Source organism: Heterodontus francisci, chromosome 1, assembly GCF_036365525.1.
Source record: "Heterodontus francisci isolate sHetFra1 chromosome 1, sHetFra1.hap1, whole genome shotgun sequence".
Taxonomy (NCBI): Eukaryota; Metazoa; Chordata; class Chondrichthyes; order Heterodontiformes; family Heterodontidae; genus Heterodontus; species Heterodontus francisci.
In genome coordinates, this window is record NC_090371.1 from 218,043,261 (window position 1) to 218,619,976 (window position 576,716).

Below are 576,716 nucleotides of genomic sequence, written 5' to 3' on the forward strand. Positions count from 1 at the left end.
TGAGCATGTTGTTTAGCAGCAAGGTGTGCAGTCATTGCAATCATTTGAGGAAATGTATAAAGCTGATGAGCATTTCCCACCCTTTTACCAACTTTTTGTTGCAATCTTGCCTCTGATTTCACCTCCTCCCACATTTTCTCCTATCTCCCTGTCTACATTTTTTTATACATGGGGGCACAATAACATAGTGGCTAAGTTAATGGGCTAGTAATCCAGAGGCCTGGACTAATGATCCAGAGACATGAATTCAAAGCCCACCATGGCAGCTGGGAATTTAAATTCAATTAAATAAATCTGGAATTAAAAAGCTAGTTAATGATGACTATGAAACTGTTGGATTGTCATTAAAAACTCAACTGGTTCACTAAAAACATAAGAAATAGGAACAGGAGTAGACTATATGGCTCCTTGAGCCTATTCAATACGATCATGGCCGATTCTCAGCCTCAACTCTACTCTCCCCCCATTCCCATATCCCTTGATTCCCTGAGTGACCAAAAATCTGTCTATCCCAGCCTTAAAAGTAGTCAATGATACAGCATCCACAACGCTCTGGGGTAGAGAATTCCAAAGATTCACAACCCTTTGAGTGAAGAAATGCCTCCTCATCCTGGTCCTAAATGATCAACCCCTTATCCTAAGACCTGTGTTCAAGATTCCACAGCAGAGGAAACAACCTCTCTGTCTACCCTGTCAAGCCCCTTTAGAATCTTGTATGTTTCAATGAAATCACCTCTCATTCTTCTAAACTCCAGACAGTTTAGGCCCAATTTACTCAGCCCTCTCATCATAGGACAGCCCTCTCATCCCAGGAACTAATCTAGTGAACCTTTGCTGTACTGCCTCCAAGACAAGTATATCCTTCCTTAAATATGGAGACCAAAACAGCGCACAATACTCCAGGTGTGGTCTCACCAAAGCGCTATACGATTGTAGAAAGACTTACCTATTCTTGTACTCCAATCCCCTTGCAGTAAAGACCAATAAGCCATTTACCTTCCTAATTGCTTGCTGTACCTGTATGCTAACTTTCAGTGTTCCTTGTACAAGTACACCCAAGTCCCTCTGAATATCAACATTTAAAAGTTCCACAACTTTTAAAAAATATTCTGCCTTTCTATTCTTACTACCAAAGTGAATATCCTCACACTTCCCCACATTATACTCCATCTTCCATCTTGTTGCCAACTCACTTAATCTGTCTATATCTCTTTGCAGTCTCTTTATGTCTCATAGCTTGCATTCCCACCTAGGTTTTTATCATCAGCAAACTTAGATACATTACTCACAGTCTCTTTATCTAAGTAAATAATATAGGTTGTAAATAGCTGAAGCACCGGCACTGATCCTTGCGGCATTCCATGGGTCACAGCCTGCCAGCTTGAAAATGCCCTGTTTACCTCTACTCTCTGTTTCCTGTCCATTAACCAATCCTCTATCCATGCTAATATATTACCCCAACTCCATGAGCCCTCAACTTGTGTATTACCCTTCTGTGTGACACCTTATTGATTGCCTTTTGAAAATCCAAGTATATTGCATCTACTGGTTCCCCTTTATCTACCCTACTCGTTACATCCTCAACAAACTCTAATAGATTTGTCAAACACGATTTGCCTTTTTAAAAACCATGTTGACTTTGTTTGATCGCATTATGATTTTCTAAGTGCATTGCTAAGTCTTCCTGAATAATAGATTCCAGCATTTTCCCAGTGATCGATGTCAGGCTAACTGGCCTGTAGTTCCTTGTTTTCTCTCTCCCTCCTATCTGGAATTGCTAATTTCCAATCCGCTGGAACCATTCTAGAATCTTGGGAATTTTGGAAAATCATAACAAGCACATCCACTATCTCTGCAGCAACATCTTTTAGAACCCGAGGATGTAGGCTATCAGTTCCTGGGGATTTGTCGGCATTTAGTTCCTTAAGTTTCTCCAATACTTTTTCTCTGCTGATATTAATTACCTTAAGTTCCTCACTCTTATTAGCCTCTTAGTTACCCTCTACTTCTGATATATAATTTTTGTCTTGTACTGTGAAGATGGATGCAAAATATTTGTTCAATGTCTCTGCCCTTTCCTCATTTCCCATGATAATTTCTCCTGTCTCTGCCTCTAAAGGACCAATGTTTACAATAGCCACTCTCTTCCTTTGATATACTTGTAAAAGCTCTTACTTTTTGGGTGGCTCTTTGCTGGTTTCTAAAATACTCCCAATCTTCAGGTTTACTATTATTGCTTGCCACATTGTAAGCCTCTTCTTTTAATCTAATACTGTCCTTAACTTCCTTACTAACGTCCTTTAGGAAAGGAAATCTGTCATCCCTGCCTGGTCTGGCATATATGTGACTCCAGACCTACAGCAATGTGGTTGACTCTTAACTCACCTCTGAAAATGCCTAGCAAGCCACTCAGTTGTATTCAACACGGTGGCCCACCACGACCTCTTCAAGGGAAGTTATGCATGGGCAATAAATGCTGGCCTTGCCAGGGACACCCACATTCCAAGGATGAATAAAAAAAAACTGTACACTCAGGTTCTTTATCAGTTCTTGGTTTAGTGGAGGTCACACTGACTACCTCCGCCACCCTGCTCCAGACCTTTTGACCAGTGCCCTTTTGTGTGGCATCCTGTCCTCAGTGCCCATCATTCTGCCTCTTCTCACCTAAGCCAGCAACCCAGAGATGCCTTTGAGAATTCGGGGTCCCTTGCAGCTGCTGACCACCACTTCCCTAAAGGATTCTGCTGTTGCTTCAGATAATTTCTGCTGTTCACCTTCCTGCTTCTTTGGAAGTGAAACTGCCCTTTAGCTGGCAACAACCATTTAAAGGCTGCACCAGAGCTGAATTTCCCTCACTCCCAGCAGTGGCATACCTGTCAGGAGTGTTATTGCCACTCCAAACCCGCCTTACAGCAGTGTCAGCCATGGGTCAGTGGGAGCACTCTTGCCTCTGAGTCAGAAGGTTGTGGCTTTAAGTCCCACCTCCCGGAACTTGAGCACAAAATTTAGGATGACTCTCCACTGCAGTACTGAGGGAGTGCTGCACTGTCAGATGAGCTGTCCTTCAGGTGAAACGATAAACCCTCTTAGGTGTATGTGAAAATTCCTGTGGCACTATTTCAAAAAGAAGCAAGGAGATTCTTCCAGTGTTTTAGCCAATATTTATCTCTCAAACAACATGTTAAACAGATCACCTGGTCATTATTATATTGCTGTTTGTGGGACCTCAGTGTGTGGAAATTGGCTGCCACGTTTCCTACATTACAACAGTGACTACAACTTAAACTTAAACGTACTTCATTGGCTATAAAGTGCTTTGGGACAACCTGTCGTCATGAAAGATGCTACGTCAATGCAAGTCTTTCTTTACATAGTAAATAATAGCTGGGGAGGTAATTACAGTGGATCAGTGGTAGACTTATGTTAGCTAGCGTTATTTCTTTTTCACCACTAATCTGCCAAGGGGAGGAGATTGCAGCTTAGATTATCTATTTCATCAGAATAATAGTCATCTTCTCTAAGGTTGTTTAATTTTAATTAGAGTGCCGCTGATTCAGTAATCATATATGCCTTATGATTAGGGGAGAAGTAGATAGAACCATTTGAATCTGTAATCTGTGCAATGTAAATACAATCTATCTTAATGAGTTTTCACATGTTTAGTTTACTAAAATGTCAAGGAGTGTTAAGGTATAATTATGTCGGCTACATTCTGAATAGATAGTTCCACTTGATGATTCAGTGTCCTTATACTCGTGTTTTCTGACAATTACTCTGAAGATGTCATTAGTACACTTGGTGGTGATGAAAAGGAACTAAAACTACAAATGCTTGAAATCTGAAATAAAAACATCAAATGCAGTAATTATGTAGCAGCTTTTAAAGTGAAAAGGCAGATTAATATTTAGAGTGATTTCAACCCTACCTACTTGCTAGAATCTAGGTGGGTAGGCAGTTAAAATCACACAGATTATTAACCAGCCACCAGGAACCTACCATTCCAAAATCCGACCTGCTTTACTGCCCAAAGGTGTTCTTGCTTTACATGTGCATGTCAGGTCACGATGCTATTGTTGAGACCCAACTGCAATTATAATTGATGGTCTGGGCAATGAAGCCACTGTGGCAGGATTGTTCCTCTGGGTCTGACAGGTGAGGCTGAAGCATCCCCGTCATGAAATCTCTGCACTTCTCAAGCATGAGATGGCCCCAGAAACCAAAGCTGCCACTTTCCTTGTGCTGGCAGGTGGCCTCCAGGCTCCCTAATTTTATGTCACTTCCTGCTGATGGCCTGGCAGGAACAAGTGGGAAGTCAGTCGATGGGATTCAAATGAGGTCCAGGAGTTAAAATAGTCCAAACCTAATTTCTGAAGCAGTGGGTGAGTTTCCAGCTGCACTTGCCACTCACCTGCCCATAATTTACCTGGAGTTGAAATTGTATTTTCAACCCATCTCCACCACAAACACTACCTACTTTCACCTATGTAACATTGAGCCTGTCTCAGCCCATCTGCTGCTGAAACCCTCATTCATGTCTTTGTTACCTTCAAACTTGACTCCTGCACCAAGTTCCATTCACCTACTCCACTGTGCTCTCGACCTACACTGGTTTCTGGTCCACTTACACCTAGATGTGAACATTCTTGTCCTCACCGATTCCTATCTCTTGAACTCTCTGTAACTGTTCAAAAACTTTGTATTCCTCCAACTCACTGCGTGTTTCCTCCACTGTCTTTGTCCGAGCACTGCCAGTCGTGCCTTTATCTGCCGAGTCCCTAAGCTCTTGAATTGTATCCCTAATCTCCTCTGCTTTAGCGCCTCTCTCGTCTTTTAAGATGCTCCCTAAAATCTATTTCTTTGACCTTTGCCCTGTCTGAATATCTGCTTATTTAGCCCAATGTCAGTTTTTGTCTGATCATACTCCTATGAACTGCCTTGGGACATTACACCACATTAACTGTGTTATATAAATGGAAGTTGTTGTTCTTGAAACTGAAAGGGGAAAGAACATCATATGGCATTATCTTATAGCTTTGAAGAATCATTTGCTTTGACTGAGGAACTGCAATCAATAGTTCAAAAAGATCTTAAACGCTTGTGTCCAAAAATTGATCCCATGGGGAAAATGTCCTTGACAAGCTGACCTTGACTTTTATTTTCGAGCGATGATTGAGCAATGATATGTTTGTCAGTGCAACAACTCAGATGAAAAAAAAATAAGTGGTTGGTATTAAGATTGATAGACAAAAGGAATTCAGAGTACAGTGCCTTGATGGCTGAAGGTTCTGCCAAAGTTGATGGAGTGAAACAGTAGGGAATGAACAGTAGGCCAAAGTCAGAAGGGTGCAGTATGTGAACTGGGACCAAAGGATGGAGGAATTCTATGGTGGGTTGAGGCAGAGAAAGACTTGTGAAGGAGATGGGAGGATAAGCATGTTACCTTTCTTCTACCTCTGTTGAAAAATGGTAGATATAGGAAGGATAATATAAAAAGGGTGGGAAAATACGCTCAGCATAGCATCAAGGGTAGTAATAATCCTGTATAGTTTTTTTCCAGAAACAATTGAGTTTTTAAATATTGTGTCAAAATTTACCTACCTCAGAATTTTGTGAATCCTGCTGATGAGAAATACTATATGGCACTGAATCTTCATAGAGTTTTCCTGATTTCCTGCCACAACCTCAATAGGAAATTGGTGGAACCCCTGGAGAAGTAGAGATTTATAACCATTTCTTTAGGGGTTTGATCACTCTTTTGCTGGGGAACCCCTCCGGAGGTTTCTAGGCGAATGGATTCCATTCTGATTGCATGTATGTACTGGGGCAAATTAGTAAAAAACAAATAAATGATTATTAATACTAAAATAAAGTAAAACAATGGCTTTAGTTTTCCCTATAATAAACTTGTGCTTAAGTTGTGGACATCATATTGGTGGCAGCAGGGTAAATTAACGGCGCAAAGCTTTACGTTTCCGTAGGGCTAAAGATTAAATTTTACCTCAGCGCTCATATATAAACTCTACCAGCAATAACAACAACTTATATTTGTATAGCACCTTTAACATAATAAAGCATCCCAAGGCATTTCACAGAAGCATTATAAAGAAAAATTTGATACCAAGCCACATAAGGCAATATTAGGTCAGATGACCAAAAGCTTCTCCCTGCTGCTCTCACATGCGTTCAAGTCTTCAGAAGAAGGAATTTTCCTCCACACAGGATCAGGTGGCAGGTTGTTCAGCCTTGCCCGCCTAAGAGCGAAGACCAAAGTACGGAAAGTCCTCATCAGGGAACTCCTCTTTGAAGGCATACGGCATGCTTGCCTTCATCGGTCGGGGCATAGAGTATAAAAATTGGTAAGTCATGTTGCAGCTGTACAGAACCTTAGTTAGGCCACACTTAGAATATTGCGTGCAATTCTGGTCGCCACACTACCAGAAGGACGTGGAGGCTTTGGAGAGGGTACAGAGGAGGTTTACCAGGATGTTGCCTGGTCTGGAGGGCATTAGCTATGAGGAGAGGTTGGATAAGCTCGGATTGTTTTCACTGGAACGACGGAGGTGGAGGGGCGACATGATAGAGGTTTACAAAGTTATGAGCGGCATGGACAGAGTGGATAGTCAGAAGCTTTTTCCCAGGGTGGAAGAGTCAGTTACTAGGGGACATAGGTTTAAGGTGCGAGGGGCAAAGTTTAGAGGGGATGTGCGAGGCAAGTTTTTTACACAGAGGGTGGTGAGTGCCTGGAACTTGCTACCAGGGGAGGTGGTGGAAGCAGATACGATAGCGACGTTTAAGAGACATCTTGACAAATATATGAATAGGAAGGGAATAGAGGGATATGGGCCCCAGAAGTGCAGAAGGTGTTAGTTTAGGCAGGCATCAAGATCGGTGCAGGCTTCTAGGGCCGAATGGCCTGTTCCTGTGCTGTACTGTTCTTTGTTCTTTGTTCTGACGATGCTGCATTGACATCTCACACTGAAGAGTGTCTGCAGAGTCTCATTGACAGGTTTGCGGCTGCCTGCAACGAATTTGGCCTAACCATCAGCCTCAACAAAACGAACATCATGGGACAGGACGTCAGAAATGCTCAATCCATCAATATCGGCGACCACGCTCTGGAAGTGGTTCAAGAGTTCACCTACCGAGGCTCAACTATCACCAGTAACCTGTCTCTCGATGCAGAAATCAACAAACGCATGGGAAGGGCTTCCACTGCTATGTCCAGACTGGCCAAGAGAGTGTGGGAAAATGGCGCTGATACGGAACACAAAAGTCCGAGTGTATCAAGCCTGTGTCCTCAGTACCTTGCTCTATGGCAGTGAGGCCTGGACAACGTATATCAGCCAAGAGCGACGTCTCAATTCATTCCATCTTCGCTGCCTCCGGAGAATCCTTGGCATCAGGTGGCAGGACCGCATCTCCAACACAGAAGTCCTCGAGGCGGCCAACATCCCCAGCTTATACACACTACTGAGTCAGCAGCGCTTGAGATGGCTTGGCCATGTGAGCCACATGGAAGATGGCAGGATCCCCAAGGACACATTGTACAGCGAGCTCGCCACTGGTATTAGACCCACCGGCCGTCCATGTCTCCGCTTTAAAGACGTCTGCAAACGCGACATGATGTCCTGTGACATTGATCACAAGTCGTGGGAGTCAGTTGCCAGCGATCGCCAGAGCTGGCGGGCAGCCATAAAGGCGGGGCTAAAGTGTGGCGAGTCGAAGAGACTTAGCAGTTGGCAGGAAAAAAGACAGAAGCGCAAGGGGAGAGCCAACTGTGTAACAGCCTTTACAACCAATTTTTTCTGCAGCACCTGTGGAAGAGTCTGTCACTCTAGCCTTTATAGCCACTCCAGGCGCTGCTCCACAAACCACTGACCACCTCCAGGCACTTACCCATTGTCTCCCGAGACAAGGAGGCCAAAGAAGAAGGTCAGATGACCAAAAGCTTGGTTAAAGAGGTAGGTTTTAAGGAGTGTCTTAAAGGAGGAGAGCAAGGTGGAGAAGTGGAGAGGTTTAGGGAGGCAATTCCAGAGTTTAGGGCCTAGTCAGCTGAAGGCAGGGCCACCAATGGTGCAACTATCAAAATCAGGAATACTCAAGAGGCCATAATTAGAGAAGTGCAAATATCATGGAGGTTGTGGAGCTGGAGCAAATTACAGAGAGAGGGAAGAGTGAGATCATGGAGGGATTTGAAAACAAGGATGAGAATTTTAAAATCAAGGCATTGCTTGACCAATGTATGTCAGCGAGCCCAGGGGAGATGGGTGAATGGGACTTGGTGTGAGTAAGGACACAGACAGCAGAGTTATGGATGACCTTAATTTTACAGAGGGTAGAATATGGGAGGCTGGCCACGAGTGCGTGGTAACAGTCATGTCCAGAAGTAATAGCATGGATGAGCATTTCGACAGCAGATGAGTTGACGCAGGGAGTCGGGTAATGTCATAGGGATGGGAATAGGTGGTCTTAGTGATGGTGCAGATATGTGGTCAGAAGCTCTTCTTGGGGTCAAATATGACACCAAGTCTACAAACAGTCTGTTTTGGCCCCCTGGTAGTTTGTTATTTGAAAGCAAGCAGTAAATGGAGTTGAGGCAAAGATCAGCCACAATCTAATTGAATGGTGGCACAGGCTTGAGATGCTGAGTGGCCTACTCCTGTTCCTATATTTCTGTAAGCCTGATAGTAGTGGGAGGGAAAGGTGCCATAGTCTTTCATTTCAATTGTAACTATTTTTCTCCAGTGAAACAAATGCCAACAGTGCTGCAGACATAAGATATTGTAGCTGTCAAAGAAAACAATGTATCAATCCTCTTGAAGACATAAAGAGATACTTTTTACCCCTCCTCCAAAGATGATCAGTTTTTAAAAAGATGCTTATTCAGGAGCTTTACCTTTCTGGGGCAGGATCTAATCCAGTGTCCACACAGACAACCAAATACAGTCCTACAGCTGTTAGCTTATTTGCATATAATTAACTTTTGTGAAATTGTGGTGGGAAGAATAGTTTTTCTTTCTCTTTAGTGGTGCAATGTAATGCATTCTGTGTTGTACTCATGCCACAGAGGCAAGAAGTCTGCCATTGTTAAATGCAGTTTTGAAATTTTGATACTATTTAAATATATGCAAAAGTTACAAATGTACCAGGATGTGTCAAAATCTAATACACTTGTGCAGGTCATCGATAGTTAAAAAACACAATTAGTCTGGGTTGGTATGACTGGATAGTTTTTGCCTTTCTGAGTCTTCTCTCTTTGTAGAGATTCAGCCCTTTCATTGGTTAACAGAGAGCTGTACAGAGAGCTGCAGCTGGTAAGCTTCTTGATAACCCAGATTCTTTGTGCATACCCATGAGAGAAGGTAAATGTCACGCATGACGGTTGGTCATTAATTTAGTAGCGTAGCTGTCATTAACAGATTGTTTAATGAGGATGACATTCTCTGTGCCAAAGCTGGATTTTATCATCTGAACACAAACAAAAGAAAATGGAATTAATGTTAGATGTGAGAAGAAGATACTTAGCATTTCCCATTACTGGGCATGTGCACAATACAACTGTACATACCGTTAAAATTGTTGTACATTCTTGGTATATGAAGGAATCTTCTTATCCTTATTTTCATAGTTATAAGAGAGGAAATCAAGAGTTGCAAACATTTCAGTGTGACAACCTGATTCCTAAATTCTATCATCGCTTTGTCTATTGATTGAGCATGAACTATGAGTTTATTACATCAGTGTTTCAGCCAAAACTAAGGTAATATAACTGTGGAAACAATGTCAGCTATACCTGGCCTTTCCAAAGATCTGTGAATGCTCTACAATGATACATCCCTTTTAAGACATTTAGGCCTAATTTTATTTCAGTTTGCATAATAAATTGAATTTTGCATGTAACATTCAACCAGATAAATGCCAGGTAATGATCATCTTGAGCAAGAGAAGGTTCTGCCATCTCCCCCAAACTTCAGTGGTCTTACCATTCCAAATCTCCCACTGTAAGCAACTTGGGTGTCTCCATTGACCAGAGGTTTAACTGGACCAGCTAGATCAACACCATTGCTGTAAGAGCAGGGCAAAGGTTTGGTATTCATTCCTCTCATTCCTCAAAGCCTCTCCACCATTTACAAGTCTTAAGTCAGGAGTATGATGTAATACTCACCACTTACCTGATGAATGCAGCTGCAATAAAACTCAAGAAGCTCAGCAACAGCCAGGACAGAGCACATTGCTTATTCAATGTCCCTGCCATTAGACTTGATATCCACTCCCTCTATCACCCGCACACTATGGCTGCATTACGTACTATTTACACGATGCACTGTAACAACTGACCAAGATTTCTTCAAGTGTACCTCTCTCTCTTGTGACTTCTACCATTGAGAAAGACAAGAGCAGCAATATTGTGAGAACACCCCCATCGCCTCCAAGTTTCATCCAAGTCATATACCATCCTGGCTTGACCATATATTGGTGTTCCTTTAGTGTCACTGAGTGGAATTCTCTCTCTAACACCATTGTGTAAGCACCATCACCACAAGGACTGCAGCGGTTCAAGAAGTCTCACTACCACCTTGGGTAAATAGACTGGAAGCTATGGCTGTAAATGAACAGTGGGAAATAGTTAAAGAAACAATTCAAAGGGTTCAGCAAAAGTATATTCCGTTCAAAAACAAAAACTCATCAAAAAAGACCCATCAGTGACTCACTCAGGAAGTTAAGGAGAGTATTAGACTAAAAGAAGAGGCTTATAATGTTGCAAAAAGTAGTAGCAAGTCTGAGGATTGGGAGCGTTTTAGAAACCAGCAAAGGGCCACCAAAAAGTTGATAAAAAGAGGAAAAAAAGAATATAAGAGTAATCTAGCCAGCAATATAAAACAGATTGTAAGAACTTTTAAAAGTACATTAAAAGGAAGAGAGTAGCTAAAGCAGATGTTGGTCCCTTAGAGGCAGAGACAGGAGAAATTATCATGGGGAATGAGGAAATGGCAGAGACACTGAACAAATGTTTTGTGTCTGTCTTCACAGTAGAAGACACAAGTTCCATACCAGAAATAGGCAGCAACCTAGGGGCTAAAAAGAGTGAGGACATTAAGGATATTGATATCAGCTGAGAAAAAGTATTGGAGAAACTTGAGGGACTAAAATCTGACAAGTCCAGGGGACCAGATGGACTACATCCTAGGGTTCTAAAGGAGGTAGCTGAAGAGATAGTGGATGCACTGGCTATGATTTTCCAGAATTCCTTACATTCAGGAATGGCAAATGTTACATCACTTTTCAAGAAAGGAGATAGAGTGAAAACAGGGAACTACAGGCCAGTTAGCCTAACATCAGTCATTGGGAAGATGCTAGAAACTATTATTTAAAAAGTCTTAACATTGCACTTGGAAAAGCATAGTATGATTTGAACAAATCAGCATGGTTTTACGAAAGGGGGATCCTGTTTGACAAATTTATTACAGATTTTTGAGGATGTAACTAATAGGGTAGATAAAGGGGAACCAGTAGATGTAGTATACCTGGATTTCCAAAAGGCATTTGATAATGTACCACATAAAAGATTAATAGGCAAGATAATGGCTCATGGTGTTGGGGGTAATATATTAGTATGGATAGAGGATTGGCTAACAGGCAGGAACCAGAAAGTGGACATAAATGCAGCATTTTCAAGCTGGCAGGCAGTGAATAGTAGGCTGCCGCAAGGATCAGTGCTGGGGCCTCAGCTATTCACACTCTATATTAATGACTTGGATGAAGAGACTGAGAGTAATGTATCTAATTTTGCTGATGATACAAAGCTCGGTGGAAAGGTAAGCTGCAGGCAGGAGATAGAGAGGCTACAAAGAGATATAGACAGGTTAAGTGAGTGGGCAACAGGATGGCAAATGGAGTATAATGTAGGGAAGTGTGAAGTTGCTCACTTTGGTCGTAAAAATAGAAAAGCAGAATATTTTTAAAAGGTGTGAAACTGGTAAGTGTTGATGTTCAGAGATACTTGGGGGTACTCGTATAAGGAACGCACAAAATTAACATGCGGGTGCAGCAGGCTATTAGGAAGGCAGATGGCTTGTTGGCCTTTATTGCAAGGGGATTGGAGTACAGGAATAAAGAAGTCTTACTAAAATTGTACAGGGCTTTGGTGAGACCGCACCTGGAATATTGTGTGCAGTTTTGGTCTCCACATTTGAGAAAGGATATATTTGCACTGGAGGCAGTGCAGCGAAGATTTACTAAATTGGTCCCTGGGATGAGGGGGTTGTCCTATGATGAGAGGCTGAGTAAATTAGGCCTGTATTCTCTGGAGTTCAGAAGAAAGAGAGTTAATCTAATTGAGACATACAAGATTCTGAAAGGGCTTGATAGGGTAGAAGCTGAGAGATTTTTTCCATTGGTCGAGGAATCTAGAACACAGTCTCAGGATAAGGAACCAATCACTCAGGACTGAGATGAGGAGAAATTACAACACTCAGAGTTGTGAATCTTTGGAATTCTCTATCCCAGAGGAATTCTCTGTCCCATTTAAGGCTGGGATAGATAGGGAGTCAAGGGATATGGGGAGCAGACAAAAAAGTGGAATTGAAGCCCAAGATCAGCTATAATCGTATTGAATGGCGGAGCAGGCTCATTGGGCTATATGGTCTACTTCTGATCCTATTTCTTGTGTTCTTGTGTTCATCTTCTTTAAGACAACAATAAATGTCATTATGCCAACATTGCCTGTATTCCCAGAATAAATATTTTTTTAAATTGTCACTGCTAAAGAGGAAGATAGTTGATTAAACTGTCCTATCATACCTGACGTTTGCTGGTGCCTCTTCACCTTCCCTTGTGTTGTATTTTCAAACTGTCGGTTGGAGCACTGAGAGATCTGATATTTTGTTCAGCTTTGCACTTCAGTAACGTCAAAGTTACTCTTGAGCTGGCCGTACCCAGTTCTGTCCATTGTTTTATCTCACAAAGTGTTTTCTGACTGGGTGCATTTCATTAGCAATTTAAAAGCACAATATACAGCAATAACCGGAAGAATTCAGAAACCTAACCTGGAAAACATAAGCCTATGACATGCAGGGGTAGAATTTGCATGGTAATTCTGCCAATCTCCTACTGCAACTACAGTGGAAGACTGGCGGAAGCCCTGGCAAAATGGTATAATTGGCCAGGATTCCTGCTGATTCTCTGCCAAAGTCATGCCAGAAGATTGGGAGTACTTTTGTGAAAATTCCAGATAGTAGTTTTGTTGACTGTGTTAAAAAAGTTTGTATTTATATAATGCCTTTCATGACCACCAGATGACACAAAGCACTTTACAGCCAACGAAGTACTTTTGATGTGTAGTCACTGTTGTAATGTAGGAAACAGAGCAGCCAACTTGCACATAACAAACTCTCACAAACAGCAATGTGATAATGATCAGATAATCTGCTTTTTTTTGTAATGTTGGTTGAGGGATGATAAGTCCCCTGTTCTTCTTTGTAAGAATGCATGGGTGCTTATAGTCATCTGAGGGCTGTGGTTTAACAGCTCAACCATAAGATGGCACTTCAGCATTGATTTTTATGCTCAGTCCTGGAGTGAGACTTGAACCCATAATTATCTGATTATGAGGGAAGCATGCTACCAACCGAGCCACAGCTAATACTCTAGTGTGTACCAGTTGTCATATATTAAGGTACAGCTGTACCCATTATTTTATAACATATGGCATTCAGAACCCTCCCACCAAGTTCGCACTGATACTTTCACCCTCTCAGTTCAAATTGATACCCTCCTCCCAACGCCTCTGCTCACACCATTTCTATAACTTCAGCTTCCTTCTCTTCCTCAGTGCTGCTCCTCGTACCTACCTCCTGAATTTGCTGCATTGCACATGAATTGCTGATCTCATGAGAATTTTGCCATTTAAATGTTTTAGTTTCAATTCTTTTTCTAAAAAACACTTTCATTTGCTCGTAGTAGAAACAGACAGAAGAGCTAAGCCTGGCAATCTGGGAGCAGGCTGGGAGTAATACTGAAGGCATCACTACAAATGTAGATGCTGCCTTGAAAATGCTGACTGTTTGGCTGAAGTGTGGATAATTGGCATATTTGGATGCCACTAAATAATCCAGGATCTGACTTTCTAACACTTATATATAACATTTCAATAGAATACCTAATATGTGGAGTTCCACTGAGGATTGGTGCAGTTCTGGCTGTGATGGCCCTTGTGGTGGTACACACTCAACTAATCAATCTAAAGGATGGTACATGAAGAATGGCTAAATGTAGCACTGCACCCACCGCCCCGGCTAAGGTCAGCCGACACAGCACGGACCAACAATGGAACAGAGGCCTTCATGCTCTGCGTGTTTTAGTATTACATTAGATTGTGCATTTGCTAACCATCGGAGGAGCTTTCCTTCAAAATGATATGATTAATTTTACAAAATGAGACTCCTCAGGTCAAACTTTTATATAAAACAAAGAAAAAATGTTCTGCAAAAACAAGTTAAATGATGGGAATAGATTTTCAAAATAGATTTTTCCAGCTGACGTCTGCATTTGTAGTTGTAAAACAGTAGGTGATTGAATCTGGAGCTATGTCTTGCTAATCATGATAATCAAATAGTGCATAGACCTAATTAGTACATAAAATCAGCGTGAACTTTAGAAATGTCATGGGGTCCATACCACACTCAGTAGGATGTCAGTAAGTGATAGAAACTTCAGCTCATTACAGTTAATAATCGATCCCTGGTACTGGTTTTCTTTCAGTTAAATTACCAGTACTCCAAAATGTTCATTTTGAATTTTGTTTTGATTTAGCAATCCAGCAGTCTACATGTCAACTGGGGACTGATAACTGAGTATGATGACAGGCAGATTCATTAAAGTGTCAGGGCTTCAGGGTCAGTTAATTAATCCGTAAAGCAGAACCAAAATTGCAGTACAAGCCACTCAAGTGAAACTCTAGCTCAGGCAGGAAAGGAATCATAATAAGTCTCCAATATAACACTTCATCATACTTTCATTGTAAACCAGTCTAGAGTCTTGTCATAATCCACCATTAGTTTTCTTTAAAACTGTACATTTTATTGATTCTCCATCCAGTTTTCTTTGTATTTCTTCTTTTCTGTGCTGAAGATAGTGACTCGTGCAGGGATGCAGTTTCATGGGTATTAGGAGCCCTGCATTACAGAACAGTCGTAAACTGTGTAGGGCTTTGCAGGACCGAAACAGGCCATTTGGTCCAACATGTCTGTGCCAGTGTTTACGCTCCACACAAGCCTCCACCCACCTTACTTCATCTCAGCCTCAAGTACTCATCCAGCTTCCCTTTAAATGTATCTGTGCTATTCATCGCAACCACTCTCTGTGGTAACAAGTTTCACATTCTCCTACTCTCTGAGTAAAAAAAATTCTCCTGAGTTCCTTATTGGATTTATTAATGATTATCCGATATTTATGGGCCCTAGTTTTGGACTCCTCCAAAGTGGAAACATCCCTATATTTACTGTATCAAACTCCTGCATAATTTTAAAGAACTCTATCAGGTTGCCTTTTAGTCCTCTTTTAGAGAGGAATCAAATATTATTTAGTTATGATTATGTTTAATGTAATGTAAGAAAATTAAGAACAATTTGCCATTTGACTGATTTCATTTCTACAGCTTTTCAGTTTTTAACTTCAAGCTATATAACTGGACTCTTTATCAGTCTGGATTAAATATATATATATATATGTGCCTATTGTTCTAGTCACTTGAATTGCAACTTACAGAAAATGCTATGTAGTGATGCATTTTTTAAAAAGAAATAAATGCAGCTAAAGCCAACAACAATAATTTGCATTCATATTGCACCTTTAATGTAGTAAAACATCCCAAGGTTCTTAACAGAAGCATTATCTAACAAAGTTTGACACTGAGCCGCATAAGGAGATATTAAGATAGATGACCAAAAGCTTAGTCAGAGAGGTAGGTTTTAAGGAGTGTCTTAAAGGAGGAAAGGGAACATTTCCTCTTTGTAGTACCATAATAGCGGTAATCTTGACTATACAATCAAATGGGTGGTTCACCATTGGAACGTAATGGAATGGAACATAATAGAGGGTCGAAGAGGTTTAGGGAGGGAATTTCAGAGTTTAGGGCCTAGGCAGCTGAAGATACAGCTGCCAATGCTGGAGTAATTAAAATTGGGGATGTGCAAGAGGCCAGAATTGAACGAGAATTTTAAATTTGAGGCATTTTCTTACTGGGAGCCAGTGTAGGTTAGTGAGCACAGGGCTGATGAAGGAACAGGACTTGGTGCGAGTTAGGATATGTGCAATGTAGTTTTGGATGAGCTCAAGTTCAGATAAGATGGAAGATGGGAGACCGGAGAGGAGTGCATTGGGATAGTCAAGTCGTGAGGTGACAAAGGCATGGATGAGGATTTCAGCAACATTTGAGTTGAGGCAGGGGTGTAATTGGGCGCTGTTATGGAGGTGGACTTAGGCGGTGTTAGTGATGGAGGGGATATGTGTTTGGAAGCTCATCTCAAGGTCAGATATGACACAAAGGTTGCAAATGGACTGGCTCAGCCTCAGACAATTGCCAGGGAGAGGGATGGAGTTGATAGCCAGGGGATGGAGTTTGTGGTGGGCACCCAAAACAATGGCTTCAGTCTTCCCAATATTTAATTGAAGAAAATTTCTGCTCCTCCAGTACTGAATGTTAGACAAGCAATAAACAAAGCTCAGAGACAGTGGAATAGTCGAGGAAGATGGTAGTGAGGCAGGGGTGTCATTGTAGATGTGGAAGCTGAGGTAGGATGTATGATTGGATTTCAGGCCACACTAATTTTGTTCATGAGTCTGTCTGTCTGGACTGAGCAGTTGTGTTTATTTTCAGCTTATATGAAATAAACATTACCAGTACAGTAATAAAGTACTTTGCATTGAAAGTTATCCTTTCCCCATAGTCGTCTTCTTCTTTGGCCTCCTTGTCTTGAGAGACAATGGGTAAGTGCCTGGAGGTGGTCAGTGGTTTGTGAAGCAGCGCCTGGAGTGGCTATAAAGGCCAATTCTAGAGTGACAGATTTTTCCACAGGTGCTGCAGATAAAATTGGTTGTCAGGGCTGTTACACAGTTGGCTCTCCCCTTGTGCTTCTGTCTTTTTTCCTGCCAACTGCTAAGTCTCTTCGACTCGCCACACTCTAGCCCCGCCTTTATGGCTGCCCGCCTAGTTACTAGATCACTAGTAACTAACTCCCACGACTTGTGATCAATGTCACAGGACTTCATGTCGTGTTTGCAGATGTCTTTAAAGTGGAGATATGTATGGCCGAAGGTCTGATACCAGTGACAAGCTCGCTGTACAATGTGTCCTTGGGGATCCTGCCATCTTCCATGCGGCTCACATGGCCAAGACACCTCAAGCGCCGCTGGCTCAGTAGGGTGTATATGCTGGGGATGTTGGCCGCCTCGAGGACTTCTGTGTTGGAGATACAGTCCTGCCACCTGATGCCAAGGATTCTCCGGAAGAGCGAAGATGGAATGAATTGAATCGTCGCTCTTGGCTGACATACGTTGTCCAGGTACTGAGGACACAGGCTTGATACACTTGGACTTTTGTGTTCCGTGTCAGTGTGCCATTTTCCCACACTCTCTTGGCCAGTCTGGACATAGCAGTGGAAGCCTTACCCATGCGCTTGTTGATTTCTGCATCGAGAGACAGGTTGCTGGTGATATTTGAGCCTAGGTAGGTGAACTCTTGAACCACTTCCAGAGTGTGGTCGCCGATATTGATGGATGGAGCATTTCTGACATCCTGTCCCACGATGTTCGTTTTCTTGAGGCTGATGGTTAGGCCAAATTCGTTGCAGGCAGCCGCAATCCTGTCGATGAGTCTCTGCAAACACTTTTCAGTGTGAGATGTTAATGCAGCATCATCAGCAAAGAGGAGTTCCCTGATGAGGACTTTCCATACTTTGGTCTTCGCTCTTAGATGGACAAGGTTGAACAACCTGCCACCTGATCTTGTGTGGAGGAAAATTCCTTCTTCTGAAGACTTGAACACATGTGAGAGCAGCAGGGAAAAGAAGATCCCAAACAGTGTAGGTGCGAGAACACAGCCCTGTTTCACACCACTCAGGATAGGAAAGGGGTCTGATGAGGCACCGCTATGCTGAATTGTGCCTTTCATATTGTCATGGAATGAGGTGATGATACTTAGTAGCTTTGGTAGACATCCGATCTTTTCTAGTAGTCTGAAGAGACCACGTCTGCTGATGAGGTCAAACGCTTTGGTGAGATCAATGAAAGCAACGTAGAGGGGCATCTGTTGTTCACGGCATTTCTCCTGTAGCTGGCGAAGGGAGAACCGCATGTCAATGGTGGATCTCTCTGCTCAAAAGCCACACTGTGCCTCAGGGTAGACACGCTCAGCCAGCTTCTGGAGCCTGTTTAAAGCAACTTGAGCGAAGATTTTCCCCACTATGCTGAGCAGGGAGATTCCACGGTAGTTATTGCAGTCACCGCGGTCACCCTTGTTCTTATAGAGGGTGATGATATTGGCATCGCGCATTTCCTGTGGTACTGCTCCCTCGTCCCAGCACAGGCAAAGCAGTTCATAGAGTGCTGAAAGTATAGCAGGCTTGGCACTCTTGATTATTTCAGGGGTAATGCCGTCCTTCCCAGGGGCTTTTCTGCTGGCTAGAGAATCAATGGCATCACTGAGTTCCGATTTTGTTGGCTGTACGTCCAGCTCATCCATGACTGGCAGAGACTGGGCTGCATTGAGGGCGGTCTCAGTGACAACATTTTCCCTGGAGTACAGTTCTAGGTCATGCTCCACCCAGCAGTCCATTTGCTTGTGTCGGTCAGTGATTGTGTCCCCTGATTTAGATTTGAGGGGGGGTGATCTTCTTGATGGCTGACCCAAAAGCTCTCTTAATGCCATCATACATTCCCATAGTAGCAGTCAGCTTAAATCATAATTTCTGATTGCACATCAACATGAGCCCTTTTCATTGTGTAGATTTCTAGGCTCACCTGATAATGCCTGGAATATATGATTTTTGATAGCACAATTGTATTCATGTATCTCGGGAAAGCGAAGACGAATAATTTAAATCTGATATGTTTTCGGGCCCTGAGAACTGCTTTAAACTGCTGAATCAGATGAATTTCCATTTTGTGGTACCATAATAGCAGTAGTCTGGACTATACAATTGAAGGGTGGTTCACCATTGGACTATAACAGAAATTATTTAACCTTCATAATAGTCAATGTCAAAATATTGTAATAGCAATAGTCAGTATAATTCAATACAACTGAATCATAGTAATGCAGAAATCACATACATTCGTTCGTTCCAGTCATTGAATGATTATGGTACCTCGTAAGGTGAAGACCTATGTGTACTTTCTATGCATGTAAATTTGGTGGTAATACACGAATTGTATTATAATATGCTTTGGTAACAGCTGGTTACTCTCTTTGCAGTTCACGTCTTCTTAAATTAAATGTTCTACATGTGTTTTATTGACAAAATGCCACAAACTGCTTCAATGGCTGTGCAGAATCAACTGTCTAGCAGTTTCAGCCAAAATATTGTTGTCTACCATTTTAGTCTTTTGTCAAAAACTTAGTAATTATACTTTCACACATTGCTGGAAGCATTCAAAATATTTGGAGCTTTCAAAGCACACACAGGCAATCTCTTCAGATGTAATACTTTCTTTCTGTACTGTCACACGTTTCCCGCTCTAATAGATATTGCTCTCATTGGTTCCATTACCAGACATTAAATGGGAAGGAAACTGAAGGTAACTATAAGTAACGTGGGCACTTCATGCTATGCCACCACCATAGCTTCTGTTTGTAAATGGGATCTGTTAATAACATAGATAAAGGTGAAGATCTGTGTCATACAGGCTCCCACCTGCCAAGAATGAGGCATATTAATTTTTTTGTATGAACATTGATTTTAAACTGTTGCTGGGAGTGAAGCAAAGACTTGTTGAAAAAAATTACCAGACACTTGGCTGGAAAAACATTTTTTCATACTAACAGACAGTGTTTGGAGGGGCAAAGGGGCTAGTCCCTGCTCCAATTTAACCCACAATGGACTTTGAGCACCAGGTATTGTGTGTAAGAAGAGATATTCAAGGGTCAGCTAAGACAAGAGAATATACAAACAGACGTGGTCAGACCAGCTAGTCACATGACTAACCTGCTTGGTAACCTGGGTTTTTCTGAATTGTACAAAGAGTTTGAACTGAGAAAGACTGTTTGCTCCTGGAGTGAGAAGACCTCTCCTGTTTGCTCCCATCTCTTTCTCACAAGCCTCTGGACCCACTGAGGACACATGAACCGCAAGAGAGAAAAGTCTCCTGCATCCAACAAGGTTTAAGAAGAATTCTGGGCCCCAAATAAAAACAAGATCTACTTACAATTAAGGACTCTAAGTCTAAGGACTCTACAGCGAGCTCAAAGAACAGTAACCAAAACCATCTTCAGATGTTGCCTCAAACTTTTCCACTTTATTTCTTCTGCTCTTTTCTGTCTCTATCTGCATGTGTGTATTGCGTATGCATGGTAGCATAGGCGCATCACGTATCCATAGGCGTTAACCGAATTAAACCCTGTTATGATAAGACCAGGTGAAGGCTGAGGGGGAACTCTAGACCCCTTTTTCACCTGGTTGTAACATCTGCAACAGATGAAATGAACAGGAAACCTATGGTTGCTAACTCTCTACAATTACCCTGGAGTATCCAGGAATTAAAGACTGATCTCCAGGACACTGCTCCGAGCAACCCAGGAAAAAATTATGCTTTTAAAATAAGGTTGTTTGCTACTTATAAAAATAGGGGATAGAGGGGGCAATATGTTCTTTGACTGACAACCAAGAATCATCCAAGAGTCTATTTACTTTCTGATTGGTGTAGGAAGGTGGTACATGATGAAATTGGACATGTTGGACAACCAATGACAAGAATGCAGGGTGGGGTGTTTGGGGGCAGAATGTCATGTTATGAATCCTCCAGGAATATGTCCAATCAGAGTTGACAATTAATGAAAGCAAGCTGAAGTGTTTTGATCTCAGACTATGTCGATGGTAGCACAGTTACTTCTTCCCTGAACGTGGAACAATCATTTTTCAGTCAGACAAGACTGAGTTGACAAAATACTTCACAGGCAGTCTTAATGTTTTTTTAGATTTCCTTACAGAAATCATGTTAGTATTTCCAAGCATAGAAATCTGTGTAAACAAAGATTTGATGGATTTACTGTTAAGCTCGCTTTCTTGCAGCTAATGGAGCCTGGTTTTCTTCTGGTCTCCTGACATAACTTTGGGAGTTTGGCAGAACACCCAGAGATATGGCACAAATGGCTATTTCCTGCCATTTATGCCATTTTCCTGCAGGTTCAACGGGGATTTTCCTGGCCTCCTGCTGCCATTATGGTGAGAGACAGGGAGAACCCTGCCTCTCCCTACATATAATTTCAGTGCCAAACTCTCCAGGCCAGACTTAAAAATAAACATAAAAATTGACCTCGAGAATGCTTTAAAAATTGGTCCCACTATGCCCAAAAGTAGGTGCAATTTTATTTCTGGTTCTTCAATAAAAATTCTATTACCATATCTTTGCCAAGACAAAAATAAATTGACAGATGCACATTTATTAAGCACTGGGTTTTTACCTACACTGTTTTTTAAGAGCTCAGCAACTTATAATCTCCACAGCTTTAGGCAGAGTGGGAGGCAACTGTAAGAATCAAAGCAGTTTATTCATGCAAAGCATATGGCACTTGACAGCTAATTTCCCTTGCACACAACACTTGGTCTAACAGGTTACAGATTCATGTTCTGATACTGTGTCTGCTGATCAGCAGGTTGCCTATATGCATCCTAGACTTCTCTACCTCCTGTTGTTACATTCTGATCTAAGCTCACACTAATAAAGCAGGAAAACCTGAAGTTACAATTATTTTGCCTATTAAGGATATGAAGTGTGTTCTTCAGACTCTACATGTCATTGGGGTGGACCTTGACTTTGTGTAATAGTCTACATTGCGTGACAGAAATTGGCAGCCTGATTTACATTTCTCCATTGAAGCCATAAGAGATATCAGCACTCAGCATGGGCCACATTCAATAAAATGTATCTGGACACACTGGCCTCAATATTTAACACTCCCCCCCCCCCCCCACCGCAACGCCACCCCAACCTCCCCCCCCCCCCCCCCGCCATGATAGCCGGGAAGTAATTTGCATAACACGACCCCAACCCACCATGCACAAACCTGCCACCAATTTTACGATAACATATTTAAATCAGGTTTCTATAATGCAATTAAGACCACAAATTGAATATTATTTCTACAGTTGTTCCAAGGATCAACAAAGTTGTCAGGGAATTGGAGGCAAGATTTTTGTCACTTTATCAGGATGGTTAAAGGGCAGGAGGTTCATGGTGAAGAAAGAGTCAGCACTCACTGGTCCTTCTTTAGTTCTTTGTGGGCTATATTTTGGAGAGATTACTTGGTGTGAGATAGTGATTTGCAGAGTTTTGAGTTCTTTAGAGGGAGTATCTGATCATGATGGGTGGCACCATGGCTGCTCTTGATTGGACTGAGGGAGAGGAGAAAGATGAGGATCAACAGCATCGAGGGCATAAAGTGCATGGAGCGCAGGCAGCCATCACAGAAGGAAGCAAGAAAGGGGACACTCACTGAAGGCTCTACTCACATAACAGGGTCTATAAACAAAGGCATAGCTTCCTAGACCTGTCACATCAGGAGGTCATAGACATCTTCACCCTCCTAGAAGAAGACCTGCTGGACTTGGTGGCCATGCATTACCAGTGGCTGTGAAAGTTACCACCAATCTCAATTTCTTTACCTTTGGCTCCTTCCAGGGTGCTACTGGAGACATAGGGCAGGATAACTGTGCTTGGAGACTAGAATGGAGGGGGTGGGGGAGGAAATCACAAAATGGCAAGGGGTGGAGATGGGCAGCATGTCCAACATTGTCCTGGCCCCATGCCATTTTGTCCGGGGTGGGGAAGGCCAAGAACGGCCTTACCGTCCCAGGCCAATTGAGGCTCTTAAATGACCAATTAATGACCACTTAATGGCTGCCTCCTGCCTCCACTCCAATTTTATTGAAGTCAGAGGGACCTGCCGTTGCTTGGAGGCACAGCCATTTGAGACTTGGGCAGAGCCCTCCCACCCTCATCAACCACACACCCCCCCACCCTGTCACTAGGGCCTGCCTGAGTCCACTTAGCTTGTATCTCCGAGATATTGTCCTCTGTCGGCTTCCTGCAATACTAGTACTACTCCAGGGGGTGCTGCCCTCTGATTGGCTGGCAGCTCTGGGGGCGGGCACTTATCCCTTAAAGGGACGGTGTTCCCAATGGTGGGCAGTTAATTGACTGCCACCGTGAAATTGCACTGGGGGTCCATTGGAAGGCTGAGGCGAGATCTCCTCCCACCTTCCGGCCTGCCAGCGGGACCCCACCTCACTGGGATAACATTTCAGCCATAGCGAGGGTCTCGTAGTCAGCTGCACATAAATGAACAAGGCAGGTGATAGATCGATTTTTTGCCTGGTCTGGGAGTTACATAAGTTTCCCCTGTGATGGCAGTAGCCAGCATGAGCGTGCACTGAGATTTGCATCATTGAATGGCTTCCCACAGGTCCAGGGTACCATCAACTGCACACACGTGACAATGAATATTCATAGATCAACCAGGAGCATTCGCCACTGCAAGGGATTTTATTCCATCAATGTTTAGCTTGTGTGCAACTACAAAAAAAAGTTCATGCAGGTCTGCATCAGACTTTCTGAGAGCTGGCATCATGCTTTCATACTGCCACAGTCCAACATCCCCAACATGTTCAAACCTAGAATCAGCTTTAAAGAATGGCTGCCAGTCAACAAAGGCCTTCAAACCTGGCTGATGTTGTTTCTGAGAAATGCCACTAATCAACACCAGGAGAGGTATAACTCAAGCCTTATGACAACCAGATGACTATCAGCGAGCAAGCCATCAGTATGCTGAAGTTGTGATTCAGATGCCTGGACAGACCTGGAGTAGCCTTTCAGTACTCACCAGCGAAGCTCTTGACAATAGTTGTGGTCTGCTGTGAGCTGCACAACATAGTACAGCAGCAAGGACTAGAGGTCCAGGAGGTAGAAACTGCTCAGCACTCCTCATCTAGTGAGGATGACAATGGTGAGGAGCTCTGAAATTCTCTCCCTAAACCATTTTGCCTCTCTACCTTCCTTTCCTTCTTTAAGACCCTCCTTAAAACCCAGCTCACCCACCCTAATGTCTCAATTTTTTGGCTTAGCTTCATTTGTGCCTGATTAAACTTCTGTGAAGCCCCTTGGGAATTTTTTCTATGTTAAAGATGTGATATAAATGCCAATTGTCAGGCACTCTAGGACAGTCCCAGAATGTGCTATACAAATGCAAGTTATTTATTTCTTATACCTCAGAATCTTCTGCCGACGCAATGCTGGATGACAGCAAACCCCTTCAGTTTCCACTTCCTAAATAGTACATTTAAGGGGTGTAAATTTCTGCATTGTATTTGATATGCACGTCTTTAAGGAATGCTTTTAGATTTTGCTACAAATAATGATTAACAGAACTCATCCCTGATGATTTAATATATTCGCCAAGCATGACTTGCAATTTAGCATCACCTTTAATCATAAAATGAAGTTCCTTTAATAAAAATATTTGAATAATGTATTGATCACATAGTTCCATAGGACAGGATTGAAATGATTCTGTCATTCTATAGGAATGTTTTTCACAAAGTCTAACCTCAGCCAATTTAAATCTATTGAGCATGCAATTAAATCACCCCATTACAAGCATCAGGCATTCACTTTTCTCTCTCCATTTTTAAACATTGGCCATTCAGTCTCAACACCCTGTAATTAAAATTATACATTGATTTCCAACAGTCCATTGATAAGTATCAGCTGTTCAGTTACAGCATCCTATTTTAAACATCAGGCAGGCAGTGGCATTGTTTATTCATTCATCACGTACATCCAGAATGCATTTGTGAAAGACACTGGAAATAAGACCAGAATGGATGCCGACCAGGTCAGATCCTTAAGGTGTAAAACCTAACAATAGCAATGCAGTTCCTATAGGTCTGTAGCCAGAGACCCCTGACTTTCAGAGATATCTATATTTTCCCAGAAATAAGTGATTTGGGAGCAGTTACCACAATTATTGTCATTCCATGACTGAGGAAGTGTAAAGAAATTTCCTATTCCCTGCATACAGATTAATTTCTTCTCTCCCTTGTGACTTCTTTATTTCTGCCTCACAAACTGTGCCTAAGAATTGGTTTCATACAGTTGTGTACTTACGTAACATATCTGATGGCTTCCTGAACTACAGCAGCTGGTGTTGGTCAACTCAAACCCAGTCATTCTGCCAATATTATTATACAACACATGCTCTGAAGAATTCAGGCATCAGACTTTGCATCTGGAACTGGTGTAACTGAATTTGAGGTGGTACAGTTTGTCTTGCTGGGGCCCGATTGATTGCCCCCGGCGAGGCCCCAAAAACTTACCCGTTCTCTGGGCTTCCGGACATCTGCCATCTTCAACTGGGTTGCAGTCCCAGCAGTGGCCACCGCTCTCGGTGGCGCTGTTGGGGCAGAGAGTTGCTGGCCCTCTGATTGGCCGGCAGCTCCATTAGGCAGGACCTCCTGCAAAATGTGGTCCAGATCCCCAGGCCAGGTGGAGGCGGGTTCGCCACCGACTTTTCAGTCGTTGACGGCTTCCATCTGCCAAGGGAAAAATTCCATCCAGAATCTTGAAAAGCATTCCCTGATTATTATTCTGTAAAGGTTCGCTAACACGGAAAAGGGAGTTTTAACTGGGAATGGGATTCTGACCGGCAGGGGCATGAGGCAAGCACCAAACATGGCTACCCTTGGCAGCATGTGACTTGGGGACCTATTCCTCCAGAAATGGTTGGGAAGCAGCAGCTGGCCAGCAGGCAGGAGCAGAAACCAAGCTGGCACCAAAGGAAGGTTCACCTGTAAAAAGGGAAGTTAGACAAAGAGGATTTCAAGGGAAAGAAAAGGAGGGAGTCATGGTAGGGTTGCCAACTCTGGTCATGTGATATTTAATCATGCGGCACTGCTCATCTGATGCTCAATCGCAGGACATTTGATCACTGTTTGCAAATGTTATCTCATTTACCTTAGTTGAATGTCTCAGTATCACCAAGCCACAAATAAAATATTTGACTTTTTCATTTATAGTGAGGTGAATAACATAATTTTAAAATAAAAAAACTCAAAGTATAGAAAGATTTAAGGAAAAGTAACGTTTAAATAAAAATCTACTTCTGTAATGTTTCTACAGCAATGACCACAATGAAAAGCACTGAGGAAGTACAACTGACTGAATAAAAACATCAATATAAAAAACTTCTAACTAAAGTTATTGTACAATTTGATGACCTTGTACAAAATGCAAAAAGGGGTTATAAAAATAATAAATAAAACCAAAACTAAGCCTAATTCAATTCACTGACTCCCGCCCTCTGTGATGAACTCTTTATGTTGTCTTGCACAACATAATAAGATGCATGGAGTCCAGTTCATTGAAGATCTCTAACAGGTTTATTAACAGCTAAACAAGTATAGACAGTACAAAGAAAACTATTTACAGAAACTTCATCTGCGTATTATAGTTGCAGAGTACCTATACCTTGTAGTCACATGACTATATACAGGTACTTAGCTAATTAGCATACTGAGATCTTAAAGCGACATCACTTTTAAAATGATCATACAACATCCCCTTTCTTTCCAAAGATAGGTCGCGTATGCTACACGTAAAAAGCACATAAAATTGGATAGCATCAAAATTAGTTGTACAGGGATAGAGATTATAAAATTTACAAGTGCAGAGGCTTAAAAGTCCACATATCGTTTTGGGGGTTTGACAACTCTTCCAGATCTTGTTCTGGGGATGTGGATTTCACCCTTGGCTGTTTTTGTTTTGCAGCCATATGTGTTGGTTATTGTCCTGTTGTTCCGTCACACCCTCATCATCGGAGCGTGTTCTTTTGAGTCCGCTGTGCGCAATTGGAGTATTGCACACTTCTCTTAGTTGACTTTGGTTCCTTCTCAACACTACTCCATTAGATGTTGTAATTTTGTTGGAGCTCGGCTCACTGCATACTTTGGATATCTCTGCGGGTAACCATGTTCTAATTGTGGGGTATATGACCCTGATCTTTTGTCCTATGTATAGCTGAGGTAGTTCCACCCCTGCGTGTTGGTCATGCACCATCTTCATTCTCCCCTGTTTATCAAGCAGTGTCTCCTGCATCTCGGAGAATTTGGATAGATAATGGTTTGGCAGAGTCATTCACACTTGTCTGCCAAACATGATCTCTGCTGGTGACGGAAAGCTCATATCCATAGGTGTAGCTCTGAGGTGGAGCATGGCAATGCGAAAATCTTGTTTCATTGCCCTACACTTCAGGCTTAATGGGCGAATCATTCACTCGGCAAGACCATTAGATCTAGGGAATATGGTTTATGCCCCATTTGGCACACATATCCCTGAAAAGTCTGCCTGTATACTGTGACCCTTTGTCAGAAATGATTTCTTCAGGTACACTGAACGTGGCACTCAATGTGTCTGCGACAACCACGCTTGAAATGTCTTTTACCTGTCTGACAATTGGAAATTTGGAGAAATAATCGGTGACTAAGATAAAGTCATCTCCATTTATGGAAAATAGATCAGTGGCGATTTTGAACCAAGGGACTGATGGAATGTCATGGGGGTGTAGATGTTCTTTGCATTGTTGTGGCTGGTGGCTCTGTCATGCCTCGCACATCCTCACTAACCTTTCAAAGTCACTGGCCAATAAACGGTGTCTCGTGCCAGTTGCGTGGTTCACTCTATGTCCATATGGCCTTGGTGAAGTTGTGACAAAATTCCCTCTCAGAGAGCTTTAGGCACAATCACTTGTTTTCCTTTGAAGGTGACACCTCTCGAGATACCGAGTTCATCTCTATAAGGCCAAAAGCCTCTGAGGGTTTCTGGCACCTCTTTTACCATATCAGGCCAAGCTCCACAGTGCCTTCAGTTGTGAGTCATTGTCTGTTTCTGATTGTAGTTGGTCACATTTGTACTGACCAAAATGCAATAAATCGATTGTGAGCACATTTTCCACCTTGATGTCCATGTTATCTACTTGTAAATCAAGTTGAACTTCCTCATTCTTGTTCAGGTTTGGTAATCTGCTCAGCGTATCTGAGGTGACCATTTTGGTACCTGGTTTGTAGCAGACATCGAAGTTGTACCCCTGTACCTTCACTAAGAGCCGCAGTAGTCGAGGTGTTGCGTTTGTCAGTGGTTTGTGCCAGATCATCTCCAATACTTTGTGGTCAGTTTCCACCGTGAACTGCTTACTGAACAGGTAGGTGTGGAACCTTGTGATCCCAAACACCAGAGCAAGTGTTTCATGCTCTATGTTTGAGTAATTGGATTGTGCTGAGGATAAACATTTGGGTCCGAATGCAATTGGTTTGCAATCCTGCAGGATGCACACTCCTAGCCCTTTCTGTGAGACGAGACTTCCAGAATTGTCTTCTTCCTTGGATCATAGTACTGCAGGGTAAAGGTTTCTGCTGACAATGCTTGTTTGAGAGACTCAAACATATGTTGATTGTCCTCCTGCCATACAAATGGTACATCTTTCTTTAAGAGCTCTCTCAGCAATGATGTTTTGTCAGAAAAATTTGGAATGTATGGTGCTAAGAAGTTGAAAAAAATCCAAGACATCTCTGGAGGTCTTCCTTGTCTTGTGGGGTCGGCATGTGCCTTACATCTTCGATTTTGCCTGGGTCTGGACCGATTACACAACCTGAATAGATGGAGACAAAGAAATTGATCTGACTTACATTCACCTGGCACTTCTTGCTGTTAAAAATGAGCCCTTCACAATGAGCTACTGCCATCAGTGAAGGAAGATTTCGATCATGCTCTCCTTTGGTTTTGCCCGTTACCGCAATGTCATCAGCAATGCATATACATCCAGGCACGTTCTCTATAATAGTAAAAACAAGAAATGCTGGAAATACTCAGCAGGTCTGGCAGCATCTGTGGAGAGAGAAGCAGAGTTAACGTTTCGGGTCAGTGGCCTTTCTTCGGCCGAAACGTTAACTCTGCTTCTCTTTCCACAGATGCTGCAGACCTGCTGAGTACTTCCAGCATTTCTTGTTTTTATTTCAGATTTCCAGCATCCGCAGTATTTTGCTTTTATTTTAACGTTTTCTATAATTCTGTCCATATGCTGTTGAAACAAATCTTGACTGATAGATAAGCTGAAGGGTAGTCTCTGGAAGTAATAACTTCCAAATGGTGTTCTGAAGGTGGTGACTTCCTGAGATTCTTTAGCTAGGTGTACTGATCTATATCCATGTTTAGCATCCAACTTAAGAAGAATTTAGCTCCTGTAAACTTGGAATTCAATTCCTCTAAAGTCAAAATCTTCTGGGGGCATCACTTTAGGGAGAGGTTTAGATGCCTCAGATCTAGACATAACCTGATTGCTCCATCCTTCTTTAGTAAGCACATGATTGAGTTGCACCAGTCTGTGTGATGATGCACACGACGGATGATGTTATTGCGTTCCATGTCATCCAACTCGTGCTTAAGCTTTTCTTGTATGTACACACTGCACTTTCTAGGAGGGTTGGTTGATGGAATTGCATCCTCTCTGAGGTGCAGTACGGCATCGCCTTTGAAATCTCTTATGATGTCGAACCTGTCCAGATACATTTGTTGTAGGTCATGAACTGACTCAATGCAGGTACCCTTGGTCTCTTATGCTGTAATGGGTACCTTGACGACCTCGTGGATTGTCACGATGTTGAGGTCCTTACACGCTGGTCGTGCTGCCACTGCTGGTTCACTCGTGTCTACTGGGTCAAATATTTGTGGTTTCCAAGCTGACTTGCAATAGCTGCTGTTATGACCAGGTGAGAAAGAAGTCTAAGGTTCCCTTTCACCTTCAGCTGGTCTTACTGTAACAGGGTTTTATTTTTAAACACACCATGTTTTTAGCTCCCCCTTGGTGAATCCTTGTTCACCGCTTTCCAAACATAACGCAAAGAAACCAGCATACACACAGGTTTTCTTAGGTTTAAAGAAGAAAGATTGAAATTTATTAAAATTTTAACTTAAACTCTAATTCGGTTGACATCTACAGATACACGACGCGCCCACGCTAGCATGCACACGCGATACACACGCGATACACACGCGATACACACATGCAGATAGAGACAGAAAAGAGCAGAAGAAATAAAGTGGAAAAGTTTGAGGCAATATCTGAAGAGTTTTTGTTATGGGTCTTCGAGCTTGTTGTATAGTCCTTGACTGTAGGTAGTTCTTGCTTTTCATTGGGGCCCAGCATTCGTCTTAAACCTTGTTCACTGTAGGAGACTTTTCTCTCTTGGGGTTCATGTGTCATCAGTCAGTTTTTGGAGTTCTGTGAGGCTGTGGCGAGCCAGCCAGGAGAGGTCTTTCCAATCTAGGAGCAGAGAGCTTTCTCCCAATTCAAACACTGTCTCTACAAATAAAAATTCTCAGTTCAAAGTCTGCAACAGCCAGTTAGTCATGTGACTAACTGGTCTGACCATATCTGTTTGTGGATTGAATTGGAGCAGGGATTAGCTCCTTTGATACAAGCACTGTCTGTTAATAAGCAAAAAAGTATTTATAGCCAGGAACTTGGTAACCCCTTGTAACAGGCCTTCTCTTCTTCCCAGCAACAATTTGAAATTTAATGTCATGTGGTGAAATTAATGCGCCTCATTCTTGGCAGGTGGGGGCCTGCATGACACTGCATTGCATTGTTAGTGTGCCAGTGCAAGGGATGGGTGACCAATTATGTGCAGTTAACCTTGCAACTGTCAGTTGTATCATTAATTTCCGATGACTCCAGTACATATCCTTCAGGATTCAGACTAGTAGGATATTTGCACTAGCTCCGGTGTCAATTTTGATCCTGAGTGTATGTTTGCCAACTATCTTTGGGCACATGATGTTAATAGTAGCAAAAGCTTCCAGTTGTTTGACTTCACCAACACAATGTGTCAGGTTCACAATGTGAAACCCCTGCTAGTCTTTTGGCTGAGAATTAATCCACTCTGAGTCTTGTCTCAGGTCTGTTTTGCTGTGGACTTCATGTATCGGCTTGCATTTACGCAGGTCTCTGGAGCTCTCCGTGCTGATGTTACCTTGTTGCTGTGCCTGTCTTCTGTTTATTTGTGTCCTACTGGGACTCTGGCTGCGACTTTGGAGCCAGATTTCATGCATAGATGGGCCCAGTGTCCTTTTGCACCACACGCCTTGCACAGGTCTTGAAATGCAGGACAACTTTGCGGTGAGTGGGACAAACCACACATACCACACAGCTTGCTTGTTACTTTCAACCTGGTTATCGTTCTGATACTGTTGGCTCCACCTAGTTGCTGTTGTCCAGCTACAATGGCTTCGTATTTCCTGCCATCTTCTAGCAGCGCATCATTTCTGTGACCTTTATTTTTCCCCCAAGAGGTCTTTTTGAAATACTTCAATAGGTGTTGAGACAATCACCAGCTCCATTAGTCACTCCGACAGCTCAGTTTCTGAAAAATCACATTCGTTGCCCTTACTACAGCATCTACTGATGAACTGATTGATTGATTCCTGTGCTGTTGCCTGGAGGACATCAATTCTAGGTGGTAAATTCTAAAATTCACTCTTAACCGGAGCTGATCTTCTCGCACTTCCCATATCTTTGTGGGATCTTTCTGGTCCTCCTTAGATAAGCCAGAGTTATTGATTCTGTGTAACCCCTCATTTCCAACTGCTATCAGTATTTTCACAGCCTGTTCGACAATCACTTGGTCTGCGAAGCATAACTACATTCTTTGTTTAAAAGGTTTGAGCTCGGATAGGATATCAATGGCCTTCGAGTTCATGCTTGGAAATTTGGTATCCATCTTTCTGCTGTTCTTTTGCTTTCTGCTCTATATTTAACTTTGTTCAGCTCTGTGTGTGCCTACAGCACTGTATTTATTATGACTTTTCTATCTGTGGTTTGAAATTGGTTTTAAAACTTGTTCTATCCACTCTATGCTGTTTCCCCTTCAAGAAATTCTCTGTTATTTAGACTGGCTGCTTTGATGGAGAGTAGCAAGTGTTTGACAGTGTTCTCTCTTTATTTTGCTTTCAGCACTCTAGCTTGTCTGTTTACCAGCTGTTCAATTGGCAGTTCAATTGCTTTTTTTTGTTAGAGTTTGTTTATGTTTTTCACACTCGAGTGGTTTAGTGATTTTTTTATAGTTGGGGCTGCATGAATGGAGACTCTTTTTCATGCTCGAGTGGTTCAATTACATTTTGTACTTTGGCTGCATGAATGGAGACTCTGCAATGTTGGAGGTTTCCCACACTTTTTGCTATTGGATGCCTCCTGTAATGGCGCCGACCTCGATCAGCCTGGGAGAGGAATCAGGTTTTCCTCTTTTTTTTTCCCATGGAGCCTTTGAAAAAAATTCAATTTTTTAAGCACTTCAAAGCTTGTTTTTTCACACGAGGATTCCTTGATTGTCAGCATAATGACTCACCCGATCATCAGAATTTACTTGCAGCCTTTCATTCGGCACTCTGTCTTCTACAGCTGGAGGTAAGTTCTTTCTTCTTTCCACTGTTTGGGCCAGTATTTCTTTTGAACTTGCTCTCTTTTGGCTGTAGGAAGGGTCATTTTCACAGCTATTTTACCTTTGGTCTTCAGTCTTAGTTATTGGCTTTCACCACAGCTGCCTCCATATAATGAGCTCTTTATGTTGTTTTGTGCAACATAATGAGATGGGTGGAGTCCAGTTTGTTGAAGATCTCTAACAGGTTTATTAACAGCTAGACAAGTATATACAGTACAGAGAAAACTATTTAGAGAACCTTCATATGGATGTTACAGTTGCAGAGTGACTTTGGCTTGGAGTCACATGACTATATACTTGTACTGAGCTTTTTAGCATACTGAGATCTTAAAGGGACATCACTCTTAAGGCACCCAATATCCTCCACCACTAAAGCGACAGCTTCAGGGAGATAAGGCTCTGTCCTCAGAGAGCAGTACCAAAGCACTTAATTAGTGTTTCTCCCTCCCTCCCAGTTGTGTTTCTCTCCTCTTCTCCCTCCCTCCCTCTCTCCCTCCCCAGTTTATGTTCCTCCCTTCCTCCCTTGCCAATTTGTGTTTGTTTCTCTCTCTCCCTCTTTCCTCTTCTCCAGTTTATATTTCTCTCTCTCCTCAATTTATGTTCCTATCTCTGTCTCTCCCAGTTGCTCACCCAGGATTCAGATTTTCAATATGATTTTCATTGGCCCCGATGCCGTCATTCTCACAACTAGCAATGAAGCAGTGAGTTCTGAATAGTGCGGAGACCGTCATAGCTCACAACACAGTTTGATTGCAAGCCACAACTGTTAGGGAGCTGCGTATGTACAGTGTCCATTTCTCCCAAACTGACAGCAGTATCGCTCACCCAATAGTGAAAGTAAAATAATTTGCTTAAATGACCTCCTCTGGTCCTGCATCCTCTTCTCACTGTCTTCATCCTACAGGAAAGCTGTAGAGGCTCCATGATGTAGTCACGCTGTTGGGAAGATTACACAGCGATGGAAACGGCAGCGGCTCTGCTGCCCACCAATGAGAGGTGGGTGGCCAACTTAAATAATTAAAGGACAAATTAAGGGCCATTTTCCTGGGCTGCCAACATTTTGCCCACAGCAGAGCAGCCTCTTCCCCACCGCATGGGTAGGCCACCAGCTGCATGGAAGTATCCTCACAGCGGCTTCCCGGGATAGGAGTCAGGAGGTAAGTCATTCACTGCAGAATAGCCAGCCTCTGACCTGCTCCAGCAGCCATGGTATTATGTGGCCGGTCCAGTTGAGCTTCTGGCCAATGGTGATCCTCAATGTTTATGGTGGACAACTTGCTGATGGTAATGCCCTTGAATATCAATAGCAGGTGGTTAGGGTCTCTCTTGTTGGAGATAGTCATTGTCTGGCATTTGTGTGTTGTAAAGGTTACTTGTCACTTATAAGCCCAAGCCTGGATGTTAACCCTGCAGGTACTGTGGCAAAAGAAAAATAGAAAGAACTTGCATTTACATAGTGTCTTTCACAATCTCAAGATGTACCAAAGCATTTTACACCCATTAAATTACCTGTGAAGTCTATCTCTGCTGTAATGTTCAGAAATCCAGCAGCAAATTTGCACAGAGAGGTCACATAAACATCAATTAAATAAATAACCAATTAAACTGTTTTAAGGGAAAACACAAAAATTTCCCTCATTTTGTTAATGTAGTGCCATGATATCTTTCTCCTGCCTCATCTGACAAATGGCACCTCCAACAGCATCCCCTCAGTATTGCACTGAAGTATCAGCCTGCATTATGTACTCAAATCCAGGTGTGGCACTTTAACCCAGAAACTTCTGACTCAGGTGCAAGAGTACTATAACTGAACGAAGGCTGATACAGGAAAAGAAACAAAATAATGCACCATAGATACCAAGTCTCATGCACACAATAGACTTTTCAGTGAAAATGAGTGTAACACTATCGCTAATTATTGCCCACTCCTCACTGACCCACTAGGATTCAATGCACCCTCTGTCATTTATCACAAGTAAAAACACACTCATAATTGGCAGCTGCCCCTCACTAAGAAGGTGAAAGTCTGGTGCCGAAGATCTATGATAGCTGCACACACCTCAGGAGCACTTTGATCTGTGCCCAGTTGCATCTGCAATTCAGTTAGCTCCTTAGCTGTAACAGGATAGTATATGTTTCATCTTTATGTTGATCTCTGGTTCCCAGATGTTGGAAAGAATCACACTTCAAACTTGGAAAAGGCTGGAGTCAGTCTTGTTTATTACAGCAACATGCTCTGTGCTATAAAACTTGATTCAACCGGTTCTTGTGTTACATATCACATGACTCCCCAGTGAAGCCATGAATGTGGCCCGCCCCCTCACTGGAACACTTACACATAACAACTTGTTCCCAGCTAATTAGTTCCTGACACTTTACAGATGGTATAACAATATATACATTTCGAACAGTATATTTCCCTCTTCCTCTGGAGAAAGTTCCTGCTCCCTTTCCAAATTTTGTCTGCCAACCAGCATGTTGATAGGTACTGTTAAAGGGCACATCACCACTTACAATGACAATTCAAAATAATAAATCAAAGTGTAAAACTATTCAACTTCCAGGAGGTCAGCCAGTTACAGAACATGTCGTTGGACATGTTTTGCTACATAGTCATCAATGTCAGTGGGTTTTATTTAGCGTTTGTTTAAATTCAATCCCTCTCCTCACCTTTTCACATGGCAGCATTTAAGATTGGCCGTTACATGCTATGTATTGATGTCATTTCACCGCAGTGTTCAGCAATTACAATTCTGTGGTGGTATCTGGGTTAATGGCAGTCTTTCTAATTATAACTGCGTGAAAAAATGTTTGATTGACATCTGTAATTTGTATTCCAATGGCTGCGATTTAGCGTTTCAGCAGCTGGACTTTGAAATACATTGTGCATCCCACAAAAGACTTTCAATTAGTTATTCACAGTTAAAAATAGATACTAAAGCACAAGATTGACACTTCAGTGAAGGGGAAAGGGCAGCACAGACAGGTGCTGTCTTTTGGATGAAACTTAAACCTCTTAGGTTGACATAAAAGATCCTGAAGCACTATTTCGAAGAGGAACAGTGGAATTCTCCCCAGTATCATGACCATCATTTATCCATCAACATTATTGTAACAGATTACATGTTTATTATCACATTGCTGTTTGTGAGGCCTTGCTGTGTACAAATTGACAATCACGTTTTCTAAATTACAACAATGACTACACCTGAAAAGGTACATCATTGGTTGAGAAGCATTTTAGGAGGTAAAATAGAATACTACTTTTTAAATTATAGTCATTGTTGTAATGAAAATATGGCAGCCAATCTACCCACAGCAAGGCCCTACAAATCAGCAATGTATTTAATCACCAGATAATCTGATTTAATGCTGCTAAATGTTAGCTAGGATGCCAGGAGAATTCCACTCCTCTTCTTCAAATCTTGCCAAAGTATCTTTTACATCCACCTGAGAGGGCAGACAGGGCTCTGGTTTAACACCTCATCTGAAAGGCAGTATCGTCAACAGTGCAGCACTCCCTCAGTAATAGACTGGACTGCTTGCGTAGATTATATGCTCAGGTTTTGATCAATTACCTGCTGACAGAGGTGAGAGTTTTACCTCTGAGCCAAGGATGACATTAACAGGGCAATCCAGTATTATAATTATCTTTTCTGGTACAATGTTACTGCATTTTTTTTCTCCTTTACCTCAGTGATGTTCTCCTGTGGCCAAACAAGCCAGGCTGAATTTTGAATGCTCGCTGCGGATCACGGTGGCGAGCGTGAAAAAAGGCGTGGCACACGCGCGACTTGTGCACCGCACATGGAGGGGGCGGACGCCTGCCCCCGATAACTTAGAGGAGATGGGCACTTTGTCCCCGTCAATGGCATCCGGCGCCACCTTGCAGGCGGCGGCACCAATTTTCAAGGGCTTCAAGCCCTTCAGTGAGATTTCAATTTTTAAAGGCACAGTTTGGTTTAAAAATTTAAATAAAAATTTGTCCACACCTGTAATCCCGTCACCCACCCCCACCCCCCACAATGAATAAACAGTTAATAATTTTTTCTCCTCCCCCCAAAAAAAAGTAAATTTCCGATCCTGACCTTTCCCCACCAAACTTTCTGCACTTTGACATTCAACCCCTTCCCACCATCCCCTCAACCAATAGCGTTCATTTTTGCCATTCCTTCCCCCCACTCCCGACCTGAAAATATCACTCTGCCCCCCCGCTCCATCAGTGTTACGTCTTGGATCTCCCAATGGAGACTTCTGGTAACCAGCCAGAATATCAGCGTGGGACGGCCGTCATTACAAGGTAAGTCATTAGTCATTCATTGTAATGTAATTAACATATTTAAATGAAGTCTCTGTCACCGTGCAGCAGGGAGGCTGCCATGAGGTTTCGCTGTCACTGGTAAAATGGGGCGGCGCCTTCCTGGCATCAAGGCCCGTGGCAGGCCTCTCCCCATAGGATTTTATGGGCCCTCCCGCCATGACCCCCGATGTCGGGGGCTGATAAAATGCAGCCCACCATTTAAGCTTTAAGCCTTTCCATTTCGCCATCTATGGGGCCTATTGTTCTGTGGCATATATCCAAGGTGATAGAGCATAGTGCAGGAAATATAGGCAGAGACTTATTATACAGTCTTACAGAGATATAGCACTGAAACAGGCCCTTCGGCCCACTGAGTCTGTGTTGACCAACAACCATCCATTTATACTAATTTTACATTAATCCCATATTCCCTACCACCTACCTACACTAGGGGCAGTTTACAATGGCCAATTTACCTATCAACCTGCAAGTCATTGGCTGTGGGAGGAAACCGGAGCACCCGGCAGAAACCCACATGGTCACAGGGAGAACGTGCAAACTCCGCACAGGCAGTACCCAGAACCAAACCCAGGTCACTGGAGCTGTGAGGCTGCGGTGCTAACCACTGCGCCACTGTGCCACCCGAAATTAAATTGGATGAGGGGGTATTCTCAGCCCATCAACCTCACATTCTTAAACGTATATTGGAAAAGCACTTAGGCATAGGGAAGGTAGAAATTGAGTCCATAAAACGGTTGCAAATTACAGCAGTGTAGCAGTGAGACAGCCTACACACAATCTGCACAGGTGTTTGCGGGGCGTCCACCAACAGACGTTAGGCCTTTTGAAAATGTCAATTAGGGATCTATCGCATGTTGAAGGACCCCTTGAAGAAAGAACAGGGTTTCTCCATTCAGGATTCTTTGACAGCCTCAATGAAAACTATTAGCATTTTTTTCAAAATCCTTCCTATATAGTCTATAGGAGCAGGATTGCTGCCCTGATTTCACAGGTGTTGTGATAGCCAGTCCCCTCACACTCGCATTGCCCCCTACCCCACTACCAGAACTTACCTGAGAGCTGCTTCCACCGAGGCAAGCAGCCTTGAATTGACACTTCCGCATTGGGAGAGCTGCCAGTGCAATCAGCATGTATGCAGTCAAGGACCAAGGACCAACATCTATCAACCCTTAGGCCGCTTGCCTCAGGCAAATAGTAATGGAAAACGGGTCCAGACAAAGTTTTACCCAAGGTCCCCTGAAAAGGCTGGCAAGGGCCTTGAGCCTGGACCCAGCAGCAAGGCAAAGGTTACCTGGAAAGTTAAATCATACCTTCCTCTTCCAGGTTCCCATGATTCTTTAAGACTAGAGGCCAACTAGCTTTTAACCAGCCAGAAGACCCCAAGCCTCTTGGCCATGCCTGTAGTTGTAGGCCTCTCAGGCATCTGCAGCTGTGCCTGTATTTTTGTCCCTGATTCTAGGGAGATGACTGGGCTATTCAAATGATGAGGCTAATCAAATTCATGAATGGTCAGGACAGGTACGGAACAACTATGTCTGTCTAGTACCTAGACAAAGTGGGGGTTGGTGGGGAGGAGACAAGAAATCAGCCCTTCATCATAAGGTCAGAAGTGGGGATGTTCACTGATGATTGCACAATGTTCAGTACCATTTGCAATTCCTCAGATAATGAAGCAGCCTGTGTCCAGATGCATCAAGACCTGGACAACATCCAGGCTTGGGCTGATAAGTGGCAAGTAACATTCACGCCAGACAAGTGTCAGGCAATGACCATCTCAAACAAGAGAGAATCTAACCATCTCCCCTCGATGTTAACTGGCATTACCATTGCTGAATCCCCCACTATCAACATCCTGGGGGTTACCATTGACCAGAAACTAAACTGGAGTAGCCACATAAATAGTGTGGCTACAGAGCAGGTCAGAGGCTAGGAATACTGCGATGAGTAACTCACCTCCTGACTCCCCAAAGCCTGTCCACTATCTACAAGGCACAAGTCAGCAGTGTGATGGAATACTCTCCACTTGCCTGGATAGGTGCAGCTCCACCAACACTCAAGTAAGCTCGACACCATCCAGGACAAAGCAGCCTGCCTGATTGGCACCCCATCCACAACCTTAAATATTCCCTCCCTCCACCACCGACACACAATGGCAGCAGTGTGTACCATCTACAAGATGCACTGCAGGAACTCACCAAGGCTCCTTCGACAGCACCTTCCAAACCAGTGAACTCCACCACCTAGAAGGACAAGGGCAGCAGATGCATGGGAACACCACCATCTGCAAGTTCTCCTGCAAGCCACACACCATCCTGACGGAATTATATCGCTGTTCCTTTAGTGTCGCTGGGTCAAAATACTAAAACCCCCTTCCTACAGCACTGTGGGTGTACCAATGCCCAAGGACTGCAGTGGTTCAAGAAGGCAGCTCACCACCACCTTCTCAAGGGCAATTAGGGATGGGCAATAAATGCTGGCCTAGCCAGCGACATCCACATCCCATGAATTGATAAAAAATCAATTTAGTGGGGTAAGATAAAGCCACTTCTTAATTGGCTGAGAAGAATACATTTTTCTGTATTTAATTGAATGTAACCATGACATTCTCTGCAGGAGACTGGCAGTCAAGAACTACCAAGTTGTCTGAAGGCTTCATTCTCTGTTGAATATCAGGAACAATCTCTTTCTTCAGCATTTCATGACAGAAAAATATTTTTGCTGTAACAAAAATCACAACTTATAATTTCCCACTTGCTATGGTACAGTGGGACCATAAGACATAAGAAATAGGAGCTGGAGTAGGCCATTTGGCCCTTCGAGCCTGCTTCACCATTCAATATGACCATGGCTGTTCTCCCTCAACTCCACCTTCTTGCATTATCCCCATATCCCTTAAATCCCTTAATTTATCAACCTCTGTCTTGAAGATACTCAACAGCTGAACATCCACAGCTCTCGTGTAGAAAGTTGCAAACATTCACAATCCTTTGAGTAACGAAATTTTTCCTCATTTCTGTCCTAAATGGCTGACCTCTTATTCTGAGACTCTGACTCTAGACTCCCCAGTCAAGGAAGACATCCTTCCAGTATCTACCCTATCAAGCCCCTTAAGAATTTTCAATGTTTCAATGAGATCACCTTTTATTCTTCTAAATTCGAGGGAATGTAGTCCTAGTCTATTCAGTCACTGCACAAAGGACAATTCCATCATCCCAGGAATCAGCCTAGTGAACATTTGTTGCACACCCTCAAAGGCAAGTATATCTTTCCTTCAGTAAGGCGACTAAAACTGTGCACAGTACTCCAAGTGTAGTCTCACCAAAGCCCTATATAATTGTAGAAAGATTTTTTTACTCATTTAATCCAATCCCTTTGTCATAAAGACTAACAAATCATTTGCTTTCCCAACTGTTTTCTGTACCAGCATGTTAACCTTCTATGATACAAGGACACCCAGGTCTCTCTGAATACCAACATTTCTATTTTTCCGACCAAAGCAGATAATTTCACATTTCTCCATATTCAGTTCCATCTGCTATGTTCTTATCCATTCGCGTAACCTGTCTATATCCCTTTGCAGCCTTTTTGCATCCTCCTGACAGCTTGCTGCCCCACCTAACTTTGTATCATCAGCAAACTTGGATACATTACACTCAGTCTCCCCACCTATGTCATTAATATAGATCGTAAATAGCTGAGGTCCCAGCACTGATTGTTGTGACACCCAACTAGTTACAGCAAACCCAAATATGATCCATTTATTCCTACTCTCTTTTCTGTCATTAACAAATCCTCAATCCATGCTAATATATTATCCCCAATCCCATGATCCCTAATTTGTGCAATAGGTGGTAGGGGAATTGAGGGAAGGTGGGGATGTGGTAGGAATATGGGATTAATGTAGGATTAGTATAAATGGGTGGTTGATGGTCAGCACAGACTTTGTGGGCCGAAGGGCCTGTTTCACTGCTGTATCTCTAAATAAATAAATAACTTTTTCTGTGGCACCTTGACAAATATGTCATCTTATCAAAGGCTTTTTTGAAAATCCAAGGGTTTGATTAATGCAGTGCCTGAGTTATTAGCACTGACATTTCATTATATTTAAGGAAAGGCACTTATGCTGCACAAAATGCACAAGATGAGGAGTAAATGCATGATATATTTACTTTAGAAAAAAATTAACAGTAGGCAAATAGTTATTTGCATCTGATCCTAATGGGTTCAGCTGCCTTTCTCTTATTTCTGGATTTCACTTTCCACCATCTCTGTATTTTTAAGACACCACAGGAGGCCTTTGCTTTCCTGATAATATAATAGCATCCTAACATGTCAGACCAGATGTTGATTTAAAGGGACATTATTAATGTAAAAGTAAAAGATATTACGGGTGCACAGAGCAAAGGATTAAGAACACAAAGGGAAGGAACTGGCAATGTAAACTTGCATTCTCACCACAGATGATGCCTGATCCATCGAGTGTTTCTGGCATTTTTTACTTTTGTTTCAGATTCCCAGCTTCCGAAGTTCTTTGCTTGTATATTGTTTCAATTGACTGCAACTTCTCTTCTAACAATATCCACCTTGAACAGGTTTTGTTCCTCTCTTCAACTCGATTTCTGCTTGTCTCTTTCACCCTGTTCATCTTCATTGCTTTCTCTTTTCCTTCTTGTTTTCAATTCATCATTTCTGTGCATCTGTGATATCTTCCAATTTTGACAAATCATCCACACCCGGAATGTCAGCTCCTTTATTCTCTCTCCACAGATGCTGACTGAACGGTTGAGTCTTTCCAGCATTTTCTATTGTTATTTCAGATTTGCAGCATCAGCACTCTCTGGCAAGTGTTTAGAAACCCTTTTCTTGTGTGTTCTTGTTTGATATGATGATGTAAATAGGATAATTACGTGCAGCACCACCATGATAAAAATGCCATGTGGTTTTTCTAACTATTTTTCCCACACTCTAGCAGTACAGTCCAGGCTTCTTGCATAAGTGAGCTGAGCTTGTTTGCATGGCTTATTTGTGTATTGGTAGTACAGCATAGAAGGAAAACATTTGTGTGACACTATATCTCCAGAAGATTCAGGAGGCTACATTTGTGTATGTGCATTAATATTTGACCACCTTGACTACAGTACGGTGGTGCACACTGAAAAATCTACAAATGTGAAGTGAGAGAGACTTTAGGGAAGTTTGTTTAGTTAAATAAGACTAAAGTGGGCAAGCTATATGTTAGATCAGGGAGGTCAAACAGTCAGTCTGATTTACAGTAACTCATTAAGCTTTGTATGTGCTATTCCTGCTGGTTATAGCGGTGTCACTATTACAGAATTGAATTTCTTTATTATTTTGGTAGCTACCATTTTAAAAATCAGCAGCAAGCACCACAGCATGAACACGATTCTGAATGCTGATGGTAGCACTTGGTGTTGTAATCCAAGCTCGAAGGAGTCAAACAGGCAATGGCAAATTGGTGTATCTTTTTCTACGCACCTGGGCCGGAATTTTGCTGGGCCACTGAGAGCAGACTTGCCAGTGGGGGCAACATAAAATGATGTCGGGACACGTCTGGCCGCACATCCGACATTGTAATGTTATTTCCAAATTTTACGTGGGGCAGGAACCATGGCTTCTCACCACAGTGTGCCAGGACATCAATTAAGGCAGTTAAAGTAGGAATTAACACAAATTTTACAGTGCTTTTAGAATTTTATGAATGGATTCAGAGACCTGCCTGCTTAAAGGACACGGCAAGAAAGCCGGCAAGAGTTCAGTGCTGCCTCTGCCAACCAGCGACACTGAGAGCCAACATGGAGGAACGGAGGCCATTGCCCGATGGCAGCAGAAGTGCAGTCAGGTTGGTAGCATTAACAGAGGGAGCATGTGATGGTGGCAGCACTAAAGGAGGGAGCGAGAGAAGGTGACAGAACTAATGGAGGGAGAGTGTGATGGTGGCAGCGCTAATGGAGGGAGTGAGAGAAGGTGGCAGCACTAATGGAGGGAGCGAGTGAAGGTGGCAGCACTAACGGAGGGAGAGTGTGCTGGTGGTAGAACTAACGGAGGGAGAGTGTGAAGGTGGCAGCACTAAAGGAGGGAGCGAGAGAAGGTGGCAGCACTAATGGAGGGAGAGTGTGATGGTGGCAGCGCTAATGGAGGGAGCGGGTGAAGGTGGCAGCACTAATGGAGGGTGAGTGTACTGGTGGTAGCGCTAACGGAGGGAGAGTGTGAAGGTGGCAGCACTGACGGAGGGAGAGTGTGATGGTGGCAGCACTGACGGAGGGAGAGTGTGATGGTGAAGGCACTAACGGAGGGAGAGTGTGATGGTGGTAGCACTAACGGAGGGAGCGTGTGATGATGGCAGCACTAACGGAGGGAGTGTGTGATGGTGGCAGCACTGATGGAGGGAGTGTGTGATGGTGGCAGCACTAATGAAGGGAGAGTGTAATGGTGGCAGCACTGAGAAAGGGAGAGTGTGATGGTGGCAGCACTAACGGAGGGAGCGAGCGATGGTGGCAGCTCTAACGGAGGGAGAGTGTGAAGGTGGCAGCATTAACGGAGGGAGCGAGTGATAGTGGTAGCACTAACGGAGGGAGCATGTGATGGCGGCAGCTCTAACGGAGGGAGCGTGTGATGGTGGTCGCACTAACGGAGGGAGCATGTGATGGTGGCAGCACTAATGGAGGGAGCGAGTGATGGTGGTAGCACTAACGGAGGGAGCGAGCGATGGTGGCAGCTCTAACGGAGGGAGAGTGTGAAGGTGGCAGCATTAACAGAGGGAGCGAGCGATGGTGGCAGCACTAACGGAGGGAGCGTGTGATGGTGGCCGCATTAACGGAGGGAGCGAGTGATGGTGGCAGCATTAACGGAGGGAGCGTGTGATGGTGGCAGCATTAACGGAGGGAGCGAGTGATGGTGGCAGCATTAACGGAGGGAGCGTGTGATGGTGGCAGCACTAATGCACTAATGGGGGGGGGGGGTCGGGGGCGTGCTGCAAGGGTGACAGAGGGGCAGTGGCACCTGCTCCAAAAGGACCAGGCAGGCAAAGGTCTTGGGGGAGGTGGGCTGCAAAGAACTTGCAGGACTAAGAAACAGTCCATCTGCCATGGGCCTGCTCTACCCAGTCTTCATGGCCCCTCGCTGAGGAGGAGGAACAGCGCAGAGGGGGGGAGGTCCACGCACCATTGGGGGCAAACAGGAACACCAGGAGCACGCTGTGGAAGGGTGCAGAGGGTGCGCCAGCAGCATCCCACACAAAGAAGGTCCTCTCTCCGAGAGAGACTTTGCTGTACACGACACAACTATCTCCTGATATCCGAGTATCCGTGTCAGCACAGACTGAGGCTCTCCAGGGAGGCCATGACCAATTTATGCACCTTTGGGTTTGGGACCATGACTGGATTGTCCTAGGTGCAAAGTGTCTTCGACAACACGCGTGTGGCCATTAAGGATCCTACAGACCAGCCAGCAGCCTTCATCAACAAGAAGGGCTTCCATTCCATCAAAGTACAACTGGTCTGCGTCCACTGAAAGTGGATCCTTCAGGTATGTGTACAGTTCCCAGGAGGTAGCCACAACGCCTGCATACTCGGGCAGTCACAGGCACCAGAGTTGTTCTGGCCACCCTCACGCCTTCAGGGATTGAATCCTGGGGACAAGGGCGACCCATTGAAGACATGGCTACTCACGCCTGTGAGGAACCATCGCACTGCAGCAGAGGAGAGGGTGAATACCTAGCAGGCAATTGGGCTGCTGAAGATGAGATTTCCAGTGCCTCCCTGCTGACATGAGAAGGACGAGCACCTGGTAGAGACTCTAGGAGCCTCATCCTCCTTTCACCTCGCTACTGCTGCATCAAGCTCATGGACAAGGTGATGGTATGCAGGTCTTCATGCATTTCCAGCATCCACTGAGTGATCTGCTGCACCTGCCTCTCCATGAGGGTCGCCAACTTCTAGATAGAGGTAGCCATGCTCGCACACGCCTGAGACACAGCAGTATTCATGACCTGGATGGACTCCTCCATTAGCTGCGTATGGGTTCGCATAGCCTCTGGCAACTCCACCAGATGTTCCCTTACCTCTCGCTGCAGCTCCAGCAGGTGCCGTGTTGCCGATGAGAGACACACTATCAGACTGGGGTGCGGCATGGGTCTGTTCTCCCACAGTCCTTAGACTGTCAGTGGCCTTGGTTGTCACAGCCTCCATCAGCTGATTAGACGCGATTATGATGTGCTCACCAGCTTGTGACCCTGGATCTACTTGCGAATGCATACCCACCAACATGAGTATCTGCGCTGGTGGGGGGTGCGGGAAATGTTATGACGCTGCACCCTCTGAGGACCTCTTCTCCACCTCAGAGGTGGGCGGCTGGCCCCCTGTCTCTCTAGCTGCACGTCCTACTGGATTACTGAGACTTGCATGGAGAGAACACAAACATTTAGGAGTTAAAGGCTTCCCTTTTCCTCATCCCGACCATATGTGATGTGGAGCTCCATGTGTCCAATGGTGCACACATGAGCACTGGGCTTGCTGCGCTGGCCGGAAGCAGCCTCGTGCCACTGCACTCATTCACTCACTCTCCTATGATGGCACTCCTATTTCACCATCAGCAATTGCTCAGCTGCCTTGAGACCCAGCCAGTTCCAGGGCCTCCTCCTCTGGCGGGGTCAGGATACGCAGGTATAGGAGGCCTCCACCAGTCTTGGCCCTCTCTTTATTGGTGTGTGCCCATTTCTCCTGCAACCAGAAGGAGGAACACTGTTAGTATCCCTACGAAGACTAACACAACACTTAGGCTGGTGGAAGCCCTTTGGCCCATGATGGGGCTCATGAATGCCTCCTCCATACATCTGCACTCGAGATACCTTTAGGGGAGTCGGCAATGACAGACGGCCGTCTCTCATGTAGATGCAGCCATGCATCCTTCAGGATCTGCTGCTGCCTGACCCCCTTGCTACTGACTAGATGGTCAGTTTCTTCCCACCTAGCGCACCCTCATGTGTTGCCACATGCAAGCCCCAAAGAGGAAAGCGCTATGGAGAACTCACCTTGGCAGAGGGCAGTAAGTCATTGACCCATTTGCGACACTGCACACAGGTTCGGCAGGGGTGATCCCATGGCTGCAGGCCTCCTCTGCAATCTCTGTCTTGCTTGATCAGATGGGACGATCTCTTAGAATCATAACAGCAGAGAAAGAGGCCATTTGGCCCATCGAGTCTCCTTCCTGTCCCTTGGCTGTTGCAGCTTGGAGGAGAACCTGCAGGGAGGCATCACTAAACTGATGCTTTCCCTCTGCCATTGTTAAATCAGACTCCCATTCAGTTCCACCAGGGACATCAGCACTGTAATCAGCAGGAAGGGTCTTCGGGACTGTAGTCAGCAAGAGGGGTCTTCGGGACTGTAGTCAGCAGGAGGGGTCTTCGGGACTGTAGTCAGCAAGAGGGGTCTTCGGGACTGTAGTCAGCAGGAGGGGTCTTCGGGACTGTGCTCAGCAGGAGGGGTCTTTGAGACTGTGGTCAGCAGGAGGGGTCTTTGGGACTGTAATCAGCAGGAAGGGTCTTCGGGACTGTAGTCAGCAAGAGGGGTCTTCGGGACTGTGCTCAGCAGGAGGGGTCTTCGGGACTGTGCTCAGCAGGAGGGGTCTTTGAGACTGTGGTCAGCAGGAGGGGTCTTTGAGACTGTGGTCAGCAGGAGGGGGTCTTTGGGACTGTAGTCAGCAGGAGGGGTCTTCGGGACTGTGGTCAGCAGGAGGGGTCTTTGAGACTGTAGTCAGCAGGAGGGGGTCTTTGGGACTGTAGTCAGCAGGAGGGGTCTTCGGGACTGTGGTCAGCAGGAGGGGTCTTTGAGACTGTAGTCAGCAAGTGGGGTCTTTGGGACTGTGGTCAGCAGGAGGGCTCTTTGAGACTGTGGTCAGCAGGAGGGGTCTTTGGGACTGTAATCAGCAGGAGGGGTCTTCGGGACTGTGCTCAGCAGGAGGGGTCTTTGAGACTGTAGTCAGCAAGAGGGGTCTTCGGGACTGTGCTCAGCAGGAGGGGTCTTCGGGACTGTGCTCAGCAGGAGGGGTCTTTGAGACTGTGGTCAGCAGGAGGGGTCTTTGAGACTGTGGTCAGCAGGAGGGGGTCTGGGACTGTAGTCAGCAGGAGGGGTCTTCGGGACTGTGGTCAGCAGGAGGGGTCTTTGAGACTGTAGTCAGCAAGTGGGGTCTTTGGGACTGTGGTCAGCAGGAGGGCTCTTTGAGACTGTGGTCAGCAGGAGGGGTCTTTGGGACTGTAATCAGCAGGAGGGGTCTTCGGGACTGTGGTCAGCAGGAGGGGTCTTTGAGACTGTAATCAGCAGGAAGGGTCTTTGGGACTGTAATCAGTAGGAGGGGTCTTTGGGACTGTAATCAGTAGGAGGGGTCTTTGGGACTGTAATCAGTAGGAAGGGTCTTTGGGACTGTGGTCAGCAGGAGAGGTCTTTGGGACTGGAATCAGTAGGAGGGGTCTTTGGGAGTGTAATCAGCAGGAAGGGTCTTTGGGACTGTAATGAGTAGGAGGGGTCTTTGGGACTGTAATCAGTAGGAAGGGTCTTTGGGACTGTGGTCAGCAGGAGAGGTCTTTGGGACTGGAATCAGTAGGAGGGGTCTTTGGGAGTGTAATCAGCAGGAAGGGTCTTTGGGACTGTAATGAGTAGGAGGGGTCTTTGGGACTGTAATCAGCAGGAAGGGTCTTCGGGTCTGTAGACAGCAGGAGGGGTCTTCAGCACAGTAGGTCAAGCACTCATTTAAATCCAGGCAGCAGTGAATGCAGGCCTGGCAGCCTTTTAAATATAGAACCAACACGTGCCGTTCAGTCAGATGACAGCGCCTCTTTTCCTGCCTCCACTCCTTAATTGGACAAGCCCCGTGCATCCCGGCAGTTAATTGTCCGGCCAAAATGTGATCTCATTTGGCCGGCCTCTTGACACTCGAGCGACAGCAGCACCTGCTCCTGGTGCCACCGTCAGGACCTGCAGCCTCCCTACAAAATTCAGCCTCTGATCTCTAATGAGCCAGGTGCTCAGTTATTTGTGTGTTCACACATGGTGTGCATGAAACCTGCACGTATTATATGTTGTGTCAGGGCTGTAATTGTCAAATGTAGGCAATCGTTCTCAGATCTATGTGTTTAGTTATCAGACTCTGATTCTCATACTTGTCTAATGCTGTATGCAATTATCAGGTCCAATGTCCTTTTAACAGATGTTATACTCACATGCCAGATGTGGTCTGTAATTGTCAGGTGAAATGTATGAATGTTCAATTGTCAAACAGCAAATATTCAGTTGTCAAATGTAACCATTCAGTTACAGAATGTAGGATTTTGCTGCCAGGCTGTAGATAGCACTAGACCTGCTTCCAATGTGCATTGTAAAAGCCCGGCATCTGCAGGAATCATATCCTGCTGCTTTAGGCAGCTTCGCTGTCACTTGAGCAGGAATGCTTTAGGGCCTGTCTGTTATAACGCCTGATCAGTTACTGCTGCAGGACTAGCACTGTGGCTTGGCACTCAATTGTCCACTGATCTGTCCAAGCAGACTTTTGGGCAGCTCTGAAGTCTGCGATTCCTAATCCACAAGGTTGTGCCCTTGCAACCTCCCAGAATGTTGAAGCCAGCTGTCATCGTTTTAGGGTTTAACATAAGATATTTTATCGAGTTCAGCGTCATTGACCACTCCTATAAGTAAACCTCATGTCCCCTATGATCCAGAGTATACCTTTTACTGCCTCGTGTCTAAGTAAATCATAGAATCATATAAATTTGCACCACAGAAAGAGGCTGTTCAACCCATCGTTTATGTGCTGGCTGAAAATTAACTATCCAGCCTAATCCCACTTTGCAGTTCCTGGTCCAGAGCCTCATAGTTTACAGCACATCAACAACAACAACTATTTGCAGTTATGAAGTACCTTTAATGTAATAAGACATTCCAAGATGCTCACAGGAGCTTTATGAAGCAAAATTGGAGCCACAGAAAGCAATATTAAGACAGATGGCCAAAAGTTTGGTCAAAGAGGGAAGTTTTAAGGAGTGTCTTAAAGGAGGGAAGAGAGATAGAGAGGCAGCGGAGTCTTTGAGGGATTTCCAGAGCTTATGGCCGAAGCAGTTGAAGGCATGGTGGGGCATTAAAATCAGGGATTAGAGAAGTGCAGATATCCCGGAGGTTGTGGAGCTGGAGGAGATTACAGAGATAGAGAAGGACGAGGCCATGGAAGTATTTGAAAACAATGATAGGATTTTAAAATTGAGGTGTTGCTTTGACGGGGAGCTAATGCAGGTCAGCGAGCACAGGGATGATGGGTGAACAGGATTTGCTGTGAGTTTGGTCATGGACAGCAGAGTTTAGGGTGGCCTCAGATTTACAGAAGGTAGAATGTGGGAAGGTGGTCAGAAGTCCATTTGAATAGTCAAGACTAGGGGTAACAAAGGCATGGGTGAGAGTTTCAGCAACAGATGAGCTGAGGCAGGGGCAGAGTCAGGTGATGTTATGAATCTTAGTGATGGTGCAGATATGTGGTCGGAAGCTCATCTTGGGGTCAAATATGACGCCAAGGTTGTGGACACTGTGGTTCAGTCTCAGACAGTTGCAAGGGAGAGGAACTGGGTGAGTAGCTAGGGAATAGAGTTTGTGGTGGGGACTGAAAACAATGGCCTTCATCTTCCCAATATTTAGTTGGATGAACTTTCTGCCCATCCAGTACTGGATGTTGGACAAGCAGTCTGATAATTTAGCAACAGTGGAAGAGTCGAGACAGGTGCAGGTGGGGTAGAGCTGGGTGTCGTCAGGTGAAAACTAATGCTGTGCTTGCAGATGATGTCGCCAAGGGACAGCATGGAGGTGAGAAGAGGAGGGGGCCAAAGATAGATCCTTTGTGGCACCAAAAGTACTGTGCGGAGGTGGACGAGAAACAATTTCAAGTGATTCTCTGGCTATGATTAGGTAGGTGAGAAGGAAGCAGGCAAGAGCAGTCCCAAGCAGCTGGACAGTGGAGCGGCATTGGAGGAGGATGGTGTGGTCCAAAGGCCTGCTACCCGACCCGAACCTGACGGGACCCGACAACATGTGTCGGGTTCGGGTCAGGTCGGGTCGCTCTTCCAGGTCCGGCTTTCGGGCTCAGGTCGGGTCGGGCCGGGTCTAGGTTGGGTTGGATCCGGGTCAGACACACAGTATTAATTGGACTTGAAAGGTTGTTTAAAAAGATAAAGATTGGAGCCACAAAGTCAGTGACTGTTTGGTCACGAGTTAAACAGAAACCCATGGAATTGTGCCCAGACAGGTTGTGTCACACTGTACCAGTATCTGTATTGCTTAAAATAAACACAGCATGTGTTTGATAAGAGCTGTTTCGGTACTGTGGCAGGGCAGAAACCTGAGTGGAGGGATTCAAACATGGATTTCATGGAAAGATGGGCATGGTTTTATTGTACGATGACATGTTCAAGGATTTTGGAGAGGAAAGGGAGGTTGTAGATGGGGCAATAGCTTGAAGGGTCAAGGGGATTTTTGAGAAGAGGAGTGATGATGGAAGATTTAAAGGAGAGAGACAGTACCTGAACAGAAAGAACTGTTAACAATGTCAGCTAACAAGTGCATCAAGTCATCATGTCAAGTGCATATCCAAGTATTTTTAAATGAAATGAGAGTTTCTGGCTCTACCACCCTTTCAGGCATTGAGTTCTAGACCACTACCACCCTCTGGGTGAAAAAAAATCTCTTCAACTCCTACCAATTACTTTAAATCTATGCTCCTTGGTTATTGACCTCATTGCTAACAAAATAGATCCTTCGTATTCAGCCTATCAGGGCCCCTCCCATAATTTTATACACCTCAATTAAATCTCCCCTCAGCCTTCTCTATTCCAAAGAAAACAAGACCAGCCTAAACAATCTTTCCTCATAGCTAAAATCCTCCAGTCCTGGCAACATCCTCGTAGATCTCCTCTGTACACTCTCTGGTTCGATTATATCCTTCCTGTAGTGTGACCAGAACTGCATGCAATACTCTAGCTGTGGCCTAACTAGTGTTTTATATGGTTCTGGCATAACCCTCCTACTGTTACATTCTATGCCTTGACTAATAAAGGAAAGTATTTCTACCTTTTTGACCACCTTTTCTGCCTGTCCTGCTACCTTCAGGGATCTGTGCACATGCACTCCAAGGTCCCTCTGTTCCTCGACACATTTTAAGTATGCTACTATGTATTGTGTATTCCCTTGTCTTGTTTGTCCTCCCCAAATGCATTTTCTCACATCTTTCTGGATTGAATTGCATTTGCCACTTTTCTACCCACATGACCAGCCCATTGATATCTTCCTGCAGTCTACAGTTTTCTTCCTCAGTATCAACCACACAGCCAATTTTCATATTATCTGCAAACTTCTTAATCATGCACCTGCATTTTGGCCAAAATCATTGACATATACCACAAACAGCAAGGAACCCAGTACTGAACTCTGAAGAACCCCACTAGAAACAATCTTCCAGTCTCAAAAACAGCCAATAAGCATCACCCGTTGCTTCCTGCCACTGAGCCAATTTTGGATCCAATTTGCCACTTTCCATTGGATCCCTTGGGCTTATACTTTTCTGACCAGTCTGTCATGTGGGACCTTGTCAAAAGCCTTGCTAAAATCCATACAGACCGCATCAAATCCATTACCCTCATCGACGCTTCTGTTACCTCCTCAAGAAATTCAATCAACTTAGTCAGATAACACCTTCCTTTAACAAAACCACGCTGACTATCTTTGATTAATCCATGCCTTTCTAAATGATTTTTATTCTCCCTCAGAATTTTTTCCAATCATTTACCCACCACCAAGGTTAGGCTACCTGGCCAATAATTACTTGATCTATCCCTTTCTCCCGTTTTTAAACAGTGGTACAATGTTAACAGCCCTCCAGTTCTCTTGGACTATGCCTATAGATGGAGAGAATTGGAAAACAATGGTCAGAGCTTCCGCTAATTTCCTCTCTTTCTTCTCTTAACAAACTTGGAAACAATTCGTCCAGACCTGTCGATTTACCCATTTTCAAAGATGATTAATGCCTTAATATTTCTTCTCTCACTATGTTTACCCCATCCAGTATTTCACACTTCTCCTCTTTAACTATAATGTTTGCTTCACCCCTCTCTTCTGTGAAAATACACTGAAGTATTCATTAAGAACCATGCCCACATCTTCCACCTCCACACATAGGTTATCTTTTTGATCTCTAATAGGCCCTACTCTTCCCTTAGTTATCCTTTTGTTCTTTATATATTTATAAAACATCTTCGTATTTTCCTTGATTTTACTTCTTTTCATGTGTTTAGTTTTTAATTTCAGCCCCGCACTTTCCATACTCCTCTAGGCTTTCTGCAGTATTAAGCTCTTGGTATCTGACCTAAGCTTTCCTTTTATGCCTTATCCTACCCTGTATGCTCTGTGACATCCAAGGGGCTGTCAATTTGCGTGTCCTACCTGTAGTATAAGGGCCTGAAGAGGTTAATGTTTGCGACAGTGAGAGTAAACCCCTCCCACTGTAGTGACGATGGGTAATAGTCACTTGGGTATTAGGCTTGGAAGAAGCTAGAAGCAGCACATGAGTTGTGTTGGTTAGATAGGCTTGTGGAGAGCGCAAATTGTTATCTGTCCTATAAAGACTCTGAGACTTCTGTAAACAACATTCAGTCTACGGTACAAGAATATGGAGGCAGTGGTGAACAACCAAAGAATATAAAGAAAAATATTAGCTGATACAGGACAGCCTGAATACTGAAGAAAACTGCTTACCTGCAGGAGAGACTGTGAAGCTCTCTGCAGCTGCTCTGACATGGACAGTCATGGAGTCAGTGCACAGAAATACAGGCTGCACCACAGAAGCATGGTGGCCTGCAACAAGAATAATTCATCGATCGGGTGAGTCACGGTACCGACGATCGGGAATCGGGTAAGAAGCCTTTTGAAAAGGTTGTACTAATTTTCTGACAGCATTGTGCACAGAAAAAAAATGAAGAAAATCCAAATCCTGAATTCGGGGAACACAAGGGCGAAGATCAGAAAAATTCCAATAAAGCGCAGGAATTGCGAAGAGCGGGAAAACCCCAAAAAATTCATGGGACCTCCCAACCAGAGCAGGGACACCTCCATTAAAGCAATCAAGCCTAAAAAGAAAAAAATCCTGAAAGAAAGATATCCACCCTGAAAAAATGTTTTTTTTAAAGTAAGGTAAACACCCTAAAAAAAAGTCTACAAAAAATCGATTTGAAACATATGATACCTGAAAGCTTCCAGAATTGGGAAGGACCCAATCAGATACAGAATTCATCAGTGTGGAGAAAAAGATTCCTAAGATTTAGAATAGCTTCTCAGCTACACAGCTGGGCAAGTTAATACTCTTTTATACTTCATGAGTGCCATTGCTGATGACATGATTATAAGGCAAGGCATAAATGAAGCTACAGACAAATTTGAAGATGTGTTACAAGCATTCAACAATTTTTTTAATTTGAGAAATAATAAAATCCTGGAAAGAGCAAAGTTTAATAAGAGAGTGTCCAAAATCCCTGGATGCTTTCATTAATGATTTGTACAGATTGGCAGAGGGCTGTGAATACAGAGAACTGAAGTCTGAGTTGATCAGGGATCGCACAGTAGTGGGAATAGCTGATGTGTCCTTATCATACCTCTTGCAGTCCAAAGATAACTTCACTCTTGAGAAATCGATTCAAATGGTGCGACAGGCAGAAGTCTGAAGACAAAACAGAGCCATTCTGTTGCCTGAAGAGAGGCCTTGGATCAGAACAAAATAGGATGATGGTCAGTTCCTGAAGCCCAGGATGGAAAAGCAATCACTGGATAAGAAGGTACACAGCAGTGAGAGGATACTAGACACCTGGAAACCATGCTAGTCCTGTGGAGCCCAAAAGACCCACAGATGTGATCAGTGTCCTGTTAATAAAGCAGAATGCTTTAATTGCAAAAGGACAGGCAACTTCGGAAAGATGTGCAAGAGCACGGCCTCTTCTCTCAAAGTTACAAAACAAAAAGCCTTCACAAGTAGAGTGGAAAATGAGGTGGAACAACTTCTAGTGGAAGATAAACCAGGAGACTTCCTACAGGAAATTAATGACCCCAATCAAGGATTTTGGACAACAGACATCTATCTCAATAGACATATTACAAATTTCAAATTGGACACAACTACAAGTGTCACAGTTCTGTCAGACCAAGAACCATGGTTGACGAGACATTGCTTACAACCAGTGGACACACAGTTGCATGGTCCAGGAGGGATCCAACTGATGGTGAAGGATAAGCTTCAAATGTGTTTTGGTCAGCAGTGAGGGACAGGAGGATGTGACCGTGAGTGAGGCAGGTAAAGGGACCCAGCAAACAGTTGTGCAATTGTCAAACAGGTTTCAGGTGCTCTCAACCTGTGCGGTCGAAAGCGAGGTCTGCAGGGTGGATGAGCACACTGGCCATGGCACTGTGGTACAGGAAGCCATTCAAGTGGGGAGAGCAAAAAGGAATGTAGTAGTAGGGGATAGTATAATGAGGGGGATTGATACTGTTCTGTGCAGCCGAGAGCGTGAGTCCAGAAGGTTGCATTGCCTAATTGGTGCCAGGGTTCGGGACATCTGCTCAGGGCTGGACAGGAACTTAGAGTGGGAGGGGGAGGATCCAGTTATCATTGTCCTTGTAGGTACCAATGACATAGGTAAGACTAGGAAAGAGGTTCTGCTTAGTCAGTATGAAGAGTTAGGTACCAAATTGAAGAGCAGAACCACACAGGTAATAATCTCTGGATTATTACCTAAGCCACGTGCCAATTGGCAGAAGGCACATAAGATTAGTGAAATGAGTACGTGGCTCAAAGACTGGTGTGGGAGAAGTGGGTTTCAGTTCATCGGGCACTGGCAGCAGTACTGGGGAAAGTGGGGGCTGTACCATTGGGATGGTCTGTACCTGAACCGTGCTGGGACCAGTGTTCTAGCAAACCATATAACTGGACAAGTAGAGAGGGCTTTAAACTAAACAAGGGGGAAGAGGGATCAAGCTTGGGTAGATGTAGCAAATCAAGGGGTAGAGTCAAGGCAGGAGAGCAGAATTGTAATATTGGAAATGAAGGTCAGAGAATGGCAGGAAGGGACAGAGAGAAAAAAACCTAAGACCACACCAACAGTTAAGACTAAATGTTACAAAGATAACAAAAAGACAAAACTAAATGTTCTGTGTCTGAATGCATGTTGCACTCATAACAAAGTAGATGAAATGATACTGCACATTGAAGTGAATAAATATGATCTGATAGCCATTACAGAGTCATGGCTGCAAAATGACAAGGATTGGCTCCTGAATATTGAGGGGTATATGACATTCAAGAATAATAGGAAGCGAGGTAAAGGTGGAGGGGTAGCACTGTTAATCAAGGATGACTTTGGTGCAATAGTTAGAGAGATCAGGATGTAGAATCGGTTTGGGTGGAGATGAGTAATGGTAGGGGAAAGAAGCCACTAGTGGAGTGGTCTACAGACCCCCTAACAGTAATCACAATGTAGGCCGAAGTATACAAGAAGAAATATTGGGTGCTTGTGATAAAGGGACTGCAATAATCATCAGTGATTTTAATCTACATATAAACTGGAAAAATCAGATTGGCAATAGTAGCCTGGATGAGGAGTTCATAGAATGCTTTCGAGATAGTGCCTTAGAGCAGCATGTTCTGGAACCAACCAGAAAGCAGGTTATATAAGACTTGGTATTGTATAATGTGACCGGATTAATTAATGACCTCAGAGTAAAGGCACCTCCAGGTAGCAGCATTCACAATATGATTGAATTTTATATCCAGTTTGAAAGAGGGAAGAATGGGTTTGAGACTAGTATTTTAAACTTAAATAAGGGCAACTATGTGGGCATGAAAGCTGAGCTAGCTGAAGTGAACTGGGTTACTAGGCTAGGAAACAGATCAATAGAGAAGCAGTGGCAGACATTTAAGGGGGTATTTCAGAATACTCAGAATAAGTATATTCCTACTATAAAGAAAAATTCTAAGGGAGGACCCACCATCCGTGGTTAAGTAAAGAAGTTAAGGAAAGCATCAAACTTAAGGAAATAGCATATAATCTTGCAAAGATGAGTGGCAGGTCAGATGATTGGTCAGAATATAAAGAACAGCAGAGAATGACTAAAAGGTTAATCAGGAGAAAGAAATTAGAGTATGAGAGGAAGCTAGCTAGAAATGTAAAAACGGATAGCAAGAGTTTCTACAGGTATTTAAAAAGAAGAGTAAGTAAAGTGAGTGTTGGCCCTGTAGAAAGTGAGAATGGGAAGATAATAGTCGATAGTAAGGAAATGGCAAATTAAATGAACAAATATTTTGCATCTATCTTCACTGCAGAGAATACAAAAAATATTCCAGTAATAACTATAAATCAGGAGATGGAAGGAAGAGAGGAGCTTGGTGAAATTACAAACACTAGGGAAACGGTACTGAGCAAACTGATGGGCTGACAACTCCCCAGGTCCTGATGGGCTTCATCCTAGGGTCTTAAAAGATGTGGCTAATGAGGTAGTAGGTGCGTTGGTGTTAATTTTTCAAAATTTGCTGGATTTTGGAAAAGTTCCATCAGGCTGGAAAGTAGCAAATATAACCCCTCTATTCAAGAAGTGAGGGAGACAGAAAACAGGCAACTATAGGCCAGTTAGCTTGACGTCTATCGTAGGAAAGGTGTTAGAATCGATCATTAAGGAGGCTATAGCTGGGCACTGAGAAAAACTCAAGCTAATCGGGAATAGTCAGCATGGTTTTGTGAAGGGGAAATCATGTTTAACCAATTTATTCAAGTTCTTTGAAGGAGTAACATGCTCTGTGGATCAAGGCAAACTCATTGACATTCTGTACTTGGATTTCCAGAAGGCATATAAAAGGTTATTGCGCAAAGTAGGAGCTCATGGTATAGGTAGTAACATATTAGCATTGGCTGGCTGGCAGAAAACAGAGAGTATGCATAAATGGGCCCTTTTCTGATTGGCAAGATGTGATGAGTGGAGTCCCCTGGGGGTCTGTGCTGGGACCTCAACTTTTTACAATTTATATCAATGACTTAGATGAGGGGAGCAATGGCTTGGCAGCTAAATTTGAAGATGACACTAAGATAGATAGGAAAGTATGTTGTAAAGAGGACATAAGGAGGTTGCAGACCGATATGGATAGGTTGAGTGAGTGGGCAAAGATCTGCAGATGGAGTATAATGTGGGAAAATGTGAAGTTGTTCACTTTGGCAGGAAGAATAAAAAAGCAGAGTTTTACTTAAACAGAGAATGACTGCAGAATTCCGAGGTGCGGAGGGATCTAGGTGTTCTAATCCATGAGTCACAAAAAGTTAGTATGCAGGCACAGCAAGTCATAAGGAAGGCTAATGGAATGCTATCCTATATTACGAGAAGATTTGACAATAAAAGTAATGATGTTATGCTTCAGTTATACAGGGCATTGGTGACACCATATCTTGAATACTGTGTGCAGTTTTGGTCTCTTTATTTAAGGAAGGATGTAAATGTGTTGGAGGCAGTTAAGAGGAGGTTTACTAGACTGATACCTGGAATGAGTGGATTGCCTAATGAGGAAAGGTTGAATAGACTGGGCTTATTTTCACTGGAGTTTGGAAGAGTGAGGGGAGACTTGATTGAAATATATAAAGATCCTGAACGGTCTTGACAAGGTGGATGTGGAAAGGAGATTTCCTCTTGTGGGTGAGTCCAGACCGAGGGGGCACTGTTTTAAAATTAGCGGTTGCCCTTTTAAGATAGAGATGAGGAGAATTTTTTCTCTGAGGGTTGTGCGACTTTGGAACTCTGTGCCTCAGAAGGTGGTGGAGGCGGGGTCATTGAATATTTTTAAGGCGGAGATAGAGAGTCTTGTTAGCCAAGGGAATCAAAGGTTATCGGGGGTAGATGGGAATGTGGAATTTGAAACACAAACAGATCAGCCATGAACGTTTTGAATGGCGGAGCAGGCTCGAGGGGTCAAATGGCCTACTTCTGCTCCTAATTCGTATGTTCGTATGTTTGTAAAATAATACAAGAAAATTAGCAGGTCACTGAGGCTTGAATGCTCAGTACCATCAAATTAAAGGTAAACATGATGAGAATGTTCACTGATGATTGCACCATGTTCAGCAACATTCGTGACTCCTCAGATACTGAAGCAGCCCATGTCGAGATGCAATAAGACCTGGACAACATCCAGGCTTGGGCTGATAAGTGGCACATAACATTCATGCCACACAAGTGTCAGGCAATGACCATCTCAAACATGAGAGAATCTAACCATCTCCCCTTGACGTTGACTGGCATTACCACCACTGAATCCCCCACTATCAACATCCTGGGGGAGGGGGGGGTCACTATTGACCAGAAACTGAACTGGACCAGCCACATAAGTGCTGTGGCTACAAGAGCAGGTCCGAGGCTGTGAATTCTGCAGGAGTAACTCACTTCCTGTCTCCCCAGTGCCTGTCCACCATCTCGAAGGCACATGTCAGGAGTGTGATGGAATACTCTCCACTTGCCTGGATGGGTGCAGTTCCAACAACAATAAAAAAGCTTGACACTATCCAGGATAAGACAGTCCACTTGGAAGGCACCCCATCCACAAACATTCACTCCCTCCACCACCGACGCACAGTGGCAGCAGTGTGTACCATCTACAAGATGCACTGCAGCAACTCACCAAGTCTCCTTTGACAGCACCTTCCAAACCCGTGACCTCTACCACTAGAAAGACAAGGGCAGCAAATACATGGGAACACCACCACCTGCAAGTTTCGCTTCAAGCCTCACACCATCCTGGCTTTGAACTATATCACCGTTCCTTCACTGTTGCTGGGTCAAAATCTTGGAACTCCCTTCCTAACAGCACTGTTGGTGTGCTTACACCCCAAGGACTGCAGTGGTTCAAGAAGGCAGCTCACCACCACCTTCTCAAGGGCAATTAGGGATGGGAAATATTCAGCGAAGCCCACATTCCCCAAACGAATAAAACAAAACATCATGCAAGACATTTAAAACTCACTCATCAGCTGATTTAATTTAATTTGTGATCCATTACTCAAAGCAATAGGACAGCACAAAGTAAGTACTGCTAACATGTGAAATAACATTGACAAAGATCTGGAGATAACTGTGAATTAAACTCACGCCTGCTGCATGATTGCAGCAGTTCTTGACTGGATTGCTGGATATCTGCTATTCCAGACTACTGAATGGGAAAATTGACTTCATTCTGGTAACCCATTTGAATTGCCACCTGCTAGTCAACGACAAAGTAATAATAATAATACTCATGAGTCAAATCCGCCCTTGCAGCTCTCTCACACTGATGAGTGGTGGAAAAGTCTGCAAGTCAGGAAAAATGGGGGTTAATTAGCAAAAAATAAACAAGGTTTTTACTGTTTTAGTCACCAATGGTTGTTATCTTAAATGGCCTGCATCATTCTATAAAACAGAAATATCCAAACTACAGACCAGGGACCAGAAGTAGCCCATTGTCTTCCAAAGCTTCATGATAGGCATTAAGTGATTCACGGAGATAAAAAGCTAAGACACTCTTGTCGTAAGATAACTCTCCTTGTTTTTGTGAACACTTTGAGTGGCTTATTTGAATGTTTAGCTACATCATTGTAACCTCTTGTTTATGGAGTATTTTAAGAAGACATCGGACTGGATCTTACAGTGGGAGGTTGACAGTGAATTGACAGCGTTTGCCAGCATTACCCCTCTAAAACTGAACAAAACTTCAGGATGTCGGGCATGTGCAGATTAGCCTGGAAATCCTGAAGTTGCAGCCTGTCATTCACTACTCAGCTACAGACTGCACTGTGGACCCCACCCAGAGCCAGCAATCACTGAAATCAGCAAGAATTTCAACTTTCCCATTCCCACTTCACCGTCAGAAACCCCACAAAAACTTACACGTTGTTTAATCGGGTGTAACTGGATTTTTAATGACAATGTAATTAATAAAATTTGATGAACAGCAGAACTGGCCCTGAGAAAATAATTTTATAATCGTGGAGTTGCACAGCGGTGCAGTGGTTAGCACCGCAGCCTCACAGCTCCAGCAACCTGGGTTCGATTCTGGGCACTGCCTGTGCAGAGTTTGCAAGTCACTGCCTGTGATCGCGTGGGTTTCTGCCAGGTGCTCCGGTTTCCTCCCACAGCCGAAGACTTGCTGGTTGATAGGTAAATTGGCCATTGTAAATTGCCCCTAGTTTAGGTAGGTGGTAGGGAATATGGGATTACTGTAGGGTTAGCATAAATGGGTGGTTGTTGGTCAGCACAGACTCGGTGGGCCGAAGGGCCTGTTTCAGTGCTGTATCTCTAAATAAATAAATGATTAGTTATTAGATTTTTAAGCTAATTTTTCAAACAATTTTTTAACTATTTTTTCAGAATATTTTAACTTCTACCTTCACCCGATGTGTATGATCAAATCTTTAATTTGCTCCTTGTAAAAATTTTAAAATTTAAATTTTATTTTACAGCTTTTAGTTTCCTGTTTAGCTGGCTGTGAAAATCCTTGAATGGGATTGGCTGCTTGGCCAGCCTGATGACATCACTGTTGCTCCACGCTGTGAATTCTCAGTAAAAAATGCTATAACCAGTTGCAACACAGCACAGCGATAGAGGTGAAATTCTCACCAGACAGACTGCTTGGTCTTTCAGCGAGACTTACCTCGTAGCCACTGGTGAGCATCTCACCGCTGGCTGCAAAATCTGGGCCATTCTTATACATTGTCACACACTGGAGAAGAATTAATACTGCAGCAAAATGGTCTATTTTACATCAATATCATGCAACTGCTGCAGAGAAATCATTTGTACTTACATTGCAGTGTTATGTAACAAAATGCCCCAGAGTGCTTTACAGAGTTGAAAAAAAAATCAGGAAGTAATATTTAACTATCTACTGTTCATTTTCATGTTCAACTCAATCCTTTAGGTTTTAAATTCTGGAATTAGTTGATAATTTTGGTATTATGCTTTGCACTTGTTGTTATATCCTTTTCTAGTTTCCTCTTGTCATCATTACTCCTTCATTAGCAACTTCTGCATATCCCTGTGCTTTTTTTTTTATACTTTGCGTATCGACAACACTGATAAGGCCACACTTGTTGGGCATCCCCAGTTGCCCTAAGAAGGTAGTATTGGGTCTTTGCCTTGACTATCTTGCCTCTATTGTGTCTGTTTGAGCTCCATCCAGTGAACATGCATCACTTGCTTCTGCCGATTGGAGTACTTGGTACTTAGTGATGTTGAATAATTCAATTAGTATCACAGATTAATTCAATTAGTATCACAGATAGTGGCCTTATTTGTTGTGACATGAATGTCTTTGCTATGAATTGTAAAATGTAAAGTCTGTAAATTATGAAATGTACAGTCAGAGATTGCTTGATGGAGTAGCAATTGTAACTTGTTGCACTTGTCACAAATCTCAAACAAAAGCAACAAGGCCCAATTTTGGAAACCAATGTCCCATGCCAACAGAAAGCTTAGGTGTCACTGGTGGCCACCTAAACCAGGCATTAGGCCTCTGAAGTAAACAAATGAGGGAACCTAATGCCTGTTTAAGGGCCCCTTTATGAGACTGTACATTGCAGAGTGGAACAGGAGTCAGGCTTGCTCCGCTCCACATTCTTCGGTGGCTGCTGGGGTCTAAGCAGTGGCTGTCAACAAAAGATGAGTTTTTTTTTAAAGTTCCTGTGAAGCTAGAAGGAGCAGGAGTGCTTCCTCAACTTCAGACTATCTCAACTGATCTGTCCTCCCATTTCCGCTCCATATTCCCCAGGACTTTAGTTCGGACTGCTGCTAGTGAGGCAACAAATGGAGTAGTTTGCCTAACAAATGTTACTGAGGCCCAATGCCCATTTACAAACAGACCTTGGGCCTCCCAAGGGGAGCATATGTTATATGTGCAGTGCCCATTTCATGCCTGAAAATGGGCCTAAAGTAACTCCCACCTTCTTGCATTGGTACTGTGCTACACATTCGGTAATACAAAGGCATCAAGCAGTCATTCCAGCTATGAGCAAAATATTGACCTTGAATATAACCCTCCCACCCACATTGAGTGGAAGAGGGTCAAGTGGGATTAAAAAAGTTAAATATGGGGAATGCAACCCCAACACACTGAATATTGGCACACAGGATTATTCCACCTTATTTAACATATTTCAATAAGGCCTCCACTGTGCAATTGGGAGCCCAATTTAAAATTGAAAGTTGCTACACGGGTTTCCCAGGTGTCAAAAAAAGGAGACAGGAACTCTCAGCTCCACAAGGTTGTGCATCTCTCAGAATCTTCTACGCTTTGAAAACTTTCAGGCATCAGGACCATTTCCAGGTCCCAACCCTGCACAGGTCAGAGGTGCACGGAAGTTGGAATCTTCTGAGTGGCAGCTAATTAACAGGCCACCTCCTTGTTCACCATCCAATTAAGGATGTTGATGGGTATCTGAGGTGGGAGCTCCAATCAGAGGGCCTGCAGCTCCACTGGGAGAAGTGGGTGTGACTGCAAGGGCACCTCAAACAGGAGGAGTTCTCTGAAGTGTAATGAAAATTTAAAAATAAAGAAAGCCCACAGCTCTCAGGAGCTTCACTGTGGATGGGCAACCCATTCTCAGGATTGCTTGTGGCTGCAGCTGTGACTTTCTCATCCCAGTGGCTTGGTGCCATCAGGAGGTCGCCTCCAGGTATCTACTGGGTCAGGCCTCAGCGGAGGGCTCATCCAATGTCGGGAGGATAGCATCAGATTCTGGAAATGGTCTCTAAGTGGAGTCTTAATTGCCCTAATTCTCTGTGCCTCTGTGGAGCAGGTTGCTAGTTCCCATGGCAACCCACCTCTAGCAAGATCAAACACAGACAGGAACGTGTAGGGGAACCAACCCGACGTGCAACTTCCAAAAATACCCCGCCTCCAAAGCTGCTTCCTTTGGCCTGTTAAGATTCTGTCTCTTATGGGCCAATAGCAGCAGGAGTGCTCCTCCTCAAGGAAGACTTTGACCTCCCCAACCACCCAACCTGATTGCCAATCTAGCCCCAATTGCTGACCTCTATCTCCCCTCCCTCCCCAATCGCGGGCTCTCTACCACCTTCTGTTTGCCGGGGACTGTCCTTCAGGTTGCCTGGCTGCGGCCCCCTACACTGGTATTCCCTCCTTCTTGCCAGCCAGGTTGTCCATTTGGCCATCTATCAGATGGGAAGGGGAGCTAAAAAATTTAATGCAGTCCTGCCAGGAGGTCAGCAGGACATCAGCGTCCCTGGCCTGCTGGGTTCTTCAGCCACCTTCGGCTCATCCTCCCCCATCGTGCATCCATATGTATTGAGGTCAGAACCTGCAGTTCTTTTTCATAATACAAGTAAAGTTAAACTTAAATTCCAAAAACAAACTAACCCACTACAATATTTTATTCTGTTTCTGGCGCGAGCTATTGAATTTTAATCATATTTGACCAATCTTTAATTCCTGCCTTTCTGCTATTACATTTTGCATCTGAAGCACTGAATTAGGGTCAGAATGTGACCCTATTGCACACCTAGTTTACCATCAAAGCCTGTAGAGTGATGGAAGTCAGCAAGATGGCTCTAACCACTGCTAAATACATAAGGCACACTCGGCAGTTTGATAAACTTAGCATACCTATTTGTCAATTAAATGTATGCGTTAATGAATGCAGATGTCACTTTCATGCTGTGGAAATTTATTTCTGTATTTCTGTAACTTCCCAAAGTATTTAAAGAATTCTGATTTAGAATTTGCTGAGCTGGGTGAGTCTTTATGACTAAATTCATTTATACAGTTCTTTTCAGTGAAAGGAGCATCAGAGAATTATATTTTATCTGCAAATGCGCTATTAACATGGAAGTGGGCAGGGGCAAAAAATGGAATGACTTACACAGGGGTGATGGCTGGAGTGACCTGAACTAAGATTTCAGCACAAGGCCTAAAAGCTTGATGTTTGATGTTTTCAATGAAGATGACAGTTCCAATCTAATTTTACTGGAAAGTCAGAGATGCAGGAAGTAGGATTAACACAAACGTTCAACAATAATAAAAACAAGGAGCAAATAAAGTTCTGAATACTTCAAAGCAAGCTTTAATGTACTCTCTTTGGAAAAATGTCTTTATTGAAAAGAGGTGCAGCTGCTTTATTAGACATGATTATGGTATTTTGTGTCAGTTGGCCTTTCAGCTTCACATATCGAATCATTTTACAACTTCCATCTGTTACCTCAAAGCAGATTTAAGACATTTTCAATTAAATTGGAATCACAGCTTAATGTCATGAAATCACATTTAGGAGCTGATAATGCAGTGAAATCGGTACCAAGCAGATTTGCAGGGGACACCTTAGAACAGCCTTTTGCCCAAAGCACACATTGCAGCCAGACTCCAATCTAGGGTCAAAGGACAATTGCACTTTGATGCGATCCCCTGATTAGCCCTTGGAAATTATGGTGATTAATTTAAATTACCTGCTGCCATCATTTCACATTTCTAGCATCAGATGTGTTGACGTCATTCAATACCCATTTAAAATATTTCATTAGGCAGGCAGTGGGCAGTGATGGGAATGTGCCAGTTCATTAAGTTAGATCATCAGCCAACTTGTACGACAAACAGTTTGCCAATGGTTGTCAAGGTGACCACAGCCTTGAACTTCTATGCAACTGGACCATTCCAAGTAACAGTAGAGGATAAATGGCACATTTTACAACCAGCAATGCACTGATCTATCAAGCAGAAGACAGATGCTTGTTTGTTCGGATTAACTCTTTCAAAACAGTTCCCAATGCAAAGCGAACAACAGCATGAGAAAACATTGCACTTCTCCTGTATTGCAGGACATTATTGATGGCATGTATTTAACTGTGATGGGAGGAAACCACTATTCCCACAGCCTTCATGAATGGGAAACGTTTCCAATTTGTTAGGATATACCTGGTCTGTGATTATAAGCACAAAATTATCCATGTAAATAACTGTTGCCCTGATGGCAGACATGATTTTTTCATTTTATTGCAATCTATGGTACCATCATTATTTGAAGGGGGAAGAGGACTGGATAGAAAGCTTATTGGGGACGAAGGATATTACAAGTAAAAGTGTATTTGGTCTTTACTATTTCGATTTCTGTTTTCTTTCTTATGCTGCAATCTATTTTTCCTTACTTTTTCTGTTTTTTCTACTCTTTCTATCTGAACGTCTCTCTCACTGGATCCCACAGCTCTTCTCTTAGCATTGTTTCTGTACAAACCTTCTGTGTCAGCTGTGGCTCAATGCCACTGCCTCATGAAGGTTAGGGTTCAGGTCCTACTCCAGAGACCTAAGCACAAAATCTAGATTGACACTTCAGTGCAGTGCTGAGGGAGAGCTGCACTGTCGGAGGTGCTCTTTTATGATGAGATATTAATCAATGTCCCATCCGCTCTCTCAAGTGGATATAAAAGATCCTATGGCAGTAATTTGACGAACAGCAGAGGAGGTCTCCTCGGTAACCTGATCAATATTTATCCCTCACTCAATATCACTAAAAACAGATCAATCTGGTCATTATTACATTGCTGTTTGTGAGAAATTACTGTGCGCAAATTGGTCACGGTGTTTCCTTCAACAGTAATTAGACTTCAAAAGCACTTCATTGGCTGTAAAGCGCTTTGGGATGTCCTGAGACTGTGAAAGAGACTATCTAAATACAAGTCTTTCTTCCGTTACATATTCCATACCTGAACCCTCAAACACTCAGACCTGGATTTTCCTAATTAAATCTTCAAGCAGTATAGAAGCTGGTCTGGCAAGGGAGATGGGGCAGAGCAGCCTTCCACTGATCCTTCACTTCGAAAAATGGCCACTTCAATTTTCTTCAGCATATCCTCCACAACTCACACCTGCCTACCTTAAGCCCTCCTAGAGTCATAGAGAGTCATAGAGAGATACAGCACTGAAACAGGCCCTTCGGCCCACCAAGTCTGTGCTGACCAACAACCACCCATTTATACTAATCCTACATTAATCCCATATTCCCTACCGCCTACCCATACTAGGGGCAATTTACCTATCAAACTGCAAGTCTTTGGCTATGAGAGGAAACTGGAGCACCTGGCGGAAACCCACGCGGTCACAGGGAGAACTTGCAAACTCCGCACAAGCAGTACCCGGAACCGAACCCGGGTCGCTGGAGTTGTGAGGCTGCTGTGCTAACCACTGCACCTCCTCTCTAATTGTAGATGAGGGCGAAGGGGAATGGCTTACGGCTCTCAATATATTCCTCTTTTAGCACCCAAGTCCCATCCCCAGAAAGCACTGGGAAAAAATGTGCTCGTGAAGTACCACTTTGAAGCATAGACTACATAGATTCTGCTGGAGGCAGACAGAGCTACTACCCGCTACCTGCACAGGCCATGGGGCTTTTTCCATTGACATCATTGAGGAAACCCACACGGGCCCTGCAGGTAGTGGCCAGCAGCGCTATCTGTACCCGCTGAATCTGTTTTGCTTAGAAGGAATTTTTCCACCTCTGTTTGTATAAAAGTGATGACATGATGGCTAGTATGATGTCCCAGAGGTGGGAAAGGATTGTGAAGGCAGAGGTCAATGCAAATAGAGTTCCTGCTGGAGTTTGAAAACTGGAAGCCACAGGATTTTGAAGACCTCAGCAAGACATTAGATCAATAGAATATAAAACATTTCAAAAGTAACATTTTGATGGCAGCACATTCAGGAAGGTTACAGAACAGCTGGTGTGGGAAACAGAAGATGCCATCTGAGCCCCTTGATTAGATTGGTAATTCAGTTACTAATATCAATTAGCATCCTGTATTTGTCTAAAAATAGAATGCACATAACGTAGCAGGAATGTTTTGGTTATTGTGAAAAGAATATGCCAGCAACTACTGCCTTTGCCCTAACTGAATCTTCTAACTAAAGTGCCCCGTCATTTAAATGAAGTGATTAGTCTCATTAAATCCCACTAACCTTTCATCTCGATTGATTTTACAAGCATGGTGCATTGACTCTTTTGGAGGGTGGTCCTATCCAGGTAAGTCACTGCTTGTTAACTGTGGCTCATTACAGAGCAGATCAAGGAGGTTGAATGTGTCTTCATCTACTAACTGATTAGCTAGAAATATCATGCAGGAATGTAGCTTTCTAAAGTCTTAATCGTGCTTGAAATAGAGAACAGCTGGTTTCATTTATAAATGTGGATTATTTTTATATGTTGCATTTAAAGGGAAGCTAGATAAGCACATGATGGAGAAAGAAATAGAAGGATTGATGATAGGGTCATATGAAATGAGGAGGAAAAAGGCTTGTGTGGAGCATAAATGCCAGCATAGACCAGTTATATAAAATTATATAAACAGAATTACATAGAATATACAGCACAGGCTCAGAAATAGACCATTCAGCCTAACCAGTCCATGCCAGCATTTATGCTCCACTCAAGCCTCCTCCCATCCTTCTTCATCTAACTCAATCAGCCTTATCCTCTGTACCCTTCTCCCCCGTATGTTTATCTAACTTCCCCTTAAATGCATGTATTCGCCTCAACTATTTTCTGTGGCAGTGAGTTCCACATTCGCACCACTTGCTGGGTAGAGGTTTCTTCTGAATTTCCCACCACAGGGATGGCCCCACAACTGTGGTATCATTTATTTAATTGAAGTTAATACCTCTTTAGAGGCAGGCGCCCTTGTGCTCCCCCCCGCTCCCACCGTCCCACCCTACCCTACCCTACCCTACAGTGGCAGTGCCCATCTCTGCTGCTGGTGCTGCCATCCTTCCAATGTTGCAGGCCCTCTGATTAGGCCTGCAGCCTCAGGGACCCGCCTTCCATCTTTAATTGGATGGTGGTTCTGGAGGGGGCCTCCTAATTGGTCGCCTCTGGGAAAATCTCTCAGCTGGGTGCCCTGACAGTCAGAGTAGGGTCCAGTTCCTGGTCCCGACCCATACTCATGGCCTAAGAGCAGAAGATTCTGCCCTCTGTGTTACTTCTTCAAAGAATTCAATGAGTTGGCACGAACAGCCTGTTACTATGCTTAGGTTCTGTGTCCAAACATATAGATTAGAGATGCAGCACTGAAACAGGCCCTTCGGCCCACCGAGTCTGTGCATCAACCACCCATTTATACTAATCCTACACTAATCCCATATTCCTACCAAACATCCCCACCTGTCCCTATATTTCCCTACCACCTACCTATACTAGTGACAATTTATAATGGCCAATTTACCTATCAACCTGCAAGTCTTTTGGCTTGTGGGAGGAAACCGGAGCACCCGGAGAAAACCCACGCAGACACAGGGAGAGCTTGCAAATTCCACACAGGCAGTACCCGGAATCGAACCCGGGTCCCTGGAGCTATGAGGCTGCAGTGCTAACCACTACGCCACTGTGCCGCTTTAAAATTAGTTCATTTGAAATGTAGTTAGAAGTGAAATCTGTCTAATATCAATTCATTAATCTTCTGGTCAGGTTTTCTCATTGACAGAGAGTCTCTTGACAGAATTGTCATTGGGCTTCTTAAGTATTAGCTTCCTGACATCAAGCTCTCAGCAGTTCTGAGCCCAATGAAATTTGGAGTATTTCTTTAATTTTTGACTACATCTAATCTGTCATTTGTAAACTAGTCATAGAGTCATAGAGTTATACAGCACAGAAACAGGCCCTTTGGCCCATGGTGTCTGTGCTGGCCATACAGCACCGAACTATTGTAATCCCATATTCCTGCACTTGGCCCGTAGCCCTGTATACTATGGCATTTCACGTACTCATCTAAATACTTCTTAAATGTTGTGAGGGTTCCTCCCTCCACTACCTCTTCAGGCAGTGCGTTCCAGATTCCAACCACCCTCTGGTTGAAAAAATGTTTCCTCAAATCTCCCCTAAACCTCCTGCCCCTTACCCTAAATCTATGCCCCCTGGTTCTTGACCCCTCCGCTAAGGGAAAAAGTCTCCTCCTATCTAGCCTATCAATGCCCCTCATAATCTTGTACACCTCAATCATGTCTTCCCCAGTCTTCTCTGCTCCAAGGAAAACAACCCTAGCCTTTTCAGTCTTTCTTCATAGCTGAAATGCTCCAGCCCAGGCAACATCCTGGTGAATCTCCTTTGCACCCTCTCCAGTGCAATCACATCCTTCCTATAGTGTGGTGACCAGAACTGTACGCAAAATTTCAGCAGTGGCCTAACTAGCATTTTATACAGCTCCATCATAACCTCCCTGCTCTTACATTCTATGCCTCGGCTAATAAAGGCAAGTGTCCCAAATGCCTTCCTAACCATCTTATCTACCTGTGCTGCTGCCTTCAGTGATCTATGGACAAGTACACCAAGGTCTTTTTGTGCCTGTAATCTGAGGTTATATGTGAAGTAGTGTTACAGCTGAGTTCAATTAGTTTAGAAAGACTGGGCTTCTTCAGGGAGAACTCAGATACAAACTGATGGAGGGGATTCTTTTTGTACCTGGTCCTTATCCTGGCACATGTCATCTGATTGGGTCATTCAACTTAAATGTCAGATCAAATAGTCAGTACCATGAAATATGATAGATATTTTGTTGTTGTTCTACCTTAAGTTATACAACTAAATCTCAAGTGGCCAATTGAAGTATAATTTTTATATAACATAGCACCAGGTGACGTTGTTCCAAGATAACATATTGCTGAATTCATTGTCTCAATTTTAAAATTTAAAAATGCAGTCCAATCCAAAAAGTTATTTACATGGTTTAACTATATATTTATTCACTTATTCAACTTCCAGATACAAATAGAAATTGCTATTATTCCATTGAGGAAAAATATTGCTTAGGGATATTTTAGCAGAGAATAATCACAGCAGTGACTTATTTTAAGAATGTTGGTGTCATACGTAGCCATTTTTATGCATTGAACTTGCCCTGCTCTGTGTTCTGAGGCCTTCTTTGATATACAGCTTTATTTATTTTCCTGCTGCCTCAGAAATCTTGATTATTGTCTATTCATGTCCAAATAGATTTTTTTTAGTGGCTGATTTTTTTGCACAGTAATTTAATATACTTTAGTCATCAAGAGTAAAGAAGCAATTTTACAAAGAAATTTCAAAAGTTTTTGAGTTTTCATAAATCTTTATTCTCAATTGATTTTCTGTGCCAATAACTTCCAGCTGATAAGACACATCTCAGTATCTGTCCACTGAAGCCTATTTCAGCTGCTTTGGTCTGATTAAATATAAGCTCCCAGTTTCAAAACTAAGGTGGATTGTAATACTGATCAAATGCATAGCACCTGTCTATGCTAATTACCATCGTATCTTAATCTTCAGAAGCCTGAAGTCTGTCCCAGACTCAGCAGAATGGTTGCCCTATATTACACTGGCTCTCTTTCTTTTGGCACCATCTATCTTCCTTTCAAAACTGCAGTTCTCAACCTCTCCTCAAAAACGCCCACTTTGATCCCTCTGCCCTTGTCTAATTTCCATTTACAGTCTTCAAATTTGCTATTCATTTCTGAGCTCCATACTTATCCCTCTCAAATCCTGTTCAAATCCTTTCAGATCAGTTTTTACCCTGCTCACAGCACTGAGACCACACTAGCCAACATCACAAATTGCATCTTCTGTGACTGCAACCATGGTGAATTCTGTCAGCTTGTTCTTCGCGACCTCTCTGCGACATTTAATATAGTCACGTATATCATCCCAATGCAATCAGTACATATCCAGTAATAAAAACAAGAAATACTCAGCAGATCTTGCAGCATCTGTGGAGACAGAAGCAGAGTTAACGTTTCAGGTTAGTGACCTTTCATCAGAACATCTCCGGCAATGACTTCTCATTCTACCCCTAAACAGTCTCTTCGGGTCCTACCTTGGCCCTCTCCTCATTACCTTGGTTATTGTGTCTGCAGGCACAGATCAGCTTCCATACATTTGCTAACGGCACCCAGCCCTACTTCTGTGTCAGTTCCTTGGGTTCCATGATCATGCCAGTGCTGCCAGACTGCCTACCTGCCTTCCTGACATCAAGTCATGGATCAGTCAAAAGTTCTTCCAACTGAACATTGGCAAGTCTCACACCTTTGCTTTCAGCCCATAACATAAACAATGCTCCAGAGCAGGAGTTCTCAATCAGGAGTCAGTGGCCCCAACGGGGTCTGTGAGAAGGTTCAAGGGGTCCGCCAAAAATAATGAATGTGTAGAATGTGGACCTTGTGCAATCTGCCTATGCCTCTCTCTCCCGCTCTAATATTTACTATACTTCAAACTACATTTTCTGATTTTGAATTTGTTTATTTATTTTGAGATACAGCACTGAAACAGGCCCTTTGGCCCACCGAGTCTGTGCTGACCAACAGCCACCCATTTATACTAATCCTCTTCTAATCCCATATTCCCTACCAAATCCCCACCATTCTCCCACCACCTACCTACACTAGGGGCAATTTACAATGGCTAATTTACCTATCAACCTGCAAGTCTGGCTGTGGGAGGAAACCGGAGCAGCTGGCAGAAACCCACGCGGTCACAGGGAGAACTTGCAAACTCCGTACAGGCAGTACCCAGAATTGAACCCGGGTCGCTGGAGCTGTGAGGCTGCGGTGCTAACCACTGTGTTAATTTAAAACGAAAAGACATTTCCTTTCCAATATCTATTTGTCAGAAAAAAATACACTTCACAGGTCGTCCAGTGGTCAGTGAAAGGAATCTGCTTTAAACAGTTGACTAATTGTTCAAAGCAGCAGTTCCTCGAGCTGCATTGTGTCTCTGGAGTGGAATGAGCCAAGGAGGCTGGGACTGTAAGATTCAAATTCAGGAGGTGGGTGTGCGGAGTTTGGATTGAGAGGAGATCAGAGCGAGTGAATCAACTATGAGTGAGTGAGCAAGGCGGGCTGGCCCAACCCTCTTGCTATCTCTCCGCAGTTTAATTTAGTCCCACAGCTCAGTGCCCATTATATTTTTGCTTCTTTCATTTTCTTCCTTTCTACCCAAGTGTTGGTTATGTCACCTCAGGCTGAATTTTACTTGTAGGCCATAGGTCCCAATGTTGGGACCGGAAGCAGGTGTGGCTTCCATTGAGGCACTGAGTGACCGGTCGAACGCAATTGAGCGGCGGCTGGCCGATTAAGAATCAGGAGGTATGGGGACTGTCCAGTGAGAGGATGGAGGCAACAGCAGAGATGGGGAAGGTGGCAAAGCTCCAAGTGTCATTTTAAAAGGCTGATATCCCTGCAATCAGTACTGCCTGCTGTTCTAGAGCCCCTGTCAAACTGCTGCTTGTTTTTCCAGAGCCCCTTCCTGACTGATGCCTGTGTTCTAGAGCCCCTGTCTAACTGCTGTCTGCTGCCCGCTGTTCTAGAGCCCCTGTTTAACTGCTGCCAGCTGTTCTAGAGCCCCAGCCTGACACTGCCAGCTGTTCTAGAGCCCCTGTCTAACTGCTGACTGCTGTTCTAGAGTCCTGTCTAACTGCTGCCTGCTGTTCTAGAGCCCCTGCCTGACACTACCTGCTGTTCTAGAGCCCATGCCTGACAGCTGCCTGCTGTTCTAGAGCCCCTGCCTGACTGCTGCCTGCTGTTCTAGAGCCCCTGCCTGCTGTTCTAGAGCCCTTGCCTGACTGCTGCCTGCTGTTCTAGAGCCCCTGCCTGACTGCTGCCTGCTGTTCTAGAGCCCCTGCCTGACACTGCCTGCTCTAGAGCCCTTGCCTGACTGCTGCCTGCTGTTCTAGAGCCCCTGTCTAACTGCTGACTGCTGATCTAGAGCCCCTGCCTGACACTACCCGCTGTTCTAGAGCCCCTGCCTGACTGCTGTCTGCTGTTCGAGAGCCCCTGCCTGACACTGTCTGCTGTTCTAGAGCCCCTGCCTGACGCTGCCTGCTGTTCTAGAGCCCCTGCCTGACACTGCCTGCTGTCCTAGAGCCCATCCTGACTGCTGCCTGCTGTTCTAGAGCCCCTTCCTGACTGCTGCCTGCCGTTCTAGAGCCCCTGCCTGACACTGCCTGCTGTTCTAGAGCCCCTGCCCAACACTGCCTGCTGTTCTAGAGCCCCTTCCTGACTGCTGACTGCTGTTCTAGAGCCCCTACCTGACACTGCCTGCTGTTCTAGAGCCCCTTCCTGACTGCTGCCTGCTGTTCTGGAGCCCTTGCCTGACTGCCTGCTGTTCTAGAGCCCCTTCCTGACTGCTGCCTGCTGTTCTAGAGCCCCTGCCCGACACTGCCTGCTGCTCCAGAGCCCCTGCCTGACACTGCCTGCTGTTCTAGAGCCCCTGCCTGACACTGCCTGCTGTTCTAGAGCCCTTTCCTGACTGCTGCCTGCTGTTCTGGAGCCCCAGCCTGACACTGCCAGCTGTTCTAGAGCCCCTGTCTAACTGCTGACTGCTGCCTGCTGTTCTAGAGTCCCGTCTAACTGCTGCCTGCTGTTCTAGAGCCCCTGCCTGACACTACCTGCTGTTCTAGAGCCCCTGCCTGACAGCTGCCTGCTGTTCTAGAGCCCCTGCCTGACTGCTACCTGCTGTTCTAGAGCCCCTGCCTGCTGTTCTAGAGCCCTTGCCTGACTGCTGCCTGCTGTTCTAGAGCCACTGCCTGACTGCTGCCTGCTGTTCTAGAGCCCCTGTCTAACTGCTGACTGCTGTTCTAGAGCCCCTGCCTGACTGCTGCCTGCTGTTCTAGAGCCCCTGCCTGACTGCTGTCTGCTGTTCTAGAGCCCCTGCCTGACACTGTCTGCTGTTCTAGAGCCCCTGCCTGACGCTGCCTGTTCTAGAGCCCCTGCCTGACACTGCCTGTTGTCCTAGAGCCCATCTTGACTGCTGCCTGCTGTTCTAGAGCCCCTTCCTGACTGCTGACTGCCGTTCTAGAGCCCCTGCCCGACACTGCCTGCTGTTCCAGAGCCCCTGCCCAACACTGCCTGCTGTTCTAGAGCCCCTTCCTGACTGCTGACTGCTGTTCTAGAGCCCCTACCTGACACTGCCTGCTGTTCTAGAGCCCCTTCCTGACTGCTGCCTGCTGTTCTAGAGCCCTTGCCTGACACTGCCTGCTGTTCTAGAGCCCCTTCCTGACTGCTGCCTGCTGTTCCAGAGCCCCTGCCCGACACTGCCTGCTGTTCCAGAGCCCCTGCCTGACATTGCCTGCTGTTCTAGAGCCCCTGCCTGACACTGCCTGCTGTTCTAGAGCCCTTTCCTGACTGCTGCCTGCTGTTCTGGAGCCCCTGCCTGACACTGCCTGCTGTTCTAGAGCCCCTGCCTGACACTGCCTGCTTTTCTAGAGCCAATCCTGACTGCTGCCTGCTGTTCTAGAGCCCCTACCTGACACTGCCTGCTGTTCTAGAGCCCCATGCCTGACACTGTCTGCTGTTCTAGAGCCCCCACCTGACACTGCCTGCTGTTCGAGAGCCCCTGCCTGACACTGCCTGCTGTTCTAGAGCCCCTTCCTACCTGCTGTTCTAGAGCCCCTGTCTGACACTGCCTGCTGTTCTAGAGCCCCTACCTGACTGTTGCCTGCTGTTCTAGAGCCCATCCTGACTGCTGCCTGCTGTTCTAGAGCCCCTACCTGCTGCCTGCTGTTCTAGAGCCCCTTCCTGACTGCTGCCTGCTGTTCTAGAGCCCATCCTGACTGCTGCCTGCTGTTCTAGAGCCCCTACCTGACTGCTGCCTGCTGTTCTAGAGCCCCTTCCTGACTGCTGCCTGCTGTTCTAGAGCCCATCCTGACTGCTGCCTGCTGTTCTAGAGCCCCTACCTGACTGCTGCCTGCTGTTCTAGAGCCCCTTCCTGACTGCTGCCTGCTGTTCCAGAGCCCCTGCATTCAGTACTGCTGAGGATCTGATCGGAAGCCTGCAAGCAGAATGGCAGAAGGCAGACCCCGGGGTTCAATGATGTCTCCCTCCGACTCTCCTCCAGGCTGCACGGGTAAAGCAGGACGTCCTCTTCCCCAAAGATGGGAGGAGACCAGCCCACCTGACCAAGCAAGTCTGGACAGAGATAACAGAGGAGGTCAACAACCATGGGGTCACCCGCAAGACCAGGATCCAGTGCTGGAAATGGGTCAATAACCTGTTCTGGACTGCCAAGGTGAATGCTCCATACACTTCCCACCCTTTGGGCCAAGCATGTGGCAGTGCAAGAGGGTGCATTTGGTAGTGATGGAGTGACTACCCAGCCATGGGTAATGGGATTAGGGAGTTGGAAATACTGCCTGAGGCATGGCTGCATCTCAATGAGAGGTGCCCGTCTGTCAGTGCATTCCCTGCATAGTCCCTCAAGAGTGGACACAGGCAGGAGGCATTCGCGTGCCCCCATCATAGGCCATTGGACCAGCTGGTGGAATAACTTTGCATCACTTTGCGTTTGCAAGAGAAGACAGCACACAGTCGAAAGGAGCGGGCAAGATGGGAAATGCTGCAGCTGCAACGAGAGGTAAGGCAACATCTGGCAGAAATGCCAGAGGCTATTCATGCCCAGGTTCGGATGATGGAGAAGGCCATTCAGGCTTTGAGTGCTGCCACGTTTCTGACTGGTGCACACGTGTCTTTCTCCATCGAGAGATTGGTGACCCTCATGGAGAGCCTGCTCCAGCAGATCACTCAGTGACTGCCTGAGATGTGTACAAAACTGCAAACCTTCGCCTTGTCCATGAGCTTAATACAGCAGTGGCAAGGGAAGAGGGGGACGAGGCACTTCGCGTCTCCACCAAGTGCCACCATCTTCCCCAGTGACAGAGGAGAGTCCAGCACCTGTGCAGGAGGCCCTCAACTTGCCGGTGCCCTCCAGGAGTCAGGCAGCCAGAGCACGGCCGCCAAGGTCATCCCAAACTATGGAGCAGCAAAGTCAGCAGCCTGCCTCCACGTTAGCTGACAGCGCATGGGGAGAACCCCACAGGAGCACCTGGAAAAGATTTAGAAACAACACTTAGGGGTTCACAGTTGAAGGTACATTCCAGAAGAATGGGGTTATGTTTGGTGTCTTGCAGAATACAGACATGCATTGTTCTCACTACATCTCCTTCCTATTGCTGATGCTTGTTGGAACTTGCCTCTCAGGGGGTTGAACGTGAGGGATCAAAGGACCAAGGTGCAAGTCCTCCATGCTTAAGCCTTGCCACTGTGCGATGTGCATATAGGCCCTGGGCGCTGGAGTGCAGAAGGAAAGAGGCAATAACAGGGCTGCTTCAAGAAAGGCTTTATTGGTGCAGTTCCAGAAAATGGTAATGGCCATAGGAAACGTGAATGTATAAGGCCATCTCAAGTCTCCCTTCTGCATATCTCATAGTGCCTATCCTGCTGTCCCTGAGGTCCTTCACCTTGCAATGCCTCAGCAGCATCCTGCTCCACATCCTCATCATCAGAGGAGACATCGCGCTCCACGATATCCTCACTGGTCAACACCTCCCCCTCTGTAGCATCAGGTTGTGCAGTGCACAGCAGACCGCCACAATGCGCGAGACCCTCGCTAGGTCATACTGGAGGGCTCCACCAGATCAATTCAGGCAATGGAATCTGATCTTGAGCAGACCAATGACCTGCTCTGTGGTGACTCATGTTGACCCACGGCAGGTGTTGTACCTCTCCCCTGCATCCATGTGTGGGTTCTTCACAGGCGTCAGTAGCCATGTCCTTAGTGGGTAGCCCTTGTCTCCCAGTATTGAAACCTGAAGGCAGGTGAGGGGATGTAAAAGTTCTGGCACCTTGGACAGCCAAAGTAATTAGGTGTCGAGACTGCTTCCCTGGAAGTGTGCACAGACTTGCAGGATCCATTTGCAGTGGCAGACCAGTTATACATTGAGCAAATGGAAGCCCTTCCTGTTGATGAAGGCTGCTGTATGGTCTGCGGGAGCCTTGATGGCCACATGCATGTAGTCGATCACACTCTCTTCCTGGGGGAATCCAGCGTTGGCCCTGAGCCCTGTAACCCTCTCAGCTTGACTGTTTGGATCAATGCAAAATTACACATAGTCGCCCACCCTCCTGAACAGGGCATTGGCGACCTCTTTGATGTGCCAATACACCGCAGACTGGAAGATCCCACACGTATCTCCGTGGATCCCTGGAATGATCCGGTGGTGTAGACGTTCAGTGCCATAGTGCCCTTGAGCAACACTGGCATCGAGTGTCCACTAAGTTCCACGGGGCTAAGCTCATCCTGCATCATGGGTGCACAGGTCAGTGATGGCCTCCCTGGAGAGGTGGAGCCTTTGGAGACACTGTCGCTCGGACATCTGCAGGTAGTTGAGGCTGGGGCGGTAGATTCTTCCTGAAGGGTAGCTTCTTCTGCATGAAGGAGTTTGTTGGTATGCTATTCTCCATCCTTCTCAGCCTCCCATTTCCGAGGCTGGCCCACCTATGGGCCCCCCAAGTTGCTGCTGCCCTGCATGTGCCTGAACCTCCCTTCCTCTCTGCTGCTCCTCCTTTTCAATGGGGGCCCAGAAGCCAAGGTGAATGAGCCAAGCTGGCTCTCACTGTGCATAAGGCTGTCATGGTAAACGACACACCCTTCCACTCACTTGTCATGTCTGCTGAGGTGGCACTGCCCCGATGGCACCCTAGTGTTGCTCCTCTGTAGTGCTGGTATCTTTGCCCCCACTCCTGACAGCGATTCCCGATGCCCTCGCTGCCAAGTGATGCTGCCGCTCCCGATGGCTTCCCAGTGAAGCCAACACTGAGCTCCCACCTCTTCGTCGCCTCCTTTAACCAGGCGAGGCTCTGAAGCTGCGTGGTTGCCATCCACCATCAGTTAAATCGAACCCATTAAGTAAAATTGCTATCTATTGGACTCTTAAATACCTTAATTGCCCTCCTGCCACATGGATGTGCAAAGTCTGCCCTCCATGATACATGCCAGTAGTAAAATGTGGAAGGGATGTCGAGATGCAACACGTTGAACTTCCTGTCTGACGTCTTCCGTCCTGATTTTATGACCCCCTCCCTCCACTTCCATTCCAGTTTCTAATGGTCCCTTAAAATTCAGGTCCTTGTCTCTAAAGGTGGTCTCTTCTCCTCGTGTTCTGATATGATGATTTTTGCCACCCTTCCCTGTTCTCTTTATTGTAAAAAAAAATGCCATTTATATTTGTCTGGGACAAAAGTAACCGTTAGACTGTGTTGGTCGGGGTGAGTGGGGTGGGGGGTGGGTGGAAGGTAGCTTGGCTTTGCACAGCAGTTATTATTTAATGTGGAATTGGGAACCAGCTGTTTGCTCAGTCCCAGCATCCAATAGGTTACTTTCCGACTTCCTCACACATACTGTCAGGAAGAGCGATTTTCCACTATTAGAGACCCAGTATTATCTTTGTTCAAGTATCTACAGCTCATCTAAAACTCTGCTGCCTGTATCTTAGACACCAAGTCCCACTCACCTATTACCCACTGCCCGGTAGATAGGGAGAAACTATTTCCACTAGTTGGTGAGTCTAAGACAAGGGGGCATAATTAAAACATTAGAGCCAGACCTTTCAGTAGTGAAATTAGGAAACACTTCTTCACACAAAGCGTATTAGAAGTTGGGAACTCTGTTCTGTAATTGGCAATTGATGCGTGATCAATTGTTAATTTTAGATCTGAGATTGATATATTTTTGTTATCCAAGGATATTAAAGGATATGGGTCAGATACGGGTATACGGAGCTAGGTTGCAGATTGGCCATGATCTCATTGAATGGTGGAACAGGCTCACAGGGCTAAATGGCCTACTCCTGAATGGCCTATTCTTGACCCTATTAATCTACATAGGCTCCTGTTCCCTCAACACCTTGTTTAAAATTCTCAACCATGATTAAATCAGTTTAGCCTCAACATCTATCCCTACCCCACCCCTCCTGATCCCAATATCTGTCCCTTCCCCCATTTCTGTAAATAGTGGGGTAAAGCGAGCAGGGATGCACAAGAGGCCAGAGTTGGAAGAATGCAGAGTACTTTGTGGATTCTAAAGCTGGAGAATTTTATAAGATGGGAGGCCATTAAAGGATTTAAACACAAGGCTGAGAATTTTAAATTTGAGGTGTTGGAGGACTGGCAGCCAAAGTACATCAGTTAGCACAGGGTGATGGGTTAATGGGATATGGTTTGGGATAATGCATGGGTTCTCAACCGGAGGTCCAGGACACCTAAGGCCTGGGGATCCACCAGAAGGTTTCAAGGTGTTTGCCAAAAACAGCCAGAGATGTGTAGAATGTGGACCTTACTCACTCTGCCTGCACCTCTGATAATTGTATATTAATTGTGCTTAATTGTATGCAGGTGGTGGGCATTAACTGGGGATTCACTAGTGCCCCTATAAATGCACACAGACCAAAACAGTGGTTGTTGGGTTAGGAGGCATGTGCCTGGAATGTGTAACTCTGTAAATATATGGTAAAAATGTGTAAAGATTGGCTCCAGTTCTATCCTTCACCAACTGGCTTTATGGAGTATGACATGGTAACAGAGAATGGTTGCATAAAGGTGAAGTTTGGAAACTAAGGAGAAAAAAATTCATACAGAAAACTAAAATCTTAGATGCCATTGTGGAAAATAGCAGAAAGTAAGTTTAAATTTTTGGGGTACGATTAGCCGCCAATGTTCTCAGACTCTGAACCATATGACCAGTGAAAGAATGAAGTTTATATGTTGACATGGGTTGCATCCCTACCAAAGAGGAAACAAGTGTGACCTTGGTGATGTCACTTCCTACAAGCAAAATCAGAAGTAAAGTATTTTGTGAGCTGGATACCCATAGTTGGAGAGCGATGATGGTGTGGATATTCTACTAGAATCTTGAATGAAATCTCCAAGAAAAATGATCTGTTAAATACCTATGCGGCATGGTGATATGAACATATGAATTAGAAGCAGGAATAGGCCAATTGGCTCCTCGAGCCAGTTCCACCATTCAATAAGATCTTGGCTGATCTGATTGTAATCTCGACTCCACATTCCCACCTGCCCCCAACAACCTTTCAACTCCTTGCTTATAAAGAATCTATCTACCTCTGCCTTAAAAATATTTTAAGACTTTGCTTCCACTGCCTTTTGAGCAGGAGAGTTCCAAAGACTCACAACCCTCTGAGAGAAATAAATTCTCCTAATCTCTTAAATGGGCCACTTCTTATTTTTAAACAGTGACCCCTAGTTCTAGATTCTCCCACAAGAGGAAACATCCTTTCCACATCCACCCTGTCAAGGCCCCTTAGGATCTTATATGTTTCAATCAAGTCGCCTCTTAATCACCTGAACTCCAGCAGATACAAGCCTAGCCTGTCCAACCTTTCCTCATAAGACAACCTGCCCATTCCAGGTATTAGTCTGTAAACTTTCTCTGAACTACTTCCAATGCATTTACATCCTTCCTTAAATAAGGAGATCAATACTGTACACCAGATGTGGTCTCACCAATGTCCTGTATAACTGAAGCATAATCTCCCTACTTTTGTATTCAATTCATAGAGAGGTACAGCACTGAAACAGGCCCTTTGGCCCACTGAGTCTGTGCTGACCAACAACCAGCCATTTATACTAATTCTACATTAATCACATATTCCCTACCACATCCCCACCATTCTCCTACCGCCTACCTACACCAGGGGCAATTTACAATGGCCAATTTACCTGTCAATCTGCAAGTCTTTGGCTGTGGGAGGAAACCAGAATATCCAGTGGAAACCCACACAGTCACAGGGAGAACTTGCAAACTCCACACAAGCAGTACCCAGAACTGAACCCAGGTCGCTGGAGCTGTGAGGCTGCGGTACTAACAACTGTGCCGCCCTCTTGCAATTCCCCTCGCAATTAAAGATCATTCTATTAGCTTTCCTAATTACTTGCTGAACCTGCATACTAACCTTTATGCACGAGGACACCCAGATTCCTCTGTATCTCAGAGCTCTGCAATCTCTCACCATTTAGATAATATGCTTCTTTTTTATTCTTCCTGCCAAAATGGACAATTTCACATTTTCACACATTATACTCCATTTGCTAGATCTTTGCCCACACACTTAACCTGTCCATATCCCTTTGTATCCTCCGTATGTCCTCTTCACAACTTATTTTCCTACCTATCTTTGTGTCATCAGCAAATTTAGTAACCATACCTTTGATCCCTTCATCCAAGTCATTTATATAAATTGTAAAAAGTTGAGGCCCCTACACTGCTCCCTGCGGCATACCTCTCGTTACATCTTGCCTACCAGAAAATGACCCATTTATGCCGACTCTCTGTCTCCTGTTAGCTTGCCAATCTTCTATCCATGCCAATATGTTATCCCCTACACCATGAGCTTTTATTTTCCACAATAATCTTTGATATGGCACCTTATCAAATGCCTTCTGGAAATCAAAATACAGTACATCCTCTTTATCCAGAGCACGTTACTTCTTCAAAGTACTCCAATAAATTGGTTAAACATGATTTCCCTTTCACAATACCATGTTGACTCTGCCTGATTACCTTGAATTTTTCTAAGTGCCCTGCTACAATGTCTTTAATAATAGTTTCTAGCATTTACCCTAAAACACGTGTAAGCTAACTGCCCTGTAGTTTCCTGCTTTCTGTCTCCCTCCCTTTTAGAATAAAGGAGTTACATTTGCTATTTTCCAATCTGATGAACCTTCCCTGAATCTAGGGAATTTTGGAAAATTAAAACCAATGCATCAACTATCTCACCAGCTACTTCCTTTAGGACCCTGGGATGAAGTCCATCAAGACCTGGGGACTTGTCAGTCCGCAGCTCCAGCAACTTGCTTAGTACCACTTCTCTGGTGATTGCAATTTTCTTGAGTTCCTCCCTCCCTTTCATTTCCTGATTTACATATATTTCTGGGATGTTACTTGTATCCTCTATAGTGAAGGCTGATGCAAAATACCTGTTCAATTCATCTGCCAGCTCCTTATTTTCCCTTATTAATTCCCCAGACTCACTTTCGATAGGACCAAAGGTCACTTTGTTAACTTTTCTTCTTTAAATGTCTATAGAAACTCTTACTATCTATTTTTATATTTCTAGCTAGGCTGTCTCTCGTACTCTAATTTTCTCTCCTCATCAATCTTTGGTCAGACTTTGATAGATTTTGGGTGGTTGGAAGGCTGTCCTCGACCTTCCCCGCCCCTGACAAAATTGAATGGCATTCGGAAGGCAATGGGCAGTCCACCCCCACCTTCCCTCGCTATTTTGTGGACCGCAATGGAACCCTACTCATCCCTAATGGGCTGATAAAATTCAGCCCATTGTGTACTCAGAATCCAAAAGAAAAAAAAAAGCAAATTGTCTTCAAGTTGCAAAGACAATTTGCTCACCCTACTTGTCAAAGGTTAAAAATCCTGCTAAAAGATGTAGGTGTGGTTGATGTATGCGAGGCTAATGGTAGAGATTAATGAGAAGTGTGAAATCTGTAAAAAGTATCAGAGGACGGCACCATGCCTTATTGTAAGCCTCCCATTGGCTTGTGAGTTTAACGAGGTAATTGCCATGGATCTAAAGGTATGGGACTAAGACAGAAATATTTTCATTCTACATTTTATAGACCTGGTGACCAGATTTAGTCTTTCTACAATAATAATTAGTAGGGACAAAAGAATTATTATCAATAAAATCATGGAGAAATGGATAGGGACTGGATTTGGGACACCAGTGATGTTTCTGACTGATAAAGGAGGGAAATTTGCCAATGAGGAATTCAGAGACATGTGAAAACATAAACATTAGTACCCGTGAAAGGCATCATGAGGTGATCGGTAAAATGCAACATAAAATTTTAGCTGATCAAGCAGACAGAAAATTGATAATCACCCTGGTACGGGCGGTTCATGCAAAGTATTTTACTCTGGATAGTTGGAGGGTATAGTCCCTATCAATTAGTCTGTGGGCAAAATCCCAAATTGCCTTCTGTGCTGTGATAGCCTTCCTGTTCTCAAAGGTTCTACAATTCGTTCCATTTTTGCTCCACATTTGAATACTTTACATGCAGGGAGATGGGTTTTCAATGAGGCTGAGGTCTCAGAGAAAATGTGGAGAGTACTGAGGCATCGTATAAGACCATCTTAAACAGAATTTTATTCAGGAGATTTGATGTATTATAAAAAAGAGAGTCATAGGGAATGGAAAGGCCCTGGTAAGATAATAGGATATTCTGGTAAGACAGTACTTATCAAACATGGCAATCAAACTATGAATGGTCATTCCTCGCAATTGCTGGTAACTAATTACAAAATCTCAGACTCTGAGTAGTTGCTAGAAGTAAACGAAGCATCTTGTACCTTAAATGCTCTGGTGTTTTGTGATGAAGGTCCTGAGGAACAGAATATGGTAGATCAAGGGTTGGATAGTGGTAATATGAGTGGCCATGACACACAGGACAGAGCTATCATATTCACAGGCCAGTTGCCCAGAGCGGATACTCGGGTTACAAATATTTCAGAGGAGTCTATTGAATGATGGATGCAACAATTGTGGGTCATACAAGAAGAGCTAATTAAAAGTTTAAATATTGCTTGAATGTTCAGGATGATAGCAAATAAGCGAGGTCCATGGACTGGCAAAATCGGATGAAAACACAGTGCAAGTACTGATAGTGTGTCTGGAAGTGACTCTTGCATCGAAAAATAATCAGGTACTGGAGAACAAGTCTCCAATACTGCAAGAGGGAGATCTTGAAGTGGTCGTTCCGACAGACGTAAAAGTGCAAGTAGACACCATAGCTTGAATCGATTACACAATGAAACAAGGCCACAGAACGGTCTTGGAATAGAACTAGAAGCAGAAGTCATCATGATCATGACATTTTTGTGGCTACCAATAAACTTGAGGATCAACTAATAAGAGAGGTAAAACAAATGGAATTAGATAGTTGGATAGAGTCTGGATTTAACTTGAGGTACCAGATAAGGGGCAACCAACTTTGTCACATAGTTGGATTGTACTGAAAGCATTCTTGTAGATGGGACTTATAAGGCTAAAGGGAGGCTGGTTGCTAGGGGTTTTGAAGAGCAACTGGGTGATATAGATGTTAGAGTGGACCCTTGCACAGCTGAAAAATTAATCTTGAAAATCTGTTTAGCCCTTATGGCCACATATTCATGGGAGTGCAGATCAATTGACATAAAAGCTGTATTTCTGCAGGGCAACACATTTTAGAGAGAAGTGTTTCTGAAACCTCCCAAACAGGCAGCAGATGCAGAAGGAAAACTATGGAAACTAAACAAAAGCGTCTATAGCCTGAATGATGCTTCCAGGCTGTGGTATTTTTTGGTGAGATATGTTTTGCTGAAAATAGGTTGTGTTCAACTAAAAGCAGATCCTGCAATGTTTTATTGGCACCATAAAGGAAAACTCCCAGGCACTTTCATGATGCACGCTGATGATTTTTTATGGGGTGGTACTGTGGATTTTGAGAAATGGGTTATTCTCAGATTAGAGTAGAAGTTAAAATTGGGAGTCAGGCTATGAGGCTTTTGAATATATTGGTTTAGATATTAAGAAAAGTAGGTCTGGAATAACTTTAAATCAACAAACCTATCTAGAGAGTGTTACACCCATCCCGGTTAGCCATAGTAGGTCATCACAGAAAGATGTTATATCTAAAGAAAAGAAAGCAATTGTGAAGCTTGATTGGTCAGTTGGACTAGTTAGGTGCTCAGACTAGACCAGATGAAGTTCTGCTGTGTTGGAGTTAAGTACTACGATGAAACACTCTAAAGTTGAGAATGTTTTAAGATCAAATAAGACATTAAAAAAATAACTTGAGAAATGACTGGTTCAGTTGCCATCCTTAGGTGGCACAATAAACATGAAATTAGTCATTTTTAGCGATGCTTGACATGCTAATTTTCCTGATGTATATTCTAGTGCAGCTGGTTTCATTATATTTAGGAATGAGAAATTATGTTCTTTATCTTGGAAAGAAAATAAAAAGGGTCATTAAAAGAAATTTGGCTGCTGAAATAATGACTCTTGTGCAGGCAATGGATATGGGATTCTCTTCATCAAAAATGTTGTGATATTTGTAGTGTTTGAACAGTCAGGGTTTGATTCTATCAGTCTGTCCACTTATCTGTGTCCACTGTGTTTGATTTACTAAGCCTCTGGGTGGGGCTGCAGAGAGAAAGTGAAACTAAGAGACTGCTAGAAGCTTCTACAGAACACACAGTTTAGATCTTCTACAGAAAACACACTGCTCTGATTGTACTGAAATCCTGTAAGAACTTTTAAGTTAATGTGTTGTAAATAAACCAGTTGGTTATTTAACACAAGTGTGATATCTGCATTGCTCTGAGTTAAATCAGATATTACAAACTAAACCCAGTAACCCAGCGTAAACATAACACTATTTTTATACAGAAAAATACTAGTGTTACAGGGGATCGGTGGAATTTTTATAACATGGGAAAGGTCCTTCAGAAGCAAGAAGGTTGAGAACCCCTGCTCCAGAATGTACCAGATTGTGCAAAATTTTAGGTTTTTTTTGACCCAGAGCTATCTATCACCACAACCTCCACCACGTTGATTACCTGCACACCTACCTTCAACTCCATTGTCAAAACTTCTATCCACATTTCTGTCACCTCTGTACTGAATTTCTCCATCATCTTCCTTGCTAGTCTTGTATTCATTATCTCCAGAAACCCCACTTATTCAGAAGTCAGTTGCCCATATCCTGCTCTGCATTAAGTTTTTTTCATCTATCCTCACAGACTTACACTGGCACCATGTATTCCAACCAAGTTTGGCCTCTAACAATTCAGAGCAATGTCTTTGTTGAATAAATGTCCAAGAATAGTAGTTTTATTGTATGTGTTTTGGCACGACTCAGAATATCCTGACTGAACTAAATTTATTTGGAATAAGATTAAAGTTGATTTGATACTAGAGAAAGAAGCCATTCTCTGTTTATTTGCATCAAGGAGCAATAGCTAGTCTGATCCTGGATTCTGAAGTAAACACATTTTTTTTTCTTGTAGTTACTCCTTAAGGTTAACTAAGAAGCATTTTAGCTGTGACTACAATCTGAAAATGGTTTTTGATTTTTTTAGTTACATTACCTTACCTTTCTTCTTCTGGTCAGACCTAGTCATTTGCTGCCAGTAACAACAAAATTATGTAAATTGACCTTCATTACAGAGACTAGGAAAAAAGAACATAGAGGAGAACATCAGTTAGGGAAGTTGAGGGATGTACATTAATAGTCATTGCAGAGAAAAACACATGGCAAGTTATGAGTAGGAAACATTGCTTAACATTCATGGTAAATGCCTTTCTCTGCTATTTTAGCAGAACTATTAACTCATTTATTTTAAATAAGTCAAAACCCCCAACATAATCAAAGGCTGCATGGATGTGATAGTTTGTTCCTGGATCCAAATAAATGTCTTCACCTGGTCTTACTGTAACAGGGTTTAATTTTAAACACAGCATGTTTTTAGCTCCCCCTTGGCGAATCCTTGTTCACCACTTTCCAATTATAAGGCAAAGAGACCAGCACAAACAGGGTCTCTTAGGTTTAAGGAAAAAAAGCTGACATTTATTAAACTTGAGCTCAGTCTCTAATTCGGATGATGCCTATGGATACTTGACGTGCCCACGCTAGCATGAATACACAATACACACATGCAAATAGAGACAGAAAAGAGCAGAAGAAAAATAAAAAGTGGAAATGTTTGAGGCAATATTTGAAGAGTTTTTGTTACGGTTCTTCGATCTCACTGTAGAATCCTTGATAATAGGTAAATCTTGCTTTTTGTTGGACCCAGTATTCTTCTTAAACCTTGTTCATTGCAGGAGATTTCTCTCTCTTGGGATTCGTGTGTCTTCAGTGGATTCAGAAGCTTGTGGGAAAGAGATGAGAGCAGACAGGAGAGATAGTCTCAATCCATAAGCAGTTCAAACTCTTTGTACAATTCAGAAAAACCCAGGTTGCCAAGCAGGTTAGTCATGTGACTAACTGGTCAGACCACATCTTGGATTGTCTCACCTTAGCAGTCTATGGAATGCTCCTCTTCAAGGTCCATTGTGTGTTGAATGTGTCAGGGAATGATCCTTTGCCCTTCCAAGCACCGTCTGTTAACATGCAAAAATGTATTTTCCAGCCACAGCTGATCTGTTTAACAAGTCCTTTCTTCACTCCAGTAACCGTTTAAAATCAATGATCATGACAACATTAATGTGCCTCATTCTTGGCAGGTGGGAGCCTAGCATGACAGAACCATACAAATTATGAGTTTCTGCTTTGGATGCAATTGGGAAATTATGCCCAAAATGTGCTAGCTATCTTAAAAATTTCAATGAACCAATATAATCAGGTAGCAGAATAGAATGTAATTGGTTCTTTTTATTTTGTTTTCATTAGAAAGTATCCCTTGATGTATTTAAGAATGGTAATGTGGTTGTGTTTTACTTATATCGCTGAAAATAGATTATCACCAGAAATAAACGTTTTTAGTAAGGGGGTGCAGTGCGCCACCTATGAGTAACCCAATTTGAAATGAGCAAAATGACTTAAGAAAATCTATACTGAACCATTTAATAGTTTCAATGGTGTACACTAGTAATTTTCTTAGTAAATTTTTTCTAATATGGAAACATAGTTAAAATGTGCCTGCGCACCTAAAATAAATGAGCACAATCTGAAGAGCCTTCCCAAACTAACGCAGTCAGTGGAATCTCACAATTTTGCCTTGGGCGTGTGGTCAGTTTTGTGGTTGGGGCCGGTTTAGGGAAAAATTGAATCTTGAACCAGCATAAAAGATCATGGAAAAAACAAACGAAAGTGGTTTTGAGCGTAATTTACTTAGGCTTAAAATTCTCTGATCTTTTGCATTGATTTGACTGACTCCACCCAGATTATGCTGATATAACTTGTGGAATTTTGACCCCTTTGTGTATGGTGGGAAGTCATTTGGCCCATTGCGGGACTGTAGACTGAGTCTTATGAACTTATATAGGAACACGTGTAGGCCATTTAACACCTTGTGCCTGTTTCTACCTACACACACCCGCCTTTGCCCAATATCCCTTAATACCTTTGGCGAACAAAAATCCATCAATCTCAGTTTTAAAATTAACAATTGATCCATCATCACTTGCTGTTTGCAGAAGAGAATTCCAAACTTCTGCCACCCTTTGTGTTTATAAGTGTTTCCTAATTTCGCTCCTGAAAGGTCTGGCTCTAATTTTCAAAGTATGCTCCCTCATCCTAGACTCCCAAACCAGTGGAAATAGTTTCTACCAGTCGACCCTATCTGTTCCCCTTAATATCTTGAAAACTTCAATCAAAACACTCCTTAATCTTCTAAATTCCAGGGAATACAACCCTAGTTTGTTTAATCTCTCCTCATAGCTTAACCCTTGGAGTCCAAGTAGCATTCTGGTAAGTCTATGCAACACTCCCTCCATATATCCTTCTGAATGTGTGGTGTCTAGAACTGCTTGTAGTACTCCAGGTGTGGTCTAACCAGGGCTTTGTATAGCTGAAGCATGACTTCTACTCTCTTGTAGTCTAGTCCTCAAAATATCAAGGCCAGCATTCCATTAGGCTTTTGAATATTTTCAGTACCTGTTCAACTGATATGTCTGGTACTTCCATAATGTTAACTGAAGAGCACATTGGAGCAATTATACTCCAAGATTGCACTTGTATTGATTTGCTATTCTTTGGAACAGTCTTAAAGATCTGCAAATAAAACCAGTTTGTTATTACCCCACCAATTCAAGTGTTTATTTGGACATAACAAATGTTGCCCTTATAATGTAGCCAAATAATGTATTTATCAGACAGATGTTAATTTAGTCTGAGTTCAGAGGCAGTGCCAAAAGCATGCCTCTCATGTGTACTTTGAGTAAATTTCATCAGTACTCATCGTATCAATTGTGTGCAGTGCCCTCATGCTGAAAATGATATATATATAAAAAAAACAAAGTATTATTCAGACAGATAAATGAAAGAAAAATCAGGATAAGGTTAAGGTCACTGAGAGATGCACATAATAAACTCACAGGTAATTCTAGCAAAATGGCAGAAATGTTAAATAATTACTTTGCTTTGGTATATACCAAGGAGACTAACATGGTGGACATGATATTAGAAGAAGATAGAAAAAAAATTAAGATAGAAAGGGATTGGATAATTGATAAACAAATCAAACTTAGAACAGATAAAGCCCCTGGTCTGGATGGATTTCATCTGCGCACACTAAAAGAAGTTAGGGAAGAGATAGATAGCAGAAACACGAACATACAGATATAAACATTCAGTAGAAAAGAGAATAGTGCTAGAGGACATGTGGACAGCTAATGTGATTCTTATATTTAAAAAGGGAGATAGAACAAGTCGAGGGAACTATAATAAAAGCAAAATACTGCGGCTGCAGGAAATGTGAAATAAAAACAGAAAGTGCTGGAAATACTCAGCAGGTTTGGCAGCATCTGTGGAGAGAGAAACACAGTTAATTTCAAAACTTGAATCCCTGCAGAATGTTTGATTGTGGATTTATACTGCAGTCTACCTCACTGCATTTAAAACTAAGATTGAATTTATACCTTATTATTCTGTAACATTGCATTTTATTTAAATGAAAGGTTACAGACCTGAAATGTTAACTATGGGCTGGATTTTATAAGCTCGCCGTGATATTCAGCATGGCGGCTCATTTAAATGGCTGGTGCGGACAACCCCACTGATGATGTGGAGGGGGCAGGCAGTCCGCCCCCGGCAACGGTGTCAGGCGCCACTGTGCAGGCGTTGACACCGTTTTTAAAGGGCTGTGAGCCCTACATTATAATGTAAAATCTGAAAGTTACAATGCTTTTAAAAAGTGAAATAAATGTATCCTGACCCTTTCCCAATCTCCCCAGTAGCCATGGAAATAATAACCTGCCCTCTTCCCCCCACCATCCAAAACACTTACCTTGTGCTTCCGACCTTCCCCCCAAAGTTCATCAGCTTTAAACTTTACCTCTTCCCACCATCCCCTAGACCAATGAAATTAGTTTTACCCCATTCCCCCCACCGCACTGAGAAACTTACCTGCTTGCCCCTCCCCATCAGTGTTCCACCTTAGATCACTGGACAGAAATCTGAAGGCGCTGGAGTGCCGGCCACTGGCGCCAATATGGTACCAGAACCGACGGCGGGAGCAGATAAGTAATTAATTAATTTATTTTACTATATTAACATATTTAAATTTTGGTCCCGTCGCCGAGTCGTGGTGGGGTGTTGTAGGGGGGGGAGTTACCACGAGGCCTTGCCTCTGCTGGCAACTTCCGGCCGGGTCTTCCCGGCATTGAGGTCCATGACAGGCCTCTGCCAGAGGCAATTTTCCAGCAACACCCGCAACCCCCCCCCCCTCCGCCCCTGCCATGACCCCCAAAGTCTGAGGGGCTGTAAAATCCAGCCCTGTGTTTCTCTCTCCACAGATGCTGCCAGACCTGCTGAGTATTTCCAGCACTTTCTGTTTTTATTTCTAGGGAGCTGTAGATCAATTAGATCAGAATCAGTGGTAGGAACGTTAATGGAGTGACCATTCAGGCCACCAAACCATCCGAAAATTAATCGTTTATAAAAATAAATACAAACAAAAGTTAAAAATAAAATGCAAAAGCAAAATACTGCAGAAGACTGAAATCTGAAATGCAAACAGAAAATGCTTGAAATACTCAGCAGGTCTGGCAGCATACATGGAGAGAGAAACAGAGTTAACGTTTCAGTCTGTAATCCTCCACTTAAAATAAAATGCCTATTTTACAGAATAATAAGGCACAAATTCAACCTCAGTTTTAAACACAATGAGGTAGCCTGCAGCATAAAATCACAATCATGCATTTTGCAGGGATACAATCATTATATAAGGTGCAGTGAGATGAGATTCAGCCTATAACATTGTGGGCCCAAACTGTGTGCGATAGGGATATTGGGAAACATGGTCAAGGACAGCTTACTGGGACAAGGTTACCAGAACTGGGTTATCAGAAAGATTTCCAGCTGCCTATAACTCCCTCCTGTTATTGTACCTGATAACTTAGTGAATGATGGATTGGAAATCTGCTGGCTGATAAGGAGCTCTAGATATCCAAAGAATTTGAAACAGGAAGGTTGTTGATCTGCTGCTCCTACAACAGCAAGCTAGAAACAGATAAATAGGGAAATAAGGCACTACAGTCAAAAATTGCCTGACTACCCTCTGATGTACAGGTTCATTCAATAGGAACAAAGATTGGAGAATCAGATGTGGGGGTCAGTGCATCTGATTAGCAGCACCTCTGGTTTTTTGGCCATTGATTTTAATGTACTGCAGTTTTGGGACTTGTATGTAAAAGAAAGGAAATAACATCCTTCAAAGCACCTGAACTGGGTTTCAATGTGACAAGCGAAATGTCTCTTCAAGGGGATTTCTTCTATCTGATGAATCTAGAGATTGAGGAAAATGAATAGCATCTATGACACTCCTTGTCTTGTAAGATGTCAGTCATCATTAAAGCATTGTCACTTCCTAACATCAGTATATGTGCTAACAGACTTCAACCAGGATCACAGTCACACCCATGAAGATTATGAGATGACCCACAGGTTTCTGTAGCGATATTACAGCATTGCCACTCTGAAGTCAACAGGAATAAATACACTGATGGGGTGTGCAGTTATTCTGAGAAAGGTCAGCAACAAATTTAGAGATTGTAAAGTCTCCATTGTGAATGGGCTTTTAGAATTATGAGTTGTAGGGCACAAATTTCATCTCCAGTGGCACTACTTGAGCCTTGCACCCTCTTGGAGGTGTGCACTGCGCCATTAGCTGCTTCCCACATGGGTGTCCCCTGCATGCACTGGAGGCAAGTGATGTGACATCACACCTCTTAGTTTGGTCCATGCAGGTCCAGGCAACAAATTTGTGCATCACTCTGCAAAGGTGAAATGTAGAGCTGCAAGAGGGGCACTGCACTAGCATTATTTAAAGAACAGGCATCCAACTTGGTGGGTAAGTTTATGTTGAAGAATGTCTGCTATTACAAAGTGTCTGCGGAAGTATTCTGACATTTCCTGGAGTTCTTTTCCGGGATTTTTCAGAGATTTTTGCTGCATCTTCACAGGGATAGCAGAGGAGTAAGTGACCTGTCCACACAAAGGCTCCAACAGGTATAGGGCATGCAGCTGCAGTGCCTCTGGGTCTGCAGCAAGACAGGGAGATGGATCGGAGGCTGTGGAGAGGGCAAACTCAGTGCCATTATTTGCCAACTTAGAGCCGGATTACTCCATGCTCCTTGACAGTGATAGGAGACTGTCTGCAGGATGCTAATGCACCTAGCATCTCAGTGTGCATGCCTATCAGCACTTTCCTGTATGTCACCCGATCAAGGTCCTCTTCTGAGTCCTCTGCGGCAGAATTAGACTGGTTTTATTTCAGATTTCCAGTATCTGCAATATTTTGCTTTTATCATAGACTGTGACTTTGCTGTGTGGTTAGCTGGCAAACAAATCATCCTTTACCTCTGGCTTGGCTGCAACCCACCCATGCCCAGTGACTCACCATGAGTTGATCTCAATTCTGTAGTAGCCTCCAAGGTATGTGCAGTGCCAGTGGCTGAGCTGCTGACTGTGTCAGATCAAGGGACGGGGCCACTTCATCAATGCTGTGCTGTTTCTCTCTCTCTTCCTCCTGAGGCTGCTGTAACTGCAATGCCAATGCACCCAGGTTCTTGGGTGTCTGAAAACAGGAACTCTGAAGGGGAAGGTTAGTGGGAGGTAAGGGGGTGGGATGGGAAGCAAAGAGGTCCATGGTCACTCCATCAGCAACCTACTCATTTTGCCAGAAAGCAGGATGAGGGTGAGCTGGAAGTTGAGGAGGGACATAAGGCAGGATCATACCATTATCCTCAATGTTCTCAGCTATTCCGGATGCCATGGATTCTGTTGTAGCTGGCTACATGATGCTGAGAGCCGTCTCCTATGTAGGGCTCAGGAGATGCAGGTGTCCTTGGCCCCAGTTCTGCTCTGCTCCCTTTTGTGTGCCACCTTCTTCTTACCTTCTTGGAGAGGAGAGGAGCGGAGTGGACCTGTGGGGAGAACACCGAGAGCGGAGCCTCTCAATCGAGCCCGAGGATCAAGGCCCAGTCTCTTACCTTCCGGGAGCGGAGCGGAGAGGAGCTCTTCAAGCGCGCCAGAGTTTCGAAAAAAAAAGCCAACAGTGATGTCAGAGGAGAGCTGCAAGGTGATTGGTTGGTGAGTCACTGCTGTTAGGGACTAGCTCTAAATTGCTGGGTAAGTATCTCAGGTAAGAAAAGTTTAAAGTTTATTTCAAATATAGTAAGTAAAGTTTTTTTTAGGGAGTTCTGTAGTAATGAGGCCCAGGGAAGAAGGGCCCTAGAGTAACTGATATTATTGGACATTAAAATCTTCCAGAAGGTTTAATTTAATTTAAAGGGTTAAGTCAAGGCAGGAGAGCTCAAAGCCGTGGTGTGCTCCTCGTGCTCCATGTCGGAAGCCGGGAACAATTCCAGTGCCCGGGACCTGCATGTGTGCAGGAAGTGTGTCCAGCTACAGCTCCTGGAAGCCCGGGTTTCGGAGCTGGAGCGGCAGCTGTGGACACTGTGGAGCATCCACAAGGTACAGAGTATCCTGGATAGCACGTTCAGAGAAGTGGTCACACTGCAGGCTCAGACCCCACAGGCAGGAGGGGAATGGGTGACCACCAGGCAGAGCAAGAGGACTAGGCAGGCAGTGCAGGAATCTCCTGTGGCTATTCCCCTGCAAAACAGATATACTGGTTTGGATACTGTTGGGAGGGAATGGCCTTTCAGGGGAAAGCAGCAACAGCCCAATTCATTGCACCACGGTTGGCTCTGCTGCACAGGGGAGGAGTAAAAAGTTTGGGAATGCAATAGTTAGAGGGAATTCAATTGTAAGGGGAAATAGATAGGCGTTTCTGTGGCCGCGAAAGAGACTCCAGGATGGTATGTTGCCTCCCTGGTGCTAGGGTCAAGGATGTCTCAGAGCGGTTACAGGACATTCTAAAGGGGGAGGATGAACAGCCAGTGGTCGTGGTACACATTGGTACAAACAACATAGGTAAAAGAAAGGATGAGGTCCTAAAAGCAGAATATAGGGAGCTGGGAAATAAGTTGAAAAGTAGGACCTCAAAGGTAGTGACCTCAGGATTACTACCAGTGCCACGTGCTAGTCAGAGTAGAAATAGCAGGATATATCAGATGAAGAGATGGTGTGAGGGGGAGGGTTTTAAATTCCTGGGGCGCTGGGACCGGTTCTGGGGGAGGTGGGACCAGTACAAACTGGACGTGTTACACTTGGGCAGGACTGGGACTGATGTCCGAGGGGGAGTATTTGCTAGAGTGGTTGGGGAGGGTTTAAACTAAAATGGCAGGGGGATGGGAACCTTTGCAAGGAGTCAGAGGAGGGGGGATCAAAGACAAGAACAACAGACAGTAAGGGGATTAAGAAAAGTGATAGACAGAGAAATCAAGGGCCAGAATCAAACAGGGACCCAGTGAAAACTATTGGGAAGAGGACAAGTAAGGTTAAAAAGACAAGCCTTAAGGCTTTGTGCCTTAATGCATGGAGCATTCGCAATAACGTGGATGAATTAATCGCGCAAATAGATGTAAATGGGTATGATACAGTCAGGATTACGGAGACACGGCTGCAAGGTGACCAGGGATGGGAAATGAACATCCAGGGATATTCAGTATTTAGGAAGGACAGACAAAAAGCAAAAGGCGGTGAAGTTACATTGCTGGTTAAAGAGGAAATTAACGCAATAGTGAGGAAAGATATTAGCTCTGAAGATGTGGAATCTGTATAGGTAGAGCTGAGAAACACTAAGGGGCAAAAAACATTAGTGGGGGTTGTACATAGACCCCCAAACTGTAGTGGTGATGTTGGAAATGACATTAAACAGGAAATTAGAGATGCATGTGATAAAGGAACATCTGGAATTATGGGTGACTTTAGTCTGCATATAGATTGGGAAAATCAAATTAGTCACAATACTGTAGAGGAAGAATTCTTGGAGTGTATACGGGATGGTTTTCTGGACCAATACGTTGAGGAACCAACTGGAGAACAGGCCATCCTAGACTGGGTATTGTGTAATGAGTGAGGAATAATTGACAATCTAGTGGTGCGAGACCCCTTGAGGATGAGCGACCATAATATGATAGAATTCTTCATCAAGATGGAGAGTGACGTTGTTGATTCTGAGACAAGGGTCCTGAATTTTAGTAAAGGAAACTACGAAGGTATGAGGTGCGAGTTGGCCATGACGGATTGGGAAACGTTACTTAAAGGGATGATGGTGGATAGGCAATGGCAAACATTTAAAGAGCGCATGAATGAACTGCAAGAATTGTTTATCCCTGGCTGGTACATAAGTAAAACAGGAAAGGTAGCCAAACCATGGTTTACAAGGAAAATTAGAGATAGCATTAGATCCAAGGAAGAGACATACAAATTTGCCAGAAAAAACAACAGACCTGAGGATTGGGAGCAGTTTAGAAGTCAGCAAAGGAGGACCAAGGGATTGATTAAGAAGGGGAAAATAGAGTACGAGAGCAATCTTGCGGGGAACATAAAAACTGACTGTAAAAAGTTTCTATAGGTATGTGAAGAGAAAAAGATTGGTGAAGACAAATGTAGGTCCCTTACAGTCAGAAACAGTGGAATTTATTCTGGGGAATAAAGAAATGGCTGACCAACTGAATGCATACTATGGTTCTGTCTTCACAAAGGAGGACACAAACATCATACCAGAAATGTTGGGGAACACAGGGTTTAGTGAGAGGGAGAAACTGAAGGAAATCAGTATTAGTAGAGAAATGGTGTTGGGGAAATTGATGGGATTGAAGGCCGATAAATCCCCAGGGTCTGATGGTATGCATCCCAGAGTACTTAAGGAAGTGGCGCTAGAAATAGTGAATGCATTGGTGGTCATCTTCCAAGATTTTATAGACTCTGGAACAGTTCCTACAGATTGGAGGGCAGCTAATGTAACCCTACTATTTAAAAAGGGAGGTAGAGAGAAAGCAGGGAATTATAGACCAGTCAGTCTGACGTCGCTAGTGGGGAAAATTCTAGAGTCCATTATCAAAGATTTTATAGCAGAGCACTTGGAGAACAGTGGTAGAATCGGACAGAGTCAGCATGGATTTACGAAAGGGAAATAATGCTTGACAAATCTACTAGAATTCTTCGAGGATGTAACTAGTAGATTTGATGAGGTGGAGCCAGTGGATGTGGTTTATTTGGACTTTCAGAAGGCTTTCGACAAAGTTCCACATAAGGGATTAGTATGTAAAATTAAAGCGCATGGGATTGGGGGTAGTGTATTGCAATGGATAGAAAATTGGTTGGCGGACAAGAAACAACGAGTAGGGATAAATGTGTCTTTTTCCGAATGGCAGGCAGTGACTAGTGGGGTACCGCAGGGATCGGTGCTAGGACCCCAGCTATTCACAATACATATTAATGATTTAGATGAGGGAACTAAATGTAATATTTCCAAATTTTCAGATGACACAAAACTGGGTGGGAGGGTGAGTTGTGAGGAGGATGCAGAGAAGCTTCAGCGTGAGTTGGACGAGTTGAGTGAGTGGGCAAATGCATGGCAGATGCAGTATAATGTCCACTTTGGTAGCAAAAACAGGAAGGCATATTATTGTCTGAATGGCTATAAACTGAGAGAGGGGAATATGCAGCAAGACCTGGGTGTTCTCGAACACCAGTCGCTGAAGGTTAAGCATGCAGGTCCAACAGGCGGTAAATAAGGCAAGTGATGTGTTGGCCTTCATAGTGAGTGGATTCGAGTACAGGAGCAGGGATGTCTTGCTGCAATTATACAGGGCCTTGGCGAGGCCACACCTGGAATATTGTGTGCAGTTTTGGTCTCCTTATCTGAGGAAGGATGTTCTTGCTATAGAGGGAGTGCAGCGAAGGTTTACCAGACTGATTCCTGGGATGGTGGGACTGACATATGAGGAGAGATTGAGTCAGTTAGGATTATATTCGCTGGAGTTCAGAAAAGTGAGGGGGGATCTCATAGAAACCTATAAGATTCTAACAAGACTTGACAGGATAGATGCAGGAAGGATGTTCCCGATGGTGGGGGAGTCCAGAACCATTGGGTCATAATCTAAGGATACGGGGTAAATCTTTCAGGACTAAGATCAAGAGAAATTTCTTCACCCAGAGAGTGGTGAGCCTGTGGAATTTGCTACCACAGAAAGCAGTTGTGGCCAAAACATTGAATGTTTTCAAGAAGGAGTTAGATATAGCTCTTGGGTCTAAAGGGATCAAAGGGTATGGGGCGAAAGCAGGAACAGGTTACTGAGTTGGATGATCAGCCATGATCATAATGAATGGTGGAGCAGGCTCGAAGGGCCAAATGGCCTACTTCTGCTATTTTCTATGTTTCTATGCAAGAGAAAGGGCAGAATATCAGTGATTGTGTTTGGGTGATATGCCCATCATAGTCAAATCTCTGGAGTGAGTGGTGGCTGTCACGCTAGTAGTAATGGTAGGTATGTGAGAATGAAATGGAGTATCTGGATGTTAGGCATGAATCCTGAGTCCCAGGGAGTGCTGCTGAGTGACTGATGGAGGAATGTTGCATTGAGCCGTGTGGGAGATTGGTGGTTTGATGGGGAGGCGATGTCATGAGAAGATGACCACTTGCGTGAGGTCATTAGACTTCGTGTGCTGCTGCTGCCAGGTCCTCAGATCCAGATGCTTGGAATTGACCTCCCTGCTCCCACTCCCTTCTGAGGGTCTTCCTTTAGGGTTTCCTGACCCCCCACAGAACCATGGTGTCTCTCCTCCTGCCCACCTCCACCACTAATGCCTCCAGTGTCACATCAGTCACCCTGGAACCCTCTGTCTGGCCTGGTGTTCCATTTTCCATGTTTTAAGTTGCAGCAATATAATACAGTGGAGATTCCCTTTAAGAGGGACAGACTGCCTTTAAGAACATAAGGCTCTCAGCACAAGGCTGTTCGGCCCTGCGTTACATTCATGGTAATGAGCTGGCAGCACCAAATGTATGTGCTGCCCACCTCCAATGGAACAGATGTAGACAAATCGCGAATCGTGACTCCCTCACCCAAAAAACGGGGTAAGTACCAATGTTTAGCTGTAGCAATTTGAAAGCCTGTCGTGTGTTATTTTGGACTGTTTTGTTTTTCAGAGTAATCTACAATAATAATACTCAGTTTCTGTCCATCTGGACTGTTTTGATTTGTCAGTTTAAGGGGTGCATTTGTTGGTGGGTTTATTTGGTTTGTGGTACCTGGCGCGGTGGAGGCACATGGGGCAACAGAGGACTGGAGAGCATGACACAGGTGCGGCTACCAACAGTTGGTGACAGCAGCGGCGGGGTTTGTGGGGATGGGGTCCTGGTGGAGAACAAAAGCAGCAAATCGTAAGGGGAGCCCAACAACAAAGCTACCCTGGCAGGAGATATTGTTTCTGTGAGGGATGGGATAGGATTGATGGGCGGAATGGGGATGGCAAGAGTGGGATGAGGATGGCATGGAAGGAATGGGATGCGTTTGGAATGAGAGGGATGCCATGGGAGGGAGGGGATGGCTTGAGAGGGGTGGATGAGATGATGGAATTGTGGCAAAATAGCAGGGACAATTATTTGATACAACTTTATAATTTGAAAGCTATTCTTTGTGCTAAAAATGAACATTCACTAGATTTGAATGAAAAGGTTTTAGAAAAGCTGTCAGGTGAATTAAAAGAATACATCAGCATTGATTCTATATGCAAAGGAGATAATAACAATCTATACTCTCCAGAGTTTCTACACATGGCTGAATCTTGTGGTCCCGCCCGTAAAAGAAATGGCGGCCAGCACACACAGGCCATGCCATGCCGCTGCGATCTTGAGCTCGGCGGCTCATTATCGTATGTAGGGCGGCCGCCACCCCCAACCACGTGGTGGGGGCGGCCTCGGCAATGCCGTAAATGGCGTCTACTGTTTCTGCGCAGGTGCTGACACAATTTTTAAAGGGCTGCCTGCCCTGTGGAGAAACTGCAGAGTTTCCCCCGTTCCCACCTCCAACTACACCAAAAATGCATGTTTGCCCCGTCTCTCCCAACTACACTATCAATGCTGTGTTGACCACTCCCCCTACAATTGCACTAAGTGCAGAGTTGACCCCTGCCCTCCCCAACTGCACTAAGATCATCTAAGATGATAAGGTCAACTAGAAGCCACTTCCTTTCAAGGTTGCAAAACCACATTTTTCTAATCTTTCCCCATAATGCTAATAATTTATTTACTTGGTACTACAGAACAGTCCTTTTTTTCTGTATTCAGAGCTTGAATGTCTCTATTACAAGTTTTGCCTTTGCTTTAGGTATTCTCTCAGGTACAGTGGTTCCGTCACTCGTGTCACAAAGTGGATCTGTACTTACGGCAACACCACAGGGGAAGGTACTCAATTGGGGGATATGGGACAGGGAGGGAAAGTGGAGTTGATATAAAAGTTCAGTCAGGGTCTTACTGAATGGCAGAGATCCCTCCCCCGTCCCCCGGCAACTACACTACAAAGGCAGAGATCCCCCTTTCCCCACCTCGGCGGCACCAGCTTTCCCTAGACGGGAAAGTGAAGGCACGTGAGTGCCGCACAATGCGCTGAAGATCTGGAACTGCAGGTAAGATCGCTCCACTTTTCATTTTAATGAATGCAAAGAGCTAACTTAAATATGTAAAGCCGGGTCCCATCGCAGAATGGCGGAGGGCCTGCCACCAGAAAGATCGGGACTGCAATCCCAGCATCAGGTTCCGTGATGGGCCGCAGCCACTCCGATCTTCTGGCCACCCACCCGCCACGGAGCCTGACATTGGGGGAGAACAAAATCCAGCCCATAGTCTAACTCCAATGGGCATGCCACCGCACAAATTTAGACTCAAGGAAGAAGCAGTTATAATGTTGCTGTGAAACTTGAATGCTAAACAAGGACTTTGTCATGGACCAAGATTGGTAGCTGGGAATAAAAACAAAAAATGTTGGAAATACTCATCAGATCTGGCAGCATCTGTGGAGAGAGAAGCAGAGTTAACGTTTCAGGTCAGTGACCCTTCATCAGAACAGACCTGAAATGTTAACTCTGTTTCTCTCTCCACAGATGCTGCCAGACCTGCTGAAAATTTCCAGCATTTTCTGTTTTTATTTCAGACTTCCAGCATCCACAGTATTTTGCTTTTATTTTGGTAGTTAGGAAGCTGTTTTCTTTGATGATAGATGTTGAAATTATAACAGGCAGATGTCAAGGAAATAGACTGTTTATTCCTCAAATAATATTGAGCCCATCAGATGGAAACTTGCCTTTTCAACTCAAGAGAAAACAGTTTCCAATTAGACTTTCATATTCTTTGACTATAAACAAGTCAAACCCTTGACAAAATTTATATTTATATTCCTGTGCTTGTTTTTACAGATAGACAGCTTTGTGTAGCTTTTTCCAGAGTGAGAGGTTTTGATTCTGTTAAAGTCTTTCATGAAAGAATAACCCGAAATCTGGGGTCAAATTTTACGCTCTCCCCTGCGGCGGGTTTGGAGGTGGGGAGAGCATTAAAATTGGGTGGGATGATGGGGGGTGGAGGGGCACGGCTACTGCCACGATCTCACGTCCATCGAAATTTAGTCCAGGGTGGGAAGGCCTGTGAAAAGCCTTCCTGCCCTGCTGCCGATTGAGGCCGTTAACTGAGCAATTGACCACCAATTAAGGACCTTTTCCTGCCGCAGCCACAATTATCCTCACAGGAGGCACAACAGGAGAAACCATGCGGGCTGCTTCCCAGCTCCAGGAGTGGGACCAGGGTAGGTGTCCCTGAACGAGGGACCTGGCATCGGGAAGGGGGAGCGCATTGTGGTCCACAACCCCCACCCCTCCCCGCCTTTGCTGCCGACCCCCCCCACCCCTCACTCCTCGCGACCCCCACCCTGCACAACCCCTCTCGCCCTGACCTACCTGAAGTCTGGCTTCAGCAACGCACCTCGGCCCCCAGGATGGTCACCTCCAGCAGCTGCCACTGCCTCCACGGTGGCGCTTATCCCGCTGGCCTCTGATTGGCCAGCAGCTCTCCAAAGGCTGGACTTCCGGCAACAGGGTCCTCCTAAGTCCTATGGAAGGCCCCCCACTGTCCACTTAAGTGCCTGATTGGCACTAAATTCAGCAGGCTTCCAGAAAAGAGGCAACATGGGGATCTCGGCTTTGGTTTCTCCCAACGTCAAGGTTCCCCCCACCAGCATAAAATTCCACCTTCCCCCACCCCACCACCTTAATTAAACAAGTACTGTTGCAATAAAGATACTAAAATCACCCAAATGTTTTGCAGGTCTGTCAGTGCATTATAATCTATTGCTTCGTAATAGAGCCCTTTGAATATTTGAATTAGGCAAAGTTTGTTACATGTCATTGAACTGAGAGTAGTCAAATTGCTGTGCAGCTGGTCAGGCCTTCTATCCGTGTCTAGTTCTCCAGAGCAGCAGGATTAGTTCCATTGTTAACAGTTGACCCACAAGCACGTGTTTCTGGTCCTCTCTTCTTCACAACTTATTGCCTGCTTTCAAACAGTACCAAATAACTCTCACTAGCTATGGTAATTGTAAAACAGTGATTGGTTGATAGTCTGATCTGCTGGACTGAGGAGACCCTCAAATCAGGCCTGAGCTACGTGTTTGAAAACAAAAGCAGAAAGAACTGGAAAGAACTCTGCAGGTCAGGCTGCATTTGTGGAGAAACCAGTCATGTTTCGGTCCTTAGATTCATCCACAGGACTTGAAGATATTACAGTCCTTTTTCCTACAAAGAGTAGTCCTAGAAATCTCTCCAACTCCCAGCTGTTTCCTTCTCTTGAACCTCATCCTTATATGCACCCTTACTCTAGTTACTGTTACCTTTTAAAGGTGAGATTCTTAAAGAGGTCATACCCTTACTCTTAAAGATGAGAGTTCGTAAAGGGCTATACCCTTACTTGGGATCAAAGCTCTCATCAGCCTGCTACACATTCTCCCCCTAGCATAAAGCCACTGGCTCTAGCGGCCTGTGCCACGATGCTGTATGTGCCAGAGAGGGTATTGGCGTTCCCATGTGCCATTCCTACCTGGTGTACCACATCAAAATAATAGGGCTAAAGTGACAAAAACTATCAGGTAACAAGGGTATTTTTTCCTTTATGAGACCACACCCATTTGAGTGATACATGATTGGTTACCAGGAACCTGGCATCCAAGTAGATAGTCCTTTAGGCTTTCTACAACCCATTTAATTGATGTGCACTCTTTACCACTGCATACCATTGCTCCCTTGGCAACGTTTTTCTGCTCAAGTTGAGCACAGGATTTTCCTCTCCCTCAACTATTTGAGAGAGTACAGCTCCCAAACCCATCTCTGAGGTATTTTTGGTAAAGTCTGGAAGCAGGAGCAGAGGATTATTACAGAGCACTTGGCTCAAATTCCTGAAAGCAGCTTTTGCCTTAGCCTTCATTGTGTTGAACTCCATGGAAACACAATGCTTTGATTGCAAATCCCTTCCTACTTTTCTTTTGAGTACAATCACTTGCTGCAACTTGCTTTCTCTTTCAGCTTCCATCTCTCTTTTGAAACTGAGCATTCTTTTTAGCCCTCAGAGATTCATTGAGTGTCTCCAACATCAAGCAGAGTTAAAGAACAGCTTGCTGCTCACTCTATGATTTGTGAGTCTTCTGCCAACTGGTGCCTCGATTTTTATACTAGTACCTTGCAGACAGTGTCCCAGACACCACCATCACCATCCCTGGGTCTGTCCTGTCCCACCGGCAGGACAGACTCACCAGAGGTGGCAGCAGGGAGTTGCCTTGGGAGTCCTCAACATTGACTCCTGAGCCCATGAAGTCTCATGGCATCAGGTCAAACATGGGCAAGGAAACCTCCTGCTGATTATTACATGCTGCCCCTCCTCAGCTGATGAATCAGTGCTTCTCTATGTTGAACACCATTTGAAAGACACACTGAGGGTGGCGAGGGGACAAACTATACTCTGGGTGGAGAACTTCAATGTTCATCACCAAGAGTGGCTCGGTAGCACCACTACTGACTGAGCTGGCTGAGTCCTATAGGAAATAACTGCTAGACTGGGTCTGTGGCAGGTGGTGAGGGAACCAACAAGAGGGAAAAACCTATTTGAAGCTTGACACTTCCCAGGACAAAGCAGCCCACTTGATTGTCACTCCATCTACCGCCTTCAATATTCACTCCCTCAACCACTGATGCACAGTGGGTGCAGTGTGTACCATCTACAAGATGCACTGCAGTAACTCACCAAGGCTCCATTGATAGCACTACCAAACCCGTGAACTCTACCAGCTAGAAGGACAAGGGCAGCAGATGCATGGGTACACCACCACGTGCAAGTTTCCCTCCAAGCCACACACCATCCTGACTTGGAAATATATCACCGTTCCTTCACTCATGCTGGGTCAAAATCCTGGAACTCCCTTCCTAACAGCACTGTTGGTCTACCTACACCCTAAGGACTGCAATGTTTCAAGAAGGCAGCTCATCACCACCTTCTCAAGGGCAATTAGGGATGGACAATAAATGCTCGCCTAGCCAGTGATGCCCACATCCCCCAAATGAATTTTAAAAAACCTTCTGTACTCGCTTATTCCTCTTTCTTGCTAGGTCTTCAACGACCATCTGATTTTCTTCCAAAGCCTGAATCAGTTTAATAAGCAACTCTAGTTCAGTTGAAAAAAACACTAGGCTTTGAGTGAATGAACCATTTCCTCTCTTTTTTCAGCCCTTTGATAGACCCCCTGCACAGAAGCCAGTTTCTTCTGTAAGGTCTTATTATTACAAGGATTCTCGTTGTGATCGACCAATTTGTTCCTGTGTTGTGCTGAATTTGCCTTCAGTCCTTGCAGCTTCACATTAAGAGCTGCAGGCTCTTCAAAATGAGTTGGCTTGTGGTTTCACGGGTGAACTGGAGGCTTTGGTTTTTAAAGATCACCTCCACAAACTCAGTGTCCAACTCTGTTTATCAGGCTTTTTCCTCTTCCTCTTGAATCTCAGTCTGATGCTGAGTTGACTGGAGAAAGTATCTCCCCATTCCAGTTGCAATTACCTTGTAAAGGTGACATTCTTATAGGGGCCTTCTTAGAGGACCCTTCCTCTTAATGGTGAAATTAAGGGACATGCCCTTACTTGAGAACCAGGGCCCTCTTCAGCTTGTGGCTGATCAACTGGCCTTCAATTATCTGCTACAAGATGAACAACATTTAAAAAGGAACATAACAAGGGCAAGGGGAAAAAACCCACACACAGGAAAAGAAATAAAATGACCTGTGACGTGCTTGTTTGGAGAATAGGAAATGGTTAGATGGCAAAAATGAATTTTAGCAAAAGGGGGCATAATGAGAGAAATGGAAGACCTATATAAGACTGGGGAAGCATGTGAATTGCTAAAGGGGGATTGATAAAAAAAAAGGAAGCTTGAAAAAACAGCAAGGTTGAGCAAACGTCAATAGCCCAGGCATCTGGTGGAAGACAAAAAGAACAGGTCAATACTAAAGGTACTGTCCACCCTGCCAGTACCTGATCAAGTACCATCCCACTTCCTCCAAACATCTTGGAAATGTCATCCCATGTTGCTAACTGCCAGAGAAATTAATGAGAGCTGTAGTTAGGTCTGAGTATCCTCAGACATGTTTTGTCCATCAAGATCCTGTAATTAAAGACTGCAATGACATTAATAATCTGCAAACTGCTGTGCCGGTGAGAATGGAAGCTGATCACTATGCTTTTGAAATTACATTTTTATTATTAGAAGATAATACAATCCAGAAATTATTTCTTTGTAGAAAATGGATATATGGCCCCGGATCTGATAAGTGTCTGTTCCACTAAATCCAACTATATAATAGCTTTGAAGAAATGTGGTTATGACAACGAGAAATAAATAAATAAAGTATGAAGAACAATATATATACAAGATTCAAAAAATATCCTTCTCGCGCCCAGCACCTGAGCACAAAATTCAAGTATAAATGAATTGAGGTAAAACTGCATTATATTGCACAATTGATGAAACAGAATACAGTCATCAATGCTTATAGTGATTGTGTGGTGTCAACGCAATTTGCATGCTGTATGTGGTGGCTGTGTTACCTTGTGGGCAATACAGACTGGGAAACAAAAATATAGCTGTACTAAAAGCATGGAGGGAACCTTCATGCTCCATCACTCTGCTTACTGTTACACCAAGGTGTTTTGTTGAATGATAATTTTCTTTGGTCCACCAACTGGAGGTCTGAGTCTTTTTTTTGAAGAAATTTAAAAATCACATTTTTAAAAAGACAAGCTGCCAGCAAAGTCATCCTTTCAGCTTAAGATGATCACCTAGTTTTCAACACTGTATCCTACATTGCAAAGGACTATGGGGAGAGAGATGAAACGTCTGCTAATATCCCAGCAAGAACCAAAACCCAGAAAGCTTAAAGGAACTACCTGTTCTCTCAGCAAGCAGAGAAATACTGCTAACTGCTATGTTTGAATGACTGAGTGACTGTCATGTGACAAGCCCCTCCCCATCTAGATTAGATTAGATTAGATTAGAGATACAGCACTGAAACAGGCCCTTCGGCCCACCGAGTCTGTGCCGAACATCAACCACCCATTTACACTAATCCCATATTCCTACCAAACATCCCCACCTGTCCCTATATTTCCCTACCACCTACCTATACGAGTGACAATTTATAATGGCCAATTTACCTATCAACCTGCAAGTCTTTTGGCTTGTGGGAGGAAACCGGAGCACCCGGAGAAAACCCACACAGACACAGGGAGAACTTGCAAACTCCACATAGGCAGTACCCGGAATCGAACCTGGGTCCCTGGAGCTGTGAGGCTGCGGTGCTAACCACTGCGCCACTGTGGGTTTAAGCTGTTGTTTTCTCTGAAGCAGAAGAGAAGCAACTGGACTCTGACATGAGCAGACCCTAAGTGGGAGTTCCTCACTCTCTCTCTCCATTCAAACTTGAAAGCTTTCAAATCCTATTGTTGACTGACCATCTTTGCATATTCCATCTACAATCAGAATGCCTTTGGAGGAAATCATCACTATTTTAACAAGACTCACTAAACCATTCATCACCTCTTCAAACTAAAAGCCTCAGGACCACTGAATTCAACTGGAAGCCAGCCGAACCACCAATCTCCACAGACTGTATATCTTTTTTTATGGACTCTAACTCAACCAATCTACCTTTCCCCATTCTGTAACCTATGTGTGTGTGTGTGTGTGTGTGTGTGTGTGTGTGTGTGTGTGTGTGTGTGTGTGTGTGTGTGTGTGTGTGTGTGTGTGTGTGTGTAAACCACTAGTGTGTGTGCAAGAGTGAAAGTTGGTGCATTGTTTATTATTTTATTAGTTCAGTTTAGGTGCAATAAAGTTAACCTCTTTCTTTGTTAACTCAAGAAAACCTGTCTGATTGGTTCTGGTGATGATCATAGCAAGTAATTAAACACCTATTGAACTGGCCAGTACATCCACTTTAAGAAAGAAATAAACCTGTTGTGGTCTAGCAAGGAGAGAGAAAAGAGGGAAGCCCTTCAACCCCTCCTCACTTGACTGTAACATCACTATCTAAATGCCCCAGTGCCATTACTCTCAATGCCTCATGTACCCAGACTCTATATTCCCTACAAGCCCCAGGACCATTCAAGAGACAGACTGTGATGATGGCAGAAGGGAGGTGTCTGCCGGAGCGTAAGCTAAATGGCCAAGTCTGCTTTCTCATCTTTTCCACAATTGAAAAAAAAGGGAATCTTAATAATGTGACTGCATTTTGGTAGCAGCACCACATCACAGAGAAAGGAAACAAGCTTGGAGCCCTGTTTTATTAGCATGACTGGCATAGGTCCATTGAAATTCAATAGTGGATAAAGTTCATGTTTTTCAGGTTTCCATTACAATCAAATGCAATTGAGGTGTATCGCTTTATATTAAAAATGAGATGGTAGGTGGCAATTGTTGGTAATAGTATCAGATCAAATAAGTGGGGATCCACTGAAAAAAGGAAGGGGAATTTTATTGCTTTTAAAGAGATAGGAATCTGAATCTTCTGCTGAAGGATCAATGCTTGAAACGTTAACGTGTCTTTCTCCCTCCACAGATGCTGATTGACTTAGTCAATGTTTCTAGCATTTTGTGTTTTTGTTTCCAAATTCCATCCTCTGCACTTTTCTTTTCGTTTTTGTGAATCTTCTGTACCGTGTATACTGGGATAGACTCACATATTCCAGGAAAATTCCTAACTGAGGCAGAATTAGACTTACAATTGACCTTTGTGCAATATTTTAAGAATGTCCCCATCCCAGCTACTTGGCTTCTAAATGCTTGATTATCAATGCACTCTCAGTAAATTTGATGTGTGGTAATACATTTCTAATTCTAGCCTGGTGACTTGGACAATAGCATGCAAATGCATTCACTTGTTGCTTTCATCCACTTCATTTATCCTGTATTAAGCTGACAGCATTGCAAATGTGCATTAATATTGCAGCAATGTTGACATTAGCTGTTGCTAAGAGCCAAAGGGAGAATATCTGTGAGAAACCATACACTGTCACTCAGCAAATTATGCATGTCCTTTCAGTGAGAAGGAATTATTTATGTTTAATACTGGTGGCTTCTAAATGATATTTTGTGCCTTCAGACATGGACTGTTACCTTTCTTATAAAAGAGCAAGAGAGTGGTGGGGGAGTTGATTATGGCATGGAGCGTGGATAGGTTGAGTGGTGGCATCTTCTCTGCCTGGCCGATCACATTAGCAGCAGACCTGATTGAATTTGGTGGCTTCACTTAAATAAAACAGACAAACCATTTGGAAGGGTGGAAAATTTGGTGGTATTTGTCTCTCCCTCTATTCCATGATATTCATTTCTCTTCTCATGTTCATTCTCTCTGCATTCTCTCTCTCTTTCTCCAGGCAGTGCTGGTGTCAGCTCAGGCACCAACAGATTGAGACAGAAGCAGTTTTTAGAGAAACTAACCTGCATTGAGCTAACACAATGACACGCTGACATTAATATCATCAGCTGCAAAGTGAAATGGCTGAGGCATGTGAATTGCTCATATATCTGGATCTCTTCTCCTTCTCAAGTTATGGTTCTGCTGAGGTGTACTGGCCTGTAAATTCTTTACTAAATCGATTAGCTTCTAATCCAACAGTTCTACATTGAACATAATGTCATGCAGGCCCCCACCTGCCAAGAATGAGAGACATTAATTTCGCCACATGAACATTGATTTTTAAACTGCTCCTGGAGTAAAGAAAGAACTTGTTTTTAAAAAAACACCATACCCTTGACTGGAAAGACGTTTGCATAGTAAGACAGTACTTGAAAAGGACAAAGGGGCCACTCCCTGCTCCAATTTCATCCACAATGGACTTTTGATTACCAGACATTGAAGGTGGAGAGGCTAGCATTCCAGGTTAACTGCTAAGGTGGCTGAATACACAAACTGACATGGTCAGACCAGTTTAGTCACATGACTAACTGGCTGTTGCAGTTTTTTGAATTTGAACTTGCCACAGAGAATTTGAACTCAGAAAGCTGTTTGCTCCTGGACTGAGAACATCTCTCTCCTGTCTGCTCCCATCTCTTTCTCATGGAACTGAAGACCCATTGAAGACACATGAACTCCAAGAGAGAAAAGTCTCCAATAGTGAACAAAGTTTGAGAAGAATACTGAGCCCCAACGAAAAGCAAGAATTACCTACAAGCAAGAACTACCCACAAAAGGACTACAGTGAGTTCGAAGCACGGTAACAAGAAACTCTTCTGATATTGCCTCAAGCCTCTCAACTTTATTTTTTCTTCTGCTCTTTTCTGTCTCTATTTGCAAACGCGTATCGCAAATGCATGCTAACGTGGGGTGTGGTGTGTATCCGTAGGCGTTAACCAAATTAGAGTTTAGGCTTTAATAAATTTCACTTTTCTTCTTTAAACCTAAGAAAGCCTGTTTATGCTCATTTCTTTGCCTTATAATTGGAAGGTGGTGAACAAGGATTCACCAAGGGGGAGCTCAAAACAGGGTGTGGTTTAAAAATTAAAACCGTGTTACAATAAGTCTGGGTGAAACCTGAGGAACACCCCTAGACACCTTTCTCACCTGGTTGTAACAATAAGAACATTGGAATAGGAGTAGGCCATTAAGCCCCTCAAACCTGTTCCACCATTCAATGAGATCATTGGCTGATCTGCAACCTAATTCCCTACAACCGCCTTTGCTCCACATCCCTTAATATCTGTGACTAACAGAAATCTTTCAATCTCAGTTTTAAAATTAACAATTGATCTAGCATCAATTGCCATTTGTGAAAGAGAGTTCCAAACTTCTACCACCCAGTGTGTGCAGAAGTGTTTCCTAATTTCACTCCTGAAAGGTCTGGCTATAATCTTTTGACTATGCCAGTGAACATCATTTCTCTCTATCTAGTGTATCTGTTCCTCTTAATATCTTTAAAACTTCAATCAAATCACCCCTTAACATTCTAAATTCCAGGGATACTCATTTGTGTTATCTCTCTTTATGATTTCACCCTTGAAGTCCAGGTATCATTCTGGTAAAATTACGCTGCACTCCAAAGCCAATATATCCTTCCTAAGGTGTGTTCTAACCAGTGCTTTGTATTGCTGAAGCATGACTTCTAACCCCTTGTGTTCTGTCCCTCTAAATATAAAGGCCAGCATTCCATTAGTCTTTTTGATTATTTTCTGAACCTATTTATGCCATTTTAATGATCTGTATACCTGGACCCCCAAGTCTCTTTGGACCTCCACTGCTTATAGCTTTCACCATTTAGAAAGTACCCCATTCTATTCTTTTTGGATCCAAAACGAATGACCTTACTTTTGCCTACATTGAAATCCATTTGACAGTTCTTCCCATTCAATCAATCTGCCAATATCTGTTTGTAATTTTATGCTTCCATCTACACTGCTTACAATGCCACCTATCTTTGTATCAGCAAACAAATTTGGATATGTGGCTTTCTATTCCATCATCTAATTCTTTAATGAATGCAGTGAATATTTGAGGCCCCAACACAGATCCATGTGGAACACCTTGGCTGGAATTTTATGCCGCCCCAGTGGGTCGGATGGTGACGTGGGTGCGGCGTAAAATTGAGCGGCAGGCTCCGGGAGGTCTACCCACCCCGATTCCACCTCCGGACAAGTTTACGGCGGTCAGGCGGGGGGTGGGGGGTGGTGGGAAACGGTCCGCACGCCCGTGGCCAATCAAGACCCTTAAGTGGCCACTTAACAGCCACGTAAGGGCCCTCGCCCACCTCCACGGGTATTTTACCTATGGCAAGCGGGTGTGCTGGGGATGTGAAAGGCCGCCCAGCGATAGCTGCCGGCCTTTCTGTGCCCCAGGGGAGGAGGCATGGCAGTCGGGCACAGGGTGCCCTATTGAGGGCCACCCCCGCCTCCCAACCCACCCCCGGGTCCCAAGAAATCCCCCTACCCCCAAAGGACCATTCCAGCCTCACCAAGGAAGGGCCGATCCCCCTGGTGAGGCATGCCCCTACTTACCTTCCTTCCTCGATCCATGGCGCCGGCTGGGCTGCAGTTCCAGCAGTGGCCACCACTCCCGGTGGCACTGCGCCGGCAGCTCAATGAGGTGGGACCTCCTCCCTCAAGTGGGTGGAAGTCCCACGTCGGGACAATTAAAGCCTGGGGATCCTTACGGGACGGATCCCCAGGCTAGGCGGAAGCGGGTTCGCCACTGACTGTTACGTCGGAGTCCAGCTCCCATCCAGCCACCGTAAAATTCCAGCCCATTAGTCATATCCTGCCAATTATCTTTACTCTCTGTCTCTTTTCGTTCAGCCAATTTCCGAACCATGCCAATAATTTGCCTTCAATTTCATGGGCTTCAACTTTAGCTGACAGTATCTTGAGGGACTTTATCAAATTCCTTTGGAAGTTCATATAAATAACATCCATAGACATTCCCCTGTCCACTACTTTAGTCACCTCCTCAAAAAATTCAATCAGATTCACCAGGCATGATCTAACCTTTACAAATTCATGCTGGCTTCAAGGAGTTCAGTCACCCTATCTTTAAATATAGATTCTAGCAATTCCCAACAACAGATGTTAGGCTAACGAATCTATAATTTTCTCGTTTTCCTTTGTCACCTTTCTTAAATAGTGGAGTGACATGCAATATTTTCCAAGCCAAAGGAATGCTTCCTGAATCAGGAGAACTTTGGAAGATTATAGTCAGGGCATCTGCAATGTTCTCACTTACCTCTTCCAAAATCCTGGATAGAAACCATCTGGCCCTGGGGATTTTTCATTCTTTAATGCCTTTGATTCCTCCATTACTGTTACCTCGCTTATATTAATTTTATTAAGTCCCTATCCCTGATTCAATAATAATTTCCTTGGGATGTCCAACAAGCTAACCTCTTCCTCTACTGTAAATACTAATGCCAAGTATTTATTCAGCATAATAAAAGCAAAATACTGCGGATGCTGGAAATCTGAAATAAAAACAAAAAATGCTGGAACCACTCAGCACGTCTGGCAGCATCTGTGAAAAGAGAAGCAGAGTTAACGATTCGGGTCAGTGACCTTCCGAAGAAGGGTCACTGACCCGAAACGTTAACTCTGCTTCTCTTTTCACAGATGCTGCCAGACCTGCTGAGTGGTTCCAGCATTTCTTGTTTTTATTTATTTATTCAGCATGTCTGCTATTTCCTTATTTTCATTGACAACATCACCGTTACCATTTTATCATCGCTTCTGACCATCCATTTTTTCCCAGTGGAATTGTAAATTTTTGTTTCTTTTCATACTCCCTTTTTGTGGATCTTACTATCTGCTTTGTTACTGTTTGCTGCTCTTTGTATCTTTCCTATTCGACAAGATCTGTGCTATTTTTTGCATATTTATATTCTTTTTCTTTTAGTTTTATGTTGTCTCTCCATCTTTAGTTGTTTGATAAGTAGAACTCTTGTCCTTTAGCATTGTGTATCATGTTAAGTTCTTTTCTGAACACCTCACACTTATCTTCTGACATTTTATCCATTAACAGATTTGCCCAGTTTATTGTGGACAGTCTCTGTCTCACCACATTGAAGTCAGCTTTATCTAAAGCTAAAAGCTTTAGTAGCTGTTTCACATTTCTTCCTTTGAACTCAATCATATTATGATTGCTTTTAGATAAATATTCTCACACTGTTAGACTGTTAACTAAATCTGGCTCATTACTAAATATAATATGGCCTCCCTCCCTTGTTGGTTCTAGGACATATTGGGAGAATTTTCCTGGCCACTTGGAGGCGGGTTGGAGGTGAGGAGTGGGTGGGGAGCTGGAAAAATTGTTGGAAAATGCATCAAGCGACTTCCCTAGGAGTCCCTGGCTCTGGCCACTTTGCCCAAGTGTGGGCTCGGGCCAATGCCAGCAACCCATCTGTCTGTGGAGGGAACCCAATTAAGGCTATTAAGGCCTCAGATACCGGCGATTTTCTGATAGGCAGGCAAGTTTGCCAGTATCACATGGATCCCCTGCTGTGTCAGACGCCAGGCAACACATCAGAGGTGGCTTCGTGTCAGGAAGTCAAAGCATCATCATATGATTTTACACATTCATTTATAAATGAGCACAAAGATTGTGTGCACAAAGATGAGCACATCCGCAGAAAAATGCGTTCATCTGGAAGTGTTTCCCCTGCAAACTGATACCCTTGATAGTTCTGACCCTTATTGTTTGCATGCTGTTTGGACCATTAGGTGAGCGCCTCCACCTTGTGGCGCCCTGTTGCTCTTGATCTGCTTGAGCAGCACACACCTTACTCAATGGGGCTGCCGGACGGCCCTCCCTTTGTCCACTGCAATTGGCCTTCCCATTTCCATGTGTCACCTGCCATCCCTAATTGATGGCGAGCTCAGAGATGGCCTACAAAGTGGCTGCCTCCTTTAAAATTAAGCTGGCAGCTGCTCTGTCGTAATACGTGGGCTCGGGACCTAGAAATGGTCCCGACGTAGGGTTCCTGATGCCCATGTTAATCTGTTAACTGTGTATTAATTGTTTGATTATATGCAGGTGGTGGGTGTTAATTGGAGTTTTACTTGAGCACTTTTAAGCAGATACTTACTGAGACTGGTGGAGGGTTTGAGTGAGGAGCTACATGTTTGTAATCCTTTTACTCTGTACAATAAATGTGAAACTGAGTAAAGATAGGCTCCAGCATTATTCTTTCTGGCTTTCTGGAGTTTAACATGGTAGCAGAGGATGGCTGCCTAAAGCTGAAGTTGGAAACTTGGATTTTTTTTTTACATAGAGAACTAAAATCTCATGGGCTATTGTGGAAAATATGACAGAAAGAAAGTATAAATTGTTCCGATGAAGGGTCACTGACCCGAAACGTTAACTCTGCTTCTCTTTCCACAGATGCTGCCAGACCTGCTGAGTGGTTCCAGCATTTCTTGTTTTTATTATAAATTGTCAGGGTATGATTACCCTCTGATGTTCTCTAAGCCTGAACCATATGACCAATGGAAGAATGAAGTGGATATGTGGTCAAGGGTTACATCTCTACCAAAGAGGAAACGAGATATGGCCTTGGTGTTGTCACTTCCTACCAAAAGTAAAATCAGAAGTAAAATGTTTTGTGAACTGGATGCTCATCAGTTGGATACTGATGAAGGGTTGGATCTTCTGTTAAAATTCTTGGAAGAAATTTAGAAGAAAGATGACCTATTGAATGCGTATGAGGCATAGTCAGACTTTGATAGATTTCGGAAAACAGACCTTATTCAATGGAGAAATATATCATGGACTTTAACAGACTGTATAGAAGATTAAGGAAATTCAATTTGGAGATCCTTGGTTCAATGCTAGCATTTAAATTGCTAGATTGTGCTAGGGTGTTGGATATGGACAGGCTCTAACTGGTTCTAACTAGGGTTCGGTTCTTGATCAAAGACTCCCTGTTGGATCAAATGTCTGCTGCCTTAAAGGAATTCCTTGGGAAACAGTCATTTCCTGCAGCCCTGGCAAAACAAACAGGGCGTTCTGCAGTGACACAAAGAATGGAGAACTCAATGTTTACTGGATTTCGAAATGGTCCAGATACTGGAAGCAGGCATAAGTACATTGGAAGAGTTAAAGACAGGAGGAATAAGGATGAAAGCACCTTTAGCAGGTCAGACTATGACAGTGGAAGACAGAATTGGAACAGCAATCATAGGCGAATGAATCCCAGGAATGCCCTAGAAACAGTTAAAGGTGCTTCAGATGTGACTCAAAGGCCTGAAAAAGATGGTGGCCCGCATGTGCGGGCTTTATTCTGCGGAGCTGCTACGATATTATAACCGGCGGCTCATTTACATGGGCAGGGCGGACCGCGCCCCCCCCCCCCCACAATGATGTGGGAGGGGGTAGACAATCTGTCCCCAGCAACGGCGTCCAGCATCACTGCACAGGTGCCAGTGCCATTTTAAAGGGCTTCCAGCACCAAAAGTGAATTTCAATATTTAAAGGAATAGGCACATTAACATTTATTTGAACAATGAAATAAATGTTTCTATCCCCTCCCCACCCCCAATATCCATTTACTTCATTCCTTCCCCTCTCTCCCCCTAAAATACTTACCTTGAGTAACGACCTTCCCCCCACCACCCCCCCCACAAAGTTCAATAACTTTTACCTTCAACCACTTCCCACCATTCCCTCCACCGATCTGAATCATTTTCGCTGCTCCCTCTCTCCCAAACTGAAATAGTTTCCATGCTTCCCCCTCCTCACCAGTGTCCAGCATCAGATCTCCAAATGGAGATCCAACAGCACGGGAGTGGCGGCCGCCACCACCAATATGGCAATGGAATGGACAGTGGTAGCGGATAAGTATTTAATTCAATCATTTTCATACATTTATATAATTACATTACGGCCCCGTCGCCAAGCGACAGGGGTGGGGGGGGGCCACCACAAGACCTCACCACCACCAGCAATATGGGCCCCATGGCGGGCCTCTCCTGGAGGCATTTTCTGGGTCTCCCTGCCACGACCCTCGACGTCAGGGGCCCAATAAAATCCAGCTCAAAGTATCATTATGCAATGAACTGCCCTAAGAGGAGGGTCAGTGTCCTTGAAATAGCATATGACGCAGAGAATTCTGAGAGAGAAGAGGGAGATACTGATGAATCTGAATGTATTGTACTAGTCATAAAGAGTTATAGTCCTGTGTTGAATGTGTTAGTTGTGGATTCATTTACCTGTGTTGCATTGGGTAGTGTTTGCACGTTGACAGTATGTGGAACTGATTAGTTACAATGTTATCTGGATTCATTTAATAGTGAGGATCGACACAAAGTTAAGGAATATAAACTACCAGCTTCAGGCTTGGTGATGACAACATATTGATGTCACTGAAGAGATAGTAATTCCATTTAAAATAGCTGGAGTCTGCCAATTTATCAGTACTGATGTAGTAAGACAGTAGTTATCAAGCATGGAAATCACACTGTTAAGGTTCATTCCTCACAATTGATTGGGGTTGATTACAAAATCTCAGAATCTGAGGAGTTGGTAGAGGTAAACAATGCACCTTGTACCGCAAATATTCATGAATTTTGTGATGAAGGTCCTGGGGCACAGAATAAGGTAGATCAAGGGTTGGATCATAATGGGAGGGATCATGGCACTCAAGAGTAAGCTATCTCATCCAAAGGACAATTGCCCTGAGTAGGTACTCGGGTAACATATATTCCATAGGAGTCTAATAGGTGGAGGGGTGCAACAATTGTGGGACAGGCAAGTTTAAATATTGGTTAAATGTTCAAAATGATGGCCAAGAAGCCAGAGCCATGGACTGACAGAATGGGGTGAAAGAGTGGAGGGTAAGAAAGCACAGTGCAAGTTCTGATAGTGGGTCTGGAAGTGGCTGTTGAGTAAGGGAAGCGATCACGTACTGGAGAAAAAGCTTCCGATAATGTGCGAGAGAGATCTTCTAGCAGTAGTTCCCAAAGACATCAAAGTGCTAATAGAGGCCGTAGTTTGAGCAAGTTCCACCATGAAATGAAGGCTAGAGAGCAGTCTCTGAATAGAACTAGAAGCAGAAGTCCTCATGACCATGACGTTTTAGTGGCTGAGGATAAACTAATAAGAGAAGCAAACCGGAAGGAATTAAGGGAGTTGGAGAGAGTTGGAGTTTATTATGAGGTACCAGATAGTGGACAGCCAGCCTTGTCGCATAAATGGATTTGTACTGAAAATGTCCATCCCGATGGAACATATAAGGCTAAAGCGAGGCTAGTTGCGAGGGGTTTTGAAGAGCGACTGGGTGATACCAATGTTAGAGTGGATGCTTCTACAGCTGGAAAAGTAATCTTGAAAATCATTTTAGCTCTTTTGGCCACATATTCATGGGAGCGTAGATCCATTAACATAAAAGCCGCATTTCTGCAGGGTGATACTTTTCAGAGAGGAATGGTTCTGAAACCACCCAAAGAGGCAGCAGATGCAGAAGGAAAACTATGGAAACTGCATGAATGCATCTTTGGTCTTAATGATGCTTCTAGGGTGTGGTATTTCTCGCTGAGATCTGTTTTGTTCAAAATTGGTTGTGTTCAACTAAAAGCAGATCCTACAATGTTTTATTGGTATCCTAAAGGGAAACTTTCAGGCATCTTCATGATGCATGTTAATGATTTCTTATGGGGTGGTACTGCGGATTTTGAGAAATATGTTATTAATAAGATTAGGGCAGAATTTAAGATTGGTAGTCAGGCTTGTGGGGCCTTTAAATGTATTGGTTTAGCTATTAAGCAGACCAAGCCTGGAATAACGGTAAATTAACAATCCTATTTAGAGTGTTACTCCCATCCTGGTTAATTGTGTTAGGTCATCACAGAAAGATGATGATATATCTAAAGCAGAGACTGAGCAATTGCAAAGCTTGATTGGTCAATTAAACTGATTGTGCTCTCAGACTAAGCCTGATGCTAGTTTTGATGTGCTGGAGTTAAGCACGATGATGAAATATCTGAAAGTTGACGACGTTGTAAGGGCAAATAAAACATTTAAAAAACTAAATCTGGAGAAATGTGTACTGAAGTTCCCATTATGTGACCCAAAGAAAATTAAGCTAACAATTTTTAGTGATGTTTCACATGTTAATCTTGCAGATAGGCATTCGAGTACAGCTGGTTTCATAATATTTCTGATGGGCGAAAATGGGAAATGTTGTCCTTTAGCTTGAGAGACTAAGTAAATAAAATGGGTCGTTAAAAGCATTTTAGCTGTGGAAACACTGGGTCTTGTGGAGGCAGTGGATATGGTGTTCTATGTGTCAAATATTTTGGATGAAATTTTGGACAAAGGACATACTGAGGATAGGATACCCATTGAATGTTATGTGGATAATCGTTCTTTGTGGGATAAAGTATACTCTACAAAAAGTGTGAGTGAAAAAAGATTACATATTGACCTTGCTGGATTGAAACAAATGCTGGAGAGAAAGGAAATCTCCAAACTTAAATGGGTAGATGCAAGTCATCAGCTATCCAATTGTTTCACAAAAAGAAATGCTGGTGCAAAGAAATTGTTAGGGGCGCTAGAGGGGGACGATTCACAGTGTAATACTTGATACCCTGTTACAACCATGCCAGGAGTAATGCACTGTTAATTCAGTCCCACTACTCCACAAGTCACAGCATATTAGTAAAGTTTCCCACCTACCGGAAATTAGCCAAATTAAACAGTTTATTTATCCCCCAGCATAAAGCACGCCAGACCAGGTTTCTTTAAACAACAAAAAAGTTGTTTATTAATAAACTAAGTTTGAAACGATAATGAGATGAATCTAAATTTATTTAAAGATTTTATAACTTCTTATTCTTCCTAACCTTCAAGCACACACATACATTCAAAAACTGGTTTAAAATGATGTTTTAAATTAGAACTCTTTCTTAGGAGTAATAAAATAATCAATTGTCACAGTCTGGTTGGATATTTCTGGATTGATGAGGTGTCCCAGAGTCAAATAGTCAGTTGCCATTCGAAGTCTCTCCAGGTGAGACTGATGAACAGTTTGTGATGGGTAGGTGTTCAAGGCAATTCATCTGCACCAGGCATCACACAGATCTTTCAGCAAGAGGTTCTAGCAACAGGTCTACTTAAATTTTAAAGTAGTAGTCTAACAGTAGAAACATTCTTGAGATTTCAGGAACTTCCAAAACACAAAAGGCAACAGGACTCACTTTTGAGGCAGAGATTTTCCAGAGACTTGAGCCAATAGGAATTTTGCTACCTTTAACAATGCAGGTTTCCTCTCAGCAAAGGAGCCTTTTTCCACAGAGAACAGAAACTCCTCTTTCTCTGGGTCTTTTCCTCTACAGGGGTCGTTTCTCTCTCCAGGCAGAGCACAGCCCCTACTCAAATGTAAAATTCTTTTTTTCCAAGAGAGACAAGCATTCCATTCAGGACGAGTTCTTGTTCTGGTCTGCAACTCCAGGTCTCCAACAGCAATTGGTTTCTCAACGTAGAACTAACAACTTTTAACAACTTAGTCACAAGACCGTCATAAAATCTCTCTGGTTGCTTGGATACAAGTTTTACAGACTGCATTTCAAACACCAGGTCTCAGCAGTCACTGTTCACAGAAAGTCCTTTTTTTCAGTTTAAAAAAAAAACTCTTGTGACAACCCAATATGGAATTTATTTTGAAATGTTGTTTAAGAATGTTAATAATTTGTACATAATATGAAATTTATTTTGAAATGTTGTTTGAGCAAGTTAATCCACGTTATATTATAAAAGAAAGAAGAGAGTCTATTAATCTGTTAATTTTGTATCAATTGTTTGATTATATGTATGTGGAAGGTGTTAGTTGGGATCTTACTTGATCACTTTAGAAGCAGGCATTTACTGAGACTGGTGGAGGGTTTGAGTGAGGAGATACATGTTTTTAATCCTTTTACTCTGTACAATAAATGTAAAACTGAGTAAAGATAGGCTCCAGCATTATCCTTCCATAGCAAGCTTTCTGGAGTTTAACAACCCTCAGGAAAATTCAGCCCATTATTGCAGAAAATGATGCTGGACACACTCAAGAAATTCACTACTTTTCTGCCATGTGCTAGTCTGCTTATCCCAATCTATATGAAGTTAATATCCCCCATTACAACCACTCTACCTTTGCCAAATGCTTGTCTAATTTCTGCATTTATACAAGCTACTACTTCACAGCTACAACCAGGGGGCTGATACCCAACTTCCACTACAGTCTTTTATATTTCTTAATTCTACCCATAAAATCTTCACTGTCTACTTATCTCTCTTATCATTGAAGTGATTTTATCCTTAATCATGAAGGTGACTCCTCCCACTCTGTCCTCTCCCTATGCTTCCTGTGGACCTTATAATCTGGTATATTCAGTTCCCAGTCCTGACTATCTTGAAACCACGTATCCATAATAGCTACCATGTCATACCCTCCACGTTGAATTTTTGCCTGCATTTCATTGAATGTGTTCCTAATACACTGTGTATTTGTATAAAGAATGCGTATTTGGGCCACACACCCTAACCTGTCCTTTTGCTGTAATGTTTTACGCACACATTTCCTACTTATCTCTCCTGGTTTAATTACTTTACATCTTTTAGGTTTCCTTTTACCTTTCGTCCCTAAAGCAAATTTTCTGACTCTACTGTCTTCCCTTATGTTTGTTTTTGAACGATTATCTACACTACCTTTCCCAACCAATAACCCCCTCCCCACCTTCCCTCCCACCATACTTAATAGTTTAAAGTCCTTGTGACTGCACTATTTATCCTTTCTGCTAGGACCCTGGTCCCAGCCTAGATCAGGTGGAACCTGTCTCAATGGTACAGTTCCCCCTGTCCCAGTTTCCAGTACCCATGAAATGGAAGCCCCCCTTTTCACTTCATCAGCCATATGTTCACCTCCCTAATCTGCTTAGCCTTGTGCCAATTTGTATGTGTCTCAGGTAATGACATAGATATTCTAACCTTTGAGGGCATATCCTTTAATGTAGCTCTTCATTCCTGGTACTCTCCAAAAGGACCTCCTTCCCACTTTCCCCTATGTTCTTGCTCCCAACATGGACCACAATAACTGGATCCTCTCCATCCCTCTCCAATATCCTTTCAAACTGGTCTGAGATGTCCCTCCTCGCACCATGCAACAATTCATGCAGGACTCCTGATCCCGCTTAGAAAGGATGCTATCTTCCCCCTAATTATTGAATCCCCTACACCTACCACATCGTCCTTTTCCTCCTCCTCCTCCTCCACTGCACCGCCAACCCCCCATTTATGGATAGCCTCCTGCTCCAATGCCATGGTCTGCATTCTGGCTGTACTTCCAACAGTCTTTATCCTTATCCTCACAGGCAGCAAGTATGTCATATCTGTTGGATAGGATAAGTTTCTGTAGTTCCTCATTCTCTATCTGACCTGGGTTTCCATTACTCTGTCAGTCACCCCAACCTCTTTCTGAACCTGTACCTCTATGAGCAAACTGTCCAAATACTCCTGTCCCTCCCTTATGTGCCGGAGTATCTCCAGCTCAATGACTCTGATGATGGAGTCATCTGCTGCAGATGTGTTTGCTCAGGACAGTCTCGCTGTCCACAAATTCCCACATACTGCAGCCCAGCCACACAACCTGCTCTGCTATAACTTAGTGCAAATTATTTATATATCGTTTCCGTTTTCCTCTAAATTTTAGTTTTCTACATATCAACTTGCACTAAACAGTGGACAGCAATGTTACATACTTACTGCCTCGAACTTCCACTAGAATTATTGGAGGTAAAAAAAAGCGCCTACTTCTCTCTCTGCACTGAATTCCCACTTGCACCAAATTCCTAATTTTAGCACCATGTTAACACTACCCTTTTCACAACTAATCTGTGTGGTGCAGATACTATTTACGAATATAGATCTTTATGAGTCACATGCAAGTTGCACCTGCTAACGTAGCTTCTGCTCACAGTAATTAGCACCTACAGCTAACAGCTGATTGACAGCGAACTGCCACTGACAGGCAGTTTCTGTTAACTAGCTCCTTTTACAGTTTCTAAAGCTCTAAGTCAAAATCTAAATGTTAAACTAAATTTCACTTTGAGAGATACCAGAGAATTCCTAGTTGTACCAAATGCCAGATTTCAGCACTCTGTCAATGCCGCACTCTTTTCACAACCACTCTGTACTATCCATTCTGCCAAGACAGGTGGGTCTCTTGGTAATTATAATCTTTTCCACCAGAGAAAGATGCACATGTGCCTCAGATGTACACCAGGTCTCAGATCATTTCTTTTGGTCAACTTGGTGTCTCACATGCACAAAGCACTATCACTACATTTAAAACTTTCCAGATAGAGCTACTGAGGTATCTACGCTCATCTATAGTGTTTCCATTTTCCCAATATAAAGTGCACATGTCTGGGTTGAATTTTTGGGTCCACCCAAGATCAGGAATGGAGGCAGGCTTGAAAATACCAGTGCTGGCCGGTGTGTCAGTTTCGAGATGCCGTTCCCAATGTCGGCAATGTTCACTGGAGTGGGGGTCAGGGCAGGTCAACAATCCCACCCACCTCCCGATTGAAGCTAATTAAAGTTGTTAAGCAGCCTGTTAAGAGTTTGTTAGAGGTGGAGGTTGAAATTTTGACAGGGGCGCATGGGTTACACGTTCTGACCATTGCTGACCAGCTGAAAAGAGGTGTCTACAAAGTGGGGAGCCAGTCATGGCTGCCCCAGGGAATTACCCAGCCCCATAAGAGGGTCAGTGGGTCAAAGGGGGACATGGCCTTTGGAAAGGAGGTGCCCTTGATGCTGCCCTGGTGGCAGGGAGAATAGTCAATCGGCGTTTGGGCATCGAATGGGTCATCACTCCCTGGCATCGAGGGGGTAGAAGAGCAGGGGCAGGGCTGCCAATCACAATAGAATGGCCATCTGTCCAAAAGGAAGGCTGCAGCTGTGAATGAGCACATGACTGTCAGACTTTGGGCCCAGTTGAGATGAGGGCAACACTGTCCACAAGAAGGGCAGAACCACAAGCAGCAGGAGGGCACGGGAGAAGAAAGAGACACTGGAAGGACATGGAGGCCACACCAACACAGGATCTATCGGTGAAGAAGGAGCTACCTGGAAATGACCAAGACCCAGTGCTGCAGGGGACTGCGACTCTCCAGGCAGATGGTTACAGAACTCATCGCTGAAGACCTCATACCTCACGGCACTGGTCACCTTGCTCTGCCAGTAGCCATCAGAGTCACTGTGGTCTTGAACTTCTTCGCTTCTTCACTTCTGGCTCCTTCCAAGGACCAGCTGCAGAACTTAGTGACATCTCGCAAGAAGTGAGTGAGGAGGAGGAAATGGAGGTGAAGGGAGATGATGCTGCACAGAGAGGTGCCCCTGCTGCAGGAGGTAGCCAGGAATGGCATGGGCACTAAAGGCTAGTGAGGATGCCATGAATGTCAGGGATCTCCTGATTCAGGAATGTTTCAACTGAGCCCCTCTGCTCAGGTTGAGGCATGGAAAGGAGTCTGAAATGCCTGTGTTAACACATACATGGAAGACGTTTAGCATCTTCTCCCTTCACCTCCATTTCCTCCTCCTTACTCACTTCCTGCTCCTACTCTTTCCCTGATGAGCTGTCTCTTTCTAGGGCCTCACCATCCTCAAGGTCCACACCTATCTGGAGGGTCATGTTATGGAGAGCCTGGAGCATCTAATCACTTAACATCAATGAAGGAAGTATATCTGCCGAGAGGCTTTGACCTCACTATGGAGGATCCCGTCACAGCTTTCACCAGCTCATCCCACTTTTCGTGTCGTGGCTGCATTAAAAGGAGTCCCAGACATTTGGTTTAGAGGGTCATCATTTAGACAGTGCAAAGAGAGGAAAACAGTAGACAGATAGTAAGTACACACCTCAGTGACCCATACAGTGCTTTGGGCAATACGGTGGCCTCCACGCTGGGTTACACCTACGCTGTGCTCCCTTGTGGCCTCACAGGAAGTATAGGCAGCCTGCTCACTCATCTCGGCTTGCATCTGAGATGCATGTGGTGGTCGTTCTCATTGTGGAGGAGTCTGCGCGGGCATCTGCAGAGGCTGCTGCACTTGCATCAACATAGGGGCAGCCTCCATCACTTAGCCTTGATGCACAGATGGTCCCTGAGTGGGCGGCACAGTGGCGCAGTGGTTAGCACCGCAGCCTCACAGCTCCAGCAACCCGTGTTCAGTTCTGGGTACTGCCTGTGCAGAGTTTGCAGTTCTCCCTGTGACCGTGTGGGTTTCCACCGAGTGCTCTGGTTTCCTCCCACAGCCAAAGACTTGCAGGTTGATAGGTAAGTTGGCCATTGTAAATTGCCCCTAGTGTAGGTAAGTGGTAGGAGAATTGAGGGAAGATGGGATGTGGTAGGGAATATGGGATTAATGTAGGATTAGTATAAATGGGTGGTTGATGGTCAGCACAGACTCGGTGGGCCGAAGGGCCTGTTTCAGTGCTGTATCTCTCGATGACTCTGAGTGTGAGGGGCCAAGGATGATGAGGGCGTCCCGTGTGGGGTGATATCCTCATGCTTCTCCGTGACATCCTCAGCCCCTGGCAGGTGCTCCGAATGGCTGGCAGAGGAAACCAGTTGAGGTGCAGCTGGCATCCCCGCCAAAGATCTCTGTGCCTCCAGTGCCACTGACTGAACCTTGCTTCACTCATGCATCCTGTGGATGTTAGTAAGCACTTCCTGCATGCACTCCGAGTGATGCTGTACATGGCTCTCCACGAGGTTGGATACTCTCTCTATGGAGGAGCTCATGCACTCATAGCCCTGAGCCGTGGTGGTGGACATGAGCTGGATGGACTCCTTTATCCTCTAACCAAGAACCTGCTCTGCATCAGGGAACTCAGACATGCAGGACCACATCTGCTGCTGCTGTTCAAGGTAGTGACTCCTGAGGCCCTGCACATGAGCCCAGCTGAAGAGGGGAGTGTCTGTCCTCCCTCCTTTGAGGGGAACTGACCACAGATCCCTCTACCTCTGTTACCTCATTCTGCCCACTAGTGCTGTGATCAGCACCCTGTGTCACTCTATTTTAATGCACACAAGGACCCACCGAGGTGAGAGTATCTGCGCTGGTGGACAGTGTGCTCATAAGTTGTGACAAGTGCTTCTTCATCTCCTTCTTGCTGCTCCGGGTCTATGGTGGGAAGGGAAAGGCTTCCATGGGTTGGACATCTGCACCTGTGGGAGATACAAGAAGAGGGGTGAGTAGTGGCCCGGGCACACACTGCTCCCATGTTGCAGAGTTGTTTACACCCTGAGGCTGCTCAGGTGATGTGTCTGCTGGACAGTGCAAGTGCTGAGGCCTGTCCGGAAGGTTGGGCATTGCACTCACCTTGCCAGAACGTTGAAACTTTTGTGGCACTGCATCCAAGTTCTTCTCATCTCGCTTCTGCCACAGATGGCAGCAGCAACTAGGCTTCTTTGGTTTGAGTTGTGACCTCCTCCTACCGGGAAGAGGACCTCCCTCCTCTCTCTCATGGCTTCCAGCGTTAGACCCAGGTTGACATCGATGAAGCGAGGGGCAGCCATGCCCCGGATGCCAGGCCTCTGACCCTCCTGTGACATTTCACTTCCCTCTGGTACTATGGAAGGTTTTGGCACAATCCGCAGATGTTACCCTTAGCACAACGGGCAACCTCAGTGATGGCTGCCATGAGGAGTCTAAATCAGTCCCACACTTCATCTGACCCACTTCCGTTCCTGCCTCCATTGGCTCTAATTGGACAGAGAACCCAATTCATATCAATTAAGGGCTCATCCCCGTGGAAATTTGTGACTTTAATCAATTTCCCACTGGAGATGGGTTCCTAACCCAAAAACAATCCCAGCTCCTGTTTCTCACCTTCTTGGCAAAATTTCAGCCATCTATCCTGTAGGAGACACCTCCACTTGTCCAATTCCATAGAGATTAGGTACAGGTTGAACCCTCTGATATGTACATAGTATTGTTGCTTGCCCACCCTACTTGATGGTGAATTGACTTGCTGGGTTATCTGGAGTTAAGTGCAAATAATTATGGCCTGAGTAACTAGTCTACCTCTTCAGAATCCATCAGAGAAGCAGGTTGGCCGGTTAATCATTGACAATGCAGTGGACTATTGTGAATCTGTCTTGTTCAGATATTGAATTACAAAGTTTGCTGCAGAGGGTTGAGTTGGATTTGAGCTTCCATCATTTGGCATTTCATCTTGACCTCAAAGACACCCTTTCCCCTCCCCTTCCATGTAAGGAGAAGAATTAGTCGCTAAGAAAGAACTTGCATTTATATAAGCATTTTTCATGACCTTGGACATCCCAAAGCACTTTCAATCAAAGAGGTGCATTTGAAAGGTAATCACTGTTGTCATGTAGGCCAACATGGCAGCTGTTTGTGCACAACTAGTTTGCTAATTACCCTTTTTCATTTTGAAAATAACTTTATGCAAGCAGATTGTACTCTTATCATCCAGGTCCTCAGTTCCTTAATCACAAGATCATTACAGAATTGAACACAGCTAAGCAGAACATTGGGAAGTATTAAACCTTAATTTCAATAGAATTATACTGAGCACGTTTAGGAGCCCCTTCAAAATGTGTAGAATCGTCATCTACTTTATCCAAATGAGATCTGTCATTTAATAATGTGTGTTTTTAGTCAATGTGAATTAATAAGTGTTTGACCACGAAAAATGTATTCTGCTTGTTCTAAAAATGGCAAAAACCGGCATTAACGTGAATATTCAAAATTAATCTTGGTAATCAAAGATTCAAATATAGTGCAGGCTCCTGAGATGAACGTGTCTACGATCAAGAGAAGCATTTTTGTTTATAATGTGTCATGGTATTGGTTTCTTTTTTTCTTTCATGGCACATCTTGGGTTAAAAATGCAGATTCACTCACAGAAAATGACCCAGTTTGTTTTGATACAATCGTCCCAGAATATAGATGTTGCAGTAGAATTTCCTCATGGATCTCTTTTTCTCCCACCTTAACCTCAGTGAAAGATTGGCAGAAAACCAGACAAACAATGTGAGCAGTCATTACTGCCATTTCTCCAAGCTTCCCACTGAAATTACAGCAGGACGTTGGCAAACATCTGCAAATGGCAGCTGTCTCTAGCCAGGTGTAAAGTACAGGTATCAAGCAATGCAATTCAAATACAAATACCTTGCGGGCTTGATCTGCATGTATATTTGATTTGCAGCTTTTTTGAATTTAAGAGACTAAATTTTATTTATTGTGACATTTATTTGAAAAATAGTTCTCAGCCTGGCTTGTTCAAATTTAGCAGTCCAGCCGCAGCTATTTAAGAGGCAGTTAGATAAGTCAGAGAGATTTTGTGAATTGTTGGCAACAAGCGACCATGTAAAGACTAATGTTGAGATACCTTAGGTTTGATTGGATTGTCATTGAACTGTAACACCGTAGATGTGACTATTTATTTATTTCTTATGGGGAGAGATATTTAAGCCCGTAACTACTGTAAATCTATAGTGTGTCACTGCGACTGTTCACTTATCTAGTTATCAGTTAAGTATGTTATTACCTAGATCTAATGAACATTTGTTCTATCTCTAAAGTTGAGGAAGATCATGTACGGGTGCATGATATAACCAGGCAACTAAAATATCGTAACAGATATTCAGTTTGATCCCTGGACTCACTGCAACTATTAGGATATTTGGTATGTAAAAGTAGCTGGGTCATCAGGAGCTTGGGCTCACCGAGGGGAGTGGTGTGAGACATTGAAACTGAAAAAAATATTGAGAGTCAAAATGTAAAACCATAATAGTCTCTGTTGTTTGTTGTCATTAGGATCCTAAGCAACATGTGTTTGGACACCTCCCCAAATGCGAATTTCCCCATATTGTTCCTGTATCTGGATGAGCACAACATGGTAACCAAAGGTCCAAAGAGAAATAAAAGCATAGGACCAGGCTAAATTCTTCCCCGTGGTCAAACATCCTGTCAACATTTAATGCCTAGGCTACACATGAAAAATATTGGCTGGGTTTTTCTTGGAAGTGGGTAATGGCACCATATGCAGGTCCCGAGCCCAATAAGAGGGACAGCAGCTCTGCAACCTCAGCAGCACCCCCAAGAGAGGTGGCTACTGCTGAGACTGCAAGGAGAATGGGAGGGCGGCTCCATTTTGAGGCACCCTCGCAGAGGAGTCAGAAATAATTTTCTCTGCTGGGGACAGGCATGTGGGCCCCAGCGATCGGAGGGGCCGCCGGGCAGGCTTTGCTGCCTACTTGTAGTAGGCGGCTTCCCGATGCGGCTGGAAGGCACTCCACCGCTGGCAAAATGGTCCATTAAGGGGCCCTAATTATTTATAATGGCTGCCCGCCTCCGGTCAGCAGGTAGCCACTACGCTTGCTGTCCCAGGCGTGTTCGTGAACAGGAAGGGATTCCACTCCCTCAATGTTCAAATTGTCTGCGACCACCACAAGAGGATGCTCCAGGTGTGAGCAAGATTCCCGGGAAGCTGCCATAATTTATTTGTCCTGAGGCTGTCCCAGATACCTCACTCCACCTGCCACTTTCATAGATGGATCCTGGGTGACAAGGGTTATCCACTAAAGACGTGGCTGCTTCCAGCAGTGTGGAACCCCAAAATCAAGGCAGAGGAAGCATACAACAAGGGTCACCTCAAGGGTGATCATCGAGCAGGCAATTGGCCTTCTGAAAATGCACTTTAGAAGTTTAGGCCTTTCTGGGGTCTGCAATATGGGCCCTCAAGGGTCTCCTGTATCATGGTGATGTGCTGTGTTTTGCACAACCTGGCGTTACAGAGAGGAGTTGAACTGGCGACAGATGAAAATATTAAGCACACTGCCTCCTCCTAGGAGGGGAGGATGAGAGGGAAGTGCATCTAAACCTGGCGTGCAATGGACATGCACATGAGGGGATGATGGCCATGGCCATTGACATATGTGCATGGGAAACATGTGACTTCCTCATCCGCACACGATTCCCTGAGAATCCCTGTCATCCCACTGGACATGAGAAAGGCGACTCCCTGTGGATCCCACGGTGGCCAGTGATGAAACTTCATCACTATGTCAGCAGCTCCTTGATGAGACCACCTCAGGTGCTTCAGTCACCATAGCCCTCCATTCAATGGCACTGTTTCATAGGTACCATCTCAATGCCTCAACATCTGGTCATGGGCCACAAAGGTAGAAAGAAACACATGAGCTGTCTAAGCATGGACTTCAACAAATGTTAAAATGCACAAAGCAATTACACAGTGGCACACAGTAAATAAAAAACACCCAGTGAGACCCCATGCACAACTATGTGCCTTTGCATAATAATAAAAGCAAAATATTGCAGATGCTGGAAATCTGAAATAAAAACAAGAAATCCTGGAAATACTCAGCAGGTCTGGCAGCATCTGTGGAGAGAGAAGCAGAGTTAACGTTTCAGGTCAGTGACCCTTCATCAGAATTGACAAATATTAGAAATGTAAAAGGTTTTAAGCAAGTAAAGAAGGAGTGGAGCAAGAGATAAGAAAAGAGGTGTTGATAGGACAAGGTCACAGAGAAGGTCATGGAACAAAGGCAAACGGTATGTTAATAGTGCCTTTACATGACAGCTTCCATGTGCTCCTACGTGTGCTGTCCCAGTGGCTGGACCTGAGATGGCAGCAGTTTGCTGCCCTTGCTGCTCCAGTGCATGACCTGCCCAGGGCAGATGACCTCTGGGTTGTGGTGCCCTAGAGGGGCCCAGCTCAAGCTGTGCCACCTGCATCTGTGCAGTGAAATCCTTTGCCATCGATGCAGGAAGTAGCAATCACGTCATAGAGAGGCTGAGGGGCCGCTGTCAATGCCAGAAGTGCCTTGAGCAGAGCCCCCATAGCCTTCAGACATCCTCTCCTTGACCTCTTCAAGGCTCAGCAGCACTTCCCCATTTATCTGGAGAGAGACAACACCTAGAAATGAGTCCATACATCTCTGAGCCATATCACCAACCAAGTACTCAGCACTGCTCAGGGATGAGGCCATACTGTGGAGGCTGGTCTACTGCTTGTGGCTGTCCATGAGGGTCGCCAGTCTCTCAGTGGAAGAGGCCATGCACTCATGCGTCACAGCCATGGTCCCACTCATGGCATTAATGGACTCCTCCATCATCCGCGCATGAGAGTGAACAGCCTGTGGGAACTCTGACAGATATCCACACATTTCCTGCTGCTGCTTCAGTATCAGCTACTTCACTGATGACCCCCAAGGCTCAGCATCTGCAGGAAGCTGAGCATTGCTGGGTCTGTCCTCACTCTTCCAATGGGGAGTGTCTGCAGCCGTCATTGTCGCTGTTACCTCCTCCAGTGACCATTGCTTTTCTCACTCTCTCTGGGCTCCACATCTGCCTCACCATCTGTGACAGGCTGACATGATGCAGCCCATCCAAACTCCATCGAGTCCTCCTCCATCTGTGTGACTACAGCAATGAAGGGCATGCCTCCTTCTGTGCATCTCCACTCCTTAGCATTATGAGCTCGCTTCTCTTGCAATACAGCGTGTCACACTTGCCTCATGGCCTAGCTGTACTTGTCAGACTGAGGCACTTTAAATGGCCACCATTGCACCACTGAAATGCCTTCTACAAGTGGTTATTCGTGCTTGGCATTGCAGCAAGTGTCTCTGAGTGATCATGGGTCCTCTGGTGTGAGGCCACTATGTGGCTCATTTTACATGCTGGTCTTTGGTGATCCCTGTGCATGGGTCAGTCACCTCACCTCACATCTCATGGCCACCATATGACACATGCAGGACTGCCACCTTGCCATCGTGCATGCCACTCACCTTGCTAGACCTCACTAGGTCATGGAAGCACTTCCAGCACTGCACCCATGTTCGCATGACTACGCCGCAGCTGCTCATTTCCTCGGCCACTCCAGACATGCCTTCTTCATGAGGCTTGCTGGTCTCCTCCTCCTGTCCACTGGGAACAGAACCTCTCCCCGTTCCCTCGTTACCTGCAGGAGCATCTCCAGAGAGGCATCACGGCACTTCCTCTCACTGTAACCATTCCACCACAGGTTCACTTCTGCTGCACGCCTTCCTCTGTCTCTTCTGGGATGAATTTAATGTGGCAATTAAAGGCGGGAATGTTGGCATGGGGGGAATGGAGAATCGCATTGGAATGTCCACCTGGAAATCCAGCGTCATGATGTCAGGTCTGGATAAAGTCAGCGATAGGAAAGCACCGAGGCAGCATTGCAGCCTTGACGCGACGGGAGTCTCATTTAAATTACTGAGCAGATGATTGTAATGAATTTGCATCTAATACACCTCAATTTGATTGTGGGCTCATGATTTAGTGGACGGGGGTGGGGTGGCACTCACGTGCCTTTGGGTTTACAACTGTTGAGTGCTGGTGGCACTGAGGCGAGAAGCTTCAGTTCCACAACGGGGAGGCAACCATGAGCAGTGCTGCATAGGGGAAGAGGGGGGTGTGCAGGCCATTGTCAGACTGTGTTGCTGTGTGATCCGCATGGGGGGATTCCAGGTCTCAGGGTCTCTGACAGAGGGTTTCCGGGTCTCGGAGTCTCTGACAGGGGGTTCCGGGTCTCAATTGCTTTGCAAAGGGGTGAGGGGGCCTGGGTTTGGGTGATGGTACAGGGTGACCAAGCAGTTGTGTGAGATGTTTGGTTGCCGATACTGCTGGATAAGAGAGTTATCTATCAGCAAGGGTAGGCACTGAGAGCCATCAGGAGGTCTCACAGGAGAAATTTCAAAAGCTCAGTTGGCAGGACAGGGTCCTCTCTATATTGATGCAATCTGAAGGTCTGCAGGTCACCTGGCATCCTGGCATGGGTCTCATACATCCTGTCTTTATGGACCCCATGCATATTGTGGTATCTTTGACAGAGGGCGGGCCAAGAGACAGCTGTGCCTGCCCATGAAGCTCCACGATGACAGCAGAAGCAGCCGACCATGCCACGAAAGGCCCACCTGTGCCACAGAGTGTGCCGGACTCAAATCAGCTACCTCCAAATGTCCGAGCACCATTGTCAGTGAAAACTATGGCTCTCCAGGGAGGGCGTCACTGAGTTATATACCCTGCTGCAGGATGGGTTGCAGCTTATGGGATTTGAGGGTCACCGTGTGCCCATGCCCCTGAAGATCACAGTGACACTTAACTTTTATGCATATGGATCATTCCAAGGATCCACCAGGGACATGTGTGGGGTCTTCCATGCAGCAGCCCACCGCTGCATCAAAGAGGTGATCAATGCCCAGTTCAAGAGGGCTGGCAACTATGAGTGCTGCCAGACCTACCCCGACAGTCAGGCCGAGAGGGCCATTGGATTCGAGATCATCACTGGATTTCCCTGGGGGCAAGGTGTGATAGAGTGCACACATGTGGCCATCAAGGCTCCTATGGAGCAACCAGCTGCTTTCATCAACAGGAACAGCTTCCATTCAATCAACATTCAACTGGTCAGTGACCACCAAAAGTGTTTCCTGCAGGTGTACTTCCTAGGAAGCAGCCACAGCATCCACATACTTCGACAGTCCCAGGTACCACAGCTTTTCAGACCCCCCTGCTCGCCTTCTGGGATGCATTCTCAGGGGCAAGGGCTACCCATCGAAAACTTGGCTACCGACATCTGTGAGGAAGCCCTCTCAATGCAGCAGAGGAGAGGTACAAAACTTGCCACGGCTCCACTCAATCGACCATCAAGCAGGCCATTGGGCTGCTGAAGATGAGATTTCATTGCTTTGATCGATCCGGTGGAGCCCTGCAGTATACCCTGGCGAGGGTTTTGCATATCGTTGTACTCTGCTGTGTTCTGCACAATCTAGCACTGCAAAGGGGGGAGGCCTTACATGACGATGAGATGCCTGAGCGACACTCCTCCACCAACGCGAAGGAGGGAGATGAGCCAGCAGCTTTGGATGTTGAAACCTTTGCACTGGAGGCCTGGCAGACTGAGCCAAGGAGGAAAGAGACAACCTCGTAATTACCCACGTTCAGCCTACCTGATGCCCACTCACGGAGAAACCAGTAAAGTTTCACCTCAATGCTTGTAGTCTGTTGCCTCCTTTCCATTTGTGTTCCCTGACTCGTGCCCAGCTGCAAACTGCGCTCGTGTCCATGGTAGATCAAATGTTTATGAGAGCTGAGGTTACATTGACTTTTCACAAAGGGGGGAGGAAGAGTCAGCAGCTCACAATTAAGACATAATGGAATAATGACTTTTACATGATGATCATGAATTACGTGAACAAAAGAACTTTATGTTGATCATTATATTTCAGATGGCAGACACCGGTGACTCCCCAAGTGTAGCTAGGTAATTTGCTTAATATGTTTGCGGGTTCTTCTACAATGTGTGATCCCAGCTACAGCAGCTGGGCTGGAGGCAGGCTGCTGATCAGGCTGCACTTTGACCTGTGATGACTTCAGCAGCCGCCCTCTGGCTGCCTGAGGCCTGGAAGGCCCCAGCTGCATGAGGCACTATGCAGGACTCTCCTAAGACATTCTGGCTGCTGGAGCTGGGCTCACTGGCGGAGGGGCTGAGGAACTGGTGTCCATACTCGGAGCGCCCTGAGGGAAGCCCCCAGCTGTGGAGGTCAGCCTTTCCTCCTCCCTTGCAAGGCTGTCTTGAACCTCCCTGCTCACCAGAGAAGGACAAAGAGCAGGAAAAGACTCATGGCCAAGGCGATGGTGTGCAGGTCTGTGCACATCTGTGGGATCTGGCTCTCCATAACGGTCACCAACCTCTCAATGGAGGAAGCCATGCACTCACACGCCTGAGACATGGCAGCACTCATGACATGGATGGACTCCTCCACCATCTGCTCATGGCTGTGCATGGCATCTGGAACCTCTGCCAGATGTTGCCTTACCTCTCTCTGCAACTCCAGCATGCCCTGTGCTATCGACACCAGAGGCTCGTCATCAGTCTGGGGCTCAGCATGGGCCTGGCCATCCACAGTGCTTCGACTGTCAGAGGCCTCAGCTGTCTCAGCCTCAGCCAGCCGCTCGGGCGCGCGTGCGATGCTCTCACCAGCTTGTGACCCTGATTCTACAACTGAAAGGAAACCCATTGAGGTGAAAGTAACTACACTGGTGGAAGGTGCAGGAGAGTCAATACTTTCTGCGACTACTGATCCTCCTCAGAGGTGGAATTTTGCCTCCCTTCCACTGGAGTCTCCTGCAGGTGGCAACCTGTATGAAAGAATACAAACATGTGTGGGTTAGGATTTGCAGATCTCGACAAGTCAACCATGAATTATGGGGTCTCCGGAAGTAAACCATATGTCGACAGAAGAGAATCTTCACTGTCTTGTGCAGAGACTCCAGTCTCACCATCTGCTATTGAACAGCTGCCCTGGGTCCCAGCCAGCTCTAGTGCCTCTTTGTCAGCTGTGGAGAGAGGCCTGATGTCTAGCATCCCTCTGCCAGTCCAGGACGTTTCCCTGCTCTTATGGGCCCTCTTGTCCTGCAAGTGAAAAGCGGGAAATAGTCATACTTTGTAGAGAGATCTACATGACAGTTCTGCTACTGGCAGTCCCCTCGTCCCCTACTGGGGTTTCCTATGTAAATCATCCTCCTATCAGCTCTAAGGGGAGTTAATGGGGGTTACCTGTGAATGATGGTGGACTGTGGCCAAAGTGCAGCTATGCATCTGTCAGGATGAGGTGATGCATAACTCCCTTTGCGCGTGCTTTCATGTTGCCTCTCTCCCCATGTCCTACTTCCTCCCACTTAACCACATTGCAATCCTTAAAAATCACAGAATCACAGAATTGTTACAGCACAGAAGGAGGCCATTCAGCCCATCGTGTCCACACCAGCTCTCTGAATGAGCAGTTCACCTAGTGCCATTTCCCTGCCTTCTCCCTGTAACCCTGCACATTTTTCCTTTTCAGATAACAGTCTAAGTCCCTTATCAATGTCTCAATTGAACCTATCTCCACCATCTTCGCAAGCAGTGCATTCCAGACCTTAACCGGTCGCTGCGTGAAAAGTTTTCCTCATGTCGCTTTTGCTTCTTTTGCTAATCACTTTAAATCTGTGCTCTCGCATTCTCAAATAGCTTTTCCCTATCCACTCTTTCAAGACCCCTCATGATTTTGAATACCTCTAACAAATCACCTCTCAGCCTCAGGGTCATAGAGTCATAGAGAGATACAGCACTGAACAGGCCCTTCGGCCCACCGAGTCTGTGCCGACCATCAACCACCCATTTATACTAATCCTACATTTATCCCATATTCCCTACCACATCCACACTTTCCCTCAATTCTCCTCCCACCTACCTACACTAGGGGCAATTTACGATGGCCAATTTGCCTATCAACCTGCAAATCTTTGGCTGTGGGAGGAAACCTTCTCTCTCAAAGGAAAACAGTCCCGACTTCTCAAACCTATCTTCATAAATGAAGTTCCTCATCCCTGAAGCCATTCTCGTGAATCTGTTCCGTACTTTCTCCAATGCCTTCACATCTTTCCTAAAGTACTGCAGCCAGAACTAGACACAATACTCCAGCTGAGGCCAAACTAATGTCTTATACAAGTTCAACATAATCTCTTTGCTCTTGTACTCTTTGACCCTATTAATAAAGCCCAGGATACTGTATACTTTATTAACTGCTCTCTTAACCTGGCCTGCCACCTTCAATGACATATGCACATATACCCCAGATCCCTCTGCTCCTGCATGCCCTTTAAAGTTTCACCCTTTGTGTTCATTCCATGAACTATAACTTTGCTCACAAGTCTGTTGGGCGGCATTGTATCAAATGTTGTTTGGAAGTCCATGTACACCACATCAACAGCATTGCCCTCATCAACTCTCTCTGTAACCTCTTCAAAAAATTCCAGCAAATTAGTTAAACATGATTTTCTCTTAACAAATTCATGCTGTGACTATTAATTTGGTCCCAAATGATTGTTTCTAGAAGTTTCCCTACCAATGAAGTTAAAATGACTGACCTGTAGTTGCTGGGCTTATCTTTACATCCTTTTTTGAACAAGGGTGTAACATTTACAATTCCCCAGTCCTCTGGCACCACCCCCTAGTCTAAGGAAGACTGGAAAATTATGGCCAGTGCCTCTGCAATTTCCACTCTCACTTCCCTCAGTTTCCTTGGATGCATCTCATCCAGCCCTGCTGCTTTATCAACTTTAAGTAAAGACAGCCTATCTAATACCTCCTTCTTATCAATTTTAAATCCTTCTAGTGTATTAATTACCTCCTCTTTCACTGGCCTGGGTAGCATCTTCTTCCTTGGTAAAGACAGATGCAAAGTATTCATTTAATACCTCAGTTATTCCCCCTGACTCCATGTGTAAATCCCCCTTTTGGTCCCTAATCAACCCAATCCACCTTTTACCACCCTTTTACTATTTATATGCCTGTAGAAGACTTTGGGATTCCCTTTTATGTTAGCTGCCAGTCTCTTTTCATACTCTCTCTTTACTTCTCTTATTTGCTTTTTCACTTTCCCAGTGAACCTTCTATATTCAGCCTGGTTCTCCATTGTATTATCTACCTGACATCTGTCATAAGCACACTTTTTCTTAATTTCTATTTTTTCTTCATCTCTATCTCTTTTGTCATCCAGGGAGCTCTGGATTTATTTGCTCTATCGTTCCTCTTCAAGGGAATATACCTCGACTGTGCCGAACTGTCTCTTCTTTGAAGGTGGTAGCCCATTGTTCAGCTACCTTATGACACAATGATCACTGTCCCCTAAATATTCTTCTACTGATATTTGATCGACTTGGCCTACCTCATTCCCAAGAACCAGGTCCAGCAGTGCCTCTCCCCTCTCGTTGGACTGGAAATATACTGCTATAGAAAATTTTCCTGAATGCACTCGAAGAACTCTTGCCCCCGCTGCCCTTTACTACTATCCCAGTCTATATTTGGATAATAAAAGTCCCCCATTATAACTACTCTATAGTTCTTGCATCTCTCTGCAATTACTTTGCAAATTTGTTCCTCTTCATCCTTTCCATTAGTTGGTGGCCTATAGACTATACCAAGCAATGTAATTGCACCTTTTTTGTTCCTTAGCTCGAGCTAAATACATTCTGTCCTTGACGCCTTTGGGATATCCTCTCTCTCCAGCACTGCAATGCTCTCCTTAATCAATACAGCCACTCGTCCCCCTTTTCTTCCTTCTCTATCTTTCCTGAACACCTTGTATCCAGGAATATTTAACACCCAGTCTTGCTCTTCTTTGAGCCAGGTCTCTGTTATAGCCACAACACCATGGCCAGAATTTTACGTTTGGCTGGAGGCCCTGTCCACCGGCCAAAAAAGGTCGGGGCAAACTCGTCTCTGCCGGGTCAGAAAGCCACGCTATGATTTTACGTGGCTCAGGCCCTTAATTGGCCTTGGGCAGGACTTCTGCCCCTCTTCGGCCGGAGGTCCCGCCTCCAAGAGCTGCCCGCCAGTCAGCAGGCTGGCACCTCTCAGTCCCAATCAGAAGAGCAAGAGGGACACTGGCCCCGGAATGAGGGTAAGTGTGCCTCACTGGGGACAATCGGCTGTGCCCCGGTGAGGCAAGTGGGGGCCGGTTGTTGGGGGGGTGAGGAATGCAGTAATATACCAGCGACAGCGGGAGGAGTCCCTTAAGTGGCAGTTAATTGGTGACTTAAGGGCCATAATTGGCCTGGGGCGGGCGGTCCATTTCTCGCTACCACCGCCGCTCATAAAGTTGCAGCGGGGGTAGGAAGGCAACAGGAACGGCACCCCCGCCTCCTACTCAATTTTAGGTCCCACTCCCACCTCCAGCCAGCTCCTGCTGGGGGCATAAAATTTCAGCCCATATTTCCACATGCCAGTCTGTGCCTGTACCTCACCAAATTTATTAACTACACTCCATGCATTCACATACATGCACATTAACCCTGATTTAGACTTTATTACTTTCTCCCTTACTCTGACCCCACCTAATAACTTACTATTCCCTTCTCTAGTGCTATCTATCTCTCCCAGTATTCTGTGCAATTTGGTATTCCTCTCTGATATTTCCTGCTGGTTCCCAGGAGGAGAGAGGTAAGGGTCAATCACCTCAGTGGAACAAAGGCTGACCCTCTTGTGACACTGAACTCATGTCCGGGACCCCATGGTTGCTGACCACCTCAGCAATCTCTGTCCAGGCTTGCTTGGTCAGGTGGGAGGACTTCTTCTTGCCATCGCTGGGAAAGAGGATGTCCTGCCTTTCCCTTGTGACCTGGAGGAGAATCTCAAGAGAGGCATCACTAAACTGTGGGGCCACCTTCGTCGCTGCAGGCTCTGGTACAGGCTGGCTATCAGGCAGCAGAAGGGGTCCTGGGTCAGCAAACAGCACACTTGCAGGCACTCTTCTAAAGCAGACAGGAGTGAATGCAGGGTTGGAAGGCCTTTAAATATGTCACCAGGACCTGCTCCAGATTCATCTGACGTCGTATTCGGCATCTCGCCTCCCATTCCTGCCTCGTGATTGGTGGGGGGGGGGGTGCGGGCAGAGGCAGCTCGCCTCCAGTATGTTAAGCGGCTGCCCACAGTGTAATCCCGGTGGAGAGACCATCCATGTGACAATCAGGAATGGTGTCCATTTCCGATCAACAGGATGACTAAATTCAGCCCTCTGTCTGCAGACAGTACAAAGGCTGAATACTGGCCTTTAAGAATAGCATCGTTAACCTTCCTGCTGGCACTCGCTTCTGCCTGCCACCGTAATTGGCCGGCCCCCCTGCCAGCTGGACACTAATTGGCCACATAGCAGAAGATCACCGGGGAAGTCTCTAGGGGAAGGACGCACCATCCGTGGCTAACTAAGGAAGTTAAAGACAGTATCAACTTGAAAGAAAAAGCATACAATTCAGCGCAGGTCAGAAGATTGGACAGAATATAAAAAACAACAAAGAATGACTAAAAGAATAATGAGGAGAGAGATATTAGCGTACAAGAGAAATATAAAAATGGATGGTAAGAGTTTCTACAAGGGATTTAAAAAGGAAGAGTAATTAAAGTGAGTGTTGGTTCTCGAGAGAGTGAGTCTGGGGAGGTAATAATGGAAAATAAGGAAATAGCAGAGGAATTTAACTGATTTTTTGCAACTGTCTTCACTGTAGAGGATACAAATAACATCCCAGAAATGATTGTGAATGAAGAGTTTAAAGGGAGGGAGGAGATTAAAACACTGGCCATCACCAGAGAAAAGGTACTGAGAAAATTATTAGAATAAAAACTGACAACTTCCCAGGTCCTGATGGACTGCATCCTAGGGTCTTAAAAGAAGTGGTTGCTGAGATAGTGGATGCATTGGTTTTAATTTCCCAAAATTCCCTAGATTCTGGAAAGGTCCCATCAGATTGGTAAATAGTGAATGTAACTCTACTCTTCAAGAAAGGAGGAAGACAGAAAGCAGGAAACCACAGGCCAATTAGCTTAACATCTGTCAGAGGGAAAATGCTGGAATCTATTATTAAGGAGCTTATTGCAGGTCATTTAGAAAATCTCAATACAATCAGGCAGAGTCAACATGGTTTTGTGAAAGGCAAGTTGTGTTTGATTAATTTATTAGAGTTCTTTGAGGAAGTAACAAGCAACTTGGATAAAGGGGAACCCGTGGATGTGGTGTACTTGGATTTCCAAAAGGCATTTGACAAGGTGCCACATCAAAGGTTACTAAACAAAATAAGAGCCCATGGTATGGGGGTAACATATTAGCTTGGACAGAGGATTGGTTAGCTAACAGGAAACAGAGTAGGCAGTAACGGGTCGTTTTCAGGTTGGCAAGCTGTAACTAGTGGAGTGCCACAGGGATCAGTGCTGGGGCCTCAACTATTTACAATCTCTATCAATGACTTGGATCAAGGGACAGAACGTATGGTTGCTAAATTTGCTGATGACACAAAGATAAGTAGGAGAGTAAGTTGTGAAGAGGATATAAGGAGTCTGTAAAGGGATATAGATAGGTTAAGTGAGTGGGCAAAGTGTTGGCAGATGGAGTATATTGTGGGAAAGTGTGAACCTGTCCACTTTGGCTCGGAAAATAGAAAAGCAACATATTATAGGGCGGCATAGGGCGGCACAGTGGCGCAGTGGTTAGCACCGCAGCCTCACAGCTCCCGGGACCCGGGTTCGATTCCGGGTACTGCCTGTGTGGAGTTTGCAAGTTCTCCCTGTGTCTGCGTGGGTTTTCTCCGGGTGCTCCGGTTTCCTCCCACAAGCCAAAAGACTTGCAGGTTGATAGGTAAATTGGCCATTATAAATTGTCACTAGTATAGGTAGGTGGTAGGGAAATATAGGGACAGGTGGGGATGTTTGGTAGGAATATGGGATTAGTGTAGGATTAGTATAAATGGGTGGTTGATGTTCGGCACAGACTCGGTGGGCCGAAGGGCCTGTTTCAGTGCTGTATCTCTAATCTAATCTAATCTAAAAAAATTATTTAAATGGAGAGAGATTACAGAACTCTGAGATGCAGAGGGATCTGGGTGTCCTAGTACACAAAACACAAAAGTTATTATGCAGGTACAGCAAATGATTAAGAAGGCAAATGCAATGTTGTCATTTATTGCAAGGGGAATGGAATATAAAAGTAGAGATATTTTGCTACAGTTGTACAGGGCATTGGTGAGTCCACATTTATAATATTACTGTATTCGCTGCTCACAGTGTGGTCTCCTCTACATTGGGGAGACCAAGCGCAGACTGGGTGACCGCTTTGCGGAACATCTCCGCTCAGTCCGCAAGCAGGACCCTGAGCTTCCGGTTGCTTGCCATTTCAACACTCCCCCCTGCTCTCATGCTCACATCTCTGTCCTGGGATTGCTGCAGTGTTCCAGTGAACATCAACGCAAGCTCGAGGAACAGCATCTCATCTACCGATTAGGCACACTACAGCCTGCCGGACTGAACATTGAGTTCAATAATTTCAGAGCATGACAGCCCCCCACTTTACTTTCATTTTTAGTCATTTTTAGTTATTTTTTCTTCCTTTTTTTTGCATTCCTTTTTACATTTTTTGCATTTATTTCATTTCATCTTAGTTTGTTCAGTTTGCTTACCCACTGTTTTTTTCAGGTTGTTTTTCTTCAGGTTTGCACTTGCTGATGTTCTATATTCAGTATATTCACACCTAATCTGTACTAATGCTTTGTCTTTCAAAACACCATTAACATATTGTTTGCCTTTGCTCTGTGACCTTTTGGTCAGCTATGTGGCCTGGTCCAATCTGCACCTTCTCCTTTGTTATCTCTTGCCCAACCCCCACCTCACTTGTTTATAATCTGTGACTTTTCTAATATTTGTCAGTTCCGAAGAAGGGTCACTGACCCGAAACGTTAACTCTGCTTCTCTTTCCACAGATGCTGCCAGACCTGCTGAGTGAATCCAGCATTTCTTGTTTTTGTTTATAATATTGTGTACAGTTTTGGTCTCCTTACTTAAGAAAGGATGTAATTGTATTGGAAGCAGTTCAGAGAAGGTTTACTTGACTGATTCCTGGGATGAGAGGGTTATCTTATGAGGAAAGGTTGGACAGGTTGGGTCTCTATTCATTGGAATTCAGAAGGATGAGAGGTGATCTTATTGAAACATATAAGATCCTGAGGGGACTTGACAGGGTGTATGTTGAAAGGATGTTTCCCTTCTGGGAGAGACTAAAATGAGGGAGCACAGTTTAAAAATAAGGTGTATCCCATTTAAGACAGAGATGAGGAGAAATTTTTTTCTCTCAAAGGGTCATGGGTCTGTGGAACTCTCTTCCCCAGAGAGCGGTGGAAGAAGGAGCATTGAATGTTTTTAAGGCAGAGGTAGACAGATTCCTAACAAACAAGGGAGTCAAAGGGTATTGGGGGTAAGCAGGAAAGAGGAGTTGAGTCCACAAACAGATCAGGCATGATCTTATAGAATGGTAGACCAGGCTCGAGGGGACAAATAGCCTAGTCCTGCTCCTAATTTGTATGTTCGTATTTAAGGCCCACAACCAACCATAAGGCCGCGCGACCCCCATATGACACCACATCAGGACTTCAGGTCAATCAGTAAAATCCAAACCAACGTTTCACGTCAGTGACCTTTGTCAGAAGTAGAACATGTTACAGATATAACAGGTTTTAAGCAGGTACAGAGGTTGGGAATGTGGGAAAGAAATAACAAAAGGGAAGGTCTGTGATAGGGTGGAAGGCAGGAGAGACTAAATGGCAAAAGGGTGATAGTGCAAGGCAAAAAGGAGTGGTAATGGGTCAAGTAAAGAAACAAAAGATGGGTCTACAGAAGCTGCAACTGGCAACAGCAGGATCATTACTACCATCTGCTGTCCAAAGAAGTGGGAGTTGTGGTTATGATCTGAAATTGTTGAACTCGATATTGAGTCCACAAGGCTGTAAAATGCCGAACTGAAAGATGAGGTGCTGTTCCTTGAGCTTCCATTGAGTTTCATTGGAACAGTTGAGGAAAGAAAGGCCAGAGTAGGAGAGGGTCGCAAATTTAAAACGGCAAGTGTCCAGAAGCTCAGAGTCACAGTTGCTATCTTGGTGGCCCTGGCTGAAATGCATGTGTAACTTGGATAAGGAAAGGATTAAAATTGCCTCTGATGCTCCTATGATCCAATAGCCCGAGGACATTCTTTACATACGAAGAATGGCTACTTGGGTGTATATTGGAGGATCTGTAGAGCTATATACTAACTAAGTCAACAACTTCAGGAGAGGGAAGGAAAAAAAGTTAGCAGGAAACATATTTTAGTACAAAATGGGGACTGAAATTGGGCAATTTGTCAACCTACTGAGTCATCAAGGGTGCTGCACTTGAGTATGAAGACTTAAAATATCTGAATCAATTTGCAGCAGACCATAATATTATTATTATGATATTTATTTTATTCATTCATGGGGATGTGGGCATCGCTGGCTAGGCCAGCATTTATTGCCCATCCTTAATTGCCCTTGGGAAGGTGGTGGTGAGCTGTCTTCTTGAACCACTGCAGTCCTTGTGGGGTAGGTAGAGCCACAGTGTTGTAAGGACAGAAGTTCCAGGATTTTGACCCATCGAGAATGAAGGAACAGTGATATGGTTCCAAGTCAGAATGGTGTGTGGCTTGGAGGGGAACTTGCAGGTGGTGGTGTTCCCATGCATTTGCTGCCCTATTCCTTCTAGATGGTAAAGAGCACGGGTTTGGAAGGTGCTGTCTCAGGAGCCCTGGTGCGTTGCTGCAGTGCATCTTGTGGATGGTACACACTGCTGCCACTGTGCGTCGGTGGTGGAGGGACTGAATGTTATGAATGGGGTGTCAATCAAGCGGGCTGCTTTGTCCTGGATGGTGTTGAGTTTCTTGAATGTTGTTGGAGCTGCACCCATCCAGGTAAGTGGAGAGTATTCCATCACACTCCTGCCTTGTAGATGGTGGACAGGCTTTGGGGAGTCAGGATGTGAGTTACTCGCCGCAGATTCCTAGCCTCTGAACTGCTCTTTTAGTCATGGTATTTATATGGCTACTCCAGTTCAGTTTCTGGTCAATGGTAACCCCAAGGATGTTGATAGTGGGCGCTTCAGTGATTGTAATGCCATTGAATGTCAAGGGGAGATGGTTAGATTCTTTCTTGTTGGAGATGGTCATTGCCTGGCACTTGTGTGGCTCAAATGTTACTTGCCAGTTATCAGCCTAAGCCTGGATATTGTCCAGGCCTTGCTGCATTTCTACACGGACTGCTTCAGTATCTGAGGAGTCACGAATGGTGCTGAACATTGTGCAATCATCAGCGAACATCCCCACTTCTGACCTTATGATTGAAGGAAGATCATTGATGAAGCAGCTGAAGATGGTTGGGCCTGAGGAACTCCTGCAGTGACGTCCTGGAGCTGAGATGTTTGACCGCCAACAACCACAACTATCTTCCTTTTTGCTAGGTATGACTCCAACCAGTGGAGAGTTTTCCCCCTGATCATTGACTTCAGCTTTGCTAGGGCTCCTTGATGCCATACTCAGTCAAATGCTGCCTTGCTGTTAAGGGCAGTCACTCTCACCTCACCTCTTGAGTTTTAAGGTGTGTCTTAAAGGAGGAAAGTGAGATAGAGAGACAGAGAGGTTTAGGAAGCGAATTCCAGAGCCTGAGGCCTTGGCAACTGAAAGCACAGCCACCAGTGGTGGAGCGATTAATATCAGGGATGTTCAAGAGGCCGGAATTAGAGGAGCATAGATATCTCGGAGGGTTGTGGGGTTGGAGAAGATTGCAGAGATGGGAAGGGTTGAGGCCATGGAGAGATTTTGAAATAAGGCTGTCAATTTTTAAATCAAGACATTACATGACTGGGAGCCAATATAGGTCAGCAGTTGGGGTGGTGATAGGGGAACAGGACTTGGTGTGGCTTAAGTCAAGGGCAGCAGAGTTTTAGATGACCTCAAGTTTATAGAGGGTAGAATGTGGGAGATCAGCCAGGAGTGTGTTGGAATGGTCAAGTCTGGAGGTAACAAAGGCGTGAATGAGTGTTTCAGCAGTAGATGAGCTGAGACAAGGGCGAATTTGGGCAATTTTACAGAGGTAGAAATAGGCAATCTTAGTGATGGCGTGAATATCTGTTCAGAAACTCATCTCAGGGTCAAATGTCACATCAGAGTTGTGAACAGACTGGAGATTGTTGCAAGAGAGAGTGATGAAGTTGGAAGCTAGGGAAAAGAGTTTGGAGAAAGGACTAAAAATAAGTCCTCCCAATATTTAATTGGAGGAAATTTCTGCTCATCCAGTGCTAGATGTCAGATAAGCAGTCTGATAATTTAGCAACAGTGGAGGAGTTGAGAGAGGTGGTGGTGAGCTGGAGCTAGGTGTTGTCAGCAGACATGTGAAAACTAATGGTGTGCTTTTGGATGATGCCGCCAAGGGGCAACATGTAGATGAGAAATAGAAGGAGGCCAAAGATTGATCCTTGGGGGACACCAGAGGTCATGATACAAGATCAGGAAGAGAAGCCATTGCGAGTGATACTCTTTATACAATTAAATAGATAAGATTGGAACCAGGTGAGAGCAGTCCGTCCCAGCTGGATGACAGTGGAGAGATGTTGGAGGAGGATGGTGTGGTCAACCATGTCAAAGGCCACGCACAGGTCGAGAAGGAGGAGGAACAGTTTACCTTTGTTACAGTCACATAGGATGTTATTAGTGAGAGCTGTTTCAGTACTGTGGCGGGGGCAGAAACCTGATTGGAGGGTTTTAAACATGGAGTTCTGGGAAAGATGGGAACAGATTTGGAAGGCAACAACATGTTCAAGAACATTAGAGAGGAAAGGGAAGTTGGAGATGGGACGGTAGTTTTCAAGGATGGTGGGGCCAAGGGTTGTGTTTTTTTGAGGAGAGGGATGATGATGGCAGATTAAAAAGGAGAGAGGGACAACACCTGAAGAGAGAGAACAGTAATGCAGGTTCATTTGAGGACCAGGAGGGGAAGTCAGATTATCAGCAGTTTGGTGGGAATGGGATCTAGGGAGCAGGAGTCGGGTCTCATGGCCAAGAGGAGCTCAGAGAGGACATGACTGAAGGTAAGAGAGAAACTGGAGAAAGATGCAAGTTCAGGGCGAGGGCATCAGGGAGCTTTCAAGGAAGGTTGGCCAGGTGGGCTGGTAGAAGGGAATGGCGCAGCAGAGGCAGCTGATCAGATGGTCTTGATCTTAGTGACAAAGAAGTCCATGAGCTCTTTGCACTTATTGTTGGAGGTGAGGGGAGAGGGGACAGGGGAGAGGGGTTTAAGATGTCGGACAGAAAAGAAGCCGGGGGTTATCTTTGCATTCCAGGATGATCCTGGGATAATGAGCAGTTTTAGCAGATGAGAGCAATGTGTTATGTGGTCCAGCCAGATCTGGCGGTGAGTGGCTAAACCAGTTGTCCACCGTATCCTTTCAGGTCTGTGTCCCTTGGACGGATACAGAATGAAGTCGGGTTGGAGCATGGAAGGGGGATGCTGGTGGAGAGTGATACAAGAAAGTGACCAGAGATGGCTTTATCTGTAATTGATACGATGGGATACCACGTGAGATGGCAAAGTCGAGGGGATGACCGTGAATATGGACAGAGATTTTACATGGAGGGAGAGATTTAGAGATGATAAGAGGACAGTGAACTCAGAGGAGAGAGAACATGATGAGTTGAGATGAAAGTTGAAATCACCAAGGATGAGAAGTGTTTGGTGCAGAGGCTGAGAGAAGAAAGCAGTGACTATATCTCAGCAAGAAAATTTTTATCATACTTGGGAGGGCAGTAGAGAACAATGATTCTGAATGAGAGATTAGAGGGGAGGTACCAGGTGAGATGCTGAAAGGAGGAGAAAGTACCAGAGAAGTAGGAGATCAGGCCAAGGGTGATCTGGTGATGAGCACCGCACCATCACTGCAACTGTCATGACAGGGCAAATGGTGGAAAATGTACCCAAGCGGGGAGGCTTCATTAAGGCGATAAGTGTCATCACCCCTCGGCCAAGTTTCTGTTAAGGTCATGATGTTGATGCAATCATCGACAATAGGTTCATGGATGGCAAGGGCCTTGTTCACAAGTAAATGGACATTCTGGAGGGAGATGTATAGAGAGGTGGTGAGAGCTGATCTGCTGGCAAAGTCTACAGAGTCAGCAGTAGGGGCAGGGTGGGGGGGTGGGGAGTGTGTTGGACAGGAAGAAAATTGGCAAAATTAGCCCCCAGTGGGAACATTGGGTGGGAAGATCTGTAAAATAGTGGGATGGGGGATTTGGGGTTGCTGCTCATAATGAGCTAGTGCTGGGTGCCTCAATGACCCCACCGGAGGATGCCAGGAAAGGCACAGAGGGAAGCTGTAGTTTTATCTAAGAGGGATTTAACATGAGACATCAACAAAAGAGCAAGATTGTCGAGAAGTAGTGAAGGATTGGGGTAGAGAATTGGGAGGGCAGAGTAGCTGAGAGTGGCCAAGTGAAAGAGGCATGACAATGGAAGAGAGAGGTCTAGGAGAGGTCAAGAGCAAAAGTAGAAATAGATTTATGGGCTCGGGTCTGGAGCGGCAGCCAAACTGCACACGTGAATGGACTCAGGAAGAGCTCAAGTAACGTAGGCCTGGTTACATACAAATTAGGGTGGAGGTGATGGAAACCCGGGGGAGGTGGTGGAAGCAGGTACAATAGTGACGTTTAAGAGGCATCTTGACAAATACATGAATAGGATGGGGATAGAGGGATACTGTCCCCGGAAGTGCAGAAGGTTTTAGTTTAGGCGGGCATCAAGATCGGCGCAGGTTTGGAGGGCCGAATGGCCTGTTCCTGTGCTGTACTGTTTTTTGTTCCTTGTTCTTTGTTGTTCTAAAACTGGATAGTAAATAGGAAATAGATAAAAGCTAATAGGAAAGTGTCCAGAATTAAAGGTAGAGGTCCTCTGATGGGATAACGATGATTTAGGTAAGGTGGAGTCAACATGAAGTATTGATGAGCTGCTGTCCAAGTCCAAAGACAGATGAAGTGAATGAAGTCCCGAAGCTATTTGAATGTAGAGTATCGGAAAAGACATTGGTGGAGATATTTACATGGGAATGAAGATCCCGGATGGTGTACAGACTGCATAGCAGGATCAGAAAGAGGATGGCGAAGTTTGAGAACACCATAAAATCCAGATAAAGCAAAGGTTTGTCCTTTAGCCCAGGCAAGTGATTTTCTGACCAGGAACAGGCTGAAGCTGAAAACCCAATTGCAGGCTCAGCAGGAGATTGAAATCTCTCAATCAGAGCAGTGATGGGGGAAGGGCAGTAAACTGATCAAAATTACTTTAAATATATGCAAAAGAGCAGCAGATCAGAGACAGAAGTTGAATCTTACAGTATAACCAGTGTAGTCCAGGGCAGAAGTATCTTCCTGATGTTGAGAGAAGTCCAGGAATTTGAAGCCAGATTTGAGAGAAAATCCACGACCAGGTCTCATCTAGATCTATTTATGTTTTTCTTGTTGTGCTCTTCATTCATCATTTTATATCAAAATATACAGAGAGTAACTTTCTGGCTTTTACTGCTAGTGAGGAACCTCAGCCAATGGATGGCAGACGATCTAAACATTAATTTCAGTTACCAATCCCAACTGAAAGCACGCAATTGGAAAGTGACCCCAATAAATAATTGCAAATGACCACAACTACTGATGCGCAGGCCTATAGTCCCAGCAATTGTATCAGCATCCTGCCCACTGGAAGCCTGTGACACTGTCCCAGGGGGAGGTTCCACAAATACACATCAGTAACAGGGTATCCTCAGTCCTTTGAGCACATATTGGCACATCCTCCTACCCCCAAATATGAAACATACTGTGTCCAGTCTGGGTGGATGTCAGTGACCTCCTCTGCCCTCCTCCCAGAAAGACATTATCATCTGCCCCAATGGACCCCTTTGTAATGTCTGGATGCTGAGGTGGGACCTCTTTCTGACAGCCTGTTATGCTTAATGCTACGAATTCTATACCAGAGTCCTCTGAGAGCCTGAGGCAAAGTAAATCCTGACATAGGGACCCTCTGCCCATTTCCTACCACAGGAATTCCAATATTAATCCAGGACCCAGTGCATCCACGTCTTGGTCTAATTTCCAGCCCTTCATTTACACTCCACGAGTTATGGTGGAATTGCACCAGAAGAGCTGGGAATTTTTAGCTCTGATCTCTCTCTCTTTATCATCCCAAATTTCCTCCAATTTTACTGTATTCAGGGTACCCCATGGCTGGTGTCATAAACTGCTGTGCTGTCAAAATGAAGGAGAGACAGCAGGGAAACTTCAGGCAAACAAACGCAATAGGACGACTTTTAGAGATCAAGAAACTGATTGGAAGCTGATATCGTTCAGCTGAAAACGTCTGGCACACTTTGATATTCTGATGGTTTCATCAGTTTTATGCATATGTTTGCAAAGTAATACTTGTTGAAAACGGCCATCAGGAAAATAGGGCGGCACAGTGGTGCAGTGGTTAGCACCGCAGCCTCACAGTTCCAGTGACCCGGGTTCAATTCTGGGTACTGCCTGTGTGGTGTTTGCAAGTTCTCCCTGTGTCTGCGTGGGTTTTCGCCGGGTGCTCCAGTTTCCTCCCACATGCCAAAGACTTGCAGGTTGATAGGTAAATTGGCCATTATAAATTGCCCCTAGTATAGGTAGGTGGCAGGGAAATATAGGGACAGATGGGGATGTGGTAGGAATATGGAATTAGTGTAGAATTAGTATAAATGGGTGGTTGATGGTCGGCACAGACTCGGTGGGCCGAAGGGCCTGTTTCAGTGCTGTATATCTAAATAAATAAAAAAAATAAATAAATAAAATGAGTGAAACCAATACTGACTCTGAGCTTGATCATTGTTTATTTTATATTTTATGGACAATCAGCTCACTCAATGACATTGAAATCATTCAATTAATTAACCTGTTTGGGCAAGTGGTTAAAAATTACAACACATTAAATAAATACTCCAGGTAAAGGCTCTGTAAGGCAGATTCATCCTCTTGCATCTGATAAGGCTTCCCACCATCCAGAAATAATTATTGGGATAATTTTCCAATTCCATGCTTTCAGCAAGGATTGTTAATTTAAATGAATGTGTAGAAAGTCGTCCTCCACAATGCCATTAGCTGCATGCATATTTGCTGAGAAATCTCCTCCGTGTTCCTCATAGCCATTGCCATGTTTATTCTGATGGAATCACAGAAAAGTCATATAGATGTATTTAAAAGGGAACATCTACCTATGTTTCATACAGAAGACTGCGAATTGTGTGGTACCAGCTAGCAGGTGGTAGCGGTCCAAACTACTCCAAAGTTTTAAAGTTGACTCCATTTATAAGAGGCCAATTTCAAAATGGCTTAAACATTGGTCTCAAAGTGTTCTAGGCCATGAACCCAACCCGAGTACTCTTGTGAGCCCTACCTCTCCTGTATAAATGTACTGTATATCTGCATCTTGCTGGTGGACAGTAAGTTGGGAGTTCAGGAGGTGAATAAGTAAGAATTTTTGCAGATGGCAACATCACATAGCCTCACCTCTTTTGAACATATCAGGCTTCAAAGGGTGCCGGCAAAACTGTTATCCGGTGCTACCCGTGGAGGGAACTCCCTTTGGAGCAGAAACCCAGCTTCTCTGGGTCCTGCCCTGTTCCCCACTTCCACAGTTACATGAACAGTCTACTCTGGCCCCTCAGAAATTCAGGGCCCACATTTATAATTTCACTATTCACTGTGGGGAGGTGCTGGGGGAAGGGGGAGCTGGGATACACCCACTTTCTTAAATTTCAGGGGTATTTTAACTCTGTGCTCAGTTACACGCTGCTGGCCAACTGCCCACCTGAAACAGGCGGAAAACAGTAGTTTTCAGTGGCAGGCAAGAGAGGCACCTCTGGTGACCTAGAGGCTGCCCACTGGCTCTAAGGGAAGGTACACTGGCACACAGATAAGTAACGGAGGGCTGGTCATTGGTGTCTTGTGGGTAGGGGGAAAGGTTAGGTTATCCTGTGGATTCGGAGGCCCAGACATTCCTTGTAGGGCATGGAGGAGCACTCATGCTCCTCATGGCCCCACTAAAGAAAGTATTTAACTTCTGTTGGAGAGGCTTCACAACCTTCACACTGGGTGGGCTCAGGGGAACGTCTGCTCAGACTGGGATTAAAGTACCAGCAATGTCCAATCGAGGTGATAGGGCCAGAATTAGCACTTACAGATCTGCTCTCAAAATCAAATTCAGGAGCAGCGAGAAGGCGCGATCAGAGCAATGTGAAGCAGACCAGGATCAGAGCAGTGTGAAGCAGACCAGGATCGGAGCAGTGTGAAGCAGACCAGGATCGGAGCAGTGTGAAGCAGACCAGGATCAGAGCAGTGTGAAGCAGACCAGGATCAGAGCAGTGTGAAGCAGACCAGGATCGGAGCAGTGTGAAGCAGACCGGAATCAGAGCAGTGTGAAGCAGACGGGAATCAGAGCAGTGTGAAGCAGACTGGGATCAGAGCAGTGTGAAACAGACTGGGATCAGAGCAGTGTGAATCAGACCGGGATCAAAGCAGTGTGAATCAGACCAGATCAGAGCAGTGTGAATCAGACACGGATCAGAGCAGTGTGAAACAGACTGGGATCAGAGCAGTGTGAATCAGACCAGGATCAGAGCAGTGTGAATCAGACCAGATCAGAACATGTGAAACAGGCTGGGATCAGAGCAGTGTGAAACAGGCTGGGATCAGAGCAGTGTGAATCAGACCGGGATCAGAGCAGTGTGAATCAGACCAGATCAGAGCAGTGTGAATCAGACACGGATCAGAGCAGTGTGAATCAGACCAGGATCAGAGCAGTGTGAATCAGACCAGATCAGAGCAGTGTGAAACAGGCTGGGATCGGAGCAGTATGAATCAGACACGGATCAGAGCAGTGTGAAACAGGCTGGGATCAGAGCAGTGTGAATCAGACCAGATCAGAGCAGTGTGAAACAGGCTGGGATCAGAGCAGTATGAATCAGACACGGATCAGAGCAGTGTGAAACAGGGTGGGATTGGAGCAGTGTGAAACAGGCTGGGATCAGAGCAGTGTGAAACAGGCTGGGATCAGAGCAGTGTGAATCAGACCAGAATCAGAGCAGTGTGAAACAGACTGGGATCAGAGCAGTGTGAAACAGTCTGGGATCAGAGCAGTGTGAATCAGACCGGGATCAGAGCAGTGTGAATCAGACCAGGATCAGAGCAGTGTGAATCAGACCAGGATCAGAGCAGTGTGAATCAGACCTGATCAGAGCAGTGGGTAACAGGCTGGGATCAGAGCAGTGTGAAACAGGCTGGGATCAGAGCAGTGTGAATCAGACCGGGATCAGAGCAGTGTGAATCAGACCGGGATCAGAGCAGTGTGAAACAGACTGGGATCAGAGCAGTGTGAAAGAGACCAGATCAGAGCAGTGTGAAACAGACTGGGATCAGAGCAGTGTGAAACAGACTGGGATCAGAGCAGTGTGAAAGAGACCAGATCAGAGCAGTGTGAAACAGGCTGGGATCAGAGCAGTGTGAAACAAACCAGATCAGAGCAGTGTGAAACAGACTGGGATCAGAGCAGTGTGAAACAGGCTGGGATCAGTGCAGTGTGAAACAGACCAGGATCAGAGCAGTGTGAAGCAGACCAGGATCGGAGCAGTGTGAAGCAGACCAGGATCGGAGCAGTGTGAAGCAGACCAGGATCAGAGCAGTGTGAAGCAGACCAGGATCAGAGCAGTGTGAAGCAGACCAGGATCGGAGCAGTGTGAAGCAGACCGGAATCAGAGCAGTGTGAAGCAGACGGGAATCAGAGCAGTGTGAAGCAGACTGGGATCAGAGCAGTGTGAAACAGACTGGGATCAGAGCAGTGTGAATCAGACCGGGATCAAAGCAGTGTGAATCAGACCAGATCAGAGCAGTGTGAATCAGACACGGATCAGAGCAGTGTGAAACAGACTGGGATCAGAGCAGTGTGAATCAGACCAGGATCAGAGCAGTGTGAATCAGACCAGATCAGAACATGTGAAACAGGCTGGGATCAGAGCAGTGTGAAACAGGCTGGGATCAGAGCAGTGTGAATCAGACCGGGATCAGAGCAGTGTGAATCAGACCAGATCAGAGCAGTGTGAATCAGACACGGATCAGAGCAGTGTGAATCAGACCAGGATCAGAGCAGTGTGAATCAGACCAGATCAGAGCAGTGTGAAACAGGCTGGGATCGGAGCAGTATGAATCAGACACGGATCAGAGCAGTGTGAAACAGGCTGGGATCAGAGCAGTGTGAATCAGACCAGATCAGAGCAGTGTGAAACAGGCTGGGATCAGAGCAGTATGAATCAGACACGGATCAGAGCAGTGTGAAACAGGGTGGGATTGGAGCAGTGTGAAACAGGCTGGGATCAGAGCAGTGTGAAACAGGCTGGGATCAGAGCAGTGTGAATCAGACCAGAATCAGAGCAGTGTGAAACAGACTGGGATCAGAGCAGTGTGAAACAGTCTGGGATCAGAGCAGTGTGAATCAGACCGGGATCAGAGCAGTGTGAATCAGACCAGGATCAGAGCAGTGTGAATCAGACCAGGATCAGAGCAGTGTGAATCAGACCTGATCAGAGCAGTGGGTAACAGGCTGGGATCAGAGCAGTGTGAAACAGGCTGGGATCAGAGCAGTGTGAATCAGACCGGGATCAGAGCAGTGTGAATCAGACCGGGATCAGAGCAGTGTGAAACAGACTGGGATCAGAGCAGTGTGAAAGAGACCAGATCAGAGCAGTGTGAAACAGACTGGGATCAGAGCAGTGTGAAACAGACTGGGATCAGAGCAGTGTGAAAGAGACCAGATCAGAGCAGTGTGAAACAGGCTGGGATCAGAGCAGTGTGAAACAAACCAGATCAGAGCAGTGTGAAACAGACTGGGATCAGAGCAGTGTGAAACAGGCTGGGATCAGTGCAGTGTGAAACAGACCAGGATCAGAGCAGTGTGAAACAGACCAGGATCAGAGCAGTGTGAAACAGACTGGGATCAGAGCAGTGTGAAACAGACCACATCAGAGCAGTGTGAAACAGACTGGGATCAGAGCAGTGTGAAACAGGCTGGGATCAGTGCAGTGTGAAACAGGCTGGGATCAGTGCAGTGTGAAACAGACCAGGATCAGAGCAGTGTGAAACAGACCAGGATCAGAGCAGTGTGAAACAGACTGGGATCAGAGCAGTGTGAAACAGACCAGGATCAGAGCAGTGTGAAACAGACTGGGATCAGAGCAGTGTGAAACAGGCTGGGATCAGAGCAGTGTGAAACAGACCAGATCAGAGCAGTGTGAAACAGGCTGGGATCAGAGCAGTGTGAAACAGACCAGATCAGAGCAGTGTGAAACAGGCTGGGATCAGAGCAGTGTGAAACAGGCTGGGATCAGTGCAGTGTGAAACAGACCAGGATCAGAGCAGTGTGAAACAGACTGGGATCAGAGCAGTGTGAAACAGACCAGGATCAGAGCAGTGTGAAACAGACTGGGATCAGAACAGTGTGAAACAGGCTGGGATCAGAGCAGTGTGAAACAGGCTGGGAGCAGAGCAGTGTGAATCAGACCGGGATCAGAGCAGTGTGAATCAGACCAGGATCAGAGCAGTGTGAATCAGACCAGATCAGAGCAGTGGGTAACAGGCTGGGATCAGAGCAGTGTGAAACAGGCTGGGATCAGAGCAGTGTGTATCAGACCGGGATCAGAGCAGTGTGAATCAGACCAGGATCAGAGCAGTGTGAATCAGACCAGGATCAGAGCAGTGTGAATCAGACCAGATCAGAGCAGTGTGAAACAGGCTGGGATCAGAGCAGTGTGAATCAGACCGGGATCAGAGCAGTGTGAAACAGACCAGATCAGAGCAGTGTTAAACAGACTGGGATCAGAGCAGTGTGAAAGAGACCAAATCAGAGCAGTGTGAAAGAGACCAAATCAGAGCAGTGTGAAACAGGCTGGGATCAGAGCAGTGTGAATCAGACCGGGATCAGAGCAGTGTGAAACAGACTGGGATCAGAGCAGTGTGAAACAGACCAGATCAGAGCAGTGTGAAACAGGCTGGGATCAGAGCAGTGTGAATCAGACCGGGATCAGAGCAGTGTGAAACAGACTGGGATCAGAGCAGTGTGAAACAGACTGGGATCAGAGCAGTGTGAAAGAGACCAGATGAGAGCAGTGTGAAACAGGCTGGCATCAGAGCAGTGTGAAACAGGCTGGGATCAGTGCAGTGTGAAACAGACCAGGATCAGAGCAGTGTGAAACAGACTGGGATGAGAGCAGTGTGAAACAGACCAGGATCAGAGCAGTGTGAAACAGACTGGGATCAGAGCAGTGTGAAAGAGACCAGATCAGAGCAGTGTGAAACAGACCAGATCAGAGCAGTGTTAAACAGACTGGGATCAGAGCAGTGTGAAAGAGACCAAATCAGAGCAGTGTGAAACAGGCTGGGATCAGAGCAGTGTGAAACAGACTGGGATCAGAGCAGTGTGAAACAGGCTGGGATCAGAGCAGTGTGAATCAGACCGGGATCAGAGCAGTGTGAAACAGACTGGGATCAGAGCAGTGTGAAGCAGGCTGGGATCAGAGCAGTGTGAATCAGACCGGGATCAGAGCAGTGTGAATCAGACCAGATCAGAGCAGTGTGAAACAGGCTGGGATCAGAGCAGTGTGAATCAGACCGGGATCAGAGCAGTGTGAAACAGACCAGATCAGAGCAGTGTTAAACAGACTGGGATCAGAGCAGTGTGAAAGAGACCAAATCAGAGCAGTGTGAAACATTCTGGGATCAGAGCAGTGTGAATCAGACCGGGATCAGACCAGTGTGAAACAGACTGGGATCAGTGCAGTGTGAAACAGACCAGGATCAGAGCAGTGTGAAAGAGACCAAATCAGAGCAGTGTGAAACAGGCTGGGATCAGAGCAGTGTGAAACAGACTGGGATCAGAGCAGTGTGAAACAGACTGGGATCAGAGCAGTGTGAAACAGGCTGGGATCAGAGCAGTGTGAATCAGACCGGGATCAGAGCAGTGTGAAACAGACTGGGATCAGAGCAGTGTGAAACAGGCTGGGATCAGAGCAGTGTGAATCAGACCGGGATCAGAGCAGTGTGAAACAGACTGGGATCAGAGCAGTGTGAAACAGACTGGGATCAGAGCAGTGTGAAACAGGCTGGGATCAGAGCAGTGTGAATCAGACCGGGATCAGAGCAGTGTGAAACAGACTGGGATCAGAGCAGTGTGAAACAGACTGGTATCAGAGCAGTGTGAAACAGACCAGATCAGAGCAGTGTGAAACAGGCTGGGATCAGAGCAGTGTGAATCAGACCGGGATCAGAGCAGTGTGAAACAGACTGGGATCAGAGCAGTGTGAAACAGACCAGATCAGAGCAGTGTGAAACAGGCTGGGATCAGAGCAGTGTGAAACAGGCTGGGATCAAGTGCAGTGTGAAACAGACCAGGATCAGAGCAGTGTGAAACAGACTGGGATGAGAGCAGTGTGAAACAGACCAGGATCAGAGCAGTGTGAAACAGACCAGGATCAGAGCAGTGTAAAACAGACTGGGATCAGAGCAGTATGAAACAGACTGGGATCAGAGCAGTGTGAAACAGGCTGGGATCAGAGCACTGTGAAACTGACTGGGATCAGAGCAGTGTGAAACAGACCAGGATCAGAGCAGTGTGAAACAGACTGGGATGAGAGCAGTGTGAAACAGACCAGGATCAGAGCAGTGTGAAACAGACCAGGATCAGAGCAGTGTGAAACAGGCTGGGATCAGAGCAGTGTGAAACAGACCAGAATCAGAGCAGTGTGAAACAGACCAGGATCAGAGCAGTGTGAAACAGACCAGGATCAGAGCAGTGTGAAACAGGCTGGGATCAGAGCAGTGTGAAACAGGCTGGGATCAGAGCAGTGTGAAACAGACCAGGATCAGAGCAGTGTGAAGCAGACCAGGATCAGAGCAGTGTGAAACAGACCAGGAACAGAGCAGTGTGAAACAGGCTGGGATCAGAGCAGTATGAAACAGGCTGGGATCAGAGCAGTGTGAAACAGGCTGGGTTCAGAGCAGTGTGAAACAGACCAGGATCAGAGCAGTGTGAAGCAGACCAGGATCAGAGCAGTGTGAAACAGACCAGGATCAGAGCAGTGCGAAACAGGCTGGGATCAGAGCAGTGTGAAACAGACCAGGATCAGAGCAGTGTGAAGCAGACCAGGATCAGAGCAGTGTGAAACAGACCAGGATCAGAGCAGTGTGAAACAGACCAGGATCAGAGCAGTGTGAAGCAGACCAGGATCAGAGCAGTGTGAAACAGGCTGGGATCAGAGCAGTGTGAAACAGACCAGGATCAGAGCAGTGTGAAACAGACCAGGATCAGAGCAGTGTGAAACAGGCGGGGATCAGAGCAGTGTGAAACAGACCAGGATCAGAGCAGTGTGAAACAGACTGGGATCAGAGCAGTGTGAAACAGACCAGGATCAGAGCAGTGTGAAGCAGACTGGGATCAGAGCAGTGTGAAACAGGCTGGGATCAGAGCAGTGTGAAACAGACCGGGATCAGAGCAGTGTGATACAGGCTGGGATCAGAGCAGTGTGAATTAGACTGGGATCAGAGCAGTGTGAAACAGACTGGGATCAGAGCAGTGTGAAGCAGACCAGGATCAGAGCAGTGTGAAACAGACCAGGATCAGAGCAGTGTGAAGCAGACCAGGATCAGAGCAGTGTGAAACAGACTTGGATCAGAGCAGTGTGACACAGGCTGGGATCAGAGCAGTGTGAATTAGACCGGGATCAGAGCAGTGTGAAACAGACCAGGATCAGAGCAGTGTGAAGCAGCCCGGGATCAGAGCAGTGTGAAGCAGACCAGGATCAGAGCAGTGTGAAACAGACCAGGATCAGAGCAGTGTGAAGCAGACCAGGATCAGAGCAGTGTGAAACAGGCTGGGATCAGAGAAGTGTGAAACAGACCAGGATCAGAGCAGTGTGAAACAGACCAGGATCAGGCCAGTGTGAAACAGACCAGGATCAGAGCAGTGTGAAACAGAGCAGGATCAGAGCAGTGTGAAGCGGACCGGGATCATCGCAGTGTGAAGCAGACTGGGATCAGAGCAGTGTGAAACAGACCGGGATCAAAGCAGTGTGAAACAGGCTGGGATCAGAGCAGTGTGAAACAAACCAGGATCAGAGCAGTGTGAAACAGACCAGGATCAGAGCAGTGTGAAACAGACCAGGATCAGAGCAGTGTGAAACAGACCAGGAACAGAGCAGTGTGAAACAGGCTGGGATCAGAGCAGTGTGAAACAGGCTGGGATCAGAGCAGTGTGAAACAGACCAGGATCAGAGCAGTGTGAAACAGGCTGGGATCAGAGCAGTGTGAAACAGACCAGGATCAGAGCAGTGTGAAGCAGACCAGGATCAGACCAGTGTGGAACAGACCAGGATCAGAGCAGTGTGAAACAGGCTGGGATCAGAGCAGTGTGAAACAGACCAGGATCAGAGCAGTGTGAAGCAGACCAGGATCAGAGCAGTGTGAAACAGACCAGGAACAGAGCAGTGTGAAACAGGCTGGGATCAGAGCAGTGTGAAACAGGCTGGGATCAGAGCAGTGTGAAACAGACCAGGATCAGAGCAGTGTGAAGCAGACCAGGATCAGAGCAGTGTGAAACAGACCAGGATCAGAGCAGTGTGAAACAGGCTGGGATCAGAGCAGTGTGAAACAGACCAGGATCAGAGCAGTGTGAAGCAGACCAGGATCAGAGCAGTGTGAAACAGGCTGGGATCAGAGCAGTGTGAAACAGACCAGGATCAGAGCAGTGTGAAACAGGCTGGGATCAGAGCAGTGTGAAACAGACCAGGATCAGAGCAGTGTGAAGCGGACCGGGATCATCGCAGTGTGAAACAGACCAGGATCAGAGCAGTGTGAAACAGACCAGGATCAGAGCAGTGTGAAACAGGCTGGGATCAGAGCAGTGTGAAACAGACCAGGATCAGAGCAGTGTGAAACAGACCAGGATCAGAGCAGTGTGAAACAGGCGGGGATCAGAGCAGTGTGAAACAGACCAGGATCAGAGCAGTGTGAAGCAGACCAGGATCAGAGCAGTGTGAAACAGGCTGGGATCAGAGCAGTGTGAAACAGACCAGGATCAGAGCAGTGTGAAGCAGACCGGGATCAGAGCAGTGTGAAACAGACCAGGATCAGAGCAGTGTGAAACAGGCTGGGATCAGAGCAGTGTGAAACAGACCAGGATCAGAGCAGTGTGAAACAGACCAGGATCAGAGCAGTGTGAAACAGGCGGGGATCAGAGCAGTGTGAAACAGACCAGGATCAGAGCAGTGTGAAACAGACTGGGATCAGAGCAGTGTGAAACAGACCAGGATCAGAGCAGTGTGAAGCAGACTGGGATCAGAGCAGTGTGAAACAGGCTGGGATCAGAGCAGTGTGAAACAGACTGGGATCAGAGCAGTGTGAAACAGACTGGGATCAGAGCAGTGTGAAACAGACCGGTATCAGAGCAGTGTGAAGCAGACGAGGATCAGAGCAGTGTGAAACAGACTGGGATCAGAGCAGTGTGAAACAGACCGGGATCAGAGCAGTGTGAAGCAGACCAGGATCAGAGCAGTGTGAAGCAGACTGGGATCAGAGCAGTGTGAAGCAGACAGGGATCAGAGCAGTGTGAAACAGACCAGGTTCAGAGCAGTGTGAAACAGACCGGGATCAGAGCAGTGTGAAGCAGACTGGGATCAGAGCAGTGTGCAGCAGACAGGGGTCAGAGTAGTGTGAAGCAGACAGGGATCAGAGCAGTGTGAAGCAGACCAGGATCAGAGCATTGTTTAGCTGACTGGGATCAGAGCAGTGTGCAGCAGACAGGGATCAGAGCAGTGTGAAGCAGACCAGGATCAGAGCAGTGTGAAGCAGACCAGGATCTGAGCAGTGTGAAACAGACTGGGATCATAGCAGTGTGAAACAGACTGGGATCAGAGCAGTGTGAAGCAGACTGGGATCAGAGCAGTGTGAAACAGACCAGATCAGAGCAGTGTGAAACAGGCTGGGATCAGAGCAGTGTGAAAGAGACCAAATCAGAGCAGTGTGAAACAGGCTGGGATCAGAGCAGTGTGAATCAGACCGGGATCAGAGCAGTGTGAAACAGACTGGGATCAGAGCAGTGTGAAACAGACCAGATCAGAGCAGTGTTAAACAGACTGGGATCACAGCAGTGTGAAAGAGACCAGATCAGAGCAGTGTGAATCAGACCGGGATCAGAGCAGTGTGAAACAGACTGGGATCAGAGCAGTGTGAAACAGACCAGGATCAGAGCAGTGTGAAACAGACCAGATCAGAGCAGTGTGAAACAGGCTGGGATCAGAGCAGTGTGAAACAGGCTGGGATCAGTGCAGTGTGAAACAGACCAGGATCAGAGCAGTGTGAAACAGACTGGGATGAGAGCAGTGTGAAACAGACCAGGATCAGAGCAGTGTGAAACAGACGAGGATCAGAGCAGTGTGAAACAGACTGGGATCAGAGCAGTGTGAAACAGACCGGGATCAGAGCAATGTGAAGCAGACCAGGATCAGAGCAGTGTGAAGCAGACTGGGATAAGAGCAGTGTGAAGCAGACAGGGATCAGAGCAGTGTGAAACAGACCAGGTTCAGAGCAGTGTGAAACAGACCGGGATCAGAGCAGTGTGAAGCAGACTGGGATCAGTGCAGTGTGCAGCAGACAGGGGTCAGAGTAGTGTGAAGCAGACAGGGATCAGAGCAGTATGAAGCAGACCAGGATCAGAGCATTGTTAAGCTGACGGGGATCAGAGCAGTGTGCAGCAGACAGGGATCAGAGCAGTGTGAAGCAGACCAGGATCAGAGCAGTGTGAAGCAGACCAGGATCTGAGCAGTGTGAAACAGACTGGGATCAGAGCAGTGTGAAACAGACTGGGATCATAGCAGTGTGAAACAGACTGGGATCAGAGCAGTGTGAAACAGGCTGGGATCAGAGCAGTGTGAAACAGACCAGGATCAGAGCAGTGTGAAACAGACCAGGATCAGAGCAGTGTGAAACAGACCAGGATCAGAGCAGTGTGAAACAGGCGGGGATCAGAGCAGTGTGAAACAGACCAGGATCAGAGCAGTGTGAAGCAGAGCAGGATCAGAGCAGTGTGAAACAGGCTGGGATCAGAGCAGTGTGAAACAGACCAGGATCAGAGCAGTGTGAAGCAGACCGGGATCAGAGCAGTGTGAAACAGACCAGGATCAGAGCAGTGTGAAACAGGCTGGGATCAGAGCAGTGTGAAACAGACCAGGATCAGAGCAGTGTGAAACAGACCAGGATCAGAGCAGTGTGAAACAGACCAGGATCAGAGTAGTGTGAAACAGACCAGGAACAGAGCAGTGTGAAACAGGCTGGGATCAGAGCAGTGTGAAACAGGCTGGGATCAGAGCAGTGTGAAACAGACCAGGATCAGAGCAGTGTGAAACAGGCTGGGATCAGAGCAGTGTGAAACAGACCAGGATCAGAGCAGTGTGAAGCAGACCAGGATCAGAGCAGTGTGGAACAGACCAGGATCAGAGCAGTGTGAAACAGGCTGGGATCAGAGCAGTGTGAAACAGACCAGGATCAGAGCAGTGTGAAGCAGACCAGGATCAGAGCAGTGTGAAACAGACCAGGAACAGAGCAGTGTGAAACAGGCTGGGATCAGAGCAGTGTGAAACAGGCTGGGATCAGAGCAGTGTGAAACAGACCAGGATCAGAGCAGTGTGAAGCAGACCAGGATCAGAGCAGTGTGAAACAGACCAGGATCAGAGCAGTGTGAAACAGGCTGGGATCAGAGCAGTGTGAAACAGACCAGGATCAGAGCAGTGTGAAGCAGACCAGGATCAGAGCAGTGTGAAACAGGCTGGGATCAGAGCAGTGTGAAACAGACCAGGATCAGAGCAGTGTGAAACAGGCTGGGATCAGAGCAGTGTGAAACAGACCAGGATCAGAGCAGTGTGAAGCGGACCGGGATCATCGCAGTGTGAAACAGACCAGGATCAGAGCAGTGTGAAACAGACCAGGATCAGAGCAGTGTGAAACAGGCTGGGATCAGAGCAGTGTGAAACAGACTGGGATCAGAGCAGTGTGAAACAGACTGGGATCAGAACAGTGTGAAACAGACCGGGATCAGAGCAGTGTGAAGCAGACCAGGATCAGAGCAGTGTGAAGCAGACTGGGATCAGAGCAGTGTGAAGCAGACAGGGATCAGAGCAGTGTGAAACAGACTGGGATGAGAGCAGTGTGAAACAGACCAGGATCAGAGCAGTGTGAAACAGACGAGGATCAGAGCAGTATGAAACAGACTGGGATCAGAGCAGTGTGAAACAGACCGGGATCAGAGCAGTGTGAAGCAGACCAGGATCAGAGCAGTGTGAAGCAGACTGGGATCAGAGCAGTGTGAAGCAGACAGGGATCAGAGCAGTGTGAAACAGACCAGGTTCAGAGCAGTGTGAAACAGACCGGGATCAGAGCAGTGTGAAGCAGACTGGGATCAGAGCAGTGTGCAGCAGACAGGGGTCAGAGTAGTGTGAAGCAGACAGGGATCAGAGCAGTGTGAAGCAGACCAGGATCAGAGCATTGTTAAGCTGACGGGGATCAGAGCAGTGTGCAGCAGACAGGGATCAGAGCAGTGTGAAACAGACCAGGATCAGAGCAGTGTGAAACAGACCAGGAACAGAGCAGTGTGAAACAGGCTGGGATCAGAGCAGTGTGAAACAGACCAGGATCAGAGCAGTGTGAAACAGGCTGGGATCAGAGCAGTGTGAAACCGACCAGGATCAGAGCAGTGTGAAGCAGACCAGGATCAGAGCAGTGTGGAACAGACCAGGATCAGAGCAGTGTGAAACAGGCTGGGATCAGAGCAGAGTGAAACAGACCTGGATCAGAGCAGTGTGAAGCAGACCAGGATCAGAGCAGTGTGCAACAGACCAGGAACAGAGCAGTGTGAAACAGGCTGGGATCAGAGCAGTGTGAAACAGGCTGGGATCAGAGCAGTGTGAAACAGACCAGGATCAGAGCAGTGTGAAGCAGACCAGGATCAGAGCAGTGTGAAACAGACCAGGATCAGAGCAGTGTGAAACAGGCTGGGATCAGAGCAGTGTGAAACAGACCAGGATCAGAGCAGTGTGAAGCAGACCAGGATCAGAGCAGTGTGAAACAGGCTGGGATCAGAGCAGTGTGAAACAGACCAGGATCAGAGCAGTGTGAAACAGGCTGGGATCAGAGCAGTGTGAAACAGACCAGGATCAGAGCAGTGTGAAGCGGACCGGGATCATCGCAGTGTGAAACAGACCAGGATCAGAGCAGTGTGAAACAGACCAGGATCAGAGCAGTGTGAAACAGGCTGGGATCAGAGCAGTGTGAAACAGACCAGGATCAGAGCAGTGTGAAACAGACCAGGACCAGAGCAGTGTGAAAGAGGCGGGGATCAGAGCACTGTGAAACAGACCAGGATCAGAGCAGTGTGAAGCAGACCAGGATCAGAGCAGTGTGAAACAGGCTGGGATCAGAGCAGTGTGAAACAGACCAGGATCAGAGCAGTGTGAAGCAGACCGGGATCAGAGCAGTGTGAAACAGACCAGGATCAGAGCAGTGTGAAACAGGATGGGATCAGAGCAGTGTGAAACAGACCAGGATCAGAGCAGTGTGAAACAGACCAGGATCAGAGCAGTGTGAAACAGGCGGGGATCAGAGCAGTGTGAAACAGACCAGGATCAGAGCAGTGTGAAACAGACTGGGATCAGAGCAGTGTGAAACAGGCTGGGATCAGAGCAGTGTGAAACAGACTGGGATCAGAGCAGTGTGAAACAGACTGGGATCAGAGCAGTGTGAAACAGACCGGGATCAGAGCAGTGTGAAGCAGACCAGGATCAGAGCAGTGTGAAGCAGACTGGGATCAGAGCAGTGTGAAACAGACCAGGTTCAGAGCAGTGTGAAACAGACCGGGATCAGAGCAGTGTGAAGCAGACTGGGATCAGAGCAGTGTGCAGCAGACAGGGGTCAGAGTAGTGTGAAGCAGACAGGGATCAGAGCAGTGTGAAGCAGACCAGGATCAGAGCATTGTTAAGCTGACGGGGATCAGAGCAGTGTGCAGCAGACAGGGATCAGAGCAGTGTGATGCAGACTGGGATCAGAGCAGTGTGAAGCAGACCAGGATCTGAGCAGTGTGAAACAGACTGGGATCAGAGCAGTGTGAAACAGACTGGGATCATAGCAGTGTGAAACAGACTGGGATCAGAGCAGTGTGAAGCAGACTGGGATCAGAGCAGTGTGAAACAGACCAGATCAGAGCAGTGTTAAACAGGCTGGGATCAGAGCAGTGTGAAAGAGACCAAATCAGAGCAGTGTGAAACAGGCTGGGATCAGAGCAGTGTGAATCAGACCGGGATCAGAGCAGTGTGAAACAGACTGGGATCAGAGCAGTGTGAAACAGACCAGATCAGAGCAGTGTTAAACAGACTGGGATCACAGCAGTGTGAAAGAGACCAGATCAGAGCAGTGTGAATCAGACCGGGATCAGAGCAGTGTGAAACAGACTGGGATCAGAGCAGTGTGAAACAGACCAGGATCAGAGCAGTGTGAAACAGACCAGATCAGAGCAGTGTGAAACAGGCTGGGATCAGAGCAGTGTGAAACAGGCTGGGATCAGTGCAGTGTGAAACAGACCAGGATCAGAGCAGTGTGAAACAGACTGGGATGAGAGCAGTGTGAAACAGACCAGGATCAGAGCAATGTGAAACAGACGAGGATCAGAGCAGTGTGAAACAGACTGGGATCAGAGCAGTGTGAAACAGACCGGGATCAGAGCAGTGTGAAGCAGACCAGGATCAGAGCAGTGTGAAGCAGACTGGGATCAGAGCAGTGTGAAGCAGACAGGGATCAGAGCAGTGTGAAACAGACCAGGTTCAGAGCAGTGTGAAACAGACCGGGATCAGAGCAGTGTGAAGCAGACTGGGATCAGAGCAGTGTGCAGCAGACAGGGGTCAGAGTAGTGTGAAGCAGACAGGGATCAGAGCAGTGTGAAGCAGACCAGGATCAGAGCATTGTTAAGCTTACGGGGATCAGAGCAGTATGCAGCAGACAGGGATCAGAGCAGTGTGAAGCAGACCAGGATCAGAGCAGTGTGAAGCATACCAGGATCTGAGCAGTGTGAAACAGACTGGGATCAGAGCAGTGTGAAACGGACTGGGATCATAGCAGTGTGAAACAGACTGGGATCAGAGCAGTGTGAAACAGGCTGGGATCAGAGCAGTGTGAAACAGACCAGGATCAGAGCAGTGTGAAACAGACCAGGATCAGAGCAGTGTGAAACAGGCTGGGATCAGAGCAGTGTGAAACAGACCAGGATCAGAGCAGTGTGAAGCAGACCGGGATCAGAGCAGTGTGAAACAGACCAGGATCAGAGCAGTGTGAAACAGGCTGGGATCAGAGCAGTGTGAAACAGACCAGGATCAGAGCAGTGTGAAACAGACCAGGATCAGAGCAGTGTGAAACAGGCGGGGATCAGAGCAGTGTGAAACAGACCAGGATCAGAGCGTGTGAAACAGACTGGGATCAGAGCAGTGTGAAACAGACCAGGATCAGAGCAGTGTGAAGCAGACTGGGATCAGAGCAGTGTGAAACAGGCTGGGATCAGAGCAGTGTGAAACAGACTGGGATCAGAGCAGTGTGAAACAGACTGGGATCAGAGCAGTGTGAAACAGACCGGGATCAGAGCAGTGTGAAGCAGACCAGGATCAGAGCAGTGTGAAGCAGACTGGGATCAGAGCAGTGTGAAGCAGACAGGGATCAGAGCAGTGTGAAACAGACCAGGTTCAGAGCAGTGTGAAACAGACCGGGATCAGAGCAGTGTGAAGCAGACTGGGATCAGAGCAGTGTGCAGCAGACAGGGGTCAGAGTAGTGTGAAGCAGACAGGGATCAGAGCAGTGTGAAGCAGACCAGGATCAGAGCATTGTTAAGCTGACGGGGATCAGAGCAGTGTGCAGCAGACAGGGATCAGAGCAGTGTGAAGCAGACCAGGATCAGAGCAGTGTGAAGCAGACCAGGATCTGAGCAGTGTGAAACAGACTGGGATCAGAGCAGTGTGAAACAGACTGGGATCATAGCAGTGTGAAACAGACTGGGATCAGAGCAGTGTGAAGCAGACTGGGATCAGAGCAGTGTGAAACAGACCAGATCAGAGCAGTGTTAAACAGGCTGGGATCAGAGCAGTGTGAAAGAGACCAAATCAGAGCAGTGTGAAACAGGCTGGGATCAGAGCACTGTGAATCAGACCGGGATCAGAGCAGTGTGAAACAGACTGGGATCAGAGTAGTGTGAAACAGACCAGATCAGAGCAGTGTTAAACAGACTGGGATCACAGCAGTGTGAAAGAGACCAGATCAGAGCAGTGTGAATCAGACCGGGATCAGAGCAGTGTGAAACAGACTGGGATCAGAGCAGTGTGAAACAGACCAGGATCAGAGCAGTGTGAAACAGACCAGATCAGAGCAGTGTGAAACAGGCTGGGATCAGTGCAGTGTGAAACAGACCAGGATCAGAGCAGTGTGAAACAGACTGGGATGAGAGCAGTGTGAAACAGACCAGGATCAGAGCAGTGTGAAACAGACGAGGATCAGAGCAGTGTGAAACAGACTGGGATCAGAGCAGTGTGAAACAGACCGGGATCAGAGCAGTGTGAAGCAGACCAGGATCAGAGCAGTGTGAAGCAGACTGGGATCAGAGCAGTGTGAAGCAGACAGGGATCAGAGCAGTGTGAAACAGACCAGGTTCAGAGCAGTGTGAAACAGACCGGGATCAGAGCAGTGTGAAGCAGACAGGGGTCAGAGTAGTGTGAAGCAGACAGGGATCAGAGCAGTGTGAAGCAGACCAGGATCAGAGCATTGTTAAGCTGACGGGGATCAGAGCAGTGTGCAGCAGACAGGGATCAGAGCAGTGTGCAGCAGACAGGGATCAGAGCAGTGTGAAGCAGACTGGGATCAGAGCAGTGTGCAGCAGACAGGGGTCAGAGCAGTGTGAAGCAGACAGGGATCAGAGCAGTGTGAAGCAGACCAGGATCAGAGCATTGTTAAGCTGACGGGGATCAGAGCAGTGTGCAGCAGACAGGGATCAGAGCAGTGTGAAGCAGACCAGGATCAGAGCAGTGTGAAGCAGACCAGGATCTGAGCAGTGTGAAACAGACTGGGATCAGAGCAGTGTGAAACAGACTGGGATCATAGCAGTGTGAAACAGACTGGGATCAGGGCAGTGTGAAGCAGACTGGGATCAGAGCAGTGTGAAACAGACCAGATCAGAGCAGTGTTAAACAGGCTGGGATCAGAGCAGTGTGAAAGAGACCAAATCAGAGCAGTGTGAAACAGGCTGGGATCAGAGCAGTGTGAATCAGACCGGGATCAGAGCAGTGTGAAACAGACTGGGATCAGAGCAGTGTGAAACAGACCAGATCAGAGCAGTGTTAAACAGACTGGGATCACAGCAGTGTGAAAGAGACCAGATCAGAGCAGTGTGAATCAGACCGGGATCAGAGCAGTGTGAAACAGACTGGGATCAGAGCAGTGTGAAACAGACCAGGATCAGAGCAGTGTGAAACAGACCAGATCAGAGCAGTGTGAAACAGGCTGGGATCAGAGCAGTGTGAAACAGGCTGGGATCAGTGCAGTGTGAAACAGACCAGGATCAGAGCAGTGTGAAACAGACTGGGATGAGAGCAGTGTGAAACAGACCAGGATCAGAGCAGTGTGAAACAGACGAGGATCAGAGCAGTGTGAAACAGACTGGGATCAGAGCAGTGTGAAACAGACTGGGATCAGAGCAGTGTGAAACAGGCTGGGATCAGAGCACTGTGAAACAGACTGGGATCAGAGCAGTGTGAAACAGACCAGGATCAGAGCAGTGTGAAACAGACTGGGATGAGAGCAGTGTGAAACAGACCAGGATCAGAGCAGTGTGAAACAGACCAGGATCAGAGCAGTGTGAAACAGGCTGGGATCAGAGCAGTGTGAAACAGACCAGAATCAGAGCAGTGTGAAACAGACCAGGAACAGAGCAGTGTGAAACAGGCTGGGATCAGAGCAGTGTGAAACAGGCTGGGATCAGAGCAGTGTGAAACAGGCTGGGATCAGAGCAGTGTGAAACAGACCAGGATCAGAGCAGTGTGAAGCAGACCAGGATCAGAGCAGTGTGAAACAGACCAGGATCAGAGCAGTGTGAAACAGGCTGGGATCAGAGCAGTGTGAAACAGACCAGGATCAGAGCAGTGTGAAGCAGACCAGGATCAGAGCAGTGTGAAACAGACCAGGATCAGAGCAGTGTGAAACAGACCAGGATCAGAGCAGTGTGAAGCAGACCAGGATCAGAGCAGTGTGAAACAGGCTGGGATCAGAGCAGTGTGAAACAGACCAGGATCAGAGCAGTGTGAAACAGACCAGGATCAGAGCAGTGTGAAACAGGCGGGGGTCAGAGCAGTGTGAAACAGACCAGGATCAGAGCAGTGTGAAACAGACTGGGATCAGAGCAGTGTGAAACAGACCAGGATCAGAGCAGTGTGAAGCAGACTGGGATCAGAGCAGTGTGAAACAGGCTGGGATCAGAGCAGTGTGAAACAGACCAGGATCAGAGCAGTGTGAAACAGACCGGGATCAGAGCAGTGTGATACAGGCTGGGATCAGAGCAGTGTGAATTAGACCGGGATCAGAGCAGTGTGAAACAGAGTGGGATCAGAGCAGTGTGAAGCAGCCCGGGATCGGAGCAGTGTGAAGCAGACCAGGATCAGAGCAGTATGAAACAGACCAGGATCAGAGCAGTGTGAAGCAGACCAGGATCAGAGCAGTGTGAAACAGACTTGGATCAGAGCAGTGTGACACAGGCTGGGATCAGAGCAGTGTGAATTAGACCGGGATCAGAGCAGTGTGAAACAGACCAGGATCAGAGCAGTGTGAAGCAGCCCGGGATCAGAGCAGTGTGAAGCAGACCAGGATCAGAGCAGTGTGAAACAGACCAGGATCAGAGCAGTGTGAAGCAGACCAGGATCAGAGCAGTGTGAAACAGGCTGGGATCAGAGAAGTGTGAAACAGACCAGGATCAGAGCAGTGTGAAACAGACCAGGATCAGACAAGTGTGAAACAGACCAGGATCAGAGCAGTGTGTAACAGACCAGGATCAGAGCAGTGTGAAGCAGACCGGGATCATCGCAGTGTGAAGCAGACTGGGATCAGAGCAGTGTGAAACAGACCGGGATCAGAGCAGTGTGAAACAGGCTGGGATCAGAGCAGTGTGAAACAGACCAGGATCAGAGCAGTGTGAAACAGACCAGGATCAGAGCAGTGTGAAACAGACCAGGATCAGAGCAGTGTGAAACAGACCAGGAACAGAGCAGTGTGAAACAGGCTGGGATCAGAGCAGTGTGAAACAGGCTGGGATCAGAGCAGTGTGAAACAGACCAGGATCAGAGCAGTGTGAAACAGGCTGGGATCAGAGCAGTGTGAAACGGACCAGGATCAGAGCAGTGTGAAGCAGACCAGGATCAGAGCAGTGTGGAACAGACCAGGATCAGAGCAGTGTGAAACAGGCTGGGATCAGTGCAGTGTGAAACAGACCAGGATCAGAGCAGTGTGAAGCAGACCAGGATCAGAGCAGTGTGAAACAGACCAGGAACAGAGCAGTGTGAAACAGGCGGGGATCAGAGCAGTGTGAAACAGACCAGGATCAGAGCAGTGTGAAGCAGACCAGGATCAGAGCAGTGTGAAACAGACCAGGATCAGAGCAGTGTGAAACAGGCTGGGATCAGAGCAGTGTGAAACAGACCAGGATCAGAGCAGTGTGAAACAGACCAGGATCAGAGCAGTGTGAAGCAGACCAGGATCAGAGCAGTGTGAAACAGACCAGGATCAGAGCAGTGTGAAACAGGCTGGGATCAGAGCAGTGTGAAACAGACCAGGATCAGAGCAGTGTGAAGCAGACCAGGATCAGAGCAGTGTGAAACAGGCTGGGATCAGAGCAGTGTGAAACAGACCAGGATCAGAGCAGTGTGAAACAGGCTGGGATCAGAGCAGTGTGAAACAGACCAGGATCAGAGCAGTGTGAAGCAGACCAGGATCAGAGCAGTGTGAAACAGACCAGGATCAGAGCAGTGTGAAACAGACCAGGATCAGAGCAGTGTGAAACAGGCTGGGATCAGAGCAGTGTGAAACAGACCAGGATCAGAGCAGTGTGAAACAGACCAGGATCAGAGCAGTGTGAAACAGGCGGGGATCAGGGCAGTGTGAAACAGACCAGGATCAGAGCAGTGTGAAGCAGACCAGGATCAGAGCAGTGTGAAACAGGCTGGGATCAGAGCAGTGTGAAACAGACCAGGATCAGAGCAGTGTGAAGCAGACCAGGATCAGAGCAGTGTGAAACAGACCAGGATCAGAGCAGTGTGAAACAGGCTGGGATCAGAGCAGTGTGAAACAGACCAGGATCAGAGCAGTGTGAAACAGACCAGGATCAGAGCAGTGTGAAACAGGCGGGGATCAGAGCAGTGTGAAACAGACCAGGATCAGAGCAGTGTGAAACAGACTGGGATCAGAGCAGTGTGAAACAGACCAGGATCAGAGCAGTGTGAAGCAGACTGGGATCAGAGCAGTGTGAAACAGGCTGGGATCAGAGCAGTGTGAAACAGACTGGGATCAGAGCAGTGTGAAACAGACTGGGAACAGAGCAGTGTGAAACAGACCGGGATCAGAGCAGTGTGAAACAGACTGGGATCAGAGCAGTGTGAAACAGACCGGGATCAGAGCAGTGTGAAACAGACTGGGATCAGAGCAGTGTGAAGCAGCCCGGGATCAGAGCAGTGTGAAGCAGACCAGGATCAGAGCAGTGTGAAACAGACCAGGATCAGAGCAGTGTGAAGCAGACCAGGATCAGAGCAGTGTGAAACAGGCTGGGATCAGAGCAGTGTGAAACAGACCAGGTTCAGAGCAGTGTGAAACAGACCAGGATCAGAGCAGTGTGAAACAGACCAGGATCAGAGCAGTGTGAAACAGACCAGGATCAGAGCAGTGTGAAGCAGACTGGGATCATAGCAGTGTGAAGCAGACCGGGATCAGAGCAGTGTGAAACAGGCTGGGATCAGAGCAGTGTGAAACAGACTGAGATCAGAGCAGTGTGAAACAGACTGGGATCAGAGCAGTGTGAAACAGACCGGGATCAGAGCAGTGTGAAACAGGCTGGGATCAGAGCAGTGTGAAACAGACCAGGATCAGAGCAGTGTGAAACAGACCAGGATCAGAGCAGTGTGAAACAGACGAGGATCAGAGCAGTGTGAAGCAGACTGGGATCAGAGCAGTGTGAAGCAGACAGGGATCAGAGCAGTGTGAAACAGACCAGGTTCAGAGCAGTGTGAAACAGACCGGGATCAGAGCAGTGTGAAGCAGACTGGGATCAGAGCAGTGTGCAGCAGACAGGGGTCAGAGTAGTGTGAAGCAGACAGGGATCAGAGCATTGTTAAGCTGACGGGGATCAGAGCAGTGTGCAGCAGACAGGGATCAGAGCAGTGTGAAGCAGACCAGGATCAGAGCAGTGTGAAGCAGACCAGGATCTGAGCAGTGTGAAACAGACTGGGATCAGAGCAGTGTGAAACAGACTGGGATCATAGCAGTGTGAAACAGACTGGGATCAGAGCAGTGTGAAGCAGACTGGGATCTGAGCAGTGTGAAACAGACTGGGATCAGAGCAGTGTGAAGCAGACCAGGATCAGAGCATTGTTAAGCTGACGGGGATCAGAGCAGTGTGCAGCAGACAGGGATCAGAGCAGTGTGAAGCAGACCAGGATCAGAGCAGTGTGAAGCAGACCAGGATCTGAGCAGTGTGAAACAGACTGGGATCAGAGCAGTGTGAAACAGACTGGGATCATAGCAGTGTGAAACAGACTGGGATCAGAGCAGTGTGAAGCAGACTGGGATCTGAGCAGTGTGAAACAGACTGGGATCAGAGCAGTGTGAATCAGACCAGATGAGAGCAGTGTGAAGCAGAATGGGATCAGAGCAGTGTGAAGCAGACTGGGATCAGAACAGTGTGAAGCATATTGGGATCAGAGCAGTGTGAAGCGTATTGGGATCAGAACAGTGTGAAACAGACTGGGATCAGAGCAGTGTGAAGCGGATTGGGATCAGATCAGTGTGAAACAGACTGGGATCAGAGCAGTGTGAAGCGTATTGGGATCAGAGCAGCGTGAAACAGACTGGGATCAGAGCAGTGTGAAGCGTATTGGGATCAGAGCAGTGTGAAACAGACTGGGATCAGAGCAGTGTGAAGCCTATTGGGATCAGAGCAGTGTGAAACAGACTGGGATCAGAGCAGTGTGAAGCGGATTGGGATCAGAGCAGTGTGAAACAGACTGGGATCAGAGCAGTGTGAAGCGTATTGGGATCAGAGCAGTGTGAAACAGACTGGGATCAGAGCAGTGTGAAACAGACTGGGATCTGAGCAGTGTGAAACAGACTGGGATCAGAGCAGTGTGAAACAGACTGGGATCAGAGCAGTGTGAAACAGACTGGGATCATAGCAGTGTGAAGCAGACCGGGATCAGAGCAGTGTGAAACAGGCTGGGATCAGAGCAGTGTGAAACAGACTGAGATCAGAGCAGTGTGAAAGAGACTGGGATCAGAGCAGTGTGAAACAGACCGGGATCAGAGCAGTGTGAAACAGGCTGGGATCAGAGCAGTGTGAAACAGACCAGGATCTGAGCAGTGTGAAACAGACCAGGATCAGAGCAGTGTGAAACAGACTGGGATCAGAGCAGTGTGAAACAGACTGGGATCATAGCAGTGTGAAGCAGACCGGGATCAGAGCAGTGTGAAACAGGCTGGGATCAGAGCAGTGTGAAACAGACTGAGATCAGAGCAGTGTGAAAGAGACTGGGATCAGAGCAGTGTGAAACAGACCGGGATCAGAGCAGTGTGAAACAGGCTGGGATCAGAGCAGTGTGAAACAGACCAGGATCAGAGCAGTGTGAAACAGACCAGGATCAGAGCAGTGTGAAACAGACCAGGATCAGAGCTGTGTGAAACAGACGAGGATCAGAGCAGTGTGAAGCAGACTGGGATCAGAGCAGTGTGAAGCAGACAGGGATCAGAGCAGTGTGAAACAGACCAGGTTCAGAGCAGTGTGAAACAGACCGGGATCAGAGCAGTGTGAAGCAGACTGGGATCAGAGCAGTGTGCAGCAGACAGGGGTCAGAGTAGTGTGAAGCAGACAGGGATCAGAGCAGTGTGAAGCAGACCAGGATCAGAGCATTGTTAAGCTGACGGGGATCAGAGCAGTGTGCAGCAGACAGGGATCAGAGCAGTGTGAAGCAGACCAGGATTAGAGCAGTGTGAAGCAGACCAGGATCTGAGCAGTGTGAAACAGACTGGGATCAGAGCAGTGTGAAACAGACTGGGATCATAGCAGTGTGAAACAGACTGGGATCAGAGCAGTGTGAAGCAGACTGGGATCTGAGCAGTGTGAAACAGACTGGGATCAGAGCAGTGTGAATCAGACCAGATGAGAGCAGTGTGAAGCAGAATGGGATCAGAGCAGTGTGAAGCAGACTGGGATCAGAACAGTGTGAAGCATATTGGGATCAGAGCAGTGTGAAGCGTATTGGGATCAGAACAGTGTGAAACAGACTGGGATCAGAGCAGTGTGAAGCGGATTGGGATCAGATCAGTGTGAAACAGACTGGGATCAGAGCAGTGTGAAGCGTATTGGGATCAGAGCAGCGTGAAACAGACTGGGATCAGAGCAGTGTGAAACAGACTGGGATCAGAGCAGTGTGAAGCGTATTGGGATCAGAGCAGTGTGAAACAGACTGGGATCAGAGCAGTGTGAAGCGTATTGGGATCAGAGCAGTGTGAAACAGACTGGGATCAGAGCAGTGTGAAGCGTATTGGGATCAGAGCAGTGTGAAACAGACTGGGATCAGAGCAGTGTGAAGCGTATTGGGATCAGAGCAGTGTGAAACAGACTGGGATCAGAGCAGTGTGAAGCGGATTGGGATCAGAGCAGTGTGAAACAGACTGGGATCAGAGCAGTGTGAAGCGTATTGGGATCAGAGCAGTGTGAAGCGTATTGGGATCAGAGCAGTGTGAAACAGACTGGGATCTGAGCAGTGTGAAACAGACTGGGATCAGAGCAGTGTGAAACAGACTGGGATCAGAGCAGTGTGAAGCGGATTGGGATCAGAGCTTTGTGAAACAGACTGGGATCAGAGCTGTGTGAAGCAGACCAGGATCAGAGCAGTATGAAGCAGACTGGGAATGAAGCAAGTGGAATTGTTAAGTTGGGAATTTGGTGAGTGAGTGTGGTAATTCAGTGAGGGAAGTGGTGTTCTCGTCTTTTACTGAACAAGGCGTGGTCCGAGAGAGGGGGTAGGACACACCGAGCCCTGAGAGCTGAAGTTCAAAGGCATTAATTAGGTAAGCAGGTAGATGATTGGTTGGTGAGTTTTAAGGTTTCCTTTATTTTCTCTAAACTGGGGCATTATTTTGAACTCGTACCAGGCAGATAAAAGTACTGTATTAAATTTAAAGCATAGCTATTTAAATTACTTAATATTACTACAAATTATCATTGAGTGATATTTCGAAACTTGAAACCTGAAATAGTTCAATTTAATACAATAAAGATGTCAGGGCAGGTGATCTGTTGCAGTTGTAGCATGTTGGAGCTGGTAGACACCGGTGTGACCACTGCAATCACATCTGCAGTTCGTATCAGTTGCTCGAGGAAATTCGACTCTGAGTTGTTGAGCTGGAGTCCGAACTTCAGACACTGCGATGCATCAGGGAAGGGAGAAAGTTACTTGGACACTTTGTTCCAGGAGGCTGTCACACCCCTTAGATACTTCAGATTTAGTCTGTGGTCAGGGACAGGAGAGCGTGACTACGAGTGACGCAGGTATGGAGATACAAAAGGTAGCACAGGAGGAGACTCAGCCCTTGCACTTGTCCAACAGGTTCAAGGTTCTTGCAGCCTGTGTGGATGAGAGAAGGGGCTGCAGGGAGGATGATCAAATTGACCGCAGCATCATGGTCCAGGGGGCCTTTCAAGTGTGAGGAGTAAAAATGAATGTAATAGTAGTGGGGACGAGTATAGTTAAAGGGATAGATACTGTTCTCTGTGGCTGACAGCATGGGTCTCGGAGGCTGTGTTGCATGCCTGGTGCGAGGGTTAAGGACATCTTCTCAGGGCTGAAGAGGAACTTGGAGTAGGAGGGGAAGGATACAGTTGTCATGGTCCACATAGGTACCAACAACATAGGTGGGACTAAGAAAGAGGTTTTACTAGGGGCTAAATTAAAAAGCAGAACTACAAAAGTAATAATCTTTGGATTACAACCTGATGCACAAGCAAATTGGCATAGGGTAAATAATTTCAGAGAGTTTAATGCATCGCTCTAAGATTGCTATGGGAGAAATGGGTTGCGATTCATGGGGCACTGGCACCAGTACTGGGGAAATAGGGAGCTGTATCTTTGGGACCTGCTTCACCTGAACCCCGCTGGGACCAGTGTCCTGGTGAATTATATAACTAGGGTTGTAGCAAGTACTTTAAACTAATAGTTGTGGGGGAGAGTTCATGTGAGGGGATATTTTAAAAGATAACAAGAAAGGACAAGGCAATAATGCAGGGTAGTGATACAGGTAAAGATAATCAGAATGTGACAGGAAGGGACAGAGCATTCAAACAAGAGTGCACCAGCTAATAGGGTCAGATTAGGGAAAAATAGTAAAAGGACAGAATTAAATGCTCGCAGCATTCAAAACAAGATGGAAGAATTGATAGCACAAATAGAAATAAATGGGTATGATATGAAAGCCATTACAGAAACATGGTTGCAGAATGGCCAAGTTTGGAAACTGAATATTCAAGGGTATTTGACATTTTGAAACTATAGGAAGAAAGGAAAAGGAGCTGGGGTAGCTCTGTTAATAAAGGATGAGATCAGTACAGTAGCGAGAAATGATTTTGGCTTAGAAGATCAGGATGTAGGATCAGTTTGGGTGGAGATAAGAAATAGCAAAGGGAAGAAGTCACTTGTGGAAGTAGTTTATGGGCCATCTAATAGTAACTACACTGTAGGACAGAGTATAAATCAAGAAATAATGGGGGCTTGTAAGAAGGTTTCTGCAATAATCATGGGTGATTTTAAACTTCATATTGATTAGTCAAATCAAATTGGCAAAGGTAGCCTTGAGGATGAGTTCATAGAATGTATTCAGGACAGTTTCTGAGAACAATACATCTGGAACCAACCATGTAACAGGCTATTTTAGATCTAGTAATGTGTAATGAGACAAGATTAATTAATTATCTCATCGTAAAGGCTCCTCTAGGCAAGAGTGATCATAACATGATAGAATTTCACATTCAATTTGAGGGCAAACAACCTAGGTCTGAAACTAGTGTCTTAAATAAAGGCAATTACGAAGGTATGAAGACAGAGTTGGCTAAAGTGGACTGGGAAAATAAGTTAATAGGTAACACAGTAGATAAGCTGTGGCAGGCATTTAAGGAAATACTTCATAACTCTCAGAAATATATATTCCATTGAGAAAGAAAGACTCTACAAAAAGGATGCACCATCTGTGGCTAACTAAGGAAGTTAAGGATGGTGTCAAATTGAAAGGAAAGGCATGCAATCCTGTGAAGATTAGTGGAAGGCCAGAAGATTGTGAAAATTTTAGAAACCAGCAAAGGCTGACTAAAAATTAATAAAGAGGGTGAAATTAGAATATGAGAGTAAACTAGCAAGAAATATAAAAGCAGAAAATAAGAGCTTCTACAAGTATATAAAAAAGAGAGTAGCTAAAGTAAATGTTGGTCCCTCAGAGGATGAGACTGGGCTATTAATAATGGGAAACAAGGAAATAGCAGAGACTTTGAACAAATATTTTGTATCTGTCTTCACAGAAGATGCAAAAAGAATAGTAGAAGATCAAGGGGAAAAGGGAGGGAGGAACTTAAAACAAATACTATCACTAGAGGAAGAGTACTAGGAAAACTAATGGGATTAAAGGCTGACAAGTCCCCTAGACCTGATGGCCTGCATTCTAGGGTCTTAAAGGAAGTGGCTGCAAAGATGTGGATGCATTGGTTTAATCTTCCAAAATTCCTGAGATTCTGGAACGACCCCAGCGGATTGGAAAACCGCAAATGTAACACCTCTAAACAAGAAAGGAGAAATACAGAAGGCAGGAAACGATAGGCCATTATTCAGGAAGTAGTAGCAGAGCATTTGGAAAATCATAATCCAATCAAGCAGAATCAATATGGTTTTGTGAAAGAAAAATCATGTTTGACAAAGTTATTACAGTTCTTTGAGGATGTAACAAGCAGGTGGATAAAGGGGAACCAGTAGATGTAGTGTATATGGATTTCCAAAAGGCATTCAAAAAGGTGCCACATAAAAGGTTACTGCAGAAGATAAGAGCTTGTGGTGTTGGGGATAATATATCAGCATGGATAGAGGATTGGTTAACAGGAAATAGAGAGAATAAATGGGCCATTTTTAGGTTCGCAAACTGTAACTAGTGGAGTGCCAAAGGGATCAGTGCTGGGGCCAGCAACCATTCACAACCTATATTGATATCTTGGATGAAAGGACTGTGTGTATTGTAGCCAAATTTGCTGACAATACAAAGATAGGTAGGAAAGCAAGTTGTGAGGAGGATTCAAAGAGTCTGTGAAAGGATAGATTTAGTGAATGGGCAAAAATCCGGCAGATGGAGTATAATGTAGAAAAATGTGAAGTTGTCCACTTTGGTGGGAAGAATAGAAAAGCAGAATATTTTTTAAATGGAGGAAGACTGCAGGATGCTGTGGTACTGATGGATCTGGGTGTCCATGTACACGAATCACAAAAAGTTAGCATGCAGGTATAGCAAGTAATTAGGAAGGCAAATTGAATGTTAGCATTTATTGCAAGGCGGATGGAGTATAAAAGAAGGGAAGTCTTGCTACAACTGTACATGGCCTAGAGTACTGCGTACAGTTTTGTTCTCCTTATTTAAGAAAGGATTTACTTGCATTGGAGGCAGTTCAGAGAAGGTTCACTAGATTGATTCCTAGGATGAAGGGGTTGTCTAATGAGGAAAGTTTGAGCAGGTTGGGCCTATACTCATTGGAGTTTAAAAGAATGAGAGGTGATCTTATTGACATATAAGATTGTGAGGGGGCTTGACAGGGTAGATGCTGAGAAGATGTTTCCCCTCATGGGGGATTCTAGAACTAGGGGGCACAGTTTCAGAATAAGGGGTCTTCTATTTAAGATGGAAAAGAGGAGGAATTTCTTTTCTCAGAGGGTCATTAATCTTTGGAATTCTCTACCCTAGACAGCAGTGGAGGCTGGGTCATTGAATATATTCAATTCTGAGCTAGACAGATTTTTAATCTCCAATGGAGTAAAGGGTTATGGGCAACAGGCAGAAAAGTGGCGCAGTGGTTAGCACCGCAGCCTCACAGCTCCAGCAACCCGGGTTCAATTCTGGGTACTGCCTGTGTGGAGTTTGCAAGTTCTCCCTGTGTAAATTGGCCATTATAAAGTGCCCTTAGTATAGGTAGGTGGTAGGGAAATATAGGGACAGGTGGGGATGTGGTAGGGATATGGGATTAGTGTAGGATTAGTATAAATGGGTGGTTGATGGTCGGCACAGACTCGGTGGGCCAAAGGGCCTGTTTCAGTGCTGTATCTCGAAACTAAACTAAACTAAACTAAAAGTCGAGTTAAGGCCACAACCAGATCACCCATTATCAAATTGAATGGAGGAGCAGACTCGAGGGGCCAAATGGCCTTCTTATGTTTTCATGTTTTAAAATTGGAAATTGGTGGGGAGAGCGAGAAATGAAGCTATTCCATTTTAACTGCTTGCCTGCTCAATTTCCACTGAGCAATGAGTTAAAAATAACCCTGTTTTGTGTTTTTAATCCTGAGAACAAAGCTTGCTTCCAATTAATGCCATCTATTGTTTTTCAATGGTTTGACTTTTTATGGCATTGTTACATTTCAAGACATGAGACTTTATAAAATTATTTCAGAATAACAATAATCTGTGCAGCAGCAGCAATGGCAATGAAAAGATAGCTGTAGTCTTTTGCTGTTTCTTTATAACCACATAATGAAAAATATTTAAATGTTATCATTAAAATCCTGGGAGTCCATATTTTAATTAATTTTGTGAACGGCTCTGTTGGCTCAAGAATGAATAAAACCATTCTCATTTTACTGCTCATACACTTGTTCTGAGTCTCAAAGACAGACATGCAGACTGAAGTAATTGAAAACTGCTGAATTATTTCGTCCTGCTAAGAGCGTGCTGCTGTCTCTTATTTGGATGTCAGCCTCTCATCTCTATCTCCGAAACAGGCAGGTCCTTCAGATCAAGGCCGTTTTTAAAAGGGGGAGGTCTCAAGCACCCTTTGACAACCCGGTTTAATGGTCCAAGTGACTCGTAGACTTACAGAGAGGGCAAGCGGACTTTCATCTCGTTTCATGAATTATGCACAGTTGCTGCCTTTCTGCCTGATCAGACCAAAGTAATCCAGCTTCTGCTTTCGCATGCTCTGCCCTCGCCAGAACATTATTCGTAGTGACTTCTCTTTTCCTAACTTCCCTGGAAAACAGATGTGAGGGCAAAGTTATGGCTGCAGGAGGGTATTCAGATAAAAAGTAAAAAAAAAAATGCGGCTGTGAGACGGGGTGACTGAATGAAGGCTGAAAGTGAATGCAGCAATGTACTGTCGGGTGGGAATACAGCGCTGGAGATATGTGTGCAGGTAACCTGGTTTGTTGTTTTCTGTTCTGGTTCTTCCCAGAGCTTGCCTCAGGAGATAAGTGGCAAGAATATTTATATTCTACAGATTGTAAACTGTGTGTTTAGTCAAGCTTTCTCTATGTTCTGCGTCTGGTTCTCCTGCATTGTTGAAAGAGCTGTTAGGTAGTTCAAGGGACATGATTCCCGCAGAGGCAAAAAAAAAGTGATGGGAAAATATTTTCTTTGTGGAAGAGCCTGAATAGCCGTCACGATGATGTCATAGGCAAATAATGCTTCGATGTGATTTATGTTTTTCCATCTTTATGAAGAATGGTGCTCCTTTCACTTGAGTCGTTATGCATTGGATTATAAAACAAAAGGTAAGTTATCATCAGTCAGCTTGGGGATTTGAAACATTGTTTTGCTAATTTACAAGAACTAAATTAGCAAACATTAAATGCTGACATTTTAATCACACTCGTGTGGAAAGTATTAATAGTCACAGCTCACAGAGCAAAGTTTAGTGACATCCTATGAAATGAATTTTATCAAAAAACTTAGAAATCTTGCAGTTAAAAGTGTATAAGTAATGTCACCTCAACCTACGTTTTAATGTATCGATTTAACTGATTCTGCTATTCACTTTATACTGCAGTTACCCATGTAGAAGTTTTACAGCAATAATTCATATTAAATATTGAATCTTTAATAATACGTTACTTTCGATTATAGGAAAAAAGGACTGCTTTTAATTAGCTGCTGTTTTGCCCGATAGAGGCAAGCTACTTGCACTGAATAATGCAAAGAATAAAAAGTAAAAAAAAAATGCGTCTGTGAGACGGGGTGACTGAATGAAGGCTGAAAGTGAATGCAGCAATGTACTGTATTGCTGTATTAACAGGTCAAAGAATAAGTCACAAGCTCTATATACATGAAAATATTGTGTACTAACACGTGCTGTTGACTACTGCTTTAATATGTAGTTCTTTGGATTATAAAGTTAATTGGCATGGGTTTGTCTATTAATTATTCATTCAATGCAATCTGAAATTCATCAGAAAAATTCTAGGTACTGCCAATCCTTCAAAAATATCGATATAAAGTGTCACTCTGTAGTTTCAAACTATGGGAGTAGGTGACTAATGAGCAGGTTTTGTTTATGGCAGGTATTTGTCAGCTGCCTATATATTAGAGATGTTGAGAGGTTTCAAAAAATCATTGTTTCAGGATTTGTCAATAAGAGCTTTATACATTTGCTTAGCACATCTGTCAAAAAGTTTCAAAGTGCCTCACATGCAATGATTTACTTTGAAATGCAGTGGCTGCTGTTCTATAGGCAAATGTCAATAAACACCAAGTATATGAAAAGGTGAGGGTTACTACTTTTTTTCAGTTTAATGGCTGGATTCAGTCCAGTTGATGAAAAATACCTCATGTAAATGGGGCCATGGAATGCTACTTTGACCAGTCGGGCTTTCCATATCAGCAGTTGGCAAAATAAACACAGTTAATAATTTGACAGGCTTTGATTGCAGTATTTGTTCACTGGCTGAAATACAGCTACTTTAGTCAGGTATACGCATGTTTCATTTAATGCATTTTAAGTTGACTATGAATTTATACAGTTAAAGACTGAGACTTGAATGGTTCATTCCAAGCTATTTGTTGGTGATGTGGTAATAGTCCACTTAGATTTACATGCTGTCATCATAATAAATTAATCATCCACTCTTATTATTGGTGTTTGTACATGTGCTAAATAGTATTCTGCTGCTTTGGCCATTATTTGTCGTGGAAAATGTAACCATGATATCCATGAGCTTTTGTAACAATTTAAACAGGTGTTCAACAGAGTGCAGGAAAAATATATTACTCTAAAAGGAAAGAACAAACTAAACACTAATGAGACTCCACTGATGAATAAAAACATAAGGGAACAATTCAGGGTTAGGAAAGAGGCATACATTAACTACATAGCAGAGGAGTGAATAATAAGAGAGAATATGAAGAGATGAGATGTCAAAAAAATAATTAGGAAGACAAAGAGGAACTGTGAAATTAAGTTATCAAGGAACTTAACACAAAATAGTAAAATATTTTATGGGCACAGCAATAAAAAAGAAAGGCTGGGATGGAAATGGGACCATTAAGGGAAAGATAGGATAATACCACAGGTAATGATACGGAGATGGCAGAAATATTAAATAATTATTTTGCTTCGGTCTTTACCAAGGAGATAGAACAAGTAAACATCTCATTGAATGATGTGATGAGTAATGTGATAAGTACATTTAAAATAATAAAAAGGGATGTATTGAATAATCAAATAAAACTCAAAGTGGATAAAACCCTGGTCTGGATGGATTGCATCCATCCATTTTAAAAGAATTTGGGAAGAGATAGCAGAGGCATAAGTACACATATTTAATAATTTGTCAGAAAAAGATGTCATGGCAGAGGATTGGCAGATAGCTAACATAATTCCTATATTTAAGAAGGCAGACAAAACATGCCCAGGGAATTATAGACCAGTCAGCTTAACATTGATGGTAGAAAATTTTTTTTTAAAAATACTAAAGTAGAAAATAGATGAACATTTAGAAAAGAAAAATATAATAATGAATAGTCAGCATGGATTTCAAAGGGAAAATCCTGCTTGACGAACAATATTGATTTTTTTGAGGGGGTAACAGAGAGAGTAGACAACGGTAATGTAGTAGATTTTTAAAAATTCTTTCATGGGATGTGGGTGTCGCTGGCAAGGCCAAAATTTGTTGCCCATCCCTAATTGCCCTTGAGAACTGAGTGGCTTGCTAGGCCATTTCAGAGGGCAGTTAAGAGTCAACCACATTGCTGTGGGTCTGGAGTCACATGTAGGTCAGACCGGGTAAGGACAGCAGATTTCCTTCCTTCCCTAAATGACATTCGTGAACCAGATGAATTTTTATGAAAATCCATGATACTTTCATGGCACCGTTACTGATACCAGCTTTCAATAAAGCCATCAATGTAAATTATCTGCATTTTCAAACGTCCTTTAATAAGGTGTCCCATAATAGTCTGGTCAGAGAATGCAGAGTCAGGGGACAAGTGGCAAAATGGATTTCTAGCTGGCTTCAAGACGGAAAGCAGAGAGTGGAGTAAAGGGTAGTTATACAAATAGTCACTTGGTAGTACAGAACTTGAGTATTGCTGAAAAAAAAGACACGCTATCGACACTTTTCATCTTGCACTCGCCAAGGCAGATGCAAGAATGCCAAATTTCAAAGGAAGCAAGAATTTATGCTGCATGATAAAAGAGGTGCTGATAGGTTGGCAAGTTGACTCTGGTCAAGGCGTTGCCATGGAGAATGCACCAGGGAAATATTGTCCTTTACGCTTTGTTTAATTCAAAAAGGCACAATGCCTGGATATGTTCCTTTTGCCTGCAAAGGACAGGTCCCTGCGTATGAATATATGTAGCTTCTAGCAAGTGTAAGTGAGCCACATTGTGAACTCATCTTAAATTGGTTGTTCATATAATTCTTAGCACACGCAGGATTGTTAGTAAGTGCTGTCCAATTGCAAAGTTTTACAAGTACAGGCTGCTTGAGTACGGTTAATACTCTGCCTATTGTGAACAGCTAAAGGGATGTGCTGTTTGGGATGTACGGCCTACGTACCTGACTTTGAGCAGCACTGGAATTCATATACCACATTGCTCATTTGTGTGGTAAGCAGAATGTCTTTTTGGTTTAATGGCAGCATCCTGTTAGTGAAACAAAATATTTTTTGAATTAAACAAAACATGGTGGAAAGTAGTTCCCTGGTGCATTCTCGATGGCAACACCTCGACTAATCAGAGTCGGCTTGCCAACAGTGAACACCCTTTTTCTCATGCAGTATAGTTTGATGCTCGCTTTGAAATTCGGCATTCTTGCATCTGTCTTGATGAGTGCAAGACAAAAAGCTTCAGCAGCATGTCTCTTTTTTTCAGTAATGCTAAAGGGTAGTTACTCAGAATGGCAGAAGGTAGAAAGTGGTGTTCCAGAAGGATCTGTGCTGGGATCACTGCCTTTCGCAATTTATATTAATGATTTGGACTTTGGAATCAAAAACACAATTTCTAAATTTGTGAATGACACCAAATTGGGGGGATAGTCAATACTGATTGGGGTGACAACAAATAATAGGAGGGCATTAATAAACTTGCAGAATAGGCAGATAAGTGGCAAATGAAGTACCTCACATTTGTCTGTGTTGAAGTATATTTTGGTAGGAAGAATACAAGTGTCACTTATTACTTGGAAGGTAACGAGTCTCGATAGGGTAGAGGAACAAAGGGATCTCGGAGTACAAACACACCAATCCCTAAATGTGGCACCACAGATTAGCAAGGCCATAAAAAAAACAAAGCAAGTAGTAGGCTTTATTTCTCGAGGGATAGAATTGAAAATAGGGAAGTTATACTAAATCTGTATCAAACCTTGGTTAGATCACTCTTAGAGTACTGCATGCAGTTCTGGTCGCCATATTATAAAAAGGATATGGAGGTACCAGAGAGGGTGCAGGGGAGATTTACAAGGATGATACCAGAAATGCATGGGAATCCATATCAGGAGAGGATGAACAGGTTGGGTCTCTTTTTTACTTGAAAAAGAAGGCTATGGGGTGACCTAATAGAGGTCTTTAAAATTCTGAAAGGTTTTGATAGAGTAGATACAGAGAGAACTGTTCCACTTGTAGGGAAAAGCATAACTACAGGCCATCAATATAACCAAGAAATCCAATAGGGAATTCAGAAGAAACCTCTTTACCCAAAGAGTGGTGAGAATGTGGAACTCACTACCACAGGGAGCGGTTGAAGCAGATGGTATAGATCCATTTAACGGAAAGCTAGACAAGCGTATAAGGGAAAAGGGAATAGAGGGTTACGATGATAGATTTTGATGAGGAAAAATGGGAGGAGCTCGAGTGGAGCATAAACACCGGCAGGGACTGGTTGAGCCAAATGGCCTGTCTCTGTGCGGTATTTCCCATGTATGATTCAATAAGTTTTTGGGATAGCTATTTAGTATCAGTCATAATCAGTCCCTTAGCGAAAAACAAGTAGGGCTTCATCTTAGAGAATTAAAAGAGGCCTAACCTTAACAATTATGGTCCATGTTTTCTTCTGTTCAAAGAAACAAGTGAAATGCCTGTTTTTATTGTAGGGTGTTATTTGCTGAAGAAAAGACAAGAACAGATGATTCTGAAATGTATGATGCCTGAGAATGTGATTTTCTTAACGATGATGTAAAAGTGGACCTAATCACAATGTATTTATGATAATAGTTCTTTAACGATTCTCAACTAAATAACCAACAGAAGTGCAAAATGTTCTTTAATCCCTTTATGAAATGTACAGTACTTGTGGAGAATATTTGCATGGCAAATGCTTGAGACCAGGGCCTGAATGCACTAGTAAGCTCAGTCACAGAGAAATGCAAAAATATTCTGGTAGATGACTCCCAAATATGCAAAGGAGCTAAAAAAAAAAGTGTGGCAATAGATCACTGCAAAAGACACTGGGATGTCAATGAATCACAGAACTTGCTGGAAAGTACAGAAGTTGAATATCGTGCACATAACTGCAAAGCAGCATGACGGAACATCAATGAACATGAAGAGAGGTAGTGGTTAAAGATAGATGAGAAAAACATACTGACAGAGACAAATGTTAACAAGGATGAGTCAAGGGAAGGATCAGAAGTTAAAATAATAACAGTATTGTGTAAATGATATTACGGGAGTGGTGCCAGCGGACTGGGGGATTGCAAATGTTACACCCCTGTTCAAAAAAGGGAGGGGGCTAAACCCAGTAACTACAAGTCAGTCAGTGATGGGGAAACTTTGAGACAATAATCTGTGACAAAATTAATTGTCACTTTTAAAATCATGTTTTAATAAACAACAGACAGCATGGATTTGTTAGAGAAAAATCATGTTTGACAAACTTGATTGAGTTCCTTGAAGAAGTAATGAAGAGAGTTGATGAGGACGGTGCATGCAATATTGTGTATATTGACTTTCAAAAGGTGTTTCATAAAGTACCACTTAATAGACTTATTAGCAAAATTGAAGCCCTTGGTATTAAAGGAGCACTGGTTGCATAGATACATAATTGGCTAAGGGACAGAAAGCAGTAGTGGTGAACGGTTGTTTTTCAGACTGGAGTGGAGCATACAATGGTATCATCCAGGGATGAATATGTACTAATGATCTGGACTTGGGTACTTCTTTCTTCTTCTTTGGCCTCCTTATCTCGAGAGACAATGGGTAAGCGCCTGGAGGTGGTCAGTGGTTTGTGGAGCAGCACCTGGAGTGGCTATAAAGGCCAATTTTAGAGTGACAGGCTCTTCCACAGGTGCTGCAGAAAAATTGGTATGTCGGGGCTGTTACACAGTTGGCTCTCCCCTTGCGCTTCTGTCTTTTTTCCTGCCAACTGCTAAGTCTCTTCGACTCGCCACACTTTAGCCCCGCCTTTATGGCTGCCCGCCAGCTCCGGCGAACGCTGGCAACTGACTCCCACGACTTGTGATCAATGTCACAGGACGTCATGTCGCGTTTGCAGAAGTCTTTAAAGCGGAGACATGTTCGGCCGGTGGGTCTGATACCAGTGGCGAGCTCGCTGTACAATGTGTCTTTGGGGATCCTGCCATCTTCCATGCGGCTCACATGGCCAAGCCATCTCAAGCGCCGCTGACTCAGTAGTGTGTATAAGCTGGGGATGTTGGCCGCCTCGAGGACTTCTGTGTTGGAGATATGGTCCTGCCACCTGATGCCAAGTATTCTCCAGAGGCAGCGAAGATGGAATGAATTGAGACGTCGCTCTTGGCTGACATACGTTGTCCAGGCCTCGCTGCCATAGAGCAAGGTACTGAGGACACAGGCTTGATAAACTCGGACTTTTGTGTTCCGTGTCACTGCGCCATTTTCCCACACCCTCTTGGCCAGTCTGGACATAGCAGTGGAAGCCTTTCCCATGCGCTTGTTGATTTCTGCATCTAGAGACAGGTTACTGGTGATAGTTGAGCCTAGGTAGGTGAACTCTTGAACCACTTCCAGAGCGTGGTCGCAAATATTGATGGATGGAGCATTTCTAACGTCCTATCCCATGATGTTCGTTTTCTTGAGGCTGATGTTTAGGCCAAATTCGTTGCAGGCAGCCGCAAACCTGTCGATGAGACTCTGCAGACACTGTTGAGTGTGAGATGTTAAAGCAGCATCGTCAGCAAAGAGGAGTTCCCTGATGAGGACTTTCCGTACTTTGGACTTCGCTCTTAGACGGGCAAGGTTGAACAACCTGCCCCCTGATCTTGTGTGGAGGAAAATTCCTTCTTCTGAAGACTTGAATGCATGTGAGAGCAGCAGGGAGAAAAAAATCCCAAAAAGTGTGGGTGCGAGAACACAGCCCTGTTTCACGCCATTCAGGATAGGAAAGGGGTCTGATGAGGTGCCGCTATGTTGAATTGTGCCTTTCATATTTTCATGGAATGAGGTGATGATACTTAGTAGCTTTGGTGGACATCCAATCTTTTCTAGTAGTCTGAAAAGACCACGTCTGCTGACGAGGTCAAAGGCTATGGTGAGATCAATGAAAGCAATGTAGAGGGGCATCTGTTGTTCGCGGCATTTCTCCTGTATCTGATGAAGGGAGAACAGCATGTCAATGGTCGATCTCTCTGCACGAAAGCCACACTGTGCCTCAGGGTAGACGCGCTCGGCTTCTGGAGCCTGTTTAAAGCGACTCGAGCAAAGACTTTCCCCACTATGCTGAGCAGGGAGATTCCACGGTAGTTGTTGCAGTCACCGCGGTCACCTTTGTTTTTATAGAGGGTGATAATATTGGCATCGCGCATGTCCTGAGGTACTGCTCCCTCATCCCAGCACAGGCAAAGCAGTTCATGTAGTGCTGAGAGTATAGCAGGCTTGGCACTCTTGATTATTTCAGGGATAATGCTGTCCTTCCCAGGGGCTTTTCCGCTGGCTAGAGAATCAATGGCATCACTGAGTTCCGATTTTGTTGGCTGTACGTCCAGCTCATCCATGACTGGTGGAGGCTGGGCTGCATCGAGGGCAGTCTCAGTGACAACATTCTCCCTGGAGTACAGTTCTAGGTAGTGCTCAGCCCAGCAGTCCATTTGCTTGCGTTGGTCAGTGATTATGTCCCCTGATTTAGATTTGAGGGGGGCGATCTTCTTGATGGTAGGCCCAAAAGCTCTCTGAGGCCAGCTGAATATGACTGCATAAGTGTTGCCTGTAGTCATTTGCGCAGCACCTGGCTGTTCTTTGTGCAGTGCTTCTGGCTGCTTTAAGTGCTACGGATGCTAACTCGCTGGGGGCTTTCTTGTAGTTCAACGGTGCAATGCGCTGAGCGGCTATGACAGGTTCCAGCTCTTCAATATGAGATTGTAACCAGTCTGCATTCCTCTTCGTGCGTTTGCCGTAGGTGGTCAAAGCTGACTCATAGATGGCGTCTCTGATGTGGGCCCACTTGGTCTCAGCATCCCCTGTGGGAGTGTTTTGAAGGGCTGTTACAAGTGAATTTAGAAATTTTTGTAACAGCTGTGGATGAGAAATTCTGCTCGTGTTGATGCGCGGGTGGCCCTTCTGCTTGGAATGATGCAACTTCTTTGGTCTGAGTCTAACCTTGCTGCACACCAGGGAGTGGTCGGTGTCGCAGTCCGTACTGTGGAAGCTGCGTGTGATTTGAACACTGTTTAAGGAGGCTCGCCTTGTGACGATGAGGTCTAGCTGGTGCCAATGACACGATCTTGGGTGCCTCCATGAAACCTGGTGACAGGGTACAAAGCACGTAATTTCAATGTTTGCAGATGATACGAAAGTTGGAGATTTACTAAACATTGAGAAGGACAGTAGCATACTTCAAGAAGTTACAGACCAGTGAAATGGAGAGCCACATGAAAGATTAATAACACAGGAAGTATGAAGTGATGCATTTTGGAAGGAAGAATGAGGAGAGGCAATATAAATTAAATATTGTATTTTTAAAGGAGGCGCCGGAACAGAAAGACTTGAGGGTTCACATGTGAAAATCTTTGAAGGTGGCAGGACAATTGATAGCTTTTTTTAAAAATGATTTTCTTGGCTGTAACTAGTGGAGTGCCACAGGATTAGTGCTGAGGCCTCAATTATTTACAATCTATATCAATGACTTGGTGAAGGGACCAAATTTGTGTTTGCTAAATTTGCCAATGAACAATGATTGGGAGGAGAGTAAGTTGTGAAGAAGACATAGAGTCTCCAAAGGGATCCAGATAGGTTAAGTGAGTGGTAACAATTGGCAGATGGAGTATAATGTGGGAAAATGTTAACTTGTCCACTTTGGCAGGAAGAATAGAAAAGCAGTATATTATTTAAATGGAGACAGATTGCAGAACTCTGCAGTACAGAGGGACCTGGGTGACCGGATACATAATTCACAAAAAGCTAGTATACAGCTAACAGTAAGTGATTAGGAAGACAAATGGAATCTTGTAGTTTTTGTAAGGAGAGTGGAATATAAAAGTAGGGAAGTTTTGCTCCAGTTATACAGGGCATTGGTGAGACTACATCTGGAATACTGCATACGGTTTTGGTTTCCTTACTTAAGAAAGGATATAATTGCATTAGAAGCAGTTCAGAGAAGGTTCACTCGACTGATTCCTGGGATGAAGGGGTTATCTTATGAGGAAATGTTGGACAGGTTGGGCCTGCATCCACTGGAATTTTGAAAGACTGAGTTAGATAGATTTTTGATTGACAAGGGAGTCAAGGGTTATGGGGAGCAGACAGGAAATTGGAGTTGAGACCACTAACCAGGTCAGCCATGATCTTATTGAAAGTGGAGTAGGCCCGAGGGGCTGAATGGCCTACTCCTGCTCCTAATTCATACGTTCATGTTTGTATGTTCTTTCTAATTCTCTCTTTCACTCCTTGCCCATTTCTCTCTCTCTTTCTCTCTATCTCTCTATGAGGAAGTACTTTTTTACACATGGGTGATGACCTGGAACTCAGTACCCACGAAGGTGGTGAAAGCAAAGACAACCAATGACTTCAAGAGGAAGTTGGATGGACACCGGGGATAAATAGACTTGCAGGGCTATGGAGGTCGAGCCAGGTAGTAGGATTGACAGCATAGCTCCGTGGAGAGCCAGCATGAACTTGATGGGCTGCATGGCCTCCTTCTGTACCATAAATGTCTCTATGGCTTTATAAATAGAGGCATAGAGTACAAAAGCAAGAAAGTTATGCTAAATCCTTATAAATCATTGGTGGAGCTTCAGCCGGACTATTGTGTCCAATTCTAGGAATCACACTTTAGGAAACAAGTCAAAACCTTAGAGAGAATGCAGGGAAGATTTACTAGAATGGTACCAGGGATGAGGGACTTCCTGGAGAGACTAGAGAAACTGTGGTTTGTTCTCCTTAAAGCAGAGAAGGTTAAGGGGAGATTTAGTGGAGGTGTTCAAAATTCTGAGAGGTTTTGATAGAGTAAATAAGGAGAAATTATTTCCACTGGTAGGAGGATCTGTAACGAGAGGATGCAGATTTAAGATAATTGACAAAAGAATCAGATGGAACGTGAGAATTTGCTTTACGCTTCGAGTTGTTGTGATGTGGAATGCACTGCCTGAGAGCATGATGGAAGCAGATTCAATAATACTTTCAAAAGGAAATTGAATAATTTCTTGCAACAGGGAAAATTTGTAGGGCTAAGGAAAAAGAGCAGTGGGACTAATTGGATAGTTCTTTCAAAGAGCCAGCACAGGTACGATGGGCTGAATGGCCTCCTGCTGTGCTCTGATTCTATGGGGGGATTTTAGCCCCTAAAAACAGATGGGATTGGTTTGGGCATGAGATTAAAAAAACAGATATTTGAAACAGGAACCCTACCCACCCACTTCCGGTTATAAAGGACTTGAAATGAGGGCAGATGACCAATCCGCAGGAGAGGAGTTGGCTATTTAAATATTTTAATGAGCTTCATGGCTTCATTTGAAAACTGATTCTACCTTTAATCACAGTTGTCTGGATTTCCCAGACCTCGGGAAACCTGGCAGGTGAAAGGAGGCGAAAAGAGCTGAATTGCTGTCCGCTCAGCTCCGGCCTTGTCCTGTCCAACAAGCACCCAGCTTGTCAATCAGAAACTGCAAACAATATTCAAAGGCATCCTGCAGTTTATAAACAGCAGGGCATTCGGGAAATTTGTACTTCTGAGTTTTCAACCTCAAAACAGCACTCACCATGCCCTCCTCCTTCCCTGCCTCCGAACTGATATCCAGCCAAATGATTCTCTCATGCCACGATGGGAAAGAGAATATACGGAAAAGTACGAAACTTTCAAGGGCCAAATCAACCAATCTTAATATTCACCGCTATCGTGTCCAAAGATCACATTAACCAGGTTTCTTTACCAAACAACAAAATTAACAGTTTATTATAAAACAAGTTTTAACAAGTAATGAAGTAAAAACAATATCACACAGATCAAATTTTTCAAAATTCAACATTCAATTTTAAAAGTCCCCTTTCTACCTTAACCAAATTTTAAAGTTCCTTTTTACCTTAGTCTCTTCACACTCACGCACATATATACACCAGTTAACAGATAAAAGATAAAAAAGGAATTTTGGATCAGAGCTCTGTTACACACAAAATGCATTTGGGTTAACAACTTGTTCGTTCTTGAAGGAAACAGCAGATGAGGTATGTTGTTCCAAACTGGCATGCAGTCTAACTTCCAAGCACACACAGGCAGTTCACTGAAATCTTTGGAACAGTTCTCTTCAGGCAGCGTTGAGAATTATTTTTAAGCAGGCTTTCTTGAAATACAGGAAACAAGACGAATCGACACAGCGAACTTCATCGAATCTTTTAGAGAATTGCGGGAAAGCGAGCTGGGTTGTAGTCTTCTGTTATTCCTTGGAATTCTATCCTTCTTCTGCACTTTTTTGACACTTCAACAGCCCGTGACTTTTATCTCCTTCCAGAAGGTAAAACCACACACACAATGGGCTGAATTTTACCAGCCCCTCTACGCCATGAGTCGCGGCGCGGGGGCCGGTAAAATGGAGTTGCCCGCCTCTCCCCGCGACATCGAGCGGGTCCTGCCGCATATACATATACACGGCAGCGGGCCCTTCATCGAAATATGCAAATGAACATTTAAAATATTTAAATACCAGTAGGCAGCGGCCATCCCACTCCAATATTATGGCCGCCGTTCGTGCTTCGCGCGCCTTTGAAACTCCATATGGAGTTCCGGGCGAGAATCTGGCGAGGAGGGGGAGTAATAAAATTTTCAGGGCCGGAGGGGTGGAGGAGCGGGGAAATCAATTTTAATTGGATGTGGGAATGATGGGAAGGGGTTGAAGGGCAAATGTAAAGAGGTTGGTGGGAAGGAAGTATGGGTTGGTAATAAAGTTTCGTTTTGTGCTGATGTCCCTTAAAAAAAACATTGGGGGGAATAGGAAAGAGCCTCCATTATGTAGGTAATTTTTATGCAGTAATTCTTCATAATTTACCTTTAAAAATTTAAATTTCTCCTAAGTGATTACAGCCCTGCAAAAATGACACCGGCGCCTGCATGGTGGTGCCGGATACCATTGCCAGGGACGCAGCGGCCGCCCCTTCTACGTATTGAGGTCGGCCGCTCCACACTCACTATTTAAATGAGCCCCTGCATATAATATTGCGGGGGCTCCTCGGCGGCCGCTGAATGCGGGCACCGCACTGAGTTTAAAATTCAGCCCGTCTCACAACCAGAAAGCTTGTAAGTTTTTTTTCTGCCCATCCAGGTGCTCTCTGTTACGACTGGGCTTGTCCAATCAACGGAGTGCTTGTCACTTTTCCGCCCCTGTTACCAGGGTTACTGCTCGAAACCTAACCTGAGCTATTTGACAACCAGCAGCACTGTTGCTAATCTGGCTCCCTCGGTCCTCTTGATGGCTTCCTTTTAAAAAATATTTTTTTAACAAAACAGAATCACTTTCATAGCACTCCCAAGAACTGTTGGATTTGGGTCAGGTGGATGTTGAAATGCTAAACAAAATCTTAATTTCACACCCAACCAGCCTCAAATTCACCTGCTTCCAGTTTAAATGGAGATGGGACGGGGAGAGGGGAGAGGGGTGGTGGGGTGGTGAGGTGGTGTGGGTGGACAACCACCCCGATCCCAGAAGGCTGGTTGCTTATTTAAATATCTTAATGAGGCTGCTTACTGTTGTGGGATGACCTTAAGGGGACCACCTTAAGAAGCTGTAAGTAAGTAAATATTACTTGTTCCAATGGTATGTGAACTATTGTAAAATTCACAGAACTGCAATATCCAAAGAAAATGTGGGTTTTTATTATAACTTAACTAGAACACATATACACAGCTACTGCAGGAGCACATCTACACACACTTCACTCTGTCGGGCTACACCCAAAACTCCCTGGTCATGTGTGATGCGACATCATATTCTCTGGTGACCTTCACTTACAGCTTCTTAAGGTGGTCCACTCTTAAGGTCATCCCACAACATCCCACTTTTTCCAAAGATAAAAACATATGTACAATATAAAATGATATTGTGGTTTGGACTAACTATACATGATTAAAACAAAACGTTATTTACAAGTAAGCAAGTTTAACACTCTCTAAAATATAGAGAAGGTTTGCATAATCATCCAGATCTTGTTATCGTAAACCTCTTCTTAGAGCAGATAGATTTCTGGACATTAATGACATCAAGGGATAGGGGGATAACGCAGGAAAGTGGTGTTGAGGTAGATGATTAGCCATGATCTAACTGAATGGCGGAGCAGGCTCAATGGGCAGAATGGCCCACTCCTGGTCCTATGTTCCTATGTCCTATGTTCCTCCATGCGATTAGACATCACCCAACCACCCCACTCCCCCCCCCACACTGCAATTCGATTCCCCACAATCACACCCAACGCCCCTCTGCAGTCAGATCTTCCACAATCACCAACCCCCTCCCTTCCCCCTCTCTCCAGTCCCCCATGATAACCACCCCCCCAGTCCTCAAAAGCACACTGTACCCATCTCTATCTCATGCTTTCTACCCTGAGCAGCAGGAAACAGCTTGCTCCTGGGCTGCAACCTCATCTGGAGCTTTTCCCACCTGACAGGGAGCCAAGTACTTCCAGGTTTCCTAACCAGAAGTCCTCTTGCCCCCCACCCCCTTTCACCTGACTTAGAAAACCCATTCCTGTACATATCAGGGCCACGGTCTCTCCCCATAACTTAGGGAGGAGACCAGTGGCGCTCCCGCTAAATAGCATTTATTCAGATTTCCACTATTGCTACAAGTTTTCAGCTTGCCTTGTAAGGGGTACAACCTCTGCCTGCCCTTACACCTTACAAGGTAAACGTCATGGGGTGGAGGGGGGACGGTCAGAGCCAGGCACAAAAATTCCCTATACCACGAGTTCCTGCTAGCCTGGCTTAGTCAGGGCCCCTAGTGTATGTCCAGAGGCCAGTATGCCAAGAAAGATGATTTATACTGGTCTCCGGATGGATGAAACTGGGCCCCTCATTGAGGTCCATTTGTGCTAGGTATGACTGCAGGCAGTGGAGACCTTCCCCATCACACCCACCCCCGCTCCCCATTGACTTCAAGTTTATAAGGGCTCCGTGATGCTACACTCGGACAAATGCTGCCTTGCTGTCAAGGGCAATCCCTCTCACCTCGCCTCTGGAATTCAGCTGTTTTGCCAGGTTTGGACCAAGGCTGTAATGAGATTTGAAGCTGAGTGGTCTTGGAGGAACCCAAACTGAGCATTGGTGAGCAGGGTATTGGTGAGTAAGTGCCGCTTGATAGCACTGTTGACAACACCTTTTCCATCACTTTGCTGATGATCAAAAGTAGACTGATGGGGCAGATTGGATCTGTCTTGTTTTTTTATGGATAGTACATACCTGGGCTATTTTCCACTTCTGTGTTTTTGGCTTCTGTGATGTTGGGGACTTCAGGAGGAGGACTAGATGGATCATCCACTCAGCACCTCTGGCTGAAGATGGTTGCAAATGCTTCAGCCTTGTCTTTTGCACTCAGGTGCTGCACTCCGCCATCATTGAGGATGGCAATGTTCCTGCTCTGTATGATTAATAGGCAAGATGTACCAGATGATTTTCAAGATGCTTCTTCTAGTTCCCAGAAATGTAGTGGATTCAATTCGGGCTCCCACCAAATGCAAAATGTCTGATCAATAAAAAGCTTGTAAAGTATATATGATTCCGAGCTGCCTAGTTTTTTCAGCAAGACTGGAAATTTCTTAAAGGTGAACCAGACAAGAGAATTTTTTTTGTTGCTTGTTTCTTTGTTTCATGAAGTGGGGGATTTACATAATAAGGTTATTCAGTTTTTAATTAACTTCCATTCATAGAAAAGCAAATCTGAATTCAAACCAGGAGCCTATTGCTCATTCTCCTTATTCCCCTAATCCACTATCCTGTGCCTGGTTCAGTTTTAAATTTAGCAAAATGCGACAACTCTTATAAATGCAATTGAACTGCCACTAAAACTAGATTTCAAAGCAAGGCTAAAAATTGAGATGGATACAAATTTTATTAGAAAATCTTGAATATAGTATGACTGCCAGAAGCTGAAAAGTGAACTAGCTCTTTGCCATGTTGGACTGTACTAAGTACAGAAGGTTAACCTGTCACGGCTAATGTACAAAGTGAAAACCCTACAGCTTCATCAGTACTGACATTCTAGCAGAAAATCTGAAGCACTTCACAGGATCAGATGGAGCTTAATTATCTCTTTGACCTCCCTTGACCTTTGCTTCTATTATCAAGGCTGTTGCCCACTAATGGAAGCTAGGGGTTGTTTATTGTTGAGGGTCAACGATCACGCTCCATTCAGTCATACTGCTTTGTCAATTGACCTACTTATGTGCAACAAACTTTTAAAAGATTAAAAGTGAACACATGACCAACGCTCTCAGGTGACTCTTTGTGGTTTAATGTTAGCTCATTAGTTGTTCTTGTTTTCTGCCATTACACATCTCAGTAATTAGGAAATTCAGTAAAACCCTGTCATTAGAGATCTCATTATTAACCCCCAATTTTCCTGCTTATATTGAAGCTCCATATTTTCCTCACTTTGTTATGTATAACAACATAGTAAATGTGAATACATATGGTGTAATATGTAGAAAACACAAATTGATTATTTGTCAGTGTTTAACACTGATCTGAGGATTCCAACTAGTCAAAAAATGGGTCACTGAACATTAGTGAAAAGTAAACAAAATGTCTGATTTTTGCAGTTTCTCAGTTTTTCAGGTCATTTGATGATGATTCATGCAACATTCAGCAGTGTCACTCACTGTCCTGATAGTGAATTTAACAAAGGGGCGCATTTTAAAGCATCACCACATTGTTTTTTGTTTTAAAGTGAATACTGTCATATAGAGGAGCTTACTGCCTGACAGAAATGTTTCTGATGACCATTGATAGAATTATCGTGGTGGAAGAGGAAGAAACAACAATCAGTGCAGGAAACAGGGTGCACAGCTAGTGGCGGGCCCAACCCCCAGCAATTGATATATTGCAACAGAGGCAACAACTTGCGTATGGCAGAGGTACAATACATGAGGAAGCTCAGGCTGATGAAGGGAGTGTGACTGAGGTGTGCCACCTGGCTGGCAAAGACCCATAGTGACAAACCATCTACTGTGGACCATTAGTGGCAATGAAGATTATTGCTGCAATCAACCCTTGTAAAATTGTAGTCAATAGGGATCAGATGGAAAACTCACCAATGGCTGGCACAAAGGAAGATGGTTGTGGTTTTTGAAGCCTCGTCATTTCAGCCCCAATACATTGCTGCAGGAGTTCCTCAGGGCAGTGTCTTAGCTCTACCACCTTCAGCTGCATCATCAATTACTTCCCTCCATCATAAGATCAGAAATGGGGATGTTTGCTGATGATTGTCCAATTCCAGAAAGCCAGTTGGTAAAGGATAGAACTGGAGTCAATCTTTACACACTTTTTCATTTATTTACAGTGTTACAAATTACAAGCATATACTGCCTAATCCGAACAACCACAGTTTCTGTCTTTCTCTATTTATAGAGGCTTAAATGAATCCCCAGTTAATGCCAGCACCTGCATAAAATTAAACACAATTAATATATAATTAACATTCAGTACCATTTGCATCACCTCAGATAATAAAGCAGTTTCTGCCCATATGTAGCAAGACCTGGACAACATTCAGACTTGGCTGATAAGTGGTAAGTTACATTTGTGTGACATAAGTGCCTAGCAATGACCACCTCCAACAAGAGAGCCGAACTACTCCCCTTGATAGTCAACAGCATTACCACTGTTGATTTCATCAACAACCTGGGGGTTACCATTGACCAGAAACTTGACTGGACCAGCAATATAAATACTGTGGCTACAAGAACAGGTTAGAGGCTGGGAATTCTGCAGTGAGTAACTCACCTCCTGAATCCCCAAAGCCTGTCACCCCATCACCGAGGCACGAGTCAGCAGTGTGATGGAATGTTTCTAATTTTCTTGGATGAGTATAGCTCCAACAACACTCAAGAAGCTCGACCCTATATAGGACAAAGCTTGATTTGGTCCCCCATCCACAACCTTAATCATTCACTTCCTCAACCACTGACACACAGTGGCAGCAGTGTGTGCCATCTACAAAATACACTGCAGCAACTGGCCAACCCTCCTTCGACAGCAGCTTCCAAACCCGCAACCTCTACCACCTAGAAAGAGAATGGCAAAAGGCGCATAGGAACACCACCACCTGCAAGTTCCCCTCAAGTTACACACCATTCTGACTTGGAAATATATTGTAGTTCCTTCACTGTCGCTGGGTCAAAACTCTCTCCCTAACAGCACTGTGGGAGTACGTTCACCACACAGACTACAGCGGTACAAGAAGGCAGCTCACCACCACTTTCTCAAAGGCAGTTAAGGATGAGCAATAAATGCTGGTCTTGCCAGCAATGCCCACATCCTATGAATGAATTTAAAAAAAGACTTGTTTCACAAGTACCTACACAAAGTACTCCCAATTTCATCTTGCTTGTTATGGGAAGGAAATGCCACACAAATACCAGGGACCTGATATTAATGGGGAGCCGGTGAAGAGTGCAGGTCAGTCAAAAAACCCAGCAAGGCATAGGACAAGGAGGCCCTACCCATCTTAATAGTAGGGCCTCATTAACATATTGTGGGTCTGCTGGACAGCCTGGCCGGTGGCCGGAACTGCTAGTGATGGATGGACTCAATAGCAGCAGGAGACCACAGCCAAGGGGAGCTGGCATGAGGTTGGTGATTGGAAAGGCTGTGGGAGGTTTGTGTTTGGGTGGACTGTGATGGGAATAGTGTAAGGAAAGCTGAAGATCGGGGCTGGAGCAGGCCAAATGTTTCATTGAGGGGCATCGGAGAAGCTTTTCTGTTCCTCCTGACCTACAAGGAATGTTAATAGAGACATTTATCATGGGGAAACAGCAACTCCCACCTCGGATTAGCTGCTGGGAATCCCAAAGTTATATCCTCCCCCTCGTGCCACATTAAATTTAAGTCCTGGTGCCGATGCCACAACATGGGTATGTTATTTAGGCTCCTGTGAAAATTTTTGGAGGAGTCTCATCCATCGCCTGATTCCTGCACTTCAAATTTAAAGGGGTGGAAATGAGGTTGGGTTGTCCAATCTTGATATTTTAATAGCCCCCACACTCTCCCTCCCATTAAGGGTTAAAATTGAGTCCCAGATGTTTCCCTGGGGTAGTGGAGAAGGAATGCAAAGAATATTGAAAGGCTGTTAATTTTTTTTTCTCCCTTGAGCAGGCTAAAGGAACCTTCAGCACTCAACGTCTGTGGTGTAGGTAAGTAACTTGGGTGATTTTAATTGCCCACTTGCCCAGTATCCAACGAATGGATAGAGTTAAAATTCTCATTTGATCTTGACATCCTATATGCATCAGTGCACGAGATTAACTGGTGTATTCAAATATCACGCTCTTTCCCCACTCCCCAGTCTTGGTTCAAACAGCAGTTTTTATTAAAATTGGCCACATGATGCCTGGATTAGGGAATGAAAAAAGAATCTGCTCAGGTTTACATTCCTGCTCACTGTGAAGAATGTGATCTCAGAACCTGTGCTGCCTTGAATGCAGCCATTTTTTTCCCCACTAAGTTTACGGAATTCTGCTGTACATGAAAGTAAGCAGGTTTGGAACAGTGCCCCAAATAATAGTTCTATGGTGTCGCCAACTAGAATCCTTAAAAACCATCACACAGTCTACTGGCACCCAGACGTACCATATAATTCAGACCCAGGTTGCAACTCAAGTCTGGTCTCGGTACTGGCAATGCTCAAGGTCAAGTGTGAGCAATGCCAGTCTCTTAAGAGTAACACATGGGTAAATTGAGTTGAGCCCTTGAAGTGAGTGATGTCTAGATTTCTAAGCAATGTCTATAAGGGCCCATTACTGCGATGCATGTGTCCAGCTGTCTTCGTTTCCATGCAATGGATATTGCAAACTACTAAATTAATTATGTAGGAAACAGTAGGCCTAGTTCAGTTAAAATTTTAACAGCCAAGAACATCATGACCTGGAAATTCTTTGATGCTGTCTGTGCTCATTTGACAGGCGTAAAACAAGCAGTTAAGTGCCCAATAAAGTTGGTGGCTTGTGTTTGTACATTCCACAGCCATCTGCCATGTTGGTAAAGGCTATGATATAGGTGTCCAGGGCCCAGACCTGAAACAGGCATTAGGCCCTTTGCAGGTTAATAGGGCTGTTAAGAAGGCATATGGTGTGTTAGCCTTTATTAGTAGGGGGATCGAGTTTCAGAGCCACGGGGTCATGATGCAGCTGTACAAAACTCTGGTGAGGCCGCACCTGGAGTATTGCGTGCAGTTCTGGTCACCGCATTATAGGAAGGATGTCGAAGCTTTGGAAAGGGTGCAGAGGAGATTTACTAGGATGTTGCCTGGTATGGAAGGAAGGTCTTACGAGGAAAGGCTGAGGGACTTGGGGTTGTTTTCGTTAGAGAGAAGGAGGAGGAGAGGTGACTTAATAGAGACATATAAGATAATCAGAGGGTTAGATAGGGTGGATAGTGAGAGTCTTTTTCCTCGGATGAGGATGGCAAACACGAGGGGACATAGCTTTAAGTTGAGGGGTGAAAGATATAGGACAGATGTCAGAGGTAGTTTCTTTACGCAGAGAGTAGTCGGGGCGTGGAACGCCCTGCCTGCAACAGTAGTAGACTCGCCAACTTTAAGGGCATTTAAGTGGTCATTGGATAGACATATGGATGTAAATGGAATAGTGTAGGTCAGATGATCGGCGCAACATCGAGGGCCGAAGGGCCTGTACTGCGCTGTAATATTCTAATTCTAATTCTAATTCTAATTTGCAAATAGGGAGTCGAACATCCATTTCAGGACTGCTTCCAGAAATTGGGCCGCTTTGATTGCAGCTGGTGCCTCTGTCATTCAGCTCTTACCTTCATGTCTGGATCAAGGCCGTAATGAGGCCTGGAGCTGAATGATTCTGGCAACAACCTAACTGATATTGATGGCAATAGTGATGATTCTTTCCATTAGTTCACTAATAATTGGTAGGCAGCTGGTAGGATGTTAATTGGCTGGATTAGATTTATCCCTGTTTTGTGAATGGGACATATTGCTCAATTTTCCACATTGTATTCAGATTCTCTAGCCACTTCTTCCTTTGCAAGAGAAACAAATTTTACCTCAGAATTAGGTGTTTACCTTTTTCATACTTAACTGGGTTTCCTGTGAGTGGCATTAATAAGAACAAATATAGGTTTGGTTTTCTTCATAATGTGAGAAATTAAGATGTACAGTATAAGTGTAAACAAAACTCATTTTTATCCTAATTGATAATGCCTGATTGCCTAATGCTGAAAGTAAGAAGTGAGGGGGCAGTTCCGACTGGTCTTGTAGTGGAGCACGCATCTGTAAATTCCCTGATGGGTCTAATCTGGAAGATGAATTGTCAGCATAGTGCGAGCGAAGGGAGGGGAAGAGAATTTGTCAGTTTTCTCTGCCAGTCTGCGTAATCTCATGCATAATAGGATCTGTGGGATCAGCTGTGGCCACATCAATATCTTAATTTCAGAAGCTCATTCAGCAGTGGAAATTGGTGGTAGAAATCAAAGAGTTTTCTTATACATATCAAATTAGTGCTGGCACTAACTACTCACCCACATTTCCAATCTGTGCTGCAGCATAAATATATCAGTACACAAGTCAGTCTCCTGCAGTATTGCATATGTGTGTCAAAACCTAGGGAAGATTTTAAACCTGGTGGAGACCGGGTAAGGGGGTAATGGGAACTGGCCAGTTAAAAAGGGCCAATTAAAAAGGTGATGAGGTCAGCATGACACACTTACATGGGCAATTTCCATTGTAAGAATGGTGTTACAACCAGGTGAGGACAGGGTCTAGGGCTCCCCTCTCAGCCTATTCCTGGTTTGGCCGTAACAGGGTTTTCAACTTCCCCTCAGTGAATCCTTGCTCACTGCTCACTAATTGTAATGACAAAGAAATCAATCAGACAGGTTTTCTTGGATTTAAACAAGAAAAGTATAGATTTATTAACCTGAAAACTTTAATTCACTTAAAACTACTAAAAGTATGGGCGCAACCACACTAGCATGCATACAAAATAAACACACACGCAAATAGAGACAGAGGAGGAGAAAGAATTAAAGAGGAGAGTTTTGAAGTAATATGGAGTTCAATTACTCGTTTTGGGATTCGATGCAAAGCCTTTGATTGCAGTTAAATCTTGCTGTTCTCATTGGGGCCCAGTGCACATTTTCTCTTATTTAGCTGGTACCAGAAGGCTGCAGGAGTCTTCTCTCTTGAGGATAGATTTACTTCTGTGGGTCCCTGGAACTTTGTGTGTGAGAGAGAGAGAGATAGGTGCTATCTTCTTCAAATTCAGTTGCAGTCTCTTCACCAACTGTATAGCACAATTCAAAAAACTCCAAGTTGGCCAGCAGGTTAGTCATGTGACTAGCTCCTTATTTGGAACAACCTGCCCGGCGAGGTTTGTGGATTTTCCTTCAAGCTTGGCAGACATTCTCAGTGGGGGCTTGGGGGGTGGAATGCTGGCCTTTTACACATTCAATGTCTGTTGACCAAAATACATCTGGTTAATTGAATCAGGGAGCAGCTGCATTGTCTCTCTTATTCAGCTGTCTTTTAGAATGTAAATGTGCAGCCATGTTTTTAACCACTGCTGTGGTTTCTTTAAACAAGTTATTTCAAATCCATGGGCGGCACAGTGGCGCAGTGGTTAGCACCGCAGCCTCACAGCTCCAGCGACCCGGGTTCAATTCTGGGTACTGCCTGTGTGGAGTTTGCAAGTTCTCCCTGTGTCTGCGTGGGTTTTCTCCGGGTGCTCCGGTTTCCTCCCACAAGCCAAAAGACTTGCAGGTTGGTAGGTAAATTGGCCATTACAAATTGTCCCTAGTATAGGTAGGTGGTAGGGAAATATAGGGACAGGTGGGGATGTGGTAGGAATATGGGATTAGTGTAGGATTAGTATAAATGGGTGGTTGATGGTCGGCACAGACTCGGTGGGCCGAAGGGCCTGTTTCAGTGCTGTATCTCTAAACTAAACTAAAAAATAACAGTTCAAAATGCTCCATAAGACGAAATTAATACGTCCCATTTTTGGTAGGTGTGGTTTTCGTCACAATGGACGTAGGAATTTATAATGGGTCCCATGGGTCCCTGACTGGAACCTTCTGCTGCCAAATTCCTGTTCTCGCCTACAGTCACGCAGTGGATCAAGCCGAGTTTGGGCGGGTCTCTGCGAACAATTATGAAGTCTGGACATTTAGATTGGCAGGGCGTCCACCTGCTTTGAGGTTTGCACACATTGTACTGAATTTGGAGTGGGAATGGAGGCATGTTGGGGCCGGAGAATCACATCTGAAAAGTCCACCTGGAAAACGGGCATCGTGAGGTTGGTTCCAGATTTAGTCAGCGGTAGGAAAGAACCAAGGTGGCATTACTGCCCTGACACAATGGGAATGCAATTTAAATTGTAGAACAGTTAGTTTTAATACAATAGCAAGTAATTGATTGCGATTCAGTGGCGGGTTTGGGATTAAGTGGGCGACGAGTAGCCCTACCGTGCCCTTGGATTCCCGACCGTTGAAAGCTGGCAGAATGAAGATGAAGCCTCAGTTCCACGATAGTTAGGCAGCCATGACCAACACTGCATAGGGGAAGGAAGGGGAGCAGAGGCCATTGTCGGCCTACAGTGCTGTGTGCTCTGAAAGGGTGGACATCGGGGTCTTGGAAGCTCTGCACGGAGTTGGTCGTGGTCTCCGGTGCTCTGCAAGGTGAGGGTCGTCATCTCGGGTGCTCTGCAAGGTGGGGGTTGGTCAGGGGCTCAGCTGTTCTGTGGGGATGGTCGGGGACTCGGATGCTCTGCAAGAGGGGTTCCAGTCTCGGGTGCCCTGAAAGGGAGTTCAGGGACTCAGGTCCTCTGCAAGGGGGAGTTGGGGGCTCGGGTGCTCTGCAACAGAAGCTAGGGTCTCTGATGGGAGTGCAGGTTAAGCAGGGTCTCTGGTGGGAGTGCAGGCTGAGCAGGGTCTTGGCTGGTCTGCAGGGTGGGGGGTTTGCATTTGGGTGGCGGTATCTGGAGACCAAACTGTTGGGTGAGATGTTTGGCTGCTCATACTGCTGGATGAGAAGGTCGTCTATCAGCAAGGTTGGGCACTGAGTGCATTCAGGCAGTTTGCCGGGAGAAGTAGCAGAAGGACAGCTGCCAAGGCAGGGTTGTCTCTGCATTGACATCGCTCAGTAGGCCCACTGGTCACCTGACATGGGTCTCATACACCCTGTCTTTTTGGACACCTATGGCATGCTGCAGCGCCTCGGATAGAGGGAGGGCCAAGAGGCAGCTGCGCCTGCCCATGAAGCTCCACGACAAAAGCAGCAGCAGCTGGCCATGCCAAGAAGGGCCTACCTGTGCCAAAGAGTGTACCAGACTCAAATCAGCTACCTACAAATGTCTGAGCAGCATTGTCAGCAAAGACTGTCCAGGAAGGCCATCACTGACTTATGCGCCTTGCTGCAGGATGAGTTGCGACCTATGAGACTTGTGGATCAGCCTACGCCGGTGACCCTGGAGATCACAGTGGCACTAAAGCTTTACGTGTCTGTATCATTTCAAGGATCCACCAGGGACATGTGTGGCATGTCCAGGCCATAGCCCACCAATGCATCAAGGAGGTGACCAATGCCTTTTTCAAGAGGGCTGGCGAGTATGTGCGCTACCGGCCTGACCCTGACAGACTGAGAGGGTCATCAGATTTGGAGCTGCTGCTGGATTCCCCTGGGTACAAATGTAATAGGTTGTATGCATGTGGCCATCAAGGCTTCCACGGACCAGCCAGCCACCTTCATCAACAGGAAGGGCTTTCATTCCATCAACATGCAACTGGTCTGTGACCACCAAAAGGGTTTCCTGCAGGTGTGTGCCCACTCTCCAGGAAGCAGCCATAACAACGACATACTTTGACCATGGCAGGTCCCACAGCTTTTCAAGCTCCCAGCTCGCTTTCAGGGATAGATTCTCAGGGACAAAGGCTACCCGTTGAAGACTTGGCTACTGCCGTCTATGAGGAACCCTATAAATGCAGCGACCACTTGCCACAGCTCCACCCAAGTGACCATTGAGCAGGCCATTGGGCTGCTGAAGATGAGATTCCGTTGCCGAGATTGATCCAGTAGAGCCCTACAGTATGCCCCAGCGAAAGTCTCACATATTGCGGTGGTCTGCTATGCACTGCACAATCTAGCATTACAGAGGGCGAAGACCTTGTATGACGATGACATGACTGAACAACATTGCTCCATTGACGAGGATGCAGAGGAGAGAGAGGAGCAAGCAGCACTGGATTTTGTAGCCCTTGCACCAGAGTATAGGCAGATTGCGTGACCTGCCAAGGAGGCAAGAGACAATCTCATTCTTTCCTGCTTCCAGCCACCATGATGGCCACTTAGAGTAAAAAGCATGCAGTCTGTCACCTCCTTTCCATTTATGTTCCATGCCTAGCACCCAGCTGAACCACACACAATGGCCCATGGGAGATCCTATTCAAATGAGGGCTGTGCCTACATTGGTATCCACTGAGGGGATAGGTTGAAGTCAGCAGCTCATAATTAATGGATGATAGAATATCCACTTCTACACAATGAAGGTTAATTGCTACAACAACAAAAACTTTATATGATGCAGCATATCAAATGTCAAACACCCGTGAAACCCCAAGTCTCTCTCAGTGTTTTTCTTTATACGCTTACGAGTGCTTCTACAAGGTGTTATCCCAGCGACAGCAGCTGGACTGGAGGCAGGCTGCTGACCAGGCTGCCCCTTGGCCTGTGATGACTTCGGCAGGCATCCTCTGGCTGCCTGAAGGTGTCCTGCGCTGGTATAGGACTCTCCTCAGGCCTTGCGGGTGCTGGAGTTGGGGCACTGACAGAGGGGCTGAGAAGCCGGTGTCCACACTCAGAGTGCCCTGGGGGGAGCCCCCGACCATGGATGGCAGCCTCTCCTCCTCCCTTTCAAGGCTCATTTAATCTTCCCTGCTCACCAGAGAATGATGAGGAGCTGGAGAAGACTGCAGGCACATCGTCCTTCTCTTGCCTTGCCACTGCTGCGTCGAGCTCTTGGCCAAGGTGATGGTGCGCAGGTCTGAGCACATCTGTGGAATCTGGCTCTTCATGAGTCGCTAACCTCTTGATAGAGGAAGTCATGTGCTCACACACTTGAGACATAGCAGGAGTCATGGCATGGATGGACTCCTCCATCGTCCACTCATGGCTGCATATGGCCTCTGGCATTTCTGCTCCAGCATGTTCTGTGCTGTCGACACCAGAGGCTCATCATCAGCCTGGGGCGCACATGGGCCTGGACTCCCACAGTCCTCTGACTGTCAGTGGCCTCAACTGTCTCAGCCTCAGCAAGCTGCTTGGGCCAGAATGCGGTGATGTCACCAGCTTGTGACCCTGAATCTACCACTGAGCAGAAATCCACTGCAGTGAAAGTATCTGCGCTGATGGAAGGTGCAGAAGAATCATCGGATGGTGCTTCCTCTGGCTGTGGTTCGTCCTCAGAGATTGACGGCTGTCCCCCTTCTGTTTGAGTCTCCTGCGGACGCCAACCTGTATGAGATAACACAACATGTGAGGAATAGGCTGTGTAGATCTCATCATGCCAACCATGTGTGACGTGGGATTCCAAAAGTGATGTGTATGTTGATGGAAGCCAATACACACTCTCTTGCGCAGAGACTCCAGTCTCTCCATCAGGTGTGGAGCGGCCACCCTGGGTCCCCGCAAAAGGACTGTCTCCCTCCTGTTATGAGCCCCCTAGTCCTGCAAGTGGAAAGAGGGAGATAGTTATACTTCACAGAGAGATCAATATGACAGTTCTGCAACTGTCAGTCCCTCGTCTCCTACTGAGGTATGTTGTATAGCTCATTCTCCCATCCACTTTCAAGGGAGTTAATGGGCATGAGCTGTGAAAGAAGGTGGCCTGTGGCCGAGATGCAGCCATGCATCTGTCAGGATGAGGTGATGTCTAACCCCCCTCTGCCTGTGCAGTTATAATGCCTCCCTCCCCATGCCCCGCTTCCTCCTGCGTAGCCACTTGCAATCACTAAAAAGGAGAGAGGTATGGTGCAGTCCCCTTGGCAGAACGCAGGAGGTCGTTGACCCTCTTGCAGCACTGCTCCCATGTCTGGGGGACGACACTATGGCTGTTAGCCTCTTCAGCTGTCTGCATCCAGGCTTCCTTGGTCAGGCTGAAGAGGAGGACCTCTTCTTGCCATTGTTAGGGAAGAGGGCCTTGTGCCTTTCCCGTGCAGCCTGAAGGAGAATCTGGAGTGAGGCTTCACTAAATCGTGGGGTCACCCCGTGTCTTGCCTCTGCCATCCTGTGAGATCCCTCTCCAGGTGGGTAGGGGGGTGGGGGGGGGTCCGGGGCCCAGAGTCACTGCAACACGGGTCTCAGTTGTGATGATCTAGCAGCAAATGAGTCCATGGCAGCAATGCAAGCAAGGCTGGCAGGGCTATAAATATGACGTCAGCATCTGCTCCGGAATCATCTGACGCCATATGCGGCATCTCACATCCTGCCCCGTCACGTGTTTGGCCGGGCCCTGTACCTCCATTATGTAAAATGGACAGCCTGCCATGTGATCGCGGTGGGCCAGCCGCCCACATGACTAGCGGGAATGATGCCCACTTCTGGGACCGCTGCCAGGACCCATGACGGGCTCACTAAGTTCAGCCCATCGCTCCTGTCCTCTTTTAGAATTGGGGTCAGTGAATCAGCAGCCCATCTCACACCCTGCGCGATTTTCTTTCTCATTGAAACTGATTTGCTATCTCCCAATTTGTGTTAACACCAAAGACGAATGTTACCCCCCCCCCCACTGTGTTTATGGTAGCACTGGATGCAGTTCATTAACACTGTACCTCAGTTTCTTCAAATAACAGGAATGACATTTACTATCCCAATTTTTTTCTTTTTGCCTATAATAATTCCTTTATGCCCCCGACTGCAAAAGCAAAATGTGGTGACTGTAAGAAATTAGAAGCTGATGTATCCAGCCTATAAATTACCTTCAGTAGTTCCAAGAGGACAATTCAGTAACACATTGGGGGTAATGCTGACTTTGGGCAATGGGTGATATTAGATCAATTGCCCTTTATACATATCTCTATCGGGAGAGGTGTAAAGGTGTAGTTGATCCGATATCTCCCATTTACATGAATGCCCAAAGTCAAAATTACCGTCATTTACATATACTCACAACCTCTTCCTTCTACTGCAGTGTAGTACACAGTACAAAGACTTTTTAACACAGGACAGTTAAATACAAGTCAGCCATATGTTCTTTGGTATTAATTCTGAGAGCTAAATGCTATTTTTTATAAGACACCAGTCAGCTGTGCACTAGTTTGTGTGGTGAGAGTTGTGAGTACATTAAAGCCTCCTGGAGAACTGAGCTTCCCTGAGTCATTAGACAGAATCACAATGGGTTCAAGAGGCTGAGTTCAGATTGCCTGCAAAATGGCAATGTCAACCAGAAATGCAAATTCACGGGTGCACGTGCAGCAATCCTTGGCAGGGCCCTTAGGGGCTCCAAAACGCAGAGGTCATTAGCCAAGAGCATCTCAGCAGGACATGGGTTGTGCCTCCAGCGACCTCGGCCTGTCTGCTACTCTCCTCTTTGCTGCTTTCCAGTCCCTTCTATGCACCTGTTGATCCCACCACAGCACACATCACTGTGGTGGATGGTGATAAGTCTTCCTCTTCTGTTGCTAGTGTCAAAAACACTCATTGTGCCTCGTCCCCACCCTCCCAATCCTACTGGTGCCCGTATCAAAGCCTCTAAACTTCTGAAAACCTCTATGCTAACAAAAACTCTGCAAAACGTTTGCCAGAGAAAACTTACAAAGCAGCTGCAAGCACTGAGCCTTTACTTAGATTGGGCAATTTGAACTTTAAAGATCCCCATGAAGCATAGCTTAATTTTGCCTCCTTTTTGCTGGCATGTTTCCTGAGCTATGGGAAACCTGTGCTGGAGGCATTAAATTCAAATAGCAGTTTAATTCAATTGAAAATTCCTCATCACCATGTGCTAATGATGTTAACGGCTGTACTAATTACAACTCACCAGTCCTAATGATCATGCCAACTCCAATAAGCAGGTTACTCACGCATCCAACTGTGCCTCCGGTAAACATGGAAATGTGTGCTTTAGAGCTGATTCAGTTTAACACACTTTTTACTTTCCACCTGACCCCATCCCATTTGCTGGGTGAAAACTCTCCCCTTGGCATTTACTGCATCTACTGGATTTTCAGGATTTTGATAAGGTCCCACACAGGAGGTTAGTAAATAAAATTAGAGCACATGGGATTGGAGGTAATATACTGGTATGGATTGAGAATTGGTTAACAGACAGAAAACAGAGAATAGGAATAAACGTTCATTCTCAGGATAGCAGGCTGTTACTAGTGGAGTAGCGTAAGGGTTGATGCTGGGGCCACAGCTGTTTGCAATCTGTATAAATGTGGATTTGGATGTGGGAACTAAATGTAATATTTCTAAATTTGCTGACGACACAAACCTAGGTGGGAATGTAAGTTATGAGGAGGATGCAAGGACCCTTCAAGGGGACTTGGACTGGCTAAGTAAATGGGAAACAACATGGCAGATGGAATATTATGTGAATAAGTGTGAAGTTATCCACTTTGGTAGAAAAAAAACAGAAAGGCAGAGTATTTCTTAAATAGTGAGAGGTTGGGAAGTGCTGATGTCCAAAGTGGCCTAGGTGTCCTTGTTCATAAGTCACTAAAAGCTAGTATGCAGGTGCAGCAAGCAATTAAGAAGGCAAACAGCATGTTGGGCTTCATCACAAGGGGTTTTGAGTACAGGAGTAAAGAAGTCTTGCTGCAGTTGTATAGAGCCTGGGTGAGACTGCACCTGGAGTATTGTGTACAGTTTTGGTCTCCTCATCTAAGGAAGGATAAACTTACCATAGAGGGAGTGCAACGGAGGTTCACCAGACTAATCCATGGGATGGTGGAATTGTCTTCCAAGGAGACTGAGGAACCTGGGCCTGTATTTTCTAGAGTTCCAAAGAATGAGAGGTGACCTCATTGAAGCATACAAAATTCTCACAAGAGTGTGACAGGGTGGATGTAGATAGGATGTTTCCCCTGGCTGGTGAGTCTAGAACCAGGGGACACAATCTCAGAATAAGAGATTTAGGACTGAGATGAGGAGGAATTTTTTCACTCAGAGGATGGTGAATCTTTGGAATTCTCTACCCCAGAGGGCTGTGGGAGCTCAATCACTGAGCATGTTCAAGACAGAAATCAATAGATTTCTGGATACTAGTTACATCAAGGGATATGGGAATATCGCAGGAAAGTGGCATTGAGGGAGATGATCAGCCATGGCAGAGCTAGCTCAATGGGCTGAATAGCCTACTCCTGTTCCTATATTCCTATATTCCTAAAAGCTGCAAAACGGGTTGATTGATAAAAATGTTGACACGTCATTGGTGCTGTGGTAGCAATAGATTGTTCTGTAGTCAGTTTCCACCAAGTTACCCCCACATTGATAATTTCTAACAAATCTGACTATAAAAATGAGACTTAAGACAAATGTGGATTTTAATTCCCAGTGGATTTTTTATGCTAAACTTTGTTGGCAAGTTAATTTTCTGCCCTCTTGGTGGCTGCATAAGGCTGTGATGGTTTTAACTGTTGGATCACATTACCACTGCCCACTGGACTGGCATGCAAGTAGGTGGGGTTAGGGGGGGGGGTGGGTGGGGAGGAAATGGAGTTCCAGGAAGTTTTCACAGGAGGGAAAGAGGAGGAGTCCTAAGAAGCAAAAGCCTGAACTTTCTTTGTAGGCTTGGAGGAGCATTCCTGTTCTGCCTGGCTCCTCAAGGAAAAGTACAGTACTGACCTCCTTCATGTTCTGTACCTCTTCGGACCAACGTCAGCCTCTCAGGAAAGCTGTAGAGGACTCCATACTGGGACCCGAATTAAAATTGCAGTCAAGGCCTAATGATATCATGGGACCATGATCTGCATATTTAAAAGAGGACCCTGCTGGTCACTTGCTAAGAAGATTAGGTTAAAATTAGGATCAGTATGGAGCAGACAGGATATTAGCAGGTAACTCAACTGGGGCATTTCAACAGCTGGGTAAGGGTAAACTAGCTGTTCAGTCATGGAACTGTATGCTGGCTAAATTGGACAAACGTGTACATCTAAATACTGAAATACAGGATAATCAGTGTTCTACCAGAGGTGATATTTCTGCCTGAATGCTGTTCCGTTTCTCTGCTGAAGTTATGCCAATACGCTAGAGCACAGACTAATTATCTGAGTAGGGTAGGCTCGCACCTAACTTACCCTTCTAGATAGGATGCAAGAAAATATGTTGTTGTCCTATGATCCTTTTCTCACCTCCATCCACCAATCCTCTCTCGATGGCAAACTTTCCTGTCTGTAACTGCTGGAAACTATAGCCATCCAGAGACTCCTATTCTAATTTTGTCTTCTATCAGTACCTCAGAACTGCACTGCTCCTTGTGACCAAAAAATGAAGCAGTTCTGTCTTGTGTTAGCTTTTAGTGGTCTTATTAATTCAGTCACCAAATGTAAATGGGAATTGTTTCCTTGTGGGTTCTCCTGATCGTCTACCGTAACTTTGTGGAAGATCTGTTAAACCCTAGAAAATCGATGTAAATAGAAGTTATATAAAAGCAAAATACTGTGGATGCTGAAAATCTGAAATAAAAACAGAAAGTGCTGGAAATACTCAGCAGGTCCGGCAGCATCTGTGGAGAGAGAAACAGAGTTAACATTTCAGGTCTGTGACCTTTCATCAGAAATAGAAGTTATAGTGGGCGATGATGAGTATGCTTAAGGAAATTCATCCTCAAGGTGTTTTAGATTACTAACTACAGTCAGCATCTTGTCCCAGGTATAACTCAGCACAAATGTTGCAAGTTTTGGTGGTTGTCTATGAAGTTTCAGGGCGAGCTAAGCTTTTTTCAAACAAACACAGATGGTGTAATTTGTTTAGTTAAGTGCGTGACTGTCAGTTCTTTTTGAGTGGAACTGACAGTTACTCAAATTCAGGAAAAACCAATAACTCTTTTGGACTTTAAAACAGAATAACTAATTATTTAGATAGTGACCCTTTTTCTCCTTTTGAGGAGTTAGGTAGAATTCCTACTATAAATACATATATCTCAAATCATAAAAGATTTGAAAAGATATGTTACTGTTTCTTATTTACATGTTCATCTTTTGTGAAGCAAAGTTGCTTAATAGTTTATTGTTAAAATCAGTATTTTCAGGCCAAGTCTGGAATCCATTAGGTAGCTGGTATACGAGGTAAAAGAAGGTGAAATATGGAACCCATGGGGGTCCAAGCCTCTGTCTAGGCCTGGATCTTAAAAGAAGTTGAGATAAGGGATAAGACCTCTTACAAAGGGAGCTCTTGGCCTTTATAGTTTTTTTTTCTCTATTCTAATGCTGGCAAGGTAATGCTAACAACTGGCCTCTTCCTCTTCTTTGACCTCCCCTTCATCCATCTCTCCTGCCCCCCAATTTGGCAGGCATGTTTGATGCACCCATTATGGCGTGAGCGCCTGCCAGAAATATTTACACCAGGAACTCCTCCCCAATCCCACATTCTCTGGCAGGGTCAACAGCGGAGATTGCCCGTGAATGCATCTAGGTACTGTAATCAAAGGCACATGGATTTTAAGGCTTGCTATGGCGAGAAGATAATTATAATTAAAGCAAACAGTTGCTATTATATATTTTATTTGGAGTGGTTCAGCTTGTGGTTGCTTCGCCTGGCATGTTACTGAACTGCACTGATCAGGAAGGGAGAATTGCCAATCGGTGCTGAATTGGGTGAACGCTTAGAATGTTATATTTGACTTCAGGACTTCTGTGCCAGGAAGAATAAAAGTCAATGAGGGATTTCACTCCTGTAACTCTTCCTAAGAATGTGTGGCTACGACCCTCATTGCTACAGGATAGTACAGTAGATTCTACCTCAACTCACCTCATTCAGAAGACAGATAATATTAGTCATGCTAGATGGTTTCATAACAGGTTAAACATTTGAACAGGTTTAATCATAAATAGTGTCAATTACAGAAGCAGCAATATTATCAAGAAACACACCAGAAATCAGGAAGCAGTACAGAAGGGCTAACTCAAGCAAACCAGTCACACAGGAACCTTTGAATTGTGACAGAAAAAGCAAGTGGCCTTCTTTCTAGGGTCTGCCTTAATCAATATGTTAGCTTTCTATTGAATTTATCCAATTCAAGAGTGAATTATACAGTAAATGGTAAAGTCCTGGGGAAAATTGATGCACAGAGAGACATCTCTCTGTTCAGGTCCATTGTTCCCTGAAGGTGGCAACGCAGGTCAATAGAGTGGTCAAGAAGGCATACGGCATGCTTTCCTTCATCGGACGGGGTATTGAGTACAAGGGTTGGCAGGTCATGTTACAGTTGTATAGAACTTTGGTTCGGCCACATTTGGAATACTGCGTGCAGTTCTGGTCGCCACATTACCAAAAGGATGTAGATGCTTTGGAGAGGGTGCAGAGGAGGTTCACCAGGATGTTGCCTGGTATGGAGGGCGCTAGCTATGAAGAGAGGTTGAGCAGATTAGGATTATTTTCATTAGAAAGACGGAGGTTGAGGGGGGACCTGATTGAGGTGTACAAAATCATGAGAGGTATAGACAGGGTGGATAGCAAGAAGCTTTTTCCCAGAGTGGGGGATTCAATTACTAGGGGTCACGAGTTCAAAGTGCGAGGGGAAAAGCTTAGGGGGGATATGCGTGGAAAGTTCTTTACGCAGAGGGTGGTGGGTGCCTGGGACGCGTTGCCAGCGGAGGTGGTAGACGCGGGCACGATAGCGTCTTTTAAGATGTATCTGGACAAATACATGAATGGGCAGGAAGCAAAGAGATACAGACCCTAAGAAAATAGGCGACATGTTTAGATAGAGGATCTGGATCGGCGCAGGCTTGGAGGGCCGAAGGGCCTGTTCCTGTGCTGTAATTTTCTTTGTTCTTTGTTCTTTTTGTTCTTCTTCAATGAGTTGTGTGGCAGCAATATGTACATCTTGTCTATGGTGTGACCTCCAGTTTGAGTATAATGTTGCAGAAGTGCTATTTTTGACAAAGCTTAAGTAAAAGAAATGATGGACAACAAACATTATTTTTGTCATAGGAGATACTAGTAATATAAAAGGATTGTTTTGTGTCATAAGAGCATAGGAACTGGAGAGTTTTCTGAGCCTGCTTTGATATTCTGTTCCATCTTTAATCCGATTTCCCTGCCTGCTCTCCATATCTTTTCATATCCTTCTTGGGTATCTATGTTTCATTTAAACATCTCAATCGGGTTTTGCATCAGTGACCTTCTGGACAATTTGTTGCATGCTCTTACAACCCTTATTGTGTTTTTTGTTTGGATTTTAGGTAGTTTGGTTCTAATTTAATATTATATCCTCTTGTCCTGAATTCCCCTACTGGAAAGAAGGGTCATTATCTACTTTGTCAGTTCATTATTTTTAAATAATTTCCAAGGAATATAACTCATCTTTTCAAATTAACTCAGTCCTTTTACCTCAGTTATTCTCCAAGTGAATTGTCACTGGATTCCTTCCTTCCTAATGTGGGCACCCAAAAATTCAACACAATGCTCCAAAAAGTTCTCACCAGAACTCTTTATCACTCTTGTAGCTGTTCCTTACATTTATATTCTATTCCTCTGTGATAACAGCCAACATCTCATTAGACTCAATGAGAGTGAAATTCCTCTTGGACAGTAGCACAAAATAGGTGAGAGTGAATCGGCCGCCAGTTTTACACTCCGCCCAATATTCTTTTCCAAACCTGGATAAGATCGTTCAACGACATCCGTTTTGTGCTATCACTCAAGACAAGTTTCACTCCCAATGACTGAATGGTTTATTTGCCTGGACCTCTAACTCCCTTTGTTTCTCCCCCAGAGTGCTTCCCCATTTATAATGCATTCTTGCAAAGCATTAAGGTAGATAAGTCCCCAGGGCCTGATGGGATCTACCCCAGAATACTAAGGGAGGCAAGGGGAGAAATTGCTGGGGCCTTGACAGAAATCTTTGCATCCTCATTGGCTACAGGTGAGGTCCCAGAGGACTGGAGAATAGCCAATGTTGTTCCTTTGTTTAAGAAGGGTAGCAAGCATAATCCAGGAAATTATAGGCCGGTGAGCCTTACGTCAGTGGTAGGGAAATTATTAGAGAGGATATTTCGGGACAGGATTTACTCCCATTTGGAAACATACAAACTTATTAGCGAGAGGCAGCATGGTTTTGTGAAGGGGAGGTCGTGTCTCACTAATTTGATTGAGTTTTTTGAGGAAGTGATAAAGATGATTGATGAAGGAAGGGCAGTGGATGTTATCTATATGGACTTCAGTAAAGCCTTTGACAAGGTCCCTCATGGCAGACTGGTACAAAAGGTGAAGTCACACGGGATCAGAGGTGAGCTGGCAAGATGGATACAGAACTGGCTCGGTCATAGAAGACAGAGGGTAGCAATGGAAGGGTGCTTTTCTAAATGGAGGGATGTGACTAGTGGCGTTCTGCAGGGATCAATGCTGGGACCTTTGCTGTTTGTAATATATATAAATGATTTGGAGGAAAATGTAGCTGGTCTGATTAGTAAGTTTGTGGACGACACATAGGTTGGAGGAGTTGCGGATAGTGATGAGGATTGTCAGAGGATACAGCAGGATATAGATCGGTTGGAGACTTGGGCGGAGAAATGGCAGATGGAGTTTAATCCGGACAAATGTGAGGTAATGCATTTTGGAAGATCTAATGCAGGTGGGAAGTATACAGTAAATGGCAGAACCCTTAGGAGTATTGACAGGCAGAGAGATCTGGGCGTACAGGTCCACAGGTCACTGAAAGTGGCAACGCAGGTGGATAAGGTAGTCAAGAAGGCATACGGCATGCTTGCCTTCATCGGTCGGGGCATAGAGTATAAAAATTGGCAAGTCATGCTGCAGCTGTACAGAACTTTAGTTAGGCCACACTTAGAATATTGCGTGCAATTCTGGTCGCCACACTACCAGAAGGACGTGGAGGCTTTGGAGAGGGTACAGAAGAGGTTTACCAGGATGTTGCCTAGTCTGGAGGGCATTAGCTATGAGGAGAGGTTGGATAAACTCAGATTGTTTTCACTGGAACGACGGAGGTGGAGGGGCGACATGATAGAGGCTTACAAAGTTATGAGCGGCATGGACAGAGTGGATAGTCAGAAGCTTTTTCCCAGGGTGGAAGAGTCAGTTACTAGGGGACATAGGTTTAAGGTGAGAGGGGCAAAGTTTAGAGGGGATGTGCGAGGCAAGTTCTTTACACAGAGGGTGGTGAGTGCCTGGAACTTGCTGCCAGGGAAGATGGTGGAAGCAGGTACGATAATGACGTTTAAGAGGCATCTTGACAAATACATGAATAGGATGGGAATAGAGGGACATGGGCCCCGGAAGTGCAGAAAGTTTTAGTTTAGGCAGGCATCAAGATCGGCGCAGGCTTGGAGGGCCGAATGGCCTGTTCCTGTGCTGTACTGTTCTTTGTTCTTATCCGCTTTTTTTAATTCAAAGAATTATTACCTTGTGTTTGCAGTTAAGCTGCAGTTGCCATTTTCTACCCACTCTATTTTGTCATTATCCCTCCTAGATTAATATCATCTGCAATTTTGTCTGTCCTCCCCAATATTCCCAGTTGCAAGTCATTTTTATTAAGTGGCTGGGCCACAGTATTCATCACTGGGTAAGTGATATACCACTTATCAATGCCCATCAATCTGAGATCAACCCCAGTTATTTTCCTCATCCTACCTCCCAAAGAATTGCTTGCCCACACCACATGTTTCTTTTTCAATTCTATGAGCTTCAATTTTAGCTAGTATGTTTTATGTAAAAATATTTGACATACTTAGGGTAGAATTTTCTCAACTTAGTCCCTCTGAAACGACAGGACCATTAGTGGGTTGGGAACCTATCGGACTCTGCAGCGAGCTTTGCTGTCGCTTTTTAACTGAGCAATGGCATTGGCACCCCACTTCCTGATTCTCTGACCAATCAGGGAGGGCGGACATGATGATGTGCTGGATCTGTCAAAGGAAGGATTTTGAATTAAAGGGACCACAGCATGTGTTACAAGGGATCACTAGCATTTGGATTTTTGAGGCTGCAGCCACTACAGGAATGGTGAAGAGACCTGGGAAGGCTGCTTCTGGTTTCTCTTACCTGGAGGTCCTGCTGCAGAATCTGAGCGGCTGCAGTGAAGTGAGCTCCTCCAAGGGTGGGATGAAGCGGACAACCTCTTCAACCAATCAGGCATGGATGGGAGTGGCCGAGGATGTCGGCAGCAGACGTGTGGTTCCTCCAACCTGGAGATAGTGCACCAAGATAATCTAGGACCTTGGAAGGTTGGGAAAGGTGAGTATCAGTGAGCTTTTAGGTACCAAGCGCCACACTCTGACTTGCCCAGCATTCTCTTGCATAGCATGCCTCAGGACAACCTTACAACTCCACTTATTCCTCTCTGCAGGCACCTCAAATCCCCAACTCAACAGCCAACACTCACACTCACCATCGGCCTGTTGCCCTCTCACACCCATGCCTCGCAGTCACAGTCCACAAATGTTGTTCTTCCTTCCTCTTCACATAAGCCATTAAGAACACTCAAAACTCTGCTTTTTCTCTTTGCAGCAGAAGAGAGCACACAACCTTGGGGAGGCGGCGAGATGGGGGCTTGCCCTCCAGTGACAGGCATCTTGAGGCAATGTGTGCCCACCTGGTCCATTGGGAAGGGGTTCTTGTTCCAGGAGACTACAAATGTCAGCAGCGACCTGCCATGAGAGCCTAAGCCACCTGAGACACTGGTGCCCGCATATATAGAGAGAGCTGATCCTCTCCTTGTAGATCCTATGTTCGGGTCTTGCCTCCTTCCAGCTGGATCTTGGTGTCCATCCCCTCAGCCCTGTGGAGCGGCACATGGCTGAGGAGAAGGCAGCGCCTGCTTCTGGTGTTTCTCTGCTGCTGCTGATGGCATCAGTGTTGGCGTTGCTGCTTTTCTTGCCCTTCATCAGAGGTGCAAGGTGGAGCAGTATAAGCTACTCCCATTGACATGTTCAAGGCTGGCAGCAGGAAAATGCAGCTGAAAGTGAATGAAGTACAGGACAGGTGAAGTGACTTCCAAGAAGTTGGTAGTCACCTGTCAATCCCTGAAAGTACTCTGTGTGAAGGAATGCTGGGAGCTGCAGCCTCTCACCTGCCCATGGCTGGAGCCCTTCAGTTTCACTGATCAAAACCGTCCCAGCCCGTCAGTTTCACTGCAGAAGCTCTCCACACTGTGCGCTCACCTTGGTGACCCTAGGAGTTCCACACAGCTTGGGAAAGAGGTCCACTGCCTGTTAAATCCAGAATCCTTGGTTAACACAACTTAATTGTCTATTAAAATGTTTAAATGTCTTGCCAACAGCTCTAAGGGCAGGGGGTTGGGGGTGGGGTTACTTTCTCACTCGCTCAAGACCCAGACGAGGGCAGGAAGATGTCGGGATCCTGTACCAACGTCACTTTTAAGTGATGTAACGCCCTGTGTGTACCCAAAACTACCTCCCTTGCCCGTGAAAATTCTCCCCATTTGATTTCCCCCCTATCTGCTGATTCAGAATGCTCTACCAAAGAAATTTTTAGGTTTGCTATACATGGCCTACTTTTCACAAGAGTATTTGAATTTTGTTTAATTCATTCTTGGGATGTGGGTGTCACTGGCAGGACCAGCATTTATTGTCCATCCCTAATTACTCTTGAGGAGGTGAGCTGCCTTCTTGAATACAACTGAGGAGCTTTCTAGGCCATTTTAGAAGACAGATGGGAGTCACCTACATTGTTGTGGACCTGGAGTTACATATAGACCAGACCAGATAAGGACGACAGATTTACATTCCTAAAGGGCATTTGTGAACCAGATGGGTCTTCTTGACAATGCAGTAGTTTCATGTTCACCATTATGCTACTGTGCCACCAGTCTCCCTAATCAATTTATAAGTTTGAAAGAATGCATTTACTTCATCCTTGATAATGGATACCAGCAGTTTTTGCACTACTGATATTAAATTCAGTAGCCTGTTGATTTTTCCCTTCCTCCTTTTTTGAGCAATATAGTTACATTTACTTGTAGGTCCCTTACAGTCAGAAACAGGGGAATTTATTATGGGGAACAAAGAAATCACTGACCAACTAAATGTATACTTTGGTTCTGTCTTCACAAAGGAGGACACAAATATCATACCAGAAATGTTGGGGAATACAGGGCTTAGTGAGAGAGAGGAACTGAAGGAAATCAGTATTAGTAGAGAAATGGTGTTGGGGAAATCGATGCGATTGAAGGCCGACAAATCCCCAGGGCCTGATGGTATGCATCCCAGAGTACTTAAGGAAGTGGCCCTAGAAATAGTGGATGCATTGGTGGTCATCTTCCAAGATTCTATAGACTCTGGAACAGTTCCTACAGATTGGAGGGTAGCTAATGTAACCCCACTATTCAAAAAGGGAGAGAGAGAGAAAGCAGGGAATTATAGACCAGTCAGCCTGACGTCGCTAGTGGGGAAAATTCTAGAGTCCATTATCAAAGCTTTTATAGCAGAGCACTTAGGGAACAGTGGTAGAATCGGGCAGAGTCAGCATGGATCTACGAAAGGGAAATCATACTTGACAAATCTAGAAGAATTCTTTGAGGATGTAACTAGCAGAGTTGGAGAGGGAGCCAGTGGATGTGGTTTATTTGGACTTTCAGAAGGCTTTCGACGAAGTCCCACATAAGAGATTTGTGTGTAAAATTAAAGCGCATGGGATTGGGGGTAGTGTATTGCGATGGATAGAAAATTGGTTGGCAGACAGGAAGCAAAGAGGAGGGATAAATGTGTCTTTTTCCGAATGGCAGGCAGTGACTAGTGGGGTACCGCAGGGATCGGTGCTAGGACCCCAGCTATTCACAATATATATTAATGATTTAGATGAGGGAACTAAATGTAATATCTCCAAATTTTCAGATGACACAAAACTGGGTGGGAAGGTGAGTTGTGAGGAGGATGCAGAGAGGCTTCAGCGTGATTTGGACAAGTTGAGTGAGTGGGCTAATGCATGGCAGATGCAGTATAATGTGGATAAATGTGAGGTTATCTACTTTGGTAGCAAAAACAGGAAGGCAGATTGTTATCTGAATGGCTATAAACTGAGAGAGGGGAATATGCAACGAGACCTGGGTGTTCTCGTACACCAGTCGCTGAAGGTAAACATGCAAGTGCAACATGCGGTAAAAAAGGCAAATGGTATTAGTTTAGTTTTGGCCTTTATAGTGAGAGGATTCGAGTACAGGAGCAGGGATGTCTTGCTGCAATTATACAGGGCTTTGAGGAGGCCATAACTGGAATATTGTGTGCAGTTTTGGTCTCCTTATCTGAGGAAGGATGTTCTTGCTATAGAGGGAGCGCAGCGAAGGTTTACCAGACTGATTCCTGGGATAGAGGTACTAACATATGAGGAGAGATTGAGTCAGTTAGGAATATATTCGCTGGAATTCAGAAGAGTGAGGGGGGATCTCATAGAAACCTATAAGATTCTAACAGGACTTGACAGGGCAGATGCAGGAAGGATGTTCCCGATGGTGGGGAAGTCCAGAACCAGGGGTCATAGTCGAAGGATACGGGGTAAACCTTTCAGGACTGAGATGAGGAGAAATTACTTCACCCAGAGAGTGGTGAGCCTGTGGAATTTGCTACCACAGAAAGCAGTTGAGGCCAAAACATTGTATGTTTTCAAGAAGGAGTTAGATGTAGTTCTTGGGTCTAAAGGGATCAAAGGGTATGGGGCGAAAGCGGGAACAGGTTACTGAGTTGGATGATCAGCCATGATCACAATGAATGGTGGAGCAGGCTCGAAGGGCTGAATGGCCTACTTCTGCTCCTATTTTCTATGTTTCTATTTCTAACCCTCTGCTGTTATCCTCAAATCAAGTGACATTTGGAAGATAATTTCCTTGCATTGTTTTCAATACTGTAATATAAGGTTGTAAAGGGTTAATTTCAAAGACAGTGAGAAAGACCCTTCCCACTGTACGAACGAAGAGATAGGCTTGAGAAGAAGGTATAGCAGCATGAAGGGGCTTGCCAAGAGTGTATATAGTAACTTTAAATAATAGAGTTGTTAGTTAACCTATACTGGAGTCTAAGCCTTTCTCTACAACTCCCTACAATGCAACTAATACAATAAAACTAAACCTAATATGGTGGCAACTGTAAAACAACAGTAAAACAACAGTGAAAGCGCCCAAGAGAATTTGAAGATCTTACCTTTGGAAGAAGTACCAGGTGAATAACAGAGAAATGTAAAGATAAATACTGGCCTAGTGCAGCAAGAAAACAACTTATCTTCAGAAGAGGCTGTGAAGAGCTCCACAGCTGTGGTGAGTAGGAGCACAGAGATTTAGGCTGCAGTACTGAAGTGTGGTGGCCTGCAAACAAAATCCAACGATCGGGTGAGTCATGATACTGACGGTCTTGGATCAATTTAAAAGCCCTTTGAAAAACTTGCAGTACTTTTCTAAAGGCATTGTGCTCAGAGAAAAACCCAATTCTTCACTTGGGCTGAACACAAGGGTGAAGAGCGGGAAACCCAAAAAGTGCGGGAACTCCTGAAAAGCACGGGAAACACGCAAAAACAGCAGGGATACCGCCATTAAGGCAACTAAGCCTGAAAAAGGAAAACAAGGTGAATTTATTAAAGAAAGGAGAAAACTCTTGAAAAAAAACTATTAAAATAGCAGGGAACTCTCAAAAACAGCATCAAAGCCTATCGTTCAATGGCATTGCTGTGCGGATTATCACCATCAGAATTAGAGTCATATACTTGGGGGGAGATATGGTATAAGGATGTAAAGAGTTAATGCTGAAGACTATGAGAGAGACCCCTCCCACTGTATGAGTGATGATATAACAGTCCATGAGATAGGCTTGAGATAAAGAAAGTATAGCAGCACGAAGGATACTAGCTTAGGTGGCTTGCAAACAGTGCATATAGTAACTGTAAATAATAATGAGTTGTTAGTTAATCTTTACCGGAGTCTAAGATTTTCTCTGGAACACCCTACAATGCTACTAAAACAAATACAACTAAACCCGACAAATACTATTGGATGGAAGTTGCTGGGGCCTGGAGATTTTTCAAATTAGTTAATTTATTACAACTTTTCTGCTTACATGAATTGTTTTGATTTTCCTCTTCATTAATCTCTTGTAATCTTCATACCTCTAGCTTTGTATCCTCCTTTTCCACTGTGATGACCAAAGCAAAATATTAATTTAGCCGTGTGCTATGTCCTTATCTTCGACTATTGATTTTAATGGGTCCACCTTCTCTCTTATCTTTCTCCTCTTCTTGATATATTTTGCTAATGCCCTTGGATACCATAATTGATTTTGTTTTCATACTCCCTCTTTTCTTTTCTCATTAATTCTTATTATTTTCTTGATTCCCATTTGTTACATTCTATAATTCCTTACTCTTGCCACTTTTCTTTGTCCCAGGTAAGCTGTCACATTTTGTTTCATATTGGCCCCCTTGAAGATCACGGCTGCATCGCCGAACAGTACCTCTTTTGTCTTTCAAGGATATTTACCTGTTTTGTAATCCACTGTTACCTTGAATAGATTCCACTGCTACCTTGAATAGATTCCACTGTTGCTCTATCGATTGATCAACTAACCAGCTGACTGGTTTTGCAATGTTCACATATTTTAATTACCTTTACCTTACTAATGTGACAATGTGAAAAATGAACCAGGAAGATTTCCTGTTTTACTATTTGTATTTATTTATTTAGAGATACAGCACTGAAACAGGCCCTTTGGCCCACTGAGTCTGTGCCGACCAACAACCACCCATTTATACTAATCCTACATTTAACCCCATATTCCCTACCACATCCACACCTTTCACCTACCATCTACCTATACTAGGGGCAATTTACAATGGCCAATTTACCTATCAACCTGCAAGTCTTTGGCTGTGGGAGGAAACCGGAGCACCCGGCGGAAACCCACGCGGTCACAGGGAGAACTTGCAAACTCCGCACAGGCAGTACCCAGAACTGAACCCGAATCGTTGGAGCTGTGAGGCTGCGGTGCTAACCACTGCGCCACTGTGCCACTCATTCTTTAAGCACATTTACTATTTACCTACATATAGCGAACAGAGGATATCTTTCAGATAGATGCATACATATTACAGTGCACGTGAAGCATGACAGCAGGTGGGAGCTGAAAATATTTGAAAAGAACTTGAGACAGGAAAAGGTGACGGTGAGCCAGAAGAGGTGACATCCACTGTGATATTATGAAATGTGAGTTATAGTTCAAAGTGAGCACATTTGAGTGGATTGCTCTGTAAGGAACTGACGTTTCCACAGAAGCTTGTGTCATTTTGTGAAATAAAAATGAGGATATAATGCAGGCACAGAGCTCTTTTTTTCATTAGAATCATGAAACCAGCTAGTCTGATGATGGATTTGGTAATAGATTTGATGTTGGTTTGAATCAGTTTATTCTTTCTAATTGAATCCTTTATTTGTAAACAGGCAGGGCTAGATTTTACCAGGCCCCCCATCGGGGTCATGGCGGGGGGGGGCCTGGAAAATACTTCCAGTAGAGGCCCGCCACACTCCCCAATGCCGGGAAGGCCCTGCCCGATTTTACCAGCAGTGGCGGGGCCTCAGAGTGGCTCCACCGCCGTTCAGCGGCGGAACTTTAATTTAAATATTTATATAAATTATAATGACTGCATAGACACCTACCTTGTCCTGACGGCCGTCCCATGCCGATATTCCGACTGGTAGCCGGATGTCCCATGCCTTCGGATCTGTTCAGAGATCTGATGTGTAATATTGGTGGGGAGGGGGGAGGAGTGAAATTTTCAGGACATGAGTGGGCAGGGAGTGGGAAAATCTGTTTCCATTGGCTGAGGGGATGGTGGGTAGGGGTTGAAGGGCAAAGGTAATAAAGTTTGGATGAGAAGAAAATTTTTTTAGTGGGGAAATGACAATAAATGAAGTACATGGTCATTGGGAGGGTGGTGGTCAGAGAAGGCCTTTGATCTTTTATTAAATTTATAAATGTTCATGTTACATCCATTTCACTTTAAAAAGTAAAAATACCAGTAAGGGTTTGAAGCCCTTTAAAAATGGCACCAGCTCCTGTGTGGTGGCGCTGGATGCTGTTGCTGGGGATGGAGTGCTGCCCCCGTTACATCATCGGGGGTGGGTGTTCCGTGCCCTCCATGTTAATGAGCCACCGCGCTATCTTGGAAGCCTGGGCTTCTGGATTATTAGTCCTGTGGCGTTACCACTAATCCACTGCCTCCCCGTTCTCCAGCAGGGGTCAGTGGAAAGGAGCCAGAACCCTGACTGTTTTCAACACCTCACTGACTCAGGAACGTTAAGGGCAATTGCAGTGCCTTCATCACTGAGCCTGCTAAGATCAGCTAACAGCACAAATTAAACCTGGGGCATGGATCAGTATTAACTGACTGAGTGAGTTTACTTGCTTTGCCATGAGGGAAGTATTTATAACTTGTGCACTTTACTCTTCGGGGATGAGATTGGTCTTCAGTGGTAGAGCAAATCAGGCGATAGTGAATCAGCAGCCCATTTTATGTTTGTCTGATTTTCTGTTCCACTATCTACAATGGAAAAACAAACTAGATAAGGTATAAAACAGACTGCCAATTTGCTCTCAGCTGTACAGCGCTCATTTCATCCTGCCTTGGACTCGATAAATGAGAAAATCAAAATTTCAATTTTTCGCAATCAACAGCCTAGAAGTTCAGATGCGCATTATGTTGGACAGAAGCACATGCTTTGGAGGTTGCTTGGCCCACCATATTTATAGAGGCCAAAAAATCAATGTACATTGTCCACACCTGAAAAAGGCATTAAGCCCTTTGTATATGCACGTACCTCTGCTCTCCCTGCGAAATGGGCACACCCGGAGTGCACAAACTGCATTTAAACAGTAAGTCCCCTGACCCCACCAATAGACTCAAAGAATTTAATTCCAAGACAATGATTAATAGGAAAGTTTGGAACAAATATCATTTTCATTTTGGCCAGGATCAAATGTCCACAACATCAACTAAGGAGTAGAATTCCTTTTGAGGCTAGACGGCACCACACAGAAATACCACACCAAGCAGATGATGAAAAATGAATGATTGTTACCATGAAGAGATAGACATTGTCCTTAAAATGAAACTCCTCAGGGAAAGGCATTTGACAAATGTTTTATGTTTATTTGTCAAATTTAGTACACTGATGTAAATCACATTGAAATGTGTCACTGCATCATAAACAACAGTTATAGTGCTACTTAAGTGTGATTTTACTGCTGTAAAAATGACAAACAGTTCATCTGGCTCTTCACCTTCTCTGGTAGTGAGTTCTTTTTAAAATGTATGCAAGAGCTTAAAAACCAAAACAGGCTCCAGAGCATACCTAAAAAGGAGCCTTAACTTAGTCCACAGAGGCTGTCAAAGTCCATCAATGATTATAAAGTATAAACTCAACTTACAATTGTATACTGCAGGAGACAAATATGTGCAGATAATAGCAAAAATGGCACATTAAATACATTTGTGATTAATTACTGAAAAATGTCCCACAATTAGATTGAATAAAAAACACTTTCAAAAAGTCAGTATATTAAACAGAATAACTTTCCTCAACAAGGCGAGACCATGAACACCTAAAAGCAATGAGGATCACACAGAGGCAGTCAGTATCAAGCAACTGGTAAACAGCTGTACTGTTACATTAGCTCTTGAGTGAATTGGCTGGTTTTAGAAATGCAGGTTTAGCTGCTGTAAAGGTACATAGCATGACATCAGCAGTTACTGAAAGTAAGACCAGGAGTGGAGCAATGAGTCTGGCTAAGTGATACCAACGTTAACAATGAAGCTAGCCTTATTTATCTAAGAGCCAAGCATTGTAACGTTGATTTAGGGAATTAAGAGACTTACTTAATAGTTAAATCTGATGCACTATAAATCATTCTAAATACTTGTTCATTATAGTTTAAATATTTGATACAGAATATGAACCCTGAAAGGCCAAAATTGATAAGTTACAGTAAAAAAATAAGTGAAAGAAACTAAGCAAAAGCCACACTTCCACTCAGAGTCACATACAACCCTATTTAAAAAATCAAGATGAGAAGGGTCGAGGAACTGTGGAGATTGTGGGCTGAATAGCTCCCACCATGGCAGATGGTGAACTTTGAATTCAATTAATAAATCTGGAATTAAAAAGCTAGTCTAATGGTGACCATAAAACCATTGTCAATTGTTGTAAAAACCCATCTGGTTCACTAATGACCTTTAGGGAAGGAAATCTGCCATCCTTACCTGATCTGGCCTACATGTGACTCCAGACCCACAGCAATGTGGTTGACACTTAAATGCCCTCAGAAATGGCCTAGCAAGCCACTCAGTTCAAGGGCAATTTGGTATGGGCAATAGATGCTGGCCTAGCCAGCGATGCCCACATCCCAAGCATGAATAAAAAAAATGTCTCTTTGGAGGTCAAATGACAAGATCAAGGTAGCCCATGACCATGTATCCTGCGAGCACAACTATCTGTCTAGGCTCATACAGGATAAACGGGTCTTTGGATGAAGTACTAGAGGGCTTCCGGCACCCATAGCACCGGCCAATGTCTCAAAGGGGAGAAGAAGAGAAAAAAAATATTTAAAAGACATGTTCCCAGTACAGTTTATTTAAAATCAGAAGAAATATTTTCCTACCCTGACATTTCTTTCTATGATGTGCACAATCCACAAACACTTTTCAAGCTATTGCGGTGGTCTGGCCACCTCCTCACTTGGTTAGAATTTATAGCTAATTTGGAACTAAAAGTTGGCAGATTTTTAACATTTCACCTGCTATTGTCATTAATAGTTACAAAGCAATCATTCTGTTTTGACCAAGATTCTTTTAAGTCCTGGTGAGACTATTGCTAGCTTGTGAGGTATGAACAATCAGGTAGCTCCACTGATCATCCAATTGTGGTGCTTCTGCTAATCGAATAGATGCAGTCATATTGTAAAGCCATGCTGCTCAGTTATTTAGCAAATAATTAGCCCAGCAGAATGATGTTTCATCACATAAAGTCAGTGTTAACAACAGACAAATTGCCAGCTTTGCATCTGAGCCAGGACAGAACACGCTGAAGCTTTCTGAGTAACTCAGGCCGACCAATTGGTATCAATATCTGTCATATCAATATTTAATCAAATCCATCAACATCACAATTTTTACTCCTAATTTCTGTTTTTCGGGTTCCTTTGCAAAGATTGGTCAAATCCTTTTTTTTTGATCCTTTCGAAGTCTTGCATATGCATGCCCTTCCTGTAAGTATCACAGTTAATTTCTGTAACACTTATTCTGTCACAATTTCTCCATGTGCTATTTCCATCACATTTTCATATGATAATCTTGTTGTCCTGTTTTTATTTGTCTCTGATTTAGTGCCCAATGCTTGGCCTCCAAGGCAGGCAACACTGTTTGCTTAGTTACCTTTTAGCTGCATCTCCAGCTTAGCTGTTGTTATGAGCTCACCTCACAGCTGTTAGGTAGTTTTTTTTTGTATTTCAGTTTTTTAAAAAAAGCTCACTTCAATTTTTTAAAGACTGTTGCCCATCTTTGCCACCACTAGGGCACTGCCCCTTTTATTGATTTCACCATTACCCACTCCTTTCCATCTTCTCACCTGCCCGTACCAACTGTTGATTCCACTCTCCTGCTCACTACCCTTTCCTACTGCTGACCTAATATCGCCAGACTCTGGGGCCCCATCCCAGTGCTGAGAGATCTCAGCACCCCCGCTTAATCAAACCCTTAGTTCTGCCAGAATGAGAATGGACAGAGACTGCTCGAGTTGTACCTATAACAACCTCTGCATCACCAACTCGTTCTTTCAAGCTAAATCCTGTCACCAGGTTTCATGGAGCCACCCAAGATCACATCGTTGGCACCAGCTGGACCTCATTGTCACAAGGCGAGCCTCTATAAATAGTGTTCAAATCACACGTTGCTTCCATGGTGCGGACTATGACACTGAACACTCCCTGGTGTGCAGCAAAGTTAGACTCAAACCAAAGAAGCTGCATCACTACAAGCAGAGGGGCCGCCCGCACATCAACACTAACAGAATTTCTTACCCACGGCTGTCAGAAAAGTTTCTTAATTCACTTGAAAAAGCCCTTCAAAACACTCCTGCAGGGGATGCAGAGCCCAAGTGGGCCCACATCAGAGATGCCATCCATGACTCAGCAATGACCACCTTTGGCAAACGTGAGAAGCAGAATGCAGACTGGTTTCAATCTCACTTTGAAGAGCTGGAACCTGTCATAGCCGCTAAGCGCACTGCACTGCTGAACTACAAGAAAGCCCCCAGCGAGTTAACATCTTTAGCACTTAAAGCCGCCAGAAGCACCACGCAAAGAACAACCAGGCGCGGTGCAAATGACTACTCGCAACACCTATGCAGTCATATTCAGCTGGCCTCCGACACCAGAAATATCAGAGGAATGTATGATGGCATTAAGAGAGCTTTTGGGCCAACCATCAAGAAGATCGCCCCCCTCAAGTCGAAATCAGGGGACACAATCACTGACCAACACAAGCAAATGGACCGCTGGGTGGAGCACTACCTAGAACTGTACTCCAGGGAAAATGTTGTCACTGAGACTGTCCTCAATGCAGCTCAGTCTCTGCCAGTCATGGATGAGCTGGACGAACAGTCAATAAAATCAGAACTCAGTAATGCCATCGATTCTTTAGCCAGTGGAAAAGCCCCGGGAAAGGATAGCATTCCCCCTGAAATAATCAAGAGTGCCAAGCCTACTATACTCTCAGCACACCATGAACTGCTTTGCCTGTGCTGGGATGAGGGAGTAGTACCAAAGGACATGCGCGATGCCAATATCATCACCCTCTATAAGAACAAGGGTGACCGCGGTGACTGCAACAACTACCGTGGAATCTCCCTGCTCAGCACAGTGGGGAAAGTCTTTGCTCGAATCATTTTCAACAGACTCCAGAAGCTGGCCGAGCGTGTCTACCCTGAGGCACAGTGTGGCTTTTGAGCAGAGAGATCCACCATTGACATGCTGTTCTCCCTTCGCCAGCTACAGGAGAAATGCTGCGAACAATGTATGCCTCTCTATGTTGCCTTCAAAAATCTCACCAAAGCCTTTGACCTCGTCAGCAGACGTGGTCTCTTCAGACTACGAGCAAAGATTGGATGTCCACCAAAGCTACTATGTATCATCACCTCATTCCATGACAATATGAAAGGCACAATTCAGCATAGCGGCGCCTCATCAGACCCCTTTCCTATCCTGAGTGACGTGAAACAGGGCTGTGTTCTCGCACCTGCACTGCTTGAGATCTTCTTCTCACTGCTGCTCTCACATGCGTTCAAGTATTCAGAAGAAGGAATTTTCCTCCATTACAAGATCAGATGGCAGGTTGTTCAACCTTGCCCGTCTTAGAGTGAAGACCAAAGTACGGAAAGTCCTCATCAGGGAAATCCTCTTTGCTGACGATGCTGCATTAACATTCCACACAGAAGAATGTCTGCAGAGACTCATCGACAGATTTGCGGCTGCCTGCAACGAATTTGGCCTAACCATCAGCCTCAAGAAAACGAACATCATGGGACAGGACATCAGAAATGCTCCATCCATCAATATCAGTGACCACACTCTGGAAGTGGTTCAAGAGTTCACCTACCTAGGCTTAACTATCACCAGCAACCTGTCTCTCGCTGCAGAAGTCAACAAGCGCATGGGCAAGGCGTCCACTGCTATGTCCAGACTGGCCAAAAGGGTGTGGGAAAATGGCGCAGTGACACAAAACACAAATGTCCAAGTGTTTCAAGCCTGTGTCCTCAGTACCTTGCTCTATGGCAGCGAGGCCTGGACAGCATATGTCAGCCAAGAGCGATGTCTCAACGCATCCCAACTTCTCTGTCTCCGGAGAATCCTTGGCATCAGGTGGCAGGACCGTATTTCCAACGTAGAAGTCCTCAAGGCGGCCAACATCCCCAGCATATACGCCCGACTGAGTCAGAGGCGCTTGAGATGGCTTGGCCATGTGAGCCGCACGGAAGATGGCAGGATTCCCAAGGACGCATTGTACAGCGAGCTCGTCACTGGTATCAGACCCACCGGCCGTCCATGTCTCCACTTTAGGGACGTCTGCAAATGCGACATGAAGTCCTGCGACATTGACCACAAGTCAATGGGAGTCAGTTGCCAGTGATTGCCAGAGCTGGCAGACAGCTATAAAGGCAGGGCTAAAGAGAGGCGTGTTGAAGAGACTTAGCAGTTGGCAGGAAAAGAGACAGAAGTGTAAGGAGAGAGCCAACTGTGTAACAGCCCCGACAACCAATTTTATCTGCAGCCCCTGTGGAGGAGTCTGTCACTCTAGAATTGGCCCTTTATAGCTGCTCCACAAACCACTGGCCACCACCAGGTGCTTACCCATTGTCTCCTGAGACAAGGAGGCCAAAAAAGAAGTTCTGCCAGTGGGACTCCCCAGGATCCTTCCTTTAATGCTATGAGATCAGGGGAACACCTGCACTGAGCCAAACTCCCAGTTCTGCAGTAACTGCCAAATAATAGGATCTTCCACCGCATCACTCCAAACCTGAGGAGACCCACTCCCAGATGGCTTCTTCAATGCTACCCCAAGCCATATCCCTTTCTGTTAAAGCCGCTAATCACTCCAGTGAGCAGCTGAAAATGGATAACTTTTTCCAATACTTCAAACTACCTCCAAACTAATACAACTTGCTTAGTGTCTTCTTGTGCATTCTGTTGTTTAAAAAAATGCATAGTTAAAGGAACCAGTGCATTGTTCAACTAACAATTGGGATGCATAGGTCTATATAAAAAAAAGTTTTAATTAAATTAATTTTGCTTCTTGTTTTCCGTATTACCATTGTGTCTCTTATTTATTTTTGTAGGTCTCACTAAATCTTCCTGTTTGTTTTCATTTGTTTTTTTCTTAACTTTTTAACTTAAATATTTCTTGATTAAGGAACGAAGAAGTCTAGCTGATTTTAGGTACATGTTAAAAGATTACTCTCAGAATGACACTGATAACCCACTGTTAGGATCAAAACCCCTGGTAATTTTAGCATTTTCAAATCTCACTACTCTCCAACAAAGCCATGTAAAAAATTCATTGAAAAAATTCCAGTGTTATCTAAGTTATTGTTGCTCAGTTTTATCAGCCCACGCCATCTGTGCAATGTATCAAAAAGAACTTCCAAACAAGTATACAACTGCTTCACAAGCCAGCAGCATTTATATAAATGAAAATGATCTTTCAGATTAAGATTCATTTTGCATTGTGTTTATGTGCAATTAAAAAAAAAGATTATATTGTGAGATTTTTCATGAGTTTGGGATTTCCAGGGCTTTGCAGTGTCTTTTTTTTGGTGTATGTTATATATATGTATGTTATATATATGTATGTACATGTAACTATACAGGTGTACTCACAACTTGCTTTCTGTCGTACTGCCATATGGGATCTACATATCAAAACCTGTCTGGATAATAGCAGCAGACATTTTCCTGACATCCTGCAGGTAGAACCAAATATATATTGTCAAAGCAAAATGAATGGGCACAATGGTTTTATAGATTAAAATATGACTGTAGTTGGTTACAGGTAAGTCAAGTGCATTCATTTGGCGCACAGTAGTGCTATGGTTGTTATTTAACTGGTGTTCCAGAGTCCTGGACCAATAATTCAGAGAACCTGAGTTCAAATCCCAACAATTTGAATTCAGTTTAAGCACAAATCATGAAAGGCCAGCAGACAAATGCAAAAGTCAGTCAAAAAGGTAAATGGGAAGGTTATATAAAAGCAAAGTAGTGCAGGTGCTGGAAATCTGAAACAAAAACAAAAAGTGCTGGAAATACTCAGCAGGTCTGGCAGCATCTGTGGAGAGAGAAGCAAAGTTAACGTTTCAAGTCAGTGACCTTTCAACAGAACTGGCAAAGGTTAGAAAAGAATTAGGTTTTAAGCAAGTGAAGGGAAGGGGGTGGGGAAAAGGACAAAGGGGAAGGTGTTTGATAGGACAGGAGAGATTTTATAATGAAGCTGTCCTGGGAAAAAGGCGAAGCATATGTTAATGTTTGTGGTGAAAAACAAAGTGAGTCCAAAGAGACCGTTAATAGCGGAATAATGAGCATCTCTGACTACATGAAAAATAGGCACATGGTTAAAAAGTAAAATATTAAAAAAGGCCAGTCAAGCTCTGAAGTAATTGAACTCAATGTTCAGTCCGCAAGGCTGTAGAGTGCCTAATCGAAAGATCAGGTGCTGCTCCACGAGCTTGCATTGATGTTCACTGGAACACTGGAGTAGGCCAAAGACAGAAATGTGGGCATGAGAGTAGGGGGGAGTGTTGAAATGTCAAGCAACCGGAAGATCAGGGTCATGCTTTCGGACTGAGCAGAGGTGTTCAGCAAAGCAGTCACCCCTCTGGCCTCTTACCCACTCTTGATCTTTTCATTGAGAACTGTCAGTGAGACATCGGCTGTCTCAATTCCTCTGCTCCCCTCACTCACTCTAACCTGTCTCCCTCTGAACTTGCTGCACTCCGTTCTCTCAGATCTAACTCCGACATTGTGATCAAACCTGCAGACAAGGGTAGTGCTGTTGTGGTCTGGCGTACCAACTTCTACCTTGCAGAGGCTGAGCACCAATTCGCAGACACTTCTTCCTACCTCCCCCTGGACCATGACCCCACCACCAAACATCAAGCTACCATTCACAGGACTGTCACTGACCTCATCTCCTCCAGAGATCTTCCCTCTACAGCTTCCAACCTCATAGTCCCACAACCCCAGACAGCTCGCTTCTACCTCCTTCCCAAAATCCACAAACAGACTGTCCCGGCAGACCCATTGTGTCAGCTTGCTCCTGCCCCACTGAACTTATTTCTTCCTATCTTAACTCTATCTTTTCTCCGCTGGTCCAGTCTCTTCCCACCTATATCCATGATTCTTCTGATGCCCTACGTCATTTTGACAATTTCCAGTTTCCTGGCCCTACCCGCCTCCTCTTCTCTATGGACGTCCAATCTCTCTACACCTCCATCCCCTTCCAGGACGGTTTGAGGACTCTCCACTTCTTCCTTGAACAGAGACCCAACCAGTCCCCATCCACCACCACCCTCCTGCACCTGGTTGAACTTGTTCTCACATTGAACAACTTCTCCTTCAACTCCACTCACTTCCTTCAAGTAAAAGGTGTTGGTATGGGTCCTAGTTATGTCTGTATTTTTGTGGGATATGTCGATCATTCCTTGTTCCAGTCCTACTCAGGCCCCCTCTCCCAACTCTTTTTCCGGTACATTGATGATTGTATCGGTGCCGTTTCCAGCTCCTGCCCCGAATTGGAAAACTTTCTCAACTTTGCTTCCAATTTCCACCCTTCTTTCACCTTTACTTGGTCCATCTCTGACATTTCCCCTCCCTTCCTCAACTTCTCTGTCTCCATCTCTCTGGATAGGCTGTCCACTAATATTCATTACAAGCCCACCGACTCCCACAGCAAGCTTGACTACACTTCTTCACACCCTGCCTCATGTAAGGACTCCATTCCATTCTCCAGTTTCTCCATTTCCCTGTATCTGCTCTGACGATGCAACCTTCCACAACAGCACGTCTGATATATCTTCCTTTTTGGTCAACCGAGGATTCCCCCCCACTGTGGCACTGTGGTTGACAGGGCTCTCAACCGTGTCCGGCCCATTTCCCGCACTTCTGCCCTCATCTCTTCCCCTCAGAACCGTGACAGGATTTCAGTATACTGTATTCGCTGCTCACAATGCGGTCTCCTCTACACTGGGGAGACCAAACACAGATTGGGTGACCGCTTTGATAAACAACTCCCTCAATCCAGCAGCATGACCCCAAGCTTCCGGTTGCTTACTGTTACGACCAGGTGAGAAAGAGGTCTAGCGGTCCCTTTCAGCCTTCACCCATCTTACTGTAACAGGGTTTAATTTTAAACACACTTTTTATTTTAGCTCCCATTGGTGAATCCTTCTTCACCCTTTCCAATTATTAGGCAAAGAAACCAGCACAAACAGGTCATCTTAGGTTTAAAGAAGAAAGATTGAAATTTATTAAACTTAAACTCTAATTTGGTTAACACCTACAGATACACGACGTGCCCACGCTAGCATGCACACGCGATACACATGCAGATAGGCAGAAAAGAGCAGAAGATGAAGTGGAAAAGTTTGAGGCAATATCTGAAGAGTGTTTTTGTTATGGTTCTTTGAGCTCACTGTAGAGTTCTTGATTGTAGGTAGATCTTGCCTTTCGTTGGGGCCCAGTATTCTTCTTAAACCTTGTTCACTGTAGAAGACCTTTCTCTCTTGGGGTCCATGTGTGTTCAGTGAGATTTGGAGTTCCATGAGAAAGAGATGGGAGCAGGCAGACAGACAAGAGGTCTTCTTCAGTCTAGGAGCATTCTGATTTCTTCCCAGTTCTCAGTTCAAAAACTGTACAATTTAGAAAAAACCCAGGTTGCCAAGCAGGTTAGTCATGTGACTAACTGGTCTGACCATGTCTTGGTTCTGTGTATTGTGTGTGTCAGGGAATGGTCCTTTGTCTACAAACACTGTCTGTTAATATGCAAAAATGTCTTTCCAGCCAGGGGCCTGGCAAACCCTTGGAACAGGCCTTCTCTTCTTCCCAGCAACAATTTGAAATTTAACATCCATGTGGTGAAATTAATGTGCCTCATTCTTGGCAGCTGGGGGCCTGCATGACACAGGGGAATGAAATGCGATTTGAGAAAACCGCATTTCATTCGAAGGGTTGAGAGAAAATATATGATAGAGAAAACTATGCATTTCCCTCATTCATTCCCATTCATTGATGAATCCTAAAACTTATTAAAACTGTCTTTCCTTGGTGCCAGAGCTTCTTTAATTCCCCCTTTTTGGCATCCCAGTAACCATGTGCTTCTTTGGGGAAATTTTTCTTCAGTTCGCCCATTTCCATGACTGCCTGGGGCCTTTGTTACTGCTGACGTCTGCCAAGGGGGAGAGGGGTTAGATTTAATTAGCTCTAAGTTGGAGTTTTTTTATCCAGGAGACTCAGTCGTGGGCGGGTCTATCCTGAGCTCTTTCAGTGCTTTGCTGAGTCATGCAAAGGCTTTTGACTTCAGGGGATAGGTGGTTCCCTTTTCTCTGACTGTGGGAGAGGATTCTTTATTAACCTCCCCTTTGTTCTCTGGGACACTCCTGCCTGCAGGTAAGTGCGCTGACTCTACTGCACTTCGACTAGGTGAGGCGTCATGCTCATGGTTTCTCTGCCCCCGAGAAGCCTTTCTTTGTTTCTGCAGGTTCCTGATAAATGCTGTTAGCAACTCTGGTGGGGTGCTTCTAGTGTCTGCATTTACATAGGAGGATATGGGGTTTAACTTTTCACATTTTTCGGGGTTCACTGACCGAACAGTAGGGGTTTTCATCCAGGATTCCTCTTGGACTTCTGTTAACCTGCCCTCTTGGTCACTTTCCCACTTCCCTTTCTAAACTTTTGCCAGCCTTGTGCCTGTCTGTCCCCTTTTGTTCTCGGCGGGGGTCCCTTACTGTCCACCAGCCCTCTGCTGGAGGGTCCTCCTAACACCGATACTGGATTTTGTGGTGCAGTTTTCACTGTAGGTTGGGGTTTCCCCTCAACTTGGCACATGTGGCAACCCCCGCAGTACTCCAGCACATCTTTGTGGAGTTTTGGTCAGTCAAACTGCTGCCTTATGAGGGCTTTGGTCTTTCGTATACTGGCATGTACAGCCACTGTAGTCTCTTGGGCCCTTCTTAATATCTCTCTCCGGTACCTCTGCAGCACCACTAACTAGTGAGCTACTGTCCACTCCTTGCTCTCACGTTTGTGAGGAGAACTCCATTTCCTTATCAGTACCTCATTCTTTAAATAGTAGCAATCAGGGACTCCGTCTTTCAGACTGGGCAGCCTGTGCTAACTCTCTCAATACTGACTCAGCTCGCTGAGCTTCAGCTAGGAAAAATCCATTTAATTCATTTCCTGGGTCTCCTAATTTTCCAAAGAAAGTCTCAGACAGGCAGACCTCATGGTCATCTGCCTGCAGTGCCAATGCAGTCTCCTCTGGGGGAGCTGTTTTGATCATGGCCTGATCCACTACACATTCAGAGAAACTGAAGGGGTCTGCCTCCCGCCTTGGTCTGGTCTCTCTAACCTCCTGTGGTCTTTCTTTCACTACTGCGGGGGGCACCACCTTCACCCCCACCAGATCATTACCTAGAGGCAGGACAACCCCATCCACAGGCAAACTAGGGACAATCCCTACGGTCACCAGTCCCGAAACTAGGTTGCATTCCAGATGCACCTGGTGTACAGGTTCAGGCATACACTGCCCTCCAATACCATTCACCACTATTCTGGTGTTCACTGCACTTTCTGGGGGAAAGATTAGGCCTTTTCCCAGTTAAAGGGATCTAGTGGCCCCTGTGTCCCTGAGAATTACTGTGGGCTTGCTGACCCCACTCGAGGGGTATGGGGTTACTTACCTTTCGGACACAATACCCTGATAACCTTTGGGAATTCCTATTAAATTTTCCTGCACTTGCAGTCGTAAGCTTGCTGGATCCCACTCTTACTGCAGTTAAAGCCACATCTTGTCCTGCTGTGCTTTCCATCAGGTTCCTTTCTTCAATGAGCGGGTGTGCCCTGATCAACCCGACTGGTTTTCCCTTTAGTTTCCAGCAGTCAGCTTTTAAATGTTCTGCTTTATTACAATGGAAGCACACAGGTCTCTGGGTCTCACTCTTGCTCACAGCACCTTCCTTTTTGGCTGGAGGAGGGTCCCCTATGTCTCCTGATTTCCTTTCTCTCCCAGGACTGCGTGAGTTTCTGTCACCTTCCTACCTTTGTCCTTTTCGGATTTGAGGTGGTGAATAGGAAAGGTTCTCCCCGGGAAACCGAGTTATAAATTATAAATAACTCATCAGTTAGAACGACCGCTTGCCAGGCTCTCTGACCTCGCTGCTCCTCTACATGGGTCTTTATGGAAAGTGGGAGAGAGTTTTTAAATTCCTCCAACAGAACTACATCCCTAAGATTCTCATAGCTGAGCTATACTTTCAGATCCCTCGGCCACTGGTCCAAAGCCAGCTGCTTACTACTTTCAAACTCCAGATAATTTTTATTAGCTTTCTTCTTGAGGGTTCTAAACTTTTAGCGGTAGCCTTTGGGTACTAATTCATATGCCTGAGGATAGCATTTTTGATCAGTTCATAATTTGATGAACTCTCATCTGGCAACAAGAAACAAACATCATGGGCTTTTCCAGTTAACTTGCTTTGTAGTAAAAGAGACCAGATCTCAGCTGACCATTTTAGCTGCCTTGCCAGTTTCTCAAAAGGCACAAAAAATGCCTCCACATCTTGTTCATTGAATTTTGGGAATTAGTTGAGCTAGTTTTAGCAATTTTGTACCCAGCCCTGAATTATGCTCCTTCATATTGGCCAAGCATTCACGGGCGTTACTCTGTCGCCCCTATTTAACTCAAGCCACTTTAACTCTCTCTCTCTTCGCATTCCTTTTGGAATATTCTTTCGCTCTCCCTCTCCTGTCTGACTCTCTCTTTGTCCTCAAATTCAAGTTTCCTCTGCTCCAATTGTATCTTTGCTAACAATACCATGTCGGAGTCAGCTTCTAACCCTGTTTCTGCTTCTTCAGATTCAAGGTAAAAATGGTTGGCCACTAATCTTAGGAGTTCAGACATCCCAGCCTTTCCACGTACAGTGATTGCACACAGCTCAGTCATTTTCCTCAACTCCTCCATACACAGTGCTTTTAACTTATCCCAAGTTACTTCACCCTGGCCTAGAGAGCTGCTAGCTTCAGTTGCAGACATATTAGTATACAAGCACACTCAACCACAAGAAAACCTGTATTGAAAACTTGCTCTTTTTTGATTGGGAACAATCAAGTGACTTCCCACTTCCAATTTCTCTCATTTATCAGTGGGTCAATTCCGGGAGCTAGCACCCAAATTTCTGTTCCGAGCAGGTGAGAAAGAGGTCTAGCGGTCCCTTTCAGCCTTCACCTGGTCTTAATGTAACAGGGTTTAATTTTAAACACACTTTTTATTTTAGCTCCCCATTGGTGAATCCTTCTTCACCACTTTCCAATTATAAGGCAAAGAAATCAGCACAAACAGGTCATCTTAGGTTTAAAGAAGAAAGATTGAAATTTATTAAACTTGAACTTAAACTTTAATTTGGTTAACACCTACAGATACACGACGTGCCCACGCTAGCATGCACATGCGATACACACATGCAGATAGAGACAGAAAAGAGAAGAAAATAAAGTGGAAAAGTTTGAAGCAATATCTGAAGAGATTTTTCTGTTATGGTTCTTCGAGTTCACTGTAGGGTCCTTGATTGTAGGTGGATCTTGCTTTTAGTTGGGGCCCAATATTCTTCTTAAACATTGTTCACTGTCGGAGACTTTTCCCTCTTGGGGTTCATGTGTGTTCAGTGAGTTTTGGAGTTTCATGAGAAAGAGATGGGAGCAGACAGACAGACAAGAGGTCTTCTTCAGTCTAGGAGCATTCTGATTTCTTCCCGGCTCTCAGTTCAAAAACTGTACAATTCAGAAAAAACCCAGGTTGCCAAGCAGATTAGTCATGTGACTAACTGGTCTGACCATGTCTTGGTTCTGTGTATTGTGTGTGTCAGGGAATGGTCCTTTGTCTACAAACACTGTCTGTTAATATGCAAAAATGTCTTTCCAGCCAGGTGCCTGGCAAACCCTTGTAACAGGCCTTTCTCTTCTTCCCAGCAACAATTTGAAATTTACTGTCCATGTGGTGAAATTAATGTGCCTCATTCTTGGCAGCTGGGGGCCTGCATGACACTTGCAGATCAATACTACCCCCCCCCCCCCCCCGCTCTCTGCCAACATTTCTGTCTTTGGCCTGCTCCAGTGAACATCAACGCAAGCTCAAGGAGTAGCACCTGAACTTTCCATTAGGCACTCTGCAGCCTTGCAGACTGAACATTGAGTTCAATAACTTCAGAACATGACTGGCCTCTTTTTTAATATTTAATTTTTTAACCATGTGCCTGATTTTCATGTCGTCAGAGCTGCTCATTATTCCACTATTAACACTCTCTCTGGACTAATGCTTTGTCTTTCACCACAAGCATTAACATATGCTTTGCCTTTGTCCCAGGACTGCTTTGTTATTTAATCTCTCCTGCCCTATCAAACACCTTCCCCTTTGTTCTCTTCCCCCACCTACCTTCCCTTCACTTCCGTAAAACCTAATTCTTTTCTAACCTTTGCCAGTTCTGACGAAAGGTCACTGACCTGAAACGTTAACTTTGCTTCTCTCTCCACAGACGCTGCCAAACCTGCTGAGTATTTCCAGCACTTTTTATTTTTGTTAATGGAAGCGTGTTTTTTTTTAATCTTTAGGGGGTTGGAATGCAAAGGAGAGGAAGCCATGCCTTGGCCAGATCCTATTGGGAATACTATGTTCAGTTTTGAACACTGCCCATCAGGAAGGATATATTGACCTTGGAGGGGTGCAGAATCACTCGAATGATCCCAGGGCTTCAAGGGTTAAGTTATGAGGACAGGTTGCATATACCTGGCTTGCATTCCCTTGAGGACAGGAGATTGAGGGCTGATCTGATCGAGGCATTTAAAATGTTACAAGGATTTGATGGTTGAGGTACAAACTATTTCCTCTGGTGAGAGAATCAAGAACAAACAGGCCATCGTCCTAAAATTAGAGCTAGACCATTCAGGAGCACAATCAGGAAACACATTTTTCACACAAAGCTTAGTAGAAATTTGGAACTCTCTCCCCCAAATGCTTGTGCATGCTGGGACAATTGGAGCTTTCAAGACTGAGATATATAGATTTTTGTTAAGTAAAGGTATCAAATGAAATGGAGAAAAGGCAGGAAAATGAAGTTGAGTTTCAGTCATCCGTGGTCTAATTCAATATCTGAGTGGGGCTGAACGGCCTACTCCAGTTACTAATGTTCCTATGTCCCTAGCTGGTAGAAGTAAATGTATCCTATAAATTCTTATCATACAATTAGAAGTCTATCTGAAAAGTTTTACATAATAATAACAGCTGAAGGAGATGAGCACCATTTAATGACACATGCATTTGGGGTTGACTAAACCACTTTTAAAATCTTTTTTTCAGCATGGTTTAGGGTGGGGTAAGAAGCCAATGACTGCTTGTGTATATCATATGTAAAAAAATGTCACATGTTCAATAAACAACTCTCAATCTCCAGCTGTACTAACTACATTATTACAAATGTTTTTTTGCTTTTCTTTAGTATTTAATTTAAAATAATTAAAGCTAGAGAGCAGCAATTCGTTGTAAAGCAATAACCAAAGCCATCAAATATTGTGCTTGCATGGTATTTTGCCATTGAGTAAATTAGTAAAGATACATCCTTGGCAGCGATTAGAAGCATTTGTTTCAATGCCCTATTTATCATATCTGCAAAGATCATTTTGTTCCAAACAATAATCTGTATCCAATGTCGGATTCCATGCAGTATCGTCAATATAGATTTAAAATGAATATTGAAATGAATTGAAATGGATTTAAAATGAAGAGTAGATTGCTATTTTGATAACTGCTGCTCGTTCTTCCAGTTCAGAAACACCTTCCATGAAAGCATGGTGTCATCTATTCACAAGTTGTTTTCATGATATATGGAATTCATGGTACTTCGTGACATTGGCTAAAACTACCAATGGTTTACAGACACCCATGGGGATCCGTTGCTTCTGCACTGTAATTTTCATTGCCCAGTGTTTTTTTTAAGTTTATTGCCATTACTGTTGACACATAAAAGTGGAGGTTAATGTGAAGTATGTGCTCTGACCAACATTAATTTGTCAGCCATACAATGTAGCTTTAAGCAACACTGGGAGATGAATAGAATGTAATATATTGAGAGTGTTTTCCCTCATGGCAAATTAGTTTGAAGCAATTTTTTTTATTTGTTCATGGGATATGGTCGTCGCTGGCTGGGCCAACATTTGTTGCCCATCCCTAATTGCCCTTCAGAAGGTGGTGAGCTGCCTTCTTGAACTGCTGTTGACTTCAGAGGGCATTTAAAAGTCAACCACATTGCACCAGATCAGGTAAGGACAGCACATTTCCTTCCCTAAAGGGCTTTAGTGAACCAGATGGGCTTTTATGACAATCAACAATTGGTTTCATGGCCACCATTGGACTAGCTTTTAATTCCAGATTTTTATTAATTGACTTCAAATTCCATCTTCTGTCATGCTGGGATTCAAACCCATGTCCCCAGAGCAATACCCTGGGTTTTTGGGTTACTAGTCCACTGCCAATACCACTACACCACCTTTCATTTGCTTCCTATTATCTTAACAAAAGCTAAAGTTGCTTGAGTTGATTGACCACTGATTGAAGGCAATCGCCCCCACTGACCAACTCAAAGATCTGTCATACGCCTACAAAAACCACTTCATGAAAGTTCGATTCAGTTTCTATAAAAATCAGAAGTGAAATTTAAATCCATATTTAGCTTATTAAATATACATGGTTAGGCAGAGTCCATTCATGGAAATGTATTATCATGCTTATAACTTGCCCTATTACTTTGCACTTCAGGCACTGGCAAATGTTACCCCCATGACTTTTAAAATGGCAGCAAATCTGCAAGAACTGTAGAGTGGTGATATTGGGGGACTTTAATTACCAAAATATCGATTGGGATAATTTTAGAGTGAAGGGAAAGGAGGAGTAGGAATTTCTGGATTGTGGTCAGGAGAACGTCCTTGATCAGTATGTCCTCGGCGCACTAGAAAGGAGGAATTGCTGGATCTGGTGCTGGGAAATGAGGTAGGCCAAGTCGACCAAGTGTCTGTGGGGGAGCACTTGGGCCGAACGGATTCCTTCATGCTGCAAATGACTCAATGGGCTGAATTTTATGTGTCCTCTGGCATTGGGGATTGTGGTGGGGGGGCCCGGAAATTCCTTCCGGGAGAGGCCCGCCACGACCTCCGACGCCAAGAAGGCCCCGCTGTATTTTACTGGCGGCGGCAAGGCCTCGGTGTGGCACCCCACCCTGCCCAGCCACCTTGTGATGGGGCCTTTATTAAAATTTTTAAATGAAGGAAAAAACATACAAATCAACTTACCTTGTCCCGGTGGCCGTCCCACGCTGCTATTACGGCTGCTACTCGCGCGCCTTTGGAACTCCGTTCAAAGTTCCGAGGCGTGACACAGGTGGGGAGGGGGGAGGCGTGAAAATTTCAGGGGGGGGGGGTGGAAGAGCAGGGAAGACCGCTCCGATTGATAGCAGGTGGGAAGGGGTTTAGGGTCAAAGGGAATAAAGTTTGGGGGGTGAGAGCTCAGGAGAGCCATGAAAGCTCACTTTTTTTGTGGGGGGAATAGGACAAGAATCAGCAGATTATTCATTGGGGCATTGAAAATGCGAATAAATATATATCTGCAGTTTTAAGCATTCTGTCACTTTAAAACTTTTAATGAGACCAAAGGGCCTGAAGCCCTTTAAAAATGGCACTGGCACCTGCGTGGTTGGCGCCGGACGCCGTTGCTGGGGACGGAACAACTGTCTCCTCTACGTCATCGGGGGCAGCCACTCCACCCCCTCCATTTAAATGAGCCCCCGCGCGATGTGCGGCGTGCCATTAAAATTCAGCCCTTTGTCTCTGAATGTTACTTCTGCATCTTCATGTGACACTTTTTCCTTCTCCCTCCTCCACTGCTGTAAAATTGCACTGAAAGCTCCATCATTTACAAATCCTCTAAAGAAATAAAAACAGAAAGTGCTGGAAATACTCAGCAGGTCTGGCAGCATGTGGAGAGAGAAGCAAAGTTAACGTTTCAGGTCTGTGACCTTTCATCAGAACTGGCAAAGGTTAGAAATGTATTTCCAGCACTTCCTGCTTTTATTTCAGATTTCCAGCATCTGCAGTATTTTGCTTTTATTTCTCTAAAGAAATCCCTGGTATTTTTCATTATTAAACAATGATATTTTATTGATCAAATACTGCTTTGTTGATGGTGCAAAGATACAAGAGGGTAATCTCAAATTTTAGATTCTGATTTATTTTTAATAATGTGAAATAATTCAATCTTATTCAAATGTTTATACAAAAGACATTGTTAATCAGTTGTAAACATCCTGTTGAAAAGTATTTTAAGAATGCTTTTTAAAAACTCTCCTGAGGTTAGTGTCAGGGAGTGGGGGGGAGTCTCAAACTGTTTTCAAGTTCAGGCCTTATTTAAATCCAGCCATCAAGCTGCAGGTGCCAAAGAGGCATTCCACTTCAGCTCACTGGCTGTGGGTGGGTGGAAAATCACTGGTTGCTACACCATACCAGCCAGCAGGCCAGACTTGAAGAAGAGACAATCATCCCAGAGGGGTGGTGAGCATGGGCTGCAATAATTTTATGTGAAGCCAGGAAGAGCACTAGAATAAAAGAGAAAGGTTTGAAACCCTTTTACAGAGCAGCCACTATGGGTCCCTCGAAAGAGCATTGATTGGGCCAGTCACCAACTGATGAAACATGCATGGCACCTCCATTTGTACTTCAAAATTGCAATTGGGATCCTACAATGGTGTAGGACCCCAGTTATCACATAGCCTTCCACCTGAAATAGGCGTGAGTGCTTTGGACCCAATTACAGGTCTGACTGCAAACTGTATCGGGCTGGTCTTGGATGTCCAAGAGGTGACCAAGACCACGAGCAACCCCGCACAGGTTTGCACGTCGTGTTCCCTGCTTGGCAACAGGCCTGCCCATCACTGGGTTAATACTAGTGGTGGTGGGAAGAGGCCCCTAACTGGGCATTAATTGCCCCTTAAGGACCTCAATTGGCGGGGCAGAAAGGCTCTCCACAGGCCTTCCCATCACAGACTTAATTGCAGGGTGGCGGAGTTCCCACCTACCATCATCCTGCCCAATTAAATGCCCTCCCCACCTCCAAACTCGCCATGGGAGAGAGCCCACAGAGACAGCTTCATCTCATTCACTGTTGTCAGAGACAAGAAGCAGAGGGAGCATGAGGATTTGCTTGGATTGCGGGTTTAACCGTGGTGCAGGATGCCAATGACCGCACACATGTTGCCTTGCGTGCGCTTCGTGTGAACTCGGCCGTTTTCCTGAACCAAAAGGGATTCCACTTCCTTGATATGTGGTTGGTGTGCGATCACAGGTTGTGCACCATGCAGGTGAATGCCTTTTATCTTGGCAGCAGTCCTCTGTGTCAATGGTATTTGCCCCAGCACAATGTCGAGGGCTGGCTCGTGGGAGATAAGGGTTATCCACTCATGACATGGGTCATGAACAATGAGAGCTGCGCTCAGATTAGGAACTTGATAGAGCACACATCGGCTTCCTTGAGCAATGCTTCCACTGCCTCCACTGTAGGAACCCTGGGTATCAAGATTTGTGGTGGTATGGTGTTTGTTGTACAACCTGTCCATTATGAAGGAACCACCTAGCAGGTGACACGCTGAGGAGCAGGAACACAAGGATGAGGAGGAGGAAGTGCACCAAGAAATGGAGGAAGGGAGGCTACAACACAGACAGACCCTTTCTGTTCAGGCTCTTTGTGATGAAATAATTAATGAATGATATTAGTAATCTCAACTACATTTCCCCAATCCCCAACAGTTCAACACTCTTTCTATTTCTCCTATCGCTGACCATCACATCATCCTCTTTCTGACAACACAAAAAGAAAAACCACCACAAAATGCAGATTGCGATCCAAATTTATAAATTCAATAATGACATAACGCAAACAAAAATAAACTAATCACCCTTCTGAATTCCCTTAGTAGCTGCTTTCCTTGTCCCTTTGCCATTACTAGTGCTACTATGAGGTACATCTCACTGGTTGCAGCATGACTGTTGGAAGGCTCGACTTTCAGAGGGGGAGACTACAGATGGCCTTGAGGGTGACCTCAAGCAGCTCTGGGCCTAGAAAACCTAATTTTCAGATTGCACCATCGTGGCATGGGCAGCATCAGTACAGGCCTGGTTGGCTGACTGGCAACATCAAGGGCACTGTCGGAGTGGCAGGGGTAGGAGCATGAATGCTGTCATCCTGAGAGTGGATAGCAGGTTTATGTTAAATGGAGCCAGTGCGACTGTCCCTAGGCAGCGCCTCAGCTATCTGACTGATCTGTTGGAGAACGGGTTGCTGGCACCTGCGTATTCCTTTCCCTCCACCCTGACTCCTGTGCATTATGCTTGGTGTCTCACCACATGCATTTCCCTCTTCAATTCTGGCACCTAAGATATGCGCAATGTCGGAGCTGGTGTCTGTAAGTGTAAGATCAAGTGATGGTGTCTCTTCATCTTCACTGTCTTTCTTCTTCCACTGACTGGAAAAGCTCCAGTTTTTGGCTATCTGAAATGGAAAAAAAGGACAAAGGTTGGGTTGTGGTGAGGGGAAAGGAGAAAGTAAGAAGTGCATGTTTATATCATCTGCAGCTTCTAAGTCGGAAGAGATTGCAGGATGTTGGAGAAGTAAGAAGAGAGGAGGAGGATTAATTATGCTGATACCTTCATCATGGATCATTTCAGCCCTGCCAGTGGCTACTGCCTCAGTGATGCCTCTTCCCATGATGGTCAACACTATCTACTCCACATGGGTTAAAACCTGCAGGCGCACTTGTCCTCCTCCAGTTCTTGTCTACTGCCTCCTGTTATGTGCCACCTTCTCATGAAAGAAAGAGGGAAGTATGTCAGTGAGCCTCCTGCAATATGTTTGAATGATGTGGCTGCCATGGTTGAATAGCTGCCAATGTGTGAGAGCTGTGAGATGTGGGTGTGACACTTGCAACAGTACTAAGTGTGTGAGAGCAAGGTAAAGCATATGAATTTTGGGGTTGAGTTCTGATTGATAGAGATTGGTGATAGGTGGGTTATAGTAGGGGTTTAGTAAATTAACTGTGGATGAGGCTAGTGGTGCAGTGAAGGTAAGTTGCCAAGATCATGTGAGATGGTTAGACTGCTTCCTGCACTGCATCCATGTTCTTGGAGCAACACTCCAGGCATTGATCTCTGCTGCTACTTGTTCCCACTACATCCTGATGATATGTCTGAAGGTCCGTCTGCCCCATTGTGGATACAGGATGTCTCTCCATCCTTCCACCTCTTCCGCCATGACCTCCAGTGTCATATCTGAAAACCTGGGTGCTCGGTCTTTCTTGCATGTTTAGTCATTCCTCAAAGTATCACAACACAGATTTAGTTTTCTAATGACTCCCAATACTTTTTGCAGTTACAATGCACCTCCCCTTTAAAAGATGCAGGCTCCCTTTGAGAAGCGCTAGCCACTCATGCCATCAGTTCTCTTGCTGATACATGCAGCCAATGAACATGGCAGGTAGTGCTGGCTGTGTCCATCAATCATATATAAAGCAGCAGGCAGAGATGAATTTGACATGCTACCTGGAATGCAAAGAACAGGTTAACCACGTATCACCATCCCCACGTCCATTTTCAGGGGTTAGCCAGTTTCTTCCGCAATATCTTGATAACTTATTCTATAGTCATAGCATTGATAGCTACAAAAAAATTCTCATAATGTGCCAAATGATATGTAAATTACATGCCACAGGGGACAAAATGGTGTTTTGAAAAATGATATAATTAAGAGCAGAATATTAATGGCTTGTAATAAAAGGATTTGAAAAAATAGCATTTGGAATTATTTACAGGTTTAGGCAATTTAGTAGGACAGCAACATTCAGTATCCAAGAGATTAGAAAGAAGCATCATCTGTATAATTTCATGAGAAAACTATGACTATCAAGGGCAAATGATTTTCTGTGCCAGCATAAAGAAATTATTGACTGGTTCATTCTGAAATTATTCAGTTGCCTTGTTACAGGTTATAAGTAAAGGAGACTTCAGCCATTAATGTCCTTACTCTATCATTTTAACTATTCCAGGTTTTGATGATTAAGAGTGAGATTTGAATCTTTGTTGAGTACCCTGTGAAACAATTCATGCCAAAACCGAGATAATGGATTCAGGTCCTTCACTGCTATTTGATTACAAGAGAGTGAACTGGTGAAATACGTGCAAAAGCCTTTGTATATCCTGTAACTGGAGTTAAAATCAGTGTTGATGTTTATGCTTCTAGATTAAAACTGCAAATTAAGGCAACACCATCTAAGACAGATTATCTGGCCATATTATATTTCTTGACATGAGGAAAAAGGATTAAAATAGTGAGTTGCTGTGATCTGGAATGCCTATCTGAAAATGTGATGCAAGCAGTTTCAATAGTAATTTTCAAAAGGGAATGGATGAATGCTTGAAGGAAATAATTTACAGGGTTACACAGAAAGAGCAGGGATGTGGGACTATTTGGATAGCTCAAATAAAGCGCTGGCACAGGCATGATGGGCCGAATGCCCTGCTTCTGTGCTGTATTATTCCGTGAACTGTGATGGCCTATCCTGAACTCTCTTTCAGTGCTTTGCTGAGTCATGCAAAGGCTTTTGACTTCAGGGAATGGGTGGTTCGCTTTTTTTCTGACTATGAGGGAAGATTCTTTGCGAATCTCCCCTTTGTCCTCTGGGACACTCCTGCCTGCAGGTATTTGTGCAGACTCTATTGCACTCCCCTGTGGCACTTCGACTAAACATCACCCTCACGGTTTGTCTGCCTCCTAGAGGTCTTTCTTTGTTTCTGCAGGTTCATGTAAATGCTGTTAGCAACTCTGGTGGGGTGCTTCTAGTGTCTGCATTTACACAGGAGGATGTGGGGTCTACCTTTTCAAATATTTCAGGGCTGGCTGACCGAACAGTAGGGGTTTTCATATGGGATTCTTGGAGAGTATTCCATCATACTCCTGACTTGTGCCTTGTAGATGATGGACAGGCTTTGAGGAGCCAGGATGTTGATGGTGGGGGATTCAGCATGGTAATGCCGTTGAACATCAGGGCAGTTGGTGAGATTTTCTCTCTTTTGAGATGGTCATTGTCCAGCACTTGTATGGCGTGAATATTATTTGTCACTTATCAGCCCAAGCCTGAATGTTGCCGAGGTCTTGCTGCATGCAGGCATCGACTGCTTCAGCCACTGAGGATTCTTCCTTTAACCTGCCCTCTCGGTCCCTTTTTCCCCATTACTTTCTAACCTGTTGCCAGCCTGGTGCCTGCCTGTCCCCTTTTGTTCTCAGCAGGGTCACTTACAGTTCACCAGCCCTCTGCTGGAAGGACCTCCAAACACCGATACAGGACTTAGGGGTGCAGATTTCACTGTAGGTTGGGGTTTCCCCTCAACCTGTCACATGTGGCAACCCCTGCAATACTCCACCACATCTTTGTGGAGTTTTGGCCAGTCAAACTGCTGTCTTATGTGGGCTTTGGTCTTTCGTATACCAGCATGTACAGCCACGGTAGTCTCGTGGGGCCTTCTTAATATTTCTCTCCAGTACCTCTGTGTCACTCCTTGCTCTCAGGTCTGTGAGGAGAACTCCATTTCCTCATCAGTACCTCATTCTTTAAATAGTAACAATCAGGGACTCCCTCTGCTTCACTTTCAGACTGGGCAGCCTGTGCTAACTCTTGCAATACTGGGTCAGCTCGCTGAGCCTAGGGAAAATCCATTTAATTAATTCCCTGGAAAGCCCAAAAGGTTTATTCCCTATTCCATAACTTTCCAAAGAAAGTCTCAGATAGCCAGCCCTTATGGTCATCTGCCTGCAGTGCCAATTCAGTCTCCTCTGAGGAAGATGGTTTGATCATGGCCTCACTTATTACATATTCAGGGAAACTGCAGGGTCCGTCTCCTGCCACTGCCCATCTCTCTGACCTCCTGCGGTCTTTCTTTCACTATTGGGGGGGCTACCACCTTCATCCCTGCCAGATCATTACCTCGGAGCAGGTCAACCCCTTCCACAGGCTAACTAGGGACAGTTTTGGCTGATCCCGAAACTAGGTCGCACTCCAGGTGCACCCAGTGTACAGGTACAGGCATACACTGCCCTCCAATACCATTCAACACCATTCTGGTGTTTATTGCCCTCTTTGGGGGAAAGGTCAGGCCTTTTCCAAGTAAAAGGGATCTAGTGGCCCATGTCCCCGAGAATCACTATGGGCTTGCTTGCCCCACTCGAGGGGTATGGGGTTACTTTCCTTTCAAACACAAAATCCTGATAACCTTCAGGAATCCTGTTAACTTTTCCAGCACTTGCAGTAGTAAACTTCCTGGGTTGCACTCTTACTGCAGTTAAAGTTGCAGCTTGCTCTGTTGTGCTCTCCTCCAGGATTCCTTCTTCACTGAGTGGATGTGCCCTGATTAACCCTACAGGTTTTCCCTTTAGTTTCCAGCAGTCAGCTTTTAGATAACCTGCGCTATTACAATTGAAGTGCACAGGTCTCCAGGTCTCACTCTTGCTCACAGCACCTTCCCTTTTGGCTAGAAGAGGACCTCCTGTGTCTCCTGCTTTTCTCTCTCTCCCAGGACTGCTTGGGCTCCTATCACCTTTCTACCTTTTGTCCTTTTCAAATTTGTGGGGGTGACAAAGAAAGGTTCTCCCCTGGGAAACCAACTTATAAATTAAAGCAAACTCATCGGCCAGAACGGTCATTTGCCGGGCTCTCTGGACCCGCTGATCCTCCACGTGGGTCTTTATGGAGAGTGGGAGAGAGTGTTTAAATTCCTGTAACAGAATTACTTCTCTGAGATTCTCATAGCTGAGCTGTACTTTAAGAGCCCTCAGCCACTGTTCAAAAGCCAGCTGCTCACTTCTTTCAAACTCCAGATAAGCTTGATTAGCTTCCTTCTTGAGGGTTCTAAACTTTTGGCAATATGCTTTGGGTACTAATTCATGTGCACCAAGAATAGCATTTTTGGTCAGTTTGATGAACTCTCATCTAGAAACAGGGAATAAACCTCATGGGCATCCTGGGACACAAATCGTCCGGACCTGGAGATCTGTCCACGTTTAAGCCTGCCAAATCCTCCAATACCTTGTCACTCCCGATGACAGTTTGCTCAAGAACCGGACAGTCTCTCTCTCTCTCTCTGAGTTCCATATCTACATCCTCATTCTCTTGGGTGAAGACAGATGTGAAGTATTCATTCAACACCCTACCAATGTCCTCTGGCTCCGCCCACAGATTTCCCCCTTGGTCCCTAATGTCTCCTACTCTTTCTCTGGCTATCCTCTTCCCATTGATATATTTATAGAATATCTTGGGATTTTCCCTACTTTTACCAGCCAGAACTTTCTCATATCCCCTCTTTGCTCTCCTAATTGCTTTCTTAAGCTCCATCCTACACTTTCTGTACTCCACTAATGCTTCAGTTGATTTGCTCTCCTTGTATTTGCTAAAAGCCTCTCTTTTTCTTCTCATCGTACCCTGAATGTTTCTGGTCATCCATGGTTCTCTGGGCTTGTTGCTCCTACCTGTTACCCTAGAGGGAACATGTCGGGCCTGTACCCTCCCCATTTCCTTTTTGAATGCCCCCCACTGCTCTTCTGTAGATTTCCCAACAAGTAACTCTTTCCAGTCTACCTTGGCCAGATCCTGCCTTATTTTACTAAAATTCACTCTCCCCCATTCCAAGACCTTTTTTTGCAACTTGTCTATTTCTTTCTCCTTAACAAGCTTAAATTGTACCATGTTGTGGCCGCTATCACCAAAATGCTCCCCCACCAACACATCAACCACCTGTTCGGCTTCATTCCCCAGAATTAGTGGTTAGCACCGCAGCCTCACAGCTCCAGCGACCCGGGTTCAATTCTGGGTACTGCCTGTGTGGAGTTTGCAAGTTCTCCCTGTGTCTGCATGGGTTTCCTCCGGGTGCTCCGGTTTCCTCCCACAAGCCAAAGACTTGCAGGTTGATAGGTAAATTGGCCATTAGCAATTGCCCCTAGTATAGGTAGGTGGTAGGGAAATATAGGGACAGGTGGGGATGTGGTAGGAATATGGAATTAGTGTAGGATTAGTATAAATGGGTGGTTGATGGTCGGCACAGACTCGGTGGGCCGAAGGGCCTGTTTCAGTGCTGTATCTCTAAAACTAAAAAAAAAACTAAAATTAGGTCCAGCACTGCAACTTCCCTCGTTGGATCCTCTACATATTGAGCTAAAAGGTTCTCCTGTATACATTTTAAGAACTCCACTCCATCTAAGCCCTTAACACAATGACTATCCCAATTAATGTTGGGAAAGTTGAAATCACCTAATATAATTACCCTATTATTATTTTTAACACCTCCGCAAATTGCGCACATATTTGCTCCTCAATTTCCCACTGACTATCGGGGGGTCTATAATAAACACCTAGCAATGTGGCTGTCCCTTTTTTATTCCTAAACTCTACCCATAAAGCTTCATTTTTTTGATGCCCCCTCCAAGATATCATCTCTCCTTACTGCAGTAACTGACTCCTTAACTAATATTGCAATGCTCCCTCCTCTTTTACCCCCTCCTCTGTCTCGCCTGAAGATTCTATATCCCGGGATATTGAGCTGCCAATCCTGCCACTCCCTCAACCATGTCTCCGTGATGGCTACTGCATCACAATTCCATGTGTCAATCCTTGCCCTTAACTCATCCATTTTACCTGTAATACTCCTGGCATTAAAGTAGAGGCCATCCATCCTGGTCTTACTCCCTTGAAACTTACTTCCGTTGTATTCCCTCTGACTTGTTTGCTTTCCTGTGTTTAGCTGTGTCCCTATTCATAAAAGTTTTTTATTCATAAGACAGCAACAAAAGCAAATAAAAAGATAGGGCAAACAAATCAAAAATGAGGAATGTATTTAGGAAAGCTATCAATGAGGAATTATTGAGGATGTTATAATGCCATTGAATGAGGAATGAACAATCAGAAAATTTTATAAATGAAAGACTGATGTTGAGCCAATGGAAGCACTCCAAATATTTTTTGAACATCAGCTTGGCTGCTGTCTTCGTTTAGTTTAGAGATACAGCACTGAAACAGGCCCTTTGGCCCACCGAGTCTATGCCGACCATCAACCACCCATTTATACTAATCCTACACTAATTCCATATTCCTACCACATCCCCACCTGTCCCTATATATTCCCTACCACCTACCTATACTAGGGGCAATTGCTAATGGCCAATTTACCTATCAACCTGCAAGTCTTTGGCATGTGGGAGGAAACCGGAGCACCCGGAGGAAACCCATGCAGACACAGGGAGAACTTGCAAACTCCACACAGGCAGTACCCAGAATTGAACCCGGGTCGCTGGAGCTGTGAGGCTGCGGTGCTAACCACTGCGCCACTGTGCCGCCCACTGAGCAGGGGACTCACTACTCTAAGCGTCGTCTTCATTTCTGGCATTGTCAGTGGGCACCTCTGGCTTTTCTGAGACTCCTTGATTTGTACAGTGTCAGTATCCTCCTAACACAATAAGGATGTGATACCCTAGATAGAAACAGAAATGTGCCAGAGCAACTGCTTAAACCAATGCTTTATACATTCTGCTTACTGAAAATTGCTTCATTTTGCTTCTTCTGCTGTCCTGTGAGATGAGCTAGTAGTCTACCAATTCCAAGAGTGGAGGGCAGAAAACCCCGTTCCTCTGAGTGTTCCCCAGAGGTCATCCAAAGGAAGATGATGGACAGAGTTGCCATTTTTGGCTGGCAGAGGGATCCTGCTCAGGAAATAAGTCAGCACTGCCTGGCAGGAGATAGCAGAGCAGGTGAATGCATTTGCTACAGTAATTTGGTCATCCTCCCAGATGAGGAAATAAAGCACTAAAGTTTGCTTAGGTAATTGATAGTCTCCCAACTCTATTTGCTGTAGTCACCTCTGTGCCCCAAAAAGCTGGCAGGGGCCTTGTGCCTGGACCATCTTGAGATTAGAGGGTCAGAAAAAGACCCAGCATCAAGGCAAAGAGGATCAAAATTGAGAAGCTGGAAAGGCTCCGCAATTCTACCAACAAACAGGAAGCCCAGGGGCCAGTGAGTGCCTAATACAGCAGCTACAGGGCTCTCAGCCCTGCAATTGAGCTTAGTTTTTCTCCACTGTTTTCCACTGTTGAGCCTTGCCTTACATAGCCCCCCTTCTGCTCCAGAGGTGCAAAGAAAAATTGGCCCCCTAAAGTTCACTGCATGTATTAATATAACCGTAAATAAGCAGTTGGTGGGAAAAAAGTCTCATTTGAGGCCATATCTCGCTTCTGATTTAACAAAGTCATAATTTGAAGTTGCTGGGGGGGAGTGGGGGGGGGGGGGGTGGTGTGGGCGGGGGCGTGTTGGTAATAATAAAAGCAAAATACTGCGGATGCTGGAAATCTGAAATAAAAACAAGAAATGCTGGAATCACTCAGCAGGTCTGGCAGCATCTGCGGAAAGAGAAGCAGAGTTAACGTTTCGGGTCAGTGACCCTTCTTCGGAACTGACAAATATTAGAAAAGTCACAGATTATAAGCAAGTGAGGTGGGGGTGGGGCAAGAGATAACAAAGGAGAAGGTGTAGATTGGACCAGGCCACATAGCTGACCAAAAGGTCACGGAGCAAAAGCAAACAATATGTTAATGGTGTGTTGAAAGACAAAGCATTAGTACAGATTAGGTGTAAATACACTGAATATTGAACAGCAGCAAGTGCAAACCTGAAAAAAAACAGTGGGTAAGCAAACTGAACAAACTAAGATGAAATGAAATAAATGCAAAAAAAAGTTTGTAAAAAATGGAAAAAAGAATGTAAAAACAAGGAAGAAAAAATAACAAAATGAAAGTAAAATGGGGGGCTGTCATGCTCTGAAATTATTGAACTCAATGTTCAGTCCGGCAGGCTGTAGTGTGCCTAATCGGTAGATGAGATGCTGTTCCTCGAGCTTGCGTTGATGTTCACTGGAACACTGCAGCAATCCCAGGACAGAGATGTGAGCATGAGAGCAGGGGGGAGTGTTGAAATGGCAAGCAACCGGAAGCTCAGGGTCCTGCTTGCGGACTGAGCGGAGATGTTCCGCAAAGCGGTCACCCAGTCTGCGCTTGGTCTCCCCAATGTAGAGGAGACCACATTTGAGCAGCGAATACAGTATACTACATTGAAAGAAGTACAAGTAAATCGCTGCTTCACCTGAAAGGAGTGTTTGGGGCCTGGGATAGTGAGGAGAGAGGAGGTAAATGGGCAGGTATTACACCTCCTGCGATTGCAGGGGAAGGTGCCCTGGGACGGGGACGAGGTGGTGGGGGTAATGGAGGAGTGGACCAGGGTGTCGCGGAGGGAACGATCCCTTCGGAATGCTGACAGGGGAAGGGAGGGGAAGATGCGACTGGTAGTGGCATCACGCTGGAGGTGGCGAAAATGGCGGAGGATGATCCTTTGGATATGGAGGCTGGTGGGATGAAAAGTGAGGACAAGGGAAACCCTGTCACGGTTCTGGGAGGGAGGGGAAGGGGTGAGGGTAGAGGTGCGGGGAATGGGTCGGACACGGTTGAGGGCCCTGTCAACCACAGTGGGGGGAAATCCTCGGTTGAGGAAAAAGGTCATATCAGAAGCACCGTCATGGAAGGTAGCATCATCAGAGCAGATGCGTCAGAGACGGAGAAACTGGGAGAATGGAATGGAGTCCTTACAGGAGGTAGGGTGTGAAGAAGTGTCGTCGAGGTAGCTGTGGGAGTCGGTGGGCTTATAATGGATGTTGGTAGACAACCTATCCCCAGAGATGGAGACAGAGAAGTCGAGGAAGGGAAGGGAAGTGTCAGAGATGGACCATGTAAAGGTGAGAGAAGGGTGGAAATTGGAAGCAAAGTTGATAAAGTTTACTAGTTCGGGGCGGGAGAAGGAAACGGCACCGATACAGTCATCAATGTACCGGAAAAAGAGTTGGGGGAGGGGGCCTGAGTAGGACTGGAACAAAGAATGCTCGACATATCCCACAAAAAGACAGGCATAACTAGGACCCATGCGGGTACCCATAGCGACACCTTTTACTTGAAGGTTGGGGGCGGGGGCCTGAGTAGGACTGGAACAAAGAATGCTCGACATATCCCACAAAAAGACAGGCATAACTAGGACCCATGCGGGTACCCATAGCGACACCTTTTACTTGAAGTTGGGGGAGGGGGCCTGAGTAGGACTGGACCTGAGTAGGCGTGTTGGTAATGGTGGTTATGGACCAAAATGGCCATTCACTGAACATGTCAATATTCACTCTATAAGCCCCACCCCTACTTCCACTCCTATGTATTAATGCAAAACTCCTAAAATGCTCCTCCTGTCTGAAAAAGAAGAAACTCAACATTTTTTGAGATAAATCACAATTCAGGCTATTATATTCAAGTGATTATTTATTTAGCTTGCATAGTATGTTGTATATGTGACAAATGTTAATGTTTTTGCAATATATTCTAATACTTATATCAAAAGTGTCACTATATTTTGTATGATGATGGCACTTCAAATGTAGTTTGCAAAAATTCAATTTGGCTAAATGCTAAACTAATTTGTGCAGAACTAGTGATATATTTTCCATTGTGGTGACAGAGCAATTTAAACTGCTAACGAAGGAGCTTGGCAGTAAGTGTTGTCAGAATATGATCTTGATTAAATTTCATTCATTTAGTGTGTCGTAATCTCACAAGTGTTAACAGTAAGATACAATTACATTTCTTAGTACAATCCTTTCAGGCTATAAGTATAGGGGTTCTTCCGATCAGTCTCCGCTCAGTGTATATTTTTTCACTGGCTTGTGAAGGAGTTGTTTCTCTTGAGGCTACTGTGCATTTGTCAGGGAATATTAATAATTGTAGATATGCTCAGGCAGTGAGAGCCAAGTGACCCATATCTCTTGGGAAAACTGCATTTTAAATGTGATAAAGCTGCTAAAATAAATGAAAATATTTCTATTTTACACTGGCACCTTGCAGAAAATAATTTTTTGCTGAATTCTAAGAGAGCGCCTGTAGAGATCAGAGGCATATAAAATCCTGTTTGCTGTGGAGTTCCTAAGAGATATTTTATATAGTTTCTTATACCTTTATATTAAAGTCTAAGGGCAATTCTAAATCTTTTTTGGAAAAAATACTCAATTTTTAGAACAATGCTTTAAAAATGAATACAAAACTATACCAAATAATGTCATGCTGAACACTGAGTATTTTGAGTATCATGGACATTTGGGGTTATAATTAATCATTCACAAATAGACCTGATGATGATGAATTGGGGAAGACTGCCTAAATCTGTAAAATATAGCTTTTAAGTCATGGACAAGCAGCCTTTCTGAATAAATGATCTTCAAAATCTGACACACAGTGGAGATAATGTTGATTTTATGTGAAATTGTCGATGGGTAACAACAAAGTCAGCAGTTCCTTTTGTATCCCTCCCAATTTTCATTTCCATTGAAGTTAATATTTGGCTGTGGAAACAGAGAAGAACCAAAGCATGTCTTTTAGCTCGCTATTCTATTGACCTTGGGTAGAACGTAATTCAACAACAACTTGAAATTATATACCACCTTGAATGTAGTAAGACGTCCCAAAGCAGATTGGGGGACAAAGGCAAAGGATGGCAATGGATGGTCAAGGATAAAGTTGCAAAACAAAGAAGCTCCCGAGGGAGCTGCCAGCCTAGGAGCCAACTTGAACTACTTTACACCTTAGAGAAGTTGTTTAACACCATCATATAAATTACTGAAGAGAAGGTAAAATCCAAGCCTCACATATTTGTTAAATGTTAATTGTCTACTATTATAGTCAGCAAATTGAAAAGATACTGGAATTTATACTAAAAGTAGTGATAGAAGAGTATCTGGTGACAGAAAATATAATTTTAAAATTCATGGATTCCAAAATACTAAGTAATGCTTAACTAAACTGACCAGGGTAATGTGGTAGATGTCATATACTTAGATTTTCAAAAGGGTTTCGATAAGATACAACACGCTAGGCTTGTGAAAAAGGTCAGGGCATGTGGAGTCAGGAGACAAATAGCTGAATGGATAGCAAATTGGCAAAAAAAATAGAAAGCAGAGAATAGTGGTAAAGGATAGTTAATCAGATTGGACAAAGGGAGAAAGTGAGGATTTAGTTTCAATGCTGAAAGCACTGTATCCGAATTTACATTAATGATTTGGACTTGAGAATAAGCATCTCAATATCAAAATTTGCAGATGATACCAAACTGAGGTTATAGCAAATACTAAGACATAAAGTAACAGAATACAAGACAACATTAGAAAACTTGCAGACTGAGCAGTTAGTGTCAAATGAACTTTAACAGGGATAAATGCAAGATGATACACTTTGGTAGGAAAAACAGAAACATCATTTACAACTTAAAAGTAAAAAATTGAATGGGGTAGAAGAGCAAAGGGATCTAGGGATGCAGATGAACAAATCATTAAAAGCAGCATCACAGATCAGCAAAACAATTAAAAATGTTAACAAAGCACTAGGATATATTTATGTGGGTGTAGAATTCAAAAGTAGAACAGTTGCAATAAACTTGTATAGGATCCTGGTCAGGCTGCACTTAAGAGCACTGTTGACTGCACTAGTCTCCCTACGAAAAGGACATAGAAGCACTGGAAAAAGTGCAGAACTGAGAGATTACAACTATCAGAAAAAAATCGAACTGCTTAGGGCTTTTATCTTTAGAAAAGAGAAGAGTTAGGGGTGACCTGAATGAGGTCTTTACAATTATGAATGGGTTGGATAGGGTAGTTGTGGAGATATTTCCCCTTGTGGGGGAATGCAAAACTAGGAACCATAAATACAAGGTAGAAAAATAAAGAGATATATCTTTGCTCAGAGAGTTGATAGAATGTGGAACTTGCTACCACTGGAAGGGATTGAGCCAATTAGGCCAAATCCTGTCTGTGTGCTATATATTCTACGTAATTTTATCGACTAGGGGGTAGACCTGTTGCATCAGTACCGGGTGAGAAAAAAAGAGTATCGAGCTGAGACAGCAATATGCAAGATTAAATCTGATGTCTTTCATACAAATGCAATAGAAGTAAAAACAGAAAGTGAAGGAAATACTCAGCAAGTCTGGCAGCATCTGTGGAGAGAGAAACAGAGTTAACGTTTCAGGTCTGTGACCTGCTGAGCATTTTCAATACTTTGTTTTTATTTCAGATTTCCAGCATCTGCAGTATTTTGCTTTTATTTAAATACAACAGAAGTATTGGAGTGGATTTTCCTTGATTGTAGCATCATAAATCCTAGTTGTATGGGAGTGGAAAGTTCAAGAGAAATTGGGCAGGGAAGCCCACTGCTCCATTGATGTCCCTATCAGCACAGCGCTTGGTTTTCCTCTCCCTTTCTCACACCAGCAAGGAATGCCCCTGGGTGCATTTTCATTGCCCTATCACATGTAAATGATAGCAGCAATGCAGAGGCCCATTAGGCCTCTGTTTAAGCCAAGGCCTAAACTAAATTTAGGCTTCTGATACCTTGCCTCTTTTACCATTAGCTGTCTGCTTCCTGGTGGTGCAACTAGGGTTCCCAACCCTCCTGCTTTGACCAGAAGTCTCGCAAAATTTGCAATTGGCCTCTCGAAAGCAGCTGCTGGCAACTCAGAATAAACAGTCCCTGTTTGTGCAGTTACTGCATGTGCAGCACCCTGGCTGCCATGGCTTGCAACTAACTGACTTGGCTGGGCCCAACCAGTCCCCCTGCTCTTCACTACTTCATTGCTGTTTGCAAGGATAATGGCATTGGCACCAATGAAAATCACATGGGAAACTCCGAGTCCTGAGAAAGCAATATGGGGGATGGAGAGAGAGACACACACACACAAACTGGGAGAGGGAGGAAGGGAGAGAAATACAATTGGCACATTGAAAGGTGCCCACTGTCTGAAAGAGTTGGAGTACTTTAGCTGCCCAGCTTCAGGCATCTGTAAAAGTAGCAGCAGGGAGACCATCAGCATTAATAGGGTGGTTAGTCTACTTTTTGGAGCCGTTGCTATTTTGTTCATGCTGATTTTCAACAAGTTGAAATCATCCCAAGGGGCCCAACATTCACCTCAGAAAAAAGTCCAGTTGTTTGTCAATAAGTCCCTTAATATGGGCATCCAATTCAGTCAGAAAAGCATGGTTTGCAAATTATTCCACAGCCATAGCTGAAGCTTTCGAATAGAAGGAAAGTAAGACTTACATTTTTATAGTGACTTTCATGCCATCAGGAAGTTCCAAAGTGCAGGTCCCAATAGTGACATGAGATATTTTATATTCACCTGAGAGAGCAGATGGGGCTTTGGCTTAATGTCTCATTCAAAAGACGACACCTCCAACAGTACAGCACTCCCTCAGTACCGCACTGGAGTGTCAGTCTAGATTTTTGTGCTCAAGTCTCTGGAGTGGGACTTGAACCCACAACCTTCTGATTAGGAGATGAGAGTGTGACCAACTTCCCTGCAGGGCTGCATTGACAGCCATTTTCCGTAAATAGTCGTTTAGAACATTGCTTGCATTTTGAGGACTGCATAACTGACCACTGGTATAACTAAGAACTGATTGGTCGATTCCTGATAGGACAGATTAGTTTGCATTAATTGGTTGCTTTATGACTGAAAAGATTTTTTAAAAACTAAGCAGCACAAAAAAAGCCAGCTGGAAACTTAGGAATACTTGCCAGTTTGATTGTGGGAATGACCAAAACAAGGGGCTATAAATATAAGATAACCACAAATAAATCCAATAGGGAATCCTGGAGAAGTTTCTTTACCCAGAGAGTGGTTAGAATGTGGAACATGCCACAAAGAGTAGATAAGGTGAATAGCATAAATATATTAAAGGGGTAGCCAGATGAACACATGAGGGGGAAAGGAATAGAAGGATATGTTCATAAAGTGAGATGAAAAGGATGGAGGAGGTTCTCATGGAAAATAAACAATGGCACAGATCTGTTGATCCTAAGCTATCCATTCTATGCAATTCTATTCAAGGTGTCCAGCAAAATGATTACTCTACCTGGAAAGCAAAAAGTATTGGAATAGAAAATGGACCTCATTGCTGTCGTATAATGTGCAGAAGCTGTTGCTGGGTAGATCATGTATATAAACATTAAGCATCATCACAGGATGTGATGTCATGAGTGAGTCTTCTGTTGTTCAGTGTTAATATAGATGCCTTAGAGATAAGACCCCTGCATATAAGCTAAAATAAAAGCAAAATACTGTGGATGATGGAAATCTGAAAATAAAACAGAAAGTGGGACTGCTCCACCTGGCTCCGCAAGACTCAGGAGGGCCACTGCTAATCCACGATTATTCCCCTCCCAGTCTCAGCTCCTCCCATCCCCATCTCCCCCCTCCCTAGCACTAATCCAAGGGCTGCTGCCAGCTCCACAGAAGCCTGAAAACGATCTCTACTGCACCAGCAAGTTGCCTGGGAACATGTGGTAGGCAGTGCAACTCATCTGATGCTAAAATGAGGCTCAAGAAGCATTACCAATCAGGCCTCAAGCCTACCTCTTCACGTGCAGGGATCATTTCCAGTGCCCAATTTGCACTAGCCTTGTGGAGTTAACAAATCTTTACCCCATTGACGTCATGCTCATTGTGTTTTAAAATTCTGATTACCTTTTGTAACACAGCCATGCTGCATCTGATTATCTTCACTGCATTATGTTGTTTATTGTAAAATGGATTTATTTATTCAGATTGGTGGGAGGAGGCTCGTGTAGAGCATAAACATTGATATATTGGGTTAAATGACCTGCCTCTGTGTTGTAAAATTCAATGGAATTCTCTGTTGGCTGGAGATTAGTCTTGGAAAATCAATATACAAAGCTCACAGTGAAAAACCTCCCAAGTAAAAATGGCCCATTGTTTATTCGGGACGTTCCTGCTTGTATTTTAAATTGAATTTAAGGATCACAGTGTCAGTATTACAGCAGATCTTTCAAATGTCCATCGCTCACCTGCCAGCACACAAAATATTGATGATTTCAAGCATATTTATCAGAATAATGGAAACCAGTTATGTGGTTATAAAAATTTGCTGTAGATTTAGGGCGGCACAGTGGCAAGCACTGCAGCCTCACAGCTGCCGGGTGCTCAGGTTTCCTCCCACATCCAAAAGACTTGCAGGTGATAGGTAAATTGGCCGTTGTGAATTTCCCCTAGTATAGGTAGGTGATAGGGAATATGGGATTACTGTAAGGTTAGTATAAATGGGTGGTTGTTGGTCGGCACAGACTCGGTGGGCTGAAGGGCCTGTTTCAGTGCTGTATCTCTAAATAAATAAAATATAAGTTTCAATTCAATTCAAAGCATCCAGAAAAAAAATGTGAAGACACTGTTAACCATCTTTGTTGGACAGTATTTGGAAATGCCTGTAGCAATGGTCTTGTCAGCAGATTGGACAACACATTTATCTCGAAAGAAGGTCTTATAAATATATGAGTCTGTGCCTACTGTGTTACTGAGGGCATTGTACTACATAGATATAGGTGAAGCTCATACCAGGGGAAGGCTTGTTTTGTATTCGTTCATGGGATGTGGGCATCACTGGCCAGGCCAGCATTTATTGCCCATCCCTAATTGCCCTTGAGAAGGTGATGGTGAGCTGCCTTCTTGAACCACTGGAGTCCACGTGGGGTAGGTACGCCCACAGTGCTGTTAGGAAGGGAATTCCAGATTCTTGGCCCAGCGACAGTGAAGGAACGGCAATATAGTTCCAAGACAGGATGGTGTGTGGCTTGGAGGGGAACTTGCAGGTGGTGGTGTTCCCATGCATCTGCTGCCCTTGTCCTTCTAGGTGGTAGAGGTCGCAGGTATGGAAGTTGCTGTCTAAGGAGCTTTGGTGCGTTGCTGCATTTTGTAGATGGTACACACTGCTGCCACTGTCCGTTGGTGGTAGAGGGAGTGAGTGTTTGTGGATGGGTGCCAATCCAGCATACTGCTTTGTCCTGGATGGTGTAAAGCGTCGAGTGTTGTTGGAGCTGCACCCATCCATCACACTCCTGACTTGTGCCTTGTAGATGGTGGACAGACTTTGGGGAGTGAGGAGGTGAGTTACTTGTCACAGGATTCCCAGCCTCTGCACCTGCTCTTGTAGCCACATTATTTATATAGCTACTCCAGTTCAGTTGCTGGTCAATGGTAATCCCCAGGATGTTGATAGTGAGGGATTCAGTGATCGTAATGCCATTGAATGTCAAGGGGAGATGGTTAAGTTCTCTTTTGCTGGAGATGGTCATTGCCTGGCACTTGTGTGGCGCAAATGTTATTTGCCACTTATCAGCCCAAGCCTGGATATTGTCCAGATCCTACTGCATTTGTACACAGACTGCTTCAGTATCTGAGGAGTTGCAAATGGTGCTGAACATTGTGCAATCATCAGCGAACATCCCCAATTCTGACCTTATGATTGAAGGAAGGTCATTGATGAAGCAGCTGAAGATGGTTGGGCCTAGGACACTACCTTGAGAAACTCCTGCAGTGATGTCCTGGAGCTGAGATGATTGACCTCCAACAACCACAACCATCTTCCTTTGCGCTAGGTATGACTCCAACCAACAGAGAGTTTTCCCCCAATTCCCATAACTCCAGTTTTGCTAGGGCTCCTTGATTGCCATACTCTGTCAAATGCTGCCTTGATGGCATGGAGAGGCTTCAGTGACAAATGGTTTGTAGGTAATGAGAGTTTCACACCAGTAGGGGAGCAGTTTTTATATTAAGGACTGGTTTCGGGTTTTAATTTATGGAATGGTTTCATGTACATTTTTTTCAAGGTAATGGTGGGGCAAGGGAACTCAGTCTTACAGATTTTTCTGCAACTGTACCCATTCACATTGAATGGGCTGCTCAGCATGCAAGACTATAAGGAACCTATCCAATTTTCCCCCAGTAATTTAAATGGAGGAAAATTGGGTGCATTCCTTTACACAATTAGACTCAGACCTACCCAATATGCATATATTCATGCCACCCAGGCCATGCAGTGCAGACCTAGGAAAATCAACCTTTAAGTGTGATCCCATTGTGTAATGTACAGGATTCATTGTCACAAACTGTTTGAATTCTGAAGTACTTGGATAAGTATGATTGGAGTAGATTTTGACTTTGTGCAATAGTGTAAAAGGTACAGCAAATCAGCAGCCTGTTTGATGGCTCTCAGGGTGTCAGCTGTAGCTCAGTTGGCAGCACTTTCACCTCAGAGTCAGGTGGTTGTGGGTTCAAGTCCCATTCCAAAGAATTGAGCATGAAGCTCAAGGCTGACACTTCAGTGCAGTACTGAGAGCACTGCACTGTCGAAGGTGCTGTCTATCGGAAGAGATGTTAAACTAAGGCCCCATCTGCTTGCTCTGGTGGATATAAAAGATCCCATGGCACTATTTTGAAGAGCAGGGAAGTTATCCTTGTTATTCCTCAATCAACATCACAAAAACAGATTATCTGGCCATTACCACATTGCTGTTTGTGGGAGCTGACTATGTGCAAACTGGCTGCCACATTTCCTACACTGCAACAGTGACTACACTTCAAAAAAGTACGTAATTGGCTGTAAAGCACTTTCAGATGTCCAGTGGTCATAAAAGGTGCGATATAAATGCAAGTCTTTCTTTATTTACTGGCATTGACTTCAGTAGAACAGCGATTCTGATCTTTAGGACATGTCTTACGTTTCATCGCTGGATCTTCTGGTGCTACAGCACCAATCCATATTCTGCTCTTCACTCTGTCTCCCTCTTGGTGGTAATAGTTACACTGGGAACTCTCTGTGTGTACAGACTGAAAGCTGACCCAGGGAAATGGGTCGGGTTGTGGCAGATTCAGAAAGGCCTCGCCAAAACTTAGCTCCAAAGAGGAGAATCTTGTGCCACCTTTCAAATGTCTCCTTTCTAATCTAAAAAGACAACTAGTGCCTTTTGGGAGCCGTGCCCCATGACAAAAAGTGCAGGTCTGTTTCTTGCTGCTGGTTGCAAACCACAAGATATGTGAAGAAATCCATGATCTTATCAAACAATAGATTCATTGCCTGCTTGAAACAATTCCTGGACTGAAGTTTGAGAGATGTGGTGGAGATCTCCCACATTTGGCCTGCCAATAACCTAGTCAGGACTGACTGCAAGAATGTACAGAGTTTGATGATGGCTGCCTTTGGGAATCTTAGTGCAGGCAGGCTTATTCAGATCTGCTCAAATAAGAGAACCTGTGCCTGTAGGGGTTAAGGGAGGTTGCTGAGGCAATTCACTTTATATTGTACCCAGGAGATTGATGCTGTTATTGGTTGCAAAGCAGTAGGAAGCAAAGGGTCCAATTTTCTCACACTGACCATATTAGCAAACAGATACAAGTGATTGATGGTGCCACTAGTAAAGGCAACTGATCAGTCAACAATCATCCCTGGTTTTTATATTACAATTTTCAAAGCCACACTAAATTATGCTTTAGCTGTATTAACAAACTGTATACCATTATTTATGTTCCAAAAATACAACAGAGTCCCAGGGCACATTATCTTGTCTGATGGGTCTGCACCCCGCTCGCCAAACTGTTCCAGTACAGCTACAACACTGGCACCTGCCTGGCAATGTGGAAAATTGCCCAGTTATGACCTGCATACGAAAATCAGGACAAATCCAACCCGGCCTATTACTGCACCATCAGTCTACTCTCGATCATCAGAAAAATAATGGAAGGGGTCGTCGACAGTGCTACAAAGTGGCACATGCTCAGCAACAACCTGTTCACTGACACTCATTTTGGGTTCCACCAGGGCCACTCAGTTTCTGACTTCATTACAGCCTTGGTCCAAACATGGACAAAAGAACTGAACTCCATTGGTGAGGTGAGAGTGACTGCCCTTAACATCAAGGCAGCATTTGACCGAGTGTGGCTTCAAGGAGCCCCAGCAAAACTGGAGTCAATGGGAATCAGGGAGAAACTCTGCACTGGTTGGAGTCATACCTAACACCAAGGAAGATGGTTGTGTTTGTTGAAGGCCAATCATCTCAGTCCATGAACATCACTTCAGGAGTTCCTCAGGGCAGTGTCCTAGACCCAGCCATCTTCAGCTGCTTCATCAATGATCTTCCTTCCATTATAAGGTCAGAAGTGGGGATGTTCGCTGATGATTGTGCATTGTTCAGCACCATTCGCAACTCCTCAGATACTGAAGCAGTCTGTACAAATGTAGCAGGACCTGAACAACATTCAGGCTTGGGGTGATAAGTGTCAAGCTACATTTGCACCACACAAGTGCCAGACAATGACCATCTCCAAGAAGAGATAATCCAACCATTTCCGCTTGGTCTTCAATGGCATTACCATCACTGAATCCCCCACTATCGACATCCTGGGGATTACCATTCACCAGTAACTGAATTGGACCAGCCATATTAGTACTGTGGCTACAAAAGCTGGTCAGAGGCTGAGAATTTAGCAGCAAGTAACTTAACTCCCAACTCCCCAAAGCCTGTCCACCATCTAAAGGCACACGTCAGGAGTGTGAGGGAATATTCTCCACTTACCTGGATGGCTGCCGCTCCAACAACACTCAAGAAACTCAGCACCAACCAGGCCAAAGCAGCCCACTTGATTGGCACCCCTTCCACCACCTTCAACATTCACACCCTCCACCACCGACGCACAGTGGCAGCAGTGTGTACCATCTACAAGATGCACTGCAGCAACACACCGAGGATCCTTTGACAGCACCTTCCAAACCCAGGACCTCTATCAGTTAGAAGTACAATGGCAGGAGACACATGGGAACACCACCCACTTGCAAGTTCCCCTCCAACCCGCACACCATCTTGACTTGGAAATATAATCGCCATTCTTTGAATGTTGCTGGGTCAAAATCCTGGAACTCCCTTCAGAATAGTACTGTGGGTGTACCTATACCACATAGACTGCAGCAGTTCAGAAGGCAGCTCACCACCACCTTCTCAAGGGCAATTGGGATGGGCAATAAATGCTGGCCTAGTCAGCAAACTGTGAAAGAATAAAAAAAGGTACATTTTTATTGAGAAGTTATAAGGGCTTTAGACATCTTCTTTGGCCTCCTTATCTCGAGAGACAATGGATAAGCGCCTGGAGGTGGTCAGTGGTTTGTGAAGCAGTGCCTGGAGTGGCTATAAAGGCCAATTCTAGAGTGACAGGCTCTTCCACGGGTGCTGCAGAGAAATTTGTTTGTCGGGGCTGTTGCACAGTTGGCTCTCCCCTTGCGCCTCTGTCTTTTTTCCTGCCAACTACTAAGTCTCTTCGACTTACCACACTTTAGCCCCGCCTTTATGGCTGCCTGCTAGCTCTGGCGGACGCTGGCAACTGACTCCCACGACTTGTGATCAATGTCACAGGATTTCATGTCGCGTTTGCAGACGTCTTTAAAGCGGAGACATGTTCGGCCGGTGGGTCTGATACCAGTGACAAGCTCGCTGTACAATGTGTCTTTGGGGATCCTGCCATCTTCCATGCGGCTCACTTGGCCTAGCCATCTCAAGCGCCGCTGACTCAGCAGTGTGTATAAGCTGGGGATGTTGGCCGCCTCGAGGACTTCTGTGTTGGAGATACGGTCCTGCCACCTGATGCCAAGTATTCTCCGGAGGCAGCGAAGATGGAATGAATTGAGACGGCGCTCTTGGCTGACATACGTTGTCCAGGCCTCGCTGCCATAGAGCAAGGTACTGAGGACACAGGCCTGATACACTCGGACTTTTGTGTTCCGTGTCACTGCGCCATTTTCCCACACTCTCTTGGCCAGTCTGGACATAGCAGTGGAAGCCTTTCCCATGCGCTTGTTGATTTCTGCATCTAGAGACAGGTTACTGGTGATAGTTGAGCCTAGGTAGGTGAACTCATGAACCACTTCCAGAGCGTGGTCGCCAATATTGATGGATGGAGCATTTCTGACATCCTGCCCCATGATGTTCGTTTTCTTGAGGCTGATGGTTAGGCCAAATTCATTGCAGGCAGCCGCAAACCTGTCGATGAGACTCTGCAGGCACTCTTCAATGTGAGATGTTAAAGCAGCATCGTCAGCAAAGAGGAGTTCCCTGATGAGGACTTTCCGTACTTTGGACTTCGCTCTTAGATGGGCAAGGTTGAACAACCTTCCCCCTGATCTTTTATTATAAGGGCTTTCGACATAGGATTATCTTAATAGTGTTTAAGATTTAGTTTTAATAAATAGTTAATTTGTTGTTGTCTATAGATACCTGGTTTGGTCTGTTTCATTCTGGGGTTACTAGAGGGTTTAATTTGACTGTTTTTCAGTTGGGTGGAAAACTTTAATAATATGCTGAAACCTGTGGAGTGATGGGACTGAATTGACAGTGTGTTGCTCCCACCGCAGTCGTAACACGGTCCATTTTATATCTCTTCTAGTTTTTAAATTTGCATTGAAATGGATGAAAATAAAAATCAGATGATATGTAAAACAGGCTGCTGATTCAGTCACCTGTGAAAGAATAAAAAAAGGTACATTTTTATTGCAGTTAAACGAAGGGATGTTTTTCAATTAGCAGAGGCAAGGGTTTCTCTCTCCACATCTCTCTATTGACAATTGTGTGTGTGGTTTGACTGAGACAGCCAACATCTACTTAGGGAATTTAGTCTCACTGCTAATTACAAAAGGTTAATCAATGAAATGTTATTCTATGTTTTGTTTTATTTGGATAGTTTGTCCCTGAAGTGCAATGTATGAATAAGCTGAGAAGTGAGATATATTTAAACAGCTGCTCTTCCTTTTTATTAAACATTGCTCATTCTTAAAAGTATTAAATCATATTTTATATAAGCACCTCCTTACTCAATTCTAGAAATTCAAAGGATAGTGGGATCAGTTTACAAAGCATTCTTCCTCTCACTTTGACATTGCCTTGAGTTTCTTTCATTTTTCTTTTCATTGTAACAGTGCACATCTAATTTCAAAAATATAAACCTAAGGCTGGTGTACACTGCATTGCATTTGAGCCAATGGTGTCGATTTTGATTTTATGTGATCATGTAAACAGGTGACTGAATCAGCAGCCTGTTTTACATATCTTCTGATGTTTATTTTCATCCATTTCAATGCAAATTAAAAACTAGAAGAGATATAAAATGGACCGTGTTACGACTGCGGTGGGAGCAACACACTGTCAATTCAGTCCCATCACTCCACAGGTTGCAGCATATTATTAAAGTTTTCCACCCAACTGGAAAACAGTCAAATTAAAACCTCCAGTAACCCCAGAATGAAACAGACCAAATAAAGTATCTTTAGACAACAATAAATTAACTATTTATGAAAACTAAATGTTAAACACTATTAAGATAAACCTATGTCGAAAGCCCTCATAACTTCTTATTTTAACCTAACTTCCCCATTCACACACAAACTCTCAAAAATAACAGTAGTTAACTGGTTTTAAAAGTGGCGTTTTTAAAATTAGCTATTTCTTAAGAATAAATAAACAAGTAAGTCTTTGTGGGTTACGTTCCTGATGGATGAGGTATCCTAATGTGAAAATAATCAAAGGCTACTCGAAGTCTCCATGTGGATTTGATGAAATTGTCTGTTCTTAATAGGCATTCAATTCACTTTGGCTGCAGCAGGCATCAAACACTGGTGAATTCCAGAAAATACAGTCGAGAGATTCAATCTTGAAGCAAATACTTCCTGTCTTGGAAGTAAAGAAAAGGAGTTTTGCTACTTTCGGCAATATCAAATGGTCTGTTAAAAGAGTTATTTCCTCTTCAGGCAATTTCTGCTGAGAGAAAATGGACAGCTCTTTTCCTTCAGCACGCTTTCTGGTGAGCCTCTCAAAACAAAACTGGTTCAGACCGGTTTTTACCAGTTTTGGACACAGTCAAATGGAAACATTATGCCATGTGACCTCTCTGTCTCCTGCTGTTGCCTAGCGTAACAAAATGCAGCTGTGGCACACTGTGCCCCCAGAAAACTTTTCACCCTGTCTTAAAGGCGTATTGTTTTTAGAAGAGTCTTAAAGGCACACTGTTTTAATCAGCGGAGAAAAATAATACAAGTCCGTGACAAGCGGGAGAAAGAAAAATAAGACCTTTTTTTAAATTCATTCATGGGATGTGGGCATCACTGGCTATGCCAGCATTTATTGCCCATCCCCAATTGCCCTTGAGAAGGTGGTGGTGAGCTGCCTTCTTGAACTGCTGCAGTCCATGTGAGGTAGGTACACCCACAGTGCTGTTAGGAAGGGAATTCCAGGATTTTGATCCAGTGACAGTGAAGGAACGGCGATATAGTTCCAAGTTAGGATGGTGTGTGACTTGGACGGGAACTTGCAGATGGTGATGTTCCCATGCATCTGCTACTCTTGTCCTTCGAGGTGGTAGAGGTCGCGGGTTTAAAAGGTGCTGTCTAAGGATCCTTGGTGCGTTGCTGCAGTGCATCTTGTAGATAGTACACACTGCTGCCACTGTGCGTTGGTGGTGGAGGGAGTGAATGTTTGTGCATGGTGTGCCAATCAAGCGGGCTGCTTTGTTCTGGATGGTGTCAAGCTTCTTGAGAGTTGTTGGAGCTGCACCCATCCAGGCAAGTGGAGAGTATTCCATCACACTTGTGCCTTGTAGATGGTGGACAGGCTTTGGGGAGTCAGGAGGTGAGTTACTCGCCACAGGATTCCTAGCCTCTGATCTGCTCTTATAGCAATGGTATTTATATGGCTACTCCAGTTCAGTTTTTGGTCAATGGTAGCCCTTAGGATGTTGATAGTGGGGGATTCAGCGATGGTAATGCTATTGAATGTCAAGGGGAGATGGTTAGACTCTCTCTTGTTGGAGATGCCTGTCATTTCCTGGCACTTGTGTGGCGCAAATGTTACTTGCCACTTATTAGCCCAAGCCTGGATATTGTCCAGGTCTTGCTGCATTTCTACATGGACTGCTTCAGTATTTGAGGAGTCGCGAATGGTGCTGAACATTGTGCAATCATCAGCGAACATCTCCACTTCTGACCTTATGATTGAAGGAAGGTCATTGATGAAGCAGCTGAAGATGGTTGGGCCTCGGACACTACCCTGAGGAACTCCTGCAGTGATATCCTGGAGCTGAGATGATTGACTTCCAACAACCACAGCCATCTTCCTTTGAGCTAGGTATGATTCCAACCAGCAGAGAGTTTTCCCCCTGATTCCCATTGACTCCAGTTTTGCTAGGGCTCCTTGATGCCATACTCGGTCAAATGCTGCCTTGATGTCAAGGGCAGTCACTCTCACCTCACCTCTTGAATTCAGCTCTTTTGTCCGTGTTTGAACCAAGGCTGTAATGAGGTCCTGCATCTATATAGTACCTTTCGCGACCTCAGGCAATCCCAAAGCAATCAATGAAGTACTTTTTGAAGAATAGTCACTGTTCTCATGTAGGAAACACAACAGCCAATTTGTTCACGGCAAACTCCCACAAGCAGCAATGGATAGATAATGACTAGTTAATCTGTTTTTGTGACATTGATTGAGGGTTAATATTGGCAAGGACACAGGGGAGAACTACCCTGCTCTTCTTCAAAATAGTGTCATGGGATCTTGTTCATCCACCTAACAGGGCAGATGGGGCCTCGGTTTAATGACTCAGCCAAAAGGCAGCACCTCTGACAGCCCAACACTCCCTCAGCACTGGACTGAACTAGATTGTTGTGCTGAAGTCCTGGAGTGAGACTTGAACCCACAAACCTCTGACTCAGAAGCAAGAATGTGACCAAGTGATCCAAAGTTGACACAAAGTAAATGGTACTGGTTTCATTTGAAGGTACATGAAGACCTGGCCAGGGCCAGGGGGGTGGGTGGGGGGGGGATGTGTTGGGGAGGTGCAATTTCAGTTTTCACTGATGGTGTAAAACATGCGACATGAGATCGTCTGCTCACTATACATCACAACCAAATTTTCCATTCTATTGATAAAGAAAGAGAAGCGAAGATCCCTGGAGTGGAGATCTTCTCCATGATCGTCTTTAGGCTGCATAACTCCATAAGGTGCTGAATAAGTGGAGGCAGGCCGACGTGAAGTTTGAATTCCTGTAACTGAACATGGCCTTAAGCTGGTAGCTACATTTTCTACATTTGCACCTGCACCTTTGCAACTTCGCTCATATTTCACCAAGTGCTCCCTCTTGCAACTGACTAACTGACTCTCCTGCAACCCCAGTCAGAGTCCGCGGAATATATCGGTGCTGGTGCTTTTTATTGTGGGAGAGCATCACCACATCAAAACTATACAGTTGGCTCAGCCCCTGCAGGAGTATAAAAATAAAGTACATTACAATGCTTGAAATAATACACCCCCTGAAACACAGCTGCACGTGGAAAAAGTATGCAATGTGACTCATTGATCAACTGTAATGTGGCCTTGTATGTGAATGAACGAGTAAATAGAAGAATAATCAATGAAAAGCAAAAGATACCAGTCATGAAATTAGTGAAGACCTCTAATTTTGCCCTCTTTCCCCCCCCCCACCCCCCAACCCACCACCCACCCAATTGTCTTCATTCGCATAATCTGCCTCTCTGTATATGGCATCAAAGGTCATAAATTTGATGATCTCTGTCCCCACCTTGTTTAACCTAGCCCCGTCCTGTAAACAGATGCATTAGGATATCTTCCGGAAAGGGAACCCAGAATCCTGTATGCAGCTGCAAACTGGAATTGTTAAAATGCAGTAGGACAGAATTATTTTTCTCGTTTTCAAAATGTTCTTGTTATCACTTCACAGGACAGTGAAATCAGTGTCCACATCCAAGGAATGAAGTAGTGCACCTTCAGTACAGTTATTTCATGTCAGCATTGTTGCCATGCATTCCATGCACTGCAAGGTTCCAATCACTGCTTGCTGGTGCTTATTGAACCCTATAACATGCTGCAGTGAACACTACTCTTTCAGTAACACAGTAAGATTACTGGTCTTCGTGCTTCTGAACATTTCAATAGGGTTAATCCGAATAAGTTAAGAACGTATTAAGAACGCAACCGAGTTGATGAGTAAAAATTAAAATGCTTCAAATTAAGATTGGATTTGACAATTTGATGGCTTTACCAACTCCGCAAACAGTGCACATAAATTATTTAAATACCAAGGCTATAACCCAAGGATTATAGTTTCATTACTTTTTTTATTGGTTCTTGGAATGTGGGTGTTGCTGGCAAGGCCAGCATTTATTGCCAATCCCTAATTGCCCTTGACAACATGAGAACATACAAACATAAAAATAGGAGCAGGAGGAGATCACATGCCCCTCGAGCCTGCTCCGCCATTCAATACAATCGTGGCTGATCTGCCACAACTCCACGTTCCTGCCTGCTCCTCATGTCCCTTGGTTCCCTGAGAGATCAAAAATCCGTCTGAGCCGCCCCTTAAACCACTGCAGTCCATGGGTGTCGGTACACCCATAGTGCTGTTGGGTATGGCGTAACAGGATTTTGGCCCAGTGACACTGAAGGAATGGTGATATATTTCCAAGTCAGGATTGTATGTGGCTTGGAGGGGAACTTGCAGGTGATGGTGTTCCCATGCACCTGCTGCCCCTAGGCAGTAGAAATTGTGGGTTTTGGAGAGGCTGTAGAAGAAGCCTTGGCAGTTTGCTGCAGTGCATCCTGTAGGTGGTACACAGAGCTACCAGGGTGTGCTGGTGATAAGGGAGTGAATGTTTAAGGTGGTGGATGGGGTGCCAATCAAGCGGGCTGATTTTTCCTGGATGGTGCTGAGCATCATGAGTGTTGTTGGAGCTGCACTCATCCAGGCTAGTGGGGAGTATTCCAACACACTGCCGACATCTCCTTTGTAGATGGTGGAAAGGTTTGGGGGAGCTAGAAGAATATTCTGTCTCTGACCTGTTCTTGTAGCCACAGTATTTATGTGGCTGGTCTAATTAAGTTTCTGGTCAATGGTAACCCTCAGGATATTGACGGTGGGGGCTTCAGCGATTTTAATGCCATTGAACATCAAGGGGAGATGGTTAGGCTCGCTCTTGTTGGAGATGATCATTGCCTGGCAATTGTGTGGCACAAATGTTACTTGCCACTTATCAGCCAAAGCCTGAATGTTGTCCAGGTCATGCTGCATGTGAGCATGGAGTGCTTCAGTATCTCAGGAGTTCTGAATAGAACTGAACACAGTGCAATCATCAGCACTGACCTTACAATGAAGGGAAGGTCATTGATGAAGAGCTGAAGATGGTTGGGCCTCAGACACAGCCCTGAGGAATTCCTGCAGTAATGTCCTGGACTGAGATGATGCCCATCTTTCTTTGTGCTAGGTATGACTCCAGCCAATTGAGAGTTTCCTCCCTATTCCCAGTAACTTTAATGTTACTCGGGCTTCTTGATTCCACACTCAGTCGAATGCTGCCTTGTCCATGTTTTGACCAAGGCTGTATTGAGGTTTGAAGCCAAGTGGTCTTGGCAGAGCCCAAACAGAGCAGGTTATTGGTGAGGAAGTGCCACTTCGCTGATTTTTGCGAGTAGACTGATAGGGTGGCAATTAGCCAGATTGGATTTGTCCTGCTTTTTGTGGACAGGACATGCCCAGGCAATTTTCCACTTTGTCAAGTACATTGCCAGTGTTAAAGCTGTACTGGAAAAGCTTGGCTAGAAGGGTGGTTAGTTCGGTCCTCTGTACTAGAGCCAGGATGTATCCAGTACACTCAGTCGTTTCTTGATATCACGTAGAGTGAATCAGATTTGCTGAAGACTGGCATCTGTGATGATGGAGAACTTAGGAGGAGGCAGAGATATCATTATTTACTCAGAGCATAGATACAGGAAGAAACACCCTAGTGCTTTGTGTGACGCAATGTCGTCTGCACTTGGCCACTTCTACGCAGTCTTCCCCTTATGGCCTCGGATAAGGTTGAGGCAGTCTGCTCACTTGTCTCTTCCTGCAGCTGAGATATATGTGGCAGTCATCCTCGTCATGGAGGCGCCTGTGAGGGCATCACCAGAATCATTGCAGGACAACCTCTGCCACTGGGCCCTGCTGCACAGTTGCTCTCACAGTCAGGGAGGCCAAGGAACCCACTGATGATGATGGTGCCCCACGAGGAGTGGCACCCTCATCCTCCTCAATGACATCCTCAGCCCCAGGCTGGCGCTCCAGATGGTGTCACTGACAGGTCCATGTTAGATGGTGTGGCATGCTTTGTATGTTGCTCAGTGTTCGGTATGCTGTAGGAAGGGTGGAGTGTAAGGCTCCCCCTCAATGAGTGTATTGCCCTCCCTAATCACCATCTTCAGTATGAGAGCCCATCTCGCCATGGCCGACTTCCTCATGGTTTGCAATCCTTCATGGCTCCCTCCTCCATGGCTGTGATGACCTGAAGGCAGGTCCAGTGTGGTCCCTCTTCCATGCATTATGGGCCCTTTCTCCTGAAAAGGCAAAAAAATGCATGATAAGGCACTGCTGGCCTCTATGGCCACTGCCAGCTGCTCCTATTCATTAGAAGCTGCATGTCTCAGTGCTGGCAGGTCCTCAACAACACCATGGCTTTCAGCCATTCTGAGGGGTTAGTAAGAACCCTGGACACGCTCTGCTCCCATGTTCAGGAGCAGCATGTGCCCTGAGACTCCTCAGCTTGGTGTGTCTGCTAGAGGGTTAATAACCAGAGGCCTGTCCTGAGGGTTGGGATTTGCACTCACTTTGCCAGACCATATCAGGTCATTGAACCTCTTCTGACACTGGATCTGACTTCTGCAGATCACATATCTTCTGCTGACTGTGTCAGTGATGTCCATGCCTGCTTCGTCTGAGTGGGAGGCCTCCTCCTGCCTTGTTCCGGGAAGATGACTTCTCTCCCTCACGGTCTCCAGCATCACCTCCAGATCTGCATCAGAGAATTGAGGAACTGCCCTGCCTGGGCTCCTGGCCTCTGGCTCTCCTGACATATTCTTAAATTCTATTCTCTTCCAATCTGAAGTTGCAGCAGTAAAGCAGCAACCACTGTAAAATCAGGCCCACACTTCGCAGTCCCACCTGTGTTCCTGCCCCGGCAGTAGCTAATTGGCTGCCAAACTCAAACCAGTTAAGGGGGTGCCCCCGTGAAACTCAGGGCCGATGACTCTTTCGCCTTAGGGGCGGATTTGGGTCGTGGAAACAGTCTTGACTTCGGTTTCCTCTCTCCGCAGCAAAAATTCAGCCCTTACTAACTGTTCTACAGAATTTCTTTTATCGTTATTCACCCACTGCAGTCTCATAAAACCTTGCATTTAAATAGTCCCTTTCATGACCACTGGATGTCCCAAAGTGCTTTACAGCCAGTGGAGTATTTTTGAAGTGTAGTCACTGTTGTATTGTAGGAAATGTGGCAGCCAATTCAGCAAGTTCCACAAACAGCAATGTGATAATGACCAGATAATCTGTTTTAGTGATGTTGATTGAGGAATTAATATTCACCAAGATACCAGAGAGATCTCCCCTGCTGTTCTTCAAAATAGTACCATAGGATCTTTTACGTCCACCTGAGAGGGCAGACAGGACCTCCATTTAGAGTTTCATCCTCTATGGCACCTCGAACAATGCAGAACTAAAGAAATAAATCTGTAACCTGGTTTAAGTTTGACTTTTGCCTTGATTAGTCGAATGCTAATAAATCGACTGTCAGGGTATGTAGATGGAGTCTGCTCCTAAATCATTTTGAAGGCTTGTGTCATACATCAGGCGTTTCATTATTCAAGATTTCCAGACGTGTAAATGCAGGATTCTGAGAGCCACAATGTCAGCGTATTCTGGGTTACACGCTGGAGTCTGGTAAGTTTGTGTGCCAGATAGGAGCTTCGTTGCAGATAGGGATGGCTTTCCTTTGAAATTAGTGGGAAGTGTCCTGGCCCTCCCAGTTATCAGCTGGCTTTTACTATATGTCTGGTGATATTTCTCTCTTCAGTCTGAGGTGCATATGTGCTAAGTTCCGTTGCTAGCTAGTGTGCCCAGAAGAACTATGTTCAATTCTGGGAGACTCCTGAACAGTTCAGGAGCTTTGGCATCCCTCGTCCTGGCTGCTGTCTGTGTATTTTTCTGTGATCTGATTGGTAATGACAAATGAGAAGATGGTAATATAGTGTGATGGTGATATATATAGATGGGATAATCAATGAGAAAGAAACTCAATCTCAAACAATAAACAATAATATTTACAGATGTAAAGAGGGTGCAACTGAGCTTTGATGGGGTTGGAGAACAGGTGGTAGTATATTAGCAGCCCATTATACACCCTGTCTGACTTTCCATTGACTTTGGGCAACTGATCCTCTACCATCTGTTTTGTATCTACATTGAAGTTGAGTTTCATTCCTACAAACACACGTGTGTGCCTTAATGACCTGGAGAAGGGTACATTAGCAAATTCTTCCAAGTATATAGATGATACCAAAAACAGGAAGCAGGGCAAATAATGAAAAGCAAAGTACCCTGAAGGATAAGGATTCAGGATTTTTAGATAATTAGGTCAATAGGTTGCAAAAATTGGATAAGTGTAAAATCATTAGTCTGGGAGAAAGGACCTGAAAGAGGGAACATTAAATAAAACAGGGTCCAGTATTGCGAAGAATTAAAGAGATATAGCGGTTAACTTGGATAAATTTGAGAAACTGTCATTGTCCTGGACTGACAATTGTACATCATGCCACTTGTAAGTGACTGCAATGTTGGTGTTCCTGGAAAATTTGAAGCCAGAATGGAGGTACTTAAACAGGGAACGTGAGAAGGGCGGTGTGTAATTGAGTGGCAGGAGAAATGGACGATTAGAGATAAGTGGTTGCTTGAAAAATTAAAGGGGTCGAGGGGGTGAGAGGGTATCAAGTATGAGTCAAAGAAGGGAATGTTGGGTTTTCAGGAGCTGGAGGACAAGATGGAGAGTCTGCAGTGTGAAGGGGAGGAGCTGATTTGGGAGGCGAGCTAGAAGAATGGAGGCAGAGGTCACGTGTGGATGATCTTGATTTTGGAAGCAAAGAATTGCATAAGCTTTTGACCTTTACTAACAGAGATGAATATGATAGGTATAGGGAACACAGGTCGGAGAAAGCAGTTTATGAGGGAGAAGAGGAATCTTGCTGTCTGGGATAACCTGAGACTTTAAGGATAATTTGATCACAGAGTGAGAGATGGAGTACTGCTTGAAGTAGTAAAGCCAGATTTGGAAGTCAATAGCCAGGCAGGTTGTGTGCCATGTTCATTTTGATCTGTGGCCAAACAACTGGAATCCATAAAGCCAAGCCTGTGTTAGGAGCTGTTGTGCTAAAGGAAATAGTGGAAAGTTGGAAAGTCACATCTTGGATGTGAGGGATTTGATGGGTACAAGATTAGGAAAAGTGATGGTGCTGCAGCTGTGGAACTGATTTATGAAGGCATCAGTGACAATGCAGGTGGTGAGCTCATGTTCAGGGAGTTACAATGGGACATTTGAGGAAATAAGGAGTAGTTTGTGTTTTTCCATGGGTGGCATGATGGGGTGTAGAGTTTAAATATAAACAGGGGAATGTATAAGAGGAGAGAAACGAGGAGCCAGCCTCAGATAACAGTAGAGAGATGTATGTAGAAGTTATGGATGAGGGAGGTGAGGGCAGAGTAAATTCAGATACAGGTTAAAATCACCAAGCTCCAGTTGCTTAGTGCAGCAACTAACTTGGGTCAGACAGCAGGAGCTTTCAGTGTACCAAGGCACAGTAGAGGTTGGGATGAGCAGGTTAATGATAAGAATCTGGAAAATAGTTTGTGAATGAAGTGTTAAAATGTGGCTCAATTGCTAAAGGAATAAGGAGATTGTTCAAGGTGAAACCTGGAGATGAGTACCACAATGCCTACATAAATAAAAGCAAAATACTGCAGATGCTGGAAATCTGAAATAAAAACAAAGTGCTAGAAATACTCAGCAGGTCTGGCAGCATCTGTGGAGAGAGAAGCAGAGTTAACGTTTCAGGTCTGTGACCTTTTTTGGATTAAAGGTCACAGACCTGGAATCTTAACTCAGCTTCTCCCTCCACAGACAATGCCTACATAGTTGGCTGGACAGGGTGGAATCTGTCTGCTAAAGCAGCCTCAGTGGGAGGAAAAGAATCATCATTGGCAGGTCAAATTTTGGCCAGTACTATGATATCAGATCATGCATGGAAAGCAACAGACACAATGTCGGATGATCAAAGACAGTCAGCACGGATTTACTAAGCAACAGTCGTGTCTGACTAAGATGATTGAACTTTTTGAGGAGGTAACCAGGAGTATCGATGAGGATAGTACATTTGGTGTAGTCTATATGGATTTTAGCAAGGCTTTTGATAAGGTCTCACATGGCAGACTGGTTACAAAAGTAGAAGCCTAAGGAAACAAGGCAAAGTGGCAAGTTGGATCCAAAATTGGCTCAGAGGCAGGAAACAAAGGATATTGGTCGTTGGGTGTTTTTGTGGCTGGAAGGCTGTTTCCAGTAATGTTCTGCAGCGTTCAGTACTAGGTCCCTTGCTTTTTGTGGTATATATCAATGATTTGGACATGAATGTAGAAGGTATGATTAAGCCATTTGCAGACGATACAAAAGTTGGCCATGTGGTTGATAATGGAGAAGAAAGCTATGGACTGCAGGCAGATATCAATGAACTAGTCAGGTGGGCGGAACAGTGGCAAATGGAGTTCAATTCGGAGAAGCGTATAGAACAGAGAGCCCTTGGAGTGCATGTCCACAGATCCCTGAAGGTGGCTGGACAGGTAGATAAAGTGGTCATGAAGGCATACAGGATGCTTGCCTTTATTAGCCGAGGCATAGAAAAGAAAAGCTGGGAGGTTATGCCGGAACTGTATAAAAACTGGTTAGAGCACAGCTGGAGTACTGCATGCAGTTCTGGTCACCACACTATAGAAAAGATGTGATTGCACTAGAGAAGGTACAGAAGAGATTTACGAGGAAGAGAATTTTAGTTATGAGGAATGATTGGATAGGCTATGGTTGTTTTCTTTGGAATAAAGGAGGCTGAGGCGAACCCTAATTGAAGTGTATAAAATTCTGAGCGGTTTAGATAGAGTGCATAGGAAGGCTCTATTCCCCGTGGTTGAGGGGTTTATAACCAGGGGCATAGATTTAGGGCTCGAGATAGGAGTTTTAGAGGAAATGTTTTAAGGGGAAATGCTTTCATCCAAAGGGTGGTGAGGATCTGGAACTCACTGCGTGAAAGGGCGATCGAGGTAAAAACCCTCATAACATTTCAAAAAGTACTTGTATACTTGTAAAAGTAATTGTAGCAGTAACCTACTAGGCTATGGATTAGACTGGATGGCTACTTGCCAGCTGATGCAGACATGATGGGCTGAATGGCCTCCTTCCATGCTGTAAATTTCTATGAATGCAATGATTTATTCTATGATCCTGAGGGAATGGGAATCCAATAATTAACCTGAAGAATTGCCTGGAACATTGGCGGACTCACTATTGAAATTAGGGAACGTGGCAGATTCCAGAGATGACTGGGTGATTGGCATTTGGTTACGGCGATAACATTAAAAAAAACTCCATTAAAATCGATTGATTTTTTTTTCCTGTTATGTCACCTGACTTAGGGAAGTCAAGCAGCCCAAGTGACATTATGAATGCAACAACATTTTTTTTTTTATTTTGCAGAATGATAAGTCTCCAGGACGCTCAACAAGTCGATCAAGTAACATATCAAAGGTAGGGATATTCTTTGCATTTAAAAAGGAAATCTGACTTTTCCAGCTTTGTGTTTGTTGACGAGAGCCGGAGGCAGTTTTTGGAAACTCCTTCACACTATTTGTTTTGGGAAGGAGATCATAATTGTAGTTAGCATGTGACTGTGAACTCAGCTGTCGTACTTTCCAGAGAATGATCATTTGTATAAACAGAATAGTTGGTATGCTTTACTGAGGCATAATTCTGTGAACGTATTGCTGCATTGTTGTGGTATTTGTCAGCAACACCCACATCCTATGAATACATTTTAAAACATTGTGACACAGCTCAGAGGGACAAAGTCAGTTTGGCTTTCTCATAGTGTGAGAAACATAGCCCACTTAATAATAATTTACACCAAGTCAAACTCTGAAGAAGTAAGTTTATTTAACGTTCTTGCAAGATCGGGTGTCCTACAAGCAGGCACACCGATCAACATATTCAGTTCATGTTTATACAATACAAATCCATTTGTCCACGCCTTTATTTTACATTATTGGTTATAACGTATTATGACACTAACCTATCCTATGGTTGCTACAGTCTCCTCCTCTGTTTACTTCTCCCCCTACTCTAACTTTCTAGCCCCTAACTCTTGTTTTTGTTTTACCTTATTTGGCTCTCCATTGTGTGTGTTAACTTGCAGCTGTCAGCCTTTATCTTAGTGGGGCAGTTTGTTATTCACTACATCCTTTGTTCTAACTCTTGCTGTTTTTCTTTTCTCTGCCTAAGCACAATTTTTAACTGCTGTACTGTCTCAAGGTCTTTACTTACATACCCTTATCAGTTCCCTTGTTCAGTGATTTCATTATGTTGTGTAGAAATGACTTCTTGGTAATTTTCCACAAGCTGTAGAAACAACATTTCAGTATTTTTTATTCTCACAATAGTAATACGGGGTTCAAAGAAGTTGGCAAAATACTGTGTTTCATAACTGTTGCGTTTGCCTTTCTAAGACAGTTTCTCAAATTTCTAATCTGTGCCCATAAGACAGCACATTACTTGCTTTCATGTTTGATGTGGATGAACAATCTACCTACAAAGTCAGCGTATTGTAGAGAACAGTCAATACCTCAAGTTGCCTCAAAAGCGCGATGCAGGAATACACGATTCAGCAAAAGGAGGTCAATAGAGTTACAATTGAAACATGCAATATAATGCAAATCATAAAACCTTCTTGCCATTTTGCGTCAACAACCAAGCAAGACCAAAATTAAATTAAATGTAACTTGACATATTAAAATAAACTCAATCATTTTGACTCCACAGATCTCTACAGTACACAGTGTCGCTGCAGTTTGCATTGGACAATAGCTACAATTGTAACACCAGTCTAGCAGGTCACAAGAGAGTCCTCCCTTCAACTGAAACAAAATTAAAAACTGGTAAAAAGATAAATACAGAGGAAAGTAGGACCTGTCTTTGAATATTTTACAGAAAACAGAGTTTTGAGGGGAAAAAATCAGTCTCTAACAAAGACAGGTGTAATAAAGTGAGAAAAAAAAGTTTTGGCAGAAATTTAAAATCACTTTGGTACTTTGTGCGCTTTTTCTGGTAGTTGGTATAAAGGATGCATCAGAGTTAATGGAGAAAATAGAATTATTCATTTTTTAAATGGGCTTTGATTATTGATGAGCAAAATGTATTAAATAGTTACATGCAAGAAAAGCCAATAGGAATACTTCTGGTATTGCCCTCTTTTATTTAAAGAAATTATACTCTCACCAGGTATTTCCTCAATATTTTTATTAAGAATGCCAATTTTAACACTGTATGTAAAGCCCTGGAGGAGGATTTCCCTCCCACCTTGGCCATTCTGATGCTATATTATGCGAAACGTCATGATGTGCTCCCATTGCAAACCATGCAAGACATGGCTTCAGACAAGCCTGATGGCCATTCTGTAGCTGCCCAACCCTGAAGAATACACCATGCAAGCCTAGAATGCAAATTCCCCAACCAGTAGTATGCGTTCATGCAACTGTTGGTCTCCATTGCAGCACTCAATCTGAAGTCTCCCTTTCCACTACCCTTTGTAGTCATGCTGCTCTGAGATGCACATGGCAGGTCCTTGTAATCTTTTTAAAGAGTCAATGAACTATCTAGTGAGAATATAAATAATTTTCTACAGAAAAAGTGAGTTCTTTGAAGAACTAATAAACTTTCCTTCCCATCTAAGGGAATAAATATAAACTGTGACTGAATTTATTTTTTATCCCAGTAGCAATCATTGCCAACCAGCTTCACATATCAGAAATTCAGACGTGCTCCTTCCATGATTTTGAGTTCTTTATTGGGTGTACGTTGCCCACTCCCAAAATTGTAATATGTCTGCTGGTGGCTGAGACTCACCACCGGGAGCCTGAACTCAATGATGTGTGGAATTTTCAACCTCGGTGAGGACATAAAGTGGGCAGTAGTAGGTCAGTTGCCTGTTAAACACTCGCCTAATTTTCATTTCCACTGACTTCAAAGCAAAGGAATTATCAGGCAGAATGTATAAAGCACAAGCAGCCTACGATCACCAGTTTTATGCCCCACTGAAGTTGAACATTCTGCTGTACTTGATGAAGTAACAGAGAAGGTTGATGAGGGAAATCCAGTGGATATTGTCGATATATGGATTTTAAGAAAGAGTTTGACAAATAGGTAGACAGACAGATAGACAGCTGGTTACCAAAATTGATGCTCATGAAATAGGAGGGTCATTGTCAGCTTCGATGAAAATTCGCTTAAGGATAGACAACAGAAAGTCATGGTAAATGGTTGTTTTTCAGACTGAAGGATAGTAGACAGTGGTGTTCCCCAAGGTTCAGTGCTGGGGCCTGTGCTTTTACGGAATAGAGAGTAACATTTCAAAATTTGCCAATTATACAAATTGACTGCAACAAGGACATAGATAGTCGAGCAGAATGCAAAGACAAGCGGCAGATGGAATTTAATAGAGAGAAGTGTGAGGCGATGCATTTTGGCAGAAGGGATAATGAGAGGCAATATAGACTAAATGGCACAGTTCTAAAGAGTTTGAAGGGACAGAGGGACCTCGAGGTCCATATGCATAGATCTTTGAAGTTGGTAGAACATATTGGGAGAGTAATTCGCAAAGCATTTGAGATCTTGGGCTTCATAAATAGAGGTATTGAGTACAAAAGCAGTGAAGTTATGCTGCACATTTATAAGGCTCTGGTTAGGCCACTGTTAGAGTATTGTGTCCTGTTCTGGTCACCGCACTTTAGGAAGGATCTGAAAGTCCTTGAAAGGGTGCAGAGGAGATTTACCAGAATGGTTCCAGGGTTGAAGGATTTTAGCTACAAGGTGAGATTGGAGAAGCTGGGGTTGTTCTCCTTGGAGCGAAAAAGGTTGAGGGGAGATTTGATAGAGGGGTACAAAATTATGACCTGTTGAGATAAGGTGGACAAAGAAAAGCTGTTCCCATTAGCTGATGGGACAAGGACTAGGGGACGCAGATTTAAGGTTTTGGGCAAGAGATACAGGGGGGAATGTGAGGAAGAACTTCTTTATGCAGTCAGTGGTAATGATCTGGAACCTGCTGCCTACAAGAGTGGTGGAAGCAGAGATGATCAATGATTTTATTTTATTTATTTATTTAGAGATACAGCACTAAAACAGGCCCTTTGGCCCACCAAGTATGTGCCGACCATCAACCACCCATTTATACTAATCCTACATTAATCCCATTACCCTCTCACATCCCCACCTTCCCTCAATTCCCCTACCACCTACCTATACTAGGGTCAATCTATAATGGCCAATTTACCTATCACCTGCAAGTCTTTGGCTGTGGGAGGAAACCGGAACACCCGGCGAGAACCCACGCGATCACAGGGAGAACTTGCAAACTCCGCACAGGCAGTACCCAGATTTCGAAAGGAAATTGGATGGGCACTTGAGGGAAATAAACTTTCAGGTCTACAGGGATAGAGCAGGGGAATGGGACTGACTGGATTGCTTTACAGAGAGCTGGCATGGACTTGACAAGCCAAATGGCTGCCTTCAGTGCCGTCGTGACTCTATGACCCTATGACTCTAAGAATAGTCTAGATATTTTATAACAAGTATCAATGAGACTAAATTAAATATTGTGTCCATATGTAGTCAATGTGTGTTTAAAAAAAGCTTTGGTGGCAGTCTAAACGTGAAAATGATTTCAGATTTCAGAAGATTGTACTAAGGAAGTAAAATCTATTTTTATTTTTTAAAATGTGTAGGGCAATATGATTCATGTTTTAAAATAAGGAAAGCATCAATAAGGTAGATATATAAATATTTTTTCAAATTCAGCCAGGCAGAAACAGAAGGCATGATTCTAAACAAATAAAGTCGCCATTTAAAATCAACATATTGAATGAATTCTTGGCAGTCAGCAGCTTCTGGAATAGGTTACCGAGTGCAAAAACTGAAACAAAAGCAGAAAATGTTGGAAACACTGAGCAGGTCTAGGAGCATCTGTACCAAGAACAGACAAGTTGATGCATCAGATGAGACTTCATCAGACCTGATTCTCACTGGAAAAGCTCACACATTCTGATGGAGGTCCACATCTAAAATGCCAACTGATCTGTTCTCTCCACAAATGCTGCCTGACCTATTTCCAGTCTTTCCAGTAATTTGTGTGTTTGTTTCAGATTTCCAGCATCTACTTTTTTTTCTGCTGGGGAAGGAAGTAATTACTTCAATTGAAAAGCTGGGGATTCAGCTAATAATGGCAGGCTGTGGCTATGAGTACAAAAATAATGAACAATAGTCAGATAAGACGCTCAAAGAGGAGCTGGATAATGGCACAGACTGAATGAGTTAAGTCTGTATTCCAATGGTCTTTGGTTGTTTTGTTCTCAATATTACATGGTGCTTCCAGTTCCCTGTAAGCTATGCATCTAATGGTGCCTGTCAGTTCTGACTAATAGCTCCAATATCATGGCCCAGCAGTGTATTAATTGAGAATTCTTATCCTGTTTCTTGCAAGAGATATCATCATCATCGTTCTTTGCCAAGTTCCTTTTTTAAAATTTCTTCATTTAAGTTTTTTTCTCTTTCTTACCTGTTTTCTCCCTATCACTTCTCCTGGACTTGTATATAAAAAGCATATGATTTCTTGATTCTAATTCAGCACTTTTGTTAGACAGAACAAGGTTTTTTTTGAGTTTAAAAAAAACAGTTTGATTTTGTTAAAAATGATTCCTGCTAGCCATTGAAAAAAGGTTCCATCAGAATATACGAACATAAGAAATAGGAGCAGGAATAGGCATACGGCCATCCCAGCCTTCTCCGCCATTCAATAAGATCACGGCTGATCTTCTACTCCAATTCCACCTTCCCCCATATCCCTTGATTTCCTAGTGTCCAAAAAACTACCAATCTTAGTTTTGAGTCAAACTCAATGACTGAGCATCTATAGTCCTCCAGGATAGAAAATTCCAAAGGTTCACAATCCTCTGAAGGAAGAAATTGCTCCTTATCTCAGTCCAAAATGGCTTCGTCCTTATCCTGAGACTATAACCTTTAATTCTAAACTCTCCAACATCTACCCTGTCCAAAGAATATAGGCCCATTCTACTCAATCTCTCCTCATAGGACAATTCTATCATCCCAGTAAACAATGTAGTAAACCTTTATTGGATCCCACCCCTCTAAGGCAAGTATATTCTTCCCTAGGTAAAGGAACCAAAACTGTACACTGTACTCCAAGTGTGGTCTCACCAAAGCCCTATATAATTGTAACAAGGCTTCCTTTCCCTTATGCTACAACTCCCTTACAATAAAGGTTAACATACTATGCCTTCCTAAATGCTTGTTGTAACTGCACCTTAACTTTCTGTGATTCCTATTCAAGGACATATTCTGCATACCAACGGTTACCAGTCTTGCACTATTTAAAAAAAATTCTCCTTTTCTGTTCTTATCAAAGTGGATAATTTCACTTTTCCCCACATTATATTGCATCTGCCACCTTCTTGTCCAACCACTTAGCCTGTCTATACCCTTTTGCTGCCTGTTTGCCTGCTCCTCACAGCTTACTTTCCCACATGGCTTTGTATCATCAGCAAACTTAGATACACTCGACCCCCTCATCTACATTCTTGACATAGATTGTAAATAGTTGAGGCCCAAGCAGTACTCCTTGTGCATCTCACTAGTTACAGCCTGCCAACCTGAAAATTACCTGTTTGTTCCCACTTTCTGTTTGCTGTCCGTTAAACAATCCTCTATCCAAGCTAATATGTTATCCCAAATTCCATGAGCCCTAATCTCATGGAAAAAAAACTCTTGGGCTGGATTTTGTGGAGGAGGTGGGGCGACCGGCATCAGGCTGAAAAGGCAAGGGGAACCCCGGCTTGGCGTTTTCACGCCCCGCCCCACCCTCTCGCCCCCCCCCCCCAGTGGCAGTGGGAGGAGGCCCTTAAGTGGCAATTAATTAGCCACTTAAGGGCCTTAATGGGCCTGGGGCAAGCAGGCCATTTTTCACCGCCACCACCACTCGTAAAATTGTAGCAGGGGCAGGAAGGTGATGGGAATGGCACCCTCCCCTTCCCACTTAATTTTACCCCCCCATTCACCCCCCCCCCCCCCAGCCTCCAGCACACTCCTGCAGGGGCGTAAACATCTGGCAGATGTTTCAAATCTGTGACCTTTCAGCAGAACATGAAATGTTAACTCTGTTTCTCTCTCATAGATGCTGCCAGACTTACAGCATTTTCTGTTTTTATTTCAGATTTCCAGCATCCGCAGCATTTTGCTTTTGCATCCATTGTCTCCGCTGCCAAATCTTTTAAAACCCTGGCATCTAGCCATCAGTGTTGTATTTCTCTTTCTTTAACACAAACACATCAACCACATGAGGAGGACTGGTAACTAAAATAAGTGGGTTCTTTATTTGATGATATGAAACTATCTACAGTAAAATTGTGAGGCTAACTAACACATCTGGTCTCTCTGACTGCTTCTAACTTATGCTCGATGATTACATGAGTATATACATCATTTCCTGTCTGGTAATAGACAGCAGTTTTAGACACAGCCCCTTAAAGGTGTAGCAAAAAAATCAGGTCTGGGCGATGTATCAGTTTTTAGTCCCATTTATTTCTCTAGTCATTTTTCTTTCCTAGTATCAATTACTTTAAGTTTTCACTCTCTTTAGACTCTTGGTTCCCTACTATTTCCAGTATTTTTTTGTGTCTTCTACTCGGAAGACAGATACAAAGTACTAGTTTAACATCTCTGCCAGTTCCTTATTCGCGTGTTACGGTCGAGTGAGGAGGGGTTGAAAGGCTTTCCTCTTTTCCCTATCCTTTCTAGACCACAACAGGTTTAAATCTTTCTTAAAGTGGATGTACTGGCCAATATAGTAGGTGTTTGATTGGTTCTTGTTATGATTATAGCAGGTAAGTAATCAGACAGGTTTTCTTGAGTTAACAAAGAAAGAGGTTAACATTATTGTGCCGAAACCGAACTAATAAAATAATAAACAAAGCGCCAACTTTCACTCTCACACACACATTAGAGGTTTACACACACAAAAATAGGTTACAGAATGGGAAAAGGTAGATTGGTTGAGTTAGAGTCCATCAAAAAGCAGTATACATTCTGTGGAGTTTGGTGATTCAGGTGGCTTCCAGCTGAATTCAATGCTCCTGAGGCTTTTAGTTTGAAGAGATAGATGACAGGTTCAGTGGGTCTCTTGGAGATAGTGATGCAGATGATTACTTCCAACAGTGTTTCTGATTGTAGCCAGAGTATGCAAAGGTGGTCAAGTCAACAGGCAGGATTTGAAAGCTTTCAAGCTAGAATGAGAGAGGGGGAGAGAGGGAGCCCATCTTAGGGTCTGCTCATGTCAGAGTCCAGTTGCTTCTCCTCTGCTGCAGAGAAAAAAACAGCTTAAAACCACAGATGGGGAGGGGCTTGTCACATGACAGTCACTCAGTCATTCAAACATAGCAGTTAGCAGTATTTCTCTGCTTGCTGAGAGAACAGGTAGTTCCTTTAAACCTCCTGGGTCTTGGTTCTTGCTGGGAAATTCACAGACATTTTGTCTCTCTCCTCACATTCCTTTGCAATGCAGGTTATAGTGTAGCAAACTAGGTTATCATCTTACGCCGAAAGGATGACTTTGCTGGTAGCTTGTCTTTTTAAAACTGTTTTATCAGGGAGAGCAGAGGATTTGATCCCCCATGACTGCAAGAGGTACGGGAACTAGGCCACCTCCTTCAACACAACCTGGAGCCTCACACCAGGGCAAGGATGGTGATGCCAGTGGCCGTAAAGGTCACAGTGGCATTAAAATTGTAAGCAACCTGATCTTTCCGGGCGGAAGCAGGAGACAAATCTAACATCTCCCAGCATGCCATCCATTGCTGCATCTGGGAGGTGATGGAAGGCATATAGGCGAAGAGAAGTGATTACATTGTGTTCTGCCTAAACAGGGAGAAGCAGAATGAGAGGGTATGTGGCTTTGCCAAAATAGCAGGATTCCCATTGGCACAGGGAGCCATCAACTGCACACTTGTGATTCTGCGGGCCCCACATGTCTACAAGGAGAGGAATAAGAATTGCAAGGGCTACCATTCTATCGATTGCAGTTGCTGTGCAACCATCCATAGGACATCATGTCTGTAAATGCTACTCTGGCAGCTACAAAACCTTCATTCTAAGGCAGCCTATTATTCCTGCTGTGTTCAGGGCTCCAAGAAAAACCAGAGAGTGGTTACTCAGAGACAAGGGATATCCCTCTAAACCTGGCTGATGACCCCACCTTCCAGCACCTGACCATGCGAGCGCAATGGGCGTATACAGAGAGCCAGACAGCCACCGGAAATACTGTGAAGCAAATTGTCGACGTGCTGAAGCAACACTTCCGATGCCTGGATGGAGCCCTCCAGTACAAGCCAGAGCAGGTGTCTCAGTTTGTGGTGGTCTGCTACATTTTCCACAACATGGCCATCATGAGGTCCCTCTGTCCTTGTACACATTTTAGAACTGTGCCATTCAGTATATTATGCCTCTCCCTATCCCTTCTGCCAAAATGCCTCACCTCACACTTCTCTGTATTAAATTCCATCGGCCACTTGTCTACCCATCTTGCTGGCCTGTTTCTGTTGCAGTCAATTGGTATTACCCTCACTGTCTGCCACACTTCCAAGTTTGGTATCATTTGGCAAATTTTGAAATTTTACTCTGTATTCCAAGATCCAAGTAATTTATATCCATCAAAAAAGCAGTGGTCCCAGCACTGACTCTTTGGGAACACCACTGTCTACCATCCTCCAGTCTGAAAAACAACCATTTACTATGACTCACTGTTTTCTGTCCTTAAGCCAATTTCTTATACAAGCTGACACTGACACTCCTATTCCATGAGCCTCAATTTTGTTAATCAGTCTTTCATATGTTACTTGGTCAAATGCATTCTTAAAATCCATGTGGACAACATTAATTGCATTTCCTTCATCAACCTTCCCTGTTATTTCATCAAAAAATGCAATTAGATTAATCAAGCTCCATCCGCCTTTGACAAATCTGTGCTGGCTCCCCTTAATTAAATCAAACCTCTCCAAGTGTCTGTTGATTATTTCCTCCAATTATTGTTTCTAAAACCTTACTCACCATTGATGTTAAACTGACCACCCTGTAGTTACTAGGAATGACCTTACACCTTTTCCTGAGTACTGGTGTCACATTTGCTGCACTCCAATCCTCTGGCACCTCCCCCATATATAGGGAAGATTGGAAGATTATGGTAAGCCCTTCCACTATCTCCACCCCGACTTGCTTTAGCAACCTGGGATGCAAACCATCTGGACCAGGGGACTTATGCATTCTAAGCATTTCCAGTATATCCTTCCTATCAGTTTTCACCCCATCCATTACCTCTTAAATTTACATTTCTGCCAACATTCTGTCAGCATCCTTTTCCTTAGTAAACACCAATACAGAGTACTGATTAAGTATTCTAGCTTTACCCTGCACCTTGAAGCATAGATCACCCTCTTTTTCCCCTAAAAGGCCCCATTCCACCTCTTACTACCTGCTTACTATTTACTTACCAGGATGTCCTTGAGGGGGCAAAGACAGAATCCATTTGGTTAGAGTTGAGAAGCAAAAAAGGTATGATCACACTGCTGGGGGTATTCTATTGACTTCCAAATAGTGAAAGTGAGAGAGAGATCAAGGAGCAAATTAGAACATTACAGCGCAGTACAGGCCCTTCGGCCCTCGATGTTGCGCCGACCTGTGAAACCATCTGACCTACACTCTTCCATTTTCATCCATATGTCTATCCAATGACCACTTAAATGCCCTTAAAGTTGGCGAGTCTACTACTGTTGCAGGCAGGGCGTTCCACGCCCCTAACTACTCTCTGAGTAAAGAAACTACCTCTGACATCTGTCCTATATCTACCACCCCTCAACTTAAAGCTATGTCCCCTCATGTTTGCCATCACCATCCGAGGAAAAAGACTCTCACTATCCACCTTATCTAACCCTCTGATTATCTTATATGTCTCTATTAAGTCACCTCTCCTCCTCCTTCTCTCCAACGAAAACAACCTCAAGTCCCTCAGCCTTTCCTCGTAAGACCTTCCCTCCATACCAGGCAACATCCTAGTAAATCTCCTCTGCACCCTTTCCATAGCTTCCACATCCTTCCTATAATGCGGTGACCAGAACTGCATGCAATACTCCAGGTGCGGTCTCACCAGAGTTTTGTACAGCTGCAGCATGACCTCGTGGCTCCGAAACTCGATCCCCCTACTAATAAAATCTAACACACCACATGCCTTCTTAACAGCCCTATTAACCTGGGTAGCAACCGTCAGGGATTTATGCACCTGGACACCAAGATCTCTCTGTTCATCTACACTACCAAGAATCTTCCCATTAGCCCAGTACTCTGCATTCCTGTTACTCCTTCCAAAGTGAATCACCTCGCACTTTTCCGCATTAAACTCCATTTGCCATCTCTGCAGGAAAATCACAGAAAACATACTGCTGAAGGAAGTTCTCCTGAACACATTTCAGAAATTCCTTCCCCTCCTTACTCTTTACTCTAACACTATCCCAGTTGATATTTGGGTAATTAAAGTCCCCCGCTCTATAGTTAACACTCTATAGTTCTTGCACAGCTCTATGATATTCCTGCATCTGCCCCTATCTAATATAGTACTACTTACTTCTCTAGTACTATCCAACACTCTCACTTTATGTACCTTATTCCCTTTTTCTGAAGCTATATGCTGGTGCCCATCCCCCTGCCAATTTAGTTTAAACCCTTCCCAAACACACCAGTGAAGCTTCCCGTAAGGACATTGGTCTCAGACCTATTGAGGTGCACCCCATCCCTTTTGAGTAGGTGCTTCCCGCTGCAGAACTGGTCTCAATGCCCCAAGAATCTGAAGCCCTCCCTCCCGCACCATGCTTCAAGCTAATGCATTGATCCTCCCTATCTCCTTATTTCTATTCTCACTTGCGTGTGCCACTGGGAGTAATCCATAGATTACTACCTTTGAGGTTCTATGCTTTAACTTCCTCTCTAGCTCCTGAAACTCTGACCACAGGACCTCAATACCTGCCCTGTCTATGTCATTGGTACCGACATGTACCACAGTTTCTGGCTCACTCCCTTCTTTAGAATATTCTGCATCCTCCCAGTGATGTCCTTTATTCTGGCAACACACCACGTGGGTTTCATGATGGTTACAGTAATGTCTGTTTGTCTCCTAACTATGGAATCTCCTGTAACAATTGTATTTTCTGTTCCCACTGTGCAGTCCCTTGTCCAATGGTGCCATGGTCAGGACTGCACTCCTTCAAGATGTCGTCACTCCCAGCAGTCTCAAAAGCTGAGTACTGGTTTGAGAGTGTCAGTTGGGAGGATAGTGTCGGTTGGAGGGACAGTGTTGGTTGGAAGGACAGATAGAAGGGAGAGAAGAAAATTTGGAACTGAAAGGCAGAAAATTAGTAAGCATACTTGGAAGGCAAAGGAAACAAAGGCTAGATCATAGATAACAAGGGAATTTGGGAGTTCTATATGGGATATACTTCAATGCAAGAAGTCTAGGGTGAGCTGATGAGCTGAGGCCACAGATTGTCACATGGGAGTATGATATTATAGCCATTACTGAGATATGGCTGAAAGAAGGGCAGGAATGGCAGCTGAACATTCCTGGTTACAGGGTGTCCAGATGAGATTAAGAGGGGGATAAAAAAAAGGAGGGGGCTGCAAAATTAATTAAAGGAACAATTATAGCTTTGAGGAGGGATGATATGGTAAGGACGACCAAATGAGGCCATATGGGTTGAACTGAAGAACAAAAAAGGGGAAATCACATTACTGGGAGTGTACTTATAGACCTCTAAACAGTCAGAGGGAGATAGAAGAGCAAATATGTAGGCAAATCTCTGAGAAGTGCAAAAACAATAGGGCAGTAATAGTGGGGGATTTCAATACCCTAATAATAATACCCTAATATTAACTGGGATAGAATTAGTGTGAAAGGCACAGAGGGAGCAGAATTCTTAAAATACATTCAGGAGAACTTTTTTTTAGCTAGTACAAGACCAACATGAGAGGGGGCGGTTCTGGACTTAGATTTAGGGAATAAAGCTGGGCAAGTGGAAGGGGTATCAGTTGGGGAGCACTTTGGTGGAAGTGATCATTATTCAGTTAGATTTATGGAAAGGACAAAGGTTCTCAATGGGGGAAAAGCTAATTTTACTAAGTTGAGATGTGATTTAGCTAAAGTGGATGTGAAACAGCTAGTTGAAGGTAAATCAGTGCCAGATCAGTGGAAGGCACTCAACGAAAGGATAGTAAGTGTTCAGAGCAAGTACTTTCCCTTAAAGAAAAAAAGGTGCGACTAACAAATCCAAAGCCCCTTGGATGTCAAGGGGCTTAAAGAGAGGATAAAGTAAAAAAGGGAAGCTTCTGACAGATACCAAGGGCTCAATACTGCAGAAAACCTAAAAAGCGTAGGGGCGAAATTAAAAAGGAAATTGGAAAACAAAGAGAGGACATGAAAAATATTGGCAAGTAAAATAAAGGAAAACACAAATATTTTTTATAAATACATATAGAGTGAGAGGATAACTAAAGAAAGAGTAGGACCTATTGGGGACCATAAGGGTAATCTTTGTGTGGAGAGAGAGCACATTGGTATGGTTCTTAATGAATACTTTACATCTATTTTCACAAAAGAAAGGGATGATACAAACATTGCAATCAGGGAGGAGAAGTGTGAAATATCATAGTGAGAGAGAAAGTATGAAGGAGTTTGACATCTTGAAAAGTGGATAAGTCCCCAGGCCCAGACAAAATGTATCCTAGGCTGTTCAGGGAAGCAAGAAAAAACATAGCAGAGGCTCTGACCATCATTATCCAATCCTCTCTGGCTACAGGTATGGTGCCAGAGGACTGGAGAACAGCTAACATTGTACCATTGTTTAAAAAGGGAGAAAGGGATAGACTGAGTAAATGCAGGTCATTCAGCCTAAACTCAGCGATGGAAAATGGTTGGAAAAATTTCTGAGGGACAGGATAAATCTTATTTTAGAAAGATATGGATTAATCAAAGATAGTCAGCACGGGTTTGCTAAGGGACGGTCATGTCTGACTTACATGATTGAATTTTTTGAGGAAGTAACAAAGAGGGTAGATGAGGGTATTGCATTTGATGTAGGCTATATGGATTTTAGCAAGGCTTTTGATAAGATCCCACCTAACAGTGTCCACGAAAGTAAAAGCCCATGGGATCCAAGACAAGGTGGCAAGTTGGATCCAAAATTGTCTTAGAGGCAGGAAGCAAAGGGTAATGGTTGATGGGTGTTTTGTGACTGGAAAGCTGTTTCCAATGGAGTTCCACAGGACTCCATACTAGGTCCCTTGCTTTTTGTGGTTCATATCAATGATTTGGACTTGAATCTAAGGGGTATGATTAAGACGTTTGCAGACGATACAAAATTGACGGTGTGGTTGATAATGAAGAAGAAATTTGTAGACTGCAGGAAGATATCAAGGGACTAGTCAGGTAGGGTGGAAATGGAGTTCAATCTGGAGAAGAGTGAGATAATGCATTTGGGGAAGGCTAACAAGGCAAGGGAATACACAATAAAGAGTAGGATACTGAGAAGTGGAGAGGAATAGAGGGACCTTGAAGTGCATGTCCACTGGTCCCTGAATGTGACTGGACAGGTAGGTGAAGTGGTTAAGAAGGCATACGGGATACTTTCCTTTACTAGCTGAGGCATAAAGTATAAAATCTGGGAGATCATGCTGGAACTGTATAAAACACTAGTTAGGCCACAGCTGGAGTACTGCATGCAGTTCTAGTCACTGCACTATAGGTAAGATGTGACTGCTTTAGAGACGGTACAGAGGACATTAACGAGGATATTGCCTGGACTGGAGAATTTTAGTTATGAGGTAAGATTGGATAGGCTAGGGTTGTTTTCTTTCAAACAGAGAAGGCTGAGGGAAGAGCTAATTGAAGTGTATAAAATTCTGAGGTGTCTAGATAGGATGGACAGAAAGGCCCCATTTCCCCTTGGTTGAGAGGTCTATAACCAAGGGGCATAGACTTAGGGTAAGAGGTCTGAGGTTTAGAGGGGAAATATTTTCACCCAGAGGGTGGTGGGGACCTGGAACTCTCTGCCTGAAGGTCTGGGAGGGGCAGAAACCCTTAAAACATTTAAAAAGAACTTGAATATACATTTGAAGTGCCGTAGCTTACAAGGCTATGGACCAAAATCTGGAAAGTGGGATTAGGTTGGATGGCTACCTGTCAGCTGGCACAGACATGATTGGCCAAATGGCCTCCTTTCCTAGCGTAAATTTGTATGATTTCTATGAGAAGGTACAGAAGAGATTTACCAGAACAAGGGAAATTTAAGCTATAAAATTAGGTTGGAGAAGCTGGGGTTGTTCTGCTTGGAGCAAAGAAGGTTGAGGCAGATTTGATTGAAGCGTACAAGATTATGATCCGTTTAGGTAAGGTAGACAAAGAAAAGCTGTTCCCATTAGCTGATAGTACAGGACTAGAGGACACAGATTTAAGCTTTTGGGCAAGAGATGCTGGGGGAATGTGAGGAAGAACTTTTTTTTTTACACAGTGTGTGGTAATAACCTAGAACTCACTGTCTCCAAGGTGGTGGAAGCAGAGACAATCAATGATTTCAAAGGAAACTTGAATAGCCAGTTGAGGAAAATAAATTTGCAGAGCGATAGGGGTAGAGCAGAGGAATGGGACCTACTGGATTGCTCTACAGAGAGCTGGCATGAACCAGATGGACTGAATGGCCTCCTTCTGTTTGTAAATGACTGAGACCCTAGCTCTGATCCTTGCGATGTCCCGCTAGTTACAGCCTGCTAACCCGAAAATGACCTGTTTATTCCTAATCTCTGTCTTCTGTCCGTTAACCAAACCTTATTTTAAATATGTACCTTCTAATTCATTGCTTACATTCAGCTACATCATTAGTGCCTCTACCTAGTGACTGTGGAATGCAGGTTGCAGACTGGAAATATACTGCACACAGACCTGCGATCAGCAAAAAAGCAGATTTGTGCATGCACCTTGCATGGCTATCTTTCAATTTTAGGAGAGTGTGAACGAGAGTACTTGGGCACTTTTAAAACACAATTTCTCATTGCACTGCAACTGGTGTGAACTCAAAGTATTGTGCCATGGCCACCTGGGGGGTCTCACATCTTGTAGCTGAAATGTATATGGGAACTAGACCATGATTGGATTTGTGATTTACACTCACTTCTTTTGTCAATGCACATCCAAAACCACTTAACACCAATTAGAGCACTAATTGCACCTGAAATCAAAAAGCCAGTTTACTTCAACATAATCTACCCGTCTCAGCACTATAAAGATCTGGATTATGTTCCCCTTTTGCTATTTGTTTCCTGGATTAAATCTAATTAGGAAAAAAGCAACAGTACAAATTGCATGCGCATAAGTCCACTGGTGAACAAGAGTTCCGGGCAGCAACTGAACAAGTGATTTGGGATTTGGAAGAATAAGTCACTCTCTGTTTAATTAATATTTCAAATTGTCTATTTCAATCATGTACCTAGGGTTTATATAGAAGCACTAACTCAACAAGTCAATGCTGCTGGCACAGAGCCTCGATCTGACACACTGATGTTGGCAGAGACCAAGTAGGAACCACACTATGTTGGCAACTGCAATTTATAGGTACAAAGTACAATGTGTCAAGCTGATTCAGTTGGGAGTGCTGTCACTTGACTCAGGAGGTTGAGGTAGAATCATGCCTCTGGTCATGAACTCCACAGGAGTCCTTCTCATTTCCTGCTGTAATTTCATTGGGTGATCAGTGAAACTCCCAGAGAAACAGCATAAACTGCAGGACTTAACAAATACACCAGGTTGATACTTCAATCGCACAACATTCCCTCAGTACTGTACTGGACTTACCATCTTTTAGATAGGATGTCAAAGTATGGTCCTCTTTTCTGATTGAGGTGGATGTTAAAAATCCCATGGCACCATTTGACAAACAGCAGTCTTAGCACACATTTCTTCCTCAACCAACCAAAAACAAATGACAGATCAGTCATCTCATTACCATTAATGGGATCTTTCTGTGTCAAAAATGGCCATCTCATTTGAATACATTACAAGAGGGTCAGCACTTTAAAGTGATTAATTGTCTGTTCAGTGCTTTGGAATATTTCTGTGATGTGATAAGAAAGAAAGAGAGAAACGTGATGCGGCATTATATAAATGCAACTTTGTTTTCATCAAACCTGGATTAATCAGGTATGGAATGGTTTGACATTCAGGCCTGCTAACAGTTAATAATGGCCAAATGTGAGGTATTTTAGCTGCTTATTGAATCAGCCAATGATTTCACTTGTAAAAGAACTGTAACATTGGCTTTAGACATCCTACAGTTGCAATTAATTTGCTTTTCCTTAAGCAGTGAAGATGGAGCTTCTTAACATTAAGGAAGGGTAATGATCATCATGTGCAGAATTTCAGACCATTGATAAACAACAAAATTCAATCTAAATACAGCCAAACAGGGACAAATCAAATCAGCATACGTTTTAGCATGTGTCTGAGGACGAGGAGAGAACATAAGAAATAGGAACAGAAGTAGACCATTCGGCCCTTCGAGCCTGCTCCGCCATTCAATATAATCATGGCTGATTTTCTACCTCAACCCAACCTCCCTGCACTATCCCCATATCCCTTAATTTCCATAGTATTCAAAAGACCTTTATCTTGAACATTTGCAAAACTGAGCCTCTACAGCTCTCTGGGCAGGTGAATTCCAAAGATCCACAACCCTTTGAGTGAAGACATTTTTCTACATCTCAGTCCTAAATGGCCGACCCCTTAGTGAAAGAAAAAAAAGACTTGCATTTGTATAGCACCTTTCACAACATCAAGACCTCCCAAAGCACTTTGCAGCAAATTAAGTACTTTTGACGTTTAGTTACTGTTATAATGTAGGAATCGCAGCAACTAATTTGAGCACAACATGCTCCCAGAAGCAGCAATGGGACTATGACCATATCATCTGTTTTTGTAATGTTGCTTGAGGGATAAATATTGACCAGACACCAGGGATTACTCCCTATTCTTTTTTGAATAGTGCCTTGGGATCTTTTACATACACCTGAGAGGGCAGAGGCGACATCAATTTAACCAAAAGACGGCACCTCTGACAGCGAAGCACTCTGTCAGTTCTGCATTAGAAAGCCAGCCTTTTGTGCTCAGATCCTGGAATGGTACTTGACCGTACAACATTTTGACTCAGAGGCAAGAGTGCTATCAACTGAGCCACAGCTGACACACAGTGCAATGGAATCAAAACACATTGACATCACTTGTAGAAATACTGGCACAAAACAGCACAGAAATCTGTTGTGAGTGTGTTACAATCAACCACTTGCTTTAGCGCAAATATCAAGTACAGAATACCACATGAGAGCAGAGCGGAAAGATGACATTTCACATGTTATCACTGTATCTCTTGTGAGTAATGCAGCCACTTAGTCACTGAATGCTTCATATTTTACTGATCCAAGTTCCACAGTTTGCTAAGACAATGCACCCATCTATTAATAACAGTTTGCATTTAACAAGCACCTTTAACAATCCAAAATGCTCCAAGATGCATCATAGAAGCATATCTAAACTAAAATTGATACTGAGCTAAAGAAGGAGATATTAGGATGGTTGACAAGAAGCTTGGTTAATGAAATGTGTTCAGTAGGGCTTTAAAGGAATAGAGAGAGGTGGAGAGATTTCCAGAGCTTAGAACGCTGAATGTATAGCCGCCAATGATGGGGTGAAGGGAGCGGGGAATGTACAGGAGGCCAGAGTTCACGGAAAATAGAATTCTCAGAGGGTTGTAGGACTGGAGTATGTTACAGTGATAGGCAGGGATGAGGCCATTAAAGGATTTGAACACAAGGAAGAAAATTTTAATATGGAAGCAGCAGAATTCAATATTACTGTTAGAGATCTTCAGCATAACTGGACTCCACGCATCCATAAAGAACTCATTATAGGCTTAGCTAATAAAGGCAAGTATCCCATATGCCTTCTTGACCATTTTATCTACTTGTCCAGTCACATTCAGGGATCTGTGAACATGCACTCCAAGGTCCCTCTGTTCTTCTACACTTCTCAGTATCCTACACTTTGTGTATTCCCTTGCCTTGTTAGCCTTCCCCAAATGCATTACCTCACATTTCTCTGGATTGAACTCCATTTTCCACTGTTCCCCTTAACCTGACAAATCCACTGATACCTTCCTGCAGTCTACAAATTTCTTCTTTATCAACCACACAGCCAATGTTTGTATCATTTACAAACGTTTGAATCCTACCTTCTACATTCAAGTCCAAATCATTGATATAAACCACAAAAAACAATGGACCTAGTACGGAGCCCTGTGGAACCCCACTGGAAATAGCCTTCAAGTCATAAAAACATCCGTCAACCATTACCCTTTGCTTCCTGTCTCTGAGCAAACGTTGCATCCAACTTGCCACATTGCCTTGGATCACATGGGCTTTTACTTTTGTGGACACTCTGCCATGTTGGAGCTCACTAGAAGCCTTGCTAAAATCCGTATAGATTACATCAAATGCATTACCCTCATCGACCCTCCTTTGTTAGCACCTAAAAAAATTCAATCATGTTAGTCAGGCACAATATTCCCTTAACAAATCTGTGCCAACTGTCTTTGATTAATCCGTGTCTTTCTAAATGAAGATTTATCCTGTCGCTCAGAATTTTTTCCAACAATTTCCCCATCATCAAAGTCAAGCTGACGAGCCTGTAATTACTCGGTCTATTCCTTTCTCCCTTTTTAAAGAATAGTACAACATTAGCTGTCCTCCAGTCCTCTGACACCACACCTGTAGCCAGAAAGCATTAGAAAATGGTCAGAGCCTTCGCTATTTTTTCTCTTGCTTCCCTTAAAAGCCAGGATAATTTCATCAGAGTCTGAAGATTGATCCACTTTTAAAGATGGCCCTGAATAGTTCCTCTCACTATGTTAATTTCATCTAATATTTCACACTCCTCCTCCCTGAATGCAATATCTACATCATCACTCTCTTTTGTGAAAACAGATGCAAAGTATTCATCAAGAACCATCCTAACATCCTTTGCCTCCATACACAGGTTACCCTTATGGGTCCTAATAGGCCCTACTCTTCCTTTAGTTATCCACTTGTTCTTTATGTATTTTTTTTTTAAACTTTGGTGTTTCCTTAATTTTACTTGCCAATATTTTTTCATGCCCGCTCTTTGTTTTCTCAATTTCATTTTTAATTTTGCCCATACACTTTTTATAACTCCTCTACATTTTCTGCAGTATTGAGTTCTCAATATCTGTCATAAATTTCCCTTTTTTTCTTCATCATCTCCTTTTAAGTCCCTTGGGGCTCTGGATTTGTTAGTCCTTCCCTATTTCTTTAAGAGAACATACTTGCTCTGAAGTCCAGCCATCTCTTCCTTGAATGCCTCCCACTGATCTGGCACTGATTACCTGCTTACTACTTGCATGACGGTAGAACATTTTTGGGTTACCTTTTATGTTAACTGTCATTCTAATCTCATATTCTGTCTTTACCAGTCGTAATTTCCTCTTCCCTTCCCCTCTCAACTTATTGTATTTGGCCTGGTTCTCGGTTGAAGAATTCATCTGACACACATCATACACCCTGTTTTGTTATTTCATCATTTCTCTATTTCCCTTGTCTTCAAAAGAGTCCTGGCTTTGGTTCCCCTGCCTTACACCCTTGTTGGAATGTACCTAGCCTGTACCCGAAACATCTTTTCCTTAAAGTTCACCCATTGTTCCGTTACAGTTTTTCCTGTCTATCTTTGGTTCTATTTTACCCTGACTAGATTCCCTCTCATACCATTGAAGTTAGCCCTCTTCCACTTTGGAAGTTCTTGTTCATTGCTCTTCTCCATTGCTGATCTAAACCTTATGATATGATGATCACTCTTACACAAGTGTTTGCCACTGACATTTGGTCCACTTGGCCCACCTCATTCCCCAGCACCAGATCCACCAATGCCTCCTTCCTAGTTGTACCAAGGACATACTAGTCAAGGAAGTTCTCCTGAACACATTTCAGAAATTTCTCTTGCTCCTTTCCCTTTACTCTAACATCTCCATCAATATTTAGGTAATTAAAGTCCCCCAGAATCACCACTCCATAGTTCTTGCTCATCTCTGTGATTTCCCTGCATATTTGCTCCTCTGTCTCTCTCTATTTGGAGACCTATAAAATACTGCCAGTAATGTGATCATACCCATTTTGCTTCTCAACTCTAACCAAATGGCTTCTGTCCTTGTCCCCTCAAGAACAACCTCTCTTTCCAACACCACAATGTCTTCCCTAATCAGTACTGCCACCCCACCCCCCTTTTTCCTTCCCTATCTTTTTTGAACACATTATATCCTTGAATATTAAGCCCCTAATCCTCAACATTTGTAAGCCACGTTTCTGTTATTGTCACTGCATCATATGCCCACATGGCTCTTTGCACTTCTAGCTCACCAATCTTATTCACCACATTTTGTCCATTTATGTACATGCATTCTAAACCTCTCTTTGTATTCTTCACAGTCATAGAGTGATACAGCACTGAAACAGGCCCTTCGGCCCACCGAGTCTGTGCCGACCATCAACCACCCATTTATACTAATCCTACGTTAATCCCATATTCTCTACCACATCCCTACTTTCCCTCAATTCTCCTACCACCTACCTACACTAAGGGCAATTTACAATGGCCAATTTACCTATCAACCTGCAAGTCTTTGGCTGTGGGAGGAAACCAGAGCACCCGGAGGAAACCCACACGGTCACAGGGAGAACTTGCAAACTCCGCACAGGCAGTACTCAGAACCGAACCCGGGTCGCTGGAGCTGTGAGCCTGTGGTGCTCGCCCTAGTCTAGTCCTTCTTAGTCTGCTCCTATATAATGTGGTACTACTTTCTTCTCTAGTACTATCCAACACTCTCACTCCTTTATGCACCTTACTCCTCTTTTTTTACTTCTGTATGCTGATGTCCAGCCCCTTGCCAATTTAGTTTAAACTCTCCCCAAACACTCTAGTGAACCTCTCCGTGAGGACATTGGTCACAGTCCTGTTGAGGTGCAACCCATCCCTTTTAAATTGGTAAATTAAAAGCAAAATACTGCGGATGCTGGAAATCTGAAATCTGAAACAGTGGCGCAGTGGTTAGCACCGCAGCCTCACAGCTCCAGGGACCCGGGTTCGATTCCGGGTACTGCCTGTGTGGAGTTTGCAAGTTCTCCCTGTGTCTGCGTGGGTTTTCTCCGGGTGCTCCGGTTTCCTCCCACAAGCCAAAAGACTTGCAGGTTGATAGGTAAATTGCCCATTATAAATTGTCACTAGTATAGGTAGGTGGTAGGGAAATATAGGGACAGGTGGGGATGTTTGGTAGGAATATGGGATTAGTATAAATGGGTGGTTGATGTTCGGCACAGACTCGGTGGGCCGGAGGGCCTGTTTCAGTGCTGTATCTCTAATCTAATCTAATCTAAAAAAAAACAAGAAATGCTGGAACCACTCAGCAGGTCTGGCAGCATCTGTGGAAAGAGAAGCAGAGTTAACGTTTTGGGTCACTGACCCTTCTTCGGAACCTTTTAAATAGGTGCCTCTTGCCCCAGCACTTGTTCCAATGCCCTAAGAATCTGAAACCCTCCCTCCTACACCATGCCTCAAGCCATGCATAGATTTACCCTATTTCCTTTTTCTACTCTCGCTGATGTGTGGCACTGGGAGTAACCCAAAGATTACACCTTCAAAGTTCTACTTTTCAACTTCCTCCCTAGCTACTGAAAGTCTGACTGTAAGACCTCAGTACCTGCCCTCTCTATATAGTCAGTACCTACAATCTCTGCCTCACTCCCTTACCCTTACAGAATATTCTGTATCCTCTCTGCAATGTCCTTTACCGTGGCACCAGGGAGGCAACACACCATGTGGGACTCACGATAATGGTTGCCAAAAAGCCTGTCTGTCCCCCTAACTATGAAATCTCCTATAACAACTGCAATTCTATGCTTTGCTGCTCCCCCACTGTGTAGTTCCTTGCCCATTGGTGCCGTGGTCTGGACTGCACTCCTTCAAATTGTCATCACTCCCAGCAGTCTCCAATGCTGAGTACTATTTTGAGAGTAGCACACATCCTGAAGACTCCTACACTTCCAGTCTCTTCCCATTCTTATGGATGGCCACCCATCTACTATCCTGAACTCTCTCTGCCTGTATGGTGGCAAGCACCTGGTGTGTACAATCTAGGAGACTCTCAGCCTCCCTAATGCTCCGCAGTGACTCCAGCTGCCCCTCAATCACATAAACCCTGAGCTTGAGCTCAAGCAGTTGGAGACACTTCCTACACACGTACTCCCCCAAGACATAAGAACTGTCCTGAAGTTTCCAAATGGCACAGGAATTGCAAGCAATGATCTAAGCTGCCCATCCATGATCTATCTACATATATATATATATCTACATACATATATATATATATAAAAAAAATATACTCCTTTTTTGAAGAATCCAGTTAGCAGCTTACTTAATTTATTAATTTTAATTGATGCCTCTAGACCTTAGCTCTCAGATCTCCTACTCTCATGCTCCCTCTCTCTGACTGCTCCTTGTTTTTTTTTTTAAAAACAGAATAGCACCTCTTCCCTCATTGCACGAATTTCCCTCACTCACCAAATACCCCAGGTTTCATACTCTGTAGAAGCAGTACTTTGTAGAACTGGACTCGGTGCAACTTACTGAAGTAAGTGCTACTTACTCAACTTATATCCAAGTTTGCTGATTCTACAACACTAGATGGGAAAGTAAGCTGCAAAGAAGAATCAAAGAGGCAACAATGTGGTAGAGACTGGTTAAGTGAGTTGGCAAAAACATGGCAGATTGGATACAATGTGAGAAGGTGTGAAGTTATCCATTTTAGAAGGCAAAATAGCAAAGAAGAATATTTTTTAAATGGAGAGAGACTGGGAAATGTTGATATCCTTGTACACAAATCACAGAAAGTTATCATGCAGGTACAAGAAGAAATTAGGAAAGCAAATGATATATTAGCCTTTCTTATAGAGGGGTTGGTGTATAAGAGTAAAGAAGACTGAGTGCAATTATATAGGGCACTGGTGAGACCAGACGTGGAGCACTGTGTTTAGGAAGGATATAATTGCCTTCAATCGAATGCAACAAGTCACTAGACTGATTCCTGGGATGACGATGTTGTCCTATGAGGACAGATTTAGTAGACAAGGCCTATATTCTCTTGAATTTAGAAGAAATATGAAAATGAATGAAGAAAAAATGGGGTGGTTTCCTTACAAACATTTGCTTCTGCTGAATGAAATTATGATATTTGTTGCACTCAAGCAATCCAGTGTGTTTGGCATAGATCGAGAAAATCTTCCCAAGGAGCAGTAGATATGTGCAATAGATTCCTGGTAGTAGCTGTTCATTAAATCCCCTCAGAAAGGACTGAATACATATCTGATGGTTTGGCATTATCCAGTAGTCTTTAAAATAAGATTAATCATCAGGAAGCCCTTTTTGACAGTTTCCTCTAAATATTCAGAGATGCATGCAGAATATAATGTTGATTCGTGAAAAACTGTTGAACTGTGGCAGGATCAGCATAGCATATAGACATGTGTAGTACATCCTCAATAGTTAATGTTGAATAGTGTTTGTTATGTTTACAAATGAGGACAGGAAAAAAGTTATTAAGGCACTTACCTGTGTTGCCCCAATGCTAACCCGACTGGCATGATTCAAATCCGTAGAGTTTTAACATTCCATGGGGTTTTCGCTACACAGTCCTGACTGTGTAAAGAAAGTGTATATTGACAGACAGAATGTCTTGTCTCCCAAATGTTATTAAGTATAGTGAGATTTATTAGTATTCCATGGACTATTGAGTTCTTTGGTGGGCAAACAGTACCTTATTTGAAAATGGCACAGTGTTAGCAGTAACATTTCTGGAACAATCTTGCAAATTGAAATGTGAAGTGTAATGTCCAATTTGATGTGCCTGACACCACAACTAAAGGTGGTGATACAGGTTGAGTAGCTTCAAACTATTGTGGAACTTGGCTCTGAAAGTAATTGAATTCCACAATTTCGGGGACTACGTAGTGGCTGTTGCTTACAATGGAGGGTTCATATTCCCCTGCAGGGGTTTGATCTCTTGACTTATCTGGTTTGCTCTTCAGTACACTGTTAAAGGAAACTGCTGTTTGATGTGCTTGTGCATGTACCTTTGCACGGTTCCTGGATGCTTATGCATATTTTCCTTAAACTTCATTGATGTAAACAAGTTTCTTCAGCCACTTTCAAATGCAGTATCTGTGGTAAGTTGGGAGAAGTAACACTTGCACTGTGAAGTGATGCAGTCGCTGGAGGGAATGGTTTGAAGAGAGCAGCCATGTTTCTACATTTACCACAAATGTATTTGAGTCACTACAGTATCCCTCCTGTCAAAAGGACCTTGGTGACAAGGAACTGAAGTTGGCATCTCCATCTGTGGTTGTGTTTGCAGACCATTGCCTCAGGGCACTTATTAATCAGCCAGAGGATAAAAGAATGTATATCTCTCAGATACTAGGATTACTCCCTGACGGGCTTCTATAACCCTTGTTTGATGAACTCTGTGCTATTCATTACTGGAGTAGCCATGATAGTTACAAATACTGCTGGTGCTTCTCCAACAGCCTCCATCCTTCCTGACCATTATCAAATTAAAGAATTCATTGGAGTTCTCATCTCTATATGTTTATAAGTTTAATCAACACCTTGTGAAATCCAGTGAGACTAAGGACCCTCAGCAGATGTAGCCCGTGTGATGTTTCCTCGTCTTTCAACTGATGGTATCTGATCAGCAACCATCTCCTCTGTGCCACCTTCCCTACTTTACTGTGCAGCATGCAGTACTTCCCCTCAGTTCAGGGAATCAAGAACGTTTGTTCTGGGCAAGTACTAAGTGTAAGTGGTGATGCTGAGTGCTCTGTTGCACTGTGCTGTTCTGGTTGCTACAATGTCCTATACCACCATCTGCAATGGGTTCTAAGGCTACACTTAGGAGTGTACATCTGCAACTCATTATTGCCTTTGAAGATGATGATATGCAGTGTTCAGTGTGAAAACATGGGGGTAATTGCATGACCTGCTTCACAAATCAGGAGAACGTAGCATGAACTTGACTTATCCTGGATAGATTTTGCCTCCTTCCCTCCAGCTGAAGAGGAACATAGGAGCTTAGAACATGAGTAGGCCATTCAACCGCTCAACCCCATTCAATGAGATCATTGCTGATCTGCATCCTAATTCCATCTACCCACTTTGGCTCCATATACCTTAATACCCTTTGGTTAGCAAAACATCTATCAATCTCAAATTAAAATTATTAATTAAACTAGCATCTTCTGCTTTTTGTGGGAGAGTGTTCCACACCTCTCCCATTCTTTGCTTGAAATAGTGTTTCTGAACTTCTAACCTGAATACTCTTTCTGATTTTAAAGTGAAGTCTGCTTGTCCTGGACTTCCTCACCAGCAGAAAAAGTTTCTTTCTATCTATCCTATCAATTCCTTTAAAAATCCTTAAAACCTCAATCACATCACCCCTTAACCTTCTGTATTCCAGGAACTACAAACCTAGTGTATGTGATCTCTTCTCATAATTTAACCCTTGGTACACTGGTAACATTCTGGTGAATCTGTGTTGCACTCCTTCAAAAGCCAATACATCCTTTGAAAGGTGTGCTGTCCAGAATTGTATACAGTACTCCAGGTGTGGTCTAACCAGTAGCAAAACATCATCCCATTTACATTCTAGCCCTCTAGTTATAAAGGCTGACATACCATTAGCTTTTTTGATTATTTTTTTGTACCTGACTGCAACTTTTTAATGATTTGTGTATATGGACCCCTACCTTTCTTTGGATCTCCACTGTTCTGGCTTTTCACCACTGAAAATAAACCCACAGCTATCCTTTTTTTGGTTCACAATGGATGATGGCCCCACTCTTACCTGCATTGAAATCCATAGGCCAGAGTTTTTCCTACTCAAATAATCTATTAAAGTCTCCATAATTTTATTTTCCTGCCGATACTAACTACTATGCCACCAATCTTTTTGTCATCGGGAAACTTGGATATATGGCATTCCATTGTGTTGTCTACATCATTAATAAATATTGTAACTAGTACCTGGTATGGTAGTGTTGTGGTCATGTTATTGGACCTCAGCTAATACTCCGGAGATCAATTCAAATCCCATATTAGCAGTTTGTGAATTTGGATTCCGTTTAAAAATAATACAATTAAATTAATCAAGAATAAAAATACTAGTGTCAGTTATGGTGGCTAAGAAACTATCGGATTGTTGTAAAACCCAACTGATTCACTTTTGCCCTCTAGGGAATGTCACATTCACGCGACATGTAGTGATTGAAATACAGAGCCCCAACGGAAGGGTTATAAAAAATTGACTTCTCCTTTAAAAAAAAGTGGACCATGAGCTGCAAAAAATGGCCTCTATCTGGCCCTGTATGTTCAAAACTGTCTTACTGACTGGTAAGAACAAAAGGATTAGCATTCGGAGCTAAGAGGTGTCAATTACACCCATCCTGAACCCATAAAGAGACATTTTTTAATTGAATGGGTTCTTCTGAAACAAAGAAGGTGTGAAGTAGCCACATCCTGGGCCATTGTTGTTCACCACAGGGAGGGGGATATCTGCATCTCCCAACAAAGGCAACAAGTGAGGAATTTTTGTCCTTAAAAAGTAGCCCTCTGGAGAGAGAGGGAGAGATCAGAACAAACATCACAAAAATCTGTCCAGCTGAGAGCTGGGAGAGATATTGCAAAAAGCCGAAGAAGGTGCCCTGCTCTGAATTCTACACTTCAACCTGTGCAGTAGAGAACTGAAAGTGATCTCCCATTTCTAGATTGAAGTCTCAACTACCAGAGAAATCTACAAACAATCCAGGCCTGCAACTTTAAAAGAAAAATTGACCCCAAGAAGATTCAACAGGTTTACCGTGAACCCCGAAAATCTACTTCACTTCAAACCACTTATCCCTTTTCCTCTCTATCTATCTTTTCTTGTCTGCGGGTGCGGTTGCGACAATTTTGGAATGAATATTGCTCCATAATTAGTTAATCTTCCATTTTAAACCTACAAGAAAACCTGTCACTGTCTGTTTATTTGACATATAAAACACAAAGGGCCAAAAACCCTAGTAACAAAAACACTTGCTGGGGTCAGTTGGGAGTTGAACAGTGGGAATCACCTATACCTCTTACCACCTGGCCATAACCGGAAGGAAACCTAGAGTCTTTACTTGGTCTCTCGATCCACAGCAATGTGGTTGACTTTTAATTGCTCTCTTAAATGGCCTAGCATGCCACTCAATTGTATTAAACAGCCACACAAAAAAAAATACAACCAGAAGGACCATCTGGCATGGACCTAGGCACTAGATTTGGGTACAACAGAAGCACACCCAGCCCAGGCAACCTGAAAAGTCATCCTCACCAACTTTGATCCTGTCCAACTGGCAGAACAGTTGTTTACAGTTGGGAGCCCTCAACATTGACTCCAGACTCCATGAAGTCTCATCATATCAGGTCAAACATGGGTAAGGAAACCTCCTGCTGATTGCCACCTGCCGCCCCCCCACCACCCCCCCCCCCCCTCCCCCCAGCTGATGAATCAGTACTTTTCCATGTTGAATACCATCTTGGAAGAAGCACTGAAATACTAAGAGCACTCTGGGTAGGAGGCTTTAGTGTTTGTCACCAAGAATAGCTCAGTAATTGGCCAACTCCTGAAGGACATAGCTGCCAGATTGGTGGTGAAAGATCCAACAAGAGAGAAAACCTACTTGACCTCATTTTCACCAATCTACCTGTCGCAGATGTATCTGTCTATGACAGTATTGGTAGGTGTGACCACTGCACTGTGGAGATGAAGTCCCATCTTCACACTCAGGACACCCTCCATGGTGTCTTGAGGCACTACCACTGTGCTAAATGGGATAGTTTAAGACTAGATCTAGCAGCTCAAAACTGGGCAACCATAAGGTACTGTTGGTCAGCAGTAGCAGCAGAATTGTATTCCACCACAATTGATAACCTCAAAGCCTGGCATAACCCTCGCTTTAGCATGACTGTTAAGCAAGGAAACCAACCCTGGTTCACAGGAGTTAGGAGAGCATGCCAGGAGCAGCGCCAGGTATACCAATGTAGATCAGTGAGTAAGGGGGTGTTGGGGACTTGGTGCGAGTTAGGACATGGATGGCAGAGTGTTGGATAACCTCAAGTTTAGTAGAATGTGGAAGGCCGGTCAGGATTGTGTTGAGTCTACCTAAAAATGTGGTTTCAACATAATGAAGTTACAACACAGGACTACATGCAAGCTATGTAGCATGCTATAGACAGAACTAAGCAGTCATGCAACCAACAGATTAGATCAAATCTTTGCATTCCTGCCATGCCTAGTCATATATGGTGGTGGACAATCAAACAACTAACAGGAACAGGACGCTCCATGTGCATCTGCATCATCATTGATGGCACAACAAAAATGCAAAAGATAAGGCTCAAACATTTGCAACCATCTTCAGCCACAAGTTCCGAGTGAATGATGGATCTCGGCCTCCTCCTGAGGTTTTCACCATAATAGATGCCAGTCTTCAGCTAGTTGAATTCACTTCACGTAATATCAAGAATCAGCTGAGCCTACTGGATACAGCAAAAGCTACGGACCCTGACAACCTCCCAGCTATAGTGCTGAAAACCTGTGCTCCAGAACTAGTTGTGGCTCTAGCCAAACTATACCAGTACAGCTACAATATTGGTATTTAGCTGACAAAATGGATAATTTTGTGGGTATGACCTGTCGGCAAAAAGCAAGACAAATCTAATCTATCCAATTACTGCTCCATCAGTCTACTCTTAATCATCAGCAAAGTGATAGAAGGTATCATTGATAGTGCTATCAAGCAGCATTTACTCACCAATAGCTAGACTACTGATGCCCAAGTTTGGGTTCCGCCAGGACCACTCAGCTCCAAACCTCATTATAACCTTTTTCCAAACATTAACAAAGAGCTGAAAAAAGACATACATTTATATAGAACCTTTCACGAGCACAGAATGTCTCAAAGCACTTCACAACTAATGAAGTACTCCCACAAAGCTCCCACCAACAGCAATGTGAAAATGACCAGATAATCTGTTTGTGTGACTGAGGGATAAATATTGGCCAGGACACCTGAAGATAACACCCCTGCTCATATTTGAAACGGTGCCATGGGATCTTTTCCATACCATCTGAGAGGGCAGGCAGGGCCTCAGTGTACCCTCTCAACCGAAAGACAGCAAAAGCCAACAATGCAGCAGTCACTCTATTCAGTACTGCACTGGAGTGTCAGCTTTGTTTAACTGTGTGTTCAAGTCCTGGAGTGGAACTTGAACCCACAACCTTCTGACACAGAGGTGAAAGTGCAACCAACTGAGTCACAGCTGACAAGCAAATTCCAGAGATAAGGTGGGAGTGACGACCCTTGACATCAAGGCAGCATTTGACTGAGTGTGGCACCAAGGAGCCCTGAGAAAATTGAATTCAGTGGGGATCATAGGAAAACTGTGTCATATTTAGCACAAAGATAGCGGTTTGAGTGCCTCTATCCATGTCCAAAACATCAACCACTCTGCCCCTGCCTCAGCTCAGCTGCTGCTGAAATCCTCATCCATGCCTTTGTTACCCCTTAGCTTGACTTTTCCAACATTCTCCTGGCCGGTCTGTCACATTTTACCCTCCATAAACTTGAGGTCATCCAAAGCTCTGCTATCCATGTTCTAACTCGCACCACGTCCCCATCACCTCATGCTTGCTGACCTACATTGGCCCCCAGTCAAGCAATGCCTCGATTTTAAAATTCTCTTCCTTATTTTCAAATCCCTCCGCGGCTTCGCCCCTCCCTATTTCTGTAATTTCCCCCAGCTTCAAAACCATCCGAGATATCTGTGCTCCTCTAATTCTGGCCTCCTGAGCATCCCCGATTTTAATTACTCCACCATTGGTGACTTTGCCTTCAGCTCTAAACTCTGAAATTCTGTCCCTATACCTCTCTGCCACTCTACCTCCCTTTTACCCCTCAAAACACTCCTTAAAATCTACCTCTTTGACCAAGCTTTTGGCTATTTGCCCTAATATCGTCTTATGAGTCTTAGTGTCAAATGTTGCTTCATAATGCTCCTGTGAAATGCCTTGGGATGTTTTATTATGTTAAAGGTGCTTTTTAAATGCAAGTTGTTGTTGTTGTTGGAGGTCAATCATCTCAGCCCCAGGACATCACTTCAGAAGTTCCTCAGGGTAGTGTTCTAGGCCCAACCATCTTCAGCTGCTTCATCAATGACCTTCCCTCCAACATAAGGTCAGAAGTGGGAATGTTCATTGGTGTTTGCAGAGTGTTCAGTTCCATTCACAGTTCCTCAGAAACTGAAGCAGTTTGTGCCTACATACAGCAAGACCTGCACAACATTCAGACTTGCGCTGGTATGTGGCAAGTAATATTGATGCCACACAAGCATAGGCCATGAACATTTCCAGCAAGAGAGAATCTAACCACCGCCTCTTGACATTGGATGGCATTACCACTATTGAATCCCCACCGTTAACATCCTGGGTGTCACCATTGACCAAAATTTAACTGGACCAATCACATAAATACTGTGGCTATAAGAGCAGGTCAGAGGCTGTGAATTCTGTGGTAAGTGACTCACCTCCTGACTCCCTGGAGCCTTTTCACCCTCACTTGTCTGGATAAGTGTAGGTCCAACAACACTCAAGAAGTTCGACACCATCCAGGACAAAGCAGCCACTTGATCGGCACCTGATTCACTACCACCTTAAACATTTACTCCATCCACCACTGGCACACAGTGGCAGCAGTGTGTACCATCTACAAGACGCATTGCAGCAACTCACCAAGGCTTCTTCGACAACAACTCCCAAACATGTGACCTCTATCACCTAGAAGGGCAAGGGCAGCAGACACATTAGAACACCAACACCTCTAAGTTCAATACAGCGGTTCACCACCAGCTTTTCAATGACAGCTAGGGTGGGTAATAAATGCTGGTCTTGCCAGCAACACCCATGTCCCATGAATGAATAAATGTTTTTTTTAATTTGAGGCCCAAGCACAAATCCTTGTGGGACACAACTAGTCACATCCTTCCAGTATGAGCACATACCCTTTATCCCTACTCTTTGTGTTCTATCGCCGAACCAATCTCCTAACTCGGTCAGTCATTTGCCTTCAGCTCCATGGGCATTAACTTTAGCTAACAGTCTCTTATGTGGAACCTTATTGAATGCCTTCTGGAAGTCCATATAAACGACAACATAGACATTCTCCTGTCTAATGCTTTAGTTACTTCCTCAAAGAATTCAGTCAGGTTCACTAGACATGAACTACCCTTTACAAATCCATGTTAGCTCTCCCTCGTCAGCTCAAATTTCTGTAAGTGCTCAGTCACAATTATAGATTCCAATAACTCCCCACAACAGATGTTAGACTCACAGCCATAACTTTGTTGTTTCTCTCTCTCTCACCCTCCTTAAATCGTAAACATTTGTAATTTTCCAATCTAGAGGGACAGTTCCTAAAACGGTTTATTATCTCCATGTCAATGAACACCTTTGCACAAATGGTGTTACTTGCTTCATTGTGCTTCAGCCTCCTCCAGTGCGAAAAGTGACATGAGTAAAACCTTTTAGCAGGGTTCACTCAGTGAAACTATAATAATGCAACATTAACCTTTCAGTACTGTCTGTGATGGCATGCATTGTCCAAATGTGAAATTGCCTCTTTTGAAAAATCTTCATTGGGACATTGTTGTACAATTAAACCTATATCAGCATAGAATTAAGAAGGACTCTAATTGCAAAGTTTGCCTTTTCTTCCCTAATCTTAGGGTGCTATTCAATTTTTCATATTCCCTTACTTTAAGGGAATAAACTTCAAAGTACATTTTTCACCTCTCGTCAGTAACTTTGAACATGAAATTTTTTTCAATGCCGTAATATCATAGGGGGATTGTCACAAGTTAGAAATTTTCAAGAACTAAGTACTTCTCAGATGCGTTTGGCCTGCTCGTCCCCTTGACCCAATCTCTCTGAAGCTGCTGATATATTATTTGAAATCTCCTTCACAGATGTAACACAGACAAGTGTCTACACAAGGGTCTGATTACCACAAACAGTTTAGCGAAGTCACTTGCTTTGGAACACAATATTGAAGTGCATCAGGAATTCAGATGCTTTATCTCCACTTGTTTTCTCCAACCTTCAAAATAATCATTTATATGAACTATTTAATGAATTTAATGAATACTCTTAGTTTTATCTCCAGCTTTGCTCATTGCTGACAAAAATTTGCCATTATTCCTTGTAAATCAAAAGTTAATAGCTGGATTTTGGAATGAAATGGAGTTTGGCTCCTTAAAGATCCTTAAAAATCCAAATGATCCCTAATGTAAGCCTAAAATAAATTTCGTTAATTTTAGCAAATGCTGCATAACTTGTTCATTTTCCAGTCCTGTGTTTATTACCTTAGCATTTATTACCTTAGTTTGCAAGTTCTCCCTGTGTCTGCGTGGGTTTTTGCCGGGTACTTCGGTTTCCTCCCACCACCAAAAGACTTGCAGGTTGATAAGTAAATTGGCCATTATAAATTGCCCCTAGTATAGGTAGGTGGTAGGAGAATATAGGGACAGGTGGGGATGTGGTAGGAATATGGGATTAGTATAAATGGGTGGTTGATGGTCGGCACAGACTCGGTGGGCTGAAGGGCCTGTTTCGGTGCTGTATCTCTAAATGAAAATGAAAATAAAATTCTATAGTCGCCAACAGTAATTTCTAGGCAAAATTCCCTCCTTCCTGCATTCTCCTTTGTCACTCAGGTTTTCAAAAACATCTTACCAGTCAATAAAGGGGAAGTCGCTTTGCATTATGAGCAAAATTTTCCAAGCTTCCAGAATAGATGGAAAATTGCAGTCAGTCCATCCACAGTTTTCTGATGAGCAGCCCAATGCATGCAAGGCCCCAACAGTGGTGCAGAATATCAGAAAATTGCATTCTATTGCTATAACTTTTGGTCCTATGAAAGGGCAGTGGAATATTAATTGTGTGGCATTTATCCCATTTCATAAATTACATTTCTTGAACGTTTGCAAAAATTGTGTAGCATACAAGGTCTTTTATGACCATTTTATACCCTAGAAGATGTTGTCAAGTTCCATGGAATTTAATCTATAACCAGTAATATTCTGTACGATTCTGTATGCAGTTTTTAGGGTCTGATGAGATTTCTTTAAGGCAACATTAATTTTTTTATGGCTGCAAAATTTCATATGTTTCAAACTTTGCAGCTGAGTCACAAGAAAATACTGATTTTAAGCAGGGAATACAATGCTTAGAAATGGCCACAATATCACATAGATTACTGGCAACGAACAATCCTGGAGGAAGTGAAGCTGAACAGCCTTCCACAATAGTAGCAGAACAGACCTCTGAGAAATCTGTAACTTACTGCTATAATATACAGGGGTGTTTACTAAAATTGCAGTCCACAGGAGAAGCAACCATATCTAGATTAAAAGCTCACTCCAAATCAAATCAGGAATTCACACAGGCAGCTGTAAACACTTAAGGCAAATCCAATGTGACTTTGTCCAACAGAACAAAAAAATTATGTGAGAGACAGTTAATACTGCCTCATGTGTAAGCTGAATTGTGTAAGAGGAAAAGGTTAATTTGAGAGTTTTATCTAAAATTAATAGAGGGAAACTTTGAGGTTGTGGGTCTATAAACGTGGTCATGCAGAAATCATTTTTCAGGCACTAACTGGTTACTAAGTCCTTAATATGGTGAACTGGAAAGCTCGTACATTTCTAGCAGGAAATGCGTCGCCCACCATATCAGGAAAATGACTAGGCATCCAGTAGGCACACCTGAAGCAGGTGTTAGGCTTTTTGCATGTGCAAATAAGGGAGTAATGCTTGTTTGAGGCTCCCAATGCAAGATTTGTTTGCTCTGCATCAGCTGGTACCAACCACAATTCAGTTGAATGCACACAGCTAGAAATAATGACCCCAAACTCCTTGGGCTTGGGAGGATATAAACCCCTTTTATGTTTGGTTGTTGGGGGGAGAGGTGGTGTATTGGCCTGATCCTGGTTCCATTGGGATTCTCCCCTATTTAAACTGGACCTTTAAATGCCAGTTTGGGTGTTTTTTCTGCCTGTCTGCAGCTCTAAGTCAAGAGGTAGTTTAGGGGTGAACTCTCTGGCTTCCCCAAATAAAGGCTTCAATATAAATCATGCCAGTTAAGACTTGCATTGTGGCCTTTTGAGGCCTACCGAAGGCCCCAGGGCTTTTAATAAAGTAAACTAATCTAATCAATCTTAGCAGGTGAGTGTGAGGGCATTGCAATACTTTGAGAAAGAACAAAAAGCTGAAAGTACAGATGAGCCTTATCCAGTCTTTATCAACTCTCTTGCCAATTCTCCACCAAGCTCACACTCTCCTACACTCTCTCTCATGTCCATCTGTTTATTAAATATAAAGTCTCCTCTTTCTGCAGACTCGAGATTTTCAGTGATGATGGTCCTCCCTTGTTGTCCTTCTGTGGCACAGGTTGTGTGCCTTTTTTTCCTTTGGAAGGAGAGCAGGTAATGTTATAAGCCTGTGAGTGTCCTGCATTTATCCCCTGTATGTTGCCATGATAATGATGCAGGGTAAAGGAACTGAGCTGCTGTTCATAAAATGACATTGAAGACTAACAGTAGTTCTTGTGACTAGCAAAGTGAGTTGAAAGAGTGAGTTTGCATAAAGAAGGTACAAAAGCAAAATACTGCAAGATTACCTTGATATCCAGATCACCAGAGGCCTCATCAGCATCTCAGAGCTTCTGGGGCTTCCGTGCTCCCTAGCTAGTCCTCCGTGGCCCCTGGTAGCTGGATGTACATCCCAATTGCCCCAACAGACATTAGGTCACTCCCTCCAGCTCCTTCTTTTCCTGCCTAGGCTTTTGCCGGCTGCCCATGGCTCTCTGGCTCCATCCATGAGCCAAAACACTGCTCCTGTCCCCAAAGGAACTTCCAGGTGCCAAAAATTGCTCCAACCCTGTGCTCTCCACCACCTACTGGCCTGGAAATGCACACCCCAAAGAGAATGTCCAAGAAACAGAAGCGACTCCAACCTCCGAGGAAATGCTTGATTGGTTCCCAGCAGCTGATGCAAAGATAGCATGACCCTCCTGCTACAAGGAGATTACTGGAGGCACAAATGTGTGAGGAGTTAGTAGTACTGCTAGCCATTTGGCCCACTATGCCAGGGATGATGGAGGAGTCCATTTCCACTATCTGGGGGTTAATTTCGCAGGGTTTCTCAACTCTGCAATCTACCATAGAGCATATGACCACCTGCAGGGACACTGCAGCCAGGCCCACGTAGCAGGAGTCATTGATACCAGCTTTTGCAGTCCTGATAGAGGCTTAAATTGTGAATACCCACTCTAGCAGCTATGTCCTTTAGAACTCAGCCAGTACTGGTGCTACTGAGCCACTCTTGGTGATGGACATTGAAGTTCCCCCAAACAGCGTACGTTCTGCATCCTTGCTACCCTCAGTGCTTCGTCCAAGTGGTGGTCAACATGGAGGAGTATTGACTCATCAACTGAGGGAGGGATGTAGGTGGTAATGAGCAAGAGGTTTCCTTGCCCATTTTTGACCTAATACCATGAGACTTCATGGGGTCCAGAGTCAATGTTGAGGACTCCCAGGGCAACTCTCTCCTGCCTGTATACCATTGTGTGGCACTGCAAGGCTGGGCATCCATGGGGTGCTGTGGGCCATCAGTGGAGCTCAACCACAGTCTGTGGCCTCGTGGCCTGGTATGTCCCCCACTCTGCCATTGCCAGCGGATCAGGTCTGGGCTCTCTGGTCCTGCCGTGGGTGGTGGTGGACAGTTGGACGGCTGGCTCCACGGGTGTCCCTGTGCTGGGTGATGGGGGAGCCCGGAGCATCGGTGTGGGGGATGGGGCATTTGCAGCAGTCTTTGGCCGGGGGTCCGTCTCGGCCTCCTCCTGGGGTCCATAGCATCACAGGTGCCGGACTTCAGCCAATTCGATTCACTCCGTGTGATATCCAGAAACAACTGCCCATGGGACAGGACATACTCTGGGATGGCATACATGATGGCAGTGTTAGAGACATTGAGTATGACTGTGTCAGGCTGCTCTCCCAATTTTGGCACAAGCCACCAGCTGTTAGTAAGGAAGACTTTGCAGGGTGAACAGGGCTGGGTTTGCCATTGTTGTTTCTAGTACCTAGGTTTACAGCAGGTGGTCCATCAGTTTTATTGACTTTGTAGCAGTTAGGTACAATTGAGTGGCTTGCAAGGCCATTTCAGAGGGCACGTAAGAGTCAACCATATTGTTATGGGGCGAAAGTCACATCTAGGCCAGACCAGGTAAGGACATCAGATTTCCTTTTCTAAGGGACATTAGTGAATTAGGTGGGTTTTTAAACCACAATTGACAATGGTTTTATGACCATCATTAGTCTAGCTTTTAATTCCAAATTTATTGATTGAATTCAAATTCTACTTTTAGTTTTGGTGGGATTTGAACCCATATCCCCAGAGAAATACTCTAGGTTTTGAGACTAGTGACAATACCACTATGCCACCACCTCCCCTTTGGTTAATAGCATCACAGTCCTGGATTAAAAACACTTTTCTAACCACAGCCTCACAGCTCCAGTGATCCGGGTTCGTTTCTGGGTACTGCCTGTGCGGAGTTTGCAAGTTCTCCCTGTGACCGCGTCGGTTTCCGCTGGGTGCTCCGGTTTCCTCCCACAGCCAAAGACTTGCAGGTTGATAGGTAAATTGGCCATTGTAAATTGCCCCTAGTCTTAGTAGGTGGTAGGAGAATGGTGGGGTTGTGGTAGGGAATATGGGATTAATGTAGGATTAGTATAAATGGATGGTTGTTGGTCAGCACAGACTCAGTGGGCCGAAGGGCCTGTTTCAGTGCTGTATCTCTCTGATAGAGATTCTGGGCTATAACATCTGTTCCACCTTCGAGAAACTGGTGGACAGAATGGATTGGGGCTTCCACAGCATCACACATCTCCTCCAGTCTGCTCTACTGTTAGCTAGTCAGACTGATGTGCTGCTGCCACAAGGGAGGAAGGTGATGACTCAGGAGCAGTACGTGCCGACCTCTGTCAGGACGTCAGCTGGACATTTCGAAAATAATGGTCTGATTGGGCAGAGTCAACATGGATTTATGAAGGGCAATTCATGTTTGACAAACTTGTTAGAGTTTTTCGTGGATGTTACCAGCAGAGTGGATAAGGGGGAACCAGTACATGTGGTATATTTGGACATTCAGAAGGCTTTTGATAAAGTCCCACGTAGGAGGTTAATAAGCAAAATTAAAGCACATAGGATTGGGGATAATATACTAGCATGGATTGAGGATTCGGTAACAGGCAGAAAACAGAGAGTAGGAATAACTGGGTCATTCTCAGGTTGGCAGGCTGTGACCAGTTTCGTACCGCAAGGATCAGTGCTTGGGCCTCAGCTGTTCACAATATATATCAATGATTTGGATGTGGGGACCAATTTTGTGGATGAGACAAAACTCGGTGGGAATGTGAGTTGTGAGGAGGATGCAAAGAGGCTTCAAGGGGATTTGGATAGGCTGAGTGAGTGGGCAAGAACATGGCAGATGGAATATAATGTGGATAAGTGTGAGGTTATCCACTTTGGTAGGAGGAACGGAGGTGCAGAGTATTTGTTAAATGGTGAGAGATTGGAAAGTGTTGAAATCCAAAGCAACCTAGGTGTCCTTGTTCATAAGTCACTGAAAGCTAGCCTGCAGGTGCAGCAAGCAGTTAGGAAGGAAAACGGTATGTTAGCCTTTATCACAAGAGGATTTGAGTTCAGGAGCAAAGAAATCTTGCTTCAATTGTATGGAGCATTGGTGAGGCAGCACCTGGAATATGGTGTGCAGTTCTGGTCCCTTTGTATGAGGAAGGATATACTTGCCTTAGAGGGAGTGCAGCAGAGGTTCACCAGACTGATTCCTAGGATGGTGGGATTGTCCTATGGGGAAGGATTGAGGAGACTGTGCCTGTACTCTCTAGAGTTTAGAAGAATGAGAGGCAATCTCATAGAAACTTACAAAATTCTTAACGGGATAGACAGGGTAGATGCAGAAAGGATGTTTTCCCTGCCTGTGAGGTCTAGAACCAGGGGACACAATCTCAAAATAAAGGGCAAGCCTTTAGGATGGAACTTGTTCACTCAAAGGGTGGTGAATCTTTGGAATTCTCTGTCCCAGAGGGTGGTTGGTAGAAGCTCAGTCAGTAAGTTCCAGACAGAGATCGATAGTTTTCCAGTTGCTAATGACTTCAAGGGATATGGGAATAGTGTGGAAATATGGCATTGAGGTCAACGATCGGCCATGATTTAGAATGTGGAGCAAACTTGAAGGGCGAAATGGCCTACTCCTGTTCCTATGTTCCTATGTTGTCAGTTGCGAGATCTCAAGAGTCTGAGGAAGTTGCACAGCAGCCTACACTGCTGAGCTGCAGTGGCAGCTCAAGCCGTTGGGGATGCACTTCATAGAAGTCGACCCCAAAGGTCATTTGTTAAAAAAGACCGCTGAGGTTTGTTGAAACTTGGGTATATCATTATATAATTGGGAAATATTTGTTTTCTTATGCATGTTAAAACATTTTTCACTTTTGTCACTTTGGTGTGCCCCATGCATTCAAGGCAAGTTCTGGATCTGACTCATTATTAGGTCATCAATGAGGAATTTGGTTCAATAATTTGAAGGTGACAAATTGGAGGATTGCAAACCAATGGAGTGATGGTTGCAGCACTGTTGGTGCAAGGGTTCTCTTCTGTTGTGGAGTGGTGGGGTTTCAAAACGTGGTATCAGCCATGGAAACAGGGGTGCCCCTTGTCCCCAAGCAGCCATCCTCCAACACTGGTGCCAGGTCAAAGTATTGGGGGAGGTAATGGATTGCCTTAAAATTAAGCATCATGGCAAAGCACAGTGGTTAGCACCGCAGCCTCACAGCTCCAGGGACCCAGGTTCGATTCTGGGTACTGCCTGTGCAGAGTTTGCAAGTTCTCCCTGTGACCGCGTGGGTTTTCGCCGGGTGCTCCGGTTTCCTCCCACAGCCAAAGACTTGCAGGTGATAGGTAAATTGGCCGTTGTAAATTGCCCCTAGTGTAGGTAGGTGTTAGGGAAGATGGGATTACTGTAGGATTGGTATAAATGGGTGGTTGTTGGTCGGCACAGACTCGATGGGCCGAAGGACCTGTTTCAGTGCTGTATCTCTAAAAAAAAACTCCCTGGGTGGCAGGCACATATGCATATGAACCTCTTGTGGTTGTATGCTAGTTGAAAATTGATGGGTTGGAAACCCTTGTGGTTAACAAAGGCTCCTGACTGATCAGAAGATCCCCAATTGTTAACATGTGCTTAGTCAATCGCACACTACACATGTGGAAAGCAACCAAATGTGCAAAATCCAGTGTTCTCTCCGGCTGACTGCTGTCATCAGTGGAAAATAAGATACATTGGATGGCCCTGGCAAGTACAACAGCTGAGTGAAGCACCCACAATGTGTCCCCTGTGACAGACTGGAAGGATCTAAAGGCGTAAATGGTGAGGTCAGTTGTCCTTTTGACTGCACTGACGTGGCACAGCCACCCAGTCCAGCAGGCAGCAGGTCTTCTTCCAACAGGCTGCAGAGGTGCTTGATTACCTGCCTTGCCAAACTAAGCTGCTCAGACAGATCAAGGAAGTTAAGCCTCCGTCTGTAGACCGTGTGAAGTGGGTAAGTGAGCTCGTCCTCTTCACTTCTTCATACAAAGGGTAGTGGAAATCTGGAACTTCCTCCTGCAGAAAAGCTGTTGAGGCTAATTGAACATTTCAAAACTGAGTCTGTTAGATTTTTGTTGCGCAAGGGTATTAAGAGTTATAGAACCAACAGGAGTAGATGAAGTTAAGAGCCAGCTCAGCCATGACCTCTCTGAGTGGCAAAACAGACTCGAGAGGCTGAATGGCCTACTTCTGTTCCTGTGTTCCTAAGCAGTAGTTTAAAGTCACATGATTACATCATGTGACCGGATGTAATGTCTTGATTACATCATCAGACCACAATTTACATATATTCATGAGGCTTCTGCCTCTCTGCAGCAAGCGACTTGTCAACTATGTTACTCTCCACCTTTAATATTGTAATAGTTTAACAGTGAAGTCATGGCTGATCTGGATCTTAACTCAAATAAAAGCAAAATACTGCGGATGCTGGAAATCTGAAACAAAAACAAGAAATGCTGGAATCACTCAGCAGGTCTGGCAGCATCTGTGGAAAGAGAAGCAGAGTTAACGTTTCGGGTCAGTGACCCTTCTTCGGAACCCGGAGTTCCGAAGAAGGGTCACTGACCCGAAACGTTAACTCTGCTTCTCTTTCCACAGATGCTGCCAGACCTGCTGAGTGATTCCAGCATTTCTTGTTTCTGTATCTTAACTCCATCTTTTTTTTATTCTTTCATAGCATGTGGCAAGGCCAGCATTTGTTGCCCATCCCGAATTTCCTTAGACAACTGACTGGCTTGCGAGGCTTAGATTTGGTGTTGTGTAATGAGTTGGGATTAATTAATGATCTCATAGTTAAGGAGCCTCTAGGGAAGAGTGATCATAGCATGTTAGAATTTCAAATTCAGTTTGAGGGCGAGAAACTGGAGTCCCACAGTAGCACTCTGGAGTTAAACAAAGGTAATTATCTCGGCATGAGGACAGATTTGGCCCTAGTAGACTGGGCAGGAAGACTAAAAGGTAGGACAGTTGACGAGCAGTGGCAGATGTTTAAGGAGATATTCAAATCCTCCTAATTAAAATATATTCCAGAGAGGAAGAAAGATTGTAAGAGGGGGGAAAAACATCCATGGCTAAGAACAAAAACAAAGGCATACCATATTGCAAGGGCCAGTGGCAGGCTGGAAGATTGGGAAACTTTTAAAGATCAACAAAGGGTTACTAAAAAAGTAATAAAAAGAGCAAGGGTAAACTATGAAAGAAAACTAGTGCAAAATATAAAAACAGATAGCAAAAGTTTCTATAAGTATATAAAAGGGAACAGAGTAGCTGAAGTGAATGTTGGTCCCTTGGAGGATGAGACTGGGGAGTCAATGGTGGCTAACACAGAAATGGCGGAGACACTAAATCAGTATTTTGCCTCAGTTTTCACGGTGGAGGACACTAGTACCATCCCAATAGTAATAAGTAATGCAGAGGTTATAGAAAGGGAGGAACTTAGAACAATCATCATCATTAGGGAAAAAGTACTGAGCAAACTATTGGGATTGAAGGCAGACAAGTCCCCAGGGCCTGATGGCCTACATCCTAGGGTCTTATAGGAAGTGGCAGCGGAGATAGTGGATCCATTGGTTATAATATTCCAAAATTCCCTGGATGCGGGAAAGGTTCCAATGGGTTGGAAAAATGCTAGTATAGCGCCCTTATTCAAAAAAGAAGGGTGGCACTAAGTAGGAAACTATAGACCAGTTAGTTTAATTTCTCTCGTTGGGAAATTGTTAGAATCCATTATTAAGGAAGTAATAACAGAACATTTAGAAAGTCAAAACCCAATCTATCAGAGTCAGCATGGCTTTATGAAGGGTAAATTATGTTTGACTAATTTGCTAGAGTTCTTCAAAGATGTAACAAGTAAAGTGGATAATGGGGATCCTGGAGATGTAATATATCTGGACTTCCAGAAGGCATTTGATAAGGTGCCGCACAAAAGGTTAATACACAAGGTAAGATCACATGGGGTTAGGGGCAATTTATTAGCTTGGATAGAGGATTGGCTAATCAACAGAAAACAGAGAGTCGGGATAAATGGGTCCTTTTCCGGTTGGCACGATGTGCCACAGTGGGGTGCCACAGGGTTCGGTCCTCGGGCCCCAACTATTTAAAATCTATATTAATGACTTGGACGCAGGGATAGAAGGTACTATAGCCAAATTTGGAGATGACACTAAAATAGGTGGGATAGTAAGTTGCAATAAAGAAATAAGAAATTTACAAATGGATATGGATAGGTTAGGTGAATGGGCCAAAATTTGGCAGATGGAGTTTAACATGGATAAGTGTGAGGTTATCCATTTTGGTCAGAAGAATAGAAAGGCAAATTATTATCTAAATGGAGAGAAACTTCAGAGTGCTTCGGTGCAGAGGGATCTGGGTGTCCTCGTGCATGAATCGCAGAAAACTAGTTTGCAGTTGCAGCAGGTAATAAGGAAGGCAAATGGAATTTTGGCATTTATTGCTAAAGGAATAGAGTATAAAAGTAGGGAAGTGCTGCTGCAACTGTACAAGGCATTAGTGAGAAGGGTCACTGACCTAAAACGTTAACTCTGCTTCTCTCTCCACAGATGCTGCCAGACCTGCTGAGTTTTTCTTGCACTTTCTGTATTTATTTATTATTAGTGAGGCCGCACCTGGAGCATTGCATACAGTTTTGGTCCTCCTGCATTGGAGGCAGTTCAGAGGAGATTCATTAGATTGATTCCAGAGATGAGGGGTTTGTCTTATGAAGAGAGATTGAGCAGTTTAGGCCTTTACTCTCTAGAGTTTAGAAGAATAAGAGGAGATCTAATTGAGGTTTTTAAGATGATTAAGGGGATTGACAAAGTAGACGTAGAGAGGATGTTTCCTCTTGTGGGGCAATCTAGAACAAGAGGTCAAGGGGTAAGGGGTAGCAGATTTAAAACAGAGATGAGGAGAAATTATTTCTCTCAAAGGGTCGTGTGTCTGTGGAATTCACTACCCCAGAGTGCAGTGGATGCCGGGACATTGAGTAAATTTAAGGAGGAGATAGACAGATTTTTAATTAGCAAAGGGTTGAAGGGTTATGGAGAATGGGCAGGAAAGTGGAGTTGAGGCCGAGATGAGATCAGCCATGACTGTAATTAACGATGGAGCAGGCTCGTGGGGCTGAATTGCCTACTCCTGCTCCTAGTTCTTATGTTCAGAGGGCAGTTAAGAGTCAACCACATTGCTGTGGGTCTAGAGTCACATGTAGGCCAGGCCAGGTAAGGTCAGCAGATTTCCTTCCCCAAAGGACATTCTATTCAGCTTAGTTCCATTACACTTTAAGCCCTTGCATAACAAAAATCTTTCAGTCTCAGTTTTGAAATTTTCAATTAGCCTCAACAGGAGAAATTTCCAGATTTCCACTACTCTTTTTATGAAGACATGAAGAAGATGAGCCCCACAGAATGCCTCACCCACCTCACAGGGTCTACAGACAGAGGCTCAGCTTCCTAAACCTGTCAAAGAAGCAGTGCTTCAGGGGGCTCAGATTGTCAAGGCAGGTAGTCACGCATCTCTTCAGCCTGTTAGAAAACGTGCTTCCTGCTGCACTGGGAATGTAGCAGAGTGGCAGCAATTCTTTAAATTTTAACCCCTCTCCTGACCCTTCCCTGCCTCACTGGTTGGGGAAAGTGGGTTGTTAGGGATGATGGGGAGGGCATGTTAAAATCAACGCCTTAGTGTCATGTATGGTTGAACCATCCATCCGGCATACAGTATGTTTGGGTAGCTTTACCCTGGCAGGCTCTGCATCTGTGCCCAGGACCTACAGTGACCCTGGCCTGCACATCCTGCTTGGGATGGTGCACAGTTCTTCTCTGGGGATGGTGCCTCAACTGTCAATTACATTACAGCAGTGCTCCTTTGCCTCACCTAATGTAGCAGCCGCTGAAGTGCTGTGTCTGTAAACCTTAGAGTATTGGCTGTTGAGTGCTTACATCAATCCGGTCTGTGCCTTTATTTCCTATCAGCTCCTTTCTAAACGCACTTTAAGTAGCTGTAATAGCACAACAATATTTCTGTTATCTGCGTGTGAATTCTCACAGGCAGTTGGCGTTGAAGTTGGAAACTGTTCCTTAGTAGAAAACGTATTTAAATCAGGAATTTCTGGCAGGAACAGCTGCTTGCTAAGCGTTGGCAGGATCTCCCACAGAGCACCGTCCTGCCTTCATGCAGACAAACAAGAATTCCTACCTTGTATCTAAACCATCATGGACAGCAGGAGTGAGAGAGGTGAAGAAAAATAAACAACAGTGTAGAATTTTGTCTTCGCCCCCTGGTGAAGCACATGGTGACCCACCCCGGCCCCTATATAGAACTCGCCTGATTTTCATTCCATCGATTTCTGCCCAAGCGGTGAAGATCAAAGATCTACCTCTACATTCAGACATTGAGAAAGACCAAATTGTGAATGGGGTCACCTTATTATTTTCCCCTCCTTTATTCATTCTCAGAAATCCCTTAGAGTGTAAGCAAAAAGATAGTAGTTTACCGAGGTTTGATGCCATGGCCTAACTTAGGGACCAGTGTAGCAGAAAGAGCATGGGAGAGTCTCGCACCCACATGTTCATTGGCGCCAGCAGCAGGCCTGATCTGTTTTCGTGACCTGGCCTCTGTTGGATATTGTTGTTAGCGTAGTTCGAACATTGTTTACAGATGTCTCGGAGTCTTTGTGTGGCTAAATAATAACTTGTTTATTTTATATACATAACTATTTACACTTTTATTAAGCCTGTCCAACTAGAACCTCTCATGATGCTTCTAGCTTCTTCCAAGCCTAATAATACCCATGTGACTATTACATCATTATCACGACAGCTGGAGGGGTTACTCTCACTGTCTCAAACATTAACCCTTTCAGACCCTTATACCTCATCTGCTCCCAAGTCTTTGTCCATATATATCTTTTATATATATATATATATATATATATATATGTATATATATGTACACATTTATTCATTTTAACTTTACATACTACACCATCTCCTCCCAAGTCTCTGCCATCACAGATTCAGTCTATCAGGAGGCTCCCCGATTGTGCTCTTGTCAGACTTGGAAGATCTGTAGTCTTTATTGAAAGTTTTGTTCGACGACTTGGATGGCCTTGACCAATATTTGCAGTATCCTGTTGTCTCTGGGTTTCTTGATCATCATCTGGTTCCTCCAGATGTTTGACTGGTTGTTGTGTTTGAGGAATAGGGATAAGGTTTCTCCTCTTTCAGTGTATAGTACCCTTGGGAGTGTGTACTACATAGGATCTCAGATGAACGTCATCTCTCTGGATGACTCTACCCTCACATCCTAGATCTCATATCCATACCTTCTCTCCATCCTTGATGGTTTCTGGTACGAAATCTCTTATTGTAATTGCGAGCTCGTTGGTTCCTGTAAGACTTCTCTCTGTCTTGAACTTTTTTGTAGTTTTGTACGTCTAGCCCTGGAAGTAGTTCTCTGGGAAGAATAGGAAGTTGAGTTTTTAGCTTCCTCCCCATCAACAGCTCTGAAGGTGAAAGTCTATATAAAAATGGAGTAGATCGATAATTCAGTAGTGCAGTTGGAAGATCTTTGTTTTCCTCCAACAATGATTTAATAGTTCGTACTCCTCGCTCTGCTTCACCGTTCGATGGAGGGGAACTTGTGAGATGTTCAAATCCCCACGTCCTCGAAAGTTGTGTAAAGTATTCATTTGCAAACTGTGGTCCATTGTCTGACACAACCTCATCAGGAGTACCATGCACTGCAAAGATCTCCTGTGAAGCTCTAATAACAGATTTTGTTGTTGTTGAGTACAGTCTTTTCACTTCCGTCCATCTTGAGAAATAATCGATCAGTATGATGTAGATAAATAAATCCATTCCTAGACGTTCCCGTGGTCTGATTGGAAATTGTGTAGTTATCAAAGGTTCCCTCTGGTCTAATCTGTGTTCTGCACATACCTGGCACTTCAAGATCATGTTTTCTATGTCTGGATATTCCTGGCCACCAAGCAGTTGATTGAGCTCGTGCTCTGCATTTTGTGAATCCCATGTGGCCTTCATGGATGCTGGCCAAGATATATGATCTAAGAGAGATCGGAATGACCAGTCTGTTGTTACTCAACAGCAAATCATCTACGATTGTGAAGTGTCTCCTGAATTCGAAGAAAATTTTCATTACCTTCCCACTAGGATGTTCCTGTGGCCAACTTTGTGTACAGTACTGGCGTATCTGAATGCATTCCTCATCCCGCTTTTGAACATGACAAGTTTCTGTGTATTTGCCAGCCATTGCAGCACAGTATACTGTGAATACGAGCCGATTTGTTCAACAAAGTTAACATCCTGTTAACAACAGTTGCTCTTGATAATGGATCAGCGGAAGTTGCAACTTTCCCTGAACATGTACCGTCTCGTAAGTATATCTCATCAACCTCAATCAGAAGCTCTGAATTCTCGGAGACATCCTTGCAATTTCCTTCTCATCCAGTAAGGAAACCAAGGGTTTGTGGTCTGTCTCAACAACCGTTTTCAGGCCAATAATGTAATCAGAAAACTTCTTGCAAGCCCACATGACTGCAAGTGCTTCTTTTTCAATGATAGCATACCTAGTCTCTGTGTTGGACAAAGCTCTAGATGCATAATAGATCGGTCTTCAACATCCATTTGGCTGTTCTTGAAAGAGGACTGTCCCTAACCCTATAGATCAGGTGTCTGTTGCAATTATATTTGGTAATGAAAGGTTATAATGCGCTAATAGCTGTTCGCAACGGGCAAGGTACAGACCGTACCCAACCAGCCCGTACCCAACCAGCCCGTGCTTGCAAAACTCAAAACACAGTGTTCAACATTAGATGTGATTCCGCGATTGGGCAACATTTGCTAAATAATCCACAGTGTGCTAAGAATTACTCTGACAACCAATTTAAGATTATCAGTAGGGCCCGCAGTGTGGCACATTTGCGTGTACTGGAAGCTACATATATTAATACACAGGGCCCTGTTCTTTGCAGACAGAAAGAATATGTACAAACATTGCTCCTGTTTCAGCTGAACAAAATAAGTGACAGCCATTCGCTGGTTCATTCCTCAGGGCAATGCCTTGACCAATCAGAGTCAAGCTGCCTGGTTTAAGTTTTAAACAAAGCTTGGCAGTTAACTTATCGGTCACCGTAAACTGGTGCATTCACCATAGCAATGTCTCTACCAATCAGAGTTCACTTGCCAACCAATCAGTATACTCTTCTTATGCAGTATAAGCTGTTGTTTTCCCTTTCATTGGTTATTCTTGCATATTAAACATGGAAACGTAGAAAATAGGAGCAAGAGTAGGCCATTCGGCCCTTCGAGCCTGCTCCGCCATTCATTATGATCATGGCTGATCATCCAACTCAGTAGCTTGTTCCCGCTTTCGCCCCATACCCTTTCATCCCTTTAGACCCAAGAGCTATATCTAACTCCTTCTTGAAAACATACATTGTTTTGGCCTCTGTTTTCTGTGGTAGCGAATTCCACAGGCTCACCACTCTCTGGATGAAGAAATTTCTCCTCATCTCAGTCCTGAAAGGTTTACCCCATATCCTTAGACTATGACCCCTGGTTCTGGACTCCCCCACCATCGGGAACATCCTTCCTGCATCTACCCTGTCAAGTCCTGTTAGAATTTTATAGGTTTCTATGAGATCCCCCCTCACTCTTCTGAACTCCAGCGAACATAATCCTAACCGACTCAATCTCTCCTCATACGTCAGTCCCACCATCCCAGGAATCAGTTTAGTAAACCTTCGCTGCACTTCCTCTATAGCAAGGACATCCTTCCTCAGATAAGGAGACCAAAACTGCACACAGTATTCCAGGTGTGGCCTCACCAAGGCCCTGTATAATTGCAACAAAACATCCCTGCTCCTGTACTCGAATCCTCTCGCTATGAAGGCAAACATACTATTTGCCTTTTTTAACGCCTGTCGGACCTGCATGCTTACCTTCAGCGACTGGTGTACGAGAACACCCAGGTCTCGCTGCATATTCCCCTCTCTCAGTTTATAGCTGTTCTGATAATAATCTGCCTTCCTGTTTTTGCTACCAAAGTGGATAACCTCACATTTATCCACATTATACTGCATCTGCCATGCATTAGCCCACTCACTCAACTTGTCCAAATCATCCTGAAGCCTCTCTGCATCCTCTTCACAACTTACCCTCCCACCCAGTTTTGTGTCATCTGATGAGTGCAAGACGAAAAGTATTGTCCTGATGAGTGCAAGACGAAAAGCTTCGACAACATGCCTCTATTTTCAGCAGTACTCAAATTCTGTACTACCTAAACTATTTCTCTTCCTTTTATGAAATTTTTCTTTAATACAAGTGTTCCCACTCTTTTTGGAGGTTTCCTGCTCTTTTTGGGAGTCCCCATACTTTTCTGATATTTCTAATTCTTTTTGGGTGTTCCCTTACTTTTCCACCGCAATCTGCTCAAATAATTGCTGCCGACTCCGGACTGACCTGGCAAGTGATCGAATTTTTTCCCCGTCTCGGCATCCCGGTGCACCATTAAACAATAAATGCACCCTTTCCAAAAGGTTTCTCACCCAATCCCTGATTGTTGCTCGGTACTGTGACTCGGAGGCTGAATGCTGGACCTAATTTCTGCTCACAGACGACTATGCTTCTGTGGTGCAGCCTGCGCATCCGCACAGCTGACTCACCGACTGTCCTTGTCTTCCTTCGGCTATGGAGCAGCTCTGCAACTATTCACAGTCTCCCTTCGAGATCTGCCTCCTTCTTGCAGCTATTGTACGAGGTGAGGTCTTTTAATAATTTCTGGGTTTGTTCAGTGTTGCCACCATATTTTATATTGTTCTTAACGTAGTTCGAGTGTTGTTTACAGATGTCTCCGAGTCTTTATATGTCAAAATAGTAACTCGTTTATTTTATATACATAGCTATTTACACTCTCATTAAGCCTATCCCGCTAGCACCTCTCATGATGCTTCTAGCTTCTTCCAAGCCTAATACCATGTGAATATTAAATCATCATCACTACAGTGGGAGGGGTTACTCTCACTGTCTCAAACATTAACCCTTTCAAACCTTATACTACTGCCTCATTTTAATATCCGTGGCGAGCTGTCAGCGCTGGACAAGCACTAACAGGCACATTGCTGTTCGGTGGGGACAAGTGCATGGGAACAGGAAATCTGGCTGAAACTGGGTGAAACCAAGCCAGAAATTTCCAATTAAAAAGGGGAGAATGGCAATCCTGGAACAGGTACATGGAGGGTCTGGCAGTGGACAGAAAGAAGCTTGTGTTTTTTTTAATGTTTTGAAAGAAAAATCAACAACGAACCCAATTTCAAATGTTTTTCAAGTGGCCTGCAACAGTCTATCTGGTTTGGGCTCTCAGCACTCCAGATGGGTCATACACAGTTCACGCTCTGCCCCAGCAGAAGACCAAGATAGAAGGAGAAGACCGAAACACATCTTAGGACCCCGATTGAAATATTTTAAAGAGGCTCCAATGTTAACCAAGGCCCACTCAAAAATCGTATCAGTTCGGCCTTGGGAAAAAGGCCTGTGATGAGAATTTTTTTTAGAAGTTCAGTCCATTACTGCCATTACATGCTGAAAAACAGGCCAACAATGAGAGAATAATTGCCCCTATCTATTTGGTAAAATAGCCACAGCAACATTAAGCAGTAGATTATTCATAACAGCCAACTGCTAAGCCACTTCTTTGATTTATGAGATGGCCATAGTGTGAGTGAAACAAGCTTTCATTTTATCTGGTAGCTCATGATAGAACATACACATCCCACATCCATTGATGATGGAGTTATATAAGGTTTTAACAGCAAATGCTAGTTATAACTTTCCAGATAAATGTCAATATTTGATCCTTTGGTTAACAAGTTCCAGTGCTCAAAGATTATTTATATAGTGAATTTGCATTTTATGTGTACGGAATAATACGGAGTGGTGGGATAAAAAATTGGGCTCTGTAATCTCTGGAGAAAGATGGAATTCTGAGACAGTTTCAATTAAAAGCTGCAGATGGGGTTTGAAAATCATTCAATCCAAGTCCCAAATAAAATTAAAAAGCAAGAATTTGACATCAAGACTGTAGCTGTCCTATATGCAAGAGTTAGGGTCCACAATTAGTGCAATATTAGGGTACACAACCCTCTCGGAATCACCAAGAGTTTCCTGAAATCAGGGCTTCTTATCCTGAGCGCTGCCTCTCGCAGCCTGGGAGATCAGCAATTTAAATTTTTCATCTTAGTGTGCCCACATGAACGACAGACATTTAAGTGAGATGCTGTAAATAATTACTAACAGTTAGCTGGGTGTCTGGAGTCAGAACGAGGTTAAACAGCATTAGTTTTAAACAAAGCCACATCCTGGCCTATTCCATGCAGCTTGCTGCCTGCAGCTCCTCGGTGAGAGACCGACGTCACCGGCTGCTCCTCAGTGAACGATGTCACCCGCTGCTTCTCGGTGAGCAATGTCACCGGCGAGAGACTGATATCATCTGCTGTTCCTCGGTGAGCGGGGACACCGGTTGCACCTCAGTGAGCGGAGTCACCAGGTGCTCCCGATTATGCTCACACTTGGGGAATAAATGATCTTAATTGAAGGACTTCGCCCGGCTGCGCTCACATGACTTTTCACTGTCAATATTCAGGATTCGCATATTACCTGTTCTGTTTAAGCTCCTGTTTATCCAGTGGACTATCCGTGGGAGATTTTGCACCAGGTTCATAGATGACCTTACTGAACTCAACTCAAGATGGCTCCTGGGCTGGAAGCTCCCTAGGAAGCTCCCTTGATGTTCAACTCTATCCATGGCCATCTGCTCCCATCCCTAACGTTTTCTCCCCCAATCTGCCCTCTTAAACTGTTTAAATTCCCCTGGCTCTTTAAATCAGTTCATTTTAGCCCTATCTAAAAGTTAACAGTTAGTTTAGTGTATGTTACCTGGGCCCACTGCCCTCCCCCAGCCACACCTGCTCTTTGTTTTCTCAATGAAATTGATCCGGATGAAACTGACGAGAACAGCTGCCGATACTTCAATCTCCGATCCTGCTGTCTTCACAGTCCAGAGTGTCTGCAGCCACGGCATGCGGTAAGTCCATTGAGGTGAAGAAGGAGCTGCGGGACCCGAGAGAAGTCCTGTGAAAAGGTGCCCCGAACACCCAAAACATCCACGAACGGCCCCCCCGGCCGCAACTTCAAAGCGCCCGCGGGAGATGGCTCGGAGAGCATCTGCAGCGCACTGTCGGCAATGCTGCATGCCTTTATTTAAACCACTGCAAAAAAAAAAAACCCTGAGCAAATGTAATCACCTCTAAGTCTGCCAAATGATGCTTCACCTCCCGAAGGACGTAGATGAGCTTTCCGGACGTCGATGGTGGGCACTGAGGAAATGGCTTATTACCTGCACCAGATTCCACCCCCCCTCCCCCCCCCTTTACCCCCCTTCCACCCCCCCCCCAACCCCGTCCCCTTCCCTGCTCCACCCTCTCAGCTCACCCCCTCACAACCCCGTCCCAGCCCGCCCCCCCCGCACCATCTTCACCCCGCACCCCCTTCCCCTGCACCCCCCCCACCCCCTCCCTCTACCCCTCCCCCTTGCATCCCCTCCTCCCACCGGCACCAACCTACACCTGTGTAGGGGCCCCAACAACCCCACTGCCTTGTGGGCGTCTCGGGAGAGACCAAGGCTAAGGGAGTAAACCCTAACAGAAAATCCGGAGCGGAACCCCGTAGGCGGTCATGTGTCACCTTTGGCATGTTTCCGGCAGTTCCTGCAGCCATACTGGTGCCAAACGTCGTGTCCTGCACTCCTTTGGACCCCACCAGAAAGGCCGAGAGGGGGGTTTTGACGACTGGGCAACTCTCAACCTCCATAAATTTGCCCAGGCATGCGCCATGGAGAGGTCACTCCATAGTTGCCTCACAGCGACTGAAACAACACGGAAGGCAGCAGTTACGGGTTATAAGTCCAGATAAATTGGCGTAGAAACTGGGCGCCACGGGTTGCCTTTGTCGGTGGGAGAGGTCATTGCACCTCACTGGACAGCTACCGCCCGCCTCAAACCGGGCAGCCCCCGGTCAATAAGGTTCTGTCCCGCCACAGTCTGCCTGCTTCAATGGGTGCTTGGAGCTCAGGGTCATTGCCCGAAAGGTGGACTGATACACCGCACCAAACAACATGAAAAAAGGAAAGAAGGTACCAGCCCTTCGCTTTGCAAGCTGGAACGTCAGAACTATGTGTCCTGGCCTGTCGGAAGACCTTACACAAATCAACGATTCTCGGAAGACCGCCATCATTAACAACGAGCTCAGTAGACTCAATGTGGACATTGCAGCACTTCAGGAGACTCGCCTCCCCGCGAGTGGCTCTCTAGCAGAGCAAGACTACACCTTCTTCTGGCAGGGCAGGGATCCTGAAGAACCAAGACAGCATGGAGTGGGCTTCGCCATCAGAAACTCCTTGCTCAGCATGATAGAGCCTCCCTCAAATGGCTCGGAACGCATACTGTCCATCCGACTGCTCACCACCTCTGGTCCAGTACACCTACTCAGCATCTATGCTCCAACACTCTGTTCCGCACCTGAAGCTAAAGACCAGTTCTATGAACAACTCCATAACATCATTAGCAGCATCCCCAACACCGAACACCTATTCCTGCTGGGGGACTTTAATGCCAGGGTTGGGGCCGACCATGACTCATGGCCCTCCTGCCTTGGGCGCTATGGCGTTGGAAGGATGAATGAGAACGGGCAGAGACTGCTTGAGTTGTGTACCTATCATAACCTCTGCATCACCAACTCGTTCTTTCACACTAAACCCTGTCACCAGGTTTCATGGAGGCACCCAAGATCACGTCGTTGGCACCAGCTAGACCTCATTGTCACAAGGCGAGCCGCCTTAAACAGTGTTCAAATCACACGCAGCTTCCACAGTGCGGACTGCGACACCGACCACTCCCTGGTGTGCAGCAAGGTTAGACTCAGACCAAAGAAGTTGCATCATTCCAAGCAGAAGGGCCACCCGCGCATCAACACGAGCAGAATTTCTCACCCACAGCTGTTACAAAAATTTCTAAATTCACTTGTAACAGCCCTTCAAAACACTCCCACAGGGGATGCTGAGACCAAGTGGGCCCACATCAGAGACGCCATCTATGAGTCAGCTTTGACCACCTACGGCAAAAGTGCGAAGAGAAATGCAGACTGGTTTCAATCTCATAATGAAGAGCTGGAACCTGTCATAGCCGCTAAGCGCATTGCACTTTTGAACTACAAGAAAGCCCCCAGCGATTTAACATCCGCAGCACTTAAAGCAGCCAGAAGTACTGCACAAAGAACAGCTAGGCGTTGCGCAAACGACTACTGGCAACACCTATGCAGCCATATTCAGCTGGCCTCAGACACCGGAAACATCAGAGGAATGTATGATGGCATGAAGAGAGCTCTTGGGCCAACCATCAAGAAGATCACCCCCCTCAAATCTAAATCGGGGGACATAATCACTGACCAACGCAAACAGATGGACCGCTGGGTTGAGCATTACCTAGAACTGTACTCCAGGGAGAATGCTGTCACTGAGACTGCCCTCAATGCAGCCCAGCCTCTACCAGTCATGGATGAGCTGGACATACAGCCAACCAAATCGGAACTCAGTGATGCCATTGATTCCCTAGCCAGCGGAAAAGCCCCTGGGAAGGACAGCATTACCCCTGAAATAATCAAGAGTGCCAAGCCTGCTATACTCTCAGCACTACATGAACTGCTATGCCTGTGCTGGGACGAGGGAGCAGTACCCCAGGACATGCGCGATGCCAACATCATCACCCTCTATAAAAACAAAGGTGACCGCGGTGACTGCAACAACTACCGTGGAATCTCCCTGCTCAGCATAGTGGGGAAAGTCTTTGCTCGAGTCGCTCTGAACAGGCTCCAGAAGCTGGCCGAGCGCGTCTACCCTGAGGCACAGTGTGGCTTTCGTGCAGAGAGATCGACTATTGACATGCTGTTCTCCCTTCGTCAGATACAGGAGAAATGCCGTGAACAACAGATGCCCCTCTACATTGCTTTCATTGATCTCACCAAAGCCTTTGACCTCGTCAGCAGACGTGGTCTCTTCAGACTACTAGAAAAGATCGGATGTCCACCAAAGCTACTAAGTATCATCACCTCATTCCATGACAATATGAAAGGCACAATTCAACATGGTGGCTCCTCATCAGAGCCCTTTCCTATCCTGAGTGGTGTGAAACAGGGCTGTGTTCTCGCACCCACACTTTTTGGGATTTTCTTCTCCCTGCTGCTTTCACATGCGTTCAAATCCTCTGAAGAAGGAATTTTCCTCCACACAAGATCAGGGGGCAGGTTGTTCAACCTTGCCCGTCTAAGAGCGAAGTCCAAAGTACGGAAAGTCCTCATCAGAGAACTCCTCTTTGCTGACGATGCTGCTTTAACATCTCACACTGAAGAATGCCTGCAGAGTCTCATCGACAGGTTTGCGTCTGCCTGCAATGAATTTGGCCTAACCATCAGCCTCAAGAAAACGAACATCATGGGGCAGGATGTCAGAAATGCTCCATCCATCAATATTGGCGACCACGCTCTGGAAGTGGTTCAAGAGTTCACCTACCTAGGCTCAACTATCACCAGTAACCTGTCTCTAGATGCAGAAATCAACAAGCGCATGGGTAAGGCTTCCACTGCTATGTTCAGACTGGCCAAGAGAGTGTGGGAAAATGGCGCACTGACACGGAACACAAAAGTCCGAGTGTATCAGGCCTGTGTCCTCAGTACCTTGCTCTACGGCAGCGAGGCCTGGACAACGTATGCCAGCCAAGAGCGACGTCTCAATTCATTCCATCTTCGCTGCCTTCGGAGAATACTTGGCATCAGGTGGCAGGACTATATCTCCAACACAGAAGTCCTTGAAGCGGCCAACATCCCCAGCTTATACACACTACTGAGTCAGCGGCGCTTGAGATGGCTTGGCCATGTGAGCCGCATGGAAGATGGCAGGATCCCCAAAGACACATTGTACAGCGAGCTCGCCACTGGTATCAGACCCATCGGCCGTCCATGTCTCCGTTATAAAGACGTCTGCAAACGCGACATGAAATCGTGTGACATTGATCACAAGTCGTGGGAGTCAGTTGCCAGCATTCGCCAGAGCTGGCGGGCAGCCATAAAGACAGGGCTAAATTGTGGCGAGTCGAAGAGACTTAGTAGTTGGCAGGAAAAAAGACAGAGGCGCAAGGGGAGAGCCAACTGTGCAACAGCCCCAACAAACAAATTTCTCTGCAGCACCTGTGGAAGAGCCTGTCACTCCAGAATTGGCCTTTATAGCCACTCCAGGCGCTGCTTCACAAACCACTGACCACCTCCAGGCGCGTATCCATTGTCTCTCGAGATAAGGAGGCCCAAAAAGAAAAAAAAGAATTGAAGGACTTCGCCCGGCTGCGCTCACATGACTTTTCACTGTCAATATTCAGGATTCGCATATTACCTGTTCTGTTTAAGCTCCTGTTTATCCAGTGGACTATCCGTGGGAGATTTTGCACCAGGTTCATAGATGGCAGTAATTTACAGAGCCCATAGCATAAAGGAAGAGATTTGAGCAACAATATCCGCAGTATTTTGCTTTTAATATATTTCTGAATACTGGATGTTTCCCACCCACTTGCTGCAAGAGTTCTTGATGCTGCAGTGGAACTCATGCTGGGCGAAGTAAAGGAGTTCTAGTAAAGGGCGGCACAGTGGCGCAGTGGTTAGCACCGCAGCCTCACAGCTCCAGCGACCCGGGTTCAATTCTGGGTACTGCCTGTGTGGAGTTTGCAAGTTCTCCCTGTGTCTGCGTGGGTTTCCTCCGGGTGCTCCGGTTTCCTCCCACATGCCAAAAGACTTGCAGGTTGATAGGTAAATTGGCCATTATAAATTGCCCCTAGTATAGGTAGTGGTAGGGAAATATAGGGACAGGTGTGGATGTGGTAGAAATATGGAATTAGTGTAGGATGAGTATAAAATGGGTGGTTGATGGTCGGCACAGACTCGGTGGGCCGAAGGGCCTGTTTCAGTGCTGTATCTCTAAACTAAACTATTCTCTGTGGCACTGAAAGGCAACTTTCACAGGCAACATCAAAACTTGATTCCAAATGTACATGATGGTCAACCTTGGGAAAGCTGCCAAGGTCGAAGTTGAAGTTAATAGTTGCCCCAAGTATGCATGTTCTAAGGTGTCCCCTCATAACCTGTTAGCTTTTTCTTTGAACTGCTGTCCTATCCAAAGCAATAGTCTAACTTTGAATGCTTACGAAACATGGTCATGCTGCAGTTTACAGCTGAAATTTTTGTCATACTGAAATCTTCGTGTCTTCGCACAGCAAAGGTCTTTCGCATAAAAAGATGCTTGTAAAACAACCAAGCTGCATGATGTGTGCTTATTTACTGACGTGCATTATGGGCTGCATAGTGAACTACTCAGTCTCACTGTGTCTGGTGTTTAAAGGTAAAGGCTTGTTAGTAAAAGCACCTGCATAGGCCTCTAGGGCCATGCCTGGAACAGGCATTTAGCCCTGTGCGTATACAAAGATGAAACCTAACACCAGTTTGAGGCCCACTTTCCAAATTAAAAGCACCGATAAAGATTGATTCCCCAAAGGTAAATTTTTATTTTTCTACTTACCTTATTGTGGAGCCAGGAGGAGTAGCAAACTTGCCCCTCGAAGCAGAAGCTGCTCTATATGTTTTGTACTTGTTATAGTCATGGGGTAGGATTTTTAAGTCCTGCCGGTGGCGGGAATGGAGGCGGGCTGGTGCTTATAAATAGCACTGCTGGCCAGGGTGCTGGTTTCCCGTCACCATTCCTGCCACTAGCAAGTTTCATCAGGTTGGGGGAAGGTGGGCCACGGCAACCCGCCCGATTTTGCAGTGAGGCCAATTAAAGTTGCGAGCTCGTTGAGAGCCAGTTTTGGATTTTTGGTGTGGGTGCATGGGTTGCATGGGACAGATGTAGACCAAATGCTTGGAGGCAACATAGCGGGGAGTCAGTCATTGCCACACCATCAACTTAGATGGACCCATAAAAGGGAGCACGGCTGAGAGGGGCACTTGGCCATTGGCACACAGGTGCCATCGGGTGTGCACAGGTTGTGGGGAGAGTGGGTTTAAGCGCTCAGGCAGTGCAGGGGATCATCACACTCCTGGCATCGCAGGGGCATAAAAGAAGGGGGTAAGGCTTTCATACATAATAGGAAGTCCAGCTGAGCACAAGGAAGGCAACAGCTGGACATGGGATGAAGGTTTTCAGAGATTGGGTCGAGCAGTGATGAGGATTAACATCCTCAGCAGGAGAAGCAGAGCCCCAGGCATAAGGAGGGCAGCAGAGATGGGCAGGAAAGCAATGGAGGCCATATCCTCAGCATAGGATCTACTGCCAAAGATGGAGCTAACTGGAAGTGAGAACCAGTGCTGCAGGAGATTACATCTATCCGCGCAGATGGTCACTGTGATTTGTGCCCTCATCGCAGAAGACTTCACACCTCACAGCTTTGCTCACCTTGCCCTGCCAATAACCATCAAGGTCACTGTGGCCTTGCACTTCTTCGCTTCTGGCTCCTTCCAAGGATCAGCTGCGGACCGTGGTGGCATCTCGCAAACAATTGTTCACCACTGCATCTCACAGGTCACTGATGCCCTATCTGCAAGAGCTGGGCAGTATATTCAAATCCAGACAGATGGCACATAGGGCAGTGGATTTCACCACCATCGCTGGATTCCCCAAGATGCAGAGCATCTTCAGTTGCACCCATGTGACCATGAAGGCACCGCCTGACCACCCAGTGAGATTCTTCAACAGGAGGGGCTTCCACTCCCTCAACATTCAGCTGCTCTGCAGCCACAACAAGAGCTTCCTCCATGTGTGCACTTGCTTTTCTGGCAGCTGCCATGATTCCTCAACCTCCGCCAGTCCAGGCTGCTGCAGATCTTCACTCCAACCCCCAAACTCCGTGGATAGATTCTAGGGGACAAGGGTTACCCTTGAAGAGATGGCTGCTAACCCCTTTGCGAGACCCCAAGATGGAAGGATAGAGCCACTATAACTGAAGCCATCTGCTCACAAGAACCACCATTGCGCAGGCCATCAGGCTGCTGAAGATGCAGTTCTGGTGCCTGGAGCAGTCAGGTGGAAGCCTGCAGTACACTCCTGCAGGGGTCTCATGCATTGTGGATGTCTGCTGCACTCTCCATAACATTGCCCTTCAGAGAGGTGTGGACCTTGAAGAGGGTGAGGCCCTGGGACGACACTGTTCATGGGAGGAAGAGGAGAACCAGAATGTGGAAGAGGAGAAGGAGGAAGGTGCAGAACACAGAGGTACCCCAGCTGCACAGGGAGGTGCCCTGGGGCCGGCACAGGACTCGAGGTTCTCGTCAGGATGCTGTCATCGTCAGGAATCCTCTGATCCAGACACATGTCAGCTGAACCCTTCGAACCCAGGTGGAAGGCATCCTCTAGAACTCACTTTCAGCTGCCTGTGAGAACACTTCCATTGATGGAGAGCGCACTTGTAAGACATGACGATGCTTACTCTGATGTCTTTGCTTTCAGTGCTTGCCCCTGTGCCACCTCAGGACTCTGGCATTCCCCCTTGACATCACAAGAGACACAAGACACATGAGATCTAGCCTTGGAGATCAGAAGCCTCTGCAGTGCTGAGGTTTCACAATGCAGCTGAATCTTTTGGCATGCTGTTGAATGTTGGACAGGGAGGAGTGCACTGTATCCCTTCTCCTACAGATTGCGATACTTTTCACCCTCTGCACCAGGAATGCGCACCTTGCCCTCTCCAACTTGCTGCTGGGGTCCACCCTGGTAATCTCCACTTCCACCGCCCTCATATGCAGTGAGTTCCACGTCATTACCACCTGCTGCATTAAAAAGCTCTTCCTAACATCCCCCCTGTATTTCTTTCCCAAAACCTTAAATTTGTGTCATCTAGACCTTGTACCATCAGCTAATTGAAACAGCTTTCCTTTGTCTACCTTATCTAAACCTATAATCCTGTACACCTCGATCAGATCTCCCTCAACCTCCAAGGAGAGCAACCCCAGCTTCTCCAACCTAACCTTGTAGCTAAAATCCCTCATCTCTGCAATAATTCTGGTAAATCTCCTCTGCACCCTCTCAAGGAACCTCAGACCCTTCCTAAAGTGTAATGACCAGAACTGGATGCAATACTCTAGTTGTGGCCTAACGAGAGCTTTATGAAGGTTCAGCTTAACTTCCCTGCTTTTGTACTCAATACCTCTAGGTATGAAGCTCAAGATCCCATATGCTTTACAAACTACTCTCTCAATATATCCTGCCACCGTCAGAGATCTATGCACATGAACCCCCAGGTACTTCTGTTCCTGCACACTCTTTATAACTATGTCAGTACGTGTATATGAAACAGCATGTGATAGAGCAAGCGATCCCACAACGAACGGACAGATCTAAGCTCCGCAGTGCTGCCATATCCAGTTATAAATGGTGGTGGACAATTAAACAACTAACAGGAGGAGGAGGCTCCACAAATATCCCCACCCTCAATGATGGTGAAGCCCAGCACAACAGTGCAAAAGACAAGGCTGAAGCATTTGCAACCATCTTCAGCCAGAAGTGCTGAGTGGATAATCCATCTCGGCCTCCGCCTATGGTCCCCAGCATCACAGATGCCAGTCTTCAGCCAATTCGATTCACTCCACGTGATATCAAGAAACAGCTGAAGGCACTGGATACTGCAAAGGCTATGGGCCCTGACAACATTCGGGCAATAGTACTGAAGACTTGTGCTCCAGAACTAGCCACGCCGCTAGCCAAGCTACAGGACAAATGCAACCCGGCCAATTACTGCCCATCAGTCTACTCTCAAACATCAGAAAAATGATGGAAATTGTCATTGACAGTGCTAAAAAGTGGCACTTGCTCAGCAGTAACCTGCTCAGTTTGGGTTCTGCCAGCGCCACTCAGCTCTTGACCTCATTACAGCCTTGGTTCAAACATGAATGGAAGAACTGAACTTAAGAGATGAGGTGAGAGTGACTGCCCTTGACATCAAGGCAGCATTTGACCGAGTATGGCATCAAGGAGCCTAAAAAAACTTGAGTCAGTGGGAATTGGGGAAAACTTTCCACTGGTTGGAGTCATTCCTAGCACAAAGGAAGATGGTTGTGATTGTTGAAGGCCAATCATCTCAGTCCCAGGACATCACTTCAGGAATTCCTCAGGGCAGTGTCCTAGGCCCAGCCATCTTCAATTGCTTCATTAATGATCTTCCCTCCATCATAAGGTCAGATGTGGGGATGTTCGCTGATAATTGCACAATGTTCAGCACCATTCACGACTCCTCTGATACTGATGCAGTCCATGCCCATATGCAGCAAGACCTGGACAACATTCAGACTTGAGCTGATAAGTGGCAAGTTACATTTGTGCTACACAACTGCCAGGCAATGACCATCTCCAACAAGAAAGAATACAATCATGTCCCCTTGACATTCAATGGCATTACCATCGCTGAATCCCCCACTATCAAAATCCTTGGGGTTACCTCTGACCAGAAACTGATCTGGAGCAGCCACTTATACGTACTGTAGCTACAAGAGAGGTCAAAGACTGGGAATTCTGTGGCAAGTACCCCACCTCCTGACTTCCCAGAGCCTGTCCACCATCTATAAGGCACAAGTCAGGAGTGTGATGGAATACTCTCCACTTGCCTGGATGGGTGCAGCTCCAACAATATTTAGGAATCCCAACACCATCCAGGACAAAGAAGCCCACTTGATCGTCACCCCATCCACTACCTTAAACATTCACTTCCTCCACCACGCCTCTTTTGATAGCACCTTCCAAACCCACAACCTTTTCCACGTAAAAGGACAAGGGCAACAGACATATGGGAACATCACCACTTGCAAGTTCCCCTCCAAGTCACACACCATCCTGACTTGGAAATATATCGCCATTCCTTCATTGTTACTGTATCTAAATCCTGAGTTTCACTCCCGAACAGCACTGTGGGTGTACCCACACAAGATGGACTGCAGCGGTTCAAGAAGGCAGCTCAACACCACCTTCTCAAGGGCAATTAGGGATGGTCAACAAATGCTGGCCTTGCCAATGACACCCACATCCCATGAATGAATAAAAAAATTGAAGTGGTAACTGTGTTGGATGGTAAGAATTTTTCGCTCATTTAATTCAAAGGGCCATAAATTTGGGATTTGGCTCTGTGAGGATTCCTGTCATGATTGCTCAGTTCAAAAGGAGATAGTTAATACAGACTAGTTTGGCCAAGCTAGTGATAGATTGACATGTTTAAATACTCCCTGTGCCGTTGTAGAATTCCTGATGATTCTATCCACAGGTGAGGGAGTGCCTTCTTAATGTTAGTAGATCACTGAGTTGCAGGGCTTTTCAGCCAATGCAGCAAAAATTGCATGAATATATTCTGAGACTTTGTAGAATGCCATGTGAAAGATGTAAAAACCATAAAAACTTGCACTATACATAACATACAAGTTCCCTGAACACATATTTCAGGAGAACTCTGTTTTAAGTTCTAAAATATACAAGGTTTACTGGGACATCCTTGGACAAATAACACAATTTCTGATCATAATCATGATTGGATCAAAAATAAATTCTGAGTTAACCGTCTGAATTTCTGAATTTAATGATGATTTGCTACAAGATCCCAAAATATTTCAGGTTGTGAAAGATCAACTTAAAGAATATTTCCTTGAGTTTATACCATGTGCAAGGGAACTTGTTTCCATTCTGTAGAAAGTGCTCAGGAGAAATTTGATAGCTGCAAAAATGGGGAACTAATTAGGACTTTATAATTATTTAATCTAATCTAATCCAAACTCAATGTTAATGAACAAAATGAAGAAGCTCCAAATATCAACAAATTAGAACAAAAATTTGAATACAGATCTAATTTCAAAGGCTACATATATTAATAATGAAAATTATTGGCAAATTCAGTGAAGAAAGCTGCAGCTAATAATAATTGCAATGCAATTTTTAATTCCGACTCGGGAACCTCTGGCTGAGAATCAACAATTCAAATATGATGGCTCAGTGTCAAAAGGAACTTCTTTAAAAATGTATAAGACTTTGTACAAATGATTGCTATACAAACAAGTTCTACGCATTTAATGTGAACTTTCGTAAGAAAAAAGAATTTGTGGGAGCAGGAAAGTGCTGAACCCTTTTCCATAGCTCAGTCCCACTGGCCATAGAATAGTTATGTTACATGATTAGTAATCCAGAGACCTGGAGGAATTATCTAGAGGCTTGGACTAATAATCCGGACAATGTAAATTCAGATCCCACGACAGCAGTTTTAGAATTTGAATTCAGTTTTAAAAAGCTGGAAGCAAAAAGTTAGCACCAGTAAAAGTGTCTATGAAACTGTTGGATTGTCATAAAATCCCAACTGGTTCAGTAATGACTTTTAGTGAACGAAAGCTGCTGTCCTTACCTGGCTTGGCCAGTATGTAACTCCGAAATGTTTCAAGAAGGAGGACATCACCACCAGCTTCTCAGGGCAACGAGGGATGAGTAATTGTGATGGAATATAGGTATAATAGACTTAATTAGGTAGAATTTGGAAATAGTGTATTATGCCTTTTAGAGTTTGAGATTGAATAAATGGTCAGTTTTTAGAACTCACTGACATTCCCCTTTAAGAAGGTAGAGTTAGAAAATTTCAAGGTCCCTGTTCTGAACAGGTTGGGGAATGCATTTGTGTCTCTGTTGTCAAGGGCTTGGAAGATAAACACACACATTGAAATATCCTGTCAGTAAGAGGTAGCAACAAACTTAATTGGTTTGTGCAGACACGTCGGCTCTAGAGGTTGCTTTGGGATGTCATGGAAAGGGCAATTATAGATAATAAAACAATAAATGGAATGTACTCACAGGAACAAGAAAGGTTAAGTAAACACAATTATAAACATTTTGACCAGATAAATGCTCACAACTTCAACAGCAAAGGAAGTTCAGTAAAACATTAAGTGGAAATGGTAATTAAAGATATGGATTCTAAAAGGAAGACAGGAAGGTTACATTTAATGTTAAAAGTCAGATGACATTTCAGAAACAGTATAAACATGAGGGGTTTTTGAAGCAAAGATTAGAAGCATTGAATCCTCAAACAACACTTCTCAACTAAGGGGAATTTAAGGTAAAAAGTTTACTTTAAATTTTGATGGATATTCTGGATATTCTAAGATATTTTGCTGTAACATTAGCAGGGTTAAACTTTTGGATTCTATGTTAGAAATAAGATTATGTGTTACATCTTTTAGTAATATTTGATATTGTGATATACTTATCCACTTAGAAGTGTATTGCATGTTAAATTCTTTAATAAATCTAAAAAGTTAATAAATCATCTCATGTAGTATTCTGTATACAACTACAAAGAACCCCCTCTCTGTGTCTCTTTAAGTGGAGAGATACGTATTGAAGAGAGTTCCCAGACCTTTATAATATCTGAGATATTTATGACTTAGCCATAATTATTAAAATAGGTTATCCGAAAGATGGTGATATTCTCTGTTGGTTTTCTTTCTTTGAGGGAGAGCTAGTACAATTCTGTGGACCCAAATAAGTGTCTATGAGAATGTGTCTGGTTTGAACTTGATTAAAGGAGATTCATAGGGATGTACTCCTGATTTGGTTTAGTCCCTATAAAGGGTTAAAGTCATAAATCACTTCCAAGTCGCAAGAAGAAAATTTTAAAATTCCCTCAATTCCTTCTCTCTCTTTGCCTCTCTATAAATATCTCTGATTTTCTCTTAAACCCATTTATCTGTCCACTTCAAATGCTTACCCTAATATAATATTCCAGATTTCTATTTGAGTCCATCTAGTGTAAAAAGTGGTTGCAATTCTTACTGACATTATTATACCTTTACCTTTCCAGGCAAGTAGTCCAACAGGAACAGCTCCCAGGAGCCAATCACGTACATCCGTCAGCCCTTCTACTCAGGACATTTGCAGGTATGTGAGTCTAGGCAGTTCAGCAGTGTTTATTGTCGGCTTGGTATCATTTTGAATTATATCTACCTCTCTATGTCTGTTTATCTTTAGTCTCAGTCTCAGCTTGTCTTCATTATATTTCATTTGTTTCTTTTTCTACTTCATCGATAGATAACTGCTTTATATAATTACTAATTCATTTTATTTTCACTTCTTTTGCCATGTCTGTCATGCTCTCCGTTCATCTTCTCTACTTTCCACTTTCCATCTTTGCATGCTGTGCTTAGATCTACTGCCCGTTGTGAAGATGGTGACACATATTCAACTCCTGTCACGGCGCTCAGCAATCACAGCAGGGATTCTGGTAAGAAACATGTAAAGAGAAGAATTAAAAAGCAAAGGGAACTCTGTGAAAGATGCGAGCATTTGCATGATCACACCAAGCATCCTGAAAATCAGTCCAGGTCTTTTTATGCAAAAATAAACAGATTCAGTAGGAATGATTCTGATTCATCATCAGATGAAAATCACTGGGCTCAAGTCAGAAGAAGAAATTCAGAAAGAATGAGGGCTTCCAGAAAGGACAGGAGAAAAAATAAATCTCTCAAAGAATTGGACAAAACATCAGATCGTACTCTTCCAGCCCTGCTGTCAGTAGACTCTGAAAATGAGTGGGGTAAGACAAGGATTGACCCACTTCCTATCTGTAGCAATCAAACAATAATCCGAGAAAGAGAAAGGAGGCCCCATAACAAGGAAACATGCTTTTCATTATCTTCAATCTCTTCTTTTGATGCAAAGAATTCCTCAAGGAAATTTGTAAAAAACAAAGGAATATCAATAAAAAAGGGCTCTGAAAATTCCTCTTCCATTGAAGATGATTTCATGAAAAAATCCAGTGAGAAAAGTACCAGTGCATTACCTCTACTCGTGGCTGGAACAGCTGTCAACTCAGAGCCTGATGGGAGTGCTAGTCCTACCCAACCTCAGACTGTAGATGATTGGCCTGATGATGGGGAAGTCTGCAGGTTGGTCTATAACCACTAATGAAAGCCAATGGTAGTAGTGTTTGTATTACACGTCATTCAATGTCAAATGTATGCTCAAAATGTTTTTTTTCATCTACAGGTTAATTAGTTTGCCTTGTATCATACTAGATGGCTATGTTTGCATCCCATTTGTTATAGCTATTGGTAAAATGCCCTGATAGATTTTCAGAATATTATTGACTGTAAAAGTTCCAATACAATGATGTCCACATAAGCAAATTAAATTACACAAAATGGTTCCTAATTTTTTGTTCATTTAATTGATCTTCGTTTAATACAAGTCTCTATATTCAAATTCTTGATATACAAAGAATAAAGTAATTAATTATCAGAAAATGTCTTATGTGGAAGTCAAATTGTCTCAAATAATAAAATCTATATCGGAAAAAGAGCTTTAAATGTAATAGCTACAAACTGAAATGTGGCTATGTGACTGCAGATACATCAAAAAAAATGAGAAAAACTATTGTAAGAAACCCATGCGTAGTTTTTTTTCAAGACTCAATAATTTGCATAATCTTAAGATCTCACCGAAGGTAAAAATGTTGAAAATGAATCAAAGAAATTTCAGTCGAGGGAAATCTTCCGGATGGTGGTTTTGACTGCTAACATCGAAGTAATGTGGCAGGTAGTTTAGTTATGTACCATAATTCACCAAGATTTATACTTGCACATATCAATCAGAGAACCCCAAAAGTAAATCTTGCAGTTCCAGGTGTAAGAGGATTACCATCATAGCCAGAGGACTCTTGGTGATTTTCTTCTTTACCAAGCAATGACCTATCTTTGGTGCTGCCCCCTTTTGTCCCCCAAAAATCAGATTTTTAATCCTTGAAGAATTGTTTTATGAAAGTACCCTCCAAAATGGAAATATGCCTATTTCACTTTTTTCTGGAGTAGTTTAGGGTTAATTTCATTGTAACCTGTAGCAAAACACCAGCTAAGCAAGAAACAGGACCAGTCTGTGGCTCCAACATCACAAAAGCATAGCCTGGAGCTCTGTTGCATTGGAACAGGATAGGGCACAGCTTGCATTGTTGTCTCCAGAGCATGGTAACTGCTGTGTCAGGGCTTCCAGGATCTGATAGCTGCCATCTTGCTGATTAATAGAGCGACAGATCCAGGGCCCAATGGAATAGCAATGGCTGGAGTCCACCTCCCTGATACTGCCATCTCACAGGCCAGCATTACATTCCAAACCTCCAACATCCCCCTCATACCACTGGAATGTGGGAAGCGTTATCAGGCAGCCCATGAGGAAGCTCCAGAGATGCAGCCAGAAATGGTTACTTCGAGGAGAAAACGACAATGATCGCCAGTACCTCAATTTTGTTGAGCCCGAGGATCCAACTACCTCGTGATCTGTTCCTCAGTGATACCTGGAAAAAGGACAAGAATAGGTTAAAAAGGCAGTGATAGGCACTTAGGGGAAGTCCAGTGTTAGGAAGGTCTTGGAAATTCACTGCAATAAAGTAGAATGCACTGTGGTGCTTTCTTATTGGTTGAGGATTTTGTGTTGACTCTTTAATCAAATGATTATTGACACATTCATGCAGCAGCAGAGAGCTGATGCATTGTCATGTGTTAGGATTGTTAAGTTTCTGCTTTATATTTGAGGCTCATAAGTATGCATCAACTTCCAGTTCTGCCTATTCTCAGTTGCTGTCTGGTGAATGACCTTTTCAGTTGTGTTATGATGAATGGGAAGACATGAATTGATGCTGAGCAATAGGGGTTGTGAAAGAGAGGCTTGGTTGTTAGCAGGACTGCTTTGTGATAGTGGCATTGTTGGGGGTGTCAAGGGGGTATGTGCAAAAGTGTTTTTTGGATGTGGCTGTTAGATGTGTGGACTGATGGAACATAAGTGAACTTCACAGTAATGAGGGCATCAGCAGCAGCAACGTGTGCCGCTGGTGATGCATTGCCCGTCTCACCTTCCTTTTCGTCTTCCTGCTGCTCCTCCTGAGCATCATCTGAAGAGGCTCTGTGCTCTGTGCCTTGTTCCTCCTGCAAGTCCAAACCTTGCTGCTGCGCAACGCACAACGCACTATCAGAAATCTAGAGAGCCTGGCTGGTGCATACTGAAGGGTGCCTTCTGACCTGTCCAGACACCCGAAGTGTACCTTCAGCATATCAATGTCTTGTTTGATGGCACATTTGGTGTTCATTACATCAGTCCTGGGCCTCTTTCCTTCGGTTTCTGAGACGTGTCATCAACTATATTTTAAGTGGATAATCCTTGTCTCCGAGCATCTAGCTTGTCAGTCTGTTTTGAAGTGTGAAAAGATCTGGGAGGGTGGACTGCTGCAGGACTGATGCATTGTGGCAGCTGCCAAAAATCTTGTATACACCTACATAAAGATCTGTTTGTAGTTGAACTCTGTTTGTGCCTCATTGATGGAGTGGAAGCCCTTCCAGACGCCAAACACTTCTGATTGATCTGGCAAAGAGAGAATATGAGAAAAGAATGTCAGTTTAACATAAAAGGGAACCCAAAAATCTTGCACCGGCATGTAAATAGTAAGCGGGTAGTAAGAAGTGGGGTGAGGCCTATTCGGGACAAAGAGGGTGATATATGCTTAGAGGCACAGGGCAAGGCTAGAATGCGTAATGAGTACTTTGTGTCAGTGTTTACTAAGGAAAGATATGCTGACAAAATATCAGTAGAAGTGGAGATGGTAGAGGTAATGGATGGGGTGAAAATTGATAGGAAGGATGTACTGGAAAGGCTGGCTGTGCTTAGAGTTGATAAGTGGCCTGGTCCGGATGGCTTGCATCCCAGGTTGCTGAAGGAAGTGGGAGTGGAGATAGTGGAAGGGCTTGCCATAATCTTCCAATCTTCCCTAGATAGGGGGGAGTGCCAAAAGATTGCAGAGAGGCAAATGTGACACCCTTATTCAAGAAAGGGTGTAAGGACATTCCTAGTAACTACAGGCCAGTTAGTTTAACATCAGTGATGGGTAAAGTTTTAGAAACAATAATCAGGAATAATCAAATTGTGCTTGACTAATCTAATTGAACTTTTTGTTGAAGTAACAGAGAAGGTTGATGAAGGAAAAGCAATGGATGTTGTCTATATGGATTTTAAGAAAGCCTTTGACAAAGTATCGCATAGAAGACTGGTTACCAAAATTGATGCTCATGGAATAGGAGGGTCAGTGTCAGCTTCAATAAAAAATTTGCTTAAGAACAGAAAACAGCAAGTCGTGCTAAATAGTTGTGTTTCAGACTGAAGGATGGTAGGCAGTGGTGTTCTTCAAAGTTTAGTGCTGGGGCCACTGCTTTTTTTAAATTTATATATATAAATGAGTTGGATATTGGAATACAGAGTAAAATTTCAAAATTTGCCGATATACCAAACTTGGAGGTGTGGCAGACAGTGAGGATGATACCAATCGACTGCAACAGGATAGGCTAGCAGACAAGTGACTGATGGAATTCAATATAGAAAAGTGTGAGGTGATGCATTCTTGGAAAAGGGATAGGGAGAGGCAATATAGACTTACTGGCACAGTTCTAAAGAGTGTACAGGGACAGAGGGATCTGGGGGTTCATGTGCATAGCTCTTTGAAGGTGGTAGGACATATTGAGAGAGTCATTCGCAAAACATATGGGATCTTGGGCTTCATAAATAGAGGTATTGAGTACAAAAGCAGGGAGGTATGATTAACCTTTATAAAGCTCTGGTTAAGCAACAACTATAGTGTCACATCCAGTTCAGTTTAGGGGAGGCAGTAGCGTACTGGTATTGTCACTGGACTAAAAGCCCAGAGACCCAGGTATTGCTCTGGGGACAGGGGTTCGAATCCCACCACAGCAGAAGGTGGAATTTGAATTCAATTAATAAATCTGGAATTTAAAGCTGGTCAAATGATGGCCATGAAACCATTGTCAATTGTTGTAAAAACCCATCTGGTTCACTAATGTCCTTTAGGGAAGGAAATCTGCTGGCCTACATGTGACTCCAGATCCACAGCAATGTGGTTGACTCTTACATGCCCTCTAAATGGCCTAGCAAGCCACTCCGTTCAAGGGCAATTAGGGATGGGCAATAAATGCTGGCCTGGCCTGCGATGCCCACATCCCATGAAATGATAAAGAAAAAACTTTAGGAAGGATGTGAGGGCCTTTGAGAGGGTGCAGAGGACATTTACCAGAATGGTTCCAGAGATGAGGGATTTTCTTTGGAGCAAAGCAGATTGAGCAGAGATTTGATAAGAGTTGTACAAGATTACAACAGGTTTATATAAGGTTATATAAGACAAAGGAAAGTTGTTCCTGTTAGCTGATGGCACAAGGACTCGGGGACAAAGATTTAAGGTTTTAGACAAAAGATGCAGAGGGGACATGAGGAAAAACTTTTTTATGCAGCGAGTGGTAGTGACGTGGAACTCGCTGCCTATGAGGGTGCTGAAAGTGGAGACAATGAATGATTTCAAAAGAGAATTTGATGGGCGCTTAAGGGAAATAAACTTGCAGGGCGACAGGGATAGAGCTGGGCAATGTGACTGACTCAATTGCTCTACAGAGAGCCAGCATGGACTTGATAGGCTGAATGGTTTCCTTCCATGCCATTATGACTCTATGGCTGGAATCTTTCGCCCCCTCCCCACCCCCCGCAAAGAGTGGGAAGGTGGCGGCGGGTGGGGGGGGGAATGTAAAATGGAGCGGGAGGCTCAATGGGCCCTTCCCGACCTGCTCCCACCTCTGCCACCACTTTACGCCGGGCGGCGGTGGCGAAAAATGGCCCTCCTGCCCCAGGCCAATCAAGGCCCGTAAGTAGCCATTAACGGCCACTTAAGAGCCTCCCCCCACCGCCACGGGGATTTTACCGTGGCTAGTCGGGCGGCCCAGGCCCGAGAAAAGCCACCTGACAAAAGTAGGTGGCTCTCTGACGACCTGGGCGGGGACCCTCATGATCGGGCACCCTGTGCCTGATGGAGGGCCACCCCCACTGCCCCAACCACCCCAAAATGCCCCCACCCATCCCCCCAATCGACCACTCTTGCCTCGCCGGGGCCCGACCAATCACCCCCGGCAAGGTAACAAAAACTCACTTTGGTTCCAGGGCTCCCCGTCATCATCTTCTAGCAGTCCCAGCAGTGACCACCGCTCCCAGTGTCATTGCTGGGACTAAGAGCTGCCGGCCCGCTGATTGGCCAGCAGCTCCATTAGGTGAGACTTCCTGCCTCAAGCGGGTGCAAGTCCCATCTCAGAACAATTAAAGGCCAGGAAACTGCAAAATGCAGGTTGGATCCCCAGGCCAGGTGGAAGAGGGTTCGCCATCGACTCTTCAGTGGGTGGATGGCTCCCGTCCGCTGAGGGAGAAATCCCGGTCTATGACTCTGTGATGTGAGGGTACTTTAATTGCCACATATTTGCAGTCAATGACACCCTGCACCTCGGGAAGCCAGCCAGTGCCACAAACTAGTGGACTTGATCATTCTAACTGGTGACATGGCAAGAAAAGTTGACATAATTGGTAAAGAAGCAGTTAGTCCCCTGTCTTATGCATTTGTCTGTCACCGACTGTGAGATCCTGCTAATGTCTCTGCAAGAATGCTGAGGTAAAAAGTTGAGGGTGGTAGTGACTTTGACAGCCATTGGTAAAGTGACTGGGAAGTGCATGCAGGAACAGGAGCTCTGAGGTTTTCTAGAATTAAATAGTCTGATTTCATTCACTGTCCAAGCTTAGGTGTGAGCAGCGGTTTTGCATCTGGCACTCAGAACAGGGAGTGGTGTAGCTACAGTTTCCAGAAGAGGAACCCAATGACAATTGTGTACGTTTCCATAAGCTGCTGCTTTATTTGTTCATTACTACCTGAGGCAATTGAAACCCAATCTAGGGCATTTTTAAATGACAGATTCTATAGCTTAGGAAATGTTTGTTAGCTGAAAGGGACACATATCACCGCAGTAACCTTGCTGAATTTTGTATTTGTGTCTATAATTTCCATCCTAGAGATAGACCCAGCCATCATGGCAGATATAAACCATTGTCCCTATCTCTCTGTTTCTCCTTCAGAGGAAGCAAATTGACATTCTACCCGTGCACTTTGATTTGTGGCCGAGTTATTTAGTAGGAAGGGTTGAGTGTCTGATCTCTACAACAGGATGTAATGAACACTCTTGTGTCTAGAAAACCTGCAGCAGTGTCAAGGATACCCAACAAATATGTTAGGCCCACTGGACCCGAGCAAAGACATAAAGAATATAATTTTAACTGCATGTTTTGAAATGATGGCCTGAGCAATGATCCCACAAATAATTATACACATCAGCAAACTTGTTTGCACACATTACAGGGGAAGTAATCATAGCACATAGACTGCATTTTAAAAAAAATGTTTAAATTTTAAAAGATTCCAATATTCACAATTCTTTGCCAGTGGAACAAGTGAATGCAACAAAGACTGATATCTTCAATGATACTGAAAGACTATTGCATTTAAATTATTTTTAAAAGAATAATACCGAGCATTTTGGAAATGGCTACTTCTAAAATTCTACTCATTTAGCAAGGTGATCATGATCCCATAGTGATATGCAAGTTGTTAGTTTATATGTAATATTTTTGACCTTTGAAGGACAGAGATACTGGTCTGAAACAGCATTTAGTCAGTTTTCAAAACTGATATTTTAGGGCTAATTTTTCCCTGCCCAGCTGATGGATACCAGGCAGTTGGGCAGTTAAAATCAGTAGAGAGAGTTAGCTGCCGATGTACTGCTGTCTTTACTTGGGTTGTTTTGATTTTAGCCTGCTCTACTGAGCAGCCAGCATTGAGGGGAGGTTATCCCGTCATCCCCATTGTGCCTCTGCTTGGCATGCCTAATGATGCAGGGAGAGATGCAATAATCTCATTGTTATTTTTAAAAGAAGCTTGCCACCCACTTGCACTCATCTAGAGTTAAGCTTCATTCTTACTGCTTCGAGTAATACACTGGTCCCTACTGAGCCAGGCAAGCAGGAACTGCCAGTGTAGGGAATCTATGCGTCCAGGGCCGTTGGCCTTGTAAAGGGTGGGCAGAGATTCTGCTTTTGTAAGGCTGACTGGGAAATCCCAGAATCGATGTATAAGTTCCTTTGAAGCTCTTTAGTAATATTCCTGTAAGTTCTTCTATCATTCTCTCTTACTTTAGATTTTAGTTCTGCTTCAGCATCTTCATTTGTCTTTATAATCCACCTTGATCCACTTTACTATTTGGATATTATACCAAGAGCTCTCCACCATAGGGTTATGTCATTCTGGGGTCAGTTTTCCTATGCACCGTCTCAGTGGTAACCAGGGTGGAACAGATTGCCCACCTGTTGCAGAATCTACCCAATTTTCATTCTTCTGACTTCAATGGATTACTACCCGGGGGGTGAAAATAAAAATTTACCACTTGGCTTTAAGCTCATGAATTTATATTATACAATTCTATGGATCAAGTTGTTCATTTAATGTTTTGAATTTGCTGTGATAAGCATTGTACAATTACGGATATTCTTATTAATTGTGATTTGTATCCAGGCATTTTGCCCACAGGACCAGTCTCTTTCATATGTGCAGTGGGGGGCATTGGGTCAACATTTTAAATAGCCTCTGACAATGCCTTTCAATACTGTTCCCCACTAATCCCAGGTCCCTAAGAATACTGCCATGAGATAGTGACAGTCAGTTATTCTGTGCTGAGGAAATTGATCATAGGCAGGTTGAAGGAGTACCTGAAGGATTCATACCTGGGACTATTTGGTTAGAAAGTAACTGTTGAACCAAATGTTATTAAACTATAATATTCATATTGATTGTAAATCACTTGCTGTTCTCCATGAAATATCTAACCAAGGCTACTCTATAGTATGGTAACCAGCATTTAACCACATGGTTAATGGTTTTTTTAATGATGTCTCATTGAATCTTTCTCTTAGAATCTGCCACTGTGAAGGAGATGATGATAGTCCACTCATCACGCCTTGCCGTTGCACTGGGACGTTACGTTTCGTACACCAGGCCTGTCTACACCAGTGGATCAAGAGCTCTGACACACGCTGCTGTGAACTTTGTAAATACGACTTCATAATGGAGACAAAACTCAAACCGTTGCGTAAGGTACACCCTCCTCAAATGATCCACCATGTTTCCTTTGTAGAACTGACGAGTTTGCCACAAGATTTGTATCTAAAAGGGAAATCCATTCTGATTTCATTGCAGGTCATAGACAAATCACAAAGCTAGTCAAAGCAACCCAACCTAAAATTCTTACTGGGTCCTTATAAAGGATATTTACTACCTGTATTATACAAATAGCTTTACTTTGATAAGTTAGACAATGTACTTAATTTTAAGCACCTACTGGTTGCGTTTGGTTCTGCTCAACTTGAGAGTATCTCATTTTTTGCAATAGCAGAGGGAATATTTTCAGTCGGGGCTGCTTTTCACCTTATGCCATCATCTGATATTTTCATCTGAAGCTACATGATTCTTCAAAGATTCAACTCAGTTGCCATGAGCCTGCAGGCAGTAACTCACTCGATTAATAGCCAGATCACATCTTGAAGGCCATTGGCTAACCAGTCACTCAATCTGTCTATGGTTTGGGTCATAGCAATTGTCAGCCCAAGGCAACTGAAGTAATCCTATACAATGCATTGGTCCAACATACTGTGCATCTTGTATTTCTATCATTGTGGTTCAGAAGAATGGACATTATGAACTCTCCATATTTAGAGTTAAGTTCAGAGTTAACTTTTTAAACCAATTAAAGGTGATTTGGCTGAGTCTCCAGTTCCACAATAAATTCTTTTGGCTAGGGTAAATTAGTATATAACGTTTAATCAAACGTAATGAACCTCTGCAGAATAGTGCAGTTTTGTAGCCTGAAGTTAACCTACAGTCATAAATGGTGTTTTTCTGTTCAATTAGATAAGCACAGTACCTACCGGATCAAAGTTGGCAATTCGCCCACAGCTATGACCATTTAAATTGTTGTAATTAACAAATGTCCAACTCAAATAGCCTGAGATGTAAGAGATGCCTATCTTGACAGTACATTCGTTCAGGTGGAGAAATGTATCTCTCCACGGAACACTTGTGATATTTTGCCACCAGAGCTGCATATCAATTATTTATCTAAGGATTCAGGATCAGTTGCACTTAGTGATAATATGTAGCTCAGGTTTCCAGCCAGGGGTTTAGCTTCATTTCAAGTTCATTTGGGGAATGAATTTTTGCCCCTCTCAAAACTATTTTATTACATTTGCTGGGAAACAAATGTGGATCCAAAGTGCTCCCCATTATTAGTGTGTAAATAAATAACAGTTAGTGGCAAGGAAGAGATACGTCATATGTTACGAATCTCTACAAGTTACTGGACAATTTCAGGATCTCACTGTCTGAAATGTAGTAAACAATGAGGAGGATAATAACATACTTCAAAAGGACATAGAGCTGGTGAAATGGGCAGACATATGGCAGATGAAATTCTGGTAGGAAGAATAGGAAAATCAATAGGGGGATTTTATGCTCTCCCCCGCGACGAGATTGGAGGGGGGGAGAGCATTTAATCGGATGGGGTGGTGGTGGCCACCTTCGCCCCTCCATCCCAATTAAGTCCATGGCAGGAAGACCCGCCACCGATTGAGGTCCTTAAGTAGGCAATTAATGCCTAATTAAAGGCCTCATCCTGCCGCCGCCAGTATTAGCCCAGTGGCAGGGGCGGCCTGTTGCCATGCATGTAGCACATCAAGCAAACCCGTGCAGGATGCTTGCTGGCTCTGGGTGGGTCCCTCGTTAAAAATCACCTAGTGCCTGATCCAGGGACCTGGCATCGGGAAGTGGGGGGGGGGGGGGGGTGCTGCTGAGAGCCATGCCCCCTCCCCACCTTTGCTGCTGACCAACCTCCCCCCCCCACAACCCCTCCTCCCCTATGACCCCCACCCTGCGAAACCCCTCCTGCCATAACTCACCTGTGGCCCAGGTCCCTTAACGATCCTTGGCCACTGGTGGGTGCTCTACCAGCAGAAGCCATCGCCTCCGTGGTGGCACTGCTCAGTAAAAGAGCTGCAGGCCTTAGATTGGCCGGCAGCTCTCAACGGGCAGGGCTTCTCTTGCCGCAGTCTTTAATCCTGGGGCAGGCCTGCTTCTATCCACTTAAGTGCTTAATTGGGACGTAATGTGGTGAGCCTTCCCCAGAGGAGATGACGCGGGACTCTTGCCAGCTCTTCTGTGGGTGGCCATGTCCCCCGTCGCCTACATAAAATCCCCCCCAATATAAACTGTAGAGGACAATTTTAAAGGGGGTACAGGAACAGAGAGACATAGGGGTTTAGGCACACAAATCTTTGAAGGTGGCTGAACAAGTCGAGAAGGTTGTTGAAAAGCACATGGAATGTATGGCTTTATTAATAGAGGCATAAAGTAGAAAAGCAAGAAAGTTATGCTAAACCTTTATAAATCAATGGGTAGGCCCCAGCTCGAGTATTGCAGCCAATTCTGGGCCCTTTAGGAAGGATATCAAGTCCTTAGAAATGAGACAGTGGAGGTTTACTAGAATAGTACTCGGGATGAGGGTTTTCATTTAAGTGGACAGATGACAGATCCTGGGATTTTTTTTCTTAGAGCAGAAAATGTTAAAGGGAGATTTAATAAAATCATGAAAAAGTTTTGATAGAGTAAATTAGAAGAAATGTTGGTACCAGAAGACACAGATTTAAGATAATTAGAAAAAGAACCAAATGTGAGATAAGGGGAAATGTTTTCATGCAGTGAGTTGTTATGATCTGCAATGGGTTGCCTGAAAGAGTGGTGGAAGGAGATTCAGTAGGAGCTTTGATAGAGAATTGGATAAATACTTGAAGGGGAAAAGTTTGCATGGCTATGAGAAAAGGGCAGGGGAATGGAACTAATTGGGTAGCTCTACCAAAAAGCCGGAGAATGCATGATGGACTGAATGTCCTCATTCCGTGTGGTATCATTCTACGATTCTAACCTCCCTAGGAGCTTCAATGCATTACTGCATTTGTACACTAAATATGAATTGAACTTGCTGCAGAAAATTAGGGCTGGTATTTCACGATGTAGGGCTCTTTTAATGATGAGATTTATGTTGCTGCAATGCCACTTAACATTGGAGACCCAGAAATGGAACAATTTAAACGGTGGAGTTTAGTCCTGCAGGTAGTAAATTATTCCCTAGAATTTTTTTTCCTTGCTTTTCTATTCTGTCTCTTTTCTTAATCCAATCTTTTTTTCCTCTTTATTTGTCTTTCTGTATCTGATTTGACCCCAATTCATCCTAATTTCTTTTGTTCCTTTCTCTATCCCTAACTCTCATTGGTTAAGGAGATAGACTGTTAGTTCTGTCATTCACTATGGTCCCAGATGCCCTGTTGACCTCGTCATCCCATTCTCAGCTCACTTCCAGCAATTTGCAGTTCAAAGATAATTGCAGCTGAAGGGTGAGGAGCATAGGCTACCGGATGCCTCACACCAGCACATTCTGGGCCAGCTATGGGGAGATGGTGGTGTTGTGGTAATGTCACTGAACTAGTAATTCAAAGGTCCAGGCTAATTCCCTTGAGATATGGGTTCAAATCCTACCACGGCAGCTGGTGGAATTTAAATTTAGTTAATTAATAAATTCAATTAATTATTTTTTTTTAAATCTGGAATTCTCAGTAATGGTACCATGAAACTATCATTGATTGTTGTAAAACCCATCTGGTTTACTACTGTCCTTCAGGGAAGGAAATCTGCCGTCCTTACCTGGTCTGGCCTACATGTGACTCCAGACCCACAGCAATGTGATTGACTCTTAAGTGACCTAGCAAGCCACTTAGTTTAAGGGCAATTAAGAATGGGCAACAAATACTGGCCTTGTTAGCGATGCCCACATCCCATGACAGAATTTTAAAAATGCTCTAACAAAAGGTCATCGACCTGAAACATTGGCTGGATTTTATTCCGGCAACAGGGGAGCCAATGGTGGGCCATAAGGTGGCGGGGGAGAACCCACTTCTCTGCTATTTAATGCCAGGCAGCCAAATAGTTGACTGCATTCGGAAATGCTATTCCTTTAAGGAACGAGCACCTGCCTCCAGAGCTGCTGGCCAGTCAGAAGGCTGGCAGCTCTGCATTATCAGCAGCTCGACTGGGAGCGGTGGCCACTGTCGGTACTGCAGGAGGCCCTGCAGTGCCGAAGAAGGAGGTGAACTCAGGACAGGTAAGTGGGCCCATTCACGCAGGCCCTGGCGACGTGGTGGGGTGGAGATTCCCGGGGAGACAGCAATAGGTGCCCTCCAGGGATTCTGGATTGCCACCAAAGGAGAGACCCCACTAGGAGGCTGCCAGCATCTCCACACGGCGGTGGGCCCCATCACATTCAATAAAATTGAAATGGAGACAGGAAGAGGCCCTAGGGCAGGAAGGCCGTCCAGTCCAACATGTCTATTTTATCTATTTTTCTTGGTTTAAGTTTTCTTTTTATGGGGTGGAGGGTGAATTTTGTCTGGGTTCTGACAAGGTATTAGACCAACAAACATAGTAAATTAAAATAATCTCAAGGCCCATCTGACTCAATTTTTGAACAGACCCCTAAATGGTTGTAGGATCCCAACACAATTTTCAGATACCAATGGACAGAGTGTGTGACCCGCTTGTACCACCCAATGCCATTGGACATTGGTGGCCAAACCATTAGTCCTTAAAAGGCCACTAGAGACTGCTCTGGAGCAGCACGGGCAGGATTTCCAATTTATCTTTGTGAGGCCAGGAGCAGCACGAATACTTCCATGCTCAGATTTCCTCTCCACCTCCCTTTTAAGTTTGCAGTTCCAGCTTGCCTCTACAGAGGAACCGCTGGATTTCCAACTTACATTCCAACCCCCGCCCCCTCCCCATGCCTTTTGAGAATGAACAGAAGTTTGAAAAATGTCAATCTTCATTTTTAACTGTATTTTGCTGTCTGATTGGGGTGTTTTGTAGGTTTGAGGTCCTTAATTCTTTTAATAGTTTATGGAACAATGCAGGACCTGCTTGTTGTAGCTTCAGTTTAAAAGCAGCTCTGAGAAGAACAGCTTCAGTGTGAAGAGCTACTGCTGTGCTCCCTTCATTTCAAAACTGTCATGCAATTTTGACACAGACTGCTTAGTTTTGTTTTGCAGATCAGACATTAACGAGTTACATCACAAGTTATTTTGATACTCTAAAATACCACTTTGTCATTCTGTAGCCTGTCATCCAATGGAGGGCACAGTAGCTTGACTGTGATCTTTGTATTGAAAACAGGAATTCCTTAGGCATGCTTCTGTTGGTATGTGCATGAAAACACTGCCCTCTTGTGTATAATGTTCATAGCAATAAATATATCAGAAGGGAAAGAGCTTGCAGAGAAGAATTTCACCATGTGATCGGCTTAGAGGTGGGGAGGGGCCAGTAAAATAGTGGGGAACTGCATTGGGATGGCTCCCTGATGCATTTCCGCCACCAGGGAAATTTCCCAGTGGCGGGCTAGGATCCAGTTGGGCTGCCTGCCACATAGAAGAGGGCAACCAATTTAAATAATTAAGGCCCCTATTAAGGGAGATTTCTCGGGGCCGCCGGTAGTTTCTGGCAGTGAAGCAGCATCCCCCCCCCTCCCCCGCGCCTTGCCGCATGTGGAGGCTGTCACCTTCATGGAGGCTGCCTCCCTGCATCAGCCCAGGGGGCCATTGGAACAGTGACTCCATGCCCTAAAGACAGGGCCGTGGGAGGGAAGTCATTCTCCTGCAGCCCTGATGCTTCTTCCAGATAAATTTCCCCTCATTCGTGCAGGGCCATCCCCTGCGGCCATCCAGAATATTAAATTCTCAGAGGGCACCTCTATTTTGAGGTGCACTCAAGTTCTCCAAGCTGCCTCAGCAGTGCCCATCTCTCTCGGTGGCTTCAGAACTGCCGGACCTCTGATTCCACATCCCGCCTGGACAGTGAGCTCGGAGGCAGCCAATTAGGAGGCTGCTTCTGGGAATATTGCTGAGCCGGTCCAGCTGCCTGAAGGTGCTGGCTCAGGACTCCCATTTGATCCTAACATTGGGGTCCCGAAGCCTGCAATTCCAGCCCACAATCTCTGGGATAGACATCCCCTAAGATTTCTTTGTGGGCCTGAAATGGCACCACTGCCCAAACAAATGTCCCAAGGTTGTCCTGAGATTGGGCCTCATTCCCATTAATTGCGTGAGCTGCGGCTTGTTGTGCCCATTTGTAAAGATTTATCCTCGGCCTCCTGCCTCAATGGCAGGGAATGGTGTTGCGATTAGAAATGGCAGTGAAGTCAAGTACTTTTGGGGGCCTGTTGTGTTTCGGAGCTTTAGGCTTATACATGTCCTTATGTGTTTCTCAGGATTTGATTTAACTGTAAGAAGTGCACTTGGTACTGTTATAGCTTAAGCAGGATGAGCAATTTGCTACAAAGTCATAGAATCATAAAAACTTACAGCACAGAAGGAGGCCTATCAAGCCTGTGCTGACCTTTTGAAAGAGCAGTCGGGCTTAGTCCCACATTCCCACTTTTTGTCCATAACCTAGTAAGTTCCTCATCCCCACGTACCTGTTCAACTCCCTTTTAAAATTATTTATGAAATAAGCTTTCACCAACCTTTTTAAGTTGAGCATTTCAGATCCCAACCACAATCTAAATAAAAACATCTCTCCTAATGTCCTCTCTCGATCTTTTGCCAGTGATTTTAAATCCATGGTCTCTGGTTATTGACGTCTTGCCAGAGGGAATCATTTTCCTCTATATACTCTTCAAAACCTCTCATCATCTTGAAAACCTCTATTTGGTCACTTCTTAACCTTCTCTGTTCCAAGGAGAACAGTCCTAACTTTTCCAAACTCTCTTCTAACTGAAGTCCCTCATCTCTTATAACTTTGTGGTCAATTTACTCTGTACCCTCTGTAAGTGAGAAATACTCTGATTTAGCTGGAACCATGACATTGTGCTTGTGCTAATTTTTTTTAGAATTCTCTGTACCCAGATGATTCTCTTTCAGCAGAAGAGCTTTTTGGATTTCCTAGTCCCTTTGTACATTTACTGTACTCGTATTTCAGTGTTCACATTTCAGGACAACAATCTCTGTTTGTATTTCTGTTCTTGTTCCTTTGAGGATCTTGTTCTGTAATGGTTTGGGGTATAATTGCCACAGCTCTTTCTCCAGATCTTCTGCCGTAACTTTGACTGAAGATTGGTGGAAATGATGAAAAGAAAGACTTGCATTTATATAGCGTCTTTCTTGGCCTCAGGACATTCCAAAGCACTTTGCAGCCAATGGAGTACCTTTTTTGAAGTGGAGTCACTGTTGTAATCTAGGGAATGCAGCAGCCAGTTTGCACACAGCAGCCCCCACAAACAGCAATGAGTTAATGGACAGAGGCTAGGAATCCTGAGGCGAGTAACTCACCTCCTGACTCCCCAAAGCCTGTCCACCATCTACAAGGCACAAGTCAGGAGTGTGATAGAATACTCTCCACTTGCCTGGATGGGTGCAGCTCCAACAACACTCAAGAAGCTCGACACCATCCAGGACAAAGCAGCCCGCTTGATTAGCACCCCATCTACAAACATTCACTCCCTCCACCACTGACGCACAGTGGCAGCAGTGTGTACCATCTACAAGATGCACTGCAGCAATGCACCAAGGCTCCTTAGACAGCACCTTCAAAACCCCGCGACCTCTACCAACTAGAAGGACAAGGGCAGCAAATGCATTGGAACACCACCACCTGCAAGTTCTCCTTCAAGTCACACACCATCCTGACTTGGAACTATATCGCCGTTCCTTCACTGTCGCTGGGTCAAAATCCTGGAACTTCCTTCCTAACAGCACTGTGGGTATACCTAATCCAAATGGACTGCAGCGGTTCAAGAAGGCAGCTCACCACCACCTTCTCAAGGGCATTTAGGGATGGGTAATAAATGCTGTCCTGGCCAGCAACACCCACATCTCATGAATGAATAAAATAAATGTATCTTTGAGGTACTGGTTAAAAAATGAACATTGGCCATGATGCCTCTTCTTCGAAATAGTGCCATGGGATCTTATACATTCACCAGAGAGGGCAGATGGGGCCTCGGTCAGCCAAACGACAGCACCTCCAAATAGTGCAACACCCCCTCAGTACTGCATTAGAGTGTCAGCCTAGATTTTACGCTCAGGTCTTTGGATTGTGAATTGAACCAACAACCATCTGATTCAGAGGCAGGAGTGCTACCACTGAGCCAAAGCTGATGGAGAAATAACATACACGACTATTTCTGCCACTCCTCAGATACTGAAGCGGTCTGTGTAGAAATGCAGCAATATTCAGGCTTGGGCTGATAAGTGGCAAGTAACATTCGAGCCACACAATTGCCAGGCAATGACCATCTCCAACTAGAGAGGATCTAACCATCTCCCCTTGACATTCAATGGCATTACCATCGCTGAATCCCCCACTATCAACATCCTAGGGGCTACCATTAACCAGAAACTGAACTGGAGTAGCCATATAAATACCGTGGCTACAAGAGCAGGTCAGAGGCTAGGAATCCTGCGGCGAGTAACTCATCTCCTGACTCCCCAAAGCCTGTCCACCATCTACAAGGCACAAGTCAGGAGTGTGATGGAATACTCTCCACTTGCCTGGATGGGTGCAGCTCCAACAACACTCAAGAAGCTCGACACCATCCAGGACAAAGCAGCCCACTTAATTGGCACCCCATCTACAAATATTCACTCCCTCCACCACTGACGCACAGTGGCAGCAGTGTGTACCATCTACAAGATGCACTGCAGCAATGCACAAAGGCTCCTTTGACAGCACCTTCCAAACCCATGATCTCTACCACCTAGAAGGACAAGGGCAGCAGATGCATGAGAACACCACCACCTGCAAGTTCCCCTCCAAACCACACACCATCCTGACTTGGAACTATATCGCCATTCCTTCACTGTCGCTGGGTCAAAATCCTGGAACTCCCTTCCTAACAGCACTGTTGGTGTACCTACCTCACATGGACTACAGCAGTTCAAGAAGGCAGCTCACCACCACCTTATCAAGGGCAGTTAAGGATGGGCAATAAATGCTGGCCTGGCAAGTGACGCCCACATCCCATGAACGAATAAAAATAAATTTCTTCAGAGTCTCTGCCGATCTTCCACCCAAATTACAGCATGGGATCAGGAGAACTCCGTAGAAACTCTGAGTGTTTAATGTCACCATTGGGTCAGATCCTGACACGACCATGCCAATGTCAGCTTTAAAATACACCAGCAATATGCATAAGTTCACCCGGTGCTTGTGAAACTCTCAGGTCCTATTTCTGTAGTCTTCTTCATCTTTCTTTGTATCTGCAAAGAACACACATTCAAATATTTCACAAACATAGCAATTCCTGGGGTCCATGCCATCACTCCTGGTACGGTCGTATACAATTTAACTGAAGCTTACAAATCGAAGACATTGTTTAACAGTTCTTTCTCGATCTGTGCCAACAGCATGCCCAGTATATAATGTGTTGCCACCAATGATCACAGTTTTGCAGCAGCGCAGCTCCTGATACTGTGGAGCAGTAGATCAATTTTTTATCAATTTTAAAGGTTTTTACATCTTCAGAACTAGTTCCAGCGTAAGCAGTCTGTTTCCTCATATTTCATCCTGTTTATGATTCTAGCTCTGTTCAGTCGTCTTTTCTCAGAGGTGTCACTTTTTCTGATGTGAATTTACCCTGCAGATCTTTCTTGCAGTATGTGACATGCTCAACAGCTGCAACTTCCATACTGTCACCAACAAACCAGCTCGGTGGGCTTGATATTAACTGGGGTTGTGGGGGGGTTGTTCAGCGAGAGCAGCAGGGAAACCCCCATGGGGAGTTCAGCCATTTTATCTCCCAAGCAGGAGAGTCCCCTGCCCAAACCTGGAGGGAGCACAGCAAAGGGGACTGGTGGAAGAGGGGCTCCAATCAGGAGGGGCTCCCAAGGACACGAAGGGGTCTAAAGGAATAATCCACAGCACAAAGCTAGTGGTAGGGAGGTGGATTTGGCAGCAGACGCCACTGCTGGGAGGAAGAGGCAAGGCTAGGGCTTTGAAGGCCCAAAGATTTCTTGCTGGGTCCATGTGTGAAATAAAAATAGAAAGTGCTGGAAATACCCAGCAGGTCTGGCAACATCTGTGGAGCGAGAAACAGAATTAACCCTTCAGGTCTGGGACCTTGCCTGCACCACCTGCCACACAAGGATTAGACAGGACTGTTCAAATTTTAAACTTAGCTTGGCTTCTCCTGTCCACTCCGCTACTCCCACCGTGCTGTCCACTCCGCTACTCCCACCATGCTTCTGTCCACTCCGCTACTACCGCCATACGTTTATCCACTCCGCCACTCCCAACGTGCTTCTGTCCACTCCGACACTCCCACCGTGCTTCTGTCCACTCCGCCACTCCCGCCGTACGTTTGTCCACTCCGCCACTCCCACTGTGCTTCTGTCCACTCCGCTACTCCCGCCACACGTTTGTTCACTCCGCCACTCCTGCTGTGCGTTTGTCCACTTCACCACTCCCACCGTGCTTCTGTCCACTCCGCCACTCCCGCTGTACGTTTGTCCACTTCACCATTCCCACCGTGCTGTTCACTCCGCCACTCCTACCGTGCTTCTGTCCACTCCGCTACTCCTGACGTACGTTTGTCCACTCCGCCACTCCCACCGTGCTTCTGTCCACTCCGCTACTCCCGACGTACGTTTGTCCACTCCGCCACTCCCACCATGCTTCTGCCCACTCCGCTATTCCCCACGTACGTTTGTCCACTCCACCACTCCCACCATGCTTCTGCCCACTCCGCTACTCCCCACGTACGGTTGTCCACTCCGCCACTCCCACCGTGCTTCCGTCCACTCCGCCACTCCCACCGTGCTTCCGTCCACTACACCACTCCCACCATGCTTCTGTCCACTCTGCTACTCCCGACGTACGTTTGTCCACACTGCCACTCCCACTGTGCTTCTGTCCACTCCGCCACTCCCACCGTGCTTCCGTCCACTCCGCCACTCCCACCGTGCTTCCGTCCACTCTGCCACTCCCACTGTGCTTCCATCCACTCTGCCACTCCCACTGTGCTTCTGTCCACTCCGCCACTCCCACCATGCTTCTGTCCACTCTGCTACTCCCGACGTACGTTTGTCCACTCTGCCACTCCCACTGTGCTTCTGTCCACTCCGCCACTCCCACCGTGCTTCCGTCCACTCCGCCACTCCCACCGTGCTTCCGTCCACTCCGCCACTCCCACTGTGCTTCTGTCCACTCTGCCACTCCCACTGTGCTTCCATCCACTCTGCCACTCCCACTGTGCTTCTGTCCACTCCGCCACTCCCACCATGCTTCTGTCCACTCTGCTACTCCCGACGTACGTTTGTCCACTCTGCCACTCCCACTGTGCTTCCGTCCACTCCGCCACTCCCACCGTGCTTCCGTCCACTCCGCTACTCCCGACGTACGTTTGTCCACTGTGCCACTCCCACCGTGCTTCCATCCACTCTGCCACTCCCACTGTGCTTCTGTCCACTCTGCCACTCCCACTGTGCTTCCATCCACTCTGCCACTCCCACTGTGCTTCTGTCCACTCTGCCACTCCCACCATGCTTTTGTCCACTCTGCCACTCCCACCGTGCTTCCGTCCACCTCACCACTCCCACCGTGCTTCCGTCCACTCTGCCACTCACACCATGCTTCCATCCACTTCACCACTCCCACCGTGCTTCTGTCCACTCCGCCACTCCCACTGTGCGTCTGTTCACTCCGCCACACTTCCGAATTGACCACAGTCAACTGGGCTGAACAGTGATTGGGTAAACTTACAGCCAAACACAGGGAAACATTCAAAGAACTGTTTGCAAAACTGGTACCTACACATGAATGGGAAAGGCTCCACTGGTGTCATTAAGCAACCATGGTCAACAAATAAGGTAAGAGACAGTATCAAGCTAAAAGAGAAAGCTGACACAGATGTGAGGACAAGGAGAAACCCAGCAGACTGGAGAGTTATAAAAAGCAACGAAAGGATACAAAGAAATGACTAAGAAATGCAAAACATGAACATATAATAAGAACTTGCAAGCAATATCAAAGTTAGCAGCAAAAAGAGTTAACAAGTATAAGAGACAGAGGGGGGGTTAAATTGTTTAGCCACCAAAAATGGGTGCAAGGGATCCCTTGCACGATTCACCTGCGCCCATTGAGTGGAATGCAGGCAGCATGCAAACTTTGTGCTGCCTGCTTATCATAATCATTTCTACATGCAGCCACTGCTTCCTGCGCTATTTATTGGTCACACACCTTAGCAGAGGACCTAATATTTTTACTAACTTGCACTACTTAAAGCCAGTCTGCACCTCTTGAAGGGAAGATGCATGTGGCTGGATCAGGTGCTGAGAGACCTTTGACAAGTGAGTCTGATCTGTGAAAGAGAGAAGAATGCCTAACCATGGGAGAAAGCAGGCTCCAAGGTTTTTGGGCTCTGCACTGGAGGCCTTGTGGAGGAGATGAAAAGGAAGAGAGATATCCTGATTCCACAGGAGGCCAGGAGACACTCCAGACAAACACTGAGAAGGCAGTGGGAACAGATAGTCATAGAGATCAATGCCAGGAATTGAGCCAGATACAGTGCCAGAATAAGTTTAATGATCTTTCACAAGTGGTCAAAGTCAGTGAATGCATCTTCAAATGTCACATCCTGCAACTGCATTACTAGCCCTAGGCACTGCTTAATTCACTACAGGCCAATCACTCATCTACCTACAATCTATTAATCAGGACTTATGCTTAACAATTATATGCTTCACCTCATCCGCCCACATTTACCATTGTTGCAAGCCTCACACACACATCTCACAGCTTTCACACACTGGCAGCTATTCAACCATGATAGTCATATTACCCAAACAGATTGCATGACTGTCATTTTCAGTCTCTTGCAGGAGAAGGTGGCACACAAGGGAAGCAGCAGGAACTAACCAGAGGGGGAGAAGCATGCCTCCATGTTTTAATCCCCAATGGAGGAGACGTTGCTGGCCAAGAAGTATACTTGATTTACTTGTACTTCTTTGAACTTAGTATGCTGTGTTTGCTGCTTACGATACAGTCTCCTTTACATTGGGGAGAACAAACACAGATTGGGTGATCACTTTGCAATCATGAACCTGAGCTTCCAGTTGCCTGTCATTTTAATTTTCCGCACCACTCCAACCCCACTCTGACCTCCATGTCCTCGGCTTTCCACACTTTTTTTTTATTGGTTCATGGAATGTGGGCATCGCTGGCTAGGCCAGCATTTTGATGCCCATCTCTAATTGCCCTTGAGAAGGTAGTGGTGATGTGCCTTCTTGAACCGTTGCAATCCTTGTGATGTAGGTGCACCAACAGTGCTGTTAGGGAGGGAGTTCCAGGGTTTTGATCCAACGATTGTGAAGGAACGACAATATAGTTCCAAGTCAGGATGGTGTGTGGCTTGGAGAGGAACTTGCAGATGATGGTGTTCCCGTGCATCTGCTGCTGTTTTCCTTCGAGGTGGTAGAGGTCACGGGTTTGGAAGGTGCTGTCGAAGGAGCCTTGGTGCATTGCTGCAGTGCATCTTTTAGATGGTACACACTGCTGCCACTGTGTATTGGTAGTGAAGTGAGTGAATGTTGAAGGTGGTGGATGGGGTGCTAATCAAGTGGGCTGCTTTGTCCTGGATGGTGCCGCGCTGCTTGAGTGTTGTTGGAGCTGCACTCATTCAGGCAAGTGGAGAGTATTCCATCACACTCCTGACTTGTACCTTGTAGATGGTGGACAGGCTTTGGGGAGTCAGGAGGTGAGTTACTCGTTGCAGAATTCCCAGCCTCTGACATGCTCTTGTAGCCAGAGTATTTATGTGGCTGGTCCAGTTCAGTTTTTTTTAATTTTTATTTATTTAGAGATACAGCACTGAAACAGGCCCTTCGGTCCACCGAGTCTGTGCCGACCAGGAACCACCCATTTATACTAACCCTACAGTAATCCCATATTCCCTACCACCTACCTACACTAGGGGCAATTTACAATGGCCAATTTACCTATCACCTGCAAGTCTTTGGCGGTGGGAGGAAACCGGAGCACCCGGCGAAAACCCACGCGGTCACAGGGAGAACTTGCAAACTCCGCACAGGCAGTACCCAGAATTGAACCCGGGTCCCTGGAGCTGTGAGGCTGCGGTGCTAACCACTGCGCCAATGGTAACCCACAGGATTTTGATAGTGGATGATTCAGCGATGGTAATGCCATTGAATGTCAAGGGGAGATGGTTGGAGTCTCTCTCATTTGAGATGGTCATTGCCTGACACTTGTGTAGCGAGAATGTTACTTCCCACTTATCAGCCTAAGCCTGGATGTTGTCCAGGTCTTGCTGCAGCCGGACACGGGCTGCTTCAGTATCTGAGGAGTCGCAAATGGCGCTGAACATTGTCCAGTCATTAGCAACCATCCACACTTCTGGCCTTATGTTGGAGGGGAGGTCATTGATGAAGCAACTGAAGATGGTTGGGCCTAGGCCACTACCCTGAGGAACTCCTGCAGTGGTGTCCTGGGACTGAGATGATTGACATCCAACAGCCACAACCGTCTTCCTTTGTGCAAGGTATGACTCCAACCAGCGGAGGGTTTTCCCTCTGTTTCCCATTGACTGCAGTTTTGCTAGGGCTCCTTGACACCATACTCGGTCAAATGCTGCCTTGATGTCAAGGGCAGTCACTCTCACCTCACTTCTTGAGTTCAGCTCTTTGGCCATATTTGGACCAAGGCTTTACTGAAGTCAGAAGCTGAGTGACCCTGGCAGAACTGAAACTGAGTATCAGGGAGCAGATTATTGCTGAGTAAGTGCCGCTTGATAGCACTGTCGCCGACCCATTCCATCACTTTTCTGATGATGGAGAGTCGACTGATAATTGGCTGGGTTGGATTTGTCCTGCTTCTTGTAGATAGGACATAGTTGGATAATTTTCCACTTTGCCAGGTAGATGTCAGTGCTGTACTGGAACAGCTTGGCTAGGGGCACGGCAATTTCTGGAGCACAGGTCTTCAGTATTATTGCTGGAATATTCCAATGAGTCTTAACAAAAGCTCAAGGAGCAGCAGCTCATCTTTCAACTAAGCACATTACAGCTTTCCGGACTCAACATTGAGTTCAACAATTTCAAATCATAACTTCTGCTCTTTTTTTTGATGGCAGCTTTTCATAATTCTGTATTCACATTTACACCTCCTCTCGACATATCCCTTGTACCTTTACTTGTCCCATTACCATCCTTTCTGTCCTTTAATCACTCATGCATTTCACCCTATCACAGTCCTTCCCATTTGCTCTTTCCTTTTCTCCCGCTTTCCCTACCTGGCTTAAAAACGGTCACATCTCCTAAACACTCCTAGTTCTGCCGAAGGGTCACCAACATGAAACTTTTGGAGGCGTGGCAGGAGGTGGGACCAGGAGCAAAGTCAGAAAATAGCACACTGGGTTGGCTACCCAACACATTCCCGCCTCCAAGCAATCTTGCCGGAGGTCGGGTTGATGCAGCACAGGCCCATTGTTTCACCAATTATGAGAGAGATGTTGCCATTGCTGGGACTTTTCACAATGGTGGCTGGGCCCACCCCCACCCCTTGCTGAGGTCAGAGCCTAGAATTAAACTGGAGGCAGCTGCCCAATGGTACACCGGGGGGCCATCAACACCTCCTCTCCATCACCCCAGCACGGGCTCACTGGGATGCAATGGCTACAGTCCCAGCCTCAAGCCATCCTGTGGAGGGATTCCCCTCTGCCATGACAGCTGTGGCTATGCATGATTTTTAACTTCTTACAATGCTGCAGAGAGCGCCTCCTTTTCAAGGTGCCTTCGCCGTCTCCTGCTGCCTCAGCAGCGCCCACCTCTGCAAGTGGGGCTGCCAGCCGGACATCGCAGTGGACCCTCTGATTAGGCCTCCCACATCACTAGTCTACCCACCGTCCTTATTTGGATGGGGCTTCCAGAGGTAACTTCTTAACTGACCACCTCCAGGAAGCTCCAACCACTAATAGGTTCCTCACTGGGAATTAAGCCCAACATTGGGGTCCCAACGATTTCAGCAAAATCCAGATAGTTAACTCTGTTTCTTTCTCCACAGATGCTGCCAGACCTGCTGAGTATTTCCAGCATTTTCTGTTTTTATTCCAGATTCCCAGTATCCACTGTACTTTGCTCTTGTACAATTAAAGGCTGTTGGATGTACACACCAAAATGCTTGGTGCATTCAGAAGCCTGCCAGAAAGCCTACTTTCAATATCAAGGAGCATGGAGGGCTTCGTGCAGAGCTTGGAGCCCATCCTTTCCAGCTTGGAAGTGGTGGCCAACTCCATCAACACGTTTGTGGAACCAACCATGATGCATCTTCTGATGGTTGATGTCTCACCTTCCATTGCAGTGCAAGCAGCAGCCACCCAACGTCTGAGTGCTGCAGTGGAAGCTCAGACTGCTGCCTTCATGGCTCTGGATACCAATGTTCAAAGCAGTCCAGCAATCTGTCTTCCAACAGATTACTAGGATTGCTGAGCCAACACCCTGTGTCCTCCAAGACCAACAGCAGCCTTCCACCAACAATGCTGCAGTCATTGGGGTCATGCTGCATGGAGCTCTGGGACAGGCAAAGGCACCTGGAAAACAGGCACTAAGGGAAAGCACAAGGGTGATCAGTTTATTTTTGTTGGCAATATGGCATGATTTCATTTATAAATTTGGATTGAAATGTGTATTTTGTGGTGACTTCTATTTTTGCACTGTGGCCAAGAGGACAATGTGACAGAGTGAAGGTCAGGAGTGTGGGATTGTAGGTGAATGGAGAACTGGATCATCTTCAATGTCCCCTCTATTTTTTTTTTGCAGTGCACAGTCAATTCATTTAAGTGCGCGGTACAAGTTACATTTTTTTGTGCGGCCGCTCATACGTAGTATTTTAAAGCGGACAACTTGTGCGCAGTCTGTGTGGTAACTTTTGCTGCACAGCTGTGCAACTTAGAGAGTGCATTGGTTGCAGTTACTGGTATCGCAGTTGTTCTTGTGCAGCCCGGGCAGAGAGGGGCTAAGTTGCAGCCTCCTTTCCTGCTTAGCTGCCTCCTCAGCTGCCTCCTCCTCATGCTGCTGCTCCTCAGCTTCTTGTCTGATAGGTGGTAGCAAGGACTGTTCGCTCATAATGGCCAGGTTGTGCAGCACACAGCATACCACCACAAATCTTGAGACTTGCTCAGCTGACTATCTCAGGGTTCCTCCAGAGCAGCCAAGCCAGCGGAATCGCTGCTTCAGGATACCAGTGATCTACTCTATCTGATATCTATTAACTATGCAAAGGGTAGGGACTGTCAGAGATGTACAAGGTAACTTATACGTGGATGCACAAGATGTGGGCAGGGTTCTTACTGAGTACTTTGTCTCTGTCTTCACAAAGGAGAGGGATGATGCAGACATTGTAGTTAAAGAGGAGGAGTGTGAAATATTAGATACAATAAGCATAATGAGAGAGGAAGTACTAGAGGGTCTGACATCCTTGAAAGTGGATAAATCACCAGGACCGGATGGATTGTATCCCAGGCTGTTAAAGGAGGCCAGGAAGGAAATAGCAGATGCTCTGAGGATCATCTTCAAATCCTCACTAGATACAGGCAAGGTACCAGAGGACTGGAGGTCTACAAATGTTGTACCATTGTTTTAAAAGGATGCAAGGGATAGGCCAGATAGTTATAGGCCAGTCAGTTTGACCTTGATGGTGAACAAATTATTAGAATCAATTATGAGAGATAGGATAAACTGCCACTTAGAAAGGCACGAATTAATCAGAGATAGTCAGCATGGATTTGTTAAAGGAATGTTGTGTCTTACTAATTTAATTGAATTTTTTGAGAAAGTAACAAGGATGATTGATGAGGGTAGTGCGGTGGATGTGGATTTTAGTAAGACATTTGACAAGGTCCCACATGGCAGACTGGTCAGAAAAGTAAAAGCCCATGAGATACAGGGGAATGGGTGAGTTGGATCCAAAATTGGTTTAGTGACAGGAAACAAAGGGTAATGATTGATGGACGATTTTGTGAATGGAAGGCAGTTTCCAGTGGCGTTCGACAGGGCTCAGTGTTGGGTCCCTTGCTGTTTGTGGTATATGGCAATGATTTTGACTTAAATGTGGGAGGCATGATTGGGAAATTTGCAGATGGCACAAAAATTGGCCATGTAGTTGAAAGTGAAGAGGATATAGACTCCAGACCGATATCAATGGTTTGGTTGAGTGGGTGGAAAAGTGGCAAATGGAATTCAATATGGAGAAGTGTGAGGTAATTTATTTGGGGAACACGAACAAAGCGAGGGAATACACAACAAACGGGAGGATATTGAGAGGGGTAGAGGAAGTGAGAGACTTTGGAGTGCATGTCCACAGGTCCCTGAAGGTGGCAGGACAGGTAGATAGAGTGGTGAAGAAGGCATATGGGTTGCTTTCCTTTATTGGCCGAGGTATAGAATATAAAAGCAGGGAGGTGATACTGGAACTGTATAAAATGCTGGTTAGGCCACAGCTGGAGTATTGCGTACAGTTCTGGTCACCACATTACAGGAAGGACATAATTGCTCTGGAGAAACTACAGAGGAGATTTACAAGAATGTTGCCAGGGCTTGAAAATTGCAGCTATGAGGAAAGATTGGAAAGGCTAGGGTTGTTTTCCTTAGAACAGAGGAGGCTGAGGGGTGACTTAATTGAAGTCTACAAAATTATGAGGCACTTAGATAGAGTAGATAGGAAGGAACTACTTCCCCTAGTGGAGAGGTCAATTACCAGGGGGCACAGATTTAAGATGATTGGTAGAAGGATTAGAGGGGACGTGAGGAAACACTTTTTCACCCAGAGAGTGGTGGGTGTCTGGAATTTGCTGCCCAGATCAGTGGTGGAGGCAGAAACCCTCAACTCATTTCAAATGTACTTGGACATGCACCTGAAGTGGTGTAACCTGCAAGGCTACGGACCAGGTGCTGGAAGGTGGGATTAGATTGGGCAGTGAGTTTTTTCAGTTGGCACAGATATGATGGGCTGAATGGCCTCCTTCTGTGTCATAACTTTTCTCTGATTCGATAGTTCTTTCATGTGTCAGCATAGCTTCCATTGGATGCCTTCTGTTCACATGTGCGTGGGTTGCGAACCGGAGTCATGAGCCATATTGTCAGCGGATAGCTCTTGTAACCCATGAGCCTCCCTTTGGTTTGCTATGGTGGTTGATATGCAACTGGGACAGCAGACTGCCATGGAATGAATAATCATGACTGCTGTGCATTGACCTGCATGATTCACTGCCTGTAGTCACACAACAGCTGCACTTTGAGAAAGTGGAAAACCTTTCGGTTCAGTTATGTGGCTGAGTTGACATGAGGTGCATGCAAAGTAATGTGTGTGTAGTCAATCCCACCCTGCACCATGTGGAAGTCTGCATTCCTTACAAATCCTTATGCTTGCTCTGCCTGCTTCTCTCTGGTAAGAGGGAATGAAATTAAGTTACCTGTTTTTGCACAGAGAACCTCAGTGACCTCACTTATGCAGCTGTACACTGCAAACTGTGAGACATCGCTGATATCTCCAGCTCAGCCTGAAAGGACCCAGATGCATAAAAGTTCATACCCGCTGTCACCTTCACAGCCACTGGCAATGCTGCTCTTGCACTTCACTGAGCTTGGAGCTGCTGCAGTTGACTGATTTCAGTGATGACTTTCTTCGTGAAGCACAGACATTTGAGGTTCAGGTAGGGGAGTTGCTCCCTGAACATCCTAGACATCTTCCATCAGCTTGTCCTGCTCTGCACGACGTCTGCTCATTCTCCCAATCATGCTCGATTCCAAAAGGAAGGCCGACTAGTTTACCCATGTCTTGGAGCAACTGTTTGTGCAGAAGCCTTGAAGTCAGCAAAAGCTCCTTCAGTATCTGCCACACCACCTGTAGATATTTGATACTTGAAACAGCTACAGAAAGCGTCCAGAACTTGTGTTACAGCAACGGCCAGAAGAAATAAACCAGCAACTAACATGTAAGTAGTTGATGATCCCTTTAAATAGTGTTGGTGGGGGTGGGGTGGGGTGGGGGGGGGGTGGGTGCGGTCCTTCATGCAGTTGAGTGTGTATTTGGCTGTGGAAGGTTAAGAGAGGGCATTGGTTGCAATATTGCTCGTCTCAGAGGGAGGTCAGGGATTGCGAGGTGGGTGTTGGGGAGGTGGGGGGGGGGGAGGGGGTGGTGTTGGGTGGCAGTAGAGATTGAGGAAGAAGTGGGTGAAGAAGTTAGAGATCGGGGTGGTATGGGTTAGGAGTCAGAGATCAGAGGTCAGCGTGGGAGAGTCAGAGATCGGGAGAGTCAGAGATCTGGGGTGGCGGAGTCGGAGATCGGGAGAGTTAGCGATCTGGGTGGCGGAGTCGGAGATCGGGAGTGTCAGAGATCTCGGCTGGCGGAGTCGGAGATCGGGAGCGTCAGAGATCTGGGGTGGCGGAGTCGGAGATCGGGAGCGTCAGAGATCTGGGGTGGCGGAGTCGGAGATCGGGAGAGTCAGAGATCTGGGCTGGCGGAGTCGGAGATCGGGAGAGTCAGACATCAGGGCTGGCGGAGTCGGAGATCGGGAGAGTCAGACATCTGGGCTGGCGGAGTCGGAGATCGGGAGTGTCAGAGATCTGGGGTGGCAGAGTCGGAGATCGGGAGCGTCAGAGATCTGGGGTGGCGGAGTCGGAGATCGGGAGAGTCAGAGATCTGGGCTGGCGGAGTCGGAGATCAAGAGAGTCAGAGATCTGGGTGGCGGAGTCGGAGATCGGGAGAGTCAGACATCTGGGGTGGCAGAGTTGGAGATCGGGAGAGTCAGAGATCTGGGGTGGCAGAGTCGGAGATCAAGAGAGTCAGAGATCTGGGTTGGCAGAGTCGGAGATCAAGAGAGTCAGAGATCTGGGTGGCGGAGTCGAAGATCGGGAGAGTCAGACATCTGGGGTGGCAGAGTTGGAGATCGGGAGAGTCAGAGATCTGGGGTGGCGGAGTCGGAGATCGGGAGAGTCAGAGATCTGGGGTGGCGGAGTCGGAGATCGGGAGTGTCAGAGATCTGGGTGGCGGAGTCGGAGATCGGGAGTGTCAGAGATCTGGGGTGGCGGAGTCGGAGATCGGGAGTGTCAGAGATCTGGGGTGGTGGAGTCAGAGATCGGGAGAGTTAGTGATCTGGGGTGGCGGAGTCGGAGATCGGGAGTGTCAGAGATCTGGGGTGGCGGAGTCGGAGATCAGTGGATTGAGTTGAAGAACACGGAGTTTGTGGAGTTTGCCATTCGCAGGGTGTGTAAAGTGGGTAGGAGCACTGCTGCTCCTCCTGGCTCTCTATCAATGCAATAAAGACACTTGGGTCATAAATTCTAAATGCAAGAAAACTGGTCTGCATTAGTTTAAAATAAAAAATCCTTTTAAAATGATGGCACACAGCCTCCTTAAATGCTTTTATTGACCGACTTGCCTCCTGAGAGTGGGTTGGTCACTTGCCCCCACAACCCACCTTTGTTAAAACAGGAAGTGGGGGGGCATTGGGGACGGGTTAAAGATTTTTCAAATTATTATCTCCCACCCATTCTTGAGGGGTTAATAAACCACCTGTGATTCAATAAAGAAATGGTAGTCTTGTTAAATGAGTACTTTACGAGCATTTCCACAATGGAGGAAGAGGACAAAGTACCTACAGTACATGTGGAACTTAAAAATAGGTCAACGAAAGGAGTTTAGTGGATTTGAAAAAATGGTAATGTAGAAAATAATAGGTTTTAAAAGCAACAAATCTCCAGGACCCGATAATTTCCACAGCAGGCTATTAAAAGTAATAGGTGATAAAATTACAAATGTGTTAGTCATAAATTTCCAAAGCTCTCTAGATTAACAGATAGTGGTGGTCTGCTGCGCTTTACACAACCTGGCACTGTAGAGGGGGGAGGCCTTGGCTGATGAGGACTTAGTGGAACACGAGGAGTCCTGAGACGAGGAGGAAGATGGGGAATCTGATGACCAGCTGCAGCATCCTGAAAGTCATAAGCGCAAGGGTGGCTTGGGAGGCTCTTATACTCACTTGCAGGGGTCACTGGCAGCTGGATGCCAGAGGAGTCACTGGCAACTGGATGCTGGCAGGCCGGAGTCTTGGGAGGATGGTTGCTGGGAAGAATGCTGCAGCAATGGACATCCACATCAGGGTGTCGGTGCTGGCGACTTTTGAAATATGGTGCCAGCACTTCCTTCCGCATCAAGTAACAACAGAGCCGCCGCCTGAAAGTCCACCTCCGCTGTTGAGTGGCCCGTACCCCACTTGCCAGCCATTAATTGACCAGCTGGCAAAAGATTCCAATGGGAACAGGTGTTGGAGCAGGAGGTCTTCACCACCTGCTTCCAGTTCCGCCTTGCCTTTCCCACCAGATCTTGTGAAATCCCAGGCATTTTCTTAAAGGAGGCTAGGAGCTGTAGAGGAGAAACAAGACTCAGGGTCCATGAATGCAAATCCCTAAAAGCTAGTGCACATGTACAAAAAGTAATGAAAAAGGTTAAAGGAATGATGGCCTTTATCTCAAGGGGATTGGAATACAAACGAGAGTAAAGTATGTTTCAGTTGTATAGAGACTTGGTCTTCGTCAGACCCCATCTGGAGTACTGCATTCAGTTTTGGATACTGAACCTAAGGGAAGATATACTGACCTTGGAGGGGCAGAGCACAGATTCAACAACAGCTACTTACATTTATGTAGTGCCTTTAAAGTTGTAAAAGGTCCTAAGGCACTTCACAGGACTATTATCAAACAAAATGTGACATCAAATCACATATGGAGTTATTAGGACAGGTGACCAAAAGCTTGGTCAAAGAGGTACGTTTTAAGGAGGATCTTAAAGGAGTCGAGAGAGGTTGGGAGTTGGAGGGGAATTCCACTACTTAATAATATAAAAGCAAAATACTGCAAATGCTGGAAATCTGAAATAAAAACAAGAAATCCTGGAAATACTCAGCAGGTCTGACAGCATCTGTGGAGAGAGAAGCGGAGTTAATGTTTCAGGTCAGTGACCCTTCATCAGAACTGTCCAGAACTTAATATATAGGCAGTTGAAGGTACAGCCCCAATTGGTGGAGTGATGAAATTTGAGAGGCACAAGAGGCCAGAATTGGAGGAGCATAGAGACTTTCGCAAGTTAAAGATCTGGGGAGATAGAGAGGGGTGAAGCCATGAACAGATTTGAAAACAAGCATAAGAATTTTAAATTTGATGGATCAGGAGCTAATGTCGGTCAGTAAGCACAGGGTGGGACTGGGTGCAAGTAAGGGCTTGGGCAGCAGAGTTTTGAATGAGTTCAAGTTCCAGGAGAGCATTGGATTAGTGAAGTCTAGAGGTAACAAAGGCATGGTTGAGGCTTTCAGCAGCAGCTGATGAGCTAAGGCAGGCTCAGAGACCATTGATATTACAGTCCAGGTGCTGGAAAGGATATGGACTTGGAAGCTCAGCTCAGGATCAAATAGGATGCCAAGAACATTGGAATGAGACAAGGGTTTAAAAGATAAATCATAGTAACAAAGTTACATAAACTTGGCTTGTGTTTGATGGGTGACCTAATTGAGATGTTTAAATTGATTAAGAGATTTGGTAAGGGAAATACAAAGTATCTATTTCCTCTAGAGGGAGAATGCAGCAGCTTATCGTGCTCAGAACCCCGCCCTCCCATGTGATGGGAAACCCGCCCAGAAGGAATTGAAATGTTGTCCCTCATGCAATGGGAAACCCCCGCACAATCACTGTCCCCAAAGACCCTCCAAGCCACACTGTACCATCCCACCCCCATGATCTCTACACCAGCATCAGGGCAGCCACTTGCTTCTGGGTTGTGGCATCTTCTGGAGCATACCCTGCCTGACAGGAGCCAACCCTATCAAACAAGCTGGGTTCTGGGCGGGGATCTTGTTGAAAGGGAACCATGCACAGTATGAACTCCACAACATTTTGAAGGGTTTTCCAACCAGAACTGCTCCCCTTACTTGGAAATCCCACCCCAGTAAAGATCAGAGCCTCTGGCATTCGGAATTGCAAGCATGACACCTCTTATATCACCGACTTTGAAACGACGTCCATCCTACTTGAACAACATTTCAACCTATTCTAAAATGGGTGCTAAATTTTTATGTTCTGAATGTTTGGCCTCTTGTCTCAACGCCCCTTTCTATGTAACAGTGGTGCCTGAATGGAATAATAATGCCAGCAATTTCTGATGCTCGCCAGTAGCAGATGGCCCAAAATCCAAATGCTTCATAAAAAGGGATATTGAATGCATATTGTACCATAAATTTGGTTATGTACTAGTGCAAAAAGAAAACCCTGATCCTAACAATAATGTAACTAGAAATCCTTACACAGTGAAGCTGAAAAGATGTTTTAGTGCAGTGGTGTATGACCACTAGATGGCATTGTTCCCCCTTTTAGTACTTATCTCAGAAAAAACGTCGATTGTATTGTAACTGAGATAATTTCACCCAAATTCCACACTAAAATGTTGTGTTTGTAATATGTTATGATTGTCATATGGTACTGAGCCTGTAGCCTTCGCTGATTGGTCTAACTATGTGATACCATGAAGCAAACAGATTGTTGGAAAAACATTTTCAATCTATTTTAAGTCATAATAGTTCACAGTTCCTTCCTCTGTTAAGCCTCAATACACCATTTTATCTGCTCCCTGGCCTCTTCTAGGACCACAGTAAATGTGTTGAGTCCAGCTCCATTTATTCCTGCTCTGAATGCTTCAGCTTTGCTCCTTATCTCTGTCTCTGTAGTTTAAAAAGTAGCCCAACCTCTCCACCACTTATGTGGACAACACCAGCCCCAGCCCCGACTTTCTCCATGATCTAGTTTCCCTCCTATTCTTGTTGTCATACCTCCAAGCCTGGTTTGAAGTTGGTGGCCCAGCAGTTTGCTGCTGCAGACCAGACAGCTAAGAGGAGGGAGTCTCACTGAACTTTGGCACCGGCACATCTGCTGATTCACCAATCCCAACTCCTCCTGCTTCTAAAAGCTAAAGTGAAGAGTCAGAGGGATCGATACTTGGGATATTAGCTGACCTATTGGTCCCAGTCTGAACATAGCAGTGGAAGCCTTACCCATGCGCTTGTTGATTTCTGCATCTAGAGACAGGTTACTGGTGATAGTTGAGCCTAGGTAGGTGAACTCTTGAACCACTTCCAGAGCGTGGTCGCCAATATTGATGGATGGAGCATTTCTGACATCCTGCCCCATGATGTTCGTTTTCTTGAGGCTGATGGTTAGGCCAAATTCATTGCAGGCAGACGCAAACCTGTCGATGAGACTCTGCAGGCATTCTTCAGTGTGAGATGTTAAAGCAGCATCGTCAGCAAAGATGTTCAGACTGGCCAAGAGAGTGTGGGAAAATGGCACACTGACACGGAACACAAAAGTCCGAGTGTATCAGGCCTGTGTCCTCAGTACCTTGCTCTACGGCAGCGAGGCCTGGACAACGTATGCCAGCCAAGAGCGACGTCTCAATTCATTCCATCTTCGCTGCCTTCGGAGAATACTTGGCATCAGGTGGCAGGACTATATCTCCAACACAGAAGTCCTTGAAGCGGCCAACATCCCCAGCTTATACACACTACTGAGTCAGCGGCGCTTGAGATGGCTTGGCCATGTGAGCCGCATGGAAGATGGCAGGATCCCCAAAGACACATTGTACAGCGAGCTCGCCACTGGTATCAGACCCACCGGCCGTCCATGTCTCCGTTATAAAGACGTCTGCAAACGCGACATGAAATCGTGTGACATTGATCACAAGTCGTGCGAGTCAGTTGCCAGCATTCGCCAGAGCTGGCGGGCAGCCATAAAGACAGGGCTAAATTGTGGCGAGTCGAAGAGACTTAGTAGTTGGCAGGAAAAAAGACAGAGGCGCAAGGGGAGAGCCAACTGTGCAACAGCCCCAACAAACAAATTTCTCTGCAGCACCTGTGGAAGAGCCTGTCACTCCAGAATTGGCCTTTATAGCCACTCCAGGCGCTGCTTCACAAACCACTGACCACCTCCAGGCGCGTATCCATTGTCTCTCGAGATAAGCAGGCCCAAAAGATTGGTCCCAATGCTGACAGAGCCATTGTACTAACATAAAACTCGCTCTGCTGGTCAATAGCAAAACCTAGGTGTGTGCCCAATATAACAATGGTTGTGTTTCGAATCCAAACACCAAGTGATCTCAAAAGATCAACTTCCTATCAACCATTGTCAGGCAAGCCCACTTGGCTTGTCTCTTCCAGCTTCAGACCCGACCTCCCTTCTCGAAATCTCTGCCCTTAGATACTCAAACCTTCCCCACTGTCACCAGGCTCATTCCCTCCATTTTCCAACCTTGTAGTTGCAATGGTTTCTGGCCTTGCTAGAATACAAAGCCCCATTGTTGACAAAGAAAGACCAGTTCAGGGTACAAAACAAAGGCTCCAAATGTACTATCTTCTCCCAGGCCAGACCCCACCCCCCTTTGCTCATTCCCAGGCAGGACTCAAATACCTTAAGATCCCTCCATGTTCTTCTGGCCCAAATCCCCCACTTCTGACTTTTATCTTGCTGTGTGACAAAGGCTTTAAAACTGTAAAAGGTACAGATTTAGTAAATCATTGAAGGAACATAAATGAAAGAGTGAAAACCAACCAAAAGAGAGAGGAGACAGACAGAAAGACAGAGTCACAGAAAGAGTGAGAAACCCAGCAGAAGCTAAACAAAGGGGCACAACGATGATAAGAAAATGTCTGTGAAAATTCATAGAGAGAGAGCGGAAGGAAGACTGAGTGGGAAATAGAATGAATTAGCGAGACATGTAGAGAAACAGTCACAGAGAGACACAATTTTTATTTTTAGCTTTGGTGGTGAGTAATGCTTCGAGAAATCTGTTAGTATTAAAAGATTACTTTACAGGGACTAAATAAGATTTTCTGTATCTGGTTATGATTTATTGCAGGATGTTCATATCTTTATTTTTACTTTATCTTGGTGACTGTTTCCCTGTTATTGTTCCCTTTTCCCATTTGGTTTTCATTGTCAGCTAGGAGAGCAGAGCAACCCAAGCTCAACAGGAAGGATAATCATATCTTCTCTGTGGTGTCCGATAATTGTTCTGAAGTGAAGTGTGTTGGAAACTGTCAACCAAACTCCCAGAAGATAAAACCTAACAGCATAACATTTCTCCTTAATTCAGCATGATTGACACTAATACAGCACAGATGCAGGGGCTGTAAAAGAATAGATATTTCAAGATGTGTATGTGCTCTAGGAGAGATGGGGAATAAGGGAACTGCACTGTTGCAGCTAGGCTGTTTACTTGGTATACTATCATAGAAATGTTGTCAGTGCCATTGGGGAGTGTTTGATGCCACTGATTGTAAAGTCAGAAAAAGAATCTTTGATTTGACACTGAGTCAAAAGTAATTTAAAAAAATAGGGTGATGGTCACTGAGCCCTGGGTTTGAGCCACCAGTTTCATAGACAGTGAGGTCCCACTTTTGACAAAGACACTGGAGGCATGTACACAATGCAAATGGGAAACAACCGACCGCTCCAGTCAAAGCCCCCAATCAAAATATACGATTCTGATTACGGTGGGAGAAGCGCACTGTTAATTCAATCTTGTCCCTCCACAGATCGCCTAACGTATCATTTAAAACTTTCCAAATTAAAACAAGACCCAGCCAAATTGTACCATCTGTTAACCCCCAAATGAAGCTAACCAAACCAGGTATCTTTAAATCAACAAATTAACTCTTTAATTAGAGGGACTAAATTCTTAAACATTACTAAGATATCAACAACATTTAAAATAGAAAAAAATTAGAGTCCTTGCAAATTTACAGTCCATTGTTGCTTGAAGTCCTCACAGCCATCCAATGCGGAAAAAGGTTCTTCCACGGTAGAACAGTCCGTACTCTAACTGCAACAGTAAGTGATGCTTTCCTTCTCCAGCAAATTTCAACAATTAACGACTTGCAAACACTTTCAATAGAATCAATCTGACTTTAGAGTTTTTGAGGGATAAAAGATGGTCAGAGTCTAACTTCCCTTCCTTCAGTTTAAATTACCAGAGATCTCTGTTTTGGCTTGACTTTTTTTAGAATTTTGAGAGATAATAATTGAACAGACTAAACTCCTATTCCTTCAGTTTAAATGGTTGAGAGCTCTTTTTCCAGGTGCTGTCATCACAGTTGTCTGTGTGTCCTCTGTGTCTGTGTTCTGTTAGAACAAACTGTCTTCAACTAAAAAGCCAGTTCAAAATTGAATTGTAACAAATGTATCGCTTAAGACTCACTCCCAGTGGCTGTATCTATGGTAACGAAAATGCACCCTTTGAATCGCAGTCTCCAAATGGCCATTTCTAAGGCAACGAAAATGCACCTTCCTATAACTCCTGAGGCTTGCTGGTTCTTAAAGCAATACTAATCCTTTGCAAGCCTTAAAGGCAAACTGCATATTCCCGAAAAAAAAACTACAGGACCATGACACTATGGAAAAGCAGGAAATTTGAATTTCCTCTCCCCAATCAGATATATATCTGCATATGGCATTAACAGAGGTCTGGGAGCAGGTTACATGTCCATCTGTGAGGAGACTTAAAAATAGAAGAGAATGACTGTAAAATGTTCAGAATTGAATAAAGAATGGAAAGATTGGAAACATTTTTTGACAGCACATGCTCCGAGGATTTCAATAGAAGTGTAATGGTGGATATTGTTACCTAGCATCTGAAGTACTTGCTTTGTGTCACATTTTTAATTTAGATTTGTTTCTCATGATTAGTTCTCCTTTTACTTTTGTTTTATTTGGATAAATTGCCTTACCTCTGTTTTTAACAACGTCTCCAAGGTGAGTGGAAAGTTTGATACAAGTGCAGATGGTGTTTACCTGTTCTCCTTCGCAAGAGTAAAACCATTTTATAAACACCATATTATAGATTGGTTTCATTCTGAATGAGAAGTCTGGAACATTCTGCTTCCATTAATATTAAGCAGACTCTCTCTTGACCTATAGCAGTGGTGAGAAACTAAGGTCTAATAGAACAGTGTATTGGCAATGTTGACCAATCGATCCTAAAATTCCATTGTGGGATACAAGTCTATTAATTCTTTGCTCCACTATTTTAGTATTTTAGTAGCGGCATTAAAGTGATTAAAATGAATGGCTAATGTCTCTGTAAAAATAGCTGAGAGAGAAATTTTAGATAAGCGCATTAAACATTTATACACCACAGTATCCAACAGAGTAATTTCAGGACTGTACTGGGCCACAATTTCCTGTTAAGATAATGGTGAGCCTAATAATGCCAGCTATTATTTACGCGTAAAGGGTACAGATATTTCAGATGAGGAGCAGATGCACAGTTAAACTCAAAGGTTGCTCGCCATGTTGTTCCACTCCACCATTAGCTTTGTGAAAACAGCATCTTGCTGCCTGCCTCACCATTGAAATGCATTGAATGTCATGAATTTGCTGTAGATATGAACTAAACATTCCACAGAAAATTAAGTCTGTTACCCTTTTAATGATGTGATAATTGTTAATGACTGCCAATCCACCTCTCTGGCACTGAAAATTAACTGTTACTAGTGTGGAGTCTCATTCCTTCAGGTTTTAATTGTTGGATATTTTTAAAGGTTAAATTTTAAAATTTACTTTTTTCAACTTTACCATTCTCTCTTTTTTCTTTCTGTCTGTTAATCAAATCTTTCTTTCCCTTTATTTGTTTCTCTTTCTGTACCTGATTTGACATTGAATTCACCCACTTTAATTTATACAAAAGCAAAATACTACGGATGCTAGAAATCTGAAACAAAAACAGAAAACGCTGGAACTACTCAGCAGGTCTGGCAGCATCTGTGGACAGAAAAGCAGAGTTAACGTTTCAGGTCAATGACATGTCATCAGAACTGGAAAAAGTTAGAAATGTAATAGGTTTTGAGGTAGTGAACAGCCGGTGGATGGCAGGGGGTGTGGGAGGAGAAGAAGAAGAACAATAGGAAAGGTCTGGTTAGGATGGAAGGCAAGAGAAATTAAATGACAAAAGGTTTCATGGTATAAAGCCAAGTAAAGAAACAAAAGATGTGTCTGGATGAGGTGTAGATGGCAGCATTGACTTTGTTTCCAATTTCCACCCTTCTCTCACCTTCACATGGTCTATCTCTTCCCTTCCCTTCCTCCACTTCTCAGTCTAACCCCAAAAATGGAGTCAATCAACCAATATTCACTATAAACCCATGGATGCCCACAATTACCTGGATTACACTTCCTCACACCTCACTTCCTGCAAGGACTCTTTTCCATTCTCTCAGTTCCTTCTCCATTGCATCTGTTCTGATGATGCAACCTTCCATACTGGCGCTTCTGATATGTCTTCCTTTTTCCTCAACTGAGGATTCCCCTCCCACCGTGGTCGACAGAGCACTCAACAGTGTCTGATCTATTTCACACACTTCTGCTGTCACCCCTTCCCCTCCCTCCCAATGCCATGATAGGGTTCCCCTTGTCCTCACCTTCCACCCCACCGACCCCCCCAGATTCAACTGATCATCGCCTGTCATTTCCACCTCCAGCGTGATGCCACCAGCAAACACATCTTGCCCTCCCCTCCTCATTCAGCATTCTGAAGGGACCGTTCCCTCCACAACACCCTGGTTCACTCCTCAGTTACCCCCAATCCACTCCCTTTCCATACAAGCGCAGGAGATGCAACACCTGCCCCTTTACCTCCTCCCTTCTCACCATCCAGGGCCCCAAACACTCCTTCCAAGTGAAACAATGATTTACTTGTACTTTTATTTTAGTATACAGTGCTCACTGCTCACAATGTGGTCCACTCATTGAGAGACTCAATGTAGACTGGGTGACCACTTGCAGAGTACCTCCGTTTAGTCTGCAAGTGCGACCCCGAGCTTCCTGGCGCTTGTCATTTTAATTCTCCACCTTGCTCCTACTCTGACCTTTCTATCCTCGGCCTGCTACAGTGTTCCAATGAAATTCAATATAAGCTTGAGAAACAGCACCTCATCTTTCAACTGGGCACTTTACAGCCTTCTGGACTCAACATTGAATTGAACAATTTTAGATCATAACCTCTGCCCCCATTTTTCTTCCTTTTCTCATTTTTCTTTGCTGATTTGCTTCCCCCCCCGCCCAACTTTTTTTCTTTCTTAATCCCTTTACTTTGTGTTCGGACGGCGGCTATGCTCCCATCCACACCTCATCCAGACACATCTTTTGTTTCTTTACTTGGCTTTGAACCATGAAACCTTTTATTATTTAATCTCTCTGCCCTTCACCCTATCACAGACCTTCCGTTTTGTTGTTCTTCCCCTGCCCTCTTCACTTTTCTAACCTTTACCAGTTCTGATGAAAGGTCATTGACCTGAGACCTTAACTCTGCTTTCCACTTTAATTTATACTTCCTTCTCAGTCCTGGTGCTGTTAATTTCACAATCCTTCAATCTGATTGGTTAAGATGATGCACAGTTGCTTGCCCTGTTCATTCAGGCCCCAGGTGCTGTTTCCCTTGCTGCAACTTTATTGGCTTGCATTTTCAGCAACCTTTACAACCATTGCATTTATGTAATCCTGTAGAACAAAGAAAGAACAAAGAACAGTACAGCACAGGAATAGGCCATTCGGCCCTCCAAGCCTGCGCCGATCTTGATGCCTGCCGAAACGAACACCTTGTGCACTTCCGGGGCCCATATCCCTCTATTCCCGTCCTATTCATATATTTGTCAAGATGTCTCTTAAACGTCGCTATCGTATCTGCTTCCACCACCTCCCCTGGCAGCAAGTTCCAGGCACTCACCACCCTCTGTGTAAAAAACTTGCCTCGCACATCCCCTCTAAACTTTGCCCCTCGCACCTTAAACCTATGTCCCCTAGTAACTGACTCTTCCACCCTGGGGAAAAGCTTCTGACTATCCACTCTGTCCATGCCGCTCATAACTTTGTAAACCTCTATCATGTCGCCCCTCCACCTCCGTCGTTCCAGTGAAAACAATCCGAGTTTTTCCAACCTCTCCTCAGAGCTAATGCCCTCCAGACCAGGCAACATCCTTGTAAACTCCTCTGTACCCTCTCCAAAGCCTCCACGTCCTTCTGGTAGTGTGGCGACCAGAATTGCACGCAATATTCTAAGTGTGGCCTAACTAAGGTTCTGTACAGCTACAACATGACTTGCCAATTTTTATACTCTATGCCCCGACCGATGAAGGCAAACATGCCGTGTGCCTTCTTGACTACCTTATCCACCTGCGTTGCCACTTTCAGTGACCTGTGGACCTGTACGCCCAGATCTCTCTGCCTGTTAATACTCCTAAGGGTTCTGCCATTTACTGTATACCTCCCACCTGCATTAGACCTTCCAAAATGCATCACCTCACATTTGTCCGGATTAAACTCCATCTGCCATTTCTCCGTCCAAGTCTCCAACCGATCTATATCCTGCTGTATCCTCTGACAATCCTCATCATTATCCACAACTCCACCAACCTTTGTGTCGTCCGCAAACTTACTACAAACAGCAAAGGTCCCAGCACTGATCCCTGCGGAACACCACTAGTCACATCCCTCCATTCAGAAAAACACCCATCCACTGTTACCTTCTGTCTTCTGTGACTGAGCCAGTTCTGTATCCATCTTGCCAGCTCACCTCTGATCCTGTGTGACTTCACCTTTTGCACCAGTCTGCCATGCGTGACCTTGTCAAAGGCTTTACTAAAGTCCATATAGACAACATCCACCGCTATAGATGCTGTCCTGTACATTACTGGTCTATATAGTTAACATCTGCAAAATGAAAATAAAAAGAGACTTGCATTTATATACCACTTTTCACAACCACCAGACCTCTCCAAATGCTTTACATTTGAAGTGTAGTCACTGTTATAACATAGGAAACACAGCAACCAGTTTGCACACAGCAAGATCCCACAAACAGCAATGTGATAATGACCAAATAATCTGTTTTTGTGATGTTGATTGAGGGATAAATACACCAGGGATAATTCCCCTGCTCTTCTTCGAAATAGTGCCATGGGATCTTTCACATCCACCTGAGCAGGCACATCAGGCCTCAGCTTAATGTTGCATTTGAATGATGGTACCTTCGACAGTGCCGCACTCCCTCAGTACTGTACTGGAGTGTCAGCATAGATTTTTGTGCTCAAGTCCTGGGATAGGACTTGAACCCGGAAAATGCATACATAAATTACATAGCTAAGCTTTACAGACTTAATACAGACAGACATGTGGCCACGCAAAAAATTAAAAACCTAACTGTGCAAGGAGAGGTCTATCTAATGGTAGACACTGTTTGATGCCCTATTACAGGAATTTATGGCCCATTGTGTTTACCAGCATTATCAAACGGTGCAAAGAAAAATACACTGCCTGGTATTCAGAGATGCACAATTTACCACAGAGGTTGCTAGGTTCACTAGGGGTTCAATTTTGTTGAGCTCCTGACATCAGGCTCCGTGGAGGGGCTGGGCAGAAGATCCCAGTGGCAGCGGCCCGCCACAGAGCATGATGCCAAGATTGCTGGGCCCAATCTTCCTGGTGGCAGTGAGGCTCCTACCAACCCCCCCACCCCTGCTTGACCACCCCCCAAGCTGCTCGGCAACAGAACCCGACTTTAAATATTTAAATAAATTCTATGCATGTGAAGTGATTCATTTTGGAAGGTCGAATTTGAATGCAGAATACAGGCTTAAAGACAGGATTCTTGGTAGTGTGGAGGAACAGAGGGATCTTGGGGTCCATGTCCATAGATCGCTCAAAGTTGCCACCCAAGTTGATAGGGTTGTTAAGAAAGTGTATGGTGTGTTGGCTTTCATTAACAGGGGGATTGAGTTTAAGAGCCGCGAGGTTATGCTGCAGCTCTATAAAGCCCTGGTTAGACCACACTTGGAATATTGTGTTCGGTTCTGGTCGCCTCATTATAGGAAGAATGTGGAAGCTTTAGAGAGGGTGCAGAGGAGATTTACCAGGATGCTGCCTGGACTGGAGGGCATGTCCTACGAAGAAAGATTGAGGGAGCTAGGGCTTTTCTCATTGGAGCGAAGAAGGATGAGAGGTGACTTGATAGAGGGGTACAAGATGATGAGAGGCATAGATAGAGTGGATAGCCAGAGACTTTTTCCCAGGGCAGAAAGGGCTATCACCAGGGGGCATAATTTAAGGTGATTGGAGGAAGGTTTTGGGGAGATGTCAGAGGTAGGTTCTTTACACAGAGAGTGGTGGGTGCGTGGAATGCACTGCCAGCGGTGGTAGTAGAAGCAGATACATTAGGGACATTTAAGCGACTCTTGGATAGGTACATGGATGGTAGTAGTATGAAGGGTATATAGGTAGTTTGATCCTAGAGTAGGTTAAAGGTTCGGCGCTGTACTGTTCTATGTTCTATACACTTAAATCCGATTCTCCGCGATCTTACCTTCGGTTCCGGATCTTTAGTGTGACGGGCAGCACTCACAGGCCTTCACTTTCCCATCCAGGGAAAGCTGGCGCCACCAAGGTGGGGAATGGGTGATCAGAGCATTTTTAGTTTAATGGGGTGAGAGAGACGGGGTCAAATCTGCATTTTTAATGTGGGGGAGGGGGGAAGGGGTGACATCTGCACTTTGTGCACTTGGTGGGGGAGAGGGGTCAATTCTGCAATTTCAATGTATTGGGGGGCGGTGGAATGGGACAAACATTTATTTTTAATGAAGTGGGGGCAGGGGGGCAACTCTGCATTCTCTGAGCAGGGCTGGCAGTCCTTTAAAAATGGCGCCAGCAGCTGCACAGAAACAGCTGACGTCATTCACGGTGTCACCGAGGCTGCCCCCCCCCCCCACTATGTGATTGGGGGGGCCAAGTGGGGCCACCCTGCATATTTAATTGAGCCACCGCACTCAAGATTGCGGTGGCACATGGGCCGCCATTTTGTTTTGCCCTAGGAGTGGAAATCATGTCTGACTTTTTTTTTCCCTTTCCAGCCCAGAAACAAGAGTAGAAATTATTATTGGCAATATTAGTCAACAAATGCTTAACACATTCATCCTTTGTCCACTGTTTCAGCAAATACATTAGCATATTTTAAATAAACTGGTGACAAATTGTGTTAAAATTGTAGCTTTTAATTTATTAATTAACATGATCGTTCGTCACAAAAAGCTGGCATGATCTCCTGCCATACATTGACTTCTTGTCTGCTCTTTCCAGTGAAACTGTTTATTTCAAATTGTTCTAGTACAGTCATCCCACCGAGCAATCACTTTTGACACATAGCATTACATAGTTGGAAAGTTACCCTTAACCACAAGAATAATTCTCTCTCTCTCTCTCGTGCTTCTTCCAGTGGGAAAAGTTGCAGATGTCAACAAGTGAGAGGAGGAAGATTGTCTGCTCTGTCACCTTCCACATTGTTGCAATCACATGTGTTGTATGGTCTTTGTATGTCCTGATAGACCGAACAGCAGAGGAGATCAAACAGGGTAATGACAATGGTAAGAATAAGAAATGTAGGGTTGCTTGTTCAAGTTTGCGATGGTACTGGGAAGTCTCACCTGCCAGTGGTGCATATCAGGAAAACATAGGCCCAGGAAATCAGGATGATCTATATGTGTGATTGAACTCTGAAAATTACCCTTTTAGTTATCATGTTCTGCAACTGTGTATGACATCTTCACATCAGTCTTGTTTAATAAAATACAGATCATTTATATTGCACTTGAAACAAAGTGATTCCAAGTGAATGCATTGTGCAATTCAGCAGAGCCAGATAAATCCACGAGCCTATGGGATTGTTCAGGGGCTCCAACCAAATAAAGACCTTGTGCAAAGATGGGGCCCCGGTGTTTTAATGGATCAGGGAGAGGGGGTTGTGCGAGAGGTGCAGCAAGTTCCCAAATGTTATTGGTGCCCAGGACCTCAACTTGTAATAAAAGCAAAATACTGCAGATGCTGGAAATCTGAAATAAAAACAAAAAGTGCTGGAAATACTCAGCAGGTCTGGCAGCATCTGCGGAGAGAGAAACAACGTTAACATTTCAGGTCTGTAACCTTTCATCAGAACTGGCAAAGGTTAGAAAAGAAAAGCAAGTGAAGGCGAGGGGGGCTGGGGGAAGAGAACAAAGGGGAAGGTGTGTGATAGGGCAGAGGACTGGAGAGATTAAATAACAAAGCTGTCCTGGAACAAAGGCAAAGCATGTGTTAATGCTTGTGAAAAACAAAGCATTAATCCAGAGAGAGTGTTAATAGCAGCATAATGAGCAGCTCTGTCTACATGAAAAACAGGCACATGGTTAAAAAATAAAATATTTTTTTAAAAAAGGCCAGTCATGCTCTGAAGTTATTGAACTCAATGTTCAGTCCGCAAGGCTGTAGAGTGCCTAATCAAAAGATCAGGTACTGCTCCTTAAACTTGCATTGATGTTCACTGGAACACTGGAGCAGGCCAAAGACAGAAATGTGGACATGAGAGCAGGGCGTTGTATTGAAACGGCAAGTAACTGGAAGCTCGGGGTCATGCTTTCGGACTGAGCCGAGGTGTTCCGCAAAACGGTCACCCGATCTGTGTTTGGTCTCCCCAACATAGAGGAGACCGCATTGTGAGCAGTGAATACAGTATACTAGATTGAAAGTAGTACAAGTAAATCGCTGCTTCACCTGGGAGGAGTGTTTGGGGCCTTGGATACTGAGGAGAGAGAAGGCAAAAAGGCAGGTGTTACACCTCCTGTGATTGCATGGGAAGGTGCCGTGGGAAGGGGACGAGGTGGTGGGGGTAATGGAGGAGTGGACCAGGGTGTCGTGGAGGGAACAATCCCTTCGGAATGCTGACAGGGGAAGGGAGGGGAAGATGCCTTTAGTGGTGGCATCATGCTGGAGGTGGTGGAAATGGCAGAGGATGATCCTCCGGATGTGGAGGCTGGTGGGGTGGAAAGTGAGGACAAGGGGAACCCTATCGCGGTTCTGGGAGAGAGGGGAAGGCATGAGGGCAGAAGTGTGGGAAATGGGCCGGACACGGTCGAGGGACCTGTCACCCACAGGGGGGGGGAATAATCAGTTGAGGAAAAAGGAGGTCATATCAGAAGCGCTGTTGTGGAAGGTAGCATCATCAGAGCAGATGCGTCGCAGCTGGAGAAACTGGAAGAATGGAATGGAGTCCTTACAGGAGGCAGGGTGTGAAGAAGTGTAGTCGAGGTAGCTGTGGGAGTTGGTGGACTTATAATAAATATTAGTGGACAGTCTGTCCCCAGAGATGGAGACAGAGAAGTCGTGGGAGGGAAGTGTCAGAGATGGACCATGTAAAGGTGAGAGAGGGATGGAAATTGGAAGCAAAGTTGATCAAGTTTTCCAGTTCCAGGCGGGAGCAGGAAATGGCACCGATACAGTCATCAATATACTGGAAAAAGAGTCGGGGGAGGGGGCCTGAGTAGGGCTGGAACAAGGAATGTTCAACATATCCCACAAAAATACAGGCATAACTACTACCCATGTGGGTACCCATAGCAACACATTTTACTTGAAGGCAGTGAGTGGAGTTGAAGGAGAAGTTGTTCAATGTGAGAGCAAGTTCAGCCAGGCGGAGGAGGGTGGTGATGGATGGGGACTGGTTGGGCCTCTGTTCAAGGAAGAAACTGACAGCCCTCGAATCGTCCTGGCGGGGGATGGAGGTGTAGAGAGATTGGACGTCCATAGCGAAAATGAAGTGGTTAGGGCCAGGAAACTGGAAATTGTCAAAATGATGTAGGGCATCAGAAGAGGCACGGATGTAGGTGGGAAAAGACTGGACCAGCGGAGAAAGGATAGAGTCAAGATAGGAAGAAATAAGTTCAGTGGGGCAGGAGCAGGCTGACACAATGGGTCTGCCAGGACAGTCCTGTTTGTGGATTTTGGGAAGGAGGTAGAAGCGGGCTGTCTGGGGTTGCAGGACTATGAGGTTAGAAGCTGTAGAGGGAAGATTTCCAGAGGAGATGAGGTCAGTGACAGTCCTGTGGACAGTAGCTTGATGTTCGGTGGTGGAGTCATGGTCCAGGGGGAGGTAGGAAGAAGTGTCTGAGAGTTGGCGCTGAGCCTCTGCAAGGTAGAGGTCGGTACGCCAGACAACAACAGCACCACCCTTGTCTGCAGGTTTGATCACAATGTCGGAATTAGACCTGAGAGAACGGAGTGCAGCAAGTTCAGAGGGAGACAGCTTAGAGTGAGTGAGGGGAGCAGAGGAATTGAGATGGCCGATGTCTCGCCGACAGTTCTCAATGAAAAGGTCAAGAGTGGGTAAGAGGCCAGAGGGAGTGGTCCAGGTGGAGGGAGAATGCTGGAGATGGGGAATGGGTTTGCTGGTCAGGGGGAGGACTCCTGGTCAAAGAAGTGAGCCCGGAGGTGAAGGCAACAGAAGAAGAGCTCAACGTCATACCAAGCGCGAAATTCATTGAGGTTTGGGCGTAAGGGGATAAAACTGAGTCCTTTGCTGAGTACAGATCATTCAGCATCAAAGAGGGTAAGGTCAGAGGGTATAGTGAATACATGGCACACCTCAATTTGTAATCCAGCTCTGCATTTCAAGCAGTGCTCAGTGCAGGTCTCCTTTAGCGCTATTAATTGAAGCACTGCTATTGTACTCTGTACACCAGAGGATTTTGCATTCCTAATGCCTGTTACTCACTCAGAGACCTCCATTTGCAAACAAAAATAAGTAAGTTATGTGTACCTTCTAAAACCAAAAATTTTTACAGAAAAATGGTCATTCCAATAGGACACAGATAATCGATTTTAAATTTTTGAGAAAATGCACCAGCAGAGAACAGTTTTTAATCATTCACAAATGACACTACTGTAGCATGCCCTCTCTAAGGATGAAGAAAGATTATAATTAAATTAAATGAACTTTTTGTTTTTCAATCATAAATTATATATTTTTTTACTTTTCAATAAGTGCTTTATTAACTAGAACAGCTCCAAACAGGCTGGCTGTAACAAGCCTGGAAAATCAATTTTTCCTTACTATAATATATTTCAGATTTCCAGCTTCTGCAGTATTTTGCTTCAATTTTTCCCTTTTTGATATCAGTGGAAAAGAGAATGGTATGGGGTTTTACAGCAAGTGGTGATTCACAAATGCCCATTTTCAACCCCCACCAAAAACTAAAATTACTCCTTTCCACTCTTACAATTGCACAGATGCAGCTTCAGATACATGGTGGCTGATTTTCAGAAATCAGTTCTAAATGTCCAAGAACTGGTGCAGTATCTGCCTGAATGGTAGGGAATAGTTTTGACTTTGGGTGATTGTGTCAGCCTATTTCCACAGTTATTCTTAGATCCAGATGCGAATTTGGGCAGGTATAGCGAGCACACAAGTGGCAAAAGATGAAAATTATGTGTGTGAAATTCAAAGGGATGGCAAAATTTCACAAAAAATTCCAAAACCCTTTTGAAAGGCTCAATACGCATCTAAAAGTTTTAACAATATTTGCCAAAGCTGAAGTGTAGCCCTCACCAACCTCGATCCTCCATTGGACCCACCCCCCTTGCATATCCACGGTGGGCAGCCAATTAACTGCGCGCTTTGGGGACGCCATTCCTTTAAGGGACGAGCTCCCGCCTTCAGAGCTGCTGGCCAATTGGAAGGCTGGCAGCTCTGCAGTATGGTGGCCACTGTCAGTACTGCAGGAGGCCCTGCAGAAAAGAAGACTGGAGAAGACCCCGAGAGAGGTAAGTGGAGTCAGGGTCACCAGGGCCATTCAGGCAGGCCCTGGTGATTGGTTGGTGGGGGTGGGGCAGGTTGTAAGTGAGGGCAGGGGATGGGCATCGCTGCTGGGGGGCCCTCCAGAGGCCATGGATTGCTCCCAAGGATGGGACCTCCGACCCCACAAAGAGACTGCCAGGCTTTACCTGGCGGCGTCTACTTGCAGCAGCGGGCCCCTCTGCCTTAAATAAAATTGAGGTGGAGGTGGGAAGAGGCCCTTAAGTGACCATTGGTCTGGGACAGGAAGGCCTTCCCAACCTTGGACAAAATGGCAGGGGGTCCAGGCAATGGCGGGAATGGTGCCCCCTACTAGTTGGTTTGGACCCCCCCCCCCTCCCCGCGCCCGCCTCTGTGCCTGCCTCCATGAGCAGAACAAAATCCTTCCCTGCTGTTCAGAGAAAGTGGTGCCCAATTTCATTCCTCACAGCAAACTCTGCCTAAATTCAATTTATGGTCCCTTTGTCTCCCTTTGTAAGGGGTATGATAATATCATTAATAAAGAAAAATGAATGTTAACTTGTATGCAGGAGTCCTGGCTGCTCCCCTGGCCCGGTCCCTTGTTCCCAGTAGGGCCCAATGGCACTCTTCAGAACAACATAACACCCCATCCTATTTGGTATACTAACCTCCAACTTAATGCCAGGTCTTTTCAAAGTCAGAGAAACAGGACTTCACACCATACAAAAGACGGGTCCCTAGGCCTATCTACTTTGCATCATTGACTGTTTTTAGGGAGGCTGAGGCGCCGTCCTAAATCTAGGCTATTGGTAACTGGACCTGGCACTTGTCATTTCGAGGTCCCAGCTGAATTTGCAGCCATTTAGTCACATTCCCCACTGGAATTACTGCAGTATTCCACTACTATTTCAGGGCCATGGTTATAACAAACAAGAACCAAGTACTACAGTTTTCTTTCAGAAGATAGCTTAGCAATATTTAAATTTGATATATGAAAAGAAAACTTTGAAGGGAAAAGACCACAAAAAATAAATATGATTGTGTTGACAATGGGTAAACATGGTGGCTTTTTATTTTCATAGGTGTTCTAGAATGGCCTTTTTGGACAAAATTGGTGGTGGTAGCCATCGGATTTACAGGAGGCCTTGTCTTCATGTATGTGCAGTGTAAAGTCTACTTTCAACTGTGGCGAAGGCTAAAAGCATATAACAGAGTCATCTTTGTACAGAACTGCCCAGCCATTGAAAAGAAGATTGATGCCAAGAACACTTCAAATAGTCAAAACTCTGGAAACAGAGACAGTATAGCTGTGCCACTGTCACAGACAGAAACAACCTTACAGAGGGCACCAGAGGTGCAGGTTGGCATCCCTGAAGTTGCACCAGTGTGATGTGTGTATCTGATGTTCATTTGAAGAACTGCACATATTCCTGGAAATCAGTTCCTTTCAGAAGTATACTACAAATTAGCAGGATTAATGATCGTGTAGTCCTTTTCGAAACCCGACAGGAAGTAAAGGCGTAACAGACATGATCAGCAGAAGAACATGTTGCCGTTTGTGGAAGTGAACTATTTAGTGGTGTATATCAGTGGTATCGGATATGGTACAGGTGATGCAGTTAGCATCACTAAGAATGTGTGCAATGTCATAATTAGGAATTTGTAGAGGAGAAGCACTTTTTAATTTTACAGCTTTTATGATAAAGTATTTTGCTATAGTTAGGGTCTATTTTGAAATGTTAATCTTTGGAAACCAGTCTTTCAACAGTGCAATAGTTGTGGTTTAACCCTCTAGGCTTATTACACCTAAGCAAAATAATTTTCTCTCATGAAATGTGTTGCACAGTGTATGTTAGTAAGGTGATAATGACTGCTAAGATTGACATTTGGTTGTTTTCTAACACACAGATATTCACCTTGGCATAAGGCTGTGTTGTGCTAAATGGCCAGTGATGTGAAGAATCCTTTAAGAAACACCCAGCTTCAAGTTATTATTGCAGTTAGATCATAGCTTTTTTTTCCATTTAATTGTTCAAACAGTAAATTCTGGTGAGGGTCTAGCAATATCGCCGATGAGGAATCTGGTGGCTGTACTCAAAATCAGTCAAAATCCTTTTAAGGAATCCTGTTACTTTTTTAAAATAATGTTGGGTGCATTATATTTCATTGATAATGGTTCCCTTAGAAACTTATGTGGACTCCAAGGGTTCATGTTTTATGCAAGATAGAATGTGGTTACATCTGTTATAGGGAGGCAGACTTTAATCAGCATGGTGTTTTGATGTTATGAGTCAGCTTGTCACCATGTTAGTATATCACTATGAGCAATGGAAGAGCCAAGAAATATTTCTTCCACCAGTAGGTGACTGCTGCATCTAAACAACCATGCTAGAGCACCACTGGGAAATAACCACTGTAGGGTTGCATCACCACACAGTTCTAAAAGGGGTACCACTATGCGGAATGCTCCAGAAGATTCAAATCATACAAAGAAACTGGTTAAATGTTGATAATTCACTGGCCTTGACAATAATAATCTTTAATAAAGTGGTGTTAGTAATTTACTCCTGTAAGTCACATTATCACTTTATGGACTTTTTTTATTCTTTCATGTGGGCATCGCTGGCAAGGCCAGCATTTGTTGCCCATCCCAAATAGCCCTTGATAACTAAGTGGCTTGCTAGGCCATTGCAGAGGGCAGTTAAAAGTCAACCACATTGCTGTGGGTCTGGAATCACATGTAGGCCAGACCAGGTAAGGACAGCAGATTTCCTTTCCTGAAGGACATTAGTGAATTGATGATAGTTTCATGGCACCATTACTGAGACTAGCTTTCAATTCCAGACTTTTATTAATTAAATTTATGAATTGATTGAATTTAAATCCCACCAGCCGCCATTATGGGATTTGAACCCATGTCCCCAGGGCATTAGCCTGGCCTCTAGATTGCTAGCTCAGTGACACTACCCTACGCCACCGTCTCCCCTCATTTTCACCTCAAACAATGCTCCAGACTAAGGGCCCTTTGCTTTATACCACAAGAGTATGTTATGTGGTCAGCAAACTGAACACTTCTTGACGCATTTACTTACAGGTCACAGGTCACCAAAGAGTCTTGTTGAGTTACCTCTGTCTGGTTTGTGTATTGTTACTATATTGTACTTGGTTTTGAGCAGCTGTAGAAAAGGGAGGTTTATGCATCATTGATTTGTCTGAGCTGTCTGGGGCTGGAAGGGACATCAACTGTTTTAAAAATGTGGAATCAAATGTTTTTGCACCTTTTAGCATGTGCTTTTAAAGTATAGGACCAGACTGTATTGCAAATCTGAAGAATGGATGGGTTCATGGTATTTAACAGAAATACAAAATGTTGGCTGCTACTTGTTGCAAAATTGCATATCAATGTTTTAAATTTCATAACACCTCTACTTAATCCCAAGTTTCGATATGCTGGTGGGAGAAAATATTTAGGTGCAGTAATTTAATGAATGCACATCCCGATCCAACAATATTACAAAAATATAACCCTGGAGGGTGTGTAGGTAGCTATGCCTTTTGCATTGATATGTAAGTGATAAATCATTCCAAAGACAGTTTTTCTCCCTCTCAGTGTAGTTTTTTCCATGATTCGTCTTAGATTTAGGCCACATGAGATTCCTGAGTGTTTGCACATCTCAATTTGTCATACTAGTTACACTGCAAAAGTTTCAGAATACTGTTATTCCCCTTTTTTACACCGACAGCTTAATTAGGCTCCTTAAGACAATTCAGATAAAGTTGTGTATTTTTAGCCAAAATACACAAGAGAAGATATAATAGAATGTGTGAAAATCTTATTTTTGATGTATTTTCCATCCATTTTGCTTATGGGAATTGGGATGATATCTCACCACCCCCTACCTATAACTTTAATGTTGCGAGTGGAGTTCTCTTCTCTTTAACTGCAATATTAAGTAAATAGCGTAGACTCCAGTATGGCTCAATGATGGAGGTTGCTCATTCCAATGGGATATTAAGCTGTTGGCTTTAGACAACAAGATAATGTGGCTGTGTTTCAAGGAGTTTTTGCTCGATGAGTCATCTGGCCATAATAATATTTAAGCACAGAGGACTTATAACATTATACAGATGGTGCACAACTATTAAGATTGTCAGATCTTTAAATATATTTACTGATTTTTTTTTTTGAACAATATATGAGAAGATTGGTTTTTCATTGGAGCTCAATTTTACTCATTACACAACTTCATTCAGATATTGCATAGACTAACATTGAGAACAACATTTGCCCATTCTATTTCTGTATTTTATAGCCTAAATCGGCTTTCTGTGTAGCTTTTATTTTGTCCAATTCTTTAGAAAAAATGAGTATTATGTCTTTGTGCAGTAATTGTGTATTTAAGTTAGAAAATCAATGAAATCTAATGAAATTATTTAAATATCATGTTTGTGCAATATATTTCTAAAATAAAAGAAAAAATCAATGCCTGTGTGATTATTATTGATACAAAATTGGGAAAAAATTAGATTTTTTTAGGCCATGTTATCAATGATTTACATCTTCACAGTTTAAATTCAACTGAATTAAACAGGATCCTCTTTATTTTGTTCATTGTCATGGGAAAAAAACCTCAAATATGGGGTGTTTCTTTTCTTCCACCAAAATGGCATGGCAATGTACAGGAAAGCGTGGATTACAAAGGGGAGGAATTTATGCTTCAGTTGTATGGAGCCTCGGTCAGATTCCATCTTGTTCAGTTTTGGGCATCGCACCTCAGAAACGATATATTGGCCTTTGAGGGGTATGCAGATGAGATTCACCAGAGTGACACAGGGAGTTCAGAGGGTTAATTTATGAGAATAGGTTCCATAAACTTGGCTTGTATTCCCTTGAGCATAGAAGATGGAGGGATGGTCTAATTGAGGTGATTAAATTGCTAAACATCTTTAACAACTACAATACGGTAGGTAGAGAAATTTTTCCTTGATGGACGAATCAAGAACAAGGGGGCAAATCTTACAATTAGAACTAGGCCATTTAGAAGGGAAATCAGGAAGCACTTTTACACACAAAGAATAGTAGAAATTCGGAATGTCCTCCCCCACTAGGCTATTGATGTCAATTGGAGCTCTCCATGACTGATATTGATAGATTTTTGTTGGGTAAGTATATCAAGAAAAATGGGGCTATGGTAGGTAAATGCCATTGAGGTACAGATCAGCCATGATCTAAATGAATGACAGAGCAGGCTTGAGGGGCTGAATGGCCTACTCCTGTTCGTATGTTTCCATGTGTCTGTGTATTAGATATTTAATTACTATCACTCTTTAATGCAACAAGCTACTTATAATTATGTTGAAATATCATCAGCATTGTTGCTATTGCCACATTTTAGAAGATGCAGAGCAGTTGGACAAGATATTTATGGAAGTTAAAAAAAAGTGTATTAACGCCAGCTGAATAAGTTAGTAAATTAATCAGGATAAATTAATGTTCAGCAGAATGAACAGCCAGATTAAAATGCTGTTATTTAGCCAGCAAAGAATACTGGTGATTGAGCACAGTATATATTTTTTTTAATTGAACTATTATTTAGTGATAAGAAATCTTTGGTTCTGCAAGTTTGCTGTGTAATCATTTGAAATTCTTCTCATTGATATTTTAGTTAAGCCATTTATTTCAAATTAGTTAATGTTAAAATAGCAGAGAAAATTTTCAGATAAATGCCTGTATATGTCAATTCTCCACACTGTAATTTAAGAGAACTGTTAGGTTGTCAAAAGTCTATGACTAGATTGTTCAGCATTAGCTTGTGTTAAGACATATTGTTATGCTAGACCCCCACCTGCCAAGAATGAGAGATATTAATTTCGCCACATGGATACTAAACTTCAAACTGTTGCTGAAGTGAAGAAAGGACTTGTTAAAAAAAAAATCACCAGACCCTTGGCTGGAAAAACATTTTTGCATACCAACAGCCAGTGCTTGGAAGGACAAAGGGGCTATTCCCTGCTCCAATTTAACCCACAATGGACTTTGAGCACCAGGTAAGAAGAGACATTCCAGGGTTGGCCAAGACCAGAGAATCCACAAGCAGACGTGGTCAGACCAGCTAGTCACATGACTAACCTGCTTGGCAACCTTTTTTTTTGAATTGTACAAACAGTTTGAACTCAGAGTATCTGTTTGTTCCTGGATCGAAAAGATCTCTCCTGGCTGGCTCGCCACAGCCTCTCCTGTCTGCTCTTTCTCAGGGAACTCCAAATCCACTGAAGACACATGAACTTCAAGAGAGAAAAGTTTTAAGAAGAATACTGGGCCCCAATGAAAACCAGGATCCATCTGCAATCAAGGACTCAACAGAGCTCTAAGATCCATAACAAAAACCCTCTTCAGAGATTGTCTCAAACTTTTCCACTTTATTTCTTCTACTCTTCTGTCTCTATTTGCATGTCTGTATCGCGTATGCATGCTAGCGTAGGAGTATTGTGTATCTGTGGGCATTAACCTAATTTAAGTTTAAGTTGAATAAATGTCAACCTCTTTAAACCTAAGAAAACCTGTTTGTGCTGGTTTCTTTGCCTTATAATTGGAAAGCAGTGAACAAGGATTCACCAAGGGGGTACTAAAAACAGTGTGTTTAAAATTAAACCCTCTTATGGTAAGACCAGGTGAAGGCTGAGAGGGAACCCTAGACCCCTTTCTCACTTGGCTGCAACACATATTCATTGCTGTTCACACCACCAGTGTGCTACCACTGATAGTACTCCAACGGTTATTGTAACTGTTGCAATGCTACATTGTTCATATAGAATTAAACATCACTGTAATAAGATAGTACCAGTTGACTAAAATAATAATGGGACTATTAAACAGTAGATCTCATTTGAATAAGTCAAGTATCATCCTGCTTTTGTTCAGGTGCCATAAAGGCAGGGCTAAAGTGTGGCGCGTCGAAGAGGCTTAGCAGTTGGCAGGAAAAAAGACAGAAGCGCAAGGGGAGAGCCAACTGTGTAACAGCCCAACAACCAATTTTATCTGTAGCACCTGTGAAAGAGTCTGTCACTCCAGAATTGGCCTTTATAGCCACACCATGCGCTGCCTCACAATCCACTGACCACTTCCAGGTGCTTACCCATTGTCTCTCGAGACAAGGAGGCCAAAGAAAAGTTCTTCATACCTCCTGCTATGTTGTATTTATACATGCTTAGCCTTTTTGGTATAAATTTGCATCTCCACAAGTCACGGTACTATAGCGCTTTCTATGATGCAAACCTTAAGAATTTCAATTATTTTAAGCAATGTATCCATCTTTGAAAACATGCTGTTTTGATCGCTGAAATCACCAACAGCAAATTAACACATGGGGAACATCAGAATATGATATTATAATGGCCCAAATTTTGCAGTAGTAATGCCAACAAAACTGACAGCATTTGCCATCATTATTCCTCTGAAAATGACAGAAACCTCTGGAGTCTGCACATATGAAGTGAAATGCTTAAATCTAGAAGTTGCTGTCAGTAATTCTATGTTTCAACATCAGGTGTGCTGTTGAAGTCCCCAGGCTGCAAGAAATTAGATTTCACTAAACTGATGAAATCTTGCCCTGTTATGCCATTAGTCTTGCTGTAAAAACCCTTGAAAAAGTCACACATTGTTGAATGAGAGGTAACTGTTTTTAATGGTGTACTAAATTCATAATTACTGCTAAACCCCCTCACTGGCCCTGAAAGGTAAATTTATATTTGTTGAATTCAAATTTGTCCATTATGATGAGAAATTCCACATTTTGAAAATAATTTTTAATGAAGTTTTTGTGATATCTTGGTTTCTACCTTAATCACATGTGCATGCCCTAAACATTTATTTCACTATCTGTAAAAGTTAAAATTAAAAGTGAAGGGATTCAGTGTTTTTTACTTCCTGGATTGATGTCTTGGAGAATACTTCATTGTGATTGGCTGCTTACCCTGCTTGATGATATTGCAATTGGTGGACACCTGGAAATCCCCTTTTGACCTGGCACCAGATTCAAACAGATGTCAAGAAAGGGGAAATCCATGCCACAGAGATCGCTATATCTTTGAGGGCATCTTTCTTTGAGGTTAGTGGTGCATGCCATCACTGCACTGCTGAGCCTAATATTTTGGGAATAAATTAATGGGTCTTTATACCCTTTCATCCAAAATAGGCCCCTAGAACAAATGATAGATCCTAAAAGAGAATTTCTGGGAGCAATTTTAATTCAACACACCAAGAGGAAAACCCATGGGATTGAATGGAACACCAGTATTGCACCTTGTCCACTGACTTCAATGGAGAGTAAAATTGGGATACGTTGAAAACCCGCATTGCACCCAATCCTGTCAGCTTCCCGATGTTTGGGTCAGATTAAAATTAATCTGCATGTAAAACCAACATTGCACCCAATCCTGTCAGCTTCCCGATGGACAGGTCAAGTTAAAATTACCCCCAAGTCTATATATTTGACTGCAATTTCATTTCTTAAGGATATACATTAATTATCATTACAACAGCAACAACTTGTATTTATATGGCACTTTTAAAGTAATCAACTTGTCAAGGCACTTCAGAGGAGCATTATAAAACAAAATTTGACACTGATCCATATAAGGCATGATTACAGCAGATGGTCAAAAGCTTTGTTAAGGAGGTAGATTTTACGAACAATCCTAAAAGAGGAAAGAGGTACAGAGATGGAGAGGTTTATAGAGGGAATTTCAGAGATGAAGGTCTAGGCAGTTAAAGTCATGGCCATCAATGGAGCAATCAAAATCAGGGATTCTCAAGGACCCATATATCTTGTAGGGTTCTGCAACTGGAACAGATTACAGAGATAGGGAGGGGTGAACCCATGGAGAGATTTGAAAACACAGGTGGGAATTTTAAAATAGAGGTATTGTTTAACCGGGAGCCAATTTAGGTCAGAAATTAAGGTAGGTGACAGGTGTACAGGACTTGGGGCTGAATTTTACCATTGTCGGACGGGAGCTGTCGACCGACTGAAAAGTCGGTGGCGAACCCACCTCCGCCTGGCCTGGGTATCTGGACCACATTTTAAGGTCCCCAGACCTTTAATTGGTCTGAGGCAGGACTTCCACCTCGTTGCGGCAGGAAATCCCACCTAATGGAGCTGCCGGCCAATCAACAGGCCAGCTGCTCTTAGTCCCAGCAGCGCCACCAGGAGCGGTGGCTACTACTGAGACTGCAACCCAGCATCAACAAAAAGATGAAGGACACCCTGGGAAAAGGTAAGTTTTGTGGCCTCACCGGGGGTGATCGGTTAGGCCCCGGCGAGGAGGCAAGGGTGGTCGATTGGGGGGGGGGGGGGGGGGGGGTGGGGGGGGAGGGGGCGTTTTGGGCGTTGGGAATGGTTAGGGCATCGGGGGCGGCCCTCCATTGGGCACAGGGTGCCTGATCATGAGGGCCCCACCCCAGGCCGTTAGAAAGCTGCCTGCTTTTGTCAGGTGGCTTTTCTCAGGCCTGGGCCGCCCGACCAGCCAAGGGTAAAATCCCCATTGCGGCAGGTGGAGGCCCTTGAGTGGCTGCTAATTGGCCACTTAAGGGCCTTGATTGGCCTGGGGCAGGCGGGCCGGTTTGCGCCACCCCATGTAAAATGGCGGCGGAGGTGGTAGCGGGTTGGGAAGGGCCCCCCCGAGCCTCCCACTCCATTTTACGCCCCCCACCGCCCCCCACCCCCACCACCAACCCACTCTTTGCAGGGGCGTAAAATTCCGGCCTTGGTGTAAGGACACAGGCAGCAGAGTTTTGGACCATGTGTGAAGTGTTTCCTTTAAGTTTAACTATTCTTGTTTTACAATAGTATCAAAGGACACATATACATCAGTAACATCCTCATCAAGGGTTCACCACAAGCTACGTTGCCTCCTGCCTTGACCCTACTTACACTAAACTGCTGACCACTCAACTTCCCTTTCTGGCTGTTAATAGGCCACTTAAGGGCCTCAACTGGCCTCTGGGCGGGAAGGTCATTGTCAGCCTATCCCGCCCCTGGGATGATCGCTTGGCAACAGGGAGGCGACAGGGCCTCCGCCCCCTACCACCCATCGTGATACTCCATGCTCCCGCCTCCAACCCAGCCTCAAGAGGGCTACATAAAATCCCGGCCAAGTTTATAGGGAACTGTTTAATTTAATCTGCCTATGCCTTAAACGAAATCAAGTAATTAGTTCAAGAAGCTAAAAAAACACCAGGTTTATTAAATACAAACATTTTAATTAATTAAATATATATTTTCTGGCCCAGTTCACGGATTAATCTTAAGTTTATTTCTGGTAAGTTTAGATAGTAATCTAATAAATAGAGTCTCATCATCTGAAGGAGGTCGAGCTTCAAGTTTCGGAGCTTGAACAGCAGCTTGCATCACTGCAGTGCATCCGCACAGCTGAGAGCTACGTGGATAGCATGTTTCAGGAGTGTACAGGCAGAGATTGGGTGACCACCAGACTGAAAAGATGGACCAGGCAGGTAGTGTAGGAGTCCAGAGTGCATCTCCCTCTCTAGCCAGTATTTCTGGTGAGGGTGATGGTTCTTCTAGGGAGTACAACCAGAGCGAAGTCCATGGCACCATGGGTGGCTCAGCTGTACAGGGTGGTGGTAGCAAGATGGTTAGAAAAGCAATAGTGATAGGGGATTCAATAGTTAGGGGAACGTGCAGGTGTTTTTGCATCTGCAGACATGACTCCAGAATGATATGTTGCCTTCCTGGTACCAGGATCAAGGATGTCACTGAGAGATTGCAGAACACTGTGAGGAGTGAACAGCCACAGGTCATAGTCTATATTGGTAGCAATGATATAAGTAGAAAGAGAGACGAGGTTGTGCAGGCACATTTTAGGGGGCGAGGAAAGAAATTAAAAAGATAGGAATTCAAAGGTAGTAATTTCTTGATTACTCCGAGTGCCACGCTCTACTGAGTACAGAAATAGGAAGATAGTGCAGATGAATGCGTGGCTAGAGAGATGGTACAGGAGGAAGGGTTTTAGTTTCCTGGGGCATTGGGACCAGTTCTAGGGGAGATGGGAACTGTACAAGCCAAATGGGTTGCATCTCAACAGGGCTGGGACCTATATTGTGGCAGGGAGGTTTGCTAGTGCTGTTGGGGAGGGTTTTAACTAGCTTGGCATAGATTCAGAAGAGAGAGAAGCAAAGCTGGAAATGGAAGGCAGAAAATTAGTAAATGAGTATGGAAGGCAGAGAAAACAAAGGCTAGAAAATAAGCAACAAAGGAGTTGTTCAGTGATTAGTGATATACTATTGATATATATGTGATATATAGTAGTTTATACTTCAATGCAAGGAGTCTCATGAACAAGACAGATGAGCTGAGGGCACAGATAGACATTTGAAAGTCTGATATCATAGCCATTATGAAACATGACTTAAAGAAGAGTAGGAAAATCCATTTTCCTGGTTACAAATGCAGCCATGTGTATTGAACTGAAGAACAGAAAAGGGGCAATCACACTACTGGGATTGCACGATAGACCTCCCCGCATCCCCCACCCCAAAAAGAGTCAGAGGGAAATAGAAGAGCAAATATGTGGACAAATTGCTGAGAATTGCAAAAACAATGTGGCCGTAATAGTAGAGGATTGCAACTACCCGAATATTAACTCGAATAAAATCAGCGTAAAAGATACAGAGGGAGCAGAATTCTTAAAATGCATTCACAGAATAGTTACAGTGCAGAAGGAGGCCATTCAGCCCATCGTGTCCACACTGGCTCTCTGAAAGAGCAATTCCGAGTTCCATTCCCCTGCCTTTTCCCCATAACCCTGCACATTCTTCCTTTTCATACAACTGTCTAATTCCCTTTAGAATGCTTCAGCTGAACCTGCCTCCACCATGTTCTCAGGCAGCGCATTCCAGACCTTAACCACTTGCTGCGTGAAAAAGTTTTTTGCTCATGTCACTTCAGGAGTTCCTCAGGCTAGTGTCCTAGGCCCAATCATCTTCAGTTGCTGCATCAATGACCAATGATCAATGACCTTCCCTCCAGTGGGGATGTTAGCTGATGATTGCACAATGTTCAGCACCATTCACGACTCCTCAGATACTGAAGCAGCCCATGTCCATATGCAGCAAGACCTGGACAATATCCAGGCTTGGGCTGATAAGTGGCAAGTAACATTTGCACCACACAAGTGCCAGAGAATGACATCTCAAACAAGAAAGAATCTAACCATCTCCCCTTGACGTTCAATGGCATTACCATCGCTCAATTCCTCCACTAGCAACATCTTGGGGATCAACATTGACCAGACACTGAACTGGACCAGCCACATAAATACTCTGGCTACAAGAGCAAGTCAGAGATTGGGCATTCTGTGCCTAGTAATTCAACTCCTGTCTCCCCAGTGCCTGTCCACAATCTACAAGGCATAATTCAGGAAGGTGGTGGAATACTCTCCACTTACCTGGATGAGTGCAGCTGCAACACTCAAGAAGCTCAACACCATCCAGGACAAAGCAGCCCGCTTGATTGGCACCCCATCTACAAACATTCACTCCCTCCACCACCGACGCACAGTGGCAGCAGTGTGTACCATCTACAAGATGCACTGCAGCAACTCACCAAGGTTCTATCGGCAGCACCTTCCAAACCCGCGACCTCTACCACCTAGAAGGACAAGGGCAGCAGATGCATGGGAACACCACCATCTGCAAGCTCTTCTCCAAGCCACACACCATCCTGACTTGGAACTATATCACCATTCCTTCACTGTTGCTGGGTCAAAATCCTGAGGAACTCCCTTCCTAACAGCACTGTTGGTGTACCTACACCCCCAAGGACTGCAGCGGTTCAAGAAGGCAGCTCACCACCACCTTCTCAAGGGCAATTAGGGATGGGAAATAAATGATGGCCTATCCAGCAACGCCCATATTCCATGATTGAATAAAAATAAATCTTTCCCCTAGTCAAAAAAAAAACCCTGCCGGGTAATTTTCTGAAAACAGGTACCTTCCACTAACTGTTGGTTACAAGCTCAGTCCAAAAGACCTTCTGATGACCTCTTTCAAAAAAAAAACAAAGTTCCAGCATCTATGGAATTTCCAGCCTTGGAGGAATGAAACGCCATTTTTAAATGTGTTTCATTACAGTGTGGAAAAAAATAGAAGCTAAATAATGTTAAATTACCTTTTCACACTCATACTCATTTACTCTTTAACTATAGCTAATACAGTTTTGCTTTGTACCATCTTTGCATTCAGATAACTCAAAGCAAAGTTAGATTCTAGATAAAGTATCACAATTACATTATTTTTCCCCGCAATGTGGATAATCTTTAAGTGATAAGGTTGCGATAGTAAACTCCATCGGAATAGTGTGGCATTCTGGTTTTTGAATTTTTCCACGAAGGCTAGGGGGAGTTATGATCAGTATATACCAGTGCCTCTCTGTAGTCATGGAGGAGATAGACTTCAAAATGCTTAAGAGCCAATAATAAACCTAGGGTTTCTGTTTCAAGAGAACATTTTTAGCCCACACTTAGCAAACCCAACATGAGAAGGGACAGTTCTGAACTTAGTTTTAGGGAATGAATCTGGGCAGGTAGAAGATGTATCAGTGGGATAGCATTTTGTTGGTAGCGATCATAATTCAGTTAGATTTGACATAGGCATGGAAAAGGCAAAGACAGACCAAGAGTAAAAGTTTTAAATTGGGGAAGGACCAATTTTATTAAGCTGAGATGTGATTTGGCAAAAGTGGACTGAAAATGGCTGCTTGAAGGTAAATCAGTGTCAAAGCAGTGGGAGGCATTCAAGGAGGAGATAGAGAGGGTTTAGAACAAATATATTTGCACAAAGAAAAATGGTGGAACTTCCAAATCTAGACCCCTCTAAATGTCAAAGAGCATACAGAGTAGGATAAGACAAAAAGTGAAGCTATGTCAGATAACGAAAGCTCAATACTGCAGAAAGTCTAGAGGAGTATAGAAAGTGCAGGGGTAAAATTAAGAAAATTAGGAAAGCAAAATGAGGGCATGAAAATATATTGGCAAGTAAAAATCAAGGAAAACCCAAAGTTGTTTTATAAATATATAACAAGCAAGAGGATAACTAAGGAAAGAATAGGGCTGATTAGAGACCTAAAAGGTAATGTGTGTGGAGGCAGAAGATGTGGGCATGGTTCTGAACAACAGAAGAGAGGGACAAAGCAGACATTGTAGTTAAGCAGGAATGCGAAATATTGGATGCGATAAAAAGTGAGTGGAAATATTAAGAGGTTTATCATCTTTTAAACTGAATAAATCACAAGGCCCCAGGCTGCTAAGAAAAGCAAGGGAGGAAGAGGTGGAGGCTCTGATCATCATTTCTCAATCGTCCCTGGCTATAGGAATCTGCCAGAGAATTGGAGGACTGCGAACGTTGTATTGTTGTTTAAAAAGGGAGGAAGGGATAGACAGAGGGCTCCCCAATGTTGGTGGTCGTGGCGGTGGGGGCTGGAAAATGCCTCAGTGAGAGGCCCGTCACAGGCCTCAATTGGGAAGGCCCAGAACCCGTATTGCTGTTGACGGTGAGACCTCGTGGTGGCCTCCCCTGCTGCTTGGCGACGGGACCAACATTACCATAGTCAAAAAAATGCTAATCAATGAATTAAATACTCACCCGCTCCCGCTGTCCATTCCGGTGCCATATTGGTGGCGGCGGCCAGCATCGCCGTTTGGCGATCCGATGCGGGATACTGGTGGGGACGGGGGAAAGCAGGTATTTCAGTGCAGGAGTTGGGTGAGCTGGGAAAATTATTCTGATTGGTGGAGGGGATGGTGGGAAGGGATTGAAGGTAAAAGTTAATGAACTTTGGGGGGGAAAGGTCATGCACACAAGGTAAGTATTTTGGGGGGGTGGAGGGGGAAGAGGGCAAGAAATGAACTAAATGGATAGTGAGGGTGTGGGAGAGGGAGGGAAACATTTCTTTGATTTTTTTTTACATTAAATCTAAAGTGCATATTCCTTTAAGAATTTAAATTAAACGTAAGGCTTGAAGTACTTTAAAAATAGCATCTGCGCCTGTGCAGTGGTGCCGGATGCCATTGCCGGGGACGAAATACCCGCCCCCTGCACGTCATCAGTGGGGGGGGGGGGGGGGCGGGCATTCTGTCCCCAGCCATGTAAGAGAGCCGCTGCATTTAATATCGCAGAGGCTCCGCGTAGTAAAGCATGCACGTGTGGGCGCCACTTTTTATGGCTGCCGCCAATTTTGGCGGCGGCAATGTAAAATTCAGCCCCGAGTCATTCCAGGTGAGTCAGCTGAACCTCGGTGGTGAGAAAATTATTGGAAAGAATTCTGACAGATGGTGTGGGTTGAATTTTCAATCTGGGCTCAGGAAGCTGACAGCTAGATCATTTCTGGGTCCCAATCCCACACCGTGTCAGCATCAATGACACAACTCGATTGTTAAAGGAAAGGCCCTATTTGGACCGGCAGCAAGTTTGGGGCACAATTAGTGGCGCTGGGAGCGGCTTGGAGGTGGGACCTCATGATGGAAGGTGATTTTAAAAGGCAAACAGCCACCATGACTCGGCTTGCCATTGACTGAAGGAATGGAGCAGCAGGATGGTCAGAGGGACAGCACTGGCCTGGGCAGACATCCCCAGGTGGCCTCCCTTGAGATTTGACAGACGTTGATGCAGAGAGGAGTGATTTGGCTCTTCCCTCTTTCTGGAAGAAAAAATCCTCCCAACCAAACTAAGAAAACAAGCTGTCAAACATCAGAGGTGCGATGAAACAACATTCACGGAGTAACGCTGAAGAGTTATGAAAAGTGGACTTTGTCTTTAAAAAATCAGTCTTTATTTTTGCAACTGAACAATGGTCCAAATGGCCATTCAAAAAGTCTGTCAAAGACAAAGGACAAATCTTCAAAGCTAAAATGTGATAATGAAACCCATCTCACACTTACCATAGAAACATTCCAGAATTGAATGTCTTCTTCTAAAACAAAGGAGATGTGAAGTAGCCACATTCTAGGCCATTGTGCAATCATTATGGGAAAGAAACAAAGCGTCACCTAACAGGAGGTGAGACGTGATAGTTTTACCTTTTTAAGAAAGACAGCCAGGAAGAGAGAGAGAAGACCGAGCCAGGTGAAGCCAGAAAGCACAAGCCCTTCTGGAAAATCTCTGACATCTACACTATACAGCAGAGAGAGAAAGCTAGGAGTGACCCACCAACTTCAACAGAACCTTCAATCAATAGAGAAATCTACAATCACCACAGTCCTGCAACTATCTGGACTTTGAGAATTCAACATCATAAGATTTCTCCCTCACAAAACCCACCTACCTCTTTCCCTCTTCTATCTGTTTCTTCGTGTGTGTGTGTGTGTCTGCGTCTGTGTGTTTGTGTGTGTATGCAAGCGAATGCGTGAGTGAATGAGTTTGCGACATTTTCGGGATAAGGCATAGTGATCAATAAATGATTGACTTTCCATTTTTAAAAGCCTACAAGAAAATCTGTTGCTGTCTGTTTATTTGAAAAATAAAACACTAAGGGGCTAAACTCTCAATATAAATACACTTGCTGCGGTCAGGTGGGGAGTTGAACAGTGGGAAGCGCCCACATCACACCACGTGGCCATGACAATGGATGCCGCGGAGGTCAGCAGCTATGGAATCATTAAGTGCATTGGTGCAGTGCATAAAGCTGTCACTCTCTGTGAAGTGAAGCAATGAAAATATAGAACCCAAACTGAAGCATTATAAAAATTGACTTTTCCTTTAAAATAAGTGGACAATGCTGCAAAATGGCTGCCATAGGTCAGATGACTTGGACGGTATATTACAACTGTCTTACTCACTGTTAAGGACAAAAGGATACATTCCAAGCTAAGAGGTGTCAACTACATCCATCCTGAACTCATCAAGCGGCATCTTTGAATTGAATGGGTTCTTCAGAAACATTGAAGGTGTGAAGTAGCCATATCCTAGGCGATTGTTGGTCACCACAGGGAGGGGGCTTTGCATCTCCTAACAGAGACAACATGTGAGAGATTTTGACTTTAAAAAGTAGCTCCCTGGAGAGCGAGGGAGAGATCAGAACAAACAACATAGAAGCCTATCCAGCCAAAAGCTGTGAGAGATCCAGCAATAGTCAAAGAGGAGCCTACTGTGAATTGTACCCTTCAACTTGTTGCAGCAGAGAACTGAAAAGTAATTGCCGCCTGAAGACATTTTGTCTCAACCACTAGGAAAATCTATAAACAATACAGGCCAGGAACTTTAAAAGAGAAATTGTCCTCCAAGAAGATTCAACAGCTTTACCATGAACCCCAAACACCTACCTTACTTCAAACCACTTATCGTGTTCCTCTCGATCTATTCTTGTGTGTGTGCATGCAATTGAATGTGTGTGTGGGTGCGGTTCAGCCATTTTGGGAATGAATATTGCTCAATAAATAGTTAATCTTCTGTTTTAAACCTACAAGAGAACCTACCATTGCCTATTTAATTTGACAAATAAAACACAAGGGATTAAAACCTTAGTAACAAAAACACTTGCTGCAGTCAGTTGGCAGGTGAACAGTGGGAACCATCCACATCCCTTACCACCCGGCTGTTATGAAGTGCTTCAATGATCTGATAAGGTCTGGAAAGGTGAGTGGCAAGCAGCACCCAGGTGACAGGCCTCTAACTCTATAGATACTAGCATGCGCACTAGCTGAGCAGACTGAGTGCCATAGTTCTCCTTGACATTGTCAGATCAAAGGGCCAGTTGCATCACTGAGACACCAGTAACCCTCACATATGGGGCACAATTGAGCAGAGGCATCACTGTGGAGTGCAACATCTCATGTGAGTGTCATACTGGAATGGATGAGGGTGGGCAGCCTTCTCATAAATCTTTGTCTCTTTGTCCCGTTGAAGAAAAGATTGCATAATCAATGAGTGATGTGTCAGACTGGTGGTGGTGTGCCGCAGCTCCACACACTGACCCCCAGAGGGGAAGCAATGCTGGAGATGGCGAGGATGCCATCACATCAAGCCATGGGCGATGGCGAGATGAGAGGTTATCGAGAGCAGGGTCGTTTGATAGCTCAATCTACAGGTGAAGTGTCCGGAGGTCTCTCCTGGTGAATGCATGCTGCAGCTATGCAACCGCTGTCACCTACGGGTTAGTTTTGCTGAGGCACCTGCTGAGTTGGCCAAGTTCTCATGATCACCTTCTTATGTTTCTCTTAAGGCTGGTGGTGGAGGGGGAGCAGAATGCAGCAGCTCAGTTGTTGCCGGCCTCCTCAGCAGGGAGTGATGTCCCTGAGGCTGCACTGTCACAACATTCCTCTGCATTTTCCACCAAGGCAGACACACTCACCTCAGTTGGGCCTCAATCTAGCTTAGAACAGGGAGCACTGGGTGGACTGCACCTCACGCGTGAACAGAAAGAGCAGAGTGAGGCAGAGTCAGCTGTGGGCATCCCCCCTCAGAGAACAAAGTACGGATGCAGACATGCTCCACTGGGTGGAGATACTGGGCCAAAGCTATCACACTTCAAGGAGGGTTTTTCTGGAGCATCATAGGCAGATGAGTTCCCAAATGCCAGAGGTCCCTGAGGCATAGTGGAGCCATGGACAGACAATGGAGAAGTCCATGCCGCACATGAGACTCAGGGATCTGAGTACATGAGCTGAGAGAGTGGCCATCCTCTGGAGAGCTATATGCAGCAACATTCTGAACAGATCCAGGAGCAGCACCTTGAAATGCACAGAAAAAGTCACACACTCTAGCATTGACCACTCAGTGTCACGGATGCCACAGAGATCCTTGGAATGGATGCCAGCTGCATCCCAGCTGGTAGCCTCATCCAACATACAAGGGCACCAGCATCATCCTTTACCCCCTTGGCCCCTCTGACTGAAGAACCATCCATGCCAGATGTGCAAAAATTATAGGGTAGTTATAGTAGGGGACAACGTCCCTGGATATAGAGTTTTCAGGTGGGATAGAGAGGGGGATAAAAAAGGAGAGGGTGTAGCATTATTGGTTAAGGAATCAACAATAGCTGTGAGGAGGGATGATATGCTAAATGAATCATCAAATGAGGCAATATGGGTTGAGCTCAGAAATAAAAAAGAGGTAGCCACACTACAAGGAGTATACTATAGACTCCCAAATAGTAAGAGGGAGATAGAAGAACAAATATGTAGGCAAATTTCTGAGTGCATGAACAATAGGGCAATAATAGTTGGGGATTTCAACTACCCTAATATCAACTGGGATACAAACAGTGTGAAGGGCACAGAGGACACAAAATTCTTGAACTGCATTCAAGAGAACTTATATAGCCAGCATGTAACAAGTCCAACAAGAGGTTGGGGGTGGGGGGGGGGGGGGAAATGTCTTCGGAAATGAAGCTAGGCAAGTGGATGAAGTAGCAGTGGGTGACCATTTTGGAGATAGTGACCATAATATAGCATACTCATGGAAAAGGACAAAAATAAAACAGGAGTAAAAGTTCTACATTGGGGAAAGGTAAATTTTACAAAGCTGAGAGGTGATCTGGCAAAAGTGGACTGGATACTGCTACTTGAAGGAAAATCAGTGGCAAACCAGTGGGAGGCATTCAAAAGTGAGATTCTACGGGCACAGTGTAGACATGTCCCCACAAAAGATAAAGGGTGGTATGGCCAAATCTAGAGCTCCCTAGTTATCTAGAAGCATACAGGGTAAGAAAAAGCAGTTAAACAAAACTTATGACAATCACAAAAAACTTAATACTTTAGAAAGTCGAGAGGAGTATATAAAGTGCGGGGGTGAAGTAAAAAAGGAAATTAGGGAATCAAAGAGAGGTCATGAAAAATTATTGGCAAGTAAAATCAAGGAAAGTCCAAAGATGTTTTATCAGTACATTAAGAGCAAGAGGATAACTAAGGAAAGGGTAGGGCCTATCAGAGATGTACAAGGGAACTTAGGCATGGATGCACAAGATGTGGGCAGGGTTCTTAATGAGTACTTTGTCTCTGTCTTCACAAAGGAGAGGGATGATGCTGGTGTTGTAGTCAAAGAGGAGTGTGAAAAATAAATACATTAAGCATAATGAGAGAGGAAGTACTAGAGGATCTGACATCCTTGAAGGTGGATAAATCACCAGGGCCGGATGGATTGTATCCCAGGCTGTTAAAGGAAGCCAGGGAGGAAATAGTGGATGTTCTGAGGATCATTTTCAAATCCTCACTCGATACAGGCGAGGTACCAGAGGGTTGGAGGTCAGCGAACGTTGCTCCATTGTTTAAAATGGTTGCAAGGGATAGGCCAAATAATTATAGGCCAGTCAGTCTGGCCTCGGTGGTGGGTAAATTATTTCTGGGAGAATCAATTCTGGGAGATAGGATAAACTGCCACTTAGAAAGGCACAAATTAATCAGGGATAGTCAGCATGGATTTGTTAAGGGAAGGTCGTGTCTTACTAACTTAATTGAATTTTTTGAGGAGGTAACAAGGAGGATTGATGAGGGTAGTGCAGTGGATGTTGTCTACATGGATTTTAGTAAGACACTTGACAAGGTCCCACATGGCAGACTGGTCAGAAAAGTAAAAGCCCATGGGATACTGGGGAATGTGGTGAGTTGGATCTAAAATTGGCTCAGTGACAGGAAACAAAGGGTAATGGTCGACGGATGTTTTTGTGAATGGAAAGCAGTTTCCAGTCACGTTCCACGGGGCTCAGTGTTGGGTCCCTTGCTGTTTGTGGTGTATATTAATGACTTGGACTTAAATGTGGGAGGCATGATTGGGAAATTTGCTGATGACCCAAAAATTGGCCAAGTAGTTGATAATGAAGAGGATAGCTGTAGACTCCAGAATAATATTAATGATTTGGTTGAGTGGGCAGAAAAGTGGCAAATGGAATTCAATCCGGAGAAGTGTGAGGTGATGCATTTGGGGAACACAAACAAAGCAAGGGAATACACAACAAACGGGAGGATATTGAGAGGGGTAGAGGAAAAGAGAGACCTTGGAGTGCATGTCCACAGGTCCCTGAAGGTGGCAGGACAGGTAGATAAAGTGGTGAAGAAGGCATATGGAATGCTTTCCTTTATTGGCTGAGGTATAGAATACAAAAGCAGGAATGTAATGCTGGAACAGTATAAAACGCTGGTTAGGCCACAGCTGGAGTATTGCATACAGTTCTGGTCACCACATTACAGGAAGGACATAATTGCTCTGGAGAAAGTACAGAGGATATTTACAAGAATGTTGCCAGGGCTTGAAAGTTGCAGCTATGAGGAAAGATTGGATTAGCTAGGGTTGTTTTCCTTATAACAGAGGAGGCTGAGAGGTGACTTAATTGAGGCATAAAAAATTATGAGGGGCCTAGATAGAGTAGACAGGAAGGACCTGTTTCCCCTCGTGGAGAGGTCAATTACCAGGGGGCACAGATTTAAGGTGATTGGTAGAAGGATTAGAGGAGTCTTGAGGAAAAACGTCTTCACCCAGAGGCTCCAGACCAGGTGCTGAAAGGTAGGATTAGATTGGGCAGCTAGTTTTTTTGGCCAGCACAGACATGATGGGCTGAAAGGCCTCCTTCTGTGTCATAACTTTTCTATGTTTTTATGGTTCTTCTATGGTTTAATTATCCATACATAGCCTGGAATAATAGTAGTGTAGAGGGCAGCGAAGGGCAAGCGTTCCTAGAGTGTGTTCAGGAAAATTTTCGACAACAGTATGTTACTAGTTCAATGCGAAAGGAGGCACTGCTAGATCTGGTTTTTGGGAATGAGTTGGGCCAAGTAGATCAAGTATCAGTAGGAAGCACTTAGGGGACAGTGATCATTATATCATAAGATTTAGGCTGACTATGGAAAAGGACAAAGAATAATCCAGAGTAAGAATAATTAACTGGGGGAAGGCCGACTTCAATGGGGTAAGAGTGGAGCTGGGGCGAATAAATTGGAGTCATAAATTGGCAGGAATACAGAAGGTCCAGAGGGGAAGTGAAAAAGCAAATAAGAGAAACAAAGAGAGAGCATGAAAAGAGACTGGCAGCTAGAATTAAAGGACATTTCAAAGTTTTCTATAGACATATAAATAGTAAAAGGCTAGTAAAAGGAGGAGTGGGGCCAATCAGGGAGGTAGAGGGCATAGCTGAGGTATTAAATGAATACTTTGCATCTGTCTTTACCAAGGAAGAAGATACAACCCAGGCAACAGTGAAAGAGAAGGTAATTCAGACATTAGAAGGGTTTAAAATTGATGAAGAGGATCTATTAGATAGGCTACCTGTACTTAAAGTAGATAAACCACCAAGACCGGATGAGATGCATCCAAGGATACCGAGGGAAGTGAGCGTGGAAATCGCGGAAGCAATGGCCATTATTTTCAGTCTTCCTTAGACTTGGGGATGGTGCCAGAGGACTGGAGAATTGAAAATGTTGCATCCTTGTACAAAAAAGGGTATAAAGATAAACCCAGCAACTACAGGCCAGTCAGTTTAACTTCAATGGTGAGGAAACTCCTGAAAAAAATAATTCAGGACAAAATTAATAGTCACATGGACAAATGTGGGTGAATTAAGGAAAGCCAACATGGATTTCTTAACTTGCTGGAGTTTTTGAAGAGGTAACAAAGAGGGTTGATGAGGGCAATGCTCTTGATGTGGTGTACATGGACTTTCAAAAGGCATTTGATACAATGCCACACAATAGACTTGTGAGCAAACTTATAGCTCATGGAATAAAAGGGATGGTCTGTTCCATGGATATGGAATTGGTTGAGTGACAGGAAACAAAGATTGTGGTTAATGGATGTTTTTTGGGCTGGAGGAAGGTTTGTAGTGAAGTTTCTCAGGGGTCAATGTTGGGACCCTTGCTTTTCCTGACATATATTAATGGCCTAGACCTTGGTGTACAGGGCACAATTTCAAAGTTTGCAGATGATACAGTCATGCGAGCCTGCCAACTGCCAAGAATGAGGCACATCAATTTTGTCATGAACATTGATTTTTAACTGTTGTTGGAGTGAGAAAATGACTTGTTAAACATATCAGCCGTGGCTGATATGTTTACATACTAACATACTGACAGACATCGAAAGTGAGAAAGCGCATTCCAGGGCCTGGTAAGGAGGATACAATCCACAAGGGCCAGGACTGGTTAGACAAGCTGGTCACATGACCAGCTGGCTGTTCCAGGGTTTTCTTGTGAACTGGCCAGAGAGTTCGAAGGCAGAAAGTCCGTTTGCTCCTGAACTGAGATCTCTCTCCTGTCTGTTCCCATCTCTTTCTCACAAGCCTCTGAATCCTCTGATTCCACTAAAGGCACATGACCCTCGAGAAAAAAATCTCCTACAGTGAACAAAGTTTAAGAAGAATGCTGGGCCACAACAAAAAGCAAGATCTACTTACAATCCAGGACTCCACAGTGAGCTCAAAGAACCGTGACAAAAACGCTTCAGATATTTCCTCAAACCTTTCCACTTTATTTTTCTTCTGCTCCTTTTTGTCTCTATTTGCATGTATGTATTGCGTATGCATGCTAGCGTGAGCGCGTCGTGTATCTGTAGGCGTCAACCGAATTAGAGTTTAATTTTAAGTTTAAGTTTTGTAAATTTCAACTTTTCTTCTTTAAACCTTAGAAAGCCTCTTTGTGCTGGTTTCTTTGCTCTATCATTGGAAAGAAGTGAACAAGGATTCACCAAGGGGGAGCTAAAAGCACGGTGTGTTTAAAATGAAACCCTATTACGATAAGACCAGGTGAAGGCTGAGAGGGACCCCTATATACCTTTCTCACCTGGTCCTAACAATACGAAACTTGTAAGCATTGTGATCTGTGAGGAGGATAGTGTAGATCTCCAAAAGGAGATAGACAAGTTGGTGGAATGGGCAGACAGGTGGCAGATGAAGTTCAATGCAGAGAAATGTGAAGTGATTCATTTGGTAGGAAGAACATGGAGAGACAATATAGAATAAAGGGTACAATTCTAAAGGGGGTGCAGGAGCAAAAGGACCTGGGTGTATATGTGCATAAGTCATTGAAGGTGGCAGGACAGGTTGAGAGAGCAGTTAATAAAGCATACAGTATCCTGGGCTTTATTAATGGGGGCATAGAGTACAAGAGCAAGGAAGCTATGTTGAAATTGCATAAGACACTAGTTCGGCCTCAGCTGGAGTATTTCGTCCAGTTCTGGGCACCGCACTTTAGGAAAGACATGAAGGCATTGGAGAGAGTACAGAAAAAGTTCAAGAGAATAGTTCCAGGGATGAGGAACTTCAGTTGTAAAGATAGATTGGAGAAGTTAGGACTGTTTTCCTCAGAAAAGAGAAGGCTGAGAGGTGATTTGAGAGAGGTATTCAAAATCATGAAGGGTCTGGACAGAGTAGATAGAGAGAAACTGTTCCCATTCATGAAAGGATTGAGAACGAGGGGGTACAGATTTAAAGTACTTGGTAAGAGAAGCAAAAGTGACATGAGGAAAACCTTCTGCACTGTAACAATTCTGTGATGCAACAAGGCCCTGAGACAGAGGCTGCCCCTTCAATGACACAGGCACAGCCCATGGGTACCTCCACGATGAGGATGGAAGCCGCGGACATCTCAGCCATGAGCAGAGACAAGGAAGCAAGCTGCCTCCACCTCATCCTCAGCCATGGGAGGACTACCCCATAGGAGTGGTCGTGAATGCAAGGCACCACATTGTTAAATGCACTTTATGGGTCACTTGGGTGATGTTTTTTGGGTTTGTTTGTTCATTGACGTATCCTCCATTATATTATTTATTATGCCACTGAGCAGACGTGTGTTATCATTATTTGATGTCAAAGGGGCCACAGAGTGAAAGGTTGAGGGGGAGGGTGGTTCCAGGGGCGGGGGTTGGGTTTCATGAGGTTCCAAGGTCTATCTTGGTGGAGACTATTAACAGTGTTGTCCTGAGTTTCATTCAATGTGGGTGGCAATGGGATCATTCAGATGTGTGTGCTTACTGGATAATTTCTCTCTCTGATGGAAAGTGAGTGACAGAGTCATCACTCATAAAGGCTGGGAGCTGCTCAGGTGAAACATTGCTAAATTAACTTGGTCTTTGCTGCCATGCCAGCCTGCCGATCGCCGTGAGCCCTGAGACGGCCTTGGCGGACTTCCTCCATTGCCTGGGCACCAGGTTTCTCCAGGGCACCCCCTTTATGTCCTTCTCTTACTTCTGCTCTGTTCTCCAAGCTGGAATGGAATTCCAAGTCCTCCTCTTCATCCAGTTCCAGGCCTCTTTGTACAGTCATGTTGCGCAGATGACCACAATACGAGACACCCTCGCTGGCTCGTACTAGAGGGCATCACCTGACCGGTCAAGGCAACGGAAGCACAACTTCAAGAGGCCAATGTTCTGTTCAATGCAGATCTGTATTGATTGATGGCTTTGGTTGTAGCGCCTCTCTACATCGGTGGCTGGGTATCGGATGGGCATCAAAAGCCACCTCTTCAGGGGATGATCCTGATCACCCAGCAGTCATCCACAGTCTGGATGTGGGCCTGAAGAGATGTGGCACCTGGAACTCTCCAAAGATAAAGGCATTATGCCCAGCTGTCTGGGAACCAAACACACACCTACAGAATGCACTTCCTGTGGTCACAGACCAGCTGGACATTCAATGAGTGGTAGCCTGTTCTGTTCAGGTATCTGACTGGCTGGTCTGTCAGTGTCTTGATGGTTAAATGGGTGCAATCGATGATGCCCTGGACCTGAGGGAATCCATTGATGGAGGACAGGCCCAATGCACTGTGCCTGTCCTGGCCCATCTGTGTCAAAATGCAGTCCCTCGCCCTCTGGAATAGGGTATCCATGAGCTGCGACCTGCGAGATGCCACCCAGGTCCAGAACTGATCCCTGGAACGACCCAGATGTATAAAAATTCAGCACCACAGCGACTTTGACAACTGCCATGGGGGCCACAAGACCTCAGGTCATTGTGCACCAGCGCACAGATGTCAGAGACCAACTGCCTGGATAAGTGTAGTCTCCTATGGCACTGGCAGTCTGTCATTTCCAAGTAGCTGACTCTTTGGCAGTACACCCAATGTTGTGGGTTGCGCCTTCTTCCCCTTATGCTGCTCCTCTGGCCTCCTCCTGACCAGGAGCTAGCATCTGCTGATGTTCCTCCTCATTACTCTCTCCAGTGCCAGAGTAACCTGCTCCCCTCTCAACAGCTTCACCTGCTGCTCATTGGTTCACCAGGGTTTCCTCAACCCACCTCTGATGCCAAGTGATGCCAGCAGCCTCACGACCTTCTTCAGAGTCCAACCACTCACTCCTCACAAATGCAAGTCTCTCAGCACCAACGATGGCAACTCAGTGCCACTGCATGAGCACCTGAATGAAATCGCCCATTCTACACAACTCTTGAACATTGCATTCATTAGCACTCATGGCTCCTCACTGTTTTCCAGATGGCTAGAATCGAGCATGTCCCAGATCCTCCACTTTTCCCCGTGCTTCTCAATTGAAAATTACAAACTGCTGCTCCACAGACATTTAATGAGCTCCACAATGAACTCAACAAGCAGTTAATTGGAGGCATGCAGGTTGCTGGGTCTCCCCACCACTGCACCGCCACCCCCCACCCCACCACCATTGCCCCCCTTTGAAAATCGCATCACATTCCAGAGACATCGGCAGTTAGTGACCCCTCCACACACGATCGCGATTTTCAATGTGCACCAGTACCCGATCTCACGCTCACGGGCAACTGAAAATCTAGCCCTATAAATCATCGTTTAGAAAGGCACAAATTAATCAAGGACAGTCAGCATGGCTGAGTTAAGGGAAGGTCATGTCTGACTAACTTGATTGAATTTTTTGAGGAGGTAACAAGGAGGCTCGATGAGGGTAGCACGTTTGATGTAGTCTATATCGATTTTAGCAAGGCTTTTGACAAGCTCCCATATGGCAGAGTGGTCAGAAAATTAAAAGCCCCTGGGATGCAAGGTAAAGTGGCAAGTTGGATCTAAAGTTGGCTCTATGACAGGAAGCAATGGTTGACAGGTGTTTTTGTGACTAAGGCTGTTTCCAGCAGGGTTTCGCATGGCTCAGTACGTTCCATGCTTTTTGTGGTATGTATCAAGGCTTATACACACTACTGAGTCAGCGGCGCTTGAGATGGCTTGGCCATGTGAGCCGCATGGAAGATGGCAGGATCCCCAAAGACACATTGCACAGCGAGCTCGCCACTGCTATCAGACCCACCGGCCATCCATGTCTCCGCTTTAAAGACGTCTGCAAACGCGACATGAAATCCTATGACATTGATCACAAGTCGTGGGAGTCAGTTGCCAGCGTTCGCCAGAGCTGGCGGGCAGCCATAAAGACGGGGCTAAAGTGTGGCGAGTAGAAGAGACTTTGTAGTTGGCAGGAAAAAAGACAGAGGCGCAAGGGGAGAGCCAACTGTGCAACAGCCCCGACAAACAAATTTTTCTGCAGAACTTGTGGAAGAGCCGGTTACTCTAGAATTGGCCTTTATAGCCACTCCAGGCGCTGCTCCACACACCACTGACCACCTCCAGGCGCTTACCCATTGTCTCTCGAGATAAGGAGGCCAAAGAGATAAGATAGATCAACGATTTAAACTTAAACATAGGAGGACTGGTTAAAAACTTTGCAGACGATAGAAAAATTGGCTGTGTGGTTGATTGTGAGGAAGAAAGCTGTAGATTGCAGGAAGATATCTGTGGACTGATCAGGTGGACGGGAAAGTGTCAAATGGAATTCAATTTGGAAAAGTGTGAGGCAATGCATTTGCAAACAAGGCAAGGGAATACACAATAAATGGTTGGATTCTGAGAAGTGTAGAGGAACAGAGGGACCTTGGTTTGCATGTTCACTGATCCCTGAAGGTAGTAGGATGGGTAGATAAAGTGATTAAAACATACGGGATACTTTTCTTTATTAACTGAAGCATAGAATATAAGAGCAGGGAGGTAATGCTAGAACTGTATAAAAAACCTCGTTAGGCCACAGCTAGAGTACTGCATACAGTTCTGTTCACTGCATTAAAAGAAGAATGTAATTGCACTAGAGAGGGTATAAAGGAAATTTATGAGAATGTTGGCAAAAATGAAGAATTTTAGCTATGAGGAAAGATTGAATAGGCTGGAGTTATTTTCTTTGGTACAGAGGAGGTTAAGGGGAGATTTAATTGAGGTGTATAATATTATGAGGAGCTAAGATAGAATGGATAGGAAAGACTTATTTTCCTTAGTAGAGACAAGAGCAAAATACTGCCGATGCTGGAAATCAGAAATAAAAACAGAAAATGCCCTGGAGACACTCAGTATGTCTGTCAGCATCTATGGAGAGCGAAACAAAGTTAATATTTCAGGCCTATGATTTTTCATTAGAACTGGTAAAAGTTAGAATATTGAGTCCATAATGCTGTAAAGTGCCTAATCAAAGATGAAGTGCTGTTCCTTGAGCTTACATTGGAAGCCTCCTGTGAAGTTCAACGTAAACTCGAGAAGCAATACCTCTTCTTTCGAATAGGCGCTTTACAGCCTTACAGACTCAAAATTGAGTTCAACAGTTTTAGACCAGAATCTTGCCCCATTTTGTTTCTTTTTCTTTGCAGGTTTTCGTTTTACTCTCGTTTTTGCTTTCAGATGGCAGCTGTTCATCATTCTGCCATTCACACTTCTCCTTGACATGCTTTGTTTCTTTACTTGTCCCATAACTACTCCAGTTGGCCCTGCACCACCAACTCTTCTGTCATTTAATCTCTCCTGTTTTCCACCCCATCACAGACCTTCCCTTTTGTTATTTTTCTACCCTCGCCCATTTCACTTCTTAAAACCTATTACATCTTTAACTTTTCCCAGTTGATAAAAGGTCGTTGACCTGAGACGTTAACTTTGTTTCTCTCACCACAGATGCTGCCAGATCTGCTGAACATTTCCAGCATTTTCTGTTTTTATTTCAGATTTCCAGTATCTGCAGCATTTTCTTTTGTTTTAGTGGGAAAAGTTAGAAATATGATAGGTTTTGAGCAAGTAAAAGGGGAGAGGGTGGGAAGAAGAACAAAAAGGAAGGTCTGTGATAGTTTGGAGGGCAAAAGAGATTAAATGACAAAGGGTTTCATAATGCAAGGCCATTAGTAGAGAGGTCAATAACCAGAAGGCCTAGATTAATGTAATTGGCAGGATAACTAGAGGGGAGTTAAGGAGAATTATTTTCCACCCAAAGGGTGGTGGGGATCTGGACCTCACTGCCTAAAAGGATGATAGAGGCAGAAACCGTCATCTCATTTAAAAATATTTGAATATGCACTTGAAGTGCCATAACCTACAGGGCTACAGACCAAGAGCTGGAAAGTTGCGATTAGGCTAGCTAGTCTCTTTTTCGATGGGCCAAATGGCCTCCTTCTGTGCCGTAAATTTTCTTTGTCCCTTTGTTTCTTTGCTACTTCTAGATTCGGTTATTTCAATGCTCATCTGGCCAGTCTTCTATCTTGCACCCATCGTAAACTCAAACTCGTTCAAAGTCAGCAGCCTATGTCCTAATTTGTACCATATCCCATTCACCCAATACCCCTGTGTTCACTGACCTACTTGACTCACAGACTGGCAATGTCTCGATTTTTAAATTGTCATCCTTTTTTTGAAATCCTTCCATGGCCTCGCCCCTATCTCTGTAACCTCTTCCAGCCCTACACCCTTCCCTATCTCTGTAACCTCTTCCAGCCCTACACCCTTCCCTATCTCTGTAACCTCTTCCAGCCCTACAACCCTCCGTGATCTCTGCGCTCATCCAATTCTGATCTCTTGCGCATTCCCGAATTTCATTGTTCCACCATTGGTGGTCATGCCTTATGCTGCCTACGCCCTCAGCTCCAGAATTCCCTACCCATCTAAACCTCTTTGCCTCTTCTCATTTAAAACCTACCTCTTTCACCAAGCTTCTGGTTACCTATCCTAATATTTGCTTATGTGGCTAGGGGTGGAGTTTTATGTTCTCCCCCGCAGTGGGTTTGGAGGCAGAGAGAGCATAAAATTGTGTGGCATAGTGGCGGTGGGGGACCCTGCCAACATCCCACCTCCACCGAAATTTAGTCCAGGGCAGGAAGGCCTGTGAATGGCCTTCGCACCCCGTGGCCAATTGAGGCCCTTAACTGGGTAATTAACTGGCAATTATGGGCCTCTTCTCGCCATAGTCATGTGGCTGGCAGCCCTGCCACCACACAGGTAGCACGGCACGAGAAACCTTGCAGGCTGCTTCCCAGCTCCGGGGTGGGTCCCTCATCCAAAGGCACCCACCCACCTCGTGACCCCCACCCTAGGAGACACCTCCTGCCCTGACCTACCTTAAACCTTCCAACGCTGCTCCTCTGTGTCTGGTTGTTTCAGTAACAGCAGCAGCCACTGCCTCTGCAGTGGCGTTGAGCTCCCTGTATCTGATTGGTCATCAGCTTTGCAAGGCCGGGACTTCTGGCGACAGGGCCCTAAATCCTATGGCAGGCATGTTGCTGTCCAGTTAAGTGCCTGATTGGCACTAAATTCGGCAGGCCTTCCGTAGAAGAGGGAGCGCGGGGATCTCGGCATCGGTTTCCTCTGACTACAAGACCTCCGGTGCGAGCATAAAATTCCCCCATGTGTCAGATTTTGTTTGATAATGCTCCTGTGAAATGCCTTGGGACATTTTACTAAGCAGTTAAATGTAAGAATCCAGAAGTTGATGTCCGAGATTGGACTTCATAACCTGCACAAAAACGGCATCTCGCTGACTGGTTCACCATTCAAATGTATTGAACACTGTGATGTTCCTGTATGATAGAGTCCAAACTTGCCACAGAGATTTAGAGTTTGTCCATCTCAGTTTAACTACCCATTTTAACAGCTTGGTAAAGCTTAATTACTCCCAACCAACCTCTCTGGCACTGCAAATTATCTTTTATGGGTGGAATCTCATTCTTTCAGATTTTAATTGTTGGAGATGTAAAAATTTTTCTTTACTTTTTTTCTCTCTCTCGTAATCCAATCTTTCTTTCCCTCTCTTTATTTCGGTTTCTATACCTGATTTGATTTTGAATTCCATATTCTAACTGACACTTCCTGGTTCAAATTCTGCGCTGTTTATTAACGATTCTTCAATCTGATTGGTTAAAGAGACACACAGTTGCTTGTTCTGCTCACAGAGGTTTCAGATGCCCTTTAGAAGGTGCTGTGCCTTTGGCTCTCTAACTTACAACAACTTTAGAGTGCAAAAGGTCAGAGAAATTAAATGGACAAGGTATAGTGCAGGGTTTCCAACCTATTCGGGTGGAGGACCGCATTACATTTTTTGCTCGGCCCAGGGGGCCCTTGAGCAAATTTCGAAAGATAAAGACATTAAATTTTTATTTTACTAATAAAAACAACAAATGCACATTTTTGTGAAGAAGCTTTAAATGAGAAGACTAATTGATTGACTTACTTTCTCATCACTATATTGAAAATTGATTTAGTGACATACCTGGCATTGCTTTTACTTGCATAAGTAGTCAATCTCTGCCCGCACATTTGATGTAGCTATGCAGAGTATTCTGGATAGATATCCATTTATCAGGAGTGATCTTGATCTCTCTCGCTGTCTCTGTTTCTCTCTTTCCCTGTGTCCCCCCCCCCACTGTGTTGTTCTCCCCCGTCTCCCCCTCTCTCTCTCTCTCTGTCCCCCCCCCCCCCCGCCCGCCCTCTCTGTTTTCCCACTCTCTCTGTTCCCCCCTTTCTCTCTGTTTCTCCCTCTCCCCCTCTCTCTTTGTCCCCTTCCCCCCTCTCTCCCTCTTTCTGACAGTTGTACTGAGCGTGAGCGCAGTGGCTGGTCAGTTTGTTTAAAAACATCTCGCTGTCAGTTTCACAGTTGACAGCTGTTGAAGCAGGAACACACTTCTCAACATGGGACAGATTTGGGGTTTTCCAGCACGCTTTTAAAAAAAAGTCAGAAAACACCAAATCTGTCAAAGTTGGGAAGTGTGTTCCTGCTCCAGCAGCTGTCAGCTGTGAAACTGACAGCGTGATGTTTTTAAAAAGGCCGCTCTGAAAGAAGAAGACAGTAAGAAATTTCCCATCTTCAGTCACAGAGCCCTGGCGAGGATGAGGAACAGCCCCGGGTACAATTTACACCCGTGGGCCGGATGGGAACCTTTGGCAGGCTGGTTATTGGCCTGTGGGGCTATATTGGACAACCCTGGTATAGTGTAATAAATGGATGGGTTTGCCAACTGTAGTAAATTCTATTTTTGATGCTCAAAACAAAGGTACATTTGAAAACTGGTCACAAAAAATAGAGTTTTATTATAAATTATAATAGGAATAAAATTAGATAATTAGAAGAGAATAATATTGTCAATAAAATATTGATTTCTGTTTATTCATAATGCTATTCGTGGAAATAAAAACATCTCATCTGAGGGAAATATATATTTTGTCACCTGTTTTTTTCCCCATTTAATTAGCCAATACCACCCTCCTTGTATATATTATTGAAAGAAAATTTGCAGTAGATGACTCAAGATTCAACAGAATTCATCAGCAATCAATTGTCATTTTGGCTGGCACACTTATGCAGACCAGAGAAAAGTAAAATCAACTACCATTGGCAAATAGACATTTTTGTCACTTAAATGTCTCTCATTTATTGATTTACAAGGTTGACGTGCTTCCCTACAGTTTCTAAACCCAACATTATTGCGATTGGACAAAGATTGGAAAGGACAAACAGTGTCTGGATATATCTGGAAATCAGTTGAGAAGAGAGTTCAGAATTGATTTGATCAGACTTGAGAGTCCAGAGCTCTGTCACTGCCAGACTGTCTCACTACATCCTACTTTACCCCCAGTTCTGTGTACTATAACAAAATACAATATAAATATGTATGAACATAAAATAGATGTAACTGTCATTAAAATGTCATCATGCACTGAACACACCTAAATACAATTATATTAATATATATCAACAGTCGAATATCACTGCATCACATTTTCCTTCTATTATACAGATGGAAATAATGGGTTGACAAGAGGTAAATCTTTAGGGAGCACTAAATAAGTCAGTAGAGGTTTTACTAACTAAAACTAGAGCTCAATAATAAATCATGATAACTGTTTTAGAATAAGAGAGACTACATAAACCTGAAGGCCTGTTCTTCCCATATTAGGGATTTTCTTCTAATGACTGTTTGAAAAACTTTCTACAAACATAGCTATAAATCCTTGTTGCCAAGGTAAGTTTGTACTATAATAGGTGATTCAGTACCAACCTCTCCAGCATCTGTGTTCTTTCTTGTGCTATTTTATTTTTAAAAAGTACTGCAGGGCAGGTTGCAGTCAATAAAATCTTTTTATGACCAATTTTGTTATTCATTAATCCTTCAACTGATAATAGGTCCAAGGAAATCCAAGTATGCATATTGTCAACTTGTTAATTGTGTCCCTGAAATAAACATTAACAGGGTTAAAAACTTGTTTAGGCCCATTTTCAGGCATAGATTGGCCACTTTGAGTATGTGCCAGAACTGGAGGCCCTAGGCTTTCGTGAAGTTGAGCCATATTTCAATATTGAAAGTGTATGTGCTGGAATTACCAGAGAAGAACGAGAAACATCACGCCATTAATAAGTAGGCATCATCACTAGGGATGTCTCTAGCTACATTCGTTGTTATGCTGTCAAATAGATAGGCCCGGAAATTCCATGGAGATTCTCCCAATCTCCTGCCATGACCAGCAGAACGATTTTCAATTGCCACTTCTCTGCAGATTCCACTAACCTCACACTGACGTTACAGCAGGAAATCAGGGGATCCCACATGGAATCTCTGATCGATCTCAACGGTGAGTTTCATGGGACACCATTTCGAGTGCTAACAATCTGTGAACAGGTCTGTGCCTGACTAACAACTTACTGACTTCAAATGTGCTGCCAAGTGCAGGATTAGAATTGAAGTCAAGAGCTTTCCTAAAGAGGGGGACAGAAAATTAGAGGAAAAGAGAGCTGGCCCTGCTTACAGATCATAATTACCTTCAGGTGTCTCTGAATTTCGTCTGGAAGAAGCTCTACTGCCTGTCTTACAAAATCAGATTACATGTGTGATTTGCATAAATTTTGAAAGGGAAATATATAAATACTTTACCAAATAATACAAAAAAAAGGTAAGGTCAGCAAGAAAAATCTATTTACAAAGTTTTGCCATCTGTGGAAATAAAATACATTTTAATAGGAACTCTAAAAATTTTTTGCAACTTGTACAGGCCAACTGTCAGAAAGTAATTTTCAGTTCCACCCATTATCTGCATTGCTGCATTTCAGGTCTTTCCTGTGGGGGAGTGAAAAGAGAAAGATACGAATGTGTGTAGCATGTCAAACATAGCGAAAGGAACTCAATAAAATAAATAAGTTTTTGCATTTTACGTTGCTGGTGTCTGAGGTCTTCCGATGTGAAGATAATCAAAGCTCACTTGAAGTCTTCACTTGAATTTGATAAAAATACTTGGTTCTTGATAGACAGACAGTTCGGCTGCAGTAGCATGAACAGTTCCTTCCACAATAAGCACAGCAATACAAATAATTTGTTAAGAAAGAAAAGCTTTTCTTTCTTACTTACTTAGGGAATTAATTTGGTTTGTAGCCTTGTGGAATTTTTCTTGAGGGAACAAAACAACTCCTTTCTCCAGATCACCTCGCTGGAAAAAAGCTCACAGAACCAACTGGTTTCTGCAAGTTCCACACACAGTCAAAATGGACACACCATACCATGTGACCTCTCTCTCTGCTGCTGTTGCTCGGTAACCAAAATGCAGCTGTGGTATGCTGTCTCTCCAGAATGTTCTCCTCTCTTAAAGTTGCACCGCTTTTTAACAGTCTTAAAGGCACACACGCTTTTTTTAATCTGGGAAGAAAAAAATAATTCAAGTCTGTGACAATACAAACAGTTACTGCACAAGCTAAGCATAAACACCTCTCATCTGCTGGACTCTACCCACATGACATCACTTCCTCTGGTGATCTTCACTTGCAGTTTCTAAAGGTGATCCATTCTTAACATAGTCCCTTCTTAAGGTCGTCCCACAACAATAGCCACCCAATGGAAGAGATTCCTGCCATTTGGAGTAGTTTGGACTTTGTCCTTGAACCCACATAGAGGATTATTTACAATCACACTCACCAATCAATTCTACATTACAAAAAGACAGAAATCATTCAGTAGGGATCAAACCCTTCTGGAAAGGGGAGGGGAGAATCTTGTTCCGGCACATACAAAATATTATTAAATGGCATAGTTAATACTTCATGATAAGTAGGATGGAAGACATCGATTTATTTTAGTGAAAAAATAAATTTTAATTCAACATCTGGAAGAATGTAATTATTATATAGGCTGATAAATGTAATGTATAATTTACTAAGTTTTCAGACAAAGACCTGAAAGTTCCAGGGAGTTGTTCCCACTTCACTGTCATCGCCTTGCTGGAGGTGTGGTGCAAATGCTGTCTATGCCACATTTCCAATAAAATTAAAACAGCAGAACGGCAGCTGCTCCAAAGAGATTCCAAACCTCTTTGAACACCCAAATAACCTTAGCTCTGAAATTCCTTTCCCTGGAGCAGGCGGGGTTAAGGCTGCTAGAAGCTGGTTATGCCAGGGAGTCTGGTTTTTAAAAATTATTCATTCTTGGGAAGTGAGCATCACTGGCATTTGCTGCCCATTCCTAAGTGCCCTTGAGAAGGTGGTGATGAACTGCCTTTATGAATCGCTGCAGTCCATGTGGTGTAGATATACCCAACTTGTTAGGAAGTTCCAGGATTTTGACCCAGTGACGGTGAAGGAACGGCGATATAGTTCCAAGTCAGGATGGTGTGTGGTTTGGAGAGGAACCTGCAGGTGGTGGTGTTCCCATGCATCTGCTGCCCTTGTCCTTCTAGGTGGTAGAGTTCGTGGGTTTGGAAGGTGCTGTCTAAGGAGATTTGGTGAGTTGCTGCAGTCCATCCTATCTATGGTAAACACTGCTGCCACTGTGCATCGGTGATGGAGGGAGTGAATATTTAAGGTCATGGATGGGGTGCCAATCAAGCAGGCTGCTTTGTCTTGGATGGTGTGAAGCTTCTTGTGTTTTGTTGGAGCTGTGCTAATCCAGACAAGTGAAGAGTATTCTATCACACTCCTGACTTGTGCCTTGTAGATGGTGGACAGGCTTTGGGAGTGAGGAGGTGAGTTACTTACCACAGAATTCCCAGTCTCTCACCTGCTCTTGTAACCGTAGTATTTATGTGGCGGGTCCAGTTCAGTTTCCGATCAATGGTAACCCCCAGGATGTTGATGGTGGGGATTCAGCAATGGTAATGCAATTCCCAATGTGAAGGTAAGATGGTTAGATTCTCTCTTGCAGGAGAAGGTCATTGCCTAGCACGTGTGTGGCACAAATGTTACTTGCCACTTATCAGCCCAAACCTGAATGCTGCCTAGGTCTTGCTGCATGCGGGCACTTCTTGTACCTGCAATCCCTGCATCCACCTCAGAACAAGGCCTTGCACTGAGTTCAGGATAAGACCACATACACACCTCAGGATATGGCCTTATGCATAGCTCAGGCCAAGGGGCTGGATTTTAAAGGCTCTCCGACGCCAGGAATGATGGCGGGGGGGGGGGGGGGGTGGGGTGGTGGGGGAGTGGGGAATGAAGATAGCAATGGAGGAGGCCCTCCACTGACCCCAACACCGGCAGGCCCCGTGCTGACCTCAGTGGTGGCAGCGAGGCCTCGTGTTAGTCGCCCCGCCACTCGGCGACAGGACCACGATTTCCATATTTAAATTAATATACCTACCTGACTTAATGAAGGTCCTGTCGCCTCCTTCTTCGCCACACCGATCTTCATTCAGGCAGCTAGCAATGCTGCACCTTCGAATCCCCGTTCGGGGAAACAAGGCGCGATGCCTGTGGGGAGGCGGGAGGAGGTGATTTTTCTCTCTGCGTGAGGTGGGTAGCGGGGTTTAAATGCTTCAGATGGTTGGGGGGATAAGGGGAAGGGATAAAGGACAAAGGTCCCGAACTTTGTGAAGTGTCTTTAAAAATTCAAATGATCAGTTAGGGCTCTAAGCCCTTTAAAAATGGAGCCTGCAGCTGTACATTGGCGCCGGACACCGTTGCCGGGGACGGCTTGCCCGCCCCCTCCATGTCACCTCATCTAATTTGCTCTCCCCAATGTGAAGAAGACCTCATCATGAGCAGTGAAGGAAGTACATCAAGTTGGAGAAGGCACATGTAAATTGCTGTCTCACCCAGAAGGCATGTCTGGGACCCTGAACAACGGTGGGAGAGAAGGTGAATGGCTGCCAGTAGACCAGTCATCCTGCTTATCAGTGAGATGACAGACCCAGGGCCCACTGGAATGGTGTTGCTGGGAACCCACCTACTTAATACTGCTGCCTCTCAGCACAGCAATACATGCTAGGCCTTTGACTTTTGTACTCAAAGCACCACAGAGTGGAATGAGAGAGCCATTATTTGGCTGTGCAGGAGCAAACTCCAGAGATCCAAGGGCTGGAAAGGGGATTAAGGGTGGATCGCTCTTTTTTGGCCTGCACAGCCAAAATGAGCCAAATGGCGTTCTTCTGTGCCATACATTTTTTATGTTTCTACATTATATCCAGCCAGAATCAACTTCTTGCAAGCAGCAAGCTTCTATGAGATGACGGCCACCTGAGCCCTCTGATGGCACCAGGAGAAACAGTAGATTAGATGAAAGGGAAGCAAGTGTAGGCACCAAGGCACAGTCCTAAGAAAGTAGTTTACTTGTACTTCTTTCAATGTAGTATACTGTATTCGCTGCTCACAGTGTGGTCTCCCCTACATTGGGGAGACCAAGCGCAGACTGGGTGACCGCTTTGCGGAACATCTCCGCTCAGTCCGCAAGCAGGACCCTGAGCTTCCAGTTGCTTGCCATTTCAACACTCCCCCCTGCTCTCATGCTCACATCTCTGTCCTGGGATTGCTGCAGTGTTCCAGTGAACATCAACGCAAGCTCAAGGAACAGCATCTCATCTACCGATTAGGCACACTACAGCCTGCCGGACTGAACATTGAGTTCAATAATTTCAGAGCATGACAGCCCCCCATTTTACTTTTATTTTTAGTTATTTTTTCTTTTTTTTTTGCAATCTTTTTTTTGCATTTATTTCATTTCATCTTAGTTTGTTCAGTTTGCTTACCCACTGTTTTTTTTTCAGGTTTGCACTTGCTGCTGTTCAATATTCAGTGCATTAACACCTAATCTGTACTAATGCTTTGTCTTTCAACACACAGCCTTTGCTCCGTGACCTTTTGGTCAGCTATGTGGCCTGGTCCAATCTACACCTCCTTTGTTATCTCTTGCCCCACCTCCACCTCACTTGCTTATAACCTGTGACTTTTCTAAGATTTGTCAGTTCCAAAGAAGGGTCACTGACCCGAAACGTTAACTCTGCTTCTCTTTTCACAGATGCTGCCAGACCTGCTGAGTGGTTCCAGCATTTCTTGTTTTTATTTCAGATTTCCAGCATCCGCAGTATTTTGCTTTTATCCTAAGAAAGTAGATTGGCTTGTGTTTATTTTGGAGCGGGAGTACATTTTGTTACCCAGTAGCCATCCATTGAGGTAATATTTTTCCATGAAACGTTCAGGGAAGGCTGAATTTTGTAGTATGAAAGCATTGTGGCCGATTGGATGTTGACATGGAGAATCCTCTGGATGTTGTCACATACAATCTGCACATTGAAGTAATGGAAGCCATTCATGTGAAAATATTCTATGTGGGTAATGTCTGGTAGGCTGATTCCCCCTTCAATGCTGCTTGACATGCCTTTGCTCCAGCCTGTGCTACTACTACTCCTCCTCCATGATAATGGATAGAAGAGTATGCCCAAAGTGAACGTCATAGCTACTCCTGAAAAGCCCTCACTGTGGTAAAAATCTATTGGTGGCCTATTCCTATCAGAAGCAGTTAGGAACAAGTGTAGGGGTCTACAGGAAGAATTACAACAAAAGAATTTCCACAAAAAATTATTCTCTAGCTACAGAAATTACAATTCATATTTCCCATACTCTTCTGCCTCAGAAACTCCCATTTCTGTCTGTATCAGCTGATCCCGGCAGTTACTGCACCTCACTAGTCCATGTCTCAGTTACACACAGTGCATTGAAAATGCAAGCCAGGAAACCTGGAACTGCTGCCATCACTGGCCCTCATTTGGCATATGCAAATGAAGTCAATTAGGAGCTCAAGAAAAAAACTGAAAATACTGGAGTGGACATCCGCACATTAATAGAGCAGCTGCCACAGAGTGTAATATGGAATCAACAAATTGGCCTTGATTTTGCGTTAGTGGCAAAACAAGGGCACTCACCGCTGACCTCAAAAAAGGTTGCCAACACAGATCTAGTAGTCTCTGTGTTAAATCTCTCTTTTTCCGATGGCATTTTAAATCTGGCAACAAGTCAAAGGGCTATCTTGGTGTGCAGCAGCAATGATGTCAGCAAGCAGCTGGACAACCAATCAAGTTTAAGAATTCACACATGGCAAAACCAGGAAATTAAAAGCACTTAAAATCCTTCAATTTTAATTTACATTTTCAGATAGCAAAATAAATGTATGACTTTATTACGATAGAAGCCAAAATAAAGTTAAACCGACTTCTAAAAAAAAGTTTTATGTTTTTAAAAAAATTGTGGCGTTTTTAATCATTGTAGAGAAATCTGACATTCCAAAAACATAAAATTAGTTTCTCAGGGCCAGTAAGGGTGTTTAGCAGTAATCAGGAAGTTAGTACACCATTAAAAATCCACTTACACCTCACTCAAAAAAAGTGCAACTTATTCCAGGGTTTTATAATAAGACAAATAGTATTAGAGTGGAAGTTCTTGTCAATTCTTGATTGCAACTCTGCAGGAACCTCTACAGCCCACCCTATGGAGCAGAGTAGACTCACTAACAGCAACTCCTGGATTTCCGTGTTATTTTGTGCATGCCCGGACTCCTAAAGTTGCTGCCAGTTTCGGTGGAATAATGACGGTGAATGCTGACAGATTTGCGTCATCACCACAGCAAAATACAGGCCATTATACTGCACAAGCACAAGTGTATATTTTGCACTGCCATCTGTGCTACTGTTCAACTGTAGCTTTTCCCTCAAAGTTTCCTCTTCACACAGAAAAAATATTCTAAATCAAATTAACGAACTCAGATACCAGGATTATTATTTCACCCACCGAACTCTTCAGGTAATTGTCAATTTGACATACTGAGGTAGATCTGATTTGACTGAGATGAAAACCAGGTGGGCTGATCCACTCCAGATTACTGCCCAGGCGGTGAAGACCGACCTAGATTGTTCCATTTTTCTATTAATATTCAGCTTAATTAAATAAAACATTTGAGATTATAAAAATGTGTATATTTTTAAAGAATTCAGATCTGTTTAAAGAAAATGTTGTGAGTTTAAAAGATTGATTATAAACCTTGTATATCCTAGGATTAAATTCTAAGATAATTGTACCAGACAAGTACCCGGAATTCTGTTTTCAAATATAAATTGTACGCCCAGTAATCAAAAAGACGAATGGAAGGTTGGCCTTTATCTCAAGGTGGCTGCTGGAATACAAAGAGAAGGAAATTAAGTTCCAGTTTTACAAAACCTTTGTCAGACCACCAAGTACTGGGTATTTCACTTCAGAAAGGATATATTGGCTGTGGAGGGTGTGCAGTGCAGAGTCACCAAAGTTATACCAGGGCTTGAAAGATTAAATTATAAGCACAGGTTGCATAAAGTTGGTTTGTATTCCTTTGAGGTTGATCTAATTAAGGTGTTTATAATACCATAGAACTATTTTATCTAGGGGTGCATTACAGACCTTTCCAACAATAGAGATGAAATAGAAGTAGAGATTTACTGTTCGGTGCTATAAAAGAACAAAACTGGGTAATTCTAACTATGCAAGATTAACTGGCATAAAGTGCTCCAATTGGGGATGCTTTCTAGAATGCATCAAGAACTGCTTCCTAGATCAGGATTTTTCAAGTCCCACAAGAAAAGAAGCATTTCTTGATTTAGTTCTCAAAATAAAGTGGGTTAAATAGATGATGTGAGTATGGCTAAGTTTCAACACGAGAACATAAAAGGATAATGAAGACTCAAAAAAAAAGAGGCTGAGAGGAGACATGATAGAGGTATATAAAATTATGAGAGGCATAGATAGAGTTGATAGCCAGAGTCTGTTTCCCATGGTAGGGGTGACTAAAACTAGAGGGCATAGATTTAAGGTGAGAGGGAGGAGGTTTAAAGGGGATCAAAGGGGCAAATTTTTCACGCAAAGTATAGTGGGTATCTGGAATGAGCTGCCAGTGGAGGTGGTGGAGGCAGGAACAGTAGCAACATTTAAGAGGCATCTGGACAGGTACTTGAATGAGAAAGGGCATAGAGGGATATGGAATTAATGCAGGCAGGTGAGATTAGTATAGATAGGCATTATGGTCGGCATGGACGTGGTGAGCCGAAGGGCCTGTTTCTACGCTGTACGACTCTATGACTCTAGACTGGAAAAAGGGAAAGTTCATTAAGGTGAGAAGGGATCAGGCCCAAATCAATTAGCCAGAAAAGTTAGCAAACAAGGCAACACATCAGCAGTGAGAAAATATGAAAATATATTCCAATAAAATGAAGAAAAGACATTAAATAATAAACATTGTATTTATTTAGTGTCTGTAACGTAATTAAATGTCTCAAGGCATTTCACAGCAGTGTTATGATGCAAAACTAGAAATCAAGCTGTAAAAGGAGCTATTAGGACAGATGACCAAAAGCTTGTTCAAAGAGGTAGGTTTTAGGGATGAAAGAGACATAGAGGTGGAAAGGTTTCGGGAGGGATTCCAGAGCTTAGGGACTTGGCAACTGAAGATATGGCCACCAATGGTGGAGCAATTAAAATCAGGGATGTTCAAGAGGCCAGAATTAGAGGAGCGCAGATGTCTCAGAGGACGATAGAGCTGGAGGAGATTATAGAGATTAAGACTAAATTTAAAAGGGATGCATATTATTAGGGCTAATAATGTGAGAGACATTTATGAGTAATGGCACAGTAGGCAGGTGAAAGGGGAGATTAGATGGACGAACAGTTAATATGATAAAAGATTAGCTGATAATAGAAAAGGAATTATTAATATAAAAAGTGAAATAAAGACAGCATAGGAGAATTCATGAAAAAGGAGGAAGTCTAACTGGTGGGGGTTAATCAAGGAATGGCAAATATATATTTTTTGCACTGGCATTTACAAATGTGAGAGGAAGTGAGAACATACATTTGTCAGTACCCCCTTTGTTCTCTGGGATACTCCTGCCTGCAGGTATTTTGCAGACTCTACGGCACTTCAACTAGGTGAGGCACCAACATCACGGTTTCTCTGCCCCCGAGAGCTCTTTCTTTGTTTCTGCAGGTTACTGTAAATGCTGATAGCAACTCTGGTGGGGTGCTTCTAGTGTCTGCATTTACATATGAGGATGTGGGGTCTAACTTTTAATTTTTTCGGGGTCGGCCGACCAGACAGTAGGGGTTTTCACCCAGGATTCCTGTGAATTACTATGGGCTTGCTTGCCCCACTCGAGGGGTATGGGTTTACTTTCCCTTCAGACACAAAACCTTGATAACCCTCACGAATCCTATTAAATTTTCCTGCACTTGCTGCCGCAAGCTTCCTGGGTCTTATTCTTACTGCAGTTAAACCACAGCTTGTTCTGCTGTGCTTTCCATCAGGGTCCCTTCTTCACTGAGCAGGTGTGCCCTGATTAACCCTACTGGTTTTACCTTTCGTTTCCAGCAGTCAGCTTTTAAATGCCCTGCTTTATTACAATGGAAGCACACAGGTATCCGGGTCTCACTCTTGCTCACAGCACCTTCCTTTTTGGCTAGAGGAGGGCCCCCTGTGTCTCCTGCATTACTTTCTCTCCCAGGACTGCCTGGGCTTCTATCACCTTCCTACCCTTTGTCCTTTTCAGATTTGTGGGCGTGATTAGGAAAGGTTTTCCCCTGGGAAACTGACTTATAAATTAAAGCAAACTCATCAGCTAGAATGGCCGCTTGCCACTGCTCCTCTACATGGGTCTTTATGGAGAGTTGGAAACAGTTTTTAAATTCCTCTAACAGAACTACTTCCCTCAGATTCTCATAGCTGAGCTGTACTTTAAGAGCCCTCAGCCACTGGTCAAAAGCCAGCTACTTACTTCTTTCAAACTCAAGTTTGATTAGCTTGCTTCTTGAGGGTCCTAAACCTTTGGCAATCAGCTTCTGGTACTACTTCATGTGCCCTGAAGATAGCATTTTTGGCCAGTTCATAATTTGACAAACTCTCATCTGGTAACAGGGAATAAACCTCATGGGCGTTTCCAGTTAGCTTGCTTTGTAGTAAAAGAGACCAGGTCTCAGCTGGCCATTTTAGCTGCCTTGCCAATTTCTCAAAGGACACAAAAAATGCCTCCAAATCTTCCTCATTGAATTTTGGAATTAGATGAGCTAGCTTTAACAATTCTGCACCCAGTCCTGAATTACGCTCCTCCACATTGGCTATTTCCACTGAGGTTACGCTGTCGTCCCCTAGTTAACTCAAGCCGCTTCAGCTCCCTTTCTTTGCATTGTTTCCGGAATATTCTTTCCCTTTCTCCTGTTCCTTCTCCTATCTTCGTTTTGCTTCACGTTCCATCTGGAAGGCTCTCTCTTTCTCCCTTTCCCTTTCCTCAAATCCAAGTTTCCTCTGTTCCAATTGTACCTTTGCTCTCTTTGGGTCCCTTTGTCTTCAGTGGGTTTTGGAATTCCGTGAGAAAGAGATGGGATCAGACTGGGGCCTGGCAACCCATTGTCACAGGCCTTCTTCCCAGCTACAATTTGAAATTTAATGTCCATATGGCAAAATTAATGTGCCTCATTCTTGGCAGGTGGGGGCCTGCATGACAGGGACAAAGCAGGTAATATATGCTTGGAGACACAAGACAAGGTGAGGATACTTAATGAGTACTTTGTATCGGTGTTTACTAAGAAAGAGGAATCTGATAAAATATTGGTAGAACCGAAAAGAGTAGAGGCAATGGATATGGTAAAAATTGAGAGTGAAGAGGTACTGGAAAGGCTGGCTATGCTTAGGGTAGGTAATTCACCTGATCCAGATGGCTTGCATCCCAGGTTGGTAAAGTAAGTGGGGGTGGAGATAGCAGAAGGGCTGGCCATAATCTTTGAATCCTCCCTTGATACAGGGAGGATTGGAGAGTGGCAAATGTGACATCCTTATTCAAGAAAGGTTGTAAGGACATTCCTAGTAACTAAAGCCCAGTTAGTTTAACGTCAGTACTAAGGTTTTGGAAACAATAATCAGGGGAAAAAAATCAACATGCACTTGGAGAGTTGAGTTAATTAAGGATCGCCAGGACTGATTTGTAAAAGGCAGATCATGCTTGACTAATCTAATTGAATTTCTTGATGAAGTAACACAGAAGGTTGATGAAAGGAATCTGGTGGATGTTGTCTGTATGGATTTTAAGGAAGTGTTTGATGAAGTATGACATAAAAGGCTGGTTAACAAAATTAAGGCTCATGGAATAGGAGGGTCAGAGTCCAATTGGATAAAATATTAGTTTAAGGACAGAAAACAAGGAGTCATGGTGAACAGTTGTTTTTCAGATTGGTGGATGGTAGACAGTGGTGTTCCTCAAGGGTCAGTGCTGGGACCACTGCTTTTTTTGCTACACTTAAATGACTTGGATCTTGTAATACAGAGTAAAATTTCAAAATATGCTGATGATACCAAACTTGGAGGAGTGGTAAACAGTCAGGATGATACGAATCGCCTTTAACAGGGCATAGAAAGGCTAGCAGAATGGGGAGACAAGTAGCAATTTAATACAGACATGTGAGAGCCGATCCATTTTAGCAGAAGGGATAGGATGAGACAATACAAACCTAATGGCACAGTTCTAAAGAGTGTGCCACAACAGAGGGACCTGGGGGTTCACATGCCTAGATCTTTGAAAGTGGCAGGACATATTGAGAGAGTAGTTAGCAAAGCATATGGGATCTTGGGCTTCATAAATAGAGGTATTGAGTACAAAAGAAGGGAAGTTATACTGAATATAAAGCTCTGATCAGGCTACAACGTGAGTACTGAATCCAGTTCTGGTCACCACACTTCAGGAAGGATGCGAGGGTCCTTGAGAGGGTGCAGAGGAGATGTACCAGAATAGTTCCAGGGATGAGGGATTTTAGTAACATGGTTAGGTTGGAGAAGTTCGGGTTGTTCTCCTTGGAGCTAAGGAGATTTAGAGGAGATTTGATAGAGATGTACAATATTATGACAGGTTCAGTTAAGGTAGACAAAGAAAATCTGTTCCCATTAATTGATGGTACAAGGACTAGGGGACACAGATTTAACGTTTTGGGTAAGACGTGCAGTGGGGGAGTTGAGGAAGAACTTTTTTTTTTTTACACAGCAAGTGGTAATGAACTGGAATTGACTGCCTATCAGGGTGGTGGAAGCGAAGATGATCATTGATTTCAAAAGGAAATTAGATGGCCTCTTGAGGGAAATAAACTTGCAGGGCTACAGGGATAAACTGGGGGAATGGATAAATTGGGATGCTCTACAGACAGCTGGCATGAACTTGATGGACTGAATGGCCTCCTCCTGTGCCCTAATGATTCAATGACACTAGGCCATCCCATATCATTTACCTGGAACAATTCCAGAAATTTTGCCTCTACTTTACTACCAAGACCATTCCACATTAATCTGTCTTCCCATGAATAACTGATTCCTGGTATTACACTTGCACTTGCTCTTTACCAGTTTGAATGCATGTCCCCCCTTTTACTGCAGTCAATGTTCAATTATTTCAGTCGCTCACTGGTAACTGAACATTTTGGAGAAAACTGCAAGTAAACCCAAAATCAAAAAAATTAGGAGAAAATGCATAGCTGGCTTTTACGACATCCATTTCACAAGAACCTAACTGACATCAGTCCAGTTTTACTTCCTTCCAAACATGCAATTTATAGGATGAGAACAGAAAGTGCTGGAAATATTCAGCAGGTCTGGCAGCTTCTGTGTAGAGAAAGAGTTCACGTTTCAGGTCTGTGATCCTTCATCAGAACTCTGTTTCTCTCTATACAGATGCTGCCAGACCTGCTGAGTATTTCCTGCACTTTCTGCTCTCATTTCAGAGTTCCAGCATCCGCAGTATTTTGCTCTTATATAAGCAATTCATAGGTTTCTTTTCCTTTAACAACTTGTATTTATATAGCACCTTGAAAAAGTAAAATGTCCCACAGCACTCCACAGAAGCATCGTCAAACAAAACAGAACCAAAAAAGGAAGCAGCTCAGCTTTATTTTTCTCATTTTACTCCAACAGAAATACATGATCCAAAATCAGCTGAAATATTTCTGCCAAAACTCAAGCCAACAATTCAAATTCAGGATACTGCCTAAGTGACTCAGACTTGATAGTGCAGGAAAATCGGTTCTCATATGACAAGTTTTTACTCATCTCAAAACCCATCCCATTCTTCTTTAGCCCAAGAAGGGCTGATGATACGGTCCTAGGATTTCTTTCAGCTAGCCACTGGATTTAGTGAAGAAATCCAGTCTTTCCCCGCTCCCCCCCATGCCTTGCTGCCCCCCGCCCCATCAACAATATTTGAATGCTGGTGCCAATAAAAGGGTTTCCATTGTCACAATAATGCCAATCAGAAAATCCAGGCCATTGAATAGATTAACAAATGTTCTCTGGTTTTCTCTACTTCCTGTTAAGCAAACTATGAATCTCATCTCTGCTTTATCAAATTAACAATAAGCCATGTATAAAATCAAAAGCAAATCCCAACATTGTACCAAACTGTGGCAGAGATGAGAAGAAACAGCTTCACCTTCAAGTCTAAAAACTGCACCCCAGCAAACAATTTCTTCAGAATACATCATGTTGCATAAAAAGATAGAAGATTGGGGTAAGGAAGGTTGACAACAAACAAGAACTAAATCATATAGCATTTAAAATATTTGTTTTGCTAGCACTTTCATGTTTTAATAAATATTTCTTTCTGGACTAGCTTTCTTTTGCAAATCTATGTTTCGATAATTGCTAATTCAAAATGAATTGCAGTCTTAGTCCCAGATTCTGAAAGAAACCACTTCATATGCCAGATATATTTAAAGGAATACAATACTCAGGCTTGTTGTGCATTTTCTTGAGAGTATATGTACTAAGTAGGAATATCTCAAGCACCTAATACATGGATCATGTTGCTCAACAGCCAATCAAGTGGCTTTTTCCCAATGAGAATTTGACATTTTATTATTTTATTTCTCTTTCCTTAATGTTCTGACACATGCTTTTTCTTGACCCATCTTGTTCTGCAAGTCTACTCCATTTCCATCTTTGCTTTCTTCCTGGATAGAAATTGAATCTTTTTCTGAGAGTTTTTTCATTTTCACATTTGGAAGCTTTTTTAGATCTCCATCCCATTCTCTTGAGAGTAAAAAGAGAAATGAATCAGAAAAACTAAAACACAATAAAAATACTGAATGCAGACAAACTGGACAGCTAGCTTTCTACAGTACACTCTACTCATTAAGCACCAGTTTAGCCCAGTTGATTGACAGGCTTGCCACAAAATGATAAAGTTATATACTCAAGTTGCACTCCAGGACCTGAGCACATATTCTAGTTTGATATGTCAGGACCAAGGAAATGTTCTATCTTGGAAAATTGGTTCTTCATATGAGATATTAAATCATAAAGGCAGTGTCAACCTGTACAGGTGCACATTAAAGATCCAACAGCAGTGACCTCTCCTGGTGTCTTGGCCAATATTTCCCCTTCAAATATAATTAGTTAATTTAACATTCATCACAAAGCTGTCTGGGGATTTTACTATGCTCCAGATGGCTGTGGTACTTGTCTACGAAACAACAGTGACTACATATCAAAGTAGTTTATTGTATGTGTAGTGCTTTTGGGTAATTTCTGTGAAGCATGATAAGGCACTGTATCAACGCATGATTTTCTTTTCACTACCGTACGTCAATTTAATAATTAATTCAGTCATTTGTTTAATTATTCACTAATGGAAAGAAAAAGATTGCCATTTAATTATTTTGGCTGAATGGGCAGCATGTATTCGAGAAATTAAAACTGGAGGACTAGGTGCAAAGCTTCCAGGCTTTTGTCTGAATTTTTAATTAGGTGGGTCCAATTAGATACCCCGCCATAAACCATTTTAACCCCTCACTCTACCCATATCTGTTCTCATTATGAAGACAAGACATTTAACCTAATTAGAAAATGGCTAATTCAGAAGATCAAACCTACGTCATCTGTTTGACCCAAGATCTGAAAAGGTACATTATTTATATACAATAAATGAATATTTTAACCCATGGCTAAATTTTTCAAATCTACTTAGAGAAGACATTCACAAGCTTATGTTCTGTTGTTCATGCTTGTAGGCTACTAACACATTTATTGAATGGAAATTGAGGAAACAAATCCAAACACAGCACAAACTTACCGGAATACTTTCAAATGCTTTGCATTGATAATATCTGGTATCTCTGCGGAAAGAAAGTAATGAGTTGAATACATAAAATAAAAGCTTTCTGCAATGACAAGAAGTGTTTTTAACTACTCAATCACCACTAAATCTTACATTTGCCTTTCTAAACTCCATACTTGATGTATTGTATGAAATTCTGGTCATCATTCTGCAGTAAGGATATCTGGGCATTTGAGATAGTTTGGAAAACAGACTAAACGGATACCTTTAAGGCATCTCAGCTATAAGGAAAGGGTAAAGAGCCTATTTACTTTGGAGAACAGAAAATTCAGGAGAGATATTCAAGTATTGAAGATCCTTAAGGAATAAATAAATTGAATACAATAGGACGTTCAAGACCATGACAAATTCTAGAACCAGGGGACACAAAGACAAGCGTAGAAGAAAGGAGGTTCCCAGATAGCTTAGATTGAATCGTGTTATATAGAGGCTGCTGAATATGTGAAATTGACTGTGCAAGGAGGTGATGGGGGCAGATAGTGTTGAAATATTTACAGCAGAATTGTGTAATTATTTGAGTGTTAGTTTTTGGGACTGGCCGAACATACTGCAGTCTTTATTAATCCTACATATTCTTGCATTCCTGAGTATTAAAAAAATCTAATTTTTAAGCAGACTAATAAAATAAAGCATCATGTAGAGTAATAGAAGTGTCTGAAAGTGGGTCCCCCCACTCAACAGTGATAAACTAATTCTCCAAGGAGAATGGGAAAAGTAAAAGTATCAACTTTGACTACTTCATAGAAGCCAACAACAACAACTAGTGAGCAACATTTAGAGAAGTTCAGAATTAAGTGATCCTTCCACTCTTTTGGCACAGAAACAGTACAAATGTAAATGTAAATATCCAGTTGTTTGGCTGCTTTTGCAAGTTAGGGCAGAAGTCCAGTTCTGGAAAGCCATTTGACTTCTGAGTTAACAGATTTATACTTATAAAGAGCAGCAGCGTTAACCCAAGCATGTTACCTCAGTAAAAACAAGGGAATTAGAAATTCTTTCTGCAACTAAATGAACATATAAGTGCATTAGCCTGGTAACATTTCAAGAGATAATTGCTCATGGGCACCCCTTTCCCCTAATTCAAACAAATTAAAGCATACATTCAGTATCTCAGAAATTGAGATTTCCGTTAATATTTGATGTGCAAAATTCTGTGCAGCTTTGAATGGAGAATATTTCCTTTGCATATTTAAATATATTTAGTCAGAACACAAGAGCACTCAATCATCATTTCGTGGTTCTCAAAGCCCGAGCCATTTTGTGTTGAGGTGTAAAACTTCAGTTAAATGTATATAAAAGATAGGACTAGAAAGTTAACTTCTGAGTCCATACTAATGAAGAATAGCATACTATAAGCAGAGAATATTGTAGAGAGACCATTTATGAACAACATGTCTTCTCTCCTGTCATTCCTCACTCCCTTCTATTTATAAATTTATACGAGGCACTTTGGAGGACTAATAGGGCAAAATAAAGTGTCGCTTATTTATTAGAAAACCAAACCTTTTGCTCTTGGCTGGCATCTAGTCTTGCAGATGTCAGATTTATCGCAAGACAGATGGAGTCAAAGGAAAAAGAATTTTGTTGAGATTCATTACACAAGGTATCAGATACAGCCTAATTATGTTTCAAACATCAAGTCATTCAAAAAAATAGTAAATCCACTACAAAAATTAGAATGTTACTTACCTTGCACATTTAGAAATTATAATTTGTCAAAAATAGAAACAGGCCATCTGATGCATCAATTCTATTGTGGGTGATTTTCTCCACATGAGCCATCTAGCTTAATCCAACTCTCTCATTACCTAAACCTTTTAATATTCCTACTTTTCTGCTAACTGCCCTATGTGTAATTATTTCCTAACTGTGCCGCCTTTATTTTTGATTATCTTAAATTTGTGCCTTTTCAACCATCTTACTAACCAATGATAGAAACTCATCACTACTTATCTTACCACAATGCTTCAAAATCATGAAGATTTCTCTCTACACCCTTACCTTTTCAGTCTGTGGGAAAAAAAACCCTAACTTCTTCAATCATTTCATAATGGTAATCCATTATCCCTAATAACACCCATCTTTTGTATCATTGCTCCATCCTTTCCGTTGCTTTTATATCCTTATAATGGGATTTCAAAAACTAATCACAAAATTCAAACAGAAAAGCTCTGTAGCCTTACCACATCACATAGTGGTGACCAATCAGATAACTAACAAGAGTCAGCTCAGGAATATCCCCATCATTACCCATGGTGGAGCTGAACAACTAGGTGCAAGCTCGATGGGGCAACTAGGTGGAGCAGGCTTGATGGGCCATATGGTCCATTCATGCTCCTACTTCTTATGTTTCTTATAATGTTGAGGGGTTCGTCAGCATCTTCAGCCAAATGTGGAGCACCCTACTCAGCCTTTCTGAGGTTCCCATGAGATGCAGTGAAGGTTATTATTGCAAACAACATACCACACGAATGCCTGCACATCAGAACTAGCCACTCCTATAGTCAAACTGTTCCAGTGCTACTATGACAGAGATCTGTTTAACAATTTGGAAAATTGGGACACCCTATTCACACAAAATAGTTTCAATCTAAACTGGCCAATTATGTTCCTATCAACCTCCTTTCAATCAGTAAACGGATGGAAAGAGTCATCAATAGTGCCTTCAAGTGACCAATATTTCTCAGCAATAACCTCCTCAGCTATGCTTTGTTGGAGTTCTATTCGAACCATTCAATTTCAGACCTCATAACAGACTTGATCCAGACATAGCCACAAGAGTTGAACATAAGAGGAGGTGACAGTAATTTCTCTCAACATCAAGTCATCATTCAACCAAGTATGGCTTCAAGCCTAGCGAATGAGCCCTTTACAACCAAGTTTAAGCCATTTATATAGATTGAAAAGAGCAATGGTCATATCACTGATCTCTAGGGGATACTACTGTATACAAATATACAAAATTGACAGGCAAGAAAAGACCAGCTGGTCCATCAAGCCTGCCTCACACCATGATGGTCAGACCATTACGACTAAATGCTTCTTTCCTCCTCCCCACCCTGAAGCCATGTAACCTCCTGAGAGAAGCAAAATAAAAGACCAAGGACCAATAAAGGAAAATGTACTCTGGAAAATTCCTCTCTGACCCCTTCAGAAAAATCAAAACCAGTTCAGGAGATCACGTGGACCAAGTGTTGCCAATAAAGACAGTTATCTTCTATATGATGTCATCTCTGTCCCAATTAAGAACTGGTCCAGCTCCCTCTTTAAGGCTTGCAGAGAGTCCAAGACCCACCATATCAGCCAGGAATCTATAGGTTCACTACTCTCTGGGGAAAAAGGACCGCCTAACATTCAGTCTATTACGACTCTTACAAAATGTAAACTTGTGTCCCCTGGTCCTCTCCAATCTGTTAAACTGCGATAATCTAGCAAAAGGATTGCTATCCAACCCTTTAATTATCTTACAGACCCCGATCAGGTCACATCTAAGTCTACATTGCTCTCAAATAAATAGACTTAAGTCTATTTATTTTAGAGCAATGTAGACCAAGGTCCTTGAGTTTATCTAAGTAGCTGAGGTTTTTTTAAAGATGGGAATCATTCTTGCAGCTCTCCTCTAAACCTCTTCCAAGGCTGCCATTATCACCCAACACATGGAGTGACTGTGGCAGGGGGCGGGGGGGAAATCAAAACTGGGAACAGTACTCCAGATATGGTCTGACCAGTGTCACTGTCAAAATGGTGCCGTTTGATGCATAGTGAATAGTTCTATTAATACAACCAATACCCTGTTAGCTTTAGCTACAGTTTCTCTAAATTGGTCGTTTGGTGATTTGTGCACAATAGCAACTAAATCTTTTTCTCTCTGAACCTCTTTCAGTATTGTTCCCTGTAAATGATATGTGTATTCTGTGTTGGCCCTAACAACATGTATGACTGTGCACTGATCTAAATTAAATGCTATTTACCATTGTGTGGCCCAGTCCCCCAGCACATCTAAATCTTTCTGGATTTGAATGCACCTGTCTACCATCTTAACCCTTGCACGGATTTTGGTGCCATCTGAAAATTTACTCAACATACTCCCAACACTGCTGTCCAGGTCATTAATAAAGACTGTGAAGAGTAGCAAGCCCAGGACCGATCCCTGGGGGACACCACTAGTAACATGAAACCAGGCTGAACTACACCATTAAACTATAATTTTTGGCTGTGGAATTGCAGCCAATTCCTAATCTAGCACCCCAACTCAGCTGAACAATTGAAGATACAGACAGGGCTCACAGAGCACCTGCCCCATCTCTTTAATCACCACTGGTTAGATATTATCCAGACATGGAATTAGAAAATGGGATTAGAATAGATAGGTGCTTGATGGCGGGCACAGACACGATGGACCGAAGGGCCTGTTTCTGTGCTGTATAACTCTATGACTCTATAGAACCCTATCAATTTTGAGCTTTCCTAATCTATCGAAGGTGACATTACTATCTACTTTATTAATAATGCTATTCAGTATAGAGAAAACTGATACAAAATAGTCATTCAGCAGTTCTGCCATAACCTGAGCACCAGCTTGTATCAGCCCTATGATGCATGCCGCCAGTTCAAAAAACATCTTTGAATCAACCTCTAATCTAAGCCACCATGTGTCTTAAATTTTATCAATAAGTCTTCTATGGAGCACCTTTTCAAATCTCTTTCAAAACTCCCTATATATAATATAGACTGAAATGTTTTCAATAAAATCCATCAATTCCTCGAGGAATCTGTTAAGTTTGTCAGAAATAAGTTGCCTTCTACATATTCATGCTGGCTGTCTTTAGTTAACCCATATCTTTCAAGGCAAGATTACATTTTTTTCCTATATTATGGCCTTTATAAGCTTTGGATTTAGAAATTTCTAAGAGCTTCTGGCGAGAACACCAGTGAAAAATCTAAACTATTATCTTGTAAATATTAGTGAAAACCTTCAACTGAAAATTTTTAATTAAAATATTTTGATTTAGCCAAGCACTAGATTCTAAACTGTATTTTTTCCTTAAACAGACAAATTACAATGGTATCAGCTTGGAACCACATGTACAAAAAGACCATAATTGATTGAAGAGTAGTGAAAGAAGTGTGATAACAAAAGGGAATAATAAATATGAACACTTAGCAGGACATGAAGAGACATTAAAGAAATTATCATCCAATCATTAGCATACCAAAAAAAATGCGAATGACTCAATCCTGGCATTGCCATTAACCATTTCTCTCAAAGAGGTGCCCATGAAAGAAGCTTGAAATGAAAGAAACCATCTCCCAATCTGAAATGGAGCTTAAAGAATAATGCAATCTTTTGATAAGATAAATTTAAATGATATTCTTCCATCGAGGTCAGCAAGTTTTAAATGATAAAAGTTGCACATGAAATAAAGCTGCACTATATTGCTGAATGTTACAATCACCTGCAGCCATGCCTCACAATTATTCAAATGGACATACCGCATCCCGAGGCACTTTTATATTAACAGTATGCTATTGGATGCAGATACACTGCTTCTGCTGCCAATAACAATTTAAAATAATAAAAAGGTCCTGAGAAGAAAGGTCTGAGGCATGAAAACATGGAGCTCTTTTCTTGACCTGTGTACAGGTGCAATAAAATTGGTCAAGGGAGGAGGGGGAGAGGACAGGACAGTTGGGGAGGGTGCATTACACTGAGTGTCACTCTCCTAAAGTCACATCAATATAAAAGTTCTTAATCGCTCACTTAATTTGCATCTTATCCATGAAAAGGATTGATTCATGAAGTTAAATAATTTTTAAATATATTTTCTAGAAGGAATCTTGTTTCAAAATCTGTGTTTGGTTTGATCAATCTCTCCAACTCCTCACCGTTAAGAACCAAAGGGGAAGAAAGATTTTGTTTCAATGGATTTTCTTCAGATCTCCTTTATAGTGAGGTACAATGAATAACAGTGGGGGAGGATAGTCTCCAATCAAAATGAAGAATCGCTAGTCTGAAAATACTGAAGTAATAGTGAAAGGTAACCAGTAGCCTGAAAACAAATTGGAATACTGATTATGAAGTTTAATGCTTTAGTTTAAAATTTCACTTGCTACTCATTTAGCAGTCATTCACCTATTTAAAATAAATGAATACCGCCACTAAAAAGATATACAGATAATGCACGGAAACATTACATTTAAAACAAATTTGTAAGCAAGTACCCAAATGTGTCATTGCAGAGCCATTATTACAAACCATACATGGCTAACCTTTTAAAATCAACTTCCCCCTGTGTCTTTTTTAAGATTTTGATTTTCCTCAACCAATTTTCTCCCTTTGTCTCTCATTTCTCAAATGCACTGATGTACCAGTGGAAGGGCTCCACAGACTGTGGAAATTCTCTGGAAATTTCTTCTATCAGCAGGATACATCCAATCATGGGAGGGGCTTCCTAGATGGCAATTTGGAGCAGGAACACTGCCCATTTTTCCCTACTTCTTCCCCACAACTACTGGAACTCTAGTCTATGCCTTCATTACCTCGTGGCTTGATTTTTTTTTTTAATACTCCCTTAGCTTGCCTTTCAACCTCCACTAATTACAACTTACTTCAAATAGCACAGGCTACATCTGAACAAACTCTCTCATTTCCTGTTCCTTGTATTTCAGCAAATCAACTTCAAGATCTTTATACTTGCTTTCAATCACACATTTCCTCATGCACTCTCTGTTCCAGACTCTACTCCTTGCTCCCCACTTCACTTTTGATGGATGCTCTTCCAGCCACTATACCCCTGTGCTGCAGAGCTCCTTCCCTAGATCCCTTCATCTTACCACCTCCCTCCTTCTGTCAAAAAACTTTCTCAAAACTCTTTGGGCATCTCCCATGACCACCTCCACTTTCCTTCCTGCCTGGCATCTACTAGTCTTCCTCCACAAAATGCTTTCAAGATATCTTCCTGCATGCAAGGAATGCAATAGAAATGCAATTTGTTCTTGTTGTGGATCTTTTGGGCCTCCTTATCTCGAGAGACAATGGATACGCGCCTGGAGGTGGTCAAGGAATTGCAAGGAATGCAATAGAAATGCAATTTGTTCTTGTTGTGGATAATGCAGTGTTATTCAATTCATTTACTGTTCATAGCAATCATTAAAACCAGTATTTCAGAGATAGTATTCTGCAATTCCACCCAATTTTCTGTGAATGCTAATTGGTGACATTAATCAAAAGATTACAAGCTACTTAACACTGCAATAGATTGAGTACCATTTACAATGGGACAGAAAATGATCCACGTTGCACCAATTTCACAAGCTATGTTCTCAAGGACACCTGAAATACACATTATACTGGCCTCATAACATTCAGGCAGCTTGGGCATGAGCCTAAAACAGGCATTAGGCCCCTAGTAGGTAACACCTATGACCATTTCTAGAACATAATAACATAAACACAAGCAGGAGTAGGCCATTTGGCCCCTCACACCTGCTCCGCCATTCAATATGATCATGGCTGATCCGACCTTGGCTTCAACTCCACTTTCCTGCCTGCCCTCCATAACCCCTGACCCCCTTTTTAGACCAAAAACACGACTGAGAAGAAATTCCTCCTCAATTCCATCGTAAATGGGAGACACATAATTCTGCAACTGTGCCCCCTAGTTCTAGATTCCCCCATGAGGGAAAACATCCTCTCAGCATCTAACTGTCAAGCCCCCTCAGAATCTTATATGTTTCAATAAGTGCACCTCTCATTCTTCTAAACTCCAATGAGTAAAGACCCTGCTCAACCTTTCCTCTTCAGCCAACTCCTTCATCCCAGGAATCAATCTAGTGAACCTTCTCTGAACTGCCTCTAATGCAAGTACATCCCTCCTTAAATAAGGAGACCAAAACTAAATGCAGTACTCCAGGCGTGGTCTCACCAACATCTTGAACAACGGTCGCAAGACTTCCCTACTTTTATACTTCATCCCCTTGCAATAAAGGCCAACATCCCATTTGTCTTAATTACTTGCTGTACCTGCATGCCAACCTTTTGTGATTCATGTACAAGGATACCCAGATCCCTCTGTACCGCAGCATTCTGTAGTCTCTCTCCATTTAAATAATATTCTGCTATTCTCTTCTCACCAAAGTGGATAACCTCACATTTTACTCCATCTGCCAAATTTTTACCCACTCACTTAACTTATCTAAATCACAGATTCACAGAATTGTTACAACAAAGGAGGCCTTTGGCTCATCGTGTCTGCACTGACTCTCTGAGTAAGCTATTCATTTAGTGCCATTCCCCTGCCTTCTCCCCATATCCCTGTGCATTCTTCCTTTTCAGATAACTATCTAATTCTCGTTTGAATGCCTCGAATGAATCTTCTTGCACCACACTCTCTGGCAGTGCTTTCCAGATCCTAACCACTTGCTGCATGAAAATGTTGTTTCCTCATGCTGCCATTGCTTCTTTTGCCAATTACCTTAAATCTGTTCCCTCTCGTTATTGATCCATTCACAAGTGGGAACAGATTTTCCCTATCTCCTCGGTCCAGACCCCTCAAGATTTTGAAAACCTCTATCAAATCTCCTCTCAGCCTTTCTTCTCCAAGGAAAACAGTTCCAATTTCTCCAATCTATCGTTGTAAATTAAGTTCCTCACCTCTGGAACCATTCTCATGAATCTTTTCTGCACTCTCTCCAGTGCCTTCACATCTTTCCTTAAATGCGGCACCCAGAACTGGGCACAATACTCCAGTTCAGGCTGAACCAGTGTTTTATACAAGCTTAACATAACCTCCTTGCTCTTGTACTCTATGTCCCCTAGTAATAAAGTAATAGGATACTGTATGTTTTATTAACTGCACTCTCAACCTGTCAAGCCATCTTCAATGACTTATGCATGTATACACCTAGGTACCTCTGCTCCTGCATTCCCTTTGGAGTTGCACCCTGAATTTTATATTGTCCCTCCGTGTTCTTCCCACCAAAATGAATCACTTCACACTTCTCCGCATTGAACTTCGTCTGCCACCTGTCTACCCATTGCACCAACTTGTCTATGTTCTTTCGAAGTTCCACAATATTTTCCTCACAGTTCACAATGCTTCGAAGTTTTGTATCACCCGCAAATTTTGAAATTGTGCCTTGTGCACCAAGGTCTAGGTCATTAACATATATCAGGAAGAGCAAGGGTCCCAATACTGACCCCTGGGGATCTCTACTACAAACCTACATCCAGTCCAAAAAACCACTCCTCTCTGTTTCCTATCATTCAGACAATTTCATTACCATGCTCCTACTGTCCCTTTTATTCCATGAGCTATAACTTTGCTCATAGTTCTGCTGTGGGTATTATATCAAATGCCTTTTGGACGTATCCCTTTGTAGACTCTGTGTCCTCCTTACAACTTACTTTCCTACCTATTTTTGTATAGTCAGTAAATTTGGCTACAATACACGCAGTCCCTTCATCCAAGTCATTAACATACATTGTAAATAGTTGAGGCCCCAGCACTGATCCCTGTGGCACTCCACTAGTTACAATTTGCCAACCTGAAAATGACCCATATATCCTGACTCCATTACCGGTTAGTTCTTTTAGAAATCCAAATAACTACATCTACGGGTTCACCTTTATTCACCCTGCTTGTTACATCCTCAAAGAACTCTCATAAATTTGTCAAACACGATTTCCCTTTCATAAAACCATATTGACTCTGCCTGTTCGTATTATGGTTTTCTAAATGTCCTGCTACTACTTCCTTAATAATGGATTCCAGCACTTTCCCAATGACAGATATTAGGCTAACTGGCCTATAGTTTCCTGCTGTCTGTCTCCCTTTCTTGAATAGAGGTGGTACATATGCAGTTTTCCAATCTGATGAGACCTTTCCAGAATCTAAAGGAATTTCTGAAGATTACAACCAATGCATCCACTTCTTTTAAGACCTTAAGATGCAAGCCATCAGGTCCAGGCGACTCGTCAGCCTTTAGCCCCATTAGATTTCCTCGTACTTTTTCCCTAGAGATAGTGATTAGTTAAATTCCTTCCTCCCTTTTGCCCCCTAATTTTCTAGTATTATTGGGATGCTTTTAGTGTCTTCTAAAGTGAAGACAGATACAAAGTCTCTGCCATTTCCTTATTTCGCATTATTACAGCGGCGCAGTGGCTAGCACCGCAGCCTCACAGCTCCAGCGACCTAGGTTCGAATCTGGGTACTGCCTGTGCGGAGTTTGCAACCTCTCCCTGTGACCGCATGGGTTTCCACCAGGTCCTCCGGTTTTCTCCAACAGCCAAAGACTTGCAGGTTGAGAGGTAAATTGGCCGTTGTAAATTGCCCCTAGTGCAGGTAGGTGGTAGGAGAACGGTGGGGATGTGGTAGGGAATATGGGATTAATGTAGAATTAGTATAAATGGGTGGTTGTTGGTCAGCACAGACTTGGTGGGCCGAAGGGCCTGTTTCAGTGCTGTATCTCTCTATGACTCTATTAATTCCCCAGTCTCATCCTCTGAGGGACTAACGTTTACGTTAGCTGCTCTCTTCCTTTTAATATATTTGTAGAGGGCCCTACTTTTTGCTTATATTTCTTGCTAGTTTATTCTCATTCTAATTATTCCTTTTTTTTTAAAGTCATCCCTTGCTGATTTCTAAAATTTCCCAATCTTCAGGCCTAACATTAATCCTCGCAGAATTGTACACCTTTTCTTTCAACTTGATACTATCCTTAACTTCCTTAGTTAGCCTGACGCGTGCTCTATTTCAGACGTCAAAAGCACGCAGAGACCAATTTCTAGCCTGCAAATCTACAAAAACAACTTATTTCAAATGAATATATAAAATGAAGTTTCCATTTTAAATTGGATTTTCCTGAATGCTTGTATTAAAATCTATTGTTCTAAAATTACAAGTCTACATTTTTAAATTTCTACTTTAGGCTATTTAACAGTCGTTTCAAAAAAGCAAACTTTCACCCAAGGCCTTGAAATTTTGTTTAAGTATCTAAATGCTCAGACAACTAAAACAGTTGTAGCTGCTATTATAAAAGCAAAATACTGCGGATGCTGGAAATCTGAAATAAAAACAAGAAATGCTGGAACCACTCAGCAGGTCTGACAGCATCTGTGGAAACAGAAGCAGAGTTAACGTTTAGGGTCAGTGACCCTTCATCGGAACTGACAAATATTAGAAAAGTCACAGGTTATAAGCAAGTGAGGTGGGGGTGGGGCAAGAGGTAACAAAGGAGGTCACAAAGGAGGTCTAGATTGGACCAGGCCGCATAGCTGACCAAAAGGTCACGGAGCAAAGGCAAACAATATGTTAATGGTGTGTTGAAAGACAAAGCATTAGTACAAATTAGGTGTTAATACACTGAATATTGAACAGCAGCAAGTGCAAACCTGAAAAAAACAGTGAGTAAGCAAACTGAACAAACTAAGATGAAATGAAATAAATGCAAAAAATAAGATTGTAAAAAAGAATGTAAAAAGAAAAAAACACTAAAAATGAAAGTAAAATGGGGGGCTGTCATGCTCTGAAATTATTGAACTCAATGTTCAGTCCGGCAGGCTGTAGTGTGCCTAATCGGTAGATGAGATGCTGTTCCTCGAGCTTGCGTTGATGTTCACTGGAACACTGCAGCAATCCCAGGACAGAGATGTGAGCATGAGAGCAGGGGGGAGTGTTGAAATGGCAAGCAACCGGAAGCTCAGGGTCCTGCTTGCGGACTGAGCGGAGATGTTCCCCAAAGCGGTCACCCAGTCTGCGCTTGGTCTCCCCAATGTAGAGGAGACCACACTGTGAGCAGCGAATACAGTATACTACATTGAAAGAAGTACAAGTAAATCGCTGCTTCACCTGAAGCAGCAATTTACTTGTACTTCTTTCAATGTAGTATACTGTATTCGCTGCTCACAGTGTGGTCTCCTCTACATTGGGGAGACCAAGCGCAGACTGGGTGACCGCTTTGCGGAACATCTCCGCTCAGTCCGCAAGCAGGACCCTGAGCTTCCGGTTGCTTGCCATTTCAACACTCCCCCCTGCTCTCATCTCTGTCCTGGGATTGCTACAGTGTTCCAGTGAACATCAACGCAAGCTCGAGGAACAGCATCTCATCTACCGATTAGGCACACTACAGCCTGCCGGACTGAACATTGAGTTCAATAATTTCAGAGCATGACAGCCCCCCATTTTACTTTCATTTTTAGTGTTTTTTTTTTCTTTCTTTTTACATTCTTTTTTACAATCTTATTTTTTGCATTTATTTCATTTCATCTTAGTTTGTTCAGTTTGCTTACTCACTGTTTTTTTCAGGTTTGCACTTGCTGCTGTTCAATATTCAGTGTATTAACACCTAATTTGTACTAATGCTTTGTCTTTCAACACACCATTAACATATTGCTTGCCTTTGCTCCGTGACCTTTTGGTCAGCTATGCGGCCTGGTCCAATCTAGACCTCCTTTGTGACCTCCTTTGTTACCTCTTGCCCCACCCCCACCTCACTTGCTTATAACCTGTGACTTTTCTAATATTTATCAGTTCCGATGAAGAGTCACTGACCCGAAACGTTAACTCTGCTTCTCTTTCCACAGATGCTGCCAGACCTGCTGAGTGGTTCCAGCATTTCTTGTTTTTATTGTAGCTGCTATTAGTTGTTTTGCCATGTTGCTTATACAGTTAAAACAAAAAAGTAAATTATTGCTCAGCTGTGACTGAGATGAATTTGGATTGTACTGTCTGAGCCTTTGCAGTGCATCTAATTTTCCAGGATGCATCAGTACTAGTAGATAACACAGCTGTAGCCACTAGTGTTTTTTGAAGTCTCACGGCTTCAGGTCAATCTAGGATAGTGAAGCTTTCTGCTGATTGCGACCGACCACACTGCTCAGCTGACGAATTAGCACTTCTCCATGTCGATCAGGACCTAGACAAAGTACTGAGGGTACTAAGAGCACAAAATATCGTCCGGATTCTGGACTTCAATATCTACTATTGAGGACTTTAATATCTACAATCAAGAGGAGCAAAGAATATTACCTGAGCTGGACAACAGCTGAGAGATTGGGACTGTATCAGGTAGTGAATGAGCAAACATGAGAAAATAACATACTTTGCCAATTTACCTGTCGCAGACACAGTTGTCAATTATACTATCTGTAGAAGTATTTTACTGTCATTGTAAAGACAAAGTTTTCAGTGAGGACACTGTCCAATATGTAATGTGGAACTACCGCTGTGTGCAATGGAAAAGTCTAAGGACAGATCTATCAACCCAAAACTGGGCTTCTGTGAGATACTGTGGACAGACAGATATGTACACTACCATAACATTTAACCTATGGCCAAGATCACCCCTCACTCTAGCAGATCTATCAAATTCGATCAATTCTGATTTACAGGGGTGTAGCAAGGCATATTAGTGCCAGCTTACCTTCAAATGAAGCACCAATCTACTGAAATTACAAGAAATGGCTACCTGCATGCAAAACATGAAACCAGCAAAATATAGAGAGCTAAGCATCCCCAGAACCAACTGATCAGACCCAAACTCAGTACCCCTGTCATATCCAATAGAGAATGGTGATGCACAAAAAAGCAAAGTACTCATACCTATTCCATTTTCTTCATACAAAAGCCTCTCGCGTTCAATGCTGTGTTTGAGAACGGATTCCCGAGCCCCATGTTGTCTTCCTTGCCTGCCTTTGATACTATTCGTCAATTCAATTTGTTCTAACTCAATATCAAACCTGTGCAAATACCTGGAGTGGGACAAAAATCAGAATTTCTTGAGTGATAAATACATATACAACAACAGAAGGTGCAAGTCATTGGTCTGGATTTTGAGATCAGCAGAGAAGGAATGGTGCTCACAGTTCACTATGCTGACAGCTGCCCACAAAGTTTTAGCAGGCTTTTGAGCGGACACCTGCTTTAATCCAGCACTTGATACAGCATGATGCTCTCTTGGGGATCTGTGAGCAGGATAAGTAGCAAGCATGCACTTCAACCGATCTGGGAGGCATTTAACCTTCAAAAATGAATGGGTTTGGTTCAGGTGGGAAGTTAAAAAAATCTGAAATTTGAAACAGGAACCGAAGTCTCCTTGAACCAGCCCATTTCCAGTTTTAATGGAGGTGGGACATGGAATAGGCAACTAATCCACGCGCAGGAGATGGGTTGTCCATTTAAATATTTTAAAGAGGTTGCCTGTCCATTTTAACAGTGCTTCTATGTTTAAGCACAGGTAGCTAGATTTCCCTGGCCTTGGAAACCACAGCAGGTGCAAGGTGAGAACAGCTAAATCCATATGGTAAGTACCTTCACAGCAATGTTTATGGGCCAGGAGAAGCAGGAATGTTCCTTCCAGGCCCAACAAACTACCCAGTAAACCCCTACCCCACTGTGAACTGTCTGCTACTCCAAACCCATAATCAGACACCCACAACCGCTATCTGCTACCCCCCACAGCCATGATCGGAGCCTCCCCATCACTCCACCCTGCACCCAACCCCTTCGATCCCATCCCACTAAAACTACCTGCTTTCAGCCCAGCTCTGCTGTGGCCTTGTGCTGCAGGACTTCCCACCCAACAAGCAGGCAGCCTGTCAATCGGGGCAGGGAACCTACAGAAAACAATTTAAAGATGGTTTGGAAAATGCATACTTTTAGGTTTCCCAATCTCAAAACAGCCCCCATCTCCCTCCCTGCCTCCAAGCTTTTTTTTTCCCTTTCATGGGATGTGAGCATCGCTGGCAGGCTAGCATTTGTTGACCATCCTTAATTGCCCTTGAACTGAGTGTCTTGCTAGGTCTTTCCATAGGGCAGTTAAGAGTCAATCACATTGCTATGGGTCTGGACTCACATGTAGTTCAGACCAGGTAAGGACAGCAGATTTCCTTCCCTAAAGGATAGTGGATATAGGACATAGCTGGATTTTTATGACAATCAATGATAGTTTCATGACACCATTACTGAGATAAGCTTTTAATTCCAGATCAATTAACTAAATTTAAAATTTCACCAGCTGCCGTGGTGGGATCTGGATCCATATGCCCTGAGCGTTCGCCTGGGCCTCAGGATTATTATTCCAGTGACATTACGTCTCCCCTAATATCCAGTTTGCTGAGTTTAAACCAGGACGTATAAATTAGATTTAAATCATGTGCAGAAACTGGAAGATTGGGAAAGGGGTGGGGATTAAGGAAGAAAAATATATTTTTTTACATCTCCAACATTAATGAACTCCTGAAGGAATGAGACACCACAATTGTAAAATTACATTTTCAGGGCCAGAGAGGTTATGTACGATAATTACGATTTATCATAATTAAAAATTCATTTATTCCTGAATGCACCAGCCCTCACATTTTATGGCACCTTTAGTGGGGAGCTAGTGGGCAATAATAATCCTTAGGCCCCAGGTTCACGCCATCGCACATCAGGACTGTTACAGCACAGCCTGTGGAGGAGCTGGATATCTCTGACACAACTTCCAGATTTTGCATGCATGGACGTCAGAAATTGTTGTCTGATTTACTCCATAATAACAGTGAGCATCGTTAGCCTCACCGTTTCTATTAATGCAATCCAAGTCAATATTTTAACTTACACAAACTCCTTTAACAACACTGTAAGCAGTATGCTTGCAAATGGTAAGTAAAATAGTCAATGAATAAGAGCATCTCCCTACTTTCATTAGAACTGGTCACTGACCTGAAATGTTACTGCTGTTTCACATCATAGATGGTGCCTGACCCGCTGAGTACTTCCAGTATTTTTTGTTTTTATTTCAGATATTTCCAACATCCAAAATATTTCGCTTTTGTTTCTCGAGTAACTGTAAGTTGCCACTCAAACACCCACTAAAAGACTGTGGGTAGCTGTAAGCGTAATGAATGGCGAGTGCCGCTCATTCGCTCCGGGCCAGTACTACACAGCATACATAGTGGACTGCATTTTAAAATAATTTTTAAAATTGCCACTTCCAAATTTGCCATATATATGTGTGTACACTGCACTACAAGTACAGGGAAGAGTTCTGGCAGTTAGGTTAGTGATGCTGATTTTCTTTTTTAAACAGCTATTCCAGTGGTTTACAGCATGCAGCCATCTGTGATCACGACAAAATACAGAACTACTCTGGATACAACATAATTTTCAAATATCTGTCCTTCCTCACCATCATACGAAATGCGTTTCTTGGCATTGTGCTGCAAATGAATTACTTTTTCCTACTTGAATACTCCAGTCTTGATTATTCATCTTCTCAGACAGTACTTGATCCCAAACCACAATTTATCATTGCTAACTGACACTAAATAATTGGTAAAATTGAAACATGTATTGCCAGAGAGCTTTAGTTCAACTAATGGGGTCACAGTCTACTCATGAGAAAGCAAAGTTGTTTCTTTGTACAAAACAAATTAAAATATATTGTAATCCCAATTAAGCAACATAAATAACTTTCAAAAAGCGTTTGATACAGTGCCACACAACAGATTTATGAGCAAACTTGTACCTCACGGAATAAAAGGGACAGTAGCAACATGGATATGAAATTGGCTGAGTGACAAGAAACAAAGAGTAGTGGTAATGGATGTTTGTCAGACTGGAGGAAGATTTGTAGTGGAGTTCCCCAGGGATCAGTGTTGGGACCCTTGCTTTTCCTGATATATATTAATGACCTGGACCTTGGTGTACAAGGCACAAATTCAAAGTTTGCAGATGATACGAAACTTGGAAGCATTGTGAACTGTGAGGATAGTGTAGAACTTCAAAAGGACATGGACAAGTTGGTGGAATGGGCAGACAGGTGGCAGATGAAGTTCAATGCAAAGAAATGTGAAGTGATTCATTTTGGTAGGAAGAACATGCAGAGACAATTTAAAATAAAGGGTACAATTCTAAAGAGGGTGCAGGAGCTGAGGGACCCAGGTGTTTCTGTGCATAAGTCATTGAAGGTGGCAGGACAGGTTGAGAGAGTGGTTAATAAAGCATACAGTATCCTGGGCTTTATTAATTGGGGCTTAGAGTACAACAGCGAGTAAGTTATGTTGAACTTGTATAAGACACTAGTTCAGCCTCAGCTGGAGTAATGCGTCTAGTTCTGGGTACCGCATTTTAGGAAAGATGTGAGGGCATTGGAGAGAGTACAGAAAAGATTAATGAGAATGGTTCCAGGGATGAGGAATTTCAGTTGTGAAGATTGATTGGAGAAGTTGGGACTGTTTTCTTTGGAGAAGAGAAGGCTTAGAGGTGATTTGATAGAGGTATTCAAAATCATGAGGGGTCTGGACAGAGTAGATAGAGAGAAACTGTTCCCACTCGTGAAAGGATCGAGAGCGAGAAGGCACAGATTTAAAATATTTGGTCAGAGAAGCAAAAGTGACATGAGGAAAAACTTTTTTCACGCAGCGAGTGGTTAAGGTCTGGAATGCGCTGCCTGCGATCGTGGTGGAGACAGGTTCAATTGAAGCATTCAAAAGGAAATTAGACATTTCTATAAAAAGGAAGAAAGTGCAGGGTTACGGGCAGCAGGCGGGGGAATGGAACTGAGCGAATTGCTCTTTCAGAGCGCCAGCGCGGACATGGTGGGCCAAATGGCCTCCTTTGGCACTGTAACGATCTGTGATAAATAAAAGCAAAGTGAGAATTTAATTCGAATTAAGTTTGAGTTAAGATTAGAACTATAATTTGCCTATGTGATTTCAGCAGACAAATTGGTAGTTCGAATAAAAAGATACTGTTGATCAAAGAATTTTATTAGTCCAGGCATTCTGTACTAAGTTTTCTCGACTCAGTTACCATCATATCGTAGTTTCTTGAAGTGTGTGCATATTCAAGTGGCAACTTGGAAATGCATCTACACAAACAAAAGGGGCTTGGGTTGGTTAGTGCTAGTGCACCTGAAATAGCATTCCCTTTCTGGAAGTTTAAATTATTTTGTGACATAATTCGCTAAAAGGATAAAGATCCTGGAAGATTTCAGACGACCTGAAAGATTTTGGAGTAGATCTTCGAAAGCAGAAAGGGTGTTTAAGAAAGAAAAATGGGAAGGTTTAAGAAAGTGTTTATCCCGAATAGAAATAAAAATAGTAACATGTGTGATGGAAGCTAATTTAATAGATTGAGTTTCTAAGCAGAGAATGTACCATACAATAGCACCTACAAATAATAGACATACAAAAACTTAAAGTTAAATAATAAATCCAAATTCAATTTTCCAATGTGTATGCATTCACGATAGGTGGAGGAAAACTTATCTGATTCCTTTTCATTAATATAGGTTGCATATTGGAACTTCCAATAAAATATTTCTTACATATTTTATGGGATTTAGCATTCACTTTCTGTAGTATAAAATTCTTTCATTAAAACATTTCGTATGAAAACTCGCAAAGCATTAGCAAATAGAAATGTAGTCTAGCTTTCCTCTAACTATAGAAAATGTTTCACATGGCACTGAATATTTGCCCTTGCTGTTTTTGTGTAAGTAACAAATTAATCTAAGACACAAGCATAAAATACAAGTCATTGTGATAGAAAGACAAATGGTAGGACAGTAAGATTTTGCGACAATCATTGCTATTCTGGTTTTCTGTTTGTAGCTTTTCTGGCAAATTAAAACTATTTTCAAAAAAAGTAGTGCCTACTTTTAGAGTGGATGGTACGAACCAAGAAAGAGTAGGAAATATGCAAGCTAATTGAGGGGCAGCTCCTGAAACAACAGTGTGCCAACTCCCTGCACATCCAGCTCCACCTCCTTTCCAGCAGTGGGAATAAATACAAATCCAAAATAAATGAGGTTACAATAGATGGTTACTGAGGCACAAAACGATCAAACATATGAAAATCAGAGAAAGAAACAATGATGGATTTGTGAATAAAGCGTCAAATGCACCTGGAGGCTGGCAAATCATTCAATTTTGCGACTTGTAATAGCTAAACTGGAACCTGTTCAACACGGTTAAATTTCCTAGATCTAATTTATGTAAAATTAATGCATGTACAATACAAGGTGAAAAACAATTTCCAAGCTTATCTGAGATTCTTCTTCAGGGAAAGACCCACCAACTCTCAAAGCCTCCTATAGCTAAAAATTTTGGCAAGGCTTTTTTTCCCCTCAGATGCTGCCTGGATTTTGTTTAATGTAACAATTTATGCAGCTTCAATTTAGTGTTATCTTAAATTACTTCAGTCATCTGATTTTATAAAGTTACAAACAAATTTGATGAACTGGTTTGGAGAAAAGGAGTGAAACACCTGCATGATGATTGTGAAAGCCAAGCAACTGAAGTTCTTTACGAAACCTTTGCCTAAACAATGTGAGGACTATAGCAGTATCCAGTACTCTAACTTCAAAAAACCACACAAGTGAAAACTGATTAACAATATACATAGGTGACAGTTCAATAGAAATGAAAATTAAAGCAGCAAGTTGTGGCTGCCTTTGTATCAAGTGGACAAAAATGAAGCACGTGCCAAGTTAAGAAAATGAATTTTACCACAAAGAAACATCATGAAACTTTTCCAAAATTCTCTTACCTTTCTATAATCTCACAGGCTTCCTGCTTGCTGTATTCAGTCTTGTTAGGCTCTAGATGGCTTTGAAACCACAGCAGCTTTTCACCTATATCAAAAAGTTTTTTCCTATTATGAAAGCAGACAAACTTGCAAAATGTCAGAACTTTTGTAAGCATTTGAATGTAGTTCATTCTCTCCATCAAATTTTCAAAAAATACAATTAAAAACTTAACAATGGATGTAGTAGAATATGCTAGCATTAACCCCACCCAGGAACATTTTAGCAGAACCAAGTACTGATCTTTAACATTGACAAAAATCCAGCATCTTGCATTTTAAAAGCTAGGCAATAGGGCAGCTCTTGAATTGTGCAAGAAACCTATTCACAGAATAAAGAAACACGTATGATAATTCCAGCATATTATTTGAGAAAGATTCAAAAGGGAAATGACCATTTGGCCTGGAAAAAAAAAATCTTCCCACTGGACCATGAATAGTTTACTTTGCATCATGGCTGCTTCTTAAATTATTTAAAATTTTATAAGGGAGGTGTTCAAACACAGGGTGGGGACGATAGGACAATATACTCAGTCAATCTCAGTGTCAAAATATTCATACTCACTCACAAAATACACAGATCTACTGAGCATTGTACTGAATCAATTCCGATTTCTGTTATTTGAGGAACCCTGTGAACTTCCTCTGGATAATCCATGCCCTCAATGCTTCATGAACTATTTAATTATCTATTGGCCTAATTATATATAATCTCAATCATATTCGTAACTGCATAATCACCCAAATCCTTTCTGAAAGATTTAATTAATTTATCTTTGTAAAATGGGCAAATCAATTATGAAAAACAGGTGGGCCTCTGTATTAATTAAGTTAATGTGTTCATTTTACAGAAGGATCAGCTATTGGATCATAAATTCAGTACTAAAGAGCACAACAGCGAGAGTAAAATTTATGTTATCACAATGCTAGGCCAGAATCTAGAGAACAGGATTTGAAAAATGTACACACAGTATGTAGGGTGACTGGCTCATTGTAATATCTGAAGTTGAGGAACCTTTGGGAACTCATCTTTGTTGTTGTGGTGTATGTTTTGTTCGCATCTACAGAGATCTGTGCTAGATAATGGCAAGATTCCTCATCTTGGCAGAAACCAGAATTTGTGTAGCATATTACTTAGCAGACCTGTACATTTGTTTTTGGCAGTGTTACGAGGATGTTTTTTTGTATTAGAACTCAGGATTCTGTTTCTTAAAAAACTGAAAAAGGATTTCAGTGGATGTTGAGACATCTGGAAACAGCTGAGTTATTTGGATGTTTTGAAAGGAAGTTCAACAAAGCTGAACTGGTAAACAAGGACTGGAATGCAGGTAATTTCACAAAAACCAGCAGGGGGTTGAACTCAGATCTATCCTCTGTTACGACAAGAGAATTTATGACTGGACATGTGACTTGTTTCAGGAAGGTTTTGGTTTCAGTTTTGAACTTTTAAAAGCCAGTGGGTTTGGACAAAAAGTAAGCAATTTGAAATTTGATTTTGACCTGCCTGGAGATCAGAAGACCCAGAAAAAGTATTACCGCTCTATAAAGGAATCCTGCATCTCGAGAAGAAACCTTGTATTTTGAATGTGGCAGATTCCTATTGCCTCCTGTCTCTGAACAATCCCTGCATCAAGCTGTACTGTTGCCGTTTAGGTTTAAGAAACCCTGAATATTGGAAGAAACCTTTTATTGCTATAATGCTGCTGTAAGACCCAAGAAGATCCTTGCTGCTGCACAACTGATGGCAGACATTATGTGAAGCTTTCTACTGTTGAAGTTCTTTGAACGGCTGTCCAACACAGACTTCGAGTGGCATCCAACTATTTGACTTTGGGAAACATCGCCAAACCGAAGAACTTCCTTCCAGATCATGACAGTCTAAGTTTTTATTATTCCTTTCATTCCTATGAAACAGCTGTAAACCAAAATCCCTTTCTTCCCCAGTTAACTGGTTTTTGGATGCATGTGCATGAGGGCTAGGGAAAATCAGGAGCTTTAATATCTCAACTCACATATAGATTTACGTCATTGTTGGTTAAGACTTGGTTTTATAATACAGTTAATTTTGTTGTTGATTGAAGACAACCTGGTTGGTGTGCTTTATTCAGGAACAAATAGAGTATTTAATTGGCTGTTTTGGTAAGTTGGAAAATTTATTGATATGCTGTGACCTGTGGAGAAGTGGGACTGAATTAACAGTGCACTTCGTCCGCCACGGTCGTAACAGCAATATGAATGTTTTTACATTATTGGATGCTGGAAAGTGAGGCCTGTATTTTTGCCCACTTCTCCCTTCCTAAAACAAAACTACTTTTAAATGCTAGAAAAGTTGATAAACTGTTTGATTCAACTTTAGAATATTAAAGCTGGATTGGTGAATCAAGCCAACATAAAAAGATACTCCACATACAGTGCATACACCAGGTCTGCTCATTCTGGCTTCTGCCAAGATGAGAAGCCTTGTCATTATATAGCACAGATCTCTCTTGACGCAAACAAAACATATACTGTAACAATAGAGATGAGCTCCCAAAGGTTCCTCATCTTCAGATATTACAATCATCTCCAAGTAGTAACTACAATTTTATAACTTACCAATTGTGTTTAGACGTACAGCCTTTCCACTTTTTATTCTGGATAGAAAATAAAAAAAACAAGATATTACATTGAAAAATGACACTGGTTTCTTCAGATATTTTGTGACAGCATAATTGGCAGCATTACAAATCTTTTGTGGAAAATCGATCCACTGGGACGAAGGCACCATCGAGTATGGGCATATTAAAAATATGGTAATTCTGCATCAAGGCACACTATTCCTAATTTCAAATGCTAGTGGTGGGATGCAGGGAGGGGGGAGGGCAGTGCTCTATTCAATGGCAGTAGAATCCATCACACTTGTGAACAAAGCTCATCAAACACAATAGGAACATAGGAAATAGGAGCAAGAGTAGGCCATTCAGCCTGTCAAGGATACTCTGCTATGTAAATAGATCATGGCTGATCTTCCACCTCAATGCCATTTTTCTGCACTATCTCCATATCTCTTGATATCTTTAATATTGAGAAACATATCGATCTTTGTCCTGAACATACTCAATGACTGAACCTCCACAGGCCTCTGGGGTACAGAATTCCAAATGCACCACCCTCTGCGTGAAGAAATTCCTCCTCATTTCAGTCCTAAATGGCCTACCTCTTATTCTGAGAATATGTCCCCTGGTTCTAGACACTTGCAACCAGGGGAAATGTCCTTCCTGTATCAACTTTGTTGAGCCCTGTAAGAATGTTGTATGCTTCAATGAGATCACCTCTCATTCTTCTAAACTGTCGAAAATATAGGTTCAGTCTCCTCAATCTCTCCTCTTAGGACAATCCTGTCATCCCAGGAATCAGTCTGGTGAACCTTCATTACACTCCCTCCACGGCAAATATATCCTTTCTTAGGTAAGGAAACTAAAACTGTACACAATACTCCAGGTGAGGTTTCACCAAAGCTCTATACAATTGCTGCAAGACTTCTTTACTCCTGTACTCAAATCCACCTGCAATAAAGGCCAACATACCATTTGCCTTTCTAATGGCTTGCTGCACTTGCATGTTAGCTTTCAGTAACTCATGAACAAGGACAACCAATCTTTCATCATTTAAGAAATACTCTGCATTTCTGTTTTTCCTACCAAAGTGGATAACTTCTCATTTTTTCACATTATATTCCATCTGCCATGTTCTTGCCCACTCACTTAGCCTGTTTAAATCCTCCTGAAGCCTCTTTGCATCCTCCTCACAGCTCACATTCCTACCTAGTTTTGTGTCATCAGCTATCTTGGAAATATTACATTTGGTCCCCACAATTAAATCATTGATACAGATTGTGAATAGTTGGAACCAAGCACTGATTCGTGCAGCATCCCACTAGTTACAGCCTGTCAACTTAAGAATGACTCGTTTATTCCTACTTGCTGTTTTCTGTCTGTTAATCAATTCTCAATCCATGCCAGTATATTACCCCCAATCCCATATGTTCTAATTTTGCTTATTAATCTCCTGTGTGGGACCTTAGCGAAAGCCTTCTGAAAATCCAAATACACCACATCCATTGGTTCCCCCTTATCTATTCTGCTCGTTACATCCTCAAAAAACTAACAGGTTTGTCAAACATGATTTCCCTTTCATAAATCCATGTTGGCTCTGCCCAATGCTACCATTATGTTCTAAGTGTCCAGTTACAACATTCTTTATAATAGATTCTAGTGTTACGACAGAGGGTGAAGGAGCGTACTGTCTTTCTCTAGTCCCACTTCTCCTTGGGTCACAACATATATTTAAATGTTTTACTCAGTTACCGATATGGCCAATTATATACTTTATCTATTTTAGTTTCAGAATAAAAGCCACCAACCAGGTTTCTTTAATAAACAAGAAAATTATTAATTTATTACAAAACAAGACTTATTCAATACAAATGCAAAGCTTATTAACACACAGGTTGAAATAACAAAGTTCCCTTCTAAATTAACTCAACACACACGCACGCACAAATACCGGTTAAAGAAAATATAAAGAAGTCTTCTCTGCAGAGATCTCTTTACAAAAATGACAAAAAAATACTTTGGCAAATACTTGTTAATTCTTGAAGGAAAAGGATAAGATATGGTATGTTCCCAGCTGGTCCTTTATTCTGGCAGCCAAATGCACATAGATGGCAGTCACTGGGATCTTTCTGCAGCAGTTCTTTTCAGGCGACATCGAGGATTAGTCTAGTCTGTCAGGCTTTCCATGAGCATCACTGCATCAGGGGTTTCAGCGATCACACTTGATTCTCAGGGTTTCTCAAAGAAGTCGAAAAAGGATGAGCTGGTGGCTTCTCCCTTAGCAGGCTTACCCCCAAATGAACCAAATAATATGCAAAAACAAAACCAACTCTTGACTACGATAATTCTTGACATGTCACTTCTCTAAACAACTCCCATAGTCATCCAGGCTCCTGGTATTTACTTAGCTTAAGGCATGTGACTTCCAGTAAGGGCTTGTTTCTAAACAAAGTCCCAAGTCCTTCCAGTGACTTTTTTAAAAAACAAAGTCCAGCATCTATGGAATCTCTGTAGTCTTTGAAATGAATCAATTCCCACAATTTTTAAACGATTCCTCAAAAAATATTAAAAAATAGAAACACTTTCATAACATAAGCACTGTCCCTACTACTGGTGTTATGCTAACAGGTGTGTAGTTGCCCGTTTTCTCTCTCCCTCCATTCTTAAATAGTAGGGTTACATTTGCTACCTTCCAATCTTCAAAAACCTTTCCAGAATCTATAGAATTTTGTAAGATGGTCATCAACGCATCCATTATCTCTACAGCCACCTCTTTCAACACTCTGGGATGTAGGTCATCAGGTCCAGGGGATTTACCAATTTTCAGTCCCAATAATTTCTCCAGTACTACTTTTTTTTTTAAACCAATTCTAATTTCTTTCAGTTCCTCATGCTTGCTAGTCCCTTGGTTCTTTAGTATTTCTGGAAGGTTTTTTGTATCTTCTTCCGTGAAGACAGAAACAAAATATTTGTTTAGTTTCTCTGCCTATTCCTTATTCCTCATTATAAATTCTCCTGTCTGTCTGTAATGGGCCCACATTTGTCTTTGCTAATATTTTCCTTTTAACGTAGCGATAGCAAGTTTGACAATCCGTTTTTATGTTTCTTGCTAGTTTACTTTCTTTTCTTTCCTCTCTTTATCAGTTTCTTGGTCCTCCTTTGCTGAATTCTAAAATGCTCCCAATCCTCAGGCTTACTACTTTTTTGGCAACTTTATAAGCCTCTTCCTTTGATCTAATACAATCTTTAACTTCTCTTGTTAGCCATGGTTGGATCACTTTTCCTGTTCGGCTGTTGTGCCTCAAAGGGACGTAAGTTTGTTGTAAACCACCTATGAATTCTTTAAACGTGAGACAGTGTCTATCTACGATCATACCTTTTAATGCAGTTTCCCAATCTACCACAGCCAACTTGCCCTCACACCTTCGTAGTCTCCTTTGTTTAGATTTAAGACCCTAGTTTTGGATTGAACTACATCACTTTCAAACTTAATGTAAAATGCTATCATATTATGGTCACTTCACTTGATGCTCCTTTACAATGAGATTTATTAGCCCTTTCTCCTTGTACAATATCAGATCTAAAATAGCCTGCTCTCTAGTAGGTTCCTCATACTGTTCTAGAAAAGTATCTCGTATACATTCCAGCAATTCATCCTCGACAGCATTAGTACTAATTAGGTTTACCCAGTCTATATGTGGATTGAAATCCCCCATGATTACAGTATTCCTCATGAAAGAGCATAGCTATCAGTTGCATCAAGCAACATTTACAATTAGTTAAGCATAGTGTATTGTTTACAATCCAAGGTTTTGCCACTTAAGTGCATAACTAAAGAGCATTTATTCTAAAAAAAAGTCTTCCAAACACTATTTGATTCTTGACTATCAAGAAAGAATATATAGTTCTTCTGATAGTAACTCTATTGGTAAACACACTGTCTAGTATGGAATAGAGTTAAGTAGATCAGAAAGGTCCCAGGTTTCATCCCATTCTATGCCAACTTGGTTAATTTCAGCCAGATGATAATAAGTTTGCTACAACAGGGTGAGTGAGTGGGAAGAGGAAATAAAATCATCCAGGATTCCTACTCATCCATATTGATAGCTAATGATGGCACGTGTGAACACTGAGTGATAACGAGATCAAACTTAGCCACAGTGCCCAATAGTCTGGTAAAGCTCTCTGTCCGGACCCAGCATTGAAGAATGAACATATTGTTGAGGTGCCAGAGAACAGCTAGTGACCACGCAACCATATCACAGCAAGACTTGCTGCCTTCCAGATGGCGAAGAGGGTGGAAAAAATACAAGTTATGCCAGTTACCTGATGCTTATGTACAACACTATCATAGTATAACAGCAGCACGTGTAATATGGCTTTGAGGCCTGCCTCCACTTCACCTGTAATCTTTGGCAGCTATGTTGTTCCATTTCCTTCTCGACCTCCATTCACACCTTGCTCAGTGTGGGCTGCCGATGAAGATAGCATTCCCTCGAGATACTTTTTTTTAAGAATTTCATCAGAAAGTAATGTTATCCCAGCATAAGCAGAGAAAGGGAGAGTTCTCGCAAAACTATGGGTTTGATAGTTTCTCAGATTCCATTTCTACCATCACTCATTTCTCTCAGGAACAAGACTTACAACATCCACAGCAATATAACTGAAATCAGGATCTCACCAAAAAGGGAGGTCACAGATGCAGACCTGAATACACTCACTCAGTGACACGGTATTGCTTAGAGTGGTGTTAAGCAAAATACTGCTAGGGATTCTGGTTTTTGCCAAATGATTAGTGAATAAGTGTTGTACTATATAAAACAACAACACAGCAGTCTTTTAAATTGGGCTAAATGTATAAAATATTACATAAATCAATGAATAATTGTCAAGCATGTGTCTCAGATCAAGGGTTTACTCCCTTTACATTGGTAGTTCTCCATCGAGGCTTCTCAATGAAATGCAATGTGAAAGCAAAGTATCGAGAGCATGAAAGGAACATAAACAAAATGAAACTAGTTCCATAAGAATTATCCTACACAAGAAAGAAGAATAAATTCACATTTATATAGCACCTAATCAGATCTTCAGGATGTCCCAAAACATTTCACAACCAATGGATTACTTTTGAAGTGATGCCCCTGTTATGCAAGATAATGTGGCAGAGAATTTACATACAGCAAGGTCCAACAACAGCAAATGAAATAATGACCTTATCTTTTATGTTGACCTGGACAGCCAGGCAAAAGACAGCACCTCTCAAAATCCAGTACTTCCTCAGCACTGCCCTGAATGTATCCTTACATCATGTGCTCAAAGTCCATAGTGGGGCTGGAAACCACAATCTTCTCACATAGCGATAAGAATGCTATCAACTGAGCCAAGCTGACAGTCACAAAAACAGATCAGTCTCCCTCATACTTTATTTACGAAGAACAGAAAAAGTATCACGATTAGCCCAAGGCCTAATGCAAACAAGTTATTGGTCCAGTCAGAGTTTTGAAAAAGGCTTGTGAAATTGCAAAGAACTATCTTTTAACTGGTATAATATTTGTCTGATGTAAATAAAAATATATTTTTCATCAATAATTGAGTATAATAATTCACATGTAAAAATTCTGACATGCCCAGCACCAACAGCAGCTTTGAGAAGGCAAGGCACCCAAGTTCCAACAGGAAAATAATGGCTGCTGGTGAACAGTCCCATATATAGGGGAAAAGCTACAAAAAGCACTTTGAATAGAAAAAACGCACACTGGTGTTTCACACAACGTGTTAATGACTTCTTCAAATAGCACACAATCACTTACTTGTCCTTCTTTTCCTGTTTATGTGCCTCCCGTACCATCTGAGCAGCCTTTCTGCTATATGGATGGATAACCTTGTGCTCTGGCCTTTTCTTATCTTTTGGTACTTTAGGCTATTGAAAACAAAAACAAATTTTTAAACATGCACTGATATTTCACCCTTACTCAAGAACTTTGTGTTTGGTTTTGAGTCTTCAACTTATGAGATGTACGGTCTACTAAGTGGCTTAGCCCCCGATTAGACCTTCTGTATTCTTAAGAAAGCAGTCACAACGCCTCACCAATTACTGATTATGCACTATTGCTGTACAGTGTACCAATCACAGAATAGAAAAGTCTTATTATTAAAGCAGTATGGGCAATGTATTAACAATACAGCACATGCAGGCTAGCACCATCAACCATGACAAACAATGCAAGAATACTACCAAATGCAAAATTCAATCAAATTGTCTGCAGAAGATTTATTATACCTAAATTAGATCTATCTTTCTCATAGCTTAGTTGGAAGCAACACAAATAGAAGGATTAACCAAAGACATAATGCAAACAGGTTATTGGTCCTGCCACTATGTAGTTTAGCAAAATACTAATGAAATTCCAATTAATCGACCTTTTAGCTGATGCAATATTTGACTGATGAAAGTAAACACAGCTATTTTCCATCAGCAGCTGGTAACAATTACTTCTCAGCCGTGTTCCATCAGAATAATGAGGTAAGTACCCAATCAATATTCAGGGTACATAAATTACTAAGATGGTTGGATAATATGGCAATAAATATTTCCTGCAGCAGTTACTCTGCATTTTGCATTGATATCATAATTGCATATCACACTGACACTCACAAAGTGCAATTAAGATTACCAACCCTCTAGGAGTCTCCCAGGCACTGCCATTAGCACGCAGGAGAAAATTTCTTTACATTCAAAGAACTTCACTCCGGACCCTATTGTCTTAATTACTTCTGGTGAAGTGGAATCTGTCATGGGGAATTCCCTGCCTGCTTTCAATTGAGGATCATTTGAATTGGTAACGGCGGGGCGGGGCGGGGCGGGGCGGGGGGGCGGGGGCAGCGAATTAAACGTGGCCGGGTCTTCAGTGACTGAAGACAGAGAGCAACCCCTGGCTGCAGTGCAGGAGAGACACCATGAGAATTTAAGGAAGGGGTGGACCACCCAAACAACTGTGTAAACAAAACAAACTAACAGAAAACAAGAAGATCAAATCTGAAAGATAAAATCATGGAAAATTAAAACATTCTGTTTGGCGCTCACTAATCACAGAAGATATCCAGTGAGTCAGCATACACAGCATATTGGTACTCAAGGGTTGCTTGGGCTCAAACAAGCAAAGAAATTCCGCCTTACAGTCTTACACATCCTGGAGCAATAAAAATTGAAACTTACGAGGTCCGCAATTCTTCAAACCAGTTCCAAAATTGTGAATTAGTGGGAATCCCAATACACCCAGTTCCTCTGCTTGTGACCCCGCAGCGTGTCATTGTCCAGCTGCTGTATCTATCACATGATCAAACCTTTAGGAATAGGGCCAGCCCAGACATGCCAACTAAACTAAGCCTCACACATGATCTCGCCATAGGACTCTGAAATCACCAGATTTTTGCTGTGATACAGAATGTTGACCCAACCTGCCTTCTTGTGAGGGGAGGAGGCGGAGCCTGGAGTGGGGGGACAAGTGCCCCCTCATGTACAGTGACTGTCAAGTAGGTGCAGTGCCTGGAATGGCATTCTCAGTGGCTGCATGGTGGTGGCTCCTCCCTTGGTGGGTCTCTGGGCCATGGTGAGAATAATAGCAGCGCAAAGGGAAGCATGGCCTCTGGGGTGCAGGACAGTCCCCCTTTAAATCTCTCTCTTCAAACTCCATCTCCCTTCCTTCCCTTGTGTCTCCTGCTTGGAGCTGCCAGCATGTTAACACTGAACACTGGAGAAGCTCGTCGCTGTAGGCTTTAAAGGTACCATCGGAACACGGCGGGAACACCGAAGAATGGGACGATATTTTTAAAAGGAAAAAGTGAAAGGAACCTGAGCTTGTGACTCTTTACTTCACTGCATCTAACTTTAGGTGTGCCTGCAAACTAAGAAATGGAAAAAAATATGACTATGCAATGTAACCGGAGACTTAAATACCTCATCTGTCCTCTCCAATTCACTTAACTTTCACTTAAGGTGTTTTTTTTTGTTAATATAAAATATTGTTCAAATTACTGGCTGTAAAAAACATCCATCTTCTGTCACTCTTTTGATGCAAATTAACATATCTTTCCTCCTTGCCTCCCCTACTCCGACACTGATCACATTATAAAAAATGGCTTAAAGAATAAGATGGCAAAAAAGCACCAAAAACCAGCATCATTTCAGCATCCGAGGAATAAGGGAATGTTTTTAAAAAGTATCCTGAGCCTAAACAGCTAAATTGGGCACCAGTTTGCAAAAACTATTCACCCTGTTATGAAAATTGATAAATCCTTTTGCTTTGATTTTAATTACACTAAAGCTGGTTGTGTTTTTATTAAACCTGCTTGTAATTAATTCCACTTATCCTTTCTTTCTTTGAAATGCCAACATTTTTTGAAGTACCTGTTTTTATTATTTGCTTCCTAAACTCCAATTTGCCATCCTCTTCTTGATCTGGTAGAGTGTGGCACCTGCAAGTTTTATTTTGCTAAATTTGAGATTCCAGATTGAATGGAAGTCAGTATAAAGCATTTAAGCTCTAGTCCTCTCAATAAATAAGCCCCACAGTCAGGAATGTCCCTCCATGGCCTCGCCTCTCTGTAACCTCCACCATCCCTACACCTCTCCTAGATCCCAGCGTTGTTCCTATTCTGGCCTCTTGCACATCCCCGAATTTAACTGTTCCAGAAGTGGCAGCCCTGCCTTTAGCTGCCTCGGCCCTAAGCTGTGGAATTCCCTTCCTAAGCCTCACCATCTCTCTCTCTTTTAAGATGTTCCTTAAAACCTACCTGTTTGACTAAGCTTTTGGTCACCTGCCCTAACATCTCCTTATGTGGCTCAGTGTTAAATTTTATCTGATAACACACCTATGAAGTGCCTTGGGATGTTCTACTATGTTAAAGGTGCTATATAAAGGAGAGTTGTCTGTGTTGCATTTTCACATCTGGATCTGGCTGGAAGTGGGTATGCCAGAATTGGTGTCAGAAACTCCGGGTTTGGGAGATTAAAAATTGCTGCGGTTCCAGGTCCTGATTACTAACTGGGCACTCCTGCAGGAAGTGGTTGTGTGAATGTTGGGTGAAGATATAACTGGGCTCAGCTATGACATTCAGACATGCCAACTTGAGCAAATTCATCATAAGAGACATGATAGGTAAATAAGATTAAGCCTCACTCATCACCTCACAATAGACCTCTGAAATCAGGAGTTATCACAGACATTATGAAGAAGCAGCTACAGATAGCACCAATTATTAATAAGGTGGGCAGTCTAAGGACTGAACAATAGAAGAGAAGAAGGTTTTGTCATGTCAATCGGAGTGGACTATTGCTGGGGTTAGATTGCCGTTAGATGAGGTCATCATGCAGCACCATGGAGCAGTACAAGCGGAGATGCTGGTGACGCTGGGAGTGGGAGAATGACTGTTGGATCCTCGGAGAAACATACAGAGGGGTGGGGTGGCATGGCTGTGGCAGAGAGGGTCAGGTAAACGTGGCACACTTTGGCCCTAGCATGGCAGCAGCAAAGGTGGTTAAACTCTGTACTCTGAAGCACTGGTCATTGCTACCTGGGCTCAGAATCTGCTGTTAATGTAAAATGAGAATATATTAATGCCCTGGTCTTTATATACAACACCTCATAACATTGAAACATTTGGAGCTTTCTACAAACAGGTCTTGAGGTTGTCAGAGTAAAGATTCATCATGCTCTCTTTGGTTTATGACTCTGGCATTGCTTTGGTATCACATTGTCCTAATGATAAACCCTCTCCTCCCTGCGTGGTATCTAGCAGCCATGAGGCAGAGTTCTGCATCTGGAGCCTTTTGCTGCAGGCCTCTGAGAGAACGTGGCATTAGATAGACCCTTTCACCTCAGGTGGGCCATGATCAAACTCGAATAATAGGTGGGATTTTAAATAAGTTTTTTGTAAAGCATTTTCAGATGAAGTAATATAGTTTTTGGAAGGAGTGGTCACCTATTGCAGATTAATTAAACCACAAATAAGGTTTATAAACCAACTGTCAATCTCTATTAGCTTATGTATTAAAACAAAAGCAACTCATGATTTGAGTATTTTTGAATTATAACATTTTATCTTGATTTACGGGAAGATGGGGTTGGCATGTCAGCCAACCAGAGGTGGCGAAACTAGCTGCAGTACAGGGGCAATACACGAGCAACTTTACAGTTGATAGTTTGCTGAAACAATTGTTTTGCCGGTGGCTCCAACAACTCTCCCCACTCCATCCAACACTTTATAAACATAAAGCCACCGTCCCCGCGGTTTGGAATTACTGGTTCTGGGTTTGTATAACCTCAGTAACATTACAAAGCGGAAGCAGCAATAGCAGCATTCTCCGACCGACAGTAAGACCATGGGAAGCAAAAACTTCCCCTGGCCCACAGCATGTCTCAGGGCGGTGAAATACTGCCTGATCTGGCGTCTCTCCGAAAGGAGAGTTCAGCCGCCCAGGCCGACTCAGTGTCTCCCCGAGAATCACATCCACTCACCATCCTGGAAACCGCCGGAAATGACGCCTGTGCCTGCCTTACCCTCGTCCCCCGGCAACAGCAGTGTGGGTGAGAGAGTCCGGGAGCCACTCTCTGCCAGGGAGGTGGGGCTAAGTGGTGGAAGCAGGATGGTAGGGGAGGGAGATTGGGGTGTTTCTCCCTGTTGGACTGGGGGGATGGGATGGGGTGGGTCGCTCTCTGTTGGACTGGGGGGGTGGTCGTTCTCTTGCACTGGGGAGGGGGGGAGGTTGTTCTCTGTTGCACGGGGGGTGAGGTGGGAGGTCGCTCTCTGTTGCTCTGTGTGGGGGGGGAGGTCATTCTCTGTTGCACTGGGGGTGAGGGGGGAGGTCGTTCTCTGTTGCACTGGGGGGGTGAGGGGGGAGGTCGTTCTCTGTTACACTGGGGAGGGTGAGGGGGGATGTCATTCTCTGTTGCACTGGGGAGGCTGAGGTCGTTCTCTGTTGCACTGGGGAGGGTGAGGGGGGAGGTCGTTCTCTGTTGCACTGGGGAGGGTGAGGGGGGAGGTCGTTCTCTGGTGCACTGGGGAGGGTGAGGGGGGAGGTCGTTCTCTGTTGCACTGGGGAGGGAGCGGGGGGAGGTCGTTCTCTTGCACTGGGGGGGAGATGAGGGAGGAGGTCGCTCTCTGTTGCACTGGGGCGTGTGTGGGGGGAGGTCGTTCTCTGTTGCACTAGTGGGGTGAGGGGGGAGGTCATTCTCTGTTGCACTGGGGAGGGTGAGGGGGGAGGTCGTTCTCTGTTGCACTGAGGAAGGTGAGGGCGGAGGTTGTTCTCTGTTGCACTGGGGAGGGTGAGGGGGGAGGTCGTTCTCTGTTGCACTGAGGAAGGTGAGGGGGGAGGTTGTTCTCTGTTGCACTGGGGGTGAGGGGGGAGATCCCTCTCTGTTGCACTGGGGAGGGTGAGGGGGGAGGTCGTTCTCTGTTGCACTGGGGGTGAGGGGGGAGATCCCTCTCTGTTGCACTGGGGGGGGGAGGTCGCTCTCTGCTGGACTGGGGGTGAGGGGCGAGGTCGTTCTCTGTTGCACTGGGGGGGGGAGGTGATTCTCTGTTGCACTGGGGAGGCTGAGGTCATTCTCTGTTGCACTGGGAAGGGTGAGGGGGGAGGTCGTTCTCTGTTGCACTGGGGGTGAGGGGGGAGGTCGTTCTCTGTTGCATGGGGGGGCGAGGGGGGAGGTCGCGCTCTGTTGTACTGGGGGTGAGGGGGGAGGTCGCTCTCTGTTGCACTGGGGGTGAGGGGGGAGGTCGTTCTCTGTTGCACTGGGGGTGGGGGGGTCGCTCTCTGTTGCTCTACGGGGGGTGGGAGGTCGCTCTCTGTTGCACTGGGGGGTGGGGGGGGTTGTTCTCTGTTGCAAAGGGGGGTGGAAGGGAGGTCGTTCTCTGTTGCACTGGGGGTGAGGGGGGAGGTCGTTCTCTGTTGCACTGGGGGTGAGGGGGGAGGTCCCTCTCTCTCGCACTGGGGGGGGGAGGTCGCTCTCTGTTGGACTGGGGGTGAGGGGGGAGGTCGTTCTCTGTTGCACTGGGGGGTGAGGGGCGAGGTCGTTCTCTGTTGCACTGGGGGGTGAGGGGCGAGGTCGTTCTCTGTTGCACTGGGGCGTGTGTGGGGGGAGGTCGTTCTCTGTTGCACTAGGGGGGTGAGGGGGGAGGTCATTCTCTGTTGCACTGGGGAGGCTGAGGTCATTCTCTGTTGCACTGGGAAGGGTGAGGGGGGAGGTCGTTCTCTGTTGCACGGGGGGGGTGGTGAGGGGGGAGGTCGTTCTCTGTTGCACGGGGGGGTGGTGAGGGGGGAGGTCGTTCTCTGTTGCACTGGGGGGTGGTGAGGGGGGAGGTCGTTTTCTGTTGCACTGGGGGTGAGGGTGGAGGTCGTTCTCTGTTGCACTGGGGGTGAGGGGGGAGGTCGTTCTCTGTTGCACTGGGGGGGGAGGTTGTTCTCTGTTGCACTGGGGGTGGTGAGGGAGGAGGTCGCTCTCTGTTGCACTGGGGCGTGTGTGGGGGGAGGTCGTTCTCTGTTGCACTAGGGGGGTGAGGGGGGAGGTCATTCTCTGTTGCACTGGGGGTGTGAGGGGGTTGGTCGTTCTCTGTTGCACTGGGGAGGGTGAGGGGGGAGGTCGTTCTCTGTTGCACTGGGGAGGGTGAGGGGGGAGGTCGTTCTCTGTTGCACTGGGGAGGGTGAGGGGGGAGGTTGTTCTCTGTTGCACTGGGGAGGGTGAGGGGGGAGGTCGTTCTCTGTTGCACTGGGGAGGCTGAGGTCGTTCTCTGTTGCACTGGGGAGGGTGAGGGGGGAGGTCATTCTCTGGTGCACTGGGGAGGGTGAGGGGGAGGTTGTTCTCTGTTGCACTGGGGGGTGAGGGGCGAGGTCGTTCTCTGTTGCACTGGGGTGGGAGGTCGTTCTCTGTTGCACTGGGGCGTGTGTGCGGGGAGGTCGTTCTCTGTTGTACTAGGGGGGTGAGGGGGGAGGTCATTCTCTGTTGCACTGGGGAGGCTGAGGTCATTCTCTGTTACACTGGGAAGGGGAGGGGGGAGTTTATTTTCTGTTGCACTGGGGGTGAGGGGGGAGGTCATTTTCTGTTGCACTGGGAGGGTGAGGGGGAGGTCGTTCTCTGTTGCACTGGGAAGGGTGAGGGGGGAGGTCGTTCTCTGTTGCACGGGGGGGGTGGTGAGGGGGGAGGTCGTTCTCTGTTGCACGGGGGGGGTGGTGAGGGGGGAGGTTGTTCTCTGTTGCACTGGGGGCGTGAGGGGGTTGGTCGATCTCTGTTGCACTGGGGAGGGTGAGGGGGTTGGTCGTTCTCTGTTGCACTGGGGAGGGTGAGGGGTGAGGTCGTTCTCTGTTGCACTGGGGAGGGTGAGGGGGGATGTCATTCTCTGTTGCACTGGGGAGGCTGAGGTCGTTCTCTGTTGCACTGGGGAGGGTGAGGGGGGAGGTCGTTCTCTGTTGCACTGGGGAGGGTGAGGGGTGAGGTCGTTCTCTGTTGCACTGGGGAGGGTGAGGGGGGATGTCATTGTCTGTTGCACTGGGGAGGCTGAGGTCGTTCTCTGTTGCACTGGGGAGGGTGAGGGGGGAGGTCGTTCTCTGTTGCACTGGGGAGGGTGAGGGGGGAGTTCGTTCTCTGGTGCACTGGGGAGGGTGAGGGGGGAGGTCGTTCTCTGTTGCACTGGGGAGGGAGCGGGGGGAGGTCGTTCTCTTGCACTGGGGGGGAGATGAGGGAGGAGGTCGCTCTCTGTTGCACTGGGGCGTGTGTGGGGGGAGGTCGTTCTCTGTTGCACTAGGGGGGTGAGGGGGGAGGTCATTCTCTGTTGCACTGGGGAGGGTGAGGGGGGAGGTCGTTCTCTGTTGCACTGGGAGGGTGAGGGGGGAGGTCGTTCTCTGTTGCACTGGGGGTGAGGGGGGAGGTCCCTCTCTGTTGCACTGGGGGGGGAGGTCGCTCTCTGCTGGACTGGGGGTGAGGGGGGAGGTCGTTCTCTGTTGCACTGGAGGGTGAGGGGCGAGGTCGTTCTCTGTTGCACTGGGGTGGGAGGTCGTTCTCTGTTGCACTGGGGGGGGGAGGTGATTCTCTGTTGCACTGGGGAGGCTGAGGTCATTCTCTGTTGCACTGGGAAGGGGAGGGGGGAGGTCGTTCTCTGTTGCACTGCGGTGGTGGTGAGAGGGGAGGTCGTTCTCTGTTGCACTGGGGGTGAGGGGGGAGGTCGTTCTCTGTTGCACTGGCTGGGGAGAGGTCATTCTCTGTTGCACTGGGAGGGTGAGGGGGAGGTCGTTCTCTGTTGCACTGGGGGAGTGAGGGGGGAGGTCATTCTCTGTTGCACTGGGAAGGGTGAGGGGGGAGGTCGTTCTCTGTTGCACTGGGGGAGTGAGGGGGGAGGTCATTCTCTGTTGCACTGGGAAGGGTGAGGGGGGAGGTCATTCTCTGTTGCACTGGGAAGGGTGAGGGGGGAGGTCGTTCTCTGTTGCACTGGGGGTGAGGTGGGAGGTCGCTCTCTGTTGCACTGGGGGGCGAGGGGGGTGGTCGCTCTCTGGTGGGGGGGGAGGTCGCTCTCTGTTGCACTGTGGGGCGAGGGGGGAGGTCGCTCTCTGTTGCACTGGGGGTGAGGGTGGAGGTCGTTCTCTGTTGCACTGGGGGTGAGGGGGGAGGTCGTTCTCTGTTGCACTGGGGGGGGAGGTCGTTCTCTGTTGCACTGGGGGTGGTGAGGGGGGAGGTTGTTCTCTGTTGCACTGGCGGGGGAGGTCATTCTCTGTTGCACTGGGGGTGTGAGGGGGTTGGTCGTTCTCTGTTGCACTGGGGAGGGTGAGGGGGGAGGTCGTTCTCTGTTGCACTGGGGAGGGTGAGGGGGGAGGTCGTTCTCTGTTGCACTGGGGAGGGTGAGGGGGGAGGTTGTTCTCTGTTGCACTGGGGAGGGTGAGGGGGGAGGTCGTTCTCTGTTGCACTGGGGAGGCTGAGGTCGTTCTCTGTTGCACTGGGGAGGGTGAGGGGGGAGGTCATTCTCTGGTGCACTGGGGAGGGTGAGGGGGAGGTTGTTCTCTGTTGCACTGGGGGGCGAGGGGGGAGGTCGCTCTCTGGTGGGGGGGGAGGTCGCTCTCTGTTGCACTGTGGGGCGAGGGGGGAGGTCGCTCTCTGTTGCACTGGGGGTGAGGGGGGAGGTCGTTCTCTGTTGCACTGGGGGTGGGGGGGTCGCTCTCTGTTGCTCTACGGGGGGTGGGAGGTCGCTCTCTGTTACACTGGGGGGTGAGGGGGGAGGTCGCTCTCTGTTGCACTGGGGGGTGGGGGGAGGTCGCTCTCTGTTGCACTGGGGGGTGGGGGGGGTTGTTCTCTGTTGCACAGGGGGGTGGAAGGGAGGTCGTTCTCTGTTGCACTGGGGGTGAGGGGGAGGTCGTTCTCTGTTGCACTGGGGGTGAGGGGGGAGGTTGTTCTCTGTTGCACTGTGGGGGGGAGGTCGCTCTCTGTTGGACTGGGGGTGAGGGGGGAGGTCGTTCTCTGTTGCACTGGGGGGTGAGAGGCGAGGTCGTTCTCTGTTGCACTGGGGTGGGAGGTCGTTCTCTGTTGCACTGGGGGGGTGAGGGGGTTGGTCATTCTCTGTTGCACTGGGGAGGGTGAGGGGGGAGGTCGTTCTCTGTTGCACTGGGGAGGGTGAGGGGGGATGTCATTCTCTGTTGCACTGGGGAGGCTGAGGTCGTTCTCTGTTGCACTGGGGAGGGTGAGGGGGGAGGTCGTTCTCTGTTGCACTGGGGAGGGTGAGGGGGGAGTTCGTTCTCTGGTGCACTGGGGAGGGTGAGGGGGGAGGTCGTTCTCTGTTGCACTGGGGAGGGAGCGGGGGGAGGTCGTTCTCTTGCACTGGGGGGGAGATGAGGGAGGAGGTCGCTCTCTGTTGCACTGGGGCGTGTGTGGGGGGAGGTCGTTCTCTGTTGCACTAGGGGGGTGAGGGGGGAGGTCATTCTCTGTTGCACTGGGGAGGGTGAGGGGGGAGGTCGTTCTCTGTTGCACTGGGGAGGGTGAGGGGGGAGTTCGTTCTCTGTTGCACTGAGGAAGGTGAGGGGGGAGGTTGTTCTCTGTTGCACTGGGGAGGGTGAGGGGGGAGGTCGTTCTCTGTTGCACTGGGGGTGAGGGGGGAGGTTGTTCTCTGTTGCACTGAGGAAGGTGAGGGGGGAGGTCGTTCTCTGTTGCACTGGGGGTGAGGGGGGAGGTCCCTCTCTGTTGCACTGGGGGGGGGAGGTCGCTCTCTGCTGGACTGGGGGTGAGGGGGGAGGTCGTTCTCTGTTGCACTGGGGTGGGAGGTCGTTCTCTGTTGCACTGGGGGGGGGAGGTGATTCTCTGTTGCACTGGGGAGGCTGAGGTCATTCTCTGTTGCACTGGGAAGGGGAGGGGGGAGGTCGTTCTCTGTTGCACTGGGGTGGTGGTGAGAGGGGAGGTCGTTCTCTGTTGCACTGGGGGTGAGGGGGGAGGTCGTTCTCTGTTGCACTGGCTGGGGAGAGGTCATTCTCTGTTGCACTGGGAGGGTGAGGGGGGAGGTAATTCTCTGTTGCACTGGGGAGGCTGAGGGGGGAGGTCATTCTCTGTTGCACTGGGGAGGGAGCGGGGGGAGGTCGTTCTCTTGCACTGGGGGGGAGATGAGGGAGGAGGCCGCTCTCTGTTGCACTGGGGCGTGTGTGGGGGGAGGTCGTTCTCTGTTGCACTGGGGGGCGAGGGGGGAGGTCGTTCTCTGTTGCACGGGGGGTGAGGTGGGAGGTCGTTCTCTGTTGCACTGGGGTGGGGGGGTCGCTCTCTGTTGCTCTGTGGGGGGTGGGAGGTCGCTCTCTGGTGGGGGGGAGGTCGCTCTCTGTTGCACTGGGGGGCGAGGGGGGAGGTCGTTCTCTGTTGCACTGGGGGTGAGGGGGGAGGTCGTTCTCTGTTGCACTGGGGTGGGGGGGTCGCTCTCTGTTGCTCTACGGGGGGTGGGAGGTCGCTCTCTGTTACACTGGGGGGTGAGGGGGGAGGTCGCTCTCTGTTGCACTGGGGGGCGAGGGGGGAGGTCGTTCTCTGTTGCACGGGGGGTGAGGTGGGAGGTCGCTCTCTGTTGCTCTGGGGGGTGAGGGGGGAGGTCGTTCTCTGTTGCACTGGGGTGGGGGGGTCGCTCTCTGTTGCTCTGTGGGGGGTGGGAGGTCGCTCTCTGGTGGGGGGGAGGTCGCTCTCTGTTGCACTGGGGGGCGAGGGGGGAGGTCGTTCTCTGTTGCACTGGGGGTGAGGGGGGAGGTCGTTCTCTGTTGCACTGGGGGTGGGGGGGTCGCTCTCTGTTACACTGGGGGGTGAGGGGGGAGGTCGCTCTCTGTTGCACTGGGGGGTGGGGGGAGGTCGCTCTCTGTTGCACTGGGGGTGAGGGGGGAGGTCGTTCTCTGTTGCACTGTGGGGGGGAGGTCGCTCTCTGTTGGACTGGGGGTGAGGGGGGAGGCCGTTCTCTGTTGCACTGGGGGGTGAGGGGCGAGGTCGTTCTCTGTTGCACTGGGGTGGGAGGTCGTTCTCTGTTGCACTGGGGCGTGTGTGGGGGGAGGTCGTTCTCTGTTGCACTAGGGGGGTGAGGGGGGAGGTCATTCTCTGTGGCACTGGGGAGGCTGAGGTCATTCCCTGTTGCACTGGGAAGGGGAGGGGGGAGGTCATTTTCTGTTGCACTGGGGGGGGTGGTGAGGGGGGAGGTCGTTCTCTGTTGCACTGGGGGTGAGGGGGGAGGTCATTCCCTCTTGCACTGGGAGGGTGAGGGGGAGGTCGTTCTCTGTTGCACTGGGCGGGTGAGGGTGGAGGTCATTCTCTGTTGCACTGGGGAGGCTGAGGTCACTCTCTGTTGCACTGGGAAGGGTGAGGGGGGAGGTCGTTCTCTGTTGCACGGGGGGGGTGGTGAGGGGGGAGGTCGTTCTCAGTTGCACGGGGGGGGTGGTGAGGGGGGAGGTCGTTCTCTGTTGCACTGGGGGTGAGGGTGGAGGTCGTTCTCTGTTGCACTGGGGGTGAGGGGGGAGGTCGTTCTCTGTTGCACTGGGGGGGAGGTCGTTCTCTGTTGCACTGTGGGGGGGAGGTCGTTCTCTGTTGCAGTGGGGGTGAGGGGGGAGGTTGTTCTCTGTTGCACTGGGGGGGGAGGTCATTCTCTGTTGCACTGGCGGGGTGAGGGGGGAGGTCGTTCTCTGTTGCACTGGGGGTGTGAGGGGGTTGGTCGTTCTCTGTTGCACTGGGGAGGGTGAGGGGGTTGGTCGTTCTCTGTTGCACTGGGGAGGGTGAGGGGGGATGTCATTCTCTGTTGCACTGGGGAGGCTGAGGTCGTTCTCTGTTGCACTGGGGAGGGTGAGGGGGGAGGTCGTTCTCTGGTGCACTGGGGAGGGTGAGGGGGAGGTCGTCCTCTGTTGCACTGGGGAGGGAGAGGGGGGAAGTTGTTCTCTTGCACTGGGGGGGGAGATGAGGGAGGAGGTCGCTCTCTGTTACACTGGGGGGTGAGGGGGGAGGTCGTTCTCTGTTGCACTGGGGGTGAGGGGGGAGGTCGTTCTCTGTTGCACTGGGGGTGAGGGGGGAGGTCCCTCTCTGTTGCACTGGGTGTGGGGGGGGGGAGGTCGCTCTGTGTTGGACTGGGGGGGTGAGGGGGTTGGTCGTTCTCTGTTGCACTGAGGAAGGTGAGGGGGGAGGTCGTTCTCTGTTGCACTGGGGGGTGGTGAGAGGGGAGGTCATTCTCTGTTGCACTGGGAGGGTGAGGGGGAGGTCGTTCTCTGTTGCACTGGGGGAGTGAGGGGGAGGTCATTCTCTGTTGCACTGGGGAGGCTAAGGTCATTCTCTGTTGCACTGGGAAGGGTGAGGGGGGAGGTCATTCTCTGTTGCACTGTGGATGAGGGGGGAGGTCGTTCTCTGTTGCACGGGGGGGTGGTGAGGGGGGAGGTCGTTCTCTGTTGCACTGGGGGTGAGGGGGGAGGTCGTTCTCTGTTGCACTGGGGGGGGAGATGAGGGGGGTGTTGCTCTCTGTTGCTCTGGGGGGGTGGGTGGGAGGTCGCTCTCTGTTACACTGGCGGGTGAGGAGGGAGGTCGTTCTCTGTTGCACTGGGGGTGAGGGGGGAGGTCGTTCTCTGTTGCACTGGGGGTGAGGGGGGAGGTCGTTCTCTGTTGCACAGGGTGGGGGAGGTCGTTCTCTGTTGCACTGGGGGGGTGAGGGGGTTGGTCGTTCTCTGTTGCACTGGCGAGGGTGAGGGGGGAGGTCGTTCTCTGTTGCACTGGGGAGGGTGAGGGGGGAGGTCGTTCTCTGTTGCACTGGGGGTGGGGGGGAGATCGTTCTCTTGCACTGGGGGCGGGAGATGAGGGGGGAGGTCGCTCTCTGTTGCTCTGGGGGGGGTGGGAGGTCTCTCTCTGTTACACTGGGGGGTGAGGGGGGAGGTCGTTCTCTGTTGCACTGGGGGTGAGGGGGGAGATCGTTATCTGTTGCACTGGGGGGTGGGGGGAGGTCGTTCTCTGTGGCACTGGGGGGTGGGGGGGAGGTCGCTCTCTGTTGGACTGGGGGGGAGGTTGTTCTCTGTTGCACTGGGGGGGTGAGGGGGTTGGTCATTCTCTGTTGCACTGGGGAGGGTGAGGGGGGAGGTCATTCTCTGTTGCACTGGGGAGAGTGACGGGGGAGGTCGTTCTCTGTTTCACTGGGGAGGGTGAGGGGGGAGGTCGTTCTCTGTTGCACTGTGGGTGAGGGGGGAGGTCGTTCTCTTGCACTGGGGGTTGAGATGAGGGGGGAGGTCGCTCTCTGTTGCTCTGGGGGGTGAGGGGGGAGGTCGTTCTCTGTTGCACTGGGGGGGGAGGTTGTTCTCTGTTGCACTGGGGGGGTGTGAGGGGGTTGGTCGTTCTCTGTTGCACTGGGGAGGGTGAGGGGGGAGGTCGTTCTCTGTTGCACTGGGGAGTGTGAGGGGGAGGTCGTTCTCTGTTGCACTGGTGAGTGTGAGGGGGGAGGTCTTTCTCTTTTGCACTGGGGAGTGTGAGGGGGGAGGTCGTTCTCTGTTGCACTGGGGGTGAGGGGGTAGGTCGTTCTCTTGCACTGGGGGGCGGAGTTGAGGGAGGAGGTCGTTCTCAGTTGCACTGGGGGTGAGGGGGGAGGTCGTTCTCTGTTGCACTGGGGGTGAGGGGGGAGGTCGTTCTCTGTTGCACTGGGTGGGGGGTGAGGGGGGAGGTCATTTTCTGTTGCACTGGGGGGGGTGGTGAGGGGGGAGGTCGTTCTCTGTTGCACTGGGAGGGTGAGGGGGGAGGTCGTTCTCTGTTGCACTGGGAAGGGTGAGGGGGGAGGTCGTTCTCTGTTGCACGGGGGGGGGGTGGTGAGGGGGGAGGTCGTTCTCTGTTGCACGGGGGGGGGGTGGTGAGGGGGGAGGTTGTTCTCTGTTGCACTGGGGGGGGTGAGGGGGGAGGTCATTCTCTGTTGCACTGGGGGGGGTGAGGGGGGAGGTCGTTCTCTGTTGCACTGGGGGGGTGAGGGGGGAGGTCGTTCTCTGTTACACTGGGGAGGGTGAGGGGGGATGTCATTCTCTGTTGCACTGGGGAGGCTGAGGTCGTTCTCTGTTGCACTGGGGAGGGTGAGGGGGGAGGTCGTTCTCTGTTGCACTGGGGAGGGTGAGGGGGGAGGTCGTTCTCTGGTGCACTGGGGAGGGTGAGGGGGGAGGTCATTCTCTGTTGCACTGGGGAGGGAGCGGGGGGAGGTCGTTCTCTTGCACTGGGGGGGAGATGAGGGAGGAGGTCGCTCTCTGTTGCACTGGGGCGTGTGTGGGGGGAGGTTGTTCTCTGTTGCACTAGTGGGGTGAGGGGGGAGGTCATTCTCTGTTGCACTGGGGAGGGTGAGGGGGCAGGTCGTTCTCTGTTGCACTGAGGAAGGTGAGGGCGGAGGTTGTTCTCTGTTGCACTGGGGAGGGTGAGGGGGGAGGTCGTTCTCTGTTGCACTGAGGAAGGTGAGGGGGGAGGTTGTTCTCTGTTGCACTGGGGGTGAGGGGGGAGATCCCTCTCTATTGCACTGGGGAGGGTGAGGGGGGAGGTCGTTCTCTGTTGCACTGGGGGTGAGGGGGGAGATCCCTCTCTGTTGCACTGGGGGGGGGAGGTCGCTCTCTGCTGGACTGGGGGTGAGGGGCGAGGTCGTTCTCTGTTGCACTGGGGGGGGGAGGTGATTCTCTGTTGCACTGGGGAGGCTGAGGTCATTCTCTGTTGCACTGGGAAGGGTGAGGGGGGAGGTCGTTCTCTGTTGCACTGGGGGTGAGGGGGGAGGTCGTTCTCTGTTGCACGGGGGGGCGAGGGGGGAGGTCGCGCTCTGTTGCACTGGGGGTGAGGGGGGAGGTCGCTCTCTGTTGCACTGGGGGTGAGGGGGGAGGTCGTTCTCTGTTGCACTGGGGGTGGGGGGGTCGCTCTCTGTTGCTCTACGGGGGGTGGGAGGTCGCTCTCTGTTGCACTGGGGGGTGGGGGGGGTTGTTCTCTGTTGCACAGGGGGGTGGAAGGGAGGTCGTTCTCTGTTGCACTGGGGGTGAGGGGGAGGTCGTTCTCTGTTGCACTGGGGGTGAGGGGGGAGGTCGTTCTCTGTTGCACTGGGGGTGAGGGGGGAGGTCCCTCTCTGTTGCACTGGGGGGGGAGGTCGCTCTCTGTTGGACTGGGGGTGAGGGGGGAGGTCGTTCTCTGTTGCACTGGGGGGTGAGGGGCGAGGTCGTTCTCTGTTGCACTGGGGCGTGTGTGGGGGGAGGTCGTTCTCTGTTGCACTAGGGGGGTGAGGGGGGAGGTCATTCTCTGTTGCACTGGGGAGGCTGAGGTCATTCTCTGTTGCACTGGGAAGGGTGAGGGGGGAGGTCGTTCTCTGTTGCACTGGGGGTGAGGGGGGAGGTCGTTCTCTGTTGCACGGGGGGGGTGGTGAGGGGGGAGGTTGTTCTCTGTTGCACGGGGGGGGTGGTGAGGGGGGAGGTCGTTTTCTGTTGCACTGGGGGTGAGGGTGGAGGTCGTTCTCTGTTGCACTGGGGGTGAGGGGGGAGGTCGTTCTCTGTTGCACTGGGGGGGGAGGTCGTTCTCTGTTGCACTGGGGGTGGTGAGGGGGGAGGTTGTTCTCTGTTGCACTGGGGGGGGAGGTCATTCTCTGTTGCACTGGGGGTGTGAGGGGGTTGGTCGTTCTCTGTTGCACTGGGGAGGGTGAGGGGGGAGGTCGTTCTCTGTTGCACTGGGGAGGGTGAGGGGGGAGGTCGTTCTCTGTTGCACTGGGGAGGGTGAGGGGGGAGGTTGTTCTCTGTTGCACTGGGGAGGGTGAGGGGGGAGGTCGTTCTCTGTTGCACTGGGGAGGCTGAGGTCGTTCTCTGTTGCACTGGGGAGGGTGAGGGGGGAGGTCATTCTCTGGTGCACTGGGGAGGGTGAGGGGGAGGTTGTTCTCTGTTGCACTGGGGGGTGAGGGGCGAGGTCGTTCTCTTGCACTGGGGTGGGAGGTCGTTCTCTGTTGCACTGGGGGTGAGGGGGGAGGTCGTTCTCTGTTGCACTGGGGGGGGAGGTTGTTCTCTGTTGCACTGGGGGTGGTGAGGGAGGAGGTCGCTCTCTGTTGCACTGGGGCGTGTGTGGGGGGAGGTCGTTCTCTGTTGCACTAGGGGGGTGAGGGGGGAGGTCATTCTCTGTTGCACTGGGGGTGTGAGGGGGTTGGTCGTTCTCTGTTGCACTGGGGAGGGTGAGGGGGGAGGTCGTTCTCTGTTGCACTGGGGAGGGTGAGGGGGGAGTTTGTTCTCTGTTGCACTGAGGAAGGTGAGGGGGGAGGTTGTTCTCTGTTGCACTGGGGAGGGTGAGGGGGGAGGTCGTTCTCTGTTGCACTGGGGGTGAGGGGGGAGGTTGTTCTCTGTTGCACTGAGGAAGGTGAGGGGGGAGGTCGTTCTCTGTTGCACTGGGGGTGAGGGGGGAGGTCCCTCTCTGTTGCACTGGGGGGGGGAGGTCGCTCTCTGCTGGACTGGGGGTGAGGGGGGAGGTCGTTCTCTGTTGCACTGGAGGGTGAGGATCGAGGTCGTTCTCTGTTGCACTGGGGTGGGAGGTCGTTCTCTGTTGCACTGGGGGGGGGAGGTGATTCTCTGTTGCACTGGGGAGGCTGAGGTCATTCTCTGTTGCACTGGGAAGGGGAGGGGGGAGGTCGTTCTCTGTTGCACTGGGGTGGTGGTGAGAGGGGAGGTCGTTCTCTGTTGCACTGGGGGTGAGGGGGGAGGTCGTTCTCTGTTGCACTGGCTGGGGAGAGGTCATTCTCTGTTGCTCTGGGAGGGTGAGGGGGGAGGTAATTCTCTGTTGCACTGGGGAGGCTGAGGGGGGAGGTCATTCTCTGTTGCACTGGGGAGGGAGCGGGGGGAGGTCGTTCTCTTGCACTGGGGGGGAGATGAGGGAGGAGGCCGCTCTCTGTTGCACTGGGGCGTGTGTGGGGGGAGGTCGTTCTCTGTTGCACTGGGGGGCGAGGGGGGAGGTCGTTCTCTGTTGCACGGGGGGTGAGGTGGGAGGTCGTTCTCTGTTGCACTGGGGTGGGGGGGTCGCTCTCTGTTGCTCTGTGGGGGGTGGGAGGTCGCTCTCTGGTGGGGGGGAGGTCGCTCTCTGTTGCACTGGGGGGCGAGGGGGGAGGTCGTTCTCTGTTGCACTGGGGGTGAGGGGGGAGGTCGTTCTCTGTTGCACTGGGGTGGGGGGGTCGCTCTCTGTTGCTCTACGGGGGGTGGGAGGTCGCTCTCTGTTACACTGGGGGGTGAGGGGGGAGGTCGCTCTCTGTTGCACTGGGGGGCGAGGGGGGAGGTCGTTCTCTGTTGCACGGGGGGTGAGGTGGGAGGTCGCTCTCTGTTGCTCTGGGGGGTGAGGGGGGAGGTCGTTCTCTGTTGCACTGGGGTGGGGGGGTCGCTCTCTGTTGCTCTGTGGGGGGTGGGAGGTCGCTCTCTGGTGGGGGGGAGGTCGCTCTCTGTTGCACTGGGGGGCGAGGGGGGAGGTCGTTCTCTGTTGCACTGGGGGTGAGGGAGGAGGTCGTTCTCTGTTGCACTGGGGGTGGGGGGGTCGCTCTCTGTTACACTGGGGGGTGAGGGGGGAGGTCGCTCTCTGTTGCACTGGGGGGTGGGGGGAGGTCGCTCTCTGTTGCACTGGGGGTGAGGGGGGAGGTCGTTCTCTGTTGCACTGTGGGGGGGAGGTCGCTCTCTGTTGGACTGGGGGTGAGGGGGGAGGCCGTTCTCTGTTGCACTGGGGGGTGAGGGGCGAGGTCGTTCTCTGTTGCACTGGGGTGGGAGGTCGTTCTCTGTTGCACTGGGGCGTGTGTGGGGGGAGGTCGTTCTCTGTTGCACTAGGGGGGTGAGGGGGGAGGTCATTCTCTGTGGCACTGGGGAGGCTGAGGTCATTCCCTGTTGCACTGGGAAGGGGAGGGGGGAGGTCATTTTCTGTTGCACTGGGGGGGGTGGTGAGGGGGGAGGTCGTTCTCTGTTGCACTGGGGGTGAGGGGGGAGGTCATTCCCTCTTGCACTGGGAGGGTGAGGGGGAGGTCGTTCTCTGTTGCACTGGGCGGGTGAGGGTGGAGGTCATTCTCTGTTGCACTGGGGAGGCTGAGGTCACTCTCTGTTGCACTGGGAAGGGTGAGGGGGGAGGTCGTTCTCTGTTGCACGGGGGGGGTGGTGAGGGGGGAGGTCGTTCTCAGTTGCACGGGGGGGGTGGTGAGGGGGGAGGTCGTTCTCTGTTGCACTGGGGGTGAGGGTGGAGGTCGTTCTCTGTTGCACTGGGGGCGAGGGGGGAGGTCGTTCTCTGTTGCACTGGGGGGGAGGTCGTTCTCTGTTGCACTGTGGGGGGGAGGTCGTTCTCTGTTGCAGTGGGGGTGAGGGGGGAGGTTGTTCTCTGTTGCACTGGGGGGGGAGGTCATTCTCTGTTGCACTGGCGGGGTGAGGGGGGAGGTCGTTCTCTGTTGCACTGGGGGTGTGAGGGGGTTGGTCGTTCTCTGTTGCACTGGGGAGGGTGAGGGGGTTGGTCGTTCTCTGTTGCACTGGGGAGGGTGAGGGGGGATGTCATTCTCTGTTGCACTGGGGAGGCTGAGGTCGTTCTCTGTTGCACTGGGGAGGGTGAGGGGGGAGGTCGTTCTCTGGTGCACTGGGGAGGGTGAGGGGGAGGTCGTCCTCTGTTGCACTGGGGAGGGAGAGGGGGGAAGTTGTTCTCTTGCACTGGGGGGGGAGATGAGGGAGGAGGTCGCTCTCTGTTACACTGGGGGGTGAGGGGGGAGGTCGTTCTCTGTTGCACTGGGGGTGAGGGGGGAGGTCGTTCTCTGTTGCACTGGGGGTGAGGGGGGAGGTCCCTCTCTGTTGCACTGGGTGTGGGGGGGGGAGGTCGCTCTGTGTTGGACTGGGGGGGTGAGGGGGTTGGTCGTTCTCTGTTGCACTGAGGAAGGTGAGGGGGGAGGTCGTTCTCTGTTGCACTGGGGGGTGGTGAGAGGGGAGGTCATTCTCTGTTGCACTGGGAGGGTGAGGGGGAGGTCGTTCTCTGTTGCACTGGGGGAGTGAGGGGGAGGTCATTCTCTGTTGCACTGGGGAGGCTAAGGTCATTCTCTGTTGCACTGGGAAGGGTGAGGGGGGAGGTCATTCTCTGTTGCACTGTGGATGAGGGGGGAGGTCGTTCTCTGTTGCATGGGGGGGGTGGTGAGGGGGGAGGTCGTTCTCTGTTGCACGGGGGGGTGGTGAGGGGGGAGGTCGTTCTCTGTTGCACTGGGGGTGAGGGGGGAGGTCGTTCTCTGTTGCACTGGGGGGGGAGATGAGGGGGGTGTTGCTCTCTGTTGCTCTGGGGGGGTGGGTGGGAGGTCGCTCTCTGTTACACTGGCGGGTGAGGAGGGAGGTCGTTCTCTGTTGCACTGGGGGTGAGGGGGGAGGTCGTTCTCTGTTGCACTGGGGGTGAGGGGGGAGGTCGTTCTCTGTTGCACAGGGTGGGGGAGGTCGTTCTCTGTTGCACTGGGGGGGTGAGGGGGTTGGTCGTTCTCTGTTGCACTGGCGAGGGTGAGGGGGGAGGTCGTTCTCTGTTGCACTGGGGAGGGTGAGGGGGGAGGTCGTTCTCTGTTGCACTGGGGGTGGGGGGGAGATCGTTCTCTTGCACTGGGGGCGGGAGATGAGGGGGGAGGTCGCTCTCTGTTGCTCTGGGGGGGGTGGGAGGTCTCTCTCTGTTACACTGGGGGGTGAGGGGGGAGGTCGTTCTCTGTTGCACTGGGGGTGAGGGGGGAGATCGTTATCTGTTGCACTGGGGGGTGGGGGGAGGTCGTTCTCTGTGGCACTGGGGGGTGGGGGGGAGGTCGCTCTCTGTTGGACTGGGGGGGAGGTTGTTCTCTGTTGCACTGGGGGGGTGAGGGGGTTGGTCATTCTCTGTTGCACTGGGGAGGGTGAGGGGGGAGGTCATTCTCTGTTGCACTGGGGAGAGTGAGGGGGGAGGTCGTTCTCTGTTTCACTGGGGAGGGTGAGGGGGGAGGTCGTTCTCTGTTGCACTGTGGGTGAGGGGGGAGGTCGTTCTCTTGCACTGGGGGTTGAGATGAGGGGGGAGGTCGCTCTCTGTTGCTCTGGGGGGTGAGGGGGGAGGTCGTTCTCTGTTGCACTGGGGGGGGAGGTCGTTCTCTGTTGCACTGGGGGGGTGTGAGGGGGTTGGTCGTTCTCTGTTGCACTGGGGAGGGTGAGGGGGGAGGTCGTTCTCTGTTGCACTGGGGAGTGTGAGGGGGAGGTCGTTCTCTGTTGCACTGGTGAGTGTGAGGGGGGAGGTCGTTCTCTTTTGCACTGGGGAGTGTGAGGGGGGAGGTCGTTCTCTGTTGCACTGGGGGTGAGGGGGTAGGTCGTTCTCTTGCACTGGGGGGCGGAGTTGAGGGAGGAGGTCGTTCTCAGTTGCACTGGGGGTGAGGGGGGAGGTCGTTCTCTGTTGCACTGGGGGTGAGGGGGGAGGTCGTTCTCTGTTGCACTGGGTGGGGGGTGAGGGGGGAGGTCATTTTCTGTTGCACTGGGGGGGGTGGTGAGGGGGGAGGTCGTTCTCTGTTGCACTGGGAGGGTGAGGGGGGAGGTCGTTCTCTGTTGCACTGGGAAGGGTGAGGGGGGAGGTCGTTCTCTGTTGCACGGGGGGGGGGTGGTGAGGGGGGAGGTCGTTCTCTGTTGCACGGGGGGGGGGTGGTGAGGGGGGAGGTTGTTCTCTGTTGCACTGGGGGGGGTGAGGGGGGAGGTCATTCTCTGTTGCACTGGGGGGGGTGAGGGGGGAGGTCGTTCTCTGTTGCACTGGGGGGGTGAGGGGGGAGGTCGTTCTCTGTTACACTGGGGAGGGTGAGGGGGGATGTCATTCTCTGTTGCACTGGGGAGGCTGAGGTCGTTCTCTGTTGCACTGGGGAGGGTGAGGGGGGAGGTCGTTCTCTGTTGCACTGGGGAGGGTGAGGGGGGAGGTCGTTCTCTGGTGCACTGGGGAGGGTGAGGGGGGAGGTCATTCTCTGTTGCACTGGGGAGGGAGCGGGGGGAGGTCGTTCTCTTGCACTGGGGGGGAGATGAGGGAGGAGGTCGCTCTCTGTTGCACTGGGGCGTGTGTGGGGGGAGGTCGTTCTCTGTTGCACTAGTGGGGTGAGGGGGGAGGTCATTCTCTGTTGCACTGGGGAGGGTGAGGGGGCAGGTCGTTCTCTGTTGCACTGAGGAAGGTGAGGGCGGAGGTTGTTCTCTGTTGCACTGGGGAGGGTGAGGGGGGAGGTCGTTCTCTGTTGCACTGAGGAAGGTGAGGGGGGAGGTTGTTCTCTGTTGCACTGGGGGTGAGGGGGGAGATCCCTCTCTGTTGCACTGGGGAGGGTGAGGGGGGAGGTCGTTCTCTGTTGCACTGGGGGTGAGGGGGGAGATCCCTCTCTGTTGCACTGGGGGGGGGAGGTCGCTCTCTGCTGGACTGGGGGTGAGGGGCGAGGTCGTTCTCTGTTGCACTGGGGGGGGGAGGTGATTCTCTGTTGCACTGGGGAGGCTGAGGTCATTCTCTGTTGCACTGGGAAGGGTGAGGGGGGAGGTCGTTTTCTGTTGCACTGGGGGTGAGGGGGGAGGTCGTTCTCTGTTGCACGGGGGGGCGAGGGGGGAGGTCGCGCTCTGTTGCACTGGGGGTGAGGGGGGAGGTCGCTCTCTGTTGCACTGGGGGTGAGGGGGGAGGTCGTTCTCTGTTGCACTGGGGGTGGGGGGGTCGCTCTCTGTTGCTCTACGGGGGGTGGGAGGTCGCTCTCTGTTGCACTGGGGGGTGGGGGGGGTTGTTCTCTGTTGCACAGGGGGGTGGAAGGGAGGTCGTTCTCTGTTGCACTGGGGGTGAGGGGGAGGTCGTTCTCTGTTGCACTGGGGGTGAGGGGGGAGGTCGTTCTCTGTTGCACTGGGGGTGAGGGGGGAGGTCCCTCTCTGTTGCACTGGGGGGGGAGGTCGCTCTCTGTTGGACTGGGGGTGAGGGGGGAGGTCGTTCTCTGTTGCACTGGGGGGTGAGGGGCGAGGTCGTTCTCTGTTGCACTGGGGCGTGTGTGGGGGGAGGTCGTTCTCTGTTGCACTAGGGGGGTGAGGGGGGAGGTCATTCTCTGTTGCACTGGGGAGGCTGAGGTCATTCTCTGTTGCACTGGGAAGGGTGAGGGGGGAGGTCGTTCTCTGTTGCACTGGGGGTGAGGGGGGAGGTCGTTCTCTGTTGCACGGGGGGGGTGGTGAGGGGGGAGGTTGTTCTCTGTTGCACGGGGGGGGGGTGGTGAGGGGGGAGGTCGTTTTCTGTTGCACTGGGGGTGAGGGTGGAGGTCGTTCTCTGTTGCACTGGGGGTGAGGGGGGAGGTCGTTCTCTGTTGCACTGGGGGGGGAGGTCGTTCTCTGTTGCACTGGGGGTGGTGAGGGGGGAGGTTGTTCTCTGTTGCACTGGGGGGGGGAGGTCATTCTCTGTTGCACTGGGGGTGTGAGGGGGTTGGTCGTTCTCTGTTGCACTGGGGAGGGTGAGGGGGGAGGTCGTTCTCTGTTGCACTGGGGAGGGTGAGGGGGGAGGTCGTTCTCTGTTGCACTGGGGAGGGTGAGGGGGGAGGTTGTTCTCTGTTGCACTGGGGAGGGTGAGGGGGGAGGTCGTTCTCTGTTGCACTGGGGAGGCTGAGGTCGTTCTCTGTTGCACTGGGGAGGGTGAGGGGGGAGGTCGTTCTCTGTTGCACTGGGGAGGGTGAGGGGGGAGGTTGTTCTCTGTTGCACTGGGGAGGGTGAGGGGGGAGGTCGTTCTCTGTTGCACTGGGGAGGCTGAGGTCGTTCTCTGTTGCACTGGGGAGGGTGAGGGGGGAGGTCATTCTCTGGTGCACTGGGGAGGGTGAGGGGGAGGTTGTTCTCTGTTGCACTGGGGGGTGAGGGGCGAGGTCGTTCTCTTGCACTGGGGTGGGAGGTCGTTCTCTGTTGCACTGGGGCGTGTGTGCGGGGAGGTCGTTCTCTGTTGTACTAGGGGGGTGAGGGGGGAGGTCATTCTCTGTTGCACTGGGGAGGCTGAGGTCATTCTCTGTTGCACTGGGGGTGAGGGGGGAGGTCATTCTCTGTTGCACTGGGAGGGTGAGGGGGAGGTCGTTCTCTGTTGCACTGGGAAGGGTGAGGGGGGAGGTCGTTCTCTGTTGCACGGGGGGGGTGGTGAGGGGGGAGGTCGTTCTCTGTTGCACGGGGGGGGTGGTGAGGGGGGAGGTTGTTCTCTGTTGCACTGGGGGCGTGAGGGGGTTGTCGTTCTCTGTTGCACTGGGGAGGGTGAGGGGTGAGGTCGTTCTCTGTTGCACTGGGGAGGGTGAGGGGGGATGTCATTGTCTGTTGCACTGGGGAGGCTGAGGTCGTTCTCTGTTGCACTGGGGAGGGTGAGGGGGGAGGTCGTTCTCTGTTGCACTGGGGAGGGTGAGGGGGGAGGTCGTTCTCTGTTGCACTGGGGGTGGGGGGGAGATCGTTCTCTTGCACTGGGGGCGGGAGATGAGGGGGGAGGTCGCTCTCTGTTGCTCTGGGGGGGGTGGGAGGTCTCTCTCTGTTACACTGGGGGGTGAGGGGGGAGGTCGTTCTCTGTTGCACTGGGGGTGAGGGGGGAGATCGTTATCTGTTGCACTGGGGGGTGGGGGGAGATCGTTCTCTGTGGCACTGGGGGGTGGGGGGGAGGTCGCTCTCTGTTGGACTGGGGGGGAGGTTGTTCTCTGTTGCACTGGGGGGGTGAGGGGGTTGGTCATTCTCTGTTGCACTGGGGAGGGTGAGGGGGGAGGTCATTCTCTGTTGCACTGGGGAGAGTGAGGGGGGAGGTCGTTCTCTGTTTCACTGGGGAGGGTGAGGGGGGAGGTCGTTCTCTGTTGCACTGTGGGTGAGGGGGGAGGTCGTTCTCTTGCACTGGGGGTTGAGATGAGGGGGGAGGTCGCTCTCTGTTGCTCTGGGGGGTGAGGGGGGAGGTCGTTCTCTGTTGCACTGGGGGGGGAGGTCGTTCTCTGTTGCACTGGGGGGGTGTGAGGGGGTTGGTCGTTCTCTGTTGCACTGGGGAGGGTGAGGGGGGAGGTCGTTCTCTGTTGCACTGGGGAGTGTGAGGGGGAGGTCGTTCTCTGTTGCACTGGTGAGTGTGAGGGGGGAGGTCGTTCTCTTTTGCACTGGGGAGTGTGAGGGGGGAGGTCGTTCTCTGTTGCACTGGGGGTGAGGGGGTAGGTCGTTCTCTTGCACTGGGGGGCGGAGTTGAGGGAGGAGGTCGTTCTCAGTTGCACTGGGGGTGAGGGGGGAGGTCGTTCTCTGTTGCACTGGGGGTGAGGGGGGAGGTCGTTCTCTGTTGCACTGGGTGGGGGGTGAGGGGGGAGGTCATTTTCTGTTGCACTGGGGGGGGTGGTGAGGGGGGAGGTCGTTCTCTGTTGCACTGGGAGGGTGAGGGGGGAGGTCGTTCTCTGTTGCACTGGGAAGGGTGAGGGGGGAGGTCGTTCTCTGTTGCACGGGGGGGGGGTGGTGAGGGGGGAGGTCGTTCTCTGTTGCACGGGGGGGGGGGTGGTGAGGGGGGAGGTTGTTCTCTGTTGCACTGGGGGGGGTGAGGGGGGAGGTCATTCTCTGTTGCACTGGGGGGGGTGAGGGGGGAGGTCGTTCTCTGTTGCACTGGGGGGGTGAGGGGGGAGGTCGTTCTCTGTTACACTGGGGAGGGTGAGGGGGGATGTCATTCTCTGTTGCACTGGGGAGGCTGAGGTCGTTCTCTGTTGCACTGGGGAGGGTGAGGGGGGAGGTCGTTCTCTGTTGCACTGGGGAGGGTGAGGGGGGAGGTCGTTCTCTGGTGCACTGGGGAGGGTGAGGGGGGAGGTCATTCTCTGTTGCACTGGGGAGGGAGCGGGGGGAGGTCGTTCTCTTGCACTGGGGGGGAGATGAGGGAGGAGGTCGCTCTCTGTTGCACTGGGGCGTGTGTGGGGGGAGGTCGTTCTCTGTTGCACTAGTGGGGTGAGGGGGGAGGTCATTCTCTGTTGCACTGGGGAGGGTGAGGGGGCAGGTCGTTCTCTGTTGCACTGAGGAAGGTGAGGGCGGAGGTTGTTCTCTGTTGCACTGGGGAGGGTGAGGGGGGAGGTCGTTCTCTGTTGCACTGAGGAAGGTGAGGGGGGAGGTTGTTCTCTGTTGCACTGGGGGTGAGGGGGGAGATCCCTCTCTGTTGCACTGGGGAGGGTGAGGGGGGAGGTCGTTCTCTGTTGCACTGGGGGTGAGGGGGGAGATCCCTCTCTGTTGCACTGGGGGGGGGAGGTCGCTCTCTGCTGGACTGGGGGTGAGGGGCGAGGTCGTTCTCTGTTGCACTGGGGGGGGGAGGTGATTCTCTGTTGCACTGGGGAGGCTGAGGTCATTCTCTGTTGCACTGGGAAGGGTGAGGGGGGAGGTCGTTTTCTGTTGCACTGGGGGTGAGGGGGGAGGTCGTTCTCTGTTGCACGGGGGGGCGAGGGGGGAGGTCGCGCTCTGTTGCACTGGGGGTGAGGGGGGAGGTCGCTCTCTGTTGCACTGGGGGTGAGGGGGGAGGTCGTTCTCTGTTGCACTGGGGGTGGGGGGGTCGCTCTCTGTTGCTCTACGGGGGGTGGGAGGTCGCTCTCTGTTGCACTGGGGGGTGGGGGGGGTTGTTCTCTGTTGCACAGGGGGGTGGAAGGGAGGTCGTTCTCTGTTGCACTGGGGGTGAGGGGGAGGTCGTTCTCTGTTGCACTGGGGGTGAGGGGGGAGGTCGTTCTCTGTTGCACTGGGGGTGAGGGGGGAGGTCCCTCTCTGTTGCACTGGGGGGGGAGGTCGCTCTCTGTTGGACTGGGGGTGAGGGGGGAGGTCGTTCTCTGTTGCACTGGGGGGTGAGGGGCGAGGTCGTTCTCTGTTGCACTGGGGCGTGTGTGGGGGGAGGTCGTTCTCTGTTGCACTAGGGGGGTGAGGGGGGAGGTCATTCTCTGTTGCACTGGGGAGGCTGAGGTCATTCTCTGTTGCACTGGGAAGGGTGAGGGGGGAGGTCGTTCTCTGTTGCACTGGGGGTGAGGGGGGAGGTCGTTCTCTGTTGCACGGGGGGGGTGGTGAGGGGGGAGGTTGTTCTCTGTTGCACGGGGGGGGGGGTGGTGAGGGGGGAGGTCGTTTTCTGTTGCACTGGGGGTGAGGGTGGAGGTCGTTCTCTGTTGCACTGGGGGTGAGGGGGGAGGTCGTTCTCTGTTGCACTGGGGGGGGAGGTCGTTCTCTGTTGCACTGGGGGTGGTGAGGGGGGAGGTTGTTCTCTGTTGCACTGGGGGGGGGAGGTCATTCTCTGTTGCACTGGGGGTGTGAGGGGGTTGGTCGTTCTCTGTTGCACTGGGGAGGGTGAGGGGGGAGGTCGTTCTCTGTTGCACTGGGGAGGGTGAGGGGGGAGGTCGTTCTCTGTTGCACTGGGGAGGGTGAGGGGGGAGGTTGTTCTCTGTTGCACTGGGGAGGGTGAGGGGGGAGGTCGTTCTCTGTTGCACTGGGGAGGCTGAGGTCGTTCTCTGTTGCACTGGGGAGGGTGAGGGGGGAGGTCGTTCTCTGTTGCACTGGGGAGGGTGAGGGGGGAGGTTGTTCTCTGTTGCACTGGGGAGGGTGAGGGGGGAGGTCGTTCTCTGTTGCACTGGGGAGGCTGAGGTCGTTCTCTGTTGCACTGGGGAGGGTGAGGGGGGAGGTCATTCTCTGGTGCACTGGGGAGGGTGAGGGGGAGGTTGTTCTCTGTTGCACTGGGGGGTGAGGGGCGAGGTCGTTCTCTTGCACTGGGGTGGGAGGTCGTTCTCTGTTGCACTGGGGCGTGTGTGCGGGGAGGTCGTTCTCTGTTGTACTAGGGGGGTGAGGGGGGAGGTCATTCTCTGTTGCACTGGGGAGGCTGAGGTCATTCTCTGTTGCACTGGGGGTGAGGGGGGAGGTCATTCTCTGTTGCACTGGGAGGGTGAGGGGGAGGTCGTTCTCTGTTGCACTGGGAAGGGTGAGGGGGGAGGTCGTTCTCTGTTGCACGGGGGGGGTGGTGAGGGGGGAGGTCGTTCTCTGTTGCACGGGGGGGGTGGTGAGGGGGGAGGTTGTTCTCTGTTGCACTGGGGGCGTGAGGGGGTTGTCGTTCTCTGTTGCACTGGGGAGGGTGAGGGGTGAGGTCGTTCTCTGTTGCACTGGGGAGGGTGAGGGGGGATGTCATTGTCTGTTGCACTGGGGAGGCTGAGGTCGTTCTCTGTTGCACTGGGGAGGGTGAGGGGGGAGGTCGTTCTCTGTTGCACTGGGGAGGGTGAGGGGGGAGGTCGTTCTCTGTTGCACTGGGGGTGGGGGGGAGATCGTTCTCTTGCACTGGGGGCGGGAGATGAGGGGGGAGGTCGCTCTCTGTTGCTCTGGGGGGGGTGGGAGGTCTCTCTCTGTTACACTGGGGGGTGAGGGGGGAGGTCGTTCTCTGTTGCACTGGGGGTGAGGGGGGAGATCGTTATCTGTTGCACTGGGGGGTGGGGGGAGGTCGTTCTCTGTGGCACTGGGGGGTGGGGGGGAGGTCGCTCTCTGTTGGACTGGGGGGGAGGTTGTTCTCTGTTGCACTGGGGGGGTGAGGGGGTTGGTCATTCTCTGTTGCACTGGGGAGGGTGAGGGGGGAGGTCATTCTCTGTTGCACTGGGGAGAGTGAGGGGGGAGGTCGTTCTCTGTTTCACTGGGGAGGGTGAGGGGGGAGGTCGTTCTCTGTTGCACTGTGGGTGAGGGGGGAGGTCGTTCTCTTGCACTGGGGGTTGAGATGAGGGGGGAGGTCGCTCTCTGTTGCTCTGGGGGGTGAGGGGGGAGGTCGTTCTCTGTTGCACTGGGGGGGGAGGTCGTTCTCTGTTGCACTGGGGGGGTGTGAGGGGGTTGGTCGTTCTCTGTTGCACTGGGGAGGGTGAGGGGGGAGGTCGTTCTCTGTTGCACTGGGGAGTGTGAGGGGGAGGTCGTTCTCTGTTGCACTGGTGAGTGTGAGGGGGGAGGTCGTTCTCTTTTGCACTGGGGAGTGTGAGGGGGGAGGTCGTTCTCTGTTGCACTGGGGGTGAGGGGGTAGGTCGTTCTCTTGCACTGGGGGGCGGAGTTGAGGGAGGAGGTCGTTCTCAGTTGCACTGGGGGTGAGGGGGGAGGTCGTTCTCTGTTGCACTGGGGGTGAGGGGGGAGGTCGTTCTCTGTTGCACTGGGTGGGGGGTGAGGGGGGAGGTCATTTTCTGTTGCACTGGGGGGGGTGGTGAGGGGGGAGGTCGTTCTCTGTTGCACTGGGAGGGTGAGGGGGGAGGTCGTTCTCTGTTGCACTGGGAAGGGTGAGGGGGGAGGTCGTTCTCTGTTGCACGGGGGGGGGGTGGTGAGGGGGGAGGTCGTTCTCTGTTGCACGGGGGGGGGGGGTGGTGAGGGGGGAGGTTGTTCTCTGTTGCACTGGGGGGGGTGAGGGGGGAGGTCATTCTCTGTTGCACTGGGGGGGGTGAGGGGGGAGGTCGTTCTCTGTTGCACTGGGGGGGTGAGGGGGGAGGTCGTTCTCTGTTACACTGGGGAGGGTGAGGGGGGATGTCATTCTCTGTTGCACTGGGGAGGCTGAGGTCGTTCTCTGTTGCACTGGGGAGGGTGAGGGGGGAGGTCGTTCTCTGTTGCACTGGGGAGGGTGAGGGGGGAGGTCGTTCTCTGGTGCACTGGGGAGGGTGAGGGGGGAGGTCATTCTCTGTTGCACTGGGGAGGGAGCGGGGGGAGGTCGTTCTCTTGCACTGGGGGGGAGATGAGGGAGGAGGTCGCTCTCTGTTGCACTGGGGCGTGTGTGGGGGGAGGTCGTTCTCTGTTGCACTAGTGGGGTGAGGGGGGAGGTCATTCTCTGTTGCACTGGGGAGGGTGAGGGGGCAGGTCGTTCTCTGTTGCACTGAGGAAGGTGAGGGCGGAGGTTGTTCTCTGTTGCACTGGGGAGGGTGAGGGGGGAGGTCGTTCTCTGTTGCACTGAGGAAGGTGAGGGGGGAGGTTGTTCTCTGTTGCACTGGGGGTGAGGGGGGAGATCCCTCTCTGTTGCACTGGGGAGGGTGAGGGGGGAGGTCGTTCTCTGTTGCACTGGGGGTGAGGGGGGAGATCCCTCTCTGTTGCACTGGGGGGGGGAGGTCGCTCTCTGCTGGACTGGGGGTGAGGGGCGAGGTCGTTCTCTGTTGCACTGGGGGGGGGAGGTGATTCTCTGTTGCACTGGGGAGGCTGAGGTCATTCTCTGTTGCACTGGGAAGGGTGAGGGGGGAGGTCGTTTTCTGTTGCACTGGGGGTGAGGGGGGAGGTCGTTCTCTGTTGCACGGGGGGGCGAGGGGGGAGGTCGCGCTCTGTTGCACTGGGGGTGAGGGGGGAGGTCGCTCTCTGTTGCACTGGGGGTGAGGGGGGAGGTCGTTCTCTGTTGCACTGGGGGTGGGGGGGTCGCTCTCTGTTGCTCTACGGGGGGTGGGAGGTCGCTCTCTGTTGCACTGGGGGGTGGGGGGGGTTGTTCTCTGTTGCACAGGGGGGTGGAAGGGAGGTCGTTCTCTGTTGCACTGGGGGTGAGGGGGAGGTCGTTCTCTGTTGCACTGGGGGTGAGGGGGGAGGTCGTTCTCTGTTGCACTGGGGGTGAGGGGGGAGGTCCCTCTCTGTTGCACTGGGGGGGGAGGTCGCTCTCTGTTGGACTGGGGGTGAGGGGGGAGGTCGTTCTCTGTTGCACTGGGGGGTGAGGGGCGAGGTCGTTCTCTGTTGCACTGGGGCGTGTGTGGGGGGAGGTCGTTCTCTGTTGCACTAGGGGGGTGAGGGGGGAGGTCATTCTCTGTTGCACTGGGGAGGCTGAGGTCATTCTCTGTTGCACTGGGAAGGGTGAGGGGGGAGGTCGTTCTCTGTTGCACTGGGGGTGAGGGGGGAGGTCGTTCTCTGTTGCACGGGGGGGGTGGTGAGGGGGGAGGTTGTTCTCTGTTGCACGGGGGGGGGTGGTGAGGGGGGAGGTCGTTTTCTGTTGCACTGGGGGTGAGGGTGGAGGTCGTTCTCTGTTGCACTGGGGGTGAGGGGGGAGGTCGTTCTCTGTTGCACTGGGGGGGGAGGTCGTTCTCTGTTGCACTGGGGGTGGTGAGGGGGGAGGTTGTTCTCTGTTGCACTGGGGGGGGAGGTCATTCTCTGTTGCACTGGGGGTGTGAGGGGGTTGGTCGTTCTCTGTTGCACTGGGGAGGGTGAGGGGGGAGGTCGTTCTCTGTTGCACTGGGGAGGGTGAGGGGGGAGGTCGTTCTCTGTTGCACTGGGGAGGGTGAGGGGGGAGGTTGTTCTCTGTTGCACTGGGGAGGGTGAGGGGGGAGGTCGTTCTCTGTTGCACTGGGGAGGCTGAGGTCGTTCTCTGTTGCACTGGGGAGGGTGAGGGGGGAGGTCATTCTCTGGTGCACTGGGGAGGGTGAGGGGGAGGTTGTTCTCTGTTGCACTGGGGGGTGAGGGGCGAGGTCGTTCTCTTGCACTGGGGTGGGAGGTCGTTCTCTGTTGCACTGGGGCGTGTGTGCGGGGAGGTCGTTCTCTGTTGTACTAGGGGGGTGAGGGGGGAGGTCATTCTCTGTTGCACTGGGGAGGCTGAGGTCATTCTCTGTTGCACTGGGGGTGAGGGGGGAGGTCATTCTCTGTTGCACTGGGAGGGTGAGGGGGAGGTCGTTCTCTGTTGCACTGGGAAGGGTGAGGGGGGAGGTCGTTCTCTGTTGCACGGGGGGGGTGGTGAGGGGGGAGGTCGTTCTCTGTTGCACGGGGGGGGTGGTGAGGGGGGAGGTTGTTCTCTGTTGCACTGGGGGCGTGAGGGGGTTGTCGTTCTCTGTTGCACTGGGGAGGGTGAGGGGTGAGGTCGTTCTCTGTTGCACTGGGGAGGGTGAGGGGGGATGTCATTGTCTGTTGCACTGGGGAGGCTGAGGTCGTTCTCTGTTGCACTGGGGAGGGTGAGGGGGGAGGTCGTTCTCTGTTGCACTGGGGAGGGTGAGGGGGGAGTTCGTTCTCTGGTGCACTGGGGAGGGTGAGGGGGGAGGTCGTTCTCTGTTGCACTGGGGAGGGAGCGGGGGGAGGTTGTTCTCTTGCACTGGGGGGGAGATGAGGGAGGAGGTCGCCCTCTGTTGCACTGGGTCGTGTGTGGGGGGAGGTCGTTCTCTGTTGCACTAGGGGGGTGAGGGGGGAGGTCATTCTCTGTTGCACTGGGGAGGGTGAGGGGGGAGGTCGTTCTCTGTTGCACTGGGGGTGGTGAGGGGGGAGGTCGTTCTCTGTTGCACTGGGGGTGGTGAGGGGGGAGGTCGTTCTCTGTTGCACTGGGGGTGGTGAGGGGGGAGGTCGTTCTCTGTTGCACTGGGGGTGAGGGGGGAGGTCATTCTCTGTTGCACTGGGAGGGTGAGGGGGAGGTCGTTCTCTGTTGCACTGGGAAGGGGAGGGGGGAGGTCGTTCTCTGTTGCACTGCGGTGGTGGTGAGAGGGGAGGTCGTTCTCTGTTGCACTGGGGGTGAGGGGGGAGGTCGTTCTCTGTTGCACTGGCTGGGGAGAGGTCATTCTCTGTTGCACTGGGAGGGTGAGGGGGAGGTCGTTCTCTGTTGCACTGGGGGAGTGAGGGGGGAGGTCATTCTCTGTTGCACTGGGAAGGGTGAGGGGGGAGGTCGTTCTCTGTTGCACTGGGGGAGTGAGGGGGGAGGTCATTCTCTGTTGCACTGGGAAGGGTGAGGGGGGAGGTCATTCTCTGTTGCACTGGGGGTGGTGAGGGGGCAGGTCGTTCTCTGTTGCACTGGGGGTGGTGAGGGGGGAGGTCGTTCTCTGTTGCACTGGGGGTGAGGGGGGAGGTCATTCTCTGTTGCACTGGGAGGGTGAGGGGGAGGTCGTTCTCTGTTGCACTGGGAAGGGGAGGGGGGAGGTCGTTCTCTGTTGCACTGCGGTGGTGGTGAGAGGGGAGGTCGTTCTCTGTTGCACTGGGGGTGAGGGGGGAGGTCGTTCTCTGTTGCACTGGCTGGGGAGAGGTCATTCTCTGTTGCACTGGGAGGGTGAGGGGGAGGTCGTTCTCTGTTGCACTGGGGGAGTGAGGGGGGAGGTCATTCTCTGTTGCACTGGGAAGGGTGAGGGGGGAGGTCGTTCTCTGTTGCACTGGGGGAGTCAGGGGGGAGGTCATTCTCTGTTGCACTGGGAAGGGTGAGGGGGGAGGTCATTCTCTGTTGCACTGGGAAGGGTGAGGGGGGAGGTCGTTCTCTGTTGCACTGAGGGTGAGGGGGGAGGTCGCTCTCTGTTGCACGGGGGGTGAGGTGGGAGGTCGCTCTCTGTTGCTCTGTGGGGGGTGGGAGGTCGCTCTCTGGTGGGGGGGGAGGTCGCTCTCTGTTGCACTGTGGGGCGAGGGGGGAGGTCGCTCTCTGTTGCACTGGGGGTGAGGGGGGAGGTTGTTCTCTGTTGCACTGGGGGTGGGGGGGTCGCTCTCTGTTGCTCTACGGGGGGTGGGAGGTCGCTCTCTGTTACACTGGGGGGTGAGGGGGGAGGTCGCTCTCTGTTGCACTGGGGGGTGGGGGGAGGTCGCTCTCTGTTGCACTGGGGGGTGGGGGGGGTTGTTCTCTGTTGCACAGGGGGGTGGAAGGGAGGTCGTTCTCTGTTGCACTGGGGGTGAGGGGGAGGTCGTTCTCTGTTGCACTGGGGGTGAGGGGGGAGGTCGTTCTCTGTTGCACTGTGGGGGGGAGGTCGCTCTCTGTTGGACTGGGGGTGAGGGGGGAGGTCGTTCTCTGTTGCACTGGGGGGTGAGAGGCGAGGTCGTTCTCTGTTGCACTGGGGTGGGAGGTCGTTCTCTGTTGCACTGGGGGGGTGAGGGGGTTGGTCGTTCTCTGTTGCACTGGGGAGGGTGAGGGGGGAGGTCGTTCTCTGTTGCACTGGGGAGGGTGAGGGGGGATGTCATTCTCTGTTGCACTGGGGAGGCTGAGGTCGTTCTCTGTTGCACTGGGGAGGGTGAGGGGGGAGGTCGTTCTCTGTTGCACTGGGGAGGGTGAGGGGGGAGTTCGTTCTCTGGTGCACTGGGGAGGGTGAGGGGGGAGGTCGTTCTCTGTTGCACTGGGGAGGGAGCGGGGGGAGGTCGTTCTCTTGCACTGGGGGGGAGATGAGGGAGGAGGTCGCTCTCTGTTGCACTGGGGCGTGTGTGGGGGGAGGTCGTTCTCTGTTGCACTAGGGGGGTGAGGGGGGAGGTCATTCTCTGTTGCACTGGGGAGGGTGAGGGGGGAGGTCGTTCTCTGTTGCACTGGGGAGGGTGAGGGGGGAGTTCGTTCTCTGTTGCACTGAGGAAGGTGAGGGGGGAGGTTGTTCTCTGTTGCACTGGGGAGGGTGAGGGGGGAGGTCGTTCTCTGTTGCACTGGGGGTGAGGGGGGAGGTTGTTCTCTGTTGCACTGAGGAAGGTGAGGGGGGAGGTCGTTCTCTGTTGCACTGGGGGTGAGGGGGGAGGTCCCTCTCTGTTGCACTGGGGGGGGGAGGTCGCTCTCTGCTGGACTGGGGGTGAGGGGGGAGGTCGTTCTCTGTTGCACTGGAGGGTGAGGATCGAGGTTGTTCTCTGTTGCACTGGGGTGGGAGGTCGTTCTCTGTTGCACTGGGGGTGGGAGGTGATTCTCTGTTGCACTGGGGAGGCTGAGGTCATTCTCTGTTGCACTGGGAAGGGGAGGGGGGAGGTCGTTCTCTGTTGCACTGGGGTGGTGGTGAGAGGGGAGGTCGTTCTCTGTTGCACTGGGGGTGAGGGGGGAGGTCATTCTCTGTTGCACTGGCTGGGGAGAGGTCATTCTCTGTTGCACTGGGAGGGTGAGGGGGGAGGTCGTTCTCTGTTGCACTGGCTGGGGAGAGGTCATTCTCTGTTGCACTGGGAGGGTGAGGGGGGAGGTAATTCTCTGTTGCACTGGGGAGGCTGAGGGGGGAGGTCATTCTCTGTTGCACTGGGGATGAGGGGGGAGGTCGTTCTCTGTTGCACTGGGGGGGCGAGGGGGGAGGTCGTTCTCTGTTGCACGGGGGGTGAGGTGGGAGTTCGCTCTCTGTTGCTCTGTGGGGGGTGGGAGGTCGCTCTCTGGTGGGGGGGAGGTCGCTCTCTGTTGCACTGGGGGGCGAGGGGGGAGGTCGTTCTCTGTTGCACTGGGGGTGAGGGGGGAGGTCGTTCTCTGTTGCACTGGGGTGGGGGGGTCGCTCTCTGTTGCTCTACGGGGGGTGGGAGGTCGCTCTCTGTTACACTGGGGGGTGAGGGGGGAGGTCGCTCTCTGTTGCACTGGGGGGCGAGGGGGGAGGTCGTTCTCTGTTGCACGGGGGGTGAGGTGGGAGGTCGCTCTGTTGCTCTGTGGGGGGTGGGAGGTCGCTCTCTGGTGGGGGGGAGGTCGCTCTCTGTTGCACTGGGGGGCGAGGGGGGAGGTCGTTCTCTGTTGCACTGGGGGTGAGGGGGGAGGTCGTTCTCTGTTGCACTGGGGGTGGGGGGGTCGCTCTCTGTTGCTCTACGGGGGGTGGGAGGTCGCTCTCTGTTACACTGGGGGGTGAGGGGGGAGGTCGCTCTCTGTTGCACTGGGGGGTGGGGGGAGGTCGCTCTCTGTTGCACTGGGGGTGAGGGGGAGGTCGTTCTCTGTTGCACTGGGGGTGAGGGGGGAGGTCGTTCTCTGTTGCACTGTGGGGGGGAGGTCGCTCTCTGTTGGACTGGGGGTGAGGGGGGAGGCCGTTCTCTGTTGCACTGGGGGGTGAGGGGCGAGGTCTTTCTCTGTTGCACTGGGGTGGGAGGTCGTTCTCTGTTGCACTGGGGCGTGTGTGGGGGGAGGTCGTTCTCTGTTGCACTAGGGGGGTGAGGGGGGAGGTCATTCTCTGTGGCACTGGGGAGGCTGAGGTCATTCCCTGTTGCACTGGGAAGGGGAGGGGGGAGGTCATTTTCTGTTGCACTGGGGGGGGTGGTGAGGGGGGAGGTCGTTCTCTGTTGCACTGGGGGTGAGGGGGGAGGTCATTCCCTCTTGCACTGGGAGGGTGAGGGGGAGGTCGTTCTCTGTTGCACTGGGCGGGTGAGGGTGGAGGTCATTCTCTGTTGCACTGGGGAGGCTGAGGTCACTCTCTGTTGCACTGGGAAGGGTGAGGGGGGAGGTCGTTCTCTGTTGCACGGGGGGGGTGGTGAGGGGGGAGGTCGTTCTCAGTTGCACGGGGGGGGTGGTGAGGGGGGAGGTCGTTCTCTGTTGCACGGGGGGGGTGGTGAGGGGGGAGGTCGTTTTCTGTTGCACTGGGGGTGAGGGTGGAGGTCGTTCTCTGTTGCACTGAGGGTGAGGGGGGAGGTCGTTCTCTGTTGCACTGGGGGGGAGGTCGTTCTCTGTTGCACTGTGGGGGGGAGGTCGTTCTCTGTTGCAGTGGGGGTGAGGGGGGAGGTTGTTCTCTGTTGCACTGGGGGGGGAGGTCATTCTCTGTTGCACTGGCGGGGTGAGGGGGGAGGTCGTTCTCTGTTGCACTGGGGGTGTGAGGGGGTTGGTCGTTCTCTGTTGCACTGGGGAGGGTGAGGGGGGAGGTCGTTCTCTGTTGCACTGGGGAGGGTGAGGGGGGATGTCATTCTCTGTTGCACTGGGGAGGGTGAGGGGGGAGGTCGTTCTCTGGTGCACTGGGGAGGGTGAGGGGGAGGTCGTCCTCTGTTGCACTGGGGAGGGAGAGGGGGGAAGTTGTTCTCTTTCACTGGGGGGGGAGATGAGGGAGGAGGTCGCTCTCTGTTACACTGGGGGGTGAGGGGGGAGGTCGTTCTCTGTTGCACTGGGGGTGAGGGGGGAGGTCGTTCTCTGTTGCACTGGGGGTGAGGGGGGAGGTCCCTCTCTGTTGCACTGGGTGTGGGGGGGGGAGGTCGCTCTCTGTTGGACTGGGGGGGTGAGGGGGTTGGTCGTTCTCTGTTGCACTGAGGAAGGTGAGGGGGGAGGTCGTTCTCTGTTGCACTGGGGGGTGGTGAGAGGGGAGGTCATTCTCTGTTGCACTGGGAGGGTGAGGGGGAGGTCGTTCTCTGTTGCACTGGGGGAGTGAGGGGGAGGTCATTCTCTGTTGCACTGGGGAGGCTAAGGTCATTCTCTGTTGCACTGGGAAGGGTGAGGGGGGAGGTCATTCTCTGTTGCACTGTGGATGAGGGGGGAGGTCGTTCTCTGTTGCATGGGGGGGGTGGTGAGGGGGGAGGTCGTTCTCTGTTGCACGGGGGGGTGGTGAGGGGGGAGGTCGTTCTCTGTTGCACTGGGGGTGAGGGGGGAGGTCGTTCTCTGTTGCACTGGGGGGGGAGATGAGGGGGGAGGTCGCTCTCTGTTGCTCTGGGGGGGTGGGTGGGAGGTCGCTCTGTTATACTGGCGGGTGAGGAGGGAGGTCGTTCTCTGTTGCACTGGGGGTGAGGGGGGAGGTCGTTCTCTGTTGCACTGGGGGTGAGGGGGGAGGCCGTTCTCTGTTGCACTGGGGGGTGAGGGGCGAGGTCTTTCTCTGTTGCACTGGGGTGGGAGGTCGTTCTCTGTTGCACTGGGGCGTGTGTGGGGGGAGGTCGTTCTCTGTTGCACTAGGGGGGTGAGGGGGGAGGTCATTCTCTGTGGCACTGGGGAGGCTGAGGTCATTCCCTGTTGCACTGGGAAGGGGAGGGGGGAGGTCATTTTCTGTTGCACTGGGGGGGGGTGGTGAGGGGGGAGGTCGTTCTCTGTTGCACTGGGGGTGAGGGGGGAGGTCATTCCCTCTTGCACTGGGAGGGTGAGGGGGAGGTCGTTCTCTGTTGCACTGGGCGGGTGAGGGTGGAGGTCATTCTCTGTTGCACTGGGGAGGCTGAGGTCACTCTCTGTTGCACTGGGAAGGGTGAGGGGGGAGGTCGTTCTCTGTTGCACGGGGGGGGGTGGTGAGGGGGGAGGTCGTTCTCAGTTGCACGGGGGGGGTGGTGAGGGGGGAGGTCGTTCTCTGTTGCACGGGGGGGGTGGTGAGGGGGGAGGTCGTTTTCTGTTGCACTGGGGGTGAGGGTGGAGGTCGTTCTCTGTTGCACTGGGGGTGAGGGGGGAGGTCGTTCTCTGTTGCACTGGGGGGGAGGTCGTTCTCTGTTGCACTGTGGGGGGGAGGTCGTTCTCTGTTGCAGTGGGGGTGAGGGGGGAGGTTGTTCTCTGTTGCACTGGGGGGGGAGGTCATTCTCTGTTGCACTGGCGGGGTGAGGGGGGAGGTCGTTCTCTGTTGCACTGGGGGTGTGAGGGGGTTGGTCGTTCTCTGTTGCACTGGGGAGGGTGAGGGGGGAGGTCGTTCTCTGTTGCACTGGGGAGGGTGAGGGGGGATGTCATTCTCTGTTGCACTGGGGAGGGTGAGGGGGGAGGTCGTTCTCTGGTGCACTGGGGAGGGTGAGGGGGAGGTCGTCCTCTGTTGCACTGGGGAGGGAGAGGGGGGAAGTTGTTCTCTTGCACTGGGGGGGGAGATGAGGGAGGAGGTCGCTCTCTGTTACACTGGGGGGTGAGGGGGGAGGTCGTTCTCTGTTGCACTGGGGGTGAGGGGGGAGGTCGTTCTCTGTTGCACTGGGGGTGAGGGGGGAGGTCCCTCTCTGTTGCACTGGGTGTGGGGGGGGGAGGTCGCTCTCTGTTGGACTGGGGGGGTGAGGGGGTTGGTCGTTCTCTGTTGCACTGAGGAAGGTGAGGGGGGAGGTCGTTCTCTGTTGCACTGGGGGGTGGTGAGAGGGGAGGTCATTCTCTGTTGCACTGGGAGGGTGAGGGGGAGGTCGTTCTCTGTTGCACTGGGGGAGTGAGGGGGAGGTCATTCTCTGTTGCACTGGGGAGGCTAAGGTCATTCTCTGTTGCACTGGGAAGGGTGAGGGGGGAGGTCATTCTCTGTTGCACTGTGGATGAGGGGGGAAGTCGTTCTCTGTTGCATGGGGGGGGTGGTGAGGGGGGAGGTCGTTCTCTGTTGCACGGGGGGGTGGTGAGGGGGGAGGTCGTTCTCTGTTGCACTGGGGGTGAGGGGGGAGGTCGTTCTCTGTTGCACTGGGGGGGGAGATGAGGGGGGAGGTCGCTCTCTGTTGCTCTGGGGGGGTGGGTGGGAGGTCGCTCTCTGTTATACTGGCGGGTGAGGAGGGAGGTCGTTCTCTGTTGCACTGGGGGTGAGGTGGGAGGTCGTTCTCTGTTGCACTGGGGGTGAGGGGGGAGGTCGTTCTCTGTTGCACAGGGTGGGGGAGGTCATTCTCTGTTGCACTGGGGGGGGTGAGGGGGTTGGTCGTTCTCTGTTGCACTGGCGAGGGTGAGGGGGGAGGTCGTTCTCTGTTGCACTGGGGAGGGTGAGGGGGGAGGTCGTTCTCTGTTGCACTGGGGGTGAGGGGGGAGATCGTTCTCTTGCACTGGGGGCGGGAGATGAGGGGGGAGGTCGCTCTCTGTTGCTCTGGGGGGGGTGGGAGGTCTCTCTCTGTTACACTGGGGGGTGAGGGGGGAGGTCGTTCTCTGTTGCACTGGGGGTGAGGGGGGAGATCGTTATCTGTTGCACTGGGGGGTGGGGGGAGGTCGTTCTCTGTGGCACTGGGGGGTGGGGGGGAGGTCGCTCTCTGTTGGACTGGGGGGGAGGTTGTTCTCTGTTGCACTGGGGGGGTGAGGAGGTTGGTCATTCTCTGTTGCACTGGAGAGGGTGAGGGGGGAGGTCATTCTCTGTTGCACTGGGGAGAGTGAGGGGGGAGGTCGTTCTCTGTTTCACTGGGGAGGGTGAGGGGGGAGGTCGTTCTCTGTTGCACTGTGGGTGAGGGGGGAGGTCGTTCTCTTGCACTGGGGGTTGAGATGAGGGGGGAGGTCGCTCTCTGTTGCTCTGGGGGGTGAGGGGGGAGGTCGTTCTCTGTTGCACTGGGGGGGGGAGGTCGTTCTCTGTTGCACTGGGGGGGTGTGAGGGGGTTGGTCGTTCTCTGTTGCACTGGGGAGGGTGAGGGGGGAGGTCGTTCTCTGTTGCACTGGGGAGTGTGAGGGGGGAGGTCGTTCTCTGTTGCACTGGGGAGTGTGAGGGGGGAGGTCGTTCTCTGTTGCACTGGGGAGTGTGAGGGGGGAGGTCGTTCTCTGTTGCACTGGGGGTGAGGGGGTAGGTCGTTCTCTTGCACTGGGGGGCGGAGTTGAGGGAGGAGGTCGTTCTCAGTTGCACTGGGGGTGAGGGGGGAGGTCGTTCTCTGTTGCACTGGGGGTGAGGGGGGAGGTCGTTCTCTGTTGCACTGGGTGGGGGGTGAGGGGGGAGGTCGTTCTCTGTTGCACTGGGGGTGAGGGGGGAGATCGTTATCTGTTGCACTGGGGGGTGGGGGGAGGTTGTTTGTGGCACTGGGGGGTGGGGGGGAGGTCGCTCTCTGTTTTTCTGGGGGTGAGGGGAGAGGTCGTTCTCTGTTGCACTGGGGGGGGGGAGGTCGTTCTCTGTTGGACTGGGGGGGGGTGAGGGGGGAGGTCGTTCTCTGTTGCACTGGGGGGGTGAGGGGGGAGGTCGTTCTCTGTTGCACTGGTGGGGGTGAGGGGGAGGTCGTTCTCTTTTGCTCTGGGGAGTGTGAGGGGGGAGGTTGTTCTCTGTTGCACTGGGGGTGAGGGGGGAGGTCGTTCTCTGTTGCACTGGGGGTGAGGGGGGGAGGTCGTTCTCTTGCACTGGGTGGGGGTGAGGGGGGAGGTCGTTCTCTGTTGCACTGAGGGGGAGGGGGGAGTGCGTTCTCTGTTGCACTGGGGGGTGAGGGGGGAGGTCGTTCTCTGTTGCACTGGGGGGTGAGGGGGGAGGTCGTTCTCTGTTGCACTGTGGGTGGGGGGGGGTCGCTCTCTGTAGCACTGGGGGGGAGGTCGCTCTCTGTTGCACTGGGGCAGGGAGGTCGCTCTCTGTTGCACTGTGTGGGGGGAGGTCGCTGTCTGTTGCACTGGGGGGGGAGGTCGCTCTCTGTTGCACTGGGGGGAGGAGGTCGCTCTCTGTTGCACTGGGTGGGGGAGGTCGCTCTCTGTTGCACTGGGGGGAGGAGGTCGCTCTCTGTTGCACTGGGTGGGGGAGGTCGCTCTCTGTTGCACTGGGGGTGTGGGGGGTCGCTCTCTGTTGCACTGGGGGTGCGGGGAGCGGGTATTGCTCCCTGCTGCACTGTCACCACTTGCTCGTTTATCACTCGTGATAATGATGGTGAGTGAAACAGAGGCTAGGGGTTCAATTTAGACATTTCACTGGTTCGCTGTTACATTTATCAATGGCAGTGTAGTTAATAGATGTTTCTATCACTAACCTTAATACTCTCATCCTTTAATGAACTCCCTCATACTAACCCTAATCTCCAAATCATGTGCTGTCAGTAGCACTGTACTGGCTGACCGTTGTTGTTGTATGTTTCTTTGTTACGCTGCCACCTTACTTAGTCTGGCTTAGAGCAATATTTCAGTCTGGTGTAGTTGGAACATTGATATTTATTATGTTAGAATTATGTACTTCTTCACACTGGGCTGTGTGACTCCTCCAAAGCCACACTGCATCGAACATCAAGTCTTTCTCACATGTGACCTCTTACATCATCATGGTAGGAGGAATTCTTTACACTCTCAAGATTAACCCGTTTGGAACCCTTATACTACATCTCCCCCAAGTCTTTATCCAAATATGTTTACATACATTCACTTTTTATTTACATACAACCCCATCTCCTCCCAAGTCTCTGATGGCATAGATTCAATCTGTTAGGAGGCTTCACAATTCTCCCTGATCTTGTTGTCAAATATGGAAGATTGGTAGTCTTTCTCTGAACTCTTGTTTGCTGACTTGGATGGCCTTCATTAAAGTTTGTAGTGTCCTGAGCTGTCTGAATTTCCGGTGCAACATCTGGTTCATCCAAATGTAAGACCGATTGATGTCTTTGATGTAGAGGAATAAGTTTCCTTCTGTTTCTTCATATTGTCATGCTGGGCCCCCACCTGCCAAGAATGAGGCATATTAATTTTGCCATATGGACATTAAATTTCAAAATGTTGCTGGGAAGAAGAGAAGGCCTGTTACAAGGGCTGCCAGACTTGGATGGAGGCCATTTGCATACCAATAGGGTTATTTCCCTTATCCAATTTAACTCACAATGGATTTTGAGCACCAGACATTGAAGGTGAGGGAGCTCAAATTTCAGAATGACTGCTGGGATAGCTGAATTCACAAATCGACGCGGTCAGACCAGCTGGTCACATGACTGACCTGCTTTGCTACCTGTTTTTTTTCCTGAATTCTACAAACAGTTTGAACTGAGAAAGACTGTTTACTCGTGGACTGAGAAGATCTCTCCTGTCCGCTCCCATCTCTTTCTCACAAGCCTCTGAATCCACTGAAGACACATGAATCCCAAGAGAGAAAAGTCTCCTACAGCGAACAAGATTTAAGACGAGTACTGGGCCCCAACACAAAGCAAGATCTACCTACAATCAAGGACTCCACAGTGAGCTCGAAGAACCATAACAAAAACTCTTCAGATATTGCCTCAAACCTTTCCACTTTATTTTTTCTTCTGCTCTTTTCTGTTTCTATTTGCATGTGTGTATCGTGTATGCATGCTAGCATGCGCGCGTCGTGTATATGTAGGCATTAACCGAATTAGAGTTTAATAAATTTCAACTTTTCTTCTTTAAACCTAAGAAAACCTGTTTGTGCTGGTTTTTTTGCCTTATAATTGGAAAGCGGTGAACAAGGATTCACCAAAGGGGAGCTAAAAACACGGTGTGTTTAAAATTAAACCCTGTTACGGTAAGACCAGGCGAAGGCTGAGACAGACCCCTAGACACCTTTCTCACCTGGTCATAACAGGAATTTGGGAGCTACTGTCCTGGATTTTACCCAGAGAAAAATTGGAAGTGGGAAGCCAAATTGTTCCCAATCAAAAAAAGAGCAAAATTTCAATGTAGGTTTTCTTGTGGTTGTGTGTGATTAAATACTAACATGTCTGCAACTGAAGCTTGTAGCTCCCCAAGCCAGGGTGAAGCAACTTGGGATAAGTTAAAAGCACTGGGCCCCACCTGCCAAGAATGAGGCACATTAATTTTGCCAAATAGACATTAAATTTCAAATTGTTGCTGGAAGAGAAGGCCTGTGACAAGAGGTTGCCAGGCACCTGGCTGGAAAGACATTTCTGCATATTAACAGACAGTGCTTGGAACAAAGGAGCTATCCCCTGCTCCAATACAATCCACAAACAGACATGGTCAAACCAGTTAGTCACATGACTAACCTGCTTGGCAGTCTGGGTTTTTTTCTGAATTCTACAGTTTGCAGAAAGCTGTTTGCTCCTGGATTGAAAAGACCTCTCCTGGCTGGCATGCCACATCTTCCATCTCTTTCTCACAACTCTAAAACCCAGTGAAGACACATGAACCCCAAGAGAAAAAGTCTCCTACAGCGAACAAGTTTTAAGAAGAATACTGGGCCCCAACAAAAACGCAAGATCTATCTACAATCATGGACTCTACAGTGAGCTCGAAGAACAGTAACAACTATTCTTCAGATATGACCTCAAACATTCCACTTTCTTTTTCTTCTCTTTTCTGTCTCTATTTGCATGTATGTATCGCGTATGCATGCTAGCATGGGCGTGGTGTGTATCTGTAGGCATTAAACGAATTAGAGTTTAAGTTGAATAAATTTCAACTTTTTTTTTAAACCTAAGAAAGCCTGTTTGTGCTGGTTTCTTTGCCTTATAATTGGAAAGTGGTGAACAAGGATTCACCAAGGGGGGGGGGGGGGGGGCTAAAAACATGGTGTGTTTAAAATGAAACCCCGTTACAGTAAGACCAGGTGAAGGCTGAAAGGGAACCCTAGACCTCTTTCTCACCTAATCATAACAACTGTTTATGGAGAAGTTGAGGAAAATGGCTGAGCAGTGTGGGATCACTGTATGTGGCAAGACTAGGAAGTCTGAACTCCTAAGACCAACCATTTTTCCCTTGAATCTGAAGAAACACAAACAGGGTTAGAAGCAGACACTGACGGGGTATTGTTAGCAAAGATGCAATTGGAACAAAGGAAACTTGAATTAGAAGACAGAGAGGGAGCCTTCCAGAAGGAATGTGAAGAAAAAGAGAGGCACAAGAGAGAGGGAGAGAAAGAACCTTCCAGAAAGAATACGAAGAAAGAGATCTGAAGTGGCTTGAGTTAACTAGGGAGTGACAGAGTAACCCCAGTGAAAGTATAACCAGTATGGAGGAGCATAATTCAGGGCTGGGTACAAAATTGTTAAAACTAGCTCAACTAATCCCAAAATTCAATGAGAAAGATGTAGAAGAATTTTTTGTGTCCTTTGGGAAACTGACAAGGCAGCTCAAAGGGCCAGCTGAGACCGGGCCTCTTTTATTACAAAGCAAGCTAACCAGAAAAGCCTATGAGGTTTATTCCCTGTTGCTAGATGAGAGTTCATCAAATTATGAACTGACAAAAAGTGCTATCCTAGGGGCATATGCATTAGTGCCCGAAGCCGATTGCCAAAAGTTTAGAACCCTCAAGAAGCAAGCTAATCAAACTTATCTAGAGTTTGAAAGAAGTAAGCAGCTTTTGACCAGTGGCTGAGGGCTCTTAAAGTACAGCTCAGCTATGTGAATCTCAGAGAAGTAATTCTGTTAGAGGAATTTAAACACTGTCTCCCATTCTCCATAAAGACCCATGTAGAGGAGCCGTGGATTCAGAGAGCCCTGCAATCCGGCCATTCTGGCTGATGAGTTTGCTTTAATTTATAAGTCGCTGTCCCAGGGGAGAACCTTTTCTAGTCACCCCCACAAATCCGAAGAGGACAAAGGGGAGGACGGTGTTAGAAGCCCAGGCAGTCCTGGGAGAGAAAGGAAAGCAGGAGACACAGAGGGCCCTCCTCTAGCCAAAAAGGAAGGTGCTGTGAGAAAGAGTGAGACCCGGAGACCTGTGTGCTTTCATTGTAATAAAGTAGGGCATGCAAAAGCTGACTGCTGGAAACTAAAGGGAAAAACTGTAAGGTTAATCAGGGCACACCCACTCAGTGAAGAAGTGAACCTGATGGAAAGCCCAGCAGACCAAGCTGTGGTTTTAACTGCAGAAAGAGTGCAACCCAGGAAGCTTATGGCTGCAAGTGCAGGAAAAGTCAATAGGATTCCTGAAGATTATCAGGGTTTTGTGTCTGAACGGAAAGTAACCCCATACCCCTTGTGTGGGGCAAGCAAGCCCATAGTAATTCTCAGGGACACAGGGGCCACTAGATCCCTTTTCCCGGGAAAAGGCCTGACCTTTCCTCCAGAGAGTGCAGTGAACACCAGAAAGGTGATGAATGGTATTGGACGGCAGTGTATGCCTGTACCTGTACACCGGGTGCACCTAGAGTGCGACCTAGGTTTGGGACCGGTGATCGTAGGGATTGTCCCTAGTTTGCCTGTGGACGGGGTTGACCTGCTCCTAGGTAATGATCAGGTGGGGGGTGAAGGTGGTTGTCCCCCCCAGTAGTGAAAGAAAGACCATAGGAGGTCAGAGAGACAGGGCTGTTGCAGGAGACGGACCCCGGCAGTTTCCCTGAATGTGTAGTGGATCAGACCATGATCAAACCAGCTCTCCTTAGGAGACTGACTTGGCACTGCAGGCAGATGACCAGGTCTGTCTGTCTGAGACTTTCTTTGGAAAGTTAGGAACCCAGGGAATGAGTTAAATGGATTTTCCCTAGCTGAGGCTCAGCGAGCTGACTAAGTATTGAGGGAGTTAGCACAGGCTGCCCAGTCTGAAAGTGAAGCAGAGGGAGTCCCTGATTGCTACTATTTAAAGAATGTGGTACTGATGAGGAAATGGAATTCTCCTCACAGTCCTGAGAGCAAGGAGTGGACAGTAGTTCACCAGTTAGTGATGCCGCAGAGATACCGGAGAGAAATATTAAGAAGGGCCCACAAGACTACAGTGGCTGTACATGCCGATATACGAAAGACCAAAACAGTGTTTAAAATTAAACCCTATTATGGTAAGACCAGGTGAAAACTGAGAGGGACTCCAGACACCTTTCTCACCGGGTTCATAACCATTTAAACGCGACATGAAATCCTGTGACATTGATCACAAGTCGTGGGAATCAGTTGCCAGTGATCGCCAGAGCTGGCGGACAGCCATAAAGGCGGGGCTAAAATGTGGCCAGTCGAAGAAACTTAGCAGTTGGCAGGTAAAAAGACAGAAGCGCAAGGGGAGAGCCAACTGTGTAACAGCCCCGGCATCCAATTTTATCTGCAGAGTCTGTCACTCGAGAATTGGCCTTTATAGCCACTCCAGGCGCTGCTTCACAAACCACTGACCACCTCCAGGGGCTTACCCATTGTCTCTCAAGACAAGGAGGCCAAAGAAGAAGAAGAATACCTTCTGAAGTTCTTAGTAAATAAGATCGCTGTTGTTTCTCCTCTCTCTGGAGAATTACTCCTGTGTTTTGGTCTTGTACCCATACCTTTTGTCCTGACAGCTTTGGTCGGTTCCTGGTACTGTATTTCCTGTTGCAATTATGTGTTTGTTTCTTCCAGTAAGACTTTTCTGTCTTGAACTCTCTCATAATCCTGGATTTGTATCCCTGGAAGTAATTTCTTAGGTGAAATTGGAAGTTGTGTTCTAAGTTTTCTTACCATTAACATTTTGGATGGTGCTAATCTGCATAACAATGGAGTAGCTCTGTAGTTCAGAAGTGCTGATTGGAATTCTTGATTTTTCTGTAACAGTGCTTTAATAGTTCTGAATGCTTGCTCAGCTTCTCCATTAAATTATGGATACCGAGGGGAACCTGTTGTATGCACAATCTGCTGATTTCTGCAAAGTTTTTGAAGTAATCATTTGCAAATTGTGGTCCATTATTGGCTACTATCTGATCAGGTAAACCATGTATTGCAAAGATTTCTTGTAACACTTGAATAACTGCTTCATTTGTTGTGTACATCCATTTAACCGTAAATCCATCTTGAAAAGTAATCTACTACAATTAGATAGGATTTTTCATCAAAGATGAATAGAGTCACAGAATTGTTACAGCACAGAAGGAGGCCATTCGGCCCATCATGTCTGCATCAATCTCCAAATGAGCAATTCATTTAGCACCATTCTCCCACCTTCTCACCATTACCCTGCACATTCTTCCTTTTCAAGTAACAGTCTAATTTCTTTTTGAATGCTTCAATTGAACCTGCCTCCACCACACTCTCAGGCAGTGCATTTCAGACCTTAACCACACGCTGCTTGATAATGTTTTTCCTCATGTTGCTTTTGCTTCTTTTACCAAATACTTTAAATCTGTGCCCTCTCATTCTCAATCCTTTCATGAGCGGAAACAGTTTCTCCCGATCTACTCTGCCCAGAACCCTCATGATTTTGAATACCTCTATCAAATCTCCTCTCAGCCTTCTTTTCTTCAAGGAAAACAGTCCTAACTTCTCCAATCTATCTTCATAACTGAAATTCCTCATGCCTTCACATCCTTCCTAAAGTGTGGCACCCAGAACTGGAAGTAATACTCAAGCTCAGGCCAAACTAGTGTCTTATACAAGTTCAACATAACTTCCTATGTACCCTATGCCCCTATTAATAAAGCCCAGGATACTGTATGCTTTATTAACCCCTCTTGCAACCTGTCCTGCCACCTTCATTGACTTATGCGCATATACATCCAGGTCTCTCTGATCGCGCACCCCCTTTAGAATTGTACCCTTTATTTTATACTGTCTACCAAAATGAATCACTTCACATTTCTCCATTTTGAACTTCATCTGCCACCTGGTCTGCTTGGGAATTGGGTTGAGATAAGAGATTCTCTCTGATCCTGTTTGTGAATTGCACATACGTGACAATTTGAAATCGTGCCTTCAATATCCTTTGATATTCTTGGCCACTACATGGATGTCTGAGCCCATGCTGTACATTTAGTTATGCTCATATGACCCTAGTGTATTTTATCCAAGATCTCTACCCTGAGTGACTCTGGAATCACCAATCTCTCATCATGTACCAGCAAATCATCGACTATGGTAAAGTGTCTTCTGTGTTTGAAGAAGATTTTCATCCTCTTACCACAAGACTCTGTTGTGGCCAACCTTGCTTGCAAAATTGGCAGACATAGATGCATTCTTCATCTTACCTCCGCACCTGACGAGTTTGTTGGAGTTTATTTGAACTTGCCAGCCATTGTGACGCAGTGAGCTGTGAATATGACTCAATTTCGTAAATAAAGTTAACATCCTGTTGAGTAGGATGGTCGACCATTGCTCTGGACAATGCATCTACTGTCATTTGTTGCTTGCCCTGTATGTATACCGTTTTGTAAGTGAACCTCATGCGCCTCAACTGGAATCTCTGGATCTCTGGGTGGTTTTGTGAAAAGGAAATCATGTATAACCAATTTATTGGAATTCTTTGAAGAATTAACATGTGCTGTGGATAAAGGGGAACTGGTGGATGTACTGTAATTACATTTCCAGAAGGCATTTGATAAGGTGCCACATCAAAGGTTATTGCGGAAAATAAAAGCTCATGGTGTAGGGGGTAGCATATTGACATGGATAGAAGATTGGCTAGCTAACAGGAAACAGAGAGTAGGCATAAATGGGTCATTTTCTGTTTGGCAAGATGCAACAAGTGGTGTGCCACAGAGATCAGTGCTGGGGCCTCAACTTTTTACAATTTATATAAATGACTTGGATGATGGGACTGAGGGTTGGTTGCTAAATTTGCTGATGACACAAAGGTAGGAAAGTATGTTGTGAAGAGGACATAAGGAGGCTACAAAGGGACTTAGATGGGTTTCGTGAGTGGGCAAATATCTGGTAATGTGAGAAAATGTGAAAATGTCCATTTTGGCAGGAAGAATAAAAAAGAAGCATAATAGCTAAGTGGTGAGAGTTTGCAGAGCTCTGAGTTGCAGAGGGATCTGGGTGTCCTAGTGCATGAATCACAAAAGGTTAGCATGCAGGTTCAGCAAGTAATTCAGAAAGCTAATAGAATGTTATTGTTTATTGCAAGGAGAATTGATTACAAAAGTAGGGAGGTTAAGCCTCAGTTATACAGGGCATTGGTGAGACCACATCTAGAGTACTGTGTAGCATATTGGTCTCTTTATTTAAGGAAGGATGTAAATGCATTGGAAACGGTTCAGAGAAGGTTTACTCGACTAATACCTGAAATGGGTGGGTTGTCTTGTGAGGAGAGGTTGGACAGGCTAGGCTTGTATCTGCTGGAGTTTAGAAGAGTAAGAGGCGACTTGATTGAAACATATAAGATCCTGAGGGGTCTTGACAGGGTGAATGTGGAAAGGATGTTTCCTCGTGTGAGAGAATCTAGAACTGGGGGTCACTGTTTAGAAATAAGGGGTCACCCATTTAAGACAGAGATAAGGAGACATTTTTTCTCTCAGAGGGTCTTGAGTCTTTGGAACTCTCTTGCGCAAAAGGCGGTAGAATCAGAGTCCTTGAATATTTTTAAGGCAGAGGTAGATAGATTCTTGATAAACAAGGGGGTGAAAGGTTATCGGGGGTAGGCAGGAATGTGGTGTTGAACTTAGAGTCAGATCAGCCATGATCTTTTTGAATGGCGGAGCAGGCTTGAGGGGCTGAGTGGCCTGCTCCTGCTTCTAATCCATATGTTTGTATATTCGTATCCACAGAGACATCTTCATGAGTTCCTTTTCGTCGAGTAAGGAAACTAGGGGTTTGTGGGTCTCTCTCTGTGACAACCTTAAAGCATATAATATAGTCCAAAAACTTCTCACAAGCCCAGGAGACTGCAAGAGCTTCTTTCTCAATCACAGCATATCTTGTCTGTGTCGGACAATGCTCGAGATACAGAATAAACAGGCCTTCGACTTCCATCTGGCTATTCCTGGAAAAGGACTGCCCCTATCTCTGTAGACAAGGCGCCAGCCGTAATTGTTGTTGGAAGTGAAGGATTATAATGAGCTAAGGCATCCGTCAAAATCAGCATCTCCTTGATCCTTTGAAATGCTTTAGCTGATGGGCATCCCAACACCGTGCTTGAATTTTCCTGAGCAAAAGCTCAGTAAATTGTGCTAAATTAGGTAGGAATTTTGCCAACTGATGGTCTATGCCAAGAAACCCTTGAAGATCATGGATTAACTTAGGAAGTGGGAATTTACTAACGGCTCTCATCTTTTACGGGTCTGCCATTATGCCGCTACTGCCGACAATGTATCCTAAAAAAATAATGGATATTTTCGAAAACTCAGACTTCTCATTTCGTGTTAGGCCTTCGTCCTGTAGATGATTCAAAACCACTCTAGCCATTAGATATGTTCTCCAATGGACTCTCCATGAACTAAAATGTCATCCATATGGCATATTAACACCTTCCAGGCCCTGTAGGATATTCAACATAGTTCTCTGGAATATTTCCGGTGCTGACATGATATCGAATGGTAGAAGGTTAAAAAAAAATCTTCCAAACGGAGTAATGAAGGTTGTCAATAACCTTGACTTCTTATCCAATGGAACTTGCCAAATGTCACTATTCACGTCAAGCTTTGTGAACACAGAACTTTTGGATAACTTTGCCAAGCTTTCGTCCACTGAGGACATCGGATGGACTTCTCATGCCACAGCCTGATTAAGTTAAGTCTACACAAATGCAAAGATCACCTTTAGGTTTAGGAACTTAAACCATTCCCGAACATCACTCAGTAGGTTCAGTACTCTTCTAAAGCCTCATCCTGGTCATGTTTTCTAATTGATGTTGGACTTGCTTCATCGGTGGGTGTAGAATTTTCCTACGCATGAAAAGATATGCTGGTTTAGCATCTTTCCGAAATGTTCTCAGTCTTCAGTCTGCCTGGACCAGTAAACAATTTTGGGAATTCCTCTTGGAAGTGACTTCTGGATTCTTGTTGCTTAACTTCTACTTTCTTTATAAGAAGGTCAAAACAAGCTACTCTGCTGAAGAGAGAGAATTCCTGATTCTTTAGAACATACAATGTTTCTAATATTTGCTTCCCCTTATACTGGAGTGTTGCTGTAGCTTCCCCTTTACTCGAGTTCAACCTCTCCTGGGCCATGTAACTGGGTTTCTTTTGGTTGCAAAAAATGTGTCAGTAGCCACGGCTCTTTGTCTAATAAGACTGTTACACTCGCTCTGGTGTTGAGTTTAAAATTAATGATATGTCCGTTGACACATATATCTACAGACCAAAATGCCTGCTAAGGTCATTGATTTCACCAAGAAAGTGTTGCTCTTCTGAAGAAGGTTGTTTAACTTCGTTAACCGCACTATGCTTTTACTTTTGCACTTGTGGGAGTTGCTATTTTTGTTTGGCACATTTTTCCAAAATGCCCTATTTTCTTACAGTGGAAGTATTCTGCTTTGTTTGCCAGACTCTGTTCACATCTGTGGGTACTGTTAATGCCACGTTGCTGGCAGGGTTTAATGTCATTTTTCGCTTCCTCCACGACTGCCCCCCCCGCACCCCCCCCCCCACCCCAGTGTGCCTCTTTCACAGCTCTCTGGTTAAGGAACTGTACGGTTGCTGGAAGTTTCCTGAACCAAGGTGCTTCTTCACCTCTCATGATTAATCTGTTCCTTCTCTGCTTGTCTCACCAGGTGAATAGCTTTGTCCAGGGCGAGATCTTCTTTAGACTGCAATAAATCTGATAGGGATTTACCAACAATGCCTACTGCAATGCGGTCTCATATCAATTCTGCTTTAAGGTCTCCATATTCATATCTCTCTTGTGACGGAAACCACACCAGCCAAATGGAAACATATTAATTTCATCATATGGAACACGATTTGAACTTTTACTGGACATTGAACATAACTTGTTTAAAAAGACCACAGAGCTGAATAGCTGAAAACATGGCTTCACATTTGCAATCTGAGAGATTTAAATTGAGAGACAATGGGAGTACTCCCTGATTCAATTAGCGAGATGGATTTTGTCAATAGCGATGATCAAAAGACATTGAGAGACATTGAGAGCCATTGCCTGTGTAAGAGCCAGCACTCCACCCCCCACTGAGTGTGACTGAAGAACTTTTGAAATCAACAATCCTCACAGACAATGCTGTTTCAAACAAATATTTGGTCACATGATTAACCTGCTAGCCAACCTGGGGACCTTTTGAATTGTGCCACACAGAAAGGGCAGACTGCAACTGAACTTCAACAAGAAAGCACCCCTCTCTCACTTTCTCTTTCAAGCAAAGTCCCAGGGACCCACTGAAGTAACTTGAGCCTCAAGACAGAGGACTTCTTCAGCCTTCTGGTACCTGAGAAGCAAGTTTGAAAATGTGCGTTGGGCCCCAGGGAGAACTACAAGACCGCAATTCCAGCCAAAGACTTTACAGAAAAACTAAAGACAGTAACTGAATTCTATCGACTGCTCCAAACCCTCCCCTTTAATTCTTTCTCCTTCCATGTATCTATTTGTGTGTGTGTTTATCTCGTATGCATGGTAGCATGTTTGCATTGTGTATTTTTAGTAATTTTAACTGAGTTAGAGTGATAAGGTTAATAAACTTACATATTTCTTGTTTAAACCTAAGAAAGTCTGTCTGATATGTTTATTTACAATTGCAATTGGAGAGAAGTGAGCAAGGATTCACTGAGGGGTTAAGCTAAAAAAAAACCCTGTGTTTAAAAGTTAAACCCTGCTATGACCAAACCAGGAAAGGGGCCAGAGGGGAGCCTGAGACCCCTTCCTCACTCTGCAGGCCTGTATATGTTATTGATGAAAGCATCAACTGTTTCGCCCGGTTTCTGGGCCCTTCTGTTGAAACTTGCTCTTTCTAAAATCTTATTGCTCCACAGGTTGAAATAAGAATCAAAAGCTTGTAAAACTTCTTTGAATTTGGCAAATTTCTGATTAATACCTTGCCTTTCAATAACATCATCTGCTGTAGCCTCAATAGAATATAATAAAGTTTTAACCCGTTCTGCTTCAGATTGGCTGTTCAATTCGGAAGCTGTTCTGTATGAGAAACCTTTTTCGCCAGAGTGACCAATTTTGGTTTTGATTTGGTCCTTCCATGTGTGCAAATTTCTCCCGAATTGAGAACTTAAGCTCCGTTGCTTCAATTAGTTTTACTTTCACTTTCTTGCCTTCCCTCCAGTATCGGAAGTTTATCAGCTCCAGCTGATTCCCACTATGGTCAAAGTTTCTGCTTTCAAAATCTCGCCGCTAGACTAAGGATTACTTCCCTCCTTAAATTAAACACCGTTTCATAGCATTACTGCTGTACTTCTTTGACCCTCTTATAGAGAATCAAGAATTTGCAATCTCGTTGCTTGCTTTGCTTTCTCTTTTTTTCTGCTCCAGACACCAAGTGTGATGGTGCCGACCTCGGATCGGCCCTCACTATGGACTTTCCCAGTGCTGCCTGCCTAGTACCGTTATGGACGGATTTTTTAACCCTCATTCAGGGTTGCTCACCAGATCCTCGAACTTTGCTTGGATTTCTGGCTCGAAATCTATGCTCGCCGGACTGGATTTCTACCGCCGATTCCCCGAATATCTGTGTCTGGAGCTATTCTGCAGCCTCTTCTCGAGTCCTGCAGTTTTGGCACTTTTTTTCAGGTCAGCCCTCTTCAAACTCTTTCAGATTCTTCTGGGTGTAGGATGGGAAGAACCCCTTTTGGTCTCGATCTCACCGCTGTTGTATGTTTGTTTGGCACACTGCCACCTTAGTCTAGCTTACAGAGATACTTCAGTCTGGAGTTAGAACATTGATATTTATTATATTAGAACTCCGCTTTAAAGACGTCTGCAAACACGACATGAAGTCCTGTGACATTGATCACAAGTCGTGGGAGTCAGTTGCCAGCGATCGCCAGAGCTGGCGGGCAGCCATAATGGCGGGGCTAAAGTGTGGCGAGTCGAAGAGAATTAGCAGTTGGCAGGAAAAAAGACAGAAGTGCAAGGGGAGAGCCAACTGTGAAACAGCCCTGACAACCAATTTTACCTGCAGCACCTGTGGAAGAGTCTGTCACTCTAGTATTGGCCTTTATAGCCACTCCAGGCGCTGCTCCACAAACCACTGACCACCTCCAGGCGCTTACCCATTGTCTCCCGAGACAAGGAGGCCAAAGAAGAAGAAGAAGAAGAACTATATATGTCTTCATATTAGTCTGTGTGACTCCTCCAAAGCCATGCTGCATCTTGTCATGAAGGTGCTTCCGTTATTTTTTTTTGAGGACTCATATTTAAAAGATTGTGAAAATTGGTTCATTTGAAAGACTGAGGAGATGCCTGGATTTGTTTTTTTTTAAAAAAAAGGTTACTGGAAGGACACTTCGGATTTTTTAAAAAACACTTACGGGAAGAGACAATGAAGGACTAAATAAGGAGACAATGAAGGGCTAAATAAGGAGCCTTGCTGGCTATTGGAGTTGTTTAGTTGTTTACAGAGAAGTCACATGTCTAGGTTTATGGTTGTCAGGAGTTTTTGGCTTTTTGATTTGGGCGTGGACTGTCAGAATGCTCAGTTGGTGTGTATCCTGCTAAGAGAGAAGCCACTCAACTTTCCACCTGTTTTGGAAAATCTTCTGAGAATCCAGTGTGATAGCTGAAAACACTCATGCAGTAATTCTCCTGACTAGCCTGCAGGATTACTCTCTACATGAACAAAACTGCAGTAGAAAGATCCCAGTGACAGCTATCTACATGTACCTGGAAGCCAGACCAAAGGCCTTCCAGAACATTCCATATCTTATCCTTTTTCTTCAAGAATTGACAATAACTTGGCCAAAGTATTTTTTTAAGTTATCTCTGCAGAGCCAGTTTTTTCATTTTTCTTTCTTTTTTCTTTAACTGGTGTGTGTGTGCATGTGTGTTAGGTTATTTTCAAAGGGTAGATATTTATACTTTCATATTTCAAACTGTGTTAATAAGCTTTGCATCTTTATTGAATAAGTCTTGTTTTGTAAAGAAATTTTCAACAATTTTGTTGATTAAAGAAACCTGGTTGGTGGATGTTTATTCTGAAACTAATATAGATAAAGTATATAATTGATCATATCGGTAACTGGGAAAACATTTAAATATATGTTGTGACCAGAGGAGTAGTAGAACTAGAGAAAGCTAGTGTATTCCTCCAATCTCAGTCATAACAATCTAGCTTCTAGTCTTTCTCACATGTGATCTCTTACATCATCATGGTAGAAGGTATTCTTTCCACTCTTCCAGGATTAACCTTTTCAGAACCTTATACTGCAACTATTCAGCTGGCCTCAGACACCGGAAACATCAGAGGAATGTATGATGGCATTAAGAGAGCTTTTGGGCCAACCATCAAGAAGATCGCCCCCCCTCAAATCTAAATCAGGGAACATAATCACTGACCAACGCAAGCAAATGGACCGCTGGGTTGAGCACTACCTAGAACTGTACTTCAGGAGAGTGTTGTCACTGAGACCGCCCTCAATGCAGCCCAGCCTCTACCAGTCATGGATGAGCTGGACGTACAGCCAACAAAATCGGAACTCAGTGATGCCATTGATTCTCTAGCCAGCGGAAAAGCCCCTGGGAAGGACAGCATTACCCCTGAAATAATCAAGAGTGCCAAGCCTGCTATACTCTCAGCACTACATGAACTGCTTTGCCTGTGCTGGGACGAGGGAGCAGTACCTCAGGACATGCGCGATGCCAATATCATCACCCTCTATAAAAACAAAGGTGACCGCGGTGACTGCAACAACTACCGTGGAATCTCCCTGCTCAGCACAGTGGGGAAAGTCTTTGCTCGAGTCGCTTTAAACAGGCTCCAGAAGTTGGCCGAGAGTGTCTACCCTGAGGCACAGTGTGGCTTTCGTGCATAGAGATCGACCATTGACATGCTGTTCTCCCTTCGTCAGATACAGGAGAAATGCCGTGAACAACAGATGCCCCTATACATTGCTTTCATTGATCTCACCAAAGCCTTTGACCTCGTCAGACGTGGTCTCTTCAGACTACTAGAAAAGATTGGATGTCCACCAAAGCTACTAAGTATCATCACCTCATTCCATGACGATATGAAAGGCACAATTCAACATAGCGGCACCTCACCAGACCCCTTTCCTATCCTGAGTGTTGTGAAACAGGGCTGTGTTCTCGCACCCACACTTTTTGGGATTTTCTTCTCCCTGCTGCTCTCACATGCGTTCAAGTCTTCAGAAGAAGGAATCTTCCTCCACACAAGATCAGGGGGCGGGTTGTCCAACCTTGCCCATCTAAGATCGAAGTCCAAAGTACGGAAAGTCCTCATAAGGAACTCGTCTTTGCTGACGATGCTGCTTTCACATCTCACACTGAAGAGTGCCTGCAGAGTCTCATTGACAGGTTTGCGGCTGCCTGCAACGAATTTGGCCTAGCCATCAGCCTCAAGAAAACGAACATCATGGGACAGGATGTCAGAAATGCTCCATCCATAAATATTGGCGACCACGCTCTGGAAGTGGTTCAAGAGTTCACCGACCTAGGCTCAACTATCACCAGTAACCTGTCTCTAGATGCAGAAATCAACAAGCGCATGGGAAAGGCTTCCACTGCTATGTCCAGACTGGCCAAGAGAGTGTGGGAAAATGGCACACTGACACGGAACACAAAAGTCCGAGTGTATCAAGCCTGTGTCCTCAGTACCTTGCTCTATGGCAGCGAGGCCTGGACAACGTATGTCAGCCAAGAGTGACGTCTCAATTCATTCCATCTTCGCTGCCTCCGGAGAATACTTGGCATCAGGTGGCAGGACCGTATCTCCAACACAGAAGTCCTCGAGACGGCCAACATCCCCAGCTTATACACACTACTGAGGCAGCGGCGCTTGAGATGGCTTGGCCATGTGAGCCGCATGGAAGATGGCAGGATCCCCAAAGACACATTGTACAGCGAGTTCGCCACTGGTATCAGACCCACCGGCCGTCCATGTCTCCGCTTTAAAGACGTCTGCAAACACGACATGAAGTCCTGTAACATTGATCACAAGTCGTGGGAGTCAGTTGCCAGCGTTCGCCAGAGCTGGCGGGCAGCCATAAAGGCGAGGCTAAAGTGTGGCGACTCGAAGAGACTTAGCAGTTGGCAGGAAAAAAGACAGAAGCGCAAGGGGAGAGCTAACTGTGTAACAGCCCCGACAAACAAATTTTTCTGCAGCACCTGTGGAAGAGCCTGTCACTCGAGAATTGGCCTTTATAGCCACTCCAGGTGCTGCTCCACACACTACTGACCACCTCCAGGCGCTTACCCATTGTCTCTCGAGATAAGGAGGCCAAAGAAGATACTACAACTGTATCAATAAGCAACAGCTCAGGAAGGATGTCAAGGCCTGGGACAGAGTGTGGAGGAGATTTACTAGATTGGTACTGGGAATGAGAGACTTTAGTTCTGTGGAAAGATGAGAGAAACTGGGGTTATTCTCCTTAGAGCAGAGATGGTTAAAGGGAGTTTTAATAGAGATGTTCAAAATGATGAAGGGTTTTAACAGAATAGATGGGGAGAAACTGCTTCCACTGCCAGAAGGCTTGGCAACCAGAGAACACAGATTGGCCAATTAAAAGCAAGGGGGAGATGAAAACTTGTTTTACGCCATAAGTTATGATGACCTGGAATGTACTGCTTGAAAAAGTGATGGAAACAGATTCAATAGTAACTTTTCAAAAGGATAAGGCAAACAACTGCAGATGCTGGAAATCTGAAATAAAACAAAGTGCTGGAAATACTCAGCCAGTACACTCAAGTCTAAGTCATTGATATGTATGAAGGAAAGCGGTGGACCTTGTACTGATCCCTGGGAAACCCCTTTATAGACCCACCTCCAGTCCAAAAAGGAACCATTCACCACTACTGTTTCCTATCACTCAGCCAACGTCGTATCCATGCTGCCGCTGTCCTATTTATTTCATAGATTTCAACTTTGCTGGCAAGCTTATGTGGCACTTTATCAAATGCCTTTTTGGAAATCCATTTACACCTCATCAACACTCTCTGTTACCTCATCAAAAAACTCAATCAATTTGAGTATTGCTGAAAATAGAGACATGTTGTCGAAGCTTTTCGCCTTGCACTCATCAGGACAATACGCAAGAATAACCAATGTAAGGGAAAAGAACAACTTTTACTGCATGAGAAGAGAGTGCTGATTGGTTGGCAAGTGAACTGTGATTGGTAGAGGAATTGCCATGGCAAATGCACCAGTTTGGACAACATTTGCTAAATAATCCACAGTGTGCTAAGAAATACGCTGATAACCCTTCTCAAGGGAAATTAGAGATGGGCAATAAATGCTGGTCTAGCCAGCAATGCACACATCCCATGAATGAATAAGGGCTCACAGTGTGGCACATTTGCTCATACTGGAAGCTACATATATTAATACACAAGGCCCTGTTCTTTGCAGACAGAAAGAATATGTACAAACATTGCGCCTGTATCAGCTGAACAAAATAAGTGACAATCATTTGCTGGTTCATTCCTCAGGGCAATGCCTTGACCTATCAGAGTCAAGTTGCCTGGTTTAAATTTTAAACAAAGCTTGGCAGTTAACTGTCAGTCCCTGTAAACTGGTGCATTTGCCACGGCAAATCAGAGTTCACTTTCCAACCAATCAGCACTCTCTTCTCATGCAGTATAAATTGTTGTTTTCCCTTACGTTGGTTATTCTTGCAATTGTCCTGATGAGTGTAAGACAAAAAGCCTCAACAACATGTCTCTATTTTCAGAAATACTTAAGTTCTGTACTACTAAACAACAATCAAACAATTTGGTTAAATACGATTTGCTTCAACAAATCCTTGCTGGTTTTCCTTAATTAATCCACACTTGTCCAAGTAACTGTTAATTTTGTCCTGGATTACAGTTTCCAAAAGCTTTCCCACAACCAAGGTTAAACTGACTGGCCTGCACTTGCTGGATTTATACTTAAACCCTTTTTTGAACCAGGGATTTACATTTCCAATTTGCCAGTCCTCTGGCATCACCTCCATATCTGAGGAGGATTGGAAAATTATGACCAGTGCCTCTGCAAATTTCCACCCTTATTCCACCCTTACTACCCTTTGTGTAAAAAAAAGACTGCTTCTCCAGTGATCCAGAGTTGCAGACAGTCCATGAGTAGGTAACAGCGAGAAGATAACTCGTGGTCCCTTTCTCTCTCCAGCTATTCTGCAAACTTGTGCCCTACCTGTATATGACCAGCCAAATACCCAGGTAGCATTAACCAAACACCTGCTGACCTTAAAGGAAAAGACAGAGATCGTTCTTCAAGACTCTAAATATGTAAATTGTCAAACGCAGTAATCTCACGGTTACTTCCAGTACCACGTGCTAGTGAGCATAGGAATAGGAGGATTGATCGAATGAACACGAGGCTGGAAAATAGGTGTAGGAGGGAGGAAATCAGATTTCTGAGGTATTGGGACTGGTTCTGGGGCAGGTGGGGCCTGTACAAGATGGACAGGCTACACCTTAACAGGACTGGAACTAGCATCCTCGCAGGAAAATTAGCTAGTGCTGTTAGGGAGGGTTCAAACTAGCTTGTCAAGGGGCTGGAACCTGAGGGAAAGCTCAAATTGCAAGGAAGTAAAGTTGGTAACAGGAAGTAGAAAAATAGCAAGTTAAGGATTGTATAAGATGAAAAGAAAAGGCCAATAAAGTTGCCAGAAATAGTAATAAACCTGAGGATTGGGAGGATTTTAGAATACACCAAAGGAGGAGGAAGAAATTGCTAAAGAAAGGGAGAATAGAATATGAATGTAAGCTAGCAAAAAATATAAAAACGGACTGTAAAAGCTTCTATAGGTACGTAAGATGGAAATGTTTGGCTAAGACAAATGTGGGTCCAAAACAGGCAGAATCAGAAGAATTTATAATGGGGAATAGAGAAATGGCAGAGAAGCTAAATGATTACTTTGTGTCTGTCTTCACTGAGGAAGAGACAAGAAATCTCCCAGAATTAGAGATCCAAGGGATTAGGGGGAATGAGGAATTGAAGAAAATTATTATTAGTAAGAAGGTTGCATTGGAGAAATTAATCAGGTTGAACGTTGATAAGTCCCCGGGACCTGATATTCTACATCCCAGAGTGTTGAAAGAGGTAGCTATAGAGATAGTGGATGCATTGGTGATCATCTTCCAAAATTCTATCGATTCTGGAATGGTTCCTGCAGATTGGAAGGTAGCAAATGTCACCCCACTATTTAAGAAGGGAGGGAGAGAGAAAACAGGGAAGGACAGACCTGTTAGTCTTATATCAGTAGTAGGGAAAATGCTAGGATCCATTCTAAAGGATGTGATAAATGGACACTTGGATAATAATGATCTGATTGGGCATGGTCAACATGGATTTATGAATGAACAAAGAACAAACAAAGAACAGTACAGCACAGGAACAGGCCGTTCGGCCCTCCAAGCCTGCGCAGATCTTGATGCCTGCCTAAACTAAAACCTTCTGCACTTCCAGGGCCCATTTCCCTCTATTCCCTTCCTATTCATATATTTGTCAAGATGTCTCTTAAACGTTGCTATCGTATCTGCTTCAACCACCTCCCCTGGCAGCAAGTTCCAGGCACTCACTACCCTCTGTGTAAAAAACTTGCCTCGCACATCCCCTCTAAACTTTGCCCCTCGCACCTTAAACCTATGTCCCCTAGTAACTGACTCTTCCACCCTGGGAAAAAGCTTCTGACGATCCACTCTGTCCATGCCGCTCATAACTTTGTAACCCTCTATCATGTCGCCCCTTCACCTCCGTTGTTCCAGTGAAAACAATCCGAGTTTTTGCAGCCTCTCCTCATAACTAATGCCCTCCAGACCAGGCAACATCCTGGTAAACCACCTCTGTACCCTCTCCAAAGCCTCCACGTCCTTCTGGTAGTGTGGCGACCAGAATTGCACGCAATATTCTAAGTATGGCCTAACTAAGGTTCTGTACAGCTGCAACATGACTTGCCAATTTTTATACTCTATGCCCCAACCGATGAAGGCAAGCCTTCTTGACTACCTTATCCACCTGCGTTGCCAATTTCAGTTACCTGTGGACCTGTACGCCCAGATCTCTCTGCCTGTCAATACTCCTAAGGGTTCTGCCATTTACTGTATAGCTCCCACCTGCATTAGACCTTCCAAAATGCATTACCTCACATTTGTCCAGATTAAACTCCATCTGCCATTTCTCCGCCCAAGTCTCCAACTGATCTATATCCTGCTGTATCCTCTGACAATCCTCATCATTATCCGCAACTCCACCAACCTTTGTGTCGTCCGCAAACTTACTAATCAGACCAGCTACATTTTCCTCCATATCATTTATATATACTACAAAGAGCAAAGGTCCGAGCACTGATCCCTGCGGAACACCACTAGCCACATCCCTCCATTCAGAAAAACACCCATCCACTGATACCCTCTGTCTTCTATGACTGAGCCAGTTCTGTATCCATCTTGCCAGCTCACCTCTGATCCCGTGTGACTTCACCTTTTGTACCAGTCTGCCATGCGGGACCTTGTCAAAGGCTTTACTAAAGTCCATATCAATAACATCCACTGCCCTTCCTTCATCAATCATCTTTGTCACTTCCTCAAATCATGTTTTCCAAACCTTTTTTTGAGGATGTTACGAAGAGAATTGATAAAGGGGAGTTGGTGGATGTGGTATACTTGGCTTTTCAGAAGGCTTTTGATAAAGTCCCCCACAGGAGGTTAGTTAGCAAAATTAAAGTACATAGGATAGGAGGTAAAAGACTGGCATGGATTAAGGATTGGTTAACAGTGAGAAAACAGAGAGTAGGAATAAACAGGTCAATCTCGCATTGGCAGGCTGTGACGAGTGGTCAGCTTTGTGGTCTTGTCCAATCTGCCCCTTCTCCTTTGTTATCTCTTGCCCCACCCCCATCTCACTTGCTTATAACCTGTGACATTTTTTATATTTGTCAGTTCCGAAGAAGGGTCACTGACCCGAAACGTTAACTCTGCTTCTCTTTCCACAGATGCTGCCAGACCTGCTGAGTGGTTCCAGCATTTCTTGTTTTTATTGTCCATAGTATCCATGGGCAAGTCTGTTAATAGATAAAATGTCAGACAATCAGTGGGAAGTGTTCAAAAAAGAATTTAATGTGATAAGAAACAGTTTATATCCCATGGGAAAAGTGCTCTACTTGTCAAAAAAACAGCCATGGACAACTAAAGAGGTGAGAGACAACATAAAGCTAAAGGAGAAAGTATACAAAAATGCAACAAAAAAAGCACAGATCCTGGCAAATGAGAAAGATACAAAGAACAGCAAAGAATGACAAAACAGATAGCAGATAGTAAGAGCTACAAAAACACAATTAAAAAAAAAATTGTATGGAAAAGAGGGTGGTCAGGATCAATGTGGGCGTCTTGAAATGTAATATTATAAATGAATAGGAAATGGTGGGTATGCTAATAATTACTTTTTTTATCGTCATTCATGGGATGTGGGCATCGCTGCCTAGGACAGCATTTATTGCCCATCACTAATTGCCCTTGAGAAGTGGTGGTGAGCTGCCTTCTTGAACCGTTGCAGTCCATTTGGGGTAGGTATACCCACAGTGCTGTTAGGAAGGGAGTTCCAGGAATTTGAACCAGCAACAGTGAAGGAACAGCGATATAGTTCCAAGTCAGGATGGTGTGTGACTTGGAGGGGAACTTGCAGGTGGTGGTGTTCCCATGCATCTGCTGCCCTTGTCCTTCTAGTTGGTAGAGGTCGCGGGTTTGGAAGGTGCTGTCTAATGAGCCTTGGTGCATTGCTGCAGTGCATCTTGTAGATGGTACACACTGCTGCCATTGTGCTTCAGTGGTGGAGGGAGTGAATGTTTGTATACGGGGTGCCAATCAAGCGGGCTGCTTTGTCCTGGATGGTGTCGAGCTTCTTGAGTGTTGTTGGAGCTGCACCCATCCAGGCAAGTGGAGAGTATTCCATCACACTCCTGACTTGTGCCTTGTAAATGGTGGACAAGCTTTGGGGAGTCAGGAGGTGAGCTACTCACCTCAGGATTCCTAGCCTCTGACCTACTCTTGTAGCCACGGTATTTATATGGCTACTCCAGTTCAGTTTCTGGTCAATGGTAGCCCCTAGGATGTTGATAGTGGGGGATTCAGCGATGGTAATGCCTTTGAATGTCAAGGGGAGATGGTTAGATTCTCTCTTGTTGGAGATGGTCATTGCCTGGCACTTGTGTGGTGTGAATGTTACTTGCCACTTATCAGCCCAAGCCTGGATATTGTCCAGGTCCTGCTGCATTTCTACACGGATTGCTTCAGTATCTGAGGAGTCACGAATGGTGCTGAACATTGTGCAATCATCAGCGAACATCCCCACTTCTGACCTTATGATTGAAGGAAGGTCATTGATGAAGCAGCTGAAGATTGTTGGGCCTAGGACACTACCCTGAGGAACTCCTGCAGTGATGTCCTGGAGCTCAGATGATTGACCTCCAACAACCACAACCATCTTCCTTTGTGCTAGGTATGACTCCAGCCAGCGGAGGGTTTTCCCCCTGATTCCCATTGACCTCAGTTTTGCTAGGGCTCCTTGATGCCATACTCGATCAAATGCTGCCTTGATGTCAAGGGCAGTCACTCTCACCTCACCTCTTGAGTTCAGCTCTTTTGTCCATGTTTGAACCAAAGCTGTAATGAGGTCAGGAGCTGAGTGGCCATGCCGGAACCCAAACTGAGCATCATTGAGCAGGTTATTGCTAAGCAAGTGCCGCTTCATGGCACTGTTGATGACACCTTCCATCACTTTACTGATGATTGAGTGTAGGCTGATGGGACGGTAATTGGCCGGGTTGGACTTGTCCTGCTTTTTATGTGCAGGACATACCTGGGGAATTTTCCACATTGCAGGGTAGATGCCAGTGTTGTAGCTGTACTGGAGCAGCTTGGCTAGGGACGCGGCAAGTTCTGGAGAACAGGTCTTCAGTACCATTGCCGGAATATTGTCAGGGCCCATAGCTTTTGCAGTATCCAGTGCCTTCAATCGTTTCTTGATATCACTGGGAGTGAATTGAATTGGCTGAAATCTGGCATCTGTGATGCTGGGGACTTCAGGAGGAGGCCGAGACGGATCATCAACTCGGCACTTCTGGCTGAAGATTGTTGCAAATGCTTCAGCCTTATCTTTTGCACTAATGTGCTGGGCTCCCCCATCATTGAGGATGGGGATATTTGTGGAGCCACCTCCTCCAGTTCGTTGTTTAATTGTCCACCACCATTCACGGCTGTATGTGGCAGGACTGCAGAGCTTAAATCTGATCCGTTGGTTATGGGATCGCTTAGCTCTGTCTATCGCATGCTGCTTATGCAGTTTGGCATGCAGATAGTCCTGTGTTGTAGCTTCTGCAGGTTGACACCTCATTTTGAGGTATGCCTGCTGCTGCTCCTGGCATGCCCTCCTGCACTCTTCATTGAACCAGGGTTGGTCTGCCGGGCCATGAGGTTACAGATTGTGGTTGAGTACAATTCTGCTGCTGCTGATGACCCACAGCGCCTCATGGATGCCCAGTTTTGCATTGCTAGATCTGTTCGAAATCTATCCCATTTAGCACGGTGCTAGTGCCACACAACATGATGGAGAGTATCCTCAATGTGAAGGCGGGTCTTTGACTCCACAAGGACTGTGCGGTGGTCACTCCTACCAATACTATCATGGACAGATGCATCTGTGGCAGGCAGATTGGTGAGGACGAGGTCAAGTATGTTTTCCGCTCTTGTTGGTTCCCTCACCACCTGCCGCAGATCCAGTCTAGCAGCTATGTCCTTTAGAACTCGGCCAGCTCAGTCACTAGTGGTGCAACCGAGCCACTCTTGGTGATGGAAATTGTGGTCCCCCACCCAGAGTACATTTTGTGCCCTCGCCACCCTCAGTGCTTCTTCCAAGTGCTGTTCAACATGGAGGAGTACTGACTCATCAGCTGAGGGAGGGCAGTAGGTGGTAATCAGCAGGAGGTTTCCTTGCCCATATTTGATCTGATGCCATGAGACTTCATGTTGAGGACTCCCAGGACAACTCCCTCCCTACTGTATACCACTGTGCCACCACCTCTGGTGGGTCTGTCCTGCCAGTGGGACAGGACATACACGGGGATGGTGATGGCAGTGTCTGGGACATTGTCTGTAAGGTATGATCCGTGAGTATGACTGTGTCAGGCTGTTGCTTGACTAGTCTGTGGGACAGCTCTCCCAACTTTGGCACAAGACCCCAGATGTTGGTAAGGAGGACTTTGCAGGGTTGACAGGGCTGGGTTTGCCGTTGTCGTTTCCGGTGCCTAGGTCGATGCCGGGTGGACCGTCCGGTTTCATTACTTTTTATTGACTTTGTAGCATCAGTGTTTACCACAGAGGAAGAGGTCAGCAGTTTGGAAATCCCAAGAAAATTAATATTGAATCAGGGACACGGATGCACCAAATTGAGGGTAAACAAAATAACACTAATAAAGAAAATAATGACACTAAAGAATGACAAATTCCCAGAAGTAGTTGGTTTCTATCCCAGGGTTTTGAGAACATTGTAGATGCCCTGAGTATAATGTTTCAAAGTTCTCTCAATTCAGAAATCATTCATTTAGATTTGAAGATTGTGCTATTTAAGGAAAGTGTCTGAGGAATACCAGGGATTTATAGATCAGTTAGCCTAACATCTCTCATTGGGAAATTACTAGAGTCGTAAAGGATAGAGAGCCAACATGGATTTTTAAAAGGTTGGTGGTGTCTGACGAAACTGATTGAATTTTTTGAAGAGGTGACAAAAGTAGTGAACAGGTGAATGTCTACAGTTGTTTATATGGACTCCAGAAGACATTTGATAACGTCAAAGATAAGAGACTGGTAGCTATAGTTGAAGCCCATGGAACTGAAGACAAATTATTGAACTGACGAGGAAATTGGTTAAGTGGTAGGAGACAAAGATATAATGGGCAAGTACTCTAACTGGGAGATTTGACTAGTGTTGACCCACAAGGCTGTGTGATGGGGCCTCAAATATTCACTGTTCTGTTCATGACAGATAATGGGACAGAGAAGGGAATCTATGTGTGGAGCCAGAGGAAATGGGCGAGGTACTAAATGAATACTTTGCATCAGTATTCACCAAAGAGAAGGACTTGGTGGATGATGAGCCTAGGGAAGGGAGTGTAGATAGTCTCAGTCATCTCATTATCAAAAATGAGGAGGTGTTGGGTGTCTTGCAAAGCATTAAAGTAGATAAGTCCCCAGGGCCTGATGGGATCTACCCCAGAATACTGAGGGAGGCAAGGAAAGAAATTGCTGGGACCTTGACAGAAATCTTTGCATCCTCATTGGCTACAGGTGAGGTCCCAGAGGACTGGAGAATAGCCAATATTGTTCCTTTGTTTAAGAAGGGTAGCAAGGATAATCCAGGAAATTATAGGCCGGTGAGCCTTACGTCAGTGGTAGGGAAATTATTAGAGAGGATTCTTCGGGACAGGATTTACTCCCATTTGGAAACAAACAAACTTATTAGCGAGAGGCAGCATGGTTTTGTGAAGGGGAGGTCGTGTCTCACTAATTTGATCGAGTTATTTGAGGAAGTGACAAAGATGATTGATGAAGGAAGGGCAGTGGATGTTATTGATATGGACTTCAGTAAAGCCTTTGACAAGGTCACTCATGGCAGACTGGTACAAAAGGTGAAGTCACACGGGATCAGAGGTGAGCTGGCAAGATGGATACAGAACTGGCTCAGTCATAGAAGACAGAGGGTTGCAGTTGAAGGGTGCTTTTCTGAATGGAGGGATGTGACTAGTGGTGTTCCGCAGGGATCAGTGCTCGGACCTTTGCTTTTTGTAGTATATATAAATGACTTGGAGGAAAATGTAGCTGGTCTGATTAGTAAGTTTGCGGACGACACAAAGGTTGGTGGAGTTACGGACAGTGATGAGGATTGTCAGAGGATACAGCAGGATATAGATCGGTTGGAGACTTGGGTGGAGAATTGGCAGATGGAGTTTAATCCGGACAAATGTGAGGTAATGCATTTTGGAAGGTCTAATGCAGGTGGGAAGCATACAGTAAATGGCAGAACCCTTAGGAGTATTGACAGGCAGAGAGATCTTGACGTACAGGTCCACAGGTCACTGAAAGTGGCAACGCAGGTGGATAAGGTAGTCAAGAAGGCATACGGCATGCTTGCCTTCATCAGTCGGGGCATAAAGTATAAAAATTGGCAAGTCATGCTGCAGCTGTACAGAACTTTAGTTAGGCCACACTTGGAATATTGCGTGCAATTCTGGTCGCCACACTACCAGAAGGACGTGGAGGCTTTGGAGAGGGTACAGAAGAGGTTTACCAGGATGTTGCCTGGTATGGAGGGTGCTAGCTATGAAGGTTTAAGGTGTGAGGGGCAATGTTTAAAGGGGATGTGCGAGGCAAGTTCTATACACAGAGGGTGGTGAGTGCCTGGAACTTGGCTGCCGGGGGAGATGGTGGAAGTCAGTACGATAGCGACGTTTAAGAGGCATCTTGACAAGTACATGAATAGGAGGGGAATAGAGGGATATGGAACCCGGAAGTGCAGAAGGTTTTAGTTTAGGCAGGCATCAAGATCGGCGCAGGCTTGGAGGGCCGAATGGCCTGTTCCTGTGCTGTACTGTTCTTTGTTCTTTATATCCATATTTTCTGATATTACAAATATTCTAAGCAGTGTAGGTGGAAGGATAACATTGCCTTGAGATATTGATAGATTAAGTGAATGGGCAAAATGGTGGCAAATGCAATCCAATGTAGGCAAATGTGAAGTCATATACTTTGGTCCTAAAATGGATAGATCTGGGTACTTTATAAATAGTGTAAAGCTGGAAAGAATGGAGGGCCAAGGAGATTCTGGGTCCAGGTACATAGATCCTGAAAATATCATCGATAGGTACAAAAAATAACCAAAAAGATTAATGGAATGCTGGCCTTTATATCTCGAGGACTAAAATACAAGGGGGTACATGTCATGCTTCAGCTATACAAAGCCACAGAGCACTGTAAGCAGTCTGGGAACCATGGCTTAGGAAGGATATATTGGCCTTGGAGGGAGTGCAGCGTAGGTTTACTAGCATAACTGGATTCCAAGGGTTAAATTACAAAGAGAAATTACACAAACTAGGGTTGTGGTCACTAGAATTTAGAAGGTTAAGAGGTGATTTGATCAAAGGTTTCAAGATGCTAAGGAGAATAGATAGCGTAGGTAGAGAGAAACTATTTAAACCAGTTGGGGAGTCTAGGATTAGGGGGCATAGAATAAAAATTAGAGCCAGCCCTTTCAGGAGTGAAATTAGGAACCACCTCTACACACAAAAGGTGGCAGAATTGGAATTGTCTTACGAACATACGAATTAGGAGCAGGAGTAGGCCACTCGGCCCTTCTAGCCAGCTCCTCTATTCAATAAGTTCATGGCTGAACCGATTACTCCACATTTCCACCTACCCTCGATAACCTTCCACCCCCTTGCTTATCAAGAATCTATCTAACTCTGCCTTAAAAATATTCAAAGACACCGCTTCCACCGCCTTTTGAGGAAGAGAATTCCAAAGACTCATGACCCTCTGAGAGAATTTCTCCTCATCTCTGTCTTAAATAAGTACCCCTAATTGTTAAACAGTGACCCCTAGTTCTATATTCTCCCACAAGGGGAAACATCCTTTCCACATCCACCCTGTCAAGACCCCTCAGGATCTTATATGTTTCTTCCGCAAATGGCAATTGATGCTAAATCAATTGTTAAGTTTAAAACTTTTTTGTTAGCCAATGGTATTAAGGGATATGGGGCAAAGGCAGGTATGGTGTTGGGCCAGCCATAATCTCATTAAATGGCAGAACAGGTTCAAGGGGCTAAATGATCACCTCCTGTTCCTATGTAGCAGGACTGCAGAGCTTTGATATGAACCATTCGTGGTGGGATCACTTAGCTCTGTCTATAGCATGCTACTTCTGCTATTTAGCATGCATGTAGATCTGTGTTGTAGCTTCCCCAAGTTAGCACCTCATTTTTAGATACACCTGCTGCTGCTCCTGGCATACACTCCTCATTGAACCAGGATTTGTCCCTGGCTTGAAGTTAACAGTAGAGTGAGGGATATGCCAGACGATGAGATTATAGAGTGTAAAGGAATAGAGTTTTGCTGCTGCTGATAGCCCAGAGTGTCACATGGATGCCCAGTTTTGATAGATCTGTTCTGAATCCCATTTAGCACGGTGGTAGTGCCACACAAAACAATGGAGGGTGTCCTCAGTGTGAAGATGAACCTCGTCTTTACAAGGATTGTGTGGTGTTCACTCCGACAAACACTGTCATGGACAGTTGGAGCTGCGACAGATTGATTGGTAAGAAGAATGTCAAACAGGTTTTTCCCTCGTGTTGGTTCTCTCACAAGGCCGCAAGCCCAGTCTGACAGTTACGTCCTTCAGGATTCGGTCAGCTCGGTCAGTAATGGTACTACTGAGCTACTCTTGGTAATGGACAATGAAGTCCCCCACCCAGAGTACATTCTGTGCCCTTGCTACCCTCAGTGCTTCCTCCAAGTGGTGTTCAAAATGGAGGAGCACTGATTCATCAGCTGAGGGAGGGCAGTAGGTGGTAATCAATGCAATTTGGATTCCTTTAATGTTGGTATTGTCACGCCAACGTGCTTTGTTGAATGATAATTTTCTTTAATCCACTAACTGGAGACCTGAATTTACATTTTTAAAGACATTTAAAAAGGAACAGATAAAATATGACATTGCTAGCAGCTTAAGATGGCCACCTAATTGGCAACACTGTATCCTACATTGCAAGGCCTGTGAGGTAGAGACAAAATGTCTACTTATCCTAGCAAGAGCCAAGACCCAGGAAGTTTAAGGGAACTGCCTGTTCTTTTCAATAAGAAGAAATACACTGTTAACCACCGTTCTTGAATCAATGGGTGACTGTCATGTGACAAGCCCCCCACCATCTGTGGTTTTAAGCTGGTGTTTCTCTGCAGCAGATTGAAAAGCATCTGGACTCTGACATGTGAAGACCCAAGTGGGGGTCCATCCTCTCTCTCTCTCTCCATTCCAGCTTGCAAGTTGCAAACCGTGCCTGCTGACTGACTACCTCCGCATACTCCAGCTACAATCAGAAACCCCTTTGGAGGAAATCATCTGAATCGCTGTCTCCAAGAGACCCACCAAATCAGTAATCTATCTCTTCAAACTAAAACCTCAGGACCACCAAATTCAGCTAGAGGCCAATCGAATCACCAGACTCCACAGACTGTATACTTTTTTTTTATGGACTCTAACTTGACCAATCTACCCTTCCCCACTCTGTAACCCATTTGTGTGTGTCTAAACCTCTAGTGTGTATGTGTGTGTGTGTGTGTGTGTGTGTGTGTGTGTGTGTGTGAAAGTTTCAGCATAGTTTATTATTTTACTTAGTTCAGTTTAAGTACAATAAATTTAACCTCTTTGTTAATTTCAAGAAAACCTCTCTGATTGTTATGATCATAGCAAGAAAGTAATCAAACACCGACTGAATTGGCCAGTACATCCACTTTAAAAAAGAATTGCACCTAAGAGGGAAGCCCTTCAGCTCTCCTAACCTGACCATAACAGTATCCTCTATTTAGTCTATTTTATCACCTTGGATCTATTAAATTACTGATTATTTATTTATATAGTTACTTATTTAACTCTACAGTGCCATATTTTACTTTTGCAGAACTTCTCCAGTTTTACCAATTCGGATTTATTATATCCAGTTTAAACACCATTTAAGTGAACTGTCCATGTCAAGAGGGAAGTACTGCAGATGCTGTAAATCTGAAATAAAAGCATGAAATGCTATAGTCAGCAGGTTTATCAGCATCTGTGGACAGAGAAACAGAGTTAATGTTTTAGGTTGGTGACCCTTCATCAGAACTAGGAGTGCAACAGAGTGGGAGTGGAGTGGAGAATTAAAATTACAGGCCTGTCATTTTAGTTCCCTGCTCCACTCTGACCTTTCTGTCCTTGGCCTCCTACAATGTTCCTATGAAGTTCAGGACTAGGCACTTTACAGTCTTCCAGAATCAATATTGACTTCAACAATTTCAGATCATAACCCTCCTTTTTTGGGACGGCAACTGTTGGTGACGACTCTTCCTTCCCATTAACACCTAGTCTATGCACATCTTTTGTTTCTTGAAACCTCTGTTCTGATGAAAGGTCACAGACCTGAAACATTAACTGTTTCTCTCTCCACAGATGCTGCTAGACCTGCTGAGTATTTCCAGCACTTTGTTTATTTCCAGATCAATACCAGTGATGCTCTTGTATTACATTTCAATGACTGCTATGAGCCTGTTACTTGCTTCAGTCTTTGTTTAGATAATTTGTGATATATACACTTGTGTGATTACAGTGCTGATTTTCTTTGCAAACTTTTAATGATCCATTTTGATTTTTTTTCCATTAAACTTTTAACTTATAAAAACATTTAGTAAATGAATAACAATCAGAAATTCAATGAAACAGAAAATGCTGAAAATTTGAAAGAGAAAGAGTGGTAATACTTTGCTTAAGACCTTTAATTAGAACAATTTCCAAAATTGCTGTTTTTGTTTCAGATTTAAAGCATTTATTTTCCTTCTCTTTAGCAACAGCGATCAGATGCCTGGTTGGTTAAGACAGTGAGTAGCCATATTATATGGACTAGGTAGGTTCCAGGTCCAATCTCAAGTTTGTTCTCAAATTACCTGATCTTGGCAGGGTGATAGTGGGTACACAAAATTGGCCTTATTGCCACAGAGTTAGGAAAGGATTCAGGGTTCTCATTCCTGGTTAGTACCCAGTGATACCTACTGCAATTGGACATATATGAACTTATCTGGAATCTAGCCCACAGTTGATTAGTTAGTCAACACTCACTGTCATAAGTTCACACATGAATAATGCTCAACTGGTGAGATACCAGAGAATCTTTTGTTATATGATTGCCTTTAAGTGTGATGCCCCTTTAAGATCTTAGTATGCTAATGAGCTAAGTACCAGGAACTAGTCATGTGACTTAAAGCCAGGGTCACTCTGCAACTGTAACACCCAGAGTAAAATTCTGTAAATAGTTTGTGCTGTCCTGTACATAATAGTTTAGCTGTAAAAAACCTGTTGCTGATTTTCAGCATAACTCGACTCCACGCATCTCATTTATGTTGCATCAGACTATAAAGAACTCATAACATGGTGGCAGCTGTGGTGAGAAGAAAAAAAGTCTAGGTTGAAGAACATGGGTAAAACAGCTCTGAAAACAACCTTTCCTACAACCAAAAGAGAGAAAGTTCAAGAGAAATACAGGCGCAAACAGTGGAAAGAAAAAGGAATGTATCTCCAGCTATGGAAGCCAGAGCTCAGAACAACACACTGCAAGTAAATTGAGTGAGTTATTGTGCTGACGGTCGAGGGATACTGTTTTTTGAACGCTGATTTTTTCTAAAGACTCAGTAAAAAAATGAGGGAAGACCAGACTCCTTTCCCAAGCTGATTGAGGTCGGCACTATTACAGGAGGCGTCCAATTGCAAAAGCGTGGGAAAACCCCAATCACTGCAGAGCCTGATCCACGCAGCCAAAGTTTAAAAACTCATTAAATTACTCAAGTATGAAGAAGAGCCTCCATCTATGCAGCCACAGCTATAAAAAGCCATTAAACCACTCATGCATGAAGAAAAGCTTCCATTCACGAAGCCACAGTTAAAAAAAATTAAACCACTCGAATGTGAAGAACATAAAAAAATTCTAGCAAAAAAACCTCTTGAACTGCCTATTGAACAGCTGTGTAAACAGACCAACTTAAGTGCTGCAAACAAACACTCAAAAAAAAGCAATTGAAGTGCCTAGTGAACAGCTATGAAAACAGATAGTCTTAAGTGCTGCAAGCAAGATAATCATACAGCACTGTCAAACACCTGCTCATCTCAATCCAAGCAGCTACTCTAAATAACAGAGTGTTTCTTAAAGGGGAAACAGTGCAGAGTCATAGAACAATTCTTAAAGCAAGTTTTAAGCAAAAGAACAGCAGAAGGATGGATACCAAATTGCCCAGCATGAACTGGAAGGCTGTGGACATTCTATCCAAGTTTCAACTTTTTAAACAAAGAATGCAGCTAGGCTTCACTGACCAAGCGACTGTAGAACCAGAGAAACAAGCTGTTAAAATATTGATAGCAGCTGAAAATGAGGTATTATACAGAATCAATACCACTGGCTTATCTGAAGAGGACCAAAAAGATCCGCAAAGATATAGAAAGTGCTAGAAGATCCGCTTTGGATAAGAGTGAATTTTAGAATTCACTGCCTGGAATTGATGTCCTACAGGCAACAGCCACAGGAATCAATAGACCAGTTCATCAGTAGATGCCGTAGTAAGGGCAACAAATGCAATTATTCAGAAACTGAGCTGTCAGACCAAATAATGGAACTGGTGATTATCTCAACACCCATTGAAGCATTTTAGAAAGACCTCTTGAGGAAAAAGAAAGGTCACAGCATTGATGCACTGCTAGAAGATGGCAGGAAATACAAAGCCATTGTAGCTGGACAACAGCATCTGCAAGCACTAGTTGCAGCCAACAGTATCGGCATAATAACTAGGTCGAAAAGAACAAGCAGGCTGTGTGGTAAGCGTGGTTGGTCCCACTCACCACAAAGTTGTCCTGCATTTCAAGACCTGTGCAAGGCAGCAGTGCAAAAGGACACCAGGCCTGCCTATGCAAGAAATCTGGCCCCAAAGATGAATCCAGAAGTCACAGTAGGACACAAACAAATGGACGGCAAATGCAGCAACACAGCAACAAGAGCGCCAGAGACCTGCGTAAATGCAAGCCAATATACAAAGTCCACAGTGAAACAAACCTGAAACAAGACTCAGAGAAGAGTAAATCTCAGTCAGAAGATGAGTAGGCTTTCCACATTATGAACCTGACACATCATGTTGATGAAGTCAAACAACTGGAAGCTTTCACTACTATTAACATCATGTCCCCAAAGAGAGTTGGCAAACACACATTCAGGGTCAATATTGACACTGGCACTAGTGCAAACATCCTGCCAGTCTGAATCCTGAAGGATATGCACTGGAGTCATTGGAAATCAATGATACAACTGACAACTGCAAAGTTATTTGCATACAACGGATCACCCATCCTGTGCAATGGCACACTAACAATGCAATGCAGCTATGGCAAGTTAGCATGGAAACCATATAAATTTACCTGGCAGACACAAGCAGATTAGCAGTGGCAGGACTACCAGCAGGTAAGGACCTCATCATCATAACTATTCACGAGATCACCAAGGTACCAATTACAGCAGAAGAGACCAAGGGTACCCGCCTTGAGTCATAGTTCCTCCAGGATCTCAATGGTTCTGATTTGGACAGTATCAGCCCCTTTTCAGAGATGCCACACCAACAGAATGAAGATCCAAACTCAGATGGTGAAAGTTCTTTGTCAACAGGCAGTATTTCCTCGCACTCCAGCGACTCAGAAGAAGAGATTGACGTTGTCACTACTAAGAAGCAAAGGCTGGCAAGTGAGGAGCATTGCCAAGGGAAAATATCCAAGGACTGGAACCAGCTTGCAGACTCTGGCCAACACCAAACAGTGCAGTCTGGAAACCCAGCAACAGCATATTTATGCCGCGCCTTCACTTCTGCTCTCCAGAGAACCACCGTCACCACAACAAGCCAGAACAGACAGGCGCCCCCATGAGACCAAGTACTCCTTCCCCAACAAGTCGTCCACCTTGAACCCAAGACCTTCAGAAGCGGAGGATGAGAAGAGGCAAAGGACTGTCCTGAAGAGGCAGAGGAGGAATGAGTTGAAGCATTGCCTGTTGGCTCTGTGAGATGAGATGCTGGAACTTTCTGAGAATGACAAGGCCTCAAAAGTGGTCATCTTGAGAAAAGCAATAGAGTATATTAGCAGGCTAAAGGCAGAGTAACAGAAACTGAATGCAGAAAGGGAGAAACTTCAGAAAAACAGCAACAGATGAGACGCAAATTCTCCGAGCAAGAGTTGTCAAACCACCAAAATATGTGGACTCTTAAGCTTCTGCACATGTAAATAATTTTGATGTTATTCAATGTTATATGTTTCTACTTATAGTGTACGAGACTTATCTTTGGAAAGAAAGGGGATGTTTTATGATTGTCTTCAAGAGTGATGTCCCTTTGAGATCTTAGTATGCTAATGAGCCAAATACCAGGACATAATCATGTGACTCAAAGCCAGGGTCACTCTGCCACTTTAACACCCAGAGTTAGGTTTTGTGAATAATTTGCTCTGTACTGTACATAATAGTTTAGCTGTAATAAATCTATTTGAGGTTGTTAGCATATCTGAATTCCACATATCTCATTTATGTTGCATCAGACAATATAAAGAATTCATCACATCTTTAGCATCCATGGAAGTCAACCTCTCAACAGGAAGTCAACCTCTTAAGGAGAGGAGAAAATTGGCAGAGTAAAAAGACAGAAATGTAAAGGTACAATTAGATGCCTATTCAGGGGACATTATTTATTTTATTCAACCAACTTATTCTTTTGCATTTATTCTTGCACATAATTGGGTACAATGCAATTAACTGACACCAAAGAAGTATAGGCTGGAAGTTTACCGGCATGCTGTGGTCCAGCTGCCAGAACCAAAAGAAAGAAAGACAGAAAGACTTGTATTTATATAATGCCTTTCATGACCACCAGATGTCTTAAAGTGCTTTACAGCCAATGAAATATCTCTTGAAGTGAAATCACTCTTGTAATGCAGATAATGCAGCAGACAGTAAGTGCACATGAAACTCCCACAAATGACAGTGTGATAATGAACAAATAATCTGTTTTTGTGATGTTGCTTGAGGGGTAAATATTGGCCAGGACATCAGTGTTAACTTCCCTGCTCTTCTTCAAAATAGTGGCATGTATCTTTTACATCCACCCAAGCAAGCAGATTGGGGCCTCAGTTTAACTTCTCATCTGAAAAACGGCACCTCCAATATTACAGCACTCCTTCACTGGAATGTTAGTCTGGATTTTTGTGTTGAGTAGAATTTGAACCCAGAACCTTGTGACTCAGAGGCAACAGTGCTACCAAATGAGCCACTCTGACACACTCCATGTGGGCAAACAGTGAGACCACAGAGGGAATTTTACTGCCAACAGCCAACTCAGGACAGCAGCCTGCCTCTCCGGGTTGCCGGCTCAATCAGGGGACCAGCAGCTCTGCAGCCCCTGCAACACCACTAATAGAGGTGGTCGCTGATGAGGCTGCAGGGAGAAGAAGAGGTTGCCTCCATATTGAGGTGCACTCAAAGGGCTGGTGAGAAATTTTTTAAGTGCATTAGCCAGGCAGGCAGGCCCTGGCAATCGGAGGGGGTGAACCCTCCAGCAGCGGGGGCGGCGAGTGCTGCCGGGAGGCCCCTCCATGGCACATGGAGTCTTTGGGAAGGAAGGAAGCCACTATGAGGCCACCTCGATGAGGCTGGTGGTCTCCTCATATGGCAGGGGGCTGTTCCGACACCAGTAATGTGTCGGTGGGGACATAAAATGGCCATTAATAGAACAGTTAATTCGATTAATTGACCACCCACCTCCAGTCAGCAGGCAGCCAAGCCGCTGCCATTCCCGCCTTGGAATTATACTGTGGCAGTGGAAAGACATAATTTTACCACCCCTCCCACCTCATCTCCAATGGGCTGGTAAAATCGCAGCCATAGTTTCCAATGGACAATTTCTAGTTCAAATAGAATAACTGCTTTGATATCTTCATAGCTGTATAACATGTTCAATGGAGTCAATGCACCATCAGTGTAAGGTAAAATAAAATTTATTACTTCCTCATCCCAAAAAGCCTGGCTTTATGACGAGAAAGATCAGTATTTTTTCTTTACTGATAGTTGTAAGTTTATAGCACATGGTGAGATTCTGTGATAACCTTTTGTATAATTTTTAGCAACGTTGTTCAAAAATCATTATAAAGCAATGTATTTCAAATACAGTCTTTTATACTCACCTGCTGCAATTTTTTTTAGACATTGTACTGTTGAAAGGCTTTCACAGACTGCCAGCCCTTAGTTTTCATTAATTTTTTCCAGATCTGTTCCTCTTACTACAGATTATGCATCTGTTTTTTAAATCTGTGTTCAATTTGCTACTGCTTTATTCTCACAGCTGCCGGTAGTGACAGTGATTGAAACAGCCTACTTACCACTTTCTTACTAATCTGATCCCATTTGGGTGTGAGGCAATGGTGTGGGAGAAATGCTTCTAAATTGTTGTTCTCCTGGGACTGATATTGCCATGCATGGCTGAGACCCACATTTGTTTGAAATGAAAAATAGTTTCCCATGCTCATGCTCTGTCAGGAGGTGTTAATGTGCAACTAATTAAATTGTGACTGAAGTGAGACCACATTTAACTACATGTATTTAATTGCTTGATTTCATCATTGCTCATCTGCATCCGTATTACCCACACAACAGTGATTCTGAGCTGCATTGAGTTTACAGAGATTTTTGTTTGGAAAATGGTTTTGGTTTGCCTTTGTATGTAACTCTTTTTCCATAGAATGGTATCAATATGCTCATTGTGGTTCTTCATCAGCTCAATTTTATCATCTTTGATTCTTCATAAGTTGTAGTTTTTCTATAGTTGAGCTCACCTACTTAAGCTAATGGGGGGAATTTTAACCTACATGATGGGTGCCATAGGACATAGAGGGTTAAAGGTGAAAAACCTGCTAGGTATATAGGCCATACATCCCAAAGACTGGAGGATCGTATCAAATAACATGTCTCTTCTGCTGTTCGCAACGGGCAAGGTACAGGCCGTACCCAACCAGCCCATGCTTACAAAACTCAAAATACAGTGCCCAACATTAGATGTGATTCCGTGATTGGACAACATTTGCTAAATAATCCTCAGTGTGCTAACAAATACACTGACAACCAATTTAAGATTGTCAGTCAGGCTCACAGTGTGGCGCATTTGCATCTACTGGAAGCTACATATATTAATACAGAGGGCCCTGTTCTTTGCAGACAGAAAGGATATGTACACACATTGTGCCTGTTTCAGCTAAACAAAATAAGTGACAGCCATTCACTGGTTTATGCCTCAGGGCAATGCCTTGACCAATCAGAGTCAAGCTGCCTGGTTTAAATTGCAAACAAAGCTTGACAGTTAACTGTCAGTCACCATAAACTGGTACATTCTCCATGGCAATGCCTCTCCCAATCAGAATCCACTTGCCAGCTAATCAGCACTCTCTTCCCACACAGTATAAATTTGTTGTTTCCCTTACATTGGTATTCTTGCGATTTGGCCTGATGAGCACAAGATGAAAAGCTTCGACAAAATGTCTCTATTTTCAGCAATACTCAAGTTCTGTACTACCAAATGACTGTGTAAATATTTAACTATGAAAGCTGCTTCCTTGCCTTTTGCTCACAGGTCTTGTTCTGAAAGCACTTTCACTGATTTAGATGTGATTTCCAACACTTTGGAGGCCATTTCTGCTACCTTGGACTTTTTTTTTTCAGTTGATCTGCACATCCCAGCTATCAGCTTTCATTGCAGCATGGAAACAACTTATACAGCTCTTCTTTGGACATCTAATGAGGAACAAAAGGAGCAGTGCCAGCAATACCAGCCTCCTCACAGTCACCGCCTACTCCACAGGACAGAGAGGATGAACACAGAGCTCCAGCTCAAAGGAAGCAATAACCCCAATACAGAGTGTACAGGCAGAGGATCAAATTTCTGCATATGGCAGAGCAGCAGTGCCTCAAGAGGTTAAGATTTTCTTTGCAGGTCATTGCTGACATCTGCAGCTCCTGGAACAAGATCTCCTTCCAAGAGGGTCAAGTGGGCACACATTGCCAATGGCTGTCAAGGTCACCACAGCCCTGAATCTCTTCACCTCTGGATGCTTTCAGTGATCTGCTGATGATATTTGCAGGTTTTCACAATCTGCTGTCCACAGGTGCCAGGGCTACCACTTATGTCGACTTTGCAACTCATGAGGCTAGTCAAAATGAGACGGCTTTCAAATTTGCTGCAGTGGCTGTATTCCCACAGGTACAAGGAGTCATAGATTGCACCTGTGTGGCAATCAAGGCACCCTCAAATCAACCAGCAGTCTCTGTCAATTGGAAGGGATTCCTTCCATCAATGTTCAGCTGGTATGTGACCACTGGAGGGTCATCATGCATATTTGTGCAAGATATCCTGGAAGTTGTCTTCATTCTGTGCTAGTCACATCTCCCACAGATCTTTGCACCTCCAAACAGAGTCAGCAGATGGCTCCTTGGAGACAAGGGCTACCCCTTAAGCACATGGTTGATGACGCCTGGTGCCAGATGGTAAGGGACGTGGGTGGTTCCCTCTGTTCAACTCCCAACTGACCGCAGGAAGTGTTTTAGTTACTAGGATTTTTACCTCTTTGTGCTTTATTTGTCAAATAAATAACAACAGGTTTTCTTGTAGGTTTAATACAGAAGATTAACTATTTATTGAGCAATGTCCATTCCCAAAATGGTCGCAACCGCAACTACACACGCACACACATGTACGCACACACACACACAAGAAGAGATAGATAGAGAGAAAAAGGGGTAAGTGGTTTGAAGTAAGGTAAGGTTTCGGGTTCACAGTTAAACCTGCTGAATCTTCTCAGTGTAGAATTCACAGCAGGGCACCTTCTTTGGCTTTTGCTGGATTTCTCCCAGCTGGATAGGGTTTTGTGATGTCTGTTGAGATCTCTCCCCTCTCTCTCCAGAGAGCTACTTTTTAAGATCAAAATGGTTGCACTGTTGGGAGACGCAGATCCCCCTCCCTGTGGTAACCAACAATGGCACAGGATGTGGCTACTTCATACCTTCTTTGTTTCAGAGGAACCCATTCAATTCAAAAATGTCTCTTGATGGGTTCAGGATGGGTGTAATTGACATCCCTTAGCTTGAAATGTAACCTTTTGGCCTTACAAGACAGTAAGACTGTTTGAATATACAGTTTGACCTTTGGTGGCCATTATGCAGCACATTGTCCACTTTTTAAAGGAAAAGTCAATTTTTATAATTCTTCAGTTTGGTTTCTGTATTTTCAATCGCTGCCCATCAAATGAGTGTAACACACCTGTGAGGAGCCCTATCACTAATGCACAGGAAAGGTACAACTGGAGCCACATGAGCACAAGAGCAGTCATATAGCAAATCAGAGTGCGGCTGAAGATGCAATTCAGGCACCTGGACATATTTGGGGGCATCCTTCAGTATGTAACAGCAAGGGTGCCTGAATGATAGTGGTTAACTGTGCCTTGCGCAACACAGCACAACAAATAGGACTGGAGCTGCAGGAGGAGGCAGGGATGACCACTCTGCATCTTTGGAGGAGGAAGAGGAGCCTGATGTGGCCACTCACCTAGCTGCCAGAAATGCCTGTGACTCACTCATACAGCACAATTCAGCTAACCTGAGGCTGTGAATCCATGTGGCACAGCAATACTGAACCCATTCAGCCACCGCCTACTGACTCAAAGCATTCCCACAGTCATTCCATCTCTTTGATACCTACTGCTTCTCTTCTACTCTGGTCACACCATTTACTTCAAGGTTGAAAGCCACTTGGCACACAAGAGGCAACAATGGGGAGGACTGAACAACGGAGACTTGAAATAAAGTTTATGGTTCATAAACATGGACAACAAAATTGACACAGTGACAGACTTGTCAACACCCAAGTGATTCATTCCCCTTGTGAAACTACAAAGTCTTTCTCTTCCTTTTCCTTTTATTCCTACATAGTGCTACTCCTGTGGCTTTAACACAGCTAGAAGGCAGGGTGCTCGTTCACCACTCTAACAGCTCAGATGCTCATGGTAGACGTCCTCTGCAATTTGGAATCAGTTAGGGTCCCTCAAAAGACTGCCGCACCTGTACTTGTGCAGGGGTAGACTTGGCCATTGGGACAGGAGGCAGCATGTGCAGCTCTGTCTGCTGGAGGGGTGGAGGGCAAGGAGGGAGCAGTGGGAGTGCTTTGAGCAGAGTTACCACTTCCATTTCCCCTTGTTCCACCTTCCCTCTGATGGCCCACCTGCACTTCCCTGCTAGCAAAGAGCTGGAGAGCACGTTGCAGTGCTGACTAGCCATCCTATTTAAGCTGGCAGACTGAGTGTGCAGGCCATTGGTCAGGATCAGCATGCACTTGGTTGGCTGTTAATGCAGGTGGCCACTCTTTCCATGGAGGTGGATATCAGCGCAGGGGCCTGAGACATCATGGCACTCATGCAAGAGATGGACTCCCCCAGTCTCTCTCCAATCATGCGCAGTGCCTCTGGAAATGCTGACAGATGTTGCTGCTCCAGAATGTCCTCTTTGTGAATGACCCCTGAGGCTCAACATTTGCATCCAGCTGAGCAGACTTTGAAGTGCCTTTGCCTTGTGATGGGGACTCTCCACTGCTGCTCCTGTCTCCAGCATCTGTTCCTGCTCACTTGTAATATGTGGCGCACTATGTGACAACCTAGCTAATTCCGTTGGAGTCCCCACTGAGGTGTGTGCATCTGTGCTGGTGAAGGGTGCACAGGAGTTCCGTGATGGTGCTTGTCCTTGTCCTCAGCCTCTTACCTCCTGCATCATGCTTCAAGGACCTGTGAGAGATTAAAGATATGAATTAGGACTGATGGGGAAAGGGTTCAAAGTCCTCATTGCAGATGTTCACATTTCAGTTACTGTTGATTGATGAAAGGTCACAGACCTGAAATGTTAACTCTGTTTCTCTCTTCACAGTTGCTGCCAGACCTGCTGAGTATTTCCAGCATTTTATGTTTTTATTTCAGATTTCCAGCATCCACAGCATTTTGCTTTTGTCTATGTGAGTGAGTGTTCTGTGCCATGTGACTGTGTGATCTCTAATTCTGTCACCACGTATCTGGGAGACCGCCATCTCTTCATCACCAATGGCTATGCACTCTGCCACCCTGTTGATCTCTAAGGCCTTTTCCTCTGCAGCTGTCAGAGTGGCTATGACAAGAGTGCCACGCCCCATTTATTTGCCTCTCCCTGGTATTCTGCACTCTCTTCTGCAAGGAGAGAAAGCAGAGAGTTATAAGAGTGAGAAATGGAATGTTTGGAGAGGTTGGAATGACAATATTTGTGGAGGGTGATTGTGAGGCCCTGGTATGAGATTGCAAAAAGGGTGAATGTCAGTGGTGGCTGTCCCGATGGGGATGTGAGGAGGTGCCACTAGAGAGAGGAATAGGTATAATGGGTGGCGCTGCAAGGTGTGTTGGTTTGAACCTCCTGTGATACTGTATCCATGTGTGACATACCACATGCCTGCTGCTGACCTTGAGCCACTTCCAGCCATGCTTGCTTGGTTTCAGAGGCTGGCCTCTTCCTTCCATCCGCAGCATGATCTCCAGTGTTACCCCTTAGAACCAGGATTGGGGGATGTGGAGCAGCCTGCCCACGTTGAGACTCCATTATTGTTCTTGCTCTATCTGACCTAATAGTTCTATAATGGATCCATTCTGACCCCTGCAGGAGTCATTCCCTTCCTCCTCCTGCAGCTTCGTTAAATAGCGAGGCTTTAATAATCAGGTGCAGGTCATCACCACGCCCACCCACTGTCATTAGCCTCCCCTCACTCTGAGTGGTTCTAAAGGTTAAAATTCTGTCCGTTGGTTCAGAAACTGTTGCTGAGTTCTAGCAACAGACCATTGTTCATCTACCTCATTTTATAAAGTGGAAACAATCATGGAATAACTGGAAAATGTTGTTGTGAATGTGTAAAGTTTTTCGGTGCATCGTTCACATGTTTTTATAAAAGGATTGTGGCATCAAGGGCTGAATTAGGATATGGGAAGCTTTAAGGAATAATATAAAAGAGCTGTTGAATCTGATTGTAAAGTATCCAAATTGGGCAAAAAATGCTTAGTCAGTAAAGTTCCCCAAAACTAGCCCAATTCATGTCTCTTCAAATTGGTATTCATGCACTGTGCCCTGATGAACATTTAAGATAGATGATTTGAAATCAAAATTCAGCATTTCTGAATCAACACAGAAGATTTAGGGCAGCATAAACTTTGAATGGGCCAGATGGGACTCCGGACAGAGACAGTAATAAGTGCTGAAGGATGTGAAAGCCATATGTTGATGAGATCATTATGGAGAATGACCTGTAAGTAACCACAGTCATTAAGCGTTTAATGAACTCCAAAGCCTTTGTGAGTTTCTGTCTTAAAATGAGTATACTGGTATTTTTAGAGATGGATTCTGGAGACGCACACATTTTCATTGGGTGCCCACTGTAATGCCTTGACTATAGTTTGCACAGTAAGCTGGGACCTTTCATGCTTGTTGCTGCTGGGAGTTCATTACCATGAATTACAATGAGGAGGAATGGCATTACAGTCCCCAAATTCCATGAATTGCAGTTTCACTGTGCCAAAGTTAACTTTGAACAAAATAAGTGAGGTGCAGCTGTAGCCAGTATTAGCTAATATTGGCAGAAGTACTTCAATTTGAAACCTGCGGCGTTACAAAACAGTTCCAGAGAAGTTACAGAGGAGCTTTCAAAGTGTTTTTTTTCTACCTTGCACGAGGATTAAGCTGGACTTGCTCCTAACAGCCTGAGTACCTGTAAGACCCCCATCCACATTAAGAGATTTGGAGTGTCAGGAATTCCCAAAGAGCATTCAATTGTTTCTAATTATAATGGAGAAGGTGAGGCAGTACCGTATGGAGGAAAGTGAGGCAGTGTCAAACAAGATATTATCTTCCCAAACTATTTAAAGCCCCCACAGATTCTATGAAGACTTTGCTGGGGAGCTCTGTGTAAGAAGTGTGCACTTTCCCAGCAATACCAGAGCAATGCAAGCTCCTACATGAAGACCTGTGCCCGGACAGCTCTGCCTGTGACCGTGAAAGCAACAACTGCACTCAAGTTTGAAGCCACAGGAGGTCTGTGCAATATCATCCAGGTGGGCATAAATTTGTCAGATAACTGTCACATTTTAGGAGAGCTGGTGAATTCATGACAGTTACGCAGCAGCAGCGTGACTGAACATTAATCCAGTTTTTGCATGTTGCTGGGTTCCTCAAAATGCAGGTTGCAATATATGAAAGGCACATACCATTATCATTAATAGCATTAGCCCCCTGAACTTTCTTAACAGAAAGGGCGATGACATGTTGAAATGTCACCACTCTTACAACTCCTCTACCCACCGTCAAACAAATGACAAAACATCGATCTGTTACCTAAAACATCACTTCGGACTACTTTGATCCTGCAAAACATGGCAATTCTTAACTATCTGGTTCAACAAGTCAGCAAGAAATAAATGTAAACATTCCTGTATGACTAATCTCCATGAATACCAGAGTGAAAATAGTTGCAAATTCTCCGTTAATATAAGGAACTTAAAAGTGACCATAAACCATCCCACTTTGCCTTCATACCATGCTTCTCCTGGTTATCTAAATGTGCCTTTTCTTTCTCCTATTCTCGTGCTTCTCCTAGGTGCAACCTGACAGCCAGTGTCAAAATAGCTGGTTGGCTACTTTGTGGTACTGCCACCTCCCTTCCCATGGCATAGAAGACAGCTTCTGAAGTTTCCTCCTGTGGGCACTTAGCAGTCTTTCTCTCCCTTATCGTACTTTATCCATTAATGTCTGATGGTAAATATTGTTGAAATTGTATGTTCTTTTCTGCCTCCTTCCAGTGCCCTGCTCCCTTCTTTTGGTGCCTTTGTCAGTTCCTCCAGTTGAAGACTGTTTCAAAAGTACCACAAAATACTAACATACGAGCATACAAATTAGGATCAGGAGTAGGCCACTCGGCCCCTCGAGCCTGCTCCGCCATTCAATAAGTTCATGGCTGAACTGATTACTCCACATTCCCGCCTACCCCAATAACCTTCCACCCCCTTGCTTATCAAAAATCTATCTATCTCTGCCTTAAAAATATTCAAAGACTCTGCTTCCACCACCTTTTGAGGAAGAGAGTTCCAAAGACTCACGACCCTCTGAGAGTAAAAATTTCTCCTCAGCTCTGTCTTAAATGGGCAACCACTTATTTTTAAACAGTGACCTCTGGTTCTAGATTCTCCCACAAGGGGAAACATCCTTTCCACATCCACCCTGTCAAGACCCCTCAGGATCTTATATGTTTCAATCAAGTCACCTCTTACTCTTCTAAATTCCAGTGGATACAAGCCTAGCCTGTCCAATCTATCCTCATAAGACAGTCCGCCCATTCCAGGTATTAGTCCAGTAAACTTTATCTGAACGGCCTCCAACATTTACATCCTTTGTTAAATAAGGAGACCAATACCATACACAGTACTCCAGATGTGGTCTCACCAATGCCCTGTATAGCTGAAGCATAACCTCCCTACTTTTGTATTCAATTCCCCTCGTGATAAATGATAACATTCTATTAGCTTTCCTAATTACACGCTGTACCTGCAGACTCAATTTTTGCGATTCATACACTAGGATGCCCAGATCCCTCTGCATCTCAGAGCTCTGCAATCTCTCACCGTTTAGATAATATGCTTCTTTTTTATTCTTCCTGCCAAAATGGACAATTTCACATTTTTCCACATTATATTTCATTTGCCAGGTCTTTGCCCACTCACTTAATCTATCTAGATCCCTTTGTAGCTTCCTTATGTCCTCTTCACAACTTACTTTCCTACCTATCTTTGTGTCATCAGCAAATTTAGCAACCATACCTTTGGCCCTTTCACCTGAGTCATTTATATAAATTGTAAAAAGTTAAGGTCCCAGCACAGATCCCTGTGGCACACAAATGGTAACATCTTGCCTACCAGAAAATGACCTATTTATGCCTACTCTATGTTTCCTGTTAGCTAGGGTCCTGAATCTAAATAAAGGAAACTATGAAGGTATGAGGCGCAAGTTGGCTATGATAGATTGGGGAACATTACTTAAAGGGTTGACAGTGGATAGGTGATGGCTAGCATTTAAAGAGCACGTAGATGAATTACAACAATTTTTCATTTTTATTTGGCACAAAAATAAAACAGGAAGGGTGGCTCAACCGTGGCTTACAAAAGAAATTAGTATTAGATCCAAGGAAGCGAAATATGAAATGGCCAGAACAAGCAGCAAACCTGAGGATTGGGAGCAGTTTAGAATTCAGCAAAGGACGACAAAGGGATTGATTAAGAAGGAGAAAATAGAGTATGAGAGTAAGCTTGCAGAGAACATAAAAACTGACTGTAAAAGCTTCTATAGATATGTAAAGAAAAAAAGATTAGTGAAGACAAATGTGGGTCCCTTACAGTCAGAAATGGGGGAATTTATAATGGGGAACAAAGAAATGGCTGACCAATTAAATGCATACTTTGGTTCTGTCTTCATACAGGAGGACACAAATTACCTCCTAGGAATGTTGGGGAACATAGGGTCTAGTGAAAAGGAGGAACTGTATAAAATCAGTATTAGCAGGGAAATGGTGTTCGGGAAATTGATGGGATTGAAGGCCAATAAATCCCCAGGGCCCGATAATCTACAACCCAGAGTACTTAAGGAAGTGGCCCTAGAGATAGTAGATGCATTGCTGGTCATCTTCCAAAATTCTATAGACTCAGGAACGGTTCCAACGGATTGGAGGGTAGCTAATGTAACCCCATTATTTAAAAAAGGAGGTAGAGAGAAAACAGGGAATTACAGACCGGTTAGCCTGACATAGTCGTGGGGAAAATGCTAGAGTCCACTAATTTTACCTTCCTTATCAATCTTTTAGACATTCTTTGTTTTTTTTTAATATTCTGTCCAATCTTCTGACCTGCCATCCATCTTTGTGCAATTATATGCTTTTACTTTAAGTTTGATACTATCTTTAACTATTCTAGTTAACCATGGATAGCGGGTCCCCCCCCCTTGGAATTTTTCTTTCTCATTGAAATGTATCTATTATGTGTATTCTGAAATATCCCCTTATATGTCTGCCACTGCATCTCTATTGACTTATCTCTTAACCTAATTTGCCAGTTCACTTTAGCTAGCTCTGCTTTCATGTCCTCATAATTGCCCTTATTTAAGTTTAAAATACTAGTCTTGCACCCACTTTTCTCTCTCTCAATCTGAATGTAAAATTCAATCATATTACGATCATTGCTTGGGGTGCCTTAACTACGAGGTCATTAATTAATCTTATCTCATTGCACAATACCAGGTCTAGTATAGCCTGCTCCCTGGTTGGCTCCAGAACTTACTGTTCCAAGAAATTATCCCGAAAACATTCAATGTACTCCGCATCTAGGCTACCTCTGCCCAACTGATTTTTCCAGTCTATATGTAGGTTAAAATCTCCCATAATTATCGCCGTACCTTTCTGACAAGTTGCCATTATTTCATCCTTTATACTCCGTCCTACAGTGTGGTTAATGTTAGGTGGCCTGTACACCACTCCCACAAGTGATTTCTCATCTGTACCCAAACTGCTTCTACATCCTGGTTTCCTAATACCACCACTGATTAACAGAGCCACCCCTCCATCTTTTCCTAGCTTTCTATCCTTCCGAAATGCCATGTGCCCTTCAATATTCAGTTCCCAATCTATGCCATCCTGCAGCCATGTCTCTGTAATGGCTATCAGATCATACTTATTAATTTCTATTTGCGCTCTCGAATTTTGTTTTGAATGCTACGTGCATTCAGATACAGGGCATTTAGTTTTGTCCTTTTATTATTTTTGTAACCTCTAGCCTTATCTGTTGATTTACTTTTAGATTTGTATGCTTTGTCCCTTCCTGTCACAGTCTGTTTGTCATTTCCCATATTAATACCTTTCTCTCTTGCCTTGTCTCTACTCCTTGATTTACCATATCTTCCCAAATTTGATACCTTGCCCCCACTATTCACTTTAAAACCCTCTCTACTTCCCTAGTTATGTGGCTCGCTAGAACACTGGCCCCAGTATGTTTCAGATGTAAACTGTCCCAATGGTACAGCCACCACTTTCCCCAGTACTGGTGCCAGTGCCCCACGAACCGGAACCCACTTCTACCACACCAGTCTTTGAGCCATGCATTAATTTCTCTAATCTTATTTGCCTTATGCCAATTTGCATGTGGCTCAGGTAATAATCCAGAAATTATTACCTCTGAGGTTCTGCTTCTTAATTTGGTGCCTAGTTCCTCATACTGACCATGCAGAACCTCTTTCCTTGTCCTGCCTATGTCATTGAACAAAGAACAAAGAACAAAGAAAATTACAGCACAGGAACAGGTCCTTCGGCCCTCCAAGCCTACGCCGCTCCAAATCCTCTATCTAAACCTGTCGCCTATTTTCTAAGGGTCTGTATCTCTTTACTTCCTGCCCATTCATGTATCTGTCTAGATACATCTTAAAAGACGCTATCGTGCCCGAGTCTACCACCTCCGCTGGCAATGCGTTCCATGCACCCACCACCCTCTGCGTAAAGAAATTTCCACGCATATCCCCCCTGAACCTTTCCCCTACATGGGTCCCCTGGGTCCCCTTACCTGCCTCAGCTGTAGCCACACTCTCCTGTCCCTGACCACTGACCAAATGAGAAGACCCTATCCTGTTGGTACCTACATGGACCACAACATCTGGATCTTCCCCCTCCCACTGTAAGTTCTTCTCCAGCCCTGAGCAGATGTGCTGAACCCTGGCACCAGGCAGGCAACACAGCCCTCTGGACTCTCACTGTTTGCTGCAAAGAACAATGTCAATCCCCCTAACTATACTGGTCCCTACTACCACTACATTCCTTTCTTCTCCCTCCACCTGAATAGCTTCCTGTACCATGGTGCAATGGTCAGGTTGCTCATCCAAACAAGCTGAAAGAACCTTAAACCTGTTGGACAATTGCAAAGGCGGAGGCTCCTGCACTCCTGCCCTCTGGGTCCCCTTACCTGCCTCAGCTGTAGCCACACTCTCCTGTCCCTGACCACTGACCAAATGAGAAGACCCTATCCTAAGGGGTGTGACCACGTCCTGGTACAAAGTGTCCAGTTAACTATCCCCCTCCCTGATGTGTCGCAGTGTCTGCAGCTCGGACTCCAGTTCAATGACTGAGCCAAAACTCTTCGAGCCGCAAACACTTACTACAGACGTGTTTGCCCTGGATCACAATGCCATCCAGGAGCTCCCACATGCTGCAGCTGTGACACATCACCTGTCCTGCCATCCGCAATGTGTTTCAATTAACTACTTAATTATTTTATTCAATTATTTATTTTATTTTCCTTTTTTGTATATTTTATTAAGCTTACCACTGGTTCCTTTACTGTTTTAAACATTAGGATAGAATAGAACTTAACCACATACCAGATACTCACCAAACAGGTAGCTTCTTCCCGAACTAATCACCTACCTGCTTGCCTGTGATGTCATACTTGATGTTCTTTGAACGGCCTGGTTCCACTGAACTGGATAGAGGATCGAGGATAGGATAGAGGATAGGATAGAGGATAGGATAGAGGATAGGATAGAGGATAGGATAGGATAGAGGATAGAGGATAGGATAGAGGATCGAGGATAGGATAGAGGATAGGATAGAGGATAGGATAGAGGATAGGATAGGATAGAGGATAGAGGATAGGATAGAGGATAGAGGTTAGGATAGAGGAAAGGATAGAGGATAGAGGATAGGATAGAGGATAGGATAGAGGATAGGATAGAGGATAGGATAGGATAGAGGATAGAGGATAGGATAGAGGATAGAGGATAGGATAGAGGATAGGATAGAGGATAGGATAGAGGATAGAGGATAGGATAGAGAATAGGATAGAGGATAGGAAAGAGGATAGGATAGAGGATAGGAAAGAGGATAGGATAGAGGATAGGATAGAGGATAGGATAGAGAATAGGATAGAGGATAGGAAAGAGGATAGGATAGAGGATAGGAAAGAGGATAGGATAGAGGATAGGATAGAGGATAGGATAGAGGATAGGAAAGAGGATAGGATAGAGGATAGGAAAGAGGATAGGATAGAGGATAGGAAAGAGGATAGGAAAGAGGATAGGATAGAGGATAGGAAAGAGGATAGGAAAGAGGATAGGATAGAGGATAGGAAAGAGGATAGGATAGAGGATAGGATAGAGGATAGGAAAGAGGATAGGATAGAGGATAGGAAAGAGGATAGGATAGAGGATAGGAAAGAGGATAGGATAGAGAATAGGATAGAGGATAGGAAAGAGGATAGGATAGAGGATCGAGGATAGGATAGAGGATAGGATAGAGGATAGGATAGAGGATAGGATAGAGGATAGGATAGAGGATAGAGGATAGGATAGAGAATAGGATAGAGGATAGAGGATAGGATAGAGGATAGGAAAGAGGATAGGATAGAGGATAGGAAAGAGGATAGGATAGAGGATAGGATAGAGGATCGAGGATAGGATAGAGGATAGGATAGAGGATAGGATAGAGGATAGGCTAGAGGATAGGATAGAGGATAGAGGATAGGATAGAGAATAGGATAGAGGATAGAGGATAGGATAGAGGATAGGAAAGAGGATAGGATAGAGGATAGGATAGAGGATAGGAAAGAGGATAGGATAGAGGATAGGAAAGAGGATAGGATAGAGGATAGGATAGAGGATAGAGGATAGGATAGAGAATAGGATAGAGGATAGGAAAGAGGATAGGATAGAGGATAGGAAAGAGGATAGGATAGAGGATAGGATAGGATAGAGGATAGAGGATAGGATAGAGGATAGAGGTTAGGATAGAGGATAGGATAGAGGATAGAGGATAGGATAGAGGATAGGATAGAGGATAGGATAGGATAGAGGATAGAGGATAGGATAGAGGATAGAGGTTAGGATAGAGGATAGGATAGAGGATAGGAAAGAGGATAGGATAGAGGATAGAGGATAGGATAGAGGATAGAGGATAGGATAGAGGATAGGATAGAGGATAGGATAGGATAGAGGATAGAGGATAGGATAGAGGATAGAGGATAGGATAGAGGATAGGATAGAGGATAGGATAGAGGATAGAGGATAGGATAGAGGATAGGATAGAGCATAGGATAGAGGATAGGATAGAGGATAGAGGATAGGATAGAGGATAGAGGATAGGATAGAGGATAGAGGATAGGATAGAGGATAGGATAGAGGATAGGATAGAGGATAGGATAGAGGATAGAGGATAGGATAGAGGATAGGATAGAGAATAGAGGATAGGATAGAGGATAGAGGTTAGGATAGAGGATAGAGGATAGGATAGAGGATAGGATAGAGGATAGGATAGAGAATAGGATAGAGGATAGGATAGGATAGAGGATAGAGGATAGGATAGAGGATAGAGGATAGGATAGAGGATAGAGGATAGGATAGAGGATAGGATAGAGGATAGGATAGAGGATAGGATAGAGGATAGAGGTTAGGATAGGGGATAGGATAGAGGATAGAGGATAGGATAGAGGATAGGATAGAGGATAGGATAGAGGATAGAGGATAGGATAGAGGATAGGATAGAGGATAGGCTAGAGGATCGAGGATAGGATAGAGGATAGGATAGAGGATAGAGGATAGAGGATAGGATAGAGGATAGGATAGAGGATAGAGGATAGGATAGAGGATAGGATAGAGGATAGGATAGAGGATAGAGGATAGGATAGAGGATAGGATAGAGGATATGATAGAGGATAGAGGATAGGATAGAGGATAGAGGTTAGGATAGGGGATAGGATAGAGGATAGAGGATAGGATAGAGGATAGGATAGAGGATAGGATAGAGGATAGAGGATAGGATAGAGGATAGGATAGAGGATAGGCTAGAGGATCGAGGATAGGATAGAGGATAGGATAGAGGATAGAGGATAGGATAGAGGATAGGATAGAGGATAGAGGATAGGATAGAGGATAGGATAGAGGATAGGATAGAGGATAGAGGATAGGATAGAGGATAGGATAGAGGATAGAGGATAGGATAGAGGATAGGATAGAGGATAGAGGATAGGATAGAGGATAGGATAGAGGATAGAGGATAGGATAGAGGATAGGATAGAGGATAGGATAGAGGATAGAGGATAGGATAGAGGATAGGATAGAGGATAGGATAGAGGATAGAGGATAGGATAGAGGATAGGATAGAGGATAGGCTAGAGGATCGAGGATAGGATAGAGGATAGGATAGAGGATAGAGGATAGGATAGAGGATAGGATAGGATAGAGGATAGGATAGAGGATAGGATAGAGGATAGGAAAGAGGATGGAGGATAGGATAGAGAATAGGATAGAGGATAGGATAGAGGATAGAGGATAGGATAGAGGATAGAGGTTAGGATAGAGGATAGGATAGAGGATAGAGGATAGGATAGAGAATAGGATAGAGGATAGGAAAGAGGATAGGATAGAGGATAGAGGATAGGATAGAGGATAGAGGTTAGGATAGAGGATAGGATAGAGGATAGGAAAGAGGATAGAGGATAGGATAGAGAATAGGATAGAGGATAGAAAAGAGGATAGAGGATAGGATAGAGGATAGAGGATAGGATAGAGGATAGGATAGAGGATAGGATAGAGGATAGGATAGAGGATAGAGCATAGGATAGAGGATAGGATAGAGGATAGAGGAAAGGATAGGGGATAGGATAGAGGATAGGATAGAGAATAGGATAGAGGATAGGAAAGAGGTTAGAGGATAGGAAAGAGGATAGAGGATAGGATAGAGGATAGGAAAGAGGATAGAGGATAGGATAGAGAATAGGATAGAGGATAGGATAGAGGATAGAAAAGAGGATAGGATAGAGGATAGGATAGAGGATAGAGGATAGGATAGAGAATAGGATAGAGGATAGGATAGAGGATAGAGGATAGGATAGAGGATAGGATAGAGGATATGATGGAGGATAGGATAGAGGATAGAGCATAGGATAGAGGTTAGAGGATAGGATAGAGGATAGGGAAGAGGATAGGATAGAGGATAGGATAGAAGATATGATGGAGGATAGGATAGAGGATAGAGCATAGGATAGAGGTTAGAGGATAGGATAGAGGATAGGGAAGAGGATAGGATAGAGGATAGAGGATAGGATAGAGGATAGAGGATAGGATAGAGGATAGGATAGAGGATAGGATAGGATAGAGGATAGAGGATAGGATAGAGGATAGAGGATAGGATAGAGGATAGAGGATAGGATAGAGGATAGGATAGAGGATAGAGGATAGGAGAGAGGATAGGATAGAGGATAGGATAGAGGATAGAGGATAGGATAGAGGATAGAGGATAGGATAGAGGATAGAGGATAGGATAGAGGATAGGATAGAGGATAGGATAGAGGATAGGATAGAGGATAGAGGATAGGATAGAGGATAGGATAGAGAATAGAGGATAGGATAGAGGATAGAGGTTAGGATAGAGGATAGGATAGAGGATAGAGGATAGGATAGAGGATAGGATAGAGGATAGGATAGAGAATAGGATAGAGGATAGGATAGGATAGAGGATAGAGGATAGGATAGAGGATAGAGGATAGGATAGAGGATAGAGGATAGGATAGAGGATAGGATAGAGGATAGGATAGAGGATAGAGGATAGGATAGAGGATAGAGGTTAGGATAGGGGATAGGATAGTGGATAGAGGATAGGATAGAGGATAGGATAGAAGATAGGATAGAGGATAGAGGATAGGATAGAGGATAGGATAGAGGATAGGCTAGAGGATCGAGGATAGGATAGAGGATAGGATAGAGGATAGAGGATAGGATAGAGGATAGGATAGAGGATAGGATAGAGGATAGGATTTAGGATAGAGGATAGGATAGAGGATAGGATAGAGGATAGGATAGAGGATAGAGGATAGGATAGAGGTTAGGATAGGGGATAGGATAGAGGATAGAGGATAGGATAGAGGATAGGATAGAGGATAGGATAGAGGATAGAGGATAGGATAGAGGATAGGCTAGAGGATCGAGGATAGGATAGAGGATAGGATAGAGGATAGAGGATAGGATAGAGGATAGGATAGAGGATAGAGGATAGGATAGAGGATAGGATAGAGGATCGGATAGAGGATAGAGGATAGGATAGAGGATAGGATAGAGGATAGAGGATAGGATAGAGGATAGGATAGAGGATAGGATAGAGGACAGAGGATAGGATAGAGGATAGGATAGAGGATAGAGGATAGGATAGAGGATAGGATAGAGGATAGGATAGAGGATAGAGGATAGGATAGAGGATAGGATAGAGGATAGAGGATAGGATAGAGGATAGGATAGAGGATAGAGGATAGGATAGAGGATAGGATAGAGGATAGGATAGAGGATAGGCAAGAGGATCGAGGATAGGATAGAGGATAGGATAGAGGATAGAGGATATGATAGAGGATAGGATAGAGGATAGGAAAGAGGATAGGAAAGAGGATAGAGGATAGGATAGAGAATAGGATAGAGGGTAGGATAGAGGATAGAGGATAGGATAGAGGATAGAGGTTAGGATAGAGGATAGGATAGAGGATAAAGGATAGGATAGAGAATAGGATAGATAGGAAAGAGGATAGGATAGAGGATAGAGGATAGGATAGAGGATAGAGGTTAGGATAGAGGATAGGATAGAGGATAGGAAAGAGGATAGAGGATAGGATAGAGAATAGGATAGAGGATAGGAAAGAGGATAGAGGATAGGATAGAGAATAGGATAGAGGATAGGAAAGAGGATAGAGGATAGGATAGAGGATAGAGGATAGGATAGAGGATAGGATAGAGGATAGAGCATAGGATAGAGGATAGGATAGAGGATAGAGGAAAGGATAGGGGATAGGATAGAGAATAGGAAAGAGGATAGGATAGAGGATAGGATAGAGGATAGGATAGAGAATAGGATAGAGGATAGGAAAGAGGATAGAGGATAGGAAAGAGGATAGAGGATAGGAAAGAGGATAGAGGATAGGATAGAGAATAGGATAGAGGATAGGATAGAGGATAGAAAAGAGGATAGGATAGAGGATAGGATAGAGGATAGAGGATAGGATAGAGAATAGGATAGAGGATAGGATAGAGGATAGAGGATAGGATAGAGGATAGGATAGAGGATAGGATAGAGGATATGATGGAGGATAGGATAGAGGATAGAGCATAGGATAGAGGTTAGAGGATAGGATAGAGGATAGGGAAGAGGATAGGATAGAGGATAGGATAGAGGATATGATGGAGGATAGGATAGAGGATAGAGCATAGGATAGAGGTTAGAGGATAGGAAAGAGGATAGGGAAGAGGATAGGATAGAGGATAGAGGATAGGATAGAGGATAGGATAGAGGTTAGAGAATAGGATAGAGAATAGGATAGAGGATAGGAAAGAGGATAGGATAGTGAATAGGATAAAGGATAGGATAGAGGATAGAGGATAGAGGATAGGATAGAGGATAGGATAGAGGATAGGATAGAGGATAGAGGATAGGATAGAGAATAGGATAGAGGATAGGATAGAGGATAGAGGATAGGATAGAGGATAGGATAGAGGATAGAGGATAGGATAGAGAATAGGATAGAGGATAGGAAAGAGGACAGGATAGAGGATAGGATCGAGGATAGGATAGAGGATAGGATAGAGGATAGGATAGAGGATAGAGGATAGGATAGAGAATAGGATAGAGGATAGGATAGAGGATAGAGGATAGGATAGAGGATAGAGGATAGGATAGAGAATAGGATAGAGGATAGGAAAGAGGATAGGATAGAGGATAGGATAGAGGATATGATGGAGGATAGGATAGAGGATAGAGCATAGGATAGAGGTTAGAGCATAGGATAGAGGATAGGATAGAGAATAGGATAAAGGATAGGATAGTGGATAGAGGATAGGATAGAGGATAGAGGATAGGATAGAGAATAGGATAGAGGATAGGAAAGAGGATAGGATAGAGGATAGGATAGAGGATATGATGGAGGATAGGATAGAGGATAGAGCATAGGATAGAGGATAGGATAGAGAATAGGATAAAGGATAGGATAGAGGATAGAGGATAGAATAGAGGATAGAGGATAGGATAGAGAATAGGATAAAGGATAGGATAGAGGATAGAGGATAGGATAGAGGATAGAGGATAGGATAGAGAATAGGATAGAGGATAGGATAGAGAATAGGATAAAGGATAGGATAGAGGATTGAGGATAGGATAGAGGATAGAGGATAGGATAGAGAATAGGATAGAGGATAGGAAAGCGGATAGGATAGAGGATAGGATAGAGGATAGGAAAGAGGATAGGATAGAGGATAGGATAGAGAATAGGATAAAGGATAGGATAGAGGATAGAGGATAGGATAGAGGATAGAGGATAGGATAGAGAATAGGATAGAGGATAGGAAAGAGGATAGGATAGAGGATAGGATAGAGGATATGATGGAGGATAGGATAGAGGATAGAGCAACGGATAGAGGTTAGAGGATAGGATAGAGTATAGGGAAGAGGATAGAGGATAGGATAGAGGATAGGATAGAGGATAGAGGATAGGATAGAGGATAGGATAGAGGATAGAGGATAGGATAGAGGATAGGATAGAGGATAGAGGATAGGATAGAGGATAGGATAGTAGGATAGGATAGAGGATAGAGGATAGGATAGAGGATAGGATAGAGGATAGGATAGAGGATAGAGGATAGGATAGAGGATAGGATAGAGGATAGAGGATAGGATAGAGGATAGGATAGAGGATAGAGGATAGGATAGAGGATAGGATAGAGGATAGAGGATAGGATAGAGGATAGGATAGAGGATAGGATAGAGGATAGAGGATAGGATAGAGGATAGGATAGAGGATAGGATAGAGGATAGAGGATAGGATAGAGGATAGAGGATAGGATAGAGGATAGGATAGGATAGAGGATAGGATAGAGGATAGGATAGAGGATAGGAAAGAGGATGGAGGATAGGATAGAGAATAGGATAGAGGATAGGATAGAGGATAGAGGATAGGATAGAGGATAGAGGTTAGGATAGAGGATAGGATAGAGGATAGAGGATAGGATAGAGAATAGGATAGAGGATAGGAAAGAGGATAGGATAGAGGATAGAGGATAGGATAGAGGATAGAGGTTAGGATAGAGGATAGGATAGAGGATAGGAAAGAGGATAGAGGATAGGATAGAGAATAGGATAGAGGATAGAAAAGAGGATAGAGGATAGGATAGAGGATAGAGGATAGGATAGAGGATAGGATAGAGGATAGGATAGAGGATAGGATAGAGGATAGAGCATAGGATAGAGGATAGAATAGAGGATAGAGGAAAGGATAGGGGATAGGATAGAGGATAGGATAGAGAATAGGATAGAGGATAGGAAAGAGGTTAGAGGATAGGAAAGAGGATAGAGGATAGGATAGAGGATAGGAAAGAGGATAGAGGATAGGATAGAGAATAGGATAGAGGATAGGATAGAGGATAGAAAGAGGATAGGATAGAGGATAGGATAGAGGATAGAGGATAGGATAGAGAATAGGATAGAGGATAGGATAGAGGATAGAGGATAGGATAGAGGATAGGATAGAGGATATGATGGAGGATAGGATAGAGGATAGAGCATAGGATAGAGGTTAGAGGATAGGATAGAGGATAGGGAAGAGGATAGGATAGAGGATAGGATAGAGGATATGATGGAGGATAGGATAGAGGATAGAGCATAGGATAGAGGTTAGAGGATAGGATAGAGGATAGGGAAGAGGATAGGATAGAGGATAGAGGATAGAGGATAGGATAGAGGATAGGATAGAGGATAGGATAGGATAGAGGATAGAGGATAGGATAGAGGATAGAGGATAGGATAGAGGATAGAGGATAGGATAGAGGATAGGATAGAGGATAGAGGATAGGATAGAGGATAGGATAGAGGATAGGATAGAGGATAGAGGATAGGATAGAGGATAGAGGATAGGATAGAGGATAGAGGATAGGATAGAGGATAGGATAGAGGATAGGATAGAGGATAGGATAGAGGATAGAGGATAGGATAGAGGATAGGATAGAGAATAGAGGATAGGATAGAGGATAGAGGTTAGGATAGAGGATAGGATAGAGGATAGAGGATAGGATAGAGGATAGGATAGAGGATAGCATAGAGAATAGGATAGAGGATAGGATAGGATAGAGGATAGAGGATAGGATAGAGGATAGAGGATAGGATAGAGGATAGGATAGAGGATAGGATAGAGGATAGAGGATAGGATAGAGGATAGAGGAAAGGATAGAGGATAGGATAGAGGATAGGATAGAGGATAGAGGATAGGATAGAGGATAGAGGTTAGGATAGGGGATAGGATAGTGGATAGAGGATAGGATAGAGGATAGGATAGAAGATAGGATAGAGGATAGAGGATAGGATAGAGGATTGGATGGAGGATAGGATAGAGGATAGGCTAGAGGATCGAGGATAGGATAGAGGATAGGATAGAGGATAGAGGATAGGATAGAGGATAGGATAGAGGATAGGATAGAGGATAGGATTTAGGATATAGGATAGGATAGAGGATAGGATAGAGGATAGGATAGAGGATAGAGGATAGGATAGAGGTTAGGATAGGGGATAGGATAGAGGATAGAGGATAGGATAGAGGATAGGATAGAGGATAGGATAGAGGATAGAGGATAGGATAGAGGATAGGCTAGAGGATCGAGGATAGGATAGAGGATAGGATAGAGGATAGAGGATAGGATAGAGGATAGGATAGAGGATAGAGGATAGGATAGAGGATAGGATAGAGGATAGGATAGAGGATAGAGGATAGGATAGAGGATAGGATAGAGGATAGAGGATAGGATAGAGGATAGGATAGAGGATAGGATAGAGGACAGAGGATAGGATAGAGGATAGGATAGAGGATAGAGGATAGGATAGAGGATAGGATAGAGGATAGGTTAGAGGATAGAGGATAGGATAGAGGATAGGATAGAGGATAGAGGATAGGATAGAGGATAGGATAGAGGATAGAGGATAGGATAGAGGATAGGATAGAGGATAGGATAGAGGATAGGCTAGAGGATCGAGGATAGGATAGAGGATAGGATAGAGGATAGAGGATAGGATAGAGGATAGGATAGAGGATAGGAAAGAGGATAGGAAAGAGGATAGAGGATAGGATAGAGAATAGGATAGAGGGTAGGATAGAGGATAGAGGATAGGATAGAGGATAGAGGTTAGGATAGAGGATAGGATAGAGGATAAAGGATAGGATAGAGAATAGGATAGATAGGAAAGAGGATAGGATAGAGGATAGAGGATAGGATAGAGGATAGAGGTTAGGATAGAGGATAGGATAGAGGATAGGAAAGAGGATAGAGGATAGGATAGAGAATAGGATAGAGGATAGGAAAGAGGATAGAGGATAGGATAGAGAATAGGATAGAGGATAGGAAAGAGGATAGAGGATAGGATAGACGATAGAGGATAGGATAGAGGATAGGATAGAGGATAGAGCATAGGATAGAGGATAGGATAGAGGATAGAGGAAAGGATAGGGGATAGGATAGAGAATAGGAAAGAGGATAGGATAGAGGATAGGATAGAGGATAGGATAGAGAATAGGATAGAGGATAGGAAAGAGGATAGAGGATAGGAAAGAGGATAGAGGATAGGATAGAGGATAGGAAAGAGGATAGAGGATAGGATAGAGAATAGGATAGAGGATAGGATAGAGGATAGAAAAGAGGATAGGATAGAGGATAGGATAGAGGATAGAGGATAGGATAGAGAATAGGATAGAGGATAGGATAGAGGATAGAGGATAGGATAGAGGATAGGATAGAGGATAGGATAGAGGATATGATGGAGGATAGGATAGAGGATAGAGCATAGGATAGAGGTTAGAGAATAGGATAGAGGATAGGGAAGAGGATAGGATAGAGGATAGGATAGAGGATATGATGGAGGATAGGATAGAGGATAGAGCATAGGATAGAGGTTAGAGGATAGGAAAGAGGATAGGGAAGAGGATAGGATAGAGGATAGAGGATAGGATAGAGGATAGGATAGAGGTTAGAGAATAGGATAGAGAATAGGATAGAGGATAGGAAAGAGGATAGGATAGTGAATAGGATAAAGGATAGGATAGAGGATAGAAGATAGAGGATAGGATAGAGGATAGGATAGAGGATAGGATAGAGGATAGAGGATAGGATAGAGAATAGGATAGAGGATAGGATAGAGGATAGAGGATAGGATAGAGGATAGAGGATAGGATGGAGGATAGAGGATAGGATAGAGAATAGGATAGAGGATAGGAAAGAGGACAGGATAGAGGATAGGATCGAGGATAGGATAGAGGATAGGATAGAGGATAGGATAGAGGATAGAGGATAGGATAGAGAATAGGATAGAGGATAGGATAGAGGATAGAGGATAGGATAGAGGATAGAGGATAGGATAGAGAATAGGATAGAGGATAGGAAAGAGGATAGGATAGAGGATAGGATAGAGGATATGATGGAGGATAGGATAGAGGATAGAGCATAGGATAGAGGTTAGAGCATAGGATAGAGGATAGGATAGAGAATAGGATAAAGGATAGGATAGTGGATAGAGGATAGGATAGAGGATAGAGGATAGGATAGAGAATAGGATAGAGGATAGGAAAGAGGATAGGATAGAGGATAGGATAGAGGATATGATGGAGGATAGGATAGAGGATAGAGCATAGGATAGAGGATAGGATAGAGAATAGGATAAAGGATAGGATAGAGGATAGAGGATAGGATAGAGGATAGAGGATAGGATAGAGAATAGGATAAAGGATAGGATAGAGGATAGAGGATAGGATAGAGGATAGAGGATAGGATAGAGAATAGGATAAAGGATAGGATAGAGGATAGAGGATAGGATAGAGGATAGAGGATAGGATAGAGAATAGGATAGAGGATAGGAAAGAGGATAGGATAGAGGATAGGATAGAGGATAGGAAAGAGGATAGGATAGAGGATAGGATAGAGAATAGGATAAAGGATAGGATAGAGGATAGAGGATAGGATAGAGGATAGAGGATAGGATAGAGAATAGGATAGAGGATAGGAAAGAGGATAGGATAGAGGATAGGATAGAGGATATGATGGAGGATAGGATAGAGGATAGAGCATAGGATAGAGGTTAGAGGATAGGATAGAGTATAGGGAAGAGGATAGGATAGAGGATAGAGGATAGGATAGAGGATAGGATAGAGGATAGAGAATAGGATAGAGGATAGAGCATAGGATAGAGGATAGAGGATAGGATAGAGGATAGGATAGAGGATAGGATAGAGGATAGGATAGAGGATAGGATAGAGGATAGGATAAAGGATAGGATAGAGGATAGGATAGAGGATAGGATAGAGAATAGGATAAAGGATAGGATAGAGGATAGAGGATAGGATTGAGGATAGGATAGAGGATAGAGGATAGGATAGAGAATAGGATAGAGGATAGGAAAGAGGATAGGATAGAGGATAGGATAGAGGATATGATGGAGGATAGGATAGAGGATAGAGTATAGGATAGAGGTTAGAGGATAGGATAGAGGATAGGGAAGAGGATAGAATAGAGGATAGAGGATAGGATAGAGGATAGAGAATAGGATAGAGGATAGAGCAAAGGATAGAGGATAGAGGATAGGATAGAGGATAGGATAGAGGGTAGGATAAAGGATAGGATAGAGGATAGGATAGAGGATAGGATAGAGGATAGAGGATAGGATAGAGGATAGGATAGAGGATAGAGAATAGGATAGAGGATAGGAATGAGAATAGGATAGATGATAGAGGATAGGATAGAGGATAGGATAGAGGTAAGGAATGAGAATAGGATAGAGGATAGAGGATAGGATAGAGGATAGGATAGAGGATAGAGAATAGGATAGAGGATAGAGCATAGGATAGAGGATAGAGGATAGGATAGAGAATAGGATAGATAGGAAAGAGGATAGGATAGAGGATAGAGGATAGGATAGAGGATAGAGGTTAGGATAGAGGATAGGATAGAGGATAGGAAAGAGGATAGAGGATAGGATAGAGAATAGGATAGAGGATAGGAAAGAGGATAGAGGATAGGATAGAGAATAGGATAGAGGATAGGAAAGAGAATAGAGGATAGGATAGAGGATAGAGGATAGGATAGAGGATAGGATAGAGGATAGGATAGAGGATAGAGCATAGGATAGAGGATAGGATAGAGGATAGAGGAAAGGATAGGGGATAGGATAGAGAATAGGAAAGAGGATAGGATAGAGGATAGGATAGAGGATAGGATAGAGGATAGGAAAGAGGATAGAGGTTAGGATAGAGGATAGGAAAGAGGATAGAGGATAGGATAGAGAATAGGATAGAGGATAGGATAGAGGATAGAAAAGAGGATAGGATAGAGGATAGGATAGAGGATAGAGGATAGGATAGAGAATAGGATAGAGGATAGGATAGAGGATAGAAGATAGGAAGAGGATAGGATAGAGGATAGGATAGAGGATATGATGGAGGATAGGATAGAGGATAGAGCATAGGATAGAGGTTAGAGGATAGGATAGAGGATAGGGAAGAGGATAGGATAGAGGATAGGATAGAGGATATGATGGAGGATAGGATAGAGGATAGAGCATAGGATAGAGGTTAGAGGATAGAAAGAGGATAGGGAAGAGGATAGGATAGAGGATAGAGGATAGGATAGAGGATAGGATAGAGGTTAGAGAATAGGATAGAGAATAGGATAGAGGATAGGAAAGAGGATAGGATAGTGAATAGGATAAAGGATAGGATAGAGGATAGAGGATAGGATAGAGGATAGGATAGAGGATAGGATAGAGGATAGGATAGAGGATAGAGGATAGGATAGAGAATAGGATAGAGGATAGGATAGAGGATAGAGGATAGGATAGAGGATAGAGGATAGGATAGAGGATAGAGGATAGGATAGAGAATAGGATCAGAGGATAGGAAAGAGGACAGGATCGAGGATAGGATCGAGGATAGGATAGAGGATAGGATAGAGGATAGGATAGAGGATAGAGGATAGGATAGAGAATAGGATAGAGGATAGGATAGAGGATAGAGGATAGGATAGAGGATAGAGGATAGGATAGAGAATAGGATAGAGGATAGGAAAGAGGATAGGATAGAGGATAGGATAGAGGATATGATGGAGGATAGGATAGAGGATAGAGCATAGGATAGATGTTAGAGGATAGGATAGAGGATAGGATAGAGAATAGGATAAAGGATAGGATAGAGGATAGAGGATAGGATAGAGGATAGAGGATAGGATAGAGAATAGGATAGAGGATAGGAAAGAGGATAGGATAGAGGATAGGATGGAGGATATGATGGAGGATAGGATAGAGGATAGAGCATAGGACAGAGGATAGGATAGAGAATAGGATAAAGGATAGGATAGAGGATAGAGGATAGGATAGAGGATAGAGGATAGGATAGAGAAATAGGATAAAGGATAGGATAGAGGATAGAGGATAGGATAGAGGATAGAGGATAGGATAGAGAATAGGATAGAGGATAGGATAGAGAATAGGATAAAGGATAGGATAGAGGATAGAGGATAGGATAGAGGATAGAGGATAGGATAGAGAATAGGATAGAGGATAGGAAAGAGGATAGGATAGAGGATAGGATAGAGGATAGGAAAGAGGATAGGATAGAGGATAGGATAGAGAATAGGATAAAGGATAGGATAGAGGATAGAGGATAGGATAGAGGATAGAGGATAGGATAGAGGATAGGATAGAGGATAGGAAAGAGGATAGGATAGAGGATAGGAAAGAGGATAGGATAGAGGATAGGATAGAGGATATGATGGAGGATAGGATAGAGGATAGAGCATAGGATAGAGGTTCGAGGATAGGATAGAGTATAGGGAAGAGGATAGGATAGAGGATAGAGGATAGGATAGAGGATAGGATAGAGGATAGAGGATAGGATAGAGGATAGAGGATAGGATAGAGGATAGAGGATAGGATAGAGGATAGGATAAAGGATAGGATAGAGGATAGGATAGAGGATAGGATAGAGAATAGGATAAAGGATAGGATAGAGGATAGAGGATAGGATCGAGGATAGGATAGAGGATAGAGGATAGGATAGAGAATAGGATAGAGGATAGGAAAGAGGATAGGATAGAGGATAGGATAGAGGATAGGATAAAGGATAGGATAGAGGATAGGATAGAGGATAGGATAGAGGATAGAGGATAGGATAGAGGATAGGATAGAGGATAGAGAATAGGATAGAGGATAGGAATGAGAATAGGATGGAGGATAGAGGATAGGATAGAGGATAGGATAGAGGAAAGGAATGAAAATAGGATAGAGGATAGAGGATAGGATAGAGGATAGGATAGAGGATAGAGAATAGGATAGAGGATAGAGCATAGGATAGAGGATAGAGGATAGGATAGAGGATAGGATAGAGGATAGGATAAAGGATAGGATAGAGGATAGGATAGAGGATAGGATAGAGGATAGAGGATAGGATAGAGGATAGGATAGAGGATAGAGAATAGGATAGAGGATAGGAATGAGAATAGGATGGAGGATAGAGGATAGGATAGAGGATAGGATAGAGGAAAGGAATGAGAATAGGATAGAGGATAGAGGATAGGATAGAGGATAGGATAGAGGATAGAGAATAGGATAGAGGATAGAGCATAGGATAGAGGATAGGATAGAGAATAGGATAGATAGGAAAGAGGATAGGATAGAGGATAGAGGATAGGATAGAGGATAGAGGTTAGGATAGAGGATAGGATAGAGGATAGGAAAGAGGTAGAGGATAGGATAGAGAATAGGATAGAGGATAGGAAAGAGGATAGAGGATAGGATAGAGAATAGGATAGAGGATAGGATAGAGAATAGAGGATAGGATAGAGGATAGAGGATAGGATAGAGGATAGGATAGAGGATAGGATAGAGGATAGAGCATAGGATAGAGGATAGGATAGAGGATAGAGGAAAGGATAGGGGATAGGATAGAGAATAGGAAAGAGGATAGGATAGAGGATAGAGGTTAGGATAGAGGATAGGATAGAGGATAAAGGATAGGATGGAGAATAGGATAGATAGGAAAGAGGATAGGATAGAGGATAGAGGATAGGATAGAGGATAGAGGTTAGGATAGAGGATAGGATAGAGGATAGGAAGAGGATAGAGGATAGGATAGAGAATAGGATAGAGGATAGGAAAGAGGATAGAGGATAGGATAGAGAATAGGATAGAGGATAGGAAAGAGGATAGAGGATAGGATAGAGGATAGAGGATAGGATAGAGGATAGGATAGAGGATAGAGCATAGGATAGAGGATAGGATAGAGGATAGAGGAAAGGATAGGGGATAGGATAGAGAATAGGAAAGAGGATAGGATAGAGGATAGGATAGAGGATAGGATAGAGAATAGGATAGAGGATAGAGGATAGGATAGAGGATAGGAAAGAGGATAGAGGATAGGATAGAGAATAGGATAGAGGATAGGATAGAGGATAGAAAAGAGGATAGGATAGAGGATAGGATAGAGGATAGAGGATAGGATAGAGAATAGGATAGAGGATAGGATAGAGGATAGAGGATAGGATAGAGGATAGGATAGAGGATAGGATAGAGGATATGATGGAGGATAGGATAGAGGATAGAGCATAGGATAGAGGTTAGAGGATAGGATAGAGGATAGGGAAGAGGATAGGATAGAGGATAGGATAGAGGATATGATGGAGGATAGGATAGAGGATAGAGCATAGGATAGAGGTTAGAGGATAGGAAAGAGGATAGGGCAGAGGATAGGATAGAGGATAGAGGAATAGGATAGAGGATAGGATAGAGGTTAGAGAATAGGATAGAGAATAGGATAGAGGATAGGAAAGAGGATAGGATAGTGAATAGGATAAAGGATAGGATAGAGGATAGAGGATAGAGGATAGGATAGAGGATAGGATAGAGGATAGGATAGAGGATAGAGGATAGGATAGAGAATAGGATAGAGGATAGGATAGAGGATAGAGGATAGGATAGAGGATAGAGGATAGGATAGAGGATAGAGGATAGGATAGAGAATAGGATAGAGGATAGGAAAGAGGACAGGATAGAGGATAGGATCGAGGATAGGATAGAGGATAGGATAGAGGATAGGATAGAGGATAGAGGATAGGATAGAGAATAGGATAGAGGATAGGATAGAGGATAGAGGATAGGATAGAGGATAGAGGATAGGATAGAGAATAGGATAGAGGATAGGAAAGAGGATAGGATAGAGGATAGGATAGAGGATATGATGGAGGATAGATAGAGGATAGAGCATAGGATAGAGGTTAGAGCATAGGATAGAGGATAGGATAGAGAATAGGATAAAGGATAGGATAGAGGATAGAGGATAGGATAGAGGATAGAGGATAGGATAGAGAATAGGATAGAGGATAGGAAAGAGGATAGGATAGAGGATAGGATAGAGGATATGATGGAGGATAGGATAGAGGATAGAGCATAGGATAGAGGATAGGATAGAGAATAGGATAAAGGATAGGATAGAGGATAGAGGATAGGATAGAGGATAGAGGATAGGATAGAGAATAGGATAAAGGATAGGATAGAGGATAGAGGATAGGATAGAGAATAGGATAGAGGATAGGGATAGAGAATAGGATAAAGGATAGGATAGAGGATAGAGGATAGGATAGAGGATAGAGGATAGGATAGAGAATAGGATAGAGGATAGGAAAGAGGATAGGATAGAGGATAGGATAGAGGATAGGAAAGAGGATAGAGGATAGAGGATAGGATAGGAGAATAGGATAAAGGATAGGATAAAGGATAGAGGATAGGATAGAGGATAGAGGATAGGATAGAGAATAGGATAGAGGATAGGAAAGAGGATAGGATAGAGGATAGGATAGAGGATATGATGGAGGATAGGATAGAGGATAGAGCATAGGATAGAGGTTAGAGGATAGGATAGAGTATAGGAAGAGGATAGGATAGAGGATAGAGGATAGGATAGAGGATAGGATAGAGGATAGAGAATAGGATAGAGGATAGAGCATAGGATAGAGGATAGAGGATAGGATAGATGATAGGATAGAGGATAGGATAGAGGATAGGATAGAGGATATGATAGAGAATAGGATAAAGGATAGGATAGAGGATAGAGGATAGGATCGAGGATAGGATAGAGGATAGAGGATAGGATAGAGAATAGGATAGAGGATAGGAAAGAGGATAGGATAGAGGATAGGATAGAGGATATGATGGAGGATAGGATAGAGGATAGAGCATAGGATAGAGGTTAGAGGATAGGATAGAGGATAGGGAAGAGGATAGAATAGAGGATAGAGGATAGGATAGAGGATAGAGAATAGGATAGAGGATAGAGCAAAGGATAGAGGATAGAGGATAGGATAGAGGATAGGATAGAGGGTAGGATAAAGGATAGGATAGAGGATAGGATAGAGGATAGGATAGAGGATAGAGGATAGGATAGAGGATAGGATAGAGGATAGAGAATAGGATAGAGGATAGGAATGAGAATAGGATAGAGGATAGAGGATAGGATAGAGGATAGGATAGAGGAAGGGAATGAGAATAGGATAGAGGATAGAGGATAGGATAGAGGATAGGATAGAGGATAGAGAATAGGATAGAGGATAGAGCATAGGATAGAGGATAGAGGATAGGAGAGAGAATAGGATAGATAGGAAAGAGGATAGGATAGAGGATAGAGGATAGGATAGAGGATAGAGGTTAGGATAGAGGATAGGATAGAAGGATAGGAAAGAGGATAGAGGATAGGATAGAGAATAGGATAGAGGAGAGGAAAGAGGATAGAGGATAGGATAGAGAATAGGATAGAGGATAGGAAAGAGAATAGAGGATAGGATAGAGGATAGAGGATAGGATAGAGGATAGGATAGAGGATAGGATAGAGGATAGAGCATAGGATAGAGGATAGGATAGAGGATAGAGGAAAGGATAGGGGATAGGATAGAGAATAGGAAAGAGGATAGGATAGAGGATAGGATAGAGGATAGGATAGAGGATAGGAAAGAGGATAGAGGATAGGATAGAGGATAGGAAAGAGGATAGAGGATAGGATAGAGAATAGGATAGAGGATAGGATAGAGGATAGAAAAGAGGATAGGATAGAGGATAGGATAGAGGATAGAGGATAGGATAGAGAATAGGATAGAGGATAGGATAGAGGATAGAAGATAGGATAGAGGATAGGATAGAGGATAGGATAGAGGATATGATGGAGGATAGGATAGAGGATAGAGCATAGGATAGAGGTTAGAGGATAGGATAGAGGATAGGGAAGAGGATAGGATAGAGGATAGGATAGAGGATATGATGGAGGATAGGATAGAGGATAGAGCATAGGAATAGAGGTTAGAGGATAGGAAAGAGGATAGGGAAGAGATGGATAGAGGATAGAGGATAGGATAGAGGATAGGATAGAGGTTAGAGAATAGGATAGAGAATAGGATAGAGGATAGGAAAGAGGATGGGATAGTGAATAGGATAAAGGATAGGATAGAGGATAGAAGGATAGGATAGAGGATAGGATAGAGGATAGGATAGAGGATAGAGGATAGGATAGAGAATAGGATAGAGGATAGGATAGAGGATAGAGGATAGGATAGAGGATAGAGGATAGGATAGAGGATAGGAAAGAGGACAGGATAGAGGATAGGATAGAGGATAGAGGATAGGATAGAGAAGAGAGGAGATAGAGGATAGGATAGAGGATAGAGGATAGGATAGAGGATAGAGGATAGGATAGAGGATAGGAAGAGGACAGGATAGAGGATAGGATAGAGGATAGGATAGAGGATAGAGGATAGGATAGAGAATAGGATAGAGGATAGGATAGAGGATAGGATAGAGGATAGGATAGAGGATAGGATAGAGGATAGAGGATAGGATAGAGAATAGGATAGAGGATAGGATAGAGGATAGAGGATAGGATAGAGGATAGGATAGAGGATAGGATAGAGGATAGGATAGAGGATAGAGGATAGGATAGAGAATAGGATAGAGGATAGAGCATAGGATAGAGGATAGGATAGAGGATAGAGGAAAGGATAGGGGATAGGATAGAGAATAGGAAAGAGGATAGGATAGAGGATAGGATAGAGGATAGGATAGAGGATAGGAAGAGGATAGAGGATAGGATAGAGGATAGGAAAGAGGATAGAGGATAGGATAGAGAATAGGATAGAGGATAGGATAGAGGATAGAAAAGAGGATAGGATAGAGGATAGGATAGAGGATAGAGGATAGGATAGAGAATAGGATAGAGGATAGGATAGAGGATAGAAGATAGGATAGAGGATAGGATAGAGGATAGGATAGAGGATATGATGGAGGATAGGATAGAGGATAGAGCATAGGATAGAGGTTAGAGGATAGGATAG

General features: G+C 45.2%; 2 protein-coding genes across 3 annotated transcripts; one reads left to right on the forward strand and one right to left on the reverse strand.

The window, feature by feature from the left end:
- Positions 1-177,981: 177,981 nt before the first annotated feature.
- On the forward strand, positions 177,982-395,689 carry LOC137355604 (E3 ubiquitin-protein ligase MARCHF1-like). Of its 2 annotated transcripts, none has more exons than XM_068020961.1 (6): positions 177,982-178,433; positions 277,813-277,863; positions 342,427-342,503; positions 351,444-351,624; positions 386,983-387,130; positions 392,412-395,689. In XM_068020961.1, the coding sequence occupies exons 1-6, from the start codon at positions 178,365-178,367 to the stop codon at positions 392,717-392,719; spliced, it is 834 nt and encodes a 277-aa protein (XP_067877062.1). In that variant the 5' UTR covers positions 177,982-178,364; the 3' UTR covers positions 392,720-395,689. The 2 variants fall into 2 exon arrangements, with proteins under 2 accessions (XP_067877062.1, XP_067877143.1); XM_068021042.1 differs by lacking the exon at positions 177,982-178,433 and adding an exon at positions 178,720-178,791.
- A 42,009-nt stretch (positions 395,690-437,698) lies between these two features.
- On the reverse strand, positions 437,699-472,715 carry tma16 (translation machinery associated 16 homolog). Its single transcript, XM_068021175.1, is given in 8 exon segments — positions 437,699-438,717; positions 438,719-438,854; positions 439,897-439,939; positions 453,543-453,691; positions 459,477-459,561; positions 462,108-462,145; positions 467,917-468,026; positions 472,624-472,715. Coding segments are annotated over 8 exon segments (582 nt in total). The 5' UTR covers positions 472,627-472,715; the 3' UTR covers positions 437,699-438,699.
- Between the last annotated feature and the right edge of the window lie 104,001 nt (positions 472,716-576,716).

What these genes read in the sequence shown, in the direction of transcription:
- LOC137355604 (XM_068020961.1), top strand. Translation starts at nt 178,365, where the DNA reads ATGAAGGCTGAAAGTGAATGCAGCAATGTACTGTCGGGTGGGAATACA. An exon ending in AACTCAAACCGTTGCGTAAG is followed by an intron (nt 351,625 to 386,982) that starts GTACACCCTCCT and finishes TGCTTCTTCCAG; the next exon opens with TGGGAAAAGTTGCAGATGTC. An exon ending in CAAACAGGGTAATGACAATG is followed by an intron (nt 387,131 to 392,411) that starts GTAAGAATAAGA and finishes TTATTTTCATAG; the next exon opens with GTGTTCTAGAATGGCCTTTT.